The sequence below is a fragment of the Equus caballus genome, chromosome 2 (genome assembly GCF_041296265.1).
Source record: "Equus caballus isolate H_3958 breed thoroughbred chromosome 2, TB-T2T, whole genome shotgun sequence".
Classification (NCBI taxonomy): Eukaryota; Metazoa; Chordata; class Mammalia; order Perissodactyla; family Equidae; genus Equus; species Equus caballus.
The window spans coordinates 48176763-48712904 of NC_091685.1; the positions used below are offsets into that span (position 1 = coordinate 48176763).

A 536142-nucleotide genomic window follows, 5' to 3' on the forward strand; every position below is an offset into this window, starting at 1 on the left:
CACTCCTCCGGCCTCGGGGGTCTGGGGCGGGACCCAGCCTTCGCGGGCGAGCGCGGGGGCCGCCGCCTGCAAAGCCCGCCGAGGGCGCACCTGCTGCGTCCGCGGGAGGCGGGGCGAGCGCGGCTCCGACACGCAGGACCTCGTCCCACAGTGGAGTCGACCAGAGCGTCCGCGGGGTCCCCTGCGGCGTTTCCGGTCGCCGGCGAGCACAGGCCCCCGGAGCGACGCCCCGCGGCCACTGGGGGAATGGGGGGAGAGCGGCGCGGCGGGGCCGGGGAAGAAAGGCGCTTGCGCCAAGCGCGGCAGACACCCGGCGCCCCGGGCGCCCCGCTCGGAAGTCGCCCTATTCCGGCACCCGCGTTTTCGTCATCGGACTGCGTCCAGGCCGGAAGTGGCGCACAAGGCGCGCACCGGACACTATTTCTTCTCGGGTCCGGAACCGGCGGCAGGGCCCGCCCTCGAGCGTCATCGATCTGCGACGACGCAGGAAGTGACGACGCTCCTGCCGCGCGCCGGGAGCTGTTTTTCCTCAGGCTCGGGGACCGGCAGCGGCGGCGGCGGCGGCGGCGGCGGCGGCGGCGCAGGGGTGAGTGGCGGCGGGGCTGGCGGGGGGCGCGGCCGGCTCGCCCGACCTTTCGGATCTGGGCGGGCCTCGGAGCGAGGGCCGTGGCGGCCGACACTGCCCGCTCCCTCGTCCCGTCTCGACCCGCGGGGAACTTGGGGTCGAGGAGGCGGCGGGCCCAGGCGCTCCCCAAGCCCGCCCCTACCGGGCCCACCCCGGCTCAGCGCGCCTGAGCCCCCGGCCTCGGAGCCCCGCGCCCGGGCCTGGTCTGCGGGCGCGCCGTCTCGGAGCGGTCCCGGTGCCCGCTGTGAGGCGGCGCCGTCGGGCGGGCGGGGGCGGGCGGCCTCTGGGGTCAGTTCTCTGCGGGCGAGGCCGGTGCGAGGTGGCCGCCGTGCTGGGCCGGGGGCCGCGCGCGGTGGTCTCGTTCAGCCCGAACGGCGTGCCTACGCAGGTGGGGTTCCCCCGTCGACGGGCGGTAAACTGAGGCGCAGCGAGCCGCCCAGGACGGCGCGGGCCCGGCGGGGAGGAGGTCGGGGTCCCGACGCCCCTGGAGTCCCGTGTCTGTTTGCAGCGTTTTGACTCAAATGGGTGATGAAAAGGACTCTTGGAAAGTGAAGACTTTAGATGAAATTCTTCAGGAAAAGAAACGCCGGAAGGAACAGGAGGAGAAGGCAGAGATCAAACGCTTAAAAAACGTAAGCCGCGGTTTTGAGTGAGTGGTTTTCCTGGAGGGTTTTCGTTCCTTGGCCTCGCGTCTGCGTCGGTCCGGCGGGAAAGGAACAGAAACGTTGACGCTCGTCCGCGCCGAGGGCCGACCAGACGGCGCCCGGCCGCGTGTGGGTGCCGGGGCTGCGCGGGCGCGGAGCGGTTTGGACCGAGTCGTCGGTGCGCCGGGCTGAGCTTCCCCGCCCCGTCTGTGGTTTCGGGACGGCGTGTCCGGTGTTTTCAGGACAGGAGCCGCCCGAGAGCAGCGGGCACGCTGGGCGTCCGCTCCCGGCCTGTAATGACGCGCTCCAGGACTCCGGGACTCCCGGGCGCGGGCTCCCACCGCTCAGCTGTGGGCCCCCCAGCGCCTGAGTGCCGTGTGGGCGGCCCAGAGCGTGCGTGTGCCCCGGCGCTCGGGCTCAGTGTAGACGCCTGACACACCCGGCCTAGAGAGCGTGGGCTCAGTGTAGACGCCTGACACACCCGGCCTAGAGAGCGTGGGCTCAGTGTAGACGCTTGACACTCCTGGCATAGAGAGCGTGGGCTCAGTGTAGACGCCTGACACACCCGGCCTAGAGAGTGTGGGCTCAGTGTAGACGCTTGACAGTCCTGACATAGAGAGCGTGGGCTCAGTGTAGACGCCTGACACACCCGGCCTAGAGAGCGTGGGCTCAGTGTAGACGCCTGACACACCCGGCCTAGAGAGCGTGGGCTCAGTGTAGACGCCTGACACACCCGGCCTAGAGAGCGTGGGCTCAGTGTAGACGCCTGACACACCCGGCCTAGAGAGCGTGGGCTCAGTGTAGACGCCTGACACACCCGGCCTAGAGAGCGTGGGCTCAGTGTAGACGCCTGACACACCCGGCCTAGAGAGCGTGGGCTCAGTGTAGACGCCTGACACACCCGGCCTAGAGAGCGTGGGCTCAGTGTAGACACCTGACACACCTGGCGCAGAGCGGATGCCCCTTCTCTCACGTGCTGGTTTCACATTCTCATCTCCGGTTCTCAGCTGGTTTTCTGTTGTAGTTTTAACGTCCCGGGCTTGGAGCGAAGGCTTTTTTATTATAATGTTGTCCGTTCAAAGTGCGAATGAAAGTTTGTTTTTGGATGTCAGCAAGGTTTATCATTAAAAGTGCACTTGTCTATGAGAAAAATGACTTGTTTTCTCCTTACTTCTTAGTCTGATGACCGGGATTCCAAGCGAGATTCCCTTGAGGAGGGGGAGCTGAGGGACCACCGCATGGAGATAACGATCAGGAACTCCCCGTACAGAAGAGAGGACTCCATGGAGGACAGGTGCGTGCAGGCGCTTCTCTGAGGCACGGGGCCTTTCTGGTGCTGCTCTGAAAGCTATGGTCATGACGTCAGGTTCCCCTCCCACTGGAGGAGACGCTCACATGGGGTCAGCTGTCACCTCACTCCTTATGGAGAGACCGAACGAGCCGTTATTCCTTTCTCTGTGCTTACTCTCGGGTCGAGTCAGCAACGTTTCCACAGTACGTTTACGTAATCGTGCTGTGTACTTGTAATGCTTAGTAAGCGACTGTCCAAAGTTTTGGGCAAATAAACCAAAACAGGGCTGAGAGATGCCTGAGCCAGGCCTTTGAGCAGAAGTGGTCCAACTGAGGTCTGTCCTTTCTGACGTTTCTTCCTGCGCCAGGGTGTCTCCTCGCTTGTTGCATTCTTGTATCCAGCATCAAATAATTAAAGGCAGCATAGCCAGGAATTAAGGTAGAAGGTGTAGGGTGTGAGTTCTGCCAAAATTTTGGTCATATAGTCAGTTGAAGATAACAGTAAATGACCTTTACTAAATTTGATTAAAATTGTGGGACTTTTTTTTAAAACAGCCTTATTGCGATGTAAATGACAAACCGTACATATTTAAAGTGTGCATTTTGATACATTTTTACACACCTGTGAAACTGTCATTCTGATCAAGGTAATGAACATGTCCATCACCCCCTGAAGTTCCCTCAGAGGTGTTTTTGTTCCATATACTGCATTGATTTCTTACTTGTTCTTTTCATCTGAATCTGTGTTTAGTGTGCAGTTTTAGCTTAAGTTTTGTAATTAATAAAATTTTTTAAATCATGGTTCAGATTCAGTTATATTCATATTCTGAACTCTGCATTTTCCTGGGTTGGAAAACTCCGTAATATCTTGATGCTCTTTAACATTACTTTCTCAAGCATGATGTGATGCTCTTGTATCTTATTTCAGAGGAGAGGAAGATGATTCTTTGGCTATCAAACCACCCCAGCAAATGTCTCGGAAAGAAAAGGCTCATCACAGGAAAGATGAAAAGAGAAAAGAGAAACGTCGGCATCGGAGTCATTCAGCAGAAGGGGGTACAGAAGCGTTTGTTTCTGTGTGTGTCATATTCAGGTGTGGTCTCTTTCCTGTTTCATAGTACTGCCTTCTCCAGAGCACAGCTGAAAGAGAAGAGAAAGTAAAATTTTAGCTAAAAGCGTAAATTTATTGTAGATCATTCTGAATAGCTATTTCATTTTCCTTCTGGTGTTTTTCCCCCCCTTATTACATTGTTTGGGGGTAGTTTGTTTACATATAAAATTATCTTAATTTAGCAAGTGTAGGGGGAAAACACACCCTTCAATGGTAAATTGCCTTCACTGAAGAGTGGATGCTTGGTAAAGTTCAAATAATGGGTTTGATCTCATACCACTGTTAAGAGCTGCTTAGGGGTCCTGGGAAAACTAGACTTGGGGCCTGATTTAAATTTATCGTAAATGCAGTTGGTTAACAGTGGTTTTATAACGTGAGGTAGAAAGCCCCTGAAAAGAGCTAAAGTTTGCCTGTACTCTTTATGACTAGTGATTTTTTATTTGGCTCGGAAGGATTCGCCCTGAACAATGCTTGTTCCCAATCGTCTTCTCTTTTTTTTTCATTTTTCCTCCCCAAAGCCCCAGTGCATAGTGTATATTCTAGTTGTAGGTCCTTCTAGTTCTTCTGCGTGAGCTGCTGCCACATCATGGCTGCTGACAGACGAGTGGTGTGGTTCCGCAACTGGGAAATGAATCCAGGCCACTGAAGTGGAGTGTGCTCAACTTTAACCACTAGGCCATCATGGCTGGCTCAGTGATTTTTTTTTTTTTTTTTAAAGATTGGCACCTGAGCTAACAACTGTTGGCAATCTTTTTTTTTTTTTTTGTCTTGCTTTATCTCCCCAAACCCCCCAGTACATAGTTGTATATCTTAGTTGCAGGTCCTTCTAGTTGTGGCATGTGGGACGCTGCCTCAACGTGGCCTGACAAGCAGTGCCGTGTCCGCGCCCAGGATCTGAACCCTGGGCCGCTGCAGCAGAGTGCACGAACTTAACCACTTGGCCACGGAGCCGGCCCTAGTGATTTTTTTTTTTTTTAAATTATGAGACTGACATAGTCTAATCATAGTTCATTCAGTACAAGAAAGTAAAAATAGAAGATAGAAATCAATTTTATTATTATTTTTTTTAATTGAAGGCTTACTGCATAGAGTTTTATGACTTCATATTTCTTGTTAAAGTAAAATCATGATTGCTTCTCCAGGTCATTAAATATTTTTTCTTTTCTTCCCTGGGTATTTCCAAGTTACATTTTTGGAAGTTAAGTTTCCTTGCATGACACTTCTTATTTCTCATCAGGGAAGCATGCTAGAGTGAAAGAAAAAGAAAGAGAGCATGAACGTCGGAAGCGACACCGAGAAGAACAGGATAAAGCTCGCCGGGAATGGGAGAGACAAAAGAGGAGGGAGATGGCAAGAGAACATTCCAGGAGAGAGAGGTTAGTTAAGGAGCTTTAATTAAGCACTTGTGTTGGTCAGCATCCCATCAAGGCAATGAAAGAGATGATCATTTTGACACACAAATGAGAACTTGGCAATATGAAACAGATTTGGTGCAGAAGTGGTACATGCACATAGAGTCAGGGTGCAGTAAGCGTTGGGGGTGATAACCAAGAGAATTGTGGTGAAGGAAGTGAGTTTTTCCTATATCCTGAGGACAGAAATAAGTGTAAAATGATTGAGAGAAGATAATAAAGGGAATAGAAATCTGTGTGTTGGCTTCCTCCAGGTGGGGGCTTGTAGGGGGCTGCTCAGGAGCCAGATTGAGCAGGTCCTAACTCATGCCAGAGACCCCGCATCAGTGTGTGAGACAGGCCTGGAGGAAGTGATGCTGCCAGAAGGAGCTGGAGCTCTGGTACAGGGATTCAGACATGAGGAGTGAAGGCAGGGTCAGACGTGCAGCAGTAGGGAGGAAGGGAGGAAAAGGAAGACAGAGTGGGGAGAAAGGATCTTCCTAGACCTGTTAGCTGGCAACTGGTAAGGAGGAAGAGGAGCTGTAAATACCTCTGAGCTTAGTCCATCAGGGTATTGAGGGACATGCCCTGAGGGAGGAAGGGGACTGCTTCGCATGTTTCAGGTAGTGTGCTGTTTTCAAGTCAGCGAGGAGTGGGGCCATCTCAGAGACAGCTCATCCACGTATATAAGTCCTGACGGGGAATCGGTGCTCAGGAGAAGTCTGGAGTGCAGGGTGTTTCATCATGTGTTCAATCAACAATTATTTATCGAGCACCTGCTCTGTACCAAGCACTGTTCTCGGTAGGTCTAGGCCAGGAAGACAAGGGAAATACATTGCTTAGGATTCTCTGGATGACAGCAGAAATAGACTCTGGTTCTTTCAAACCAAAAAAATGGAAAAGTAAGAAAGGAAATCCTAAAGGCCTTGAAACAGTGTGGGAGCTGGGACTCCACAGTGTGGCACAGGAACGTGAGGAGGGTGTGTGAGAAGAGCCTTTGTTGTTGTGGCGCAGAGGGTGGGAGAAGCTGAGGCGGTGAGGTAAAAGCTTGAAACCAGTGCAAGGCAAGCCCTGTGCTGACTGTCCATTGTGGGCTGATCACCCAGCTGTGCAGACACAGTGGTGACCCCATGGAAGCCAAGCTTGAAAATAAAAAGCATATGGAGAAAAACAGCAGTGACCACCCTCTGCAAGGGAGACGATTCCCACATTTAGCCCAGAAGGTTACTAAAGCAATAGCAAGACTGAGGGAAAATTATTACAGTCTGGAGTTGCTGCAATACATTATCTAAAATGTCCAATTTTCAACACACAGGTTTTTTTTTGTTTCGTTTTGTTTTGAGGAAGATTAGGCCTGAGCTAACATCTGCTGCCAATCCTCCTCTTTTTGCTGAGGAAGACTAGCCCTGAGCTAACATCCATGCCCATCTTCCTCTACTTTATATGTGGGACACCTACCACAGCATGGCTTGCCAAGCAGTGCCATGTCCGCACTTGGGATCCAAACCAGCGAACCCCAGGCTGCTGAAGCAGAACGTGCGAACTTAACCGCTGCGCCACCAGGCCAGCCCCTCAACAAACAGTTTTGAGACATATAAAGAAAGAAGAAAGTATGACCCTGTTTTAAGAACAAAAGTATCAGTAGAAACTGAGTGTTGCCAATTTACCAAAGACTTGGAAGCAAGGACCTTGAAGATGGAGCGGTAGAAAGTACACATTCTGAAGAACAGACAGAAGAAAGATTGAAGAACAGCGAAGAGTCTCGAAGATCTGTGGGACAACATCCATTGTACCAACATCCAGGTAATGGCAGTCCCAGGAGGGAAGGGGGAAGGGGCACAAAGATGTTTGTTAAAATAATGGCTGAAAACTTCCCAAATTTGATGGAAAACATTTATCCACATATACAAGAAGCTCAGCAAAGCCCAAGTAGGATAAATACAAAGTTGTATCATAGTCAAACTGCTGAAAGCCAAAAAGAACGTCTTCTAAGGCTGAAAGAGAAAAACCGAAAAACAATCTACATCAAAAGGGGAGTTTCAGTACTATTGGTGGCTGACTTCTCATCAGAGACAGTGGAGGCCGGAAGGCATAGAACAGCACAGTCACCTGCTGAAAGAGGAACTGTCAGCAGGAACTCCCTATCCAGAAAAACGATTGTTCAAAGTGAGGGAAATAAAGACCTTCCCCGATGAACATAGATTGGTGGAGTTCACTGTTAGCACATGCCTTAATGAGAAATACTCAAGGAAGACCTTCAGGCTGAATGGAAATGACACCAGACAGAAGTCTGAAATCCACAGGAAGAAGAAGACGAGTACTAGAAGTGGTAAAAATGGAGGTTAACATAGAAGAATCAATAAATATGTTTCTTCTCATGTCTTTTCTTTAAAAGACACAATTGTATGAAACAGTAATTATTAAAACATTGTGTTGTTGTGTAATATATAACATGCACAGACTGCACAAAGGAGAAGGGAAGGAATGGAGCTGTGTTAGAATAGACTTTGTCTGTTTTACCAGGAGCAAGTTTGTATTAATCTGACAAGACACATACTGCAATCCCTAGAGCAACCACAAAGAAAATAACTTAAAAAAAAAAGTAAAAATAACAGAGGAGTTAAAATAGTATACTAAAAGCTTTTGAGGGGCTGCTCCTGCCCCGTGCTCCCTCCATCTGCCTTTCACTTCCCAGCTGCCAAGATCTTGGAAGCTTTGAAGCTCAGCAAAGAAAGGAAATCCATTGAGAGCAGTCTGTAAAGAAATGCTTACATACAAATGCTTCTTGCTCCTCCTGTCTAGACCACTGACTCCCAGTGTCTCCTAGCACTCTTGAAGCCCATGCAGTAGGGGCCCTGAAGATTAAGCTTCATCAGCATCATGTTAGTCTTTTTCTGCCTATTTGAACATGCTGCATCAGTGAGAATGTAACTGGTTAAATGATATCTAGAAAGCTGAAGAAGACCTCTAGTAGGAACAAGCCGTGAAATCAAGTTTCAAGTCAATCTCGAGGTAGATATTACAGATTCTTAAGTGAACTGAAGATAAATGTTTTATAAAACTTTAAAGGTAGTTCTCCAACAGTAGAATAATTTCAGGATATGTAGCCTCTGAGAATAAGTCATTGTGGAGGAGATGTCAGCATCACAGTGGAGTGAGCTGTTCCTTTAGTCTCTTCCCCACTAAGTTACAGCCAAGTGGACATTCATTAACCAACAGAGGATTCCCTACAAAGCACAATAGGACGTCTGAGAGGTCCACACAGCCATACGTCTGAAGGTGGGGTACTCGATCCCCAGGAAGCAGTGGAAGGAGGTGAGCGGATCCCCTCCTCTTTCCCAGCAGCAGTGATCTGGGTCACAGGTCCTCATGCAGCAACACGCACATGACTGTAAGAGGTGGTGGGGGAGCAGGCAGGCCTACACACAAATGCTTTTGCTTTCAGAGTTGCAGCCTGCCCACAAGAATACTCCATACCAAATGGCACAGCTCAGCCACCACATGGGCACCCCCACTAAGCACAGCAGCCCAGGTGAACCACCTGTGAGCACAGAGCAGACCACACACGTACCAAAGAAAGTGCCCCTCCACCCTACCTGGCACACTAGCTTGGCTGGTCTCTGGCCAAGGCAGCAGATCTGCACCAGAGCACCTGTGCATGCATGTGTGCCCCACCAAGCAGCTGCACCCAGCGGGCAAATGCAGACAAGCCCTATCAGCACAACTTCCAGCAGATGCAGCAGGTTCAGAAAACAGCTCCTGCCCTCCCCTCCAAAGTGGTGGGAGACAGAATCTGTGACCTGTACTTCCACAATGCAGTACCAAAGGGTCACTTCATCAGACACCACGAAGAACTGCATTAACACTCCAGAGCAGAAGGAAAATGACAAGTCTCCAGAAACCAATTCTGAAGTCACAGGAATTTACAATCTAAATGACAGACAAATCAAAATAGCTATCATAAAGAAACTCAATGAGTTACAAGAAAACTCAGAAAGACAGTTCAATGACTTCAGGAATAAAATTAATGAGAAGAAAGAATTCTTCACAAGAGATTGAAACTCTAAAAAGAAAAACCAAACACAAATTCTGGAGATGAAGAATACAACAAATGGGATAAAAAACAATATAGAAACTTTAAAAAACAGAGCTGATATTATGGAGGACAGAATTAGTAATTTAGAGGACAGAAATATAGAAATGCTTCACGTGGAGGAGGAGAGAGAACTAAGACTTAAAAATTCTTATTTAAACCCCAAACAGGGAGAAACAGGAACAAAAAAGAATACATAGAAAAAACAAAAGTAGATCTAGCCATATCCGTAATTAAACGTGAAATGGTCTCTGTAACCCAGACAAGGGAGAGATTGTTGGAAAAGCTGATCCAACTACATGCCATCTATAAGAGGAACGTGTCTGAGTCAGAGACAAAACTAGGTTGAGAATGAAAGGATGGAAGAAGATACAGCATGCAGGCACGACCACAGAGAGCTTAAATGGATACGAGAATGTCAGGCAAAATAGGCGGTAAGACCAGTATTAAAACAGAGGACTTTGTAACAACAGAAGGTGAACACAGCTGGAACGTAGGATGATGGTAAATGTTTGCGCACCTCACAAGAGAGTCCAAAAGTACATGAAGCAAAAACAGAGAATTGAAAGGAGAAATAGATAATTTATTGATTATAGTTGGAAACTTCACCATAGAGATGGAAATTTCTCTAGTCCATAGAACAACCAGAGAAAGTCAACAAGCGTCTAGAAAATTTGGAAAAGACTATCAACCGACTCAGTCTAACTGGTCTGTGCATGCAACACTCCATCCATAGCTGCAGGGTACACATTCATTTCAAGAACTCAGAGGACATTTTCCAACGTAGATTAACACCGTATAATCTCAGAAGAACTGAGGGCCTGGCCCTGTGGCCAAGTGGTTGAGTTCATGCGTTCCACTTTGGCGGCCCAGGGTTTCACCAGTTCAGATCCTGGGCACAGACATGGCACTGCTCGTCAAACCATGCTGAGGCAGCATCCCACACAGCACAACCAGAAGGACCCACAACTAGACAACTATGTAGCAGGGAGCTTTGGGCAGAAGAAGAAAAACACATACACACAAAAGAAGATTGGCAACAGATGTTAGCTCAGGTGCCAATCTTTAAAAACAAGTATTGACATCATGCAAAGTATGCCCTCCTACCACAAAAGAACTAAGAAGTCAGCAACAGAAAGAAATCGGGGAAAATCCTCAAATGTTTGGAAATCCAACAACCTATTTCTGAATAATCCACGACCCGAAAAACAAATTGTAAGGAAGAATAGAAAATATTTTGAGCTAAATGAAAACGAAAACAATGTGTTAAAATAGGGATGCAGGGGCCGGCTCCGTGGCCGGGTGGTTAAGTTTGCGCACTCTGGTGCGGTGGCCCAGGGTTCGGATCCTGGGCGCGGACATGGCACCGCTCATCAGGCCACATTGAGGCGGCGTCCCACATCCCACAACTAAAGGGACCTGCAACTCAGATGTACAACTGTGTACAGGGTGGGTTTAGGGAGATAAAGCAGAAAAAAAAAAAAAGATTGGCAACAGTTGTTAGCCCAGGTGCCAATCTTTAAAAAAAATAAATAAGATTGGCAACAGTTGTTAGCCCAGGTGCCAGTCTTAAAACAAAAACAAAACACACAGGGATGCAGCCAAAGCTGTGCTTAAGAGTAGAATGTTTTGGCTTTAAGCACCTGTATCAAAAAAGGAAGTTGCTAAATCAATAACATAGGCTTTTACCCAAGGAAACTAGAAAAAAAGAGAAGCAGACTGAACCCAACGCAAGCAGAAGAAATGTCCAGAAAATCCAAAGCAGAGAGAAAGCAGACTCATGGGGGTGGGAACTGACCACAGATAGACAAAAGGGGGCATGTTGGGATTATGAGACTGTTTTAAAACTGGCTCATGGTGATGGTTGCACAATTTCACAAATTTGTAAAAAATTGAACTGTGGTTAAATTGTATATGTAAGTTATACTTCAGCTTTCATTTTGAAATAGTGTGGACTGAGGTATTTACAGAATAGTACCTAGACTCCTGCAGCCCTTGTCCTGCTTCCAGCTGTGACACCTGATGTAGATCAGTGTGGGTGCGGTACTGGTGACGACACCACAGCTTGTTTCATGTTCATCATTTTTGTTTTTTGAGGAAGATTAGCCCTGAGCTAACATCTGCTGCCAATCCTCCTCTTGGCTGAGGAAGACTGGCCCTGAGCTAATATCCGTGCCCACCTTCCTCTACTTTATATGTGGGACACCTGCCACAGCATAGCTTTCTGAGCGGTGCCATGTCTGCACCTGGGACCAAGCTGCGCCACTGGGCCACCCGCCACCCCGCCCCCCCCGCCCTGTGTTCACCATTTTTGCTTGTGCTTGTTTCTGTGTGCTTTATGATACTTTTTTAAAAAAATGTGTTAACTTTTCAGATCATATTTGGACGTAACTCTCTAGGGACATGAAAGTTAACTATGTTCAGTTTTTAGTACTCGGCCATCTTATGGTGCAGCCAGCCACACATATTTCGGTCACTGATATTTCCTATGTTCCGAATGACACCGGGCCTCCTCCTTGAAGCAGCTTCCCCACTGCCCCACATGACCACATTCATGCCCACGTTATCTCTTCACCGGGCTGGGCTGGGGAATGGCCTGGGTGCACCTGCCACAGGATCCAGTGAGGTGGGTAGGATGGGGCCCCAGACCTAAATCTGTGGTTCCCCCACCCCACCTTCTGCAGATGGACTCTCCATGCCTTTGTAGCCCATGAAAACTTAGCTCATGAAGGTGGATTTAAAATGGGCCATCACACATATTTGGGGAAATTCTTGATGCGTCTTAGTAGAACTACGTAACAGAAGCATCCTAGAACCAGTGGGTTTCTTGTCCTAACAGGTGATTCTGTTATGGCTCTTTAGGAACAGTGCTCTCAGGGTGTGTCCATGTATATTCTGCTTTTACAAAGCCCTTTGTGTGTTGAACAACCTGAGAAGGCAATTTATAAATTGAAGCAAAAAGCCCTGGGGTGAAAAAGAAAACTTTGTGTTTGGGGAAAACAAAGTTGGTGTGTGCTGGTCCCAGGGACCGTCTGGAGCAGCTGGAAAGGAAGCGAGAGCGGGAGCGCAAGCTGCGGGAGCAGCAGAAGGAGCAGCGGGAGCAGAAGGAGCGGGAGCGGCGTGCCGAGGAACGGCGCAAGGAGCGCGAGGCCCGCAGGGAAGGTGTGGGCAAGCCTGGGGCTGGGGCGTGGGTGACCCCAAGCTGCTCCCTGGGGTGAGTGGGGGCTGCCCAGGGGCCAGGACAGTGCAGCTGAGAACAGCCAGCCATATGGGGTGCATATGCGTGTGGACACCAGCGCCCCTGAGGTGGAAGTCAGTGCAGGCTTGGGGACTCTGGAAGGTAGCGGAGCAAAGGGACAGGCCATGAGGCACAGGGTTCGAGCCCTGACCCCGTGCTGCCTTGCTGAAGAAGGCAGTGGGTCGTATGCAGCGGAGCAGCACCCAAGGATGTGTGGCCAGGGGCAGGCCCAGGCCTGGTGCTTGACAGCTGGACCCAGTGTCCTCTGTGTGTACTGCCCACCAGTTAGGCACAGGCTTGAAGAGGCAGGTTCTTGGCCCCTTCCTTTTTGGCCAGTAGAGATCAGTCCAGAAGGTTTACCTGGGTCCTCAGAGTTGGCTCACAGCCTCCAGGTTGGACTATGTCTCCTTGGCTTCTTGGCTTCTGTCCCGGTGCTGTTAGCAAGTGCCTGTGCTATGCACAAATGGGCTGTCACCATCAGCAGAGGTGTAGGTGGGAGATGACTGAGGGAGGGCCCTGTTGGAAGACAGTGCAGCCAGCACCTCTTCTGCTCTGTTCTCTTGTGTGCCAGTTTCTGCACATCACCGAACAATGAGAGAAGACTATGGCGATAAAGTGAAGGCAAGCCACTGGAGTCGCAGCCCACTACGGCCGCCCCGAGAGAGGTTTGAGCTGGGAGACGGCCGGAAGCCAGGTGAGCCAGGCAGCACCTGCTCAGGGAACAGCATGGTATGGTTCTTTGCCTGGGAATTTTTGAGCATAAAGACTTGGTTTTTTCCCCACAATAAAATGATTTGCTAAAGTGTTTCCATGCTACATGACAGGGACCATTACCATTTGTGTGAAGTAAGTTTATGTATTTGTCAGGTGGAACATTTGTTACTGGTCCTTCAAAGAGTTGTTCCAGCCAAGGAGCTGTAGATGAGCTGTTTTTCATACAATTAGAAGTTAGTCTTTATATGAAAGGTGCCGTCTGATCGTGTTTTTTTAAAAACATTTCTTCAAATTCACTTTTGATGGTTTGTTTCATAAGTAAAAGAAGAGAAAATGGAAGAGAGAGACCTGCTGTCTGACTTACAAGATATCAGTGATAGCGAGAGGAAAACCAGCTCAGCCGAGTCTTCATCAGGTAGCTGCGTCCACCTGGCTGAGGCTGACTGCTACTGTGACGGGAGGGCCCGCCAAACTCACTTCGGCTGTTTTCTTCCTAAAGCGGAATCAGGGTCAGGTTCTGAGGAGGAAGAGGAGGAGGAGGAGGAAGAGGAGGAGGAAGAGGGCAGCAGCAGTGAAGAATCAGAGGAAGAGGAGGAGGAGGAGGAAGAAGAGGAAGAGGAAGAGGAGGAGACAGGGAGCAACTCCGAGGATGCGTCTGGACAGTCAGCTGGTGAGGAGAGTGTGGCTGGGCGGTTTAATATGAGGCTTTAGAAATTACAGATGGGGGCTGGCCTGGTAGTGTAATGGTTAAGTTCACAAGCTCTGCTTGGGCAGTCTGGGGTTCGCAGGTTCAGATCCCAGGTGCAGACCTACACACCACTCATCAAGCCATGCTGTGGCAGTGTCCCACACACAAAAAATAGAGGAAGATTGGCACAGATGTTAGCTCAGTAACAATCTTCCTTGCCAAAAAAAAAGAAGAAATTACAGAAAAGTAAGTTGAAGTCTAATTTAAAAATATTTCCAAATTGAAAATGCCTTGCTCTCTGGGCTTCACGTAAGACCCCCAAATTGGTTCTTTAGAGTTCTTCTTGCTTTCTGTCAGCTAAAGTAGACCCTTGTTTCTGCTTGTGGAGTGTCGAGGAGCCCTGGAACGGGACAGATCCCAGACCAGCCCTCGGCTTGGTGCCGGCCCTGCAGATCTGAGCAGACGCCTGTTTTCTCTTGCAGAAGAAGTGAGTGAAGAAGAAATGAGTGAAGACGAAGAGCGAGAGAGTGAAAACCACATCTTAGTTGGTAAGAGGTCTCCTTACTAGAGTTTTTTTTCCTCATCTGTCCCTAAGTGTGGTGACACTTTTTTTATAGTTGTGGGCATGACTGCATGGCAGTCTATTTAAAGTAAACCACTCTCCAAGGTATGTCACACCGCAGAAGCCACAGGGCGTCCCTGTCCTGGCGGTGTCCAGTGACTGAGCTGACTCGCTGAGAGACTTGCTCCCTGAGAACCACAGGGTTGGCCTCTTGTGACCATGGAGGCCGGCATTCCTTAGAGCAGACAGTGCTAACGGAAGGCCGCCATGGGTGCTGCAGTGACCGGGACACTGAGCAGGGCTGGGAGACTCCAGCCGGGCCTGGCCTCAGCACAGGGGACGGTGAACAGCAACGCAGGTTCCACTGTAGGACAGTCATGGGCGAGGGACTGACGTGGCCTCCAGCGGGCAGCAAGGCTGTGCTCTCAGGGCTTGACAGACAGGTTCTCGGTGGGCAGGCCTCCAAACTCAGCATCTGATCAGTGGCTCACAGTGGTCACAGCTGAGCCGGTGGGCTCCAAGACCCAGTGCTGTCTGTCTAGGGCAGCGGGACACGCAGTTGGACATGCAGCGCCCTGGGATGACTCCTGTGTGGCGTCTTCTTGCACTCGGTGTCCCACCCCAAAGCAGGAGGGGGTTTGTGACGCTTGTTCCTTGTTCCATAATCGGGTTTAACTTTTGAAGTTCCAGAGTCACGATTTGACCGAGATTCCGGGGAGAGTGAAGAAGGGGAGGAAGAAGTGGGCGAGGGCACCCCGCAGAGCAGCGCCCTGACCGAAGGAGATTTCGTGCCCGACTCTCCAGCCTTGTCGCCCATTGAGCTCAAACAGGAGCTGCCAAAGTACCTGCCCGCCCTGCAGGTCAGATGCCCTCTCCACCCAAGGGCCAGCTCTGCTTTCTCATCATGGTCACAGCTGGTAGCTGAGAGCAGAACCCAGAGCCCCAGTGTGGGTGTCCAGCACCTGAGGGGGCCAGGCTGCCTGTACAGTGAATGTCGCTGGCCGGGCTCAGCCATCAGCCTCCCACACATCCACGGTCATGGTCTAGCCTATCACCTGGCAGCACTGGTGGGAAAATGGCTCCCAAGACCCCAGCCAGGACACCCACAGGGGCCCCCACATGGGGCAGGCAGGTAGCCTTGAGGGGTGGCCGGTTCTCTAGTCATTCCTCTTGCTGCCTGGGCTGACTGCCCTGTCACTTGCTGTGCAGGGGTTGTGGCGCCGTGGCAGGAGGCGGCGCACATTTTCTTTTAGGTGAAACGTCAGGAAGGAAGGATGCCACAGGGAAGGACTTGGGGAGGGACAGGTCCTAAGGGGCAGGTGCTCTGGGTATCCACGGGCAGGAGGGTTCTCTCTGGCAAACATGCTGTGCCTCAGTCTGGCACCCCTGGGCTACCTTAGCAGCTCTGCTGGGTAGAGCTTCTGTGAGTGTGAGCCTGGCCACCTGCCACTCGGAGCTGACGGCAGCCCAGCCCTGAGTGCCAGGACCAGCAAGGCGTGCATGGAGAGAAGGTGCTGAGGGCATGGCGCTGCAGTGGGCCACTCCTGTCCTTGGTGTTATCTTAATCAGAACCTGTAGGCCAGGCCAGGCCTGGCTGGAAGGATGGGGCCTGGCTGGAAGGATGTGCCCTTGGGCAGCCTTGTCCACGTTGGTTTTATTTCATAATAAAGGGGCGCATGCTCACTGAACAAAACAGAAGTGGGAGAAGAAAGTTACTCCTGGCCCCGCCACCCAAGCACACTTTGGGCCCTCCTGAGATTTCCAAGTAGGGGTTGCTGCGGGCTATGTGTGACTGTGGCTATCACACCCTCATGCTGGTGCTTCTTCCCAGGGCTGTCGGAGCGTGGAGGAGTTCCAGTGCCTGAACAGGATCGAAGAAGGCACTTATGGGGTGGTCTACAGAGCAAAAGACAAGAAAACAGGTGGGTAGGGTCCCAGGGGGGTCCCCCAAAGGGAAGAGAAGATGTGGGGCAGAGACTGGGTGGCCCAGAGAGCCTAGTCAGCAGAGGCCTGTCCATGGGCAGGAACGAATCCCTCCTGAGGAACATTGTCCTCCAGTGCACCTGCTGCACTGTCACAGGCCCATTCGGTACGTACAAGCCCTGCTCAGTCCCCACACTGGCTCTAGGAGGGAGTTTGGGTGTCCTGCCCCAGTCACAGCCGTGCACGGGAGGCTAAGGTGCAAGCCTGGGAGATCCTGGCCCCTGGCACCTTCAGCATTGAGATCACTGAACACCCAGTTCCATATGCTCCCAGGAGTCACCCCTCCCCTGGTGCTGAGCCACGGCCTCACCTTACCTGGCCACACCAGGTTGTGACTCATGGGTGACACACACCTGAGCAGTTGACCCTCTGGTGCCTCTGGAGGCCAGAGGTCAGCCTGATCAGGAGTCTGCTGCTTGCTTGTGACAGCAGGTGACTCAGCTCCACAGGGGAGTGCGGAGTTAGCCGGGCGAGTGCCTGGGAGCTGCCGGGGCATTGACCTTGAGCCACGGCACCTGAGCAGGTGTATGAGCTTCGGAGTTAGAAGTCCCCCAGTGCCCTGGCTGGGTCTTGAGAAGTCACAGTGGCCGTCTGAGACCCTGTGAGCCTAGGCAGTGTCTGTGTGCTGGGCTGACACAGTTTGCCCTGTCTCCTCATGATCACAGGAGGGGCACAGGCATAAATGGGAAGATTCTCCTTAGTGGTTCTGGACAAAAGCTGATCTGGAAACGTGCCTCATGTTTCTACCAGACCACAAGTTGGGGCTTTTCCTCCTGGTTAATATCCTATGGGAGCTCCCACTTAAGACGAGACCTCTTACTGCAAGATGCAGAAGGCTTTGTACGTCCTGACAGATCTTAGTGTTCACAGAACAATGTTGTCTCAGCATCTGTCTTTAAACTGTTTTCTTTTCAGATGAAATTGTGGCTCTGAAGCGGCTGAAAATGGAGAAGGAGAAGGAGGGCTTTCCGATTACCTCGCTGAGGGAGATCAACACCATCCTTAAGGCGCAGCACCCCAACATCGTCACCGTCAGAGTAAGGCGGTCCCAGCCCAATGCACCTCTGCCCCGAGAGGGTTGTGCGATTCACACTCCCCTGCGTCTAGCAAGCTCTTTCACAAACAGTGTGAAAGTGAACACTCGCCTCCAGAAATGCCAGGCCCTTCATAGTTGTCTCACTTATAGATCCCTGCTGTCACCCAGGGTCTGTGCCCTGGGATTTCAGGTTTCCTGGGAGAGCCAGTGGTCACAGGGGTGGGGCCTGGGGGTACCCAGTGCCAACAGACCTGCTGTTGTTTCCTAGGAAATAGTCGTGGGCAGCAACATGGACAAGATCTACATCGTAATGAACTACGTGGAGCACGACCTCAAGAGCCTGATGGAGACCATGAAGCAGCCTTTCCTGCCAGGTAGCACCTGCAGGAGTTAGTGCCAGAGATGTGGCCCTCTGACCCATGTCCCCCTCGAGATGTCTGACCCTCAGCCTGCCTGGGCCATGGGCAGCATCCCTAGAGGTGGAAGGAGTGCTGACCTTGTAACTCTGATCGTGTCACACTGTGTGCATGAGGGCCTGTGTGTGCAGGGGTGGGTGTGTGTGTGCATGAGGGCCACCCGGGGCAGGAATGTTCCCAGGATAAACACACCCTGAGAAGGGGGTTGCTGCTAAGGTGGGTAGATAACCCAGGGGGACCAGCCCTCTGCAGGGCCACATAGTGACCTCTCGCTGTTCAGGGGAGGTGAAGACCCTGATGATCCAGCTGCTGCGCGGCGTGAAGCACCTACACGACAACTGGATCCTGCACCGCGACCTCAAGACGTCCAACCTGCTGCTGAGCCATGCCGGCATCCTCAAGGTGAGCCCGAGGGGCCCAGCCTGAGAGTTGTCTGCTCCCGGCCACAGGAGCTCGCCCACAACCCGCCCTCTGCCCTTGCAGGTGGGGGACTTTGGGCTGGCGCGGGAGTATGGGTCCCCTCTGAAGGCCTATACCCCAGTCGTTGTGACCCTGTGGTACCGCGCCCCAGAGCTGCTGCTCGGTGCCAAGGTGAGTACCAGGGTGTGGGGGGGCCTGCCCTGTGTGTGTGGCCCCACCAGCCCCTGAGCGTGTCCTTGGTCTCCCAGGAGTACTCCACAGCTGTGGACATGTGGTCAGTGGGCTGCATCTTTGGAGAGCTGCTAACTCAGAAGCCGTTGTTTCCTGGGAAGTCAGAAATTGATCAGATCAACAAAGTGTTTAAGGTGGGTCTTGGTCAGCGATGTGGGGGTTGGTGGGATCCTTCTCTACAGGGTGGGGTCAACTTGAGACGTCCCTCTCCTTTAGGACCTGGGGACCCCCAGTGAGAAAATCTGGCCGGGCTACAATGACCTCCCTGCGGTCAAGAAGATGACCTTCACTGAGTACCCATACAACAACCTCCGCAAACGCTTCGGGGCCCTGCTCTCGGACCAGGGCTTCGACCTCATGAACAAGTGCGTGTGAGGACGGGTGGCCACTCCCTTCCCAAGCGTGCCCTCCCCCACCGCGCTGGGTTCCACATGCCCTTGTTCTCCCAGGTTCCTGACCTACTTTCCTGGGCGGAGAGTCAATGCAGAGGACGGTCTCAAGCATGAGTATTTCCGTGAGACCCCGCTCCCCATCGACCCCTCAATGTTCCCTACGTGGCCCGCCAAGAGTGAGCAGCAAAGGGTGAAGCGTGGTACCAGCCCGCGGCCCCCCGAGGGAGGCCTGGGCTACAGCCAGCTGGTGAGTGGCGGGCTGGTGGGCGAAGGGCAGCAGGGGTATCCTCGAGGTGGGGTGGCCTGGCAGGGGCCCCACGGTGCCACTTGTTTCCCAGGGTGATGATGACTTGAAGGAGACTGGCTTCCACCTCACCACCACCAACCAGGGGGCCTCAGCTGCAGGCCCAGGCTTCAGCCTCAAGTTCTGAGGTTCACAGTGGTCCCCAGACCAACCCCTGGGAGCACCAACCGATAAGGCTCAACTGGGACTGGGGCAGGTGCTGAGGACACTGGTCTTGGTCCAGACCTAGTTCCTGCCCTGACTGGATGCAGCTGTGCCAGCTGGGGCTGCATGGGTCGCAGCCTCAAGTTTTAGACTGCTGGTCCTGTTGGGTTTCCATGTTTTGTTTTTATCTTGGCTTGTAAATTTGTAGAATTAAATAACATTTTCCTTGTTGTGGAACGAAAGGCTGTGTTTTTTCAGATATATTAGGCTTTCTCCACAAAGAGAGGGTGGGTGTCTGCAGGTGGCCACGGTGAATGGCCCATCCCCTGAACACACACTTGGCTGTGGTGACCACAGGGGGTCGTGCCGGTCACATGCTGGCCAAGGTTTGAAATGGAGCTATGGCGGGATTTTCCTACTTTTTAATCTTGAGGCTCCTGCGTGGCCCCTTCCTGCCCCTCCCCTGGGGCGTCCACAGCCCCCAGCTCCCCAGGCCCCCCAGAGCTGGGTATGTGAGCTCTCGCCATAGTGGGTTTTCCACAAGGTGGTTACATGATTCGAGATGCAGTAAAGTATTCTCAGAGGAAAGCTCTGGTGTGTCCTTTCAGCAGTTGGCCTCGAGCTAGTGCTGCCTGGAGGGGAGCTCGCGCCACGCTCTGTGGCAGCAGGACTGGGTGGAGAGCAGCCTCTGACCTGACGTGGGCTGAGCTCTTCCTGGCTTGCTGGGCTTCCAGCTCCTGGTCTAGCCAGACAAGGTGTCACTCAGGCAGAAGGGTGCTTGCCACCGTCCAGGGCCTCCACGTCCACCAAGTTAGTCCCTTCTGGCACCACCAGCCCCATCCACCTGATGCCAAGGTGCTCACCCCGGCCTTTACCTGCCCCAACCCCGTCCTGCTGCCATCATGGATGCCTTGAGGGCACAGCAACCCCACCCTCCCCGCCTGCCCTTCCTGCCTCCCCATCCCTGAGCAAACGCAGGACGGATCCAGGGACCTCAGGCTCTCCCAGCTCAGCCTGCTTCCCTGGGTGGTGCTGCTGGCACTTGGGCCTCAGTTTACCCTGCTCTTCCAGGACTACCTGGAAAAGCCCTTCATGGCCTGTCTTTCTTGTCTGCATCCTCACCCCTAAGGGACTCTGTGGGGAAGTTGGGGTGCCCTGGCCCGAGGCTCCCCACATCCAGCTGGACACCAGCTGGGTGGCCTCACCCCACTGGGGCTGGAGAGACTCCCGCCCGCCCTCCCAAGAAAGGGCGCAGAGACTTGAAGAAGAAAGTGCTTTATCAGCGTCCTCGGCCCACGGGCAGGGCAGACGGTCAGCTCCGCACGCGGACTCGCCAGGAGTAGGTGCTGAGCACACGCTGCCGCCGGCGCACCACACATGTGTACGTGCCCTCGTTGATGGCGTTGGCGATGATGCTCAGGTGCGCCTCGCCCAGCGCCAGGTAGCCGGGGTAGGAGAACTCCAGGGGCTCCTGGTCCTTGTACCAGCTGCGGGGAGGGCAGGAGGGCTGGGCAGGGGCCCAAGACCCACTGCCCACCCTCAGGGTGTCGCGGGGCAGGGTCACTCACTACACTTTGCCTTTCTTGTGGAGGATCTTCTGGCCGCAGCGGAAGGTCACGTTCCTGCCCTCAGGCACCAGCCTCGTTTTGGTCCTGGGAGGCGGCGCGGTGGCGGCCACCGTGGGGAAAGGGAACTCTGCTCCGGGGTAGGGGAGGACCTGTCAGTGCCCCGCCCTGCCCCAGACCCCAGCCAGGACTCGGGGACCCAGGCTCACCGTAGCAGAAGTCACAGCTGCTGGGGCAGAGCCTCTTCATGAGCCTCCGGCGGGCGTCGCAGAAGCCCCGCCGCGCCCAGGACGCACACACGAACAGCCGGTCCAAGCAGCCTGCGGGAGGGCAGCCTGGCCTCAAGGCCCGCCCAGCACGCCCGCCGCCCACCTGCCCGCTGTGGGCACTCACCGTAGAGCCGGTGCAGCCCCCACAGCTCGTCCTGCGACAGCGCCTTCCAGCCGCGCAGCGTGGCATTGAGGTGCATGAGCGCACGGCCGTGCTGGGAGTGCATCAGGCCCAGTGCGTGGCCGATCTCGTGGGCCGCCACGTGCACCAGGTCCGTGAGCCATACGCCTGCAGGCCCCGCTGGTCAGCTCCTCTGATACGGCCGAGCCCTCCGCCCTCCGCCCTCCGCCCTCCGCCCTCCGCCCTGCGCCCTGGCTCCGGCGGCCCACACATCTGCTGCGTGCAGCAGCGGAGCCTCCCTCGGCCCGGCCATGGGAAGATAAGAATGTTCCAGGCTGGCTGAGGCGGTGAGCTCGGCCCCCAGGAATGCGGCTGCGGCTCTGCGCTAGCGGTGTGGGGGTGGGGGGGGCCTCAGGGCCCCTGGCACCCAGGCCCATGGGCTCCTCACAGCCTCCCCCTCCCCGCCTGCTTGACCCCAGATCGCAGCCACGGCCATCCCCAAAGCCCGCCCGCTGCGCCCACCGTGGCGCGGAGGCCCCACAGGAGGCCATGCCGGCCGTCACCTTTCTTCCAGCTGTAGCGTGTGGGGCCCAGGACCCAGTACTCGCTGTCGTCAAAGTGGATGCCGCCGTGTGGGGGGAAGAAGGCATGGGCCAGCTCGCCCGTGGGGCCGTCGAAGCAGTGGTGCATCGCCGAGACCAGGCAGTCGGTGTGGTTGATGGGGTAGAAACCTGGGGGAGCACAGGGCTGAGAGGGGGCCGTGGGGTCGGGCGGGGCGGGGGTGGGACGGGCGCCCACCTATGCGGAGGTCACTCGGCTGCTCGGGGGCCACTTCTCGGAAGCTGAAGGGGGACACGTCACTCCACATGCGGAAGGCGGCGGCCAGGCCGCGCCGGGTCTCGCTGGGGCTCAGCAGGTTCCGCGGGAAGGAGAGGATCCTGGGGTGGGGGTCAACGTCAGGGTTGGTGTCCGGGCTGCACCGCGCTCCCCCCAGGGCGGGGTCGCACCTGTAGGTGAGGTTGAAGTGGTCCCAACGCAGCCTGGCCGGGGTCAAAGTGTAGCGGCGTCTGCGGGGCGGCTGGGGGGGCAGCGCGCCGGGGCCCGGGGTGGCGAGGACCCCCGCGGGGTGGTGCGCGCCGACATCACCCTTCGAGGGAAGCAAGTCCTCGTAGGGAGGCAGCAGGGACTGTCCCCAAGTCTGAAACGCGAGGAAAAGTGACTAGAAGGAAGTGGGGTGCGGGGCGCAGGTCTGGGGAGCGCTGACTTTCCCTGTTTTTGTCTTTCAGCGTTTTCTGCTTTTCTACCCCGAGCGAGCGAGCGTTACTTCTACAGCCAGAAAGAAAAATGCGCCTCCTAAAAGCAGGCCAGGTCGGAGGGGGCGGAGCTGGAGGCCAGACGCCGTCCCCCCCGCCGGCGGACAGGCGCTCGCGGACCCTCGGGCCGGGCGCAGAGCCGGCCGGTCCCCTCGCCGCTCTCACCTGCGCTGCGCTCGCGGCGGGCCTGGCCGCCGGGGCCCCCAGCCGGGCCAGCAGCACGAGGGCGGGCAGGAGGCACAGGGCGCCCAGCACGGCCCCGAGCCGCCGGGCCTGGTCGCGGGCCCCCGACGCCGCCGAGGGGACGCAGGCCCCGCGGCCCATGGCGCCTGCGGACTGGCTGTCGGGGCTGCGGGCCGCGTGGGGCTGCGCGCGGGACCGGCGGAGCCGCGGAGGAGCCGGGCGGGGAGGCGCCGGGCGTCTCGGGTTACAGCCCCGTGGGGGGGCCGGCAGGCTGGGGGGCGCGGCCGCCCCTGAAGGGAACCAGCTGGCCGCCCGCTGTGGGAGCACCCCGCCGCCCGCAGCTGGCCGAGGGGACCCAGGGCCTGTGGGTCGGTGGCAGGGGCCTGGGCAGGGCCTGCTGGGCGGGGTCACTTGGGCGGGGGGGGGGGGGCAAGGAGGGCCCGGCCGACAGGACAGGGAAGGGACAGGCTGAGGCAAGGGTGGTCAGTCGGGGCCCCTAAACTGGCTGTGGGCTGAATGACCAGGCGGCTCTTTCCCCACATGGAATCCCCCCAAACTCCTGGACACCGAAGGAGACCCGGGAGTGGAGCCTCCATCCTGGCCGGCTCAGGACTTGTCACCCCGCCGGCGCTGGCCTGACAGGGTCCCCGCGAGCGGGGAGGGGACGCGGCGGGAGGGGACGTGGCAAGTGAGTACCGGCTGCGGGGAGGGAGGAGAGAGGCGGGGTAGGCAGCGTGGGGAGGGCGCGCCAGAGGGGCAAGGCTTCGGAGCCAGGAGGGAGGGGGCCCGCAAGGGGCCCGCAGGGGTCCCGCCGAGAGTGGGCGCGGCCAACGAGGGGCTCCGTGGGGGTCGTGGGGAAAGCGCAGGAGGTGCGGGGCGGGGGTGTGGGGAGCGGGGAGCGGAGCCCGAGGTCTGGAACGGGCGGGCTGGGGGAGGGGAACGGAAGGCTCGACGGGACGGCCCTCGGGCTGTGCTGGGCGTGGAGCCGGGCCAGGCGGGATGTTGGCGAGCGCGCCTCTGGGCGGGGGGACGGGGATGCGGGGGCAGGAGGGCGGAGCGGGCTGGGGGACAGGGAGACGGGGGAGGGAGCTGAGGGAGGATCGGGCCGCGGGGCGGAAGGCACTGGGCCAGACGAGGCCGGGGGTCGGGGCCCTCCCCGTTCCCCTCCAGGCCTGAGTGACAGTAGCGCGCCGGGCCGGCGGGGCCAGCGCCAAGTGGCTGGCAGGCAGCCGTGAGGCTCCGGGGGAGCATTTCGGGTGGTTCTTGGAAAGCGCCCGGCCGAGGGCAGCGCCCCCGTCTTCTCGGCTACGTATTTGCGCCAACAAACCGATGTCCCCGCCCGTGCCCTGCACCGCCCCACACTCAGCAGTCCCGAGACCCTGCCGGGGCCCTGGCCTGAAACTGACGCCTCACTCCACTCGCCGCTTAACCAGGACCCCACAACCCCAGGGAGAACCGAGTCTTGCTCTGGTCCCAGCCCGTCTCCACAGCCCGCCCCAGAAGAAAAGAAAAGGGGAGGAGGCGCGGCGGGGTTCGCGAGGAGGCCCCCAGCTGGCGGTGACCCTGGGATTCCGGCCCACCCAGTGCTTCTGGAGGATGTTTCTGCTTCAGAGCTCGGGGTCTGGGCAGGAGTCTGGACCCATGAGTCCAGGGAAGGGCTGGACACGCGGGTCGGGAAGGGGCCGGGCGGGGCATAGGGCCAAAGCGGGCCGGTACTGGAAGAGGGGCCGGTCCGGCCAGCCCGGGGCTGGGGGTAGCGAGGCGAGGGCGGGACCCGGGGTATGGACGGCGCCGAGGCTCGTCTGTCCGTCCTCCTCGGCGGGAGACAAGAGACCCGCCCGGCCCCGCCCCAGGCAGGCACCAGGCGGCAAAGTCCGAGAATCTTTTTATAAAACACGGGGGGGGGAGCAGCTTGCGAAGAAGAACGCGGGACGCGGCTCCGGAGCGAGACGGGGCGCGGCCAGGCTACACGAAGATCTGGATGCGGTCGCGGATGGGCTGGCGGCAGATGGGGCAGGCGCTGAGCGCGGCGCCGCAGGGCGCGCACGCGCCGTGGCCGCACTGGAACACGAGGCGGATGTGGCTGTCGATGCAGATGGGGCAGGTGATGCGCTCCTCCATTTGCCGATAGCGGCTCTGCAGCTCCTCCACCAGCTGCCGCGGCGGGCCGGGCGCGGAGGCCGCGCTGGCCACCTCCGTGCCGTCTGCGGGGGGCGATCCGGGTCAGGGGCGGGGATCCTCCGGGCGCGGACGGCGGGGGGCGGAGCGTGAGCGGCGAAAGGGCCCGTGGCCGTGGGGGAACGGCGGGTGGGGCGTGAGCAGCGGGGCGGGGGCGGGGGCGGCGCCGAGGCCCGCCCCGCCCCGCCCCACCCACCTGGGCGTAGCTTCTTGCCGATGACCGCCTGGCACCTGATGCACTTCTTCATTCTGCGCGCGCACTCTGGGGGGGAAGCGCGCGGTCGGACGGCGCCGCGCCGACGCGACCCCGACGCCTCCCGCCGCCCCCCGCACTCACCCTCGCACACGGTGCGGTGCTGGCACGGCGAGAACAGCACCAGCAGCGCCAGCTCCGAGCACACCAGGCACTCGGCGGCCTCGGGCCCCGACGGCGGGGCCACGTGCAGGTTCGTCACGGTGTTGGGCGTGCTGAGCGCCAGCCTCGGGCCCGGGGCCGCGCCCCCGGGGCCGCCTGCCTGCCGCTCCCTGAAGTCGGAGGCGGAAGCTTGAAAGGGCCCGGGGCCCGGGGCCCGCCCCCCGCGACCCCCCGTCGCGGGGCTCACCGGCAGCGCTGGGCGCAGCCCTGCAGGGCCTTGAGCACGCGACCCTCGACGGCCAGGTCCAGCGGGCTCCGGCCGCGGTGGTTGGAGTAGCTCACATCGGCGCCCTCCAGCGCCAAGAAGCAGGCCATCGCCGCGCCCACCGTCAGCTCCGCGCTGCCCGGCAGGCCTGAGGCCTGTAGCTGTGCGGCAGATGGACGCTGGTGAGGGCGGGCCACGCGGCCGGGTGCTGGCAACGCCCCGGCCTGAGCCCCGCGGCAGAGGCATGGGCACTCCCTCCCTGTCGCAGGCCGCCAGAACGGGAGGTGGGCGGGAACAGCGCCCCTGCCTGGGGCCTCCCAGGAAGGGGCTGAGTTCCCAGACTACCCCCGACCCGGTCGCATCCCCACTGGGCCCCACCCCATTTCCCAGACTGATCAGGAGAGCAGAATCACAGAGACGCTGGCCACGCTGTGGTGACTGAGATCGCAGAAGATGCCCCCTGCAAACCACAGTCACCCAAGCTGCCCCACCCCCAAGAGGGCCTGGCTCCCTGGGCCCTCACCAAAGGTGGAGGCCGACGTTTGCTCAGGCTCTGCCCTGAGCTGACAGCTAGACACCACAGCCCACCTCTCCAGCACCCAGAGCCACACGTCCTCACCCTGGACAGCAGCTGTAAGGGCCCCGGGTCCCCCCCGGCCCCATCAGCTGCTAAGGGCAGCAGTTGATGACGTTGCAGTGCCACGTGCAGGGCTGTGTCCCCCTCCTCGTCCTCGGCATTGACGCTGCAGCCAGCGTCCACCAGCAGCGGCACCAGCCCCACGTGGGCCTGCTGCACGGCCAGGTGCAGTGCAGACTGGAGCTTACGGTTTCGAACATTCACATCACAGCGGCCCTGGGAGTGGGGGTGGGCACAGGCTCAGCCCAGGGACGCCTGGTGGGCCCTGACTCCCCATCCCAGGGCTGGCCTGGGCCCTGCATGTGCACCTCTCGGATGAGAATCTGGGCCACCTCCCGGTGGTTGTTGAGGGCAGCCAGGTGCAATGCTGTAAAGCCATCCTCCTTTTTGGCATCTACCAGCTGCCGTGCCCGTGCCAGAATCCTCCTGACGGCTCTGTTGGGGCAGGGAGATGTGCCTGGGGTCATGGGCATCCCCGGAGTGGCCCAGCAGGGTGGCAGGAGCCTGGCCACTGGCCACGTGCCCACCCCAAACTCACAGCGTGTGGCCCTTGAGAGACGCATGGTGCAGCAAGGTGAAGCCCTGGCTGTTGGTGGCAGTGACGTCGATGGCTGGCACCTCGGTGAGGATCTCCACAATGCCGCTGGCACCGGCACCCACTGAGATGGCACAGTGCAAGGGCGTGTCAGCATGGGCATCCTGCCAGTGGTGGAGCAATGGTCACTTGATGGGAAGGTCACTACCACTGTCTCCTTGACCCCAGGGATAGGGCCAGGGGACCCAGCACTCACAGGCAGGTTGACGTCACAGCCGTGCTCACACAGGACCCTCACCACCTCCAGGAAGCCCCTCTGCACGGCCACATGCAGTGCTGCACTCCGGGTGCCATTAAGAGCGTTGGCCCCGCACCCTGAGCTCAGGAGCACCCGGGCAGCCTCAGGCTGGTTCCTGACAGAAGAGGAAGCAGGAGGGGTGCTGTGCCCACTGGCTGGACCTGCAGGCCCAGCTCCCGCCATGCCCTGCCCGGGCCTCACCCCAGGGCTGCATAGTGCAGCGCCGTGTTGCCCTCGTCATCAGGCAGGTCCACATCCGCCCGTGCCTTCAGCAGCAGCCGCAGCAGCTCCACCTGACCTAGGTAGGCCGCCACCAGCAGGGCAGTCCTGCCCTGGTTCTTGGTGTCCACCTGCCAGGAGAACCAGCAGGTCAGTCCCCGGCCCTCTGGCCTCTCCCTGGGGCTGGCCAGGCGTGGGGAGTTGGGATGGTGTCACAGGAGCTCGCCTGCTCTGGGTGCCTCCGAAGCAGGTCCAGAGACCGGGCCATGTTGCCCAGGGCCACCTCCACGACCAGCCTCCCTGGGTGCTCTGGGTCACTTTTCTGGGCTCGAAGCTTGTCCAGTGCAACACTCAGGGAGCCTGGGGGGCAGGGGTAAGGTGAAGTGGTGGTCGGGAGCAGCCCACCTCCCACTGGCTGCCTGAGCTGGGTGCCCGCACTTTTGTTCTCCCTGGCACGCTCAGCCACGTCCAGGTTGGCATCCTCCTCAGGCCGGTAGGCCAGCAGGCAGGAGGGGCTGAAGGTCCACAGCTGACCACCGACTGCCACACGCAGGTTCCCATCTCCGAAAACCTTCACCACTTTTCCAACGCGGCCCAGGGCCTGCGTGAGGAGAGGCTGGGGTCACAGACAGGTCTCCCAGGGATGTGAGGGAAGTGGGCATGGAGGTAGGGGTGGGGGACTCACAGGGGCCATGTCATCTGTCCACTCCCCGTGCCCAGCCTGCAGCCGCTTCACTGTGTCAAGGTCGTCGATGACCCGCACCACATCGCCCACCCAGAAGGAGTTGTGCTGAGTAACAGAGCGGCTTGTGAGAAGGGCCCCCAGGCAGGTGTGGCTGCCCAGGGTTGTGGAGCAGGAGGGCCCCTATCGAGCTCCACAGCACAGGCAGGCCTGAACTCAACCCCAGCCTCTGCCAGAAAGCACAACCAGAGGGTCTGCCTGTATGAGGGCCCAAGTGACCAGGGCAGCCCCAGGTGGCCCAGCCCCAGAGCCAGGTAGGTGACAGCTGGAGAGGCAGCCGGGCAGCGGCATCCAGACCAGACAAAAGCCAGCTCTGGGGTGGTGTGAAGACCAAGGCAGGCCTGTCCTGGCATACTGAGCAGGGAGCTGCCAGCACAGCCAAGGCCAGACAGGAACGGTAGGGGATGGGACCCCAGGACCAGGGGGTGGGGCCAGAACAGAAAGGGAGCAGGTATCAGGGGCCGCTCCTTCCCCACTCCCAAACCTTTCTGAAAGGCAACACCTGTGCCCTCACCTGCACAAGACTCACCCTACAAACCACCTGACTCGAGACTCACCACGCCCTCTCCTCGAAGGCCCCCAGGTGTCCTGGACTCCAGCTCCAGAGCTGAGCACGGGCACATCCTCCCCCCCACTACCCCCATCTGTGCACGCCCACCGCCGCCTCCATCCCCCTTCCAAGCATTCCTGCCTCCCAAACAGCTCTCAGCGCGCCCACCCCGTGCTCACTGCCCTGGGCCAAGTGCCCACCCTCAGTCCTCGCTGCCCTGGGCCAAGTGCCCACCCCATCCTGACAGGCCTTCCTGCCCCCTCTCACCACACCCACAGGGAGAACTTTAGAAAGCCCAACCCTGTCATCTCCTGCCTATAATGCTGCGGGGGCTTCCTTCAGCTCTCAGGATAAATGCTAGGGCCTGGCCTGCATGCCCTAGTCTCCTAGGCTCCTGGTGCCTCGCCCTCTATGTCCCTTCATGCCTGGATCCCCTCTCTGTGGAATTAATCCCCTCTGGACCCCACCAGGCCCTTCCCTCTTCTTTCAGGGCTGGTGGAGGGCACACTCGGGGCTGAGGAGGTACACGCAGCAGGGGTGCAGAAGCGAGCAGACGGGGCTCAGCCCAGCCCCCCATGCACCTTGGTGAGAGCCCCAGGATGGAAGGTCCAGCGGGTCTCATGGCTGAACTGGACACGCACGTCCCCACAGTCCGTGATGCGGTGCACGGTGCCCGTCTGTCCGATAAACTGTGGCAGGTCATGGAGGCTGTGGCTGGGTGGAGCAGGAGGGCTAGGGGTCCAGAGGATGTGGGAGGGGAGGCACAGGGGGCTCAGCAGGTGGGGCGGCTCACCTCCGCCATCCTGGGGTTCCACCCGCCGTGGCCTTCCTGCATCTCCCTCAGGATGTCTGGGTCCAGCAGACACTTAACCTTGTCCCCGTGCTGGAAGGGCTGGCCGTCCACACTCACCCTGCGCTGCAGCTCTGCTGGCTTGCCTGGGGGTAGGCAGCAGGTCCTGCTCAGGCAGGGTCCTTCCCTCCTCCCCCCGCCCCTCCCCTCCTCGGTGACTTCACAGGCCAGCCCAGGCCCAGCGCTGCCCAAGACTCAGCCAAGGCAGGCGGGCAGCTGTGGTGTCAAGGGCCAGTCCATACCGAGCCTTGGGAGGTGCTCCTTGTAGTAGAAGCCGCCGGCCGCCTCGCCCACACACTTGAGGTCCACTTTGCCCTTGTGGCCCACGCGGTACACATTGGTGGTGCCATCGGCCCACGTCACACTGGCCACACTCCGGCCCGTCTCCACATCCCAGCCACGGATGTCCACCACTCGGCCTGGCTTCCCTTCCCCTCCTGGGGAGACAGCAGCCCCCTGGCAGGCTAAGCCAGTGCCACCAGGCCACGCCATGGCAGAAGCCAGCTCCACTTTCCCAGCCGGGCCCCCACTCACCGTCCTGTGAGCCCCACTCCCAGTCGGGGCCCCGTACCACCTTTGCCCCCTGGAAGATGCCCCTCAACGGGATCCTTGGGAGGCCCTGGCGGGGACTCAGCATTACCCTGCAAAAGAGTGAGTGGGTCTCGCGCCATGTGGGACAGTGGTGCGATGGCACAGGCCCTGTGCTCTGCCCAGCCTTGCTCCTTCCCTTTCCCCACTCCCCCACTCCTGCTCCCACTCACACCTGGCTGTGGTCTGCCGGACAGGGTCCCAGCTCCCAACCTGGGACAGCTGGCCCAGCAGGTCAGTGTCCTCCACACTCTGGGCCTGAGTCTGCTGACTGCATCCCTCCAGGGGACCTTCTCTGATGCCAGGCTGGGCAGGTCCCCCGGGCCCCCCCCACACAGCACAGCCTGTGTGTGCGGTCACTCCACATCTGCTGCCTCCCAGTGAGCCAGGTGCCCACTGTGAGGGCTGTCCCCAGAGCTCGGAGCACAGCCAGGCCCAGGGGACGGCTCAGCATGTGGGAAAGAGAGGAATAAGGAAAACAGGCTCGGCCAGAGGTGCCCAGACAGCTGACCGCCCCACCACTCTGGCCAGTGGGCAGCTGGGAGGTAAAGCATGTGCCTCCCTCCACATATGTGGGGAGTGTCAAGGAGACATCGGCGACAGCACAGGAGACAGGGGAGGTCCTCTGGGTGCCCACCCCAGCCCAGCAGGCTCCTGATCTCCTCTGACTACAGCAAAGGAGCCTCTCAGCCAGGCCAACAGCACCTCCCCAGCTGTGCCTGGGGGATGGCATGCAGCGTGCGCGGGCTGCCCACTGCCAGGCCCGGTGCTTCCACAGGGGATGCTGGAAGCATGGCCACACAGGCCACCCTCAGTGACCAGGCCATGGCTGCACTGGGGATCCACACCTGGCTCTAGGGGTGGTCCCGAGAGAGGAGACCAACCTCTGCAGACCTGCTCAGTGGACATGACTGCCTTCTGCTGGGAGTAGGGGCTGGTGTCAATGCCCAGAGCCCTCAAATGACCATGACCCTGGTCTTGGGAAGGACTTGACCTGTACCCTGGGGAGTGGTTAGCCGGAGGCAGCTCCAGTTCTCTGGGGCCAAGTCCTGGTCGGGTGTCAGAGGTGCTTGTCATGAGGCCCTGGATGTTACCAGGTAGGACCCAGTGCTGCCAGGGCCCCACTGTCCACACCCACGCCTTGCCGCCAGCAGAGGGCTGCAGGGGTGGCGCCGAACTCACGGTCGCGAGTGGGCCGTCTCGTAGCGCTCGAAGGCATGGGCCAGGTCGTGCTTGCTGTGCATGTAGCACTGCGTGCAGAGGTCGTAATCGAAGCAGACACGGCACTTCCAGCGCATGCCCCGCAGCCCGTGCTTCTTGCAGCAGTCACAGATGATGTTGGGGTGGCGGACGCCTGGGGGTGGGGCAGGGTCAGGGAGGGTGGGGCGTACCCCCCGCCCCGCCCCCGGGACGGCCGCGCACCGATTTGGGCGTTGTCGTAGAGCAGCAGGTCGTGCGCGCCCTGGTAGCCAGCGCGGTAGTTGGTGCGGGTGCCATGGTCCCACTGCACGACTACCGTGCGGTCGGGGGTTGAGGGGCTGCCGTGGCGGCCGAGCTCCACCACCGTGCCCACGCCGCCCTCGCCGCCATCCTGCTGGCCCCACTTCCAGTCCATGCCGCGCACCACACGCATGCCCACCTGCACGCCCGCCTGGGGGTCTGGCTCCATGGTGGGCGGGACAGCTCCAGGACCTGCGGGCAGAGGGCGCCCTCAGGCCACGTCAAGGAGGCCACACAGGCTCTTGGCGATTCAAGAGGGCTGCCAGGGAGAGAGGGATGGTAACAAGTCCAGGGGAGCTACGCAGGGAGGGGAGGAGAAGTGCGAATGCCCTGGGGCCAGGAGGAGCTGGTGAGCATGCACCCTAGGGACGGAATGAGGCCCACTTGGCCACTGGCCAGCAGCAGGAGAGACCCACCAAGAAGATGGAGGCAGAACCGTCCTGGAGGGAGAGTGGGACCCCTCTTTGGAAAGGCCCCCCCAGCCACTATGAGATGCTAGCCTGGTGTGAGCTGGAGCAGAAGTCGGGGGTCAGTCCTGGTGAGAGGACAGTGGATTGCCAGGGAACCAGAGGGCAAGACCTGGCCAGGGGGTTTGCTCAGCAAATGCCCGTGGAGGATCTGCCCGTGCTGGAGATTGGTTCTGGGTGGTTGGCACAGTGGGCTACCAATAGATATTTGTTTAAAAACTAATGGATTTGGGTTGCAGGTGTCAATATAGCAGGCAAGACAATAAAGCTTTCCGAAGGAAACAGCCTTTGTGCAGCCAGTTGATAAGCCAAATGACACTAAGGAAGTGCCGGCCCGGTGGCACAGCGTTAAGTGCGCACGTCCGCTTCAGCGGCCCAGGGTTCGCTGGTTCAGATCCTGGGTGCGGACATGGCACAGCTTGGCACACCATAGGCATCCCACATATAAAGTAGAGGAAGATGGGCATGGATGTGAGCTCAGGGCTAGTCTTCCTCAGCAAAAAGAGGAGGATTGGCAGCAGATGTTAGCTCAAGGCTAATCTTCCTCAAAAAAAAGTGCTGTTCATCAAGACACTGCTCCAAGATGCAAAGGCAGCAGCCCCTGAGGGAACCAATACACTCACCTCGCAAAGGTGAGAGTGTAAAAATGCCTACAGATCCACACTGATGAGGCAGCCAGCCAACAGAAGAGAGACGAAACACTGGAATGGGCCCCAACGACTCACACACACACCAGGTCTGGTCGCCAAGCCGCTGCTCACGGGTGTGACTGCACTCACAGCCCCACAGCTCAGTGGACAGTGCTGTGAGGTCACTCTGGGCCCACTGCTGGGGCCTCCTTTGGAAACTGTGGCCCAGCACTCCAGGTACGTACCAGGTGGAAGTGGCACACGTGCTCACAGCAGCGCCCTCCCCCATGTCCTTAAGGGTGAACTGGGTCATGAAATGTGGTTCATGCCCAAGGCAGCAGGAACCTCCACACTGCAGGCGGCAGCGGTTGAGTGTGAAGTTCAGGGACGGATGTTGGACAAAGGAGCCACACGCCCGCTACCTTATTCAATTTATCGGCGGTTCACAGACAGGATAAGCAAATCCAGGGCGCTGGAGGCAGGGAGACAGCGGTGGAGGTGGCCACGGGGGCCTCTGGGGCCCAGGGACGTGCTGTTTCCTAATCTGGGTGCCCGTTACATACGTGCTCACTTTGTAAACCTGTCACTTATGACCTGTGCCTCTCTGGATTATGTGGTTCTTCAATAAGGTATTTTAACGACATGAATGGATTTGAAAAACAAGAGAGAAAGTCAGCAGGACTCGAAGAGGGAGAGGGCTCAGGGACTCCTGGATGTAAGAGAGTGATCACCACTCCATTTTTGGGAGCTGTGCCTGCAGGTGGATCAGGATCTCACACAGCTTGGAACCTGTGGCTGAGGAAGAAGCTGGCCCAGAGCGAGGCTGGAAGCAGGGCTGAGTGTGAACCCGGCAGCCCAGCTCCAGAGCTCCTGGAAGGCTGGGGGAGACCCTCAGGCTGGCTGGGGAGCAGCTGAGGCAGGAAGGGTTGCTGCCAGCTCCAGTTAGGGTCCCATGGCACTCTTCAGCTACAGGACACTGAGGCCAGCCCAGGGCTTGACCAGTGACAAGGAAGGAAAACCGCATGTCATGCTCCACCTTGGCCCTGCCCCACCTCCAGCCCGACACAGTATCCCAGGCCAGGCCAGCTCAGGAAATGCCTTGCCCCAGCTGAAGTCGCAAGTGGGCCAAGGGAAGGGGCGGCAGCAGGCTTTCCCCCAACTCCCACTCTGGCCAGCAGTAGGGGCCCCACCCCATGGGTCTACTGATGTCCACCCTCTGCCCAGCCCCACTCCAGGGCAGGGTGGGCATGGAAGGGCACAGCCCTCAGGGCTGGGCTCTTGGTCCATGCCCAGCCCAAGTGTCCACACAAACGACCCCCTCAGATTCTCAGGCCAGCCTGGCCTTCTGCAAATCTTCCTCCCTCCTGGGCAGGCCCCCTCCTCCCCGTCGAGGACCTCAGTGCTGCCACAGAAACAGGCGAAAGGATAAACCCTCCCGACCCAATGGCTGATTAGGAGCCTTTCCTCAGAGAAACTCCTCACTGCTCATTCATCCAGATGGCCTCACCTCTTGGGCCACACTGTCCTCCTCTACTGTTCCCTCTCAGCTGCCCTCCCCTCTCTGGTTTCTGGACCCTGCTAAGATGGGGCACCAAGGCCTGAGGCCACAGCAGGCTCCAGCACCAAGGGCTTCTTTGTCCCTTTATAAAGCACAGCCAAGCACAGCAAGAATGCCCACATCAAGACTGACCACTTGAGGATGCCATCCCAAAATGCCTGTGACTCTCTGGTCCCAGCAAGCCCCAGACAAGGGGAGGGGTGCTGTGGGCCGCAACCCTGGCAGTCAGGTATGGCAGGCCACCCACCTGTGGTGTCAGCCTCCTGCCTGGTGCCACAGGTGTCAGACTCAGGCAAAGCAGCACAGCCCAAGTCAGCGGCCTCAAGGCCCAGGCCCCACCCCAGCAGGCGGCCTCACCAGGTCCACGCAGCCTGCCTTCCTGCCGGGAGCTCACCAGAACTGGCTGCAGCAGGGGGGTCGTGCTGAGCCACCCCTCACTCCTCCCAGATGCTCCTGTTGAGCTACAGTTAGCTAGAGCAGGCCTCATTCCAAGCAACCACAGACCCAGACAAGTGTGGGCAGACAGGCCCAACGAGAGGTCCCTGCAGCCAAAAGCACACATCTGCAGAGCCCAGAACCCAGCCCCAAACCAGGAGAACGGCCTCAAGGCAGGAAAGGGCCTGAGCCCCAAAAGTCAGGGGTGTGCTTGTTCTATGGCCAGGATGGCAGGCCCTCTGTCCGTTAGCCTAGCCTCTCAGCCTGCCTGGCCAGCCGCCACACCTGCCAGCCTGCTGGCCTATGGCTCCACTGGCCACATGCTGCGGGACCGTCTCCAACTAGACACGAGGGGGGCACCCCAGCAGGAGCACAGCATGGCCTGTGCCCAGCCCGGCCCTCAGGGGAATGGGCAGAGATTGGAGAGAGCGGGGTGGGGGTGCCCAGCAGAGTCTGTGGGAAACCAGGACCAGGACTCAGCCAGTGACAGCTCCACATGGGTAGCAGGGTAGGGTCACCAGGGCATTCCAACCTGTGACAGGAGAAGCCCCAGACCAGCACCTGTTGTATTCACACCCGATATTTTTAGCACGGCCAGAGAGCTCTCCTCCAGCCCTGGCCAGCAAACTGCCACCCTCCCCAGGGCTGTCTCTCACAGGAGCCCACCAGCCCACGTGGACACAGCTGGCTAGGGCATGCTGAGCCCTAAGCCTCCTCCCACCCCTCACCTCTTGTGCCCAGACCAGCACCCACTGAGGAGGACGGTGGCAAACAGAGGAGCATCCCAATTTGACAGCACCTGTGGCCTGGGACCCCTCCTTGTCACCTCCACTCCAGCACTCCACCCCCGGGTCTTGAGGTCTGACCCTACTTCAGTACCTCTGTCCAGCATGGTGTCACCCTGGCTAGGGCCTGAGCAGGGCCCCCAGCAACGCCTCCCTGCAGCCCCCTCCCACGTCTCTGCCACAGGGACAGGGTGCCTGGCTCCCGGGCCCAGGAGTGCCTCGGCACAGCATCCCGGGGCCCTAGGGAGGTGGGCGGGTTGCTTCCCAGGCCTCTTTGTCACTTCCTTCTACCCACCTCCCTGCCTGGCCTTTGTCACTGCTGTCCCTGGGACCCAGGACACGGCCGAACGTGCTCCATGTAACACCAGGCATCAAAGCTCACTACCTCACCTCAGAAGTTCCCATCAGGGTGCATGGGGAGAAGCTGGCAAGTGGAGAGTGGCCCAGGGTCAGGAGCAGGGCGGCAGTGACGAAATCCAGAGGGGCAAGGGAGGACAGGGACCCCTGTTTCAGTGGGAGATTCACCCAGACAGTTATCTCTTTTTTTGCCTTTGCCCAAGATGCTGTACTCTGCCATCTTCCTCAGGGCTTACAGGCTGTGCCCCCGGCTGGCACCCAAACTCCCTTGGAGAATGTCACCAGGAATGTTTAAAGTGACTCTGAAGCAGTCGAGGCATGAGGACTTGGACGACAGGTGCACCTTAGCAAAATCGGAACTCACCTTAGAACACACACCAGCCTCCCGTCAGCATCCCAGACATTTAGCTGCTATTTCCTGGGTCACAAATTTGCTCAGCCACCAAGATTTCCTGTTGGAAACTAGCAGCCATTGCCGACACAGAACACAGCAAACCAAACAGGTAGACAGCCAGCAAGTCTGGGGAAAAACGGTTTTTAAAAGGCAGTTTTATGCTTTTAGCATTTACCGTCACAACCAAACAAGTGGACATCTGGCTCTGTTCTGTTGGGTAATAGTTTCTCTTTTCACAAGAAACTGCCAGCTCTTAGAGGGCAGAACTATTTGCAAAACAAACATTGGGATAGTGTAGAAATAAGGTGTTTCCCCCATTTGTGAATATTTTTTTGGAAAGACTTTAAAAAGCCATAAAGATTAAACCACATTTAGCTAGCAAGTTGGCAAACTGCCTTTATTCAGAAGAATGAAGTTGTGTGACTCTGAGGCTGCACCGACATGAGGCTGCCATTCCTCTCCTTGCACCTCCAGCTGTGCTGATGATGCTGTCAGAATCGACACCATGTGTGGCATAATCAATAGGCAAAACGTGGTGAGTCACAGGCTCCCGTTATGTGGCAGCTCTGGCTAAGACAGAAGTGGACATCCTGGGTGCCAGGGGGGTCTGGCCCATTAGGGACTGGGGTGAAGCCCTATGATCAGCAGCCCAGGAAGCCTGGCTTGGCCCAGCATAAAGATACCTGCTGGGGCAAGGCCCAAAGGAAGCACAGAGCTGTCACCACCTGAATCTTGGCAGCCCGAACGGACGCCCTCAGGCACTCTGCAGACCAGGCCCTTCAGATACTTGTTGCACCTGAGGCAACAGGCCACAGTGGAATCGTGAGAGGAGGGGACCGGCCAGGAAGGGCTGGGTTTGCAGGCTTCCACGCCCAGGCTGCCTTGTCCCCAGCCCCACTGGTGCCCACCAGGAGCCCGTCTGGCACCTTTGCTTATTTCTTCAATTGGTTCTGAACTCAGAAGTGGAGAAGCAGGATTATTTATCTCTCACACACACACACACGCTCAAAAACATGCACAACCCTCTGACGCGGTATCACAGAATCCACAGGGCAAAAGCACCAAATCCAAACCATCGCGCCACAAGCCCGTCCAGAGCTTACCTGTCTGGCCGTCCAGTCGCCCCCCTGCCCGCCTTGAGACTGCTGGGCTGCAGCCCAGACGCCCGCAGACTTGGGGACTGGCCTCCAGCCTTGCTAAGCTTCAGCGCCAGCCCTGAGCCATCCAACCCTGTGGCGGCGGGGAGATGCGGGACGCACAGTGAGCAGCTCCGACGGGAGGCGGCGGGCGGGGTCGCCTGCCTACTCCCGGGGCTGCCGCTGTCTACACGCCCGTTCCCGGGCCCGACACCCAGAGCCGCCAGGGCCGGCCTCCCGCCCCGCAGGCTCCCGGGCTCCGGCGGGCGGCCGCCGCAGTCACTGTCCGCAGCCGCCTGGAGCGCTGCAGACGTCAGGGCCCCGCGCTGCGCCCCAGGCACGAGCGGCCGGCGCGCGGGGCAGCGGGGCCGGGCAGGGCCGGGCGGGCCAGGGCACTCCGGCGCCGCCCTCGGGTCCGCCCCACCGCCGTCATCCCACCCCCTTCCGGAGGAGGCCGCCCCGGGACCCGCCGCCACCAGACCCCTGCCCCGACCTGGGTGCCCCCGCGACCCTCCACTTGCCCGGAAGTTTGCGTCCCGCCCGCTCGGCGCGGGGGCTCCGGGGCCTGCGGAGCGCCGAGTCTGTGAGCCGGCCGGCCCGCGGCTCCTCGGCTGCTCAGCGCGGCTCGCCAGCCAGGCAGCCAGGCAGCCCCGCGCGTCGCGCCCGCGCCCACGGGCCGAGCGGCCCGAAGCCCCCAGCAGCCGGGGCTCCTAGGGCGGCCGCGGCGCCTGCCGGGAGTTGTAGTCCGCAGCCCGACCGGGCGAAGAGCGGCGTCTGGGTCCGAACCACAACTCCCAGGAGGACCCGCGGCGGTGTGATGCAGGCGGCTGCAGGGGGCGCTGCGGGCGCGACGGGGAGAGGGAGGGAGGGAGCTCCGCGCCCTGACAGCGCCGGGGGCGCCTCCTGCTCTGCCTCCCGGGAGGGGCTCGGGCTCGGCTCTGCGCCGCAGCGGACGGGGGCGTGTTCGCATCGGACTGCGCGTGATGCACGTCGTCAGAGGCTGCGGCGGCCTGGGCGGGCCTCTCACCACGCCGGGGCCGGGGGGGCGCCGGGCCGAGCAGCGTGCGCCGGGACGAGAGGGCACCCAGCTCGCAGGGACCAGGCTGCCGGGGCGCGGGCGGCAGACTCTGACAGCGCACGGAGGCCCGGCCACGCCCCCGCTGGGGAGGGCGGGGCCCGCGCCGGAAGTGCGCGGGTGGGCGGGGCCGGAGCGCGTCGCCCCGCCCTCCCTACGTGGCGCCGCTGGGCTCAGAGCAGCGTTCCGTTGCCGTGGAGACGGGGGCCGGCGTCTGTCGGCGGCAGGATGGGCGCGCTGAGGGGAGGCGTCGTGCCGCCAACTCTTTGACTGGATTTGCTTTAAGAGATAAGTAACGCCAGCACGTGGTTTTAAGTCACGCAGAACGGAAGACGTCCAGTGAGAAGCACGGCCCCCTGCCGTTCTCCGCAGAGGCGGGGACTGCCGACCCTTCCAGCCTTTCCTCCGCCAGAGGCCTCCGTGTTTCTAAACCGCCTGCTGGGCTTTGGTGTGTTCGTTTTAGACATTGCTATAGACTTCCGATAAGGTCGATGAGAACCCGGCTCTCCACGCAACCCCCTGACTGTTGGGTCCAACCAGCTGTCGGTAGTTATTTCTGGGCCGGGACTGCGCGCTCCTGTGCGCAAAGCCGGGCCTCCGTTCCCGTGCCGTCTTTTTCCTGAGTTAATACTTACCTAGTATTTTTCTTATGTCTAGATTTTTACTAACCCAGCGCTATTTTTTTCCTCATATACTCTAATATCTTTGCCGCACGCCCATCAATAACGTTTTCCAAAGGCTCCAGCACATTACTTCTGTTGAATCCCTGGAGACGTCTCTCTCAGAGCTCTCTGCCCTGTTCCGGTCTAGACTGACTGCTTCCTAAGCTCTCATCTTGAGCTTTTCCCTGCTGTCATCCGTGGGACTCTCCTTGCCTTTCCCGTGTGTTAATTCTGTGTTTCCTGGAATCTGTGCCATCTCCGTTCTTGGTTTACTCTCTAATTTTGCTGAAGTCACTCCTTCGGTAGCTTCCTGGAAAGGTACACACGTCCAAAATGTGTTTATTCTACTCTCATCTTTGATTGATAGCTTGGCAGGGTGTAGAATTCTAGGTGGGAAATCTTTCTCCTTCAAACTTCTTGAAGTCATAGTTTTTTTGCTTTCAGCTTCCAGGACTGCTGTTGAAAAGTCCAAAGCCATTCTGATTCCTGATTATTTGCATGTGATCTGTTTGTTCCCTCTGAAAGCTTTTGGGATCTTCTCTTTATCCCTGGTGTTCTCGGCTGACACAATGATACACCTTGATGTGGGCCTCACTGCACTACGCACACAGTGGTTCTCTTCATCCTAGAGGCTCATGTCTTTCAGTTTGGGAACTTTTTAAAGAACATCCCACTTCCGTTTCCTGTGTTCTCTCTGATGGGATTCCTGTCAGTCAGATTCTCATTGAACTTGTGGGACTATTCCTGTAATTTTCTTTTCTCACCTAGTGTTTAACTCTTTTTTCTGGCAGATGTCCTTAAATTTGCCTTCCATCCCTTCTGTTGATTAGTTAAGTTCTGTGATACTGTGGTCTATAATAAGAAATATACATTTGCTCTCTGTCCCCAGTTTCTGCCACAGAGCTCCTGAAAGCCCACGAATTTCCTAAGTGAAAAGAGTCATCAAGCTCTATTTTGATATTCATAATAAGCCTCTTTGAACCACACCTAAGTTTATGTTAATAAAGTAGTTTTTGGAAAGCCGCTAAAGATGGGGGCAGGTTGTGAGGGGCACCAACTGTGTAATTAGAGGGTTGGAACTCTCAGCCTCACCCCTGACCTTTGGGGAGGGGAGAGGGGCTAGAGATTGAATTCAGTTACCAATGGCCAATGATTTAATCAAGCATACCTGAGTAATGAAACCTCCATAAAAAAAAACAAAAAGGATGGGGTTTGGAGAGCTTCTGGGTTGGCAAACACGTGGAGATGTGGGGAGAGTGGTGTGCTTGGAGAGGGCTTGGAAGCTCCATGCCCCCTCCCCATACCTTACCATATGCGTCTCTTCCCTGTGGCCATTCCTGAGTTATATCCTTTTCATAATAAACTGGTAATCGACTAGTAAACCGTTTTTCTGAGTTCTGTGAGCCACTCTAGCAGATCAATAAAACCTAAGGAGGGAACTAGGAACCTCCAATTTCTAGCTGGTAGATCAGAAACACAGATGACAACATGGACTTGCAATTGCCATCTAAAGTGTGTGGGGGCGTGTCAGTTTTTTATGACTGAGCCATTAACTTGTGGGATCTAATGCTATCTCTGGGTCAATAGTGTCACAATTTAATTAAATTTGGATCTTGTCTTGTTCATGAAGTAGGAGCATCGAAAGGGTGGGAGAAGGGTTCCAGGAAAGGTGGTGACAGCGGTTTCTGGAACCACAGTGGGACATAAGTAATCTTGCTGCTATGCTTCCCAGCTGTAGCCTGAATCAACCTAAATTTTAAACAGAGGGTGAACCTCTGAGATAGAAAATCAGATAAATCTTAGAAGTCAGCCTGTGGGATCAAGGAGGACAGCCTTGGTGGCAGTGACCCTTGAACCAGCAACAATGGATGCAGCCACTCCAGTACTAACAGGATCCAGGTTGACTGGGCTGCATTGGCTCGAGCTTGGATTGACCAAAGAGAAGCTTCAGGACAACAAAGCATGTAGAACCACAACTAGGAATGGTGCCAGATGGACAGGACACGTCTCCGAGGGGATCTGGTCCAAACAATCATGGGAAGTTTCAAGGGGATTCAAACTTTCACAGAATGTGGCCACCAGAGTGGGAAATGCTTCAGCAACCCCCACGCCCCTCCAGATCAGCCATGGATGCCACCAACACCAGGCCCAGTAGACCTTGTTCCTCCTTCTGAAGGCAGCAACAGCCAGGACGGGGGGGTGGGGGGATTCGCCCCCGACAACAGCATATATTTGACCAGAACCATCTCAGCTTGGGTGGACCACCTGGTAACTCTGCAGTCGGGTCAGTGGACCGGTTTGGCTATCAGCATGGTGCTGCTTTTGGTTCACCCACCACAAGCTGGATTTCATCCTCCTTGTTGCAACCCAGGACCCCAGGACCCCCGGCGCCTCCCCAGAATCAAAGAGAAAGGCCACCACCATTCAGGGATTGGCAGCGTTCAGCCATTGCACTTCCTGTGAGCAGGAGCCTCCACAAATCGATGCAGTAGAATGCACAACGCTTCCAGCTTGGATTTGAGAAGGTTTTAAAAAAATGGAACATGAAAAGTAGAAGTTGGGGAAAGAAAAAATGGAACAGCAACGTCCACAACTGTCCAAAAGGAAAAGAAGTCCACCTAAGATGCTGAAGGTGGCCCTCATTTACCTCAGAGAAGTGAATTTGATAGTGATGAGGAGGAAGACGACTCTGAAAACGTTGGGGCTGCAAGCAGTGGAAAAGCCATCAGAAGTCCACTTCAACTTCTCAAGAAGAGCAGAGTGAGCCAGAGGTGCTGAAGAGGAGAAAACAGCAAATGATGTTGCTCACAAATGCTTCCGACTAGAATTCTACGGGGTGTCACAGCTGAAGATAGTTATCACATAGCCGTAGATGCACACCAGAAAGCCACGGACCATCCTGCACCACAGCCAGCACAGTCCATCGCGCTGGCTTCCCTCCCTGGACTCAGTGGACTGGTGGTTATGGATCATGAAACAGCAAAGAGGGGAGGAGCCACAGGCTCCCCGAGTCATCTGACACTGACGAGGAGGAACTATGGCACCAAGCACAGCAAAAACAGGAAGCTTTTTGGAGAAAAGAAAAAGGAATAGCGGCTGTTACATGATAAACAGATGGGAGAAGAAAAATAAACAAAAAAGGTTACAAAAGAGATGATGAATTTGTCTCTAAAGTGCAAAATGGTTTATTACTACTAGAAGCACACGTGATGTGGGTACTGAAAAGAAGAGAACTCCAAGTGAAACTACGTCCGTTTTGGAACCAAAGAAAGAGGAGAAAGAGAAACAAGGAAGGGGTGGAGCAGGAAGTTCTGGGAGTGGGCCCCGTCCAAGAGCAGAACCAGGACCAGGAGCTCTGTCTCCACTCTCCATACGGCTCTGGCTCAGGAGGGGTCACACTTCCCCATCCTCATCTCCTAAAAGGAAAGACGCAGTAGAGGAGATCTCCAGCAATTAAAACTGGGCCCAGTAGGAGTAGAAGTTACTCTCACAGACTTAAAAATAGAGAGCAGTGGGGCTACAGGAAAGATGAGCGCCAGGAGGAGACCGAATAGAAACAGCGTTGAAAGAGAAATAGAAGAAATCGCAGTCCTTCTGAGAGAGACTAGAGCAGAAGTCACTCAAGAGATAGGCGGACCATTCATCCAGGCGCAGTAGGAGAGGGGAAGGATAAAGTTGACGGCCACTGTGGAAATCTCAGTGGGAGCCGTGGAGCACAGAGATCAACAGCCTCCCCCGGAACGCTGAGGAGTGACCTGGCAAGAGTGCCGTGATGTTTGAGAAATCCCACAGTTTCAAGGGCTGTCTCACTATAGAGGCTGTGTAGGTGAAAGCATAATCTTTTTTTTTTTTTTTTAACAACTTTGATTGTCATTTTATTGTATGTACAATAGGGCCAGTATGAATTGGTCTATGATGGTTACAAATCTCACCTTTTCTTTGTCCATTCCTCATTCTTTTTTTTTTTTTTTTTTAAAGATTTTTTATTTTTTTATTTTTTCCTTTTTCTCCCCAAAGCCCCCCGGTACATAGTTATGTATTCTTCGTTGTGGGTTCTTCTAGTTGTGGCATGTGGGACGCTGCCTCAGCGTGGTCTGATGAGCAGTGCCATGTCCGCGCCCAGGATTCGAACTAACGAAGCACTGGGCCGCCTGCAGCAGAGTGCGCGAACTTAAGCACTCGGCCATGGGGCCAGCCCCCATCTTTTTTTTTTTTAATCTGTAAATAGGAGTACTTTTTCCAAATGCTGCTCTACGTTACTTAATAGGATTTCTTTGTATTACTTTTTCTTCAAAAATGCTGCATAAAAAGACTATAAACATGTCATTGTCTTTCAGCTGTAATGTTCTTAAAATTATTCTGGGGCCAGCCCCCATGGCCTAGTGCTTAAGTTTGGTGTGCTCCACTTCAGCAGCCAGGGTCCAGATCCCCAGGTGTGGACCTACACCACATGTCTGTTAGTGGCCATGCTGTGGTGGCGGCTCACATACGAAAAAAAAAGAGGAAGATTGGTAGCAGTGGATGTTAGCTTAGGGTGAATCTTCCTCAGCAAAAACAAAACAAAATTATTCTAGAATGTACTATAATGTTATTAAAGCTCTATAGTTCATTTTTGTTTAAAAAAAATTTTGAGCTAAATTGTTGGACACCAGTCAGTGTCCACCGAGAGAGTTGGAGAATTGCTTGGTGGTGTTGGAAAACACACATCAGAAACGCTCACATATTTTGGGGCCGTTGTGGTGGCACAGCGATTAAGTGTGCACGTTCTGCTTCATCGGCCCCAGGTTTGCCAGTTCAGATCCTGGGTGCGGACATGGCATGGCTTGGCAGGCCATGCTGTGGCAGGCGTCCCACATATAAAGTAGACAAAGACAGGCACAGATGTTAGCTCAGAGCCAGTCTTCCTCAGCAAAAAGAGGAAGATTGGCGGCAGATGTTAGCTCAGGGCTAATCTTCCTCAAAAAAAAGAGAAACTCTCAAGTATTTTTTTTTCTCCCCAAAGCCCCCGTACACAGTTGTATATCTTAGTTTTAAGTCCTTCTATGTGGGATGCTGCCACAGCATGGCTTGATGAGCCATGTGTAGGTCCACACCCAGGATCTGAACTGGCAAACCCTGGGCTGCCGAAGCAGAGTGCACCAACTTAACCACTAAGCCACCAGGCCAGTCCCTGTTTTATCTTTCTGAGTTCATGTTTATTTTTTTCTGATTCCTTTTCATAGATAACGTTCTTTCATAAGTGCAGTTTTTTCTTATTTTCGTTCCATTATACAGTTTTTAAAGCCTTTTTTCCACTTCCTGCATTGACTCCCTCACGCAGGTTCCTTTTCTCTGCTTGCTTTGGTGTGTCCGCTCCCTGCTGAAAGCTTTCCCGAAATGTCTGCTGAGCCTTCTTTCTGTTCAAATTTAAGAGTCAGATGCTGCAGGAGACAGGATCAAGCTCAGCTGAGAGTGTCAGAAAACCTCCAAGTAAAAGTGGCTTAGAGGCTGGCCCGGTGGCATAGTGGTTAAGTTCATGAGCTCTGCTTTGGCAGCCTGGGGTTCGTGGGTTTGGGTCCGGGGCCTGGACCTACACACGGCTCATCAAGCTGCACTGTGGCTGCATCCCACATACAAAATAGAGGAAGATCGGCACAGATGTTAGCTCAGCAACAATCTTCCTCACGAAAAAACAAACAAAAAAACAAAGTGGCTTAGACAAGACAGAAGATGGTTCCTCTCTTTAGTAGAGGTGGTCCAGGGCTCGTGTTATGGGACCCTAGTCCTCAGGGATCCCGTCTTGTTCTCTGCTGCTCCACCTTCCTCAACAGGGGGCTCGCGTCTCATGGGCCAAGATGGCTGCCCAAGCTTGTGTGCCCACCAGCGGGAAGAAGAGCAAGGAGGGTGAACTCCACCAGCTGACATCCGGTTGGCCAGAACTTGGCACACCCAGCTACAAGGAACGCTGGCTCTGTAGCTTTTACGAGAGACGTACCCAGGTCTGCTAGTGGTGGTGTTACTAAGAAATAAGGGAAGAAGGTATATCGGGAACAACTGGCAGGGGCCGCCCTTAAGAGCTGGGTGGAAGCTGTGCATTCCTGACTGGGCGGGGCGCCCATGCCCTAGACCCCTCCAGAGTGGTCCTGGGCAAGCTGGTGAAGCCTCCACTGCCTGTAGCTGAGTATCTTTCCTGTTTCTTCTGGGACCGTTCCAGCTCTCCCACAGGGTGCAAGCCTGGCAGGCTTCCGTCTGAAAGCAGAACCGGAAAAGGAGCTTCGGTATTCCACCTCACGGGTGCAGATTTCCAGTTACACTCCTTCTTTTCGGTCTTTTCCCTCTGCGATTCTCTCAAGTTAAACCCTCAGCAGCAGCAGCAGCAGCATCTTTTCAGTGCTGTGCATTGGGCACTGTCCTAACTGCTTTACATGTGTCTCCACCTGTGACCCCTGCTCAGCCTAGTGAGCCAGTGGTGTTGCAGGTAAGGACACTGAGAAACGGGGAGGTTGAGTGACTTGCAAGGGTCATGCTACCAGGTAGCAGGGCTGGGAAGGAACCCAGCAGTCCAGGTCCAGAGCCCGGAGGCTTGACCATTTTACCCCAGGTGAGAGGTAGGTCAGACTTTCAGCCAGACCTCTCTCCAGGCCTGAGCCTCACCCGCATTTCCTGGAAGCTTGTGTCTGTGGGACCTGAGCTTTCCTGGCACCTGGGGTGCAGGTGGGCTCAGCTCTCCACTGCGTGCCCCTCAGGCAGGCTCACTTCTTATCCAGGCACCCCTCCAGCTGTGCCAACAAGTTCACTCCTTCCTCTGCCCAGCCAGCTGTCCACCATCCCTGCTGTCCATTTTCGAAGGTTCCCTGGGACGTCTCAACCTCTGTTCTCTTTCCTGTTCTCTTTGTCCCTTTGGGCAGTCCTTTCCCAATCCACTTTGGTTCCCGGGGGCTTGGGGAAAGAGAGGAAGCTCACACATTGCAACGTGGATTTCCCAGGCTGCGGGAGTCTGGTGCAGGGTCCCCCTGGGACGGCTCACCGGCCGCACCTGGACTGACAACTGAGGCTGGGCGGGGAAAGCCCTGTGCACCGGCGAAGTTCACGCACCCAGGGCGGGAGGCACCGGTCAGCCACACGCAGGCCATACTCCCAGACCTCACCTGGATGAGAGCACTGCCATCTGCTCTGTGAAAAACAATGATGGGAAATCTCGTTTATAATGGAGTCAGGAGGCCAGAGGGGAGCTCCCAGCAGTGCGGCTCCAGGCCAGTTACAGGAAAGACAGTGAATTACAGAACCAACAGAAGCGTCATCAGGAAAGAATGTCGGTTACAGGAAGAAATGTATGTTGCATCCCAAACAGAAATCAACAACCCCACCAACTCAGCCAATGAGAAACCATCACCGCCCTGAACTTTTCCTTTTTTCAATGGACTTTTGTTCAAAACAACCCTCCCAGTTTCCTCCTTTTTCCCTATAAAGTAACGATCTGCTCCCTTGTTGGCTGGATTTGCCTGTGGTTGGCCATAGCATGCACGTCCTGAATTGAAATTCTTTGGCTATTCCTGAATAAACTTGTTTTGCTGGTAAAATAACTAGCTGTTTTAGTTATTTATTCCTTTTGAGGAAGATTAGACCGGAGTGAACATCCGCCACCAACCCTCCTCTTTTTCTTAAGGAAGATTGGCTCGGAGCTAATATCTGTGCCCATCTTCCTCTATGTTATATGTGGGACGCCTGCCACAGCATAGCTTAAGAAGCGGTGCCATGTCCACACCCGGGATCCAAACCAGCAAACCCCAGGCCACCAAAGTGGCATGCAAACTTAACCACTACGCCACTGGGCTTGGCCTAGCTGTTTTATTTATTTATTTATTCATTTATTTACTTATTTTGAGGAAGATTAGCCTTGACCTAGCTACTGCCAATCCTCCTCTTTTTGCTGAGGAAGACTGGCCCTGAGCTAACATCCGTGCCCATCTTCCTCTACTTTATATGTGGGACGCCTGCCACAGCATGGCTTTTGCCAAGCAGTGCCACGTCCGCACCCGGGATCCAACCCAGCAAACCCCAGGGCCACTGAGAATCAGAACGTGCGAACTTAACTGCTGCACCACCAAGCCGGCCCCTAGCTGTTTTATTTTTAAGATTGACAGTTCCAAACCTTGTGGGGTTCTCTGGCCGACCCCCACTGCTCTTTCTCCTGGATTCTCTCAGGGGCCCCCACCCCTCTCTTTGCCGCAACATGGCCCCAGAGAAATCCGCTTCCCCCAGCCGCAGTACCTTTGAGGTTTGCTCCCAGCCTACAGTGATCAACCTTTAGAGAGCCAACCAGGGACACAGCCCTGCCGATTTTTAATACAATATACAATACATAAAATAGCATATGTAATAAGCACCACATATAATAAGCAATTACATGCTATAGCATAACATGTGTTGTTACTTTAACATAAAACTATGAAAAAGAGGAGATTTTTGAAATAACATATTCTTCCGTATTATCTACTTTTCCATTACATAAATGCTATTATTTAAACAAAATAACTATACGACTAGTTAACATGGCAATTAGTAATAATTAATAGAAGGACTAATTAAACAATACTGAGGCCAGCCCCATGGCTGAGTAGTCAAGTTCTTGTGCTCCACTTCTGTGGCCCAGTGTTTCGCTGGTTCGGATTCTGGGCGCAAACATGGCACCACTCATCAGGCCATGCTGAGGCAGTGTCCCACATGCCACAACTAGAAGGAGCCACAACTAAAAATCTACAACTATGTACTGGGGGGCTTTGGGGAGAAGAAGAAGGAAAAGAAGAAGAAGAAGGTTGGCACAGATGTTAGCTCAGGGCCAATCTTCCTCAAATAAATAAAAACAAAAACCCCACAGAACCACAGGTCGCTCGATGCTGAAATTAGTGATGAGGACATACGATGAGAGACAGGGTATCTGCATAGTCTCTAAGTATCTCCTGTAAGATTTATTAATTACTAAGAGAAAAGCTGACTTTACAGTGGCGAAACCCAGCAGACCCCGCCTTATCATCACCAGCAACAAGACATATGGATGCTGCATCATCCCTGTTATCAGGCGCTGAGGACAGGCGACTTCTTGCCAAAAACTTATGACCTGGGCCTACTCAGGAGAAAACATCAGACACTTCCAAGTGAAGGAGCGTCCAACAAAATAACTGACCGGTACCCTCAAAGTGTCAAGGTCATGGAAACAGACACACACTGAGGATCTAGCGCTGACTGGAGGAGAGGAAGGAGCCATAGTGATGAAACGCAGTGTGGGTCCCAGAGCGAAGGACATGGTGGGAAAGCTGGCAGAACTGAATACCTTCCATAGGGAACAGTATTGCATCAAAGTTAGGGCCCAGTTTTGAGAATCGTACTATGGTTATATTGTTACCAATCAGACAACCTGAGTGAAGGGTATATGGGAACTCTCTGTACTAATTGTCCAACTTTTCTGAAATTCTAAATTATTTGAAAATAAAAAGTTACACACACACAATGAGACATAACTACACATCCACTAGTATTAAAACAGACAGAAAATACGAGTGTTGGCCAGGATGTGGAGCAACTGGAAGTTCCATACATTGCCGGTAGAAATACAAAATGGTACAGCCACTTGGGAAAATAATCTGGCAGATTGTTACAATGTTAATCATACATTCACCCTAGGCCCATAAATTCCACTGCACCCAAGTATTTACCTAAGATAATTGAAAACATAGCCACGCAAAGACTTGCATGCTTGCAGCAGCTTATTCATAATTGATAATCCCTCCCAAATGTCCAGCAACAGGGGAACATAGAAACAAATTACGAAACGGAACACTACATGGCAATAAAAGGGAGTGAACTGCTGAAACGTGCAACCACAAGGAAGGATCTCAGAATCATCACGCTGAGCCCAGTGAAAGAAGCCACAGAGGAGAACAGGCCGCGTGATTCCATTTACACGAAGCTCCAGAGCAAGCAAGACCACAGTGCTGGAGGCAGAGCTGCTGCGGGAAGGATGGAGCAAGAATGGGCTCAAGAGGGCTCTGTGGGAGACGGCAGTGTTTGTGTCTGGGTCGAGGTGTGGCTGCACAGATGTCCACATTTGTCAAAAGTCATCAAACTGTACTCTGAAAACGGATGCATTTTACTTTAAAGAAATTACATCTCAGTAAACTTTAATTAAAAAAAAAAGATAAAGTTCATGCATACAAAAAGCAAGAATATTTCTGAAGAATGAAAGTAGTGAAGGGTTACCAGCCCTACCAGAGGGCAAAGCATATTCAGACCCGAATAATCAAGACGGTGTGGAACAGCGAGAGCATGGAACAGAGGAGAGCCCAGAAACGCCGACAGAATGCACGTGGGACGTGGGCAGCTCATAAATCGCTGGGGATGAGGGGACCATTTATTTATTTATTTTTTTCCTCCCCAAAGCCCGAGTACACAGTTGTATATTCTAGTTGTAAGTCCTTCTATTCTTCTCTGTGAGCCGCTGCCACAGCATGGCTACTGACAGACGAGTGCTGCAGTTCCACACCCGGGAGCCAAACCTGGGCCGCTTTAACCACTAGGCCATCAGGACTGACTTAGGGGGACCATCTAATAAATGGGGCAGAATCTGGACTTTGTGCCTTACAGAACCAATCCTGAGTTGGTCAAAATTAGACATAGAATAAATAAAACCATGAAAGCACCAGGGGAGAATCCATGTTTAACCTCAGGACTTGGAAGGCTTTTCTAAACATGACCCCAAATCCAGAAGTGATAAATAAAGGGTGCTACATTTTTCGACGTAAAAATAAAGCATTTTCGCCTGGTGGAACCATTACAAGCAAAGCCAAAAGACCAAACCCTGGGAGAACTATTGGCAACTAATTACTACATTACGTGTTATATCATAATCAGCACGTTATAGGCAAAAGGCTGAGGCAGCCCAAAGTGGTAAGGAGAGAAAATGGGCCAAGGACAGAAAAAGAAAAGTTTTTTAAAAAGTGAAAGTCCACGCATTTTTTTTAAAGGCACGAACACCCAGGAAATTTCTGAAAGCAGAGAAGAATGAAGGGGAACCGGCCCCAGCCCCCAGGGAGGCTCTGCCCCCAATCCCGTTCCCCCCCGCTCCAGGTGCTGCCCCCACTCCCGCCCCAGCCATGTTCGGGTCTCGGAAGACGGAAAGCAGAACCTGTTGTCTCAGGCGCTGCCACCAATGTCCGCGAGCATCTCCATGCATAGCATTAAGGGAAAAGGCCGGAGGGGGCAGCATTTAGTCTGCAATGACTGCACACGCGGGGAGATGGGCCACGCGTCCTGATCCGCTGATGCAGCTGGCTGTCGCGGCTGTCGGCCGGGAGGGAGAGCTCCTGAACACATTTTGTAATGTCCTATCTATTGATATTGAGCTTGAAGTGAGTTCACTCACCGGTTGTGCAGCATGCCAATCTCTGACACTACGGGTAGTGGAAGAAAGTAGGAATTTTATTATTGCACAGCACTGAGCAAGGAGAGAGGGCAGCTAACGCTGAAATCCCAAACTCCCCAAAAAGCTAAAAGGAAGGGTTTTTACTTGGGGTTTTAGGTAGCGGAGGGGGAGCATATGGTCTTGCTGGTTGGAGCTTTCCTACCAGCCTGTCTTTGGCCTTGAGACACTTGCAGAGAGGAGGGAGCCTGTGACCTTGCTGGTCAGCAGCTTTCCCACCAGCCTGGATCTCTTTGCAGGGAGCAGATAATCCAGGTGCTTGTCCTTGGCTGTGTCTGTCTCCATGGAGGATAGTGGATTCTGAAGCCAGGAAGCCAGGGAGTAAGCAGGGAAAGAGTGTTTTGGTTTTAACGCCATATATGTTGGGTTTAATGTAGGGAAACTGATATCAGGGTCGGTATCACTGTGACCCCGGTTTCACCCCTGCGAAGAAATCAGATGAAATAAGTCAACGATTAAGAAAGAGGAGTCCCTCTGCAGAAATACAACGGATTATAAGAGAATGCTATGAAAAACGATATGCCAACAGAATGGATAACCTAGAGGAAATGGATAAATTCTTGGACTCCTACAATCTCCCAAAGTTCACTCAAGAAGAGGCAGACAATTTGAACAGACCAATCACAAGGAAAGAGATTGAAACAGCAATCAAAAGCATCCCAAAGAATAAAACCCCAGGACCAGATGGCTTTCCTGGGGAATTCTACCAAACTTTCAGAGGGGATTTAATACCTATCCTTTTCAAGCTATTCCAAAAAATTAGGGAAGATGGAACACTTCCTAACACATTCTATGAGGCCAACATCACGCTGATACCAAAACCTGACAAGGACACCACGAAAAAAGAGAAGTACAGGCCAATATCACTGATGAACATAGATGCAAAAATTCTACACAAAATTTTGGCAACCAGAATTCAGCAATTCATCAAAAGGATCATACATCATGATCAGGTGGGATTCATACCAGGGACACAGGGATGGTTCAACATCCGCAAATCAATCAATGTGATACACCACATCAACAAACTGAGGAATAAAAACCACACGATCATCTCAATAGATACAGAGAAGGCATTTGACAAGATCCAACAGCCATTTATGATAAAAACTCTGAACAAAATGGGCATAGAAGGAAACTACCTCAACATAATAAAGGCCATATGTGACAAACCCATAGCTAACATCATACTCAATGGGCAAAAACTGAACCCCATCCCCCTGAAAACAGGAACGAGACAAGGATGCCCTCTATCACCACTCTTATTTAACATAGTACTGGAGGTCCTGGCCAGAGCAATCAGGCAAGTAAAAGGAATAAAAGGAATCCAAATAGGGAGGGAAGAAGTGAAACTCTCGCTGTTTGCACACGACATGATCTTATATATAGAAAACCCCAAAGAATCCATTGGAAAACTCTTAGAAGTAATCAATAACTACAGCAAAGTTGCAGGGTACAAAATCAATTTGCATAAATCAGTAGCATTTCTATACTCCAATAACGAACTAACAGAAAAAGAACTCAAGAACACAATACCATTCATAATCGCAACAAAAGGAATAAAATACCTTGGGGTAAATTTAACTAAGGAAGTGAAGGACCTATATAATGAAAATTACAAGGCCTTTCTGAGAGAATTGGATGACGACATAAGGAGATGGAAAGACATTCCATGTACATGGGTTGGAAGAATAAACGTAGTTAAAATGTCCGTTCTACCTAAAGCAATCTACAGGTTCAACGCCATCCCAATCAGAATCCCAATGACATTCTTTACAGAATTAGAACAAAGAATCCTGAAATTCATATGGGGCAACAAAAGACCCCGAATTGCTAAAGCAATCCTGAGAAAAAAGAACAAAACGGGAGACATCACAATCCCTGACTTCAAAACATACTACAAAGCTACAGTGATCAAAACAGCATGGTACTGGTACAAAAACAGGTGCACAGATCAATGGAACAGAATTGAAAGCCCAGAAATAAAACCACACATCTATGGACAGCTTATCTTTGACAAAGGAGCTGAGGGCATACAATGGAGAAAAGAAAGTCTTTTCAACAAATGGTGCTGGGAAAACTGGAAAGCCATATGTAAAAGAATGAAAATTGACCATTCTTTTTCAGCATTCACCAAAATAAACTCAAAATGGATCAAAGACCTAAAGGTGAGACCTGAAACCATAAGGCTTCTGGAAGAAAACATAGGCAGTACACTCTTTTGGACACCATGCCTTCTCAGAGAAGGGAAACAATAGAAAAAATAAACAAATGGGACTTCATCCGACTAAAGAGCTTCTTCAAGGCAAATGAAATCAGGATTGAAACAAAAAACAACCACTAACTGGGAAAAAATATTTGCAAGTCATATATCTGACAAAGGCTTAATAGCCATAATATATAAAGAACTCTCGCAACTCAACAACAAAACATCAAACAACCCAATCAAAAAATGGGCTGGAGACATGAACAGACATTTCTCCAAAGAAGATATACTGATGGCCAATAGGCACATGAAAAGATGCTCATCATCGCTGATCATCAGGGAAATGCAAATCAAAACTACACTAAGATATCACCTTACACCCGTTAGAATGACAAAAATATCTAAAACTAATAGTAACAAATGTTGGAGAGGTTGTGGAGAAAAAGGAACCCTCATACACTGCTGGTGGGAATGCAAACTGGTGCAGCCACTATGGAAAACAGTATGGAGATTCCTCAAAAAACTAAAAATAGAACTACCATACGATCCAGCCATCCCACTACTGGGTATTTATCCAAAGAGCTTGAAGTCAGCAATCCCAAAAGTCCTATGCACCCCAATGTGCATTGCAGCACTGTTTACAATAGCCAAGACGTGGAAGCAACCTAAGTGTCCAGCAACAGATGATTGGACAAAGAAGATGTGGTACATATATACAATGGAATACTACTCAGCTGCAAAACAGAACAAAATCATTCCATTTGCAATAACATGGATGGAACTTGAGGGAATTATGTTAAGTGAAATAAGCCAGCGAGAGAAGGATAATCTGTGCATGACTCCACTCGTATGAGGAATTTAAAATCATGGACTAAGAACAGTTTAGTGGATACCAGGGGAAAGGTGGGGTGGGGGGTGGGCACAAAGGGTGAAGTGGTGCACCTACAACACGAATGACAAACATTAATGTACAACTGAAATTTCACAAGATTGTAACCTATCAATAACTCAATAAAATAAATAAATAAATAAATAAATAAATAGGGGGAAAAAGAAAAAAAGAGGAGTCCCCGTCTAGCCCTGATGGCCTGGCAGTTACAGTTTGGGCGCCCGAGCGGCTTCCTGGCCCAGGTTGGTTCCCAGGTGCGGAAGGACACCACGTGTCTGTCAGCAGCCATGCTGTGGCGGCGGCTCACACAGAAGAACCAGAAGAACTTCCAACCATACACAACTAGGTACTGGGGTTTGGGGGCAAAAAAGGAAGAAAAAAGGAGGAAGACTGGCAACAGATGGTAGCTTAGGGTGAATCTTCCCCTGCAAAAAAAAAAGTCCCATTTTCAGCAACAAGGTGGATTTGATCCCTTGAAAGACTTTCTCAATGAGTCAGTGGAAAATCCATATAAAACATAGAAAGCGTCATTTTAAATGGGTGACTGAGCTAAGAGAAATGTAAAGAGGGCAACAGCCACCCCAAAATGCAGTAACACCTGGATGGTGAGAGGCAGGCTGCGCCCGGGAGCTGCTGACACGGAAGGGAGGGAGAGGAGGCCCAAGGGGAGGGCACGGTCAGTGAGGTCAGGGAGAGTGGGGCTGAGAATGGACCACTGGGCTTAGATGGTGGAGGCATTCCATATTCTTTCCCAGTTCTCTCTGCCTGGCAGGCCCGAACATTTAAAAGTAACTGAATGACAAGTGAGTAGATTCTGCTACTTTCTGCATCAACACGTTCTGCATCGACACGTATGTATTGCGTGCCCACACCGCAGCTGTGTGGACTGCAGCTCTGCAGAGGAGCTGGGACGCAAGGGTGAACAGGACAGCCAGCCATTGGCCACAGCAGAGCTGACTGACGAGTGTCTCTCAGGGGAGTAATGCTCTGATAACCCGTTCAAGAAAAAAACAGACTGTGTTGGGTGAAAGGACATAGAGACTTTCGACTCTAAGAAAACCAACAAAATTATGAGGTTTAGCATAACTTTTTGCACAAAGGGAGAAGAAGGAAATTCCAGAGCTTTCTTCTGGCTTCACAAGGAAATCGCACAGGTGCCCTTCAGAAAAGAGAGATGTCGGTTTGGATAGTACTGTCAGGGCAAGACGCCACAGACTCGTCAGAATGCTGGATTCAGGGGTGACGGATTCCACTCTTGGCAGGCCAGGTGTTGGCGACGTCAGCTTTGTGCAAACTGCACGTCCAAAAGCAGTTTACAGCATCAGAAGAACAGAGAGGTTTCTCCCAATTCTCCACACCGACGGGAGAGAAGAGTCATTTCTGAGGCTGCAGCGGAGCGGGGCCGGCCGAAGGCGCCCTCTCCCGGTCCCTCCAGGATCCCTCTCCTCCCTCAGCTGTGGACCAAGCAGGGTGAGGCTGCAACTCCCCGGTCAGCTTTGTGGAAAGACAGGCCTGCGGAACTCAAGCTCCCAAAGATCAAGGATGGCAGAGTAGAAGCTTTCTTAACAAGAATGGGTGTGGCACGTGTGATGTTTTTCTTCCACATTAGGCATGAAAAAGAGGACGCAAAGCGGGAATGAGAACACTGTGCACATTTTTATGCCAATACATTTGAAGACTTAACAAAATGGAAAATTTCCTAGGGAATCGGAGTAGATTTAGGTCAGTAAAGTGGCTGGAGATGAACTGGCCAGGGGCCGGGCTGATTTGGGCCAGCAGAGCCACTGATGCCCTGACCCCAGGCCAATCAGCTGACCCCGTGCTGACGAGCAAAGCCCAGCCCTTGTCTTGCCTTCCTGAAGTCCTTGGCCACTACTGGCTCCACAGGGGGTCTTTTGACAAGAGCAGAAACGAGCCAAGGAAACCTGGTGACCTTGTCCCAGGGCCTCCTCACTGATCCTTGGAAACAACATAGGTGGATTCTACTCTCTGGTCACCACACTCTTTTTGCTTAATTTAAGGCATTTTAAGCAAAAGCTGTCATTTTGCTGACACCTATCTTTATTTTATTTTATTTTTTTGCTAAGGAAGATTTGCCCTAAGCTAACATCTGTTGCCAATCTTCCTCTTATTTTGCTTGAGGAAGACTGTCCCTGAGCTAACATCTGTGCCACTCATCCTCTACTTTGTATGTGGGTTGCCACCGTAGCACTGCCGCCAACGGGTGGTGTAGGTCCGTGCCCGGGTTCCAGGCCTGCAAACCTGGGCTGCCAAAGCGGAGCGCACGATCTTAACCGCTAGGCCATGGGGCCAGCCCCTTGCCTACGCCTGACTTAATCCACGCTGGGAGAAGAGTGGGAGGCAGAGCCACAGGAGGGACCCACCAGGGAGCCCTGCAGGTCCCTCCACTTCCCAGTTTCCTCCACAGGGTCTTGGGGCAACAGAAGCCACCTGAATGGAACCTGGCTCTATGTCCTAGGCTCACGGGTCATCTGAGCCTGTTTCCCCCTCTGCACTGGATAGCCTCAGCCTGCTCACCCGGTGGGTGGCCAAGTGGCCCTTTCAGCCCAACTGCCAGCTCTCCGCTTGTCTACACTAGAGAGTGAAGGGGAGGAGGGCTCCCAGGCCAAGCTCATGATCCTGGGAGCCTCTGCTTGGCTCCTCCCCTAAAGATCCTAGAAGCGCTGGCTCCCACTCGTCCAGGTCTCATGGAGCCACTGGGAACCTGGAGAGCCACCCAAACCCCAGAGCTCAGAGCTGGGCAGGCCGGCTCCCTCATGGAGACCCTGGAAGCCGGGACCCCTCCATCCTTGCTCTGCTAGTGAGAAAACGGAGGCCCGGGCGGTGGGGAACGGAACATGCCTGCCCGCTACCCATACTGCTCTGAAGACACACTTCCAAACGCCCAGCACGTCTCCATCCCCAGGGAGCATGGGAGCAGGCACATCCAGCCTGGGTGGGTTGGGGTGCTGGCCTGTCCCCACCAAGCCACGACAGCAGCAAGAGCGGCTACCCTCTGTGCACCGGCTTCCTCACCTGCTAAAGAAAAGGAGACGGCTGCGGTGAGCAAAGGCTCCTGCTGCACAACCGAAGTGGCGTCACCCAGCACAGGGGGTGCCTGTCATCATTGTAACAGGTGGGTCCAGGGCCTGAGGTGGCACAGGCCCGCCCTGGGGTACGGCCAGCATCCTTGGCCGGTGTCCTCGCTGCTTTCCTTCCCAGCATCTTGGCCACCATGCCCTGGGCCAGGGGTCTGTGGGGCGTCTCCTCTCAGGTTTGCCCCTTACACTGGTGGTCCCTGCTATAGGTGCCTGGAGGCCACCTCCTCCCCTGTCCCAAGTCACACACACGCCCAGGCCACAGTGCATCTGGTCCAGTGGCAAGCTGAGGCCCCTGCAGAGGAGAGGAGGCACCTGTCAGGGAGGCAGAGGACGGCACTTTGAGAAAGGCCACTCCTCTCTGGCCAGCCCAGCAGAGAGGAGCTGGGGCTTGGTGTCCCCTTGAAGTGAGGACCTGCCGGCTTCTCAGAGCCCAGATCTGGTGAGAATGGAGCTCTGCTCCCACAATAGGCACCCCTCCCCCGACGCCAGGCCCCAGGGCCCCTCACCAGGGAAGGGCACAATGCAGGGCCCACCCCTCCCCCTGCCAAGAGCACTGTCTCTCCCCGAGGCTGGCTCACAGCGGCCATGCTCTTCCACAGGAGAGAGGGGTCACTACAGCTGGAGAAACAGGAAGTGCAAAGGGAGTGGAGTCGGGGTCCCTGAGGGCGTCGTGTGGGCCAAACACCAAAACTGCTGGCCAGCCAGGCCCTGAGGGCCTGTGGGGGCCGTGGCCGTGAGCAGCTGCTACCTGGAGGACTCTCCGGTGACCCTCATACCCCTGATCCTGTGTGCTCGGGGTTCCAGTAGCCGTCTTCAAGCCCCGGCCAGTGGGACCACCTTGTCTGGAAGCCCCTGTGTCACTCCAGGGTGGTCTGGCCTCCCCCTGCTGGGTGGAAGCGTTTCCAACAGGCCCTGGAGCTTGGGCCTCAGCCAGGGAGGCCTGGCGTCCCGCGCTGGGCTCAGAAGAGCCGCAGGGGTGTGACCTGGGTGCACTCACCTGTACGCCCCTCCCCAGGTCCGAGTGGGGACTAATGTCATCCTGTGGGCGCCCAGTGTCCCGCTGGGCTCCGGGGCAGGCCTGGGTGGCCTTCCAGTTACAGCAAAGGGACGGGCAGCATTCGGGGTGCAGGGGGGACGAAGGCCATGGAGGGTTCCAGGGACGCTCCTTAGAGTTAGTCTGATGCCTCCAAACAGGACAAGAAGCCAAGACCATCTGATGTTTATTTTACGGCACCTTCTATTTATGTTCCTGATATGAAGTCTCCTTTTGAAAAACATTCCTGAAGTGAAAAAGTGAATGGATTTAAAGAAAGCATTTCGTAAATAGCAAGACGGCCGGGGCTTGTGTATGAAGACCACGTAAAGTGGCACTTCAGACGCGGAGGGCCGGAAGTGCAGGCGCCACGCAGCGACCCCCTCCCTGCCTCCTTCTGTCCTCAGAGCCAGCCCCTCTGGGCTTCCCGTGTCGAGTCCCCCAGACCCAAGAGGAGACCCGGCAAAACATGTTGTCCTTTCATGGACGTGGTTCCTAAGCTTTTGCTCAGGGCCGTGGCCTGGGATCTCAGCCTTACAGGCCGCTCGTCCTTCACACTGGCCCCTCGCCAGACCTGGGGCTAGTCTGTGTCCACAGTCCACAGCTGGAGGTGAGGGACGGAGGGGCTCACTGCCCACCCTGCTGCCTCTGAGGCCCCTCTGGACCCAGCCAGGGGGGAGGCTCAGATCTGCAGGGAGGGGCCTTCAGGCAGAGGGACTGAGCCGGGGGCTCTGGGAAAGGTGGAGGGGTGGGAGATGAAGTTGGTGGGATTAGGATGGCTAGCCTCTGCAGGGTCTGCAGGCCATGGAGCTGATGAGACTCTGAGTTTCAATAGTCAGAAAGCCTGAGTTTCAGTGTTTACACAAAAGGGGCTTTCCTGGCTTCTGTGACTTTGAAGTCCAGGGGGTGGGCTCACTTCAGGCAAGGCTGGATCCAGACACTTGGAGCAAATACTCTGGCTGCATTTCTTGCCTCTCTCAGGGGTTGGCTTCATTCTAAGACAAGCTCTCCCCATGCGACGTCTTTAGGGCATCAGCAGCTGGAAGTCTGCCTCTGCCAGCGGAGCAATCACCCTTTCCCATAAACTTCAGCAAAAGTCTCGAGGCCAAGGGGATGGATCTGACTAGCCAGGGCTGGGTGCCCCGCCAACTCCTGGGCAGGGTGGGTGAGCCCCACCCAGACCCTACAGACCAAGTTCGGAGAAAGGGGGTTCCCAAAGGGAAATTGAGACACTAGTGCTAGAAGTCAGAATGGGTGGGAGGCAGGTGGGCGCCGGCCGAACATGCAGCTCACTGTGGTCCTTCTCTCTCTGGACAGCGGCCCCCTTCCGCCTGTCTGGCTGCACCCCCAGCAGCCGCCTACGCGTCTGCACAGCCTGGGCCCCTTCCTCTGGTTTCCAGTGGGACTGCCAGGAAGCTGGTTCCAGCCAGAAGTGGGGGGGCTGCCTGTTCCAGTCTGCCTCCGGGGCCCTGGAAGAGAGCAGTGAAGGGAAAGCCTCTGGGGTGTGAGTGTGAACTGTGAGCAGTGCTGGGCGTTCCTGTGCATGGGAGGGGATCTACGCTGATGGTGGGCAGTGGCTTAAAGGCGGGCCACCGGGGCCCTCGTCTTTGCGGTCCCGGCCCTATGCCCAGAGGCCACCAGTGCCACACTCAGCTACCTGCGGAAAGTGGATGCTGACCCTCGATCTCCTCATCCTCTCCCCTTAATGGGGCAAAAATGACAGCAGCCTCAGATGCTCACACAAGGTCACTAGCCCTCATACTTTCCAGGGGCTCTGGCTGGAGGCCCTCAGGGCTGGTGGACCCAGGATCAGAGACGGACTGTCTCTGTGGGGCCAGGGCAAGGGGCCGGAATCTTCCACTTTCCTCATAGGCTGTGGCTGGTGGCAGTGGGGTTCCACCCCTTGGCAGAGCCAAGCCCTGGGACTGGGCCTCTGTGGAAATAGAGAGGGCATCCCCACTGGCCGTTGGCAGGGGCAGCTGCAGAGGTGGGTGTGGGGGCCGACGTGGGGTGAAGGGTGGGGTCCCTCATGGTCTCTGGGGACAGTTCCTTGGCTCAGCCCAGACCCCTCAGGTGGGAAGCAGGGCTTTCTCACATCCGCCCTCCCCAACCGGCTGCAGCTCAGTGGATCTTGCACAGGGACGCCTGGGGCACAGCCCTCCCCCGCCCTCATCTGCTCTTGGCCCAAAGTAGGCAAGATGCCTGGACAGATGACATGCCCAGGTCGAGGGACAGCAGAGCCCTCAGCCCCATGGCCAGCCCTTCCACCCGGCCAGGAGCTGCCCTAACCAGGAAACACTCAGCGATGATGAGCCCCCAGCCTCAGAACAGGCTGAGGGCATCCACCGGCCTCCCCAGGGAAGCCTCAGGCCGGATCTAACTGGATTTCCACTCCGCTAGCGCACAAAGCCTGAAGATCCCTCTCCTCTCTGGAGTGGACTGGTGGGCTGGCCACTAAGCTGTCCTCAGGCCCAGAGATGCCATGGGGCCCCTTCCGCCGGCAATATCACCTGCACTGGTGCCCCTACCCCTTGGGGCAGAGTGGCTGTGGCTGCTTCAGGTTTCCACTGGAACTGGATGAGCAAGCTGGCCAATGCCCTGGGGAGCTCGGGGTAGGGATGTGGGCTAAGTCACCATCACTTTCTGCTTTCCCGGGGGACCTCCCAAGTCCCCCACATAGTTGGGACAGGAGTGTGGGCCCAGGGCCCTCCGTGCCTGATGGGAAGGGAGAAGCTGCCAGGGCCAGGGGGTGCCCCTCCCAAACCTCCACCCCTAACTCTTCCCCACTAGGAGCAGACGCCTTGGAGACCCTCCTCAGAGTCTCAGTTAGCTGGAGACCTGGCGTTGCGGTCAGAGTCCTGTAGGGCAGCTAATAAAGCTTGCTGGGCTTGGGTGGGGGGCTTCTGACCCTTGGCTGTAGGCTCTGGTGGAGGCCTCAAGATCCAGTGCTGACGTGGAATTTTGGGTGATGAGCAGCAACTAGTGAGGCTGGGGTGGGAGTGTTCTGCTCCACGGGCAGGTGTGTGGGGAGGAGGGACTCAGTGAGGACTGCAGCTCACCTGCTCCCTCCCCCCACCCAGGTGAGAACAGGACCTGGAAGCTGCCCCAGGAGCCCAGGGTCCACAGCACAGTTGCTAGGGACCCCTCCTCACCTCTCTGCCCAGGGCACGGAGCCGCCCCTCAACCAGAGGTATGCTCCCTGCACAGGAAATGCTCCTGCTTCACGTCCAGTCAGGTCAAACAGGCCTGGCCAGGTGTCCTGTGGCCCTGGAGGGGCGTCCTGAGCGCCTGGCAGTGTAGGCAGGGATGGGATTAAGGGGCTAGGGTCTTGGGGCCAGTCCTAAAGACAAGAGTGGGGGAAGATGTGTGTCCCTCCTTCCCCAGGCCGCGCTGCCCACCCACTGCACCAGGTGGGTTTGTGCGAGCGCTTTTCCCTTTGTCCAGCCCTGACCTCTTTCTCAGGCGATCGGGACGGCTACCCCGCGGCCATATGCGGGAGAGGGGAGTGAAGGATAAATCAGACCACAGCGTGATCTGTTCTGTAGCTGCCTTCTTTGTGCTCAGAGTGAATAAAGTTTTCTCCAAAAGAAGCCTCACCTCGTGGCGCCTCCCCCGACGCCCAGGTCGGCGCTGTCCAACGCTACAGCGGCAGAAGTCCTTAAGGAGGAGGACTGCTGTCCGCGCCCCATCCCCGTCAGGGCAGTCGGGACCCTTACTTTGGGTCCCTACAGCGGGTCTGGGATGGGGCAGGGTGACCGTGACCAGGGTCCTGCGCGCTCCAGCTCGCTGCCTCCTCTCCTCATCCGGAAGCACGGCGTCCCCGACTGGCGTGGCCAAAGACAGTGGCGGAGCTGCCCTTGGGAGCCACGACTCGGGACCACAGCCCACGAGAAAGCCTCCGAAAAACCCGGCGGAGGCGAGGGAGGGGCGGGGAGCCACTCACACGGCGAGAAACGGAGAGGTGGGTGGACCACGCGGTGCCTGCCCGCATTCATCCCGCCCCTCCCGCGCGGCCGGGGACGGGTGTCGCGAGGCCGCTGTGGCCGCCCCCTCTCCTCGGAGCTCGGTCATTCAGGGGGCCGCGGGCCAGCGAGGGTTAATGGGGGCGGGGCGTGGGGCGGCCCCGCCTCCACCGCCGCGCCGGGTCCGAGCGCGCACGGGGCGCGGGGGCGGGTCGGAGCGGGCGCGGCGGAGGGCGCGGCGCGCCGGGCGAGCGCGGGGAGCGGCGGCGGCGCGGCCCGCGTGACCCACCGCCGGCGCCCGTGCGCCCGCGAGCCCGCGCCCCGCCGCGCCCGGCCCAGCCGCAGGATGCGCGCCCCGCCGCTACTGCTGCTGCTGGCCGCCTGCGCGCCGCCGCCCTGCGCCGCGGCCGCCCCGACGCCGCCGGGGTGGGAGCCGGCGGCCGACGCGCCCTGGTGCCCCTACAAGGTGCTGCCCGAGGGCCCCGAGACGGGCGGCGGGCGCCTGTGCTTCCGCAGCCCCGCGCGCGGCTTCCGCTGCCAGGCGCCCGGCTGCGCGGCGCACGCCTCGGCCGGCCGCTCGCTGCGCGCCAGCGTCCTGCGCAACCGCAGCGTGCTGCTGCAGTGGCGCCTGGCGCCGGCCGAGGCGCGCCGCGTGCGCGCCTTCGCGCTCAACTGCTCGTGGCGCGGCGCCTACACGCGCTTCCCGTGCGAGCGCGTGCTGCTGGGCGCCTCCTGCCGCGACTACCTGCTGCCCGACGTGCACGACGGCGTGCGCTACCGCCTGTGCCTGCAGCCGCTGCCGCTGCGCGCCGAGCCTGCCGCCGCCTCCCCGGAGCCCGCCGGGCCGGCCGAGTGCGTGGAGTTCGCCGCCGAGCCAGCTGGCATGAGGGAGATCGTGGTGGCCATGACGGCGGTAGGCGGCTCCATCTGCGTCATGCTCGTGGTCATCTGCCTGCTCGTGGCTTACATCACCGAGAACCTCATGCACCCGGCCTTCGGGCGCCCCGGTCTGCGCAGGCAGCCCTGAAGCGCGAAGCGGCCCGCCCACCGGGGCTCTGCCTGCCCCACGAGTTCGTGGGAGGCCACAGACGCTCCAGCCCGCTATCCCTTCCGCGTTCCTGCTCCCTCCTAGGATCTCCACGCAGGGCCTGCTGGAGACGGATAGGGCACCGGCCAGCCGCACCAGGACCTTGAAGTCGTCGCACGACCTTCTCAGCTGGACATCCGCATCCCAGACTTCAGCTCGGGACTGGCCTTTGGGCCTGGGCAGAGATGACAGCTGCGTCCAGGGCTCTCCCTGCTCTCCAGAGGCCTTTCTAGAGGCCGCCAGGACATAGAGCCCTTTCTAGCAAGAGCCATTGGCACCCGTGGGTCGTCACTCTACTCCTCCATCGTGTACCACTTTGGAAAAACTAGGCTGTCGTCCTTGCTTGGTCACTGTGCGCTTTACCAGCTCGAGGGGCCCCATTGGAGCCTATGCTTTGCCCGCCCCACCCCAGTGGGCTTAGGTTAGCTTCGTGCCTTAGTATCTGGGGCCCACTGCTGGAACCAACTCCTGGTCCTGTGCTGTCTGAGAGGGTCTGTGGCCCTGAAACTGGCTGGCTCGTGTGTGGTTCTCGCCAGAGCCCCCTGGGCATCCCCACTTCAAGATTTGCAGGAGTGTCGGGTGCGGGTAAAGAGAGTCTGTGGTGTTTTCCTACGTGGGTGTCTGACAAGCTGGGAGTCAAGATGTAGCTCAGCAGGCCAGGCCAAGCGTCCAGCTGCTGTGCCCAGGGGTGAGTGTCCTCTGACCTTGGGGGAAGCTGGCAGTTCTCCAGGGCCGGGCTACCCCGCTTCCTTTTGCGTGTGCTGCTTCTGACTGAGGACTTTCTATGGCAAGTGGGGACAGGTGGCTGGGAAGAGGGGACCTGGTCTGAAAGGACAGCGTTGGATCCAGAGGGCAGAATAGATGCCAGCCTTGCCCAGCTGGACTTTGTACTGTGGTCTGGATCCCAAGCCTCAGCCACAGCATGACAGATAGCACCACCCCACCCCCTCCTCGAGCTGGTGGCTGGGAGCCCAGGATCTGGCCAGAGATGCTGCTGCCCGCCTAGAGTCCCAAGGTGGGCTGAAGGCTGACCTTGCCCCTCTCTGGGCAGACCTGAGCACCCTGACCAGGGTTGCTTCTTGTGCCGATCACTTGGTGATGCCGAGTGCTGGGAGGGGTGTGGCACGGGATGCCGAGTTCTCCATGAGCCCCTGACTGTGACCACCCTGGACCTGGCACTTCTGGAGTCACTGTGGCTTACCCATCCCCACCCTCACCCAGTGGCCACCAGCGACCCCAGGTCCTGGCTGGTGCCTCCGAAGCACCCACTCCCCACCTCTCTGTCTTTGCTCTGCCCGCCCCTGGCGTGGCACTAGTCAGGTGTGAGCCTGGCGCCATTATCTGTCAAAATGTCTATCATTCTTAGACCAAAACCGCCGTCTTGTGTGCTTATTCAAGAGGTGGGAGGAAAGGACACAGAATAAGGAGGAGGAGGTGGACCCCTTGCTCCCCAGCTCCTCTAAGCTCCTCGAGCATCAGCCCAGTGGCTGGCCCTGGACCCTTTGCCTGGTCAGGTGGGGTCAGTCCCAGGCTGGGTGCACAGGCACCCTGCCCTTGCAGCTTCTGGCAGAGGGACAAGCAGGGTGTCCCACTGCTGGTGTGCTCACAGACCTTGGGAAACCATCCTCCTGGGTCTGCTGTGCTGGGTGGGGGTGGGGGGCGGCACCTGGTGCAGTTAGAAATAGCCCAGTCTCACAGCTGACCCACTTGAGCTGTGACAAGCAGCAATTAGGCAGCTCTAGGAGGGCCCCGTCCCTGGTCCGTGCCTCCCCATGCAGTGCCAGGGCTGGGAGTAGGGGACAGGATAAACCTGGGGCCCCAGTGTGTGGCATTCACTGGATCGCCACCTGCCCTCCCGCGTGGGCCCTCCCCCACCTTGGCTGTCCTTGAGATCCAAGAGCTGTGACCCTGAGGAGCCAGCTGGGGGCGGGCCAGGCTCTGAAGAGTGACTCATCTCCTCCGAGAGGTGGGGGTGTGACAGTGTGTCTAGACAGCCTGGGGGAGGGGTGAGGTGGGCAGGAGTGGGAGGGGTTCCACCTCTATCCCGACTCCCTGGGAGCCCTTTGCCTGGGGAGACCCCAGGCCACCTGTGAAGTGCGCTCAGGTGTCTTCCGTGAGGGCAGAAGTGGGAGCTCCTGGCAGCCCAGTCTGATGTGCCCTGGTGTCCATCCTCTGGCTCCTGAGGGCAGTCAGGTTCCAGAGCTGGGGCCACATGGCTCTGCTGGAGCCATGGTGAAATTCCCTGAGGTCTTGCCCTCTGCCCTCTCCCTCCGGCCCTCCACCTGATTTGGGGCCCCGTTTGTGGGCTTGAGCTCAGGCCAGCTAGAGCCACAGGCCTGTCTTATCAGCCGATCCTCCATCTCCTGCAGCACTGACCCTCAGCCTTCTGCTCCAGAGATGCCTCTTTAGGGCTCCGTTGTGGGGGCTTCTTGGAGGTCCAGAGTCCAGCTTTGGGTCTGCAGAGGTGGAGCTGAGGAGGCCTGCCCCAGCACAGTCCAGCGATGAGCCCTGGCCTGGGAGACGACCTGCAGCTGGTGTCCAGGCAGAGGGCTTCTGCTTCTGAGCTCACGGTCATCCCCACAAGCTGCTCTCCCAAGGTGGCCCCACCATCCTCCCCAGGGTGCGGGGGACACCCAAGCTCCTGCCCCACGCTGTTGCCCCAGTCCACCTGGAGGACTGGCTGCACACCTCGTCCACAGGCTTCCCTCTTCCACCCCCCTCGAGGGCCGTGCCTCCTTCGCTCCCTCTCTCGTTGTGGCCTCTGCTCTTCTGGTCACCTCTGCAGCCTCCCTGTGCCTCATTCATCGGTCCAGACTGCTTTTCTCACTGGCGCCTGAAGATACTTAAGGTTCTAATTTTCTGTCATGGAATAGAGATAACTCTGCTCTGATTCCGAAGCACTGAAGGGCTGTCTGGGCTGTCGTCCTTGCTCTGCCTTTTTTAAGAGCCATGCGGCCTTTCAGTGCCTCAGTTTCCCCATCTGTAAAATGGAAACAGTAATAGGACCTAATTCACAGGCTTCTTGCAAGGCTTACGTCAGACTAGCCAGGTAGAGATAAATCGTAGCCATTGTTATTCGTGTCTTTGCCATGACTTAACGTGCCCTCTGGGCCAAGATCCCCAGGGCTATGTCCCCAGCCTGACCCTCCTCAAGCTCCAGACAGGTGGCCCTTGAAATTCTCACTATGTTGGCTGGTGTGTGCAAAATAGAACTCCTGATTCTCTGCTCAGCCCCACACTTGAATCCATGGCACGTTCATTTAGCCAATGGGAATGAGACACAATCGTCTGTGAACTCGGGCCGGCCGAATGCCCCCATGTGGCTGGCTCTGGGGACCCAGCAGTGACACCAGGATGCAGACCTGCCTGCCCAGGCTCCTCCCCCATGGCCCCCAGCAACTGCTTGCTCCTCTGGTCTCATCAGCGCTGGCCCTGGGAGGCCCTCACACTCTCAGGGCTGGCTAAGCTGGGGGGGGGGGCACGGAGACAGACGACACCAAGTGCAGCAGGCAGCATCAAGGGCAGATAGAGGAAAAGTTTCTCCAGGGGCACATGTTGGACTGGTGTTTCCCTGGTGATCTCAGGATGGGGGCAGGGCTGTTGGATTTGGTCCTGGGGAGGCACAGCCAAGGAGCTGCTGTAGACCTGGACCTGGGGGACGAGCAATTTGGCCACTGCAGCCTGAGTCTAGAGTCCTGGGCCCCTGATACCCAGAGCCTCCTCCAACCCTGTCTCTGGGGACTGGCCACATGCCCCCGGGGAGCAGTGGCTGAGAATGGGTGGCGTGGGCGTTCCAGGGAGGGGGACCGGCCTTCACCTCTGAAGGCAGGGGCATCAGAGCCACTTGCTACCTCTTTTTTTCTTTTTTCAAGAGCAATTCCATGTTAGTATTTTTTTTAATTAAGAGAATTTTTTTGCTACTTCTTTCTTTTAAGGTGTCATTCGGGTTTTCCTCCTGTTAATCTTCTTTAGAAATCTGTTCTTTTATTTCTAAGTTGTATCAGCAGTCTTTTCAAATCTTCATTTTTCCCCCAACGATCTCAGTAAATTTTTTTCCCCATTTCTGATGCAGGGTGTTCTTTCGTAACTTTTACCATCTTCTAACTCTATTAGCTTGTGATGAAACACGTGGTTAAAGGTTTTCTCTTTTCTGGCATGCCCTCATCTGTAGGGATGGTACGTGCTGCTGCTTCTGTTTCCTATGGTACATTTGTTTGGGGTTCAATGGCTTCCATTGGTCACACGTAACCAAGCTGAGTCTCCCTACTCATAGGAGGGGAGTGGGGGGCAGGGACAGCTCCCCAACCTCTGCCATCATCTAAATAGAGCAGACTGCCCTGCCTCCCCCCCCCCCCCCAATCTGGACTGTCTCCTTCCTTTGCCCCAGGCAGCTCCGTCCCACTCAATTTGGATTCTGGTCCGACAGGTTCTTCCCATGCGCACCCATCCCTCATCAGCTCGACTCAGAGTTGTCCTCAGTATGGCCATTTTCTTTTTTCTGTTTTTTGAGGAAGATTAGCCCTGAGCTAACATCTGCTGCCAATCCTCCTCCTTTTGCTGAGGAAGACTGGCCCTGAGCTAACATCCGTGCCCATCTTCCTCTACTTTATAAGTGGGACGCCTACCGTGGCGTGGCTTGCCAAGCAGTGCCATGTCTTCACCAGGGATCTGAACCGACGAACCCCGGGCCGCCGAAGCGGAACGCATGCACCCAACCGCTGCGCCACCGGGCCAGCCCTCAACGTTGTCCTGTTGACCTTGTTTTTATTTTTTTCTCAACACCATGTCTTTGAGTTTATCCACAGTGCAGCATGTACAAATACTTCGTTTCTGTCTGTCACTGTGCTGTGCAGCCACCGTCCTTACTTGCCCTCACCCCGGGGTAGAACTCGGGGAGCTGCAGTGCTAGCCACCGGAGTGCTTCCGCGAAAACCCTCCCACCATCCTCAGCGGCCTGTGCGAGAACCTCTCTCAGTGAGGGACAGATATCAGGGGCGTGCCGACTGAATTTCGCCAACATTGCCGATTTGTTCCTAATGGCTGAAGTGGTTAACACTCCTGCCAGCAGCACAAGTGGGTTCTTATTTCCCTGATCACTCACCAACACTGTGTATCACCCCGTTTTCTCGCTTCTGCCAATCTGATGGCGGTGTAACCCAGTTTTATCTGGATTTGCTTTCTCCCGATCACGGAGAGGTTGCGCATCACTATTCTTATTAGCCACCTTAACTTCCCCTGAACGCACTGCTTCTTCATGTTCTTTGTACATTTTCCCATTGCTCTTTTTCCTCTTAATTTTCAAGCGTTCCACAAATATTCTAGATCAGCACTGTTCAACAGGACTTTCTGAAATTATGGAGATGTTCTTTGTGCTTTATTCGTTTCCTAGAGCTGCTGTAACCTTACCACAAACTGAGGGGCATAAAGCAACAGAAACGTCCTCTCTCACAGTTCTGGAAGCTGGAAGTCTGGAATCAAGGTGTCAGCAGGGCTGGTTCCTTATGAGGACTCTGAGGGCAAATCTGTTTCATGCCTCTCTCCAGCTTCTGGTGTTGCCAGCAATCTTTGGGGTTCCTTGGCTTGTGGATGCTCCATCTCCAAAGATGCCTCTGTCATGTAGCTGCCTCCTTTCTGAGTGTCTCCTCTGTCTGTGTCCGAATTTTCTTCTCCTTTCTTTTATAAAGACATCACTCACTGGATTGCTGCCCACTCTCATCCATTATGACCTCATCTTAATTTGATTACATCAGCAAAGACCCTATTTCCAAATAAGGTCACATTCACAGGTACTGGGGGTTAGGACTTCAACGTATTCTTTCGGTGAACTGCAAAAGGTTTCCTGGACCCAATTCCAACGTGTGTGTGTGTGCAGCCTTCCCCACACCAACAAGCAGTTCTTGGACACCAGCGATGTGTCAGAGAATTCAGCTCAATTCTGACACTGTCTACCCAGAGATAGAGTCAGATCGCAGAGAGAAAGGGCCCAGTCCCACACGACTGCCCTCCACTTCAGATGCCAGTTGCAAGCCCAGGTTGTTGCCTGTGCTTCTGAACAACAGGCTACAAATCAAAGGTTCTCATGACCCTTTTCTAGGGTTCGATAAATTTGCTAGAATGGCTCAGAAAACTCAAGAAAACAGTTCACAAAACTCACTAGATACCAATTTATTACAAAGGACATTAAAGGATAAGAATCAACAGCTGATGAAGAGATACATAGGGTGAGGTCCTCAACACAAGAGCTTCTGTCATTGACCACTGGCAAGAGATTCAACTTCAAGCCCCTCCCCTTCCCAGAAGTCAGGGGGTGGGGCTGAAAGTTCCAATCCTTTGGTCACAAGGCTGGTTCCCCTGGCAACCAGCACCCCCCCCCCACCAACCTGGGGTTCAAAAGTCAGCTTCACTTACATAATGAGACACCTTTATCACTCCAGACGCTGAGGAATTTCCAAGGTTTTCAGAGCTGTGAGCCAGGAACTGCAGATGAATACCAAATATGTGAGAAGTATTTTGGTCATCCGAATGACCAAATATATATTTCTCATGAATCACAATAACACACGAACACAATCCAATCCACAGTAGACACTAGTGTACTAGTCAGGTGTGGATACCAAGGACTTGAAATGGCACTAATGTAACTGAGAAACTGCATTTTAAATTTTAATTAAACTTCAGTTTAAATAGCCAAATGTACAGTGGGTACTGTATTGAACAGCACAGTTCTAGCTACTTATCTTTGACCATTTTGGATGTTGCAGGTATTTCCTCCTATGCTGTTAACATCATCAGTAGTGTCCTTTGTTGAAAATAAATCCTTAATTTTGATATCAGACATCATTTTTTCTAGATGTTGTATGCATTTTTTTTTGATCTTAAGCAATCCTTACACACCCAAAGAATACAAAAATATTTCCCTACTGTGTTTTGATTGGCTGATTTGACATTTCATACTTATGTTTTTAATCTATCTAGAGGTTACCTTTGTATGTGGTGTGAGGTAGGGATCCAACTTTTTATATCCAACACTGGGCCAATTTTCCCAACCCAGCCTACAGAAACAGTCCGTCCTTCTCCAGCACATGGTGCTCCACATTGTATACCACATTCCCATACAGACATGGGTCTACTTAAGGCTCTTCTATTGCATAGGTGTGTTTGTCTTTTCCTACAATGGCACTCCATGATCTTATTATAACCTTGATGAATCTTAATATCTGTAGGGTGAGTTTCCACATTTTACTCTTTTTAAAGTTGACTGAGACTTCTGGTTCCAGCCAAGATGAAGTGACAGGAACCAGAATTACTCTTCCACTTGAAACAACTAAAAAACCATACAGAATATGTGAAAGAACCGTTCTAAATACATTGGCCATAATGCAGTGAAGGGCCGTGACTCCCGAGAGAAAGGAAACAAATGAGCTGAATTCTGTGACTGCTCCAGCTTACTGCCTGGAGTTTTCAGGATGTGGAGCAAGGAGGGGACTCAGGCAGGGCCCAGTGGTCTCCCTGAGTTGAGTGAATGGATCCGAAAGGCCAAGATGGCTAGAGTTTGCAGGGCAGAACACTGAAGAAAGAGGACATGGAGATGTGTAGCTTAGGACTGACTAGCGTATGTGTGTGAGGAAAATATGAGGCCAGGAAAAGAGCCAACCAAAAGGATTAGAGGGAAAACTACCCAGGGTTCAAGCAGGGCCAGGAGTAGTGCCTCCACCAACCAGCCAGTGAGCAAACTCACTCTCTGGGAACTCCAATTACACAGGTGCCAGCTGCTGGAAGTTGCACCTCAGTTCATTGATACTCTCTTCACTTTTTCATCCTTTTCTTCTCTCACTTTTCTGTTTCACTTATAATTTCTATTTGTATGTCTTCAATTTCATTAATCTTTTCTGCAACGTCTAATCTACCATTAATCCCATCCAGTGTATTCTTCCCATCAGATATTTTAGCACAATCCATAAAAGAACAAATTGATAAATTGTTCTTTATCAAACTTAAGAACTTTTGTCCTTCAAAAGACACTGATGAGGGGCCGGCCCCATGTCCGAGTGGTTAAGTTCACGCGCTCCGCTTTGGCGGCCCAGGGTTTCACTGGTTCAGATCCTGGGTGCAGACATGGCACCGCTCATCAAGCCATGCTGAGGTGGCATCCCACATGCCACAACTAGAAGGACCCACAACTGAAAAATACACAACTATGTACCACGGGGCTTTGGGAGAAAAAGGAAAAATAAAATCTTAAAAAAAAAAAAAAAGACACTGATGAGAGAAGAAGGGAAGCCACAGAGAAAATATTTACAAATTGCATATCTGGTAGACGTGTTTGTGTGTGTGTATATCTATCTAGATATTTATACATCTATCTATCAGTGAGCGCCTCCACAGGGACAACAGTTCTAAATACACTGGACATAAGGCAATGAAGGCTTCTCGGCTGGAAATGGAGGCCCTAGCCCCTTGGAGCTTAGAGTCTGTGAATGCGCTAAGGCAGGGGAGCACAGATGCTAAAATAAATGTTCAGAACCACAAGAGCAAGTTGAATGTGGTGCCAGGAGTATAAGTGACCAGATGGAGAAGAGGGGGAAGGGAGGCAGCTCTCTCTCTTTTTTTTTTAAAGATTTTCTTTTTTTCCTTTTTCTCCCCAAAGCCCCCCAGTACATAGTTGTATATTCTTCGTTGTGGGTCCTTCTAGTTGTGGCATGTGGGACGCTGCCTCAGCGTAGTTTGACGAGCAGTGCCATGTCCGCGCCCAGGATTCAAACCAACGAAACACTGGGCCGCCTGCAGCGGAGCCCGCGTACTTAACCACTGGGCCACCAGGCCAGGCCCAGGCAGCTCTCTTGAAGTTGGCATCTACCTGAATCTCAATGACTGGACTAAGACTTGAGGTATGAGGGCGGCACACGCAGAGGTAAAAAGGCATGGGACAGATAATTTTTAGTTGATGGACCATTAAGTTCTAAACAGGAGTAGGGAGAGGTGAGCTGCTGTCAGGCCAGTGTCTTTGAATTCAGGTTAATGGTTCTGAGCACACTGGGGAAGCCATGGAGGGGTTTTATTTTCAAAATGTAAATAGTTCTATTATTTGTTGAGAATGTGAAAGAAAATACATGTTCACCATAAAAAAACAAAGTAAAAAAATCCATGAAAGTATAAAGGGCATTCAAAGCACCTTTAATCCCACTACCCATAAATACCTGCTGTCTCACTTGAACATTGTGCTGTGTGTCCTTTTGGATTTACATTTTGCATATATGTAAATATACAGAAGGGAGGTGGGGAAGATGCCTTCATTCCCCCTCATTCATCCTTCAAACCCTCAAGTCCTTCCAAGTAAATGTTTCCTTCTTGCAGCCATGCACTGTGTCCTCCCCCCACCCTCACCATACCCAGAGGTCCTTAAGGATTCGGAGTGCCTGGTTCTCAGTCTTTTCCTCCAGGAAGCTATCACGAGCGATCATAGGACATCAGTATCAGTAATGGTGGTCCCTCACCACCCTGGCTTCTGAGTTTCTTACTCCTCTCCAAAAGGGAGACTGAGTTCCACGCGTGTCTATGGTCACACCGAGCCTACAGGTATTCAAAAAGTAGCCACTTCTACATCCTGTTTCAGGCATCCTACTCTACCACCGCCTCACTCCAGTGACATTTCTCCCATTCCACTGGGATCTCCAACTCAGGGCGCGCCGTGCCTTTCCACTAATGCCACCCATGCGCCTCCCCCTCTCACCTCTCCCACTTGTGGATCCACGTTGGGGAACCGCAACTCCCTTGCCCCCCGCCCTTTGTTGCGCTCCCATTCCAAGTCTGCGTCCAGACGGCTGGACGCGGCTGGAGAACGAAACCGTGTTGACTAGTTTCACTGTCATAGCTCGTCCCTAGATTCAAGCTCGCGGTGTCCTAACCAACCCCCGGATCCGGCCAGTTCGCCCTCCCGCCGCGGGAGGCCTCCACGGCCGTCTCCTCGAGCACCCCCGCTGCCTCTAGGCCCCTGTCCACACACGTTCCTAACCTCGCTTACACGCTGAACTTCGCGGTTAACAGCGGAGCGCGATGTGCCGCCGTCGGCGCGAGCCTGGCGGGCCGGGGGAGCCGCGGCGCTCGTCCTGGGGGCGGCGCGGGGCTCGGCTAGAGAAGGGGGCACGCAGGAGCGACACGGAGGTTCCCGGGGGACAGCGCAGAGCGGGTCTCGGGTGTCGGGGCCCGGGCGGCAGGCCAGACCCATAGGCCCCGGGGGCCGCGGGAGCGCGCAGAGCCGGCCCGCGAGACGCCGGGATGCGACCATCCGCCTCGGAGGCCCGTCCGGGCGGCCGCGGCGCCCAGCGCGTCATTCTCAGCGACGACGGCGGGACGTTCGTGACGTCACAGGCTCCGGCGAGGCGCTTTAACGCGTCACTCCCGGCGACGGCGGCGGGGCCGTATGGCGTCAGGACGCCGGCGCAGGGCGCCGGGTTGGCAGGCAGCCCCTGTGTGGAGCGCAGGCCTCGACCGCGCACGCCAGAGCAGCGGCGCGCTCACCGGCCGGCGCTCCGGAACGCGCCTCCCTCCCTGCGCGGCCCGAAGCTGTCGGCCAGGGCGGTGAGGCCACCGGGACACCGTGCACACGCCCGCGCCGCGCGTCCCGACGCGCTACGTGGCCGACGGCGCCGCTTCCGCGTCATGACTTCCGGGCGCCCCAGCCGCCATCTTGCTCGCGCGGAAGCGCCGCGGCTGGGTGGGAGTCCCGGAGCCGGAGAGTCGTGGACGGTGCGGCCGCCGTCATGCCGTCGTCGCCGCTGCGGGTGGCGGTGGTGTGCTCGAGCAACCAGAACCGGAGCATGGAGGCGCACAACATCCTCAGGTAGTGGGGGCCTCCGCCCTTGCCTAGCGCGCCCCGTCGGACGCCGGCCGACCGGCCGTCCCTCCGCCCGCTCCCGGCCCATGCTGGGCGGCGGCGGCCCCGGCTCCCGGCCCCGAAGCCTGCGGCCCCCGAAGGACGCCCGAGGGGCCGCGCTGCGGCCGGCCTCGTTGGCCGCGGGGCCGCGCGCAGTAAGGAGTTGACAAGGCTCGGTCGGCCGCGCGGTGCCCCCACGTGTGTTTAGCGTCGCGGGAAAATTGAGGTTCTGAGCCGAAATGTTCCCGCGTCGCGGAAACGTCAGAGTTCCCAGTAAACCTGAAAGCCTGATGCAGTTTGGTCCCCTTTACACGCCTGTCTTGCATCGGGCGTGCTGTAAAATGCTCCTCGGTGAGGCGGGACGTACCGAGGCCAAGGCCAGGGTCTGCGAGATGATAGTGTCCGACTCCTGCGTCTCCAGGGCGTGTCATTTACCAAAGCTGCTGGAAAACTTGCGCAACATAAGCTCAGGATAGAATGAGTCTTAGAAAAACGGAAATGGCCTTTTTTGTTAACTTCGTGGCTTTGTATTTTCTCCTATCTACATTTTCAAGTCTCATACAAAAAAGTCCTCCTTTTCCCTTAAAGGTCTCGATTCGGTAATTTCTGGAGTACACGTGAGTCCAGTTTCTTGCTTCCACTTTATATTTCGGTACTGACTCCTGTTTTGTGACCCTGGTGTTGTATGTGTTTAATAAAAGTTTATTCCCGTTTGATACAGTTTTTTCGTTAAAACTCACTTTACAAAACGTGAAATTGACCGCCTGCGTTAAGTTTGGTATACATGTCAACTTTGCTAGTAAAAGTTGAAAGTGCCTTTTCTCCCGCAGTTTCCATACGTGGACACTGAACGACACCAGTGCCTCGCCCTCTGGCTCCCACAGTCCGGCTTTAGTCTGCTGAGTAACTTGGGCAAGGTAGAATGCCCCATCGCTCTTGTTTCTTAAGAAGCTGGAAGTGTCAGATGTCCACCATCTGCCAATTAGGAGTTTACTTCTTCCTGCTTCTTTAATTCTACTTCCTACCGCACTGTCCACGGTATTCGCTTGATGTCATTTTTTGGTAGAGTGTGGTATGCTTTGAGCCTAACAAATTAATGCAAAGGTTGTATTTAAACTAGAATTACATTGTGCTAGGTCTGATCCCCAAACTGCATTTATCTGTTCAGAGTCATTAAAAGTTTGGTAAGTTTAAGCAAAAAAATGCAAGGTTCACACTGCCAGGAAATAAGATTTCACATCTTTGATTAGAATAACAAGAGAGCTGGAGACCACGTCCTGCATCTTCTGGCTGGCCCTCCCTTGTTTAAGCTCTCCTGCTGTATCTGCATAACAAAGTTGGGATGAAACCTTAACAAAGGGAGATATTTCTTGATTATGTGTAGCAACTTTGTAATGAAATCAGACAGTCTCTACAAAATGGCTTGTCCTGTTTAGTTCCCAGTGGCTAGAGCCAGCCCAGCATTGGGTCTCCAGGGAAAGGGGTGCAGAAGATCCTCTCGGAGTAATCACCAAGTAGTTGTTCCATGTGCTTCTACCCACTTGACTGTCTCTCACATTTACTCATAAAAAGAGAATGAGGGCAAAAGGAGGTAAGTTTAGGGTAACATACGTTATTGATAGCCTGAATGTGAAGTTTTTTGACGTGACTCTTAAATTTCTAAAATGCCTATATTTGAGGGCTGTTTCCTCTGTTAAAATGGTAATATTTGCTTGTTGCAAGGCATGCTAACTGTAGAAAATACACAGAAGATGAAGGAGATAAAGATCAGCCCAAGTGCCATTGGGTGTGGGTCCTTCTGGGCGTCTCCTGTGTGTCCACACTCTGCAGGGAGGCCAGCATGCCCTTCTGTAATCTCTGTTCATGGAACGTGGTAAACGCAAGTCTGATTTCAGTATCATTTCTGCTTTCATTTTGGTATACTGAATTTGAGTACATCTGTTCACATCCAGTAGTGGAAGTGGTTACAAAACCACAGAGCAATAATCCAGGGGAGTCCTGTGGCGATTAGTTTTGTAACCAATCCCCCAGTAATACAATTTGGACCTTGTGTTTTTCAGTCTTATGATGTTAACATTCTTGTGCCATATATCTTTGCACGCTTTTCTGGTTATTTCCTTGGCTTAAATTCCTAGAGGTGGACTCGCTGAGTCGAAAGGTAGGCGTATTTTACATTTTCATACATTTTGCCAGACTGCTTTCCAGAAAAGTAGCTATTTGTAGAATTCCTTTTTCCTTATAATCTGGGCGTTATTTTCATCTTTTCATGCTGCCAGAGCAAGAAGGATCTCACCTTTCCTTTAGTTTTTTATTTTCTATTTAGTTATTTATTTTTTGAGGAAGATTAGCCCTGAGCTAACATCTGCCACCAATCCTCCTCTTTTTGCTGAGGAAGACTGGCCTTGAGCTAACATCCATGTCCATCTACCTCTACTTTATATGTGGGACGCCTACCACAGCATGGTGTGCCAAGCGGTGCCATGTCTGCACCCGGGATCCGAACCAGTGAACCCGGGGCCGCCGAAGTGGAACGTGTGCGCTTAACCACTGCGCCACCGGGCTGGCTCCATCCTTTGGTTTTAAAATTGCTGTTGAGGTTGAGCAACTTTTCACGTCACTTTGACTTTTGAAAATTATTTATGGCTTTATCTCTATTGGGGTTAGTACAGGATTTTAAAACATTTTTAGGAGATTTATATGATGGTTTTCTGTTACAGCTATGAGAGCTTATAAAAGTCAGGTTTGGAGACTTAGACCTCAAAGATGATGTTTGTGAAAAGCATAGGAAAATGGTATGATAAGTGAAAGAACTGGAAAATTTTGTATGCAGTTTAGTTGCAACTACGTAAAACTATGCATGGGAAAGCTGAAATGAAATATCAGAAGCAATGAAGTTAATTGAATGTGCACGGTAGGTATCAGTGAGCCCTTCTCCCTTCCATCCCCGCCCCCCCACCCCCCCTTTTTTTGGCTCTATTGGAAATCAACTTGGACTGTATTTTTCTGACAAGTCGAATACAAGTGGTAATAAATGTTGGCATTTTCTAGAGCTAGTCATAATGTTCCCTGGAGTGATCATTTTTATCTTTTGAGACTAAATTGTTTCAAATACCAGTCCTGAGAGTCCTTTAGGTTTTTTAGGTGGTGTTGATAGACTGTTGTATGTTTCCACAGAGCCTCCTGTTCTTTGTACTGAGTGGATTTAGATTTCCCTTTGGAGCCAATTAATTTGTTTTTTTTTGTTCCAAACTATCTCCTAGATGTTAAGGAGTGTGTTGATTTTTGGAAGTTGTGTTGATTTTAATCATAGCAATTCAAAACAAATTTTAAAGAAAATCTTCTATAAATTGCTGGACTGAATTTTTAGTTGGTTTTCAATCTTAACTTCCTGAGCTATGTGATTTTGGGAAGATGAGCAGAGAGGCTGCAGATGTGGAAGAAACAGTTCACTCTGTTTCTTGAGCTCTTTTGTGCCAGGTGCTTTCCAAATGCTGTCTGGTTTCATCCTCACAGCTCTTAGGATGTCCACATTCATGCAGGTGAAGAGACAGTACCCAGAGCAGGAAGCCCTGGCTCGTGAGTGACAGCAGGGATTTGGACACAAGGGACTCTGGTGATGATGAGTAACAGAACTGAGACTCAAGATGGGTGAAAAGAGGAGCTGAAGAAGGATCCAGGGTGTAGCAAGTGCAGTCAGCTGAGGTCCTGTGATCCTCTGATTGGGTGGGCCTCTCAAGTCTTAATGTCGTGACCAGACACCAGGGTCCCAAGCTATACTGGTATAGGGGTACTCCAGCCTTCTCCAGACAGGACTAGGTCTCAGCTGCCTGAGGTGGTGGGGTGACACACAGGATTTGATCCCAGGTGGCCTACAGCACACTTGCAGTCATGGTGCTGAACCCCTCCCTGGTCTTGAACACCTTCCCACAAGCTTCTTGTCTTTTACCAGGGAGTGGTAGTCAGCTGTGCCCTGCAGCCCTTTTGGCTGCATTTTTGCTATTTTGGTTGTGCATGTGCTTGAAGAAGGAACTGGAAACCATTTGGTAAGGTGAAAGGATTTGGAATCATGTCCCTAAGAAGGCAGAAGATGTGGAAAAGGTGTCTACAGGGGAGCACATTTGCCTTCCTAGGATTTATGGGACTGTTTTTGTCTTCAGGAGCAGAACTAAGACCAGGAGGATGGTTGGAGGAAAGTAGATTTCTGTTTGAATGTGAACATTGAGACAGAACTCAGTAGACCAAGCATGGTAACAGCTTCCAAAGCTAAAACATTTTTCCCTGCATTAAGGATCATCTTCTCCAGCCTTTTATAGATGAGAACAGATGGAGCCCAGCACTGGGAAGGTAGTTCCACAGGTTCACACATGGCTAATAGCACGTTCCTGCTCAGGACTGCTTAGTGTTGGAGCTGGAAGCAGCACTCTGATGGTGGTCTTGTTGCTGGGCCATCTGAAGTACCAGATACGGAGGGCCTGCTCTCTGCTGGTACTGTGGAGGGGGAGACATTCGGGAGGCCGGCAGTGACCAGTGGAGCAAGATGGCCTGTGAGAAGCTGGGTTGTGGAAAAGCAGGCCTGAAGGAGGGACGTCTGAGCAGGGGCACTGACGAGCTAAACATAATGGCCATTTGTCACAAGCTGGACACCTGATGATGCTTCATGCTTAGAAGCCTCTCAGTTTTGTTCTTGACCTTTTGGGAGGATAAGAACGAAATAAATCCTAGAAAACATTTATCAAAATGTGTTTAGAGGGGCTGGCCTGGTGGCACAGCAGTTAAGTGCGTATGTTCCACTTCGACGGCCTGAGGTTTGCCGGTTTGGATCCTGGGTGTGGACAGGGCACTGCTTGGCAAGCCATGCTGTGGCAGGCGTCCCACATATAAAGTAGAGGAAGATGGGCACGGATGTTAGCTCAGGGCCAGTCTTCCTCAGCAAAAGAAAAAGAGGAGGATTGGCGGCAGATGTTAGCTCAGGGCTAATCTTCCTCAAAAAAAAAAATGTGTTTAGTGTCCACATTTGCCTAGTGATAACAAATTTTATTGGAACATTACCATTTCAGAAGAGTTTTATCTTCCCAGTCATTTGGCTGTACCACAGTGAAATTATAGGCAAGCGTTTAAGTGTAATGGCTTTTGAGCAGGTGCTTTGTGTTCTATACAGATGAGGTCATCATATAGCTGAAGTTGGCCTGGTCAGCAGTGCATGAGTGTACCTACAGTAAAGGTGACAGGATTGTAGGTGCATCTTGTCTTACTTATAGACAGGTCATGCTTTCAGAAGGCTCGCAGCAGTTTCAGTCTTAGCCAAAATAATTCTTTAAATCAGGCTAATAACCACACTTTTAGAAAACAGGAAAAATACTGTAACCCACATTGTTAATTTGCATATTTTCTTATGATCCTTTTTGGTGTTCGTTTTAGCATTTTTATTTTACTTTTAGTCATTGGGATAGCGATAGAAATAATTCTGTTTTCCAAAATTTAACATTTTCTATGATAGGTTCTTTTTTTCTTCCCCCCTGCTTTTTCTCCCCAAATCCCCCCAGTACATAGTTGTATATTTTAGTTGTGGGTCCTTCTAGTTGTGGCACGTGGGACGCCGCCTCAGCATGGCCTAATGAGCAGTGCCGTGTCCACGTCCAGGATTCGAACTGGCGAAACCCTGCGCTGCCAAAGCAGAGTGCGCTAACCATGATAGGTTCTTTATGATAGATTTTTGATACTTGTAAAAACACATGATAAATACTTGTCTGGAAGATTCGTTTAACATAAAAATGGTTGGCTCTTGAGACAAAGCCTTTTGGTTGTCAGGAATATTTTTATAGCAGTTCTTTTATATAAGAAACAAATTGTCACACTGTGCTGTTGTCACAGCACAAGATGGGCTGTTATGTCAGTTGCATCAGCTTAGAAGAAACAGCTCTTCTGTTGCTAATTAGCCTTTTTGCCACTTGGGAACATTTTGTTGGGGGAAGAGCAAACTGTGTTTCATTTTATTTTTAAATACGCTTTATGAACACTTCAGAAAGTTGGGGAGGCCGCTGAGGAGAGGGCAGCAGGCCCCCTACCCCACTGTCTGTTTCTAATAAGGGAGTCTTCCCCTGTCCGAGACCCAGCAGTCATCCTCCTAGGAGCCTTGTTTAGGATCAGTCAAGTGGAGGGCAGGGCCGCGTTCTTTGGGATGCAGCCAATCCCAACTTTTAGGGATATGGTCAGACTGAAATAGAGAATGTTCCATTTGGACACCTAATGCAAACCTCAAACCCCACCAGGACACAAGATGAGTGAAGAAGATGGTCCTTGCCAGGTGGCGCCATCCAGGCAATTTAGACTCCAGCAGGATGGGGGCTCGAGACCCTGCCCCAGGGCTCTCCATCTGGAGCCTCCCGGGAGCCCTGTGGCAGCTGGTAGGTGGCACACCTGCCCTACTCCAACCTGAAACATTCTGGGGTCCCGTCCAGGTCTCTGTCATGGGGTGCAACATGCACTGAGGTGCTCCCAGGGCTGAGACCCACCCCGAGGGGCATTGTCTCCCACTCTTCCTGCCACCTCCACTCCCACATCGTGGCTTTCTCCATTGCCGTGCTGCTCACTGTCCTGTGGACTGGACGTTTTACTTATCTTGTTACCCTATCCCCCCAGAGTATCTGAGGAGTGGGATTTGGGTCTGTTTTGATCACTGCTGTATTCCCAGCCTGTAGTAAACTCCAGGAAATACTGTTGAATCAAGATGGAATGGTAAGCCTGCCACCAGTAGAGAGCGTGGTCATTTTTAATTTTTAAAACTTCAGCTATTGCAGATTTAATAATTCTCTTTGCTATTTCTTGGCTAAATTAAAGATTATTCATTGGATATTTCATTAATAGCCAGCCCTGGTGGTCTAAAGGTTAAGATTCGGCGCTCTCAATGCCGAGACCCAGGTTTGTTTCCCTGTCAGGGAACCACACCACCCATCTGTCAGCTGTCACACTGTGGTGGCTGTGTGTTGCTGTGATGCTGAAAGCTGTGCCACTGGGATTTCAAGTATCAGCAGGGTTCCCTGTGGTGGACAGGTTTCAGTGGAGCTTCCAGACTGAAACAGACCAGGAGGAAGGACCTGGCCACTCACTTCCCAAAAAAATTGGCCATGATACCCCTATGAGTAGCAGCAATGCATTGTCTGATACAGTGCTGGAAGGTGAGAGGATGGTACAGAAAGACCTGGCAGGGCTTTGCTCTGCTGTCCATGGAGTTGCCAGGAGTGGGAATCAACTTGACCACATTAACGACTCGTCTCATTAATGTATTTCAAGAGCTTTTGTGCCTGGGCTCATTTTAATAAATTCTAGATGACAAGTACCTCAAAGGAATGGCCAAAAGGAGATGACTGAGTTTTATAAAAATACTTACTTTTTTTGAAAGAGTGATGAATGAACTCTATCTAAGTGAATCTTTTGTATATCTTTGTCGGAAGATTTTGCTTTTCCCGATCTTGCCCAAAACGATGTTTGGGACCCCTCTTGGAATAGGCTTCTTAGGTGGCTGATGGGTCACATAAGAAAAATGCTCTTCACCATTGTTTCTTACTCTGACCCCAGAAGGTACTGTCTCTCTTGCACATCCAGTTTACTCATTATTTGGTTTCGAGTGCCTTGTTCTGAAGCATCAGAGCCCCCACCAAAAGACACATCTTTCACTGCAGAGCCCATGAAAATAGCAGGCTTTGGAGCCAGACCCATAGAGTGGTTCCAGGTGCATGTTGAGCACTGCATGTACTCTTCAGGTGTCACTGCTGGCCACCATGTTACCTGCCCAGAAGTCTTACCTCCTGGTTAATTCACGCCTTCAGCTTACTCTGGGCCCACGTGCTTCTCAGTTCTCGCCACGGCTGCCTCATTCTGTCCTCTGGCAGTGTCCCCACACCTGGGTCTGGCTGCTCCCTCTGCAGGGACCTCCTTCTCTTCTGCTTGGGCATTGCCGGCCTCAGCTCCACGTCCTGTCCTTGGAGGATCTTGTTTCTATGGGTTCATGTTTTCTTATAGCACACCTCCCTCCCTGAAGGACTTGTTCTCTTTTATTGTCATCCCCTGCCAATTGGACAGAGAGAAGCTCCTGGTCTTTTTGGCCCTGACCCTGGCACCCAGCATGGTGCCTGGCCATGCAGGTAGCTAGGTGGTCATGGTTTGGACGTGTGAATGGTCCCAGTGCCCTTGGGGTCAGCCCACCCCTGGACACAGGTGAAGTGGTCACTGGAACCCAGTTACCAGTGTTAGGGATTCTTGGTGTGGCGCTTCTGGGTGCCTCACTTTTCCATGAGTCACAGAGCAGACTGGAAGGTTGATGGGTCTTTACTCTGACTAGGAGGATGCGCCTGCAGAGCCAGGGTTGGTGTCAGGAATAATTCCTTTTTTCCCCTCAATGATGTATATTTTAACAGCCTTTAAAAGCTGCTGGAGTAGTGGCCCCAGCCAGTGGGAGAGAGCCTTTAGGGCATTTTCAGGGGGAAGTGGCTTGGCTTGGAACCGAAAAGATAAGCTGCTTATTTCGGAGCAGTGACAAGTTGTGAAGCCCTCGAGACAAGCGTGGCCCACAACTGTGTGTTCCTCTGGCTCTCGTGGCTGTGACTTGTTCACCTGTTACTGTCATAGGAGGATGTGGCCTCTATGGAAGCAGGTGCCCCGGCCACCCTCCCTTGCATGACCACCTGTGTCAAGTTGGGCAGGGAGTGGGTGCCTGGACAAGAACTCATCTCCTTCAGCTGTTGTCGAGGTGACTGTCAGCAAGGCTTGTTGGTGCTTTGGCAGAAAGTAGTTTTTTTATTTATTTATATTCAGATATGTATGTTATGTGAATTGGTGAGGAAACAGGTTCAGATTTGGGGTGAAAATGGTCTGCATGCAGCTTCTCAGGAAGGCAGGTGAGTTGAGGTGTGCGGCTGGCCGTGCACAGCGGCTTGGCCCGTGTTGGCCTCTGGTCACAGCGCAGTGGACGGCCTTACTTCCTCGCCTCCCTTTTGTTGGCATCTGTAGTTGCGATTAAACGTCAGGAATGTTGGTTGTCTCTAGGTCTGTTTTTAAAGCTCAGGTGTATGTGGGCCTTGGTGTGTAGATCATTAGTCTCTGCTGTTACTGCGCTGTTCACAGTCACAGGGGATAATAGCCTGGGGTCTGGCTGCATGGCTTGGGATTTCTAGGGATGAAGGGACATAACCAGGCTTTTACCGACCTCACAGGACTCAAGTAAGGTAAGGTGTTTAACCCAAACTAGATGAGAACCACTTTTTAAAATTATTTTTTCTTTTTCTTTTTTAAGATTGGCAGCCTGAGCTAACAACTGTTGCCAATCTTTTTTCTTTTTTTGCTTTTCCTCCCCAAATCCCCCCGGTACATAGTTGTGTATTTTCGTTGTGGGTCCTTCTACTTGTGGCATGTGGGATTCCGCCTCAGCATGGCCTGACGAGCAGTGCCATGTCCCCGCCCAGCATCCAAACCAGCGAAACCCTGGGCCGCTGAAGCCAAGCATGCAAACTCAACCACTTGGCCATGGAGCCGACCTCAAAATTGTTTTTTAATTTGTGCGCACTTGATACTTTGTGTAGGTGCCAGGTGTGGTATCCCTGCTGCTCCGTGGAGACAGCACCTCCCAGGCCCCTGCACTGCCATGGTTTGGGCGTGTCCACTTTGCTTTTCTCACTGAACAATTGTAGGGGATTTCAGTGTGTATAGTGCTCCCTCACCCTTTTTGCAGTAGCAGAGAGTCTCCTGTGTGGTTGGACATGGGGTTCTTTCTTCTCTTTTGTGGTTACGGTCAAGGCTGTAGGGAATGTCCTGCAGATGCAGGTGTGCACCCTGTCGGATAGGCTTCTGGAAGTGTCTGGGTCATTGGCGCAGTTTCGGTGCGTTCTCCTGCAGAACCTTCCCTGTCCCTTCCAGCAGCGCTGTCTGAGTGCGGGTTTTCTCTCTCATCGGAAAACTTATTCACCAGTCGACACGTGTTTATTATGTGCTTGCTGTGTGCCCTGCGCTGCTCTAGGTACCGGGGACACAGCAGTGAACGAAAGGGACCACGTCCTTCCACGTGGTGCTGACATCGCTGTGGGAGAGAGCTCACCCATACCCAGATGTTTAGAGCCTTCCTCCTGTGATGCGTTTGTCACACCACGAGTGAGATTCAGCCATTTCCTTCCCTGTAACTTTTGTGTTCACGTCTTTGTCCCTTATTCTGTGGGGTTTATTCATTTAATTTTGTAGGAGCTCTTCTGTATGTCAGGCACTGCTGACATTTTGGGTTGGATGATTCTGTGTTGGGGACTGTCCTGTGCCATGAAGGATGTTTGGCAGCCTCCCTAGCCTCTAAATGCCATACCTCCCAGTTGTGAAAACTAAAAATGTCACGAGACATGGCCAAATATCCCCTGAGTTGCAATAAAAAAAATATGGAAAAACTTGAGACAATTCGTCAGCAATTTCAGAGCCATTTGGGCCTGTAAGAAGAGTGTAGATGCTGATGGAAACATGTTCTTCCTGAGTCCTACGGTCACGGAGGTTCCTTCAGAGGCAGAAATTGTGTGGTTTATAAACAGAAAGCTAAAATGAGAAGTCTGTTCTATTTAGACACTTTTTAACACTTCAGATTTTTACTTTTATTGACTGTGAGTTTGAAAGAACATAAGTTCTGTACCAGACTAACTTTTGCACATAACCTTCGCAGCAGACCCAAGAGTATGGTTATCAGTGACGACAGACACGTCTTGGGATCTCATCACTTTATTGTTTTTTTGAGATGACATTTCTTTCTTAAGGTGTAAATTGTTTCCCACAGGGGGACTGCATTTCACACAAATTCCCAATTTATTAGGAAGGACTTTTTTGTGTGTGGGCGTTGGCTCTGAGCTAACATCCTTATCAGTCTTCCTCTAGTTTGTTTGTGGGATGCCTCCACAGCGTGGCTGATGAGTGGAGTAGGTGCACACCCGGGATCCGCACCCGTGAACCCGGGCTGCCGAAGCAGAGCGTGTGGGACTTCAACCACTTGGCTGTGAGGCCAGCGCCAGGAAGCACATTTTGTCGCTTTCCTTATCTTTGACTTTTTAGCTTACAAGAGAGTATCTGCAGCTGTGGGTCTGTTTGTTCTTGGCCCTTAAAGCCAACATGGTAATACAGCAGGCTACAGAGGTGCCCCCATGTGCCAGCCGCTCTTGGTGCTCCATTCTGGTTTCCTGGGGAGCCCACATTGTAGGGCATTAGGAAACTGGACCAACAGAGTTTCCTGTGATGGAGCCTGCAGTCAAATCTTGAGAAGTTTCTTAGGAATCAGAAAATAAGGGGTCCTGTGAATCTGAATCCTGCACAGAGGCCAGGATAATGGTCAGATGACAAAAATGTTCTAGATGAAATCTTCCCTAATTCTACATGTCAGTCAGTCCTTTGAAGTTCTCAGAAATTTCAGAGTACTGCTTTAAACACCGCAAGGTTCACACTTAGCTGTGTACCCACAGGTTATAGGATCCTTTGTCTTCTGTTGTGATTGGTTTCATCTAGCTTTTGTGAAACATACTACAAAAGTTTTTTAAAATTTGTGAATAAAATATTCAAAGTTAGCGATTTAGAAACGTGTTCTCCAATATCAACAAAGTTGCTCACTTTGTCCACTTCCCATTTCATATCCCTTATTTTTAGAATTTTGTGTCTTACTTATCCAACTGTGATTCTCTCTCTCTCCTTTGTGTCTTTCAGCAAACGAGGATTCAGTGTCCGGTCCTTTGGAACAGGAACTCATGTGAAGCTTCCAGGACCCGCACCCGACAAGCCAAATGTTTATGATTTCAAAACCACATATGATCAGATGTACAATGATCTCCTTAGGAAAGACAAAGAACTGTATCCCAGTGGGCTGCCCTTTTAAAAACCTCAGCGTGGTTGTCTCTGGCAGGTGTTGTGACACAGGCATCATTCTGACCTCCACTTCAGGGTGGCTGTGCGAGTCAGGCGGATAGTGCTGCCTCTGCACAGTGTGCTGAGTCACTGCACGCGATGCAAAACATGCCCTCCTTTTATTTAAGAGACCAGGTTTCTGCTCCTGGTGCTCAGTGGACAGTCGAAGGGTTGGAGCCGTTCGGGGCAGTGGACGTGTAGGGCATGCAGACGTAAACGTGACGTCCACACTGACAGAGTCAAGGAAAAGGTTCTGACATGATACTAATCAGAGCAGCTTAGATGAGGAAAGCGGAAACCACAGGTTCCGTGGCTTTCCACCCTGCAGGGCTGCCACTGCTTTCCTCTGCAGGTAGGTGTGTGTGTGTGTGTGCGGGTGTGCACTGATAACGTGTCGGTGGGCTGCTTCACACACCGCTGGTGATGTTTCCAGGGGGTCAGGCCAGTGAGGGCCACATTTGCTACCAAAGGAAGCATGTTGGCAGCAGATAATTTGGGAGAACTTTACTTCATTTCAGGAAGAGACAGAACTAACTGGATCTGCTACTGAGACTTGAGTGAAAGAAAAGGTGTTTTTTCCACGGGTTTTTGTGAGTGTGATGCCAAGCTGTATACGGCTGGGTGATCCTTGACTGGGGTACTTCATGATCTCCCCTGCTACTTTAAAACTGCTGGCCTCTCTTGTCCCAGTGAGTGAGTGGTAGTTCTTAAGATGGAGCTCAAATGTACTCCAAGTAAAAGGATTATAAACACCAAATGGAAAACTTTGTCTTCACGTTGGCACACTTGAAATTTTTAATAAACTACAATGTTTTCTCTACATCTTCAGATTAATTAGTTAGCTGGGAGTGGCCCCGCAGGTCATTCTAGCAAAATGTAGAACAACCCTGGCGGTTACTACCTCTGCCCTCTGTGCTCTCCTCTCCCCCAGCTACAATTAAAAAGTTGCCAGTCGGAGCATGGTGCAGAAACACGGGTATTTCCTGTTAGGCGGGCGTGTGGGAGTGTGTGTGGGTTGCTGTGGATGGTGGGGCATCTGTGATCCAGTGATCCTGGGAGTCCAGGACTGGGGGCGTGCCAGAGTCATCCCTCCAGGCAGCGGACCCGAGGCTCTCCCTGGGCGCATGGAAGCCGCTCAGAGACCTTGAAGCGCACGTTCTGCGTGCTTCCCCTTTCTCAGAAGCCCCAGAACCTGCATTGGGAAGAACTCCCTGAGTATTTCCGGTGAGCCGTCAGCTGTGTCCTGGTGTCCATGTTGCAGTGACATGCTCTGCTCACATCCTTGGGCCAAGAAGGCAGGCTGATCTCTGCAGGCATCTCAGAAGCGCTCCTCTCTGAAATTGTCCTCTGGTGAGAGTCGCCCTTAACCTTTCAGAGAAGCACGAGCCATGAGAGCCTTTCCCCTGGAAAAAACTGATCTTAACTCAGGTTTTTGTTATTTGCATTATAAACTATCCATATGCTATTAAGCTTATCTTGAGACCCCATCTATTTTTCAAAATTATTCTTCAGTTACTACCATCCTTTTTTTAAACTCTTGTGCTCAATGAGAGGAAGGAACACAGATGATAATGCACTTGTTCGTACTCCCTTAATTGTGATAAATTAGGCCATTTCACACTGGAGCCGACTATGATCTTCCTTTGCTCGGGATGGGTGGCACTTACCACATTTTAAACAGACCAAATCCTGGGGCCTTGGTGTAGGAGGGATGATGTGCACTCCTTGGTAGTTGTCAACGAAGGAGCAGAGACCAACTTCTCAGAATTGAGAATCTCTTCATGTGCTGACTTTGTGCAAGTCCATGGTCTCCCCAGGAAGCATCAGTACAGAAGACAGCTCTGTCTGCCTGTGCATGCGTGTGCCCTTGCTGCCTCATGCGGAAGAGGGGGCAGATGGTTATACTCAACTGTCACTGACAGTAGTTGCCTGCTGGGGACCCTGGCAAAGTCACCTCCCCTTTTGATTGCCCCTCAGGAGGCTCTGGGAGGGGCATCTTTATCCCTTTATTGACATGACTTGGGTAGGATTTCTGTCTTCTAGGTGGGGGTAGGAAGGGGGCAAGGCAGCCTTGTGCTTGGTGCCTGGCTTCAAGCTACCCAAGTACAGCCCTTGGCCATTGGGAAGGACACGTGCTCCAGAGGTCACCGCGGACACTGGCAGTATGCTGTGGGGTGGGGGCTCAGGTCTTGTGCATGTGAAGGGTACAGCAGTGAGGGAGGCCAGTGGGGGCTGGGTCCCCAGCTTAGGAGGTGCCCTGCTGCCATGGGAGGGGACACTTGATTACTAATGGGCAGAAGCCCAGGTCTGTAACATGGAATTCCTTGGCCTTTTGCGGAAGTGACAGTCATTAGAACCTGCAGTGAAAGCTAAAAAATATTTTAAGATGTAACCCAAGGATAAAACACTCAGTGAATGTTTGGATTTTCAAGGGAGAGAATGACATGAGGGTAGGAATGCGCTGCTGGATTGGCCAGTGGCCGAGTGGCCCGGTGGTAAGGGACAGGGCTCAGACCAGCTCTGCCATCTGCTTGCTGTGTGTCCACACCTCACAGTAATCCTGAGAGCTGAGTCAAACGCGCGAGATGCTGACTGGGACCCCGTGATGATTAAGCCCTCAGTAAGTTCTGGCCAGTAGTCCTGTTAGTATGGAAGCACTTGATTAAATATTTGTCTACAAATAGGTGGTTTCAGTTTTCTGTCCTCGAGCTGAAGCAGGCCTTGAGGGACTGAGAGACACCTCCCTTGGGCTCATGGTGACATTTGTATGGCTGCAGAACACTGGCCTTCGGTCCCCAAAGAACCTGCCCCTGGGAATTCTAGAGGATGTTGGGGCTGGGGATACAAAACCTTGGCAGGACAGAAGCCTTGTTAATCTAAAACTAAACTAGTTGTTTTAGTTAGTGAAGCTAGACTGGCTTGGTTGACAGTGGATGTTGCCATTTCTCTTCTGGGAATGTCTCTCCTAATAGTACAGGAGGTCTCAAGTTCACATGACCTTCTACAGACAAAGAAGAAATATCTTTTCTTCAGGTTTCTCTTAGTAAGGGAAACTGTCCATTTTATCAAGAGTAGTTTCATTGTGATGGAACCCACACAGCATATGGTTCATCATTTAAAGTGTACGGTTCCGTGGCTTTAGTGTATTTCTCAGGGTCGTGCATCCATCACCACAGTAGGTTTTAGAACATCTTCATCACCCCATAAAAACCTGGTAGCAGTGACTGCCCTTCAACAACCCAACTGCTCCTGTCCCGCCCCCTCCCCCCTCCCCGGCAGCCACTGGTCCACTTTGTGTTTCTGTGGATTTGCCTCTTCTGCACATTTCGTGTAAATGGAGTTGTTCAACATACGGTCTTCTGTAACTGGCTGCTTCTCCCCAGCGTGTTTTCCAGGGGCATCCGTGTTGTAGTGTGTGCTGAGCTGCCCGTCTTTAAGTGTAAATTTTTTTCCCTTTGCCTTAACTTTTTTCTTTGCTTTGGAGTCTTGAACACAGAGCAGCTTTGATCTTGGTGTTTTATGCGTGGCTCTAGGTAGCTCCCTGGGTCAAGTGGTGGAGGCTTCCGGATTTTTCCCATTTTCCTCCAGAGCTGGTTTGTGCCATTAAGCTTCTTTCCAGGGCTTTCCACCTTCGACTGAGCGGAATCCGCGGCTGAACCCTCAGCTTCCCTGGAGTACCTTTGGTGAAAAGATAAGTTATTTTCTTCTAAATATAAGAATGGCAGTCTGTGACCTAATGAAGCGTATCCCTGGACCCTGTGGAGGAGGGAGGGACCACGTGAGATGACGGGGTGGCCGTGTCCTCCCGGGCCTCTAGTGGAGTTGTCCTTATAGGTGAAGGTAGATGTCCACTTGGGACCTGTCCGTACGTAATTGCTTTGTGAGTTATACAACCACTTGTCTTAAAAGGCAAGTAAACGTGGAGCTCTAAATATAGTTCATGTGATTTTTAATGCATGCGGCCAGTTGATTGATTGGAAATGCAAATACAACACTCTCCTGGGTCTTGGCTTCGTTTGCGTAATTGGAGGCTGAGCATGGGAGCCTGTATCCAGCACACTTCTCTGATTTCTCTTGTGGATCTTTTGTAATTATCTTTGGGGTTTAGATTATTTTTTACCTGTTCATTGATTCATTCTGTCCTCAGTCTTGTCTTGCATTGCTTTATATGTACACCCACCTCACTGTGTACTTTTTCTTATCTTGGGTTAAAAGGTAAAAAGAAAACTGATTTCTAAGATTGTAAATCCCCACCCTCATGACCTCCATCCATCGAGACTGATGGAGAGATATGGTCTGAGGCCCCCAAATCTTCACTGATTTCCTAATGAGAGCCACTGGGCTTTTCTGGAAGCTTGTACTTTGGTCTCATCATACCCTTGTTTCAAGCCCAGCTCACTTTCTCATGCTTTGCTCGGTGGGGTCTCTTGGTCCTGTCCTGGGAATGCTTCCTGCAGTCAAGTCCAGCCCTTTTTCCATTCTAAGTCCATCGGGCCTGGGTCTGCATCTTTAAGGGTGTTCTGCTGTTAGGCGTGTCCTGCATGCCCGCCTCACTTACGGTCCCTGGCCCGTGTCTGCCTGGCACACTGCACCCAAGGTACTCAGGGGCTCTCGCTCGCCTCTGCTGTGTGTGATCTAGTCTCATTTCACCCTGCTCAGCAGCTATGTTTTTAAATAGTTTTTGAAAATGGTGTTTAACAAATGAATGTGTTCCTGAGACAGACACTGATTCTGGGAGAAACTCTGATCTAATTTTGCTTATATTTAAGCTTTCTGGTATTAGAAAGCTCTCATGCTTAAAATATAAATTATGGCCTTGAGATGTTTCAGGTAAGGCCAGAATAGTAGCTGTCTTGTCTGAGAGGCGTTTACCTGCTCATCTCATCTGATCAGGTGCCACAAGTTCAACAGAGCCTATTGGGTGTGGTAGGGCTCCTAGGACTCACTCGGGTTTGGACATAATAGAACCGTACTGACCACCCCCACGGCTTGCAGTCATTGTCCCGGGCCGAGAGACAGCCTGGTTCCCCAGGCTGTTCCCAACACGCGACAGTCATGTTGAAAGTGGATCACATAAAGTGAATCGTGCTGCTGTTTTCACTTTGCTTGAAGACAAAGGTGGTGTGAGACCATCGTAGACCTGGCCAGAGCTCTTGGCCACTGAGCCTTGTGTTGGGGCGATAGTTAGGTTGGCTGCCCAGTGGCTCTTAGAGCCGACTTGATATTCCTTCAGGGGTTCCCGAGTTCTTGTTTGTGCAGCCTACGTGCTTTGCAAAAAGTACTGCTTTGATTGCCAAAATGAACTTTTTTCTGAATCTGAAGTTCTAGCTCGAAAGCTTTTGGCTTAGTGGCTCTTGGTGTGGCCCGAGGATCCCAGCTGCCCGCCCAGCCCTTCCAGAGGACCCCAAGCTTAAAGCTGTTGCCTCTTTGCCTTTCTCATTCCCACTGTGCCAGGGGCTCGTCCAGAGGCTCCCACCTGCCGGGGCCAGTTGTCCCTCTTAGGGCTGGTGGTCTGTGTTTGTGTTCTCGTGGTGATGACAGCTCCAGGACGGCCCTCCCAAACCGCTTGCCTGCTGGCTGCAGCACTGGCCTTGCCTTGCCCGGCTATTGGTTCTTCCTCTCAGGACGAGGAAGGAAGGGGTAGAGCGGCCGGACCCAGGAGTCACTGAGAGGCCTCCAGAGACAGACTGGTGGGGGCTGTAGTGAGGCTCCCAGGTGCCACCCCAGCCTTAGAGCTCACTGGCGTCCTCCCCTGCCGACTGCAGAAGCAGTTGTAGGAACATCTTGTGTGCGTGCTGCTTCAGTGCTTTGCCGTGAAAATGGGCTGGGCCGGGCACCCCGGTAGGGATGGGGGTGGCGGGGGAGGGGGGGGTGCTGTCTCCTATATCTGTAACGGGTGAGGGATTGTCAGGGTTCCTGTTCCTCGTTCACTCAGTCTTGGGAGAATCTGGTGAGGAAGAGAACGCCGGGCCTTCCCTCGTGGTCAGGGCAGGTGGATGGCTTCGGGGTCCTCACCTGAGTAGCACTTGAGTGCTTTATGACGACGCACACGTGTGGTTCCCTGTGGCCTGTTCCCTCTGAATCTAAACTCCAAGATGGCTGTGACCAGTGTTGGAGGCTGGATGGTGGAGACCCAGGTGAGCTGATGGGGCTGGAGCTGGGTGGGCCTTTGGGGATGCAGCCCTGTCAGGGCAGGGGAAGCCTCTCTGGCCTTGACGAGGAGGAAGTGGGGTGGACCCTGGGGCTGAGAGAGGGAGGACTCAAGAGTGACACCGGGCTGAGCGATGCTGTGGGTCTGGGGTCCTAGTAGCCTCTGGACACGACAGACATGGCTTTTCCACTGGCCTCGGGGGAGGCAGAGTGCCCCTGAGGGAGCCCTGAGCAGGGACACTGGTCCAGCTGCGTTCACCGTGGCACTGACTGCTCTTCGTGCAAGTGTGGGCTGTAGAAGTGAGTCCACACTCCAGGCCTGGGACACCACGGGCCTCATGCCACATCGGGGCTTCCTCCTGCCTGAGCTGTGTCGTCAGCAGACGCCCTGGGCTTGCCGTCCACAAGGGGCTCCCGGTGGGTTCATGACCTCTAAAATCTTCAAGACCTGTCCTCTAAAACGAGGGACTTCACCATGGCATCTTGGAGGATACATCCTGAAAGCTAGAACAGCACCGTAGTCCATGCCTTCTTCAGGGACACCCAGTTCCCGCCTGTCTCTGCTGTGGTGGAGGAAGGGCCTCTCCCTCCACAGTGACAAGGACTCGGGGTCCTGAAACGCTGGCTCTGCAGACACTTAAGGAGAGAGTCTCCCTGGGTCGTTGGCGTCTTCTGTGAGCTTTTGAATTCTGCTGGCGGCCTTCCCCTCATGCGTGTGCAGGAATGCAACCGTCCCCTGTCCCAGCCCCACGCAGGACACGCTGGTGTTACTGTCACCATACCCCCCAGAATAAAGACCAAAGGCCTTTACCAGGAAAAGCTCCGCCAAGCCGTGTTTTTGGCCGTCCCTGGGGACGTTCGGCAGTTGGTTGCGGGTTTTCAGGGATGCTTTTCCCCTTCCTCTGGTTGCCTCTCCTGAGCTTGGCCGTCGAGCCTCATGATCAGCTTTGCTTCTCTGCCTTGGCCGGGCTTCTCCATCACAGCCTCGGGCCCTTGGCAGCTCACACTGGTCCCCACAAGGAGCCCTGCAGGGCAGCTGGGTTGCTTTGTAGTGACCACTGGCCTCTTGGATGAGCTCCTCATCCTTCCTCTTCTTAGGCAGACAGTTTGGCTTCTTGTACAAACTGCATTGTCACAAGAATGTCAGAACTCCCCATTGGTGATGACTCGAGGTGGGCATGGGTGGGGTCAGCCAGGGACAGGTCCAGTTCAGTGACCGCCCTGGGTTTGGTCCAGTCACTTTGTCTTGTTGCTGCTTTTGGCTTACCTTTTCTTTTGTCAGATAGTCTTAAATTTTGTGGTAAAACAATTTGTGTTTTTCTTTAAGTCTCTAAATAAGTGGAATTTCAGTGAGGGAGGGGGTTGTTTACCAGTCCTGGGTTTTGTTTTTTTCTCCTTCACTGAGGAAGATTCACCCTGAGCTAATATCCACTGCCAATCCTCCTTTTTTCCTTGAGAAAGATTAGCGCTGAGCTAATCTGTGTCACTCATTCTCTTTCTTTTTGTATGTAGGACACCTCCACAGCCTGGCTGGTGAGTGGAATAGGTCTGTGCCTGGGATCCAAACCTGCGAACCCAGGCCACTGAAGCAAAGAGTGCGTGAAACTGTAACCACTCAGCCATGGGACCGGGCCCAGTTCTCTTTGGTTTTTTTTTGAGGAATATTAGCCCTGAGCTAACATCCACTGCCAATCCTCTTTTTGCTGAGGAAGGTTGGCCCTGAGCTAACATCTGTGCCCATCTTCCTTTGTTTTGTATGTGGGATTCTGCCACAGCACAGCTTGATGAAGGATGCCTAGCCTGTGCCCAGGGTCCAAACCAGCAAACCCTGGGATGCCGAAGTGGAGTGTGCAAGCTTAACTGCTACGCCACCAGGATGGCCCCATGTTGTTTTTTTAAACACCAGTTTGAGGGAGTGTTTTCCTTTGAAGAAAGGAGATAAAATAATTCTCACTCACTGGTCTCCGCAGATCCTTTTGTGCAAATCAGTTTGAGGTGAGCAGAGGCCCTTTCAGACACTGCTGTGCCACGTCCACTGTGGCCTGGGTGCAGGGTGGCCTATCTACAATGGACAGCTTTCCAGAAGCATCTGTTAGGAACACAACTTGCAAAGCGCTAGGTTACGTGGATTGGGCATCTTCCTTCTGTGCCCTGAGTTATAAATGGGAGGTGCTAATCAATCAGACCGAGGTGTGGCAGCCCTCTGCCCGGGGTCCTTTGGACTGGGAGCTTCCTCAGTGAGTTTAGGGACTGACAGGAGCCCTCTCCTGTGGTTTTGTGGGAATTCTGTGTCATCTGCCTGCCCACATCTGACAGTTGTTCAGGAAAGGCCATCGGTGTCCATCACAGATAACTGTTCCTGCTTCTGGTGGCCCATGTGTGCTGGACAAGCACAGCTGGCGGGTGGTAGCCACAGGATGGCACGTGTCTTGTTCCTGGGAAGTGGGGGCAGCAGGCGGAATTAGGACAGCTGCCCAGCTGCAGTTCTTGGGCAGGTGCTGGTGCAGAGCTGCCTCCCCACCTGGGGGGATCTGCTCCTGACTTGGGTGTGCTCTGGCAGACCAAGTGTAGGAGAAGGGTCAGTGCAGCCGGTACACACAGAATGTGATGCCAAACGGGATTTGTTTTCTACTTCCCAATATAGTTTTTGCTAATTTTAGCCCAACAAAAGCAGCTTTGCTGCTACCTCGCGGTTTGGGGAGTTCTTGGCACCTCTGTGCCTGCCTCTCCCAGGCTGTCCCTGCTCCACTGTGGGGCTGAGCTATGGGACCAGGAGTCGCAGGTCCGTCCTCTTGGGAGGCCTCTGGTCCCCACGTGCTTCCAGGCTGTTTGGAACACCCCGTGAATGTGCTACCTGAGAGGTTTGTTTTTCTGATTTTCATTCCTTTTATACAGAAGTAACACTTGTCCCTAAAAACAGTGCTGTTCACACTTCCGGGCAGGCTCACAGGTTCTGTGTTCTCTAGCAAGTGATGTGTGTGCAACACTGCTTCCCTTTTGTCGTGTGTGTCTCTGCAGGATCCAGCGTGTTCTTAAGTTCTGTTTGGGGACATAGCCATTTAACTAACATGAAACTGCTGTGAAGGGTCCGCATGGAGGCAGGAGTGAGCCCATCCTGCCTCCTCTGGTGGCTGGTACATGTGGTTCTTGGGTTTGTGTTTTTAATGAGGCCTTATAAGGCTGATGGCATTGACACTAAATGCTGGAGGTTTTGTTACAACAGATTATCAATGACACGAGGAAGCCGTGTACCACCTCACAGTGGCTGAAGAGTGGACGTCATGGCCGCCCTGTGTGGTCTGGGTGTTGGGTGGCAGCAACTTACATGCTCCTTGAATCCCAGACCTTGCCAGGCCACAAGCCTTGGTTGGGGATCTGAAGTGAAGGTAGAAACATTGCCACTATGTGATAATCCTAAAGTTTGAACTAAAAACTTGAATTGTCCCCGAGATGCGGTGGGGAGGCCCGTTCCTATGTTGAGGAGCCACCCATCCACAGGGTGCAGTTTGGGGGAGCAGGTGCCCAAGAGGCTCCAGCTGCACAGGGGGGAGCTTCCTCGACACCTCCCCTGCTTCTCGAAAGATGCACATAGCTGAGGGAACCCCAGGGTGGGCAAGGGTCTGAGTGGATTCTTGAAGCCAGCAGAGAAGAGAGGAGGGCTGCTGACCACGGCTCTGACCTCCTGGGCAGGGCTGTCCTGTATGGATCTGGGATCGAGAGGCTGCCCAGGGCACGTGGCCCTGCTAACCTTGACGCTTTGCTCTGCCCTCAGAATGAGAGCCAGGGGACTTGGAGAAGCCCCATTCCTTGCCTGGGATGTGGATGGTGTGGACGGCTGTGGTGGCCAGCTGTGCCCATCCAGGGGAGCGCGTGCCTGAGCACCATGGGCTGAGGGCCTGTTCCTCAGTATCACCCCACACAGCTGCGACTGGACCTGCCCTGACCTGAGGTGGCCCTAGCACCTGGGCGGGCACATCTCTGGAGTGCGTGGGGGGAGGATGCTTGGACATTTCTGAGCCTGGATGCCTTTGAGAATCTTCCCCCCCCAGAGGGACTTGAGTCCCCACTGAAGAAGTCTTACTTTGTGTCTTACGTTTCAGTTTGGAAGTAAAATCGGATTACAGGATTCAGAGAGCTCAGGTTCCCTGCGGCGAGGCCCACCCTTGGGGAGCCTGGACAGCGCAGGACTGGAGTTCACGTCTGAGGCTAAGCCAGAAAGTGGGAAACCTGGCTTAGGCATGGCCACGTTTGAGGACAGAGGAGATGCTGATACCGACCATGATGACCTTGGGTCCGTTCAGGCAGCGGCAGAAGCAGCTCGGGCACGGGCGTCCTGTTAGTGAAGCGTGAGCGGCATCTGGTCAGAGCAGGGCCTGAGCGAGCTGCCTGGAGCCCTGACCCCCATGGTGGGTGTGAGGGGGCCCTGTGTCCCCCAGCCTCTGGGTGTCCACCTTGGAGCTGAGCTGCACCCCTAGAGCCCTCAGCTGGGCAGACCCACTGGTCCTTGGGTCACATGAGGGTCGGCAGTGTCCCCATGACAGTGAAGGTTCTGACCTCCTGTGGTTGCTAGGAGAGAACACAGGGCCCCCAGGTGGTGGGGCTGCTCTCCTGCCCCCACCCACTGGTGTTGTGAGGCCGCCGGCCCTGAAGCCCCTTTTTGACCAGGTGCCACCTGACCAGGGCCGGGAGCTGGCACCACCCCTGGCCTCCTTGACCCTCGCCCTCAGGAGTTCTGTCTCCCCCGGGAGACCCTGCTTCTGTTCTTAGTGCTCCGTGTCTGTCTTTTCTTACCTGGTTTGTCTTTCCTTGAGTTTGTGACGTTTGCAGGGAAACAAGGCTTGAGCTATGCTTACCTCCAACCCTTGGGAAGCTCTCCTGTCCAGCCAGGATTGAAGAGGGGTGAGGGGCTGGGGCAGGGTGTCCACAGCAGGGGCCTAGAGGAGGCCCTGGTTAAAGAGGCAGATGGAAGACTGCTGGCCGGGTGCAGAGCCTCAGGGTGGCTCAGTGAGGATATGGGGTGTGGGGGCCCCACTGTTAAATCCAGGGCCTTTGCGAGGGAGCATCTGAGCCCTTTTTCAGATCTCTGCCACCACATTCCCCCTGCTCTGGAAACAGCTCATCCATCTCCTCGCTTGTGTGCTTGCCTTTGGCTTAAACCTCTGTGTTCCCTCCATCTCTTTCACGGAAACATCTCTGCCTTGAGCCGAGGCTCCCACAGGTGGGCTCCATGAGCACGGGCCTTGCTTTGTGCCAGTCCCCAACCCCCTGCCCACCTTCCCTGGCCCTCCTCGTCCACAGGAACCAGAGCAGCGTTTGTCACCTTGCCAGCTCAGGGTCCATCTGCCAGAGCGATTCCCTCCACACAGCTGGCCCCGATTTGCCTGTCCCATGGAGGGGCAGGAAGGACACCCTGCGTGGGTGGCCGTGGGATGGCAAGTTGTGCCCCCAGTCGATGGGAACGGGGTACCACATGGTACCGAGGACTCTGAGGGCCCTTCAGTGGATCTGGAAGTAGATGCTCATGAGGTGGACTGTTGACGTTCAGGTTCTCTCTGGGAAGTCACTTTAGAGATGAAAGAACGTCAGCTAAACCTTTGTTTCATGCGCTGAGGATACACGCAGAGGACGAAGTTGTGGTTGAGGTCAAACCTGATGTCCGAACTGCTACCTTGAATTAGAACTAGTGCCTCAACTCTCAGGGAAAGGGCAGATATTCAGAGTGACAGATGCTGCAGAGTATGTGGGCCCTCGGTGCCGCTGTCCTGCAGCCTGGGCGTGGGCGTAGACACAGTGGCCTGTGGATGGGGCTGCTCCCAGGTCTCCGGGCTCATGGCAGGCCTTGGGGCACATGGACTTATGAACTCTCAATATTTGCCTTTGTTTTTCAACTTGAAGACAAGTCTGTGACTGCTCTGTTTCTTTTCTTTCTCTTTTCTTTAAGGACAGTCCCTGAAGAATCCTATCCTGAATCTGAGCACTTCCCCTTGGGTTTCCATTTCGCTGTCTCACTGGTGTTTATGTAGCAGTTTTTAAAGAGCATGTGCTCTTCACTGACAGGGTCTCAATTGTTTGAAAGTTTGAAACCCTGAGCGTTTCAAGATAATCCTCTGTCCCTCCTGTGGCATGACACAACATCCTGGTCTTTCCCAGACCCTCCTACCCTCAAGGTGCCCTCCAGTCTGCACTGGCCTCGCAGCTGGGGGGAGGGTCCACACTGTCACTCGCCTGTTCCAGGTGAGAGCAGTGGAGATGCGCCCTCTCTGAAGACCGAAGGGAGGGGCCAGGAGGGCCGTCACACCAGGTGCGAGCTGGGCCGTGCATGGCTGCCACCCAGGTCAGGGCCACATTTGCTCTGCAAACTAATGGGGGCTGGCGGCACTCGGCATCAGACACCCCTCCCCCCGTCGCTCTCAGCGGGTAGGAATCTCACTTGGGATCTGGATCCAGCCACTAGAACCAAACAGCATCCCTGTCTTGGCTTTCCGGAAGCATCGGGTTCGCTGGGTGGCAAAGCTTCCTTGGGAGTCTCCCCTCACCGAGGGCAGGGCCCTTCTGGTCACCCAGCTGCTGAGCAGGGAGCCAGGTGACGTGGAAGCCAGGCTGGGAGCCCTCATGCTGCACTGTCCACCTACACCCGCTGGCCTCGGGGCCTCTGTCCCACTTGGGCTCCTGTACCACTTTTCCCAGCCTGGTTGAGGGAGTTCGTTTCTTGCAAGTGTGTGAACAGCAGGTGAGGCTCTAGCCTGCTCTCCTGACCTTTGGGGTGGCTTCCTGCCTTTGTCTGTCAGCTGGCCCTTTACTGAACATGGTTAACCAGGCCAGTTGCTGCATCCAGGCCTGTGGTTGCCATCAGCCACAAGAGCACCTGTGTGTGGTGGGGGCAGTTGGTTCTAGAAATGTAACAAGTCCTTCTCTCCTGCCAGGGGCCCCCTGGGAGGGCCCTTGTCCGCAGCCAGCTCCCTGTGCAGCTGTGGCCTCGCAGGCACCTGCTGGTCCACCAGGCTCTGTCTTTGCTGTTTTGCCGTGCATGGGTCCAGAGCTGAGTGCCTTCGGCACCGGAGGGCGTCGTTAAGAGCCATACTCAGCCAGGAAACATCGTGAAATACTTCATTCTCTTCTGACAGAATGCTTCTGAGCTCTGCAGCTGCTAACACTGCTTTCTCCTTCCCTGACTCCTTCCCTCCCATGCTCCTGGGTCTTCTGGGTCTTCCTTCAGAAGCCGGCCCTCACCTTGTGTGTGTCTCCTCCACAAAGGAAGTGATGCCCTCCCTTTGGCCCAGCTTTGAATCTAATAAAGATTTGTCTTGGTGGCAGACAACTCTTCGCATCTCAAGCCTTATTCTGATCCTTCACATCCTGATGCCCACTTTCCTGTCCCTGTGTGGTTTGAGAAGGGATTCAGGGGGAACTTTGGGTCCTTGTGAATTGAATTGGCTGGTGGGTTTGTGGTTTCCCTGTCAAGAGCTCCTGGCACACACACCTCCTGTACGTGATCCTGCCTGGCACAGCCTGCACCTTGTGTCTCTGGTATTTGCCAGAAGATAGTCCAGAAAGACCACTGAACTACCTCCCTGCTACATGTGAGGATTTGGGTTTGATCTCTAGACTAGGCTTTTCTCTTTAAATTACATAATCTTAGTTTCATTTCTTACCTCATCTACATAAATAATTGAGGGGTGAGTAGGAGGAAGGGGCTTTATGAGGACTGGGCAGGACTGTTGCAGACCCTGATCTGAAGTATGCCCTGAGCACCTGGTGCCCATCTCTCCTTGAGCCACAGCTTCACCCGAAGCTGAACTCGTCAGGGTGGCAGGTCACAGAGGACGCTGCAGCCTCTGTCATCTCTGTTCTGCCCATGGACTGTGGGGACCAGACCACAGGCTGCCCCTGAGCGCTTGAGCCTCATTTCTTTCCACTGGACTTTGATCTTGAGCATTTGAAGGACCAAATTCTAGAAGGACAGACCTAGATGTACCAAGCAGCTCTCGAGGCAGCAGAGGGCGACAGGCCCACCCAGAATGTGGACGGTGGATGGAGGTAGTTTTCACCACACTTAGCTAAAAACACCCCACAGCTAACAGTCAGGTGTCTTCTTTTTTTTTTCCTTTGGTGAGGAAGATTGTCCCTGAGCTAACATCTGTTGCTAGCCTTCCTTTATTTTGTACATGGGTCGCTGCTACAGCATGCATGGCTTGATGAGCAATGTGTAGGTCCGTGCCTGGGATCCAAACCTGCGAACCCCGGGTCAAATAAACCTAACTGCTATGCCACTGGGCCGGCCCCTCAGGTGTCTTCTTAGGTTAAAATTCTTAGGTGGACAACTTAAATATATATTCTGAAAGCCGTTTCCACCATCCAGGGAGGTAGGAAATGTGTTTTGAGTAATACAAGCTTATTTAAATAAATTGTCATAACTCAAAGTCTAGGAAAGACATTAAATTCCTAAATCAGCTAATCTATGTCTCTAAAGTAGAATTAACAAGATTCTTGGCCCCAGCTGTCCAGAATGACCTTCAGAGACCATGGGCCTTGTCTCCAGCACCTCCGTCTCTGTCTCTTGCGGGGTGGGGGGGGCGGTGAACTCTCTCCCTTGGGGCCCCATTGGGCTAGGTGGAGGTGTGGCCCTATCTGGAGGGTCCCAGAGCAGGCGCTTCCAGCCTGGAGGGGTCACCTACTCTGTACAGACCTTGACTGAGGGGCTGGTGAGTCCCCTGAGCTCTGAGGGACACTGAACCCTTTCAGGCTCCGGGCCTGGGCCCCCTTCCCTGTCCCTTTTCAGCTAACCCGGCTTCTTCCTCCTGGACCCCCTTCTTGCTGCTGGAGTTCCCTTCCTTTGGTGGGTTTCTGGGTTTTCCTCCTGCTGTGAGTGAGCTGGACTTCGGATTGGGTTTCCAGGTGAGCCTTGTCTGCTGAAGGGCTCAGCTCAGCATGAGTAGTTGCAAAGATGCTGCAGGACGAATGAAAAGGGCAGGCAGGGGGTTGAAGAAACAGAACGTGAGGGGGTGGCAGACACTAGGTCTCTGCCTTCCGGAAAGGGTTGGATCTGAGGGCTGCAGGCCGAGGTGGGCACGTCCAGATGCTGGGCTTGGGGCAAGTCCCCCGCACCTGATGTGTCTTCTGTGGGACCCGGGGACTGTAGCACAGCCTGCCCCCCAGAACTGCCCCTTCTTGCCAGGGTGCTCCTGCCGGGGAGGGGGCAGGGTGGCTCTGCCTGTGCAGGCACCCGGCTGGCACTGAGCTGGCTGAGGTGCAGGCACTTCTGGGTTTAATAACCAACGGCTGTCTGAAGTTCCTTAACTCTGGTGCTTAGCTACACGCAGAACGGCATTTTGCACATGTTGGACAGAAATAAGAGAATCAAGCCCCGGCCAGAAAGGTTCCAGAACTGCAGAGATCTGTTTGATCTTATCCTCACCTGTGAAGAGAGGGTGTATGACCAGGTGGTGGAAGGTAAGAGCGCAGACGTGGGATCTGCCGCACACCTGTGCTGGGCGAGATGCGGGGCCCTCTGGTCGCCATGGCCTTGCGGCCTCTCTCATCTCAGCTGGACGCACAGCCGCTGTCCTCGGTTCTCCCTTTGCATTGCCCAGCCCACAGCTAGCAAAGGATTTTTTTTTTTTTTTTTTGAGGAAGGTTAGCCCTGAGCTAACATCTGCCGCCAATCCTCCTCTTTTTGCTGAGGAAGACTGGCCCTGAGCTAACTTCCATACCCATCTTCCTCTGCTTTACATGTAGGATGCCTACCACAGCATGGCCTGACAAGCAGTGCCGTGTATGCACCCAGGATCCAAACCTGCGAACTCTGGGTCGCCGAAGCAGAATGTGCGAACTTAACCGCTGCACCACCGGCTGGCCCCAGATTTTTTTAAAGATTGGCACCTGAGCTAACATCTGTTGCCAATCTTCTTTTTTTTTTTTATTCTTCTCCCCAAGCCCCCGAGTACCTAGTTGTATATTCTAGTTGTGAGTGCCTGTGCTTGTGCTGTGTGGGACACTGCCTCAGCATGGCCTGATGAGTGGTGCCATGTCGACACCCAGGGTCCAAACCAGCAAAACCCTGGGCCTCCAAAGCTGGGTGCACAAACTTAACCACTCGGCCACAGGGTGGCCCCTAGCAAAAGATTTTTGAAGCATCTGTGGGCTCCTCTGGGCAGGGGAAAGTGGGCAGGGCTGTAGCGAGGTGGACGGAGGGCCTGGCCCCTAGGCTGCGGCCCAGCTGTGGAGATTGTGGCCTTCTGGCTGATCATGTTCATCAGAGCAAAGCCACTTGTGTGCTGGCCAACAGCACCCTACAGGTTTCATGGAGGAGCTGGGCCCTGCCTTTCAGGTGTGAAAGTGCTGTGGGATGCTTTACCGCAGGATGGGCTGGATGTTTGAGGGTGAGGCAGGCAGCCTGGTGTTGAGGTTGGTGATCACATTTCCTCGAGTCACAGATATACTGGGGGCGAGGCTCCTCCAGCGGGGCGGGTACTCGGGCCCGGTCTGATGCTTCCTCCTCAATTGAATTCCCCAAAGGCCAGGGGCAAGAAGAGCGGGTGAGGCACTCACCCTCCTGTGCCCTGGCTCTGAGGCCTCTGGCCCCCGTGTCCTTTTGTCCTGGTTAGATCTGAATTCCAGAGAGCAGGAGACCTGCCAGCCGGTGCACGTGATCAACGTGGACATCCAGGACAACCATGAAGAGGCCACCCTGGGGGCGTTCCTCATCTGTGAGCTCTGCCAGTGTGTGAGTAGCCAGTGCTCCTGCTCCTGTCCCCTGCTCTGGGCTGGGCCAGGGGTGCGTGAGAAACCCTGGGAGCCTTTATGTGCTCTGGGTCAAGAGTCCAGGTCTGCCTGGCCTGGGGCCCCAAGCAGCAGTCCCTGCCAGAGGGAGATGACTATGACCATCCCCTCCACACAAGGGTTTCACCATGAAAGTGACTGTCACACAATTTGATTCTCGTTCAGTTCATTTTCAAATGTTAAAACTCAAGTAAATGCAGAGGTGTCCACAAGTCTGAGAACCGACTAAAGCACCTTGTGCTTTTTGTTAAGTTGATGGAAGGGGTGCAGGAATCTGTTCAACATCTGGCTTTCATCAAGATGGCCATGTCTGTCCACCAAGAGCTTACAGGACACAGGCCCCTGCCAAAACCCCAGAAATGTCTAACGGAGCCTGGGGCCTCAGAGACAGATTCAAAGGGCTCGTGGGCACTCTGCCTTCTCCTCTTCACCCTCAGGACTGGTTGTTGCAGATATCTGGCCCTCCCCACATGGCCCTGGGCATCCTCCCTTGTGAGAAAACCCCATGGGCTCGTGCAGCCACTGTGCAGCTGTGCTTGGAGCAAAACATGTCCTCTCAGGTGTGACAAAAGGACCTACCCAAGGGGAAACCCACATGCCTTGTCCTGTTTTCTACCCATGGGATCTGTGTTTAGGTCAATTGACTGTGAGTGACAGAACAATGAGGAAAAGAAGTGGCTTAACCAGGAAGTCTGTAGATAGGCAGACGTGGTTTGGTTGTTGTGTGAGGGACCCAGGCCCCTGCTCTCTTGTTGCTCCACCCAGCACAGCTTATGTTTCCAACATGAGTCATGGTCCATTGTGGCTGCTGAAGCTCCAGCAATTGTGCCCATGATCCAGCCATCATGCAAGAAAAAGGGCTGAAGGGGAAGACATGCCCTAGAAGTTGCACATGTGACTTCCACTTGGGTCACATTGATGAGAGCCAAGTTATGGAGGGGCCACTCTCCACTTCAGAGAGGCACTGCTTGTAGAACGAGATAGGGGCAGCCAGCAGCCTTGGCGTGGTGTAGCCCATGCCAGGGCAGGTGTGCTCAGGAGCCAGCCCTGGGCCAACCCGGGGCTGTAGCCCCACCTTTTAGGGCAGGGGTTCTCCACCAGGGCGTATCTGCCACATCTGCACACATTTGTGGGTCTCACACCTGCAAAGGACACTAGTGGCAGCTGGTGGGTGGAGGCCACAGATGCTGCTCAACACCCTACAGTGCCCAGGGTCGCCCCCCGCAGAGCACTGGCTGGCTTCACCAGGTGACTTGGGGCAAGTGAATCCCTTCTGTGTCCCGGCTGCTCATTTGCAAAGTGGGGACGGGCCGGGCAGTGAGGGTTCATCCAAGAACAGGCCCTGCTGCAGCCGCTCTGTGCCCAGCCCCCATCCCTGTCGGGTTCCTCCAGGGGAGGGCCACCGCCGCCCTGGGAACCCTGTCCTCAGGTTCCCTCCCTCCCCTAGGCGGGTGGGAATGAGTCCCCACATCACTGGTCAGCACTGGGACAGGCCAGAGGCGGCTTGTGTGCAGCCCTCCCTTCTGGGCACTGGGGCTGGTCGGGGCCTGGGGTCCCCCTGGGTCCCCCGAGTGGTCCAGGCGTCCGTAAGAAGGCACGCAGCTGGGGCAGGAGGCTTGTGTGCTCACGTGTGCCCGCCCAGCTCTGCTCCCGCTCAGGCAGCCTCTCTGTTCTTTCCAGATTCAGCACACGGAGGACATGGAGAACGAGATCGACGAGCTGCTGCAGGAGTTCGAAGAGAAGAGCGGCAGGGCCTTCCTGCACACCGTCTGCTTCTACTGACCTCCCAAAGCCACCTTTCGGAGCCTCCTTCCTTTTGTTAATACTTGTTCCTTCCTCACATTGTTTTTACTTGTAGCTGTTCTGCTGGGACGGTGGTAGTGCCCCATGAACTGTACATATGAAATGAGAAGAGACACGTGAATGCCAGATCAAAAACAATCAAGTTTTCTATCCCACTTGTACTTGTGAGTGGGATATTGATTATAAAGTTTTTTTCTTTAACCAAAAAAGAAAGAGACGGTTTACAGTGCGTTTCCCCGCTACGTCTGTCTTTCCTTGTGCGTTCCTTCCCCTCGCGCCTGACTGGCTGGAATGTACAAATACCTGAATAAAGCAACGGGCTGCATTTTCTTAGGAAAGAACCTGCAATTGTCCAATAAATAGATGCTGCTGCTGGACGTCCTTGCTTTCTCCTGAGCCCCCACCTGGCCCACCCCTGCCGGCCAGTGCAGGTCCTCTGGAGGGGGCGGAGGTGGGTGCCAGACACACTCCCTCAGGAGCAGGGGGCCTGGCCCTGCCCCGAGCCCCCTTTGGAAAGGGGGGGCTTGGTGACCACAGTCCAGGGCTATGGGTCCAGCCTAGCTGCCAAGCACAACCCCGAGGTCCTCAAACGGCCTTCTCCCTGTGGCACCTGCTCCTGGGGCTGGGATCCGTTGCCCCTGGTGTCATCTGTCCCCCAAGGGGCCTTACTTCCTGGTGACCCCTCCTGGTTTCTGCAGCCGTGGGAAATCTCAGGTCCCTGGTGGGAAAGTAACGGGGGCTCCTGTGCAGGCAGTGTGGTCCATGTCGGTGTTGGCCATTCTGTCCCTGGGATGTGGACGCGGGCTTGGCTCAGGGGCTGCTCCCCAGGGCCCCAGCATCATGGGGCAGCCAGAGCAGGGCCATGGATGCTGGCCTCTGGGCTTCCAGGTTGACCAATCCAGATGCCTGGGGCTGGCCCCTAGGGAAGCTGGGGCTCAGCTGGTCCTGCCCCCACTGTGGGACATCTTTTGGCCTTTGCTGGGCTCCGTCCTCAGGCCACATGCCCATGGCTTTGGAGTGACCTCCCTGACAGCTCCTCAGCAGCCCTACAGGCCCCTCCACTAAAAGCAGTAACTTGCTGGAGCGAGGCACTGCCCAGCCTGCCTGCAGCCCCTCACTCCTCGGCCGCAGGGGTCCGGGAGAGGGGCCTTATGCTGGGAAATGGGAGAGGAAGAACCAGGAGCCCCAGGGGCCTCTCCAGGACTGCCCCGTGGGGTCCGGACGTAACCCTCGGTCCAGGGGCGCTGGGCAGGCGACCAGGACCGGAGTGGCCAGACGGGCGAGACCTGGCCCTGCGATCCCCGGGTTGGGGTACGGCGGCGTCGCCGGGGCGGGGCGGCCGCGGGTGGCGAGGTCCCTCCCAGGAGGCGGGCGCGGAGGGAGGAGGCTGGAGCCGGAGCCGCGCGCAGGGAGGAGGGAGGGGGGAGAGGGGAGGAGGGCCGAGGGCGGAGCGGTGCGCGGCGAGCGCGGCGGCCGGGCGGCCGAGCGACCCCAGGAGCGGCCGCGTTCCCTGACCGCGCCCCGCCCCGTGCCCCCTCCCCGGCCGGCGGCGGTGGGTGCGCAGCAGGCTGACCTCTGCGGAGGCGGCGGGGGCTCAGCATCGGGCCGGGGCCGGGGGGGCGCCGGGGCCGGGGGGCGGCGCTCCGGCCCGACCCGGCCCCGCCCGATGTCCATGAGCGCGAACACCATGATCTTCATGATTCTGGGGGCGTCGATCGTGATGGTGAGCGGAGGGGCTTCCCGCGCGCCCGCTCCCCTATCCGCTCCCGCCTCCCGCGCCCGCGCACGCCTCCCCCTCCCGGGCCTTGTTTACGGGCCGCGCGGCCTGCGTTCCCCCATGCCCGGCCTGCGCTTCCCCAATCTCCGGCCTGCGCACCCCAAAATCCCGGGTCTGCGCACCCCCTGCCCAGCCTGGGCTCCCCTAAACCTCTGGCCCGCGCTCCCCAGGCCCTGGCTTCCCTTCGCTCGCCCCTCCCCCGGCCTGTGCTCCCCCGTCCCCAGTACGCTATTCTCCCGCCTGGGGACCCCAGCCCGGCCTGCTCCTCGGAGCTGAGCGGTCATGGGCTCTTCCAGGCCATCGCGTGCTTGATGGACATGAACGCGCTGCTGGACCGATTCCACAACTACATCCTCCCGCACCTGCGGGGCGAGGACCGCGTCTGCCACTGCAACTGTGGCCGGTGAGTCCGTGCCCGGCGGGGTACACGCGTGATCACATATGTGCAGCCATGTCAGGGCCCACTGGGGCTCAGGTGAGCCCCATGCAGGCCAGGCATAGGGCCGCACCAGGCCGGTGGGGGCTCCTGAGGCTGGCACCAGGCTCAGTGGGGGAAGGACTGTCCAGCTTCCACTTGGGTTCTGGGAGCGAGAAACATGCCTGAGTCAGTTAGGACCCCCTTCCCAAAATGCCTTTAGAGAAAGAGCCCATCAGGGTGATGGGCAGAATGGGCCCCGGGCCTCCTGGAGACCAGGAGAGCAGCAGCCCAGCCCAGCAGCCCAGGAGGGATCCTGTGCGTGGCTGTGCTCAGAGTACACCATCCTCTCCCTGGGTCCGGACAGTGTCCATGAACTTTCCTGGGATCCAGGTACCGGGATGTGCAGAAGGTCAAAGTGAGCCTCGCCCAACCCCCTCATGGTACAGAGGAAGAACTGAGGCAAGGGGGGGTGGAGCTTGCTCAAGGTCACTCAGAGAATAAGAGGAGAACCCAGGCCCCCTACGCCCACTGTGTGATCCCCCCATTCTGTGCACATGCAGTGATGGAGTCTTTCTGGCCATGCATGTTTGTACGTCCATGTACGAAATAAACATCTTCTCATGAGACGCGCATGTGTGTACCGTCTGTGCATATACATGTGCGTACACATAGCGCACGCGCAGGTTCGCATGCACACCCTCATCCCCACAGGACGCCCTCATGCTGGGACCAGTGAGAAGATAGACAGTGGCTTGAGCAGCAGAGACTCACCCAAGGTCACACAGCTAGCAAGGGACTGGGGGCACGAATCTGTGTTCTTTATCTCTGCCCGTACTCCTGCTGCAGGGACGTGTGTGCACACGTAGTGGGCGTGGGGAGTGTGTGTGAGACAGGACAGTTTCATGCCTCATTAAGCATGCTCCATGCCTATGGGTGCAGACTCATGTGTCGAAGCCGAACATGAACATGGGCATTAGCGCAGGTAGCGATGAGTGTAAAGGACCCTCAGGTGTGCTGGCCGACAGGCATCAAGAAGGCTTGCCAGGTGGCCACACTTTCCCAGAGATCCCTGCACTCCTGCCTGGTGCATGCCGCCGGAGCTGAAGGAGGGGCCTGAGGTCAGCTCCACAGCCTCCTAGGCAGCAATGACCCAGAGGCTGTAAAGTGGGGTGATCCTGAGACCCTCCTGGAGACTGGTGGTGTGCATGACACTGGGCCCAGACTCTGAGCTCCGTAAACATTAGTAATGCACATTGTACATGTGTGTGGGCTGTTGTATTGTGACCAGCATGTGTGTGCCCGCGACCTCACACCACGTGCCCATCTGAGCAGACAGGGTGTGTTTTCAGAGTGTATTTGCACAGAGTGTGTGTATGGGTCACATTGTGTGTCCAGAGTACATGTGGACTCATGTGAAACAAGCATCTAGAGAATGCAGGCTGGAGCTGGGCCTGCGTGCACAGGTTAGTGGTTACTGTGTCTGTGGATGCAGAAAACATGGAGAGCCACGCTTACCATAGACAGAGTGTTTCTGCGTGTGTGTATGTGTCCACACGTGTGTGCTTTGTACACGTCACTACATACAGGATATGTAAATTCGGTGTACAAAGTCTTCTTGTATATTGAAATGTGTACGCACAGCACACGTATATAGTGAATATGCATTAAAGAGTGTGCTCCACTTGGGTGTAGTGAATGTGTCTGCAGAGTAGTTTTGCACATGAGGTATCCATGTGTAGACCATGTACGTGCATTGCACAATGGATTCTACCCATGTGTGTACACACCGTGTGCAGAATACTCATGCATACATGCATACATGTATGCCTTCTACATGCCTACATGGAGAATTTCATACATACACCATGTATGTAAATTAATGCTCTAAAGCATGTGTGCCAGCAGGTGGTGTCTGTGCGCACACAAACCCATGCATATGCCGTGGCACCCACAGAGAGGATGGTGTGTGCAAAGCATCTACATGTGATACACACCATGTTGGTGCTGGGCAAGCATGCACATGCACACGTGCAGCTTGTGGGACCAAGTCCGTGGTATACACGCCATGTCCTGTGCATGTGGCCGGCGTGTATACACGACATGCGTCGGATCTCAGGTAGACACATGCAGCATGTGCGGCCCAGGCAGGACACATGTATGTACACATCATAGAAATACGTGTGCACACGGGAGATCTGAGCCCCCACCCCCCAGGGGCCTGATTTGGAGGAAGGAAGAGGGCAAGGGTCAAGGGAAGTGCTGCAGGTGCCAGGCCAGTGATGGGGGCACAGGTCATGCCCTCTGACCGCCCAGAGGTCCTGAGCCACTGGGGTGGTTGGGTCTCTGGCCTCATCCTACTTGCAATGCGCCAGGGGAATTTCTGGCTTCCTTGGTGACTCGATCTTCAAGTTTCCTGCCTTGACCAGCTGTGTGTCCTGGGGCGGGAAGCTGGTCCTGAGGAAGACCCTGTCAGGGCTCCTGGGCCCAGAAGGCTGGGGAGGGCAGGAGATGGTGGTGATGCTATGTTATCAACCCCCAAGAGGCCTGTCCTGGCATGGTGTGCCCGGGTGACAGGGATTGCCAACAGGTCACGAAGGGCATCCTCCCCTGGGGGGCCGGAAGCTGCCACACATTCTGGGTGGTGATCAATAGTTTTCCATCACTTATTGATGACCGATAGTGGCTATTGATGGATTGTGATCAGAAGAGCAACGGCTGCCAGATGTCAGGCACTTCTTGCTGACTGTTCCAGGGCTGATGACCCCTGCTCCATGGGCCTGTGACTGAGGCCCCACTCACCATCCATGGGGACTGGTCACACTCTGGACGTGCTGAGCAGGATGGCCTCCAGGGTCCCCAGGAGGAGCAGGACAGGGTGTGAGGAGAGCCCAGCCTGCTGCTGTCCCTGCTGGGCTGGGTTGGGGCTCCAGGACCCCCTGACCCCGCTGGGAGGAAGGCACTGTGTGGTCCCTCCTGGCACAGGGACATCAGTGAGGGAGGGACAGCAGGTGCCCGGGGTCAGGGAGGACTCGTGGGGTTTCCCGTTTTGAGAAGATTCCTCTGGGGCAGAAGTGCAGCATGACCGGTGGCAAGGGGGAGTGAGGGGGTCAGGCCCTATCTCGGCTGAAGACCAGGCGGAGGTGTCACCATCTAACTGAGGGGAAGTTGAGGAGGAGCAGGTTTGGGGAGGGAGGAGCTATTTTTAGGTGCGAGTTTGAGGTGTCTATAGATCCCACGTGGAGACGCCACGCAGGCAGCTGGAGCTCAGAGCAGACGTGATGGGCGGCAGGGACTTGGGGGTGGAGTGGGGAATGCAGAGTTGGAGAAGTCGGTGAAGGGGCTTGGAGAGGAGAGGAAACCAGGAGAGGTGGCCCCCTGGGCAAGAGGACCCCAGGGTGGTCTGGGCAAGAGGAGGTGCTGCAGCCTGGAGGCTGAGAGTGCATGGACCTCGTGGTGCCTTGGGCGCCAGGGCCGGCAGCTCCCTCTCCAGGGCTCTCCTGTGGGCAGGGGGTGGGGGGCCCACAGTCTGTTGTCCTGGGTGCTGGGCTCCTGGGCAGGGCCACCCCAGCTGGGATCACCAGGCCCAGAGGGCTCCCCGGAGGAAGAAGGGATCCAGGTAGGCCTGAGGCTGGAGGAAGCCTTGTGGGGAGGGTTCATTGTGGCCCTCAGAGGCAAATGAGGGCCTGGAGGGTTCAGTGGCCTGAGCCTGGACAGTTGAGGGCATGGCTCAGGCACTGGGGGGTGCTAGGACCCAGGGGAGGGGCCACGGTCCTCGTGGTCCTGGACAGCTGGACATCGTCCATCCCAGGAGCAGCAGAGCAGGTGGCAGACATGTGGATCTGTGAAGGGCATGGGCAAGGGAGCACACCCAGGAGAGGGAGTGAGAGGATGGGGCACAGGGCAGAGCCTCCAGGTCTCCAGCACAGAGAATCAGGGCAGGGGGCACCTGTGAGGGCCACAGGAGCAGAAGGAAACCAGAGGCCCGGGGCAGAGCTGATCCCACGTGAATTTCCGTGGAGGGGATGCTGGGGAAAAGGTGCAGGGAATGTCGGGTGGGAGGGAGAAGCCAGAGGGCGTCCCCGAGGAACCAGCAGGTGCACTGCGACCCTGCCACCGGACCAGGACACCCTGCCCTGGGCCCTCACCCTGGAAGGATTCGTCCACCTGCACTGTGTTCCTGTGACCCGTCAGGGTCGCCTCTGAGCCCCAGGCGGGGCAGAGGAGGGAGGAGGGTGATGCCTGGGCTGAGACACAGCCAAGGCCGGCCCCGAACTTCTCTCTGACCGCTGACCTCGCAAACGCCCACCAACTGGGCAGCCTCACGCCCGATAACCCGGGTCCAGGCCAAGTCCGCTGGCCCTGCCCGACCTCAGCCCCAGAAGGGCTGATGCAAGGATCCCGGCGGGCGAGCGGGTGCCCTTACCGCGGGGGACCCGCCCGCCCTGCCGCCCCCAGGCACCACATCCACTACGTGATCCCATACGACGGGGACCAGTCGGTGGTGGACGCTTCCGAGAACTACTTCGTGACGGACAACGTCACCAAGCAGGAGATCGACCTCATGCTGGGGCTGCTGCTTGGCTTCTGCATCAGCTGGTTCCTGGTGTGGATGGACGGCGTCCTGCACTGCGCCGTGCGCGCCTGGAGGGCGGGCAGGCGCTACGGTGAGCGGGGGACAAGCGCGGCCAGCAGCCGGGCGGGAGAGCCTGACCTCCAGCGCCCGGACCACACCCCTGGCCATGCCCCGCCCCCGGCCCTATTCCTACCGGAAGACCACACCCATCCTGGCCCCCGCCCCCCTCCCCGCTCCTCCCCTGACCGCCCCATCATGGCCCCGCCCCGCCCCCGGCCGTATTAATACAAGACCCCGCCCTGACCCCGCCCACACAGCCCTCGCCGGACAGCGCCTTTACTGGGCCCACTCCCCACCCCTCCAGCCGTGGCCCCGGCCCCGCCCCTGGCTGCCCCACCCCTCCAGTCCTGGCCCCGCCCCCGGTCCCTGACCACGCCCCCACCCCCGCAGACGGCTCGTGGACCTGGCTGCCCAAGCTGTGCAGCCTGCGGGAGCTGGGCCGGCGGCCACACAGGCCCTTCGAAGAGGCGGCGGGGAACATGGTGCACGTGAAGCAGAAACTCTACCACAACGGCCACCCGAGCCCGCGGCACCTCTGAGCCGCGCAGGACTCGTGGGGCCGCCGGCCACCGCGCCCACCTACACGGGACTGGACGGCCGCCCCGGGCCAGGGCGCCCGCGGCCGCCGGGCGTGTCCAGCGGAAGGTGCTGTCTCCTCTTCTTTTTATAAAGGGGTCGGGGTGGGGCCGGGGGGGCCGCCGGTCTCAGGGGCCGGGGCGGCGTGCCCGGAGGGGGCGGTTGGGCCACCGGCTCCCTGCGGTCCTGCCTGCGCCCAGCCTGGGACCACGACTGCTACTTCAAACCGGCTGTGCGCCCGTCCGCGCGTCCGGCTCCGGAGCCGGTTCTGCCGGCGGGGAGCGAGGCCGGGAAAGGGTCTTGGCCGGGAAGGGGCCGGAGCCCGGCCGCACCCCACGCCTGCACCCGGGCGTCCGCGGGCCGCAGTGGGGAGCAGGGCAGGGCAGGGGTCTGGGGGAGGCCCCGGCCCAGCAGCAATAAGGTCCCTGAGCCCCGCTGTGGCGAGTGCGGCCATCCTGCCCAGGGCATCCCCGGTCGGGCGCCTCACTGTGACCCCTACCCTTGCTGGTCAGTAAACTCTCCAGAAAGCTCCAGCCTCTGACTCTTCCTTCACGTCTGACCCCGTGACCCTTCGCATCAGCAGACATACAGACTCTGTGAGGTAGCATGTCAAGAGTTTTTATTAGAGTCTGGATTAAAAAACTCGACTCCAGTTGAGGGAGAGCTGTGGCTCCTCTGGGCCAGGGCAGTTCTCCAGCACTGGACGTCCCTGCCAACAGTGCCAGGAGTGGCTCCCTGGGCTTGTCACAGTCACAGACGTATGCAGGGCACCCCTTCTCCCGAGTACAGTAGTGAGCAGCACAGGGGCCTGCTCTGCTCACCCCTTGCTCAGTTCTGGTCCTGGGTGGGACTGGGCAAAGTGAGGCCCCCACCCATGCTGGCCCTCCTTCTGCCAGGGCCCCTACTGCTGGTCACGGCTGCAGCAGCCCGCCATGGGGGTGGGGGGCAGTGCCTTCTCCGCAGCTTTGGGCCAGGCTCAGGTGTGGGGGGCAGGTGGCCCCAGCCTGACCCTTCCCAGACAGCACCACAGCCTGGAGGGGGCAGAAGGGGGTGCCGCCCACAAAGACAGCACAGCTGCAGCTGGTCCTGAGCAGAGGCCTTTAACATGCTGTTCTGGCTCTCACCACAGGAACGTTAAAAACGCCGGGGAGGTGGGTGGCCGCCCAGCAACCCCTGGCTTCCGGGAGACGTGGGTGCCTTGGTGCTGGTGCTTCCTTTTGGCGACACCACATGGCCAGTGTGCCCCAGGTGTCCAGGCCCAGCTCACTCGGCCCGTGCACTCAGGAGCAGGGTCTGGCTGCCCTCAAGCCCAGCTCTCTCAGCCTTCAGCCACTGCATCTTCTGCTGGTGCTGCTGGATGGCATCCTGGACCCGGGCATCCATCATGGCCTCGGTGAGGACCCCGTCCTCAGAGGCGTATGCCATGGCCTAGTAGGGAAAGAGTGCTGAAGGAGAGCACCAGAGGGGCTGCCTGTACAGAAAAGGGTCCCCCAGCCTCAGGCTTTTGGGGCCCACCCTGTAGGGAAGACCCCCATCACTGCCACCTGCTCCCCCCAGGCCCCATGAGCCCGTTTCCTGGAGATGCCCTCCAGAACCAGAAGCCCCTGCGGGGGGGGAAGGTGGCATGAAGCCTGGGACTCCGAGTCCACCAGAGGGATGGCCGACCAGCACACACGTGTGGTCATAGGCAAATCCACAGCCCAGAGTGGCTGCCATCCCTGCAATGTTCATGGCCCTGCCTGTGTCCTGGCCAGCACCAGGCTGCCTTCTTGCCCTGTAAGGTTTCAAGGACTTTCTAAAAGCAGAAAGCCTGAGGCCAGCAGTCAAGAAGCAGCCCAGCACCGCCCATCCCACCCCCTTGGACCAGGAGGGCCCTGCCTTTATGGGCCAGGGCAGAGAAAGCAGACAGACCAGAGGCCATTCGGGGGTAGGTCCATTCTGACACGGAGGGCAGGGACCCAGGCTGAGAGCTCCCCAGGAGTGCCAGCAATACTGACTGGGTCAGACAGTGGACCTGCCACGCCAGACTGCCCCTGAACACGTACCACCTGCCCTCCACCAGGAACTGCCTCTCACAGGGCCCCCACCGTCTGCAAAGTCCTCCCAGAACCGTGGGGGGCTGAAAGCCAGGCCCTGCCTAGGAATCCCAGCCCCGAACTTGGGCGGGCATATGGGTGGAGGTGCCTAAGTTTTACTAATCAGGCCCCGTACTGTCCACATCTCCTTGGCTGCCAGGCACGTCACCTGTGGCCAGGCCACCACTCCTCCCAGATGACCCAGTGCCCCACGTAATTCCTGTCACTCAGCCTATCACTCTGACAGAGGCTGGACAGCACCCAGGGTCCACCAAGCGGGGGGCCTAAGCCAGGCCTAAGTGACCTAAGCGGCCTCGGCCCATGGTGGGCACTGTGAAGGGGTTCCCACCATCTAAGATAAGTCAGCTGCTTTGCTCACACAGACTGGCCCCGTCCTCAGGACATGGCCGTCCTCAGTGCTGGCCAAGGCCGTGGAGAGAGGGCTGCCCTGCCGCCTCCTGCGAGGAGCACGTGGCTCTGAAAAACAGCGGGGAGGGGCCCCCACAGGTAGCACCCAGCAGAGGGGCCCGTGTGGGTCAGGGTCTGGGCTTTCCTGGCAGAGAGGGGTGGGTAGATGGAATGCAGCTGCTCCTTCTGGAATCCCAGAGTATTCACAGAGACGTCTACCCGTGGAGGGTAGGGGGTGGACTCAGTCACGCACTTCCAAATACGTTAGGAAAAGGGGGAAAGTAGTGGCTTTGCCAAGGAGAAACCTGGCAGCCACCACCTTAACCAGGTGATCCAGGCCAACATCCCTGCGACATTGTGTGGACAGCAGGTTCCCCCGATATGATATGACTGGAGGAGCACCCGACCTCTGGGGTTTCCCTGAAACCCACAGTCTAATCATGAGGATAACATGAAACAAACCCAGAGGGACATTCTACATGACACCTGACCAGCAGTCCTCAAAACTGCCAGGATCATAAAAACAAGGGACATGTGAGGAACTGTCATAGCCTGGAGCAGCCTGCAGAGAGGCCGTGACTCAGTGTCATGGGGTGTCCTGGGTGGGCTCCTGGGGCCAGATCAAGCCCAAGGGAGAGTCAGTGGTGATGTGGCAAATGTGCCTTGGGGTGAGATGTTCACAGCATGGCAAGGGAGGAAGAGCGGTGCGTGAGAGCTCCCTGTGCCAGCACTGCACGTTTCCTGGGAACTGAAACGATTTAAAAATATTTTAAAATTTTATTAAAAAAAAAAGCAAGCCCTGGACCTGATGGCTTCACTGGTGAATTCTACCAAATGCTTTAATAAGAATTAAAACCAGACCTTCTCAAACTCTTCCAAAAAACTGAACAGGAACACTTCCTAACTCATCTATAAGCAAAACCCTGATACCAAAACCAGACAAAACACCACAAGGAAACTACAAGTCAATACCCCTATGGACACTGACCCAACAAAATACTTTAGCCATGCAAATTCAGCAGCATATGAAGAGGACTACACACCACGACCAGGTGGGATTTATTCTTGGAATGCAAGGATGGTTCCACACAGGAAAATCAGTCAGTGGAATACATCACACTAACAGAACGAAGGACAAAATCACACAATCATCTCAACTGATGCAGAAAAAGCATTTGGCAAAATTCATGATGAAAACATTCAATAAACTAGGAATAGAAGGAAATTTCCTCAACATGATAAAGACCATATATATGAAAACCCCATAGCAAATATCATCCCTATGGTGAGAGACTGAAAGCTTTTCCTCCAAGATCAGGAACAAGACAAGGTTGCCCACTCTCACTCCTATTCAACAGAGGACCTGAAGTTCTAGCCAGAGCAGTTAGGCAAGAAAAAGAAATAAAGGCATCCACAGTGGAAAGGAAGAAGTAAAGTTATCTGTTTGGAGATGATATGATTCGATATGTAGTAAATCCTAAAGACTTCCTCCAAAAATGTTAGAAGTAATACATTAAGCAAAGTCGTGAATAGAAAATTAACACACAAAAATCACTTATGTTTCTATATAGTAACAATGAACAATCCAGAAAGGAAATTAAGAAAACAATTTCATTTCCAATAGCATCAAAAAGAATAAAATACTTAGAAATTAACTAAGGAGGTGAAAGACTTGTATGCTGAAAACTACAAAATATTGCTGAAAGAAATTAAAGATACTAAAATACAGAAAGATGTCTGTGTGCATACACTGGAGACTTAATATTGTTATGATGTCAATACTACCCAAAGCAATCTACAGACTCAATGCAATCCCTAGCAAAATTTCAATGATTTTTTGGGGGCAGAAATAGAAAACTCCATCCCAAAATTCACAAGGAACCTCAAGGGACCCTAAATAGCCAAAATAATCTAGAAAAAGACCAGAGTTGGAGATCTCACACTTCCTGATTTCAAAACTTACCACAAAGCTACAGTAATCAAATCAGTGTGGCACTGGCATAAAGACAGACATACAGACCACTGGAACAGAATACAGAGCCCACAAATAAACCCTCACACACATGGTTTCCAGCAAGGGTGCCAAGACCCATCAGTGGGGAAAGGACAGTATTTTCAACAAACGGTGCTGGGAAAACTGGATGTCCATGTGCAAATGAATGAAACTAGACTCCTACCTCACACCACGTACAAAAATGAACTCAAAATGGATCACATACCTAAGTGTAACACTTCAAACTATAAAACCCCTAGAAGAAAACACGGGAAAAGCTTCCAGACACTGGATTTGGCAAGGATTTCTTGGCTACGACACCAAAAGCACGGAGGAAAAAAATAGATAAATTGCAATTCATCAAAATTAAAAACTTTTGTGCATCAAAGGAAACTAAAAAAGGCAACTCACAGAATGGGAGAAAATATTTGCAAATCATGTCTGATAAAGGATCAATGTCCAGAATATATAAAGAATGCGTAAAACTCAACAACAAAAAACAACCCAACTCAAAAATGGGCAAAGGACTTGAATAGACATTTCTCCAAGAAGACATACCATGGCCAGTAAGCCCGTGAAAAGATGCTCAGCATCACTGACCATCAGGGGAACACAATCAAAACTGCAATGAGACACAATCTCACACCCACCAGAATGGCCACTGTTCAGCAAGTATAAAACAACACACGTTAGGGAGGATGTGAGAAAGTGGACCCTTGTGCGTTGCTGGTGGGAATGTAAAATGGCGCAGCCACTGTGGAAAGCACTATGGCAGTTCCTCAAAAAACTAAACATAGAATTACCAAATGACCCAGCAGTCCTACTTCTGGTTACATATTCAAAGGAACTGAAAGCAGGGTCTTGAAGAGATACTCGTATACCCACGTCATAGCAGGGTTATTCACAATCACCAAAAGGTGGAAGCAACACAGGTATCCATCAACGGATGAAGGGATTAACAAAATGTGATATATCCACACAACAGATTATTGTTCAGCCTTAAAAAAGGAAGGAATTCTGACACATGCTACATGGATAGACCTTGAGAACATTATGCTAAATGAAATTAAGCCAGTTACAAAAGGACAAATATTGTCTGATTCCACTCATATGAAGTCCCTCGAGTTGTCAAATTCATACAGAAAGTAGAATGGAGGTTGCCGGGGCGGGGGGCTGGGGAATGAGGAGTTGGTCTTTAATGGGGACAGAGTTTTAGTCTGGGAGGATAAAAAAGACCTGGAGATGGATAGTGGTGATGTTTGCACAACAATGTGAGTGTGCTTAATACCAGTGAGCTGTACACTTAAAAGTGGTTAAGAGGGAGCCAGCCCCAGTGACCCAGTGGTTAAGTTCAGCGCACCTGGCTTAGGTGGGCCAGGTTCCGTTCCCAGGTGTGGACCTACACCACGTCAGTGGCCATGCTGTGGCAACTCACATACAAAACAGAAGACGACTGACACAGATGTTAGCTCAGGGTGAATCTTCCTCACCAAAAAAAGAAAAAGGTTACGATGGTAAATTCTATGTTAAAGAAAAGCAAAAGGCAGCAAATCCCCACGACAGGTAGCCCGGGTGGTAAGAGGCACGGACTCGCGTTGACAAAACCACTGCCCCGGAACGAAAGCTGCAGCAGGTCCATGCAGTGCACCACAGAGGGCTTCAGGGCACACGTGCAGAGAGGCAGCCTGCTCTGCAGCCTGGAGGGAGGGGCAGCCACAGCACCCAGCTCTGCGCCCTGCAGCTGGACACAAAGGGAGAGGGGCCGACGGAGACAACCGCACTCCTCCTGTGATGGCGGCTCCTCCTCCCTGCATCTCGCTCTCCTCTCCCAGGAGAGGGGAGGACTAACAGACAGGCCTTGGGCCGAGCTGACCAATCAGTGACTGGATACATCCTGGCGTGAGGACCAGACCCCAAGGGAGAGCACCCTTGTGCTCTGGGAGTCCACTCACTACCTCCCATGCACGGGGGCCTGAGAATCCCCAGCTCTCGATCCGCCAGGCACACCGTGGGCCTGTCACTTGGTTTGGGCAGCGAGATGTGAAGAGAAGGGAGGCGTGCTGGGTCTTGGTGGACATACGGAGAGACAGGGAGTGACCCGCTGTCAGGGACTGAATGTTCGTGTCCCCCAAATTCATACGTGGAAGCCCTAACCCCCAGCATGGCTGTATTTGGAGTTGGGGTCTCTAGGGAGGTAACGAGCGTTAGACGAGGTCATGAGTGTGGGCCCTGATCCTGCAGGACTAGTGCACCTATAAGAAGTTGCACCAGGCACTGTCTCTGCCACATGAGCACACCGAGAAGGCAGCTGTCTGAAAGCCAGGAGGAGGGCCCTCACAGACCCCACCAGGACCTGTGACCTCCAGCTCCAGAACCATGGGCACAAAATGTCTGTGTGCAAGCCCCCAGGCTCTGGCACTTTGTTACAGCAGCCGAGCTGACGAAAACACCCTGTTCTCCACTTTGCTGGCTGTGGAAGCAGAGCCACCCTCAGGAGGATCCTTAGTGAGGACAGCCTGGAGCAGAGCCCCTGGCTGACCCACGTGGGTTGCAGTTTGTGATGTTACGGCAGCATAACCTGGCTCGTCCTGACCAGCACTGTCCCCTGTGCATCTGGGCCACGACGTTCAAATCAAAGGAGGTGTCTGTTTAGTTAGTGAAATGCATATTGCCTTAAAAGCACTGCTGACTTCCCAGTGGCCGGGTTGTCACAGGGCCTCAGACAGATTCGAGCACAGGCCCTATGGAGGCGGAGATGCTGGCACAAAGCCGGGGCTGACTGCAGACATGGCTGCTCAGCACCCTCACCCAGCGGGGCTTCTCTCCTCAGTACCAGCAAGGAGCAAACGCTCTCCAGATGGCAGCACCTGAGGCTCCTGGGGGTCAACTGGCTCCCCTGCCCAGGCACCAGTGGAACTGCTGCTGGGATGTTCCAGAGAGAAAACTCGGTGTCGGGGAATGACACTCTGGCACGCGTGCCTGGAGCCCCAACACAGGAATGAAGCCAACAGTGAGCCTATCCTAAAAGCCAGGACATCCGATCTAGAGCGTTCGAAGACAGAGCAGACAAACCCAAGCGCCAGCAGCCCCCGCCCGGCAAGGAGCCGGGAGGAGACCCGAGGCCACTTATCGGGTCAGGGCTCTTCCTGGTTGTCATCTCCTCTGCCCTCCGATGAGCCCACAGACGTATCTCGGGGTGCTCCACGTCTGACCCAGGCTGTGTCCCCCTGGCCCTCCCACCCATCTGCAGAGTCACCTGAGTCAACCGCCCTGGGCCCCAGCTTGGAACAAAGTCTAGAGGTTCCCTAGACCTCGAGCGTGGGCCTGTGGGACTGTGACGCCCGCATGACATGTGGCTCATTTCCAGAGAACGCCTCGAGTTCAGAGAACCCATCTGATCTGGAGTAAAACACGATGAGGTGGGCCACAATATGCAAAGCCACTGACAGCCCGGCCCCATCCTCCCCACTGTGGGGGTGGAGTCAGGGGGTGGCTGGAAAGCAGGACAGCACATCACACCTGGTGCCAAAAACCCTTCGGCAGAGACACCCCAGGGAGGGAGGTGCCAGCACGCACTGCCTTCAAATGTCTCTGAGGGTCTCGGGATGAGACCTGCAGGACGCCTGTCCCCAACTCACCTGCCACGCCACAGCAAGCTGGGAGATCTCACGGCCCGACATGCCCTCCGTCAGTCGTGCAATCTCTGAGCACTTCTTCCCATAGTCAAACTGGGCCAGCTTCAGGCGCCTGGCAGGGAGGAATGCCTCAGTGATGCCCGGGATGCCCACAGGACCCAGGGGGAGGCCAGAGGCCTGCGAGGGCCCCCAGGCTCCCATAAAGAGGGTGGGCTGGGACGTCTGCCAGGACGTGTTGGAACCCCAGGCGGTGCATGTGCCACCCTCAGGGTGGGACGCATCCAAATGTCCCTCCTTTTAATGAGGCCAATTCTGCGCCACGTCCACTCTCAGAGCCAGGTTGCCCGTTTGGCCCTTCCTACCCCTCTGGGCATTCCCTTTCCTCCTGGAGCCCAAGGTGGGGTCTAGGCAGCGGCTGTGCAGCAAGGACAGCATGCTGAGGGACTCTGGGGGCATCTGCAGGGCCAGTCAGGATGTGTGAGAATGGTGGGGCTCCCTGAGCATGCACAGCCCCAGTGCCTGCCCATGGGGGCAGGGACCACGTGCCCTTCACTCCAGCCCTCGCCCAGCGCCCAAACACGGGAGCTGAAATCCCACTAGGGATGAGCTGAAATATGCAACCAGGAAATCAAAGGGTGGAAGACCAGCGCTCCCGAATCAGCATGGCGTCACATCAGCATACACGTGCACCTGGGTCCCTCCCCAATCAGGTCTGGCCAAAGGCCTGTGAGAAACCACTGACACACATGAAAAGGGCCTCAGGAACTGAGACTGTATGGTGTGTGGGCTGCCTGCAGGCTAGGGTGGGCCATGGGGAGGCTGGGGGCCAGAGGAGGCGGCGGCCCAGGTAAGGGAGTTCAAGGGCAGGGGGCAGAGGAGGCGGTGGCCCAGGTAAGGGAGCTAAGGGCAGGGGGCAGAGGGGCAAGGGGCCCAGGTAAGGGAGTTCAAGGGCAGGGGGCTCAGGTAAGGGAGCTCAAGGGCAGTGGCAGAGGGGCAAGGGGCCCAGGTAAGGGAGTTCAAGGGCAGGGGCAGAGGGGCAGGCGGCCCAGGTAAGGAAGCTCAAGGGCAGGGGCAGAGGGGCAGGGGGCCCAGGTAAGGGAGCTCAAGGGCAGTGGCAGAGGGGCAGGGGGCCCAGGTAAGGGAGCTCAAGGGCAGGGGGCTCAGGTAAGGGAGCTCAAAGGCAGTGGCAGAGGGGCAGGGGGCCCAGGTAAGGGAGCTCAAGGGCAGGGGCCTCAGGTAAGGGAGCTCAAGGGCAGTGGCAGAGGGGCAGGGGGCCCAGGTAAGGGAGCTAAGGGCAGGGGGCAGAGGGGCAAGGGGCCCAGGTAAGGGAGCTCAAGGGCAGGGGGCTCAGGTAAGGGAGCTCAAGGGCAGTGGCAGAGGGGCAAGGGGCCCAGGTAAGGGAGTTCAAGGGCAGGGGCAGAGGGGCAGGCGGCCCAGGTAAGGAAGCTCAAGGGCAGGGGCAGAGGGGCAGGGGGCCCAGGTAAGGGAGCTCAAGGGCAGTGGCAGAGGGGCAGGGGGCCCAGGTAAGGGAGCTCAAGGGCAGGGGGCTCAGGTAAGGGAGCTCAAAGGCAGTGGCAGAGGGGCAGGGGGCCCAGGTAAGGGAGCTCAAGGGCAGGGGCCTCAGGTAAGGGAGCTCAAGGGCAGTGGCAGAGGGGCAGGGGGCCCAGGTAAGGGAGCTAAGGGCAGGGGGCAGAGGGGCAAGGGGCCCAGGTAAGGGAGCTCAAGGGCAGGGGGCTCAGGTAAGGGAGCTCAAGGGCAGTGGCAGAGGGGCAGGGGGCTCAGGTAAGGGAGCTCAAGGGCAGTGGCAGAGGGGCAGGGGGCTCAGGTAAGGGAGCTCAAGGGCAGTGGCAGAGGGGCAGGGGGCCCAGGTAAGGGAGCTCAAGGGCAGGGGGCAGAGGAGGCGGTGGCCCAGGTAAGGGAGCTCAAGGGCAGGGGGCAGAGGAGGCGGTGGCCCAGGTAAGGGAGCTCAAGGGCAGTGGCAGAGGGGCAGGGGGCCCAGGTAAGGGAGTTCAAGGGCAGGGGCAGAGGGGCAGGCGGCCCAGGTAAGGAAGCTCAAGGGCAGGGCCAAAGGGGCAGGCGGAGCCGAGTGAGAGGAGCAGCCGGCTGTGTTGCCAGCGACAGGAGGGATTCAGGTCAGCGCTGCGGAGATCTGGGCCCCTGGAGGGGGTTAGAAATAGCCCGGCCCTTGCTGATCTGGAGCAGGATGCACAAAGCGGTGAGTGAGAGGGTGGCCCAGACCGAGTGTGAAGGGCTCCCCATCCCCTGGCGGGCTTTGCAGAGTGGCGGTCCCAGGCTCCTGGAGTCAGGGTTGGCCGTGGACAATGGTCAGTCTACCTCCAAGACCAACATCGTGGTCCAAGTGAAGCTCAGCGAAATGTCCGCGATTGGCCACCACAGCCCTCGCCCTCGGGGCCCGAGTGTTTCCTTAAAGGCCTCACGTAGTGAAGGCACTTGTGTAACAAGCGCAAAAGCACAGACACCAGCTAGTCCGTGATGACAGGCTACTGAGTCAACCACCCGGGGGTGGGGAGGACGGAGGCACAGGGGCCGAATAAGTGGACAGGACAGGGGCCAGCAGAGCCTCCCAAGACAGAGCCCCACGTGAAAGCACTGGGTCAGGACTAGGTACACCGGTGGGAGGAGGTGCTGGCAGGACCCCAATGGGACGGGGTGGGAGCAGCCGAGGGCCATCCAGGACACTTACTGCTTTCCTTCTGTGGCTGGTTTAAGAACATACTTGTCAAAATACATTCTCACCAGGCGCTCCCGCTCCTCCAGCTGCGGCAGGTCAAAGTTGACCATCTCGTCGATGCGGTCGTTGATGGCCCAGTCAAACTGCTCGGGCTGGTTGCTGGCCAGGACCAGCATGAACCTGTGGCCAACAGAGACGGTGCGAGCTGACCGCCTGCTCACCAAGGACAGGGGCCTCTCAAATCACACAGGGCAATCTTCTAACAGAGTCTATCTGGCAACTTTTTAACCCAGAAAACCTCAGGCAGACCCAGCATTGCTCTCTGCTGTCCATCCCTCCCTCTGACAGTTGTTCCTGCCCCAATTCATGCTTCTCTTCTGACCGATGGCCCAGCCTGATGGGATGGCCACGTACGCCTCGCTGTGCACAGGGATAGGGACCCTGGGTTCCAAGGCAAATGTCTGCCCCTCCTCCACTGGAGCCCAGAGATCAGCTGAGTGGAGCTGCCAACTCAGCAGGGACATGGATACGCCTCCCAGGGGTCTGAGGGGGTTGGGAGGTCTCTGCTGGCAGAGCCATAGCGGGCGAGGGCAATGCATCTGAGATGGTGGTAAAAAGATGACCTGCAGGGCTGGGTGCCCCGCAGTGAACAGCAGGCAAGTGACAGAAGAGTAAGACTAAGGATCTGGAAGGGGCCAGTCCATCCCTGGGGCCACCTGCACCCAGGGCACCCGGTGTGGGGCGACCACTCAGACATCCCATTTCTGGGGGACAGCCGGAGGTGCCAAGGGCTGGCCGGAAGCCAAGGGCAGTGACCTGTGGACAAGGACTGGCCCTGGCTCTGCTTGAGAGACGCTAGCATATCTTCTCAGTGGTTCCCACAAACACCCCACTGTGCCCCGACTGGCCATTCCTGTTGCATGGGTGCAGGACACAGGATGCCCCAGAGTGGGGACGCTGCCCAGGCACTGTGAGCGATGGGTCAGGTGTGTGCCTGCCCTGTTCCCAGCCCTGTCCTGCAGCAGCCATGTGAGTTCAGGCAGTGCCTCAGTTTCCCTCTGTGAAAGGCTGCTGTGAGGGCCATATGGGATGACGTAGGGAGGCGCTCTGCACATGGGTCTCACGCTGGCGGGTGGCCCTCACTTGCTGCTGTGCTGGCCTGTCCGGTGCAGGAACGCATTCAGGGTGGCCCTGAGGTCCTCGCTTATCTTTTCCTGCGGAGAGAAGGCAGCTGGCCTGAGCAGCAGGGCTCTGTAAGCAGCCGAGAGGAAGTCAGATGGAGGCCCCGGAAAGACACAGCCCCTGCTCCTCCAGGAGCAGGAGTACGCCAGCATCTTAACGAACGAATCTAAACTTGAAAACGACTCTGAAAAACACCACACGTACAACTCCTGCTCCTCACACACACAGCTCTTTATGAAGAGAGCGCAGCTGAGGAGCAGGTATGGGTCAGGCCTCAGTCACGAGCTGCAGTGACCTTCCCAGGAAACACGGATGCAGCCCGAGATGACGGGCCTGGCCATGCCTCGCTCTGCTCAAATCACTGGACACGCTGTCTGTGGCCAGCCCAGCCCACCAGGCCAGACAGAGGTTTCCAGAATACTCACGGTCGCTCGCTTCCTGAGGAAGGCGTCTGCTTCATCCACAAAGAGCAGGAGGCTGTGAAGGGGAGGGGTCCGCATGAGGTGTGGGCAGGGCCTGGGGGCAGAGCCTGGCAGAGGCTGCTCAGCACAGGCACCGTCCTGTTGGAACGCCAACGCACCGATCACACTGAGACCCACACCACAAGCTGCCCACAGCAGTCTTGGGGAGCGCGGACCTCAGCCCCAGGCATGCCAAGTGCTGGCGTGCAGAGACGATCACTAAACGTACACAACAGCCACACCGGGCGCTAAACTAAGTACCCGGCTGGCAGCCCTTGTCTCAAATGTTTTACATTCAGAAGCAATGAGAGGTTCCAGTGACGAGCACAGACCACCAGGAACCCGCGCTCGGGTGAATTTTTCCCTCAGACCCCCGGCCCCAAATGCTGCCAGACAGCAGAGGCTGCTCTGGCCTCAGGTATGACTGCGGGGACAGGTTGCAGTGGAGTCACTGACGCCCTGCCCAGCAGGAGCCCACTCACCCTCGCCGGCTGGTGCTGGCCCAGTCGAAGACCTTGTGCACAGCAGTCACGCCGTCCCGCCCCATGGGGGCCACGTCCCCGCCTGTCATGATGGCGTAGTCCATGCCAGAGTGCAGCGCTAGTTTCTGGAAGAAAGGGCGGACAGGGAAAAGGCAGCATGCTCTTCGCTTCCTCCCTTTTAAAGCCTGTGGGTTCGCCCTCTGCCCTCACCCGCTGCTTGAAGCACTGGGGGCTGGCTGTGTGTGCAGACGCCCCTTGCCTGAACAGCTGGGGAGGGGCTGCCCTCCCACGTGGCCCTGATGCCCAGCCCCAAGAGCCTCAGCTGTAGCCTCTGCCCACCCACCCCACTACTGGCGGGTGAGACTCCTGCGGGACCCCAGCCCCACCTGCGCAGCCACATGCCCTCACCTTGGCAAAAAGCGTCTTGCCAGTCCCTGGAGGCCCGTACATCAGAATGTTCCTGTACAGGCTCCTGTTCTTCTTGGTGTTCCTTGTCGCGATGGCGATGTCCCGCACACGCGCCTCCAGGCTGGGCTGCCAGGGGACACGGCAGTTTGCGAGATGCCCTGCTGCTGAGTCTGACCCTCCTGGGCCAGCACAAGAGGCAGCCCACCCCAGGCTGTGGCTCAGATGGGTAATTCCACCCCAGCCCCGAAACAGCAGCGCCACTCACACTGAGGACGACGCCCTCCAACGCATCCTGAGGCTTACTGAGGAGCCGCCTGCTGACCTGCGGGGGGACGGGCAGGGTCATCGGCAGAGCCCATGGCACAGCCACCAAGTGCTGGGAACAGCTGGCTTGCCACGTGGAAACACCACCGCCACAGACCTCGCACTCAAGGATACAGAGGACCGGGCCCTGCTTCAGAATGCTGGCAGATGAGGCCGTCTGTGTTACTGGGCTGGGTGACCCACAGGTTCTTTATTGACCCTTTCTTCAATCACCCGCAGCAATTAATAGAGAGGTCCAGCCGCAGACAGTGGGGGATGTGGCAGGAGGGGCACAACAAGGAAAGGGAGGCAGCTGACCCCGAGCTACTTCCAGTGACTTTTACAGGAGTCCAGGAGTGCAAAGAACCCAAAAGCTATGCAGTCCCTCACATCAACAGATGCAAGGGGCACCTGAGCAGATGGGGCGAGGGTCCCCTGAGTCCTGACGAGGACAGCAAAGAGGAAAAAGCCAAAAGCAAATCCCATGTGCAGGAGGCAGCAGAAAGGACTTGTGTCAGTGGGGAAGGACATGTGTCCAGTCTGGCTGTGACACCAGAAGGGACTGGGGGACACAGCCCCAGTGAGAATGGGCCCCACACCCACAGCCAGGCCCGTTACCTGCAGCGGGTGCCTCAGTGCCTCCAGCACTGTGATGCGAGAGGTCTCCCTCACCAGGGACGGCTTCCCCAGCCGGGCTTCGATGTACCGCCCGGCGACAGACGTGGCATTCTTGGCGGAGTAGACGCCGACGGCCAGCAGTGTCAGTCCGGCTACCTAGAGCAGGGCAGAAAGGCGGCGAGTGACACCCACTGCCCTGCACCACTCAGCAGTTGACACAGCCACCTGAACCCACCCCGTGCCAAGTGACAGCAGAGCCTCCAACCCCAAATCCCACACCAGCCGACGCTCAACTACACATGATGGCGGAAGATGGTTCCAGACAGCCAAGGTATCAAAAAGCTTATTAAAAACGCCCTTTCTCAGAGAGCTACTGGAAAGTGTGTTCCAGCAGGACTAGGGAAGCGACAGGAGCTACAACCGTGAAGAGGCGAAGGGACTCCTGAGCTGATGGGGCACAAAGCACACACCACAGTGGGAGCACAGGCAGAGGACACTCAAGCCGGAGCTGCAGTGAAAAGCTCCCAGAACCCACACCAACATCTGAAAACGGAACTAAAACTCTTCCCTACAAAATGAACAGCTCAGCCACCATAGGGGAGCAATGACTGAGACCACACAAACGAGGTTCTTAGGACACCAGACGGCAAAACGAGGGCCAGAGAGGGGCACATGCCAGGAGGTGGTGGGGCCAGGGCTGGCTGTCGGCACCACTGTGAGCTGGCTCCTGGGTCTGACTCCAGCAACCCCCTCCGCGTGTCTATCCAGCTTACTTAGAAGGTAGACACTTGACTCAGGTGGACTCTCAGCAGAGTCTGTCAGCAGGCAGGCAGGACTGACCAGCCCACAGGCCGCCCACATGGGCGGGGATTCCGAAGTGAAGACACACGCAAGAGTTTCACCACCACATGCAACATGCAGGCATTGTCTGGACCCTAAGGTGAACAGACTGCCAGCAGCGCTTCTGGGACAGCTGGAGGGACCCAAGCGCACGGGGCACTCAGCCCTTGACACGCTTTCACACACTCCACGAGAGACAAGACGATCAGTGAAACAGACGCCTTGGAATGCTGGTCCCTCCGGGAGGCAGGGGATGGGCACGTGGCCAGTAGATTCTGCTCTGCTTTCTGAGCACTGGACAGTTGTCACAAAAAGGATAAAGAAAACTCCCATTCAGAGAAGTATTGCAAAACCAAAGGCAAGAAGAGGGAGCATGCAGGCCCCTGGCCCAGGCAGACACCAACCTCCCCAGAGGCTCCCAAGGTCTGAGTCTGCAGGGGAGCAGAGCCTGTGGGCAGCACGTGTACCCTCACCGTCAACTGCCTCAGCTGGCCTGTTCTCTCAGCTCCTGTGTCCCTCTCTGTGACCCTGTTGACCCAGGATCCTGCTCTAATGTGCGCAGGGGCCAGAGTCCTAGCTGAGGGCACCTGGGAGGAGGATGCTGACCTTGCGGAACCCAGACACAGGGAGAGGCCTGCATTCACGTCCCAGGTGGGGCCGACCCATGTCCCAGTCAGAAGAGCAAGGAGACTGGGCAGTGTGGGGTGCAGAGGGAGCAGAATCTCAACCATAGAGAAGGGGACCCACACTAGCTCCTCGTTCAGAGGTCCCACCACCTGGCGGTCTCTGCTCAGACCACCTCAGGGCCCTCCAACCACCCACAGACAAGGTCACGTCCCAAGAGTGGGACACAGGGTTATAAGGAAAACGTGGGCCATCAAGTAGACAGTGAAAAACTGCCTCCTCCACAGGCATGGTAAGCAAAGCTCTAGCACCAGGAACTTGGTTTTTCTTGTGGTTTATCAGCCTCTTTATTTTTTTTGCTGAGGAAGATTCACCCGGAGCTAACATCTATCGCCAATCTTCCTCTTTTTGCATGTGAGCCACCTGGCACAGCACGGCCACTGACAAGTAGTGTAGGTCTGCACCCAGGCACCGAAGCCAGCTGCCAAAACAGAAGGTGCCAAACTTAACCCCTAGGCCACCAGGGCTGGCTCTACCAGCCTCTTTAAATCCCTTCCTTTGTTTGCCACAACGCGCAGGACCCAAGGGCGTCCTGAGGTTCTAACCAGAGGCACAACCTGACTGCCTGAGCGCTTTTCTCTGCAACTTTCCACTCGAAGTGTAAACACTCTGAAGCTGAGGCCACTCACTGCAGGGCTGCCACAGCGGCTTGGAGATGACCAGGCTGTGGGTCGCGTGAGGCTTGGCCCCACTAAAAAAAGTGAAACTTTATTCCAGGAAAACAAGGTTAACACCAAACCACTAATTCCTGTAAAAAAACAAGTAAGCAAACAGCGCCAGCCTCATCAGATGACTGCTCTCCTCATCACGGCCGAGGCAGCCACGTTTGCAGACTCCTCTCCAGGACGCGTGTCCCCTGGCACTGCCCAGCGCACAGCACACACCGAGCACCTCCCGTGTGCTGGGCCAGGGCAGCAACGACGTGGAGGGAGCAGTGTGGAGTCCCAAGGTGGGGATGGTCAAAGAGGAGGGTCAGGCAGAGGTGAGCATGCGGGAGGGCCTGGAAGGCTCAAGGCAGGGCTCGGACCCCGCACAGCACAGCCACGCCCACATCAGCTCTGTCCTCTCACACCTGGACATGTGCCCCTACCTGGACCTGCTCAGGGAGGACACAGGAGCCAAAGCCCCAGCTGTGCCCAACAAGCAGCCTTGACCCAAGCCCAGGTCTGCCTCCTGCACGAGTCCCGGTCCGAGCAGGGGTGCCTGGGGGAGGCAGGACAGGGTCAGTTGGGAGGAAGCTGCAGGCCTGCAGTTCACTGCATGAAGCAGGGCGCAAAGGAGGGAGTGGAAGGATGTGGCCAGGGCTTAGAGCCAGCACCCAACTCCAGGCGGCCCAGCTCAGACGCCAGAGAGAAACTGCTGAGTTGCCCACCCCGCTGGCCATAGGCCGGATTCCCTGGACCCACTTTCAGCAGGGCCTCCACTATGACCCACTGCTCCAAGGGCAGGGGGCCCCTGAGCATTGTTCGAAACTTGTTTCAGAAGAATGTGACAGGAATCCTTGCTCAGCCCCGTCACTGGCCCAAGCTGGGTGGCTCCAAGGGGCCATGTTATGAACCAGCAGTCTGACCAGCTCCAAGTTCCCTGGACTGGAGCCCTGGCCCTGCCAGGACCATCGAGTGCCTGCTTCTCTGGAGGCTCAGTCTGATCCACCCCTCACTGTCCCCGAGCAGGACATTTGTGGAAAAGGCCCCAGGAACAGGGGGCCCCGGACATCTGGCCGTGTTTCCTTGGGGCATGGTCGCTGCGCTAAGGATCAGCACTTCACTGTCAGGCCCTCGCTAAGGTGTCAGTCCCACACGAGTGAGTGCTGAGCCACGCTCCTCAGCCTGGAACAGCGCAGGCACAGAGCCAAGCGCAGGCCCTACCTGTGGAGGCTTCAGGAACTAGTTCTAGCCAACACTCCCCGCCCTGTATGCTAAGTAGCCCCACGGCACAGGGCACAGACCACTGGGCTTCCAGAATGTGAGACTGCCCGATGGCCTTGGTGGGCTGACCTCTTCTTCCCCCTGAAGGGGGGGACCCTCCCAGAAGCTCAGTTGGAAAGGCGCACCCCACATGTCTCCCAGACCCCATGGGGTCTCAGCTGGTCCCACTGCCAAAGCCCCGGACAGGTCCCCATTCACACTTTCTAAAAGACGGGGTCGCTAAGGAAAGTGGGGAATGAAGCTCTAGCATCCCCTTCCCACGTCTTCCTTCCAGCCAGAAAGTTAGAAACTTTTTAAAAAAAGGGTTTTGACACTTTTTACTGAATGCTGCCACGGCCAACACCAAATGATTCCACGTGCCCCAAACCAGAGGCCCCACCTGTCCAGCTTCCTAGGAGAGGGGAGCAGGAGGGAGCAGCAGTGCAATTCCTAAACCACAGGCTTTCTTGGCGCGCCCCATCTGCAGACTCACACCACCCAAGACAGGGACGAGGCCCAGAGGGGGCCCTGGCACAGACTGTGGGGAAGATGTGGCAGTGGTGTTTACCGTGGCTGTCACTTTGTCCCAGTCTGTCACAAAGGCACGGAATCCTTCACCGAACAGGGTGCCAGCTGTCCTGTAGAGGAAGCAGGGACATGACCTGGAGGGCAACGGACCTGGGCACGGGGCTAGGGAAAGGGCAAGGGGTCCGAGAAGCAGTCTTCCCTGCCTGGGACAGGGGATGGAGGCCATCAAGCCACTGAGGGCTCCAGTGGATGCCCACCAGGGACACGGCCTTACCTGATGGACTCCAAGATGGTCTGGCGGTGCTCAGCAGCCTTCAAGCGGATCTGCTCACGGATGATGTCTGCGTTCTCACGCTCGGCCTTGGCCCGGGCACGTGCCTCAGCCTCCACCCTCAGCATCTCGTTCTTGTGTCTCAGCTCCATCTCCCGCTCCACAGTGGCTGCCAGGATGAGGCAGGAGAGTGGCACTCGGCTCCCAGCCCTGTGGCCTGGCTGCCTCTCTGCCCACTGTGGACCACCCCCCAAGCCGGGCCCCTCCAGTAGATGGCTCTCCATGAGGAGTCCTGAGTTCAGACCCCGAGGCCCAGGCAACCCTTCTCATAGGACAGGAACTCACGTGGGACCCTGGGGTTGCCTGGCTGCAGATGAAGAGTGGGCCCCAGAATGCCAGCCCGCCCTGGTTTCTGTTGTGAAGCCCCGGCTGCAGCATGCAGAGCCCCCAGCATGGGTCTCACAAAGCACACAGATTAAGTGCCTGAAGCTGCGCCTTCCCATGCCTACAGCCCGTGCACCCCGCTGGCCCTTCTCAAGCTGCCGCCTCCTAGGCAGGCTCCAAGGACACAGCCCCAGGCGGAGCTCACAGCCCTACCTCGTCGTATGGCCTCCTGCTTCTGCACGGACTCCTCCTGCTTCCGCAAGTTCTCCTCATTGAGAAGTTGCTGACAAGAAACCACAAAAAAAGGCAAAAGCTTTCAGAAGTAAGAAACAGCCAACATGGCTCTGACAGGGCAGCTGCTCGGCCTGAGGGGACACTTCCGCCACCCCAGAGGCTCTGACCTTCCCAGGGACAGGCACCCCAGGGCGCAAATGCTCCACAGCCCGATGCAGGCGGGGCTGAACTGCCCAGGACACGCATGTGCCTCAGGGCTGGGTTCAAAAGTCCCTGCCCCCAGGAGAGCTTGGCCGCAGGGCAGACCTCTGGGTGCTCCCCCGGCCCCCCAATGACTGTCCTCACAGAGCTCTGTTTTCCACTGTAAGACCCACAACTCTTGAACATCCACCACGAACTCATCACATCCAGGGTCCTAGTCAGGCCTCAACTGGGAGAGACCTCAGAGTGGCCGGAGCATGGAGGCACGTGCATCCTGTGTGCGTGTGCAGGCGTGGGAGCAGAGCTTCCCAGGACCCAGAGCCTGCCGCACCGGACTTGGGCCACCCACCTGCCCAGCAGAGGCCATGCTCTTGGGGAGCACGCAGGTGCCAAGCTCACCTGCTGCCTCAGCTGGTCCTCATAGCGCTGCCGTGCCAGCTTGTCCTGGTACTGGGCCCTCTGGGGAGGGAGAGAACAGCATGAACACAGCTCAGCTGGAGAGGCTGGTGGACGGGCCTGGAACCAATGTCTGGACCCCGACGCCACTGGGCACTAGGACCTCAGATGAGCCCCCCAGCTCCACCTGCTGAGTTAGTGAGCACAGTCACACATACACGGGATCCATGTCACGCTGAGTGCTGAGGAATCCACAGGCCTCAGATGTTTGCACAAGGTCATCCCAAGGCCTTGATGGGTCAATAACAGACCCAGACTGCATCTGGGGCCACGGTGCGCCCCATCCTTGTCACCCAGGCCTCCCTGTGCCCACGTGGCCCTTACCGCCTGGTGCTGCCGCGTCTCCTCGTTCAGAGTCTTCCTCCGTTCCTCAGCCTGCACACGGATCTGCTCGCTCTTCAGCTGCTCCACAGCGGCCTCATACTCCTATAGCACAGACCAGCTGCTGCAACCCCAGAGCCTGGCAAGGCCTCACACTCAGGACTTCGAGCTCAGGGTTCAGGCCACCTCTACAACCCTCTCCCGTATCCCATGTGGGCCCTGAAGGGGCTGGAAAGGTCTGGGCAGGGTGGGACGTGCTTCCAGAAGACACAGCCTGGACCAGCACCTCCACAGGCCCATTGCATCTCAGCTACACCCGCACCAAGGTCCAGGAGGACCCAGACCCGCAAGCAGCAAGAAGCGCCAGGAAAATGGACAGGGTTGGACTCCAGAGGATGAGACAATCTCCTAGGGGGCCTGTCACTCCCCTCTCTGACACTGTTTCCAAAGTGGCTTATGTCAGGTGCTCACTTTTTGACTAGGTTTTATGACAGCCAAGGATTGAGTGCAGAGCACAGGCCTTTTCTAGGCTCGCTATGAGAGTATAAGAAACCAGGGGAGAACCCGCCCAGGGAGACCAGCCCATCCTCACCCACGCCCGCCCTTCCAGGTGGTTCTGCTGGGGAAACTGGGGCCACACGCCAGCGCCTGTCTCTGACCGCTCCCTGCTTCCCTGCAAACCAGGAGCTAGAAAGCAAACGCGGGATGGAGGCGTCCGCGCAGCCGCGGCTCTCAGGCACTTCTCATCCCAGGACCCTTCTGTGGCCAAGGGGACGCAGACCACCCCGGCGAGCATCCCACCCTCCACTCACTTTGAGCTTGGACTGCTGCTCCAGCTGTAATGTCTGCTCCTGCATCTGTGCGAGACTCAGTGCCTCCTTGGCATGTCCTGCAGAAGACGGGAGGGCGGTGTCAGGGCAGCAGGCACAGGGCCTCGTTCATGCGCTCAAGCCAAGGGGCTGTCAGGGAGACCACGGCTCCCCTCAACCTCAAAGTGCATGTGCCCACCCTCATTCCAGGTCAGACCCTGCTCGGTGACCCCTCTCTCCAAAGGCTCCCTTCTCCTCACCTTTGTCTGCTCTATCCCCAACAGAAGGGTGGCCCATGCCCCTCGAGAGGAGGGCCAACATGGCAGCTGTTTCCCAACTAAACAAGAAGCAAGCCCGTGGCCAGAATGTCCTTTATTTTCCATGCACGTACGTTCTCTTAAGTCTTAATTAATTCTTAAGTCATCATTGATCTACTACCAAGCTTAAGAAGTAAATGGGGGGGCCAGCCCAGGGACGCAGCAGTTAAGCTTGCACGTTCCGCTTTGGTGGCCCAGGGTTCACTGGTTCGGATCCTGGGTGTAGACATGGCACCGCTTGGCAAGCCATGCTGTGGCAGGCGTCCCACATATAAAATAGAGGAAGATGGGCACAGATGTTAGCTCAGGGCCAGTCTTCCTCAGCAAAAAGAGGAGGATTGGCGGCAAACGTTAGCTCAGGGCTAATCTTCCTCAAAAAGAAAAAAAAAGTAAATGGGAATTAAATCAGAAGGAAGCCAAAGCGTGCAGGGTGACGGCTCTTCACAGAGCGTGTGCCATAAACATCTTCTACGTGTATTCTGCTCATAAGGCAGGATCCATATCTGTCTGTGTTTGGGACTTCTGGTACTCTCCTGAAGCCTACGCATCAGGTCTCTCAAATGTCTGTCTGATGACATGGTTCTCCCGTGCACACTATTCACCAGAGAAGTCTTCTAACAGGTGAGCGTGCGGGAGGAAGGCAGGCCGTGAGCCACTGTCCTGACTCTGCAATGGCCCTAGCTGGCTCCCTTTGCTTCCCACACGTCCATCCTTCTATCCTCCATGACCCATCTTACTTTTTGAAGCCTTCAAAGTCAGCTGCAGACCCTAGTACCCGTCACCCCCAAAATGGAGCAAACATCGTTACCTAGAGCATCACATCTGATTATAGTTCTGGGTTTTTCTTTTCGGAGTTAAACTGCTGCTCTAAGCACAACCCACACCTTCAGACAAGAGTGGCAGGAGCTCTGTGTTTGGATGGTCTGCTGGGGTATGCGGTCTGGCATGAACACAGCATCAAAGCTTGGGAAGGGCCCTCAGAGCTGGTCAGGATGGGGCTGCTGCGGTCTCCTAGAGCCCTACTGCAAAGCTCTCCCCTGGGTCTCTGGTGATCGGAGGCACAGATGGCATAAGGAAGGCACCAGAGTCCCACCCCCTTCATTGGTGAGCTTGGAAAGCCATGAGGTCAAGGGCTGAGCAGACCCGGGGAGCCCCTGTAACAGCTCACTCAGACTGAGTGGAAGCGGAGATCACAACAGATAGGAACACAGGTGTCACAGGCCAACAACACTGGGACTGAATCCCAGCTGTGCTGTTTATTCACAACGTGACCTTTGGCAAGGCAGGTTAAACTCTCTGAGTGCCTCACCTGAAATGGAGCGGGGTTCTCTCTCTCCCTGACTCTTGGAGGAGTGAAATGAGAGCAAGCAGGTAAACTGCTCAGCATGAGGCCTGGCACCACATGCCCACTAATCACAAGCTAGGATTTCAACACCAGCAACAGTAACTCTTCACCTTGAAATCATCCTGTACCAGGAAACATGCTTCCAAAGCATTAATTAGCACCTGTTACAGGCAAGGTGCTCTTTTAGGCACCTGCCTTCCTGGAGTGTACAGGCAAGTGGACTGGGGCACACAGACTGCTCAAGGCCAAATGTCCTGCTCTGGCCTCCCAGGAGGGCCCAGGAGACAAGGCAGCATCAGGCTGGGCCTTGAAGGATAGAAGGTGGTCACACTGTGGGAAGCAGCTGAGGCCATCTCTGGACGGCCTGGAGAGAGCAGGGAGGTCGAACAAGAGCAGGCTCAGACCAGCCTTGGCAGGCACTGCTGCCTGTGAGCTGCAGCATCCGGAGAAGACAGACTTACAGAGGGGCTATCGGGCAGAGGGGCACGAGGTACCCTGGGAAGAAGGGTGTGAGGCTAGGAAGGGGTGGCACACGAGGGCAACGCCTCTCCCACTGGCCAGCAGCAAGGCCAGGAAGGACGGCAGGGACAAAAATGAAGTAGAGTCCACACCTGGGACAGAGTCATCGGATGTGGAGACTAATGGGAGGACTGATGAGGGGACTATAACTCCAGGCAGTGGCCTCTGGGGACTCTGCAAGAGATGCTACTTGGTGGGGAAATGAGGGCTTGGTCATAGGAGAGCAGAGGCCAGAGCCCTGGGGACCCAGGTGGAGAATGTTCCAGAGCAGGAGCTCTGGGCGGCCCATACAAGAGACCTGGGAGCAATTCAGAGGCACAAGTAGCCAGGAAGGAGGAGCTGCTCCTCTCAGACATACCCAAGGCTATTCACCCAGGCTGTACAACTGCATGGGGCTGGGGGGCCAACAGTGAGGGTTCAGCTTCCAAAAGCAGGAAAACATTGAAATTCTGAGCATGGCGAGAGGCTGAAGTCCCACAGGTGCTGGGGTAGAGAGGTGTCTGCTGATGAAACCTTTAACAAGAAGTCACACCATGTGTCAAAAACCTACCATCATGTGAGGTGCCTTGAAGCCCATCCACTGTTTCTCAGCCCAACCTGACGATTAAGATTATCTAGGGGCCGGCCCACTGGGGAGGTGGTTAAGCGCCCATGTTCCGCTTGGGTGGCCCGGGGTTCTCCTGTTCGGATCCCAGATGCAGACATGGCACCGCTTGGCACACCATGCTGTGGTAGGCACCCCACGTATACAGTAGAGGAATATGGGCATGGATGTTAGCTCACGGTCAGTCTTCCTCAGCAAAAAAGAGGATTGGCAGCAGTTAACTCAGAAAAAAATTTTTTTTAAATTAAGATTATCTACAAAACTTAATACAGAGTCAGGGGGGGTGGTTCCAGCCAGGCCTAAGGAAGCAGGCTGTTCTGGGCCCAGACCCAAATATCTAAACGTTTTGAATGTCCCCTGGGCATCTGAGAGCCACGCAGGCCCAGAGGCCTTCACCCAGGATGCTCCTTAGCCCCCAAGGGAAGGGCAGGGATTGAGCCACCAAGTGCCCAGCCTCTCCTTCCTTAATGAGAAAGACTCTGCTTATACCTGTTTACAACGTTTCTCTGTAGGATCTCCTTTGAGAAAACGGCACTTCTGTTTAAATAAAAGCTTAAGAGCTGTTGTATTCTTTCAATCAGTCTTTACTCACCACCTTCTACATTCCAGCCTCTTAAATACAAACTACGTTTTCAGACAAATTGTTAAGGCCATAGAAGACAAGACAGGACGAAAAACACGGGCTTCGTAAAAGTCCAGCCACTGCTGATGCCTTGAGGGCCCTGGGTCAGGAAAGTCATCAGGCTAGGCCAGGGCTGTCTGACCTCCTGGTTTACAGACTCGCCTACCTGAACGCCAGCGTTTTCCAATAACACATGCAAAGCTGCTATATTTTGCTTAAAACCAATAACCCTCAAACGTGCTTCCCTCCTTAAGTGAAAAACTGCTAGCAACCACCTACAAACGGACCCGCTTCCCTACCTCGCCGCACCTAGCCACGCTGTGGCCGTTCCACGTGGAGGTAGCAAGAAACGGAAGGAGCTCCGGCACTCTGAGACACCGAAGACAAGGGCCGGCACCTGCTACGTGTAACCTCTGAAAGTCCCCTCTGCACCGGTTTCCCCACCTGAGGAACGCGGGGCAGCTGGGAAGGTCGGATAAGGTAACGGAAGCCCGAACCTCCCCAGACGCAAGGTCGCTTTGGCAGGTTCACTCCTGGAGGCCTGTCTCCTCACTGACCAGCGGGACTGCCGACAGCCATGTGCCGCCTGACCGCTCGGACGACAGAGGGGCTACAGACCCGATGCGCGCGCAAGCCCAGGCACCCGCGGACCGGCTCTGCGCAGAGAAGCCCCTGCCCCGCCCCGCCGGCGCCGCCACACTCACGCGAGTGCTCCAGCTCGCGCGCCGCCTTGGCCGCGCGCTCCAGGCCCGTCGGGTCGAAGTTGCTCCATTTGTCCTTGGGCGCCGGCCGGTCCCCCGCGCCGCGGTCCCCGCCACCCTCGGCCCCAGGCTGCGCGGGAGGCAGGGACAGCGGCGGCCCCGCGCCTTCGCCCTTGGGGCCTTTGATGCCGAAGAGCCACGACATGGCCCCTGAGCGCCGCGCGCCGCCACAGCAGCCGGGACCTGCGGCCGAGCAGACGCCCGCGGCTCGGAGAAGCCTCCACGCGCCGCCAGCCGGCGGTCAGAACCACTGCGCAGGCGCGACCCACGCCCCTTCCTCCCGGGCGACGGAAGAGCGCGAGGGCCACGCGTCGCTGCCCTCGTACTGGCCCGGAGGACAGCTACGTCATCAGCATCGGCGCGGCGATTGCCCGAGCCGGGTCTGAGGGCGGGGCGGGGCGAGGAGCCTGATTCCGGGGGCTGATCAGGGACAAAATTGATGGGCTGGCGCGTGCGCGCCCCGGGATACGTCAGTTCCGCGTAGCAACGGCACCGTGTGTCCCGTTGCTATGGGCGCCCACAGAGTTCCGGACTGGGCAGTCGCTCAGAGGCAGGTGCTGGAGGAGCCGAGAGGTCCTGATAGTCGAAGTCCCAGCGACGCCGCGGTGAGTCCTGGACGGAGGGAGCGGCCGCGGGAGGAACAGCCCGGGGATGCGCCAGATCGCAGGGAGGAGCTCTGTCCCAGGCGGGCGCGCTCCTCCGAGACCCCGCCCCCGATCCGGTCCCCCGCGCACGTGGCCCTGCGCGCCTTCCCCGGCCCTGGCGGAGCGCCGGCCCGGGGCCGCGGGAACCAAGCCTCGCGGGGGGGTCAGTGTCCAGCGTGGGGCCGCCCCACCGGCTGGGCGGGCGCGGGGCAAGGTGGGGCCCCCGGAGCGTGAAGCTGCGCGCAGTGGTTCTCGGTGCTAGCGCACACATCGGCGCTTAACAAGATGACAGAAGGACGGAAACGCGGTTCCTGGCCCGTCTCCCACAACCGTCTTTAGGATGAAGGGCCGGACTGGAGAATAGGCTTTCCCGATCCTCCGAAAGTGCCTCACACGGGAGTGGGGACATAGATCTCCGACCCAGGAGTCTGGAAGGGCTGAGCAGCCACCCGAAGCCCACAGAGGGCGCCCTTGCTCGAGGAGAGCTCCTAGGGCTCTGGTCAAAGGCGAGCGCTTCTCTTTGGGAACCTTCAAAGGCCACGTGCCTGCTTCAGGGGCAGAGAGGAGGCTGGACCCACATGGGGCGGAACGAGACAAAGTTGGATGGAGGCCAGCGTCCCTCTAGAACTCACAATGTCCAAAGTTAGCAAAGTTCGTTTCTTGGGCTGTCATCCCAAAATGAACGGAATTGGTTGAGTTCCCAGAATTATATGGAGTTTCCTCACTAGATTGGGAACAATTTTAAGCCTGAATAAAAATAGGAAGAAAATTTAATTCTAAGATAATTTTGTCTGTGATTTTTTTTCTCACATGAGAAAAACCACATGCGTTTCCCAGCCAGATGCCCCCCAGTGGCCATCATCAAGATTTTATGGATTAGATGCAAACCACACCTCCCACAGCACCCTGGCAGGGCTTGGCTGGGTAAAGAAGAGGAAATGGGTGAGAGGCGTGAAGTCCTTGTCCACAAGCAGCTCAGCCACATGCCCCTCTCTAGCGTCATCCGAAGGCTGGCATTTGGCAAACTTGTGTACTTTTATATAAAAAGGAATAAATTTGAAAATAAAGCTCTGCATTTAAAAAGTTACTTTTTTGGGGGGGAGTCAGTTTTACTTAACTTGGCTTAATTTAAAAAACAGAAAGTGTTTAAGATTTGGGTAATTGCTTGCCCTCCCCCTGGAAGGGTTCCCTCCAGTCTCCCTAATCCAAGCAACATGGTCCGCACTTTCCAATTTCCGATGGACCATGCCAAATGCCCGGTCTGCTTGTGCTTGTCACTTAAAATCTTAGACTGGAAGCCATTGGGGAGGACAGACACGCCTTTCCTAAAGACACTGACTTAGTAAAAGGGAATTACGATGATGCTTCCTACCTGATGCATTCACGTTTAATTGACAAATGTGGGGTTCTCTGCTGCTCCTGCTGAGCCATTTTGCTGAAGGGATTCCTCCAACATCCCCCCTCCCCACAGCACGATTTTCTTCTCTGAGGGAGTCATCCCGCATTGAAGACCTGGAGGAGAGACTGCAGAGGTTAAAGATGCAGGTGGACAGCTTGGCCTCCAGCCTGACCTTGGGCCCAGAGAGGGGAGACATTGCTGTCCCTGGGAGCCCAGGCCAGCAGGAGCAAAGTGGGCCCCACCCAGGCCAAGTGCAGCGCGCTCTGCCCTCAGAGCCTGGGCAGCAGATATGGTTTCTGAGTGCCCCCATCTGGCCAGACCTCTAGGAGCTGCGCAGCACACCAGAGCTGTATCCTTCCATCTGGCCCCCGAGGCCCAGCCCCAGGGCTTCCTGGCACCAGGGCTGCAGCAGCTGTCTAGGCCACCTGCCTGGTGTCTCCCATGGATGATGCCTGTGCAGAAGCCTGTCCACTTAAAACTCGGAGTCTCTCACGTGATGGGCCTGAGGCCGCTGCTGCCCCCTGTATCACTCTTTGGTCTCACTCTCCTAAGACAGCAAGGGCTTCAGGAATGAGGGGCTGGTCCCTCTCCCTCAGCCGGCTGGGCCCCTCCCGTTCCTGTTCTTTCTCTCCAGCTTCCAAAAGGACCTGCTGGGTTCCATCTCCCTTGCAGTCGCCCCAGCCCTCATGCACCCCACGCCTACCCCCACTGGGCAGGTCCTGGCCCGGCCCTCCCAGGCCTGGGGCCCCAGGATGCTGGTCCCCACCCTGCCCACCAAAGCAGGGCTCCCAGTTCTCCATAGGGCCCTGCAGCTCCTCCCCATGGCCCTGGAGGTTAAGGAGAGGTCTGAGGGGTAGCAACGCTGAGCCCTAGGACACATGCTGCCTTGGGCCCAGGACTGGAGAGTGACAGGACCCAGCCCAAAGCTTGCTGCCCCTCCAGCTTTGTCTTCCCACGTGGTCTTTGCGTTTAGGTAAGCAGTTGTGTACTCGGATGCCCCACTCCACTGTCCTCTGACCCACAGAGCCCCCCCACCCCCGCCCCCAGTTGGACCTGCAGATCTACCCAGCAGAAAGTCAGCACAGCCAGGCTGTCCCCAGAGACCAAGAAGTGAACCCCAAAGAGCTGTGCACTCCTAGGGGCACGCAGGGTGGGGGGCTCTTAGCACAGGCACTCAGCCGCCTGCCCACCCCCACTGATGACAGGAGATGCAGTCCTGCCCTTGGCAGAGCTGAGCCAGGGCCTCCGCCTTCCCGAGAGAAAAGCAGCATCAGCTGCAGTCTGGACAGACCTCAGAAGCAACGGTCGCTCAAACCCCATGGCCACTGAGGGAGCCCTGGCATTCTCTGCGAGGGGCTGTAAGTGGGTGCCTGTGGGAGCGGCCCTGCAAGGAGGTGCAACCCAGTCCTGCCTGGCGCGCCTTGGTGTCCAGCAGGGGCTGGCCCTGCAGTAGAAGAGGCAGTGGGAGCAGGAGCTGGCCAGGGCTCCAGCTGTGTGGTGAGTTGAGAAGCTCATGGCTCTCACCTCTTCCCCTGGACAGTGCTGTGCACCCACGTGTGACACCAGAGCCGGGTGGGTCCTGGCCTCCACTCCTGCGGATGCTGTGGTCAGGACCTCAGGCAGGCCGCTGGCCACCCACTGCTCTCCCTCCCTGTGCCTCTCCCCACACCTGCTGGGGACAGGGTTCTTCTTCCCGCAAAGTTTTCAACATCTATGGATAAGATGATGTAATTTGTCATGGATGTGTTCACCCACATTTCTGAAACGTGGGCAGTTAGTTGCAGGTGTTTTAATTCCTAGTGAGAAATGTGTCAGTGAATAAGGGATGCCCCAAACCCCACCCAGGAGACCTCAGCCCTCCACCTTCCTGAGAATGGCAGCCGGCTCAAGAGCCCCCTGCCCAGGGCTGGCAGCCAGGAGCACCCTCCACCGCCTCCTCTCTGTTGCTGGGGCTGGGTCCACCTCCCACCCAAGGGGCAGGGTCTCCCTTGTGCCCCCATCTTACCACCGTCACCTCTAAGGGGAGACAGCACTTCCACTGGCATTTCTTATTGTTGTTTTAATGGATGTTGGAAGAAAATTTTTCATCCCAGAAAAAAGGGGCAAACATACAGCTGTCACACTTGAGCTTCGATTTTCCTAAACCGTCCCCTCTCCCCAGCAGGAGGCCATGAGGACTCACGTGTCCCCACGTGGGGCTGTGCTTCTGGACTTGACGTTTATTACCGTCACCATGGAAACAGCTCGTGCTCGAGTCACCAACTGGCTGCACTACCCACTGGTGGATGCCCCACTTCCTGGAGACCTTGACGCCATACCCTGCCAGCCTCCCGCCTTCTCACAGACAGCTTTCATCCGAGAGCTGGCAGAGCTGGAAAGCCGGAACCTGGCCCTCGCGGCTCCCCCTCCGTCAGGTGAGCCCCATGCAGGACCAAGTGAGGCGCAGCCTTGGCGAAAGCCTCAGAGTTCTCCCCGTCAAATGAGGGATGGCAGCAGCAGCCCTTCCCTCGCGGGGTGTGAGAGCCAGCGGATGTGAGAGCTGCCAAGTGGGCGGCCACCCTCACCCCCGTGCTGCACAGGAGCCTCCCCTTGGAGTCCCCTCCTCCTGGGGTCCCCCCATGGTGTCCAGGCTCTTCCCGGTCCCACCCTGTCCTGCCATGTGGACGTCTGCCTGCCTGCCCCGCAGATCACAACCTCTTGCTTTTCTTGCCTCGACCACGAGCAACCACAGCACAGCCCTTTCTGATTTCCAGGTATGTGTCGGGAAGTTCTTGGTTGCCTTGTGAAGTGGCATGTCAGTCCTGGCAGGCCTCAGCCTCGGCCCCAGACCCAGAGTACACCGAGGAGTCAGGGCCTGCAGGTCAGGGGAGGTGGAGTGTGCAGGGGGGACCAGGACAAAATTGTTTCCTGGAGAATGTTCCCAGATGGGGCGCAGACTCAAGGACCTTTAAAAATTGCCTGGGACGATGCCAGGGGCAGGGCTTCGGCGATAAGGGCTTCCAGGAGAGGGTTTCCTTGGCTGGAGATGGGTGTGGGGGCTCCTCTCAGTGGGCCTCAGCATCCAGCAGAGATGAAGTAAAGCCAGAGCCTTCTCCAGGGGCTGGGGGCGTGTGCCTTCCAGCTGCTCTGCCCTCTCCAGGGATTGAGGGCGTGTTTCGGGGGAAGGAGCTCACCACTAAGCTTGTCTAGAGTGTGTGGCTGCGCTGTCAGGAAAGGACCCACCAGCACTCTCGTGCTTTTTCTCCCACTACCTGCATGGTGCTCCACAAGCCTGGCCCGGGGCTCAGTGTCGGCGGGGGACCCATCCGAGTGGCTAATGGGCTTGGACCACTGAGCACCCAGGGAACTGGGGTGGGGGACACAGCCCTGCTTAGGGGCATTCTGCCCCTTGGGGGCAGATCAGGCCCAAGTCCCAGGCTGAAGTCAGCTGCCTGCTGACCACTTGTCAGGTGTAAAGAGAAACATGCAGTGGCCACACAGGCCACAGTCCCACTCAGGCTTTCCTGGGCTTGACTTGAGGGGGTCGGGGGTGGGGGGAAGGAGAAGAAACCCAACACTCACTCAGCTGTGGCCCCCCCACCGAATTTGGCCTGGCCACACCCTGCCATCTGCCCCTGAGGCCCTGGCCCCCATTCCCACTCTGCTCACACAGGCAGGGTGAGTTTGTCTCTTTGCCATTGTCACATAGGCAAACCCTGGGCTTAGGCACAGCTGACCCCCAAAACGCCCAGCACGCTGAGCTAGTGGGGGTGCTGGCCTTGGGCCCCTGGGCAGGGCCCTGACGATGCTCAGAGTCAGCCTCTTGGGAAACGGCAGCAGGCCAGCTGGCTCGAAGGCTGCCCCTGCACACACGTGGCACACACGCCTGCCAAGCCCGAGCAGACTGAGAATGTGTCAGGGGCCCCAAGAGCACCTCTCTCCCTGCAGTTGCCTGGAGCAGGGGCTCTGTTTCCCACTAGCCGGGCCAGTGGAGAGTCAAGCTGCAGTTGAGGGGGTCTTGCCAGCAGAGGGCACCCTGGGCGCAAGGCTGTGCTGGGGGCAGCCCTGCAGAGCCAGGCGAGCTGTCCAAGCGTTCCAGTAACTGCGGTCCAAACCAGAGTCCTGGTCCACAGAAACCGGCCTGGGTCCTTGAGGAGGTGCACAGGGGGCCACAGGAGGCATGGTGGTGTGCATCCTGGCGGCGGGAGGACGGCTCCCCCTCTGCTTCCCCGGCACCAGCCAGGGCACCATCGGTCCTCCACCAGAGACCTTTCACAGGCTAGTGTGTTTCAACAAGGAGTAAAGCACTCTAAGGAGACTGCAGGGCTCAGCTTACATCTGATTTACTGTATTGTAAAGTCTGGGATGTTAGTGGGGAGGGGGCAAAGTGAGCACTGAGCTGGTGCAGGCAGAGGTGGACGTGCCTGGTGGGGCTGAGGGGCAGCAGTGCTGCATGCCCTTGGGACTTGTCTGGTGGCCCCAGGATAGTCCGTAGTGACAGAAGGTGGGATCAGAAGATGCTGCAGAGAATCGCTGGGGTGAACTCACCCAGGAGAACCTTGTTTGTTGCCCTCCCCCCACCCCAGAAGCAGGCAAGTCTCTCTGCCAGTGCTGGCCTTAGGGCCCAGCAGGGGCAAGGAGCTCTCCTGTCTCCAGGGTCCTGAATGCCAGGCTCTGGTCCCGTTCCTCCCAAAGGTGTCATCTGCATCCCAGGTGGCTGTAGCTGGCTCCATCAGAGTCCTGGGCAGGAAGACTGCCTTTCCACCCACTCAGCCACTGACCACACCATCAACCTCCCAGCACTCCTCCCTGCCCTTTCCCAAATCCTCTCCCCTCCAGGAAGCCTTAGGGACCTGGCCAGAGCCAGCTCCTCCCCTTCCTCATCCACCTTCTATCGGCATCCAAGACTTAAGTGACCATGGGGACTCAGCGTCCAGCCGGACCACGCTCCCTCGAACCAATGCCAGCCGTTGCCACCAGAGCGACTGGCCTTTCACATAAGGGCCTTTCTCCGCTCCTGGGCCCAGGGCCAGTCCTGGGGCTTATGTTCTCAACCCGCCCCCCAGACTTCCTGTCCATCTCCCACTGAATCCTGCCCAAAAGATACCACCGAGTGCCCAGCTCTGGGCCAGGCAGGGGAGGGGTCGAGACGGCACGCGCTGCTGCCAGGGCTGCAGCGGAGGGTCCGGCCGGGAGTTAGGCGAGGCCCGCCTGGATGGCAGACGCCCGAGCAGGGAGCCCTCCGGCCGCGGAGGAGGACTAGGGCGTCAGGCTCGGCCAGCACCCCCACCCCCCGGGCAAGACCTGGGTTTCGGCGGCGGGCTCGGGAGAAGGGGGCCCTCGGGTGGGCGGGGGCGGCCGGCTCACGGCTCGCGGCCCCCGGATCCCGGCGGCGGGGGTCGCGGGGCGCGGCTGCGCTCGCCGTCGGGCGTGCAGGCCTTGGCCGACAGCGCCCTCTCGCGGCCGGAGCGGAAGGCCGCCGTCACGGTCACCAGGTAGGCGGTGCCGGGCGCCAGGCCCTGCAGCGTGGTGCTGTTGCGTCCCGCGGGCACCTCCACGCGCTGCGCCGCGCCGCCCCGCAGCGGCCCAAACTGCACGTGGTAGCCGAGCGCGGCGGCCGGGCCCAGCGCCGGGGCCCAGCTCACCCGCAGGCTGCGCGGCCGGGCGTGCGAGATGACGATGCGCTCCGGCCCGGCCTCCTCTGCGGGGGAAGCGCCCGTGAGCTGGGGGCCCAGCCCCGCGCCTCCGCCCCGCACGCCCGACCCAGCCCCGCGCCCCTGCCCCGCGCCCCACATGCGCCCCGACCCCGCCTCACCCGGCAGTGTGCGCACCCGCAGGTGCTGCGGCCTCACGAGGCGCACGTTGGACTCGGGCACCAGCGCCACGTCGTAGTCCGTGTCGGGGTCGAGGCCAGTCCAGGCCCAGCCGGTGGTGTTCCCAGGCAGCTGCTGGCGGCGCGCAGTCACCGGCTTGGCGCTGGGCGCCAGCTCCAACACATAGTAGCCCGAGTCAGCGGTCAGCAGGGGCGGCCAGGCCAGGCGGAAGCCGCTGGACGTGACCTCAGAGGCGTGGAGGCGCTGCGGCTGCATGGCATCTGCGGGGGGTGCAGGTGGTCAGGGAACGGAGGTCGCCTCCTTGTGCCCAGGCCTGGGGCCCTGACCATTGACTCAGGGAAGACCCTGGGGTCGGAGGCAGGGGTAAGGGCCACCTGGCCAGGGAGATGCAGGGTCTAGGAGCTGGGCAGGCAGGCCAGCCTCTACACGCCCCGAACAGATGCTAATGATATGCAAACTGGTGATTGGGGGGGAGGGGAGGACGAGACTCAAGTGCAGGCCCCAACACAGGCCCCATCAGGAGCTTCCCTGTCTGCCCACACCCCAAACCCAAACCAGTGAGGAACTATAGTAGCCACCACCTAGCCAGTCCAGTGGCCTGGACAATGACCCCTCAAAGGTGGCAGGGCCGAAGATGGTGTCTAAGAACAGAGAACTAGCCCCCTGCCCAGCCTGAATGGCCAGCACAGGATCTGGGTTCAGGTCAGCTCTGGACAGTCAAGGCAAAGGGAGGCCAATGGTGCAGCCAGGAAATGGGAGGCCACTCAGGACGCCCTGAAGGGTGGTGGAGTTGTGACAACTCCAGGAGCAGCTAGACTTGGGGTTCAGCAGGATGCTGCGTGCCTCAGGTCCCCAGGAGAGTGTGGTGGGGGGCACTCCAGAGGGAGCCCCAAACATGTGTTACTCCTGAGCCTGTGACACCAAGTACCACACGGCTGATAAATGTCAGGCTGATAAATGTCTGGGATCCTGGTGCTTCCTCCGTTAGTGCCTAGTGCCCCAGCTGCAGCCTGGCACTCACTCTCCTGCCCATGCCCCACACTTACACCCCACCCTCAACCCCAGGAGTCCCCATCCTACTGCCTCACTGCCCAGCAGCCTGGGTCATTCTCTTCCAGCTGCTTGCCTTTTCTCCTGCTATCCCCTCCAAGCTCAGCCACAGTGATTGACCCAGGGACCACCAGGGACCAGGTCCCTGGGGGAAATCTTCAGAAGGATCCTCTACCCCCTCCCACCCACCATCCAACCCCTCCCAGTTTCGGGTGAATGATTAACCCACGGCGGAGACTGGGGAAGAACCCTGGGGTTAGTGGCATTTTTCAGTGGCCACAGCAGGCTGAGCCAGTGACCAGGCCCATCATCTCCAGTCCCTCCCCCTGCGGGGTTTGGTTTAGGGGGATGAGGAGGTCCAGAAGAAAGCCAGTGGCAAGCTACTAGTCCCTCCCTTGTCCGGCCGCCTCTCCAGCAATCCCTACAACCGCCCGCAGCACAAACCCACTCAAACTCTTCTGTGGCTATCCTCACCCCCGAGCAGTGGGGCCCGAGTTCTCTGTCAGGAAATCTCAGCCCTTCCTACCCCCTGGCTCTCCCCTCTCCAGGTGTGGTGGCCCAGCACAGGTCCAGGAGCGAGTGCTGCCCATCTGCAGAGTCCTCAGGCTTGGAACCTCCTTGCTCTTCCTCTACACTTAGCAACATCCCACCAGGGCAGCCCTTGAGTCCCTCAGCCCAGACCAGGCTCCCCGCTCCGTGAGCCTCCAGCTCTGGTCTGGGCCCATCAGCAGAGAACTCCACCTGGGATGTTTACTCAGGCCAGCCCCTCTGTCCACCACAGCCCAGGTAGTGGGGCGCACGGTTGGAATGTGTCCCTGGAGAATGCAAGGAGAAGCTGTGTGCGCATAACCTCCCCACTGACCCCTGGGGAGCACCGCAGTCCCGCAGCCCTGACCCCTGTTCCAGGCAATGAGTCCCTCCTGAAGTCACCCCAGCTCTCCTCCTAGGTTCCCCCCAGGCCCTGCTTCCTCCCACCTACCAAGAATGGAGCCCCTCAGCTCCTGGGCAATGATGTGCAGGTCGTCCACATCAACAAAGTGCAGGTGCTTCTCAGCGGGGGCCGAGGCAGCGGCTGACAGCTCCAGGAGGTTGCCACGGCCAGTGCTGACAATGAAGATGGTAACACCCAGGTCCTTCAGCTCCTGCATGGGGGGCCCCATGGGGTCGCTGGAGCCGCCGTCTGTTACCCACACCAGCACCTTGGGCACCCCGGGCCGGGCACCGGCCTCTTCGGCAAATAGCTGCTCCTTGGCGTATGCCAGTGCCAGGCCAGTGTTGGTGTCGCCCATGCGCTGGGTTGCAGCACGGATGGCATCCTGGACAGCCGCGCCTGAGCTGTGCTGGTTGAAGGGGAACTCGGTGTGCGGCCAGCTGCCCACATGCACCAGGCTGGCACGCAGGGCCTCAGGGCCCAGGGGCAGTGGGGCTGCCAGCTGCCCCAAAAACTCCCGAACTCGGGAAAACTCATAGTGAGACACACTGGCCGAGCTGTCCAACAGAAACAGCAGGTCCCCCTGGGGGGCAGATGCTGGGGGGCCTGGGGGAAAGGGGAAGGGTTCAGCCTCAGGTGGTGGCCTCCAGACAGCCCACACCCAGGGCAGAACCCCCAGGGCCCAAGCTTTCCCTGAGCTGGCGCTTGCCCTCATCCACGTAGGCCCTGAAAGCCCGCTGGGTCCCAACCCAAAGGCCCTGGGAGGGGCACCCCAGGGTGGGGGAGAGGGTTCCAGCTCTGCACCCTCGCCATGTACCTGGGGCGCTCTCTGGGCTCATGTCTCATTTATAAAGGAGAGCTGACCCCTCCAAACCCCCACACCCTCCCTTTCCTCAGCAGACACCAATGGTCTTGGCCCAGCCCCCAAGAGTGGTGGTTTGACAGACCTGGGCCACCGGGGCTGCTCGCTCAGGCTCGACATCCAGAGAAGCAGCCCCCAGGGGGGACTTCAGCCACACAGCTCAGCCTCAGGTGAGGCAACTGGGGGAGGGGGGGCGGGGTGCAAAGCAGCTGGGAAGACTGGGGGCAGAGGTGGAGGGACAGGGAAGACACAGCAGTGATCACAGCCCCTCCCACAGCCCAGATGGCCTGGCTGGAGTCGTGACCCCACTTACAGATGACGTCACCCCTCCCCTGGCCCCCATCCTCTGCTCCATCTGGACCCCGGAGGCAGGTGATCTGCTGCAGCAGCCCCTACTGGGCCTCCCCTTCCTCCTGGCACCCTGGGGGGCATATGGGCCCCTCCACCACTGGGCTACGGGCAGACGCGGGCTGGGGTGTCTCGGTTCTGGTTGGGCCTTACGGCCTCAGTTTCCTCTAATCCGGTGGGGGGACTCCAACCTTGTTACCATCCTTCTACTAAGGGTCATTCCCAGGAGAGGGAACCTGAGGCAGGGACAGACCCCCGACGGACACTTCCCCGTCCTGGGCCAGGGCCCACGATCGCCCACAGATGCCGGGGTGGGGGCAAACGGCGGCCTCCACGCCCCGGCGCTCGGTGGAGCCGCCTGGGGCACCTGGGTCCGCCCTCCGCAGGTGGGTGGGGTGCACCGCCGGCCGCCCCGCCCCGCTCCGTGGCCGCGGGAGGGGAGCGACGGCCCGCGCAGGCGGCGGGGGTGGAGGGGGCGCGGGAGCCGGAGCCCCGCCTGGCCCCGCCGCACTCACCACGCTCCGCGCCGCTCCGCGCCAGCGCCAGCCGCAGGCTCAGGGCCAGGCTGAGCGCCGTCCAGGGCAGCATCGCGCGCGACAGGACGGGCGCCCTCGGCCTGCGCTCGCCGCTCGCTCGCTCCGGAGCTGCAGGGCGCGCCGCCGCGCGGCCGGCCCGGGCCCCGCCCCCGGAGGCTCCGCCCCCAAAGGGCCCGCCCCCGCGAGGCCCCGCCCCGGCGCGCTCGCCCCGCGTGCCGAGACGCACAGCCTCCGGGGAGGCGCGCACACGGAGGGACCAAGACGCGCAGCGACGCGCTGGCGTGCACGCACACACGCGCTGCATGCTCCCTGGCTAGCTGTGGGGCTGTGGGGTCGTAGGGTCCGCCCTGCCCCCTGCCCCCAGCCAGCGGGGAGCCGGGAGCCACCAAGCTGGGTCATCCCCAGGCCCACTGCCCGTGGCTCCGCAGTGCTGGGAGTCCCTGAAGCCAGGCTCCAGAGGACCTTGGTGGGGGTGACACCAAGAACAGCCTCCTCCGCAAGGCTCCGGCCCTGGGCTTGGCTCAGCCACAGGGCTGAGGGAGGGGTAGGTGTCGAGGGTCTGGGACATGTGCCCCCAAGGACGGACCAACAGAGATTGGAAGGGCCGAACTTAGGACGAAGGGCATTGGGAGGGAACAGAAGCCTGAGACACTTGAGGGGGAGCTTCTTGGGGGACACAAAGCCCCCTCCCACTTGGCTTCTTGGAGGAAGAGCCATAAGAGGAGGGGATGGCTGGTTCAGGCCCTGTCCAGTGTGACCATGCTGGGCCTATTGCTGCTCATATACACCCCGCCCAGTGAGGGGCCCAGGACCAGGGCTGAGGTCCAACACGGGACCAAGGATAGACCCCCAGCAGCCCACTGGGGACACCCTCTGGAGGGAACACCCTCTGGAGGGGCCCCTGGTGAGCCAGGAGCCTTGCATCCTGGGATCTTGATGAGGCCAGACCAGAGATGGCTGGCTACAGGGGGCATCCCAAAGGGCACTCAGTCCCCCAGGGCAGATTCCCTGCCCTTAGGTGAGGTGGGGTAGTGTCCCCTGGACAGGAGCTGAGGTCCAGGAGAGCCCTCACTCTCCTGGGGGCTCTCCTGGACCTCACTCCTAAGACTCCTTCCTTTGGGGTGACCACTGTCCTCTCCCAGCCACTCTTCTCTGCATAGCTGAGGGGCACAGGTCCCCAGGGCGAGGCAGCAAGGCATCTCTGCCAGGATGTCCTCTCCCTCCCCCCTCCTCAAGAGGATGCTCAGAGACGGATGGGACTCAATGGCTTTCCTTCCTCCCTTTCTGGAAGGTGAGAGCCGCAGGCTGGAGCTCCGACTTTGCCTAAAAAAGGAAGCGGCTCAGCGGAGCCTGAGGAGCTGGGGCAGGAACAAGCAGGAACTGTGTCCCGCCGCCCCCACCCCCTCGCAGGGAATCTTGGCAGTGGCGATGCTGGCTCAGCTCCACAGACCTCGGGCCTCGGCTGGGACCAGAAAATGCCTGGTGCTTCCGCCTGGGCCCCGTGGGGGGAGCAATGGGTTGGGCCCGCAAAGTCCAGGGTGTGCCGCCAGAGGGGTCTCACCTGGCCCCCAGCCCCCCCAGCACACAAGGCTGACCAGGGCTGCTGTGGGGATGGGGACTGTGAGAAGAGGCCATGGGGGAGGCGGCAGCAGCTGCAGGAGGCCCCGGGGTCCAGCGGGAGGTGACCCAGGGAGCCCTAGGAGAGGCACGCCCAGGTAGACACGTGCAAACATTTCTTGGTTCATCCTCCATCTCCCTGGGCACCCACCTGCCCTGGGCAGGGAGCTGGGCATGGTGGATCCGCCCTGTGGCAAGACAGCAGCTCCCCTGCTTGTCCCCCAGTTCTGCCCGGCAGGCAGGCCCACAGTCACACCTCAGCCTACACTGCTGGGCTGACAGGGAAGTTTCCGTCCCTTCTGGAAAAACTGAGCAGGTCTTCTTGGCTGTGACTCAGGCCCTCGAGGAAGCAGCCACTCTCCTCTCTCTAGCCTCTCCATCAGTGGGAGAAATCACGGGAGGCCCAGCCTCAGGAGTGGTCAGCCAGGGCCTCTACCCAGCCTTGGGTGAGCTAGGCCACCTGCCCTGGCCCAGAGTTCCTGATCAGCTCTGCCCAGAGTCACTCCTGCTGCTCATGCTCAGCTCTTGCCTGACCCCTGGGGGACTCCCATGCCCCCCGCCCCCAGCTCTGCTCTCCTGGCCCCCTGCTCTGCCCTGTGGCCTAGCCAGCCACACTGCCCCCACTGTCAACATCATGGGAAGTCTTATTGCTGTGTCCTGGACCCCCTGAGGGGAGACTGGGCAGATGAAGGGTCTGGGAGGAACATGGGGTCAGCCAGAGGTGCAGTGGTCACGCCAGGGCTGGACTTGAGGCAGACACTAAGGAAGCACAAATATAACGCTCCGGAAACCTCTCTGAAGGAAGACAGGCCAGGGGGCCAAGTGGCCAGGGAAGGACCGAGCAGCCAGGACACAGTGGGCCCTGGCCCCAGGCTGTCCCTCCCCCAGCCCAGCCCTGCCTGGTCCTGGCGTCCTGGAGACCAAGAGGAAGGAGCTGCCTGCGTGCTGAGGTGGTTCTGTCTCCGCAGCCTTGGCCCAGTCCAGTAGTCCCTAAGCATCACTTCCTGGAGCTGGCCCACCCTGCCCGTCAGTCCACAGGCAGGTGGAGGGGGTTCCCAGAACCCCAGGCACACTGCTCCATGGGCGCCGCCCCTGCCCCACCCGGTCTGCAGGGCGCTCCCTCCTCCGCACAGTCCAGGCCTCTGCAGAGATGAAGGGCCTTTTGTCCCCAGCTCGCTGTGGTCATGCTGACCCCAGGGAAAAGGGCAACTCCCCGAGCCTCTGACCCCACCCGTGACCCCAGCAAGGGCACTCTTGGCCTGAGGGGCAGAGCAGCCTGGGCCCCACCCCCACCCTTCAGGGTGCTGTGTGCTGCTGTTTTTCACACATACACCCGTGCACACGCGGGGGGCACACAGAAACAGGAAGAGTGGTGGCTCCCATGGGCCTGGGGCTAGGTTGTTGGGTGAGCTGAGGCCCTCTGACCACACCCCAACAACAAGAAGTGGGGCAGAGGGAGGGGGCAGCCAAGAGCAGCAGGGCCCAGAGGCCCCTTCCACCATCCACCCAGCTGCCCCACCCACACATTCTTCTAGACTCGACCTGCCTGTTTGTGGTCAGGGACACACTAGGGCCTGAGGACTGGTCCTGGGGATCTAGAGGTCCCGTCATCTCACGCCCCAGGAGCCCAGGCCTGCCCGCCGTGGCCCCAGAGCTGATCCTACGCAGTCCCCCTGCTGGCAACAGCCAGGGTGGCAGGGAAGGCAGCTGGTGGGGTGGGCAGCCTGGGCATGGGGTGCCATCCTGTCTGCGTTTGTCCATCATCTCTGTGCTGGGCCCAGCCACAGGCCAGATTCTGCACTGGGGACACCCAGGCACCAGGCAGAGCCCTGTCCTCCCAGCACAGCCAGGCTGGAAGGGGGATGGGCAGTGGCTTGCAAAGTTGCTTATCTACTTATTTTCCCCATGGAGGGTGGGGCCATGTCAGACCAGGTGGTCAGGAGCTGCAGGAAGTGCCAAGACGGCGGGGTGGGGGCAGGCCGGTGTGTGTGAGGACAGTAAGGAGGTCTGGGGGGCAGAAAGGATGAGGGCAGGCTGTAGGGACTTCTCAGGGGAGGTAAGGACTGGTGGCATGTGCAGGGGCAGGGTGGGGGCTGAGGCCAGGCCTCGCCGTCAGAGGTACAACCTAATGGGAGGCAGGGGGTGGGAGGCAGAGAGGAATGCAGGTGTCCAGATCACTCCTGGGTTTTCAGCCTGTGCAGGACTCTGAACAGGTGCCCCTCCCTAGGTGGGAACCTTAGCTTCGGTTCCCTCTGCCAGAACCTCTGTATCTGGGACATGACCCATGCACCTGCCCCTGCCCCACGCAGGGTCCAGGTGGGCTTGGATGGGGAAGGAGAGAGCAGGGAGAGACAGACCTGTGTCAACACCTTGGTGGGTGGGCTCCCCAGCAGGAGGGGTGGGACACAGGGGGCAGTGGAAAGAGACTTAGCTCTCAGAGCCAGCGCTGGGCTCTGCCTGTTGCTACCCAGCGCACCCACGGCAGCTCAGTCCCTGTGCAGCACCCCTTGCCCAGCCCACATACCCGGGTGGGGACAGGGCTCACACCTAGGGGACAGGCTGGGGGGAAGGAACTGGCTAAATTCCCTGGACACCTCCTAGCTGCTCACTGCTGTCTGAAGGTGTGCCTGCGGTCACCTGAGCTCTCAGAAAACACTTGTGAATGAATAAATGGCCTTGGGCAGGCCAGGAACCCTTGCAGAGCCCAGTGTCCACAGCTGTGGGGTCAGGACTCACCCTCACCCAGGGCGTGAGGGGAAGGAGACGGGATGCACACATGCACGCACACGCACCCTGGAGGCCCCATGGCCGGGTATGCTCCCATGGGGCAGGGGCACCTGGGGAGAGAGCCTTCCTGCCCAAGGTGGGGGGTCTCTGTCTGGCCCCTCAGTTGCTCAGCACCTCGCCCTGATGTTCCTGACTTCTCTGACAGCTGGCCCCCTAAGGGCAGACCACTAGGCCCCTTCTGTGAACCTCCCACAGCCCCTGCCCCCTGGCAGGTGTTCCTCCTGTGAGCTGGTGGGGCAGAGCTGGGGCGGAGGCAGGTCGCCCCTAGGGTCAGCTGGAGGCCATGCAGGGCGTCAGCGCCAGCCTGGGAAGCTGGGACATACCTTAGGAACCACTGGCTGGGGCAGCTGAGCTCCCACCACGGCCTCCCCACCCCCACCAGGCCCAGCTGTTGTTTTGATGACTCCGGGGCCAGGCGAATCCTCACGAGAGTCCTCATACTTAACGCCTGGCCAGAGCCTGCCCAGCCCCGGGCAGAAGGGGAAGGAAGGCGGCCTTGAACAGGGGGAAGCTCTTCTTGGGCACGAGGCAGCCAGCCAGACTCCTGTCTGACAGGGCAGACGACTGGAAACCACCGAGAACTCCTGCTGGGCCCGAGCCAGCCACACACCGGGCTCTGTTCAAGGCCATGGAGTGAGCCCTGAGTCTGGTCATGTCCTGAACCCTGAGCCATAACCTTTGGGCATGTCTGAGCCCTGACCCTGCCAGTCACAGGCAGAGCCATGCTGGGAATATGGTGTGCAGGATGCTTTGAAAAGCCTTTCAGCTATCACTAGATTCTGCACGAATTACAGCAAACACACACTTGTTTTTTGTTTTTTTTTGGTGAGGAAAATTAGCCCTGAGTTAACGTCTGTTGTCAATCATCCTCTTTTTGCTTGAGAAAGATCAGCCCTGAGCTAATATACATGCCAATCTTCCTCCACTTTATATGCAGGTTGTTGCCATAACATGGCTAATGAATGGTGTAAGTCTGTGCCTGGGAGCTAAACCCATGGACGTAGGCTGCCAAAGCGGAGCGCAGGGAACTTAACCACTGTGCCACAGGGCTGGCCCCAACATATGGACATTTTTAATACACTGCTGGGATTACAAGGAAGTAAATATCTCCAAGGTCCCCCCAAAATTAAGCATTAAAAATAAATAAATAAGTAAAAAATTGAAGAATAGTGAGCAGACACCCAGGATGATGAGGGAAACATGGGAAAGCAGAGAATTCCTGAATTCCCTGGACACGGGGATAGAGAGCCATACTGGCCACACTGCAGTCCAGGAAACAAGCATGGGCCCTTTGCGCAGGCACTTACGACACCAGGACCCCTTCCTCACACAGGAGGGCCCCTGCAGGGATGCACCCTCAGAACGTTCACAGGTAACAGGTGACAATTAAAAAGGAGCAAACGTTCAAAGAAACCATATGTGATTAGTGAGAATCACCAGAAACAACACAAAACAGACTTAGACCCCCAAAGACTAAGGAACTGGAATTGTTAGGTATAGAATATAAAATAACTATATTTTCAAATATATTGAAATGTTCAAGAAATTGAAGCTGGAATCCAAAAAATGAGCATGCACCAAGAGAGCATCAAAAATGATCAGACTTAAATAAGAAGCAAGTATAACTTTTAGATATGATAATAATTACGTTAAATGGAAGAGTTAATCAGCAGATTAGACACAGCCAATGATTTGGTGAACTGGAAAAGGGAGATGAAGAAATGGCCCAGAACCCAGCACAGAGACACAGGAGATGGGAAGCACAAGAGAGAGACGAACTGATGCGGGAGGTAGAGAAAACAGCTAAAGCTTTCATTTCATAGGAGTCCCCAAGAGAGAACAAGTAGAATGAATGAGACGGAATTGAAGAGATAATGGCTGAGAACTCTCCAGATGTGATGAGAGACATGAGTCCGAGGAAACAGAGAACACAGGGTATACCAAGCGGGTAAATAAGAACACACACACAGCTACAAACATGCTTAAAACCACAGAACTCGAGAGACAGAGACGATCTTGAAATTACCCGGAGAGAACAGACGGCGCCCTTACTCCGGCGCCTATCTGAATGCTAACCCCGTCACAAGCTGAGCCCTGACCGGTCGCAGGATGAACTCTAACCTGCTCTCAGGCTGAGCCCTGACCGGTCGCAGGATGAACTCTAACCTGCTCTCAGGCTGAGCCCTGACCGGTCGCAGGATGAACTCTAACCTGCTCTCAGGCTGGGAGCAGAAGCCAGGAAGGCCGGCTTTCTCTGAGCCCGGCCACGCGCCCTGCTCTGACAGCCATCTCCCCGTCCCCCGGGCTCCGCAGCCTCCCCGCAGCGCGGGTACTGGGGGTGGGGAAGGGCCGACGCCGCGCGGGGGAGTCCGGTGCCATCTCGCGGCTGCTCGGAGCACTGCGCATCGAGCCGCGCCGCAGGCACGCGATTTCTGGGCCGGGATCCCGACACAGACCCCGAGCTCGCCAGCCTGGGGTCATCTTATGGGGGTCACAGGGGAGCTAGGGCCTCCCAGGATCCAGAGGTCTCGGGGTCCTTTGGAGAGGCCTCTAGGGGTCACATCCAGGCGCAGAGCTGCTCCTCCCCGTCGGTGGGGCGTCCTGCCCGCCCCCCGTTGCCGGACCCTGGGTGGTGGCTGGGTCCGGGGCTCCAAGGAGGGGGCGGCAGCAGCAGGCGGAGGCGCCGGGCCAGGCGGGCGCGGACGGCCGAGGCGAGCACGAGCAGCGGAGGCAGCGAGAGGAAGCCCAGCACGATGAGCGCCGCCGAGCCGCGGTCCGAGAGCAGCGCGCGGCACGCGGGGCGGGGTGCCGGGTGGACCTGGGGACCGGGCGCGGTCAGGCGGGGCGGGGCCGGGCCGAGGTGTGTGTGAGCGTGGGGTGGGGGGGCGGGGGCGGGGCAGGTGGACCTGGGGGCGGAGCCTCAATTCCGGGGCGGAGCCTGTTAGCTGGTGGACCGGGGCGGGGCCTGGGAGAAGGTGGACCCGGGTCTCAACTATGGGGCGGGGTGTATAATAGGAAGCAGGTGGGCAGGGAGAGGCCTCGGGGCGGGGCCAAGGATGGGGCCTATGAGCAAGTGGAGTGGGGGTGGGGCCTCAATTGCGGGGCGGGGCCTGGTGGACCCGGGCCAGGCCGGTGGTCAGGCAGGGCTTGGCCCGGCCTGAGGGCTGAGAGTGTGAGGTGTCTGAGGCTGGCTGTGGGCCAGTTTCTGAGTAGAGAACAGGAGATGGGGGACGCAGGTAGTAAATGACACTAGTAGGGAGTCCCTTGAAGGGAAGCTCAGAGAATTGCCTCCTGCCCCCCCCCACACCCCCGTTTCCCGACCCCTGCTTTCGTCCCTACTCTGCTCTCCCATGCCCTTCCCTATGCTGGCATCTGACCTCGAGCCCCTGCCCATGGCTGTCACTAGCTGGTGCCACCTTCTCTTCTGCCGCCCTGTGTTCAGTCCCTCTCCCCTGCCTTATGCCTACAGAAAGGGACAAGGGGTCCTGTCTGCCTACATCCTCCCTGCCCCAGACCAAGCCGTAGCCCATTCCACAGGGGGAAACCCAGCCCAAGGCAGCAGGAGTCTGCAAGGGGCTGTCTGGGGCGGGGGGGGGGGGGGTGAGGGGTGGGAAAGGGCTGTGGACTGGTGAGGTTTGACAATATCTTCATCTTCTCTTCCTAGTACACCCCTCCTCTCCCTACCCAACCCAGCCGTCCAGGCCCTGGTGGTCCCTGGTACAAGGCTGGGAGGCCTCAGGGGAGGGAGGAGCTGTCCCCTCGGGTGACAAACAAAAGCCCTTCTTTTGCTGCGGCCATGTGGGGGGGCTTGGCAGAAGGGCTCTCCAGGGAGGGCACACGTGTCTCTGGGGACAAAGGGGCCATGCTGGAAGGGGGAAGCTTCACTTTCAGCCCCAGGACCCTGAACTTCTACAGGACCCCCACTCCCCAGAAACCCCAGCTAGTCCCCCACCTCCACCCACGGAGGGCTCAGCTCACCCTTGAGTGGCACAGGAATCCCAGGTAGACGACAGCCACTGCCGGGAGCAGCACCAGCAAGAACACGGTCGTGGGCAGCAGCAGGTGGAACAGCAGCCCGGCCAGCACCCGGCCACACAGCAGCAGGGGCCTGAGGCTGCAGATGGCCAGGCCTGCCCACCTTGGGCACATCAGGGCTGAGGCCTGGTGGTCAGGAAGCCTTTGGGGCAGCATGGGTGTCGTGTCTGAAGCACCCCCTCCCTCATCCTCCTCTGCCTCCCTCTCCTGCTTACTCATGTTCTCCTGGCCAGAGGGCCTGGTAGGCTCACAGTGGTGGTTAGATGGCAGGCCTGAAGCCCCCAAGGGTCAACCCTAGGTCCCCAGGTCAGACCCCCTACGCAGACCCCAGCAACCGGATAGTAGACCTAGTTGGAGGGCAGGACCCTGGCCCAGGTAGGTCCAGTCCCGACCATCAGTCTCCAGAGCCACACTCCTGCTTCAGTTTCCCCCACTGCCAGGCTGGACCTCTGTGCCAGGCGACTACAGCTCCCACCCTGGCCAGCCTCTCCAGCCAGTTCCTGAGTGCCCTGGTCAGGGCCTGCACAGCTGTCCATATGGCCCGGCATTAGAGCCCTCCTCTCTCCTGGTCCCGCCCTCTTCCCGCTTCTAGATCCCACACGCGACAACTTCATTTCATAGGTCTGGACTCTGACAACTGCCCCATCACTAGCTGCCACGTAGAGGTCACCACCCACTCCACTTCCCAGCCCCGGCCCCTGCTGGTCCCCTCGTTTCCAGCCCTGCCCCCTCTCAGCCTCAGGAAAAAAGGCAAGATACTGGCTGCCTACACTGTAGGGGTGAAAGGGCACATGGGCATGCATGTGAAACACTTGATGCAGGACCCAGCACACAGTAGGCACTCAATAACAGCAGGTACGATTCCTGGCATCCTTTGTTTCAGAATCCAATCCAGCCTGAAAACAGTGGGAAGATGTATTGTGTTATTTCAAGTCAGGGGAAGCATTCCCAGCCCCTCTAAAAACCCCAACTAATTTCCCCAAATATTTCTAAAATCCTCCTAACAACTAGGGTTTTCCTGCATGACATACGGCATTTCAAACACCACTTACGTAACCAGCTGACGCTTACACTGAGTTGGTTATCTGCAAGCTGAACGAAGGAGGCCGTGCGGCAGGCAGCCAATGGGAACCAGTTCCCACCCTTCGCTTCGCCCTCCCAACCTTCTCCTGATATCCTCCTAGCCTCTCAAGCTCGCTACCTCCCTTCACACACGTTGGAAGGGGAAGATGACAGCAATCATGCACAGGCCCTGTCAGGACAATGGCTGAGGCTCCCCTGCGGTGCGTGCCAAGCCCTGCTGCCCTGCGCACACACAATTTAACTGTCTTCACTGGCACACGCAGGCCAACATCTTACAGTAGCTGTTTACTTATTCAGATAGTGAATTTGGAGTAGAAAATGTTGCAAATGATAATGTTTGGATAGACACAGTTCAGATGGAGAGGATCCCTACTGTATCTCCTTTCTAAGCCCACCCTGTCCTCAGATCCCTCATTCATTCATTTGCTCATTCGACAAACACTCACTGAGCTCCCACTGTGTGCCAGGCACATCTCTAGACCCCTTGGGTTCAGTGGTGAGTCAGGCCAGCAGAGGCCACTGCCCTGTAGGGGATGGCTCTCGCGGGCGCGCTGCCAGCCTGGCACGAATCCACAGAGGCCACATGAGCAAGCTGCCATGCCTTAGGCTATGGAAGAACATGGGAAGACAGGCCACACAGCTGGCTCTCACTGCCTCCTGCCTTCCAGGAGGCTGTCATGAGGCTCCCATGGCTCTGACGAGGTGTGGGACGTTCCACCACGCCCCCAGGGTGCAGCCGTAGCACAGAAGTGGCTCCTCAGCAACAGGTTGCCCACGCCCCGCGGGGCCACCTGTCATCTGGTTCTGTTCATCTCAGTGCCATCCTGTGGAACAAGAGATGCAGGGAGCTGACATCTCTGCTCATCTTGCTTTTGCTGGCTACTTAAGCAGTAAACAGAATCCACCCAGAGCACATTGCTTCTTTAGCCATTGAATCTGCCAGCCTGTGTGATGTGCCTTGTGGAGCTTTCATTCTAGAAGAGGGAGGCAGACATTTAAAATAAAATAGACAGGTACTTTCGCGGAGTGGTAAGTGCTAAGAAGAAATAAAATGGTCTCGGACAAGGTTGCTTCAGCTTGGGAGTCAGGCTCGAGCATCTCTCTGGGGAGGTGACATCTGAACAGAGTGACTGAGGCTCATGGGGGAGGGTCCATGTGGTGTGAGGGTGGGATGGAGACCCTCAGCCCCTTGCCTGGAGACCCACCCTTGGGGCCTGGCACCTGGAAGGGCTGCTCTCTTAGGGAGGTGGAGGAGGGGCCAAGGCTCTGCTGCCTCTCTCTGGGGGGAGCGGGCAGGGCAAGGCCCTCAGGATACCTCATCCCCGGGAACCTGCGGGGCTGGAGGAGGGCTGGGGTGGGAGTGACCACCCCAAAACTGTGCTGCCTCCTGGTGGACAGTCACAAGAGGCAACTGCAGTGGGGAGACTGCAGGAGCTGGCCGCACCTCCTTCTTCATCTTGTCTCTGGACAGGTGGCCTTACCCAGGGATTGGGGGATGGGAAGGCGTCCTCAAGGCCAGTCCCCCACAGGCTCACCCTGCCCCGGGGTCCCAGAATCAAGGAGGCCCATACTGGAGACTTTGCTCAGGCCCCTCTGGCGGCATCACTTTTCCACCTCCAGATGCAGTTTCTCTCGTAAAAACCCTCCCTTTGCAGTTGAACATTTCTGCTGCCCCGGGGTCCGCCCCTTCACAGCCTCTGCCGACTTGCCTCAACCTACTCTCGAGGGATTTCCTATGCCCCCTCCGATGCAGGTCACCTGCCTGGTGTCCGTGGTGAATACTCTGTCCTCCTGCACCATCTGCGTGGAAGGGAAGGGACCCACCTCACCATGCCCACCTCCCCAGCCTGGAATCAGGAGAGAGGCCAGGCTCCAGCTCCTGGGTGGTCTTAGCCATCAGGGACAGGAGTAGGGGTGAGGGGCAGGACTGAGGGAGGGACACCTCAGGAGTCACGTGGGTGTCTGCCCAGGGGCAAGTTGTGGCACATCAAAGACTGTGCTCCTTGGAGGAGCTGCCGTTCATGGGCATGTTCCTGCCTTCCTGGCCTTTGTCTCTGGGCGGGAGGCCAAGCCAGGTCCCCGGCAGTTGGCATGGGAGGAGGAGTGCTGGGGCAGGGGCTGCTGGCAGGCAGTGCCTCCCCTTAAGTTAAACAGGGTGGGGAAGTGGCCCGCAGCCTGGCCCAGGTGGCAGCTCTGCCTCCCCACCCCCCACACTGCTGCAGCTCCAGCCTTCAGAAGGAGTGTCATGAGAGGGCCACTGGGCTGTGGCTGAGCCAAGACCGGTATGGAGAGGACCCCCAGCCAGAGGACAGAGCCTCTGGGCAGACTCCTTCTGGGGGTAACTGGAGTCAAGCCCCTCAGAAGGCTAAGTGGTGGCCTGGTCCCCTGGGAGATGAGGAGTCCATATTGGCCTGGGGACACATGGGCCAGGGCTGGCCAGAGGCCTCCAGCATCCATGCAGGATTCCTATTCTTCCAAGATGGACCCTGGGAGCTCTGAGCTGGGGGAGCAGGACCTGACAGAGGAACTGCGGTGGATGGAGCTGGGCTTGGAGGAGGCCCTGGGAGCTGAGACAGAGGGGCCCAGTGTCCTACAGGCCGGGGGGCGCCTGCTGCAGGCCGTGTGGAGGGGTCCTGTGGGCCTGGCCACGCAGCTGCTGCAGCAAGGGGCCAGTGTGGAGGAGAGGTGAGCCCCAGGGCAGGACATGGTCTCTTCACCAGGGAGGGAGGAGGTGGGGCGGCGGGGGGGGGGGGGGGGGGGGGGGGGGGGGGGGGAGTCTCCTCATGGGGAAAGGTAGCAGCTCCCTTCCCTAGGCCAGGGTCCTTTCACTGGGCGAGTGGGCAGAACTGTGGTCCGTGGGGAGGGGTGGAGACGGTTCCTTCATGGGCAAAGGTAGCAGATCCCTTTCCCAGGCCCGGGCCTCCTTACTGGAGGGAGGGGAGCTTCACTGGGCGGGGCAGGCCTCGGCCGTCCCCACTCTGCCCTCGCTCACCTCGCAGGGACCAAGCCGGCAGGACCCCACTCCACCTGGCCGTGCTGCGTGGCCACGTGCCCCTGGTGCGTCTCCTGCTGCAGCGCGGGGCCCCGGTGGGAGCCGCGGACCGCGAGGGGCGCACGCCGCTGCACGAGGCTGCCTGGCACGGTCACTCGCTGGTGGCCGAGCTGCTGCTGCGGCGCGGGGCCCCGGCGGCCGCGCGCTCCAGGGCAGGCCTCACGCCGCTGCACTGGGCCGCCGCGCTGGGCCGCACGCTGCTGGCCCGGCGCCTGCTGAGCGCGCCGGGCCCGGACCCCGCGGCGGTAGACGCGCGCGGCTGGACGGCGGCGCAGTGGGCGGCTGCGGGCGGCCGGCTGCCGGTGCTCGAGCTGCTGGCGGCGAGCGGCGACACGGGCCTGGACGGCGCCCTGAACGTGGCGGCCGCGGCCGGGCGCGCGGCGGCGCTGCGCCTCCTCCTGGCGCGTGGGGCGCTGGTGGACGCCCGGGACGGCGCGGGGGCCACGGCGCTCGGCATCGCGGCTGGCCTGGGCCACCGGCAGGTAAGTCCTAACCCAGTCCCCGTCCCAACCCAGCCCCCGAAGCGACGGGGCTGCACCACCCTACCCCACCCAGTTGCGGGGAGGTCGCAAACGGGGTGGACCCCTCGGGTAGGTGGGGCTGGAGGCGCCTGCACTCTCCGCCCAAGGCCACAGGGTGGGAGGGTGGCCAGGAGGGGCCGGCGGCTACTTTGCTCTCGCTAACCCGCTCATGGAAGGGGGACGCGGGGAGGCCCTGGGGACGAGGGGGATGGGATGGGACATGACACATGACATGCTTGGCCTGTTATTTGGACTTTATTCTAGTGGCCGTAGCAACAAATATTTATTGAGCACCAGGCCTGTGCTTGAGTCCAGCCAGCACCCAGGCAGCACGGAGGGGCACAGGGGCTGCAAAGTCTTGGATTTCATCTGAAGATGGTTAGGGGGACAAGTGGAAGTCTCCAAATAGAGCCCCTCTAGGGTGCCTTACGCACAGGCTCATGTCAAGGCCAGATGAGGCCTGGGGCAGACAGACCCCACTGGCCTGGGCCAGGGCTGGCCCTTGCCCTCTTCTTCCCTCCTCTTCCAGGACATGGAGGTGCTGCTTGACCACGGAGCAGACCCAAGCCTCAAGGACAGGCATGGTTGCTCTGCGCTCCACAGGGCTGCCACCAGTGGACACCTGCCTGCCGTCCAGCTGCTAGCAGCCTGGGGAGCAGAGGTGGATGCTCGGGACTCATTAGGCCTCACACCCCTGCACCACGCTGCTCGTGGAGGCCATGTGGAGGTCGCCAGCCACCTCCTGGACTGGGGTGCGAAGGTCAATGCTGCTGGTTGGCTCCACAAGACCCCTCTGCACCTTGCCATGGAGCGTGGCCATGGCCCTACTACAGAGCTTTTGCTGAGCCGAGGAGCCAACCCCACCCTGAGGACACAGTGGGGTGAGGTGGCCCAGGACCTGGTGTCTGAGGGGGGCCTGCCCCAGGCGCTGCCTACCCTTTGCAGAGAGCAGGTGGAGTGCTAGGGGCACAGAGGGGCCCCAGGGGCCCTGAGGGTCTCAGTGTGGGGTTGAGCCCACATGGCCAGAGCAGGAAAGATAGCTCCTGGCTCCCACAGCCTTCTGAGTATGTCAGGCTCCTCTCTTCTGAGCTGAGGCTGCCTGCCTGGGCAGAGAGGAGAATGGCTGAGAGGTTCCTGGAGGAGAAGGAGGCAGTGGCTCGAGCCCTAACGGGCCTGTGGCCCTGGTACTACCCCACTGACTCCTGCGGGCCCATCACCCCCACAGCTCCAGGCTTCTCCACACTCTTTGGTGGAGAGACTGAGTTGTAGTGATAGATTTGACCAAAACCTGATGGTCTCCCCTTTGTCCACCATGGGGGTGTCACTCTCAGCTGCTTGCTCTGTACGTGGGAGCGTTCTGTGTTTCCTTAGATCCAGTATTTGTCTATTGGCATCCATTAATTACAGGGTCAAACTAACGGCCACCGTTGTTTACATCTCCGCTGTGATCCAGAGCCCACACTCTGAACTGCCACCTTCTCTCTCACACCTCCAGCTGACGTCCCCCCCGCCCCGGCCCCAAATCACACAGGGCCAGGTACCAGACCCCTGGGGACAGCCTCTATGCACCAAGGCCCACTGGGATTATCCAACAAGCCAATCCTAAGCTGTTTCCTGCCCTGCCTTGCCTTTCCTGTGGGAACCCTGGGAAAGGCTCTGGCCTGAGCTTCCTCGATCCTGCTTCCGCCTCCTGACACTGCTGCTTCCCCTGTGGCCCTGCAGGGCATGGCATGAAATGTGAGTAATAAGAATCTTCTTTCAATGGCATCACTCAGCCATCTCCATAAATTAAAAATTGAAACAGAGGGACCGTTGTCTCTGACTGCCCACCTCCGTATCCTCGGAGAAAATCATTGCCATTATTTGATTTTTCTGAAAGAACAGCTTTACAGGACAGATTTCATCTTTCAAAAGTGAGAGTTCTAAGAACATACAATGGAGAAAGGAAAGTCTCTTCAATAAATGATGTTGGGAAAACTGGACAGGCACATGCAAAAGAATGAGAGTAGACCATCATCTTTCACCACACACAAAAATTAACTCAAAATGGATAAAAGACTTGAAGGTAAGACGTGAAACCATAAAACTCCTAGAAGAAAATATAGGCAGTACACTTTTTTTTTTAAATTGGCACCTGAGCTAACATCTGTTGCCAATCTTTTTTTTTTCTTTTTCTCCCCAAAGCCCCCTAGTACATAATTGTATATTTTAGTTGCAGGTCCTTCTAGTTGTGCTATGTGGGATGCTGCCTTAGCATGGCCTGATAAGCAGTGCTAGGTCCACGCCCAGGATCCGAACTGGCAAAATCCTGGGCCGCTGAAGCGGAGCGTGCAAACTTAACCACTGGCAATACACTCTTTGACATTGGTCTTAGAAGGATCTTTTTGAATACCCTGTCTACTCGGACAACGGAAACAAAAGAAAAAATAAACACGTGGGACTTCATCAGACTAAAGAGCTTTTGCAAGGCAAAGGAAACCAGGATCAAAATAAAAAGCTAGGGGCTGGCCCCGTGGCCGAGTGGTTAAGTCCGCATGCTCTGCTTCGGCAGCCCAGGGTTTCACTGGTTCGGATCCTGGGCGCGGATATGGCACTGCTCGTTGGGTCACCTTGAGGCGGCATCTCACATGCCACAACTAGAAGGACGCACAACTAAAATATACAACTATGTACTGGGGAGATTTGGGGAGAAAAAGCAGGAAGAAAAAAAAGATTGGCAACAGTTGTTAGCTCAGGTGCCAATTTAAAAAAAAAAAATTAAAAGACAACCCACCAACTGGGAGAAAATATTTACAAATCATGTATCTGACAAGGAGTTAATCTCCAAAATATATAAAGAACTCACACAACTGAACAACAATAAAACAACCAACCTGATCAAAAAATTAGCAAAGGATATGAACATTTTTCCAAAGAAGATTTACAGGTGGCAATAGGCACATGAAAACATGTTCAACATCACTAATCATCAGGGAAATGCAAATCAAAACTACACTAAGATACCACCTTACACCTGTTAAAATGGCTATAATCACTAAGACTAAAAGTAACAAATGTTGGCGAGGGTGTGGAGAGAGGGGACCCTCATACACTGCTGGTGGGAATGCAAACTGGTGCAGCCACTATGGAAAACAGTATGGAGATTCCTCAAAAAATTAAAAATAGAACTACCATACGATCCAGCCATCCCACTACTGGGTATTTATCCAAAGAACTTGAAGTCAGCAATTCAAAGAGACCTATGCAACCCCATGTTCATTGCAGCATTATTCACTATAACCAGGAAGTGGAAGCAACCCAAGTGCCCATCCACACATGAGTAGATAAAGAAGATGGGGTATATATATACAATGGAATACTACTCAGCCATAAAAAAGACAAAATTGTCCCATTCGCAACAACATGGGTGGACCTTGAGGGTATTATGTCAAGCGAAATAAGCCAGACGGAGAAAGACAAACACCGTACGATTTCACTCATATGTGGAAAATAAACACACACACGGAAAAAAGAGAATAATTCAGTGGTTATCAGGGGAAGGGGTCTGGGGGGTGGGCACAAAGGGGGAAGGGGAGCACTTATATGGTGACAGACAATAATGTACAACCGAAATTTCATAATGTTGTAAACTATTATAAACTCAATAAAAAAAGTTTTGAAGAACATAAGAAGTAAATTACAATAGGGCCTTTTTTAGTATTCTGCTTATAATTCAGTATATGTATATATATATATTCAGTACATATACAATTCAGACCGAGGGGTCCTCCGGGTTAGGCGCCGCGGGGAGGGGCTCGGCACCGCCCACCGCGCACGCGCAGGGGCATGCGCACAACCGCGGGCGGCTGCCGGGGAGGAGGTGCCCGGGCGCACGCGCGGCGCCCTGGAAGTCCCAGGCGGCCACTGACCCGGAAGCGCCGGACGCCCCTCCGCTTCCGCCGGCTGCGACGAGGCGGCGGCGCGTGCGTGGTCTAGGGGCCGTGGCCGCGGGCGCTATGGTTTTCCTCACGGTGCCGCTCTGGCTGCGGAGCCGCCTCACCGACCGCTACTGGCGGGTCCAGGAGGTGCTGAGGCACGCGCGGCACTTCCGGGGGAGGAAGAATCGGTGCTACCGGCTGGCCGTGCGGGCTGTGACGAGAGCGTTTGTGAAATGCACGCGAGCCCGCAGGCTGAAGAGGAGGAGCATGAGGACGGTGAGCGGGCCGGGGGACGAGCGGAAGACGGGGGTACGATGGGGGACCCGGGGGGCCGGGGGGCGACGGGCGGGGACACGGCGCGCCCCCCAGCCCCTGCCGCTCGCGCCCGTCCTCTCGGCGCCCCGCGCGGCTCGCCGTCACGCGGAGGACGGGCCCGCCCCGGACCGGCTTGTCGCGCCGGCCTGTCCCCGAGCTGTCCCGGGCCCGGCGGGTGGCCGCTCTCCCCGCCCCGCGCCACCGGGAGGTCGGGCTCCGGAGCAGCCGCCGCCCTCGAGCGCGGCGCCGCGTCCGTCCTGCCTGCGTGGGCAGGCAGGGCTTCCCGAGCCTTGCGGTCGGCAGGGCCGCCGGCCTGGGCGCGTGTCGCGGTCCGCGCCTCGTTCTCGGGAGGGAAGAGGCCGCGCCGCCTGCCGTGGGGGCTGGCGAGAGCGCAGGTTCCGGGCCCCTCACCTCCGGAGCGGGAACCCTGCGTCTTGGCAAAGCTCCTCTGCTGAGGAGGCTCGTCCGTGAGCTGACCTCCGTGCCCGCCGTCCTCTGTCCGTGCGCGGGTCGCCGCCGCCGCGGGGCCTGGCCAGCGGTGCTGGGTCTGCGCCCGTGACCCGCACCCGCGGAAGCGGAGCGCGGACTCCGCTGCCCCGGGCGGTTCTGATGCGCGTCCCCGCCGGAGACCCGCAGGAGCGAGGAAGCCGCCCGCGGCTCCGCGTGTTGCTCCCGCCGCCGCTCTCGCCCTTCCCGATCGGCCGCAGCGCCAGCAGCCTCGGCCTCCCGGCGCTTCCGGACCTCGGGCTGCCCGCCGCCGGCCAGGTCCCGCTCCCGGCCTGCCCTTTCCTCCGGGCCGTCTGGCCCCCGCGCTCCGCCCCGCGCGTGCCTGCCCTCGGGCAGCTGCCTCTCCCGCGCGGGTGCCGCGTCTACACTGCGAGCCTGCGGGCCGGGAGCCGGTGGCTTTTCTAGTCTCGTTTACAAAATTCCCTCTGTTCGCTCAGCGCTTTGTTGGCGGGAGCTGACGTAACCCGGAGAGCTAGTTCTCCAGCACCTCGATGTCTTCTCATTTCAGCTCTGGATCCGTCGGATCACAGCTGCCTCCCAGGAGCACGGTCTCAAGTACCCGGTCTTCGTCGGCAACTTAATTAAGGTGCGGCTGAGCACCCACAGAGCCCGGCCCAGCACCAGACAGGGTCACCACCCTGACACTGCTGCTGTTGGGGGGGGGGGAGTCTGGCAGATTCCGGGACCCACTACACTTGCTCGGCCCTTGTCCTGCTGCTGGGACCGAGGCCTGAGCTCTGGAGAGCTTCCCCATCAAGGGAAGAAGGTGGAAAGACTTGGCTTTAACTGCAAAGTTTAATTTGAAAGCTTTTACGTTGAATGATTCCTGGTGAGGGAGCAGATAAAGTTGAAACTTATACAGTGAGAAGGGAGGGAGAAATGTCTTTGGATGGATGAAGCACGAGTCACAAAAGCTTGGGGATTGCTGAACATGCTGATTATGCTATTCCCTCTGCTTTTGTGTGCATGTAACTTTTTCCTTAAAAAGTGAAGGAGAGTGTGTGTTGTGCTTCTCCTTGTATCAGGCCCTGTCTTTACTGCTGTACAAAGATCTTCAGGGTGAGTGTAGAGGGCGTGCAGCCCCATTTTACTGATGGGGAACTGAGGCCCAGAAAGGAGACGGACTTTGCCCAAGGACACAGGTCCCAGGTGGTAGAACAGGATCCACGCCGGCTGCGTGGCTGCATTTAATGCACGGAGACCACCCCACACCTCTTCTGCTCCTCAGGCTCACTGGCACTGTTCCTCAGCCTTTGGAAGTGATCTGCTATTTGGCCTGATGGAAGGTGTGGTCTGGCTCTTGTGGGAACGGGGAGGGCCCATTCTTCTCCTTGTGTTTCATACCTTTTCAGTGTTCCATTTCATCGTTTGTAAAGTGGAACTTTTTTTTTTTGGAGAAAGATGAGCCCTGAGCTAACATATGTTGCCAATGCTCCTCTTTTTTTACTGAGGAAGACTGACCCTGAGCTCACATCCATGCCCATCTTCCTCTACTTTATATGTGGGATGCCTAGCACAGCATGGCGTGCCAAGCAGTGCCATGTCCGCACTCAGGATGCCAATTGGCAAACCCTGGGCCACCAAAGCGGAATGTGCGAACTTAACGGCTGCGCCACCAGGCCGGCCCCTGTAAAATGGAACTTTGATCTCCTCTTGCAGGCTGACTTAAAGGGTTACCCCAAGGCAACAGTCATAGTACCGTCTGGGTGATGACTGTTGACCCTAAACAAGGCCCTTGTCCTCTGGCCAGCACCAGGACTGGATGCCAGCCTCCTTTCCCAGTCACCTCTTGCAGGGATGCCCTTGCTTTGTCCTTGTCCACATTTATTCTCCAGCACCCTGCTTGGACAGAATTCACCACTCCCGCTCCCCTTCCCGGGACAGATGGTGTGTCGAGAGTAGAGGCTGCCCGGGAGCCATGTGGAGTGGCTCTGCACACAGGAGGGGCTCCCATGGTATGGGCTCAGGGCAGCGGTCTTCCCATGTCCCCCTGATGCTGACACAGGCTGTGATTTTCTTCCCAGTGCCAAGTGGAGCTCAACAGGAAAGTGCTTGCAGATCTAGCCATCTACGAACCAAAGACTTTTAAATCTTTGGCTGCTTTGGCCAAAAGGAGGCGACAGGAAGGATTTGCTGCTGCCTTGGGGGACGGGAAGGAGCCTGAAGGCATATTTTCCAGAGTGGTGCAGTACCACTGAGGGGGACACTGACGCCGCATGCCCTCTCCAGCTGAGTGTCTTAGAAAAAGGCTTTTTCCCGATGATTATAACAACATAAGGGTGAAAAGTTATTTGTCGACAGTGTGTAAGTTTGATTTGCAGTTGTGTTAATTTATATTTCAGTAGCCGGTGTGAGAGAAAAGACCCTGTCCTCTTTCAGTGGGACAGATTGGGGAACACCTCCCTAGATTGTGCAAATAAAGCTTGTGTGCTTCTCACCGTTTCCAGCTGTGCTCTCTGGCATCAAGCAAACACACCTGGGTACAGTGCACCTGGGGTGCTTGTTTTCAGCCATTTGTCAGCAACCTTGTGGTCTTGTGGTAGTGGGAGAGGCTGCTGGAGTGAGGGGTCAACTGAGCAAGCACTTCCTCTTGGAACCTTAGATCCTTTCCTGCGAGTTGGGGGGTTTCCACCAGGCCTCTGAACTCTGACCCTGGCTCCCCTCAGGGCTCTGTGGGTAGCCTGTCCAACACCCAGGCCCCCTCCCCTCGTCTCCTCCTCTTGTTTCTAGCAGAGACTTTGTGGCTTAGCTCTTCAGCCACTCTGAGCACCAGCCTGTTTCCCTGTCTCCCCCACTCTTAGCCCAGCGGGGGCAGAAGGCAGGGAAGCCATGGGATCATCTGGGGAGGTCTTAACATGAAGGTTGGGGCCCCTTGCCACATACCCTACTCCAGTCAGTCCAGAGTCAAGCCCAGGAAGAAGGTCTCAGAAAGCTCACTGCACTGACAGGGCTACCAACCCTGTGCCTCCCTTTCACCCCCATCCACCCGCTGCTTGGGCAGAAATGGAAGTCGTGTCCACCCTCCCACTCAAGGCCAGGTCTTGCTCTTTGTCTTCTCAGGGAGCTGGCTCCACCTTCAGCCTCTTCCATCTGTATTTCCAGCCTCCTCCAACTCTCGAGTCTGCTCTCCTTCGTCTCACGGCCACCTCACACCTCGTGTCACTGGGTCCCTACCAGGCTGCAAGAGCTCTCACCAAAGCCATCTCCTGAAACCAAAGTCCAACAGATCCTGTTGGCCCTTGACCCCAAGGACCATGCACTCCCTTCCCTCCTCACTGGCACTGCACCGTCTCCGTCCCTGCCCTCCTGACCAGCTCACCCTTCTGCACACTCACTCCAGGAAAGCTCTTCAGACGCACAGCAGCAGTTGCTGCCTGCTTGCTGATGACTCCTGCATTTACCTGCCAGTGCACAGCTGCCCCGCTCTCCATGCTCTGGTGCTGGGTCCTGTGGCAACACCGCCCTCCATCCTTTGCCAGTGGTCCCCTGGAAGTCATTCCAGGTTCCTTTCTTCTGACTCAATATCTACCTCCAACTGCATATGGAGCCAATCAAATCCTGGCCATCTCACAAATCTGTCACTTTGCTCCATCCTCACTGTAAGCTGGCTCTTCCAGCTCTAGTTACTGTGCTGGCCTCCCATGAGGCTCCTTCCCCTGGCCCTTGTCACTGTGTCCAGTGATGGCCACTGGACCATAAGCATTTGGAGGTGCGTGGCCGAATCTTACTGTCCTTTTTGCTGCACTCAGTGCAGTGCCTGACTGTGCGCACAAAGTGTGCAATGCATGTCACTCGTCAGTAAATAGCTACTGAATAGACAAGGCGGAGAATGCAGAGTCCTCTGGTGTGTGAGACCAAGTTCTCTGTGTGATGCATTGCTGTGGAAGAGCTGCCTCCTCTTCATTCTTACGAAAGGAAGATGGGGGCGTGGCAAACAACTGTGGCTGCTCCCAGCACCCACTTCCCCTCTGACACAGGACCCCAGTTTCCTTCCTGTGGGCCTGGGTGCCATGGCCCTGACTGGCTAGAGCCATCAGCTTTTCCCTCTCCTCTGGTCAGGGGATGGACAAGCAGCCCAGGCAGAGCCAGTGAGAGACAAGCTGTTTCTGGGGTTTCTAGGGAAGAGGAATTCCTCCTTTCCTGGACAGGGTGCTGCTGTAAGCCAGCAGAGAGCTGCAGCTGGGGGCAGGGGAGATGGGGCACTGTTACCATGCCCAGGAGGCCAAGAAGAGAAAAGGGGAGGTTGGGTCTTAGTTGGCACTGCTTGAGCTGCAGCATCAAATCTCACACGGAGTGAAAGACAGTAGAGCCCTCTGAGTCTCGGCAATTTGAGTCGGGGACGATCTCCTGTGCCACCTGCCCCTCTCTCAGGCTCTCACACCACCCTCACGGCGTTCTCACACTGGTCCTGGTAAAAGTCTGGGGTAACTGTGCAGCAGCGGACAATGCCGCACTGCCCCTCGTACAGATGTTCAACTCTGCTATCAGGTGACACAAAGGCCACCGGAGGAGCAGACGGAGGGGCAGTGGTCAGGAGGGCGCACAAATGCGTACCCCCCGCAATAGCTGTCTATGGGATGAGGCCAAGCCCCTTGCCCGGCCCGGGCATCCCGGCTGGCTGCTCTCCCCTCGGTCCCCGGAGGAACGCATGTCTGTCCCCGTGCTGCCAGGGGCTTCGTAGACACAGCGAATTCAGCGTTTGAGGCAACCCCTCACTGGCCTGTGGACTCAGTTCCAAAGGCAAGAGCTTCGTGCACCGGGTGCTACAATCGGCACCCCAAAGCTGGCCTCGGTAAGGACTGGAGAATGAGCACCGCGCCGGCTCCACGGGCTAGGGCGAACACTATCTCGTCCTGCCGCGCTGGGGACAGCCCACCAGCGCGTGAGCCAATCCTCTCACCCTCCATCCACCTGCGCGGGCCCCGAGACCTGCGCCCCGCAAGCCTGGGCCACCGCGCGCAGGACGCCCTCCCCGCGCAAGGAGAGCCGCCACCCGCGCCCTCGGGGGAAGGTCGTCCCGCCCAGCCCCTCGCCCACCGCCCACCGCCCGCGGGCCCACCAAGAAGCCTTGGGGCTGCAGTGGAAACCTCGCGAGCTCCCGGGACTTCGTGCTGAAGGTGCGGCCGCGCCGGGAAGCCAGGTCCCTACCAGGCGCCCAGAGCCCGCACCCGCAGCACTGCTTCCGGGTCAGGGCCGAGACTGCGGCCTCGACGGGGTGCCGCAGGGCCTCCTGGGTAACGAGCCCGCCTCCGCTCGCGCCGGGTTCCGGCGTCGGCCGCGCCGCTGACGGACAGGACGTCTAGCCAATCGCGGCAAGGTGGAGCCGGGACGCCCGCCGGCCGAACCAATGGCGCGCGGCGGGGCGGGGCGGGCGCGGCCGTAGCGCGTCGCCGGGAGCCGCCCTGCCGGGAAGGAGCCCGAAGGGGAGTCGGCGGCACAAAATGGCGGCGGTGGCGGCGACGACGGCCGCTGCTGGGGCTCCAGTGCCGGCAGCCCCCGCGGCAGCAGCCGGTACCCCAGGCTCGGGGAGCGCAGCCCCTGGGTCCCAGGGCGTGCTGATCGGGGACCGGCTGTACTCCGGGGTGCTCATCACCCTGGAGAACTGCCTGCTGCCCGACGACAAGCTCCGCTTCACGCCGTCCATGTCGAGCGGCCTGGACACCGACACGGAGACCGACCTCCGCGTGGTGGGCTGCGAGCTCATCCAGGCGGCCGGCATCCTGCTCCGCTTGCCGCAGGTGGGGCGCGGCCGCGAGCCTCGGCCCGGGACCCGCCGCGCCGCGCCGGGGGCGCCGACTCCCGACCCCGACCCGGCCTCGTCCCCGCCCGGGCCCGCGCTCCCTGCCCCCCGTCCCGGAGGTGGGAGGGCGGGGAGGCGGCGGGCAGCGGGAGGCTTTGTGCGCGCGGTAACGTGTCGGGGTCCGCTTCTGGGTCGGGGCCCGGAAACCCGGCGCCTTGGCGAAGCCTTGCGTGTGCGTCTAACAGGGACGGAAACTTCTCTCTTCCAGGTGGCCATGGCTACCGGGCAGGTATTGTTCCAGCGGTTCTTCTACACCAAGTCCTTCGTGAAGCACTCCATGGAGGTGAGGGCGTCCTCCTCGTTTCTCCCCGTGGGGCTTGGTGGTTTGCGGGCCGCTCCGAGGAGGGAGTGCCTGCCCTGGTCGGCGCTGTTCTTGACGGGCTGGGTAGCCCCCCGACGGTAGAGTGGCCTTCTTCGCACCCACCTCTCTTTGCTCTTAGTGGCCCTTCTTAAGCCGTCGGAGACCCTCAGACGTGGAATAAACGTCGTTGTGTTGCAATCTTTACATTTCAGCATGTGTCAATGGCCTGTGTTCATCTGGCCTCCAAAATAGAAGAAGCTCCAAGACGGATACGGGACGTCATCAACGTCTTTCATCGCCTTCGACATTTGAGAGAGAAAAAGTGGGTTTTTGTCAGACGTCTTCTAAATGTTTGTGCCCGTTTCTCTGGTTATTAATTTACACTAACGTTTCTGAAACGAAGTTCAGGATGTGAGGTTTTAACTTGGTTCCCCGAAGAGGGCCTGTGGGTCTCTGACAGACACTGCGAGATGGGTGAAGGGGCCCCAGTGAGGAGGACAGGCACTGGTTTCCTGATCCGCCCTTGTCAGCCTCCGGACGCTCTGGAGCTGGGCTCTCAACTGGGGCACGGTCGTCATCTGGGGCCGGATGATTCTTTGTCGTGGGGACTGTGCTGTGCGTTGTAGGATGTGTAGCAGCGTCCTGGCCTCTCTACACTAGGTGCCCATAGCGCCTTCCTCAGTCGTGACAGCCAGGGGCCTGTGTATCTGTAAGGAAGAGGCGGGAGGGTTACCAAGAAGGGCTGGGTAGGTTAGCCTTGGGGTTTGAGGAGGACTTTGTGGTTTTGTTAGAGGAAGCGAAGTGAATTGCTGGCTAGATCTGTGTCGTCCTGTTCATGGTGGATGTTCACCGTCAGGGAGGTAATCGTGGGATTTGAAAGACTTTGTTGTATTTGCCCCTGTGCAGACCGTGTGGTTTGTTTTTGTAGGAAACCTGTGCCTCTGCTATTGGATCAAGATTACGTTAATTTAAAGAACCAGATTATAAAGGCAGAAAGAAGAGTTCTGAAAGAGCTGGGTTTCTGCGTCCATGTGAAGCACCCTCACAAGGTGGGTATGTGGCCCAGCTGCCACTTGAGCGCCCCAGGTCACTTCCACTCTCACGGAGATGAAAACTGAAGAGGAGTAAATGTGTCCCTGACTTGGTTTTCCAGTTTATATCTATAACGTGAAAATAAATCTATCCGTTAGCTTTCTCGTATTATCTGTTAATAGGGGATTTTTTAAGAGTTTTGGAAACAGTGTCTTGAAGTTTGAGCTTTCAGAAATAGTGATGAACTATTCCGTTCATCGGGAAAACTATTCTGTTTTTGTAAAAACGGAACGTACCAGTTTACATTTTCTTTTCTCAACAGCTAATTTTCTAAAGTTGCTTTAGCACTAGCCTTCTTTCCTTTCATGGGGCAAGTGGGAGAACTCTTAACCCTTTTGTTTGTAAATGAGCTAAAGCAGCTTTGCAGCATGTATTAGTTGAGGAGCGTGGCTGCCATACGATGTCACAGCACTTTCTGTGTTACCTTTAAACACAAAACTTGTTTTTAAAAAAGAGTGCTATTTGCATCTTTGCTTTCACCTCCTTGTTAGTCGGTTTTCTCATTTCTTGTTTGTTTGACTTTCTGGCATTAATTCAAATTCTCAGTAAATTGCTCACCATAAATTTAAGAGCTGAAAATATTTTCACACCGTGTTTGATGTAAGTTGGTGACTGGGGTACAGAGATGTTCAGGGCAGGCCATTTTCACTGGTGGAAAATGTAGCGACTTCAAGAATGAAAATTGGCCATGTAGCCGCCGAGGACAGTGAGGCCCTGTGCGCTGTGGCGTGCTGCCTGGCCGCAAAGCAGCAGCAGGCGCATCAGCAGAACTCCCTGCAGCAGAGCAGTATGCTGGGCGTGTGACCGGGGCCACTCCTGGGATCTAGCATGAGGCTCTTATTTGCTGCATGGATGCCCTCAAGATCTGAATGCTGGGTTCTCACGGTTCTCGGTAATAACTGCCTGACCCATATCTTCCAGATAATCGTTATGTACCTTCAGGTGTTAGAGTGTGAGCGTAACCAACACCTGGTCCAGACCTCATGGTAAGTTGATCTTCTTTGTTTATGAGGCCAGCAAGGGCAGTGCAGGAGTATGTTGTTTGAGGCACTTGGGCAGTGGGTAGTCAGTCCCATGACCTGGTTGTGGGCTGGAGTTGTCTGAGTGCCCAGTGTTCCTGCCGTGTAAATTCGAACCAGCCTACCAAAATATCAGGCACTGGTGTAACGGTAAGGTGGCCCGTACCCTCCCCAGACCCTTGAGGAGAGCAGTCACTGGGCTGCCCTTTGGGGGCTGTTGACATGGGCACATCGGGATCTTTCCCGTAGGTGCCAATGTGGACTTAGTGATCTTACATCTCCTGTGAAATTGCTTCTAACTGTTAAAGAGAATCCTGTGGGAGAAAGAGGGGGTATAAAGTTTTTCTACAATTGTGGGGACTGAACAATGTATGTGTTAGAAACAAAGCCTGAAGTAACAGTTCAGTGCTGGGTGCTTTGTGAATTTTTTCCATGGAGTTAAGTCTGTAAGGGTCATTTTTGCTGCCTGAATTGTCTGGTGCTATGCTGTGTCTAATAGAGAACCCATTTTGACTTTTCTTTTCTGTACTCTTTCAATCAAAGGGTAGCCTCTGAGGGTAAGTGACTAAGACTTCTCCTCTACTGTCCAAGCGCTTTGGTGCAGGGACAGCGGCCGTCCTCAGCCAATCCAGTGCAGGCTCTCCACCGAAGGCTGGCTCTAGATGGTGGTATGCGCACGATAGTATAGTGCTGGCCGACTGCTGCTGTGGTTCTCTGACGATTGTGCTTCTTGTTAATCCTCTGTCGTGCTTTGGTAATTGTATTGATTAGAGTTGATAACTGTCTTGACTTGAATTTTGTTTCTTTGAAACTGCTGTACTTGTGCAATAAAGATGCAGTACCTTTCTGTTTAAAAAAAATTCTATGGAAAGCTGTAAGAATTGGCTGATGGGAATTCAGACTTCAGTGTGGGATTATGTCATTATTTCTGGAAGTCCTAAAGTTGCTCTGAAAAGCAGCTAAATGTTGACACATTCTTCCAAAAGGTGTGCATCTTTAAATTTTTCCATGGACACTTTTTATATTGTAATTTATTTCGAATATACTAGTAAGCTTAAATATATGTTTTGAAGACGTCATTTGTTTTGTTTTTAGGCCTCAAAAGTTAATGGATTAATGTTACCATTATTTGAGTAGTAAAAATTTTTTAGTAGAAGCAAAAAAGTTAATAATGGTTATGTTTATAAAACGTTTGAACTCCTCACTTGCAATGCTCCGTGACGTGTGGCCCTGGCGCCATTACACATGCTTTTCCTTGATTACTTCCTGATGCCTGGAGCACGAGCTTCCAGAGCCGGGTGCCCCAGTCAGCCCGTGTACAATCTCTTAATGAGAAATCTCTGAGCGAGTTGGTCCGTCACCTTCTCCAGGGTGTTTAGGGCAAAGATACCAGGGTGGGAAGTGGGGAGTAACCGTCAAATCACAGCATGACTTGACTCCCTCTGGATGCAGCCTGACTCTGAGGCTTGCCATAATTGGGGTATGTTAGGAGCACTAACTACATGACTTATTCAACTGTTTTCTCATGGGATTAATCTTTTATTTCTGCAACATTGATAAAGTTAATATGAGGTCTGATTTTGGTCTATTAAATCTTAGAGAAATAGATCTAAAAAAAAATGTTGAAAATAATAGCCAATTTTAAAACCCTTTTAACTTTTTAAAAAATGCAAATGTTTGTATTTTTATATCTTCTAAAGTATGATAAAGCTTTTTAAACGTACTGATTGCGATGAAACGTGTACTATTTTGTTGCTTTTGTCTGATTTTATGAATGTTCATTTTAAGACTCCTTGTTGAAATGGGACAATTTGGAAACGATTCTTTGATAAGCCTGAGAAGAGGACTTCCCTTTGGGCATTGAGCCTTCCTCTGCATGATGTTCCCATGCACCCAAGGGCGTTTTCCCCCTTTCCAAGTGGCCTCCTTCGTGGATGAAGAAGGGCCCAGGCTGTGAGCGCCTCTTCAAGGAAGATGCACGCAAGAGGACGACTTGTCTCAGAAAAGCTCTCACAGGCTCTGTGCTCAGCCAGTGCATTTGAGTTTGCATGTTTCTCTGCACTACGGATTTTCAGCATTTAGATTCTTTTAATCAAATACATTTTAACACTACAGTAGAGATTTTCTTCCTGAGGCGTTGTGCTTTGCATGAGAGCAGGCCAAAAGTTGAGAGGGAAAAGTAAAGTTAAAGTCGGTTCTCTTTCATAGCAACATGCATTGTATGACATTCAGCCAGCTTTTAAAATTTTTTTTCAATACTTTCCCTGTCTTCCTGTCCTGTATTCAGAAGCAGCAGCTAGAATGTTTCTCCATGAACTCTTGAGCTTCAAGGACTGTCTAGCCCTAAGTTTTCGCAGTAGACTACTTACAGGAGTAGTGACGATCTAGATGGCGTGACGGGGCTCCTGGATTGCCCAGGGCCTTGTAATTCTTGCTGCTTTTGGTTTTCAGGAATTACATGAATGACAGCCTTCGCACAGATGTTTTCGTGAGGTTCCAGCCTGAGAGCATCGCCTGTGCCTGCATTTATCTCGCTGCCCGGACGCTGGAGGTCAGTGCTTCGCCAACACAGGGGAGTCTGGTCTCTGTATCCAGCCTCCAGTAGATTCAGATTATGCTCATCCATGCCAATAAAATGCATACTTGCTGCCCAGTAGGCTTGGTTTTCATTGCCCTAAGAGTCTCATTATCCGTGAAGAGAAGTCTAACAGTGATGGTGTTTGTTTACAGATCCCTTTGCCCAACCGTCCCCATTGGTTCCTTTTATTTGGAGCAACTGAAGAAGAAATTCAAGAAATCTGCTTAAAAATCCTGCAGCTTTATACTCGGAAAAAGGTTCTTCTATGTCTTTTCACGTAATATCTGCATTTGTGTTTGACTGAATCATCTGGTTCTGAATGGATGGACTTTGGCTTTTGTAGGTTGATCTGACACACTTGGAAAGTGAAGTAGAAAAGAGAAAGCACGCCATTGAAGAGGCAAAGGCACAGGCTAAGGGCCTGCTGCCTGGTGGCACTCAGGTTCTGGACAGCACCTCAGGGTTCTCACCTGCCCCCAAGCTGGGTGAGTGTCGGCGTGCACGAGTCTGCTCCCTGTAGGGTGACCCTCCTTTCCTCCAGATTTCTCTTGGAATTGCATCTGCAGCTGCTCTGAGCACTTCGCAAGCAGCAGTCCTCAGTGAACACTTGGTGATCTTCGAGATGAGACAGGGCTCCTAAAGGAGTTCCTTTTCATCATTGTTGTATTTTTATTAGCAAGGGACATGGATAGGCTTTCTGAAATGCTTTTGTTTACCCAGCCTACCCAATTAGCTTGTCTTTTGATGAAAATTTTGTAAATTTGGGGCAGTAGATTGTCGTCAGATCCTAGAGTTAAGCATGATGCCTGTCTCCAGGCCCTGAGGGAAGGCAAGCGAGATAGGTGGCCTTCTCTGTCTCTGGGGTCCCTGCCTAGGTTGTGAGGCTCAGGCTGGGATCAGGGAGTTAGGATTGGCATGTTCTTTACCAGTCCCAGAGAAGGGACGTTATCTTGCTTTACTAACTTGTTTCTTAACAGAAATTGTTTCTTTTGTGTGTGTGAGGAAGATTGTCCCTGAGTTAACATCTGTTGTCAATCTTTCTCTTTTTGCTCGAGGAAGATTGTTGCTGAGCTAACTAACATCTGTGCCAGTCTTCCTCTTTCTGCTTGAGAAAGATTGTCGCTGAGTTAACATCTGTGCCAATCCTCCTCTACTTTATGTGGGACTCTGCCAAAGCATGGCTTGATGAGCGGTGCTAGGTCTGTGCCTAGGATCTGAACCCGTGAACCCTGGGCCACTGAAGTGGAGTACATGAACTTAACTGCTGCACCACTGGGCCGGCCCCTCACAACAGTTTTCTGATGGCTGGGTTTTAACTTCTTGTGCTTGATTCTAGCAGAATCCCCCAAAGACAGTAAAGGAAACAAGCCTTCCCCGCTCTCTGTGAAGAACGCCAAGAGGAAAACGGAGGGTGTGAAGAAAGCCAAGGCTGACAGCCCAGTGAATGGGTGAGTACCCAGGTGGCCCAGCGGGCCGTTGGGGTTGGCTGGAGAGACTGCGGGTCTGTAACTGCCCTCACCCTGTTCTCAGCTTGCCAAAGGGGCGAGGGAGTCGAAGTCGGAGCCGAAGTCGTGAGCAGAGCTATTCAAGGTCCCCATCGCGATCTGCTTCTCCTAAGAGGAGGTATGTGCTGCTCGGGGCTCACTGGGGTGGGGGCTGGGGGGCTTGCATCTGGCAGGGTGGGTGTTTTCACATGGTGGCTAGAGGTGATGAGGCTGCCCCACAGGGGACAGTCACTCCTGACCCTGAGGTGGTTGGGGTGGGTGGTCACCCGCTTGGTGGTACTGTCCTTCCTCACAGGAAAAGTGACAGCGGCTCAACATCTGGTGGGTCCAAGTCGCAGAGCCGCTCGCGGAGCCGGAGTGACTCCCCACCGAGACAGGTGCACCGAGGCGCTCCCTACAAGGGCTCCAAGGTGAGGAGCTACCGAAAGTCCAAGGACTGCAAGTACCCCCCACAGAAGCCACACAAGTCTCGCAGCCGGAGCTCCTCCCGCTCTCGAAGCCGCTCACGGGAGAGGGCGGATAGTTCTGGAAAATATAAGAAAAAAAGTCATTACTATAGAGATCAGCGACGAGAACGTTCGCGGTCTTACGAGCGAACAAGCCATCGCTACGAGCGAGACCACCCTGGGCACAGCAGGCACCGGAGGTGAGGCTTGGGGGCCCCAGAGGGCTGCCCTTCAGCCTTTGGCATGCACACCTCGGCATCACTGGCTCTGTGGCGAGACTTTTTTGGGAAATGGTTTGTGGACTCTGGACCTTGTGAGGAATTTGGAGATGGAATCGAGAGGCCAGCGAGGTGCCCTTTAGGCCGGCCTGGGCACAGCGCACACTCATCCAGTGCAGGGCCCACCTCAGCAGCAGCCCTGTGGCAGTTGGATGCAGAAGCCGACGTGCACGTCCAGGTGGTGTGGCTTGGTGCTAAGGATAGGCTGTCTCTCCTCTCCTGGACTGATACTCAATTACGTCAAACCAAGAAAGTGACTTTTAAAACCTTTGCCTATATTAGGTTGTACGTATGTACATATTTTGCAGTGTTTCACAATGAGAAAATGGCCTTAATAGTCCCTTATTCTCTATTCATATTGTAAATAAATGTGTTTCATACAAGTTAAAGCTATATATGAAAACTCAGAACTTGAATTCTGTCAGCTTAGAACTTGTGTAGAGAATTCCGATTTTTAAAATGTGAAGGTATTTAGATCTGTGTTGAAAGTCGTATATTTTTATCCGTGCGATGCTGAGTGCAGGCCACCAGCTCCTAAATAGAGAAGTTTCCTATATCTGCATTTTATGTGGTTAAATAAACAAATCTCTCTACTCAGGACATTTGGAACATTAAGGAATTTGCAGTTTATCATTCTGCTCGCTTGTTACCGCGCAGCCCGCGGTGCCCCTTCTAGTGCTGCCATCTCTGGTCTCATTAAAGTGTCATTTTGTATGGAGCTCCTGTGCACTGGCTCTTCTGTCGAAGGCTTGTGATGGGCCTGAGTTGTCTGTGTGTTCTGACAAAGGCTGCTTTCTTGGTGGCAGAGAAGGGAGAGTTTGAAAAGGAAAAAATGGTCCTGAAGTCCCCTTGTGCCCAAGGCACGTTAGCTTGTAGCCCCTGGCATGAGTGTGTTGGGCAGAACAAGGCACCTGGGGCTGTGCCCGCGCGGAGTGCTGAACAGGTACGCGGGGCGGGCCTTGGGCTGTTTCTTGGTCCTGCGTGGGCTCTGAGAACGGAGGGCTTTCGCGGCCTGTCACAGTCCCAGTGTCCGCTCTCCCCAGACCAGCACCTGTGTGTGGGTGTGAGGCAACTGGACGTGACCTTCCTGGTTTCGGTGGACCTGGAAGTAGACCAAGGAAACGTGGAGACGTGGGTCCCCAGCAGCCGCTCGGCAGGTACCGAACAGCGTCATCTCGTGACCTCGGCTGTGGGGCTGGGCCCGGAGCGGGCGGTGTCTGCCCTCCCACCGGCCTGTCCTCCACTGCCGCTTAGCCAGGCTGCGGCCTGGGATGACCAGGCCTGGCCACTGCCTGCCGGCACTGGAGGGAGACCCTCCTGCAGGGCTGGCCCCTGAGGAGAGCCCCTGCGTCCCTCTCCTACCAGGCGCGCTGAGGTCCGTGCTGGTCCCGTCCGTCCAGCCGGCCTCAGCGGACAGGGGCCTTTCCGGCTGGAGAGGAGACGTGCTCCCAGATCCCGCCCTGGGAGCGACCCTGCAGCTCGGCCGGGCCAGCCCTCCACGGAGGCTGCTTTGGGTTCTCGGAAGAGCTAGTTTCTGATTTTTCTTCCCACAAGCACAGGATGGGCGCTTGTTTGCTTTAAAACGGGAAAAGTCCACCCACGCAAAAAGCGTCGTGTTCTCTGCGTTAGATGCAGAGTGGCGGGAGGCGACGGCCACAGGGACGGGGCGGCGGGTGCTACCCCGCAGCCTCCAGACGGCGCCCGGCTCTCATTCCCGGCCCGGGAGCGGTGGTGGAGGGAGGCCGGGCCCCGCCCCTTCCGTCGCTCGGAGAAGGCCACTTCCGTCGCTGGGATAATGTCACTTCCGTAGCCCGGAAACTCCACTTCCGCCCAGGGCCAGGCCGCTCAGGGCCGGGCCGCGCAGGCGCAGAGGGCAGCTCTCAGGATTGAGGGAACCGCAGTTCTCGTGTTTCCGTCAGAGGCGGGCGGGGCCGGCAGCTGCTTGGCCGGAAACCGTCGCTTTCTCGGTCCGGCGGGGCCTGCGCCGACGCGGAGCCGGTGAGGGACGGACCGGAAGTGCCTGAGCGCGGCGGGAGAATGGTGGGTTTGAGTCTCCCGGTCGGGTCGCGTCTGGGGAGGTTCGGGGAGCGTCGACCCCGCCCCGTGTGGTGGGCACCTCAGGGGAGGCTGAGGCCCGGGGAGGGTGGTGACCTGGCCGGAGGTGCGGGGTGGGGCCGAGGCTGGTCATCTAGAGAAGGAGCCGTGTGTGCGGTGCGGTGGGAGCGGGGGAGGGACGGGGACAGAGGTGAGGGGGACAGGGGTGGGGAGGGGGACGGGGAAGGGGGATAGGGACAGGTGTGAGAGGGGGAGAGGGGAAGGGGCGGGGACAGGTGAGGAGGGGGACGGGGGAAGGGGAGAGGGAAGGGGGAGAGGAGGAGGACGGGAGGAGGCAGCGGGGAAAGGGAGGGGTGAGGAGGGGGAGGGGAGAGGGGGCGGGGTGGGGTGGGCAAGACCGGAGTCCCGGCCGCTGCCCTGCGTGACTTCAACCCCTGTGTTCCAGCTGTCCTGAGCACCTGCGGCCTCCGTGCTGTGCCCACCCGCAACTGACCATGCTCTTGGGGCGCCTGACTGCTCAGCTGCTCAGGGTTGTTCCCCGGGCAGGTGAGGCCGTGTGGCGGGTTGGGGGGATGCCCACGTGGATGAGGAATGCTGGGCCAAGCAGCCCACCTGCCCTTAGCACCCCCCACCACCACCTCGAGGACAGGGGCGTGGCTCACAGACCTCGTAAGCATGTCACGGGGAACCTGGACCTGGAATGCAGTGGCATTCAGGCCAGGAGCAAGGTGTGGGCTGTCCTAGCCCCATCAGGCCCGGTGGGGTGGTGGCAGTGCTCACGTGCGGTGTGACCCTGAGAGCAGTAACTGTGTGGTCTTGTTTCCTGCAGGCTGCAGTCGGCCCGGCTCTGTCTCAGGGGTGCTGGGCCACCATGCCTGTGGGGCCCGCTATAGCACCCAGCCAGCAGGCCCAAGTGGGGTTGCCTCCCTCCCTGGCAGTGGGGTCCAGCTAGAGCTTGAGGAAATGCTGGTCCCCAGGAAGATGTCCATCAGCCCCCTGGAGAGCTGGCTGACCACTCGCTACCTCCTGCCTAGACTGGATGCTGGGGTTCCAGGGTCTGTGGCTCCAGCCCAACTTTATGAGCATCCACCTAGCCAAATGGGGGAAGGGGCCGAGCAAGGGGGTGAGGGGGTCTGGGATGCACCCCAGATGCAGTGCAAAAATGTACTGAAGATCCGGCGGCGGAAGATGAATCATCACAAGTACCGCAAGCTGGTCAAGAGGACGCGGTTCCTGCGGCGGAAGGTCCGGGAAGGACGCTTGAAACGGAAGCAGGTGAGTGTGGGGTGGCGGCCCAGGTGGCTGAGAACACATGGCTGTGGCACCAACCAGCTGGTGGTCCCTCCCGTGCCCTCACAGGTCAAGTTCGAGAGAGACCTGAGGCGAATCTGGCTGAAGGCAGGCCTGAAGGAAGCCCCTCCTGGCTGGCAGACCCCCAAGATCTACCTGAAGGGCAAATGAGTCTAGGTCTGTTTCCCTTGCCTGTTACTGCTGACGGCCTCTTGTAATAAATGCCCTGAGAACTCAGCTGTCCCCCTTGGCCTGGACCTTCTTGTGCCTGCTGTGGGCTGTCTCGGGAAGGAGCCTGCTGCCAGCCTCTGGTGTGACAGGAGGCAGAGGGCCCCAGGGTGGCAGGGTGGCAGTCTTTCCAGAGCTGGCCCTTGCCCTGGTGGGGCCGCCTGTGGGGATGACAGGCCTCGCTGTGCGTGAGCTGTGGGAGTAGAGCCCTGCCCTGACCTGAGGGCCTGTGCGTTCCACTGCGGGAGGCGGCCTCTTAGTGAACACACAGTGGCCAAAGTGCCGAAGGACAACACCAGGGAGCTGGGGAGTGTCCAGCCTGAGGTGGGGTGCGATTAGGTTATGTTTTACGAATAGGGTCAGGGAGGGCCTCACTGGGGAGACGGGGGGAGGACGAGAGGGGAGGCGGGAAAGGCCCTGTGTCCCCGGAGATGATAGATGGTGTCCTGCAGGCCCCTTGGACTTCTGAGCTGTCCTGCTCACCCGGGGCTGGGGACCCCTGGCCTGCCGTGGGTTCCTTGGCCTCTGCCACTTCCTGGGGCCCTGCGTGGGGGTGGCCTGGGGACAACCAGAAAGGGGTGACCTGGAGGACGTGCTCTGGCAGGTGTGAGTTGGGGCTGGCTGAGGAAGGGGCGCTGTTTCCGGAGCTGGAGAAGCGCTGGAGCCTTGACGTGAGCCAGAGACCCCGAGTGGTTCCAGGTTTCTCCTGGATGGAGAAGAACACATCATCGGGGATGGCAGGGCCTGGAGGGGCTCGTGGGCCTCTGCACGCAGGCCACAGGAAGGGGAGCGTGGTTGGAGCGCCTGAGTGCCTGAGGCTGGTTCTCATGCTGAGCTCTGTGCTGCGCGTGGTGACTGAGAGGAGGGAGAGGAAGATGCTTTCCCGAGCCGCCGCCACCGCCGCCGTAGTCCTTCCTCCCCCACGGCACTTCTCACCAGGGCTGTGGGGGCTTCCGTCTGTTGTCGCGGAAATGCATCTGGGTCTGGGCTTGAGTTCCCCACAAATTAGGCAGACCCTGGGGGCGGCTTGAGCCTGGTGTCCCAGCAGTTTCCCTGGCATGGGACACCCCAAGTTGTGTTGATCTCCCTTCCCCACCCCCCGTTGCTTCAGTGTGCAGGCGGGGCGCCTTCCCTGCATGCCAGCCAGGTAAGCAGGCTTCTAACAACTGGGCCCGTCTGGCTCCCTGTCCATCAGGGGGATGGGCTCACGGAGGGGCCTTGTGGTGGACTGTGAGGAGGGTGAAGCTGGCCACGACTTGGAGGGGAACTGAGGCCCTTGAGGGCACAGGCCTGCTCTTGCTGGCAGCCGCCAGGGGGCAGTGGTCAGACCAGCAGACTTGAGCCCCGTGCCAGTGTCGCCTGAGAAGGCTCCTAGCTGGGGTCACCAGAATCCTCGGGTCTCAGTTTCTCGAGCTATAGGTGGGGCAGGGGTCCCAGGGCCAAGGCCTCAGCCGTGGAGCCTCCCTGGGGTGGAGTGGACCATGACATTTTGGTGCCAGGTCTGGCCCCAGCTCCGCTGGGCTTCCCAGCGGGCTTCTGCCTGCCAGGCAAGCCCTTGGCTGGCACCCATGGCTGCTGAGCAGCTGCTCCCGGTATTTCCTCCAGCCCCACTGCAGTAGCTGCCTGTGGCTCACCCCGCCCTTCCTTGGCTGTGGGGAGAGAAATGGATGCTAAGTTGTTACCATCTGGAGACAAACTTTGTCAGGAGCTTGGCTGGGCTGTGAGTTCTGGGGGTGTAATGCCGGCCTGTGCAGGGAGCTGCAGACCCAGATGCATAGAGGCTGCAGCTGGCGGAGTGCCACAGCGCTGGGGCACCTGCTTCAGCCTCCTCTACCCTTGGGTGGGTGCTAGCTGAGGGAGCCCCAGGAGGCAGGCTGCCTGTGGGGTCCAGGATGCTCGGCCTCGCGGTTCCTCCAGAGCAGTGGTTCTGGACTGGGCACTCGGCCACATCTGGGACATTTTTGGTTGTCACAGTGGTTGGGGCAGTACTTGGAGCAGTGAGTGGAGGTCAGGGATGCTGCCAAGTGCCCTATGGTGCACAGGGCAGCCCCTTCCTAAGAACAGTTACCCCAGACTGGGGTCAAGACCCCTGCTGCAGATGTGATTGGTCATGGTGGGTCAGCTCCTGAGCCAGCCCAGCCCCTACCTAGTCAGCCTCCTCAACCCCTGTTCCCTCTCCTGCTCTGCAGCCCAGACCCAGCAGCCCTCCTCTCCCTGCCCCTGCCCAGGCTGCATGTGTGCAGAGCTCACTTTGCGTGTGGCTTGGATGCCTTTGGGGCCCAACCACAACCTCAGGAGGCAATTTTTGGGTTTTATTTTTATCTTTGCAGCCCCTCCCAGGCCACAAGAGGCTGCCCCCCTTCCCTATGGGGGATCCACCCTGTCCTCTCTCATTGTTCTAGCCTGGGCACCCCTTGAGTAACAGGGCAGAGGTGGGGGGACAGAGTGGGGGCTCGTGAGCTGCCCTGTGATGTGGTTTTGGCCTGTGATGGGCCCTCCCCTAGCAGGCAGATTCTGTCCAAGGCTGACTTCAGCCTCTCAGGGCACTACTAGGCTGTTTTCAGATGAGGAAGTTGAGTCCTGCAGCATTGGGTCCCTCACCCGGGGTCACATGGCAGCCGAGTGGCAGGGCTGGGGCTGGAGTCCAGGGTGGCTGAGACTTCACCACTTCGAGGTAGGCAGTGGTCTGAATGGCGTCTGGAGGTTTGGGGTCTTCGGTGTAGGGTGGTCTGTGTATTTGGGCACATCTGCGGGGTGTGTGTTTTGAGGACTGCTCCTGAATGATGAGGGAAGAAGGAGTGCTGCAGACCCCCAGGTGACCAGCAGGGCAGGGGATGGCCTGGGAGTGTGGGGCCGCCCCAGGCCCTCAGACCCACTGTGGCAGCAGCACAGCTGGCAGGCTCCATGAGGCCAAGGGGAGGGGAGGCCTCAGCCCTCAGGCTGGGCACGTGCCTTGTGGAGTGAAATTGGGAGCCAAGGGGTCAGGTACAATGGGGTGGGGGCTCCTGCCCTGTGATCCAGCACCCTGTGCCCTGTACCCTCACCTGCCTGGGCTGGCCTCATCCCCTTGTGGATAGTCTGTGCTGTGGAGAGGAGACCAATCCAGCTTGGAGTCCTGTTGAGTGGAGACAGCTGACCTCCAGGCTCCATGTGGCTGGAGGGGCCCCAGAGGCCACCAAGACCTTTACATGAACAGGTGTCTCCTCCTGCTACTGCATGTCCTAGCTGAGGCATGTCCATCACCCACCGTGTCCTCCAGGTCAGACACGGGTCTCCCCTCCAAGAGGGGCCCATTGACTTCAGTTGGTCTTGTTAATTTCATTACTTTGTGTTTACAGTTTTTGTTTTTTAATTTTCCAGCCAAATGGGATTGTGTCTGGCTCAACATGAAGTTGTTCTATAAGGCTAGTAACAAACAGCTGCTCCTGCCCACCCACCCACGTGCATTTCGGGGCGGCAGCCTTGGCTCCTCCATGGGGTCCTGTGCTTGCCGGCCTCCTGGTGTAGCCACGTCACAGTGTCAACAGCATTCACACAGCCTCACAGCACGGTTACACGGCTTCTCTCGTACAACTGTTTTCCTATTTCATTTTTTCTTTTGCACGTTTTTCTGTGACCGCTAACTCGGCCCCAAACTTGATGATGGAATTTTAAAACTCCCAGTCCAACTCTTGCAAGTAATGCTTAATGTGGAGCCACCCTCCTGGCTCCCCCATCTTGGCTGCCCTGGGGCTTCTCTAGCACCAGCGGGGTCTTCCTTGGGATGCTCTTTGCCCTATCAGCTGGATCCCGTTTCTGGAATGCCATATTCTTCCCTTCTCTTGTGATTTATTCTCTTCTTTCCATGGAGTACACTCTATAGCAGCTTTCTGAGAAACAGTGTATGGGAGATGGAGCATAGAGTAAGAATTAGGCTTTAAAAAAATTAATAATAATAACTGACACGTGTGAGTGGACCCCTCCCCCACAGGCATTATGCTGGGTTCTTCACAGGAGTTAGTTCATTTCACAACAAGTCTGTGAATAGCCCTGTTTTGTGAGTTGGGACCCTCAAGGACGGAGATTGACTTGCGCACAGTCACGTAACTCAGAAGCCATGATTCACTCTAAGTCTGTTTGACTCTCAAATTTAATTTTTTAAAAACTTTATTTTTATAAAAGTTATGCCTATACATGGCTAAATAGTTTAATAGTTCAATAATGCTTAAGGCAAACAGAAGTCTCTCCCTGTTCCCACACCACCTTTCCCGGAAGCAGTCTGTCTTTTGGTATTTATTTTCATAGCTCTAAATTAGTGATTTTCAGATTTTTTTGACCCAAAACTCAAAATAAGAAATAGATTTTAGGGGGCCAGCCCCGTGGCCAAGCAGTTAAGTTTGTGCACTCTGCTTTGGTGGCCCAGGGTTTTTCTGGTTTGGATCCTGGGCATGGACATGGCACCGCTCATAAAGCCATGCTGAGGTGGCATCCCACATGCCACAACTAGAAGGACCCACAACTAAAATATACAACTATGTACTGGGGGGATTTAGGGAGAAGAAGAAGAAGAAGAAAAAAAGACATCATTACCTGGTACACACACACACACAACTGGAAATTTATACAATACTTCTCTCGTAACTGCAGCTGTCTCAGGTGTTTTCTGTTCTCGTCTATTTCATTAAAAATGCTATTTACGGCCCACTAACTCCAGCTCACACTCACTGACAGGCATAACCTGCAGTTTGAAAAACACTGCGCTAAATGTAAGCCCCATCCTGCTGCACTTTGTTCCTGCTTAGCCGCCCTGTCGGTGTCTCGAGCCGCCCCGCATGGCCCCCCTGGCAGCCTTGGAAGGCACACTGTTGCACTGTCTGTGTTTACATGACTGTAACTGTGATAGGGTTGACACTACGACTGCTCTTCTTCCCTGTGTGAGCCGTTGTTTTCCCTGGAGTCAGTAACTGTCTTTGTTGTCTTTTTTTCAGTTGCTTTAGTTTTCTATGCCCTTGTCACAATTTCAGCATGAAGTTCTCGCCCAGCTCCCAGATGCGTCTGAGGTTCTATCCTTTTGTCTCACTGAGGAGGTCTCTCGTGGGACTTCTGCTTTGCTCCAGTGCGGCTGCCTCCCCACTGTGTCGGGCACAACTGTCACCCTGGGATCTCCCCTCATACTTCCAGGGACTTCTCTCGGACTTGCTCCTGCCTCCCTGATCCCTTGTCTTCTGTTTTCTTCTCTTACTTTGAAAGAGCACATCTTTCCTTGTCTCCTGCAGAAAGAAAGCAGAGAGACCATTTTGAAACCTTGTGCACCTGCAAGTCTCCTTTCATGTCCTGTTCCTTGGTTGATGGTTTGGCTGGATATAGAATTCTCCGTTGGAAATTATTTCTACAAGACTTTGCAGGCATTGCTCCATTGTCTTCTGGCTCCCAGTGTTGATGTTGAGAAAATTAAACCCATTTTGAGTCCAGAGCCTTTGCAAGTGATCAGTTCTTTCTCTTGAAGCTTCTCTGTGTCTTTGCCGTTGCCAGTGTTCACAGTGGCGCACTTTACTGTGGGTCTGTGCTCACCCCACAGGAGCCCCATTCAATCTGGACACTCACAACCTTCCCTTTGGGAAATTCCCTTCAACTATTGGGTTGTAATTTCCTATTTCTTCTCTCTTTCTAAAACTCCTGTTATTTGGATTTTTTTTCCTTCTGTTTTCCATTGTCAACATTTTCTTCTAATCCATTTCATGATTTTTTTTCAGTTCTGTTCCTTCATTTTTAATTTCTAAGAGACTTTTGTTTTTTGAATTTTTTTAATAGCACCCTGATTATGTTTCATGAATGTGATGCCATCTCTTCTGTGAATGTGATGCCATCTCTTCTGTGAGGATATTATCGATAACGTATTTTTCTTTAACACCCCTTCCCCTGGTCTAGTTTCTGCTGCTTCTAAGTTGATTTTTTCTGTTAGTTGACTTTGGTCTCTGTTTTCCATGTTAGTGGGCTTCCTCTGGCAGGACTTGGTTGTCTGCTTATATTTATGAGTGTGGTCTACAAACCAACAGCAAGAAGTGTCCACAGGGCCAGCCCTGTGGCCGGTAGTTAAGTTTGCACACTCCACTTCAGCAGCCTGGAGTTCACCGGTTGGGATCCGGGGCATGGACCTACGTACCACTCATCAAGCCATGCTGAGGCAGCATCCCACATAGAAGAACTAGAATGACCTACAACTAGGATGTACAACTATGTAGTGGGGCTTTGGGGAGAAGGGGGAAAAAAAAGTAAGATTGGTAACAGATGTTAGCTCAGAGCTGATCTTCCCCACCAAAACAAAAAAAAGGTGTCCAAGACACCCAGAAGTGGTCTCTACCTTTCCTGCTTTTAGCAGGATTCAGGACTTTGGAGACATGGCTGTTTCCAGGTAAGGTTGCAAACTTTACCAAATAAAAATACAGGACCCCTAATTAGATTTGAATTTCAAATAAACAACAAATAATTTTTCAGTATAAGTATATTCTGTGCAGTATTTAATCTGGTAACTTCATGCCAGATCTGACAGGAAGTGTACAGAAGCCTGGTGTGTCTTTTCATGCCAGATGATGAGAGAGGTCAGAGGCTACTGGAGGCGTGTCAGAAGAACTCAGGAGCCAACTTGAAGGGCTTTCACTGGCTAAAGATGGGACGATCTGAGCATTGAAAAGAAGAACCACATTGGGTTGAAACAGCATATTGAAATCTGTTGGGCAGCTTTGAAGGATGATAGAGACCCAAGTCCCCAGGTCTCTAGCTTGCCTGAGAATTTGATTAGATTCTTTGGTTATGTAACTGGGAACATTTTCTGAGCCTATTAGTATAACTTTCCCTATCTTACTGGAAACGAAAATAATGTGCATGATTATAAAATCTCTTAAGTGTGATGGAGCTCCCATTCTGATTGGCTTAAATAGCCTAACACATGCTCGTGTAGATTTAGGATAGAGAATGTGAGAATTCCAGAGAGGAAAAGGAAATTGGACTTCTAATGCCTTAGGAGTGTTTGCCCTGTAAGAAAAGTCATTTTCTTGCAGAATCCACAGCTGAAAAGAAAAAAAAAGCTGGGACAATGGTTGATCATTGGATGAGGATCAGAGATGTAAATTCACGCAGAGAGCAAATATCGCCAAGGAAACTACTTCATGTAAACATCACTTCAGTAGTGTTTAAATGTGGGGCTGGAAAATGGGGAGTTTAACAGTTTGTATGAGAAAACGTTCAGGTGATATTTTTAAGCAAGATGAATCCTTGGACAAATTAGACTGGTTTCGTAATTTTTGTTTAAAAAACGATGTCCCTTGACTTTATGACAGTGTAGAAGATGATGTAATAGTATGCCTCCTGGAAGAATTCGGTTTGTTTGCTTATGCCAAGCTTAATGAAACTCTCCTAAATTTCCTAGTCTGGTTTTATGGGTCAGGTAAATTGTTTTCCAAAAGCTATTTACGGTCATGTAAATGTAAACATATATGTTTAACTATATTAAAATAACTGATCTCTCTCTCTTTTTTTTTTTGTTAAAAAACTGAGCTAACATCTGTTGCCAGTCTTCCTCTTTTTTGCTTGAGGAAGATTGTCGCTGGGCTAACATCTGTGCCAGTCCTCCTCTATTTCATATGTGGGACACTGCCACAGCATGGCTTGATGAGTGGTCTGTAGGTCCATGCTCAGGATCCAAACCCATGAACCCTGGGCCGCCAAAGTGGAGCACGCAATGTTAACCACTACGCCACCAGGCCTGGCCCAACTGATCTCTTTTATAAAAGACTTATTCTTGTAAACCTTAGATAATGCTCTGAATTATTGCATTTCATTATGCCACTCATCTCTCACCTCCTGTGGTGCATCATCTGTAAAGATGTCACAACAACCCCCTCCCTGTACACGTGCCCCTTTGGCAATGTGATTTTGCTTGCATTGAAAGCTGGGGTCTGTCTCCTTCCTCTTGAATCTGGGCTGTGACCTGCTCTGACCAATAGTGTGGGGGAGGATGCTGCCGAACTTAGGCCTTGAGGGGTCTGGCAGCTTCTACCAGTGGAAGGAAGCCTGGCTTAGACTGAGTGACAGGTCATGTGGAGAGAAGGGGCCACGTGGACAGAGAGGGCCACAGGGAGAGAGGAGCCGGCTGATGGCCACACTGAGGCCCCAGTTCCGGGAGGGAAGCTGTCTGGATTCTCCAGCCCCAGCTGAGCCATCCCAGCCAGTAGCCGTGGAGCGCCAACCAGCTGCCCTGCCAAGTCCTGCCAGGATTCCTGACCCACAGAATCATGAGCAGTAAAAGATCATGGAAACAGCTCTGAGCCCTCCTGTGCTCTGCCGCGTGGCAAGGGTCTGAGATGCTGTAAGCCACATTCCTGCTCTCTCTACATAAATTATTTGGAATTCTGCATGGAAGAATTCCGTTTATTTATTCAGTCATTTATTTGTATCAATATAGACTTGTGGATATTTACTTTATATTTTGGGTTATAATCCACTCCTTTATTTTGTTGCTCCATTTGCTCCAGCTGTGGCCCCTGGGAGCTCAGTCACTTGGCTCCTATGCCCCTTTGACACACCCCATCATTCTTTTTTTTTTTTTTAGCACTTCCTTAGTTTTTGGCATTACAGGTTTTCCAGACTTATCTTGTAATTTTCTTCTCCAGTCCTAGAATCAGCCATTTCTCCAAGGAGCCCTGGTTCCTTTTCTTGGAAAACGGTCTTAGAAACCAAGACCGGGTGCTGGCTGTGCTTGTTGCTTCTGAGACGTTGTCGCTTCTGGGCCTTCTCAGATGACAGAGCTAGAAAATATGTGTGCATGGTGACCATGTGTATACACACACCTGTAACTGTTTCTGCAGGTCTCCATCTGTGTTTGCGTTCCACTAAGTGCGAGTCCATGCTGGTGTCTCCAGTGTAGGCCACAACCACAGGGCCACTCTCGCCCCCTTTCCTTGCCTGTCTGTAACCTCCCACCCCAAATAGTGAGAACCAGGCTCCCACTACACCCCGCTGTTTGCTTAATTGTTCAATTCTGGCATTTGGGTATGGCTGTGTCAGAATAACCATCGTCCTAGGGGAACAACTTTACCAACCAGAGTCCAGTGTGCATGAGCAGTTCCTTTGGCCTTTAGTCCTATAGACTCTGCTCACTCCCACAGAAATGTAAGTCGGTACCCCCACGCCTTCAGTGAGGTGGTCTCACTTGCAATACAGTTAGACTTCTTGGCACGTTCTAATTTCCCCACCCACCTCAGTGAGTTTTTAAAACGTGCATGCATTAGGCTCACTCTTTGTGCTGTGCAATTCATTGGATTTTGGTAAATACATTGCGTCATGTATCCACCATTGCAGTATCATACAGAATAGTCTCGTTGCTCTAAAAAGTCCTCTGTGTTCAACTGTTCATCTCTCCCCCATGTTGTGATTTTAAGCCACTAAGTTTTAAGGGGTTTTTTTTTCCTTCTCCCCAAAGCTCCCCAGTACATAGCTGTATATTCTAGTTGTGAGTGCCTCTGGTTGTGCTGTGTGGGATGCTGCCTCAGCGCGGCCTGATCAGCAGTGCCATGTCTGTGCCTGGGATCCAAACCGGCGAAACCCTGGGCTGCCAAAGTGGAGTGCAGGAACTTAATCACTCAGCCATGGGGCTGGCCCCTAAGGTGGTTTGTTAATACAGCAAAAGCTACAGGAAATATCTGAATCATTTCTAAAGATATTGAAATTCACAAAGATAGATTACAGAAATAAGGGATCACTATATAAAAACATATCTTTGTCCAAATTACGTCTAATTTGGATGGTAAAGTTAATGCGATCTATATGTTGTGTTATATACACAGTTGGATATAGATCAAATAAAACTGACAGTTTAAATTTGTCATCTAACAATATGAATATTTGTGTGCGTATAAATACATTCACAGAAACGTATATTAATGTCAAACTAAGAAAGTGTATATATAACAGAGAAGAAAACCAGTTGTTTCCTCTGTGGGGCTAGGACGCGCACTTCTCTCGCCCAGACTCCGCCTCTTCGAGGCCTTGCTTTGGGCCGTGGGCTGATCCCCACCACGACTCAGTCTGCTTTACCAGATGGTCCTCATTTCTAAGAGGGCAAATGCTTCCAGTAATCATTTATTGCTGTGCTTGTTTTAAATATTGTCACCCTGATAAAACTATAGCTGAGATGGTCATCATTTCTTGTATGTGGCCAATAGTGACTTACCCAGTCCCTCTGACTCCTCATGTTGCCTTCCCAAAATTCAGGCCTCAATCCAGAATCTGAAAAACAGGCAGTGTGTCTTAACCCTCACCTGCCTTTGGGGTTCCCCCAGACAGCAGCTGGCAACACAGAGGCCTCCTCCCTTGTCGCATAAAGTGAGGAGAGTGCAGACGACGGAAGAGACTTCTTGCGACCACACTTTCACCACCTCACTCCCCACAAGCCTGAAAGCTCCGTTTACGAAGCCCAGACTGTGGGAAAGTCAGATAGAGAAACGCCCACCTTCCCAGCCTACTGCTGTTTACAGAAGCAGCACTGTTATCTGGCTATGCTTGAGCCACTTTCATTTTTATATTAGGGAAAGACTCCATGTTCGTGTGTGAGGCTGGCACAGTGACAGTCAGCACTCGTTGTGGTTCTGGGTTTGAGTGCACTTGCCAGGCATTGGCCGTCAGCACAGACAGCCTGAGAAGGACGGGGAGCCCCCGTGGCTTTCAGCATCCCCCTCAGAGTGGCTGTTGACCAAATCCTTAGAAAGTGCACTGCACATAACAGAGAGTTCACGCTCTGCCTTCGGAAGTTCCACCCAGCCGGGCCAGCCATGGCAGTTTCTACTTTCCTTGCCTTGACCTGCTACAGACTGCAGACCAGAAATGGACTCTTCTGGAAGAAAGATCAGAAGGGCCTCTGTACAAGAGGCTGTTTCAGGTATTCTTGACTTGGATACAACAGGAAACAGCCTCACTGGACATGTGGCCACACCCTGACACCTGCCACGCTGTCCCCAGGGACCAAGTCAGGGCCCTGGGGCCCTTTTGCGCCAGAAGCAGATGACCTGGGAACACATTCAGCTGATCCATAAAATGAAGCAGAGTAGATGGACTGCTCCAGCTGAGACTGAGCAGGCACGTGAAAAATCTTGTTCTCCTCCAACTCTGTTGAGAAAGATTCCTTGGACAGGCTGTAATGAAGCGTCTATAAATGGTATCTCATTTCAACTGGCCCACGGAAGTCAGAAGAAAATATCATACGAGACTCAGTATAGATGGAAAGCCAGTGAGCCTTCTGGGAAACTTAAAATTCTGTAGGAAGTTGTGAGAGATATTCTCTGGACTTATACCAAAAACCACGCAGGACGGTGGTAGCAGAGGTGAACTGTTGTGCCTGGGGCTTTCACCAAGTTCGCTCACATTCGTTTCATGTGTGGCCAGCTGGATCCAATCAGAAGACGGAAACCACGGGGCGTTTGATGGTGTGGTTCATCATCCCCACCTCCCCATAGCAGAGAAGTCCCTGGTTCGCCCAGGCGGGGGCTGGCCTGCAGTTGCCAGGGTACAGGGTTGGGGCGCTGGGTATGCAGAAGAGGTGGGAACCCTCCAGGTGCAGGTGAGCCGAGGGGCACTGCAGAGGGAATCAGGTGCTGGTCCATGTAGAGAGGCTGCAGGAGTTGACTGCAGCCGGGCCAGGGCTTCCAGATGGCTGAGGCACTGTGTGTCGTGGGCATGACACCCCGGACCCACCCAGCCACAGCCAAGACACCCAGGAGAGCCCCTTCCTCCTGCAGCATCCCTGGTGCCCTCTGCTGGGAGAGGGCAACCTCACACTCACTGTAAAGCGGAGATGTGTAAGGGAAGCCCAAGCAGTACCATGGAGCCTGACCTGCAAGGTGGTGGGAGCTGAGAGGCAGTGACTCGACGAGTGGTGCAACAGGATCCATACAAATCTGTCTCTTTCCCATGAGGGTATAATTGGATAAACCAAATGTGCACCATAACCATGCTGGAAATGCCACATTTAAATGTTCCCCACCTTGGCGAGGGGTGGGAAGCTGCCGCTAAGGCCCCGGGACGTGTGTCACATGTGGGAGCAACCCCCTCAGTCCTGCCAAGAAGCTGGGGCGGCGGTTGCTGCACAGTCATCAGCCCCGGCCTTCTGGAAGGAAAGGCCTTCCCCTCCTGGCTCACCAGGAACGAGGTGGACTTGGGGATCCTGTGGGCAGAGGTCACTCCTATGGTCAGAGGCATTGCAGGTGAAATCTGTTAGAAGTCAATTGATGACTCTTGGTTCCCAACTTTAAAATGAACATTTTTGACGTGATTGGAGAGACAAATACAGAGGCTGACACTGGAGCCTGCGGTCAGGGTTCTAGTCTGTGAACATACAATGAGCAGGTTTCTGTGTGTGAGTCGGCTGGCCTCTCTGTGCCTCCACAAACAGAACAAGCCAAACAGAGGAGAGACCCCATTAGTGACGTTATGGTGGGAGCCCACTGCCTGGGGTCTGACCAGGACCAGGCCAGATCTTTGGTCTTGGTTCCTTGACATTTCTCAGGATAAAGTGGTTGGCTGGTCCATGTTTCCAAGTTTTCTTGTCTGTATTTTCGAATCACGGTGTCTCAATGCATTGATGATCTCGCAGCCCATCTGGCCAGGTCATCCGACTTGTGGTTCTCCACCAGGAGACAAGAGCCCTCATGGTCAACAGCCCTCCTGTAGGACACACCCATGTCTTCAGACACAGGATCTGCAGAGTTCCCTGCCTCATGGTCTGAGACATGGCAATGTGGCAAACCATGAGCACTCCAGAAGAAGGAGCAACACACATGCAAGTGATCGCTCCAGGAAACCTGGTCAGAACCAGAGAAAGACAATCCGAGGTAAAGTTGAGAGTGCTTGTGGTCTGTGACACATCTCTAGGCTCTGGCCTCAACCTCACGTTGAGATGGATCAACGCAGTTCCTAAGGAAACCCCATCGGACCTTGTGGCCTGGCAGTCCACCCACACCACGCTCTGCTGTGGCCGCCAATCCCCAGTGGAGAAACCAACCACTTCTCCTGGTGACACTTGTGGCCTCTGCCTTTTTGGGTCCATCCCTTGCTTTGTTCTGGGAGGCAGCCATATTTGTCTTCTATTGCTGTGTCACCAAATCACCACAAACTTAGCAGCTTAATGCAACACATTCATTATCACACAGCTTCCATGGGTCAGGTGTCCGGACACGAGTTTGCTCGGTGTCCCTCCAGGCGAAATCGGTGTCAGCCAGGGCTGTGTCCTCACCTGAGGCATGGGGCCTCCTCTACGCTCATCCAAGTGCTGGCAGAACCCAGCTCCTTGCAGTTGTAGGACTGAGGGCTATTTTCTTCTCGGCCGTTGGCAGTTGGCTGCCCTCAGCTTCTTGCCACATAACCCCCTCCATAGGTCCTTTCACAGCATGGCCAGCATGAGAAGCTGGCTCCAGCCAGTGATGATGGGGACTTCATCAGGGAGTGACATCCCAGCGCCTTTGCTTTGTGGGTGTGAAGGACTATCCCAACATAGACACCGCCCCCGGCCACACTCCAGGGGAGGATGCAGGGTGTGGACACAGCAGCCAGAAGTCCTGGGGAGCATCTTAGAATTGTGCCCACTGCCTGGCCCTTAGAGGGCTCCTTTCCTTGTGTGTTCCTGTAAACCCCAACAGTTCTACCTGAACCATCCCATGTTTCCTGCATCACCAGATCACATCCCTCCTGCACTGAAACCCGCCAGGACTCCATCTCGCTCACGTGAAAGCCAGACCATGGCCCCGCAGACCTCCCCCGTGTGCCCAGTGCTGCTCCCCCGCACCTAGGAGGTGGCTTCCCCGGGCCTGGCCTGGCCGTTGACTTATGGGTGTCACCCCTTCGGAAGCTGTCCTGGTCAGTCTGGAGGAGGGAACCCCTGTCCTGTTTTATCCTCTTGACAGTACCTCTCAGTGTTGTACCTGATCTCATTGATCAGCGAGCAGGTCTGTGTCTGTCTCCTCTCTAACAGCGCCAGGGCCAGGTGTTGTGTTCTATGCTGAGTCCCAGTGCCTGGCATAGTCGGTGCTCAGCAGATGCTCACTGAGTGACAGAATGGCCTGTGTGAGCACGTGTCTGCAAGTCTGTGTGTCTGTGTGTCTGCATGTCTGTGTTCTGTGTATCTGGTTGTGTCTCTGTGTCTCTGTGTCTGCTTGTGTCTGTGTATCTGCGCTTCTGTGTTCTGTGTATCTGGTTGTGTCTGGTTGTGTCTGTGTGTCTGCTTGTGTTTCTGAGTGCCTGCGGTTTTTCCTCCCAATGAGCCAGGCTGCCTGGAATGTCCAAATCCCCAGGAATGGGAGCCAGAGTCTGATTCTCAGTGGGCTGGCTGGCTGACCCCTCTTGTTCAGCCTCCTAGGAGAGGGGAGGTAGGTCTGGGCTCTGGTCTGGCCGGAGTTTGGCCAGAGCTCAGGGTGGGACCACAGTGATGTCAGTGGCTTTGTTTTGTCCTGGTCTGGTCTCTTCCCGAGGAACAGAGGTGCCAGGAGAGGCTAGGAAATGAGCAGCCACAGGCACTTGGGAAGGAGCAGGGGGCTCAGGCCCTGGCCATGCGTGGGAGGGGCAGGTGGCCTGGTCAGCAGCCCAGGCCTCCAGCTGGGCCTCTGCTCTCATTTGTGGCTATTTCCTGCCAAGGACTGGGTGGGGGCAGCCGCAGCCCATTGGTGCTCATCTCGAGCTTCTGTCCTCAAGCAGAGAGAACAGGATGGAGCAGGGAATAGGAAGTCATGGCTGCCCTCCACTGCCTCTGTCCATCCTTGCCCAGTGGTGCAAGGGGGATCTGCTTCCCCCTAGTTGCACCCTGTCAGACTTCTGCGTTTATGCTGAGCTAAGGTCTGGGTCTGCAGCTCAAGGGCCCCACTGGACCTCAGCACGCAGAGCCTGAGCCAGGCAACTGCTGGGAGAGGGAGGGCTTTACAAGGAGTTTAGGGTATGGACTGGGCACCCCCTGGCTCCTAGCTTAGGACTGGGCGCTGACCCTGGCCCCCTTCCAGACTGAGGGGCCGGCCCTGGGCCATCTCTGCCTCCCTCCAGCACTGCCTGGACATCCTCCTATCCTGGAGGAGAGACAGCCCAGCAGACAGAGGCAGGAAGAGAGGACTGGGATGGAGAGACAGCAGTAGAGGCCGATGGAGAGAGAGACACGGGCTGGGCACGCAGAAGAGGGAGGAGGGCCTGGAGGGAGGCCGCCAGTGCTAATATAAACCAGTTAGAAAAACAGGAGGAGAGGCCAGGCCTCAAGGCCAGCCAGGCGGGGCTTGTTTTTCCAGAATGAAAGGCCCAGGGAAGAGCAGGGGGTGGGGGAGAGGCTACAAGTTCTGATTTAGGAAAGGGCCTTCTCCACCCAGGGCCTGATTCTGCTGAGGAAGGGGGTCAGGAGTGGGGGCCTCTCTGTGTCCTCGCAGCTGGTCCTCCCTGTGTCTCCCCTCAGTCCCTCTCGCTGCAGCAGCCTCCTCCTGCTGCCTGGAGCCCAGCAGCCCCAGCTTCTCACTTGTCTGACGACTTGGGGGCCAGGGCAGGGTTCCAGGATGAGACCCTGGCCCACCTGGGACTGGGGCCTGTGACGATAGTTCAATCCAAGTGGGCTGTCTAAAAACTGCACTGTGGGTTTTGTGGTTGTTTGGATGTTTTTTTGAGGTTTGCTCAACTAGAAAGAGTGGGCTTGGTGCAGTGTGTGCTCTGTTATTTCACATTTGTTTATGTGACTTTGTAAGTTTTCCCAGAGCTTCAAATTTGTGCCTTCCGCTAGGGAGGCTCCCGTACCCCCCTTCCTCCCTTCCCCTGTGGGTGGGGTGAGGGTGTTCCTGGGAGCACTGGAACCCGGGCCTTGGCCGGGGGGAGGGGGGGGCGGGGGGCGGTGGTCCCAGGAGCACCGGAACCCGGGCCTTGGCTGGGGGGGGGGGGCGGGGGGCGGTGGTCCCAGGAGCACCGGAACCCGGGCCTTGGCTGGGGGTGGGGCGCGGGTGGTCCCAGGAGCACTGGAACCTGGGCCTTTTCGGGGGGGGGGCGGGGGGTGGTCCCAGGAGCACTGGAACCCGGGCCTTGGTGGGGGGTGGGGGTGGGGGGTGGTCCCAGGAGCACTGGAACCTGGGCCTTGGCTGGGGGGAGCGGGGGGGCGGGGGGCGGTGGTCCCAGAGCAGTGGAACCCGGGCCTTGGCAGGGAGGTGGTCCCAGGAACACTGGAACTCGGGTCTTGGGAGGGGTCCCAGGAGCACTGGAACCCGGGCCTGGATGGGGTGGGGGTGCTCCCGGGGGGGACTGGAACCCCAGGTTTGGTTTCAAGGACACCAGGCTCAGCCTTTGACGGTGGGCAGTTGGGGAGGGATATCAGGCCAGAGGGGAGGGGGCTGCTCACCCAGCTGGCCCCCTCAGCACACAGGGTCTCCATACCTCACTTCCCTGGCTGGCTCCTCTGGATGGTAAAAATGACTGATAAACAGACCCTCTGGGTCCCCAGGGTGGGTGCTACCCTCATGTCCATTTCACAGAGAAGAAATGCAGCCCCCAGAGAGAAGGGTGTGCCAGGGCCATCGCCCCGAGAAGGGGAGCAGAGATGGGTCTGGCAGCCTGGGCTCCTTGTGGGTACTGGACCCAGGACACCTTTCTGCTGGCCCGCAGTGGACGGATGCTTCAAGCTCCTCAGCAGCAGAGAGAGGAGGACCCTGCCCAGCAGTCGTGGCCAGGCTGCCCACGTGGGGGAGTGCCCTGGGCCTGTGTCCCCCCTGCAGAGGTGGGGCGAGGAGATGCTCACCCCAGAATCCCAGCCCTGCAGCAGTCTCAGAAGGGCCCTGTGTGTCCCAGATGCCTATGGGATCTGGGGCCATGCCCTCAGCTCCTCCTGTCCCTCCAGGGGCTGGGCTACTGCCCCCTCTCCAGGACCCCAGCCAGAGAGGGGGCCATGCTGCTGCCTGCACTCCCCTCACCGACTGGGACAAGTGGCCATGGCCCTACCCCTCCCTAGGCCAGCGGAGGGGGGCGGGGGGGGGGGGGCAGGGGGCCGGGCAGGAGCCAGAGGGGGCGGTCTACAGACTGTGGACCCAGCCCAGGGCTCCGTGATGTCATGGCGGGTGCTAAGGAGGGGGAGGGGGCCGGGCTGTTTTTCTGGAGAGTTAGAGCTGGAGTGAGACAAAGCGAGGCCGGCGGGCCAGGCGGGCGCCATGGAGCTGCGGTCCCGAGTCCTGTTCTGGAAACTTGTGCTTCTTCAGAGTGAGTGCAGGGGGGTGGGGGTCAGGAGGCGGAAGCGCTGAGTGGGTCTGAGTGGGTCGCATTCTGGGCAGAGCTGCCTGTCTGAGCTCAAGCCGGGAGGGGTGGGACACCCTCGGGAAGGGGACAGCTCTGGGGGGCCTCAGAGGGCCCCCCAGGACCCAGGAGTGTATGAGGTCTCACTTAGATCTCCATCCCGCCAGAACTTCCCCTTGCACAGACCTGGAGCCAGAGGGCCAAGGACAGGGAGGCAGAAGCGGCAGATGCCTCCCACTGGGGTCCCTTGCACACCCCCCTTCTTGGGGAAGCTCCTCAGGCCTGCACTTCTCCCAGTTGTCAGGAGGGGAGTGGGTTGGGGGATTGAGAGAGGCCTGGGAACTATGGGGCTCGCAGGGTCTGTTCCAGCCCCCCTCAGCTCCCAGCCCCCTGAGCCCGCCCCCGGGGCTGGCCTGCTGACCCGGCACATTCCTCTCATCCCGGGCGCTCAGCCACATCTCTAGAGCAGAAACTTGGCCTCTTGGGTGGTGGATGGTGGGGTCACTCCCCACGTCCAGCCTCCTCATGCTTCAGACCTCTGCTCTTCAGGAAGGCCGAGGGGGCCCCGGCCCTGAGCACTGGGTGTGAGACAGGGCTCCCAGTGATCAGAGGACCTCGAGGGCTAGTGTGGCAGGGCCCTTGGCAGGTGCACATGCCATCCTGGATACGCATGTGTGGAGCCCCCAGAACCAGCCTTGGGTGTCAGGCTTTGGTGGTCTAGCTGTGGAGATGATGAGGATGGCCCTTGGTGACAAGCACACACTCCAGAGCCAGCCTGCACAGGGTCTAACCCTGGCCCCACCACTTGCCCCAAAAGGGTAGGCGCTATCCGTGCAGCCCAGGCAGGTGGCTGTGAGGATTAAGTGGGGGCCGTGGGCACGGTGCCCACCCACGTGGGGCTAAAGGAGATCCCCATCTGTGTCCTCCTGGCTTCTCTGTCTTTACCCCCACCTGTTAAAATGGGTGTCATGAGCACCCACCTCAGCGAGGGCTATAGAAGGGACCCAGGCAGCCAAGTGGGGGCCTGGGCTGGGTGGGGTCCTGGAGACAAAGGCTCAGGTCGCCCCTCTCCAGTGTGACTCACTTTTCCTCTCCTTCCAGGCTCTGCTGTCCTTCTGTCCTCAGGTTAGTGACCACCCTCCCCTGGAAACCGCAACAGTCCTCTCTGGCCTCTCCAGTCCCACCTTGTGCCTGTTCCCTTGGGTCCCACCCCTCCCTCATGGACTCCTCCTCCCCACCAGGGCCGTCTGGGCCCGGGATGGCCGGCAGCTCGGTGGTGTCAGAATCTGTGGTGAGCTGGGCGGCCGGCGCCCAGGCCACGCTGCGCTGCCAAAGCCCTCGTATGGTGTGGACCCAGGACCGGCTGCACGACCGCCAGCGCGTGGTCCACTGGGACCTCAGCGGCGGCCCTGCCGGCGGCCCCACGCGCCGACTGGTGGACATGTACTCGGCGGGCGAGCAGCGCGTGTACGAGACGCGCGACCGCGGCCGCCTGCTACTGCCGCCCTCCGCCTTCCACGACGGCAACTTCTCGCTGCTCATCCGGGGTACGGCGCCTTGGATCCGGGCGGGGGCTCAGGGGCTCCGAGGCGCGCGGCACTCGGGACGCTGCGGAGCTCACGCTAGCTTTTCTCCCGGGTGCGTAGCGGTGGAGGAGACAGACGAGGGCCTGTACACCTGTAACCTGCACCACCACTACTGCCACCTCTACGAGAGCCTGGCCGTCCGTCTCGAGGTCACTGACAACCGTGAGTGTGCCAGCCCCCGGGGACCAGCCCCTGTCCTCACGCCTCCCTGCCCCCCTAGACTCCTTTCCTGGTCCCTCCCTGTCCTCTCTCCTCCTCTGTGGGGGATCCCTGACCGCCCTGCACCTCCAGCCCGGGCCGCCGGCGCACATTGGGACGGCGAGAAGGAGGTGCTGGTGGCGGAGCGCGGGGCTCCCGCGCTGCTGACGTGCGTGAACCGCGCACACGTGTGGACCGACCGGCACCTGGAGGAGGCGCAGCAGGTGGTGCACTGGGACCGGCAGCCGCCGGGGGTGCCGCACGACCGCGCCGACCGCCTGCTCGACCTGTACGCGTCGGGCGAGCGCCGCGCCTACGGGCCGCCCTTCCTGCGCGACCGCGTGGCGGTGGCAGTGGACGCCTTTGCGCGCGGCGACTTCTCTCTGCGCATCGACCCGCTGGAGCCTGCCGACGAGGGCACCTACTCCTGCCACCTGCACCACCACTACTGCGGCCTGCACGAGCGCCGCGTCTTCCACCTGAGGGTCACCGAGCCCGCCGCACAGCCTCCCCCGCGGGACTCGCCGGGCAACGGCTCCAGCCACAGCAGCGCCCCCCGGCCAGGTACAGGAGGCCGCCCTGGGCGCCCAGGGAACGTTTCCGGGGCTGGGAACGGCAGGAGACACCTGGGCCCCTCCCTGTCCCACTCCCGTCCCGAATGAGGGACCTGGGTGCTAGCCGAGGGAAGGACACACGGGCAGCAGCCGCCTGTCCCTTCCGGAGACCCACGCAGCGCAGCAGGGGCGGCCTGGGTCCGGGCGGGCGCACCGCGTGGTCGGTCTGCAGCACCCCCCTGACTTCGCCCCCGCACGGCCCCTGCAGACCCCACGCTGGCGCGCGGCCGCAGCGTCATCAACGTCATCGTCCCCGAGGGCAGGGCCCACTTCTTCCAGCAGCTGGGCTACGTGCTGGCTACTCTGCTGCTCTTCATCCTGCTGCTCATCACCGTCATCCTGGCCACCCGCCAGCGTCGCCGCGGAGGTGAGCCAGGACAGGAAGCCTTTCCCGACGCAGGCGGGACTTGGGGTGCGGCAGTCTGAGCAGAGGGCGAGCAGGGGGCCCGATGAACGTCAGTGCCGCGGCTGCGAGCGTTCCTCGGGGCCGGGGAGCTGGGGAGGGCACGAGACTGCCCCCAACACGAGTCTCCCTCCCCAGGCTACGAGTACTCGGGCAAGAAATCGGGGCGGTCAAAGGGGTGAGTGCCCCCTCCCGGCTTTCCTGGGGACCAGGCTCCGCCCCACCAGCCGCCCTGACCTCCTACCACCCTCCCGGCTCTCCTGGAGACCAGGCCCCGCCCCGCCCACCGCCCTGAGCTCCCCCTCCTCCCCGCTCCAGGAAGGACATGAACATGGAGGAGTTTGCTGTCGCCACAGGGGACCAGCCTCTTTACAGGACTGAGGACATCCAACTAGGTGAGGGGGCCCTGGACACCAAGGCACAGACTGTGGCTCCCAGGCCTGAACTGGGGAGGCACATCTCTGGGAGGGCCCTCACACTGCTCTCTCCCCACCCCAGATTACAAAAACAACATCCTGAAGGAGAGAGCTGGGCTTGCCCATAGCCCCCTGCCTGCCAAGTATGTGGACTTGGACAACGGTGAGTGGTTGGGAGGGCCTCCTCCACCCATCTCACAGCAGGGCCCATACCCCACACCACCCACTCTCAGAACCACAAAGGAACCAGCCAGCCCCACAGGCAGCAGTCCCCTGGGACCTCAGGGCTCCAGAAGCCCCTGGGCAGGTCTGCCTTGCATTTCCTCCTGTGATGGAGGGGCGTGAGCAGACGCTGACCTGTTCCCTTGGTTTCCAGAGTTCAGGAAGGAGTACTGCAAATAAGGTGATCTTGGGCTCCTGGCTGGGCCAGCAGCTCTGCCAACTCCTGTCTGTCCGTCTTGGAGGACGTCCTCCTGACCCTCATGCCGCTCCCCCAGCCTCCACTCCAGCGGCTGGTCCCGCTGTCCTAGAACTTGGCCTGGACTGGTGCAGAGTGAGGAGGCTGCCTCCAGATCCCTCTCCTGGGAGCCATCCTAATCCTCACAAGCAGCAGTGGGCTCCCTGGGACTCTGCAGGCTGTGGCTGCACCCCTTCAGCAGCCCTGGGCTGGTTCCCACGCTCACTGGTGCCCTGGTGTACCCTCCCCCCCCCCACTGCACAGTCAAGACCCCACTGATGTTCACCAAGCCCTGAGGCTCTCCTAGTCTCTGCCTGCTAGGGGCTAGGGGCTGGGGGCAGGGGGAAGGAAGACACTCTTGTAGGGGGCTCAGCAGGAGCTGTGGTCAGCCTCAGGGCTGGCACTCCCACGTCTTTCTCATGGGAGCTGCCTGCTGGCTCCCCATGCACTACCCAGCCAGGCTGCCATCGATCGGCTCTGCACAGAGACCAGAGGACTGTGCACTCCAGGCCCAGGGCTGATGCCCCTCGGCGCTGCGTCGGGCCACCTGGGGCTGCCCTGGGCCCCTTCTCTGCTTCCCCTCTGCTCCAGCCGTGTTGCCAACCAGCTGCCTTGACAGTCACTGGGCTCCATGTGACTTTTGACCCTGCCTCTCCCCCTCCCACAGCCCCTCCCTGGGCTGGAGTCTGGGGCTGGGGCCTCATTTGGCTTCTGTTTTTGCTGAGGACAGGGGAGGGGGTGAAGATGGTTGTAGAGTGGCCTGAGCTGCCACTCCCGACTCCCCACATTTGCTCCTCCTGGAAAATTGCTGCCATCGCAATAAAGACCACGTCTGATTTTTAGACCTGGCCCAGCTATGCCTCTGCAGCACTCCCTGCATCTCCCAGGGGCAGAGTCTAGGCCTCAGGAGCCCCCAAACGCTTTTCTTCATCTAAAGTCCCCCTGTCATTGTCCATTCCTTTTGAGTGGAAGGTTTGGGTTCAGGTGTGGTGGGCCAGTTCTATAGTACTTACTCCTGGTTGTGAAGGAGTTTCAGATCCTTCTCTGAGGGTCTACTTGGATGTAGGGGAGGGGAGCATATTGGTGGGCAGGAGGGCAGAGGGAGGCACTGTGTTAGTTCAGTCCTCTGAGAAGCAGACGCCAAGATGGCTTGGCTGGCGGGGGGAGGCAGGAAGCCTTCAGATGGAGTGGCATGGCCCCGGTGAAGGGGAAGGACACTGCAGTAGAAAGAAGCCTGTGTGTCTCCCCCACACTGACCCCATCCTTCAGAGCCCTCCCAGGACAGCAGAAGGCGGGGAAGAATATGCAGGTTATGACGGCTGCATGAGGAGGCTCGAGCCACCCACATGTCCTCAGCATCCAAGCTCCCACTCTGGGGAAGTGAAAACCCTGGGGTCATTTTGACTGAAGGTGCAGCTCCAGTATACCTACACAAAGGAAGTCCAGCACAAGACTTATTACTTACAGATCCCAGAAACAGGACGCAACCAGCCGGGGAAGCCTCTGTCCCAGGTCACAAGCCAGCAGGAGACAGAGAACAGGATAGCACCTGTTACTTACAAGGTGTTTGGGGCAGAGGTCACTAATTTTTGTGGGCTCAACTCTGAGTGGAAAAGCAGAGGGGAACTTGTGGTGGGACTCCTAAGTTTGGGTCCTTATCTCAGTGTCCTAACTCCATGTGAGCAGGCTGTCATCCTGTAAAATGCTGAGGTAGAGACTCAGAATGGTTGTTTTCTCATCACACACTCACAAGGACCCCACAGTGACAAAGGCAGGGAGGGAGGCTGGGCCGGGGAGCTGTGGCTTGCTTGAGAATGTGCCTCCTTCCCAGCCCAGTGACCCCCTGGCCCCGCAGTGGCTGCACTGCCACGGGACGAGGCCCCTCCTGTAAGGGCTCAGGTGCTGGCCACAAACAGCCCTCCTTGCAGGGTCCCAGCCTGGCCACATCAGCATCAGCACTGGGATTGTTCTCATTGGGCTTCTGGCTACTGGTCTCTCCCACGACTTGGGCTGAGTGTCAGGTGGGAGAGGGAGGCTAGCGGGTGGGCTGGAGTGTAACTGGGACATCGGACCCCCTGCATATGTATGGCCGGCAGCCATTTGTGTCTGGTGTAGGGGATGCTGGTCCCCGGGCGAGCTCTCAGGGCAGAGACTGTCTTCCTCCTTCCCTGGACACCCAGCAGAGAGTCATAGACACTTCTTTTAAGGCTATCCTGCCTGGCTTCCTCACATTACCTCTGGTGAAACCGAGACCCAAGGGGAGAAAGTCCAGGCTTTGCTGAATGGGTGCCAACCTCACCGAGCCCTGCCTGCTCTCCCCATCATAGCCTTGGGGTATGGAGGTCAGAACCCCTGGCCTAGGCTGACCTCGGGTAGTCCCCAGCCTGGCCTCTGGGACTTAGGTGCAAACTCTGGCTCCTTCAGTCAGTAGTGGACTGATGGGGTCCTTTCCTGTGCTGGCCTACTGTCCACGGATGGTCATGACCAAGTAGATGGCAGAGTCCTAGGCTCTAGCCAGCTTCAAGGGGGGTCCTGGGGTCGAATCACAGGGGCATCAGGTACTGCCCACTTCCATCACTCTCACGCCCATCCTAGAGCCTCTCCTCTCCTTACTCTCGCCAACGTGGGACTCCCTCTAGTGGCCTCAAGTCTTCCCTCTGGGGTGGAGGGAGGGAGAGCCGCTTCCCACAGTGGGAGCAGCGCGTGGCTGGACCCCTCATAGCTCGAGGGTCGCTGCTCCGAGTCTCCCTTGCCCAGCGGAGGACTCTAGGCTGCTTCATTCGACAGCGGCCGCCAAGAAATCCCTTCACTGGCTGCCAGAAGCACCGCGCCTGGGTACCTCCGTGCACACGTGCGTGCGCACAGCTGCCCGCGCTGACTCTTGCTGTCGCCTGGAGCATCACATACACGTGCTTACACTTGCGCTCCCCCGTCCACGCGAGCACCCGCATTCATTCGGTCCGTGTTTCTCGGAGCCTCCGTGGGACCCGACAGAGGGCGCGCGAGCTTGGAGCTAGCGCGGGGGCGCATAGGGACCGAGGATCCTCAGCTTCCCGCGGTGCCCCCTGAAGCCCGCCGAGGTGACCAGGGCGCCTCCGGACTGTGAGCACCCACGGCCCGGGGAGCCCTCGCGAAGGGGAGGAGGACCGGAAGCCGGCCGAGCGACTCCCCGCAGGGCTGCAGCCCACCCCCCGTGCTCCCGGCGGGCGCGTGGCGTAGCCTGGGGCGGGGTCTCCCTTATGACAGCTGGGGGGCGCGACGTGCAGGTGGAGGGCGGAGCTCCCTGAGGGTCCCCACCCACCTCCTGCCCCGGGGTCGCGCCCCCGTCTGCCCACCGGCCCCGCCGAGAGCCGAGGCCGTGCTTCTTGTGGGCGCCTCCGCGCGCCCGGCCGAGGGCTCCGGGCCCGGGGCGTGGAGCGCGGGACCTGGAGAGCGGGCTGGGGGGCGTCCCTGGGCGCGCACACCGCGCCCCATCGCCCCCGCGCGCGCCCCGCCCCCGCCGGCCTGCGCGTGCGCAGCGCCGCCCGCCCTGCCGCGGGGTCCCGGTGACGTCAGGCCCCGCCGCGCTCTCGGGCGCCCCCCGGCGGGCCGCGCGCTCAGCCCCGGGCCGGGCGGTCCCTTTAACTGCGCGGCCCAAGGGGGCGGCGGCGGCGGCGGGGCGCTCGGACGCGGTCGGGCCTCGCGCGCCCTCCCTGCTTGCGTCCCCGGCCGGAGCGGATGGGCGGCCGCGGGCCGCGGGGCGGCAGCCGGGGCGCGAGCGAAGTCGGGGCGGCGGGGCGGGCAGGGCCGGGGCGGCCGGGCGGGGGCGCCGGGGGCCTGGTCGCGACCGGGCCGGGAGCGGCGGGCGGGCGGGGCGCAGGCCGGCGGCGGGGAGGCACCCGCGTCCGAGCCCCGGGCCGGGCCTGAGCGCCGCGCCATGGCGGAGACCAAGATCATCTATCACATGGACGAGGAGGAGACGCCGTACCTGGTCAAGCTGCCCGTGGCGCCCGAGCGCGTCACGCTGGCCGACTTCAAGAACGTGCTCAGCAACCGGCCCGTGCACGCCTACAAATTCTTCTTCAAGTCCATGGACCAGGACTTCGGGTCAGTGGGCCGCGGGGCCTGGGCGCGGGCATGGGGGCACCTGCCTGCGCCCGGGCAGGGCCTTGGGATCCTGAGTGCCTCGGCGCCCCGGTGTGGTGTATGTCCTGCCAGGCTGTGCCCTGAGCTGCCTGCCCAGCAGCCTGAGAGCTCTGGACGGTGGGCAGAGGAGGGTCTTGGCTTCTCTGCCCACCCTGGGCCGAGTCCTGTGTGCCTGAGTGTATGTGACCTGCGGGTCAAGGTCCGTGGCCCAGGGCAGGGAGACTCCAAAGTCCCACCATGGCACCAGTCAGACTCAGGGTCCTGCTGCCCGCCTTCTGTGCTCAAGGCCTGCCTGGAGGGCTTGTGATTCAGGGGGCCTGAGGTCAAAGGAGTGTCAGAGTGTCCCGGGAAGGGGGCGTGGGGGCAGGGTCCCCTAGGAAGCCTGGAGGAAACCAGGTGATCTGGAGCAGCGGCACAGATCTGTCTGCTGGGGTCTGCAGAAGTTTCCAGAGGCTCAAGACGACCTCCCCTTAGCTCCCTCCTCCTCCTCCAGAGTCCTGAGGACAGGGCAGAGGTCAAGGGTCACTGGGGACCATGGGGCATCTTTCCGCCCACCCTTGCCCTGGGGTTGCTGACCGCTGGGCCTCTGTCCCTGCTGAACCACACAGCACTGGGCTTCCTGAGAGCAGCCCAGTCCCTCTGTTGACTCAAGGCAGCCTCTGGCTTAGTGTCCCCCCTTCCGGCCTTAGTGGTGGCCGTCTCAGCTGAGGGGACTCCCCACTTGCACGAGGCTGGGCCTGTGGGACGGTGAGCAGGAGGCTGGCTGTCTGCGCGAGGCCTGACCCAGCAGAGCCTCAGGTAACCTGAGTCCCTGGCTCGGCAATGCTGGGGGGGCCCAGAGGCCTCGTGGGCCTAGCAGGTGTGCCCGGCCACCCTCGGGCAGCCATGTCCTTGTGTGTGGCTGCGTCTCAGGACTTTGACATTGAGGCGTTTCCTGGATTCTGTGGTTTGCACAGGCCCTGGGCAGCGCCAGGTCAGGTCAAGCTGGGGCCACTCTGTGGTTTTCAGGGGGGCCTGAGAGACGTTTGGACAACTGGACTCTCCTGGGCCTGCCACCAGGGAGAGGCAGAGAGAGGAGGGTGTGTCCTTGGCCGCCTCAGAAGGCCGGGCGCCCCCGGCCCTGCCTGGCTGGCCTTCCTGCCAGCTCAGCTCAGGAGCTGCCACCAGGCGGGCTTCTCGGCATGGGTGTTGTAGGGAGTCTGGTCTGGTCGCCTCCCTTGCCCTCCCTGGGCCGTCTCAGTCTCGACTCCTCTGAGTTCGGGTTGCTTTGGCTGTGAGCATCGGCTGTGTGAAAGGGTGTTTTTGTTTTCAACTTAGTTTATTATTTTAACAAAAATTACCAACATTGCAAGTGCTCCCTGCCACAAACTCAAGCCAGCAGTGTGTGGCCAGGTGTGCGCCCAGCCCCACAGGTTGCTGCTCTCGCGCCATGCTGTGGCATGCATCTTGAGGGGCCTGCCACCTGCTCCTGTATCTGATAGCCTCTGCGGGCTGCCCGTAAGCTGCAGAAACCCACACCCCACATGCACTCCCAGCAGAGGCTGGGTCTGTTGGATTTGTAGGACCCGTGGGTGCCTTGGCCTAGGAGGTGGGTAGGTAGGCAGATCTGGGTCTTTTTCTTTTTTTTTTTGAGGAAGATTAGCTCTGAGCTAACTGCTGCCAATCCTCCTCTTTTTGCTGAGGAAGACTGGCCCTGAGCTAACACCCATGCCCATCTTCCTCTACTTTATACGTGGGACGCCTACCACAGCATGGTGTAACAAGCGGTGCCATGTCCGAACCCGGGATCTGAACCGGCGAACCCCAGGCCACCGAAGTGGAATGTGCGCACTTAACTGCTGCGCTACTAGGCTGTCCCAGATCTGGGTCTTGAAGCAGGACTAGGAGTTCTTTTGGTGGTCTAGGCAGGCCTGGGAATGGCTGGGATGGGGGAAGGAACTGGACTGGGTAGGGGGCAGCCACTGAGGCTGGGCTGGCACAGGGGGATGGATTGGGGTGACACTGGAAGCACAGTGGGCAGACAGAATGGGGAGGCTCAGCTTACCTCCTCCCCAGACCTCTGGCTAGTGGCCTCAGGGACCTGGGAGAGGACCACTATCAACTGCCTCCTTTCTCCCCTCCCCTGAGATTTCCCTGCAGAGCTCTAAGCTCTGTTTATTCTGTAGAATCATTTGTTCAGTAGAATAAATTCCCTCTGGGATGAGCTGATCAGTCACTCACACTTTAGTGTAAACATGAACTGAAGGGTCACCCTGGGTACTAGGGATGTAGCTGGAGATTGGGGGAAGGGAGAGGAGGTCCTGACTTGGCTGGGGCAGTGGCCTCCCCCATGAGAGGGGTGGCCTCAGATTGGGGGCCTCCTACCCCAGCCGCCCATCCCTCTGTGGGATGGGCTCTGAGTTCCTCAAGCCTCTGTTCCTGGCCATAGCTGGCCACCTAGTAAGAGAAGGGGGAGTCTGAGGTGTGGCCATGGCCCACAGGCATCTTTGGCCAAGTGTGGGGGTTCCTGCGTTCACATCCTGCTTTTCTCATGCAGGTCATGGCTATTCTGACCCAGCAGAGCTGGGGAGGTCTCTGGGCCTGTGGCATTTGGGGGGCAGCAGTGCAGGAGGGCCTGGCCTGGCCTCCCGGCTGTGAGGCAGAAGTTGGGGTGTTGTGCCCACAGTCTCCCCGCTGCCAGGGCCACCTTGCTGCTTCCAGGCCTGGCCAGATGGGACACTTAGCTCTTCTGCCTGGCAGAGGCCCCAGCTCCTCCATGTCTGGGCCAGGAGCTCCAGTCTCTGAGGCCACCTGCCCGTGGCCCTCAGTGGCATGGTGTGAGGGCTGCGGGGCGGGGGTGGGCACTTGGCCTGGTCCGGACTGGCTGGGTGAGCTCCCACTTTCCCCTCCACAGGTGCCGTCTGGGGTCAGTGCCCCCCGCGGTGTTGGGAGAGTCCAGACAGGTCATCCCCTGGAGCTTGTGGGGGCCTGGAGGACTGGGACCCCCCTCGCCCTGGAGCCTGCAGAGCCTGGGGGGCTCAGGACCACCTGTGGACAGGCTGGACGAGGAGTGGCCAGCTCTGGGGTCAGGAGGCCGTGAGGGGACAGGTGAAGGCTCAGTAGGAGCTGAGGACCCCGACTCTTAGGGGCACGCAGGGGACTCTGAGGGCCCAGGGACAGCCCTTCCTCCCCCGTCACACCCAGTGCACTCTGCCAACTTCCTGCTTCGAGGTGGAGGACGGGGCGATCTGGTGCCTCTGGGGATGCAATTGGGGCCGTCCCACTGGGAAGGGCTGGCCTGTGGCGTGCTGTGGCCTCTGGGAGCCCTGTGGGTCCTCCTGGCCCGTGGCTGCACTTGCTTCAAGGGCCCTGCTCTGAGCAGATTCCTCGCCTGGGCGAGTCTGCGGGGGTGGCGGGCGGGGCTGGGCAGCCACAGTTCTAGGTTAACTGGGATCTTGCTAGGAATTCTGAGGTTAGGAGCGAGATGCCAACGGGGGTGCCCCTAGGAGGCTGCCCCTAAGGCTGGTGGAGACTGCTCATGAGGTCTGCTCTCCCACTCAGCAAGACCCGGCCCAGGAGGTGGCCCCGGGGCTGTTTGGAAGCGTTTCTGTGCTTGGTGGAGGCCTCTCCCACTCCCACCCCCATCCCCACCCCCAACCTTGTCCCTACCCTGGGGCTCCTGGGAGATGGTGCTGACCACCAGTGGGCAGCATCGTACACCCCAAGGAGAGCACCCATGCCATTTGTCCTAGGAGCCCTGGCATCTACCCCCTCCCTCCCTAGTGTCCTGGCCTAGCTGAGCTGGGGCCTATGGTGCCCCCAGTGCCCTGACCCCCAGGCGGAAGCCAGAATGCTCTGCCGCGCAGGTTGGAGGACTTGGGCTCCTCAGGCTGAGAAGGCCCAGGGAGGCAGGGCCTGTGAGCCCTGGGAAGGGTGTCCACGCAGGGGTGGGGGTGCAGAGGCCTCGGGCAGCCCTGGGTGATGGGTCATCGAGGCTCTGGCACCGTGGGCAGTGGGGCTTGGGGAGCTCCTGGGCCCCCAAGCCTGGGTGTCTGCCTCTGGTGGAACCTGGCGGGCCCTGCAGTGGGGGCCAGGGGTGCTCATCTGCCTCCCTGTGAGTGAGTCAAAAAGGGCTGGGCCTTGGGTGTGGCTGGGAGGCTGTTGGCCAGGCCAGTTGGGCTGTGAGGCGGGAACCAGGTCCTTCCCTGGTTTCTGTTGCTGCAGCCACTCGGAGACGGTGCTCTCCGTCCCCTCGGCCCCTGGGAGGGCCTCTGTCTGTCAGCTGCAGCCAGCAGCCCTGGGTCTTCCTGTGGTGACAGCCCCCCACGTGGCCTCCTTAGCCGAGACCTGGGCCAGGTCACAGCCTCGCCTGGAAGCTCAGCTCTGCAGGGCTGTGGCGCATGAATGAGGGCAGCAGACATGGGGTTGGCTCCTCAGTGGGGAGAGGAGGGTCCTGAGAAATGACCCTTTCTGTCCTTTGGGGGCATTCACCTCATCTGTGTGTATATGGCTGGCCCTGGGAAGTGTCTGGGGGGGCTGCCGCAGGACCCTGGCTGGGTGCCTCCTCCCTCCCAAGCCGGCCCTGTCTCCTCTGTCCACTCTTCCCTGAGATCTGGGGTCCCCTCCTGGTGCATGGGGTGGACCAGGGCCTTGCTCCCTTGGTGGGAGTGTGGGGTCCAGCTCCCTGGGGGCCTCCTGCCACCAGCTGCTGCCCAGGACTGGCCAAGTTGAGGCGTCCAGGCCCAGCAGGCCATGAGGCTGCTTCCTGCTGAGTCTCCTGGCTCCCATTTCTCCACTGGGCTCAAGTCCTGGGCATGGAAATCCCACTGTGCTGGGCAGGGCTGGACTCTGGGGGCCGGGCCGTGGGGGCTGCCTCCTGCTGCAGAGCCTGCCCTGCTCCCTGGGCCTCCAGGAGGCCACAGTGTGGGGCGTGTCTGGGCCACAGCCACTGCCTGCCCTGCCCCACAGCTTCTCTCCACCAAGCTATGGTGGCTGCTGCCCTCCTCACCCCTTTGAACCTGACACCTAGACTCCCCCGACCTGTTTCCGACCCCAGGCTCATCATTGCCCCGGCTCTCTGTGTTCTGCCTTCTGTAAAGCCCAAGCCCACCTGACTCTGGGCAGCACTAAGACGCAGGCCAGTGGGCTGGTTGCTGGGTAGTGGGAGCAGCTACTGGGACTCGCTGACTTTGGGGGGCTGAGACTTCTCAGTGGGCCCAGCCGGCTCTGTGCCTTCCCAGGTCTTGAGTTGGGCTGCTGCAGCCAGCGGGGAGCTGCTTGTCTCCCTGGCCAAGCAGATGGGCCTGGAGGGTGGTGGCCTGCCTTTGAAGTGGGGGTGTATATGTGTGGGGGGGGTCTGTGTGCCCTGCCATCTTGACCTGCCTGTGTATCTGGAGTCTGATCTCCCTCACTTCTGTGCTGTGAGCCAGGCCCTGTTCTGGGCAGAGGGGGTTGCAGGGAAGGAGCCAGACAGACCTCACCCTCACAGACCCACACTCCATGGGGCCACAGACAAGGTAGATGTTATAGGGTGCTATAGATGGTGCCCCTCCCAGTGCCAGAGGGTTGGGGTCTGGACCCCCTTGGACCTGGGCCCTGAGAAGTGTCCTCAGGAGGATGATAAGTGTCCCCAGGAAGAGAATGTGCTAGGCAGGGGCATCCACATAGACTGATATCTGGGCATGTGGCACGTGCCCTGGGCAGGGGTGGAGTGGGGGGGTCTTACCCCTGGAGCCCACTGGTGGGAGCCAGCTCCAGTTTGGGTGGTCTCACGGCCGCGTCTGCCGGCAGGGTGGTGAAGGAGGAGATCTCCGATGATAATGCCAAGCTGCCTTGTTTCAACGGCCGTGTGGTCTCCTGGGTGAGTGTGTGGGACGTTGGCAGAGGCTGCTCAGCCGGGGTAGGGGTGGTCCCTGTGTTGCAGAGGGGAGAGCTGGGCTTGGACGAGCGGGTGTGGGCGGTGGGTGGGAGGAGGCTGGTCACCTGTGCCCTAGGCGCCCTGCTGGGGGTGGCCTGGAGGCCATGGGAATCCCTGAGCTCTTACTCCCCTCCACAGCTCGTGCTGGCCGAGGGCGCACACTCAGACGCAGGGTCTCAGGGCACTGACGGTCACGCAGACCTGCCCCCGCCTCTTGAGCGGACAGGCGGCATCGGGGACTCCCGGCCCCCCTCCTTCCAGTAAGGACTCTGGGGGGTGCTGAGCCCAGTGGTCCTGAGGGGCCTGCTGCCTGCCAGGCCCCTGGTGGGGAGGGGGGGCAGCTGAGCAGGGACCCACGGTCAGTAGGAGCTGGTCAGCAGAGGAGGGGCAGAGAGGTGAGGGTCGGGGTTCCACTGGGTGAAGGGAGGTGAGGAGCTGATGGTGTCTGAGGTGCTGTTGGCCCGCCTGCCCCAGCCCACCCTCCTCTTGTTGGCACAGCCCAAATGTGGCCAGCAGCCGTGATGGGATGGACAACGAGACCAGCACAGAGTCCATGGTCAGCCACCGGCGGGAGCGAGTCCGACGCCGGAACCGTGAAGAGGGTAACAAGGCCATACCCCAGACCTCCCTGGGGCCCTGTGGTACACCCCAGGTCCCTGCTGACACTGGGGTACTGCCCTCCACCAGTGGGGTCCCTGGGCAGAGGCCCCAGGCCCCACTGCCTGGGACCCCAGTGTCCCCTCAGCACCACCGTAGAGACCCTACCAGCTCCTTGGTCAATAGTACTCGAGGCCACACAGATTGCCTGAGACCTCCAGTGGACCCCATGGCCAGCTTCCCTCCCTGCTGTCCCTACAGCCACCCGGACCAACGGGCACCTTAGGGGGGACCGGCGGCGGGACCTAGGGCTGCCCCCTGACAGCACGTCCACTGTGCTGAGCAGTGAACTCGAGTCCAGCAGCTTCATCGACTCAGACGAGGATGACAACACAAGTCGGTGCGCAGGCGTGCGCGCGCGCATGTGTGTGTGGGTGTGTCATGCACATGAGCATGTATGTGTGTGCACGTGTGCATGCACACGTGGACTTGTGTGTGCCTGTGGGTGTGTTGTGCACATGTGTGTGTGCGTGGACTGTGTGCGTGCACGGGTGTTACAGGTGTTTGTGCATGTTTGTGTGGACGTGGGTTGTGTGTATGGGTATGTATGCATGGGTGTGTGTACATAGATGTGTGTGTACATAGCTGTGTGTAAATGTGTGTGCATGCCTGTGTGTCTGGCCAAGTGCACTTTGTGCACACATGAGTGTGTGCATGTGCAGGTGGCCATGCTAGCCAACGTGGTGTTTGTATCTCCATGTGTGCCAGAGAGTAGCAATCCATATAGGTGTGGGGTTTGTGTGTGTCATGTGTGCACCGTGGGGGTGTGTCTAACCAGGAGCTGAGCCTTCTGAGCAAACCCCATCCAGGCCCTGTGTCTCCTGGGGTCGGCCCCGCCCGACCCTCCTGCCTCCCATCCTGCCCTGACTGCTCAGGCTTCAGTGTCCTCGACAGTGTGAAGGGGGCGGGGGCACCCCGTTCTCTGCCCTCCCTCAGCCCTGCAGCCTCCAGCCTGGCCCCTCACCTACCTGCCCCCTAGGCTGAGCAGCTCCACGGAGCAGAGCACCTCCTCCCGGCTCATCCGGAAGCACAAGCGCCGGCGGCGGAAGCAGCGCATGCGGCAGACGGACCGTGTAGGTGGTGGCTGGTGCGGGGGGTCTGGGCTTCGTGCAGCCCCTGCTCACAGTCCCTCTCCTGGCGCCCCTCCCCAGGCCTCCTCCTTCAGCAGCATCACAGACTCCACTATGTCCCTGAATATCATCACCGTCACGCTCAACATGGGTGAGACCTCAGTGGGGTGGGGGCCACTCAGCAGGGCAGGGGTCCCTGGGCGTGGGGGTCCCTGTGTGCTGGGGTCTCTGGGCGCGGGGGGGTCCCTGTGTGCTGGGGTCCCTGGGAGGGGGTCCCTGGATGGGGTGCCTGCTCATCTCCTGCCCCCTGTAGAGAGGCACCACTTCTTGGGCATCAGCATTGTGGGCCAGAGCAACGACCGGGGCGACGGCGGCATCTACATCGGCTCCATCATGAAGGGCGGGGCTGTGGCCGCCGATGGCCGCATCGAGCCTGGTGACATGCTGCTGCAGGTGCGAGGTTGCAGGGAGCTGCTGGGGGGCCCAGAGGTCAGCACCCCCACCCCACCGTGCTGAACCCCTCATCCCCCAGGTGAATGACGTCAACTTTGAGAACATGAGCAATGACGACGCCGTGCGGATGCTGCGGGAGATCGTGTCCCAGACAGGGTGAGGCACGGGGGATGCGGGTTGGTGGGGGAGCACGTGAGGCCTCACCTGTGTGACCTGCCGCGCCCCACCCCGCAGGCCCATCAGCCTCACGGTGGCTAAGTGCTGGGACCCGACCCCCCGGAGCTACTTCACCATCCCAAGGGGTGAGTGAGCCCACGGGGCTGGTGGGGCTGGGGTCGGGGCGCCAGCCCAGCCTGAAGGGTCTCTCTCCTCTGTGCCCCTGTGCTCTGCTTCTCCCTCACCGTCCATGCGTCTGTCCATTCGTCTGTCTGTCTGCTGCCACGCGGTGGCCACCCAGCTGACCCAGTTCGGCCCATCGACCCAGCCGCCTGGCTGTCCCACACAGCGGCGCTGACTGGAGCCCTGCCCCGCTACGGTACGAGCCCCTGCTCCAGCGCCGTCTCGCGCACCAGCTCCTCCTCACTAACCAGCTCTGTGCCCGGCGCTGCACGTAAGTGGCAGCTCATGAGATCAGGGAATTGAGGCACTGGGGCCACAGGCCTGGCCGAGGTGCCCGCCAGTGCGGTCCCACCCGCTGGCCGCCCCAGCCTCCAGTGCTGTGCCAGGTCCACCTGCACGGATGCGGTGCTGACACGCGTGTCTGACCCGGCACCGCCACACGTGTGCACCCTCACGCACACCCTCCCAGTTTGCTGTCTATGTGGCGGGAGTTAAAAGTGCCTGGAGGGGCCAGGCCAGCCCCCAGGGCCCTGCCTGGCCATCCACTGTCTGCTGTGGCAGGGCTGGGGAGAGGCGGGTGCACACGTGGCCCCACCCTGCTTTCCTGCCGCTAACACGACTAACAGCCCTGAGCTGGCAGAGGAGGGCAGTGCAAGAGGCCCGGTCCCCTGTGGGGTCTGGTCTGCATGGGGGTTGTCTCGCCTTGGTTTGGGCCCAAGATCCTGATGAAGCATCTGCAGGAGTAGCAGACGAAGGTCCAGTCCCCGCCACGCCCACCCCCAGACCCTGTGGGGTCCATCGAGTGGTGGGGTTGGACCCCACAGTCACTGGGCTTCAGGGCCTGGGCTCCCCGGCCGCATGCTGCCCAGAGCCGGGGGTGCAGCAGGCGGGGCCTAGGGTCCCTCCCGAGCCCGCCCCCTGCCCGTCAGCACTTGGGGCTGAGGAGGGGGCCGTGCCTTGCAGAGCTGGAAGAGGCGCCACTGACCGTGAAGAGTGACATGGGCGCCATCGTTCGGGTCATGCAGCTGCCAGACTCAGGCCTGGAGATCCGCGACCGTATGTGGCTCAAGATCACCATCGCCAACGCCGTCATCGGTGAGTGGTCTGCTCCCTGGCAGTGGGGGCAGGGCAGGGTGGGGCACCCCTGCCATGTGCTGATTCTTCGTGCGGGCAGGGGCGGATGTGGTGGACTGGCTGTACACACACGTGGAGGGCTTCAAGGAGCGGCGGGAGGCGCGGAAGTACGCCAGCAGCATGCTGAAGCGTGGTTTCCTGCGGCACACCGTGAACAAGATCACCTTCTCCGAGCAGTGCTACTACGTCTTCGGGGACCTGTGCAGCAGTGAGTTGGGGGCTGCGGGGCAGGGATGCCCGGAGGGCCTGCCCAGCCCACTCTCACCCACCCTCCCCTCCTGCCAGATCTCGCGGCCCTGAACCTCAACAGTGGCTCCAGTGGGGCCTCAGAGCAGGACACGCTGGCCCCGCTGCCCCACCCGGCCGCTCCCTGGCCCCTGGGTCAGGGTTACCCCTACCAGTACCCAGGGCCCCCGCCCTGCTTCCCGCCCGCATACCAGGACCCCAGCTTCAGCTACGGCAGCGGCAGTGCTGGGAGTCAGCAGAGTGAAGGTGAGAGCCTGCCCGGCGCCCAGCTCCCTGCGTCCCCACCACCTGGCCCTGCCCAGCGTGCCCGCCCCCCGCCCTGTGTGCTCCTGCCTGCTCTGTGCTTGGCCCGGGTGGGCTTCTTCTGGAAGGGGTGAGTGTTGAGGGGGATGTGGAGAAGGAACCCAGAGGCTTCAGTGGTTGGGGGGGTGGGCCGATGTTCCATCTGTGGCTGAGGCAAGAGGCCAGGAGATGGTGAGGGAGAGGACACAGTAGAGGACAGACGCCTCCCTCCAGTGACGGCAGCCCCGCAGGGAGCCAGAGGTGGACACTTTCACAGACAACTATGTCTCCATGCTGGGATGTGTGGGGAGCTGAGAGGGAAGGTCGAGGGGCGTCCCTGAGGAGGGGACTTGTTGGGACAGTAGCCTCAGTCTGCCTGGGGGTCTGTGAGGCCAGTGGGTGCATGCCCATAGGGTCTGGGGAGAGGTCAGGCGGCCGGCCCAGCAACCCAGAAGGGATGGAAGAGACAGGAGAGTGGGTTGGAGGGCAGCAGTTCCCGAGGGGAGGCTGTGTTGGCCGCCTGTGACCCTGGGCAGGCCCCACTGGTGGCGGCGTGCCCTGGTAGGTAGGTGTGGTGCCCAGGTCGGACCTGGTGTGTAACTCGTGCTATCCCTTGCTTTGTGCTGAGCAAGCCTTAGACTGAAGGACTAGCAGAATGGACCCTTGGGGCCGGTAAGCCAGGGTCTTGCCCAGTGTCCCTCATGGCATGTCCCCAGCCAGCTAGCCTTCACAGCACTTCCTGGGAACCCAGGACAGGGGCTGAGCTGAGTAGCTGGCCAGGGCCCCGGGGTCGGATGGAAGGTGGGTCTTTGGGTGGGGAGCCCAGGATGGCTGACCGGAGTGCCAAGCACACAGGCCCTTCTTTGTGCCTTGGTTTCTCAGCTGCAAGACCAGGCCCTCAGTTCAGGCATTGGGGTGAGGCGTGGGGGCATCGAGTTGGCCCTGGAGCATCCCCACCTGCCTGCCACTGTCCCTGCCTTGCCTGCTGCAGCTACTCTTAGTTCTCTGGGTGGGGCAGGCTCTACCCTTGTGTCTGCATGGCTGTCCCCCTCCCACCCCCACCCCAGCTCAGGGCCACCAGGTTCTGGCCCTGGTTGCTCTGGCGATGGCCAGTTGTCCTGGAAGAGGCAGGGCCTGACTGACTGTCCTCTCCCCACTTCTCAACCCCAGGAAGCAAAAGCAGTGGGTCCACCCGGAGCGCCGGCGGGAGCAGCCGGCGGGCACTGGGCCGAGAAAAGGAGCACCGGGCGGCTGGAGCTGGGGGCAGCGGCAGCGAGTCGGATCACACAGCACCAAGTGGGGTGGGTGGCAGTGGCTGGCGGGAGCGTCCGGCTAGCCAGCTCAGCTGTGGCAGCAGCCCACGCAGCCAGGCCTCGGCCGCTGCCCCGGGGCTCCCCCCACTGCACCCCCTGACGAAGGCCTACTCGGTAGTGGGTGGGCCGCCTGGGGGGCCGCCTGTTCGGGAGCTGGCTGCTGTCCCCCCAGAGCTGACAGGCAGCCGCCAGTCTTTCCAGAAGGCCATGGGGAACCCCTGTGAGTTCTTCGTTGACATCATGTGACCGAGGAGAGAGTGCCTTCAGCCCGGCCCTGCAGGAGGGCGCTGCACCTGGAGCTTGTGTGGGCTTGCCTTAGTGGGGGCCGTCCTGCGTCACGCCAGCCTGTGCTTCCACGCGCACAAGGGGCTGTGCTGTGGGGTTTGGGCCTGGACAGAGGGTGGGAGCAGGCTGGAGGGGAAGGGTTGATGGCAGCCCGAACCACCATGATCTGGCCCCGGCAGCCTGTCCACTTCCGGAAAGAGCAGCTTGTGTCCATGCAGACCCTGGTGGGGACCCATTGCCTTGTGCTCAGGCGGGTCTGACCTGCTCCCCTTGATGTGCGGCTTAGGGACCCCTATTTGCCCACAGAGCTGCGCACAGGGCCCCAGACCGAGCTAAGAGGTGGCTGCTGGGCCTGGACCCCCTCCTTACCCAGTTTGTGGGCCCTGCCCATCTTGCCCAGGCTCGGGGACACTCTTGGGGGCAGAATCAACCCCCAGGCCCCTGTGTGGCTGCCCAGAGTAGGATCTAATTTATTTATTTATTGCCTGCCTGTGTGCTCTGGAGGAGGTGGCAGCCAAGTCAGCCGTCTCCCTGAACCTGGCTGGAGCAGAGTTTGCATGTCCCCCCACGCCAGGTCTCAGAGCAAATGCTGGGACACAGGTCATGTCTGAAAGTGTATGGGAGGGTCGGCAAAGGGGAGAGATGGGAGAGGGGTGTGTTTCAGCCGGTGGGAGGGGGACGTGACCCTGAGGGGTGAGGGGCAGGGATGGACACAGCTGCTGCAGGGGCAGGGTCTGGGGGTGAGGGGGCAGCCAGCCCGCCCTTCCTCGCTGTCCTCAGGTGACTGCCCACCCACGCACACTGCTTCCTTCCCGGCATCTCTGGCCTGCACACATCTGCGCTGTAGATCCTGTATCGAGTCAGAAGGTCTGTTCAGATAGTTAATAGAGCTGCTTCTGTGTAAATGCTATTTTAAACACTAAAAAGCATTTAATTTTATGGGACCGACGTGTGGCCTGTGTCCTCTCTCTCCCACCAGGCTGCCTCAGGAGACTGGGCACACGGGTGGTGCAGCCTCCCCAGGGCCTGGCTAAGCGCTGATTCAGCACTGGGCCCAGTGCTGTCCTCGCTGTCCCAGCTTAGCCACAAGGCCCTGTCCCCGGTGCTGGCTCCCCCAAAGTCCTGGCGGGCTGTCTTCTGTCCGTGGTGCTGGCTCCTGGCTCCTTGGCTCCAGGGGTCCTGGTGGCTGGTGCTGGCCTTGGTGCTGACCCCCACCACTACCCTTCCTGGGCTCTGTCCACGGTGCTGGTGGCGGGCTGAGCCCATTCTACCTACTCAGCCAGGCCAGGAAGAAAAGGAAACTGGGAGCTCCCCTCCCCGCTGAGCAGACCTCTGTCCTGCAGTGGAGTGCACGGTCAGGCATGCACCCCTGCAGAGGGGTCCGGGCAGCCCCAGCCCACCCACCAAGCTCCCATTTCTGTGATGCTTGGAGTGGGTGCTGGGTGGGGGCCCCAGGCTGGCCCCAGGCTGGCCCCAGCCAGACAAGTCATGCCCAGCTTGGCCTTCAAGTGGTCTGGTGGGGCTTTCTGAGCTTTCAGCATGGGCTGCAGGGGCTTGAGGAGTCCTCCATGGGCCTGTTTCTGAAATAGTGGGGCTGGGTCACTTGGCTAGGGCTTGGCCTGGATGGGGACAGAGCCTGACTCTGAGGTCCCAGGAGATGGGATCCCACGGGGCTGAGGCCCTGGTGCAGTGTCAGCAGCCAGCCTGAGGTCAGAATCTAGAGCTGGGAGTCTCAGCAGAGGCGGGCCACAGTTTGCAGATTGCTGTATGGGGACTTGGTTTGGGGGCATCTTAGCTAGGTCTGGGTTCACTGGGATGAGGTCACCAGGTTAGGAGTCACTTATTTTTGCCCTGAGTCTCCTCCCCACCCGCACTGCCACCCCATCCTGTGGCATCACCCGGACCCTCTCCCAGGAAGAACTCGGGGGTGTTGAGCTCCGGCCGCCATAGCAGCAGGTAGCACTTGGGCAGGTGGAATGTGGCCAGGATGCCCAGGGCACAGAGGAGGATGGTGCCCATCTGCACGGCGGGCTGGTAGGCCACGTGCATGTTGGCAAAGAGGGGCACAAAGGAGATCCACGTGAGGAAGTAGGCCAGCATAGCGAAGGTGAGGCCACGGGCACTGTTGTAGCGGCCGGGCTGGCTCTGCACCAGGAAGGTGCCCAGGAAGCAGAGGAAGGCCAGCACAGCGTTGGTGATATGCACCAGGCCAAAGCTGACCCAGGAGTGCACGCGGCAGTGCACCAGTGCCTCCGTGGGCAGCACCTGCCAGTCTGTCACCACCTCTGGTGGGAAGACCACCAGGTACCAGGTACATAGTGCTGCCTCAGCCAGCATGGGGAGGAGCACCACCAGCCAGGCCCAGGGCCCCCGAAGGCGGCCATGCAGCCAATCCGCCCAGCTCATCGGCAGCTCTGACTTCACAAAGATCTCGGCCGCCTGCAGGAAGAGTGTGCTCAGGCAGCCAGTGAGCGGGAGGTGGAGCAACAGCAGCTGGGCCAGGCAGCTGGTGGGGCTGGGCCGGCCGGGGAACAGGAGGACGCCGAGGCAGACGAGGCTCAGGCAGGCCAGGCCAAAGCAGGCCCGTGGCCCACCCGAGGCTCGAACTAGCGGGCTGTCCCTGTGCTGGACGAAGAGCCCCAGGGCCGTCAGGGCCAGGCTGAGAGCCAGGCCCAGCAGCACGAGCAGCGCCAGCACGGCTGGCTCCCCCCACGCCAGGAACTTGGGCCTGCGGGGGAAGCAGCGTGTGCTCCGATCAGGGGACCACTGGTCCTGGTCACATGGGGTGCAGAGGAGGTCATCTGTGGTGTGGGAGGAGAGAACAGACACTGAGAGGCATGGGCTCCCCTCTGGCCTCAGAGTTGGCTTAAGAAGTGGAACCGCCTCTGAGCCGTGTGCTCCTGACCCTGTGGGTCCCCTCTCCCACTCCTGCCCCAGCTTGTGCAGGCCCGCTGGGAGGGTGGCTCACCTGGGAGGGCTCACCTGGGAGGGCTCACCTGGCTTGTGCCGGTAGCTGCCCGCTTTGCAGTCCACACAGTCGTAGCAGCAGGAGTGGAAGCCCTTCACACGGCGCACCTGGCCCTCCTCGCACTCCCGCGAGCACTGGGATACGGGCTCCTGGCATGGGGGCCTCACGGCTTAGGCTCGGCTCTGCTGAGGGCACCTGCCTGAGACCTGGGGACAGCCTTCTGCTGCCCCCTAGGTGAGGCCAGAGCTCGCTCCTGGCTTTGGGGGAGCTGCTGTGCGGCTGGGGACACAGCCTGGTGCTCACCTTGTTTCCTGGCGTGTGCCAGCACATCCGGGAGTGCTGGAGCTGCAGGCGGCCACTGAAGGTGCCCACGGTGCGCAACTCGGGCACCGGGCCCCGCCACACCCACAGCTTCAGGTCATAGTCCATGTCTACGTTCCCCGTGGTGTCAAACCGCAGCACCTTGCCACGTGCTCGGAAGGTCATGTTGTACATGCTGTCCAGGAGCTGGCAGGCAGGTGGGAGCAGATGGGACAGGCTGGACCAGGAACTGCCTCCAGCCCAGAACCCCCCACTGCCATCCCTTCTCCTCAGGGGTGCCCAGTGGCCCAGGGCAGGTGCAGGGACCTGCACAGCTCCCATGCCCTCACCTGCCAGGGCTGCACAGGCTCCTTGGGCGTGGAGCAGCCCGAGGCATTGCAGAGCAGCGTTTTGTGGAGGGCCTGGGCCACGCCATATACAGCTGCATAGGCGGCAAAGGTCCGGTGGTGCAGCAGTGTGGTGGACACATTCTCCAGTGTGATGTGGTCACACTGGGGGCAGCGCGGCCCCACCACGTGCCCCTCCAGGGGTGGGTGCTTGGTGTTCAGTGAGGCGCAGAAGGCAGGGTCAGCGGCTAGGGCCAGGCGGGTCTGCACGTATGACGAGAAGTCAGGCATCAGGGCACCCTGGTGCAGGAAGCCGAGCACGGTGCCCACCTGGGCCATGCCGGGCAGCGTCATGACCAGTTCTGAGGTTAGCCAGGCCTCACTGGCCACCCACACCTTGGGCAAGAGCCCCCAGCGGATGCTGAGGCTGAAGAGGGTGCGGGCGGCAAGGGTGGAGGAGAACAGCACCACCACCTGCACACTGCTCTGGTTCACCTGGTGCAGCAGGCTGTGCACAGAGCCCAGCTTCCGGCTGTCAGTGCCGAGCAGGGGCACCAGGCCCTCATGTGCGATGCAGATGCCCCGCATGTTGGCCAAGCCAGAGAAGAGGCTTAGGCCCTGCCGGCCATACTCGTCGTCACTGCCCACAGCAGCCACCCAGTTCCAGTGGAACTCCTGCAGCAGCTCCACCATGGCCGCCGCCTGCACGCGGTCGCTGGGCACTGTGCGGAAGAAGGACGGGAACTCCTCCCGGTTGCTCAGCCGTTCTGCGCTGGCGCCATAGCTGATCTGCAGTGGCCAGGAGGCACCTCCTGACGAAGGGGCTCCCGTGGGAAGGGCGGTGGGGGTGGGGGACAGGAGAGGTGGGGGCGCACCTGAGGCATGAGGAAGAAGCTGAAGAACTTGCTGGTGACAAGGGCGAGCTCAGACGAGTGGGGCCCGATGACGGCCAGCACACGGGGCTGGTACTGTGTGTAGTCGCAGTAGGCGGCGATGTTGCTGCTGCCCGCCTTGGCCATGAACAGGAGGCTGGGCTTCATGGCAATTATGGGCTCTGAGCACGTGTCGAAGAAGTCGTAGCCCAGGCGCAGCCCAGGCAGCAGGCTGGACCCATTGTTGATCTCCTCCACGGCCATCTGCACCGCCAGCGCCCAGAGCAGGCCGAGGGACGAGAACCTGGGGCCACGCAGAGCTGCAGGTGGCCGACAACCTTGACCCCACTCGGGGACACCAGACCTGAGCCACCCCAAGCCTGGCCACCCCTGCCCCCAACCCCTGTCCTCCCTACCTGGTGCACACGGTGGCACTGGGCTGTGTCCTGTTGCTGAGACCAGCACCCTCAGCCAAGCCAACGGGGAAGAGCCCACCCAGCACGTAGTCCCCTGACATCCTGAACTGCTGGGTCAGGCACAATGGGGCACCTGCCCTGAGGCCCAGGAGAGCCAAGAGGCCCAGGAGAGCCCGGCCTGGCATGGCAGGTGGCAGCTTCTGGCAGGGATGGCAAGTGGGCAAATCGGGCAGGCCCCAGATATGGTGAGTTGGGGTGGGGTGGGGCAGGATTTGTTTAGCAAAAACCTCGCCTGTCTTCACCTGCCAGCCCGGGGCCCCTGGGGCCATCCTTGCTCTCCTGGGCCCCACAGGTTTGCACATGTCGGATGCTGTTATCCTGATTGACACCACCAGGCTCTGCGGCTGACAGTGACCTGAGAAGGCAGGCTCTGACCTGGCACTGACCATGACCTTGTTACCTGCCTGTACCCAAGCCCTCAGCACCCACCCCACACCTGGAGGGGAGGAGGAACACCCACAACGTCTCTGCCAGAGGGTCCTGGGGTCTCCAGCTGCCTGTGGGCGGGGCTTGGAGGTGACAGTGCCCCGGGGAGTAGGCACAGAAACACCTTCTCTCTCCAGCCCTGGGAAGGCACTGTCAGCAGCTGGGAACATTGCACAGGTGGCTCTATCTGCAAGCCCAGGGGGCAGTCTGAGGACAGCCCTGCAGACCAACCAGGAGGCCCGCAGACCGTTGGCCAGCCTGGCCTCCAGCCTGCGGCTGGGGTACGGGATGTGGCCTCTCGGCCTGCGTGGGAACAGTGCACCTTGAGGGACTGGACCATTCCTCCACTGGGGTCCGAGGCCTGGAAGCTTTGGAAGCCCTTGGGTTGGCTGCATACCAGGCCTGGGCACTCCATGGTGGCAGGTGCTCCCCCCGACCCAGGGGACAGGGCTCACAGCTGGGCCTGCAGGAGGGTGCATGCAAAAGAGAGGAAAGGCCGTAAACAAATAGGCTGCCACAGCTGGGTCAGCACCAAGTGTGCAGGGGCCCTGGTGGGTGGGATGGTAGATCCTACTTAGCCTCTGGGTGCCCAGGGACCAGCCTTCCCTGGCCTGGCCTGGGGGCCTTTGACACTAGGCTTGGAGGTAGAGGAGCTATACCCAGAGGAGCCGGGGAGACCAGCAATGTTTCAGGGGTGGGGCAGAGCAGGGGCTCTGGGCTTACAGAAAAGGTGGTCTAGGGACCTGATCTTTGCCTGACCCTGCTGCCCTGTGGGGAGGGCCCACGTTGCACAGCACTCAGGACATGCACACGCATGTGCACAACACATGTGCACTGCACCTGCACGTCTTCAGGCACACACACACACATAAGTGCAGCCCTTGCTCTCTGGCCCGGGTGGACTCCAGGGTATCTTCCCAGGCCAGTCGCTGATTGTCACGGCCTCTGCTAGTGCTGCACGGGGCTGTGGCACCTGCTGGGTGTGGGGCAGGCTGGGCGGCGTGCAGCAGCAGCCTGTGGTGGCCCAGCATCGGATGCTGCTATTTGGGTCCGACATTAGGTGGAGTGCCTGAGAGGACACTGCCTGGCATGTGTCCTCTTCCTATCTGGGCCCATCATGGCACAGAGCAGTCCCTGCTCCACTGGCTGCAGCCCAGGCAGGTCTGTCTTCTCCCTATAGTGTGTGGCTGGCCTCAGACCTGCGCTTTCAACCCAGCCCCGTGGGTGGAGCCATGCCTGTTTTCTCACTGTAAAGAGGAGTCATAGTGTGGACCTCGGCAGGGGTTGGGAGGACCAAGCTAAAGCCTGCACAGGGCAGGCAGGCAGCACCCCCTACCCACACTGGCTGGGTCATGCCTCACATCCCCATGGTTGGCACTGCCCTGCGAGTCTCAGTAGGCAGGTGCCTAAGACACCCAGTCCCTGTCCTGGAGCACAGACCCTGGCTCTGTAAAGTGTGATTTATTTATGCTGGAAAAGCTACCACCAGTGGTACACGTCCTGAGGTCCCCACGAGCTCACAATCATGCACAACTTCTGTACAGTGGGCACCGTCCCCATGGCACCCAAGGTCCTGGGCTCACAGTGAAGAGTGAGTGGGAGAGGCCAGGCCCTCGAGCACTGGGTGATGGCCGGGCTGGGTGTGGCTGTCTGCCAGCCTGTCAGCTAGGCAGAGGGGTCCAGGCCCTCTCCCGGTGCCATGCCATCCTGGGTCTCCTGAGCTCTGTGGGGAGGGGCAGCAAAGGGCAAGAAGAGGGAACACAGCACTTAGCTGGACACTGGGACGGGGAGAGTTCGGCATTGGCCCAGAGGAGACATGGGCTCCTGGTGGCTTCAGGTCTGTGCTGTGCAGACTCACAAGCAGCTGCCTGGGGAGCTCTGGCCATGGCGTGGCTGCAGGAGGCAGCTGATGTGTGTGGCGCTATAGAGGCAGAGAGGCCTTCGCTTGGGGCTTCAGCTCCCGGGTCTCACTGCTAAGGACATGTGGGCCCCTGGCTACGGCCAGGCAAGGGGCAGGGAGGGAGCCCACAATGCCATCTGATGCCCAGGGATTCTCTCCCTGCCCTAGGGACAGCCAGCCCAGTGTGGAGGGGCCTGGAGCAGCCTGCCTAGGCCCAGACACTGCATCCGGGCCTGGGAGGGACACGTACCAGCATTGTTGGCTGGCAACCAGGACAGAGTCTATGTATTCCAGTGACCTCATCCCACTTCACAGACTTGACTCACAGGTAGGGGCAGTTTCTCGGGCCTCTGCACGCACGCTGATCCTGCCTCCGCCCTCCCTGCCCTTCGCACTTCACCACTGGGTGAGGCCTGTCTGGACACACATGTCACCTGGCTGAGGGTAAAGCTGAGATGCTCTTGGGCAGAGTGAGAGGACAGGCATGGGACAGACGGCCAGCGCCTGCCTCCTCTGACCCAAGGGGCCACGCTGGGCCTGTGCCTCCCCACAAGCTCAGTTCACAAGGAAAGAGTGGTTTTCCCATTCCTGGGGAACCCAGAGAGCTCCATGGTGGGACTGAGGGGCCCTGGCTGCCCCAGCCCAGCTCTGGAGAAGGGGAAGCCCGCCCTGCCCGGGCCCGCTAGCCCCTAGGGCAGGTCCAGCAGAGCGTGCTCGGCGTAGAGCTTCTGGGAGATGTTGTAGACGTGCTCAATGAAGGGCAGGGCCTCCCCCAGCATCTCCACAGCCTGCTCGGGGGACCCCACGTTCATGGCTTCCAGGAAGACCTTGCGTGTGGGCAGCGTGCAGAAGGCCACAGTGACAGCCCGGCGGATGATCCAGGGGTGGTAAGCAGCCAGCGAGGCATTGTAGGAGTCGGTGCAGAGCGTGGCAGTGCGCGCGTCCTCAGGGCTGGTGCGCAGACTTTCCAGGAAAAGCTGTAGCCAGCGCAGAGCGCGGTGCAGCCGGAGCATTGTCCGGCAGCCTGAGTCGGGGTGGCGCGAGCGCCGGTCCAGGTCCACCAGCTGGTTGCCCATCTCGTAGGCTACCATAGACTGCAGGCTTCTGTAGTGCTCCCGCTGTGGGCTGCTGCACAGGCGCTCCATGATCTGTAGCTTCATCACAACATCCTTGGAGACAAACGAGAAGATGCTGCCCAGACTGTTCAGGAACCTACGAGAAGGGAAGCAGGAACTCAACCTGGGGTGTAAGGAAGACCGCCCCTCCCTCCTGGGGCACATGTCCACTTGGGGGCAGAGGCAGGAAGGCTTGGTGCTGCCTGCCAGTCGGCAACTGAGAACAGCTGACTGACAGTGGGCAGACACATGCCTCGTGCATGCACGTGCAGGTCCTACACATGGGAAGTATGGCCGGGAAAGCCCCACCTTTGGGCTAGCCCCAAAGGGCAGTGGCCCTTTGCACGCACCTGACCAGCCCCCTCCAGCCTTCGAGGTAGCAGTCCAGCAGCACCTCTTCCTTCTCGTTGAGACATTGCTTGAAACCGACTAGGACGACTTTCAGATTGAAGTCTGACTCTGAGTCATCCATTTTTCTATACGAACTGAAACACAAAGGAAGCCAAGCTGGTGGGCTTTCTCACTGTGAGTCTGCTCACTCCTTAGATTGTTATTTCGAGGGCATGGGCAGGAGCCATTGCAAGGAAACAGCTCACAGTGAGTTGCATCCCCAGGTGGGCTCCCTCCTCCCCAGGAGCTCCCCTTGCTCTGCTTGGGTTACACAGTCTGACACATCAACCTGACCCCGCATACCCTTTGCCCAGAACACCCACAGATCTTAGCAAGGCCTATCCTTGTCATTCATGCTTTGCGAAACCACTCTGCTGTATCTTGCTTGCAACATCTCCACTTATGCTGTTGTCTGTCTCTCTTACTAGAGTGTGTCTGTTTTCACTGCTTGGAAAATATTTGCTGGGTCCCTGCCCAGAGCCAGGCACTCAGGTGCACCGTGAGTGAAACAAACAGCCCTGCCTTGTCAGGGTGACATTCTACCATGGGGTGGGGGGTGGGGTGTCAGACAATAACAAAGACAGGAAATTCCGGCACGGTAGGTAAAAGAAGGTAAATACTATGGACAAAAAAGACCGTGACTGAGAAGAGAGGGAGGGTAGTGGGGTCATCTGCACCCTTCCCCAGTCACTGCCGCATCCCAAAAGCCAGAGCAGAGGCTGCAGGGTCAGCATTTGCTGGACAGATGGATAGACACCAATCTTTTCACTCCTACTGAAACCGTACACGTCCCACACAGAAGGGTGGTCAGGCCAAAGGTCTTTCCACACTCTGAAGTCATCCACTGGTCCTCCCTCAGCTGCAGAGAACCTTCTGGAAGTGCTCCAGGCCAGAGTCCTACTCTGGATTCTACTCGCATTCATACAGTCACTCTACAAACATCCAAGCACCTACATGTTGAGTGGGTGCTGCGGGGCACTCCAGCCCCTGCCTCCCTGAGCACCCGGGACCGGCATCACAGTGCAGCTCTGATGGGCCCAGGGGACTCAGCATCCAGGATGAGCTCTTACCCTGCTGGGCCTGGGGGTGACTGTGCCTTCCATGCTTGGAGCCCTGTGGGGCACCTGGCAAGTGGGGGAGGCTGCCCAAGCTGTGGCAGGAGCCCCAGCCAGGAGCAGGACACCTGGTCCTATGCAGCTTCTGCCATCCACTCCATGGGCAAGTCACTCACCGTCCTAAGGCTCGGTCCTTCATCTCTGGGGAAAATGGACCAGCACACCCTGCCCTGCCCACTGCCCAGCCTGCCAGGAGTGTCTGATGAGGCCTGGCGGCTGCTGAGGCCCTGTGGATCCCACAGATTGGGCTGCATCCTGGCATCAGGCAGAGCCCCCAGAGGGAGCTCATCCTGTCTTCAGGTGAGTGGGACAGCTGCACCCGGCCTCAGGAGGATGGCGCTCTGGAGACTTCTGGCACATGCCTCAGTTCTCTGCCCACTGAGAAGATAGTCTCTGAAGCCCTCAGGGCTACCTTCCTGGCCACTAAGCAACCTGTAGGCCTGGACTTCCTGCCCAGAACCTGAGCCAGCAGCCAACAGGAGGTGCCAGGAGCCTTTCAGAGCTTGGAAACAACAGGAAGGGCAGTGGCTGTGTGGCTGGGGGCGGGCAACTGGCCAGTTCTGGGAAGGTGATGCAGGGCACCGCCAAGGCTCTCCCAGGGGCAGCCCACGGTCCCAAGGTCAGGGCTCGGCGGGAGAGTGGCCTGAGCATCCCAACCCTGTGGGTGACAGCGGCCTGGAGGCCTCGAAAAGAAAGGGGTTCCCAGCCCGGCACCCCAGGATCAGAGGGTGGGAGCGGGGCCCTGTCCGGGAAGTCTTTCAACTCTTCTAGGAAGGGGGTTCCGGGTGGCACCGGGCTGGGGTCCAGGACTCAGGGAGGGTGGGGCCCTGGTCCTGGGCGGGTCCTGCTCCAGGTGCAGGCCCCGGGACGGGGCAGAGGCCCGCGGGCCGGGCCAGCGTGGGAGCCAGGTCTTCGGCCGCTCCACCCTCCCGCCCTGGGGTCCCACGCCCGGCCCCTCGGATATGCCCAAGCCCCCCCCCGGCAGATTCGGTTGCGCTCGGTTCCCCCGCCGCCAGCCCGAGTTTACCTGCCCTGCCGCCGCCGCCGCAGCCGCCGTTGTTGGACCCGCCGCCCTGCCCCCAGCCACCGCCCCGCCGCCCGGGATTGGTTGTCGGCCGTCCAATCAGAAGGCCCGGAGCGTGGGCGCGCGTTTCCGGCGGGCGCACCGGAAGCCGGCGCGCCGGGCTGCGCCTGCGCAGTGCGCGCCGCGGGCCTGGTTCCAGCGGAGCTTCGGTCCTGGGCCGTCGTGGGGCAGGCGTGGTCCGTCGGCTCTGGGAGCGCAGCGGCGACGGGCTGGGGCGCGGCCTGCAGGATGCCTGAAATCAGGGTCACCCCGCTGGGTGAGTGGGGCGCGGGGAGGGGCCGGGGGAGCGCGCCGGCTGGGTCAGTGTCGGGGCCGTGGAGGGAGGGCGAGGTCGCCCGAGCAGCCCTGCCCGGCCGTCCCTGGACGGCGGGCGTCTTGTGGAGGCGCGGGGTCTCCGTCCTCGCCGCGCCCGCGCCCGCCTCGCTTCGCGCGGGCTGATGCTTCAGGCCCCTGGCGCCTCTGCCCCTCGCCGCTCATTCTGCTGCCACCTCCTGCGTCCGTCTCCGCCCGGTCACCTGCAGCCTCCGTGTGCCCGTCTGGAGATCCGCCCTCAGTTCAGCCCTTGTTTTACTTGACGTCTGCAACGTTAAAAAAAAAATAGCTCTGCTTTTTGTAAAAGGTGTAAACGCACGCTTTTAAAAGGCCGAGCAGCAGAAAACAGCGCAGAGGAGGAAAGATCACTCCGAATCCAGGCGTTAGTTACCATTTCGGTGGCCAGCCGTCCCGACGTCTCTGGGCGTTCTTGGTGCACGCATAGCATGTGCTGGTCTGGAACCTGCGTCCTTCACTGGGGCGTGTGTTGGGAGCAGCTTTCCCTACAGTTGTCCCACGCAGCTCCAACGTGCTTTCTAAGGGTGCGAGCTCTACCTCAGAATAGCCCACCCAGCCCCCCGGTGTGGACATCGAGCTGTTGACAACCACAGTGAACGCCCCTACCCCCGGCCTGCTGGGTCAGAGCACACATTCCACACTGCCATACGCATCATCCCCCCCTGTGGCCTCTCGTAGGGCTGTTGGCACTGGGTCACCTTGGCCCTGCACCCTCCTCTGCCCCTGGCTCCTCTCCAGAGCCCTCTGCGGGACCCTCCTCCCAGCCCCTTTCCCACATGGCCCCTCTTCTCACCCCTCACTGTCCTCGAACAGTCCTATCATTTTACTGCTCCTCTTACCCCAAATCTGCACCTGGGTGTGCCCCCAAGGTCCCTCCGCCACAGCACCATCAAAGCAGAACCACTTCTGCTCCACTCTCTCCCTTCGCCAGTTTCTGCCTTGAGGGCTCTGTGGTCACCTGGGCCAGATTTGGAATCTTTCTGGGTCACTCAGGGCCTTTGCACAGCTGCCCCATCATCCTGGCTGTCCTCCTCCCCCATGCTTGGAAGTTGTCTTCCCAGGGAGAACTTGCCCGTCGTGGTTCTGGAAGTTTCTGGGTGCCCTTCCCTGCATTATTTTCCTCCATGGTGCTGACCTTCACCTGATGCCCTCAGTGTGTGTCCTACCTACGTGGTCATCGTCTGTCTCCTTGTCCTGGAACATCAGTTCCCCACGGACTTGGTGTCTCCATTGTCTTCTGAGTCCTGCCACCTCCTGTGTGCCCTAGACTCTGTCCCCCATGTCTGCCCAGTTCAGGCCTCTCTCTCTGCTCCTGGGATCATTGTGGGTGCTCTTGGTCTGGCGGCCTAAGAGGTGGGCTCTGGAATCCAGAAAACTGTCCTTGGCTCCATGCTGAGGTCCATGTGCCCATGGGTTAATCCTCTGTCTTCTGTGGCTTCACGTCTTCATCTGTAAAGAGGGGTGGTTCTTCTTCTGCAAATGTTTGGAGCCAGGCACTCTCCTGGGCTGGAGGTGCGGCAGGTGGCAGACAGCTGAGATCCTGCCTTCAGAGAGGCACGTCCTGGTGGGAGCAGCAGCAGGCCTGTCAGAGACCTTGAGGCCACCAGTTGTGGCTGGGCTACTTGAGGCAGGCAGGCGAAGCTCTTGGCTGGCATCACCTGCTGTTGTCACGGGTGACTGAAGCTTCTCGAGGACCAGCCTGTGTCCCACTCTGGGCCATGGCCCAGTCACCTGGTGTGTGTGGTGCTGACTGAAGGTTCAGGTGGCCGGTTGTAGAGTTCAAGAGGGAGAGCAGGTCATTTGCTGTCATTAGGGCTTGCAAGGCCATGTCCCTTTCCTTCTGGACCCCACCTCCAGTGGAGGTGACAGATGGCCATATGAGGTGGCTGAGGTGTGCCCTGCCAGGGGAAGGTTTAAGGGCCTGGAGCATTTGGGCAGGGCCTGGAGGTCAGGAATGTGGATGGGACTCACGTTACCGTCTGGGCTGGGGGGGTGCCCTGAGGGGCACGGTGGCGAGTCCATGTCGCCCATGTGCCCTCGAGTTGAGGTGTCTGCACTGGGGCCACCATAGTTGGCTGTTGCTGCACAGTGGGGGCCATGTTCCCCTGCCTGAGGGCTAAAGCCACACAGGTCTCCCTCTGGAGTGGCACCACCAGGAGGTGCCTGATGCCTCTTGGTGGCAGGTCCTCGGGGAGGGGGCCCCACAGCCCAGATGTGATCCCAGCTGAGGTTTCGGGAGAGGTGGTGAGTTCCCGCAGAACACTGGCCACAGTCCAGCACCCGTTACTCAGTCCCAAGGCTGCAACCTTGAGAGGGGAGGGCCTTCTTCCATCTGACCCTGGGCAGCAGTGGCAGGGCCTGAGGTTGGAGGTGTACATGGGCTAGAGCTAGCTTGGTGGCCTTGACGCTTTGTCCCTTGCCTGCCCAGGTGTGGAGGTGGTGATCCTTCTTGCCTCACATGTTGTCCCCCCAGCAGCCATGGGGGTTGTTTCCCTAGCCCACTAAGGGCTCTGCAGGGTCAGAGACCCAGGGTGCCCAGTGGGGGTCTGGGGCAGGTGGCTGGGCCTTGGCCTTGGGGCTGGGGCCACAGCTTGCAGCAGCAGGGGAGGGGCCCTGGGGGAGGCAGTGGGGGGAAGGGAAAGAGGGGTGGCACCTCTCACCCTGCCCTCTCGTGCAGGGGCCGGCCAGGATGTGGGCCGAAGCTGCATCCTGGTCTCCATTGGGGGCAAGAACGTCATGCTGGACTGCGGGATGCACATGGGCTTTAACGATGACGTGAGTCCTACAGGCGGGCAGCTCGAGGCACCCATGGGCTGGGGAGGGCCCATCACCCATCCTGCTCCTTGTCGTTGTCTGCAGGACCTCGGGCCTTGGAATCTCTGACTCTGACCCATGGAGTGGGGACAGTGGGCAAGGGGGCAGTGGTAGAAGGCAGGTGGGTCTAAGGTCACAGCATTCCTGGGCAGCCCCTCACCATCACTTGACAGTGGGGTGGGGCACCCTGCATGAGAGGTCAGTCTGAAACAGAGCGGAGGCTCATAGGCTCCTGCAGGGTCGTGTGGAGTGGGTCTGGGGCATCCCAGACTGGGCTTCTGGCTCTGTCCCTGGTCCTGCAGTTTGACCCCTTCCCTGCCTTCTTGGAGGCCATGAGCAGTCAGTGATCCTGGTGCAGCCCTTTGGGGTAGGAGTGCGGTGTCCGGGCTCAGCCTATGCCCTGATTCCCTCCTTCAGGGCTGCTCCTGGAGCCCTGGCTGCCTCCGTGGTCACCTGGAGACCTCGGCAGCCTGCTGCATTCTGACCTTTTCTCTTGGCTTTTCAGAGGCGCTTCCCTGACTTTTCCTACATCACCCGCAACGGCCGACTGACTGACTTCCTGGACTGCGTGATCATCAGGTGGGCACCCATTGGCTGCTGGTGATAGTGCTGCACTGTGCTGGCTCGCACCTTCCCCACCTTGAGGACCCTCAGGAGCCCAGGAGAGCTGCTTGGGGCCTGTGGTGGCCACCAGCCTGGGTTCTGTTCCAGGTTGTCTGCATGGCTGACCCCCAGGGCTGGCCCTCTCTGCCTCTGGACGCTGGTCCCAGAGGTGGCATCTTTGCTTATGGTCACAGGTGTTCACAGTCAGCCCAGTGGAGCTGAGCTTGTCTGTTGGCTGTGCCCCTGAATGTCATGGACGAGAGCCCCAGGTGCCCCAGGAAGATGAGGCGTGTCAGGTCTCCCTGGTCACGGTCGACCTCCCGGGCTGGCTGAATGGAGCTCCTAGCTTCCCTCCTCTTGCCTCATGCGGTGCCAAGACAGTGCACAAACATTTCTGGGGTGTAGTCTCTCTCACGACCCTGCCCTTCACCACGTGGCTTAGATGACCACTCTGGCCTCGCCTTCACCCTAGCCCTAGCCCTAACCTCCTGTTGCAGAGGGCCCACTGACCCAAGGCAGCCCCCCTCCGCTGCCCTGAGGCTCCTCTGGCCTCGGTTCCTTCTTGGCATGCGCTCATGCCCACGGGTCTGCCGCTTCGACGGCAGGGCACAGCACTGCTGTTCCCTCTGCCCTGACGCCTTTCCAGGCCTCATCCTGGCACTGTCCCAACTCTTTCCTGCCTCAGTTCATGGGCTGCAGGGTTCTTCCTGACCACCCCCGCAAAGATGGCAATTCTCCTCCTGGTATGCTCTCCTTAGCTGCTTTCTCTTTCACAGAATCTCACCGTCTGGTACACGTTTCAGCTGTTGCTTATTGCTTGACTAGCTATTTAGACTGTGAGTTCCAGGAAGGCAGCAGTTTTTGTGTCTTTTGCTTATTCCTCACTCTTGTAGTTAGGACAGTGATGCGTGGTAGGCACTCAGTGAATGAGAGAATGGGTGGAATGACCACGAGCCCAAGGCTGGTGTGGAGGGCCTGTGGGGGTGGGGGCTCAGTGGGGGAGTAGTGGCCCTGGGCTGACCAGTGCTGCCCCCCACCCAGCCACTTCCACCTGGACCACTGCGGGGCGCTCCCCTACTTCAGCGAGATGGTGGGCTACGACGGGCCCATCTACATGACCCACCCCACGCAAGCCATCTGCCCCATCCTGCTGGAGGACTACCGCAAGATTGCCGTGGACAAGAAGGGCGAGGCCAACTTCTTCACCTCCCAGATGATCAAAGACTGCATGAAGAAGGTGGTGGCTGTCCACCTCCACCAGACAGTCCAGGTCGGGATCCTGTACAGACCCCGCCTCACTCACTCTTCCGTCCGGCACTGTGGGGCCACCAGGAGGCAGCAGTGGGCAAGCACCCCGGGTCCCAGCCTAGATTGGGCCTGTGGGCCACTGTGAGCCGTGTGCCGGTCGAGCATGTGGGGCCTCTGCCCCTCACCCACCTCTGTGCTTGAGCCCATGAAGGAGGCCGGAGAGGGACACCTGTGCCCTCTGAGTGCCGTGTGGTCTGAGAGTACCGGCTGGGCGGGGAGATGGGCGAGCCCCACGAGGCCCCAGGTGCAGGCTGCTGGTTTGGGCTGCATCTTAGTAACTGTTGGGCACGGGTCACGGAGGAAGCAGAGGGTTTTAAGCAGGCAAGTGACGTCGAATTTGGTAAAACTTATCACAAAGCTTGTGGATCTCTCCTCAGAGTCTGTAGGTTTTGCTCCTTGTTAGGTGCCTCCACGTTTTGGGTCACTTTATCCTGGTTGAACCCTTTTGTGACCATGAAGTGTATGTCTGTCTTTAATCACGCTTTTCCTTGAAGTCTATTTTTCTGGTGACATAGTTACACCATCCCTACTCCCACCTTCAGTTAGTGTTTTCGTAGAGTATCTTTTTCATCTTTTACTCTCACCCTTCTACATCATATTTTTAAAGCTTTTTCTTTTTTTTCTGCTTTATCTCCCCAGACCCCCCTGTACATAGTTGTATATCTTAGTTGCAGGTCCTTCTAGTTGTGTACATCGTATTTTAAATGTGGCTTTTCTAAGCAGCATGTAGTTTGGGTTTTTTAAGTCCAGCCTGATAACCTGTACTTTATTTTTTTTTGCTTCGCCCTGAGCTAACATCCTTTGCCACTCTTCCTCCTTTTTTTTTTGGTAAGGAAGTTGGCCCTGAGCTAACATCTGTGCCAGCCGTCTTCTACTTTGTATGTGGATGCCTCCACAGCATGGTTGACAAGTGGAGTAGGTCCGCGCTGGGATCCAAACCCACAAACCCAGGCTGCCGAAGCAGAGCGCGCGCAACGTTAACCCCTGGGCCACGGGGCCGGGCTCCTTGATGACCTGTACTCTGGATGGAGCATCTGGAGTCCACACTCAATAAGATGAGTCGGGCTGAGCTGCACACTCTTCCTGTTTGCCTCCTATTTGTTTTGCCTGTTTTTTTCTTTCCTTTATTGCATTTTTTGGGCTGATTTTTTAAACTCCATTTCTTCTTTTATTTGATTGGTAATTACATGCTTTCTGACTTTCTCAGTGGTGGTCACAGAACATGTCCATGACAACAAAAGCCTAAAGGCGTACCTGGGACTTTGTTGCTTCCCTGGACAGCGCAAGGGTCTCGCAACGTCTCTTTTTTTAAAGAGGTTTTCTTTTTTTTTTTTGGAGGAAGATTAGCCCTGAGCTGACATCTGCTGCCATTCCTCCTCTTTTTTTGCTGAGGAAGACTGGCCCTAAGCTAACATCTGTGTCCATCTTCCTCCACTTTATATGTGGGACACCTGCCACAGAATGGCTTGCTAAGCAGTGCCATGTCTGCACCCGGGATCCAAACCAGCAAACCCAGCGCTGCCGACGCAGAACATGCGCACTTAACCGCTGCGCCACCGTGCCCGCCCTCGGAACGTCTTAAAGCCACGTACTTCTCCCGACTTATAGGCTGTCGTCCTGTGTACTTTAATTCCCTCCATGTGTGGGGACGCAGGAGGACGTCATCACTGATGCTGGTGAAGTCATCGCTGCCTCTACCCTTCCTCTCGTCCCTCTCTACTTCCTGTGTTCTCTACTTTTTATTTAAATAGAATTCTAGGTTCTCTCAGTACTTTGAGGATGTCTTCCCATCTGCTGTTTGGAAGAGAATCTGTTCTCTTGCACTGCATGTAGGATTACATCCTTTTGTCTGGGTTGTGGCGGGTGTGTCACAGTGACCTACGTGGTGCACTCTCCCTGTGTGGCTCAGGGTGTGAGGCCTCTTGCATCTGCAGCTTCATGACTTCCCTCGGGCTCCTCCAGTGCGGCTCTCATCCGTCCTTCCTCCCCCCGCTGGCTCCAGGGAGCTGAATGCTCCACCTTCTCGCTCTAGACCCTCTCTCAGCCTTGTCTTTCTGTGCTTCGTCCTGGATATTGCCTCATTAATTGTCTTTTTGGTTTTGTATAATACACTTAACTTCATACGTTGAATTCTTAATTTGGGTTAGTATAGTTTCTGGTTTAGAATTTCCACTTTTTTAGTAGTTTCACTTTTTAAAATAGTCTACTAGCTTGCCAACATTCTTAGTCCTACTTCTTACCTCTTTGAATATGTTAATCCCAGTCCTCTGAAGGCCCGTCTGAGCTCCAGGAACCTGGCGTCTGCTTCTCTGGATTGTTGTTCCCCTTGTTTCCTGTCTGAATTGTGTCATCTCTTGTCTGGTTGCTTTTTATTGACAACTAGATGTTGTGTGTGAAAAGCAGGAAGTAATGGAAGCTTAGGCCAGCGTCCTCTACTGCCACTGCCTCTCCAGTCTCCACCTCCCTGCCCCTCTGCTGTCCACCACTGACCACCTGCCCAGCACAACCTGCAGGCCTGAGTCAGCCCTCTCCTCTGTAGGTGGATGATGAGCTGGAGATCAAGGCCTACTATGCAGGCCACGTGCTGGGGGCAGCCATGTTCCAGATTAAAGTGGGCTCAGAGTCTGTGGTCTACACGGTCAGTGGAGGGACTTGGGGCAAGGGGGGGTGGCTTCCTGGCTGGGTAGAGGGAACACCTTCTTTACTGCCACCTTCTTTACCAGGGTGATTATAACATGACCCCAGACCGGCATTTGGGGTAAGTAGGCCGATGCATCTGTTTCATCCTTAGGGTCCTGCAGGAGTGCAGGGACCCTCAAGCGTGTGCTGGGGACCTGAGCAAGTGGTCAGCATGTCAGTGTCCCCCATGTGTCCTCCCCAGTGAGGCAGTCTCTTGTCTCTCAAGTGCTGCCCATGACATTTGGCGGCCGGGCCTGTGCAGGAGGCCATGGCTATGTATGGGGCTGGGGTCCAGTTTGCTGCTCCCAACCTTGCAGCCCCACCCACCTCTATTCTAGAGCCGCCTGGATTGACAAATGCCGCCCCAACCTGCTCATCACAGAGTCCACGTACGCCACGACCATCCGGGACTCCAAGCGCTGCCGGGAGCGAGACTTCCTGAAGAAGGTCCATGAGACCGTGGAGCGTGGTGGGAAGGTAGCGGCTGTGGGTGGGCCCCGGCCATGTGCCCATCCTGACCATGTGGCACAGGTCCTTCTCGCAGTGTCGGCTGCCCCGGCGTGTCATGGGGATGCGGGTGCTGTGTTCTGGGCGCGGTGGGAAGAAGGTTTGCTTGGCATTCGGAGGAAAAACTCCCTCTGAAGACCCTCCAGTGGGGTGTGTGTTTGCCCCCCATAGCTCAGATCCCAGTATAGGGCTGGCCAGAGTGTCCCCCATGGTCACTTCCAGACAGAGTGTGGCTGGGAGCAAGACTCGGGGGCAGAGTTGGGGGGCCCCGCCTGTAGTCCACACTGGGCCTCTGGCTCTCAGGGATGCCTGACCGTAGCCTCTGAGTGGATGCAACCTCCAGCCACTCGAGGTGCCAACACAGCCAGTTTCCACAGCAGCTGCTCCCTGCAAAGGTGGCCCCAGGGAGAAACTGCTGCCCACTGTGCTCAGATGTGGGCCCAACTGGCGTGAGCAGCATGGTCAGGGGCTCCTGCCCAGCCAGCCTTGGCTTCCCCCGCAGGTGCTGATCCCCGTGTTTGCACTGGGCCGCGCTCAGGAGCTCTGCATCCTGCTGGAGACTTTCTGGTAGGTGTGGCCGGGACAGCTCCTGGAGCCCTGGCCTGAATGGGCAGTAGAGAGCGGGATGGCTGCGCCTGTCCGACTAGGCTGTCCACACAACCTGCGTCCCCAGGGGGCCTCAGCCTGGCTCCAGGCAGAGCACAGGCTGCAGGAAAGTCAAGGCAGTACTGGCCGCTGTTGGGTGCAGTGCAGCATCCGAGGTCAGGATGCCCTGTGTCTGGGGGAGCCTGCTTGTGCGCCACATGACCCGTGGGCCTGAGGCCTCTGATGTGCGGGCACTGTCGTCCTGCACTGAGCTCTCCATACACGTGCTCTGTAACCCCCTCCGTCAGCCCTGACATTTTACAGGAAGCAGCGGGCTGAGGGCACCACCTGCCCAGCCCATGGGGGTGGGAGACAGCAGGGAGCCCAGTTCCTTCCGCTGGACTCAACCCAGGTAGAGGGCGTGGGGGCGACCCAGCAGTCCTGTGCTGGCCACCTCCACCACGGCCCTGGCACGGCCCACAGGGAGCGCGTGAACCTGAAGGCCCCCATATACTTCTCCACGGGCCTCACGGAGAAGGCAAACCACTACTACAAGCTCTTCATCACCTGGACCAACCAGAAGATCCGGAAGACCTTTGTCCAGAGGAACATGTTCGAATTCAAGCACATCAAGGCCTTTGACCGTGCGTTTGCCGACAACCCGGGGCCCATGGTGAGCCCCGCCTCGAGGGACAGGGTGGCTGTCCTGTGCTAGGGTGCCCAGGACCAGTGCTGGGTGTGCATGTGTCCGCTTGTCCCATGTCTAGGGCATGTGAGGGGTCCCTGCCTGCAGGTCTCCTGGGGGAGTGGGGCACACCGTGCTTGGGGGAAGACGGGAGGATAGAGGGTGCAACCTGTGGCAGGGGCAGGGTCAGCAGGCTCTGAGGACGGGAAGGGTGGGGCTCTCCTGCCCTGACTGCCCCCATGCCCGCCCTGTAGGTTGTGTTTGCCACACCAGGGATGCTGCATGCTGGCCAGTCCCTGCAGATTTTCCGGAAGTGGGCAGGAAATGAAAAGAACATGGTGAGGGGTCTGGGCCCCAGGGCCGGCTCCTAGGAGGGCCTGTGAGGTTGGGCAGAGGTTGGGGAGTGGGGACTCCCCTGGGCTTGGGGACACTGCCGTGTCGGAGGGGGCTCAGTACCCTGGGACCCAGTATCTGACCCAGGCAGTTCAGACTTTCACTGCCTCGGCCTGTCTGTGCCAGGCAGGAAGGCCCCCTGGCCTCCTGACCAGCTGACTTGGTGGTCAGGCCTGGGCGGGCTTCTGTGAGGACCCCAGAGCTTGCCCAGGTCTGCAGCAGGGCTTGGAAGGGGCAGCCGCTGGCCAGGGGAAGGGGCCTCCACCAACGGTTCAGGTTCAGATGAGCAAAAAGGTGGGGTGAGGGGATATGCAGGGTGCAGGCAGCCACTAGCTCCATTCACCCTCCCCTACAGGTCATCATGCCCGGCTACTGCGTGCAGGGCACCGTGGGCCACAAGATCCTCAGTGGGCAGCGCAAGTTGGAGATGGAGGGACGGCAGGTGGTGAGTCCTCACCTCTCCCCACCAGCTCTGGACTCCCTCTTGGGTGTGGTGGGGAGCCTCAGTGCCCATTGCTTTTGATGATGGCCCTTGTGTGCTGTGATGCTGCAGCTGGAGGTCAAGATGCAGGTGGAGTACATGTCCTTCAGTGCTCACGCCGATGCCAAGGGCATCATGCAGCTGGTGGGCCAGGCGGAACCTGAGAGCGTGCTGCTGGTGCACGGCGAGGCCAAGAAGATGGAGTTCCTGAAGCAGAAGATTGAGCAGGAATTCCGTAGGCAGCCCGGGGTGGGGTGGGCTCAGCCAGTGCAGAGGGGATGTGGGCAGGGCCAGCTGGAGGACTGAGGCTCTCTCTGCCCGCCCTGGCTTAGGGGTCAACTGCTACATGCCAGCCAACGGTGAGACGGTGACGCTGCCCACGAGCCCCAGCATCCCTGTGGGCATCTCACTGGGGCTGCTCAAGCGGGAGATGGCGCAGGGTATGCGGGGCAGGGTACACAGGGCGGGGTGGGGGGGCCGCAGCTGAGTAAGGAACCCCTTGACAGCTCCAATCCCTGCCCCCTTCCCCTCAGGGCTGCTCCCCAGTGCCAAAAAGCCCCGGCTGCTGCACGGCACCCTGATCATGAAGGACAGCGTGAGTGTGCGCGGATGGGCACTAGATGGGAGGAGGGGGGTTTCTCCCATGCTCTCTGACCTGCCCCTGCCCCGCAGAGCTTCCAGCTCGTGTCCTCAGAGCAGGCCCTCAAGGAGCTGGGCCTGGCCGAGCACCAGCTGCGCTTCACCTGCCGCGTGCACTTGCATGACTCACGCAAGGAGCAGGAGACAGCTGCGCGAGTCTACAGCCACCTGAAGAGGTGGGCACCCTGTCCCAGCCCTGGGGGTGGGGCGCAGAGGGAGCGGGTGAGTGACAGGGTCTCACCGTGCCTCCCTGTAGCGTCCTCAAGGACCACTGTGTGCAGCACCTTCCTGATGGCTCTGTGACCGTGGAGTCCATCCTCATCCAGGCCGCTGCCCACTCAGAGGACCCAGGCACCAAGGTGCTGTTGGTCTCCTGGACATACCAGGTAAGAGGTGGGGCCCAGGGGTCCTGCACCTGGCAGTGGGTCAGGACAGTCAGGATCACCCCATCACCCTGGGCTGCCCAGGTGCGGGGGATGGGGAGGATGGGACAACAGCCCCCTCTTGCCTCTGGCTATAGGATGAAGAGTTGGGGAGCTACCTCACGTCACTACTCAAGAAGGGCCTGCCACAGGCCCCCAGCTGAGGCCAGCCGACTGCCAGCCAGCCATCTCTGCCCTTTGCCCAGCTGGAGGAACCTGGGCTTCTGCTCAAAGACTGCGTCTGTGCCCCAGGTCTTGCCTCCGTGTCCTGGATGTGAGTGGTAGCCCTTCTCCTCAGGGACAAGACCCTAGTGTCATGTGCCTGCCTGAGTGGCCGTTTTTGGCTGAAGAAATAAAAGGGCCTGAGGACCTCTTCACCTTTTATTTCTACTCCCTGACTCCCAGGAGATGGGTGGGGGCTCCCGAGGTATTAATTTCCAATAAAGACAGAACCGAGGCTACTTGGCTGTCCCCTTCTTGGTGCTTGCAGCCTGCCACTGTGGCAGCCCAGCCAGGGCACCCAGGCGTTGGGGACTTCAGGCAGGCACGAGCTAACCAGAGGCAGCAGGCCACTGCAGCTTCAGGCGGTGGAGTGCTTGACAGTTCAGGCTGGTCCCTGCTGGGCACAGTGGCAGGCAGAGCTGGGCAGGGTCCAGCGGCTGGGCCTAGTGTGCCATGGCTGCCCTGACCATGGCTGGGCACCCGAGGGTCATCTGTGGCTTCTGTGCTGTGGATCCTGCAGGACATAGGCCAGGAGCTTTGGGGCCACAGGAGGCAGGACCTGTGGACAGACCCTACGTCAGTTTGGAGGCAGGGGGTTGTCTGTAGCAGCTGGGCTGCAGAGCCCCCCCCTTTGCCCCAGGGTTCAAGCCCCTCCCCACTGCCTCCTGGAGCCCCCTCTCTGCCACCCTCCCTGACTGGAAGCTCACTCAGAGGGGCCAGGTCAGGAGTGGGGCTTGGGCTGAGGGGTTGTGGCCGCAGAGAAAGTGGGCACCTCACTCCAGGCCGCCTGCCTTTGGGCCTCTGGTCTCTGGGCTGAAGTCATCTGGCTGACGGTCCCACTGGGCCCAGGCTGGATTTCCAGTTGCTAAGATGACAGATGAGAGCTATGATGGCGCTGTCACCAAGAGCCCCCTCCCCCAGTGAGGACCCAGCCCTGAGAGGGGATCAATCAGTGGGTACAGACAGGGCCCTTCCCAGGCCACCTCCTCTTACCAAGGTCCCCATGGCCTCCGTAAAGCACTGACTTCAGGAACAAGCCATGGGCTGGGGCCACACGCGTCTGGTGCCTGCCCAAGGGGTCCCGGCTCTCCAAAATCATCTTCACCTGAGCAGGCGTCAGAGCCCCCAGCCCCACAGCCACCAGTACAGCCGTCATCCTCCGTACCTGCAACCCAAGGCCGAGACTGCCACAGTGGCCTGAGCCCCGCCCCTGCCCCTGGGAGGCCCCAGGACAGAGCCCACCTGTCTGTACAGGAATGACTGGCTCTCGAACTCCAGGCTCCAGAACCGCAACCTCCTGGAGAGACAGGCACCTGTGACATCTGGGACACAGGCCAGGCCCAGCCCACAGTGTGGCCCTGACAGGGAGGGGAACGGGACAGGGGTCACGGGGAGATTAGTTCCCACCCTCTCTTCCACCCCAGGGACCTCCACTGACCACCCTACCTCTAAATGAAACCAGTGGGAGGGAGATTAAAACCAGACAACTAATGCTTTCGAGGGGGAGGGACAACAGGGTCTTCTGGGGGCCTTGGCTGTAGGGACCAGGCCCTCAGGTGGAGGTGCTGCTGAGGCTGAGGTCCTCGTCTGGGCTTTGGGGCAGCTGAGGGAAGGGAGCATGGCCAGCTCATCTGCCAGAGACCCAAGCCTCAGGCCAGAGGTTCTTCAGTGTGAGTCTAAGGCTGGCCATGCAGAGGTCTCTTCTCCCTCCAATGCTGGCCCAAACTGTCCAGGTTCTTGAAGTCAGTAGCTGCCATGTGGCTGGAGGCCCCTGGGACAGTGCTAGAGGCAGTGGAACCATCCCCGCTGCTGGGCTGGGCCAAAACCACTAGCCTGGTGCTTCTCCCACGTGGGGCTTTTTAGCAGCTGCCCAGATCCACCTGCTGGGCAGCAAGCTCTGAGCAGGGCAGGGTGCCCTCGGAGAAAGACAGCCTTCTGTTCTCTCTTCCCAGCCTGGCAGGGACCCCAGCCCAGGGGAAAGGCACAGTTGCAGGTTCATGGGTGCCACTCAACTGCCTGGCATGCCCACAACAAGGCCTCACAGGTGCCCAGGGATCCCCAAGTCCAGCCACATCCTGCCTCTGCACCGCCCTCGCCAGGGAAGGTGCTGGAGCTCAATCCAGCCCCCATAGCCTCCAGACAAGCATGCAGGCCACCCTTCCTCACCTGCTCTCCTGCGGGAGGACAAAGGGGCTGGGCAGGTCAGGGGACACTGAGGCTCGGCGCAGTGTGCGCACTGAGCTTGTGGTTGGGCTGCCAGCCGATTGGAAGGCGCTGAAGTCATGTGTCCCCAGGAGGTGCTGGGCAGCCTCCTCCATGGCAGCCACATCCAAGCTGCTGCGAGGAGTCAGGTGAATGGTCAGGAGAGAATAGCCGGCAGGTGGGCCTGGCACCCCTCCCACTCACCCTGACACCCACACTCACTCTGCTCGCAGCGCCCAGCACCGGTTTTGTTCAAAGACAGACAGCTGGTCAGGCTGGGGGCAGCCAGTGGCCAGGCGGTACAGATAGGTCCTGGAAGTGGCTGAGTAGCGGGCATGGAAGTCGCTGGGCACACGGAAGGCCTGGAGTACCCTGCGGGAGCAAGGCCAGGCACACCAGAGTGACCCCGCCAGCCCAAGTGACACCTTGGTATCCTGTCTCATCACTCCTGAGCAAGTTCTGTCCAGACACTAAGTCCTTCCCAACCTGCGGTCTCCATCCATAGTGGACGAGTAGGGGGCAGGGGAGAGCAGAGTGATGCTCACCGGATGGCCGGGTGCCTCAAGTGGGTGTTGAGGGCCTTAGCCAGGACCTCAGGGGAGAAGGGCGGTTGGCCTGAGCGGCGCTGGACGTCCAGGTGCGCCGCGTTGCTCAGGGCGTGGACCCCGGCATCCGTGCGGCTGGAGATGGTGAGCTTGACCGGCACGACTGAGTTCAGCCGCTCTGCGGCCTCCTGCGGGGACAGAGCCGCCGGGGGCGGGGCGAGAAGCTCGGGGCGAAGACTGGAGCCGCGGGGGACGGCTCTCCGAACCCCTATGGGCGCGGGGGTTCCCATCTGCCCCTCCCCGGGGTCGCCCTCCTCCATCCCTGCAGCCGCCGGCGGAGCTCACCTCCAGGTAGTTCTGGACCCCGATGGCGCGCTGGGCGCCCCTCACGGCCGCGACCCCGCTGCGGGGAGAGGCAGGGAAGTGAGCGCTCGGAGGCTGCAGCCCCGGGCCCGCCCCGCTCTCTGAGCCCTACGCGGTCGTCCCTTCCCGGTGTCCGCCCGAGGCCGCTGAACTTAGCGCCCGCTCTCCCCTAGGGCCCCGGGTCGCCGCTCTCCGGGTCAAGCTCCGGGCTTCCCGCGGCGCCGGTCTACCCGTTGGGGCGCGGGGACGGCGGGAGTTCCGGGGACGTACTTGAAGTCCGTGCCCAAGTACTGGAAGTACACGAGGTAGCGCGTCCGCACCGAGCCCGCCGCCGCGCCCGAGCCCATGGCGAAGCGAGACCGGGCGGGGCCGTACCGGACAGGGCACAGCCGGACCCGCCGCAGCGGGACCGGTCTCGGGCCCACGTGGACTCCCGCGGGCGCGCACGTACCCTGACCACGCCCCCAGTCATCCGCACGCCTGCGCCCTGCGTTCGCCCCGCCCCGGCAGGCCGCCCAGGGCAGGCGCGGAGGCGGGGCTAGGCTTAGGGACCACGTGCAAAGTGCCGGCCCGCTGCGGAGCGCGAGGGCCGGATCCGGCAGCCGCGCTGGGGGAGACACTCTCTCAACCTCGCGCCGACCCGCGGGCTCCTGCGTGCACTCACCCACTAGCCCACCGCTCATCCCCGTCCTCCCGGAGGGTGTCCGTCTGCTGCGTTCAGGGCAAGCGGTTTTTGCAAACTCCCCAAGTTGTGCTACGGCCGGATCACCTGAGCGGTGGGGTAGCGGGGGCGTCGCGTCCTCCTGGCGCCCCGCGGCCCGCCCGACGGCTCCCGAAGCTCGACTGTTGCGGACCCGCCAGTTTCCCGACCCGGGGCGGCGGGGCGGCGGGACGTCGGGGCGGCCGGGCCGGAGCTGGGCGTGCCCGCGGCCGCAGGGAGTGGCGTTTGGCGACAGTCCCCGGCGGTGACAGCGGGCGGCGCGCGAGGGCGGCAGACTTTGGCGACGGTCCCCGGCGGTGACAGCGGGCGGCGCGCGCAGGCGGCGGACTTTGGCGACGCTCCCCGGCGGTGACAGGCGGGGCGGGGCGGCCGCGCGGCGGCCTCATTCCGGGGCGGGCGGGCGCCGAGCGCGGGCGGGCGGGCGCCGAGCGGGCCGGGCCGCCGGGGATGCCGCTCGGGGCGCCGCGGTCCTCGTGCCACTGAGCGCCGCGCGCCGCCGCAGCCATGACGGTGGAGTTCGAGGAGTGCATCAAGGACTCGCCGCGCTTCAGGTGCGCCCGCAGCGCCGCGGCCCTTTGTGGTCGGCGGGGTGGCCGCCCCCTCGGGCCGCCGGGGACGAGCGCGGGACGGGGGCGTCGGGGCCGCCTTTGCAAGGGCGCGGGAGCCGGTGACGGGAGCCGGAGCACTCTCCTGGACAAAGCGCGCAGCGCCGCGGCGCCGGGGCCGGAACAAAAGACGCCCCAGTGCCGGGCACCGCGCGGAGGGCGCGCGTGGGGGCGGGGCGGCGCAGCCCCCTCTCGGTAGAGCGTCCTCCCCTGCTTTGTGTCTGCACCTTCGTGCTGGCCACTGCGCGGGGCTGACACCCCCCAGGCCCTGAGTCCGGCTCCGGCCGGGGTTGTCCGGGTGCGTGGGGCGTCTGTCCTGAAGTCTGTCTTAATCCATGTGCCCAGAGCAGTAATGGGGGGACAGACGTCTGGAGCCGCGTCTAGGGCCTGGGTCTGGCTGCCTGGCAGGGGTGACCTGGGGAGTTGGGCTGAACAGACTTGTGTGAGGTTCTGGGCTGTGCAGTCCCTGGGTTTGTGTTTTTAGTCCTTCTTGGAAGGGCAGGCATGGTCATTCATGTGCAGCACATGTTTCAATGCGTGTACATCTGCCTTCACGTAGCACCCCTGTGTGCCAGGTGCACACATGTGAGCTCTGCTCCTCTGCACCCTGCCTTGAGGTGCCAGACCCTGCATGAATGTGTGGGTGTGTTCCACCCGGTGCTGGGGTGCTTGATGCATACGTGTAGACTAGCGATGGTTGCGTGTGCATGCGTCCCCTCGATGTGGATGCATACACGTACTGTGTGTTCATCGTGCACGTATGAGTTTTGCCACTAAACACACATGTTAGTTTGCGTGTATCCCAGCCCTTGATATACATATCTGTGTACATGTGTGCCCCATATCCACAAGTGCACAAGTCTGTGTGTGCACTGTGCCCCTACATGCATGTACACTTGATTGCACATGAACATGTTTACAGTGCCTCCGTGCACATGTGCATTTGGTCACGCATGTGTGTGCGTGCTAGGTCTCTGGGGGTGTGCCAGCGACAGGGCCTGTGCGTGGGTGTCTCAGTGGGCCTGGGCATCGCTGCTGCCACCCCTGAGTCCCTAGGGCTAGCTCCTTACACAACCACCTCAAAAGGGAGTCAGCAACAAAGGCCTGAGGAGGCTGGGGGTTCAGGGTCAGGGGTCAGCCCAGAGAGTGGCCCCATGCCTTGAGCAGAGGGGCCGTGGGTGGTCCTCTCTGTTCTCCCATCTTCCGTTGCTGACTGATTGAGGGAGGGGGTGTGAACAGCTTGGACACCCACGATCCTGGGCCCCCAGCACTGCCCACTGTGCTCCAGGGCCCAGGGGCAGGGAGGCATAGCTGGGCCCCAGCTGGGGCTCAGTTCTGGCTGAAGCCCCCTAGCCTCGCCCTGGACCCTCACTCAGAAGCCTCATGCTCCTCCTTGCCCTGTCATGTCGTGGGCGCTGGCAGCCTGCTCTCCTCCCGGCCTTTCCTCCTTCACCAGCCTGCTTTGCCTGTGGCGCCCGCAGTGGGAGTGGCGGCTGCCTGGGCTTTGCGTGCCTCCTCCGGCAGGGAGGGGCTGCCCAGGAAAGTGCCAGCCCGGCCTGGGGTGGAAGCTGAGGAGATTCACTCAGACCCTGGATCACAGAGGCCACCCTGGGTGGGTTTGGGGGTTGGGCTGAGATTTGATAGGGGTTTGAGGCTGTCCTGGGGTCCCCCTGTCTGCTCAGCCTCAGGTGCTGGTGAGGATGTAACCTGGACTTCCTGGCAGCCAACCTGGGGCTGCCCGGGTGGGGCCATGCTGGAGGATGTGGTCAGTGATAGGGAGCCAAGTGGCCCCAGCCTTGGGAAGGGACACTCTGCCTGCATGCTCTTGGCTTGGGGAGAGCCCCAGAGCCCCGGGATGCACTTGGCTGGGGGGGGTGGGTCCAGACTCTCCCACACAGGCCTGGGGAGCTGCCCACCCCTCGTGCTTGTGCCCCCTCCCCTGGGTGGGGCTTTAGGCGCTGAGTCATAGCTTCGGTGGGGAGCCAGCCACTCCCTCCTCCCCACCCTCCAAGCTGTGAGGAAATCCTGGAGTAAGGGCAGGAGAGGAGGCTTTGGGTCTTTGGGGCCTCCAGGGGGAGAGCTGAGGGGCATGGGGCCCCCAGGACAGGACTCTGGCTCTTGGCTCTGCTGAGCACCCACCTTGCCCCCATGAGTACATTCGTCAGCATCTGGCACAGCCCGACCCTTGCTGGTTCTTCAGGGACCAGGCCACCCGACCCCCAAGGACAGCAGCTCTCCTGCAGGGCAGTTGGGGTGGCTGGGGCTCCAGGGACCATGTCTCCCTCTGCAGCATTCTCTCCTGGGTGGGTGGTCCTTCCCTGCCCTGGCACCCCAGGGACCATGTCTCCCTCTGCAGCATTCTCTCCTGGGTGGGTGGTCCTTCCCTGCCCTGGCACCCTTGGAGGTAGGGGAGAGGCTACGGCAGCGGTCAGGGTCCCCAGGGTCCGAGCCTCCCACAGTTGGCCATGCTTCAGGCCACACCTCCATGCGGTTCGGGCTGGGCAGCTGAAGGACAGTCCTGGGTGGGCTGCGGGCTATCCTACTGGGGCGTGGACAAATGTCCCCTCTCACCCCTCCCTGCTCAAGAACTCAGAGTTCCCTTGGGGGCTGCTCAAAGAGGAGCTGATGTCCTGCCAGAGAGGACAGTGGGGACCTTCTACCTGGGGCTCTCTTCACAGTTCCTAATTGAGGGCACACTGAGTTATGCCAAATGTGAGGGACTAGGTCCCTCCCCCTAGGCCTGGGAAACCCTGGATCACGCCCCTCCCCCACCGGCCAAGGGGGCAGCAAGGGGCCACTAGAACTGGGCGGCCTCCCCTCTGCCGGCCCTGCCCAAGTCTTGTCCCTGGAGGCCTGGCCTGAGCCCCATCCCCATCGTCCCTCGTCCCCCGGAGGCCAGATGGGCCCAGCTCCCAGCCAGCTGAGTGGGTTGGGGGGTGCGCTGGGATCCTGGCCCTGTTTCCCTATTTCCTGTTCCCGGAGCCTTGGAGGGGGGGGGTGGTCACGTGCCCAATCCATCTGCCTCTGCCTTCCGGGGATTCTCCGGCCAGTGGCTTCTCTGGTGATGTCATATGTTAACTCTTCCATCCCCGAGGCCGCCCCGTTGTCCGTTGTGGTGTTGCCCCAGTGGGAGTGGGCTCCTCTGAGGCCTGACCCACCCCTCCCTCCAGGCAGACTGTGCCGTTTGGTGTTTTGAGGTGGGGAGAGTTGGAGGGCACAGCTCCGCAGCTGTGGGGGTCTCATGGGCTCTGGCTGAGACAAGTCTGCTCTCGGGTCCCATGGGCCCAGGCCCGGATGGGCTGAAGCAGGAGCAGAAGGGTCAGGGGGTGGGGTCCAGGTAGGGTCTGGGGTCAACTCTGAGTCCTAGGGAGGGGTGAGGGCGGGGCCGAGGGCATGGCCAGTGAGGCTTGGCCTGGCCCTGCTGTGCACCTCCCCTGGGGCTCCGGCCCCTCCCTCTGTCCTCAGGGGCTTGTCTGATCTTCTCTCCCTGGGGCCGCGGCAACCAGACCCCAAATGGGGCATCAGAGCCAACTGGGCCTCTTCTTGCCTGGGGTGGTAGTGGGCCTGGGTCTCTGGAATCAGCTGGAGCTGGGTCCCAGTCCTGCCTCTCCTCCCAGGGCAACATCTGCCTCTCCCAGCCTCCATCTCCTGGCTTGTCTGAGGGGCGTGGATGGCAGGTGGGCCCACAGGAGCAAGTAGACATCGGCTGAGCAGCCCCCTCCCACTGAGGACCCCTTTGGGGAGGTGCCTGGGGAGATGAAGGCCCAGCCTAACCTGGTTGGTCTCTAACCACCTCCATTCTAATTGCAGGGCGACTCTCGACGAGGTGGAAACAGATGTGGTTGAGATCGAGGCCAAGTTGGACAAGGTAAGAGGCAGGGCCAGGTATGCCCGGAGGGTCCTGCTCTGCCCCTGCTTCACTCACATTTCATGCAGTCATCCATGTGTGCACGTGAGCCTGCGTGCGTCACACATGGGCGTGCTGCCTGCACATACCAGGCACAGGACGCGGGTCTGTCCCTCGTTTGTCCCAGCTGTGGCCTGCCCTACCTGTTCTGGGTGCACATGCTGCATGCACACGTGTGTCTGCCCTGGGTCTCCTCACATGCATGGGGGTGGGCCGTGGAGAGTCCCCTCTGCTGTCTTTAGGGTGGGGACAGCTGCTGTGCTTCTGAGTATCTGGGTTGGGGTCCAAGGGCAGGAGCAGGTCAGGGGAGGAGGGGACAAGCTTCAAAGCCAGAGGGAGGAAGGAGGGGCAGGGTCCCTGAGCCCCCTCACTGGCTGTTTCTGCTGACCGTTGGCCAGGACCATGCACCGATCCCACCCCTGGGTTCCCTGCTGGGGCTTCCCCGTCGTGCTCCAACCTCCTGCTCTGGAGGGAGCCAAGGTCCAGGTGGTGCCACGCTGTCCTCCCAGCGCCAGGCAGTTTTGGGAGGGTGGGCGGGCAGGGGCAGCCCCTCCCCAGCCCAGGGCTGCTCAGGTACAGCTGTGGCCTGGACTCTTGGCAGTGGTAAAGGCTGGTGCTTGCAGGTGACGTGGTGAGTGTTGCTCCCTCTGTCCTGTCCACAGCTGGTCAAGCTGTGCAGCGGCATGATCGAGGCCGGCAAGGCCTATGTCACAACCAACAGGCTCTTCGTGAGCGGCGTCCGTGACCTGTCCCAGCAGTGCCAGGGTGACACCGTCATCTCGGTGAGGGGGGCAGATGACCTCTGACCTCTGATCTCTAGTCAGGGGCAGGCACGGGCTGGCAGCCCCTCAAGGGTGCCCAGGCCCTGGGAGCAGGTGGGCGTCTGCACTGGGTTACAGGGGCAGCTCTGTGGCCTGTGGGCAGGGAGGTACTGGGCACTTAGGGGGCATGGCTGTCCCATCTGAGTGAGGGGCCTCCCCCCAACCTGCTTCCCCCCAGGAATGTCTGCAGAGGTTTGGAGACAGCCTGCAGGAGATGGTCAACTACCACATGGTAAGCCCAGACCGGGGTGGAGGCCTGTCCAAGGGCACGTCCATCCAGCTTCCTCATCGCTGTCATCCCATCCCAGGCAGCGCCCCCACTGGCTCCCCGCAGGCCCCGCCCAGCCTGGAATGCTCTCGCTGGGCTGGCTCAGAGGGAGCTGAGCTGGCTGGCGGCTACGGGAGGAGGCCACGTTTCTGCTCCTTGGTCTGTGGGGGTGGGGCCATCACTGAGGTGTTCTGCTGTGTCCAGGTGAGGGCCAGACAATGAGAAGGTCCTTGGATCCTGGGGATGGGAGGAGGTAACACAACCCAGGGCTGCAGGCAGTGGGGTCTCGAGGTGGGGGAGGCCTTAGAGGTTCATCCAGGGCCCCCTAACTGGGCAGGGCTTTCCAGCCAGGTGCCAGGTGGCGGGAGCATCTCCCAGGCTGACCCCACAGCCCTTGGATGACTCCTGACCTCACTGCTGCCTGGGCTGGGCTGGGTCACCTCGAGCCCCTCGGGGGCCCCCAGCACAGACACACAGAACAGGGACCAAGGCACACGTAGGGGGGTCAGACCGTGGCCTGGGAAACAGAGCCTCAGACTAAACAAGGGGCCCCACCCCGCAGGGGAAGTTCAGAAATAAACCCGCTCAGGACAGGTCGTCCTGCCCTTCTGCCTGTCTATCTGCTCCTGGCTAGGGCCCAGCCCTACCCCCGGGTGAGAGGATCTGATTCTGGGTCCAGTCAGTGCTGTGGGGAGGCCCCTCCAGCTCCTGACAACCACTGCACCCCCTCCCCAGGCCAGGTCCCTCAGGAGCTCTGGGCTCTGACCTATCTTTCCACTGCAGGGCTGGTCATCTTCAAGGTGACCTCTCAGGGCCAGGAGGCAGTGGGTGTCGCTTGGTGCCCTATGGGCCAGCATGAGGTGTGGCTGTAGGAGGGGCCATCTGGGACACCTGGGCCTTTTGTCTGGCCGAGAGCCAGGTGGGGGAGACAGGCAGGTGATCACAGCTGTCGCCTCTGGGTGCCAGCCCAGGCCTGGGGGCCGTACCCACTCCCCTGGCTCTACTGGAGTGACCAGCTGGGTCCCAAGCAAGCTGAGCGGGGCTTTCCCTGGTTCTCACCTGGGGGATAGGGGCCGGACCCCAACACCCCCACCCTCCCTCGGCCCCCAGATCCTGTTTGACCAGGCCCAGAGGTCCGTTCGGCAGCAGCTCCACAATTTCATCAAAGAGTGAGTGACCCCATGACCCTCAGACCCCCGGGGGAGGCCTGGCCTCTCCTGTCTCTGGGAGGGGTCAGCAGTGACACCTGTGCAGGAGTAGGGAGCAGACGCAACTATGCTTGAACTGGGGAGGATTCTAGAGCTGAGGCCTCCAGGCTCAGGGAGGGGGCGCTCAGCAAGGGCAAGGCTGAGAGGTGGGACGTGGCTGGGGCTGAGGAAACAGCGTGCCTGAAGGGCAGGGCAGGGATCAGGGAGCACTGAGGGCAGCCAGCAGGGCCTCAGGCCAGGGGTGCGGGCCAGACCATGAAGGGACTTAGGGTCATGGTGGGAGGAGGTGGGGCTGGACCGGGGTCTGAGCTTGGCGCCTGCATGTGCAGTTGAGGTGTGTCGGGATCCCCGAGTGGAGATGTCGAGTTGAGTTGGGTATGTGAGTCTGGAGTCTGGGGCAAGGCTAGGGGTCGCTCCAGGCTGCAGCGAACCTGGGAGTAAGGTAGTGGAGGGTGAGGGGGAGGCCTTGAGCCAGGGGAAGGGGCCTGGCTGGAGGGGGAGGGAGATGAAGCGAAGTGGGGACAAGAGGGATGGTTGCAGGGGCAGCAGGGCTGGGACAGGGAGGCCCTGCCTGGGAGCACAGAGAGTGGCTGGGAACAGAGGGAGGGTGTCTCGTGCAGGTGGGAGACCCCATGCGCACCCCTTCTCAGACTCTGACCTAACGCCCACCGGCCGCAGGGATGTGCGGAAGTTCAAGGAGACTAAGAAGCAGTTTGACAAAGTGCGAGAGGACATGGAGCTGTCCCTGGTGAGGAATGCCCAGGCCCCGCGGCACCGGCCCCATGAGGTGGAGGAGGCCACGGGCGCCCTGACCCTCACCCGGAAGTGCTTCCGCCACCTGGCACTGGACTACGTGCTCCAGGTCAGCCACTGGGCATGGAGTGGTCGTGTCCCGGAGGCGGGCGGGAGCTGTTCCTGTGTTCCTGCAGACAGATGGAGCTGGCATCTCTAGGGGCCCCTCTGGCTCGAGAAAACCCGAGATGCCAGATCTTGGGAAGGGACGTGGGGGAGGTGCCCAGGCAAAGGCCCAGAGGTGGAGGTGGGCTGCGCACAAGGCCAAGGCTGGGGCTGTAGGCTGCAGGGGGTGGAGGCCTCAAAGACCTTGCTGAGGAAGGGCTTGGAGGGACCTGGAGCAGGGGTGAGAATTCCTGGCTTTGCCTATGGGAGGGACCCTGTCTTGACATGGGAAAGGACTCTGGGACCATGGGAGGGTGGGGCTGGCACAAGTGCAGGGAGCTGAAGACAAGCTGGGAGTCTCAGGGTACCACAAGCAGCCTGAGGGGATGCTGTGGCAAGGTACAAGCGTGGGTGCCTCAGCCCCGACACGCTCACCTGTTCACCCCCCCGGCAGATCAACGTCCTCCAGGCCAAGAAGAAGTTTGAGATCTTGGATTCTGTGAGTGCGTGGTGAGGGGCGGGCCAGGGGCTTGCCCTTGCATCCAGGTGTGTGCGGTGGGCATGCTGGGTGTGGGTGCACATGTGGGGCCCTGCCACTGCTGCTGAGCGCCGGGCCTCCCATGCCCCCCACTGCAGATGCTGACCTTCATGCATGCCCAGCACAGCTTTTTCCAGCAGGGCTACAGCCTGCTGCACCAGCTGGACCCCTACATGAAGAAGCTGGCTACCGAGGTGCGTCTGCAGGGAGGGTGGGGCTGGGCTGGGGGTTGGGCTGGGGGGTGGGAGGGTCACCTCCTTCCGTGACGCCCCTTCCCCACAGCTGGACCAGTTGGTGATTGACTCAGCAGTGGAAAAGCGTGAGATGGAACGCAAGCATGCCGCCATACAGCAGCGGGTGAGGCCCTACAGCCCCTGGCCTCCCTGCACGGAGGGGACCCCAAGAGGCCACCACCCCTCGGCCCCTCTCCATGCCGCTGACCTGGGAGCCCATCTGCGCGTACATTCCCTCTCTTCTTCTGGGCCCACCCCCACGTAGGGGCTGACAGGGCTTCTCTTTGGGATGTGCAGTCAGAGGTGGAATGGGAGGGGTGGCCCTACTCTCAGGGCTGGGTGGGCAGAGGGGCCAGCCCCCTCAGCGCACAGATGCCAGGGCTACAGCCAGGATCCGGGGTCTCCTTCCTTCGAGGCCAGTGGTGGCCTGTGGGGCTTCAGTCACTGGCTCCTACTGGAGCTTCCTTGCTCAACCGCCAGACAGCTGCCTCCGCACTGCCCAGAGCAGAGGTTGGCTGCAGGCGGGAGTTGCTATTTCAGGACCACAGGGAGCCTGGCGGGGTGGGGGGCAGGGCCTTCACTCACTGGCTCTCTCTCCCTCCTTCCACCTATCCCTGCTTGGCTCCTCAAGACGCTGCTGCAGGTGAGGAGGTGTCCACCCTGGGGAAGGGGGGTAGGGGGGAGGACCAGGAGCCCGGACCTCTGCCCTCCCCCACCCCGAGGCACTTCAGCACCAAGGACACCTCCCGCCAGCCTCAGAGCTCCCCAGGCACCTGTGCCTTATTCCTTGTAAGCCGCGGCTGGCACCAGCAGGACCTGGGCTGAGCCGGGACTGCGTCCCCCATGGGAGTGGCAGCAGCTGTCCCTTCCTGCCCCCACTCATCCAGGGGAGCAGGTGGCTGGGCCTCCTCTCCTACCGCCCGACACACAGGACAACACTCAGTGTCTCCCCGGCCCGCGTGAATGGAGCTCTGTCAGGCCGCGGAGCAGGCCCAGCTGGCGACATGAATGGGGGACTCAGGATGGGCGGAGGCAGTTTCCTTCCTGATCCCAAAGCCTGCTGTCCCTCCAAGCCTGGGGGTGGGGGCTGGAGCTCTCAGGGCCCCAGCTGTGATGTGAGGTGTCTGCCCCCAAGGGGGTTCGGAGCAGGTGCCTTGCTCGGGTCAGGAAGTAGCTGTGAAGAGCAGCGCCCCCCCTCGACCTTGGCTCTGGGGGAACCTGGGAGGGTGGCTGTGTCCTCACAGCCGGGGGTGGGTGCTCACTGCACCCGGGCTCCCACCGCCCCCAGGACTTCTCCTATGATGAGCCCAAAGCAGAGTTTGATGTGGACGCGCCCAGTGGTGTGGTGATGGAAGGCTACCTCTTCAAGAGGGCCAGCAACGCCTTCAAGACGTGGAACCGGTGAGGGAGGGGCCTTCCTCTGGGGCTTGTGGGGCAGCCATGGGGGCTGGCCCTGCCTGACCCCCTCCTGGCCTGTCCACCTGCCCAGGCGCTGGTTCTCCATCCAGAACAGCCAGCTGGTCTACCAGAAGAAGCTCAAGGTGTGCTGCTGGGGCCAGGACCCTGGGGTGGCTGCTCAGTGGGTGTCGCACAGGCTGAGGACACTGACGGGCACCAAAGCCTGAGTGGTCATCAGACAGACCCCTTGGGTCTCAGACAGTCTGTGTCTCTAAAGCGGCACGATAAATGGGTGGTCAGGGCTGGGCGCTGACCGTGAGGGCCACGGTGTGCCGCCCACAGGATGTGTTGACCGTGGTGGTGGATGACCTCCGCCTGTGCTCCGTGAAGCCATGTGAGGACATTGAGCGGAGGTTCTGCTTTGAGGTCGTGTCACCCACCAAGTGAGGAGGCCCAGCCCGGGGTGGGTGGGGGAGGGTGCCCCGCCACCCAGCCTGATGGCCCCTCCCCCCAGGAGCTGCATGCTGCAGGCTGACTCCGAGAAGCTGCGGCAGGCCTGGGTCCACGCCGTGCAGGCCAGCATCGCCTCAGCCTACCGGGAGAGCCCAGACAGCTGCTACAGTGAGGTGTGGCCCTCCTAGCACCCTCCACATGCATGCACGTGCCTGGGTGCCACAGGGAGATGGCCTCTGCAGTCTGCATGCAAGCGTGCGCGTGCAGTGTCAGCATGTGTGTGTGAACTCTGTGTGTGTGCACACACGTGTGTAAAGGCTTGTGCTTCGGGGCCCTAGCCTGTGCTGGCATCTCTGGCTGGGGAGGAAGAGGGGCTCCTGGGGAAACTGAGCCTGGAGCTCCTGTAGGGCTGAGTGCCCCTCACACCATCCCCAGAGGCTGGACCGCACGGCATCCCCATCCACGAGCAGCATTGACTCAGCCACGGACTCCCGGGAGCGCAGCGTCAAGGGCGAGAGCGTGCTGCAGCGTGTGCAGAATGTGGCTGGCAACAGCCAGTGCAGCGACTGCGGCCAGCCAGACCCCCGCTGGGCCAGCATCAATCTGGGGGTGCTGCTCTGCATCGAGTGCTCAGGCATCCACAGGTGGCCCACTGGGTGGGCCGGAGCGGGTGCTGGGGCGGGGCTGCGCCTTGACACCTACCCTGACTCATGCCTGCCCCCTCTGCCGTCCAGGAGCTTAGGTGTCCACTGCTCCAAGGTGCGGTCCCTGACTTTGGACTCATGGGAGCCAGAGCTGCTGAAGGTGCGTGTGGGATGGTTGCAGGCCATCAGGCCGCTGGTGGGCGAGTTGGGGGCAGGAACCCGTCTGCAAGCTTGGGGGTTGTGAGCTGAGTTGATGCCTGCACTCCCTGTTCCCTGCTAGCTGATGTGCGAACTTGGAAACAGCACCATGAACCACATCTATGAGGCCCAGTGCGAGGGGCTGGGCAGCAGGAAGCCCACGGCCAGCAGCCCCAGGTGAGGTGGGGGGCAGCCTGGACAGGGCCCGGGGAGCCCCAGCCCGCGCGTGCAGCCTCATGTGTGCCCCTGGTCCAGACAGGACAAGGAGGCCTGGATCAAGGACAAATATGTCGAAAAGAAGTTTCTGCGGAAGCCACCCTCAGCACCAGCCCGGGAGGCCCCCCGGCGCTGGCGGGCGCAGAAGTGCCAGCGCCACCACAGCTCTCCCCGCGCCCCCACTGCCCGCCGCAAGATCCGGCTGGAGCCTATCTTGCCCTCCGTGGCTGCTCTGTCCTCAGGTGGGAGAGCTGTCTGCACGCTGCACCCTCGGCCACATAGCTGGGCAGGGGTAGGGAGAGGGCTGTAGCGGGGGATGAGCCACAAACCCTGGGCCCCTGGGAGGTCAAGAGAGGTGGGACAAGAGGAAAGGAGCAGGGGCTCACAGAGGCTCAACTCCCAGCATGACCTGGGGTCCCCCCTCCCGTAGCCTTAGTCCCCCGTCCCTGCAGCAGGCACTGTGGAGCGGCCCCCTCCCCTGACCTTAGTCCCCCACCCCCTGCAGCAGGCTCTGTGGAGGAGTCCCCTCCCCTGACCTTAGTCCCCCACCCCCTGCAGCAGGCGCTGTGGAGCGGCCCCCTCCCCTGACCTTAGTCCCCCACCCCCTGCAGCAGGCACTGTGGAGCAGTCCCCTCCCCTAACCTTAGTCCCCCACCCCCTGCAGCAGGCACTGTGGAGCAGTCCCCTCCCCTGACCTTAGTCCCCCACCCCCTGCAGCAGGCGCTGTGGAGCGGCCCCCTCCCCTGACCTTAGTCCCCCACCCCCTGCAGCAGGCACTGTGGAGCGCAGGTTCCGCAGGGATTCCCTCTTCTGCCCGGATGAGCTGGACTCCCTCTTCTCCTACTTTGATGCAGGGGCTGCGGCGGCCGGTCCACGCAGTAAGTGCTCCAAGGGCCCCAACCCCCTCTGTCCATCCCCTAGCCCAGCCAGGGCAGCAGAGCGTGGGCCAGGCACGGCTCACCCGGAGGGTGGACGAGTGTGGACAGCCTTGGCCACTTGCTCAGGGACTGGGGGGACAGGCATCCCTTGCAGGAGGGACTGGGCTGGGGGTGAGGAGAACTTGGGGGTCCAGCAGGGCTAAGGCTGGGACAGTTTCTCGAGGGGCTGGGGTAACTTGCCCACTCACTGGGAGACCAAGGCCATGACCGTCAACAGTGATGTGGGTGAATGTGCGTGTGCTTTGTGCACATAGGAGTATGTGTGTGAGTGTGATCGTGCACATGGGTGTAAATGTGTGAGGGAACGTGCATACAGCTGTACATGTATGGGGGGTGTGTGCTGAGGGCCCCGTGTGTGTATGCGTGTGTGTGCTGGGGGCCTGGACAGCTGTGTGCTGGAGCCAGCTCCTGAGAGATAATTGTAGGCATCTTGCCCAACCCCTCTTGGAGTTGAGGGGCAGATGCTACCAGTCAGGACTCTCCTCTGAAGGCTGCCTGTTAACGGTTCACACCACCCATCAGCCTGGGGCACACGCTGAGCCTTCCTGGGCAGTGTGGGCAGAAGCCATGGACCAGGGCCAAGAACTGGCAGGGCTAATGGGGGTGACAGGGGGGTGACCACGGGCAGCAGAGGGCGCTGTCTCACTGTCCCTAAGCCTGGGGCTCTTCTACTCGCTCTGCTGGGTGAGCTGGGCCAGAGTTCACTCCTGCTGCCTGGGGCCAGTGTCTTCAGGGCTTGGCAAGGACCCCATGGCTGCGCAGTGACCTCCCAGCATGGCCTGGCCACAGTCAGGGCTGAATGCTGCCAACTGCCCATCCTACTAGGGCTGACCGGCCAGAGGGTGGGCCTCCATGTGGGACAGTGCTTCTGGGGGACTACTGTGGCCCTTTGAGCTCTTACTAGGTTTCCCCCCGCCACTTGCATCCTGGGCAGGGCCCCCCAGACCTCCTGGTAAGGGCTGCTTCTGCCCGGGGCATCCCTGGAGAATGAGTTGGGGTCCGACCTTTCCCCAGGGCTCTGGGAGGAGTCAGGGACACTCAGGACCCCCTCTTCCCACCAACTCCGCAGGTCTGAGCAGCGACAGCGGCTTAGGGGGCAGCTCGGACGGCAGCTCAGACGTCCTGGCCTTCGGCGCGGGCTCTGTGGTGGACAGTGTCACTGAGGAGGGTGGGTGCATGCCCCCCCATCGCTGCAGCTGCGCCCCCGCTCCGCTGCCCCCGGCCCAGGTCGCAGCCCCTGACCACCCCTCTCCCCGCAGAGGGTGCAGAGTCAGAAGAGTCCAGCGGTGAGGCAGACGGGGAGTCCGAGGCCTGGGGCCTGGCAGATGTGCGCGAGCTGCACCCTGGGCTCCTAGCACACCGCGCAGCGCGCACACGTGACCTGCCCGCGCTGGCCGCGGCACTGGCCCACGGGGCCGAGGTCAACTGGGCCGACTCGGAGGACGAGGGCAAGACGCCGTTGGTGCAAGCCGTACTAGGGGTGAGCGGGCACGGGGCTGCGCGGGACGCAGGCACACTTGACGCTGCATCTGCAGAGCCCGCTCTTTGGGGTGCGCACACCAGGGCCCCTTGTCCTCTACTGGAGACTAGGCCCTGTCCCGTCTCGGGGTGCCCACGGGCCCTGCAAGGGGCCATTTTCCGGGCTCAGTCTGAACCACCCTGGATCTCCAGGGCTCCCTGATCGTCTGTGAATTCCTCCTGCAAAATGGAGCGGACGTGAACCAAAGAGACAGCCGGGGCCGGGCGCCCCTGCACCATGCCACGCTCCTGGGCCGCACCGGGTGAGTCGCGGTACCCCTCCACTGCAGGCCGGGGTCCTCCCTCTCACCCACCTCCCCGCTCGCCCCGATGCATCCCCTTCGCCCTTAGCCAGGTCTGCCTGTTCCTGAAGCGTGGGGCCGACCAGCATGCCTTGGACCATGAACAGCAGGACCCACTGAGTATCGCGGTCCAGGAGGCGAATGCGGACATCGTCACACTGTGAGTGTGGGTGGGGGTGTCATGGGTGGTGGAGGGATGCTGGGAGGGCACGGGGATGCAGGGGGTTGGTTCGGGGGCAGCAGGGGTGTCATGGGGTGGCAGGGATGTCACAGGGGGCAGGGGTGTCACAGGGGGGCGGGAGCACCTCACACTGCGCCTCCCCCAGGCTGCGTCTGGCGCGCATGGCTGAGGAGATGCGTGAGGCCGAGGCGCCCCCGGGCCAGCCAGGCCCCCTGGCGGGCAGCAGCCCCACAGAACTCCAGTATCGCAGGTGCATCCAGGAGTTCATCAGCCTCCATCTGGAGGAGAGCTAGGCGGGGGGGCCGGGCACCCGCGGATGCGGCTGGGGATCCCCGCCCAGCCCCTCTGCCCTGCCTGGCCACCACAGCCCTGCTTGGACTACCATGGGCCCGTTTCCCGAGAGCCGCCTGTCAGGTGCTCCTGGAGCCCCTGCTGCCTGTCCACCCTCCTCGGAGCTGCCAGACCCAGGGCCAAGAGAGGGCCTCCAGCACTATCTTCTCAACCCCACATTTCCCCTGGGGATGGCACCTCCCACCCCATATCTTCAGGCTACCCCTTCCTTGGGGGGCCTAGGTTGCTCGTGTCACAAACTTCTCTCAAGGTCCCATGTCACCTCATGCCCCTCTGTCCCCGGGGCCTGTGTCACTTTGTGCCCCTCTCTGGCCTCAGGGCCTGTGTCACCTCGTGCTCCCACCTTTACTGCCCCAGAACACAGACCTGCTAGTTGGGTCCTTCCTACATCCCCAGAGCCCCCACTAGGCCCTGGGGCTGGTGGCTGGCCATCCAGGGAATCAACCCGTGTACCTCACTTAGTGACCCCAGCATCCGGGCTGGGCTTCTTGGGTGCTGGTGGGGGGCTCTGGCCTGGGGCCTCAGCCCTGGCTGGACGCAGGCGTCCGAGGCCATGTGGCTGGCCACACAGGCCCCTGTCTGGGCAGCCCCAGACCTGTCCCTGCCTCCTCCAGAAGTACGTGGCCCAGAGTCGGTGCATAAAGGACTTTGGCACTTTCTACCCCTGCATCCGATGTTCTTTGTCACCGAGTGAGTGGATTTTCTACGACGACCTCATTCTCACTTTGTCTCATGTCCTTTCTCTGTGGACTCCCGAGGACCACCTTGACCCTGGCTCTGCCTGCTGCAGGGGGAGGCCCCTATAGCCCTGCCCTGCCCCTATAGCCCTGCCCTGCCCCCTCGCCAGCCTCACACCTTGGCGGGGCTGTCAGATGGGTCCAGGGGTCCCTCAGCTCCCTCCCCAGGGCCCGTTGATGCCTTCTGCGTTCCTCTTTCCTGGAGCCCAGGGGCAGGGCTGGACCTGTCCCCAACTTGGGCCCCTGGTCAGGCTAAGGCCAGTTGGCTGGTCACTATGCAAAGGCTGCCCAGGGAGGCTCCAGGCGCAGCAGGGTGGGCACTGGCCGGCCCCGCTCCCTTGCCTGCTGGCTGTAACCCCTAAAGAGCAGAGTAACTCCTCGTCTCTCCCTGCTTGAGCTCTGTCCCCAGCTCCCATTCCCCTGCCTGCGTCAGGGCCTCATGCCTGGGCCTCGGGCTGGCAGGACCGCCCCTGCTCCAGTTCATGGTAATAAACTGCTTGCACCTGCAGCCTGTCATTGGCTCTCCCGCCTCACTCTGCTCTGTCTCGGCTGGGGAGGGGTGGCTCTGCATTCCCTGTCTTCCCCGAGGGGTGGCCCTGAGTGGGGTAGCACCGCTGCCCGAAAAGATGCCACCAGCAAGGATGCAGCTGCAGCCTGCTGGGGGCCTGAGGGGAGGCTGGGACTTCTCTGATGAAAACTGGCTCATGGCACCCCAGCCCCCACTCCCTGGCCCCTCTGGTGAAGATGGGCTGGGCTAGGCTTGTCCCGTGGGCAAGTGTCCTCCTGTCCCCCAGCCCCACAGTGTGTCTGTGGCTCCAAGGAGTGGGGGTGCAGCCTGAGGCTTTTGGCTTCCCCGGGGAAGGGTGACGGCAACACGTGCCAGTCTCCAGGTGGAATTGCTGATTTTATTGCAGAGCAGCCCCAGGTCACTGAGTGCCTTGGCCTGGGCCTCCCACCTGACCTGAGCCGAGGGAGCCGCTGCCTGGTTCCCCCCCACACACAGGTGTAGATGGGCATCGTCCGTACACTTAGAAACACGCATGCAGACACACAACACTGACACCAAACACAGACATGCTCCCTTGCAGAGATGTGTGCAAAGACACTCACAGCCGAGACTCCTCAGCTGAGGCTCCTGCTGGAGTCCCTGAACATTTGAGGTCAGGCCCGCAGTCACTGGGCAATGGGGTGGCCTCTGGCCTGGGGCCAGACGCCCTTGTGGCCGCCCCTGGCTGGGACCTCCAAGCCCTGCGGAGCCGGCGGCAGCACAGCAGCAGGGCGAGGGCCGTGGCGTCGAGCAGCAGCTCCAGCAGCTCCAGGACAGAGAGGACGGATGAGCCGAACCACAGGCTCCAGAGGCTGCCCATGGCCGAAAGCAGCTGCGGCACCTGCGGCATCAGTGGGCAGTGAGTGGGCGCCCAGGGCCCTGCCGAGGCAGCGCCCAGTAGGCCTGGCCAGCCGCTGGCCCTGCCCCACCCCAGGCCCTTGGTCCCTGGCCAGCTCACCGAGTACACGGGCGTCTCGTCCACTGTGCGGTAGTTGAGCTCCTGGTAGAAGATGTTCATCTTGGCAATGTTGCTCCTGGGGTGGGGCAGAGGCATGAGGGGCTGGGCCCTGGACCCGCGTGGTGGGGTCACTGAAGGGCCAGGTTGGCCTGGGGCGGCCAGGATGGGACCTCTGGAGGAGGAGGGCTGCACTCACCTGGGGCTCTGGCTGGGCTTCTGGTGGCCCCGCTTGCCCAGCACAGCCAGGATCCAGTCCTGCACACAGAAAGCTTGCTGTGGCCGTGCTCGTCCCAGCCCTTGGGGCACTGCCGGTGAGTGTAAGGCAGGGACCTCAGGGGCAGAGGCTGGTCTAGCTGGGCTCTGCTTATCCGCCCCTCACCCACCCCTTCAGGGCACTCACTGCCGACTTGGAGGAAGGCCACCTGGAGGTCCCAGCAGAGAGCTTGTATGAAGACTCCCTGGGAGAGACAGACCCTGTCACACCCTGCTGTGGTGCCCAGGGACAGAGCCCCGACCCCAACCCCAACACTACCCACTCACCTGCAGGGCCTGGGGCAGCGGGAGGCGCAGGGGAGCCGGTGGGTCTCCAGGTCCCGGTAGAGGCGGTAGAAGCAGTGTCCTGGAGAGGTGGTCACGTGAACCCGTTAGGAGCAACCCAGGGGTGGCGGGAGGTTTGTGGGTTGACAGGGCCCATGGGTGGCAGTGGGCGGGTCGGGGGCTCACCCCAGGCTGGGTGCCGTGTGTAGCTGCAGTACTCGGCCCCCACTGGCAGGGGGTAGAGGTAGTAGCCGCAGGAGCAGGTCTCCACCATCAGCTGCTGGAAGCAGGAGACCAGGCAGGCCTGGGGGGACAGCAGGGGACCGGAGCTGGACATGCCGGGGCTGCCGTCCTTCCCCAGGGTCTGCCTGCTGCCAATCCACCTCTCTCAAGGCCCGCCCACCCTCCTCAGGCCCTCCCCCTCCCCTGACCCCACCCCCAACAGCCCTAGACTCACCTGCATGGTGTACGTGGCATTGTAGAGCAGTGGCACGTCCACAGCCTCCATGCCGTCCGAGCAGTGGCCGTAGGGGCTCCCAAGCCTGTGCACCTCGTCCTGTGGGGTGGGGGGCTGCTTCAGCTCTGCTGGCCCTGCCCTCGAGGACCCTCAGTTGGGCAGGGAGGTTGGGGCCCCTCCTCTGCCCTGCCTCTGGGCCAGCTCACCTCTCGGATGCCAATGGTGGTCTCTGTCCCTGGCCGGATGCTGAAGCCGCGGTGCTCCAGGAAGGGTGTTTGGTTCCTCCTGTGAATCATGACCTTGATGCCATTCTCCGTGGATAGTAGAGGGAGGTGGTCCTGCTGCTCCGTCCTGAGGACCAGACTGATCCCTGGGGGAGGCCAAGGGTGAGGCCAGGCTGGCCTGGACGCCCCTGCCCACACCCAGCCTGGGGCGGGCACTCACCATGGGTGATGCCCGGGTGCTGTGCGGCCCAGGCTCCATTGAAGGTGTAGCAACTGCCGTAGGTGGGATGGTGGAACGTCTGGAAGTGCCTGGAACCAGGGGCCATGCTCAGACCACCACATGCCTTCCGCCATCACCCCCTGCCCATGGCCCGCCTCATCTCTGGAGGGAGCTGTTTTGGGCCAGCCAGACAACAGGGGTGGCACCCACCGGCCCCACCCCCACTCACCGGGCCTGGCAGTCCCGGCCGTTGTAGCGACAGGAGAAGACAAAGTGGCCGCCGTGGCTCCGGTGGCTGTCCTCTCGGGTGGGGGGCAGCAGGGCCAGGATGTTCATGTAGTGGAAGCGGTACCACTCTCGGGCGGCCGTCACGCCTGACGAGTAGACCCGGTAGAAGCAGTCGCCGCCGGTGCTGTTACACTGAGGGGCGTGAGGTCAGGTCCACACAGTCCCTCCACCACCCACGCCCAACACAGCACCCTGCAGGGGACCCTTAGGGCTAGGGACACTCACCAGTCTGAAACCCACTTTGCTCTGGCGGCCTGGGTGGTTCAGCCGCTGAAGGCGGATCCCACGGTCCAGCTGGAAGGAGGGCTCGGGGCCCAGGTCCTCAGCGAAGGGGCCCTCCCAGCTCTCGCTGAAGTTGAACTTGTAGAGGGAGTAGATATTCTCCTGGGCAAACTCATCCAGCGCCTGCAGATGGCGGCGAGCGGGGCTGGGCCTGGGGGCCGGAGAGGGAGGGCGAGTTGAGTCCCCAAAGGCCCTCTGCGCCAGTCACAGGGCACTGCTGGGGAGCCGTGCCGGACATCAGGGGACAGCAGCCCCACCCCCTCCTTGCACGCCTGCAGTCGGGAGCAGGGCTGCAGGGGGAAGCAAGGCCCTCCAGCCTGGCCTGGCTGCCTTGTGGAACCCACCATCCTCCCACAGCCTCCCCACCTGGGCTGTTGTCCTACCCCCTTCTCCTGGGCCCCTACGTGAAGCCCAGCTCCAGGCTGCACTTCTGGAAAGCCCCCTACTTCCCCTCACCCTCCCCGGCTGCCCAGCGCCCAGTGTCCCTCTAGGGCAGCACTGATCACACCAAACCCCAACTGGCTCTTCCTTGTCATCTAACACCCACCCCCCCAGGGTCAGAGGTCTCAGAGGTCCCAGTGGGCACAGGGGCAGGGTGAGGTGGGGACAGGCTGCCTGAGCCAGTGGGGCTTCCACTGTGACCACATCTGGGGAGATGCCTGCAGGCTGCAGAGGTGAGGAGTCAGGAGCCCTCAAGCTGCCCTCCACCTCTGATCCTCACCCTTGCCCCCACCCCTCATCCTCACCCCCCACCCCGCATCATGTTGCCAGCCCTCACCCCTGCTGCCTGCCCCCACCCCACATCCCCACACCCCACCCCTCATCCCAGTCCCCAGCACTCACCGGTGGGGGTTCATGTCACACAGAGTGACCGACGGGAAGAGCTTCCGCTCAGAGTGCACAGACACCGTCATGATGACCGGGTAGCGCCAGTACTGCTCGAAGAGGAGCCCAAATTGCCAGTAGAGCGCACCCAGGGCGCCCACGAGCAGCAGCCCCCAGGACGCCGTCTTGAGGCGGTTCTGGCGGGAGCAGACCAGGCGGATGGTGCCGTGGATGGTGGCATTGGTGCAGAAGAAAGTGAACAGCTCCCTGAAAGAAGTGTGCAGCTCCACCAGCCTCTCCCCTGGCCTGTCCTCGGGTGGCAGCGGTCTGTCCTCGGGCCGTGGTGGCGTGTCCTCAGGCAGCGGCGGCAGTGGTGGCTGGCCCTGGGGGTACTTCCAGATCCCGAGTCCCTCACTGGTTGTTTGGACCACAGTTCCAGCCTGCGGCCGAGAAGCCAGCCTCAGCAGGGCACAGCCCGCCACCCAGCTGACCCCCAGCCAGGACTCCCCACCTCAGACCAGTTGGACTTCCCTTCTCCATCCCTGGGAACTCCCGGACAGTCATGTTCCTCAGCCACCGACGGCTCAGCACAGCCTGCTGACACTCGAAAGAGGCCCCATCAGAGGCGTGTCCACACTTGGGACTGACCCCACGCCATCCCCGAGACACCTGGCCTGGCACCAGGCAGCCTCCTCTGGCATGTCCTATCATGGCCAGAGCCAAGCCTGGGCAGTGGGGGCGGGGACAGCAGGGGACATGGGGTCTGGGCTCCACCTGGCCCTGTTTGCAGGCGGACTTGAGACGGGGTGGGTCTCTGCTGCTGTCCCCAGAGTGGGGCAGGGGCCTCTGAGGAGGTACAGGCCAGGTGACCTGCTCGGGGTGGGAACATTGTTGTGTCTGTGTCCCCAGAGCCCAATGTTGGGGGTCTGGGGGCCCTGGGAAGACTTGACTGTGGGCCTAGATGGCCTCTACCAACCGTCAGCGGCCAGCATGGCCATGTCTGATTGGGACTGACAGAGCCGGGCTGGTCCAGCCACGTCTTGGCCAGGGGTCCGGCTTGAGTGTTGTTCAGTGCTGCGGGCCCCAGGTGGGGCATTCTCCACCCAGCTGAGTCCCTTGGGAAGCCCCATTCGTGGACCCTGGGCTTCAGGAAAAGAAGGTAGGGGGGCTGGCAGGCCAGCCAGTGGTGGGGACCTGAGAGCCTCCCAGAAGTGGAGCCACAGCTGGCCAGCCCCCACTGCAGCTCTGGAGGCTTCAGCATCCCAGGACCCTGGGCCCTCAGACCCTCAGCTCCCCCGGTGCACAGGGATGTGGGCCCTGACCAGGCCAGGCCTGCTGACACTGGACATGCACTGAGTCACCACACAGGCTTCCCACGGGCTTTCCACACTGTCCCCATCTTGGTCTGAATCATTAGGCCTCTTTGCCTGGGCGCAGCCTCTTGGGCTCTGGGGACTGGGCCTGGGCTGGCACCTGGGGGGTTGACGCAGGGGAAGTACCTGTTGCACCTCAGCCACAGTGTAGGCCAGGTGTGCCCAAGCAGGCTGCTCCCATGTGCTCTGGGAACATGCATGTTAGAGCAAGCCAGCCAGCTTGTGGGGCCCAAGGCACGAGGTGGGGGTGGTTCGGTCTCCCCCACCCCAGCCTCGGGTTTGTGGGCCCCCTCGTGCCTGTCGGCAGCCTGGCCAGAACCATATGGCAGCACAGGGTGCTGATGGTGGGTCCCACATAGCGCAGACCTCTGCCCACACGTGTGTCCCCATGACCACACCGAGCCCTCACAGGTAAGGCAGGACTCTCAGCTGTGTGTTACAGATGAGACAAAGGGGACTCTGGAAGGTTCTTTCTGACTCCAGTGACCACGTTTCCCCTCCCCAGACATGTGTCCCAGACCAGCCCCCTCCCGCCCCAGTTGGGGCTGCCAGGGCCCAAGGGGCAGCTTAGAGCCTCCAGGGATTCCTGAGGGAGGGTGGGTTCCACACACCCAGACAGAGGGCCCAAGATGCACGGGGACGAAGGTGGGCACTTGGACACAGCAGGAGCGGGGTTACACAGCCCCTTCAGACACACACACACGTGCATGCACACACACTGCTTTCACACTCACTAAGCCCTCAGTCGGTGGGGGCCAGGTGACCAAGGAGGGCTGCATGACCCTCCTGCCCTCGCCCTGTGTGTGTCCGCTCCAGGCAACGAGTGGGACACAGCCCCTCCATAGGAGAGGGGGACCCCAGGAGATGACCCGCCCGGCTGCCCCCGTGTGGGAGGAGGAGCGCAGCCTGCCCCCTCGGTACCTTGAAGCAGGAGCCTCTGTGTGCAGATGCCTCCATCCCCCGTGGCGGGCGGGCAGCTGCAATAGCGTGGCTCCAGCAGGCGACAAGATGGGATGTGGCCCGACACCAGCGGGCAGCCTCCTATTTATGACAGGCCGGCTGGGGCTGGGCGAGGCTTTGGGGAGGGGCCTGCCAGCCAGGCAGCCACACCTGCTCTGGACCCAGGAGGGGAAAACTTTGGGGCCAGGGACTGGGGGCTCTTCCCCTACCCATGGGCAAGCCCTTCTTGCCAGAGGGTCAGGAGCGAGGCCTGGGACCCTGACCCTGGCTGGGGGTGAGGGGCTCGCAGTTTCTGGAGGGAGAGGAGAGGCCCATGTGGGCTGAGACCCCCTTGGACGCCGGATCTGCCCTTCCCTGAGCAGCCCTTCCTGACTCCTGATGCCCGGATCTCCCTCGGGTCAGACACCTACTCTTCCCTCTCCCAGTAGGCCCTGGCCCTAAGCCTCCCTGCCCGCCGTCCTGCCAGGCCTAGGAGGGGTGCCTGCTTGCCACTGCCTGCCTGGCTTTCACTGCCAGTTCTGACCACAGGTGTTTGTGGCCAAGGGACACTGGGCAGGGGCCTCTGTGCCAAGAACCCAGGTGTCCCCAGGGCCAGCCGCCCAGCCACTGGGATGGGCGCTAATTGTGGGAGCCACTTGGGGCGTGGGTGTGGAGATGGCACCAGGAGCCTGTGGCACATGGCTCAGCCTCCCTGTGGACACGAAGGCCACTGCTGACCACACTACACACCGAGACGACATACCACCCACAAAGATGATACCGTGTGTCTGGGCCACACATGCTAAGAACACACACCACACTCAGGTGTGAGGCCAATGGTGTGTTGAAGGCAGGACACCTGTCTCCGTTCTAGGAAGACCCCCACCTTGGCCCACTGGGGGACCCAACATGTCTCCAGGACTGCCCAGGGGCTTTACCATCCCAGATGGACAGACTCTCAGCCTGGTCCCAGGTTTGAAGGGTCAGCTCAGGCCCTGCTGCCCCCTCCTCAGGGCCGGCTCTTGGTTCCTGACATCCAACCCCAAATCAGTGCTGAGGACCTGAGCTGAGGTGAGGCAGGGAGCCCCCACCTCCACTAGGCCCTGCTGGTGGGGCCTTGGCTCTGAGGAGGAGTGAGGTCACCAGCCTTGCGCCTTCGAAAGGAGGCAGAGGGTCACCAGTGACGTCTGGGAGAGGGAAGTCCGGCTCAGGGAAGAGCTGGTCCTGGACTCTCCCGGGTGTGGGTGCGAATCACGACTCTGTCACTCACAGACTGTGTGACCTTGCTCGACTTACTCAACCTTTCTGAGTCTGTTTCCCCAAGTGCAAAATGGAGCTGAGTTTCCTCTTCATGCTCGAGGCTCAGACATGGGACCGGCTGATGCCACTGGTGTGGAGACCCTCCTCTCGGGGCCAGTGTCAGAGTCCCTGGACTCAGCACGAGCCTGGGGTGTCTCAGGCTCTCCACCCCCAAGTGGTTTTCCTTCAGAGGGGGCGGGCTGTGTCATCAAGGGGATGGGGTGCACCACCCCGGCGAAGCCCCCGAGAAGAGGAAGGCCCCAGGTGCTCTGGGTGATCAGAACGGGAGAGACCTGTATTGCCCAGGGTCCTGGAGTTTGCAAAAGGGAGCCATCTGGAAAGAGGGGCCGTGGGAGGCCAGGTCTGGCCAGGGGGTCCTGGCTGACTGAGGGCAGCTTGCGGGGAGCAGGAGCCCCGCCTTCTTGTGGGCGATAGAGTCCAGGCCAGGGTGAGGGCTGGCCTGCGAGCACCCCTGTCCTCAGGACTCGAGTCATGGCTCATCCGGGCAGGAGCACAAACCCTCCTTCCCTCTTTCTGGAGAAACATGTGAGGCCGCCCAGGTGCCATGAGAAGGCTCGGGGACTGTGGGTCAGTGACAGGCTCCATACCCACATCCAGACCCACGGGCAGGGGAGGAGGCCACTCGAGAGCCCGCTTGTAGGAGGCAGAGGGGGACTCCAGCTGCCTGGCCGGGACACAGAGACTGCATCCAGTGGCAGTGAGGCCGGCAGCCTCTTCTCCCTTCGCGGCCCCTCCCCTCACCCACTCCAGGCCCCGCTGTCCTGAGAGGAGCAGGCGGTGGAGGCTGGGACAGGATAGGGCGTCCCCTGCTCCTGGCACAACGTGGGCCCGCGTGGTCACTCCTCAATAGCTGTATGTTATAAGAATGTGAGAATGCTGGAGAGAAGGCACAGGCAGGTGGCCCCACATCCTCCGCCCTCTGCCCGGAAGGATGGCTGGCCCACCCTGCTGAGCACGGCCCCTGTTGGGCCTTTGAGTGATGGCCTTCACCGAGGCTGGGCCTAGGGGTACCAAGGTGTCTCCTTCCAGGCCAGGGCTGCCCTGGAGATTGGGGTGCCTGGTGTCTTGTGGGACCCTCAGGTTCAGCTTCCCTGGGCGTCCCCACCTTCAGGGGCAGCTCAGAGTTGGCCCTGGGGGGATTCTGCTGCAACAGTTGTAAAGTCTGATTCCTGGTGAGCGTGGACAGGCAGAGGTCATCCTCTCTGGGTGACACTGCCTGTGCGTGCCTCAGGGTCTGACCAGGTGCCTCTCATTGGAAGGGGTGGAGTGTGTGCACCCTTCTTCCCGGGTCACCTCCAGGCTGGCTCTTTGGTGCCCTCCTTTTGGCCCTCGCCAGATGGTGCATTCTGGTCAGATGTGGCCGAGGCCTCAGGTCCTACTGGGGAGAGGGTAGCAGTAACCGGTGGGGGTGGTTCTTGGTTCTAACCTTTCTCAGTTTCCCGGGAGTCCCTATGACATGGAGGGTGGCCCCCATCCAAGATGCTCAAGAGTGAATGCCACTGTCCCCTTCCTGCAGCTTGGCCATTGGCAGAGCTTGCTGGTAGGAAGTACCTCCTGAGGGCCAGTGCCAGCCTCTCCTGCTCCAGAAGGGCAGCCCTGAGGTTTGAGAAGGTCCCAGTCACCACCTGCTGCCAGCATAGCTGCCTACTCCCATCCTGACTGCTGAGGCCACCAGCTCTACAGCCAGAGGGCTGGGCATCCTGGGTCTTGCTGACTGGAAGGCAGCATACTTGGGGCTGGTGGGGTGCGGGCCGTGGGGTCTTAGCAGGACCTGCTGGCCATACCCATCTGGGGCACCTTTCCCTCAGGGTGTGACTCAGGGGTGCTTGATGAGCAGGAGGCTGGAGGCTGATGCCTGAGTGCTGTGAGCTGAGCCTCCCTCTGCAGGCTTCTCTTTGGGAAGCTCCCACATAAGCTGGCACCCCCATTTTATACAGGGAAAGACTGAGGCAAAAGAGGGTCTCTGTCTGCTGAGACCCCAGGCCCACACTGTCACTGCCCATGCTCTGCAGGTGTGCGTGGGTGTGCTCCAGACACACCTGTGCTGAACCCCCAGGTGCTCCGGGGTGACCTCCCTTGAATAGCTTTCCACACGGTAAGAAGAGCTGGGCCCGCCCTGCGTGGGATGGCAGAGGCCTCTGAGGCAGTGGAGTGAAGGTGCGAGGCCAAGATATTTTCTGAGTGCAGCAGCAGGAGGCGGAGCCTGGGGCCCCCAAAAGGAAGGAGGCCTCTCCAGAAGGAAGGAGGCCTCCCCAGAAGGAAGGAGGCCTCCCTAGAAGGAAGGAGGGCCAGGGCTGGGTGACTGGCGGGAACGGAAGCAGGCTGGATTCCCACGGGCTGACTCGCCTGGCTGTGGACTGATGGGACAATGGGCACTCCTTCTGGGTTCTGCCCAGGGCCTAAGGCCAGCCCTGCAGTGGCTGCTCAGATCCTGACTGTGGTGCCCTGGGTAGGCCAGAAGCAGGGATAAGCATGGCCACCCGCCTGCCCTCTGCCAGTGGCCATGGCTGGACCAGCCAGTGCCCGAGGTCCACTGTTAATTGTGTGGTCAGTCACCTTGTTTTGACCAGTGGTTTATCCTGAGAGGCAGTCAGAGTCATGGAGAAGGATGTGGACTCAGGGTTCAGCCCCCTACTGGTGGTGCACAGAGCCTGCTGCACAGCGATGGCCCCTCTGGACCTGTCCAGGCTTATGACCACCACCTGCCTCAGACGCCCAGCACAACCTGTGGGGGGACACCCCTGACCCCCACTAGGCCCTATCCTGGGCTGCCTCTCCAGGCAGGGTGGTGGTCAGTGTGCTGGCCCGCCCAGCCACCCAGCCCTCTCCTCACCCAGACACCAACTGTCCCACCCCCACCTGTCTGCCATCCTCAAGTCCTTCCAAATCCTCCCCCAGGACAGATGTGAGGAGGTGATGACCAGCTCCAGGCTCCTGGTCATGGCACTCCCCATGCTGTCCTGAGGCAGCTCCACCTGCCTGCTTCAGTTCCACTCACATGGCCGGGTGGCCAAGCTCTGCCTCCCCCTCCCCCAGGGCCAGGAGGGGACCGTGGGAGCGGAAAGCGAGCCTCAGTGCAGCATCCACTGGTGCATAATGACCCTATTCATCGGCTAGGCGGAAAATGCAGCCAGGAAACAGTGGAACTATTTTTATGAGGACGGCGTTCCCCATGGGCAGGGGCTGGGAGAGCTGGCCCACGATGGACCCCACCTGGCACAGGTTCCGCCAGGGCTCCCCGTCCCCACGCCTCAATGGTGGCCAGACAAGGCCGGCCGGGACTGGAGTCTCGGGGCCCGGGGCCTCGAGTGCCTCCTGCCCTCTGTTCAGTGGCCACGAGAATTGGGCCCCCAGGACGGACTGGGCCGGTCCTTTGGAAGGTAGCCGGCGGGAGAGTCGGGGTCCTGGGGTCCCGGGGAGTTCAGGGCAGGGCGCAGGTGGCGGCGCCGCCCGACTCACTCCAGAACTGGGCCTGTCTCCCGGGGACGGCGCCCCGCTCTCGGCCGGAGCCCTCTCGGTCCGGGGTCGTGGGGAGGGGACTGTGGGGGTGGGGGATTCCAGGACCCCTGCGGCCGCTGACTGACCCTGGGGCCGCCCGTTGGACAGCACCCTGGCCGAGGAAAGCCCAGGGGGAAAGCGGCGGCGTGATCACCGGCGGAGGTGTCCAAGGTCCAAACCCAGGGGGCTGGCCACCAGTGCGCACGCGCAGACCGTCCTCCCCTGGGGCCCCGCCCCGCGGAGCTACTTGCGAGTGCGCACGCGCCAACCTTCCCCACCTCGGGCCCGGCCCCGCGGAGCTGCCCGCCGGTGCGCACGCGCCGACGGTTCCCGCCTCGCGGGTCGGGAGGCGGCAACGAGATGCAGGGGACGTCCGCCCGGCCGCCTAGAGCGGCCGCCCCCCGCGCGCAGCGCACCGGAATCGGAAGCGAGGACGGCCCCGCCCCGCGAGCGGCCATCTTGGAAGCTGAGGCAGCGGCGGCGGCGGTGGTCGGTGGGACAGGTCCCGGCGCGGCGTGGCTCTCCGGCGTGGGCCCACTACCCCGCTCCCTGCTCCGGCCTCGACCACGGCGAGCCCGAGCGCGGAGGCGGCCCACGCGCGGCGACGGGGAGAGGTGAGCGCGCGCCGGGCCTCGCCGTGCGTTCCCCCGCCGGAGCCGGCCCTAGCGGGGCGCGGGGCACCGGGCCTCCACGGCGCGGCCCGCCCCACAGCCTCCGTGCGCGGAGCCGGGGTCGGTTACGGCAGGGCGCCCGGGCTCTGGGCCGGGTGGGCCTCGCCAGCGCGGGGCTGGTTGGGCGCGCGGCTGAGTCGTGCGGTAGGGCCTCGTGGGAGCGGCCCCACGGGCGCCTCCGGGACGAGCCGGCCGGCCCGGGTCTGTGATGCGCCGGGAGTCCGCGGTGGGCGGAGCGGGGCCGTCTGCCCGCCGCCGCTTCCCCGCGAGCGGTCGGCACCCCACCTGCGTCCTGAGCCCCAGCAGGAGTGAGTGTGCCCGGGACTGCGCCCTGGGGGCTGGAGAGAAATCCGGGGGCCGAAAGTCGGCCCGGGCCGCCTCGCCGTCTGTGCCGCCCTAGTCCGCGTCTGCTGAATGCGCGCGCCGTCCCCGCCTCCGGCCGGGGTCAACCTTCTAGCCTGTCACTCGGTTAGCACCGTTTAGCGGGTCTGTGTTTAATTCAAATCCGGTTCCCACCCACTTGCCGGGCCCAGGCAGAAGCGGCTAAAGAGAGGTAAGGCCGCAGCCCGGCGGGAATAGATGTAGTGAGTGTGTGGGAATACCCACGCGGCGGTATAGGGCTCTGCTCGCTCCAGGTGAGTGAGACCTGGTGTCGTCTGGCTTCAGTAGAAAGGACCCAGAGGGTGTCACTTAGTGGGAAAGGCCAGTGTGCACACTTCAGGCACGGTGGGATCCTGGTGCCTGGAACATGCAGTCCCTAATCTGCACTTCCCGCAGTGCTGACCTCTGTGCAGCTCCATCCTCAGGCAGGTGCGTAAGTGGTGGTGGGGCTGCCTCCGGCGGCCCTGGGCATCCATCCAGCCTATGAAGCAATTCTCATGGGGAAGGGAGAGACTTCCGTTAAAGTACTGGGCATGGGTGTGTCACGTGCCCATCCGGTCGGTCAGGCCAAGGTCTCCTGCCACACCATCACCTGAGTTCTCCTAGGCATGGTGGGACCACATCTGGAGAAAAGGGAGCAAGGGAAGCGGATGCCGGGCACACGGCAGGTCTGTCTCAGTGTGAGACTGAAGGACTCCTGCCCTGTGATGTTGCGTCGGCTGTTTTCTCTCCGCTCCTGTGTATTAAAATTTTTTGTCCATACCATTTTTGTCGTCTTTGTCTACGTTCTCTTCCCTTCAGTGTAATGTATCTTGTTTGCTCTGTCAGTGGGGACTTGGTGCGAGGGAACCGAGACCTGTTTAGTGGTCTGTGCAGGTGCTGTAGATATGCTTAGAGGGGACGATGGGGAGACACTGTCCCAGCTGAAATCTGGGGGCTGTGAGAGCACCGCCCTGAGGGAGGCCAGGGAGGGGCGGATGGGAGCCCTTTCTTTTTGTGAACTGAGCAGTTGAATCATAAACACGATTTTAGAGATTATGCTTTTGAAAGCAAGAACGAGAGAAGTTTGTAGTGATGGGCAGGGCAGGGTCTGTTTTATTTATCTTGTGTGGCTGTCCACTGCCTTCCATTCAGCGTCCAGCCTGGCTGCTTCACCGAGTCCAAACACTTGTGCTTGAGTTATCCAGCAAGGTGTTTTGTGTATGAGCGTTAACTTCAGGGTGAGCATTTAAAAGAAACAGAACAGTCCTCCGTGGTGGTTCTGCTTTTGGGTGTTTGCTGTGGGTGTTAGTAGGTGTTGGCCCAAGGTGAGGCACCTGGTCCATTTGGCTTCTTGGGTCAGGATCTTCAGGGTGGTGCTGGGTGGGAAGCATGCCCTTCCCAGGCTGTCAGTGGCTTGCGTCTGCTGCCGGCACACCAGTGATTTCTGCTAGGGCCTGCCAGGCACCTGTGTGATGTGGAGCTGGGTTGCAGGGAGGCCGTTGAAGGACAGAGGGTGGAGGCTTTTGACCAGGAAGGCGTTTGAGGGACTTGGCTCTCAAGCTAGGCCAGGAAGGGCCTAAGTGAATTTTCTGCCAGTAGAGACGGCAGAAGTAGGGAAGCAGCCATATGATCAGGATGAGAAGGGAGTTTGGCACTCCAGCAAATCACGGGCCTTGGGAGTCAGGAACTAGGAGGGCTGGCTGGGGCTGTTTTGTAGAGGGCTTGGCAGGCAGGGGGAGGTGTTCACGTTTTTTTGCTCAGCTGTGGAGGAATCTTGAAGGGCTGTGATCAGAACTGTGCATTGAGAAAGTTACTCTGACTCAAGTGTGCAAGATGGACTGAAGTGGGGAGAGACTAGAGGTCGGGAGGCCAGTGGGGAGGCGTTGTGTTAGGTGGGAAAAGTAATGAGATGCTGCGTTAGGGTGAGTGTAGTGGGAATTGGAAGGAGGAAGGGCACGAGGATCCTGAGGTTCAGGGACCCCAGAACGAGAAGCAGGGTTGGGCGATGGTGCGCACAGGAGGACCCCTGTGGGTGCCCTGGCTGAGCCTTCCTTTGCAGGCCCTGGGGGTGTGGAGCGAGCACTCAAAGCCCAGTTGTAGTCTGGTGGGGATAGTGCTCTGAGGAGCATGCAGCCGGGCAAATGGGCCAGGAGTCCACAGACCCCTCTGACGAGGTAATGTGTAGGCAGAGACTGAAGAGAGGGAAGGAGTGAGCGTGTGGCTGTCGCCAGGGAACAGAAAGTGCAAGGGCCCGGAGGCTGCGGAAGGAGGGCAGGTACAGTGGGGGGTGGAGTGACTTCAGGTTTGTGCTGGCCGGGATGTCAGGGTGGAGATCCTGGCCTCTGGGGTCCATTGCTGTGGCAGGACAGGTTAGGGACACTGAGTGTCGGTGCCGTGGAGGTCCCTTAGGTGTTGTAAATGTAAATGTGTATTTTTGACAGATGAGCAACAACAGCAGTAAGAGAGCTCCGACAACAGCTACCCAGCGACTGAAGCAGGACTACCTGCGAATTAAGAAAGACCCGGTGCCTTACATCTGTGCTGAGCCCCTCCCTTCCAACATTCTTGAATGGTAAGGCCTGCGTCACCCACTGTCGCCTGGGTTCTCTGCTGGCCGGGTTGGGTGGGCTTGGCGCTGGGAAAGTGCACCTGCACCCTTCCAGGTGTGAGCAGACTGAGGCCCACAGACACGCTCTGGTCATCTTCATAACGGCCAGCAGCTGGGGACACGACAGGTCCTCCTTGACTCCTGTACACTGGGGCTGAAGGGAGTCCTTCCTGGGGCCAGACTGGTCTGCGGGGAGGCTGTCGGGGAGGCTTCGGGCTGGGCAGGGCTCACAGCTCTTAGAGGAGAGACTGCATTTCTAGACTCTTCTCTGCTCTTTGCCTCTTGTTGCTGTGAAGTGGCCCATCCTGCCTTCGAGAGTTGGTGATGGGGGGACAGGGTTCCTGACCTCCAGCTCCTGGCAGTGGCCGGGCACATGCCTGAGAGGATCTGTACCTTGTGAACATTTGTTTCATAGTGGGTCTTTCATTGTGTTAAAGTTTCGTTACGAGGCTGCATGCCTCTACAGAAGTGCTGTCCTTCCCAGGTTTGCTGGTGATTTTGTGAAAAATAAAGTGTAGGGCTGAGGTATTAAGAAGCATTTTCTCTTTGTTGAAGGATGTTTTTATGTTTTGATCTTAAAAAGTACTATTCAACTTTTTTTTTAATCCAGAGAAAAGAGATTTAACTGAGTTAACAAGAAGTATTTTCTAGGTTGGACAGGTGTTCAAGGATTCTGAGTCCACCTTCCTTGGCTTACAGAGAAGGGCCACTTCCACCAGGGAATGGAGGAGTCTCAGGGTGAGGTGGACCTCACGTGTGAGTGAGGGTCAGTGTCGCAGCAGAGCTCTCCCTGCCCCCAAAGGGCATAAACTCAGTGGGGCCCCCAGGATGTAGCTGGCAGGTGGAGGGATGGGTTCCATGGCACTTGCAGGAATATCCTCATTTTGTGGGAAATTCCTCCCTACATGTGAGTCGGGGTCCCCAGGTTCCATCACTGGCTAGGAGGACACACCACTAAGGTTTATTATGGTGAAAAGACAACAAAATCAGCAAAGGGAGAAGGCACAGGGGCAGAGTCCACCAGAGATCAGGCCTGAGCTTCCCGTCCCTGTGGACTCACAGGATGCACTGAATTCCCCTGCAGCGAGCTGTGACAGCCATGTGGGGTGCTGTCCATGGAGGAAGCCAGTGGGGGCAGATGGCGTAAGCACCTCTGCTGGCACCTGCCGTATCCCAGACTCCAGCAGGAAAGCAGGTTTTCTTTAAACATAAAATCTAAATTGTTTGCACAAACAGTTAGGTGCTGTTGACGTGGGGAGGTGCCGCCCCCCAATCCAGTTTGCAGATGGTGGCTGAGGGCAGCAATGTGGGCCCTTATGTGAGGTCTCCTGCCCAGCTGTGGGGGTCTCTCCCCCGGCTGGGAGAAGAGAAGAGCCTTCTAGAAAAAGTCTGTCTTCACTCCACCCCAGGGCTGCTGGGCACCCTTGGGCACTTGCTCACCATCCCTTCCCAGTGTTCTCAGCCTGGGTGCAGGAATTGGGAGTGACAGGCGAAGGCCACATTCCTGCGAATGTCATGTGCTTAGCTCTGAGGGTTGTCCCTGCTCCCTGACAGTGGGTGAGAAGACTTTCTGAGTCAAACATAGCAGCAGATGGCAGGTGTCGTGTCGTCCCCAGCGTTAAGGCGACGTACATGTGCTGGTAGGAAGAGTGGAGGGATGGTTATCAAAATGTGACCCATTGTGTCTGGTCTGGCATTTCTGGTGCGTTCTGCTTTCTCCTTTGTGCTTTTCTGTTGTGTTTGAAAATCCATGAGCCCAAACACCTCTCGACATAGAGCTGAAGCCGCCTCTCTTTGCGTGGGACAGCGGAGCCCGTGTGTGCCACCGCTCTTGGTCTGAGGCACATGCGCCCACCTAGGGTTGGGCTCCGTGTGAGACTTTGGTGACAATTACAGGCTGTCCCTGTTCCTCCTATTCGAGGACAGCTGCTCTGAGGTCGTGTGTGGTTCTTCCAGGACATCAATGCCAGGGGGACACAGAGCCACCTCGTGTCACCAGCTGTTCCCTGTTTAGCCTACTACATGATACCTGGACACACTGAAAAATACAAATTTTCAAGTATGTCTCTAGAATGTATTGTGAAATTAAAATTTAAAAAACTTTCAGTTGATGTTAGTGGTTAGAGAGGATTAACTTCTTGCATATTGTATTGTGGGCACAAAAGTACTTTGTGGAAAACTTTGGTGGTTCAGCCTCTAAGATCCTATTACAAAGTGACTGAAGCATCTGCAGCACAAGAGGCTCAGGGCTGTGAAGCTGCCTCGGTCGGAGTTTAGCCTTCTCCTCTTCACCTGCTGAGTGTCTGTGAATGTCCAGTTTGGGCTGCCCTACAAACCCCAATCTGGAGTGACTTGGAGTTTGGAGAATTGGCCATTCCCAAAGCCACCTGATTTTCTTCTCTCCCTCAGGCACTATGTGGTCCGAGGCCCTGAGATGACTCCTTACGAAGGTAAGTCTGCTCTGAGTTAGAAGAACAAGAGGCAGTTTTTCTATGGTGAATAGACCTTGCCCGTTAAACACCTTTCATTTCTAAATAGCATTCCTTCCATTTTGGATGTGTATTAGTTGGATTGGACTTAGGTGGAGCTCATCCTGTCAATTCTCCAAGTTCTAGAGGTGTTTGCTGAAAGTTTGGTTTTAACGACGTGTCTCAGTCTTCAGGGGGTCGTCTGTAGGTATCTGACGTCAGGGAGCTCAGAGCTGGGACCCAGGCTTGGGTAAACGGTAAACAAGGCCAGGTTCTCCTCACTTCTCAAGACTGGGATGAACGTCATTGAAGCAGAGAAAAGTGTGTTTATGGAGTACTCACTCATTGCCCAGTCCTCTGTGCTAAGTGGTGGCCCCTTGTGTGGACAGGGCACTGAGGCCTAGGGAGGCTACAGGACCCACTCTGGGGCTGCTGAGCACCTCTGCTCTCCTTACTGCTGCCAGACTGATCCGGTGAGGCCACCTAGGGTTGTCTGGTGTCGTTTACAAGGTAGACCTGGGAGCTGTCAGTCAGCAAGCTTCTGAGGGCCTATGGGGAGCCACGTGCCATTCTCGGGCTAGATTGAGAGATGAGCTGTGCCAGGCAAGCCCAGGGCAGAGCCAGGCCAGGTGGGCAGGGCCGGGCCAGGTTGACAGGGCCTTCAGTTCTTTAGTCACTGGGTCCTGACTTCAGGTGGCCAAAGCAACACCGTTTGGTTTGCTTATGTGTGGGAGTTTTGCATAAGATTTCACTGGAAAAGAGTTCTGCAGCTAGAGGAGAAAGTTTGAAAACCACTGCCCTGGACTGTCAGAGGCGAATGGTAGAATGGAAAAGGCCTGGCTGTCTGGAACGTGGTTTGGCAGATGTGTCACTACCCTACAGGGACTTTGGAATGATCTGTCCTAGGGAAACAAGTATGCAGAAGCATATCTGCTGTAGGGTGGGTGTTTTCTTAGAAAGTTGCTTTGGGGACCCCCCAAATGCCCAGCAACAGGGTGTGGGCTTGATGACGCCTTGTGGTGGGTTCCTAGAAAGACGGGCTTCAGAACGGTCTGTCCCGAGTCTGGCCCCGTGGCTGAGTGGTTAAGTTCACGTGCTCCGTTTTGGTGGCCCAGGGTTTCACAGGTTTGGATCCTGGGCACGGACATGGCTGCTCATCAGGCCACGATGAGGCAGCGTCCCACATGCCACAACTAGAGGCATCCACAACTAAAAAATATACGGCTATGTACTGGGGTGTTTTGGAGAGAAAAAGGAAAAATAAAATCTTCAAAAAAAAAAGAATGGTCTGTCCAGATCATATTGAAATGCTTTTTAAATATGTGTATGTTTTTAACAAACTTGAGGCAGATACACCAAGAATGAGTAGTGTTCTCTTTTAAGTTTTTTAATTCTTTGTTGTTTTAGTACTTTCCTAATAAATAGTGAACATTTATTAATTTTTTAACCAGACCCCCCCACCCTTCCATCCCCCAAGACCAGCCAGGACTGTTGCTGGCTGAAATGAGCCTGGCCCCTGGACAGGGGTGGAGGTGGCAGAGAGGAGAGTGCAGGCCCTGAGTGGAAGTCTGCAGGGGCTGGGACTGCAGGAGACCCCTGTCCCCACAGCCCCTGCGGCCCTGGTGTCGCCTGACTCTGCAGAGAGAGGTGCTCCCTTTCTAGTCACAGCCCCATCACTCCTGCTTTTGCCTGTCCTGTTCTCTCTCCTGTGTACTTTTCCGCTGGTCCTGGCCCACAGGCTGCAAATGCGCCCACCTTCCTGTGAAGATCCCTTCAGAGACAGAAGCCTTTTCCTACTGCCCTGTTACCCCCGCTCCCTCCACTGCCCTCCTCCTCTTCAGCTCAGCACTACCCTCTGCTGTCTGCAGCCCAACCCTCTGCTGACTGCCCTCATCAAGATCTCCAAGGGATTCCTCTGAATTGCCGCACGTGAAGGACAGCTCTCAGGCCTCAGTGTCTGGGCCTGTGCAGACTGTGACTGTGGTGGCTCTGGCTCCCTCCTCACTTGCTCCTCCTTTGGCTCTGGATGTTCTGACCCTTCCTTTCCAGTCTCCTAGCTCCTCTCCCAGGTCCGCATCTGCCTGCCCAGTGTTGGTTGGCACTGGTGCTGTCCTTGCTGTGGGCTCTGTGCCTGTGCTTCTCCTGGCATTCTCCAGGCAGAGCAGTCCAGGCATTTCAGAATCTGCTTCCTGTCTCTAATTGATCCCTAGATTTTATATAATCCCATCAAAACCTTAACAGAATTTTTGTAGACATACACAAGCTTATACTAAAATTTTTATTCTGAAATGTACATGGAAAGGCAAGGACCTAGAATAGCTAGAACAATTCTTAAAGAGGGTAGGATGGGAGGAGTCACTCTGCCTGATTTTGAGACTTGCAGTGTAGGCTCCGGTGATTGGGTGGTGTGGTGTCCATGGAGGGAGATGCAGATCCGTGGAATGAGTAGAGAACCCAGAACAGTCCTGCACAGTTGTGGCCAACCGATTTTTGACCAAGTTGCAAAAGCAGTTCAGTGGAGGAAGCGCAGCATGGTGCCAGGGCCACGACACTTTCTGTGGTTTCTGTCCCCTGGTCTTAGCCAAGGCCGTGCTCTTGGCTCCGTGCCCTGGGGACACTTGGAAGGGAGTGGGAGCTGCTGGCACAGGGGTTCACGCATCCCCTTCTCCACGCCCCTGGGGGTGGGCTCAGCACTTTGACTTCTGGGTGATGCTCCGTCTTCCCGTGGCCCCTCCATTGCCTCTCAGGATGCGCCTCCTGGCTGCCCTCAGGACGCGCTTCTCCCACAGCTCCTTCTCTGCAGTTCAGAGTGTGCGTCTTTGGACATGGAGGATGGTGCACTTCTGTGGCTTAAGGGAACCGGCTTACTGTGTGTGTCTTGCAACTTGCGGTTTCTCCTTCACTTTGTGCTGTTGGTTGTTTGCCCCCTGTAGGATTCTCGCTCCGCGGCTGCTGCACCAACTCCACAGTGTGGATGAGCGGTGCACGGAGCTCTTCCCTCCAAGGACAAGCAGGGGGTTGCTGGTTTTCATTGGCAGTGAACCACTGTGTGTGGTTTTCCATGTAATGGTCAGCATCTCTTGGGTAGATAACAAAAGAGAGAACCACTGGGTCTGTGCGTGTGTTAGCATTCTGTTTCCTGGCCTGTTCCCTCAGTGGTCCAGGCAGGTATATACTTGTACAGCAAGGCAGGGCCCACCTTCCCACCACCCTCCATGAAGCTAAAAATGGCGTTTCCTGCTGCCTAAGCCGCTTCCTACTTAGTACTGAGCCAGACATGTGTAGTGGCTATTCCTGCTTCCTCTTGGGAAATGGGCTGTTTATATCTCTTGTTTATTTTCCAGTTTGACTTTTCTTTGTGATTTTGAGTGTGTGTGCTCTGAAATGTCGTGTCTGACATTAGTCTGTCTGTCACTGGTGCACCTGTCTGTTCATCTGGCAGACCTTGCGGGTGGCACTTGCTCAGGTCATCCCTCCAGCATTGACAGAGCGTGGAAGGAGTGGAAGTGACAGCCCTCATGTGAGGCGGCCGAGTGCTGCAGCCCACACGAGGTGGAGGGAGGCCTTACCTGAGAGAAGTGTTGGACCAGAGACCTGGGGCACCTTGGGATTAGTGTGTCCCAGTCCTCAAGATGGGACCACGCCCAGGGTGCTGGGGGACAGCAGGGAGCCCAGGTGGGAGGACAGGGCAGTGTTCTCACCATACGTGCACACTTGCATGGCCAGGAATCCTGTCAAATGCACCTTCCGCTCAGCTGGTCTGGGGTGGCCTGAGGTCTGTATTTCCCACAGGCTCCTAGGTGCCCCCTGAGAGCAAAGGTGACTGTCCTGGTGGGACCTTGAGCTGAGTGACCCAGGGGAGATGGTGAGGCCAGCAAGGTCATCCAAGTGTCAGGCTCTGGATCACTAGGAAGGTGAGGCCCACAGGATTTGCCAATGGAGTAGATGTGATGGGGAGTTAGGGCACCTCCCAGATTTTAGTCTGAACAACAATTTAGAGGATGGAGTTGCTGTTTGGGGAAAATAGCACGAATTCTGTCTTGGAGCCATCTAGGGCACTGTTGCCTGGTCATTACATGGGTCTGGAATTGGGCAGGAGTGTAGAGGTCCAGGTGGAGGTGCTGGTTGGAGTCATCACGGTACTACCTATGTCACATGAGACTGGTGTGACCCCAGAAGTGCGAGTGATGCGGGGAGAGCACCAGATGGAGCTGGGCAGCCTGCACTTGGGGGGATGAGGACAGGAAGGGGAGGCCAAGCCAGGGTGGAGCTTCAAGAAGGTGGGTCAGGAGTGGTTGTGAGGCCTGAAATGTGGTCAGACTCCCCAGTGGAGATGTCTGATGACCTTGAGATGAGATTTGGGGGACCATGGTGGGAACAAAAGCCTTGTCAGGGTGGACTTGAGCATGGCAGCCGTGGATGTGGCTCTCCAGGGATTTTACCTAAAGGAGAAGGGAGCAGCTGGCAGGAATTGGAGGGCAGTGGGGGGAGTGGTCAGAGTTGTGTGTTTTGTTTGTTATTTTTAAGATGGGGGAAATGATGGCAGGTTTGCTTGTTGCTGGGTGTAATTTGGTGAAGAAGGAGAAATGGGTAGTGCAGGAGAGAGGGGTCCTGGAATGGGATGACCTCATCTGATACACTTAGGAGTGGACGGGGTCGGGGGAGCCCTGAAGGTTCTCTTCTGATGCTCTCCTCTTGGTGATTGGGGCACAGGAGGGCCAAGGAGGGGCTTGCAGTGGCCATGGGGGCAAGGTCCCACTCTGATGGTGATCAGGAGCCCCCAGTGAGACTGCTTGGAAGATGTGTGTGTTCCAGGGATGGTCGAAGGATGGGCATGGAGGTGGGGAGACCTCACTGGGGTTTGAGCAGGATAAGAAATGGGTGACAATGGTGACAGTCAGCCTGCCAGCTGGTGTGGGAGTGGGTGCTGGGGCTTGAGACCATGAGGAGTCACACCGTCGACAATGACAAGGCTCTTTCTCTGTTTTGATATAGGTGGCTATTATCATGGAAAACTAATTTTTCCCAGAGAATTTCCTTTTAAACCTCCTAGTATTTATATGATAACTCCCAATGGAAGATTTAAGTGCAATACGAGGTAAGACATTTCTGCAGTGCTTCTGACGTGTGCTTGTGGTTACGAGTGTGTGCCCTGTTGAGTGGGTCCCTTTTTTGCAGGCTGTGTCTTTCCATCACGGATTTCCACCCAGACACATGGAACCCGGCCTGGTCCGTCTCCACCATCCTGACTGGGCTTCTGAGCTTCATGGTGGAGAAGGGCCCCACCCTGGGCAGCATAGAGACGTCAGACTTCACGGTGAGGGGGCATGGCTTAGCCTGTGTCCTCCCCCCCCCCCCCCCCCCCCCCCCCGGCACCACTGGAAAGACCCACTCTGGGGCTCCTTGTTCTCAGCAGCGGAGGAACAGGTGGTGCTTCCTCGGGGCCCTGGGAGGGGCGGGCAGCATGCAGCCCCTCTCTAGACAGTGAAGGTGTCACGTGTGGGCATGATGGTTCCTCCTTGTGAGCTGGCTTTACTTTTCTCTTGTTTAAGTTGGAATCAAGTGGAATATCGCTGATGGTAATGGGAAGGTAAATAAGCCTCTGTAAAGCTATAAATTAGTTTGTTGTGAAGAACCAGCTTATGGAGTCTTTTGAACAACATGAGGACAGCAGCTCTTGACCATGAAATAATCTGTGTTTAGAATCTGAAAGAATTGAAATTAGTCTTTGGGCTGATATCTCCCTTCTCTTTCTTCCTAGAAGAGACAACTGGCTGCACAGAGTTTAGCGTTTAATTTAAAAGACAAAGTCTTCTGTGAGTTGTTTCCTGAAGTCGTGGAGGTAAGAAAGTGAAAGTGCTTTTCCCCATGTCAGAGTTGCTTTCAGATTCGATTCTCTCTAAGGAGGAGATGTGTGCTCCTGTGTGTCCTTCTGCTGTGTAGACAGTACAGAGGGCACCTAGCCCCACACACGCTCTTAGGTGCAAACAGGCCAGCCTCTCTCCTCAAGGCGCCCAGCGACCCAGGGGCTTGGACAGCAGGGTTGGAGCTGGGGAGAGATTGAGGATAGCAGAGACTGGGCTTGTCCCCGCCACGGAGCGAGGGGTGGAGAGGTTCTGGGCAGGATGCTGGGGTTCCAGGTGGGCCAGGAGTGGCGGGGACGGGAGTGCCCTGCTGTGAGGGACTGGAATGCTCTCTGGTCTTGGCACTAGAGCAGAAGATGTGGCCGTGTGCAGGGGAGGCTGGACTGCACAGAGATCGAGGATGCGGCGATTCAGTGTTCCTGGGTCCTGGCTCTGTCCAGGGCCTGTGAGGCACAGGCTCCGTGATTCTGGCAGGTCACTCGGCCCCTCGTCTGAGAAGCAGGGCAGCAGCAGCGCTTGCCTCCAAGGGCAGGCGTTGGGCTTGGACACTTGCAGCTGGCCTGACCTCGGGCCCTCCCCGGTCCTCAAGGAACCAGTTTGTTTGGACCAGCCCTTGTTTCTTGCTGTTTTTGTCTTAGGAAATTAAACAGAAACAGAAGGCACAAGACGAACTCAGTAGCCGACCCCAGGCTCTCCCCCTACCGGACGTGGTTCCAGATGGGGAGACACACCACGGCCAGCATGGGCTTCAGCTGCTCAACGGGCACGTACCGGGGGCCGGGCCCCACCTTGCGGGGCTCCAGCAGGCCAACCGGCACCATGGACTCCTGGGCGGCGCCCTGGCGAACTTGTTTGTTATAGTGGGGTTTGCAGCCTTCGCCTACACGGTCAAGTACGTGCTGAGGAGCATAGCACAGGAGTGAGCCACACGCTGGGACCAGCACAAGTGGTCGAAAATGAGGGACGCTGGGCCCGAGCCTGACATGGGCTGGCTGGACGTGCCTCCGAGCGCAGGGTGGACCCGCCTGACTCCTGGGGTTAGCTTTTTAAAAACCTTTAAGAGGAAAACAAAAACCAAAGTGTGTAGTTTGGATTTGGAGGAGACGCGAGATCCCCAGCGCCCTGTTCTTGCCCTGGGGTCTGTTGGGGCTGTGGGGCTTGGGTGTCGAGGAGGAGGGGCCTCATGCTTTGGTTTTATAGCTCATCTCCTGTATTGTCTTTGGACATGTTTTAGCAAACCTGTTTTTCATTTTATTAGATTTGGTCACTTAAAATATAAGCCTCGATGCCTATCAGATACTCTTGTGTTTTCTTAGTCCAGCGCAGCTCTGACTCACCAGACGGGAGCTGGTCCCACGGCTGTGCTCAGCTGGCCTGGGCAAGGAGCCTGCCGGTGGGCCCCCAGGGGCCAGCTGGCCAGGGGCAGCAGTGGACGGGGACCCAGAGATCTGGGATTTGGCCTCAGCATTTTAAAATGTGCTTGTGTTCATTCTGAAGGAAGCACTTTCTCCTAGGAAAGTGGTGATGTTGAAGTTAAGCATCTGCTCACTCTTGACCACTAGGGGTCGTCCTTCACTTAAAGCCATGGCTGAGGATGGAGGTGGCTGAGTTGCCCCCATGGCCTCCTCCAGGCTGCGGCTGTGGCAGCTGGTCCTCGGTACCCCCAGAGCCTTTCCTCTGAATTCCTCATGTCCTGTGGCCCAGAAGCCACGCCTGTGCTGGTGGAGGGTGGAGCCCCAGAAGCTCCACAGGAGTCCCCACCTGACAGGCAGGCTCTGTGCTCTGGGGCTTCCTGCACACTGGCTGTGTGTGGTTTACCCTAAAGATAGGCTCACAGGCTCTTCTCCACAGCTGGTCCATGTCGGGTGTTGGCTCTTCCCAGGAGATGACACAGTGAGGTTGGGCATCATAAAAGGGGACAGGCTGCCCTTGAAGAACACATCAGCGGCAGAGCGGGCAGGATCGTGGTTTTGGGACCGAGGATTCCCTGGATTGCCGACATGTTCCCGTTCTGCGTCTCTTTCACCATCTCCCCTGCATGTGGTGCAGAAAGAGCTGCACCAGCCCCGGATGAGATGCTGTGCCCGCACTCCAGAGGACACCGGGGAGCTGAAGTGTAGCCATGTGCTTGTGCATATTTGACTTGTTTTGTTTTCTCATCAATTTATTTAAATCGTCTATAATTTACCACTTGTGTGTATTTAACCCACTCTTGTGAAAAAAAATCTTTCATTATATCTTTGTTCCTACATTTTGTGCTGTTTGAGTCTGTGTTGGCGGAAATTTGAGTCCATCTCAGCCCAGTGCTGGGGTAGCCGTTGGGCAGGCCGCTGGCTTGGCCTGTGGAGGAGTTGGAGCTGTTGTCTGTCATGCTTCTGGGCCCAGATGCCTGCGTGTGCAGCGGTGGGCAGGGGCGAGCTCTGCCAGGCCTCCTGCTCTGCTGTGCTGGACACCAGGCCTCACCCTCCATCCACAGCCAGCTTAAGGTCACGTCTGGAGGTCGGCGTTGTTCCAAACACTCATTTTCTGAGGCTCTGGGAGGCAGAATGTTTAGCAAATAGTCTACTTAACATGTATTACTTCTTTTCTGTATGTGAAATCTCAACCTTTAAAAACCCTTAGTCAGCAGTGGGAATTGACCCGTGCTGTCCAGAGCCTTCACTGGTGCCCAAGGTGGCGTGCTGTTTGAAGTGAGCCGAAATAAAAGATGATGTCCTGTTGGGCCATGCATCTGACCCCTCGTCTGTGTTGCTCTCCCTCGGGGGGAATCTCAGGCCCTCATTCTTGTGTGGAGTCCCTAGCGGAGGGCCGTCAGGCATTCTTAGACCACCCTTGGACGTGTGTGTCCCCAGCTGGCACACCCGCGCCCTTTGTGACTTGGACCGCATAGTGAAGTCCGTCTTGATCAAAGGAGAAAGGCCCCTGACAGTTGATACTCCACAGACGTGTAAAGCGGTCTTGGCAGTGTGGACCGTGGTCTTGGGAAAAGTACTTCCAGCGCTTCTCCCTTAGGAAGGGTCTCCCAGGCACAAGTCTGAGGCTTCAGTACCAGCAGGCGCCACCCAGAGGTCTGGGTCTGAGAGGCTGGAGCAGCTCTCCCTGCAAGGGCAGTGGGGTGACGGCCTGCCCTGGCTAGTCAGGGTGTCCAGTGTCCAACTGTGGGTGGGGGGTGAGAACTGGCAGCTGAGCCTCCCTCGGGGGAGCTGTGGCAGGAAGATGTGGATGTGCTTTCCAGGTGGCTCCAGTGCTCACAGGGAAGCTGGCCCAGGACTCCCGGGATGTGGGGGAGTGGCTCTGGAGAGCAGAGTGCTGGCTCCCTAGCTTTCGTGTGGACACTGCACCCTGGGAGCCCACCCCTGGCACTGACCTTGTAGGACGATACTGGAGCCTGGCACAGCTGGCAATGCCCGTGCAGCAGCCAGTCACAGAGGGCGTGTTGCCAGCAGCACTCTGCTGCATGCTTTCAGGATCAGGCCAGCAGGATGCAGGTGACAAAAGCAGGTGCCCAGCCTGTGAGGAGGGGTCTGGCAGCTTGGCTGCCTTTCCTGACTCATTGCTGGGCGCAGGTCACTTCTAGGGTTTCAGCTGGGCCGGGCACAAAGGAGTCTTCTTCAGCGTGGCCCTCCTTGGGATGCAGGCATCGGGAGCTGGCTCACCATCACACACCAGGGAGCTGAGGTGGCTTCACCAGATCCACCAGGATTCAGCAGAAACAGCCGCTGTTGTCCCTGGAGGTGACCTCTGCCTGAACTAGGAGGAAGACGGGTGTCCTGTGTGGACACTCATATCTTCCCTGTCCAGCTTGTCTTGGGCGGCTCTGCCTGTAGCTGCTGCCTCTGGGCAAGGCCTAGGGCTGAGGTCTCCTGCGTGGCTGGCTCCATCATTCCTGGTGGACATCTGGGAATTGGGGAGGGTCTGGAGGGCTCTTCCTTGCTTCCCCCGGCACCAGTGTACCCCGCTTTCCTTGAGGCTGGACAGCAAGCAGTGGTTCTGACTGTCCTCAGCCTTGGTCCACGCCAGCCAGGGGCCGGCTGGCAATGGGGTTCCCCAGCATGCCTGTAGGGCCTGTTAACTTGACCTGGCCCCAGCCGTCCTGCTGCCTGCAGCCTGGAGGTAGTTAAGAAAGGACCCCAAGTCTCCTTGGGGACCTGCCCACTGTCGCTCAGGTCCAGCTGGAAGGAAACCTCGTGCTCACTCTCCTGGGGCCGATGGCTGTAGAGTGAACCTGCTCATCTGGCAATGCACAGCCACCTGGGGGCTCACCCTTGTGCTGACCTCTGAGGGGATGGACCTGGGACTCCCTTTCCCCTTCTGGCTCAGGACTGTGGGAACCCAGGGGCCCAACTTGGGGAGGGCAGCTCCTCAGGCAGTGAGGGTTGGCCCTATGCCCCAATAAGAGGAGGGGGCAGGACTCCGGAGCAGCCTTGGCCACCTGCCACGCCTTTGCTCAGAGGCCAGCCAGCCCCTCCCCTGCTGGCCACACTTACCCCAGTGAAGAAGCAGCACCTGTGGTCACCCAGGCTGGGGGCCCCAGGGGGTCAGTTGTCCTGTTTCCTGGGTCCTGCCAGACGTGTGGGCACCAGCAGGACCCTGGGGCAGGGCCAGAAGAACCTGGGAGAGCTGAGTGGGGTGGTCCTAGGAAGGGGCTGAGGCAGCTGTGAGCCCCTGATGGACAGTGTCCCCCCTCACCCTGGGAGCTCCCTGGCACCACCCTGGAGGGGCTGAGTGCTGGAGAAGGATTGAGGGATCCTCGTAGCGGTTCCCAGGTTCCGGGAAGGGAAGGGGGTGGGGCTGTTTCCAAGGACCTGGGGGCCTGGGGAGGCGCAGCCCCTCGGGCAGCACAGCGCAGGCTCCTCAGTAGAAGCCGGGTGAACCGTGGTCAGTGGGGTCCCGCCCCGTGCGCGTCCCCGACGGCCTGCGCGCCCGGCCGACGGCCCCCGCCTGCAAGCCCTCCCCCGTGGAGCCCGCGGCTCTGGGGAGGGGGAGGGTTTATCTGGCGGCGGCGCGGGCGGCCAGAGCACTGCGCGCCGAGGCCGGCGAACCAGCGGGGACAGAGCGTGTCCCGTCCGCCCGTCGTGCCGCCGCCCCCCTCGCCTGCGCAGACATGCACCGGCCAGGCGCCCCCCGAGGCCACGTCCCCGCGCAAGGGCCCTGAGTGCCGGCTGTGCCACCGCCCCCATGAGCGCGCCTGGGTGCCCCTGCTTGCAGCGCTGAGCCGCCTAGGTCCGGAGCCGCCGGACGCCATGCGCTGGGCCTGGGCCGCGGCCCTGGCCCTCCTCTGGCCGCAGCTCGCGCTCCTCGGGGGCGTCGGGGCTCGACGGGAGTCCAAGAGGCCGCGGCAGCCGGGCCAGCGCACCGAGTCCCCGAACGCCACCGTGTCCAACAGCGAGGGGCTGCCGGCCTCCCCCAAGGTACGTTTGGGTCAGGCGCACGTGGGCTTCCCGGGTCGCCATCCTTCTCCCTGCCTGCTCTGCCCTGCCGTGCTCTCCATGTCCCCTGCCGTGTCTAGGTGGGGTGAGGCTTGGGGCACATCAGCAGCAGCTGGGTAGGAAGCAGCCTTGGCACTCCCCATCCCCTCCACCCCCCACCCTCGACCTGGGATGGGGTTGGGGGAGGGAAGGGGCTCCCCAGCCAGGCTAGTTTAAAGCCCACTGTGTCTGGAAAACCTGCAGCCATTCGATGTAATTGCTAATTCCGGAGGGGTCGAGGAAGCTTGGGCAGCTTGCTTCACACTGCCCTGCAGACCCCCTGCTGGTGCCCTGGCTGCCCCACAACTCCATGAGTAGACTGGACCCTGTGCTTCCTGGAGCACCTTGCCCTGACCCCTCAGTGGGCAGCCAGCACCTCCTGTGGTCTCTGGCATGGGATGTGCTCCCGTGCTTGGAGTCCCTTCAGCCCCAGCCTGCCCCCAGGGTTCCCTCTGAGACAGGAGACCCCTGCACCCACCTCAGCCCTGAGCCTCCACCCTCTTGGGCTGAGGATCTGCTGAGGGGTCTTGGAGCTGACCCTAGAAGTGCACGCCTGGTGGCTTCTTGCAGCTGCTGACCTAGGGGCCTCAGGACTAGGAGGGGAGCAGCAGTTGCTGGGGCAGGCCCCCTGCCAGCCCTCACGCCTTTGATCCTGGCCTCCTGCCTCCCAAGGGCGTCTCCGTGGCGGCCAGCCCGGCTGCTCTCGGCCCACGCGGCCCCATTGGAGCCTGAGGCCCCGTTTTCCAGAGGGGAAGGCTGAGGAGAGGGAGTCCTTGGTCCCAGCCAGCCATAGAAGAGTGAGCTGCCTGCGGGTTCCGGGGCCAGCCAAGAGGGTCTTGACCAATCCCAGCCATTTACCCGGGGAGGGGTCCTTGGTGGTTGTTCCCTGCCCTGCCTGGCCCCCCTGCCCAGGGCTGCCCTCTGGAGCAAGGGCAGGGTGCAGTCTGAGGACAGGCAGGCGGACCTCCATCCAAGGAGGGGCTGTGTGACACATGCCCCAGGACGGCCCTCCCCGGATGTTGGGACCCCTGCCCTTCCTGCCAGGGGTGGGCTCATCCTCCACCTGTCTGCTCCCACAGCCCTTGTCCCCAGATGCCAGTGATGCACTTGGGCCTCCAGGACCCCTGAGTTCCTCAAGTGTGATTAGGGTCATTGGCAGCCAGGGGAACAGGTAGATGGCAGATGTGTGAGGCATCAGGAGACTGACTCCTCCCACCCCCCCAGGATAGAGGACTGTCTGGTCCACTGGGAAGGAGCCCTGGCCTTCCCTGGTCAGGAGGCTGTGCCTGCCCCGGGAGCTCAGATCTCGCTGTGTTTGGGGCTCAGGGCCAACCACTGGAGTGGACCCTGGGCCAGGACCCTTTGGCCTGCCCTGCCTGGGACGGCTCTCTGGGAGCGGCCAGGGCTCTGCTGGCCTCATGACAGTGGTTCTCTCCCAGCCAGGCCACATCTGCTATGCTCTGCCCATTTTATGGGCTTCCTGTTTGAGCCCAGCACAGACTTCGTCAGAGACGGCCAGCTCCCTCCCAGCCCACACCTCTTACTTAGCACCATGTCTCCTCTGACTGGAACTGGGGGTGTTCCAGCCTCTCCTGCCTGCCTGGTACAGAACCTGGGCTTAGGAGGGAGTGGCTAGAGGGCTGAGGGGCACAGTTGAGGCAGCTCTGCCCTGCCCCTCCCGGTCCTTGCTCCAACAGCAAGGTGGGCCGGCTGCTGTGGCCTGGGTCCGAACCTGAGGAGCGGGGCCGGCCAGAGTGCCGAGGCCGCCAGCGCACACACCTGGTTCCCAGCACAGAGCAGGGCCTGTGCCCGCCCCAACCTCGCCTGGTGTCACTCTGGAAACGCTCCTGCCCCGCACCGCCAGTCTCAGCCAGGGCCAAGCCCTGTCTGGACATGTGGGGCTGGCTCGTGCATGCAGGTGTGCCCATCCGTGTGGGAACAGGGTGCCACAGAAGGGGACATGGTTGCGATGACACAGAACCAGAGCCCACGAGGGCCCAAGCCCTGGCCCACCTGTCATCTTGGTGTGAGTCCTCCAGGGGTGGCCCATGGTGCCCTGTTGGCATCTTCCTTTTATCTGCCCAGTGTTGCCCAAGGCTCCCTGCTCTCCACAGGGGCAGCTGGGCAGGACCCACTGGGCCTGGAGGTCAGCCCACTAGCCCTGTCCCTTGTTCCTTCAGCTCCCTGAGGCCTTGGGGCCTGAGTTCTCAGATGCCCACATGACGTGGCTGAACTTCGTCCGGCGGCCGGATGATGGGGTCTCAAAGAAACGATGCCGAGGCCAGAACAAAAAGTTGGTGAGCCCCCAGGTCTGAGCCCAGGGCAGGGGCGGTTGTGGCTCCCCCCGGGATCTTTACTTTCTCCTGCCTCCTTCCAGCGAGGCCTCTCCGGCCCCCCAGGGCCTCCTGGGCCCCCTGGCCCCCCAGGCCCCCCCGGTGCGGAAATCACTCAGGAGGCCCTGCTGAGGGAGTTTCAGGAGATGCTGAAAGGTGAGGCACCTTCACGGCCCCCCGCTCCTCTGGGAGGCTCAAGAGGGTCCCACCTGGGCCCAGGAGGTGACCCCACACTGACCCCAAGCTGCTGCTTCTGCCTGTGTCCCCACAGAAGCCACCGAGCGTCGGTTCTCGGGGCTGCTGGGCCCGTTGCTACCCGAGGGGACAGGCGAGCGGCTGGTGGCCGAGGGCTTCCACTGCCAGCTGAAGGGCCCCATGCGGGTGGACAAGAAGACTCTGGTAGAGCTGCATGACTTCCAGGCTGTGAGTGGATGTGGGGGGTGGGCCTGGCAGGTTGCTGAGGGGCCTGGCAAGCCCTGGTCATCTTGGGAGCATCTGCTGCAGGTCCTCACATACTTAATGGGGTCCAGCTGCGGGGCAAGGTGCTGGGTTGGCCCCCTACAAGTGAGCAGGCCCACAGCCGCCATGGGATGGCCACGCGGCACACGCAGAGCACGGCCCACAGCCACTGTGGGACGACCACGCAGCACATGCAAAGCAGGGCCCACAGCCACCACGGGATGGCCACGTGGCACACGTGCAGTGGGACCCAGGGCAGCCTGGGTCAGGGTGGGAGGTCTTGTGTGCGCCAAGGCTTCGGGTGGTGTCCAGAGTGGCCAGGAAGCAGGGATACCCTCCCCTGTGGGGGCTCTCGGGGCCTTACCCACCCCTTGGGGCCTAAAGCCTGTGCCCGGAGGTCCAGGGATGCAGACACATGGGTCATCCCATTGTCCTGCCCACCAGGGCCTACTTGGGGTTGGGGGCTGTTGGTTGCAGCCTCCTCCCCCAGACTGGGTGTGCAAGATGAGGGTCGAGGCCCTGGAGCCTGGGGTTCACCTGCTGTCCCTCCAGCCTACAGCCCAGGGCGCCTTCCTGCGGGGGTCCGGCCTGAGCCTCGCCTCGGGCCGGTTTACAGCCCCAGTGAGCGCCATTTTCCAGTTCTCTGCCAGCCTGCATGTAGGTGAGTGGGGCTGGGCCAGGGTGTGTGTGGTGGGGTGGGAGCTCGCTCTCCTAGGTAGGCACCCAACCTTGCAGGCCCTGGGCCTGGGTCCTGCTGTAGAGGTGCCCCCTGCTCCAACCCTGGCTCCCACTGGGGACCTGGACAGGGCCTCACGCCACCCTCCTCAGCCCACAGCCACTCCTGGGCCTGAAGCCCCCAGCCCCTGCCTCTGCCCCTCTCTGCCCCGTCCTCCCCAAGGGCTGCTGCAGACCTGGTGTGTCTCTGCAGACCACAGGGAGCTGCAGGGCAGGGGTCAGCTGCGGGCCCGGGACACAGTGCGGGCACTCATCTGCATCGAGTCCCTGTGCCATCGCCACACGTGAGTGGGCTCTCCTGGGCCACCCTGGCACCGGAGGGTCACAGGAGGCATCTTGAGGGGGCAAGGGTGGGTGCCTGAGCATGGACCGTCCTGCCCATGGAGAGGGGAGGGGCTGCCCCATGCACAGAGGCCTGCAGTGGGCACTGGGGTGGGTCATGGGGTCTCTGGGCACCGGGGTCCTGCCCACAGGCCAGCTGTGCCCTCACCCTTGCCCTGCGGTGCCGTGTCCAGGTCCCTGGAGGCCATCTCAGGCCTAGAGAGCAATGGCAGGGTCTTCACGGTGCACGTGCAGGGGCTGCTGGAGCTGCAGGTGAGGCAGGAGGGGTGGCAGGGCAGGAGGGGTCCTGGGCCTCCAAGCCTCCACCTGGATGCTGCCCAGCCCGTCAAGTGGACGGACGTCAGCTATGTGGCCACTCAGGACCCCTGGGCCCTGCATGGCCTGGGGCAGGTGCCACCTGATGGGGCTGGGGCACCATTGCTCCATGAGCTCCCCTTGGGCAGGCCTGTGGGGGGTGACATTCACTGTGAGTGTCTGCAGGCTGGACAGTACACCTCCGTCTTCGTGGACAATGGCTCCGGGGCGGCCCTCACCGTCCAGAGCAGCTCCAGCTTCTCTGGCCTGCTCCTGGGCATGTGAGGGCACCAGCCAGAGCTGAGAGGAGCTGCTGTGAAGAGGACTCTGTGAGGCTGTGGAGGGGCTGCCCGGCCCCCACTCCGCCCCGACCTTTGTTATCTGTGGTCACAGCAATAAAGAGCCCCCAGCCCTCCCTGTTGCCTGGTCATTGCATCATCTTCGTGGAGGTGGAGTTGAGGGCAGGGGCTGGAAGTGCAGCTGTGGAGGGACATGTGGCCTTAGGACTCGCTTTTCAGGCTGCTGGGGTTGGGGGGGTCAGGTGAGTGGGCTTTGCTTTGGACATGGATGTCCTGGCCAAGCGTCCTGGCAGCATGGGTGCAGCCCCTTCAGCCCCTGTGCCGGCTGAATACAAGGACAGATGTCCATCCAGGTCCCTGCTCAGCCCTGCCCACAGCCTGGGGCTGCCCCTCTGCTCACCTGGGGCCTGTCCAGGCTTGGAGGGCAGCAGCCTGGACACCCACGGGGCCAGGGGCCCAGATCTGTGCAGCCTGGGGAACTAGAAGCCCCAGAGGTTGGTGAGCGGACTGTGGCCAGATGCCATGTGCTGTGCACGTCTAGGGTGCAGAGGACATGGTGGTGGGCCCTCGGAAGGGCCTTGCCTGTGGGGCAGGCATGTGGAGCAGACGTGGGCAAGCCACGCACAGGACTGCACACACGTGCAGGCTGCCGGCAGTGTGTGGGAACCGGAGGGCATCCCGGCCTCCCAGGGGTGCCGAGGCACACGTGCCTGTGGGGCTGGGGGAAGGTTGTCCAGGCCCAGGCTGGCAGGCACCTTGCTCTCGCCTCCTTCCCCTTGGCAGCTGCCCCATCAGGCGGGTAAACTCCTCACCCCGAAGACGGGGTCAGAACTGCCCCAGAAGGGCGGCCAAGGCCGTGCCTGCAGGTCCTGCGGATTTGGGGCCCCCTTCCCTGCCCCCATTTTGGCTCCAGGAAACCAGACCAAAGAATGTAAATTGTTCTTAGGCTGTCTGGGCCTCTGCAGAGCTGCTGAGATACCATCGCTGGTTGGCACCCGGGTCCTCGGCAGGCGGCCCCAGCCAGAGCCCTGGCCCCTGACCCCTCCGCAGACGCGGGGGGTGGGGTGGGACCTGGCTCTGCAGCAGCAGGGCCCCGAGATCCTGTTTCCAAGGCTGATCAAGGAAGGGTCCCCTTCATCCTGCAGGTGGGGTCTGCCTGCAGGCTCAGGGGCAGGGGTAGGAGGTGGGGCAAGTGGAGGCTGGCGCCTGAGGGCCATTACCCGGCCCCTCTCCCGGCCCCTGACCCGCCTGAGGGGCCATAGGTGGACCCTCCCTGCAGCTGCTGGGTAATGAGGCAGGAGAGCGCTGGTGCCGGGTGGGCGCCGGTCCATGTGGTGGTGGGCGTGGCCGCCGCTGACCTGTCCCCACCTCTCTCGCTGGTCCCCCCAGAGTGGCGTCAGGGGCTGGGGGAGGTCTGTGCTTCCCAGTGGCTAAAGGCGCCGGCCAGGTCCGGGGGCTGTTCAGGCAGCCTGTGAGGGTGGGGCGTGGGTGCTGCACTGGGGTCCCCGAGAAGGCTGGGAAAGGAGGGGCAAGCAGAAGAGGTGGAGGCTTGGGAAGGCGTCACTGGCCCCGCTTCCATTGCAGAGGTCCAGTGTGGGGCCCCCTGGGGCCCCGGTCCAGAGTTCCAGCTTAGTTTGGCTGTAGGCTGCCCAAGGCACAGTCGGTAAGGATGCTGAGGGATGATGGTCAGCACCCAGCCAGACCCTCTCTGCAGTGCCTGGGGCCCCACTGCACCCAGGGGCCTTCCTGACAGTCCTGACACCAGTCAGTCCCCCCAACCCCGCCTGGCCCAGGAGGGGCGGGTCCCACCTGCTCATCCAGAGCTGGTGAAGGGGCTGTGATGACAGAGGTGGAGACCCAGACCCAGAGGTCAGGGCCCAGGGCCCCTCAGGGAGCGACAGATGGGAGACGAGGAGATGAGGAGATGAGAGATGAGGAGAGGAAGGAGCTGGGCCAGCCCGTGGGGCTCACGGTGGGCAGGTGGGCAAGTGGCCAGGGCCGGGGAGGGCCCGCATCCCGGCGCCCGACTCCACCTGCCTCCTGGTCTGTCTTGTATTCCTTCATTTCTGCCCCCTAATCGTAGGTCATTAGCCACTTAGCTGGAATTACCCTGGAATGTGCTGTCTCCAGCTGAGCCCCCAGGGCTGGGGGTGCAGGAGAAAGGAGTGGGGGGGAGCCTGTCGGCGGCGGAGGCTGCTGTAGGAGGGTCCAAGGGCATGAGCTTGGGTGGCCCAGGGTTTAGGCCCCAGGCCCAGACTGGCTCTCAAGGACACAGGCTGGCCCCTCAGTGTTGCCAAGGGGCTAGTGCAAGTGAGGCCCCAAAGGCCCCACCCTGGACCCAGCTGCATCTCCCTCAGTCCCACCATGCTCTGGAGCCTGACCCAAACCGTGGTGTTTATAAAGAACCCCAGGGCCTTGGGAGGCATCTGGAGCCCCCAAGCGGCCCTGGCCCTGTGGTCACACCCACTCAGCCTGAGTAGGGTGTCCTGCGGTGGGCTGCACACCAGGCGGGACTGCTGTTCAGAGCAGGGGCTTCCTGGGGTCCCTGGGGTGGCAGAGCCTGGGAGGTGGGGCTCTTTTCCTTGCCTGGCCTCTCTGGTTCTGGAACTGGGCTTTGGGGTGGTCCAAGCGTCTGGCTAGGGCCAGAGCCAGAATGGCCAGCACGGGCCTGGACAGCCTTGGGTTGACCCCTGACCTTGAGCCCTGCCCTGTAGCAGCAGGAGGTGCCGGGCTGACCTTGGTGACCCCGGCTAGGGCTCACTTCCCAGAACCTCCATCTGACTCTGCCTCCTGCTAGCTGGGGCTGGGGGACCTGCTGTTCTGGGGGCTCCTGGGACAGGATATATTCCTCCTGCACCCCCTGCCCCCTGCTTCCCAAGCCCTGGCCTTGGGGCCGCAGCCTGGCTGCAACTGACCGGCCCCTCCAGGCCCCAAGGCCTGCTCTGGGGCGCTGAGGGTGGCGTGTCTCTGCGTTGGGTCAGAGGCTGCTCCCCCAGCGGCCTTGGCGTGTGTCCAGTTAGAGTGCAGACAGGGTGTGGGCGTCCAGCTGGGGAGTCCTCCCCAGGTGGGAGAAGCCACCAGCTCAGCAGCTGGGGGCCACCTGGCTCTGCTCACCGTGGTCCCCTCTGGGGGCTGTGAGATGGGACAGGGTAGGGGCGAGGCTTGCAGAGGAGGGCCGCCCGCCTGGCCTGGGCCTGGGGTATGTGGTGGTGTGTGCACCTTGGGGTGTGGCTGAGACAGACTGGCCCTTGGTGGCAGGGCCTTTGGGTCTGAGTTCGCCCCCCTCAGGTTGGGCCTGGACTGGGAGGGGGTCTACCCTAAGGGCCCCATGGTCTGCCTGTCCCCAGCTGGGCCCCTCCCTGCCCACCTGGGAGATTCTCACACCCGGACCAGATGTCCTGACTCCTGTGACCTCGGCCAAGGACCAGAGTGGCCTGGGGGCCTGGGAAGCCTCGGGGGGAAGTGTCTGTGCTCCTCTCTCAGTCTGCATGTACCTGGGCTCCCTGTGCTGACCCCGTGCTGACTCTGCATGTCCTCGGGTGGCTGATGGTGTGTCTGACTCTGGTGTGGCCAGCTGCATGCGTGCTCCTGGCATGTGTGTGACGTGTGTCCCCTCTGTCTCTGCTCTGAGACCAGGGGTTTCTTTGCTGAGCTGGAATCACTGGGGCCCTCGGGAGCAAAACACAGGGCAGGTGGCTGGAGTCACCGGCTGGCCAGTTGCCGAGCTTAAGAGCAGCCGTGGTCAGGGTCCTTGGCGTGAGGGAGACCCGCTGGTGTTGGTCCAACCAGGGAGCCTGTTATGCTGGACGGTTGGGCTGGTGGCCACAAAACTGCTGGACCTCGGGGTGGGGAAGTGCTGCTGCCTGCGGCCTTGAGCTGGACTCTGACAGCCATTGATTCTGCATGATGGGGCAAAGGAGAGGGGTCCCAGCCCCTGTCCTGAGGCCGAAGCTGCCTGGGGGACAGAAGGGAGCCTTGTCTTGTCTGAGGCCTCTAACCTGTGCACAGAGCGCTCACCTAGGCCCAGGCTGTGGCCAGGAGGCCCTCACAAGACTGGAGCTGGGGGCACGGGGGTGCTGCGTCCTGGGGCCTTTGCTCACTGACCGGGCTTGGCCAGTGTGCCCTCTGGGCTGAGTTCAGGCTGCTCCGAGCTCTGCATGACCTCAGGGCCCTGCCGCAGGGTCAATGAGGTGCTGGATCTCCAGCTCCGGGCACCTGAGCTGACCCAGGAGATGAGGCCTCCAGCAGCCTGGGGTCTCCCGAAGCTGGCCCCTGGAGCCGGGTCGAGGCGGGCTGGGAGTCAGGAACACACCCCTGACCTGTGCCTGTGCCTGTGCTGCCATCGGCATGTCTGCCCGCCTGCATGTCTGATGCCAGAGTGGGGCTCGGGGACAAAGGGCCTTTGTTCAGGAGGGTTTGGGGTGCAGCTCCCCGCCCTGGGGCAGTGACTCATGGGTTCCTCTGCTGTGATAACATCAGTTTTGCAACAGCCGGTGTGTCACACACACCCAGGGCGGTGGCGAGGGCAGGAGGCACCCCCACCTGTGCCCGCGGTCCCTCCAGGCTACTCTGTTGGAACCTGGGTGTGTGCGGGAGTGGCCGCGAGAACAGGAGTAAACAGGAAGGGGCGTCGCAGAGCCAAGTCAGACTCCACCGCTGAAGTGAACTCTTGAGAAGCAGCCCCTCAGCCCCCCTGCAGTCCCCGGCCCACCTCCTGGCTGGACCCCAGCCCCCTGCTGCAGCCCCGCAGCCACCCCGCTGCAGCAGTGCCCATACCAGGCTCTGTGGGAGGCCCTCATGGCAGGCTGCACCCAGGCCAGACTGGAGGAGGCACTTCCCGGCAACCGCTGTGGAGGCTGCCTGGTGGCTCTTCGGGGGCCAGAGAGCAGGGTGGGGGCCTGTCTGGGGACTTGGTCGGAGGGCTGGACATTTGAGCCTGGCTCTGGCCACCCACCGGTCACTCCCTGTGCGGGGTGAGGTGGGCGTCTGTGGCAGGGGGCAGGGGCCCCTCGGGGCTGCCGAGACCCTCAGACGCCACCAGATGGAGGGGCGGGCTGGTTTCCTTCTCCTCGGGTCACCAGGCTGGGTCAGGCCCTGGGTCAGCAGAAGGCGGGAGCTGGACGAGGGCCTCCCTGGGCTCCTGTCCCGCTGGCCCGGCCATGGAGGCTCAGTGTTTACTCTGGAGGATGGAGCCGACCACTGTCTGGGCTCCCACAGCCACCCTCTGCAGCCCTGGCTTCTCCCCAGCCTCCAGCACCACCCAGTGCCACAACTAGCCGAGCCCTGCCTGCGGGGCCCGGCTGGCCGGCAGCCAGGGCCCTGGGGCCACGTGCAGACAAAGTGCAGGGACCTGGGGCCAGGGTGATGGGGGCACCTGGGCGGAGGCCTCTCTGGACACCACCTGTGCAAGTGGGCTCAGGTGTGTGTGGGGAGGGCCCCTGACCATCCTGCCGAGTGGCCAGCCCAGCGGCTGCCCCTTGCTGACCTCCCTACCCCCAGTGCCCAGGCCTCCAGGTCCGGTTGCCCACCCAGCTACCAGAGCCCCCCTTCCCAGGTCGGGGGTGTGTGCTCTGGGGTAGCATTCATCTCCAGGCTCAAGCGGAGACCCCTCTATGGAGACCCTTGACTCTCATCACTTCCTGGGCTCTCATTGCAAGATGGCCCAGGGCAGCCCTCAAGTCAGTGTCAAGGGGGAGGCACTCACCCCCACCCTTAGCTTCTGCCAAGGCTGGGTCTCCTGGGAGCAGCTTGGGCAGACTTACCCCTCCTGAGGCTCAATTCTCCTTCCAGGACCTCACCAGTCTTTGGGCAAGGACCCCAGGCACCTGCTTGTGCCCAGACTCAGGGTCACACCTCTGCCCACTCTTCTGACCTGGGCGACTGAGGTGGGCATCCAGAGTAGGACCACACAACTCTGGGACCTCCCAGAGCGGGTCCCCCTGGCCCAGGGCTGAGGGTTCCTGGGGTGCTGCCCCAGCCTCACAGGAACTGCTAATCTTCCCTGATTTCCCTCATTTCCCATGTCCCGTTCCGGGGGCCCTTGTGGGTCCAGGAGACAGCCAGGCGCGAAGAGGGTCCCTGCTGCATCGATGGAGAACCCCCTGGCTTTGCCCACCTCGGTCATCGGCCTTCTCTGTGACTCCCGCAGACCAAGGCGCTGGTCAGAGTGAGGTGCTTGAGCTGCAGTCCATGGGTCACCCACTGAGGCTGTGTTGTAGGTCTTGCTGGGTGCTGAGGCCAGAGTGGAGGCCTGAGGCTGGCCAGGAGGCAGACAGCAGAGGCCCACTCGGGTGGGCCTGGGTGTCTCCCCCACCAACCCGGGCCCTCTCCTCTCTCAGCTCCCACTCTCTTCCCCCTGCCAGCCCTCCTTGGGCCACTTAACCACATGCCACCTCCAAACAGACCTCAGGTGGGGGAGGCTCAGGGTCCTTGGGAGGAAGGGGCGGGATGGGCTTTCAAAGACACCAGCAGAAGAGGGTCCTGGGGCATGCTGGGGGCAGGGGCACGTGCAGCCCCAGGATGCAGGGTGTGATGGGTTGTTCAGTTTGCTTTGGGTGACCTCTGAAGTGGTCAACGCAGTAAGGTGGTGGTGGTGGTGGGGGGGCGGTCACCTGGCTGCAGTGTGGCCTGGGGTGGCGGTAGTGCTGGGACTTCTGCATGAGGCTTGAGGGTCTGAGAGTGGGGGATGGGGGGTGGGGAGCCAGCAGCACCATCCACAAACGGGTGGGGTCGGGAAGAGCTGGGATGGGGGCTGAGTGCCCAAGAAAGACAGTTGTGGGGGGTGGAGGGAGAAGAGGGAGGAGCTGGGGGGAAGCTGGGGGGCAGTGGAGAGAAGATGCGCATTTCTACAGGAGCAGACGGAAGGGGAGGCCTGAGGGGTCCCCAAGCTGGCAGTGAGCCCACCCTGGCCCTGAAGAAAGGGGGGTGGGTGCCCACAGAGGCCAGACGACAGGTGAAGGTGACAAGGCTTTGGGGAGGGTCCTCTGGGTGGGGCTGGGAGGGGACCTCCAGGGAGACCACGGGGTCTCAGAACAAGCAGCCCCACAGAGGTTGGACTGCGACCCCATGGGAGCCCCATGTTTGCTCCGAGGCCAGGACTGGGGGGATGGACAGATGGGCAGCGGTGGTGTCAGGACAGACACGGGGACCCTTTCACCCGCTCCCTGGACTCAACGTGAGAGAGATGTCAGCTCAACCCAGAGCATGCTTATTAGGAAGAAAATCAACACAAGCCCCTGGAACAGGGTGCAGGCATCAAGGAGCAAATTTGAGGTCACTCTCTTCACTGGGCTGCCCGCGCCCCAGGCAGGCTCTCCATGGTTCTTCTGGAGGCCCTGGGCACCTGGCCTGCCTTAGGTCTGTTTGTGGCCAGCTGTCATGTGCTCCCTGGGGCCCCAGACGGCGAAAGTCAGTGGCCTTACCGTGTGGACAGAGTGCCTGGGGCAGGTGGGGCCCCAGGGAGGAGTGCTGGCCGCCCTGGTCAGACCCTGTGGATTCTAGACTGAGACGGAGCCAGGGAGAGATGGTGACCCAGACAGCGGGGATGTGAGCCAGGCCTGATGATAGAAGGAGGGTGGGGGCTGGGCAGCACCGTGGGCTGTGGAAACGCCTGGATGCGTGGCCTGCCTGGGACAGCAGGGTCTGTGCTCAGCCTTGGGAGGCAGAGAAGAAGGTTGGGTGCAGCCAGTGGCTGAGGGGCCTGTGATGCACAGCGAGTACCCCCAGAGCTGGGAGGAGCCGAGTGAAGGTGGGCACTGGGAGCTGTGCAAGACTCCTCAGGCTGCGGGAGCAAAGAGCAATAAACGGGGGTTCAACGCAACAAGTTTACCCTCACAGTTCCGGAGGCCAGGAGCTGAGATGGAGGGCTGGGCAGGGTTGTGCTGCTGAGACCTGGGTGAGCCCTCCTGTCCCTTCCCAGCCTCCGGGGGCAGCCATACGTCTCTTGCCTGGCGGCCATGTCACTCCAACCTCTGCTTCCGTTGCCACGTGGCCTTCTCCTCTGTGGGTCCCTGTCCCCTCTTCTTAGAAGGACAGCAGTAACGTTGGAGTATGGCCCATTCAAACGACTCATCTTGCCTCAAGGACGTCTGTGGGGATCCTGTTTCCTACTAAGGCCACATGCACGTGTCCTGGGGATGAGGACTTCAGCACATCTTTTTGGGGGCACAGTTCAACTCACAGCAGGGCCCTCAGATTGTGACCACAGCACGGCCCCCACCAGGTGGGTGGGCGGAGGGAGACCTTGACAAAGTTCTGGGGGATGGTGGACAGGTCCCAGGAGGACCCAGACACAAGCAGCACTTTGCATCCAGTGGCTGCAACCGGGGAGACCAGGGCAGCCACCCAGGCCCGTCTGGAGGGACCCAGGGTTGGCCCTGAGCCGGAGCCACGGCTTCAGGGCCTGGCAGCTCTGCCTACTGGCTCATGTCTCCCCAGCGGATGGGCCCAGCAGGCGGACAGGTGAGGGGCTCCTGGCTCCTGGGCTGATCTGACTCCTGGGCCGTGTGCTGGGCAGGGAGGGCAAGGGTGTGGCACAGGCCTGGGGACAGCCAGGTACACAGGTGAAAGGCAGGGACAGTGAGAGACCACAAGGCAGCAGTCAGCAGGTGATGTGGATGGGCTGCCCCAAGAAGGTGACTTCAAGTGAATAAAGGGACAGTGGAGGCCCGAGGCAGGGAACATGTGCCAGATGGCCAGCAAGTGAGCCTGATGTGGAGGGCAAAGGAGGCTGCAGCCAGGAGCAGGGGAGAGGGGCCTGAGGGTGGGGAAGTGATTGGGGGACAGGCAGCAGGCCTGAGAAGGGCTGTGAGCACAGGTGTGATGGCTCAGGCCGCTGGGTGCCCTGCTCACCCCTCCTGCTCTCAGCGCCAGGCTGGGCTGGTCCTGGGTCCCCTGCAGCTCATTGCTCCATGGCTTGGCTGGGGGTGGTGAAGTGGGGGCAGAGGCAGATCCACTGCCCCACCCTGACGATGTCACCAACTTGGGGGCCTCTTGATGGCCTTCTCTCTCACTCCATGGATGCAGCAGGGTGCTATGGCCACAGCTCAGTGCTCAGAGAAACAGAGCCCCCCAGCCATTGAAACTGGAGGGGTCTTTGAATCTGAACGTTTCTATTTTTATCATGTGCACACGGAAGCCCAGAGGCCAGAGGACCTTCCCAAGGTCAGAACTTACTGGCTAAACCTAGTATACACAGCAACATTGGGGGGCAGAGGAGCGAAAACCCTACCCCCTGTTTGGGGGGGATCAGGGGCTGGCCCCTTGTGTACAGGGACAAGAGGGGCAGCCAGTGGGCTGGCTCCTCCCCAGTTCTGAGCTGCACACCAGCCTGTGCTACAGGGCCTGGAAAGGCCTGGAAGCCCCCAGCGTGTGAGGGTGGGGCACGCCTCCTCCAGGCTCACTTGAGGCAGTGAGGCCTCACTCCCTTCTGTCCCATGGTCTCCAGCAGGTGCATGTCCTGGCAAACCCCCAAACTGTGGCCCCCAGGTTCTCCCCAGCCCCTAGCTTGTCCCTGGTCCTTCTTGGGTCTTGCCAACTCTGCCACACCAAGCGGACCCCAGCTTTGGGGGTGGAGGGGGCCAGGAGGGTGGTGGGGAGGTCTTGGCTCAGACCTGGGGTGGGGGTGGGGGACGACAGGACAATGGCAGGTGCAGCACTGGCCCCCCGCAGGAGCCATGCACCCTGCCCTCGGCACACGTGTGTGGTGAACATTCCCCTTCCTGGTGCTGGGCCATCCTGGGCCCCAGGTTCCTATTTTATTAGAATTAGTGACGTGATATATACTTTTAAATTGAACTTTCTGAGATAACTGTAAATTCACATGCGGTTGTGAGAAACAGTACAGGGAAATCGTGTACCCCTCTCCCAGGCTCCCCCAATGGTAGAGTCTCGAAAAACTGTAGGATGACATCACCACCGGGAAACCAACATTCAGGCTTCAGGCAAGATCCCGAGTTCCCACCCACTTGAGTACCCACCCCACTTCCCTTCCCGCTCCTCCTGGACCAGCAGCACTCATCTGTCCTCTGTCTCTACAACTCTGTCGTCCAAGGACGTCACAGAAACGGAAGCAGCATGTAATATTTTGGGACTGGCTTTTCTTGCTCAGCATCATTCTCTGGAGATTCATCCTGGCTGCTGAGGGTGTTTTTGAAGTTCCTCGTTTTCTAGCTCTGCGACCTTGGCCAGGGCACCGTCTCTTGTGCCTCAGTCTCCTCCAGTTGTTGGAAAACGAAGGGGCTGTTTCCAGGGCTGAGGCAGGCGGCTGGCACATCATCCTGGTTCTCTGACAGCCTGCCTTCTCTCTCCACGAGGCCGTGGTGGGGGAGGGGCAGGACCAGGGCCCCTGGAGAGGGCCCTGCACAGGGGAGCTGTGTACCTCTCAGATGAGGCCTGCTGCCCACGCCCAGGCCTGCCCGGGCGCCCCGCTCAGGGGTCTGATAGCCGTGTATGGAGACACCACTTCGGTTGGAGAAGAGTTGGTTGTTCTGTCTCCTAAATTCCCTCATAAAAGCCGGTTTGGTGGCCTGACTTCCCCATCTCTCAGGGCCTGCAGTCTCCTGATCCTAGGCTCCCCCCACAGTCTACAGGGTGCATGTGTGCCCACGTGGTGCTGGGCAGGGATCTGGGGGTCCAGCCCTCGGCTCCAATCCCGGCTCTGCCACTGGCCACTCAGCAGGTCGCCCGGTCTCTCTGAGCACCTTCTCGTCTGAAACAGAGATGTGCACACAACTCATCTGATGATCCCGAGGCTCAGAAGAGACGTCCCAGGTCAAAAATGGTTGGCAAGAGGAATCAGCATTCCTGGGGAACCTGTCCCCCCACTGGTGGGCACGGCCCTGCTGGGTCCACCCTGGTGTTCCCAAACTGGGGTCGTCTCATGAATCCAGGTCCTGTGAACAAGACATTCGCAGGGGCAGTCAGGCCTGGCAGGGCGGTCAGAAAGCTCACACTCACCTTGGAACCAGAGCTGTGTCAGACCTCCAGACCTCCCTGGACCAGCTCCCGCCTTCCAAAGGTGGTACAGTTGCATTTAGGCTACCAACCACAAGACCAGCCCCTTCTTTCCAGGTTGAGACCCCAAGTTCCAGTCTTCAAACAAGAATAACCCAAACCTGGTGCTGCGGACCGACTGTGTCCCCCAAATTCAGACTGAAGCCCTGACCCCCAGTGTGACAGTATTTGGAGGCGAGGCCTTCAGGAGGAATTAGGGTTAGAGGAGGTGGTGAGGGTGGGGCCCGGCGATGGGATCAGTGTGCTTGTAAGAAGACACCACAGAGCTTGCTCTGAACTTAGGCCAGCTCTGGGCCACGAGGACACAGAGGGAAATGCGGCCGTCTACACACCAGGAGGCCTCACAGAACCTACCCCTGCTGCCACCCCGAGCTCACTTCCAGCCTCCAGAACCGTGGGAAACAGGTCGGCTGCAGAAGCTGCCAGCCTGTAGGATTTCGTTGTGGTGTCTGAGCTGACACCTGCTCTAACGCCCACAGCCTGAGACGCAAAAGAATGGCAATGAGAACACAAGCCAGAGCTTTGTCCCTGCTCACACCGCCCTGAAGTGGGCTAGGGAGACCGCGGGGGCAGCCCGTTGCGCAGAAAGAAGAGCCGGGTCAGACCCCAGATAAAGACGTGCGGTCTCCACACGGACTGCTGGCTGCGAGGCTCGCGGTTGTCCTGGAGCCACTTCTGCTACCTCTGCAGTCACCGTGGCCCTCACCCCACGTCTAACAGGGAAGAAAGGAAACCCTGACCTTCTGAGGAATGTTAGAGGCGATTGGTCAGGGGTGCACACGCATGCTTTCTGTCTCCAAAACGACACGCCAAGCCAGCAAAGCGTGTTTTCTTAAGACAGAATTTGGGAAGCCTCATCAACACTTCCAAGGGTTCCGAGTCCTGGAACTCGAGCCCAGAGTCAAAAGTAACAGGCGCACGTGTGACAAACACTTGCCCCGCGTCGCCTCGAGGAAGCCTTAAAAGGGAAGTTTTTTCAGAGAGAAACAGTGCAACCGACTTAGGCGTGAACTGAAAGAAGTGGAAGTTTTGAAGCCCTCCCACGTTCCAGCACACATGCAGTAGCGGGTCTACCACTCTGGCTGTAAAAACAGATTAAGCCACAAATTCCAAGTTCTGATAGAAAAGTCTTCTGATAAATAATTGAAAAAATACTGAGACTCACACAGTCCCACAAATTTACAACAATTATAAATAAATCACAGGCAACTGCTGAATTACATTTACCACAAATTCACTCTAGGGCCACACACAGACCAAAATGCCTACAAGTAGTTAACATAAAACACAGCTAAGTCTTAGACTTGACACATGACAAATGACGCCCACCTGAGACGTGAAAAAATGGAACCTAACTAAACAAAGGAACAGTAATTTTGAGAAAAGCCGTTGGATTGCAAGACAGATGGCCTGCGGCACGCCAGGGCCTGCAGGTCAGTTTACAGCAGCCACAGCTCTCGGCGCAGGGAGACTTCCCAAGTGGACGGTCAGCACGGCAGACGTGGGATGTGACACAGTCCTCACCCCAGATCAAGTCAGGATTCTTTTGGGTCCGATTCTACAAGTGTCTGTGAGCTCCAGCCTCTTGCTCCTTGCCCCCACCTTGGAACAGGACAGCAAGTGGACAGGCCGGGGTGGCTGCAAGCCCCTGCAGACTTGGGAGGCTCTGCCTGCCATCACCCCAAAGCTGGGCATGTTGCCAGTCCAGGCAAACGAAGGCTGAAATCCAGACAGGACATTTCTACCTAGCCATGATGCACTGCCATGGCAAGCCCCAGGGGTCTCCCAGGCTCAGAAGAAGATGCTCTTGAGTGAGCCCACATGTATGGCCACTGAGGTGCACAGCCCTGGACCCAGACTGGAGCTGGGACCCAGGATTTGGCCACTGCCACTTGGCATCTGCCCAAAAGCTCCACCAGTCACTGGACAAACCAGATCCCTTCCAGGGCTGGATTCATCCCAGATAACTACCTGGAACCTGTCGGCTTCGCCAGTGGAACGCCAGTAGGAGGCTACCTCAGCTGGCGCCCCACAGGCCCCCAAGTGACTCTCACTGCAGCGGCCACCTCCCGAGGCGTCTGTCCTGGCCTCTCCTCCAGCGCCGGCGTGCGGTGCGCAGAGCAGCTGCGGTGCCCTCGGAGCCCCGGGTGAGGGGGCTGCGCTCAAGGGATGCCCTCCTTCCTCTGGCAGCACTGAGAGGGCGGCGCGGACCAGTCGTAGACGTAGGAGAGACGCAGCTGCACCTCCTGCTTGCACAGGCGGCCCTCGCGCGTCAGCGTCTGGTGCTTCTCCAGCATGTCCTGCAGGCTCTGCTTGTGCGTCACCAGGTACTGGTTGCTGCAGCCGCGGGACTTGTACTCGGTGTCGAAGCGCGGGTCGTGCTCGCGCTGCACGTCCACTGGTGCGAGCCAGGCGCCCAGCGACACGTCCTCGCTGTGCCACGCGCGCAGATACTCGCGGCTGATGCGCAGGTAGTGCACCAGGTCGGCCGAGAGCACGTAGCCGCCCCCCAGCGCGTAGGGCAAGTAGTAGTCGCACAGCTGCCAGGCGGCCTCGCGCCAGCGGCCCCCGGGCTTGACGCGCCCGCGGCCCGAGAAAAAGCCCCAGTAGAGGCGGCGGCGGCGCGCGGGGTCGCGGGCACGCAGCTCGGCCACCAGCGCGTCCAGCCGTGCGAACGAGTCGTCGTCCGCCTTGAGCACGAACTCGAAGGCCACGTGCTCGTCCAGCCAGGCCAGCATGGCCAGCACCTTGGCCGTAAGGTTCTCGTAGGCGTCGCGCAGCGCGGGCAGCAGCAGCAGGTCGCCGTGCCGTGCCTGCTCGCGCTCCAGGGCGCGCCGCTCCTCGGCGCCCAGGCCGTCCGTGCCCACGGCGAAGCGCGCCCACACGTCGCCCGGGCCGCCGCGCCGCGCCGCCGCCAGCCACGTGCCGCGGACCACGCTGCGCCGCTCGGCAGCCCGCGGCGCGCTGGCCACCAGCACGGCCAGGAAGGCGGCGGCGCGCGCGGGCCCGGCGGGCAGGACGCCGCGGCCGGGCGGCGGGCGGGGGCCCTCGGCCGCGCAGCGCGCCAGGTAGAGCAGCGCGGCGCCGCAGAGCGCCAGGCCGCTCAGGCCCAGCGCCGTCCGGTGCCGCCACGCGCGCCGCAGCAGCTTCATGACCCGGCCGGCGGCGTCGCACGCCCGGGGCTGGGGGACTGGACGGCAGCGGCGGGGGCGGCGGCGCGGCAGCGGGCCGGCCTGGGGTCACGTGGCCCTGCGCACGCTTCTCATTGGGCGCCCTGGGGCCACGTGCACTCGCACGCGTTTATCATTCCGCGTCCCGGACCGGGCTGGGGCCTTCCCGCCTACGCGGCCCCTTCCGCCCGGAGGAAAGATGGCGGCGCCGGCGTCCTCGCTGGGAGGTCGCGCCCCCGGCACCGCCCCGCGGCCCGCCCCTTCCCGGAAGAAAGATGGCTGCGGCCTAGCCACCGCGTCGGAGGCGTCACAGGTGCTCAGGCACTCGGCCGCTCGGCGGGTTCTGGGCGAAGGGAGGGCGGCCGGTGAGTGAGGGCCCGGGGCCCGCGCGGCCAGCCCGCCCGCCGTCGGGGAGTGACCGGCCCGGGCACTAGGAGGGGGCTCGGGGCTGCTTGCAGGCCTGCCGCCCAGCACCGCGTCCTCTGCCCGGCCCCACGAACGCCGCCGCCGGACAGGCCGAGGGACCGGCTGTCCAGAGTCGGGCGGGCCCGGGGGTTACGGCGCGGTGACCTGGTGCTCCCCGCCCGTGAAGGGGGACTGTGACCCCGGTTAGTAGGGTTGCTGGGAGTTTGGGGTCGTGTGTGTAAATCCTTGATAATCCAGACAGCCGGTGGTGGTTGTCATCGCGCCGTCGGGGTGATTCCTAGACCCGCGACGGAGCTTCCGAGGGAGCGTCTGTGGCGACGAGAACCCGGTTTACCCGGAACAGACGCCGGGACGCCGGGAGCCGTGCGTGTGTCCTCCTGCGTCCGCTCCAGGGCGTCGTTGGCTCCCCCCGGGGGTGCGCCTCCGGCACGGTCCGTCTACAAGGGGAGCCCTCGGCGGGCGCGAAGCGTGAGGGCGGGCTGGGGACCAACGTGTGCCCCCCGGCCGGTCTGTGCCCACGGGATAAACGAGCACTGTGCGGGGGGCAGGACGTCTGGGCCGCCCCATCTCTGTACGGCTATTTTTGAGTTACCTTTTGTGCAAAACATTGTGTAAATAACATTCCGTGTACTTCTTATCGACATAAGTGAATCAGAATCGACTTTGTTCTTTCGAGAGCGAAGTACAGTCTGTTTGGACGTGACACGTGTTTTTATGGCCACGGTCAGTGGGATGATGTCAACACCAGGAGGAAGTGGCCTCCTTTGCACAGCACTTTGCTGGCCGGGAGAGCTGGGACGGCAGGAACAGCATTACAGTCCAGCAGGAAGGGAAGATGTCCTCAGCCACATAAGAAAGCCACATGTGAGCACCTGTGTCTGGGGCTCCTGCCTTGGTGACTGCAGGTGGTAACCCTGGACTGCCCGCCTCCCAACAGCCCCACTGGCATTGCCTTGGCGCCTGGGCACAGCTTTTCCACTCAGCGTGACACCCTGAGCTGCCTGCCGGGCCTTTCGGGTCCTCGCCGTCCCAGGCACCACTTTCTGGTTTCCACGACCTCTGGTTGTAGAGTCGTGTGGGTTTTGAGTCCTCTGCCTTTATTGTCCCCTAGGCCCCGTGGTGTTTAGTGTGTGTGTCTGCAGGACCCTGATGTTTCCTGGAGCACATGCATTCCTGTGGCAGGAATGCCCGTGTTTGTTCACTTGGCTCTGTGGAGTGCCCACTGTGTGCAGTGTGACAGGTGCTAGGGTGGTGTGCCCTTGAAGGGCGACAAGCGGGGGCTCCAGGAAACGTGGTTCAGGGCACAGTTAGACCACAGCACACGGGGCAGCTGGTGGGCTCTAGTGGGTGTGGGGGATGCAGGCCCCCACAGACCTGGGAAGAGGAACTTAGAGCTGCCCAGGGAGAGTTACTCCTTCAGGGGAATGAGGCAGATGATTTCAGAGAGGAAGGTCTCGTGGAAGGCCCAGATAGTGCGTGTGTCCAGGAGAACCCCTCAGAGGAATGATGTCAGGACCAGGTCGGGTAGAAAGGATGCATCAAAGAAACAAGTGGTGGGGCCGGCCTGGTGGCACAGCCGTTAAGTTCACACGTTCCCCTTTGGTGGCCCGGGGTTCCCTGGTTTGGATCCTGGGTGCGGACCAACACACCACTTGTCAGGCCATGCTGTGGCAGACGTCCCACATAAAATAGAGAAAGATGGGCACGGATGTTAGCTTGGGGCCAGTCTTCCTCAGCAAAAAGAGGAGGATTGGCAGCGGATGTTAACTCAGGGCTAATCTTCCTCAAAAAAAAAAAAAAAAAGAAAGAAACAAGTGGTGGCATCTGTCAGAGCAGCCGGGGAGAGCCCTGTCCCCTGGCTTTGGCCCCATGCGCCCTCAAGCTGTGGTGTGGTGGCCGTGCTACCAGCCAGCATGGGAGTCTGCTCTGCCTGATGGAGGGCACTGTGGTTTCAGAACCTCATGTCCCAGCTTGGCTGCAAATGGTGCCCTGGCCCGGGGTGAGCATGCTTCCCTTCTGTGGCTCATCCCTAGAAAGACTGCAAGAGGAGATTGCAGGGGACAGGGCCTCAGATGTGCCTGGAAGGACCAGCAGGTGCTTGCCAAGTGTACAGACTATGGGAGGAACAGGTTAGGGGCAGGAAGAAGCTAGAGTTCCCTTTGGGATCGTGAAGCACGCAGGCCCTTGAACAGTCAAGTGGGGAGCTGGGGAGGCAGCTGGCCCCTGTGCCGGCTCGGAGGAGATCTGGGGAAGGAGCCTGGGGTGCGAGGGGCTGCGGGCAGGGGTGGCTGGGGTGGCTGAGTGCCAGGCATGAGCGCCTGTGGCCCTGGGATCCCTGATGTGGCAACGTGGATAGAAGGGTGGCTTTGTTTCTTCGCTGCCAGGCCCAGGCACACGCAGGATGACAGACTTTCTGGGCACTCCAGCTTTTCACTGTTTCTGCATAAACATGAGCAAGAACGTGTGTGCGCACATGTGTAGGTGTATGTATGTGTGCTTGTGTATGTGTGCTTGTGTATGTGTGCGCATGTGTTTGTGTGCACCTATTTGTGGGCATGTGCACAGTCATGCGTCACTTAATGAGGGGGATACATTCTGAAACGTGTCATTAGGTGACGTCGTCATTGTGTGAATGTCACAGAGTGTCCTTACCAAACCTATATGGTACAGCCTGGTACATTCCTAGGTTGTATGGTACTGATCTTGTGGGACTAGAATCGTGTATGCTGTTCATTGTTGACCAAAATGTTGTTATGTGGCACATGCACGTGTGTACATGTGCATGTGTATATGTGTGCACTTGCTGTGCTTGTGCGTGTGTGCCTATTTGTGCCCACAGGGATCATCGACGTGGGAAGATGGGAGGGGGCTGGTGCTCTGCTGGTGGGTTTGGGCATTTGCTGGCACAAGGCCCAGTCCTTGCAAAGCCTTGGGGTCGGGGAGAGGCTTCTGTTTCATAGGGGGAAACTGAGGCTGGGGAGGTCAGGTGACTTAGTCAAGGTCACAGCTCACCATTGCTGAGTTGGGATCCAGAGAGTGAATTATCATGACTCGAGGGTCAGCCAGGAGGGGCTGAGACAGACCGTGCTGTGGCATTGAGAAGGGGCAGGTTTCCTGGTGCCAGGCAGCCCTTGAGATGGGGCTGCTTTACCTGAGCAGGAGAGACAGGAGCTGGAAACCTGTGTCTTTGAAGAAGGAAAGAAACCCATGCCTAGTATGGATCCTGTAAACCCAGGACTTCTGTTTCATGGTACAAAGTGGACTTCTCTTGAGTGAAGCATGTGCTGGGCTCCAGCAAATGATCTCTGTATCCTCCTTGTAGACCATAACTGCCCCCTGGGGTCTGGCAGCCGTGGGCTGTTGGCCTGCAGCTGCTCTGGGAACGGAGCCTTGTGCAGGGCCTGGGGTGGTAGGGGGTTGTGATTGGATCCTGGGCCTCACTTCCTCACCTGCCCTTCCTCTCTCTCTCCAGCTCCTGGCTACACTTGCAGATCACCGCAGTCTGGACCCAGGTGGCCATGGTGTCCAGGCAGCCTCTGCTCTGCAGCTGGACTCCTCGCTGCCTCTGGCTCCTAGGGGTCATCCTTCTGATGGACGCGTCTGCCCGGCCTGCCAACCACTCATCTGTTCGGGAGAGAATGGGCACCAGGGAGGAGAATGAGATTCTGCCTCCGGACCACCTGAACGGGGTGAAGCTGGAGATGGACGGGCATCTCAATAAGGACTTCCACCAGGAGGTCTTCCTGGGGAAGGACACGGACGGGTTTGAGGAGGATGCGGAGCCACGGAGGAGCAGGAGGAAGCTCATGGTCATTTTCTCCAAGTAGGTGCCCAGGCCGGGGAGCTGTGAGGTGTGTGCGGGATGGCTGGCATCTGCTGCCTTGTTGGTCCAGTCCTGGCTTCACACAGGGTGGGAGATGTCGAGGGACCCGTTCGATGATGTGCTGTAGGGGAGGGGGCTGTGCTGCCTGCTCTTGGCCGACCACGGTGGTGAAGTTTGCGATGTTTGAGCTGAGGAACGTGCAGTCCTGAGCCAGTGCACCGGGCCGGCAGGGCCTCAGAGGACCAGAGCATGGGGCTGCCAGGCAACCCCAGGACCGTACAGCCGGGAGGGCTGCAGGTGGCCCGGAAGAGGCCCGCTGCCCCGCGTGGGGCCATAGTGCACAGTGGCCTCCAGCTCCATCCGCTGTGGTTATGGGAGTGGTCACAGTGGGTCACAAGACCAGTTAGACGAGGCCTGGCAGGAGGCAGTGACCTGTGAGGTGTAGGGAGGGCTCAGGTTGCAGTGGGTGCACAGAGCCGATGGGCTGTGTGGGTTCCAGGGCCGGTGAGAGGCACGTGTGGCAATTTGCTGTATTCCATGTGTCTGGAAATTCCTGTGATACGACGTGAAGGAGCGTGAGAGTGAGTGGACGGGGCGCATGCCCTTATGGTTTTGCTGGCCCGGAGCCCTGACCTCACTGTTGTCTGCCTGGAGCAGGGCTGTGGTTGCTCCCTGCCTCTGCCCTCCCTTCTCGTGTCCCTGAGTTCCTCGGGCCACCTCTGTCCTCAGTGACGAGCTTTTGCTCCATGGTTCTTGGAACCCTGTTTGAGGGTCACATACACTGGGTCATGGGTCATCCTGACCGTCACAGCCCCCAGGGAGGCGGGTCCTGAGATGGCCAGCTTGTTGCTCAGGGAGAGCTGGGATGACCAGTACTGTGGTACGCCAGCCTGCACACAGTCAGCGCCTGCATCTGGATTTGTGGGGTCTGTGCCGACGACCCTGGGAACGCCTAGTTGTGCAGTCATATCAGGAAGCGTTGGCAGTTCCTCCAGCCTGGCTCCCAGGGCCGAGTGAGACCTGCTGGGACCCTGAGTCACAGTAACCTTGCTGCAGGGGCTCTTCCTTTCCCAGGTACCTGCTGAGAGCCCAGAAAAGGCTGGGGCTCGAGGGCTGATGCTTAGAGGGGGCAGATGCTAGTCACAGAGAATAGGGTGGGACAGGTCAGGGTGGTGGTGGAGCAGGGCCCAGAGGGGGCAGGACCTGGGGCGGGTAGAGCCTATGAGGAGCAGGGCCCACGGGGAGCTGGGCCCACGGTTGGGCAGGGCCCACGGGGAGCAGGGATGGGGTCCTCGAGGGACTTGGGGAAGGCTGGCTGCCCTGTGCACGGTGGTGGTGGGGAAGGTGTGAGGATGGGCCTGGGGCACCAGGCAGAGGACAGAGAGCTCAAAGGCTCTCGGGGCTGTGTGGTGTTTCAAGGATGTAGTGGCGTGAGAATGCCAGATCTGGGGGCTGTTAGGATCTCGTGAGTTTGCTCGCCTGGAATGTACTGTGGTTGAAGTATATGTAGCCTGTGTGCTGGGGCTGGGCAGGTCCGCAGGTCTCAGGGTCTTGCGGCTCGGTGGGGCTCCCTGCCCAGCACAGGCCTGGTGGATTCCAGATTCTCCTGGTGTGGGTGGCATGGTGGCTGCAGGGTCACATGCTGGGACCCGGGACTCGTGGTTCTCTGTTCCGTGAAGGAGACTGAAGGGAACTGCACCATGGGGCTGACTTTCTCGTGGGAGCTGCTGCGAGCACACTCACAGGTCATATGTGCCGGCTGCAAGCACGCGCACGGGTCACAAGGGCCACGAGCACACACTAGTCATGTGGTCTGGGACTTTGGAGCCACCCGAAGGAGGTGAGGGGCCTCAAGGCTAGGGTGTGAGCTCAGCACGGGTCCCTTGACAGCTGGACTTGGGCTCTGTTGCCTGAACCTGTCGGCCTCAGCGTCCTCAGCTGGGAAACAGGGTGCAGAGAGCCCCGCCTCCTGGGCGTGATAAGAAGGCCATCCCGGGACAGCCTGTTCTGGCTGCTTGCATGGTGGGCCTGTGGCAGGCCAGGCTGAGTATTGTGGAGGGGGGCTGGCAGGGCCTGAGCAGCTGCAGGAGGAGGGGTAAGGCAGGGTGGGTAGACTGCCTGTGAGGCACCTGCAGGGAGAGCTAGGACACCAAGACCCCCAGTCATCAAGTGGAGTTCAGGAGGAGCGCTGGGCAGGTGTGCAGACGTCCTTGGGGTAGAGGGTCAGGCCTGGGCACTGGCTGAGACATCTGAGAAAGGACCACCACAGACTTGGGGCCAGGCCAGTTTCAGAGTTCAGGAGAAAGGAGGAGCCACCAGGAGGCTGGGGGCAGGTTATGGTGCCCAGAGACGGGGCCAGCAGGCTGCCTTCCTGGACAGCTGCCTCTCCCCGTTGGGGGAACTGATGGCTGTTGGTAGAGGAATATGCTAAAGCCTCGTCTGGCTTGCAGGTTCCACCATCGTTTGAAGTAAAGGTTGCTGTTTCAAGTGGGCAGAGAAAAGAAGTTGTGAACTGAGCCACCAGGTGGCAGGCGGCTTCTCTGTGCTCAGATGGAGGCAGGCCCATGGCAGGTGACGAGGTTGGGGTGCCTGTCCCTTCGTCTCCTCTGCCCCATGGGACTTCCCCTAGACGGGTCTTGGCGGGAGAGGTGGACACAGGAGGCCTGCGTGAAGGGCTGTGTGCACCCGGCCCTGATGTCTCTGGGGGCGCCGCCTGCTGCAGGCAGGAGTTGGAGACAGGAGAGTCTGGGGTCAGTGGGCTGACTGAGACTAAAACGGCAGGAGAAGTGGGTGCGAGAAGGAGGCTGTGTGCGTGGACCCTCAGCTCCCAAAGTGAGTTACAGGAGGGCCCGCCCCGTGGCCGAGTGGTTAAGTTCACGTGCTCCGCTTTGGCAGCCCAGGGTTTTGCCGGTTGGGATCCTGAGCACAGACATGGTCCTGATCAGTGTCCCCCATAGCACAACTAGAAGGACGTACAACAAGAATATACAACTATGTACTGGGGGGCTTTGGGGAGAAGAGGGAAGAGAAAACGAAAAAAGAAGATTGGCAACAGATGTTAGCTCAGGTGCCAATCTTTAAAAAAAAAAAATGAGGCTCAGGTTGCTTCTGGGACCCTTAATTTGGTAATGACTCAGCCAGCTGACCAAGAGCCGCTGGGTTCCCGCTGGGGCTCTCGGGGTCATCTGTCCCTGCGCTCAAGAGCCACCTTCTGTGGAGGGTGGGCTGCGCCACTTGGTGGGTCAGGGCATGGCGCAAAGAACACAGGCAGCCTGGGGATTGAAGGCCCCTGCGAAGGAGCACTGCGGGCTGCCTGAGCATCCTCCTGAGGGCGGTGGCTGCTCACCCGGGGAACGCCTCCCCTGCTGTAAGGTGCATGAGAAGGAATCTTCCCTCAAACAGGTTCAGAGTCAACCATGGAACCTGCAGCAGATGCTTCCCGCCTGCTATGGGCGTGGAGCCCAGGGCATGTGGGTCGATGGGGGTGGGGCTTGGAGGGAGGGAATCAGAGGGGCCAGTGAGCAGAGGGTGGGGGCCAGGCAGGGCCTGCTGGACAGGTGGCGGGCTGGGCAGAATCCAGGGAGGGTGAGGAGACTCAGCACCAGGAGCAGGTTTGTGCCGCTGGAGCAAAGGGCCGAGGGGGGAGGCAGGAGCTGCCTCGGGGTCTCCAGGCCCTTCTCTGCCGAGGCACGAAGGTGTGAGTGGAGTCCTTCCTCCCTGACGGAGTCGCAGGTGCTTTCCTGCTCTCCCACTCTGCTCTTGTGTGTAAAGTTGAGGGTCAGCTCTTTGCCTGCACCTGGCTGGTGTCTCACAGGTGGGTGTCGCAATGGAACTTGGCGCCACAGTGAGGCTGGGACGGTGAGGGTGCGGCTCAGACCCCACTCTGGGTGTGGCCTCACCTGAATATCACACCTGGCAGGGCCCCAAGGGCCTGGTGTGCAGGTGTCTCCAGGCCGCACCCACCTGTTGCTGCACTCACTGGCCCCGTGGGACCTACAGGCCTCCCAGGTGCCTGCTGGCCGGTGCACACGCAGGTGGGGGCTTCTGCAGAGCCATTGGGCCTTGGAGTGCAGAGAGCGGGGTGCTTGCTCAGAGAGAGCTGGTGACAGGGCTGCCCTTGCGGCCAGCTCTGTCGGGGTGGGATTGAGGTTCAGATGCCCAGATAGGATCACCTGGAAATGCAGAAAGCTGGACCAGCGAGGCTTTGACGCCAAGGGGAAAGGTGTCCGCTGGCTCACACGCTGCCTCCCTTTAGTCTCTCTGTCCACATCGTGCCTCTGGTTACATGTCCGCCCTTCATGGGTTACGGTCAGGGAGTATCTGACTCATGTTTGTCTTTTCACTCGGCATTGTTTCTACACAACCTTCCACCCACAGCTGTTCCTGCTTCCTGGTGCTGCTGCCATGGGCCACATGGTATCCCAGCGCTTTGCAATGTGCCAGCGGCTGATGGCCCTACTTCTCCCCACCCCCAGGGCATATGTGGCTCAGGACCTAGTTTTGAACAAATGGAACTAGTGTTGCCACAACATTTCTTAAATAAGCTTTTTATTTTGGAGTAGTTTCAGATTTTCAGAAAAGTTGCAAGGATAGCCCAGTTAGCCTAATGTGAACGTCTGACATGACCACAGCACATTTGTCAAAACTAAGAGACAGCACTGCTACTCGACTGTTACCTGCCCTGCAGACTTCAGATTCGTGCGTTTTCCCAGCGTCGTCTTTCTGCCCCAGATCATGTCCAGGATCCACACTGCGTCGAGGGTCACGTCTCTCTTGTGCCCCTGGGGCTGTGACGGTGTGTCGGGCGCTCCTTTTTTTCACGATCTTGACAGTCTCGAGGAGGACTGCCGGGGCTTTTGTGAATGTCTGTCATCTTGGGTTTGTCTGATGTGCTTTCTCGGGGTTAGACTGGGGTTGTGGGTTTGGGGAAAGACAGCCCCAGAGGTGAGCTGGCCTCTGGTCACATCGTATCAGGTGTCGACCTGGGGCGCCTGGTTCAGGTGGTGTGGCCAGGTGTCTCCTGTGTAGAGGCCCCCTGTCCCGTCCCCCCTGTCCTCTTGGCAGCCGCTCCCTGAGCAGCCCAGCCTTGGGCGGGGGCTCTGGGGGCGGTCTGCCTCCCGCAGGGAAGAGCCGAGTGCTGTTTGGAATTCTGTGGAGAGGGTTCCTCTCCTCCCCTGTGTGTTGACCGACGGGTCACTTACTTGGATCAGGATGGACTCGCCATGTGTGTCGCCTGCTTGGGTTGTGGTGCAGCGCTGTGCTGTCTCCTCTGCTGCTCACGTTGTCCCAGCTTGGCTGTCGGGAGCTCTTTCATGTGCCCCTTGTGCCTGTGACATGTCCCCATCCTGCTGTCTGTCCAGCACTGCCAGACGCTCCAGGTTCATCGCATTGTGTCCCTGTCTCAGCCCTGGAATCAGCCGTTTCTCTGGGGAGCCCTGGTTTCTTTGACTGGAGAATGGCATTTAGAAACCAGGCTCTGGCCCTGGGTGGGCACGCCACTGAGGGGCCGTCACTGCCCGTGGTCCTCTCGGGGCAGAGCTGCATGATATATGCACGCGAACTAACCTGTGTATACATAAGTGCGTGTGCCAACCTGTGCACACATGTGTGCACCAGCCAGTGTATTCACACGAGCACTGCTGACCCATGTATGTGTGTGACCATGTGCTAGCCCCTGCATACTGTATGTGCACACACTTGTTTCTCGGCCTAGCTGTCTGTGTGCACAGTACACGTGACTTCACGCTGGTGTCTCAGCTCTGGCCGTGTGCGGCAAGCCGTTGGCCCTGCATGCCGAGGGCTCTGTGGAACTGGGTGACGCTCTGCCATCCTGCAGCCAGGGAAGAGTCCGTTCACCTTCCCAGTTGTCCTGACCGATGGGGTAGAGGCTGAGCGGCAGCTACAGAGCAAACTTGACATCTCTTGATGCCACTGTGTCCCCCAGCATCTCCCCAACATCCCTCGATGTTTCTGGTGTCACCATTGGGTGGAGTCTATCGCTGTTCGTGGTGGTTTCATGGCTGCCTATGGAGCCCTGGCCATCCTTCTGTCCGTCTGTCCATCAGGGTCCCAGAGCCTTGTCTGACATGGCTTGTCCCCCCTCAGGGTGGATGTGAACACCGACAGGAGGATCAGTGCCAAGGAGATGCAGCACTGGATCATGGAGAAGACGGCCGAGCACTTCCAGGAAGCCATCGCGGAGAGCAAGGTGCACTTCCAGGCTGTGGACCCCGACGGCGACGGTACGGCCCGCCCCACCCACCCTGACCCCGACTGCCGAGGCTGCCACAAGAAGGGCGGAGCATGGAGGGCAGAGGGGGCCCCATGCTGAGGGACTGGGGATGGAGGACGTGAGAACCAGGAGGGGCCTGCACTGGCAGTGCCCACGAGATAGACTTTCCCCCCCGCTTTGCAGGCGAGGCCCCAGGGCTGGACCCTGGCCACCCCGCCTGAGACCTGTGGCCCTGGCAGGATGTGTGGAGCTGCTGCCCCTACAGCTGCCCGTAGCACGAGGATTTCTGACAAATGTCTTAAAATAATTAAATATCTTTTTTTTTTAGATTTTTATTTTTTATTTTTCTCCCCAAAGCGCCCCTGATACATAGTTGTATATTTTAGTTGTGGGTCCTTCTAGTTGTAGCACGTGGGACACTGCCTCAGGGTAGCCCGATGAGTGGTGCCCTGTTCACACCCAGGATCCAAACTGGTGAAACTCTGGGCCGCCAAAGTGGAGTGCACGAACTTAACCACTCGGCCAGGGGCCGGCCCTCAAATGTCTTTAAAAACCATTATACATCCTAACAGTCGATCTGCTCTTTCAGGCCATGTCTCGTGGGACGAGTATAAGGTGAAGTTTTTGGCAAGCAAAGGCCACAACGAGAGAGAAGTTGCTGAGAAGATAAAGAACAACGAGGAGCTGAAAATCGACGAGGAGAGTGAGTGCCCAGGTTCCTGCGGCCAGCACGGCTGTGTGTGAGTGTGTGTGGCCGTGCTTGACGATGCTGATTCCTAGTGCTCCTGAGGGTCTGGCAGTTAGAGCCCTAGACCCCTCCAGACTCAGGGGCTGGGTGGGGGCAGCAGGCGGCCTCGAGGGGGCTCAGGCTCTGGGGAGGAGGTGGCTGATGGTGCTGGAAGCAGCAGGAGGCAGGTCTCGCCCAGGTGGAGCGTCCTCAGCCCTGGACGCCGTCAGAACGCTGCGGTTGGTGAGGTTGGTGGGGCATCTACGTGAGGAGCTGGAGCGGGCAGGTGCGGGGCTTAGCCAGGACGGGAGCTCCTGCCGCCCAGCTTTCAGAGACAGGCCTTTGAACCTTCTCTCGCTGATGGGAAATGTGGTGCACGAGTCAGTGGAGTTCCCCTGCGTCTCTGAGGGCCCATGACCGTGGTGGTTCTGCCTCAGCTCCACAGCCTGCCCTCCCTGGGCTCGGTCCCAGCCCCTGGCAGGTTTGGCTTGTTGGGCCCTACCAGAACACGTGTGGTGCTGCCGTCTCCTGCTCTTTCCGCGTGCAGTCGGTCACCTTCCTGCCACTGTGGTGTGGCATCCTGCATGGCATCTGCTCTTGATGGGCATGTGCAGGAGTGTGTCTGGGATGTCTGCGTCCACTGGTGCTCACGTTGGGTGTGTTGTGGTCTCTGGTTGACATCCCCGCTGGCCTTCCCTCCTCTGCCACGCTGTGTTCTTTGGTCCACACATGCTCACTGCTGTTGTGTCCTTAGAGGAGCTGTGGCTGTCCCTCCTTGTGGGCGACATCCTAGGACTGGGCTCCCTTGTTTCCCAGCAGGACTGCAGTCCCTGCCTTCCTTCTGGCTGCATCTGCTCTTTAGTTTTAATCCCAGTTCACAGGTTCCTTGCTGGTAGTGGAAGGCCACGCCTTCTGTGGGTTAACTCTGTCCTGCAACCCTGGCTATGCGCTTTGTAGGTCCAGGGTTTTTTGTGGATTGTTCTGGGCTTTCTACCTAGATGGTCATGACATCTGTGAACAAACACCGTTGGTTCCCTCCTTCCCGCTCAGCGCACCTCGTCCTCTCCCTGATCCTGCATTACCCAGCGCCTCCAGGCGATGGAGCGCGGGTCCTTCCCTTGTCCCTGGTCTTGAGGGAGCCTCGAGTCTCTCACCGTCAGGCCCGATGGTCATGGTAGGTGTTTGTGGATGCTCTTTGTCAGTGAGGAAGTTCCCTCCCTCCCAAGTTTACTGAGACTTTGGGTCATGGATGGATGTTGGATTTTGTCGATGCTTTTTCTGTTGACGTGATCATGTGGTTTTCTTCTGTAGCCTGTCGAGGTGTTGGGCTGGACTGACCAATTCTCCAGTGTCGGACCAGCCTGGCACACCTGGACAGTCGCACGCGGTCGTGGTGTGGAATTCTTGTACGTCCTTGGATTTGATGGCTGGTATTTTGTTGAGAACTTTTGCATCTGTGTTCATAGGAGGTGCTGGTCTGCAGCTTCTTGCTCGACATGCCTGTGTCTGGCTGTGGTGGGGCTGATGCTCTGCCATCCTCTGATGGAGGTTGTAGGGAGTTGGCGCAGCCTCTTTCCTATACGCTTAGGGGACTCACCAGTGAATTGCCCTTTGGTCCTGGTCTTTCTAAAGCTTTTTTTTTTTTTCAGGAAGATTATGCCTGAGCTAACATCTGTTGCCAATCTTCCTCTTTTTCTCTTTTTTTCTCCCCAAAGCTCCAGTACATAGTTGTATATCCTAGTTGTAGGTCATTCTAGTTCTTCTATGTGGGATGCTGCCTCAGCATGGCTGATGAGTGGTACGTAGGTCTGCACCTGGGATCTGAACCCGTGAACCCTGGGCCACCAAAGCAGACCGTGTGAACTTAACCACTCAGCCTTGAGGCTGGCCCCAGAGTTAAGTTTTATTTTGTGAGCCAGTCTGAATTTTTATGGTAAGAAGTGAGTTAAACTCATCTACATTTTTTATTAATTAATTAATTAATTAATTAATTTTTTGAGGAAGATTAGCCCTGAGCTAATATCTGCTGCCAAATCCTCCTCTTTTTCCTGAGGAAGACTGGCCCTGAGCTAACACCCATGCCCGTCTTCCTCTACTTCATATGTGGGACGTCTGCCACAGCATGGCTTGCCAAGTGGTGCCATGTCCACACCCGGGATCCGAACCAGTGAACCCCGGGCCTCTGAGAGGTGGAACGTCCGCACTTAACCGCTGCGCCACCGGGCCGGCCCTCATCTACATTTTTCATTTCTTTTTTCCCCTCTGCTGATGTGGGTTCGAGACTCAGCATACCTCCTGGGAGGCTGCATACCCTGTGACCCATGTGGGGACCTGACGGCTGTGTTTGGTGGGGGCTGTTTACGTCTGACTCCTTCACCTGCTTCCTGCCCCATCTGCATGGAGCCCTTCCCGGCAGGATGTATCCAGCACTGGATTCTGTCCTCTTTAGACCCCATACATTGGGCACAATGGCTTTCTTTCTAAAGGGCTGCTTGCCTTTCTCACGCGTGGTTTTTGTCCCTTGGTTCAGGCTGTCCCCTGAAGGTGTTCTTTAGAGGCACCTGGGGGATCTTGGGAGGCCTCTGTCCTCCTCTTGCCAGTGTTGGTGATGTGGCACACTGGCTTCTGGGGTGACTCTGGGGACATGAGCTGCCAGCTGCCTGTCCCTGCCCCCACCTGCTTTGAGAAGCTTGTCCATCTTGGCATCTGTCTCCTCTGGGTGCGTCTGAGGTGGGAACATATCCTTCCTGGATCCAGAGCTTCGTGGCGGTCAGTCCTCCCTTTGGATCTGGAGGGAGCAGTCCCCTTGGCATCCCCTCAGCCGTGTGGAGTCTGCTCCTCAGCCTTCTGTCCGGCTCTTGTCCTAGCACTCCTGAGCTCCTCACAAGTCCCTTCCCCGCTCCAGGCTGGGGTGAGCCCGTCCTGCTGGAGGTGAAGAGCAGCTGGTGTGGGGCTGGGAGGCGAGCTCGTGGGTCACAGCGTGGTGGCCCTGTCTCCTCAGGGGACACTCAGCACACGTCTCTGGGTCCTGGGGCTGCCGTCACTACACACCACAGACGGGGCCTGGTTCCCTCTGGGGGCTCAGAGGGCATCCATCCCAGGCCTCTCTCTAGCTTCTGGTGCTGCCGGGGTCCCTGTATGTGGCTGCCTCACTCGTCTCTGTGTCTCCGTGTGTCCTCTTATGCACGGACACCTGCCATTGGTTCAGGGCACACCTTAAATCCGGGAGAGCTTAGAGACCTTTTCTCCAAACAAGGTCCCTTTGCAGGCCCTAGGTAGATGTAGCAAGTCTGTGCTCGTCCCGTCGCTCCTGTCTCTGCAGTGGGGAAGGTGGAACAACGGTTGCTCCCATCTTCCTTCAGGTGGACTTGCCACTAAAAAGTCGGTCACGTGGGGTGTTCTGTTCATCAGAAGGGTGCAAGGCGAGGCCACAGGCTCTGTGTGGGGCGCAGCCATCCCCACATTGTGACAGGCCCAGGCCTGCGTGCTCCCTGCTGAAGCTGGAGTCAGGACACGGGATGAGGGTGCACAGACACCGCTGTGCCCAGCGGGACCTGCTGCTCTGCCAATGGGAGTGCCCGCTCTGTTGGGGACCTGGATGGTCACTGACCCCAGGGGACCCACGGTGGTTGGCTCTGCTCCTCACCCCCCATACGGGCCTCCCCCTGGAGGGAGAGTGGGGGCTGTGCGAGAGTCACTGGGGTGCTTGAGTCCTGTCTGGACTCGTGTAGGACGCGCATGAAGGGAATGGAGAGGGACAGGGTCTCTTTGGGGCGCCTCCACTTCTCCCCAGAAGCAAAGAGCACGGCGAGCTGGCGGGGGTCTGCGTCTGTGTCTAGGCGGTTGGCATCTGTGTGGGGGAGGTCTGTATCTTTGTGTGAGATGTCTGTATCTGTGTGTATGGGATGTCTGCGTCTGGGGGGACGTGTGTCTAAATCTGTGTCTGGGGCGTCTGTGTCTGGGGCGTCTGTGTCTCTGTGTCGGGTGGGGGTCTGCGTCTGGGGGTCTGCATCTGTGTCTAGGGGGTCTGCGTCTGTGTGCAGGGGGTCTGCATGTGTGTTTGGTGGGGTCTACGTCTGTGTCTGGAGTGTCTCCATGTGTGTCTGGGGCATCTGTGTCTGGGGCATCTGTGTCTAGGGCATCTGCATCTGTGTCTGGGGCATCTGCGTCTAGGGTGTCTACATGCATGTCTGGGGCGTCTGCGTCTGTGTCTGGGGGTTCTGCACTGTCTGCATCCCCAGGGCTGAGCTCTCCTCCGAGGGCAGGCTCCTGGCCTTGGACGCTGCCCTGCCTTGAGGAGCTTCTGCATCAGGCAGAGTCTTGAAACTTCCTGGATGTGTGTGGGTGTCCAAGGCCGAGGTCCTCATGGATGCACCTCTCTCAGCACAGGAAGTCCTGGAGAACCTCAAGGACCGCTGGTACCAGGCGGACAAGCCCCCGTCGGACCTGCTGCTGACTGAGGAGGAGTTCCTGTCGTTCCTCCACCCTGAGCACAGCCGCGGCATGCTCCAGTTCATGGTCAGGGAGATTGTCCGTGACCTCGGTGAGGCCTGGGGCCTGGCCAGGGGCGTGGGGGGTGTCCCTCCCCTCTGGTTGCCAGGCCTGGATGGTGGTGCCTGCTGTTCACGTCCAGCCAATCCTCCTGGCGGGAGGTCAATGTTGGCTGGTCCTGGGCTGGGGGCCTCCAAAGGCTGTGCGGCTGCCTGATGAGGGAAAGTCAGGTCTTGCTGGCACCATCCTGCCTCAGCTGGGCTTCCAGGCAGGTCCTGTGAGATGCACCTGCTTAGGTTTAGGCTAAAACCTAACAAACTGAAAATTGGGCAGCAAAACCCATTTCAGTGACTTTTCTCGAGTGGCTCTTGGTGGTCCCCTGCCCACTCGAGGTCTGAGCGTCTGCTCCCCCTCGTCCTGCAGACCAGGATGGTGACAAGCAGCTCTCGCTGCCCGAGTTCATCTCTCTGCCCGTGGGCACTGTGGAGAACCAGCAGGGCCAGGACATGGACGACAGCTGGGTGAGAGACAGGAAGAAGGAGTTTGAGGAGCTGATCGACGCTGACCACAACGGCATTGTGACGATGGCAGAGCTGGAGGTGAGCAGTTGGGTGTAGGGGTGCCCTGGGGGTGTGGGGGGGGGCCCTGAGGCAGGGCATGGAGTGCCCCTGTGGACGGGCCCAGGCCCCGAGGCCCCCAGTTGTGCCCATGGCAGGGGAGCTGCCTACAAGGTTGTCCTGAGCAGGAAGGCAGAGTTGGTCTGGCTGCGGCTGGTTACTTGGTTGCTTAGTCAGCGGTCCTGGAGCTGGCCAAGCTGTATAAATGCCTGTTTCTGAGGGCCGTGGGCTCCCCAGGAGGCCCAGCCCGTGAGGAGTCGGCTTTTGCGTTTAGATTCATGGCAAGGAAGCCAGGAGTTAGAGAGGCGCCTGTGTGTATCCCCCAAGGTGATCGGGGTACCTGGGGGGCATGGCCACCCCTGGCTCTGAGAAGCCACTTCCCGGTGGGTGGTCTGGGTCAGACGCTCAGGCACAGAGGGAGCAGGCGCAGGTTGGAACCCACCGCCTTCCTCTGAAGTGTCTTCACTGGGATCCAGTAGGTGCCGCGTGGGGCTTGTTTTTTCCTTTGCTCGATGAGTCATTTCATTTTACGCCAGAATTCTCTGATCCCTGCTGATAACTGGCAGGCACCTCTAGTTCAGGGATTTTGTCAGCACCATGGTCCTAGCGGCTGATTCAGTCCGTGTCTCTGTGACCCACTGGCAGGGCCTGGGTGGCTGCTCCAGGGCCCCACCCCCTGGGCCAGCGTCCCTGCTCCCCTAGGCATTTCACACTTGGGCTGGGCCTCCTGCTCCCCACCCTGGCCCTTCCCTTCCATGGCTGGGGCGCCCTGATGCAGACTGGCAGGTGGCGCATCTCCCATGCCCACCATGGCAACGCCCACACGGTGAAGGCTGTCTGGCCCCGAGCCTCTTCCAGCCTGCAGTCCTCCTTCCAGAACATTCCAGAACATGCCCACATTCCCGTCCTGCAACTTCTGTACTATCAGCCGATGCAGTTTTTTAAACAAGGAGTCACTTTCTATCGCTGGTTATACAAAGTCCTGCTGCTCCTTCACAGAGGCAGAAGGTGCTGCCCTCACTGACGGGGGTCCACACTGGGCAGGGCACCCTCCAGGTGGGCGTCCCGAACGTGGACTTGACGGGAGGTTGTGAGGAGGACGCCTGTGGTCACCAGGCGCCAGCATTGCAGGGAGCGGGCGGGCGGGAGGAGCTACCGAGGCCAGGGTGGCCGGGCACGCGGGGTGTGCTGACCAGGGCCTGCATCCCTGCAGGACTACATGGACCCCATGAACGAGTACAATGCTCTCAACGAGGCCAAGCAGATGATTGCCATCGCGGACGAGAACCAGAACCACCACCTGGAGCCCGAGGAGGTGCTCAAGTACAGTGAGTTCTTCACGGGCAGCAAGCTGATGGACTATGCCCGCAACGTGCACGAGGAGTTCTGACCCGCCACACCACCAAGAGCACCCCCCGCCCCCGCCCCGCCCGTGCCACCGCGGGCCCACGTGCATTAAGATCTGCTTGGACAGGCCCTGCGCCCCTCTGCCACCTATGTCACAGGCTGGCTCGTGCTTGGACAAGGCCTGCTGTCCCCCCAGTGCGAGAGTCCCGCGTAATTGCTGTATCTTGCTTCTGAGAACTGGGAGCCATTCTGCGGAAGGTGAGACCACATCTCCCCCGCGGCTCACCACACCGTGGGAAACAGTGCAACTCCTGCTACTTCCTTGAAAACTGAAAGACAAGACAACGCTAGAATTGCTTTGCTGGAAACCCGTAGCCAGCAGCTGGGGCGGGTGGCTGCGCCTCCCGGGTGTTGGGGAGGGGCTGTCAGCACCGCCGGTCACACGTGCTCAGTCTCTCAGTCTCTGAGAAAACACCATTCCTTGCGACAAGAATCACATTAATTTACTTTAAAATATAGTTGCCTTTTCCTCCTAGCTGATTTTTTTGGTGAAAAAAACAATAATTTGGAACATGTGTGGCCACGGGCTCTTGAGGTGGGCCATCTGGTCAGAACACGGGCTTCCTGGTGCCCATGAGAACCGTGAGAGTCAAGGTGCTCCCATCGGGTCTGCCCACCCGCCGGGGCAGCGTGTGAGGGCAGCAGGTGAAGGCAGGACTGGGGCCCCCAGGCCAGAGGAGTTGGGGCGGGGGGGCGTCCCAGCAGGACCGTGGCCTCCCAGGCCAGAAGGGTCGGGGTGGGGGTGGGGGGCATTCAGGCGGGACCAGGGTCTTGGGGCGAGGGACATGTGTGAGGGATGTGTTTATAGAAGGGGGGGCATGGGGCACATGGGAGGGGCTTCTGCAGGGCCGAGCAGGAGCCAGGGGTGTGGGCTGCAGATCTGAAGTCAAGAGCCCAAAGCCCAGGCCTAGGAGAGACCTCAGAGGGGCCTGGAGAAATGGGAGTTTTTGTTTTGCCTTTTTTTGGTGAGGAAGATCAGCCCAGAGCTAACATCTGAATCTTCCTCTACTTTATGTGGGATGCCACCACAGCATGGCTGAACGAGCAGCGGTGCTAGGTCTGTGCCCAGGATCTGAACCTGCGGACCCTGGGCTACCGAAGTGGAGCGCAAACTTAACCACTACGCCACTGGGCCAGGCCCAGAAATGGGAGTTTTGCACAGAGAAGGGAAGATCTGAGGAGAGCCCTGGGCCACTGCCTGAGGGGATGGGAGGAGCTGCCACCTGGAGTGAGTCCAGGCTGAGTATGTGGGACAGAGGAGGGGCTGGGATCCTGGGGACAGGAGGGGCCGTGCTGGCTGCCGTCGGGGAGACTGACCTCCGCTGTCTGAGGTCCCATCACCTGCGTCGCTGCTGCTCACTGCCCCAGGCCCTTCCTGGGGGTCAGCTGTGCCCGGTGCTTGGTGGGCATGTGGGGATGAAGGAGATAGAGCTGTGAGGGTTGAAAGATTTTATTTTTCCTTTTTCTCCCCAAAGTGCCCTGGTACATAGTTGTGTATTTTTAGTTGTGGCAGGTGGGATGCTGCCTCAGCGTGGCCTGATGAGCGGTGCCATGTCCGCGCCCAGGATCCGAACTGGTGAAACCCTGGGCCACCAGAGCGAAGTGCGCGAACCCGACCACTCAGCCACAGGGCCGGCCCCTGTGAGGGTTTAAATAAATGAAAGTCCTGACCCCATATGCCCACCAGGCTGGCTGCTTCCTAGCCCCCCCAGTATTTACCCCCCCTCAGAGCCCTGAGCCATGGCCCGAGGTACCTCAGTGGACAGCTCACCTGCCCAGCGATTCCACTTGGGCCTTCCAAGGCCCTACTGGGATGGGGACTCTGGCCAGGTGGGTGGGGGCCACTCTGAGCTGCCCGTGTGACCAGCCCTGTCGTAGGGCCGCTTCCGAGCAGCGTGGGGCCGGGCCGCTGCGGAGCAGGGCTTGTGGTCACACCTGGTTTGGTTTCCAAACAGGAGGAAAAGCTGTTTACAGAACAGCCTTGAGCATGTGGTGGGAGTGAGGTCTCTGCAGTGGGCTGGGCCCGTGTGGGTGGGTCGGTAGTGAGCAGGTGTGTGACGCTCGGGCAGACAGAGGTGCAGGCTGAGCCCGGGGCCCTGCTGGACGCTTAGGATGGAGACTGGGCATATGGGTGACGGACATTTGTGCCCTAGGGTCACCGTGAGCCTCCCTGAGTCCTGGGCCAGGGGTTAGGAGCCTTGGCAGCAGAGACCAGCACCAGAGGGTGGGCGGCCCCCACATGGCCCCTGGTATGGGGAAGGTCACCCTAGAGTGGAGCACTGCCTGCCAGACCCCGAGCTTCCTCAACCTCAGGGCCCACTATTGTTTGTCTACTTGGCAGGAGAAAAAGATATTTCTCCCGGTTGGTGGGAGATGGGCACACACGCCACGCATGCCAGACCACTCGGACCCTCTCTCACCCTGAGGCTCAGGGAGGGCTGACCCCGCTGTGGGCCTGCCCCGGCCTCCGTGGCCGCGCGGAATTTCCCGCAGGTGGGCTGGGTGCTCTCACCTGTGCCCGCGATCCTGCCGGTGGGGACTTCCCAGCTCAGCCCTGCGGGAGGCCCCCCGCCCGAGACTTTCTGTTTTTCACTTGACTCACTGTGAGCGGCTCGGTGGAAAGGATGCCACGCAGGAGCAGCCGGATGGCCGGGCTGGGGGAGGGGCTCGGGGCTTCCAGCCGCGCCCTGCCCCTGCCCCCCACCCCCCCCCCCCCCCCCCCGGCCCCGGTGGCCACCAGCTTGGAGGCTCTCCAAGCCCCAGCTAGTGTAGGGTTTTGGTGGCGATTCCATACGCAGCTGTGATCGATTGGACCCTCAACTCCGTCCCGGCCCCCTCCCCTCCAGAGGTTGGGGTGGGTGGGCAGTTCCCACCCTCCAGTCCTGCCCTGGTGTTTCTGGGGACCAGCCCATCCTCAGCAGCCATCCAGGGCCCTGGCCCCCCATCACCCCAGCAGCATCCCAGAGACTCTTCTCACCCAGGATCCTGGGGGTTTTACGAGCTGTGTGCCAGGAAGTGGGGATGAAGACTAAATATTTTTTATACCACGAAGTGTCCCAGCTCCACCTGACTCTTCCATTTGCACCTGACACCTTGTGATCACAAGATTCAGGAGATAGGGGACTGAGTATGGTTGGGGGGCCTCGTTTGGGGAGCTCCCCTCCTAGAGCGTGGGCCTAGGTGTCCGAGTCTTTCAGAGGCTGCAGAGGTGGCTCAGGGCACAGCCAGGAGCAGCACCACATCCCTCCCCGTGTCCCCATCTTACAGACAGGGAAGAGATCCTAGAAATGCGGGAGAGTCGTTCCCCGAGGGCTTGACAATGAGAAAATGGGGAAGAACTGAGGATTGAGAGGACCGGAGGCTCTGCTGACTAGGAGAGCTTGTCGTCCCCCGAGGGAGTGGTCCAGAACGGCTGCTTCCAGGCCGGGGTGGTGGGATAGACTAGCTGGCTTCAAAGCCCAGCTCCCCACTGACGCGGGAAGTGGGAAGCAAGAGTTCCTACCATCCTGTGTCTTGATTTCCTCCTGTGAAAGGGGCAAGCACAGGCTTTTTCGCCCCACGCCAGAGCCTGAAAGGGAGCCGTGGAGTTTCCAGAGTCCCCGTTGTCACTGCTGCCCACCCGCCATGCAGACCCCTGCACAATGTGCTCCACTTCTCCAACAGGAATTCACAGATGACCAATCAATTGGTGGATTGCTGGGGCCACCGTGGCCCCTGGCCCCGGCCCTGCTCACCTGCCTGAGCCTTTTTAAGTGAATGGTTGGACAGGTGATCCTGTGCCGCGGTTAAGACTTAAAGGTACAAAAACAACGCAGTGTAGCCTCCCCAGCCTCAGGGGCTCCCAGCTACGTCAGAGAGAACTGCGTGTGAAAGAAAACTCACGCATGTGTGCACGTGTGTGTGTGTGTATGTGCTCCTTCCCTTTACACACCATAGTGACTCAGCACACGGGCCCTCCCAACCTGTCCTGGGACTGCCCAGTCCGATGCCGAGGATGCCCAGTGCTCCATGGGATGGTCGCCTGGGTCCTTCCAGCCTCTCCCTCTCCTGCGGTGCTGCGGGAAGTCCCCAACCCAGGATGGGTGTGGGGTGGGGCAGGGAGACCCTGATGCAGCCCTCAGAGTTTTCAGGGAGGCAGGGTTGGCCCGGCCACTAGAGGGGACATGGCCCTCCTCCAGGCCCTGTCTGGCCAAAGGGGTCAGAGTGGGCGCCGACAGTTTGTCCTCATGGGACCCCCAGATGCATACCCAGGTGCCCACAGGAGCAGACACGTCCTGGCACACGGGGCCAGTGACACACGTGTGCCGCACACCTATGGCCACAGGCTTGCACCTGTTCCCAGGCCCACGCGTCACATCCAGGATTCAGGGCAGGCTGCTCAGCAGCGTGTGGAGTCTGCCCGGGTGTCTGCTAACAATGCCGCGGATGGGGTGGCTTCAGGACAGATGTGTCTTGGCTCCCCGTCCTGGGGGCTGGACATCTGAGGTCGTGGGCAGGGCTGGTTTCTCCTGACGCCTCTGTCTCTCTGTGTACTCTCCTGGGGTCTCACCCTCTGCTTATAAAGACATGAGTCCTCTGGGGTCAGGGCCACCCTCGTGACCTCGTCCAACCTAATCACCTCCTTAGAGGCCCCACCTCTGAGTACGTGTAAATTTGGGGACACATTCAGCTGCTCACACACTAGCACACACTTGCATGCACTCACACATGCCCTCATGCCTTCACACATGCACACTCACCCTGTGGGCACTGGTCATGAGGACACCTGGGCTGGTGACCAGACTCTGGAGCCTGGGGCACTGCTGTCCCTCCCCTGGCAGCTGATGTTGGGGAGAAGGTCCAGACTGTGAAGGGACATGTCTCCCGACTCCTTGTGCTGCCTCAGTTTACCGATGGGCGCTGTGCATCCTTTTGCCCAGGGGGTGAGGATTGGCATGAACGTGGTCTTCTGCAGGGGGTTGCAGGAGCAGCCCCTCACTCATCCTCATGAGTGTGCCCTGTTCAGGGAAAGTGGGTGCCCAGAAGGGGGGAGCTAGGTGGAGGGGCCTGAGACCACCCTGGTTCAGGCAGCTCGGCTGGGCTGGGCAGGGTAGGGGGCAGCCAGGGCATCTGGCCAAAAGGGCTCCACCTTCCCTGTGAGAGGGGAGTGGGAGGAGTCTAGTGTGTGGGGTGGGTGCAGACCAGATGGGCTGGAGGATCCGGCCTGGCGCCTTGGCGGGGTCCGTACTTTGGCCCCAGGTCTGCACGCTGCAGGAGGGGTCTGGGTTGGTGCCCAGTTGCTGGCTGGGCTGAGCCCGAGATCACTGGGTATAGTTGAGGGGCTGGGGGCCCGAGGGGCTGGGGACCCCAGGGCCCAGGGCAGAGGAGAAAGCCACAGTCTGTTGGGGGGCTGCCCAGACAAGCTGCTTTTCCGCCACCGGCCTGGGTCTGGGGGCACCAGCCCTTCCTGGGGCCTCGTTCCTCCTGGCCCCCTCCTCCTCCTGCCCGCCCCACCCCTCCCCCGCAGCCCTTATAGCCACATCCTGCAAGGAAAAACCCCAGACTCCTGCGCCGCCAGCGGAGATGAGGATGTGTGTGGAGGCTCAGCGGCCCAGGGCACCCTGTGCAGCCCTCCTGCTCCTCGGACTTGTGCTGGGCGCTGCAGCCGGGCAAAACTGTGTTGGGAACACCTACCCCAGTGGCGGCAGGTGCTGTCAAGAGTGTGATCCAGGTGAGTGGCCTGGCCATGGAATCGGGGAGGGGCACCTGCAGGGACACGGGGACATGGCTATGAAGGACATGGGGATGAGAGGACAGGGGACATGGGGACAGGACACTTAGATGGGGTCACAGGGCACAGGTGTTGTGGGGCAAGTGGACTCAGGGTGACAGGGTGCTGGGTGACCTGGAGCCAGACCTGGGACATTGGGCCAGCCAGAGGCTGGGCAGGGCTGCCAGGATGGGAGGGCCCGGCTGCGCCGAGTCCCGACCCTGGCCTCCCGCTACAGGGTACGGGATGGAGAGCCGCTGCACCCAACGCAAGGACACGGTGTGCCTCCCGTGCAAGCCCGGCTACTACAACGAGGCCACAAACTACGAGGCCTGCAAGCCCTGCACCCAGTGCAACCAGAGTGAGTGCCCAGCCCGCCGCACCCTGGCCCGCCCAGCACCCACCTTCACAGAAGCCACAGAAACAAACCCTAGACCACAGGGCGTCTGCTCCGCCCTGGGGGTCCCGTGAGCAGCCGAGGCATCCCCCAGGGGCATCTCCCTCCTCCCATGGGGGCTGAGGCCACGTGGAGCATGTGTGGGCCACACGGCCTGTCGGGGATTAGACCTGGGAGCCAAGGGCCACAGAGGGTCCCACTGCAGGCTGGAGGGAGTGTGGGGAGGGAGGCTGGAGCTGCCACAGGGCCGTCCCCGGGGCAATGTGGCCAGGAGGGACACGGTGTCCAGGGATTGGAGAGAACCAGGGGCCAGCAGGCTGTGAGGGGGCAGCTGGTCTGGGGAGGCTGCTGCGGACCCCGGGCCTCAGGTCTCCAGCCTGCTTGGCATCCCGGTCACCCTGCCAACTGTGCCCCGCCGCCTCAGGAAGTGGGAGCGAACCCAAGCAGAGATGCACATCCACACAGGACACCGTCTGCCGCTGCCGGCCTGGCACTCAGCCCAAGCATGGCTACAAGCTGGGAGTTGGTGAGCCAGGGGTGGGGGGCAGCATGTGCCTGAGGGGGCCCTGGGAAACGTCTAAGAGAGGCACATCCTTACGTTACATGCTGTCACTTCCCCATTTAACACAACTGTCACCCCAGGCCAGGCCAAATGCCACTTCTCCAACAGGTCTGCCAAGATGGGGGTAGGGGGATCTGGATCAGGGCCAGTGGGAGGAATGTGGGCAGGGAGAGGCTTCTGGGGCCCATGGGGGGTGAGTGCCCACAGGCCCAGCCCCCAGTAGCTGCAGCATCCAGGCCCCCAGAGCAGCTGCAGATGGGCAGAGCCTGTCCTGCTGTCTTTGTTGCAGACTGTGCCCCGTGCCCCCCAGGACACTTCTCTCCGGGCAACAACCAGGCCTGCAAGCCCTGGACCAAGTGAGTCTCCTAGGGCTGGAGGGCTCAGGTGGCCTAGGTGCCTTGGAACGGGGGGCCAGGCCAAGGAGCAGGAAGCCACTGGCTGGGGGAGCTCCTGGCCCCTGCCCCCTACAATGGCCCCGGCTCCCATGACCCCTGGCCTTCCACGGCCCCTGCCCCCATGCTCCTGCCACTGGCTTTCCTGCTGGGCTGGAGTGGGGAGCCTGTGTGATCCCAGCCCAGGCCCCGGGAGCATGTGAGACCCTCCCCCCCACAGCTGGGAGGCTCCTGTCTTTGCAGGGCATACGTGGTGGGGGCAGGAAGAGAAGAGCCAGCCTGGGTCGGGAGTGTAAGGTGCAGGTGGCAGAAGATCAGGAGCAGCCAGTGTGGGGAGCAGAGGGAACAAGAAGGAATGGGGGGATGAGGGTGTGGGAGGCAGAGCAGGGGGCTTTGGAGACCCTGCAGGGTGGGATGAGGTTTCCTGGGGGGTGGGGGCCTGGGCAGGGTCCTTGGCCTCTCTCCTGGCCACATTTGGTCTGGAATCTGATGCTGCCTGAATGACCCAGGGTGGACCCCCCATGGTTCCTCACATCTCCTTAGTCCTGTCCCAGTCCTGGGCCCATCTGATCGATTGGGTAGGAGTCAAGGGGCCTCTGGCCTGATGAACACCCCTGCCCCCCTCAGCTGTACCTCGGTGGGAAAGCGCACTCTGCAGCTGGCCAGCAATAGCTCGGATGCTGTCTGTGAGGACAGAAGCCCTCCAGCCACACCACCCTGGGAGACCCAGGGTCCCCCAGCCTGGGCCCCCACCACCCAGCCCACCACTTCCTGGCCTAGGGTCTCACAGGGGCCCTCCACGCCCCCCACAGAGCCTCCCAGGGGTAAGTGGGCCTGGCCTCACCCCAGTAGGGCCTTCCTTCAACCCAAAATGGGGGATGGGGGGAGCTGCCCTCTTGCCTCACTAGGGCCCTCCTGTGGTGGACCCTGTCCTGTGGTGGACCCCACCCCAGCAGGCCCTGCCTCCCCGCAGGCCCTGAGCTGGCCGCCATCCTGGGCCTGGCCCTGGGCCTGGGCCTACTTGCCCCCGTGGCTGCTGTGCTGGCCCTGTTCCTGCACCACAGGGCCTGGAGGCTGCCACCCAACGTCCCCAAGCCCCCCGGTGAGTGCCCACCATGGGCCCCAGCCCAGCTGCCTCCTGGAGGGGTGAGACCCCTGCCCACCTCCCACCTATCATGCCTTCCTCCTCCCCAGGAGGAAACAGCTTCCGGACCCCCATCCAAGAGGAGCATGCTGATGCAAACTCCACCCTGGCCAAGATCTGAGCAGCGTCTGCTGGGGTGGAGCCAGTGCCTCCTCTCCAGGCTGGGGCCCCAGAGGGTCCACCGGATCTCATGGGCAGTGGGAGCACTCCCAGGTGCAGGCCGCTGCACCCCATCACCCCATTGCCCCATCACCCCATTGCCCTATCATCCCAACACCATCACTCCATCACCCCAACAACCCACTGCCCATTACCCCAACACCTCATCACCCCATCACCCCTTTGCCCCATCACCTCATTGTCCCATCGCCCTGTCACCTCATCAACCTATGACCCATAACCCCATCACCCCATTGTCCCATCACCCCATTATCCCATCACCCGTCACCCCCTTGCCCTGTCACCCCATCACTTAATCACTTCATCAGCCCATCAGCCCATTGTCCCATACCCCATTGCCCATGGCCCCATAACACTATGATCCCATTGCCCCATGACCCTGTGACCTTGTCACCCCATGGCCCCAGTGCCTGTCACCCTGCCCTGCTCCGTTTTAGGTGCTCCTGGGCTGGCCCCCTAGGGCTCTGCTATGTATGCTGTGCATACTCCCTGCTCAGGGTGGTGCCCCAATAAATGACGTTGGCAGATGTGGGTCTCTGATGGCACCAGGGGGCTGGGGTGGGGTCTCCAACCGACGAAGGGGTGTGGGGCAGGGGGCTCGAGTAGACCACTCCGAGACCCCAGGGCCGCTGTCCTTCCCCATTCTCTGGGCCCATCCCAGTCCCTGTGTGTAGGGGAGGCCAAAATAAATGTGCTGGGAGAGGGACAACGCTATCGGCTTGTTGGGCAAATGCAGAAGCCGCTAATGCGACTAGATCCTGACCCTGGGGGAGTGGACCCACGGCCCTGCACTGGGGCCAGTCGAGAGGGCATGGGCAGGGATCCTGGGCAGGTGCTAGTGGTGGGAGCCTGAGGCCCTGGTCCCAAACGGGGCATTTGAGGACCACCCTCGTGTCTCCGTGTGCCCCTCTGAGGAGAGAGAGCGAGTGTCCGTTTCTTCTTTCTCCTGGCCCCTCAGGACCTGCGCCCTGCTAAACCTGAGTGCGTGGTGACCCCCAAGACTCCCCACCAGTGCCCGCAGGGCCCCACGTCCCCCAGGGTCCACTTGGTGTGCTCTGGGTCCAGGGCCGAGTGCCACTGGGGAGTCCCTGGTAGTGGGTGGCGCTCACACTCCCAGGCCATGGGTGGGCCTGAAGGTAGCAGCCACTTTGGGGAACTGGTTGTGCTACCAGACACAAACACAGGTTCCTTACCAGCCACACCAGAGGGGCCAGACAAGAAACTGGAGCGCCAGGCTGATGGCAAGGCAGGGGGTCTATTTCGGGTGACCTCAGCTGGGAGACGAGAGTAAGCCCTCAAATTCATTTCCCAGAAAGATGAGAGGTAGGGGTTTTAAAGGTTGCGAGGAGTGCAGCTGCTTGTGGGGAGGGAGCCTGTGGCGGTGCTGGCGGGCGCCTTCCCACCAGCCTGCGTTTGGCCTTGTGAGGCTCCTTGCAGGGAGACATGCCAGAGAGGGGCGTCCGCAGGTGGGTGTCCTCGGCTGTCTGCCTCCCTGGTGGGTGGTGGATACTGGCGCCAGGAAGCCGAGGAGTTGGGGTCTGGGGAGCTTCAGCTGCTTGCTCTTCGCTGGATATCAGTTTCCCTGTAACAAACTTCAAGGATACAAAGGTCAAAGAAACTGATATTTACAGGAGAACATAACTCAAAGAAGCAGTGAGGGGGTTGAGCGCCTTTGACTCTGACACCACACGTGCTGGGTTAATGCCGGGCAACTGGTACGAGGGCCGCATCACTTCTGTCCACTGGGGCGTGAACAAACACGTGCATAGCAGCTTTATGCAAAAAGCTCCCAAAGTGGAAAAGCTGGAGCGTCCACTGAGAGCAGAGTGGACAAGGACAGTGCAGCACGCTCAGAGGGGGCCGGCCGGCCAGCACTGAGGGTGGGTGCTCCTGCTCCACGCAGCACCTCCCGGTGTGGAGGCAAGGCCAAGGGGCAGCGAGCCACCCGCCGTCTGGGGCCAGAGCCCGCCCTGGGCTGCAGGCGGGCCTTGGGCCAGCGTCCTAGAACATGGGTGCCCACTGGTGAAAGGCCCTTCGCCACGCACGTTGCACCTGGTTTAAAAAGCTCCCCTGAAGCCGAGGCTGAAGAGTGCACAGGAAGCCCGATCAGCCGCAGGAGCTCAATGGGTGTGTGACCAACCCGCGTGAGGGAAACCACAAGCCACGACTCACGTCCTCGCGGCACGGGAGGCGAAGGCCCCACCCTCGGTGTTTGTACTGTACCACGAGCCAGAAAGAAAACGCCACCCAGGCGTGAGAGGCTGGCTCTACTGGTGAGTGAGAGCCCTGGAGGCCCTGGCACCTTTGCACGGGTTCACTGTGACCGTGTGCGGCCTCCTGGCAGGCGGCCTGGCAGGCTCCCCTCTGGCTCCCTCACTCTCCCGCTGCCCCCTCCCGCTCCTGCTGGCCGAGGCCCTCCAGTCCCACTGACTAGGACTTGCCTTCTGTGTGGCAGAGCAGAGAAAGGTTCTCGACCCCCCGCCGCCTCCTGCTGGGGTATCCTGATGGTGCCAGGTGGTGAATGCCCTTCACGGCTGGCGGCATCTCTCAGCCAAAGGCCTCCTGACGGACACTTGGTCCGTGAGGACTCAGGGCTCTGCTTTAGGCGGAACCCCAGCGCCCCCAGCCTCTCCTTGTTTCTTGGGTCAGCTTTCTCCCCAAAGTCGCCGCAGAGGCCCATCCAACCCCTCTCTCCTTGAACCCTTCCCTTGAACCTCCCGCTGCTGTGAAGGGAAGACCGAGCCATCCTGCATCTGGCCAGCAGCGTCTGCCCGTCCCTGGCCTCTGGAGCAGGATTCAGCAGGGGGCAAAACTACGTCATCCCTGCCCTTGAGACAGGCAGCAGTTGGCACCACTGACTCCAGGGCAGCACAGAGGCTAGGGGTCCCCAGGAGGGGCTGTGGGGCTGGGGGCTGGGGGGCTGGGTCCTTGGGGCCTGGAAGGTTGAAGGTCATGGGAAAGAACCTCCCCGCCAGACCTCCCATCTCTCCCCCAGCCAGGCTCCTTGTCCAGCCCGCTGTTTCGTCTGCCTCACAGATGTTGGTCACCTGCTCTCAGCTTCCACACTGCCCCTGAGCACACTCCCCACCCGGCCCCTCCGCCAGGGCCCGCCTGGTGCCCCCTCCTGCCCTGCTGGGTGTGCCCCTGGGCTCTCTCCACACCCACCATGGCCTCTCTGGTTAACGCCAGGGCTCCCTGTGAACCCTCAGCTGCCATGAACGTGTGTTACTCGTGGGAGCTGAAACGCTCATAAAGCATTGGAAAATACAGACAAGCAGATAAAAATCTCCTCTCGCCCCACTGCCCGGTCACAGACACTCGCTCACTCACGCAGCCTGCGGCTGGGCCGGGAGGGGCCTTCCGGAGTTGCTGGGACAGGAAGGCCGACGCCAGCACTGACATTTTGCTGGCGTCACTCTTGCCTCTGGAGGGCCCCACTCACAGCCACCATCTCTGTGGGCACAGGATTCAGGCGCTCTGATGTCCGTGGCGTGTGATGGTTGTCACGAAGGGCCGGGCCCCACCCGCGGACAACCTCCCCTCCTGGTGCCTGCTGGGCCGGGCCGGCCTCTCCCCACAGGACCCCACAGTGGATGTCCTCCTGCCCAGCCCAGCTTCCTCCTCTGCACCTTCGCACCCCCCACACCACTTCCAGAAGGTTCTAACTCTGTCCCTGCTTCCAGAAGGACCGGCCAATGCACGACATGGTCTGGCAAGCATCATTTGTAGGGGATTTATCATAATTTCTTGGGCCACAGTATACTGGGCATTTACCTTGGGTGACCCTGTGCTGGCACAGACCTGACTTCTCAGGCCTTTAAAATGGGCAGCGGAAGAAGGTCCAGAATTGCCCATTTCTCCGCCTCTACCCAGCGTCCAGGTCAGGCCAGATGGCCTCCCTTCCCGTCCTGTCCCAGCGCTCAGACCCACCTTCCCACCGAGGAGCTGAACAGAGACCCTGGGGCTCCTCAGAGAGGGCCTCTGGACCCCCGGCCCTCTGGCAGCCTGGAGCTGCCACCACCCTGGAGTCCCCCCCCCCTTTCTCTGAGGAGAGGCTGGAGAGCAAAGCGGAGTCACCAACTGCTCGTTCTTGTCGGTTCCTTCGGAAGAAGGACGCTTGTTGCCCCAGGTGAGGTGGCGGCTGCAGGTCTCGAAGGGGCTTGAATAAGTTCTCTTGGGTTTGCCCACATTGTGGCTGTCACCACACCTCCAGCCATGGGCGCAGCCATGGTCACACCCTGAGGCTCCTGCCCCGCTCCCCGAGCATTTCAGCTCCCCCTGCACCTCTGCTGGAGGGAAATAAGCTGGGCAATCCAGAGAGGCTTACTGGAGGAGGCAGCGCCACAGAACCCCTCCATGCCACATGGGGAAACTGAGGCTCAGAGAGACAAGGGACAGCCTCACGGTGAGCTCTCTGTGGCTCGAGAGCTCCGTCAGGGGCCCTCCACAGCCTCCAAGGAGACTGGATTTGTCTGAGGAGATCTGGGTTGGAGCTGGTCCAGTGGTCAGAGCTGGACCTGGACAAGCTGCCTCCTCCCCGAGCTTCAGGTCCTTGAGGTTCAATCCTTGCCCTGGCGTCTCCTCGCCAGCCCTTTCCAGCACCCCAAGTCCCGAGGAGGTGCCTGGGCTGAGGGTGTGACGGGGCTCCCAGGGGCTCTAAGCCCTGATGGGCTCCGTCCTGTGGTGCGGATCCGCCAGGGCGGGCGTGGGCTCAGGTCTGGGGCTTCACAGAGGATGAGGGACTTCATTCCATCTCCTTTTGGGGTCCCTGAAGATCTTTGAAAGCCTGTGGGGCCTCCCGAGAAAGCTGGAGGTGGGAAGGGGCCTCAGCCAGGAGGGAGGGGGCACAGCAAATTGCCCCGCTGGGGGATCCCCTGAGAGCCCGACCCTGGGCGCTGCCCACCTGCGATGACTCAGGACATCGTCTGCCACCCGCCTCCTGCACCGACCCCACGGCCCTCGCCCACACCCCATCCCTCCAGACCTGGTGGCCACAGGATTTGCATAGAAAACATTCTGACCCCCCCACCCTCGCGCCCCCTGTGACACGGCTGGGGATGTAGTTGTGTCCCCCCCACAACACACACACACGCACACACATTTGGGACATATTTAGTTTCTACGTGGGAATTCCTGGGCAAAAGGCATAAACACTTAGGGCCCCCCAGATCACCCTGCAGTGTGTCTCCTGAACACCCCCTCCTCACCTGAAGCCTGTCCTGAGACCCCGCCCCCTTGAGGGTCCCACCCGGGTCCGTACATTTTTAAAAAAATACACTTTATTTTTTAGAACAGTTTTAGGTTCACAGCAAGACTGAGGGGAAGGTACAGAGATTCCCATATCCCCCCACATGCAGCGCCTCCCCCACTGTCCACACCCCACAGAGGGACGTTGGTTACAGCTAAGGCCCTGCACCCACAGGGCATCGTCTCCCAGAGCCCACAGCTTGCAGTGGGGTCGCGGGGCGCCGTGCATTCTGAGGTTTCGACAAATGTGAAATGACACGTACCCACCATTACAATCACACATAGTAGCTCCTCCGGAGTCGCGGGTGTTGGAGGTCCCGCTGGGAACACCTTCTCGCCCCTTGGGGCGCGGCAGAGGCGCGGCTGCGGACAGGTTTGGGCGTGTCCCGCTGGGGGGCGGAGCCGGGCCTCCTAAATTCCGCGGCTCAGAGGGGGCGGCGGGGGCCATGCGGGCGAGGGGCTCGCGGGTGGCCCTGTGCGGCCTGACGCTGCTGTGCGCGCTCGGCCTGGGCCACCGCGCCGCCGGGGGTCCCAGCTGCGGGCCCGGCCGCCATCTGCGTGGGACGGGGACCGACGCGCGCTGCTGCCGCTCCTGCGCCCCGGGTAAGGCGCCCAGCCCGAGGGCCACCTGCAGCGCCCCCTGCCCGTGCTCAGACCCGGCCCGCGGCGGCGGCCGGCAAGCTTTCCGGGTCCAGAGCCCTGGGTCCCAGAGCAGTCTCGCGGGGGGAGGCGGCGCTCGATCGTCTCAGGCCAGTGGCCCCAGGAGGAGACAGGGGCCAGGGCTGCGGGACCCTTTCCCAAGACCCTGCTGGGGTCCCGAGGTGGAGGAGGGCTGTCCTGGTTCCTACTGAGTGGGAAGTGAGCCCTTGGCCATCACCCAGACCACTGCCTGCCCAGTTTGGGGTCACAGCCCACCGCCTTCTGCCTCACCGCCCCCTGCCTCCCACCTGGGTGAGGGGCAGGTGGAATGTGCCAGTCTGGGGACAAATATTGCAGGAAAACAACCCAGAGCGTCACCTGCTGGGGCCTGGGCGGGTGAGAAGGGGAGGCTGTGTGGTGGGAGTGGTGGACAGTGATGCAGGGAAGGACAGGCAGGCCACCTCCAGGGGCATGGCTGCTGGGGGCAGTGCAGGAGGGGCACAGGCCCCAGGTGACTCTCGTGTCCACAGGGTCAGCTCCTGTCACATGCCGAGTCACAGTCACCCTGGGTGGGAGTATCTTCAGGACAGTGGGGGGATGCAGCCAGGCCCTGTGGGCTGAGGAGCTGGGCATCCAGGACGGGCGGACACTGCTGGTCCAGTGCAGAGTCCTGGCTCCCAGACAGGTGCCTCTGCCCCCTGGGGCTGCCTGAGGCGGGGGGCTCCAGGCTGCCCTGCCTGACACCTCGTTCCTGTGGAAGGCTGGCGGGAGCCCCAGGGAGGGAGGGCTCGGCCCAGCTGCTGAGAGGGCTGGCGTGCCTCCCTCCAGGCGAGGTCTGTCCTGAGCAGAACTGCACGTGTGTCCAGCCTGAGTTCCACTGTGCCGACCCGCGGTGCACAAGCTGCCAGCACCACCCATGCCCGCCAGGCCAGGAGGCACAGCCCCACGGTAAGGTGCTGGCGGCTGCTCCCCAAGCAGGCCAAGGGGGCGGACCAGGGGTGCAACCAGAGCTCGTGGGGCAGGTGTCTGGTGAGTGGTGTGTAAGTGTGGAAGGACTGGCATGTCCTCGGGCAGCAGACGCCAGCATCGCAGGTGCCACAAAACCCAAGTGTCGGGGCTGCTCTGTCGCTTAGCACCACGGCCCGAGTTTGAGTCATGGCACCTGCTGCCCGTGCAGCTTTGGGGAGTCCTTCCCGCTCAGCCTGGGTTTCTCTGTCCAGAGTGAGGGTCCTGATGCCCCCGGGAGCCTCCATGCAGCCCAGGCTCGCAGCCGCAGGTCCTCCGAGGCTGCTGCCCCATGACGCCTGCCCTGGAATGGGGCGCACGTGGCGCTGGTGTACCCCGGGTCCCAGCACTGCGAGCGTCAGAGGCCTCTGTCAAATGGACGAGGGTGTGGGGTTGTTCTGCTGGACCCCAGACAGACCCCGCTTGAGCCACCCCAAAGCCTGAGTGTCGGTCTGTCTGTTTCCAGGGAGTTTTCGTTTTGGCTTCACATGTGTGGACTGTGCTGCAGGGACCTTCTCTGGGGGTCGCGAGGGCCGCTGCAAACCGTGGGCAGAGTGAGTCCTGGGCGCCCCAGCCGGCCGGGCAGTCGAGCCCACACTGAGGGAGGGGTCTCTCCTGTCCCTCCTGGGCTGACCAAGGACTCTGTGTCCTTGTGTCCCAGCTGCTCCCAGTTTGGGTTTCCCACCACATTCCCCGGGAACAAGACGCACAATGCCGTGTGCAGCCCATGGCCGCTGCCCACTGAACCACACGACCTGCTGACTGTCGTCCTCCTTGTGGTGGCCACTTGCATCCTGATCCTGACTGTGGCCCAGGTTGGCCTGCACGTCTGGCAGCTGAAGAGGCAGCGAGGATGCCCCACAGGTCAGTGGTGCCCTGGGGCAGGGGAGGTGGACCTCCGGCCGCCCTGCTGACCACAGCCCCTCTGCAGAGACCCAGCTGCTCCTGGAGGCACCACCACCAGCTGAGGATGCCTGCAGCTGCCAGTTCCCTGAGGAGGAGCGGGGGGAGCAGCTGTCAGAGGACAAGGGCCAACTGGGGGACCTGTGGGTGTGAGGCCTGGCCATCCTCCGTCAGTGGACCCCGAGCCAGACCCTCCCAGGAGCCCTCCCAGGGCTGGCCCTCAGGAGCAAGGACTCTGTGCCCTGCTTCGGGCCCGGCCCTGCTCCCCACGATGGTGGAAGTGGGTGGGGTGGTGACTAGGACTAGTCCCCCGGACCATGCAGAAGAGGCAGCAGCAGTGACCGGACACCATGGGCGACACAGACATATCGGTGGCTGCCTCTGTCCCTTGGCAGCCCTGCTGGGGTGGGGTCTGTGGGCCCCTGTTCTCAGGATGGGAGGCCGTGCCCAGCACAGGAGCTGGCTGCAGGCGGCACTCAATAAACACTGTTCAGTGATCTGAGTGGACGTGTGCTGGCGGAAGTAGGGCGACAGAGAGATGAGGTGAGGGCCCCAGGGCCTCCCCCAATGGTGCCCCAGTCCCCTCCCAGCCTAGGCAGGACTGCGGTGGGGCGGAAGTCGGGGTCATTCCAGCCCAGGGTGCAGCGCTCAGCAGGGACCATGGGGCTTGGAAAGCTTCCTGGAGGAGGGGTGCCATGCTGGACACCTGCCCTCTGTGCTCCACGCTAGCCTATCCAAACCCTCCCCCCGGCTGGTCTGCCTGTCACACGCTGGGACAGCTGGGTCCTGGGCCTGTGTCTGGTCTCTGGGCCACTGCTGCTCTGGACTCTGGGTTCTGGGCTGGCTGCCCAGCCTGCTGGCCCCTATGAGGTGCCTGCCCTATGTCATTCAGGCCTGAGTCCAGGGCAAGGTCAGTCTCTACACCCACACTTCCTGGTGGGCAGGGCAGCTCCCTTTCTCCCTGCCCTGCTCCCTCGGGCCATGGTTCCGGGTCCCGCCCAGTGGAGGTGAGCAGCACCCTCCTCGCCTCCTGGACAGGCTGACACCCCACAGAGAACTGATAAGGACTCCTTGGCACAGCCGTCCAGGGCGTGGCTGGCGGGCCGGTGGAGACTGGTGTCAGTAGCAGTGCCCTCAGGTGCAGCACACCACACCTGGCCACCTGCCTGCAGCCCCAACGCTCCAGCACCCCTCTCCTGTGTCTTCCCCGGGACACACAGACACAGAGCCTGTGTCCTCCCCTCCACCTGCACGCGGCCCGGGAGAGCCTCCCCAGCTCATCGGTCCTCACCCCATTCCAGTCCCCGTGGCAGGGGGCCGGGTGGGCCAAGCAGCTGGTAGCAGGTGGGGGAAGAGGGGATCTGCATGGGTCCCTCCTGGCGCATCACCCCACTGGCCTAGCACAGCACAGCCCAATTCTGCCCCTTGAAGGACGACTCCTTCGTGACTTTACCCACAAGAGAAATACTCATCCCTGAGCACCTCCTCAGTGCCTCCTGGGTCCTGGGCTCTGGGACCCCGTGGAGCCTGAGTTCTGGGTGAGGATCCAGGCAAATTAGCTAACAAACAAAAACATGCCTGGTGAGCTGGTTGGCCATTACGGGGACAGCGGGGGATGCAGTGCTGGCCACACCAGGTGGGGGGTGTGCTTCTGTCTCCAGGCCAGGTCTCCTGTCCTGCCCACCCCTCGCCCACCCTCCCTGGGGCAGCTGGCTGTCTTGGGGCTTGCTCCTTGCCTGGGTCACTTGACTGCCCCACCCCCACAGGGTGCTCACAGCTGGCCTGGACCCTCCCCAGGTGCCGCTCAGGCTGCCCCGGGGGTTGGGGGTCCCCAGGCCTGGCTCAGCTGCCCTGGCAGGGGCCCAGAGTCAGATTGTCCGCAGGCCTTCCTGAGAAACCGCTGGTGGCCTGCCCGCGATGGTCCCGAGGGGCCTCTCGGGTGATGCGTGGTAGGCTGACTCAGCCCGGAAACTCCTCGTGGGCGGCCTTCGTGGAGCCACGGTGCCCGGAATGTCAGCGAGGGGGCGTCAGGTCTGACGCAGAGTGGGGTGGGGGATTCCGAGGCCCAGGTCAGGCGAGGGTGGGGACGGAGTTGGATTCAGGCTCGGAGGAGGGTGGGAGGGTCTGGCTGGGCTTGGGGGGGCAGGAGGATTCTGGCTCAGGGAGCTCAGGGCTTTGGGGAGTCTCGGGAGCTTTTGCAGCATCCACCCCCTTCCCACCACAGACCCCCAGCAGGGATGCCCTCTACCCGACCTGGCTACACCTGCCCCATCTCATGGTCATCCCGGCTCCCTCGGCCCACTCCCACTTTCCCTCTCTCCTGGGCACACGTCCCTCCCCAGGCAGCCTCCTCAGAGTCCCCAGGGCCCCTCGATTTGCGAGCTCGGCTGGGCCCTCTTGTGCCCCAGCTCAGAGCCCCCAGAGCAGAGAGGGGATGAAGGGGCCCAGTCACGGTGATTCATAGGACAACTCTGCCTGTAAAGGGCCTGTGCAGGGCCCTGGGGGCACAAGGGCTGAGGCTGGAGGGTCAGTGGAGACCCCAGGGCATGGGTGTGCAGAGGCTATGCCAGGGGTCCTAGGAAGGGGTGGCCTCATCCAAGTTTGGAAGAGGGAATCGGTGTGCAATGGGGGGCAGCGCCTAGGGCAATGGGGGGGCTGCACGTGGGGAAGGGGTGAGGGCTGGTCTGAGATGAGGTGGTGCTGAGAGGCTCCCATCCCCCCTCAGCCTAGCCTCCTGCAGTGTGGCAGGTATGTGCCACCTGCAGCTCCTGGCAGCCCAGCCTGGAGAAAGTCCCCACTGTGAGACTGCCCAGGCCTCTCCAGGCCCCTAGCCGCTTCCCCTGGAAACTCCCACCCCACTGGAGCAGCTCTCCAGCTGTCCCGGAAAACCACAGCCCCTCCCCCTGGGGTCAGGGTCCACAGTGTCTGTTCAGCCTCAGATAAGGGCCCAGAGGCCACCCTGTGTTCCCAGAAGTGCTTCCGGCCACAGCAGCTCTCCACCCAGCTTTCAGCCCTCACCTTGCTGGAAGAAGTCCCTGCCCCGCTGGTACTGAGAGCTTGACTCAGTCAGTGTGGGACCCCCCAAGTGGAGAGAGATCATGGGGTGGCAGGGAGGGGACCCATCCTAGACAGAACTAGACATCAGCCCCCTCCCAGCCCCAGTCCTAGGACAGCTGCAGGGGGCTGTCCAGGGACAGGTGGTCCCAGGCTGCCCCCAGGTGCTGGGATGTGCACCCACTGGTCAGACAGGCCCATGACGTTAGGCCTGGCCACTCAGGGACCCGGACCAGGACCTGGGGCCATCACTCCTGTCCCCCTGACCCGTGGTGTCCTGAACATGCAGAGCACAGCCACTCCTCCCCCAGCTGAGTCAGCAGAGGACTTGCTCCTGGAGGGGCTGCCTCTTCAACCGTCCCCTGTGGTGGTTTTCAGGGTTCTGGACCCCCTCCCCTCAAGAAGTGGCTGTGTCTGGGATGGAGAGGCAGACACCCCCACCCCCACATGTCTCACCTTTCCAGGAAGCTTCAGAAGGTGAGGTGATTTCCAGAGACGGTGATTCAGCCCAGGGCTGCTCCAAACCCCTTTCTCCGAGACACATTCCAGGGGAGAGGGCTGGGAGTGTCCTTTGAGTCTTCGGGGCTCCACGGGCTCTTTGTCTGGCTGAAACACACCCGTGGCCGCTAGAAGGTGCCCAGCAGACCCAGGCCCTGTCTGCCAGGGGCTGAGGGAGGCCCCAGCAGCGCCAGCGTGAGGGTCTGTGCTGCGCAGACCTCAAGATGGAGGCTGCAGGGATGGTGGAGGCCCCTGGGTGATGCCTGGGTCAGAACCAAGGGCAGCTTGACCCGTCAGACATTCTGCAGGTGGAAGAGGCTTCTTGAGTTCCCCACCTACTCAGGACTCATCCGGGGAGGAGGGGGAGAGGGAGCGTTGGGGAGATGGGGTTGGGGGGTGGGGGCGGGGAGAGATGGACACGGCTTCCAGGAGCTGCATGCATGCAGCCTTGTCCTGGGCCCTGGGGAAGCTGCCCTCCCCTGCTGCCCAGTCCCCTGCTGGATCCCGCCCGCCTCCACTGTGTCTGCCGCCCATCCTGTCGTCTGAGTCCTGGGGTGCACCCGCACCTCCAGATGCCCACAGCACCCCAAACTCCGTCTCCTGCCCATCTCTCCCTGGTGCTCGGGCCTTACGGTTCTGGGGTCCTGGTGAGGGCACTCTGGAGGCTGAATGTGGGCTGGCTGGGGCTGGGGAGGATCCAGAGGGGGCGAGGGTGGCATCACCTCTGGGGGACGAGTGCGCAGCAGAGGTTCTCAGGAAACCTCATTTATGGACATTCGGGCTCTCAGGGGGCGCCAGGGACCCAAGAGCAGCAGACAGTCCAGGCCTTTGGGGGAGCCCAGGATGGGGGCTCAGTCAGGACAGGGCAGGTCACCCTGCCAACGGGCACTTCTCGTCACAGGTCCCGTGGGTCGTTGCACCCACTCAGGGCCCAGGGACGGTGGAGGCTGCGAGGAGGGTGTCTTCCTGAGGACTCTGCAATTCGTAGGCTGGCTGAAGCTGGGGCAGCCCCATTGTGGCCAGTGAGGACAGTGGGAATGTTCTGGGACAGCACTGGTGCTGCCTCGGGCCATGAGATACGAGACAATGTGTGGCCAGAGGACCCTTGGGCAGGGACTTGTGGAGTGGGTGGGGTGTGAGGAAGGAGGGGATGGCCCGTGAGCCTTGACACGGGGTACAGAGGCCCCTGGGGGCGTCAGGAGGTGACCCAAGTGAGTGGCTGTGCAGTGGCCTGGATGCCAGCAGGGCACGTGGCCCTGACCCCGAAGACCTGGTTCACTCAGCCCACTCAGGAGGCCGCCTCCCCTACGGAGGCTGGTCTTGTTCCCTCCCGGCCTCGGGAGCGGAGAGCCAGCCACCTGGCAGCAGGGCAGGCAGTGGCTGAGCTTGGCCCTCGTGGAGGGAACATCAGACACACTGGGCAGGGACTCGGGCTCCTGGGCCCCGTCACACAGTGACAAGTGTGATTCTTGCCTCTTGCCTGGGGACCCCACACTCCAGGCCTCAGCAGAACAAGGAGGAGGTGCAGCAGGGTGCACTGGGGTGGGGTGGGTGGGTTGAGCGAGTGGACAGGTCAGCCCTAGACCCAGGCCTGGGCCTCTCACTGGCTCTTTGACCTGGAGGCACTGACTCTACCTCTCTGAGCCCCAGTTCCCTTCTCCATCCTCCTCTGTCCCAGTGGCACCCCTCCAGCGGCTGGCAGGAGACACAGTGGTGCCTGGCGCCCTCTAGCGGTGCCGTGTCCGTTGCGTCCCTGGGAGTGGAGCTGCCCTCCCCCTTGAGCGGTGGGGTGGACAGCTGCGTGGACAGGCCTGCTGCCCCCCAGGTCCCACCAGCACTCCAACGCAGAGCAGAGAAGGGGTCCCTGGTGGCCCCGCCCCCTGCGGTGAGGCCCGCTGATGTCGGGGGCCGATTTGAGGTCAGGAGCGTGGGTGGGCCAGGAGGAGGGTGTTTGTGACCTGGTGGTGACCATTTGGAGACGAGGGTGGGGCTGAGAGATGGGGTGCAGGAGGGAGGGTGTGCAGCTGGGTGGCCTGGGGACGGGACTGCCCAGACCCTGGAGTCTGGACTGGGGTTGGGTGGGTGGCTGGGGGGCAGGGGTGGAGAGAGATGTGGCTGGCCCTGGACACTTGGTGGCTGGGGGCTGGGACACATCAGAGGCCCTGAATCTCCCCTAACCTGGGGGCTGGGCCCACAGGAAGCGGGGACGCCCAGGCCACACAGGCCCTGGTGAGGGTGGGCCAGTGCTGGCTCCACATGCCCTTCATGATATATGACCCTCACCCATGGCCTCTGCAGCGCCCTGCCTGTGGAAACATCAGGGGCCATCGGAAGCAGTGGAGAGCAGGGGGCCCTTGTGCTCTCAGGAATGCTCTTGGGCTCAAGGGAGCCCTCCTTTGGAGATCCATAGGGGTCCATGGGGATCTGGATCCTTTCTGAGAGACACTGGACACCTTTCAGAGAGCCAGGACGTAGGCGTCGCGTGGGTTGTAGGGCTGCAGGAGGGTCCTTGGTGATGAGGGACACAGGGTGACGTGTGGGCGCCCAGGATCTGGGGGGCTTCCCAGGTGGAGGCAGCCCCTGGCCAACAGAGTAGGGGACTCTGGGAGCTCATCTCCCCTTCCTGCAGGGCAGAACCACCCCCCATCCCTCGACCCCTGTCTTCTCCCCAAGGTCAGGTCTCAGCAGTGGAGTAGGGGCTGGCGGCACAGAGGGACAGGTGTCCGGGTCCAGGGAAGCCCCCAGGGGGCGTCTTGGGGTGCCTGGTGCGTCCCCGGGAGGCGAGCCACCTGAACCTCCACAAAGGTCGCCCTTGTAACAAAGTAGCATTTATAGGTCCAGAGAGGGCGCTGGTGGCCGCCCGCTACGAGCCCCGGTGGCTCGCGTTCTTGCGCCGCTCCTCGGCCGGCCGCGGGGAGGGCTCCCGGGCCTGGGCGCCGTCGGGGCCCCGCGGGGGCGCGGGCCTGCGCGCGCCCGGTCTGTCTGCGCGCAGCGGGGGCGCGGGGGGCGCGGGGGGCGCGGGCTCCGAGGCCGACCGGGTTGCGGCAGGCGGGCGGGGGCCAATGCGGGAGCCCCCCGGGCGCGGCCCCGGGTCCACCTCGCCGTTGTGTAGGAGTACGAAGCGGCGCTGCGACAGCAGGGGCAGCATCTTCTGGCTGCACAAACTCTTCTGGAAGGTCTCAAGCGCCAGGTCTGGGCGGAGGGGGGGAGGGGCAGTGGGGGACATGGGCTGGGGGGACAGGAGGGACAGGGACCCAGCCTCCCCCGCATCACCTTTGGGGACTGGGGTGAGGTTCTGGGGGCAGAGGAGGAGGTGAGGGAGTGGTGAGGGGTGGGACCCAGGTGGGGTGAGGTGTGGACAGCCCCACCTGAGGGGGGAGGTCCGGCAGGGTCGCCTCTTTTCTGTGGGGCATCAGCAGAGGGTGGGGTTGCCACACAGGCCCTCGGGGTGGTGGAGAGCTAGGTTTGTGGGCATCTGAACTTGGGGAGAGGGTGGGATGGAGCATCCAAGACTAGGCAGGCGGTGGGAGGGCAGATTGCGAGTTCTGGGGCCACCCAAGGGCCTCACCCAGGGTCTCCATGACCACGCCTGGAATCACCTCCTTCAGGACTTCACAGTTGGTGTGCAGGGCAGGGTTGGAGTTCATCTCCAGCAGCCACACCTGGGCTCAACACTGGTCAGCATCCCTCCCCACCCACCACTTGGCCAGCAGGACGTTGAGGCCCTGGTCCCCATTAAGCCAGGTGACCCTGGGCAGGGGGCTCCTTTTCTCTGGCCTCACTCCCCCTATTTACCCAAGGGGCTGAGTCTAAGGGTCCGAGGATCTGGCTTGGGGCTGCCCCAGCTGAAGGAGTGCAGACTTATGGACACACCACCCTCAGGGCCTGAGGCAGGGGGAGCACTCTGGCTGCAGCGTCCACCCCAGAGGGCTGCCTGGTGGTCAGAGGGTGCACAGACAGCCCTGCCTTCTTGAACCTGCATACCAGGCCCCACCTGCCCTGGGACGCCTCAGTAGTACCTTGAAGTTCTCATCGATCAAGAAGTCACAGCCGATGAGGTCAAAGTAGCCCAGCTTGCACTGGAGCTTGGATTTGACGGCCAGGAAGCAGTGGGCCATGATCTGCTGCATCCGCTTCTGTGGGTGGGGCAGGGAGGGGTGACTGGAAGTCACCTGTGGACCCTGATTGTACCTCCCTGGCCTGAACAGCAACAGCCACACCCCTCGCCTGCTCCCCCCTACCTACCTCCATGCCCTCAACTGCACTCCCACCTGGGCCCTCACCTGCGCTGCCCCCTGGGCCCTTACTTGCACAGCCACCCCTGCCCACACTTTTGCACTCTCAGAGTCACAGGGTCACAGCCAGAAACTCATTCACTCTCGTACTCATTCAACAAACGTGGAGCTCCTACTACATGGTAGGTACTGGGTTACAAGAGTGAAGAGAACTTAGGAGGAATGGCTACGTCACTCATGGCAGGAGAGAGACAGCAAATGTGATAGTACCTCACGATACACTCTGCACAGCATACTAAGCAATAACTGCTGACGGAGAAGGTGAAGCAGTGCTGGGGGTGGGTTCTGGGGTGGCTGCTGTGAAAAGGAGCCTGGTCTGGACGGGCCTCACTGAGGAGATCATGAGTGAAGACTGAACACTGAAAGGAGGAGCTGTGGATGGGCGTGAGCAGCAGCTGTGGTGGGAGCAGCCCGAGGTGCTGGAGGAACAGAGGCCACAGTGGCTGGAGCAAGCCATGGGGGCAGAGGGTCTTGAGACCAGAGTGGCACCAGTCCCATCGCAGGGGCATGGGAGGGACCTTGCCTTTGACCCCAAGAGCAAAGCTGTTGGAGGGTGGAGCATAGGAGGAGTGTATCTGACCAGAGCCCTGGTAGGGTCCTCTGGGGGCTATGCTGAGAGAGTCTGAGGGGTCAGGAGGAAGTCATTGCAGTAATCCAGGAGAGAAATGGTGGTGGCTCGGGTGGGTAGAGGTGGTGGGATGGATTCTGGATACATTGTGAGGTAGGGCTGACCCGGTTGGTTGATGAAAGGACTGTGAATTGTGAAAAGAGGAATGACGGGTTATCCTTAGGTGTTTGGTTTGAGACTGTGGACGGAGCCCCCATCAGCTAAGAAGGGGAGGAGCACCATGGAGTCGGAGATGTCTGTGAGCTTGCAGATGGGGTGCTGGTAGGCCATGGGACATAAGGCTCAAGTTCGGGAGAGAGGTCAAGGCTGGGTGTTTAATGTGGAGTCTTAAGGACATAGATGGAATTTAAAGCCACGAGACTTTCGTCACCAATGGGTACAGATAAAGAGCAGTACATTGGGCTGAGCCCTGGGCCCCCGAGAGCAGACAAGGGGCCAGCATAGAGGGCTGAGGTGGAGCGGGAGAGTCCTGGAGGCCATGGAGAAAGAGCACCACGGGGCGAGCAGCTGTGTCCAAAGTGACCGACAGATCAGGGAAGAAGAAGGCGGGGACTGACCACAGGTTTGGCAACACGGAGGTCAGTGATGACCTCAATGAGCATTTCAGTGACACATCAGGGAGAAGAAGGCTCATGGAGTGAGTTTGAAGAGACAAGGAGAACATCAGCAAAATGGCAGAGGAAGGACATCCACAGAGAAGCTGCTTTGTAAAAGCAACCATGTGAATGGCAAAAGTTGTCAGAATCAACTTTTTCAGAACTCTGGAAACTAGCCAAAGGCTTGGAGCAACCTGAGGAGTGCTTATGCAAGACAAGCCTTGAATCTGGGTAAGAACAGCGAGCTTTGCAGCATTTTAACTTGCCTGGTCAGTTTTGCCCCAGCTGAGTGCTGGCGTGGGACGGAGCTCGTGTTCTCAGTGCTGAGAGCAGAAGGGACCTGACATGCAGGGAAAGCTGGTTATGTGCTGTGGTCTGTCTGGGTGCTCCCTGGAAGACCTCCCATGAAAAGAACTAAAGGAAAATGTGGGAACGATGTTTTACCAAATAGAGAATGTCAGTGAAGAGATAGAAATTATAAAAGGGAACCAAATAGAAATTCTGGAGTTGAAGAGTATAATAACTGAAATAAAACATTTACTGGAGGGGCTTAATTTACTGAGCTGTCTGAAAATACATCGACTGAGATGATCCAGTCTGAGGAACAGAAAGAAAAAACAATGAAAAAAGATAAACAAAGCTACAGAGACCTGTGGGATGCCATCAAGCAGACCAGCATGCACAGCGGGAGTCCCAGAAGGAAAGGAGAGAAAGAGACAGGAAGAATATTTTAAGAGATAATAACAGGAAACTTCATGTTTTTCAAGTTTGATGAAAAACAACCTACCCATCCCAGAAGGTCAGTGAGCTCCAAGTAGGATAAACTCAGAGATCCCCACATCACAAGCAAACTTTCAAAAGATAAAGACAAAGAGAATGTTGAAATCAGCAGAGAAGTGACTCATCATAAGGGATCCTCAATCAGATTAACAGCGTATTTCTCATCAGAAACCATGGTGTCCAGAAGGTAGTGGGATGACATGTTCAAAATGCTGAAAGAAAAAACCGTCAACCAAGAATTCTATATCCAGCAAAACCATCCTTCAAAAATGAAGGAGAAATTAAGACATTCTCGTTAAAAAAACAAAAACAAAAACCAGAGGTTATCAATAGTAGCATTGCCTTTTTTTCAGGCTGAAGTGAAAGGACCCTAGACGATAACTTGAATTCATGTGAAGAAATAGCACCTGTAAAGGTAATCATGTAGTTAAATATAAAAGACAGTATACATGTAGTTTTTGCTAATTGCTTTTTTATTCTGATTTAAAAGACAGCTTCATAAAACAATAACTATAAATCTATGCTGATGGACCCACAATGTATATTTGTGACAATAACAGCGTAAAGGGAGAGATGGAGCCATAGAGAAAGGACGTTTTTTAAATACTATTGAAATTAACTTGATATTAATACAAACTAAATTGTTATAAGTTAAGATACTAATGGTAATTCCTAGGGCAACAACAAAAATAACTCAAAAATATGTAGTAAAAGAAATGAAACTAGAAATAGTACACACGAAAATATCCATTTAACACAAAAGGAAGCAGTAATGGAGGAACTGAGAAACAAAAAAAGACATCAGACATATAGAAAGAAAACAGCAAAATAGAAGGTGTAAATCCTACCTTATCAGTAATTATATCAAATGTAAATAGATTAAATTTTCCAATTAAAAGACAGAGCTTGGCAGAATGCATTAAAAAACCCTTGATATGCTGTCTGTAGACTCACTTTAGATTCAAAGACACAGAGAGGTTGAAAGTAAAAGGATGGGAAAAGATCTATCATGCAAACAGAAACCAAAAGAGAGCTGGGGGGCCAGCCTGGTGGCACAGCGGTTAATCGTGCACGTTCCGCTTTGGTGGCCCGGGGTTCGCCAGTTGGGATCCCAGGTGTGGACATGGCACCGATTGTCAAGCCATGCTGTGGTAGGCATCCCACATATAAAGTAGAGGAGGATGGGCACAGATGTTAGCTCAGGGCCAGGCTTCCTCAGCAAAAAGAGGAGGATTGGCAGTAGTTAGCTCAGGGCTAATCTTCCTCAAAAAAAAAAAAAAAAAAGAGAGAGAGAGAGCTGGAATGGCTATATTAATATCAGAGAAAATAGATTTTTGAGACAAAAATTGAGGACATTATGGGAAAAAAGGGACATTTTATAATGATAAATCAAGAAGATGTAATAATTATAAACATACATGCACCTAGTAACAGAACCTCAAAATACATGAAGGAAAAACTGACAGAATTTATGGGAGAAATAGACAATTCAGTAATAATAGTAGGAGGGGCTGGCCCAGTGGCGCAGCGGTTAAGTGCACACGTTCCGCTTCTTGGCGGCCTGGGGTTCGCCAGTTGGGATCCCAGGTGTGGACATGGCACCGATTGTCAAGCCATGCTGCGGTAGGCATCCCACATATAAAGTAGAGGACGATGGGCACAGATGTTAGCTCAGGGCCAGTCTTCCTCAGCAAAAAGAGGAGGATTGGCAGTAGTTAGCTCAGGGCTAATCTTCCTCAAAAAAAAAAAAAAAAATGGTGGGAGACTTCAATACTCCAGTTTCAGCGATGGATAGAACATATAGACAGAAGATCAACAAGTAAACAGAAGACTCGAACAACCCTGAAAACCAACTAGACCTGACATCTACAGAGCACGCCACCCAGCAGAAGTTGCCCACGGAACATTCTCTAGGATAGACGTGTGTTAGGACATAAAACAAGTTCCAGTAATTTTTAAAGGGTTGCCATCATACAAAGTATGTTCTCTGATCACAATGGAATGAAGTTAGAAATCAATGAGATAGAAAATCAAAAAATTCACAAATATGTGGAAATTAACACTCTTAAGCAAAAAATGAAACAAAAACAGAACACACAGATCTTATGGGATCCAGTGAAAGCAGTGCTCAGAGGGAAATTTATGGCTGTAAACACCTACATTAAACAAGAAGATCTCAAATCAATAACCTAAACTTCAACCTTGAGAAACTAGAAAAGGAAGAGAAAACTAAACCCTAAGCAAGCAGAAGTAAGGAAATCATAAGATGAGAGTGGAGATAAATGGATTAGAAATAGAAAGCAATAGAGAAAATCAATGAAACCAAACTAGTTCATTGAAAAGATCAACAAAACTGACAGACCCTTAGCTGGATTGACCAAGAAAAAAGGAGAGAAGACCCAAATTACTAAAATCAAGAAAGAAAGACTTACACAGAGATGAAAATGACTCTAAAAAGGATTATAATTGTTCATAGAATACTATGAACAATTGTATTCCAAACAAATTAGACAACTTAGAAGAAATGGACAAATTCCTAGAAAGGCAAACTGTTAAGTCCGACCCAAGAAGAAACAGAAAATCTGAATAACCTGTGACAAGCAAAGGTAGAGTTAGTAATAATTAATAATAATAATAAACCTTCCCATAAAGAAAACTCCAGGCAAGACGGCCTCACTGGTAAATTCTTCCAGACATTTAAAGAATTAACATGAATCCTTTACAAACTCTCAAAAATAGAAGAGGAGGGAATATGTCCCAAAGTAGACAAACACACAAGAAAAGAATGCAGTAGACCAATAGTGCTTATGAGCGTACACGCAAACGTACTCAATGGAGTACTAGCAAACCAAATCCAGCAGTGTATTCAAGGATAATATAACACATCTGAGTGGGATTTACCCCAGAAATGCAAGAGTGGTTCAACACATGAAAATAAGTCAACGTAATACAGCACATTAATAGAACGAAGCTATGGCAATCAAAACAGTGTGGTGCTGTCTTAAGGACAGACATAAGCACCAGTGGAATAGAACTGAGAATCCAGAAGTAAACCTGTATACATTTGGTCAATCGATTTTCAACAATGTGTCAAGAACAGTCTTTGTGACAAATGGCACTGGGACAAATGGACATCCACATGCAAAAAAGTGAAGTTGGACTCTTCCCACATGCCATATCCAAAAATTAACTCAAAATGGGTCAGTGAACTAAATGTAAGAGCTAAAACTATAAAACTTTTAGAAGAAAACATAGGTATAAATCTCTACAATCTTGGATTTGGCAATGGATTCTTAGATATGCCATCAAAAGCATGAATAACCAAAGAAAAAAGAGATAAATTGGTCTTCATCAAACTCTAAAACTTTTTTGCAAAAAAGGACACTATCAAGAAGGTGAAAAGACAGCTCTCAGAACAGGAGAAAATATTTGCAAATCACATATCTGCTAAGCATCTAGCATCCAGAATATATAAACAACTCTTACAGCCACCAAGGAAGAATGGACAAAGCATCTGAACAGACATTTTTCTAAAGAAGATACACAGATGCCAATAAACACATGAAAAGATGCTCAATGTCATTACCATTAGGGAAATGTAAATTAAACTCACAATGAGACATCACACAAAAAAGAAAAATAACAAATGTTGGCAAGGATTTGGAGAAGTGGGAATGTGAAATGCAGCTACTGTGGAAATAGCTTGGCAGTTCCTCCAAAAGTTGAACATAAGAGTTACCGTGTGACCCTGCAACTCCATTCCTAGGTATGTATCCAAGAGAACTGAAAATATATGTTCATGAAAAATCTTGTACTTGAATATTCATACAGCATTATTCATAATAGACAAAAGGTGGAAATAACCCAAACGTCTATCAACTGACAGATGTTCATCCAAACAGGTTGTGGTGGATCCACACACCAGAATATTACTCAGCCGTAAAAAGGAATGAAGTACCAACACACGCCACAATGTGGATGGGTCTTAGGAAGCCAGGAAAGGCCACATGGTGGTAGCTTCCATTTATATCCAGAATAGGAACAGAAAGTAGATCAGTAGTGGCCAGAAGCTGGGGGAGTGGAAATGGGGAGAGATGACTAATGGGCACAGAGTTTCTTTTTGTGGAGATGAAAATGTTCTGAATTATTGCACAACTCTCTGAATCAACTAAAATCCACTGTACTGTACACTTTAAAATGGTGAAGTTTATGTTTGTGAATTATTGCAGCTGACAGAGTGAGAGGGAGAGAAATGAGACATCTCACAGCAGCCAGCAGCCACAGCCTGCGGTTACACACGCAGACAGACACGCTCTCCCATACAGATGCACCCCCCAAGGACGCCTGACATGCCACGTGCCCAGCCCAGTACAGGCGGAAACACTACCCTGGCCCCTCACATACCCTAAGGGGTCCTGACCCTTGCCCCCCCAGCTGCGATGGGTGAGGAGCACACGGACCGTGAAGGTGGTAAAGACCCAGTCTCTGGGGAGGCCCTTGGTCTTCCTGAACTTGTCGTTGATGTACCGGTTGAGGTGGTCCATGCTCCACACCGTGTCTTCCTTGAGCATCACATAGAGGGGGCTCTTCTTCTGCATGAACTGGGGGACAGTGTGGTGCCTGGAGGTCACTGCCCCAGGACACTCAGAGGTCCTGCCCCACTGAGGGGCCCTAAAGGGAGCCTCACCTACTCAGCTACCCAGACATCCCACAGAGGCCCACTCCCCCAGCACACCCTGCAGTGGGCCCGCCTGCCAAGACCCTCCCACAACACCTTCTTCCACTGAGACCCCCACAGATCCTCATGGGGGGCCCTGCCTAGACTTCTCCCATTAGGGACCTTCCACAGAGACATCCGCCCACAGGATCTCTCCACTGAGGTCCTCACAGAGGCCCCTTGCCCTCTGGCTCCTACTCCTACCCAAGCCTCACCACCTCCAGAGGGAGCCAGCCTGGAGGTCAGCGTGCAGCACTCTGTCATCTCACCAGGAAGCCCTCTGTGGCCAAAGGCGAGAGACCATGCTGACTGCAGGCAGCAGCATCCCAGGCCACCTCTGGACCTGGACCACCTCCAAGACTGGGCCACCTTTGACCTGGGTCACTTCTAGGCCTGGGCCACCGTGGTGCCTGGACCACCTCCAAGACTGGGCCACCTCTGGCCTGGGTCACTTCCGAGGCTGGGCCACGCCCCTGTCTGAGCCACAGCAGGCATCTCCTCTGCATTGCTGGGCAAAGATCTTGTCCAAGGCTGCAGGGAGGGCCCTTTCCTCTGGGGTGCCCTTACCTGGTTGGTCAAGTGGCCACCGAGGTCACTGGCGTGGGGGTCATAAAGGCTGAGGGTGAGGCGAGCGTAGCCATGGCCGAAGAAGACCATGTATGGTGTGGTGCAGGCTATGAGCAGGTAGGAGCGCACGTCAAACTTCTTCCCGTCCAGCAGCAGCGGGTTCTGGATGTACCTGGGGGCACATGGGTGCTGAGCACATGGCCTGCCTGGCCTGTGTCCCCTCGCCCTCAGTGGGGCCTGGGCCGGTTCCCCAGTGCTCCGCCACTTGTCCTGGGCGTGACCTGTGGGCTCCCTCCTCTGGGTACATCCATTGGTAAGGGGACATTTCTGAACCTAAACAGGTCAGGGAATTGAGAAGAAGGGCCTGGCCCCTAGATCTCAGCCTACTGCATGCATCTGGGGCACCCCAGGGTGCAGCTCTCACCAGGAGCCTGGAGGGTTGGGCCCCTGCAGGCAAGAGGGACTGCCTGGAGGAGGAGGGAGGGCTGACATTGGGCCTTAAACAGCGGGTAGCTTTGGAGAGGCAGGTAGGGGACATCCCAGGTGGAGGAAGCTGCAGGTCTGAAGACCCAGAGGCTGGGAGTAGCAGCTTGGGAGGAAGACAGGGAGGGCAGGGAGGGGCAGCAGACAGCAGCTGTGGCAGGAGTGGCGTCCACACTGGGCGCGGAGAGGGGAGAGGCTGGCTATAGGGAGATTGGCCCTGGCTGGGCTTCCTGCAGGACAGAGGGGAGCAAGGCCCAGGTTGGGGACAAACTGGCCAAGCCCTCCCTGCCCTACTCCGTGTCCAGAAACCTCTGTGAGGGGATCTCCTCTGCGACACTGACCGGATATAACACCCCACCTCTGCTGGCCACACAGGAGCCCTGCGGGGGGCACCACAGGCTTCCATGGCAAAGGACTCCTCTGAGGGCCCTGCGATCGCCACAGGCACCAGCGGGGGCCAGGGTCGGCACCACCTGGACCGACGCCCCTCATGGTGCCCACACCCACACCTCTGCACGATGCGCGCCTGGGGAACCCTGAACGACATCTTGTCATAGATGGGGTCGTCCTCCATGCTCTGGGTCTTGGCCTGGAGGGCGGCGACTTCCTCCTGGTTCCTCAGCAGAAAGATGCCTTTGCCCTGGTTGGAGGCGGTGGGCTTGCAGATCCACATCTGGGTGTCTGAGAAAAGAGCCCCCTGAGGCCCGGGCCGCCCCGCCCCGCCTCGCTGTGGCCCTGACCGCGCCCCCAGGCGAGACCACGCCCACTCGCTGGCCCGCCCACGCCCCTCCAGGCCCCGCCCACGCCCGCATAGCCCCGCCCACCGCAGGCACTGTCCGGACCACGCCCAGCCGTGGCCCCGCCCCTACCAGGCTCCGGCCTCCGCTCAGGCCCGGCGGTGACCCTCCCGCCTCCGCCCCAGCCCTGACCTCGCCCACCCTGGCTCCACCCTTCCTCTCGCTGACCACCTCGACCTCTCCCGGCCCTGACCTGGCCTAATCACACCCCCACCTTAGTTCAGCCCTGAACCCATCTTCCCGGAGCGAGCCTGGCGTCCAGCGGCCTCTCACCATCAAAGAGAGTGAAGAAAGCCTTTCTCTCGTCCCTGATGTCCAGACGGTAGGTCTCTGGGAAAAATTCTTCCATTTTCAGGACCCTGGGGGAGCAGGGAGGTGGGGAGGACAGGGAGGTCTCTTCCCCCACCCCAGACTTGGCCTGCCATTCCAGGGGTCTGACCTGGGCGGCTGGAGGGGGAATGTGGTGGGCTCCAGCCACCGGCAGCCTTTGGCCCCTGCTGTTCCCACCTTCTTCTGTTCTCTGGCCAGGAGCACTCTCTTCTGGCTCCTTGCACACCTGGCTCCTCTGCAGGCTGCAGGCGCCTCGCCCACTTCCTGGCCCCTCCCCCCTCCTCCCTGTACCGTCTCAGGCATTTGTGAGCAGTTAGTCAGAGCTGTGTCCCCAGGCCAGGACAGTGCCAGGCATGCAACAAGTGGTCAGCATGGTCAGCGTCCTGGGCTAGTCCAAACCTCTTCCCCGGGCTTGGGATGCCTTTAACCCCTGTCATCTACCACCAGGCCATCCTTCAGTTGAGGGCAGAGCAGCCCCTCCCAGCTGGGCTGAGTGCATCTACCTCTGTGGCCCAAGGCATCCTGGGCTGGTCCACATGGGCTCCTCAAGGGCAGGTGCTGCATCCTTTCCAGATCTGTACCCCGGGGACACAGGGCCTGGCCTGAGTGACCACTCAGTAGTGTGTGGAGAAGGGATGGGTGGGGGTCTGGAGAGGTGGGGGAACAGGGGCTTTGAGGCAGATAGGTGAGTGTGTGGTGGGTGGTTAGATAAATGGATTTTGGATGGAAGTAGGTGGAGGGATGGGCAGGCGGTCTGGTGGATAGATAGATGGATATGCCTGGGGGAAACAGATCAGAGTTGCTGACAGAAATGGGTAGGGTGCAGGTGGGCAGCTGGACATGTAGATGCAAAGATGGTGTCGTGGATGACCAGGTAGTGAGTAGGCTGCCTGCCTGGTGAGGGTGAGTGGGGGAGGCAGATGGTGGGTGGTTGGTTGGATGGGTGGGGAGATGTGGAAATGGTTGGGCAAATGAATGGATGAGTAAGTGGGCGGGCAGATAAGCAGAGAGATGAGGTCACTGAGGGCCTCGGCATGGCCATGTGGTGGTGGGTGAAGGGTAGTAGATGGACAGTGAGTGGAGAAGGAGCTGTGGGAACAGGTATGGGTGGATGGACGGCAGTGGGTGTGGGGGCAATGAATGACTAAATGAGGGACACCAGTTGGTGGTCTGTGGCTGAGTGGTCCATGGGGCAGGTGGATGGAATAGGGGCAGGTGTTTGGGGGTGGAAACAGGTTGGTGAGTGCCTGGATGGGTCAGTGGGAAGATGGGTGGGTGGATGGATGTAAGTGAGTGGACAGAATGGTGAGTGGATGGATTCCATGGAGGGTGGTCAAGACCAGCAACTGACTGACATGTCAGATGAGTGGGTCTGTGGGACCGGGTGCGTGGATGGGGTCTACTGCTTTAAAGAACAGATGGGTGTGTGGCGGGTTGATGGCAGGTGCCAGGGTGGGCTTACCTGGCCTGGGTGCACAGCACTGCATTGGTCTTGCTCAGGACCCGCGAGTACTCCCTCAGGGCGCTGAGCAGCCCGATCTTGGTGGTGAGGAGTCTGTTGTTGGGCAGCTGGTACAGCAGCTGCTCGCCTGGCACGACAGAGCCCCGGGCAGCATGTGGGTGACTGCCATAGGAGCCCTCACAGGCCACAGGACGAGGTCCCAGCCCTGCCTCCTGGCTACCTTCCCGGAAGGAGCAGTAAGTGTCCCGGCTCTTGACCTCACACCACTTCAGCTTGTAGTCCTCCCGCCTGCTGTCCTGGGTGCGCTGCCAGCCCTTGCTCTTGCAGTAGGAGCTGATTCTGCAGGGTAGGGCAGCCCGTCACCCCAGGGGAGGGGGCGACCTAAGGGAGGGGACGTGGGGCCAGGGCAGCAGAACCAAGGCTGGGCTGGGCCCTGGGGGCAGCGCCACTGGGTCCGCCTCGAGGCCCCCACTCACATTGAGGCCCCATTAGTGCCCCCGATGTAGAAGAAGGGGCCCTGACCAGGGCTGGGTGGCCGTTTCTCTCCCTCTAGCAGGTGCTTCTCCAGGAGTACAGCCCGGGGCCTGGTAGTGTCAGTGGCATCTAGGTCTGGGGGCAGGTGCTTGGTCAGAGGCTCTGGCCTGCCTGGAGCCTCTCCTGCCCCCTCTCGATACCTGCCTCAGAGCCCACCTGCATCTTGGTTCAGTCGGCTTAGCTGACACAGGAGCCCCTCCTCCTGGCTGCTCCCCATCGATCTTTCATGGGTCCAGCCTGGGAACGGGGTGGAGTCAGGGGGTGGCTAGGGGAGGCGCCCACTCAGAATCTGGCCTGAACCCAGCCCAGTCATTTCCGGCAGCCCCCCAGCCTGTCTCAGCCCATCTCAGCCCAGGCTCAGCCCTGACCAGTGGATCTGGGCCTCTTACACCTCCTAGGAGAGAGGGGACAGTCCCCACCACCCAGGGCCGGCCTTGGAGCCGGGAGGGCCCCTCCCTACCAACAGGGCAGGGGCTCCGTGCAAGGCAGGGGCTAGGATGTGTAGCTGGACCTGGGGGCAGACGTGGTGCAGGGACGTGCCCAGGAGGGTGGGGGTCACAATGTCCATCATGACGTCATGGGTGACCCATGTCAGGCAGGGATGATAGGGCCGGGCCTGCCCTGGGCAGGGGCTGGGTTCCGGGGCAGGCAGGAACATGCCTGCTGTGGCTGCCCATGCGGGTGACCCCGCCAGACCGTGGAGAGCAGTGGTGTCCCCTCTCTGTGCCTGTTCAGACCCCGACTCTGCTGTCCCCTGCTCTGCTCAGCTCGCCCAGACCCCATGCCCAGCGCATGGCCTCATGCTGGCCCCTCTCCCAGGGCAGGGCCATGTGTGGTGTCCCCATGAGAACGCCTTGCCTGAGATGGGGCGCCTGGCCTGGGAAGGCCCTGGCCTAGGGGGTCGAGCTGGTCCCAGGGTTGCATTCACCTGGCGCCCGCGGACAGCTCCACCGGAGCCCTGTAATCCTTGACCGCTTGCCTCTCTTCGCACTGATCTGGGTCCGGGTGGGCCGTCTCCGGCGGTGGATGAAGTGAGTGTGGCTTCGGCCCATAGGCATGGGGGCACCAAGGCGGGGGCCCCTCTGGGAAGACGCCGCCCCCACCCCCCTGCGAGACCTTCGGGCAGCCCGTGGTCCTAGCCCTTGGACTGGGCACACGGTCAGGCCCACACTGCCTGGGGAGGGGTGCCTCCGGTGGTCCTGGACTTGGGTTTCTGCTTGTGGCTGGCTGCTGTCTCTGTGGTGACCGTGGGGCCTGGCGCCCCGCAGGGGCAGGGCCATCTCTGCATTGTATCTGTCCCGGGTGCGGCCTTCCCTGCAGAGACCGTCTTCCTGGTGCTGCTGTGTTCGGCCTCGGTGCTGGCTGTAAGGAGGGCCACCGTCAGGCCTGGGGGTTGGGAGGGGCACCCTGGCCCCGCAGGTGCCTCCTTGGAGCCGAGGGTGGCCCTGTGTCTGAGGCGCGGCTGGGCAGCGAGGTGTCCAGCAGCGTCCTCACTGCTGCCAGGCCCTGCCCACATGAGGCCGCCTCCTTTTGAGCACCTTTTCCCATGTAGCCAAGTTGGGAACATTTCTGGGAATTTTAGCAATTCCTTGATGGGTCTTTCCCAGTTTTGAGGCTGCTTGGGAGATGACTTTCTGAAGGATTCAAAAAGCTTCAGTGTAAAAGCAAGCACACGGAGGAGTTGGCAGGACAGAGAAGGGGTTCCTGCAAACAAACCAGCTGGTCACGCAGAAATGCTGGCCGATCCTCAGGACAGAAGAGGAAGAAAGTGTGAATAGCCATCAGCATGGCTGTGGGAGCTGAGCGGGCGGCCAGGGTATGGGGAGAGCCTGCTGAGAACAGGGAGGGTGTGTGAGCGTGTGTGCGTACGTGTGTGAGTGAGGATGTGTGTGCATGTGGGCAACTCTCCATGTTGCCTAGGAGGCCCCAGCTCCTTCCCCCTTGGTGCCCAGCACCTGTGGCAGGTCCAGGGAGTCTTGCTGGGGATGTGGGATCCCCCAACATGCTGACATTCAGTACCTTCCCACAGCACCCTTAGGTGAGTGGCCCCCAGGCAGGTCGACAGGAATCTGAGGGAGGCCCCCCAGGTGTGAGTGAGAGCTTGGCGCACACACAGATGCACACAGACCCACACATACTTACACAGACACATACTTGGTCATGCACACACAAAGATACACACTCAGTCATACACACACGCTGACACACCCTCAGTCACACACATGCACAGACATGCACAGACACATTCAGTCATGCGCACACACAGACACACTCAGACACATGCACAGACATGCAGAGGGAGACAAGGGGGAGAGAGGGGTGACATGGAAGCCAGAGGAAACCACCCCAGAAGGTGCTGGGAGCGTAGGAGAGTCCTCACCCCAGAAAAGGGCTGGACGCTGTTAGAACAAAGGAACAGAGAATACGCAAGAGCTCATGGAAGTTAAAAATGCAACACAAGGGTCGAAGTTCAAGGCCAGGAAATTGCCCAGAAAGGAGAGCACAAAAATGGAAGCATGAAGAAAAAGGGGTTGAAGTCACATCCTGGGGAGGCGCCCAGTGGGCAGGAGACAAGGTCTTCAGATGTCCCTTGGGAATTCCTGGGCAGGGAGCTGGGCTGGTCACAGCGGATCCACTGTGAGCCCCACAGTCTGCCTAATCTCTCTGTGCCTCAGTTTGTCTGCCTGCAAAGCTGGCTGGGAGTAACAGCAGCCTGAGGGAGTTCACCCACAGGATGCATGCTCATTGTGGCTGCAAGCCCCACCCTCCACGGTCCAGAGTGGAGTTACCTCCACAGGGGGTAACTTCGCAAAGGGGACTGGAGACACGAAGGCAAGTGCAGCAGCAGCTGGAGGAGCTGGTGAGGTGGCCTTGTGGGGGAGGCTGGTCCCCATGACCAGCCTTGCACCTTGATTTGCTTTTTCTGACTCTCCGTACTCACTACTTTCACAAAGAATTAAACAAGCCACGAGTTATCATTTCCCCTCATTCAAATTAGCGAAGATTTTTTAAAAAGGGACCCAGGCGCACTGGGCTGGCCGGAGCCACTGGGCGGGCGTGGCTGCGGGTCGGAGCTCCCGGCTCCACCCTCCTCCGTCTCTCAAGGACGAGATTCTAGACACAGGAACAGACCCCCCCTTACAGGTGTTCTGGGGGCGTCATTGTCATTTACGGGGTGAGCCACAGGGTGAGCGCAGCTGAACGCCCTATCAGGACTGCAGGACACAGTGGCACCAGGGCGGTCGAGGGAGGACTCGACTTCACAGGACATTTTGAAATCCGCTTTTACCTGGTCAGGTAAAGAGACTGGCAGGAAACAGTAGCCCGGTGTGTGGAGCTGGAGACTCTCGTGAACCTGAGGAAAACGTCCGAGAAAGCGAGACAGTGAGTGGCCGACCAGGCGTCTGCTGCAGATTCACATCTGTTGACGCGAGCGCCAGGGAGGTGCTGACATGTTTGGACGGGCTGGCGCCTCCTGGCAGGGGCGGGCTGCCTCGGGGGTCGTGGGTCCCACGGATTTCAGGGGGCCGCCCTTCCGGAGTTTGATTCTGGGAGACAGACGTGGTCCTGGGCACAGGAGCCCGTCCTGAGGAGCCACCACCCCAGGAGGCATGCCCTTCCCTGCCCGGCAGTCCGTGCCCCTCACGCGGTGGCCCTGGGGCCGTGCGTCCTCTGCGGAGGGGGCTCGGCCCAGCCAGTCCGCCCCGCCTCTGCCCTCCCCTCCCTGGTCTCCCTCCTTGTCTGCTCCTGGGCAGAGTCCCAAGAGGACCCACAGGGTCCCTGGTGGCCGGGGGGAGGGCACAGGACTGCGGGCCCAGCCCTCACGCCCGGCCAGGACCCCTGCTGGTGGCCCCCCGTCCCGCCTACCTGCCTGACAAGGTGGTTCAAGTCCTGGGCCGGGGAAACCACAGTGGTGACTCGGCAACCATCTCCCAGCAACCAGACCCAGTGGCCCGGAGGTAGGCAGGTGAATGGGGGCCAGGGGGCAGGGTGGGGACAAACGGGGCTGGAGCACAGCTCTGCCCAGGCCCTCCGTCCTCCCCAGCAGCATCGCTGAGCCTTCTCAAGACCCCCACATCCATGCCCGGACCCGGCATCTGCCCCCACTGTGCTTTACATGTTACATTTCGTCTCAGCACAGCCCTAGCACAGGGTATCCCTGCTTTACACCTCAGCAAGGTCAGTGCCTCCCCTAAGGGGCAGCGGGGGGCTCACACCAGGTCTGGAAGACCAGGAAAGCTCCTGGCTGCTGTGCCTCTGACTGCCCCAGACAGCCCCCACCCCTCCCACCCACGCGGCCCCCCGACCTCCAGAGCCTGGTGTGGGTCACGAGGGTGTCTTCCACTTGCTTCCTGTAGGCCTGGATGGTGGCCCCAAAATGTGTGTCCACGTTCTCAGCCCAGGGCCTGTGGATGCAACCTCACTTGGAAAAAGGGTCTTTGCGCATGTGATTAAGTTAAGGGTCTCGTGATGAGATCCTCCTGGACTATGTGTCCTGAATTCAGTGACCAGCGTCCTCATGACAGGGAGGTGGAGAGAGGAAGAGACACATGAGGATGGGTGGCTGGAGGGGTGTGGCCACAGCCCAGGGACGCCTGGAACCCCCAGAGGCCGGAAGAGGCAGGATCCAGAGGGAGCATCCCGCAATCCTGGTTCCTGACTTCCGGCCTCCTCAACTGTGAACAGACTTCTGGGTGGTCTCAAGCCCCCTGCCTGTGGCCACCTGTCTCTGCAGCCCTGGGAGACTAACAAGGCACCTTAGGAAACTCAAGATACTGCAGACACTGCTGTGTGAGAGAAACGAGAGACGAGTGTCTCGGAACCGGGCTGACCCAGCCTTGAACAAGGAACTTCTCAAGCCCCCCATCTGTGGCCACCTGTCTCCGCAGCCCTTAAACCTCCCTGCACTACAGGGAGGCCTCTCTGACCCCACACAGAGGCTGAGGCAACCCCCAGGCTCCATGCCTCCCTGTGCCAGGTGCTGGGGGCCTTCGGGGGTCAGTGCGGCTGGACATTGGTCTGAGACCCATCTGCCCTCTGGTAGCTGTAGGTCGGCCTGGAGGGGCAGACAGCTCCTCCGGCCAAGCCCTTGACTGACTGATGGGGGCACCCTGACCTTAGGAGCTGGTGGACCCCCAGCCTGGGCCTGCCAGGGGCAACAGTGGGAAGGGGGGCAGTGGGTCCCCTGGACCTCCTGGTCACCTGAGCACAGACCCTCGAAACCCGCGTGGCTATCCTCCCTCGGGAGCCTGTGCCTCCCTCCCCCATCACTTCTAGGGCCCACACCCCTTGGAGGCTCCAGCTCTTGGACCAGCCCACCACCCTGGTCCCCCATGGCTCCCTGTGCGTTCTGGGAGGTGGTCCCTGCCCACACTGTGACATCAGGAGCTCAGGCTTGAACACTCTGCCTCATAACTTGCCTGGGACTGGTGTGTCACTGCATCTGAGCCTGGAGTGAGGCGGGAGAATCATTAACCCGCCATCGCTGTGGGGTGGACGCCTCTCTCAGGGTAGGTGGGTGTTCTCAGACCATTTGTGCTGGAGGCCGGCCCAGCTCCCCCTCTGGGGCCATGAGGAGCAGTGGGGAAAGGCCCAGTGCCCCTCTTGCAGCCGTGCTGGGGGGGTCTTCGGGGCAGGTCAGGCCTCGGCCTCCCATTGACAGTCAGTGCCTTGCTGGGGCCGGGCTAAGCCGCCTCACGCCGGACCAGGAAGCTCTCCTCGCTGGCCCCGTGTGGCCTCTGGCCTCTGAGTCCCTCTGCTTGGCTCCTGCAGGTGTCTGCATGGTCCCCAGTCAGTCACCTACTCAGGAGGCCTTCCCAGGCTGAACTCACCCCAAATGCCTTCTCGACTGCTCCAGTGGTGGCCTGGCGTGTCCTGCTCTGGGCCCCCGTCACCATCTGTCCTTCCGTCTCAGGACCTTCCTCTTCCCCCAGTGTGTCTAGAACTGTGACTGCTCTCAGGGGGCGCTCAGGAAGGAAGGAGGAGGGAGGGAGGAGGAGGCCTCTGGGACTCTGGCCATGGGGCACTTGGGGGCGGGGGGTGTAGGGTCTGGGGCTCTGTCCTCAGCAGGTCCTTTGCAAAGCCACGGGTCAGGATCCAAGGACCTGCTTGGAATTCTCAGGGGCAGGAAGGGGCTTTAGGGGGCAGCCAGGAGGCTGGGGGTGGGATCAGCATCCCAAAGTTTGGTTTGGGAACTGCTTTAGACAGAGGACACCTTGATGAGCCTCATTGGGTCGAGCAGAGGGGGGCAGGGCAGTGGCTACAGGGTGGGGCCCTGAGGGCAGGCCCTGTGACAGTGTAGGGGCTGCGCATCCTTCCACCCCCCCCATGAGTGGTCACCTGCCCTGCACCCAGAGAGATGGGCCTGTGGGGACCTGGTGGGGGCCCTGGGCTGAGGCCTGTAGAAGGAGAGGTGGCTTGCGTTCCACCCCTGCCCATCTCACCCCCTCCCCCAAGCTTCTTGCTCTAGGCTGAGGGCCGGGTGTCATCTGTGGGGTCACCACTGTCTGCACCCTCCAGGGTCCTCGCACCACCTGGGGTGTGGGAGAGGGTGCCCCAGGAGTGCTCTTCCTCTCCCTAGGTTGGGAGTTTGGGGGGCTGGGGCTGCTTCTCTCTTGTCCTCCTTGGGCCCCCAGCCTGGTACCCCAGGCTGAGGTCACCTCTCTCCAGGGTGGGGCTCTGGGGGGTGCTGACTGCAGACCCCCAGGTCACTCCTGGGTGGTGGCAGTGCTGACAGTGTGGTGGCTGCACAGTCTACTTACAGACCCTCAGTGTTGAGCCTGCTGGGCCGCTGTGGAGTGGGTTGTACCCTGCCCGCCCGGCCAACTGTGCCCCTGAGGTGAGAAGTGCCAGCCGCCGTGGTCCTCACAGCCTTTATTTCACCAATGATTCATTGTGTCCACAACAGAAACCCCACCTCAGGGTCCAAGGGCTCCCCCGCTCAGGGTCACGGGAGCTGGGAGGTCTTGGCATGGCCTGTGCCCTGGGGGGACGCAAGGGCCCCAGGCCTGGGCAGGTGTGCACCACTTGGCTCAGGGCCACTGCTGGTCCTGACGGACCACGGGCCTTGCCCTCCACCCGGCACCGGGCAAGGCCCCTCCTCCGGCGGCGGTCAGGCCGTGGATGGACGGCATTACCAGACAGTATTAGACAGAAGGACGCAGATCTAACCGTGTCTGGTAAGACGCCCATCTCAGGCTGCGGTGCAGGCGCCTTGAGTCCGGCGGCCCCTCCAGGAGGGCCCAGGAGCAGCTTCTCCCACCTCTTGTCCTGCGGCACCCAAGCAGTGGGCAAGTTCAGCTGGGTGGCAAGACCCCCGGACCCTCCTGAGTGTGTAGAGTGGCTCCCAGAGGCCCAGTGGCCTGGTTTCTGGCCCGACCTCCCGGGACCCACCTTGCCCTCAACTGTTCCAAGGAGGGCTTTCCACAGACCCTGACCCCGGCACGCAGCCCCCCAGGCACGTTTGTGGGTGCAGCTGGGGAGCCATCTGGTCGCCCTGCTCCTGATCCTGAGTGACACTCCCTGTGCCCCTCGTGGTGTCCTGAATGGCTCTCGGTCGGTTAATGAGTAACTGCAAGGCCAGGGCAGACCCCTCTTCCCCCGGGAGAGACTGGCTCGGGCCTAGTGCAGGGTGGGGTTCCTGGGGCCCAGAAGGCCCGCCCCTGTGCGTGGGGCCAGGCAGGTCTGGGGGCCGGTGTCCTGGCTTCAGATCAGAAAGATAAAGCAAAGGGCCATCCTGGCCTTGCTGAGTGCAGACACTGTTCCCATTCTCGCCTGCGACACTGGGGGCTGGTGTGGGGAGAGGGAGACTCTGTCCTTGTCAGGAAACAGCACAGAACGTCCACTGCAGTCGTCCTGTAGGTTGAGGCCGAGGCACCTGGACACACCCTTGACCTTCCTATGTCCCCTTTATGGTATAAGAGAGGCCACCACCCATGGCCAACCCCACCTGACTGGGGGCTCTAGGAGGAGGGCCAGCTCCCGATGGCGAGTGTGGCTGGGGTACCTGAGGACAGCCACAGTGGACATCTGACCCTGTGTGGTGCGTGGGAGGGGCTGGGCAGAGAAGGTGGGCTGCCTGCTGCCAGCTCTGTACCAGCCAGAATATGCATTTCCCTGTGTGGCAGCTGATCTGGGCCCAACAGGCCACTTCTGCTAAAAGCTCTCAGAGACCACCTCAACCCATTGGAACGAAGTGGGCTGGTCTGGAGGGTGTGCTGGGCGCACAGGCTCCCAGGATGAGGTCAGTGTTCAGGACAGGGCTAGTGGCCCTGCTCCAGTCCTGGTGTCCTGGCCCTAATAGTCTGTCCCAGGGATCAGGTCACCCTGAGAGCCCAGCCCAGGAGGGAGCCGGGGAAGGCTCGAGAGGTCCCTTCCTGGGTCCCTTGAGGAGGTGCCAAGGGCCCCGATGTGGCTGAACTGACCCCATGCCAGGCTTGGTCCATCTCTGGAGTCCGGGAGCTCAGGACCGCGCATCCTCGGTCGCTCCCCAGCGGGCGGCAGTGGGTCACCTTTGAACATCGTTACCAGACAGTGTTAGAGTCGAGCCGAGAAATCCAGCACTGTCCGGTAAGATGCCCACAGGGGCCCAGGCGCCTCAGCCTGAGGACGTGGACGGCATGTGGCACCCGCCCCAGGTAGGCAGGCCCATGTGGAAACAGGACCGGGACAGGAGGGCCATGGGTGGCCCCTGCTCTCTCCAGAGTGAGGAGACCTGGGCCGCGGACCCTGTACCACGGCTGGCGGTGCTGCTGGTGTATGAGGTGGCCACCCACCCCGCGCTGGACCTCCGCCCCCTGGAGCCTCGGTTAGGGTTCTGCCCTGCCCACACCTGCCGCGTGTGGTGGCAGCACCTGCTCGGGCACCATGGGCAGGGCCGACACCTGAGCCTCCTAATCCGGGATCACTGGGGGTACTCAGCACAGCGGCAGGAGGCCTCACATTCTGGGGGCTGAGGAGGGGCTGTCAGACACATCCAGGCTTGGGGGGCTGCCTTAGGTCAAGTTTCTACCCCATAGCCCCACCCAGAAGCCACAGGCAGGACAGGCCAGGGTGCTGTGGGCAGGCAAGCCGACTCTGGATGTTGAGAGCTGGGGCCTGCGTGGGGAGAGGGAGGGCGGGGGGGGCCGGGCTGGGGCGGGCGGCCCCCTGGCTGCGTGCAGGGCCCCGCCGTCATCATTACCAGGCAGTATTAGAGACCAGACACATCCAATGCTGCCCAGTAAGATGGCGACGGCCGCCCCGAGGTGGGTCTGGGGCCGCCCGCTGGGTCAGGAGGGACTCGATGTCGGGGACACTCAGCAGCCTGAGGCAGAACAATGTCCTCTTAGGGCATCAAGGTGGCGACGGTCCCGCGAGGGGCAGGGGATGGAGCAAGGGACCCGTGTGCCCCGAGGCCACAGCACTGGGCAGGCCCTCTCTGGGGGCTCAGCCCGGGAGCGCTGGGCTGCAGCACCTGGAAGCCCTGGAGGCTGGGACCACAAGGTGACCTCCCTGCCCGTTCAGCCCCACTAGCCCAGCATGGCCACCAGCTCCGGGCATGGTGTGGCACCTGAGGGGGGCCAGGTGTCCTGCCCACAAGAGGCTGGCAGCCCCACGGAGCAGAGGCAGAGTGGGACCCTCCCTCTGGGCAGCCCCAGGGAAAGGCCTGGACGTCAGGCCCAGACCCCTCGGGGTCCCGGGTGAGCGTGAATATGTCTGAGGCCGTGGTGCTGCTGTGGCCAGACAATGGGCTTCTGTCTCCCAGACGCCGCCCCAACGGCTGTCTCCAGTCCAGCCCCTTCCTGCCCTTGTCAAGGGCGTGGAAGGGTGTCTGGATGGGGATAGAGTGGCCGTGGCTCCGAGGCAAGGGCACCCGGGGGGCCCTCCCCAGCCCTCATCCCACCGAGCAGCGCATGTGTTCCCCGGCCCAGATCCCCTTCTTGCTGGCTGCCTTGCTCACCAGCCGGGTCATAGCTGGGGCTGTCTGTCCCCAACTTCTCCGTGGCCCTGGGTGCTGGCCGCCGCTGGCTGTGAGGTCGGAGAGCGAGATGGCGCTGGGCCTGCAGGAGGGGTGCAAGAGGGGCAGCCCTGGGCAGCCTGTGCCTAGTGGTCACTGCGGCCTGTGCACCCACTGGTCTGGGGCCCAACCGCCCCCCAGCCCCCAAAGGCAGAATGCAGGATGACGACCCCCCAGCTGCCTGTGGGAGCCAGGCCAGTCCTTAAAGGCACCCCCAGGACAGGAGTGTTCAGAGTGAGGGGGTCAAAGAAGTGGGCAGCTTGGGGCCCCTCCCCTGCCCAGGGCCCATACCTGGAGCCCCTGCGTGTTGCTGAGAGACCCCGGCTCCCTGCCCTGGGGAGACTGAGGGGTCTCATCCTCCGTCATCCCTTCTTTGTCCCTGCATAGGTGGCACCAGGGCCTGGAGAGCTGGCCAGAGCAGCTCCTTAAGTTTTCTGGCACCTTCCACCCACAGAGGCTACAGGGAGGGGCTCTGGCCCATGCCGATTGCCCCAGGCCGCCCAGCTGACCACAACAAAGACTCTGTCCACCCCCCTCCTGGCCTCAGCCGGGTCTACCCGGTTCTCCAGCTTGGCCCTCGAAATGGCCAACATTTCTCAGAGGATCTGACACTCTCACAGGCCTGGCGTTGGGGCACTAGTGGCACGGCAGTCCTCCGCACGGGGAGGGGGCTTCGCAGGTGCCTGGACCCTGTGGGTGACCACGTCCAGTCTCAGAGGTGGAGCCCATGGCCAGGCTCCTGCCCTGTGCCCCATCCCCTCCTTGGCCGCTCCTGGCTCGACACCTCGACTTTCACTGTCCATCCCGTGGACCCCGTAAAATCAGTCTGCTTGAGGAATGCAAGTTCACTTTTTTCTGAGCTGAAGGAGACCATCTAGACTTTGCTTTCAGAGCTGAGTTAAATTTCAGCTCCACTCCCAGAGGCCAGCTGCATGGGGAGGTCTGGGGGGCTGGGTGAGGGGAGGTGGGCAGGTGCCCAGCGCCCCCCACGCCTAGCCAGCCCACTGTGCACAGGCTGGCCTCCTACTGTGTGGCCTCCGGAGCCCTGCCTGGAGCACCGAGGGCCCAGAGATCCCACAGGCCCAGAGCCGGCCTGACCGCAAGCCAGATGGACCGATCACCCTTGCTATCTGTTGCCCACCAGCTCATCAGCCATCATGTTCTCACCTAAGAGGTGGAGAGCTGCACGGACAGATGGTCAGACACAGACAGACCTGTGGCAGGTAGGTGGGTGGGCAGCAGAATGATGTCTCCCAGGTTCCAGGACAGAATCCCCTCTGTTCCTGAACTCAGAACCTGTAAATCCACAAGGAAAGACCGATGCCTGGCCTGGGCCTCTGAGCACAGTTTGGAGTGGTGTCAGGGCCTGGTCGCGCGCAGCACAGGTTGGACGACCGGCAAGTCTCACGGCTGAAATGAAAAGTGAAGGCGAGTGTCTGCTTCCGAGCGCCCACAGGGCCTCCCTGGCCCGGTGTTGGTGGGAGTGGAGCCAGAGTGTGGTCCCTGATCTGGGGTCTGGTTACTCATCGCCACCACGACTAGGCGCAGCCTGGGGAAATCGAGGAAGGAGTTGAGGCCCGAGCATCACCCTCTGGGCTCTTCTTTCAGAGCAAACACCTCACCTGCAGGCACCCGGCTGCCTGGCCCTGGGCGGTCCCACCTGCACAGGCACAGGGTGGGGTGGGACGCCACCCCAGCGGGAAAACCTAACTCACCGGTTAACCTGCCCGACGGGCCTTAATCAATGGTGAGGGCCCCAGAGAACAAAGCGCGGAAACCCAACCCGAGTGCGCGCGCTGGATCCTGGATCCGCCAGCCTGGACGAGTGCTGCGGGGCGGGGGCGGCGGCGAGCTGGCCTGTCTGCACGCAGGGCATGTCTTCAGCGTCGGTCGAGCCGCGAGGCGAAGCCGCCATTTCCCCCACTCGGCCTCGCCCCATGCTCAGCTGCCCCGGAGAACAAGCCAGGCTCCTTGGGGGACGGGGGGCTTCCATGGGCCATTTTACTTTCTCCTAAATTCACCAGACACATTCTTACAAACTGATTTTGCAAATAAAGTATTTGCAAATTACCAAAATGTCTGAAAATTAACAGCAGACTGTGCCCATATTTTATGGTGGTTTTGCATCATGCAAAACTTATTTTGCCTCATTTGAGGTGCTGCCAGTTGCTCTAACTTTTAGGTGTTTCACCGGGTTACTAGGGAGAAGTGAACAGAACAAAGCCGAGCTCTTTTTTCTGACGCTCAGCCTGAAAAGGTCTAAAATGCTGCCGGTGGATGAAGTGAAACATTGTATCGTGATGCCCTCAAAGTTCTGTCTGTCAAGAACTGAACTGTATATTAAGCCGCAAAGACAGTTACCTCTCGGCCCGTCGGTGTTATCGCCTCCCACAATTTAGAACTGTCTAAGAAAGCCAGCGATTTGGCCACGAAAGCTGCTCTTGTCCGCCATGCGGTGAGTTCAAAGCCGGCCATGCCTGCGGCAGCTTCGCCGGACGAGGTGTGTGGCTTGGTCCCGGCTGTTGGGCTAGTTTGCATTTAAGTAAAGAATCTGTGGGATAGACTTTGGACCTGACCCGAGTAATGGTGTCGGCCCCGGGCCAGCCTACGCCTCTCCAGGGCGGTTCCGGCTCTGTTGGCGCCTGAGACACGGCGGGTGAGAAAGAGCCGGAATCTGGGCCAGACCAGATCTGCCCCCACTCCAACCGTCAGCCGTGTGGCTGCCGGCAAAACCAAGCCCTTCCTGAGAGCAAACCCAGAAACACACCTGCACAGCCATGCGGCCTTCCCCATGCCCGCTCCGGGGGACGAAGTATCTGAGGGGCCTTGCCTTGGGGACGATTCAGGAAAGAGCTTTCCAGAAGGTCCCAGTCAGGCGGAAGGCGGGAACCCTCACAGTCGGCAACCCCCAGTTGCCCTCGGGTTGGCGGGAAGATGCCGCGCCCAGGCCCGCCCGGTCCCGGCAGACACGGCCCATGGACCGCGGTGGCCCAAGATGGCTCCACACCCGACACCCAGCGCCCGGCCCCAGCGCCACCTTCTCCTCTGAGAGGACGGACCACCCTCTCCCAAGGCCTCACCCTGAGCTGGACTCGGCCGCTGAACGGGCGTCTGCCATCACTACCCTGTCTTCTCCAGTCGGCTGAGGGGACGTCAGCGTCCACTGGGAGGCTCTCCTGCGAGCGGCCTGCCTGGCGCCTCCGCCTCCGCCTCCCGCACGACCTGCCCCGACAGGTTCCGCGCCCAAGGAGGAGGGGAGGCGGCTCCCCGCCCCCAGCCCACCGGCTGGACCGGTGTGTTCAGCACCGTCCCTGTGCCTGGGACCCACCAGGCCTCAGGACAGACATCAGAGAAGAGCTTTGGCACCAGTCACCCCAGATACCTGTCAGCCCGTGGTCGACAGCCCAGGCGCCCAGGTTTGGCTTCAGCCCAACCTGCCCCAACCAGGATCCGGCCTCGGGCAGCAGGGAGTGGGTGAGGACTGCCCGCCACCAGGGGCCCAGCTTTCTGCCCGTCAGCTGGGGCTCCACACAAAGGAAAACCTGAGGTTCCCCAGGTGGACAGCTCGCCGGGCCTTGTGGGAAAGTTTTGAGAGCGACTGGGAACAATGGAGGTGGCGGCGAAGGGCAGGGCAGGGAAGAGACGGCGTGGCCCCGGGCTCGCCTTACATGTAGGGCCTCACCCCGCCCCACGCAGGTGCCTGCTCCCGGCCGACCAATCTCTGCTCCTGGCCGCCGACAGGTGTGTCCCCTGGGCTCCCATAGGCCGGGAGGGAGGCAGCTCGTGACGCAGCAGCAGGGCGGGCAGCAGGCCCCGCACACATTCCTGCCCCCGCCTCGCCCGCCCGGGGCCCAGGTTGAACAAAAACCAGGGCAGAGAGCTTCTGCAGGAGCCGCAGTGGAGCGTGTGAGCCAGCGGCTGGGAGGCCAGGGCGGCGGCTCCTGTCCAGGCCCCTGGGCACTGCCTCGCCGGATGAGGAAGAGGGCAGCCCTCGTGTCACGCCCTCCACCCTCTGCCTTCCCCAAGGGCGGCCAGCAGCGGCCCCCTGCCACTGGGGGCTGCGGCCTCCCTATGACAAGGGGCAGAGGCTGGACCTGCCTCTTCGGCTCCAGGCCCCCAGCCCCTGATTGTGGCAGCAGTGAGGGGGTCTGCTCTGCATGGACCTCTGAATCCCTTTCATGTGTGGCCCCAGCCGCCACCCCACTTTGGGCAGGTGGCCCTAGAGCCAGGCCGTGTGTCACACAGACCACATGAGGGGGAGAGGCTGCTGGGCAGGGGGCCCTCCTGCAGGATTGGGGGCTGGCCTAGTGGCAGAGGCTGCAGCAGCCCCTGGAATGCCCCATTTTGGAACCCTGGACTAGGGGTGCAAGGTTCTGTGTTGGGGTTTGGAAGAGCCTGGGGCCTGTGGCTGCAGGGTCTGGGGGACAGGGCCCCACTCCAGTTTGTGGAAGTGCCCAGGACTTCATGTTCAGGCCCCGCTCCCGGCGGAAGGGCCTGTAATGACACAACAACGATCCCAGTAATTAGCCCGACCGGCAGAGCTGCAGCTCCCGAAGGGCCGGACTGTTTTCCGTAACAAGCTCCTGAGGCTCCTGGTGACAGAGGCCGTCCCCTGGGCTGCTGGCGCTCCACCCGCTCCGCCAGGGACTAGGGCTTTGTGGAGCCTCATCTTTTGGTCTGAGCTCTGGTCCTTAGACCCAAAGGCTGTCGTCCAGGAGTGGACGTGGTCAGGGGGATGAGTCGCCACCACGGAAGGCTCCCTGGGGGCTGCACAACTCCAGGGGGTGCTGTCCCTCAGCTGCTGCCCCGTTGGCCTTTGTACCCCTGTGCGGGGGGACCCTGAGCAGGGCACAGCCTCGTGGGAGCCTGCATGGGCCTGGATCACTGGGGTCATCTGAACACCCCACTGCCCCCTCGGAGTGGGGTTCTGAGTCCACTTCCCCCTGGATGCCCCACCCGGTCCACTCCCCACCAAGCTCAGCCTGTCCTCACGCCCCAAAGCACTGTGCTGGGGGTCGGGGCGCCTTAGCCAGGCAGGCTCCTTCCCCAGGGCAGCAGCCAGGAGCTGGTCTGGTCCCCTCGGCCCCAGGACAGGGTGTCTGGAGCCAGTCCCAGGAGCATCAGTGACCTCTGACTCCCAGCCCCTAGGGCTGTGGAGGGCATGCCCCTCCTCAGGACTGTCAGGACCCCACCTGCCTGACGCCCACTCAGGGTGTCTGTGTGTGGGGGTGGGGTCAGGACACACCTGGTCCATGGTCACTCTTGTTTTGGGGAGACTGAGGCATTGCTCACTGACCCCAAACCCAGAGGCATTTGCTGTTGGATGGGAGTGGGAGGAGGGGCTTTCCCCGCTGACCCCTTCCCAGGCACTTGCCCTGCCCTCCACGCGGCCTCATTCACCCGCCATGGAGCCACCTGGCGCTGCCGCAAGTCTGAGCCACTGGGCTCAGACCAGAGATGCTGGGTCGGGGCTGATGGGCGCAGCATTGCCAGACTCCAGAAGCTCCAGGGGGATGTGGGGCGGCCGGAGGGAGCCACAGCCAGTGTCCGCTGAGCCCTAGGTGCCAGGACGTGGTGGGGACGGGAGGGGGACAGTCACATGGAGCACAATGGAGGAGGGCAATCGGCCGTGGTCCATCAGACCCGGCGTGAGATGTGTGGAAGGTGAACCCTGAGTTATGGGACAGGCGGCTTCTCTCCCATTACCACAGCAGTGCCTGGCCAGCCTTTTCTGCTCTGGTCCTACTGTCGGCTAGTCAGACACTGTGCCGTTTCCACCAATTCTAACGCTCCACGCGCAGATCCGGACAGTCTGTGTCTGTGACTCAGTTAAGACCACATGGTGTTCTTGGGGGTTAACAAGGTGGCTCTCCCAGGTTGTGGCCAAAGCAGCAAGGCAGTGCTGTGATGGGCCTGGGACGTGGATGACTCCTCGCCAGTTGCTTCTCTCCCCCACGGGGCACTTATTTCAGCAAACTCCCCGTCCCCTGGGAGGCCGCCCTGCTGGCCAAAGCTGTGTCGTTGAGGCACATTCTCAGCCCAGGAGCTGAAAGGCCAAGGAACAGCTGAGCATTGCCACGTGGAGGCCAGCTCCTCAGCCAGTTCCGTGGCAGGAGTCGAGGCTCTGCGCTGCCCACTGGGGAGGCCCGGGGTGCACATGCTTGGGGTAGTGAAACCCTCCTTGACCATCTCCCCTGGCTCGTCACTGCAAAGAGGAAGATTCTGGTCTGGCTGACCACCTGCTACCTGACCTTGCAGTGACCGCTGCCCGTTCTCCTTGCACTGCTCTGCCCAAGTCCCAACTAGAGTGAAAATGACCCAAAGTCAGACTGTGAGACCCGAGCTGCATCCACCATCCTGGGCCGGTCAGATGGCCAAGGTGGGGGGCTGGCAGCACAAGCAGGGTTCGCGTGCCTGTCATCTCTTGGTTTCAAATGAACGGTCAGTCGAGATGCCCCCTTTGCCCCTACAGTCATCACAGGTAGCCCCTGCCAGCCCCGGCTGGGCCCCACGGACCCTTGGGTGCCTCTGAGCTCTGGCCGACTTCAAGGCCCTGAGCCCGGGGTGGTCACTCCTAACCGAGCAACTGCGGGCTGCCCCCGGTTCCCGGCTGCAGAGCATCTCACCTTCTGCCTGTGCAGAGGAGCTGGGAGGGCGGGCCTGGCACCCTTGGGGGCACAGGACTCTCTGGGGGCAGCACTCCCCCACTCTTCAAAGATGTGTGTAGACAAGAGGGTCAGTGGGGCAGGGCCTGGAGCCTCTGGCTTCCTCCAAGGGGAGAGCCATAGTGGCACTGCCAGCTAGTGTGAGTCGGGCACCTGAGCCCTGAACGGCCAGCGTCGGGCTGCCCCACAGAGCACACCAGGCCTGTGTCATCCTGGCCTGGCGGGTGGCAGCTGCACTGGGTGCCTGGATGCTGGAGAAACTGGTGGCCGCCAGACAAACGTTCTGGCTGGCCCACCTGCTGGGTGTGGACTTTGCCGTGGCAGCAGGAGGGGGCGGGGCAAGCAAGGCCATCAGGACAGGAGGCCTGCCTTGGGAGGAGTGACAAAAGCCACCCCACACTTAGGGACACAGTTGGTTTTGTGGCAGAGCTGGCGTGGGGGGACCCAGCCCCCGGCCCCCCAGCCCTGACTGGGGCTGAGGCCTCCCTGGGTGGGGCAGGTGGGACAAAGAGCCCTTGTGCCGTGACTCCCGGTTACTTCCTGCATGGCGGCCAGCCACAGACAGCCGCAGGGTCTCCCACCCCCATGGCCCAGCCTTGGCCCGGAGGCCAGGTGATGAGAGGCAGACGGAGGGCCCGGAGCCCCTAGAGCCTTGGACTCAGGGCTGGGACCCCTCCCAGAACCAGGCCAGCTCTGTGCTCCAAGTGGCAGCCAGCTCAGAGACACCTACACTGGTCCTTCCACTTCTGGTTGGGTTGGGCTGTTTCTCCTCTGCACAGTCAGTGTCTTCCTGCAGGTCCTGGCTCCTCTGACTCAGCTCCTGGCCACAGCAGAGCTAACACCTGGGGCAGGTGTGGGTGGATGCTGGAGGCCATGCGCCAGCCCCACGGGGTTCCTCTTGGGCAGCCGTCCCTGAGGTCAGCACCCCCCATGGGGGGCAAATGTTGTTACTACCCCTCGCTGGCCCTCCACCAAGTCAGGCGTGTTGGCCTGGGTCAGGGAGGGGCCTGTGACTCCCCCTCTTCTGCTGATTTTGCCTTTGGCCACCCTAGTCGGCACTGCCCTGGGACACAGACATGCTTCGTGTCCAAAAATCTGGGAGGAAGATCTAGTCACAGGCCCAGCAGAGCTGGATCCTCGTGTTTGGGGTTCAGACTTGGAGGTTCTGCCCAGGAAGAGGGCTCCCCCGACGGGCACTGTCTTTGCCTTCTCGGGCCTCCCACCTGTGTCTGTCCCAGCCCCCTCGCCACCCCCTTCCCACTGTGAGCTGCCCGATGCCACGGATACCCCTTCCCGCCTGCCAGGAAGGCCCTGGAGAGGCCTCTGTGCTCCGGCGTGGGGGTGGGGCTGCAGTGCCCGCGCCCGGACCCGCCCGCCAGCCTTGCCAGCCTCGCTTCCTGCCCTTGATCCGCGGGGCCAGGTGCTTCCCTGCCCAGGCCGCTCCCTCCCACAATGCTGACAGGTGAGCACACCCTGCTGGTGCAGGAGGGTGGGCCCTGCCATAATTAAAACTGCACAGAGGGGGGATCCCCCTTCACCCACCTTTTGAGCGATCTTTCCACCCCTTCAGGCCCCTGCTCCTCTCACCTGACCCCAGGGCCCATGGACCCATTGGCTGACCCCAAGCTCAGGGCACGAGGGTTTAAGCCAGAAAGCTGGGCCAGTTCTCACCTGAGGTCCCTCCTTAGCCCCACAAAGCTGTCCTGGAGGCCTGGTCATCATATGAGGCCTCAGACGTGCCCACAGATGGGGTTAGGGTTAGCCCAGCACTGGGGGCCCTCTTGGCCCTCCCAGACAAGTCCTGGCCATGCCCTCTCACCTCCCTGCCTTGGACCACACTCTCAGGCCCCAGTGTCCAGGCAGGGCTTAGCAGCGACACCCACAGGCCATCCCAACACCACCACATGCTCCTGCAGCCTGACTCAGCCTTGACCTTGACCCCTCTTCCTGAGCCCCCAAAGCACCTGTGTCATCCCAGACGCATGTCCCTGAGGGCCACATCTGGTCACGGCATCCAGCAAACACTGGCTCAGAAATCTGAACACCTGTGTCCACTGTTCTCACACATGGCCTCTTGCCAGCCAGCACTTGCCTGACCCTCAGCCTGTCCATTTGCTTCCTGAGTGCTCACCGAGAGCCACCCCAATCCTCTACAGCCACTACCACTGTGGTCCCCAGTGGCCTCTAGGGTGCCACCTCCAGTGGTCAGCCCTCAGGCCTCCTCAGCCTGGCCTATCTGTGGCTGGTCACTGTGTTCTCAGAGCCTCTGCTCTGAGCACGAAAGCCACTGTCCTGGGGGGTCAGGTGTGAGCTTTTGTTCTGATGGCCTTGAGGACCTGGGGGGCAGAGATGAAAGCTCAGGGCCCCCAGTAAGTGAGGGTGTGTGTCTAACAGGATGCCCTCCCACAGAAAGCTGGGAGCCCCAAAGGTCCCACCCGACAGTGAGGATGAATTGACACGGAACCATCATCTCAAGGTCTTGCAGCCCTGTCCAAGCCCCTGGGGTCCTCATGGACCTTAGCTCTAAGTGGTCCCGCTGAGTGGGGCCCAAGTGCCTGGCAGAAGAAAACCACATTCGGGAGGTACCTTCACCCCAGGCACCAAGTTTTTCCTACATAATAAGTTTTCAAGTGCAACGACTGGCACAAAGTCAAAGATAACCAGGCACACAAGGACATGGGGCACCACGAATGAGGGCCAGCAGGAACGACAGAAGGACAGAAGGACCTCAGAGGTTCGGATTATCAGACACAGACCGGGAAGCAGTGGACATTACTCTGTTGAAAGTAGAAAAAGAAAGATTAATATCTGCAGGGAGGTGGAGTTCATAAAAATGAGGTCATAGATTTGAAACAAAACCAGGTGAGCTTTTAGAAATGAAAACATACAATAACCACAACTTAAAACTCAATGGATATGTTAACGTGAAATTGATAGCAGCTGAAAAGAAAATTGAGGCGGGAGCCGGAAGAGAGGTAGGAAGAAATTATCCAGAATGGAGGCCAGAGATAAAAAAAAAGACATTACGGAAAGCACAGAGGGAGTGTGAGACTGACATAAAGCAGAGAACTGGAAGAGGGGAGAGTGAAGAAGTTAGTATTTGAAAGGATACTGTCTGAGACTGGACGACTAGAGTCACATAGGACCCGGGGGAAGAAAGAGGATATCAGTGAAAAAATAAGGAAATCTGAATAAAGTATGACCCTGGCTCATAGTAAGCACCGATGTGGTTCATTGTGACAGATCTCGCACTGGTCTGAGATGTTAGCAACGGGGGGCAAGTGTGGGTCTGCAGGAGTGCTGTGCTATCTTTGCAACCCCATCTCTGTAGATGTGAAACGATCGGAAGTCAAAAGCTATGTAAATATATTTTTAAAGAGTCCCCACGTGACGCTGGCAGGGGACAGAAGTGGGACGCCGTGGGCAGAGGTTCAGGGAAGCGGAGGAGCTGGAGGCAGGGACGTGAATGGCTGCTGAAGATGAGCCACCTCCAAGACTCAGCTGAGGCACCAGGGAGGCTGCGGCCGCGGTGCCCCCTCCTGCTTGTGGTTGGTGCTTGGAGCTCAGGGTCTCCGGGGCCTCTGAACATTCCTGGGGCCCTGACCTGGCACTCAGCACTGCCACAGTCACCTCCACATGTTGTCTGCTGGGGCCACTGTTGGGCGGCCTTGCCACCTGGAGCCTACTCGGGGCCAGGTGGGTTGGCCCCTGAGAGATTGCGGGGGCCCAGGAGAGATGGACCTTGCCCTGAACAGCAAAGTCGGCTGTGCAGAAGGGCGAGCCCCAGGAGCTGGCCCTGGAGGGGACAGACTTGGGGAGCCAGGAGGGCATTCATTGTCCACCCAAGGTCCTAGGTGTAGGCTGGGCACAGAAATTGCCTGTGGACAGAGTCAGAATGGAGCAGCCGGGCAGGGACCCCATGCAGGGGCTGCTGCTTGGTCCTGGAACGCACCCTGAGCTGTGAGGTCTGGACCAGGGAGCCTCCAGACTAAACCCATGGGACCAAACCAAGGACCCTCTCAAGGATGGGCTGGGGATCTCAGAGCCATGGGCACTTAGATCCCAGCCAGTGCTCACAGGGGCTCAGTGACCAGCACCTGCTGAAACCACAGCTACGGGCAGGCCGCCCGGCAGGTAAATCGCAGAGTGGCCAAAGCAGTGACGGAAATGACACAGGAAGATCCAGCATCACAGGGAGGTGCAACCCCGGCAGTGCTCGGGCCTCACACGGCCTCCCTCCCCGTCCTAGCCTCGCTCCTCCCGGCCTCCTTGCCTCCTCTGTCCTTTTCTGATCTCCATGAGGTCCAGAGGGAACACTGGAGACTCAGGGCCCAGTGGGGGCAGCTGCCCCGCGGGGCCTCCCCAAGGAGTCCAAGGCTGCCCTGCACGCCCTATGGTGTAAGGAGCTGCCCAGAGGTTCCAAGCAAAGACTGGCCCAGGGTCTGAGTGGCCGGTGGGTGGCCCCTTTTGTCCTGGGGAAGGGCAGCAAAGAGCTGACTTGGACCGCCTGGAGGGGTGGCAAGGAGTATCCATACCCCAGTTCCCTCGTGGCCCCTCAGCTCAGGACCCTGAAGCCCCCCGCCCAAGAAGGCTGGGGAGGGGCCCCACTGGGGGTGGGGCTCTGGTCTCTCAAATGGGAAGGTCAGCTGAGCCCTGCCCACACCCTGACCTCAGCCGACCTGCCCTGGTGACCCCTGGCCTCTTGACCTCCAGTCTTTCCCAGCCTCCCTCTCTGCTTGGCTCTGGTTTCTAACTGCCCACTGGCTCGGCCAGCCAGGCCAAGGCACGGTCAGGGACAGTAGCACCGCAGGCTCACACCCCTGGCTCGGGACATCGAGAGCGGTATTTCCTGTCGTAACTGACAGGTGACCTGGGTGGGTTCCTGGCCTCTCTGGTCCATTTTCCTCATCTGCGAGGCCCAGGACAGAGTGGGGTGCCCTGCAAGGGTGCAGAGCAAATGCTGAGGAGTAAGCAGTGGAAGGACCTGAGTTCAGCCCTCCTGGGCCGGCCCGGTGGGGACTCCCCGTCCACAGGCCGGGATGGGCCAGCTGCTTACTCTTGGCCGTGCCCCCCACCAACTACAAGGCGCCCCCAGCCCAGCGGGGGAATCTGCCTCCACCTGGGGTCTCACGGTGGTGAGGCTGGTGCTGCAGGACCCCCAGGCTGTATCTGCAGGCCCCGGGCACGGAGGGCCCCAAGTGGAGCCAGCTGGAGGGGCTGGCTGACCCTCTGTGATGCTTCTGCTAGCTCCTCTGGCCCCGACAGTGCAGGTGAGGCCAGGGCCTGTGGGCAGGGGGTGCCGCTTGGTTGGGCTCACAGGGGCCCTGGGAATGGGTCAGGCCCGAAGCCCTGGCTCCTCTTTGTTGATGGGCAGCCACTGCTGGCCACACAGGGCCCTGGGGGGAATGCATCTTCCTCTCACGGTGCTCCCGCCTGCCTTGCAGGACTGAGCAGCTCCAGACGGACAGCCCTTCCTGCCCCTGGGGGGCATCAGCAGTGCCAAGGGAAGCCCCTGCCCTCTCCTGCCCTGCAGGGCCCATGCCTGGCCCAGTGTGGCCTGAGGTCCGGCCCTCTTAGGTGGGGCTATGCCCAGTGACTCAGTGGCCCCCCAGGAAGAAACAGAGAAGCTGGGGGCATGGGGGAGGGGCTTGCATAGGTGCTGGAACAATCACCTGGGCATCCGTGGACACCGCACAAACAGGGTGTGGCCGGGGCCTGAGGTCATGCACTTGCCCAGGAAAACAGGAAGTTTGGCCCCACCTGTGCCCACAGCCACGGCCAAGGTTTGCTAATGTCACTGTTGCCCCCGAGAACCACTTCCAAGGGCATCAGCCTCAAACCTAGCAATTGAGAAAGGAGGAGTGACCCCCCTGCCCCCCGGGACCTGGCCTCAGGGGCCCCATCTTCCAGGTGCAACGGGAGCTCAGATTCGGAGCCAGTCTGGCTGGGGGCCCCAGGCCTCCACTGACATCTCTAGTCCTGCAAGAACCTTCTGCAAAAAGGGCCTGCTGCCATTGCACTCAGGGCAGGCCCACCGAGGCCGCACAGCTGAGCCTGGAGTGGCCGGGCATGGGCTCCCTCAGCCTCAACTCCATCGCCAGCTGTCCAGCATGCACTTGACCGCCTGTGGGGTCTTAGACCAGGCCCCCGGGCCTCCACCTCGTTCAGGGGGAGCACCAGACGCCCTCTGACCTTCGCAGCCTCGCAGCTACTGTACCCCCAAAACCAACCTCTTTAGCCCAGAACCCCAGCCTCCCAGGCCAGCCCCAGCCTGACCCCCATGCAGCAGCCTAATCCCTGCCCGCGAGGCCCTCTCCTGCCTGGGCTAGCCGCCCTCCCTCCGGCCTCAGGCCCCCACCTGTCATCACCTCCTTGCCCCGTCCCTCATCCCTAGATGCCTCGAGCCGGCCTCGCCGTCAGGTGCCTCAAGGCCGAGGTCCTATTTCTTGGATGGTGTCGGCGGTAACTGCAACCCCACGACCTCAGTTCCCAGTCTCTCCGCTCCATGCTTCCAGAACCTCCCGCAGCGGGGTCCTCTGCCTTCTGCACGACTCGGCCCCAGAGTTCCCGCAGGGCCTGCTCAGTGGGAGCTCGTTTTGCTTTAAGTCTTTTCCTTGACGGCATTTTTTCCCTTTATTTTGAAATAATTTCAAGCTTACAGAGAAGTTGCAAGTGCAATACTGTCTGTCAGACGGGGCAGCTGAGACAACCGAGGTTTGTCCTCACAGCCTGGGGGGCTGGGGTCCCAGATCAAGGTGCCGGGAGACTCCGTGTCTGTGAGGGCCCCTTCCCGGCTTGCAGACGGCCACCTCGCTGTGGCTCCCGTTCCTGGAGGCATGTGAGCAGAGAGGGGAGAGCTCTCTCTCCCTCTTCTTACGAGGGCACTAATCCCAGCATGGGGTTCCACTTCGTGACCTCGTCCAACCCTGATCACCTCCCAAAGGCCCCCCGTCCAAATACATCACTCTGGGGTCAGGGCTTCCACATACAGATTTGGGGACACAATTCACTCCATAGCAAGTACTAAGTTTCTTCCAGGATGTTTGGGTGAGTCATAGCTGGATGCCCCTCACCACTGACACTTGTGTGTTTGTCCTACGAGCAAGGACCCCCAGAAGCACCACACCGTCCCCCACAATCACCCTCCCCATGTCCTCCAGTCTGGGCTCCAACCCTGTTACAGTTGTCCCAATAGTGTCTGTTGCCACGAAGGATCCACCTGGGACCACGTCTTGCACTGAGCATCGTGTCTCTTTAGTCTCCCTCGGTCCGGAACATTCCTCAGCCTCCCGTGACTGCCGAGACCCTGACCAGCTGAAGGTTCCGGCCGTCCTTCTGCACACAGTCCCGCCACAGGATTTGGCCTTTCTGGGCGCGTCCAGGGCGCACAGAGGTGCAGAGTTGGTGTGGTTCTGCTCCCTGGTCACGGTTCTGTCCATGCCCGCCTCTGGGGCCCTCCGAGGGAAGATCCTTCCTGTGCCCACTTGCTCATTTTGTATCTTTCTGCTTCATTCACTGGCTACAACCGGCTACCGTCTGTGCCGGTTTGAGCTGTGGGGCCTCCAGGCGGCCCCCACGTCCCTCACCCTGAGCGTCTGCTCACTTTCTGGCACAGAAGATGCTCAGTGTACCCTGCCCCCCGACTCGCTTCTCCAGGTGCTGTGCTTCCTGGTGGGGAGCGGGATCAGAGGGGGGCCAAGGTTCCCCAGTGCTCCCGGCTCCTGGTGCTGCTGGTGGGGGAGCTCCACGTCCACGTTCCTGCCTCTCCCTCTGGGGGTGAGGGAGTCACCAGCACACACCGATGGACTCCAGCCTGCCCCACGGGCGCCCTCATTTCTCCCCGTGCTGGGCATTCGGTCTCCCACGGTGTGGGGCTGGCTCCCAGGAACTCAGCATCCTCATGGATCCCAGCTCCGGTCACCGCTGCCTCCCCGGCAGGGACTCGTCAGCCCCTCGAACATGCTTTTAATTAATGAAGAAGAGGGTCTGTCGGGGTTCCCATGGTGTTTGTGAGCTTTTAACAGTTGGCTGTTTGTTTTGATTTCTTTTCAGATTCTAAATAAAAATCACACTTCATCCCAGTTTTGCACTTATTTTGTATTATTTTTCTTAAAGAGGGTCCCAACCCACAGGAACCTCACCAGCCGAGGTCGGGCCTGTTCTCTCTGCTCACCGAGTGATTCGGGTCCTGGGCTAGGATGCCCTCTTGCCCACACTCTTTCTTCTGTTTGTCAGTCCCCTCGGGACTACAGAGAGGCTGACAGGGCCTCGGGCTGCCTGTCCCCTCTGCCAGCACGGACCCTCCCGGTGCAGGGTCATCGCCAGTCCTCCCTGCCCCCTGACCCTCACGTGGCCTCCCCCTCCCCCAGCTGCTTGTGTCAAGGTTCACCAGAACTTAGGGCTTGGCTCTCAGCCATTTCCTGGGACCTTCTGCAGGCTTGATGCCACGGGTCACTCGTTCCACCTCAAAGTATTTTCCTCATTTGGCTCTGAGCAGCCCCCTCCAGCCTCCTCCCTGCACCCCCTCCCACCCCCAGCCTCCTGGTGGCTCTTTCACGGGCTCCTCCTTTCTCCTGACCCCTGAACCTGGCAGGCCCCCGGGTCTGTCTGTGGTCTCTGCCCCTCACACTCTTTCCGGTCCCCAGACTGGAACACCCTCTGCGTGCCAAGGCTCCCCAAGAACTTCTCACAGCCTCCCCACCCCTATACTGCGTCCAATAGACACTGCAAACCCCTCACGTCTGAAATCGAACGCCGCCGTTCCTGGACCTGTTCCTCGGCCCCTACCCTGTGTCCACTGGAGCCCTCCGTCCCTCCAGTACCCGCCATCCCCCGGACTTTCTTCCTCCCCGGCCCCCACCCCCAGGTCAGCTGGCTGTGCTGTCAAAGTGCACCAGACTCAGGGGTCCTCCCGGCCCGTGGTACTGCACGTTCTGCCCACTGCTGTCTCTCCTGGGTCAGTGCCGTGACCCCAACTGGCCCTGGCATCTGCCCTCACAGGCTACTCCACCAGCAGCTCACAGATGCCTGCGGTCTAGGCACATCATCTGGCTCCAGGCACTCTGCCAGCGGCCCCACTCAGAGCTGGCCATGGTCTGGCCCACGTCCCTGTGCCTGTTCCCTTGCACCGCCTCCCGGCCTCTGCACAGGGGTCCCTGGCCCCTTAGCCCCTGGCATCTGGCTCACCTGTGACCTCTCAGTGAGGCCAGACACCCTGCTGACTCAGCCTGGCCCACGATCCACCTGCACGCCGGGTCCTCCGGTACCCGTGACTCATTTGTCAGTCATGTGCACAGTCTGATGTGGGTCCTGCCACCAGGCTGGGGTCTGTGTGTTGTTTGGGGCTAATCAGGAGCCGAGGCGTGGCACACACAGAGGGCACTGTGGGCGTTTGCTGAATGAACAAGTGAGGGAATGATGCTGGAGCCTGAGCTCCAGCATGCAGCTCTCTCCTCCAGCTCTCGAGGTGCATCTCAGGGGTGCAGAGGACTGATGGGACAGGCAGATGACCCGCAGGCAGCCCCTGGCCCATGGCTGCAGGAGGACAAGGCGGGATCAGCAGGTTGGGTTGGTGCCATCCCTGTTGGCCCCAGCACCAGAGAAGCTGTGAGGGTGGCGTTTGCTCAGCAGAGGTAAAGTGGCAGCAAACCTGCCCAGGTCGACTTTAACCAGCGCCGGTCAGAGCTGACCCTGCACCCCCCGCCTTGCCCCAGCTGCGGCTGCCCTGGAGCAGGAGCAGGGGGCCCCGGACCAAGTGGGTGAGTCAGTCCGGGCACAGGAAGGGCCCTTGGTACGCGCCAATGCTTGACACCTCCTGGCGCCAACGCTCTAGTCGAAGCACCAACAGGGGTGACTCTGCCTCCTGGGGAAGCCTGGGCAGAACCCCCCACCCCGACTCTGGCCCGTGCGACCTGCCTCTGACCCCGGAAGGGATGGGCCAAGCAGCAGCGTGGGGTTTTGCAGGTGGTTCAGATTTGCATTCCAAATTGGCAGCTGTGGCCGCATTAGCATCTAATTTGAATGAAAATTCTCAGATTAGGGAGAGGGTGGGGGCTCCAGAGCCCACACTAGAGCCAGAACCAGGCTGGACTGATGACTGACTGACGGACTGACTGACGAAGAGGGGCCTTCCCAGGACAAGGGACTTGCCCACCAGCCCCCAGACAGTGCTGGGCCAGTGGGGGGCTCCGAGGAGTGTCCTCCTCCCTCCCAACCTCGCTGCCCAATGGGGTAGGTGCTAGGCCGGGGGTGCTTAGGGCAGGTGGGTCTCCCCAGCTGTGCCCCCAAGGTTGTCTGCGGCCTCCTCGTCCCTGGACCCTGCACCCTGATCCTTATCTGGCTCAGTGGCCGTGCTGCCTAGCGGACTCTCCCCTCTGACCCTTGACACGCCCTCTCCAGCCTCAGTGGCAGTCATAGGTGAAGAGGGCCTGCCTGCAGCCATGACCCTCCTTGGTCCCCCTGAGCCTCAGGGTGACGCGGGGATGGTGGCAGCCCGGGCACAGCACAGGGGCAGTGAGCGTGGCCAGCTGCCTGCTGGTGGGTCTCCGGGTCCAGACAGGACTCGAAGCGGCCCTGCATCCCGCCCAACGCCCTCGATAGCTCCCGGGGCCTGCAGAAGAGGGCGCAGGCCACATGGATTCATCTGCCCTGGCTGACCCTCACCCCCAGCCTGCCAAGGGCTTCCCTGGCCACTGGACACGCTGCCCCTCTTCTGGAAGTTCCCCTGCCTCTCTCCCTGGTTAACCACTGAGACTCAGGGCCCCACCCCCAGCAGGCTACAGGCCCCAGAAGCCCGCAGTGTCCCCAGTACCGGCAGGAAGTGAGAGCTTGGGAAATCCTGGTCAGAGGAAGGAGGGGAGGAGGTCACTCTGGGTGGTGCAGGCTCTCCTCCATCCCTTCCGTGGGGGTCCCACCGGGGACGCCCCCTCCTGCTCCTGGGTGGCCCCTTGGAAGGGCACGGAGCCTGGAGGTGCTATGGACAAGACCACTCCTAATGTTCTAGGCACCCTTTGGGGAGCAGCTGCCCCGAACTGGAGGAGGGTCCTGGAGCCACAGCACCTCTGCCCACGGATGCCCATCTGCAGCCAAGTGGGAGCAAGGGCATCATGGCCCTGGGTTTTCTGCCTCAAGGGGGACAGAGAGGCAGCTCCTTGGATCCTGGAAGGTGCCAGCTCAGGGCCTTGGGGAGCGAGGGGGCAGAGGCCGTGGGCCCCTCCTGCTTCCGTGGAGGGTGGGCAGGGGCTCTGGATAGCTGTGGACCCTGGCTCTGGCCACAGCAACATTGAGAGGCATCTGGGGGATCAGTGGCCTATTTGGGAAATTGTTCTAAACCAGCCTCTGGTTGGGCCTTGCCCCCAACCCAGTCTTCCTTACAGGGGTGGAGGTAGAACCATCCGGAAACGCCACATCTACCAGGTCTGGAGCAGCAGGGGAGGAGGGGCGGCTGGGGCGATGCTGAGGGGCGGAGCCCAGCCCACAAGGCAGTGGAAACCCCCCCAGGCAGCTCTGGCCTGGTGCTGGGGCCCGAGGGGCTGGGGGTGGGGCACGCCCTGGGCCTCAGGTGCTGCAGGAGCCCTCACGGGCCGCCTGTCTGATGCAATCCGGGCACCGGGATGCAGGCATCAGCTGGGCTGTTGCCACGGCAGAGGGGCCCTGCAGCCAGTGCCCCAGGCCCTGGGGAGGGCAGGAGTTCCTGGGGGCCGGGCCAGCCAGGCTCCTGCACCTGCAGGCCTGCGGGCCAGCCGAGCGCCCTGGACCAGCCTCTTTGCTGGGCCCTCCCTTGGCAGCAGGTTAACGAGACCGCTGGGCCAGCTTGTCTCCTCCACCTGGTAATTGGTCTCCAGGGCAGGAAACTCACCTCGACGCCTGGGCCTCCGGGGGACGCGGCTCGAGGATTAGCCCCCTTTCCACTCGCTGAGTCTAATTGTGCCCTGGGCTGCCCACCGGCACTGAGCGGTTTTGTTTTTCAGATGCACACAAGGGAAGACTGGCTTCCCGGCTTCCAGGGGCAAAGGCAGTCTTCCGGAGCTGGGGCTCACCCAGACAGCCCAAGACGGAGATGGCGGGGGCAGCCGCTGGGGGTGAGGGCCAGAGGGGACTCGGGGAGGCACAGAGGGGCCCAGCGGCCCACGCGGAACCTGGATCCTGGCCTGACGGGACTGGGGGCTTTGAGGTAGTTTTTTTTAACTGAGGTGAAATTCACATAACATAAACTTAACCATTTTAAAGTGAATAATTCAGTGCATTCACAATATTGTGCTACCATCACCTGTATCTAGTTCCAGAACATTATCATCACCCTGAAGGAAAACTCACTAGGCAGCCCCCAGCCTCAGGAACCCTGGATGTGCCTCTGTCTCTGCAGACTCACCAGCCTGACACTCCCTATCAATGGACGCCACGCTCCCCACGGAGTCTGGTCTGCCCCCACCCCATGCTGCTGATGATCCCTTCGGGTCAGACACAGTCTAGGCCCTGACGCCCATCCTGAGCAGTGGAGGGCCAAGCCAGGAGGGAACGAGAAGCCAGCGAGGGCTGAGGTCGGGGGCCAAGGGCGCCCTGAGAGGGAGGGGTTTGCATTAGACCGGCCACTTCTCCCCGTGGACTGGGCCAGGAGTTGGGGGGATGACGCGGTGCAGGCCGGCGGAGGGCAGGGTCAAGGTGTGTAGGAAGGCTGAGGCTGGCAGGGCTGTGTGTGGTGTGTGTGTGTGGTATGTGTAGCTTTGGGAAAGTGAATGTGATGTGCTGGCCAGATGCTTCCGCTGGGGCTCGGGGAGGAAGTTGGATCCGAGAGTCTGGAATCCAGGGGCATCTGCAGGCCCACCCAACTTGACCCCAAGGCTGTCAGTGACCAGGGGACTGACTCCCACGGGATCCACAGGCGTCAGGGCTAATTGGGGAAGACAGTCCACGGCCCTCGACCCAGCGTGCCCATAACCCTCGCTGGGCACGTGTGGAGGGCGACAGCAGAGCTGGGTCCCCCAAACACAAGAACAGAGTTGGGAAAGAACCTGTGAGGTGATATTTTAAAAGAGGCTGAGATGTCTGATGAGGAGGATCAAGACACTGTCGCACCTCCCTCCCTGGTAGATGCGACTCTGCTTAGAACTGTGGCCAGGGCGGGGGGGCTATGGACTTGGGGGGCTGGGGGTCAAGGGGCCAGAGGGCCATTGCTGTCACAACTCCCGTGGCTGGGCTAGGTCTGGATCTGGCCTGACCAGGTACCACTACCTGTTCCAAGACGTGCAGGAACTCCATCCCAGGATTTTAGCATCACTGGGGGGCCTGGTGTCTGGGGATGTAGCAGCTGAGGAAGGAAGAGCCCTGGGAGCCGCCTGGGCCTGCAACGTTAGCGGGAGGAGGAGGAGGAGGTGGAGATGGCTCAGATGCAGAGGTGGGGGGAGCCAGAGGGGTCCTGGCAGCATCTGAGGGCAGCACTGAGGGCGAGCCGGATGCCCAGGCCAGGCCAGCAGGAGGGCTGGAGCATAGAGGTCACTGTGACCTTGACTAGAGCGTAGGGTAAGCAGCAGGAGGGAGGAGCCAGACTGGATTCTGGAGGCTGGAGGGGTCACTGAGGTCAAGGAGGGCTTTGTTTAAAGATGGGGGCAGTGTGCTTGGGTACCGAGGGGGCTGGTACAGTGGAGATGAAGATGGACACTGTGGGAGAGTGGGGCTCCCCTCGGCCACGAGCACAGTGTCCACCCCCAGGGATGGCTCAGGTCTGACCACGGTTTGAGTGGAGGCCACCGGCTGGATGTTTCCTGCAGCCACGGGCAGCCGTGGGAGCTGCAGTGGTGGAGAGGGAGAGTGGGCACCTTCCGGGCTCTGGGGACCAGAAGCAAGCCCGACATGAAGGGAGGGGAGGGGTCCACAAACTGTACAGTGTCCCACCGCATCCCACCTGAGGGGCTGCTGGGGGCCTGTGCTCCCAAGGCCGAGGCTGTGCAGGGAGGAACAGAACAGACGGGAGCGGGGGACGCAGCCCAGGAGGCCAGGCCTTGCAGACGTTCGTGGGCTGGGATGCGAGGGCCCAGTGGAGGGGCACCTGTGGGTGTGGCGAGAGGAGGTGGGAAGGCCTGTCAGGACGGGGTGGGCACTTGGCCCAGGGCAGCGAGCAAGGGGTGGGCGCGCTGAGAGCTGTTTGGGAGGCAGGAATGCTTGGAAGGGGCATGGAGGCGGTGGCGGGCGTGCACAGATGCGGGTGCTGGGGAGGAGGATGTGCTTGTGCTCGTGCTCAGCTCTGGAGCTGGAGTCCGGGACACTTGGGGGCCTTCGAGGAGAGGGCGTGGGGACAGTCAGAGGGAGAGGCCCGGGCTGCTTTGATGATGAGGATGGGCGATGTGCCACCCACCAGATGGAGCAGGTGGGCTGGGCAGCTCTCCAGTCCTCACTGGAAGCAGACCCTGCCCCCACCCTGGGTCTGGGCAAGTCTCGGGGCAGCACAGGCCCTCCCTGGAGCCTACACTGTGTCATGGGTGGGGCCTCCTCTCCTGCTCTGTACTGCAGGCTTCTGGTCTGACTGTGGGTTGGGACATGACCCAGGCAGCGCCCCGGGGACCACTGCATCACATGGGGGTGTGCAGGCCTTCACACCCAAACCAGCAGCTTCTTGGGTCCTGTGGCCCTGCCCCATTTCTGCCAGCACTGTGGTGCCCCCAGAGTTGGGTGGGGGCTGGGCCGGGGTCCCCGGGATGTGGGAGCCTCTTGAAGACCCCCCTGCCCATTTGATCATTTACTGGCATCTATGGATGGGGTCCTGGCCCAAGGAGTGCTGCCTCCCCTGGAGCTGGGTGCTATGGCGACTAGGCATTCCGCCTGGGCTCCTGTCTGGGCGGGGTGCGGGCTGGATGCTAAACTAACCATCGTCAGGGGTGACAGGGCTGCAGGGAGCAAAGCCAGCGGGGCAGGGCTTCCACAGTGTGGCAGCGCTGGCTCCAGGAACTGTCCTAGCAAAGTGAAATGCTGCACAAGTAGGGACAGCCATGAAAGCTGGTGACTGGATGAACGAAAATCGATTCAAACAGCTTCTGAGTGGTCCACAGGGGAGGCTGCCAGGCAGGGTGGACACTGTGGTGAGTGCATGGCTGACTTCAGATTGTCATACCACGTGGGGCAACGAGTGCTGACAAAATAATAAATAACAACAGAAGGCAGGCAGGCGGCTGCTCCCAGAGTCCAGAGCGCCCACTGTGGCCGGCTGAGCACAGCAGGATGCGGCCCGGCTCCAGGATAGTGTTCCAGTTTCAGCCAATGAGTTCCATCTGGGCTTTTGGTCTTTCAAGGAAAAAGTCGACCTGGGGTTTTCCACACCTCGTCCCAAGGGCGCCCACAGCAACCGCATCAAGCAGACCCGGGGCCTCAGGGTGAGGCGGAGGCTGCTGCGTAGATGGGGGCGCATTGGAGGGTACCCCACTTTTCTGCCCTCAGGGGCTGGGGCGGCTGAGGACCAGACCTGCCCGTGAAGGGGGTTCTGGACACGATACAGGGACAGCTACCCATTTCACTGCTTCACACGTCCACACCCATGACTGGTTTGCGTCCTGGGAAGCTCCCCGGGCGCAGACCACTCTCAGGGTGAGCCCCTGAGGCGTCCTGGGAGCGGCACATCCATCTTGTTAAGAGGGGTCGTCCCCCAGTGAACCTGCAGGCCTGGGCCCAACCCCTGCCTGGGAGGGTCCCTGTGTCCTGGTCAAGAGGGGGACCCTGGGTTCACCGGCCCAGGCCTCACTCAGGACATCACCACCATCCCAGCTCTGCCCCACACGGCCGCGCTGCCAGGGCCTCTCCCCTCAATCTCACCCTAGGGTCACACGGGGGTCCTCCCTCCTCACAGTCACATGGGGGTGTTCCTTCCTCGTGGTCATATGGGGGTCTGACCTCCTCACGCCATGGGGCTCCTCCCTCCTCAAGGCCACATGGGGGTCCTCCCTCTCAGGAGGTCTGGCACCCATGAGGTTTGAGTTCCGGCAGGAGGGAGGAGGCTGCAGTGTGTCCCCCCACCAAACACAGTGCCCCTGCAGCGTGGCCTGCACCCCTGTCATCACCCCTCCATGGAAGGGGTCCCCTCCATCCCATTGGGGTCCCCGTCATCTGTCCTGCCCTCTGAGGGGACAGGCTCTCACCCCAGCTGCTGCCCCAGACCCCTCTGGGGAAGTGGCCTCTTTCCCATGTCCGGGTCCGGCCTGCTCTGCTCAGGCCCCTGGGGGTCTTTGTGTGGCAGGCGCGAGTACAGTGAATGCTCGCACGCCCCCCACCCTGTGCACGGACCATGGAGCACCTGCGAGGGCTCACTGGGGTCTCAGATCCTGGTAGGCTCTGTGTGGATGGAGGTCAGGGCTGGTGGGGCACTGCGGGGGGCTGAGGCTCCCACATGGCATGCAGCACGAGTGTGTAAACCCAGGCAGGTGCATGCGGGCAGGTAGACACATGCGGGTAATGCAGGTGTGCACACACGTGCACACTCCCTGTCCCTGGGACTCCCTCTCCTCCTCCGGTGTGGGGGGTGACAACACGGGTAACAGCGAAGGGGAAATGGGCAGTGTGGTGTTTGGGGACGTGGCCTTCCCCCAGCCCATCAGAGATGCAGGGCAGAGGGGGTCCGCCTGTACCAGCCTCCGAGTTCTTTTCCTCAAGGGCCCCCAAGGGAGACCAGCTCGGACCCTGGGCCTTGGGCATGAGGTCTGCTGGGGCCAGCAGGGGCAGTGGCCACAGCAGAGTCAGGAGTGCCCTCAGTGGGAGCTGACAGTAGGGCTGGGGGCATGCTGCCTGGGGCTCTGAGATGGGGTGGTCAGGAGACGCCACGAGAGACCCTCTAGAGGAGGGTCAGATGGGCCAGAGCAGCCAGGAGGCTGCCGGGGGAGAGCCGACAGTCAGTGTCCAGCTCAGACCCCAAGGTCAGCTCATGCCGGGGTGGCGGGGGTGGGCCCACATTGTCAAGACATCTGTTCACCCCAAGTCTTTCAGCGCAATCCCCATCCCAGCTCCACCAGCATGTTAGGAACCAGGCAGGCCTAGTCCAACAGCCACCAGGAAAGGAACACCGGCGAAACCAGCTGAGACAGACCTGGAAGGGCAGAGTGGATCGGGGACATCTGCCCTCACAGTGTCCCTTAGGTCGAGAGCGATGCACTGACGCCAGGGCAGGACAGACAGACAAGTGGGCCCGCAGAGACCAGGAACAGCCTCACCAATGCGGGAGTTCACAGGAGAGAAAAGAGAGCTGGTCAGCAATGCGGGTGAGAAAGAGAACCAAGTGGAGCTGCGTCCACACCTCCCGCCTCCACAAACCAGGATGCAAAGACCTCGGCGTGACAGAGAAGAAGAGGGACAACGTTCTAGAAAAGTAAAGCGTGTTTTGCACCCTCGAGATGAGAAGGCCTTCTCCAAGCACAAAGGTGAACAAAAACTCACAAAGAGGAAAAGCACCAAGTGAACGGGACGTTTCAGGAATGACGCCGAGAGCAAAATTAAAATTCAGGTGACGATGCTGGAAGAGCGCGGACACCTCTCACAGCTCAGGATTCATAGCGAGAACACATGTCACTTCCTCTTGCCCATCCTGTCCCCCAGGGGCCTGGAGCGACCAGGGCACCACCCGAAAGGCAGACATTCTCTGGAGCCGCCCTTTGAACCGGGAGGGCAGAGGAGTTGGTAGGCAGGACCCAGAGCCCTGAAGCCAGAGGAACTCCAGGCCAGAGGAGTGGAGCCCCCACGTCCTGCCCAGACCCTCCTCACCGAGCCTCAGTTTCCCCATCCGTACCACCTCCTCGAGGGACCGATGGTGAGGGACACCCTTCCCCCTTCCTCTGCCTTTCTGTCTTTTCCAAAACAAATCCAAGTTAAGGGTGGGAAGCCGGAAGCAGACAGCAGCCGCAAGGGCTGGCAGCAGCGGGAAAGGCCATGAGCTGTGGCTGCCGTGAATCCTGCCTCCACTTTGGCCAGAGGCCTGTGCCTGTCACACGAGTTGGTGAATAGGAACGAAGCACATCTGTACCTAAACACAAAACTTCTAAGCCCTAGTTTTCGATTCCTGCCATCTTAGACCCCTGGTTCTCCCCTGTGTGCTGCCCGCAGGCTGCCCTGGACCTTGCGTCAGCAGCCACCACACATGGCACCCTGCCAATCTCCAGGACCCAGAGAGGAGGAAGCCAGAGCCAGCCCTCAGGCATCTGGCAACCTCCCCCTGACCACCCTCCCCGAGGATGGCCCACACTGGGAACAGTGCTGACCCAAAGCCCCAGACGCCTCAGACCAGCGGCGCAGTCGGCAGTCGGCAGGCTACCTGACCCCAGGCCCCAGCCGGGCTGCCCCTCCCCCTCTAGGTGGCACAGGAACAGGGCTTTCAGCCACTGTTCTGCTCCTCCCCTCAAAAATGCAGACCTGGCCACACTGTCCTGGACTGTGAGGACTAGCATGCATTTATTTGACAAAAAAGTCATTCAAAAATGCTGCCATCTACTAGCCATCATTTTACAAAGCAAACGTTTTAACTCCAACAAGTGGGGAGGATACAGCCTTGGGACAGAGGATGCTCCCTTTAAATCGCACAGGTTTAAGCTCAGCTTTCTGGAGAATTCACTGCATTCCAGTGACCATGGGTGGGGAGGGAACTGGCTCGGCTCTGAGGGCCCTCCATGGCCTGGCTGGTGCAGCTTCCTGCTCTGCAAACCCGCAGGGCTGTCTGGCAGCCCCCTCTCCTCTCTCCCTTCTCTCTCTGACTCCTCTACTCAGCCACTTCTCTCCACCTGTGGGAGCGAACACGGTGCTGAATATCCAGTGTGATGGGAGCTCAGGGAGTAGTCAGAGAGGGCTTCCTGAAGGAATCGCCTGGGAATGGGGGAGAGGAAGCGTCGTGCCCTGTTCCTGGAGTAGGTGGAAGGCAGGAGGAGCTGGTGGCTTCCAGCCTGGTGGAGCCTGAGTGGGCGAGAACAGCCTGGTCCAGGTGCAGCCCAGAGCAAGATTGGCACAGGCCCTGAGGAGACCCAAGAAAGCAGAGTCAAGGATCTGGAGCCTTTTCTCTTCGAGGCTGAGGTGGGGCTGCCTTGCCCCCTCCCAGGGCCCCACGCATGGGAGGACTGACTGAGATGTGGGAGTGGAGCACCCAGGATGGGGGCAGAGAGCCCTTGGCAGTGCTGTCCCCTCACTGCACTGCAGGTGCATACCTGTGTGTTTGCACGTGACTGAGCACACATGTGACTGAGTGTGTGCATGCACACACAAGCGTGTGAAGCCCAGAAGAGGAAGGCAGGCAGAGCCACAAGGGAGGGGACTGGGGGAGGGACCCCAGAAGAAGGCCAGTGCAGGTGGTCCAGGCCCCAGACCCTCTGGGGTGCCTGAGAGGCAATGAGGCCTTCGCCATCCCAGGGGACATCCCCTGGAGCCTCAGGAGACCCCCGCTGCCCTTGCCTCTATTGGCTCCTGTGACCGGGGAGGCCCTGAGCCCTTCCCCAAAGGCACAGAGATTTGAACCCAGGCCCAGAGGCTGTACCGCCCCTGAGGTGGGCCAGGTAGGAGTTGGAGTCCTCTCTCCAAGAAGCCCCTTCCTCTGTGTGTCCCCAGACCCCCCAGGGGATGCTCCAGCACTGAGGCTCAGGGGGTCCCAGTGCACCTGCGACACTGCAGGTGGCTAAGGCCCCTGAAGGACCCACAGCACTGGACACTGGAGATAGCAGGGTGCCCAGGACCCAAGATGGGCCTGGGGAAGGGGGTCAGGATGCCACCCCAGCAAGCGGCTGCACTCTCCAGGAAGCCCTCTCCGAGGACTGATTTGGTGAGAGGGACGAGAAGATGGACCCCAAGGAGCCGCCTCTGCGTGCCTTGCTCCAGGCTCTGCTTCAGTCCACAGGGGCATGGCCTGTGGGGCATGGAGGTCGGCAGGGGGACAGGCAGAACTTCGGCCCCCTGACGGACACTGCTTATCACCGGCCTGACCCGCATCGGAAGGCCGCCTCCCGGTCTCCCCTTCTCCCCTTCCTCCCTTGTCCTGCGTGCTGCATGCAGACCCAGAGTGGAGCCTCCGCCCCCCAGCTGCCCTCTGCCTTTGTCTCCTCTGCACCTGGTGGGGCTCGGGTTTCCCCCATCGGCTCTTGCCCCGGGCCATCCCAACACTCCCCGCCCTCCGGGCCAGCATGGTCCTGAGGCCCCCCAAATCGCCCCCTGCCCTGTTGGGTGGAAAACCAAGGGTGGGGCGTGGACAGGTGTGCAGACTCAGGCCCAGGTGCGCACAGTCCTAGTCTCGATGCCACCCCGCCGGCCAGCAGGGTGCGGTCCAGCGTCCCCACAAAGGTGCCAAGTGAGGCTGAGTGCCCAGGGCCCACTGACAGCCTGGCCAGGGAAGGCCTCCGGGCCTCCTGCCCCCACCAGCCTGCGCCCCAGGCTCCCGAGCAGCCCGGAAGGGTTAAGCCGGCCTGGGGACCGCGCCTTTGTTTGCGGATCTGCACCTGCGCTTGAATTAACCTGGACAATGAAGGCGAGACTGCACGAGTCCCACCCGAAAAAGGATCCACCCTCCTGTGGGCCCCAGGGGACCAGAGCCCCCCACACCTGCCTCCAACCAGCAGCAGAAGGCACATCTGCTCGCTCACGTCAGAGAAGTTTTCAGTTCTGCGCTGGGATTCTACCTGGTGGGCAGGTTTTGGGGTGTCTGCCCAGCAAGCCTGCAGCCTCCACCCTGTGCCCCTGGGGCTGCTGCTCTGGTGGGAACACCCGCTGTACCCAGAGAGCTGAGGCCCCCACCCCCTGCTCTGGGCTCCTTTTGCAGGGGGTGGGTGGTGGGGGTGGGGGTGATCAGAGCTTCTGGGGTAAAGCCCCTCCCAGCACCCACAGGACCTTCTGCGCCCACAGTGAGGCCTTCGCTGCCCTCAGGACACACACCAGAGCTGCCCGCACTCAGTCTTTATCCTGAGGCTTGAGGGCTGACCATCCCAGCTGGCCCCAGCCCGCCCACCGGGTGTGGCCCCACAGGCCCCTCCCCAGGGCAAGGGTCCTCCACTCACTGTGCCCCAATCACTCCCATCCTCCCTCCAGGGCCACCTCCTAGCAGCCCTCCCCGGACCGCCCCAGGGCACACGGACAGCTGGGGAACAAATGGCTCCTTTTGGCCTCAGAGGGCGCGTGTGGACATGAGGCTGCCGATGAGGATGCCCTCCCTCAGTTGCCTCTGCACGCTCCCACGTGCCCCGTCAATTCTGTCAATTCTGCCCGAGCTCAGCAGGGGCTGTGGTGGGCCCCTCAGCCCAGGCCTAGGCAGCACCAGCCCCGCTGGGGCCGCGGACCACGGTGCCAGGGCCCCAAGACCTCTGCTTTCTGAGTGGGGCACCTGTGCTGCTACAGTTCATGTTCCACTCAGGCCCACATGGGAGGAACCGTGAGCTCCGGGCCCCTCGCCCAGCGGTGCTGGATGATTCACATCTCTTCCCAGCTCAGGGCTCACGGCCGCACCTGGCAGCTTGACCGCCACAGTGGGTGTTAACACCATGGAAATGGGCAAATGATGGTCAGGCCCCACCCGAGGGCCAGCTGTTAAGCATTTACCAGCCCACCATGGCCTGGAACCGTCCCATGCCAGACCCTCTGAGACACATTCCTGGGGAGGAGGTGGCAAGACCCTCCAGTCCCCATCCAGGAAAGGGTCAGGGGTATGGGGGCACTGGTCTCCTGCAGGCCCAACGGACATGGCCACCAAATGATCCTGGGAAGCCTCGGGCCTGGTCAGCAGGGCAGTTGGAGCCATGGACAGTGGCCTTGGGACCTGGTTTTCTAAGAGCCCTGGGGGATAGTCAGAGGCTGCAGGCGGGACACCTGCCCTGGGAGGTGGGATCACAAGGTGGGGGTCTCCTAGACACAGAGGCCTCAGTGCCATCCAGTACCATGGAGGTTAAAACTTGTTGAAGCCACAAGTGTGGATGGTCTGGGCCCAGGTTGGAGCAGCCCCCGAGGATCCCATACATGGCTGGGGAGGGGTGAGGCCATGGCTCAGGAAGGGTCAGGCAGCCCTCTACACCCTCCTCACCACCCCAGCCTCAGGAAGAAGCCGTGCTGCCTCACGAATGGGACATCCAGTGAGATGAGTGTGGGGGCCACAGACCTGGCTCCTGGCCTCTGAATGCCGTTTCTGCAGGGGCGGGCTCTGTGGAAACATGGGCCCTGATGATGCCTTCTGAGGGTGCTCTGGGAACCTGTTCAGCAGGATGCTGGAAAGAACTGGTGCCCATCCCAGGGGACCCAAGGGGGTCCTACAGGTGCAGCTGCAGGTCAGGGGGAAGTCCTGAGATGCCCCGTGAATAATGAGAGCTCTTGAGGTGCAGGCTGTGCCCAGGGTCTGCTGCCTGGGTGGGGCACATGGGAGACCTTCCCTCCCTTGAGGCCACCTTGCCTGCCAGGGGACCACACAGTGGTATCCTATGAGGCAGGAGCAGCCCCTGTGGGATGTTATTGGTGAGAAGCAATGAGATCTGGTTTTGCAAGGTGGTGGGGGGAGGCGGGGAGAAGGGCTGAGAGTGGCCATGTGGGGAGCCAGTGAGCATGCTGGTGGAGGGAGGGGATGGGCACCGGGACCCTGCAAGGGGCCGTGGCGTGGTGGTGATGTTTCATTGTGCTGTTTACATGGGCCTCCGTGTCTTCGGAGGGAGAGCAAACCTTGGCGTCTTCCTGACCACTGACCACACGCATGAACTCACAGCAAATTAATCAAATCATTCTTTTCCAGGAAAACAAACACAGAATCCATGTTCAGGACATTTCCCCTCCCCAGACAATGACCCACTGGGTGAAACTCCAGAAAACTGCCTCGTCCACACAGACCTGGGAAGCCCAGACCCAGCCTGTGGGCAGTCAGATGGTGGTCCCCAGAGTTCCTGCTGCTGGTCCAGCACAGCTGGCAGGTTATAGGGGAGGGTCATGTCCCCCTGGGAGGCTCAGGAGGCAGATTTCTGCAGAAAGAGTTAAAAAGCCATCCAGGGTTAGTCACACAGAGGAGGAGGTGACACATTCACATTCGAGGGCTGAGGAGCGTTGTCCTGGTGCCTGTGTACGACCTGCTCCTCCTCCAGGAGCGGAGCTGCAGAGGCCCGGGGCTGATGGGGAAGGCACCACGCCCTGCCAAGCTCCCAGCCTCTCGCAGGGCCTCCCCTGCAGCGGCTCAGACGACGCTGTCCACCTGGGAGCATCACCCTCACAGTGACCCCACTTGGGAACCAAAGACACGGGGCCCAGGAGGCCAAAGACAGGAGGCCCAGGCCCCCACTGGGGCACCCTGGACAGACCAGGTCCCACCGGGGCACCATGGACAGACCAGGCCCCCACCACGGCAGCACCCTGCACTCCTGAATCTCCAGGTCACCCACCAAGTCATTTCCTCTGTGTCTTTTCCTTGTTCCAAGCTCTCCACCTCCCTGAACCCGAGCACACATGGCCTGGAGGATATACTGTGTGACTGTGCATTTTACGGCAGTTTTACAAGAGTGACGTGTCATATGAACTTTCCACCTGTGTCTGGGATGCCCCTGAGTCACCTGGACACGTCTCTTCCATGGAAGGCTGCACAGGCAGATGCTGTTATGACTGAACTGTGTCGCCCCTAAATTCTCACGCTGAAGCTTTGACCCCCAGAATCTCAGAATATGACTTGAAGGCCCTTGAAGATTGGGCCTTTAAAGAGTGACTCAGTGAAACCAGGCTGATAGGTTGGGCTCAAACCCAGTCTGACTGGTGTCCTTGTAAGAAGAGGAGATGTGGACGCAGACACGCTGAGGGGAGGAGGCTGCAGGGAGGGACAGCCGTCTGCAGGCGAAGGAGAGAGGCCTTGGGGGCAACCGGTGCTGCTGACACCATGATCTCGGAGCTCGGCCTCCAGGATGGTGAGACATGCATTCCCGCCCCAGCCTGTGGCGTTGTCGTGGCAGTGGAGCCCACCGCACACCCAGCATGCCAGCGCCGTGGGTGCCCAGCATGCCAGCGCCGTGGGTGCCCAGCATGCCAGCGCCATGGGTGCCCAGCATGCCAAGGGGCTGGATTCGCAGATGCTCCTGGCTGTAGCTGATGTGGCCGGACCACAGTGCTCCGCATTCCTCTCGGCACACAAGGCTCGCCTGCCCCACATCAGCCCCTGTGGCCATCAGCACTTTTGCTTTTTCATTTTTGCCAGTGTGACATGTCCCAAGTGACACCTCACCCCTCATGAAGCCAGTGCCCACCCAGGTCCCTTCCAGCAACGCACAGCCCCTGCTGCCCAGGGCAGGCCACCCTCGTGGTGACGACCAACTCCCGGGCAGGGTTGCCCCCAAGCCAACAGCTCCGTCCTCTCCCAGTCCTCCGCACTCCTGAGGTATCTCCCCAGAGGCCCCCACCTCCAGATGCCCCTGTCCCAGAGAGCAGCCCCCGTGTCTGTGGTGCTCGCTTCCCTGACAGCCAGTGCACCCGAAACCTTCTCAGGTCTGATGGCTCGTGGACTTGCTCGTTGGTTCGCCCAGTCAAAGCCCTCTCCCATCTTCCCATAGAGTTTGTCTCTTTCTTGACAACTTATAAGAGTTCTTAGTACAGGGGCTGGCCCCGTGGTTGAGTGGTTAAGTATGTGCACTCTGCTTCGGCGGCCCAGGGTTTTGCTGGTTCGGATCCTGGTTGCGGACAGGGCACTGCTCGTCTGGCCATGCTGAGGTATCATCCCACATGCCACAACTAGAAAGACCCACAATGAAAAATACACAACTATGTACCAGGGGGTGGGGGGCTTTGGGAGAAAAAGGAAAAATAAAATCTTAAAAAAAAAAAAGTTCTTAGTACAATATGGACTTTAGCTATCTGTCACCTTAATTAAACTAGTTTCTCAAATCAATGATTTGTCTGCTGACTTGGCTTGTGGAATATTTTGCTACATTCAAGTTTCAAGTTTGATATAGTTAAGTGTGACTGTAGGGAAATATGGAAGTATATATATAAGAGATTACTGTGTTTCTCCAGACAGAGTCTGTATAAGGAGAAGAAAACCAAAAAAATTAATATCCTCAAAGAGATGAGAGAAAGTATCGTGACCACAGAAAAAGATCAGAATGCTACAGAAGTAATTATTCAGAGAACAAAAACAAGCTCTTGGAAATAAACGTGACGGCAGAAATGAAAAGCTCAGTGAAGGAGCTGGAAGTCAGAGTTCAAGCGTCTCCTTGAAAGTAAAGCCAAAGACCAAAAAAAAAAAGGAAATAGGAAAGGTTTTTGGAGTCCAGTCTGAGAGGCCCGAGATCCTGACAGTGTTTACCACAGAAAGAGGGAGAGAGAAGACACAGGGAGGAGATAATTTAAAATTAGTAATTCAGGGGCCGGCCTGGTGGTGCGGTGGTTAAGTGTGCACGTTCTGCTTTGGTGGCCCAGGGTTCGCCGGTTCAGATCCCTGGTGCTCGGCAAGCCATGCTGTGGTAGGCGTCCCACATACAAAGTAGAGGAAGATGGGCATGGATGTTAGCTCAGGGCCAGTCTTCCTCAGCAAAAAGAGGAGGATTGGCAGCAGATGTTAGCTCAGGGCTAATCTTCCTCAAAAAAAAAAAAAAAATTAGTAATTCAAGAAAATTTCTGGAACTGAAAGACAGGAATTTCCAGATTGAAAGAGCTGCTGGGCACCTAGCAATGGGATGAAAATGAAGCCACAGAAAGGCCATTTTCATGAACTGTGAGAACACTGAGGACAAAAAGAAGCCCTAAAACTTCAAGCCAGGAAAACCAACTGGGAGCAGCTCCAGTGGCCTGGTGGTTATAGTTTGGATGCTCGGCTTCGGCGGCCTGGGTTTGGTGTCCCCTGTCAGTATTGTCTGTCAGTAGCCATGCTGTGGTGGTGGCTCACATAGGAGAACCAGAAGGACCTACAACTATGTACTGGGACTTTGGGGAGAAAAGAAAGAGGAAGGTTGGCAACAGATGGTAACTCAGGGCAAACCTTTCCCAACAACAACAAAAAAAGAAAAAATGAAAAACCGAGTGGGTTTCACACCATGGATCAGCAGTGACAATAACATCGCATTTACCCACAGCAGCATTGGAAGCCGGGAGATGCGAGGACAATGTTCTCACAGCTCGGAGGGAAAATGGTGACTGTGCTGGAGTTTTATACCCAACCAAACTGTCATCTGGTGAGCATGGACTAAAGGCATTTTAAAGCCACGTGTCTGCCTGCCATGTGCCCTTTCTCAGGAAACTACTGAAGGACTACTCCACCAAACAAGGAGTAAACTGAGAAAGGGGAAGGCATGGGATCCCGGAAAATCCAACCCAGGGAAGAAGCAAAGGGAATCTTTAGGATGAAGACCAAGGGAGCTCTCAAGGTGCCAGCCCTGCCACAGACCCAGGCAGGATGGTCCAGGACTGCGCAGGTGGGGGCTCCTGCAGGGACCTCCTTGGAAATACCCTTGTGTTAGAACGTAAGCCACTGGTGGGAGCCTGAGGGTGAACTGGTGATGAGTTCAGAGAAAACTCAGCTGGCACGAAAAAAGAAAGGCAATTATTAACTCCAGGGAAAACAGCGCATCTGTGGGTAGGAACAGTAACCATGGCATGCCACAGGCCTGGCGTGAATGCAAATCTAATTGCTGAATACAGAGCTAACTAGAGATATAAGGTAACTCTGTTGGGAATATAGGAGGACCCAAGTGTGTGTGGGAGTGGGGAGAAGTGAAGAAATAATTGGCATCTTCCTTAGAGTGAATTTAACAGATAGCACCTGAGACGGAAACACTGAGAAGCTGATATTCAGTCACGTTCTCACGCAGACGCTGGCACAGGAGTCGCATGGGAAGATGGAAGTGGTTGCCCGTGGGGCTGGTGTCGAGGGTCTGGCAGAGGCTGGATTTGTTCAAGCCTCACAGAAATGTCTGACTCTTAAACTACATACAAGTATAACTTTGATAAAAAATGAAACTAAACATTCAGTTGGTGCACTCCCCATCCTCTGAGGCCTGGCAGTCATTTCAGCAAAACGGAAATGACCTGTAATGAAAGGTCAGCTGGAACTTGGCTGTGAATGTATCTGTTCTCATTCCATTTTCAAGGAAATGTCTCTGAGCACCTTTCCTGACTCTTCTACGTAACAGGCCACCTCACATTTCCACCCCCCTTTTGATAGTTGATATTCTGCTGGACAGCATCCATTTCTCTGGGTTTTCCCAGTATGGGGCCACATGCAGTCCAGCACCCCCAGCCCACTGTCCACCCTCCGGGTCAGGCACGGTCTCCATGGCGGCCACTCATTTTGCTGCGTGGCCGTGAGGCTGTGTCGCTATGGCGCTACCCTGTGCCTCGGGCCTCATCTCAGTTCACTGTGCCTGTGTTACCATGGCACCCTGGGCACTGAATCTCGGCAGGATTGAATTCCACACATAGACGTGTGTCTTGTCAAACAGGATAAATATGGTTTCCTTGCAAGAGTGTCTGGCCGTTGTCGTGTCCAGGAAACGTAAACCAAGCCATCTGGGTCTTGCTCCCTGCCTCCAGGGCCCCCAGGTTTCAGGCTGTCATCTTCAGGGATGGCTGGGTCATAAATAGGCCCGTGAACAGTTTAGGCCCTTCCCACAGGAAGTTCAGAAACACACACAAACGTCACAGAGGTCCAAGACCCCGACTTCTCCTGGGGAGCCCTGGCATCACCTCGCAGCCTTTCCATGGAGAAGACTGGGGCTGAATTTCCAACAGGCCACGGTGCTGTGGGGTCTCGGCAGCCCGGCCGACCAGCACTGGCCCATTTTCAAGCCCCAGCTTTCCCATCTGTTTTCAAACACTCCCACGTGTGTGTGGGCACAATCCCCACCCATCCCCCCAACAAATAGCATAAATGGCCGCTTTCTGTAAGACTGTCCAGCAAGGGCATCCACTTCCAGAGGCCCCCACCTTCTCCCGTGGGCTCCTTGCCGCCCAGGGCACAGCCCCATGCTCACAGCTGGGACCTTTCCAGAGTCCCTGATGCCCCAGTGCCACCAGCAGCATCAGGACACCTCAGAGACAGCAGGCTGGACCGCGGCTCAGAAGGGAAAGCTTCGGAATGGGCGCTGGTGGGGGTGGGGCACGGGTTCTGGAGCCAGCTCCGTCCAGAAGCGATCAGGTAACCTCGGACCCCAGGAGACAAACCTCTCCGGACGCTCCCCATGAGCCTCAGTCCTACCTGGTTCCCGAGGATGGCGGCATCCCGGCACGGCTCCTCAGGGCACCCGCTCTGCCTTATCATGGCCTGGCTGGTCGGAATGCGGTGGAAACCTTTGCCTGGTACAAGCGGCCTCTGCAACACAGCCCAGGAATTTTGCATTGAATAATTTTTAACTTCTGCTCTGAGAGAAAACCAGGGTTGTGTAAAGTGTCTGTCTACACAGGAATGCCAAGGGGCTTTCATTTGCAAGTAAATACCTCAATAATAACGAGGAAAACTGCCTTGGGGGAAAAAAGAAGAAAAAACAGAGAAAGAAAGTGCTCACAGGGCCTCAGGGCCCTGCCGGTCAGGCGGTCTTACCTCTCCCCCAGGGAAGTGAGGGCAGCGTCTCAGCCGGGGACCCGCATGGTGGACGGGCTTCTCTGGGGGCCGGCCCGCCTGGCGACTGCTCCCACTCCGCATCCCCCCACCTCCCCTGGCCTCTGACCCCATGCCCCGTCCTGCCATTTCTTTCAACAGCTTCAAATTTCAGAAACTGCCGGAGCCAGGCACCACCCCGGCGACCTGCCACCGCCTCCAGCACTCCCTGGGCTGCTCTGCACTCTTCCGTGGCTCGGACCGAGACCCTGTGACTGGACGTGACAGAGGCCGCACGCAGCTCCTGTAGGCCCTGTCGCCACATGGGGGCTGGCCCTGCTCCGATGACCATCACCCAGCGAGCTGGAACATGCACAGCCCCAAACCAGAGTTTTCCTTTAAAAAGACCTCCAGTTCCTCCAGCTCTGGGTCAGGCGTGACAGTCGCTCATAGTACCCAGGTAAGGCCTGTACACCCCATGTGGGAGGGCACCCAGGCGCCATGCGGCATCACCACCCACGGCAGAGGATGGTCCGACAGCCCAGCTCTGTCCCCCACAGGGGCCACAGGCTCGGCACCCTGCCTGCCGCCATAGAGAGCCCTGGGTGTTGGAGGGCTGAGCTTGGGAGGGGCTCTTGTCCAGCAGCCGGAGGTGCAGCCGAGAGAGAGGCCAGACACGAGGGGCCTGGGCAGGTGGGGTCAGGAGGGGCTGGTTCTCCAAACACACCCAGGCTCTGCTCCAGGACAGTGGGAAGCTCGCCTCGCAGTGACCCGGCTGGGCCAGGCGGGTGGACGGGACAGCAGTAGGCCCTCTGTCCAAGGAGGCGGACACTCTTCCAGCAAGGCCCACGCTGGGAACCATCCTCGGGGACAAGCATGGGGCAGGCCCTCAGGACCCGCGCTCTTGAGGGTGGTTGTGGAGGGCCGAGTGAGGAAGAGGACACGGAGCAGACCCAGGCAAGGCCGCGGGGCCAGGGCCCCCCACAGCCGAGGGCGGCCTGGAGGGGTGTAGGTGGCTTGGGGTTCTGGAACAAGAGGGCCCTGTCCCGCTCACCTGGGTGGGGGCACAGGTCCTGCCCCCGCCCCCGCCCGCCCCCACTCCCTGCAGGTTGTTTTGGGTGTGACGCCTGGCTGGCTTTCTTCCATTTCTTCCCTTGTTCACTCAGCATCGGATTTCAGGATGTGTCAGCGTAGCCCTGGAGCCGCTGATAGGCTGCTAGCGTTGCGTGGAGCCCACCACGGCCGCAGCCCCACGCCCAGCTCTGCAGGGACGGCCCCAGCCCGGCTGCCCTGCTGGCCCCTGGAACCCTGTACACACTGGGCCCATGGCCTGCACATGCACCAGTGCGCCACACTGGGCAGGTGGAGGCTGAGAGAGCCCTTCTCGTGACTCACTTGCATTTCTCTAACTGCTGATGAGCTTGGCCGTGCCCCTGTGCCAGGCCTTCCAGTTCAGGGTCTCTTCTTCTGGACGTGCTCACCCATGGCCTTTGCTCGCTTCCTTCTGTGTTTGTGAGATGTCTATCCTCTTCCTGTAAAAATGCAAAATCCCTTGTATGTCCCAGACCAGAGTACCTATGGATTTGCACATGTCAATTATCTCTCGGTTCTGTCGTGTCCGTTGGGCAGGAAACCCTGATTCTGATGTGATCAAATGTGTCCACTTCTCGCCGACAGTTTGTGTGTCTGAGGTTTGGTTTAGGCCCTCCCTCCCCGTCCCTCCAGGCCACCAGGCATCACCAGTGGTTCTTCGAAGGTGGCTGACCCGCACGTGCGATCCGGGACTCGTTCTGTTTTGCCCACAGCACGAGCCTGTCCCCAGACCCCATCCCGGCACTGTCATCCTGTATTAAACACACACGACCTCAGGTCTGTCCCCAGACTCTCGCTCCTGGGCCCGCGTGTCCTTCTTGCCCAGCTCCCCTGGTTTCGTAACCACCGCTTTGCCATGTGCCCGGACACCTGGAAGAGTGAGCTCCTCTCTTCCCTTTTTTTTTTTTTTTAAGGTTTACTTAGTTATTTGTGCCTTTTTCTTCCATAACTTTTAGAGTAAGTTTATCTAGTCCGACGGTAATTTTCAGTAGGGTTGCGTGGACCTACCAGGTTAATCAGGAAAGACTGAGGTCAATCCAAGAACATGGACTCTCCGTGGCCTCAGATCAGCATCCGTGGCCTGTATTTGAGCTTACAGCTCTCTCCATAGAGGCTGTGTATATTCCAGCTTATGTTAATTCCTAGGTACTTTATCATATTCCTTGCTATTTTGAATTCTTTTTTTTCTAATTGGTTATTGCTGGTATAGAGCAATATTGTTGGTTTTTTCTTTTTTTAAAAATTGAGGTGAAATTTACATAATATAAAATTAACATTTTAAAGTGTATGTTCTGGTGGCTGTTAGTGGCAAGGTTGTGTAGCCACCACTGCCTCTCTCTATTTCCAGAACATCTTCATCACTCCAAAGCAAGCCAGTACCCACGAGCGTCCCTCCCTGTTCCCCACGCCCCAGCCCCTGGCAACCACCAATCTACTGTCTGTTTCTATGGATTTGCCTATTCTGGATATTTCATATAAATGGAATCATACAATATGTGGCCTTCTCTGTCTGGCTTCTTTATAATACTATTGATTTTTTTATTGTGATAAAATACACATAAAATTTACCATTTTAACCATTTTTAAGTACATAGTTCAGTGACAGTAAGCACTTTCACATTATTGTGCAACCCTCACCCCCCCATCTCCAGAACTCCTTCATCCTCCCAAACAGAAACTCCGTCCCCATTAAACACTAACTCCCATCCCCCTCCTCCAACACCCCACCCTCCATTCCACTTCCTGTCTCTGAATCTGATGACTCGAGGGACCTCATATGAGTGGAATCAGCCGTATTTGTCTTTTTGTGACTGGCTTATTTTACTCAACACAATGTCTTCAAGATAATACTGTCGATTTTTGTAGGTTGGTCTTTTATTCAGCAATTTTATTGGACTGTTATTCTAATATTTGCCCATCAATTCTATTGGTTTTTCTAGATAAAAACCAATAGAATTTTTATCTCTTCTCTTATAACTGGCATGCCTCTCATTTATTTTTCTTTATCACGTTGGCTATGATCTCCAGCACTGTATGAGGCAGTACCATGATATGAGATCACTCTCGACCTGACCCAGATCTTAAAGAGAATGCACCGGAAGTCTCTCCACTTAGTGTCACGTTTGCTATGAGGTTTTGGCGTGTGAGCTTTATCACATTAGTGAACTTCCCTTTTATCACTAGTTTGCTAGAGGTATTTTTCAAATTATAAATAGATAGTGAAATTTATTAAAAGCTTTTTCTGCATCAACTGAGGTGACTACATCTTCTCCTTTAATCTATCAAACCATCCTTGCATTCTTACGACAAAGCCATTGGACCATGATATATCTTTTTAGTACACTGTTGCACAGAGGATCTTGATGCTACGAGCCAGACCCTACATCCTCTTCACCACAGGGCCGCACAGCAGGACCCACCTCCTCACTGCACTGCTTGACCGTCCTCCGCCCTGACCGCTCCTTGGCCTTCCCTGACCTGTGTGAAGGTGGGCAATGCACAGGAGTCAGGGTAGGCTCAAGACACCAGAAACAATGCCAGGCCTCCAGTGCATTGAAGCCCTCCCTGTTTCTCCACACCCTGTGTTGGGCACTGGGGGTTCAACAGCGAGCAGGTCCCTTCCCTGACATCCCAGGGCATCAGGAGGCCCCCTTGGAACTTGAGTGGAGTCCTCATAGTGATGGTAGATGTTAGCGTGTTGTAAGATGTGAATTCTAATGGCATTTAAAATGCTTACACCGTTCTCAGGAGAGAGAATCCAGGCAAAGAGAACAGAGATGGCATTTCAGAAAATGAATCGTTATATACAGGGCACAGAGCTCATCTTTTCCAGTGGAAAACATGGCAGGAAAAGACCCTACTGTCCAACATATAAGACATTTAAAGAACGGACGCATTGGAATCCTCAAGCTCTCACAGTAACTCCTTTTCACAAGGGAAGCACCTCCAGGACGCTCTGCTTGGGAAAACACCCAGCACCAAGAGTCAGAAAGCAGAAGCATAAAGCACCCTGAGGACTGATTCAGACAGACGGCCTCGCGGTGGGGCCAGTGCTGCACCCCCAGGAGCCGGCGAAAGCATAACCCTGACGGTGCACCTGCGGGCCCTAGGTGTGCGCTCTTGCTGCTGCCCAATCTGCAAGCATTGTGCCCCTTCTCAGGGGCGGCCGCTAACGCCACAGCGGCAGACCAGACCACCCAGGGGACGGGAGTAGAGAGGGACCCCAGGCCCCCAAATGGTATCCGTGAGCACCACCCAGGAGCAAGTCGGTACCAGGCACCGAGGCTGCAACAGCAAAGGGCGCAGACCAGGTCTTGGGAGATGGGGGGCTTTAGTGGGGACAGTGCAGGCTGAACAGAGGAAAGGAGGCAGGAGTGGGATCTCGGGGCATGTTCCGGGCAAGGCCCCTGCCTGAGAGGGAAGGTGCACAGAGTGGACAGGCGGTGAGGGCTGGGGGCAGATGGGGGGATGGGTAGGTGCAGCAGAGGGGGAGGTATGACTTGGGGGGGAAGGGTTATGGCTGGGGGCAGGTATGGCTGGGGGTGGGGAAGGGCCAGAGCATGTGTGATCTTGCCTGCCAGCCGGGGCAAAGGATGGGATCTGTGGGGAAACCACAAATGTACAGGAGTTGGCAAAAGATGAGATGCCCTTGCCCGGCAGGAGTGACGAAAGTGGGCAGCCAACAAAGGCTGGGGAAGCCATGCTGCCAGGGCAGGTTTGAGGACCAGGTGACCAGCAGGGCCAGCCAGAGAGGGTCAGAGGGAGGCCATGGTGCTGGAACCACAACCACATCCCAGACAGCCGAAGGGTCAGAGGTCTTGTGTGTGCCCTGGAACAAGCACCAGGTCAGGGGCCTGCAGGCCGTCCGCTCTGGTCTTAGAATCCCATTCTTTCCGCTGAACCCACAGCACCCCTCTCCCCATAGCAGGGCCCCTGGTCGGCTCTGGGCTGGACGTGAGGGCTGATGCATGGGTCCACACGATCACATTTGTCCTCTGACTGACACCTGGGGGCCAACACGCTGGTCTCTGGAGAGAAGGCCCAAGCCAGGTTGGTGTGTGACCACACATTTGTGTGAATTAAGTTAAAACAAAATGTGTATCTTTTCAAAAATGCTCCTGCTTTATACTCTTAACCAACAACCGCCAGTCCATCAAAACAAACCCATAGATGGGATGACGGCTTCCAGGAAAACACAAAACAAGCCAAAACCGAGTGAGCAATGATCCCGACCAGGGGCTGCTCTACATCCAGGTGCCCGTGGCGGGCAGCCCCTGAGATGCCATGGGGATCCCTCCTCTTGGTGTCCACCGCCCTGTGCCTCCCCTCCCCGACTCCCTGCTAAATGGACACGACTGGACACAAATGATGTCTATAAAAAGACTGTGGTTTGTCTGGGGCTCTCTCCAGGACTGCTCACCCTGGGGGCAGCCTGCCCTTGTGGCAGCCCAGTGGGGCGCTCCGGGCTGAGCTCTGAGATGGCGTGGCCCCTCTCACCCTGCGATGGCGGCCTCTGCTATGCCCGCTGCTCTGGGTTCCTGAGCCACTTTTAGCTGTTATATTTGGGGTCCTTTGTTACCAGGCAGCAGGTCACTGATATGAGAAGCCACGTGAACCCCACATGGAGGCCCCTTTTCCTGCGCTCTGTTTGCTGCTCAGGACCAGCCACATTCTGGCTGACCTCTGGTGTGGGCGAAAGCTCCCCATGCACCTCACATGCCCCGGATCTCCTGCTGCCCCCGTCCTCCTCGCTCCCTGGGCTGGCCTTCGCCCTGCGCCAGGTCAGCCAAGTGTCAGCGCTACCTTCCGGTATGGAAAAGGAGGCCTGGAGCTCAGGGTGACCCCAGGTCCAGCATCCGGCACACTCCCACTGCTGCCCGGGGCTCCATATGGCTGCCAAAGGACCCTCCAACTTCAGGCCCATTTAATACTTAACCCTCAGCACCAAGCCACACCCTAGACAAATATTTATTTGGCAGTTAAGGGCTTACCAGGACGAAGGCCACGAGAGGCTTCTCGCAGCTGTGGCGGCGTGTGAGCAAACCAGGTGCTGACTGGTCTGGGAAGGGCTATCAGTGTCGGGTGGAGGGAGGGTGGGGACCAGAGGCCCCCTGAGCTGTGGGAGGAGAGCTGGGATGAGCCTTGAGGACTTCAGGCTTCTCGGAGATGCAAAGCAAAGATGTCCCACCTGGCAGGAGGACCTGGGTGAGGGTGCTTTGGACACCCGTCCCCTGTGCAGAGGGCGTGTGGGGCCCTGGCTCCGGGAGCCGGGCTGGTGGCCTGTGCCAGCTCAGGATATGTCCTGACGCCCAGGTCTCAGAGCACTGATGCTGTGATAACGAGGCAAAGCCGATTACGGGGCTACAGCCCTGGGAACGCCTTCATCCTACAAGGGTTGTGGTCTGGAAAGACGCCCGGGGGCAGCTCTCAGTGAGGCCCCAGATGATGGGTGGCCTCTGGGCCACACTGGGCAGATCTCCCAGCCCGCCAATGGCCACCCTCGCCCAGAGCTCAAGAACAGTGGTGGGAAGGGGGTAGGGTGTGTCCACCTCGAGCCCCTGGGGACCTGGCAGAACTCTCCTTGTGGCCCCACCCCCAGGCCTGGCTCACCTTGGAAGGGGCTGTGGTGGCTGAGCAGTGTCCTGCAGGGACCCCAGGCTTGTGGACTCAGAGGCCAGGAAAGGGCTTGTCCCTGAGCCACAGCTGAACCCTCCCTCCTCTGACCTCAGTGGTAGGTGGCTGCCAGCTGAGCTGGGTTGAGGCTGTTCAGGGAGGACCCCCGAGCCAGCCCTGGGCCCGTCAGTGCTGATCCTTGACTTATGCCTGGATTCCAGATAGGATGGTTTCCGCCCGGCCGGCAGGGGTTGTGTCCTTGGTCCAGCCTCCGTCCTCTTGCTGACCCCTGGGAGGCACAGGTTCCAAGTGTCCAGGGCCGTCCACCGCTCAGTCAAGACCTTGTTCCCCTCTGCTCTTTGTGCGCTGGGCCTTCGGTCAGGGTGCTCGGAGGGGTCACAGCCCCTCCAACGCAACCTACACTCTTCCGGAGAGCTGAGCCGTCCAGGGAGTGATGAGTCTGATCCCAGGGAGAGCTCCCCCAGGCTTGTTGACAAGATGAGGGAGCAGAGGTGCTGCGTGGTAGAGGGGTGCGATGGCCCGGGATTGCCGGGCCTCCTCTGAGGTGCTGGTCAGGGTTCTGGGGACCCCAGGAAGCCATGATTTGGGACTTTTGGGCACCTGGGCCAGGGAGGCACTGGGTGTCACAGGTTGAAGGAGGGGCCCCTTCCTTCCCCCCAGGAAGAGGGTGCCTCAGTGCCAACCCCAGGAGCACCCCATGTTCCTCAATGGGGCGGGGTGGCAAACTTTCTGATCCTGAGAACCCCTACTTCGGCGTCTCTCCGAGACAGGGCCCAGGCCTACCCTTCTCCCTTTGAGCCTCAGAGTGGCTGGGCAGCGAAGACGAAGCAGCACCCCATGGTCCAGGCCAGCCTCCCGCTGGACAAGGGCGCCACCTGCAGGTCAGCACGAGAATGTGCCATCCCTGAGGGACAGGCTGTGTCCCACTGTCCACCCCAGCAGCCTGGTGGCCCAAATGGGAACCTGCCTTGGCCCAAAGGGAAGGTGGGGTCCCACTTCAGCGCCACAGCAGGCAGCTGGGCAAGGCCCCGCAGACAGAGGATCGGGGTCACCGGGGCAACCTGCAATACGCCCAGACCCCAGCCAGGGGCTGGCTGAACCCCAAAGGCAGGTGTGACCGTGGTCACCTCAGCCCAGTGCAGAGGTGGGGCCGTCCTGTAGGCCTCAGAGGTTTGCTGAGGACAAACGGGAGACAGGCTGCCCCGCGAGGCGCAGCTCCTGGAGCTCTGAGGAGGGTCCAGCAAAGGCCAATGGGCTCTTGCGCTTTCGGCAGTGAGCTTTCAGCACACGGCCAGGGGCACAGCCCAGCAAGCACTGTGTCCCATGAGGCCGGCGCCCTGGGCCCCGTCGCCACCAAACCCTGCGGCTGACCCGAGGCCTCTTCCCAAGCTTCACCAGGCGACCAATGCTCCTGCCAGGTCCCTGCAGCCCACGGGATGCCTCCAGCCCCACCCCACAGTGCCAGGCACATCTGTTGTGTGCTGGGGTCCTGCTGCAGGTGCCAGGCCTGCCAGCAGCTACAGTGACTACACACGGGTGCCCATGTCGTGAGCACTCAGCAAGCTGCCCCTACACTCCGAAAGGCAAGGCCGGAGGGTGGGGCAGAGGGGGGCACCCAGCCCGGCTTCTCCCCGGTCTGAGTTTCTCCCTGACAAAGACCGGGCACCATGCAGCCCAGGTAAACGGGCACAGTTGGGGAGGATGGGAGTGGGAGGTTGTAAACACAGCAATTACAGCCTCCTTCTAATTGCCAGTGACTAATTAACAAATAATTGAGCCTCCCCCAGCACCGAGGCCTGTTTGGGAAGAGCTAACGACCTTCACCTGCTCCTCCCTGACTGCACAGATGCTCCTGCAGGGGACGGGGGTGAGGGGCTCCCAGGGGTTGGGTTACGAAGCCTGCCTTGCTCCCCACATCCTGGGGTTCCCCAGCCCGGGGCACGTATCCTAAGGTCTGCAGACATCTGCGCCCCGGAATGGCTGCATGCGACTCGAGCACCCTTGTGGTCAGGGCAGAGAACCCGTGCTCCTAACAGGGCTGAGGAGCCAGCAGGGCAGCCTCGGGGACAAGGTACAGGTTCCACCGCCCACATCCCTGCCCCCAGGAGCAGGCAGGCGAGACTGGGCACAGCTCCTCCCTGGCCACCGAGCCGCCTTCCTGAGCCACCGCGACAGAAAAGCCCAGGGACGCCCCTGCAGCGAGGTGGGCTCAGGCTGCTCTGGGGCCGTCCTGGCCGGATGGCTGGTCTGGCTCAGTTGGCAGCTCTGCGTGGGTCTCCTATTTCTGCAGCTGCGGGTTATCAAGGGTTGTAATCCCTTTGTCCAAACAGCCATATTACAGGAAAAAGCTGAGCCTGAGAAAGGTCACAGGGTTTCAGGAGACAGGACAGAAACCAAGACCCAGGGACAGTCAGGTCCAGACCTACGCAGACCGGCTGCAGGGGCGGGAAGCTCAGACCTCACAGGGTCCCTGGTACAGATGACCCAGCAGTAACATCTTCCTAAAACCATGGTGTGTACCGCCAAGTGGCAGAGGCAGCATGTCTACTTCTGTCCTCTCACCCGTGTGGTCTCTGTGGCCACCTTGCAATCAGGATGCAGGGGGTTCCACCCACAAGGACCCCTGCTGCACTTGTCTGGCCCCACCACCAACCCGGACCACTGCTGTCTGCTCTCCATCGCCACAATTTCGTCCTGTCAGGAATGTGAGATAACTGGAACCGTACGCACGTGACTTTTCGAGACTGGACTTTTTCACCCAGCAAACGCCCTTGAGGCCCATCCAGGTTGCTGGGTCCTGTGGTGTGGCTGTCCCACAGCTGGTCCAACCGTTCACCTATTGCTGTTTTGGTGGTTTCCAGTTTTTGCCTACTACCAGTAAAGCTGCTATGAACACAGGTTTGTTTTTTTTTTTTAAGTATGCTTTTTGGTGAGGATGATTTGCCCTGAGCTAACATTTGTTGCCAATCTTCCTCTTTTATTTTGTTTTTTTTTCCCTCCCCAAAGCCCCAGAACATAGCCGTATACCCTTAGTTGTAGGTCATTCTAGCTCTTCTCTGCGGGTCAGGGCCACAGTGTAGCCTCATGAGCGGTCCACAGGTCCGCACCCAGGATCCCAACCTGTGAACCCCAGGGTGGTGGAAGCGGAGTGTGAACTCAACCGCTCGGCCGGGGCTGGCCCTGCGCACAGGGGTTCGTGTGGCGCGGTCGCACTCCTCCAGCAGCGCCCGGAGCATGGCAGCTGGGCTGCCCGTGAGTGCAGGCTCGGTTTTCCAGGGAACTGTTGGTGGCCCTCCAGACCAGCCGCACCATCTTACACTTCCCCCAGCAATGCAGCCGATCCAGCTTCTCAGCCGCCCCGCCAGCACTCGGTGTCCTCACTGTCTTTAATTTCAGCCGTTCTGACAGGTGTGTGGTTTTGATCTAGGTTCCCCTCGCGGCTCATGATGCTGAGCATCTTTCCATCTGCATCTCTGCCATCTGCACATCTTCTTCCGTGAAACGGCTCTTCATGTCTTTTGCCACCTTCACATGTTTTAAACTGTGTTTACAAATGTGACACATTCTACTTCTTTTTAAACTTTATCTGAATTAACGAAATCTTCACAAATAGCCGATAAACACCTAGATTAAACTTATACATATCTTATTCCAAAAATTCTCTTAAATTTTCCAATACTTACACAACTTAAGTAAGATTTCACTGAAAATATCAAGTCTCAATAGTTTCCTTGTTTGAACAATGATTCAGTGGCAAAGCTGACCCTCTCAGGGGACACGTGCTCTTACGCATGGCAACATGAAACGTGTACGGATTCCACTTCAACACAGAAAGCATGAGTGTGGCTTTCAAGTCCTCCTAGCCCTTTCCCACACAGAATCGAAACCTCACTGGGGTGGAAGCACCCACTCAGGGACACCATCAGCTCAGTGGCCAAGTGGTACCCTCGACCCGAGGGATTTGTGCAGGATGCCCTCGGATCCGCTCACTGACCTCTCTCGGCCATGTCGGCCACATGGGGCCACCGCCCCTCAGCACATTGACCTGACATGCTTGTCCTCGTGTTCACTGCGTGCCCTCACCCAACGGCAGCTCACAGGTCTTGGGGGCCCCTGTCTGCCTTACGGAAGAGGGGGCGGCACCCAGGGAGCTGATGTGAGGTTTGCACAGGCCAGGCAGGTGCTCTGCTCCCAGGAGACCAGCCTGAGGCAGCCAGCAAGGGGCCTGGCCCAGGAGGGGGGTGCCCTGGTGGGCCCTGCTCAACTTGCAGCCCAGCCCCTGCACCGGGGAGGAGCAGACCACCCTGAGAGCCTGGACAAGGCAGGGAGAGGGGACGCTTGTGCAGCAGACACATGGAGGACGAGAAAACAGTCACCCAGGACCACAGCCAGAGGACTGTCTGTGTGTGAAGGGGAGCACAGATATGAGGCGCTTGCTCCTGGGGGCTCAGGCTCCAGAGGACCAGGCAGGCCAGGGAGGGGGTACTGCTTGGGCAGGAGCTGGGAGGCAGAGTCTGGCAGGGGCTGAACTTAGGAGGGGCCTAGGCAGAGAAATGGTCAAAGCCCTGTGCTCCGTCCTCTGCCCCGGCAGCATCTGAGCAAAGGGGGCAGCTTGGGGGACCAGCTATGATGGGGCGGGGGATTGGGTGACAGGAGTTCCTGGGGGGTCAGGAAACAGCTGGCTGCCTGGGAGGTGGCCAGGCTCATAGCCCAGTCCCCAAAGGGTCTCTTGGGCCAGTTCCCTCCGCTCAGCCTTAGGTCGGGGTCCTGGGTACCGAGCCACAAAGACAGACATTCAGTGTGGCCCCTGCATGGGCCCAGGATCAGGAAGTGAGGTCCCTTTCCCACCCCTCCACCTGGGGCTCTGCACCTGGGAAGGTCCAGGTTTCCTCTGTGTTTCCCAGGCCCCAAAGGGAGGGGTCTCTGGTCCTCCCTGGGCCTGACACTCCCCCCCCCACCCCTTCCCTCCCCACCCTGGCTCAAGACCAACGTGGACCAGAATGGATGGAAAGGCTGCAGCTGGCCCACGGGCCTAACCGGGAACCGCCTACAGTCACCTCCTCCATGGCCAGCGACTACGGCCAGTGCCGTCTGCCCTGGGGCTCTCGCAGCAAGTCCATGCCCTACAGGCTCCCCGGAGGGCTGGCCACCCCCCACCACCAACCCCACAGCTAGGCTCACGATGCACCTGGTGTCTAGCCCTGGGCACCTGGATACAAGTACATGGCTAGAAGGAGGGGGTGGGGTTTGCATGCCTCTCGTTGCAGCCAAGCACCTGGTCACCAGGTGGCACTGCTCCTGCCAGGCTGCCTGACCACGTGCTAACCCTAACCCTGACCCTAACCTGCCCCGGGATTAACCCTGACCCTCCACTGCGTGGGGAGGACACGATGAGGGCGTGTGGCACCAGCATCCTGCCATGGCCTGGGCAGGGCACCACCCTCTGGGAAACGATAGCCGTTGGCGCCCAGGCACAACCTCTGACCCAGCACTTCTGCCAGACCTGGAGGGAAGGTCTGGGCAGCAGGTGTTCACTTAGCGTTATGTGTAGGAGCACAGACCGAAGCAATGAGAGGTTTGCAAATCACGCAGCTCAACAACAGCGTTTAAAGCCGTCTACATTTCCTGTATTGTTAACGCCCTGCCTTGTTCAGAAAGGGTAGACTGGCTGACAAAATACACAAAACGCAGGAAGACAAAATATAAGTGGAAAAAAAGCGAGGGCCAGTGCTCAGGGAATTCTGCGGGATCCTCTCGCCCATGCCCAGCCCTGCGAGCCAGGGCCTGTGTGTTCCTGGACAGGCCGGGCAGCCCCCTGGTCAGTCTCTCAGCTGCATGGCAGTGCTGTTTGAGGCCTTGCTGAGAAACTGCGTAAGAGTGGCTACGATGATAGCTGCAAACAGTGAACGTGCCTTTAGAGAACAAGATGAGTTCTTAGAATCTAAGTCATGGCAGCAGGAACACTGAAAACTAGGTGTAATGACTGGAAAATAGAAGAAAAAAGGAAATAAAATGTGGGAAAGTTACAGGTCATTCCAAGAGGTCCAAAATCCAACTGCAAAAAGGGAGCGAGGGGAAGAAGCTGTCACCGCCACAGCACCAGCATACGCCCAGCGCAGGCGGCCTCATGTCAGAGTGAAGGGGCCCAGGTCCAGCAGGACAAACAGAGGAAAGGCCCACACTGGGGACCGGAGTCACAGGACACCTCCTTCCAGTGGGGATGAAGAGAGGCTGAAGCTTCGAGGGAGAAAACAAGCCATCCACTGCGTGTGGAGACGGGTGACGTCCACACTAGGCCAGAAACTCCGAGGGGGTGTCTCCACGTCACATTCTACAATCTGCCGCCTGCCCACCCCACTCCAGATGTGCAGCGGCCCCGGCTTTCCCAGTGCACCCCGTCCTGGGGACTCCTGGGGGACATACTCCACCCAAACCGGGGAGGGAGACGGATGAAGGCTCCAGGCCACAGGGCAGCGCAGGAGGCGTGACAGCACCCCTGGGGTGACGGTCAAACGACCCCAGAATCAGACCAAGGGAAGCACCTGTCCAGAAGGGAGCACAGAACGGAGCAGCCCAGGAGGGGCTCCTGGGAGAAAAGGAGGCCAGGGCATCTGTGTCCCGAGGGGTGGACGCTGCTGTTATGTTGGGGCCTGGACACTGAGCCTACGCGGACCTTTACTCCCTGCAGGAGTCAAAGCATGTGGCCAGCAGACCCCTGAGGAGAGGAGACGGAGCTGACGGTCAGGGAGACCAACGCGGCTGGAGCTCACAGGACGGAGCAGCAGAGGGGAGAGCGCCTGCGTATGCCCTCTGAACTCACAGGGCACTGGCAGGGACTCAGAGGGGCCTCGGTCGGGAGCGAACGATCACTGCCCCAGGACCACCTCACACAGCTCACGAGAAAGACCCAAAGGACCAGGCTGCTCCCAGGTCCTCTGATGATCCCAGAGGAAAGCCCAGGAGTGCTCACACAGCACAGAATCTCCTGCACCAACGAGGTACAATGCACATTCGGCGACCGGTCACAGAACACCGAAGCCAACTGAGAGTAAGCAGACCGCTTCATCAAAGAATTGAGTGTGTAGTTAAAAACCTCTCACAAAGGAAACTCCAGGTCCAGATGGCTTCGCAGGTAAATTCGACCAACATCTAAGGAAGAGACATGGATTCTATGCCAACTGGCCCAGGAGCCTGAGGAGGAGGGGGCACCTTCAGCCCATCCCACGAGCCAGCACGACCCTGCTAACAAACCACACTCCAGCACCACAGACCCACATCCCTTACAACACAGGTGCAAAATTCCTAGCAAATTAGGTCTTAACTCGGAAGGTTTTAGCAAGGTGTATACAGCAATATGTAAAAAAGACAAAATATCGTGACCGGACAGGTTTCCACAGGAATGTAAGGTTGGTCTAACGTTAGAAAACCAATGGAATCCACCATATGAATAAACTAAAAAAGAAAAACCATTTTTAAAAGTGTTTGACAAAACCCAATATCCATTTCTGATTAAAAACAAAAACAAATAAAAAACCTCTTGGCCCAGTGGGAGTAGCAGGAACGTCGTCTGCTCAGTAAGATCAGGACTTCTGTGGGGCCGTGGAGCGTGAGGGGAGGAAACCTCCCGCAGAGGTATCTAGGGGCCAGATGGTTACTCGAGACCTCAAGAAACCTGTGTAGAAAGACCCAAGTTGCAGACAACTTTATTGTTCATTTCAGAAACTTTAAGGAAAAAAATGGAAACACCAGGTTTTCAATACATCCTGCAAAAAGGATGTTTACTCCCCATTCCTCAGAATCCTGGCCCTGTGGTGTCCACCATGCTAAACTGCCATCCCCGGACCCTCCCCTCGATGGACGACCCAGCTCCACCCAGACACCAGCCTCCCGGGCTGGGGCTCTGCAGAGACTCACTCAGCATCATCTTAGCAGCAGGTTTCTTTGGTGGCGTTTTTGGGGAGGCCGCATTCCACAGCCTGAGAAGCGCTGGAGTGAAAATGTCACCCTCTGATATTACATGAGACGTGATTAACGGGTGATCTGACACTAGGGAGACTCGGAGCTGAGGCAGGCAATAAATAACACAATCCTGGAAGACCTGCATCCACTGGTCTTCAGGAGATAACCAAGAAAGGGGAAACGCCTCAGCTCCTGGACATGCAAAGCACATCTGTGACACGCTTGGCGGGTGCAGGGCCCCAGGGGAGCTGTCAGCAGATGGCAAAGCTGGTGCTTTAATGCAGAGAATGGAAGCATCCGGGTTCAGGCAAGGGCCAGTTTCCTCTCCATCACAGTGGCTACATAAGCTGTCACGTTCCCAGGCACAATTTAGTTCTCACGAGTTTTTATCATCGCTGTCAGTCACACCATTCTGAACACTTGCTGTCATCAGTGACCTTCTCAGTCCTGGGCGCTTAGGCCCAAGTTTCTGACAGAAGGAAACACAGTGCTGTTTGGAAGTCACACTTGGAGACGACATCCCGAGGGGCACCCTGGGAGGTACCTCCTGCTTCTGATCACAGAGAGTCAGTGAACACGACTCTCCCTCCTGTCCCCGGTGCTCTTGCTGGGCGAATACCCTCAAGCCCGAAGACAGACACTCTATTTCCATTGAAAACTCTGGACATTCACAGTTGGGACCAATGTCCTGAGGTGGTGTCCAAAAGGGGAAGGGAACCCCCAGGACTTGGGGCTGGATGGCCAGTTGGGACAGAGGCCAGCAAGGAAGGAGGCTGAGCAGCTGTCCCAGAGTCAGGGAGCGCAGGGGCTGGGTGTGGATGGACTCCAGCTGTTCTGTGGCACCCATGTGCCCGTACACCTGAAAGTCCTAACTCTAACCCGCGTCCGACTCTCACCCAGGGACACTGACAGGGTCCAGACCCTTTCATTATCACATGCGTGATTCAATTTACTGACAAGCTGTGAGGGCTGCAGGACACACACACGGTTCTGTCCACGCGGCGCAGAGGCAGAGCTCGAGATCACACATGCGGAAATTCCCCCGCCACGGTGTCATCTTGTTGGGATAAAGCCAGCCCAGCATGCCAGTCAGTCCTGTCACCTAGACCTCGTGGTCTTTGGGACTGACTGTGAGGTGCATTCACAGCCCCTCCCCATCCATGAGTCCTCAGGGCCACAGGGTGGAGCTTTAGTGGGAAGAGTAACCAGTCCGACCGGCTTCTCCAGCTCAGACCAGAGGTCGCACTCTCTCGTCTCTGTCGACTGTATCCATACAGAAGCGCAGCAGAGACCTGGAAAGCCTGTTAAGAGTGCCTGCTGACAGCAGTCCACCCAGCGCCCCGCACCCATGCCCAGCTGTAGGTGCCCTTCCAGGTCCAGGCCAAAGTCACATCTCTCTTTTCAGACTCATGGCCCAGACACTACTCTCAAAGTAGGGGCCCTTGAGGAAAAGCAGCCCCTCTTTGTTCACGATGACACCCTCTTGGAACACCCAGTGTCCTTTCCTGCCTCCTCTCTGTGGGGTCCCCCCACCTCCAGGGAAGGTACACCCAGGCCGGACACGACAACGGCAGGGGTCAGTCTGACTCTCTTCTCCCAGAAGCTCCTTTGCACGCGCCTTCCCCAGGGCCGGCGCTCACGCCCACGGGGGAACGCGGGAGGGCAGCCCCGGTGTGGGCCGGGCACGCGACGTCCCCGGAGCCCCGGCCGGCGAGGAAGGCCCTCCGCACGGGCAGAGTCCTCCGCGGCCAGGAGCCCTACCTGGTCTCCTCCTGCCGGCCGGCCGGGAGCCCGGGGCTGCAGCCTCGAGCGGACACGGCCTGAGGAGGAAGACGGACAGAGGGCTCACCGGAGCCTTACTGAACTGAGCGGGGAGCGCCGCCCGCTGCGGGCCAGATCGGGAAACGGCCCCGTCCCCGCAGGCGCTCCACCGCCAGCCGCCCGAGGGGGCCGCTCACGCCGTTTCCACTTCGCCCAGTGAGGCCGAGGGCGGCCGCGTCCCGGGGCTCCCTCCGCGGAGGCCGCGCCGACACCCCTACTCGCCCGGGCGGACGCCGCGAGCCTCCACCCGCCGCCCAGCTCCGGGCTTCCCATCTCCTAACGACGCCGAAGCCGGCCGGCGCGCGGGGAATCCTGGGGAGTGTAGTCTTTCTCCTTCTTTCGTGCGGCGCAGGGTCAGAAGTGCCTTAGACCACACTTCCCAGGTCGCTCCGCGCGCCTCCCTCGGCCTCGCGAGAACCCTGTGCCGGAACCCATCCCGTGAGGGTGGACTCCCGCGGGACCTGCCGGGAGTTGTAGTATGGGGCTGGGAATCGCGCCCGCGAGCACCCGGGCTGGGGCGACGGAGAGACTACAAGTCCCAGAGGGTGAGGCGCGACCGCCTGGAGGGCGGGGGGTACGAAAGAGGAACCCGGAGGGCGCCCGGGTGAGTGAGGGGCCGGAGGCGGGGGCGGGCGTGGGCGCGGGCGCGGGCGGCGGGGCTAGGCGGGGCGGGGCGGGGGCGCGGACACCCGAGCTGGGCGGGCTGGGCGGCAGGGGGCGCAGCGGCCAGACAGCGGTTGGCGGGGACCCTGGTCCTCCCCGGCGTCGGCCCTCGCCCCTACCCCTCGACCCCTGGCGTCGGGAGCTCGGAGCCCCAGAAACCGGAGGCGGGACCCCTAGCCCGACGCCCGCGGAGGCCGCTTCCCGCGAGGCCGCCGGGTCCTGGGCTGCGCTGACCGCGTCCCCGTGGACCGGTGATCCGGGTTTGTTCCCGTCGTCGTCGCCCGAGCAGTCGGGGCGCAGTCGCGGCGCCAGCTTCCCCACGACGACCGTGCCGCCGTCACGACAGCGTGACCGACGCGCTCCCGCGGTCCGACGGGGCCGGCCGGTGTGGACGCCGTCCTACCCGACCCCAAGAAGCGCGCCCCGGCAATGCAGTTTCTGCCCCAAAGCCACGTGACCGAGGTCTCGGCCGCCGCGTCCTGCCGAATTCCAGGGGTCAGCCCGCCCGGCCCTTTGTTTCGCGTTTTCCCAGTGTTATTGTCGCGCGCGGAGGGAGGTCGGGGCCTGGGTCTTCTCGGGGTTTTAACCTGGGGAAGCTGGAGGCCCACCGGGTGGTCGGGCGCCCGGATCCTCTCGGGCCCCCCGCGCTGAGGGCCCCCGCAGGGGAGTCTATGTGCAGCCAGGATCTTAATGGCCACGTTTTCAGAAGCTCCTGGAAGGAAATAAAGTCTGGACTATCCAGAAAGGCTCTTCTCCTGGCGCGTGCACACCCCCGCCCCGCGTATTCCTCCCCAAGGCGGAGCACGCAGATGTGTTGGTGCGTCCGCTGAGCCGGGTGGTCCCCCCGCAGCATCGGCCCCAAAGGCACCTCCCAGCCCCTCTTGCATCGCCCGTGCTCTCCAAGGTAAGCTGGTAATTCCTTTGAAGAACGACCTCCAGTCACTATAGCCCTGAGAATTCCCGTCCCCAAGGGAAGGATGCCTTCGAGTGTTTTCCTAGCACGCAGAACCCCACAGATAGGCTCCCGGGGTCCACATCGCTCTCCGGGGTGCTGAGTCCGCAGAGCCGTGCGCAGCGAGTGTGGGACATATCAACAGACTGGAATGTTTCCTTTACTTCCAATCAGGTCGCTCACAGCATTTACTCTATCCCAGCCGAAATGGGATAGAGACCCATTTTAGACCTAGAAGCAGTTTATGGGTCCGCATTGGCCTTGGCTCCGTTTGCTTGCTAAGAAGGTGACCAGCAGTACCTGCGGCAGGGGTGGCAGTCCAGCGGGCCCTCCTGTGTTGCCCACAGTGGGAGAACTGGAGGATAAGCACGTGTGAAACACATGCTGAGTGAGGAAGACGAGTTGCAGTGAGTGTTTATGTGGTCGCCTGGCCCTGCTCACCCAGCGAGGCTTCCTGATGGAGAGCCTGTTTGTCCTGCCAGCACCTAAGCCCTGTTGACTGACCAAAATAATTCCACCCAGTCACCTTGATGTGTTACTTGTTTAAAATCACAGTGACCTGGAGGCATTATTTCTTCACTGAAACCAATTCTAAGGAAAAATAAGAGTTATGAAAGAACATATAGTACAATTTAAATTCTCACCACAGATTCCATTACCTTGTAGAAACTTTTTTACCCAATTATTTAGCTTTTGGCTTCAATAAGATTTTCCAAGTAGAAAATGAATTGCATTTATTTAGTTAGTTATTGAGGTGTAATTCACATATAGTGAAATGGGTAGGTCCAGTTTGACTAGTTTTGGCAAATGCATGCAGCTGTGTGACCTACACACTTGTCATGATAGGAAACGCTTCTGTCACCCCAAAGGCTCCCTGGCGTTGTGGACTGAATGTCTCTTCTCCCCAGAATCCACATGTAGAAGCTCTGAGCCCCCAGGGTGACATGATATTTGGAGGCCTGGACTTTGAAAGGTGATTAGGGTTAGATGAGGTCATGAGGCGGGACCCTATGAAGGGATTAGTGCCTTTATAAGAAGAGGGGGAGGAGGCTGCCTGATGGCGCACTTGGCCTTGGTGGCCTGGGGTTTGCAGGTTTGGATCCCAGGCATGGACTGGTACACTACTCATCAGCCATGCTGTGGAGGCGTCCCACATACAAAATACAGGAAGATAGGCATGGATGACAGCTCAGCAACAGTCTTCCTCACCAAAAAAAAAGAAAAAGAAAAGGAGAGAGAGAGAGCTCTCCCCTCTCCACTCACATGCATCCAAGAAAGGGTGCCACAGCGAGAAGGCCGTCTGCAAGCTGGGAAGGGGCCCTCACCAGACACAGAGTCTCCTCGCACCTTGATCTGGGACTCCAGCTCCCCAGACCGTGAGAAACAAATGTCTGCTGTCTAAGGCGCCTGGTCTGTGGCGATTGGTCAGGACAGCCTCATGAGCCTGTCCAGACCTGTCCCCAGAAGCAGGCGTGGTTCCTGCTCTGCTGCCATTCCTTGGTCCTCCTGGCGCTAGACCTCATTTTGATGGTGCCGGCTGGTGGGTGTTTGTTGGGCTGCCGCTCTGAGGCCCTTGATATTGTGGTCAGCACTCCTGGGGTTGTCCTGCAGTGCACTCACCGCCCGCGGTGGCACCTGGTGGGGTCCTCAGGTCTGGTTTGCAGGACTAAAGGGATGCGCATTCCTGTGCACATTTTCTGAGCGGGCTTTCCTGCTCTGGGAGAACACATAGGAGTGAGGCTGCCCTGGTGGCCTAGTGGGCAGCGCAGTGTTTCATCACGGGTTTGATTTGCATTTCCTCCAGCTTAGTTGTGGAGCGCTTTTCCATCTGCTTGTCACCCATTTGTACCTCTTCTGAAGTGTCTGATCAAGTCCTTTGCCCTTTTTTTCATTACCGAGTTGTAGAAGTTCTTCATATCTTCTGGATACAAGTCTTGTCAGATAGATATATTGTGAATATTCTTTGACTTGCCTATTCATTTTATTAATGGTGTATTTTTTAAAGTTTTTTCCCCCAGAGATTGGCCCTGAGCTAACATCTGTTGCCAATCTTTTTTTCCCTTCTTCTTCCCAAAGACCCCCCAGTACGTAGTTGTATATTCTAGTTGCAGGTCCTTCTAGTTGTGCTATGTGGCATGTTGCCTCAGCATGGCCTGATGAGCAGTGCTAGGTCTGTGCCCAGGATCTGAACCGGCAAAACCCTGGGCCGCTGGAGCAGAGTGCGAGAACTTAACCACTAGGCCATGGGGCCAGCCCCAATGGTGTATTTTTTAAATTAACTTTAAAAATTTTGGAGTAGTTTGAGATTTTCAGAAAAGCTGCAAGGATAGCCCAGTTTTCCCTAATGTGAACGTCTGACATGACCACAGCACATTTGTCAAAACTAAGAGACAGCACTGCTACTCGACTGTTACCCGCCCTGCAGACTTCAGATTTGCGCGTTTCCCCAGCGTCGTCTTTCTGCCCCAGATCATGTCCAGAATCCACACTGTGTCGAGGGTCACGTCTCCCTTGTCCGCCCGGGGATGTGACAGTGTGTCGGGCGCTCCTTTTTTTCACGATCTTGACAGTCTCGAGGAGGACTGCCGGGGCTTTTGTGAATGTCTGTCATCTTGGGTTTGTCTGATGTGCTTTCTCGGGGTTAGACTGGGGTTGTGGGTTTGGGGAAAGACAGCCCCAGAGGTGAGCTGGCCTCTGGTCACATCGTATCAGGTGTCGACCTGGGGCGCCTGGTTCAGGTGGTGTGGCCAGGTGTCTCTTGTGTAGAGGCCCCCTGTCCCGTCCCCCCTGTCCTCTTGGCAGCCGCTCCCTGAGCAGCCCAGCCTTGGGCGGGGGCTCTGGGGGCGGTCTGCCTCCCGCAGGGAAGAGCCGAGTGCTGTTTGGAATTCTGTGGAGAGGGTTCCTCTCCTCCCCTGTGTGTTGACCGACGGGTCACTTACTTGGATCAGGATGGACTCGCCATGTGTGTCGCCTGCTTGGGTTGTGGTGCAGCGCTGTGCTGTCTTCTCTGCTGCTCACGTTGTCCCAGCTTGGCTGTCGGGAGCTCTTTCATGTGCCTCTTGCGCCTGTGACGTGTCCCCACCCTGCTGTCTGTCCAGCACTGCCAGACGCTCCAGGTTCATCGCGTTGTATCCCTGTCTCAGCCCTGGAATCAGCCGTTTCTCCAGGGAGCCCTGGTTTATTTGACTGGAGAATGGCATTTAGAAACCAGGCTCTGGCCCTGGGTGGGCACACCACTGAGGGGCCGTCACTGCCCATGGTCCTCTCGGGGCGGGGCTACCTAACACATGTATGTATTCATCTTTGTGTCTGTAACCTGCCCACCACCTGCCATCCATTTTCTGCTTTGTCCAACCGCAGTGTACATATAAAGCAGTTTCAGAATTGTTTGCCTGTAACCCCCCACGATAAACAAATTTACAAACGAGAGTATGGTTTTTATGTGTGGTTTCTTTTTATCTTTAGGCTTACAGTTTCTAGTCAAAACACCGTTTTCCAAAGATGCTGAGATCGGCTCCCTTTCCCATCTCCTTCAGTGTCAATGCATCCGTTGGTAACGCAGCTGGATTCAGGAGTCACCGTCTGCGTTCCATCCTAAGATTGCTGGCATTCTGGTTGACATTGGTGTTTTTTGCATACATTAAAGTTTATTCTCTATGAGATATAGTTCTATGGGTGTTGACAAATGCAGAGTCTTGTGTCCACCATAATGATGTATTTTGATCAGAAGTTTTTATTATCGATGAAGTTCAATTTATCAATTGTTTTTCCTTTTTGGTTTATGCTTTCTGTGTCCTATCTAAAAGTCTTTGCCTAACCGGAAGCCATGCAGATGTTCTCCTGTGTTTTCTTCTTGAAGCTTTATAGATTCCGTTGTTGTGTGTAGCTTCATGATTCATCTCTAATTAATTTTTCATATGATGTGAGTTTAGGTTCAGTTTTCATTCCATGTGAGTAGCCAGTTGTCCAGCACCATTTGTTGAAAAACTTTCTTTCCCCCATTGAATTGCTTTGGCATCTTGTCAAAAATCATTTGACTGGGGGCCTGCCTGGGGCATAGTGGTTAAGTTTGGCACGCTCAGCTTCGGCAGCCCAGGTTTGCAGGTTCAGATCCTGGGTGTGGGCCTACACCACTTGTCAGCCATGCCGTGGCGGTGACCCATATACAAAATAGAGGAAGATTAGCACAGATGTTAGTTCAGGGCAAATCTTCCTCAGCAAAAAACCAAAAAAACAAAAAAAACAAATCATTTGACTGTGTTTGTCAGGGTTTATTTCTGTATTCTCTATTCTGTTACGTCGATCTGTTTGTCTGTTCATCAATCCACACTGTCTTGTGACTTTACAAGGAGTCTTCAAGTAAGGTAGCGTAAATCCTCCATCTTCATTCTTCTTTTAAAAATTTCTTTGACTATTCTGGGTTCTTTGCATTTTTATATGAATTTTAGAATCAGCTTGTCAATTCCTCAAAAAAAAAAAAAGCCTGCTGTAATTTTGACTGGAACTGTATTAAATATTAGATTGATTTGGGGAGAATTTACATCTTAATAATATTGTGTCCTCTAACCCATTGACATGGATTAACAGATATATCCATTATATATATAATGGTGTATATATAGATATATAGATATGTATATAGATATATATATGTATCACTATGGTCTATCTTTCCATTATTTGGATCTTGAATTTCTGTCAGCAATGTTTCATGGTTTTCAGTATACAGGTCTGACACATTTTTTATTAAAATTTATCCCCACAAACAAATTATGTTTTTGAATGCCATTGGAAATGATATTTATTTAAGTTTCATTATCCAGTCATCTGTTGCTAGTATATAGAAATAACAATTAATTTTGTACATTGACTTTATATTCTCGGAACATTGCTCAATTCACTTATAAATTGAGGTGGCTTTTTTTGTAGAATTGTTAGAATTTTCCATGTCAACAAGCATGCTGTCTACAGAGGCAGTTCGCTTCCTCCTTGTACCCTTTCTGGTTTTTGTTTGTTTTCTCTCCTTACTGCACTTGCTGAACCTACAGGACAATGTTGAATGGAAGTGATAAAATTTGACTTTTTCAGTCTTCAGGGGGAAATGTTTAATATTTCACTATTAATTTGATGTTAGCTGTAGGTTATTTTGTAGATGTCTTTTGTCAGGTTGAGAGTGTTTACTTCTATTTTTCGTTTGCTGAGAGTTTTTATCATGAAGGAGCCTGAAATTTTGCCATATGCTTGTTTGCAGCTGTTGAAATGGTCATGTGCCTTTTTCCTCCTTTGGTCTCTTGAGGTGTGGGTAGCAGCAATGGGTTTTTGCATGTGAAGCCCATCTGTGTTCCTGGAAGGAATGCGTTGGTCATATTCTGTCACCTTTTTAATATTTTACTGCATGCAGTTTGTGAATATTTTGTTAGGAGTGTTTGGGTCTCTGTTCATGAGGGATATTAGTCTGTATTTTTTTCCTTGTAACATCCTTGTTTGGATTTCTATCAGGGTTAGACTGGCCTATCTTTGAGTCTTGCTTGCTGGCCTTGTAAACGAGTTGGGACGTGTTCCCTCCTCCTTTATTTTCTGAAAGACTTTGTGTGATGTTGATATTGCTTCTTCCTCAGGTGTTGGATAGACTTCACCAGTGAAGCTGTCTGGGTTCGTCCTTTCTTTGTGGGAAGTTTTTAAATTATGAATTCAATTTCTTCCACAAATATAAAGCTATTTAGATTTCCTGCTTCATCTTGTGCCTTTTTTTTTCTTCTCCCCAAAGCCCCCCAGTACATAGTTGTATATCCCAGTTGTGAGTGCCTCTGGTTGTGCTGTGTGGGATGCCGCCTCAGCATGGCCTGATGAGCGGTGCCATGTCCGTGCCCAGGATCCGAACCCGCGAAACCCTGGGCCACGGAAGCAGAGTGCGTGAACTTAACCACTCGCCACGGGGCCAGCCCCCATCTTGTGTCATTTTTGTAATTTGTATCTTTAAATAAACTTGACCATTTCACTTAAGTTGTTGAATTTGTTGGCATAAGGTTGTTTATAATATTGCCTGATTATCCTGCCATGTTGTAGGATTTGTGGTGATATCTCCTCTTTCATTTCTGATACAGATAATTTGCGTTGACATTTTTTTCTTGATTATTCTTGTTAGAGGTTTATCAATTTTATTAATCTTTTCAAAGATTCAACTTTTGACTTTGCTTATTTTCTGTAATTTTTATCCATTTTTAATTTCATTCATTTCCACTCTCATTTTTATTATTTACTTTCATCTACCTAATCTGAGTTTAATTTACTCTTCTTTTTCTATCTTTTTTTTTTTTTTTTTGAGGAAGATTAGCCCTGAGCTAACTACTGCCAATCCTCCTCTTTTTGCTGAGGAACACTGGCCCTGAGCTAACATCCATGTCCATCTTCCTCTACTTTATACATGGGACGCCTACCACAGCATGGCTTTTGCCAAGCGTTGCCATATCTGCACCCGGGATCTGAACCGGCAAACCTTGGGCCGCCAAGGAGCAGAACGTGCGAACTTAACCGCTGCACCACCAGGCTGGCCCCTTTTTCTATCTTTTTAAGATGAAAGTATAGATGAATGATTTTACACTTGTCTTCTTTCCTTCTTTTTTTTTTTGGTGAGGAAGATTGTCCCTGAGCTAACATTTGTGCCAAGCTTCCTCTATTTTGTATGTGGGATGCCGCCATAGCGTCGCTTGATGAGCATGTCTAGGTCTGTACCCGGGTTCTGAACCAGCAAACCCTGGGCCGCCAAAGTGGAGTGTGTGCGCTTAACCACTGGGCCAGCCCTTGTCTTCTTTTCTTGTATAGGCATTTAAAACTATAAATTTCCTTCTACGCATGGCTTTAGCTTCTTACACAAAATGTGATATATTGTACTTCGTTATCTTTCTGTTAAAAATATTTCAAAATTTCCTTTGTTCGATCCATGAGTTATTTAGAAGTCTGTTGTTTAATTTCAAAAGATTTGGAGGTTTTCTAAATAGCCTTTCTTATTGATTTCTAGTATAATTCCTTTGTAGCCAGAGAACATACTCTTGATTTGATCCTTTGAAATTCATTGATGTTTGTTTTATGGTCTATCTTAGTGAATGCTCTGTTTGCAGTTAAGAATGTGTATTCCATTGTTGTTGAGTGTCATGTTCTGTAATTGTCAGTTGAGTTGAGTTGGTCAATAATATTGCCCCAATATTTTATATTCTTATCAATTTTTTGGTCTACTTGTTCAATCACTTATTGAAAGAGGGATATTAAAGTCTCCAACCATGACTGTGGATTTGTCTTTTTCCTTTTAGTTCTGTCAACTTATTCTTCCTGTATTTGAAAGCCTTTTATTAAGTGCATACATATTTAAGAATGATTTATCTTCTTGATGAATTTACTCTGTTATCGTTGCAAAAAGTCCCTCTATTACGTAAAGCAGTACTCTTCTTGAAGTCTGCTTTTTCTGAGGTCAGCATGTCTGCACAAGTGTTCTCATACTCAGTGTTTTTACGGACTGTCTTTTCCATCCTGTGCTTTTAGTCTATCTGTGTCTTTCTACTTAAAGCTTTTTTCTTATACGGAGTATTATCATTGGGTCTTGCTTTTTATCCAGTCTGACAATCTCTACTTTTTAAAAAAGGCACTCTATAGGCATTATATAATTTTGTTTTTCCCAGATTTTTTTTATTGTGGTAAAATATACGTAACATAAAATTTACCATTTTAAGTGTATAGTCTGTGGCATTAAGTATATTTACATCGTTGTGCGACACTCACCACTATCCATCTCCAGATCTTTTTGATCCTCCCAAACTGAAACTCTGTCCCCATTAAACACTAACTTCCCACCCCCTCCCCCACCCCCTGGCACCCAGCATCCTACTTTCTTTCTCTATGAATTTGACTCCTCTAGGGACCTCATATAAGTGAAATCATATGATATTTGTCCTTTTGTGACTGACCTCTTTCACTCAGCATAATGTCCTCAGTGTTCATCCATCTTGTAGCATGTGTCAGAATTCCCTTCCTTTTTAAGGCTCAATAATATTCTCTTGTAGGTGTAGACCGCATTTTGTTTATCCATTCATTGGTTGATGAACACTTGGGTAGCTTCCACCTTTTTGGGTTTTGTGAATAATGCTGCTATGAACATAGGTGAACAAATATCTTTGAGACCCTGTTTTCAGTTCTTTTTGGAAATATGTGCACAAATGGAATTGCTGGGTCATATGTGTTAAGTATTTTGAGAAAGCACCATTCCGTTTTCTCCAGTGGCTGCACCATTTGACATCCCCACCAGCAGTAGACAAGGGCTCCAACTTCTCACATCCTCCCAACACCTGCTCTTTCTGTTTTTCATAATAGCCATCCTCAGGGGCGTGAAGTGGTATATGTCTCTTTCCCTAATGATTAGTGATGCTCATCTCTACTTTTTAATTGGGATATTTAGTCCAGTTACATTTAGCGCAGTTATTGGAGTATTCGGGTTTAGATCTACCATCTTGATGTTTGATTTCTATTTTTTCCATCTGTTTCTTTGTTCATCCTTTCTCCTCCTTTTTTAGGTGAATCAAAGATTTTTTAAATTTCATTGTATCTCCTCTACTGACTTTTCAGTTCTGCCTTTTTGTGTTTTTTTTAGTGCTTCCTCTAGAGATTAAATGTACGTGTTTACCTTTTCATGGTCTACCTTAGAAAACATCCTTGTACTTCACAAACAGCGTGAGAACCTTGCACAGCAGGTCCCAGTGACCGTTTCCCACTCTTGGCGCTCTTGTCAGTGTATATGTTACTTCTGCAGATGCTAGAAAATTCTTCCACACACTGTTGTCATTTTTACTTTAGTTAGGAGACTTTTAAAATAGTTAAAGGTGTATTATATTTATTTATTAAGTCTTGGATGCCTTTGTGTTAAATTGAGGATTTCTGTAGAACTGTACTGTACTTGGCCGCCTGTGTTAAACATATTAGTTGAATGTTGTAAAACGAGCAGTGTGCATCGGCTCCAATTGAAGAACCCTCACATGCCAGTTTAGTGCGGTGGGAAGTCGAGGCTGTGGACCCAGGGGCCTGAACCAGTCCTCACCTGCCGCGTACTCACTGTGGGGTCTGTGCAACGCTGTTTCCTCTTTAAAACGGGTTGCTAATAGGCGTTGCCAGGAGGGTGAAATGAATTACTGTGTGTACGTGTCTCAGACTGGTGCTTGGCGCACAGTCAGGGCTATGTAAGTGCTATTCGGGCTGCCGCTTGGCAGTGAGCAAGTCCACATCCTCTGGAGAGCCAGGAGCTCAGCAGATGGAGACTTCTTGAGCCCCTCAGACCAACGTGGGCATGAAAGGCCAGCTCTACCTCAGATACAGTCTGTACGACGAAGCTCTAAGGCCATGAAATTACATTTCTAGGAGAATAAATCTCAGAAGATTACGAATTTGATCATTCTTTGGGGAGCGCTTTAAAGATGAAAGGGCCTACTAAAATAATGCTAAGGGTAACTTAGTGGCTTAAATCTATCTTTTTGCAATTAGATTCACCTTCTTCACCATGAAGTGTGTTTAATGCATCCTTGGTTTGCTTTTCTGAGGCCCACACAGAGACTGTCTCATCTGTCAGTTAAACGTCTGACCCCTTCCCCGTGAGTGAGACTCTGGGACTTGTTCCCTCAAGTGCTCATTGCCGGCAAGAATGCTGCTCTCAGGAAGCTTCTGTGCCCGCCGAAGTTGCTTTGGTTTCTGAAAACAAAAAGCCATGCAGGGGCTGCCCAGTGGCCTAGTGGTTAAGTTCGCGTGCTCCGCTTCAGTGGCCCAGGGTTCGTCAGTTCAGATCCCAGGCACAGACCCACATACCACTTGGCAAGCCATGCTGTGGCAGGCGTCCCACGTATAAAGTAGAGGAAGATGGGCACGGATGTTAGCTCACGGCCAGTCTTCCTCAGCAAAAATAGGAGCATTGGCAGTAGTTAGCTCAGGGCTAATCTTCCTCAAAAAAATAAAAATTAAAAAAAAAAAAAGAAACAATGACCAAAACTTTTCCAAGTTTGGTGAAAGACATAAATTTATAGAATTAAGAAGCTCAGTGAATCCCAAACAGGATAAATATAAAACCACACCTAGACACATCATTTTCAAATTACTGAAAACTAAGGATTAATTTTAAAAATCTTGAAAGCAGCCCGAGAAAAACAACAGATTACATATAGCACATAATTGCAAAGACTGTGAATTTATCATCAGAAATGATGGAGGCCAGAGGCAAGTGGAACTGCATCCTTAGGATGCTGAAAGAAAAAATTGTTACTGAATTCTGCACCCTCCAAGAGTGAGCAGTAAATAAAATATTTTCAGAAAAAGGAAAACTGATAGCATTTGTTGCCATCAAATGTGTGCTACCAGAAATGCTGAAAGAGAGTGATGACAGAGTGAAACTCAGCTCTTGTGAATGAGTGAACATCAAAAGTGGCAAATATCTGAGAGAAATGTTTCCCTTAACATACATATTTAAAGAAAAATGAAAACGTTTCCTGGGTTTGTAATGTATGCAGATGTAATACATATGACAGCCGTAGCCTAAAGAATAGTAAAGGGGAACGTGAACCTACCTGGTTGCAAGCTTCCTAATTTGACATGAAGTGGTACAGTATTGATTCTGTGTAGCCTGTGAAAAAGTAAGGATGTATAATCCTATCCCTAGAGCAACTTTAAAAATAATGCAAAGAAGTGTAACTAAAGAACCAAAAGATAAAGTGGAAGAGAATTTTTAAATTATCCAAATAATATAAAAGAGAGAAAAGAGAGGACAGGGGAACAAAACACCAGAGATAAGCCGAGAACAAATAATGAAACGGTAGCCCTAAATTGAGCCACATGTCGTTATATGCAAAGCCCACAGAATGTGCAACATCGAGTGACCTAATGTAAATATGCACTGAGGGCAACAGTGATGTGTCAGTGTAGGTTCATCGATTGTAGCAAATGTACCCTGTGCTGCAGGATGTTGATAGTAGGGGAAGCTCTGCCTTTTGAGGAGAGGGGGACGTATGGGAACTCTCTTGCTTCCCGCTCAGTTTTGCTGTGAACCTAAAACTGCTCTAAAAAATAAAGTCTTGGGGCTAGCCCGGTGGCAGAGTGGTTGAGTTTGCACACTCTGCTTCAGTGGCCCAGGGTTTGTGGGTTCAGATCCTGGGTATGGACCTACACACTGCTTCTCAAGCCATGCTGTGGCAGCATCCCACGTACAAAATAGAGGAAGATTGTCACAGATGTTAGCTCAGGGCCAATCTTCCTCAAGCAAACAGAGGAAGATTGTTACAGATGTTAGCTCAGGGCCAATCTTCCTCACCAAAAAAGAATAATAATCATAAAGTCTTTTATTATTTTCTTTATTGAGGTAACACTGCTTTATAACATTAATGTCTTTTATATATTAAAACAAAACAGAGGGACAAGTAGAAAACAATAAAATAGTAGAACTAAGCCTAACCATAGTGATAATTCCATTAAATGTTGATGGACTAAACCCTCCAGTCAAAAGGTAGAGATTGTCAAAATGGATAAATAAGCCAGACTCTACTACATGCTGGCTGTAGGAAATTCACTGTAAATATAAAAACACAGGTGAAAATAAGTAGATGCAAAAAATATATGTATCTTGCAAACAGCATGAGAAGGGTGGAGTGGCTAAATTTATATCAGATAAGGTAGAGTCCAAGATATGGAGTATTAGCAATGTAAAGGGAAATTTCTATTCATAAAAGGTCATGTCTTCAAGAAGACATATCAGTTATTAATATGCCTGATAACAGAACCTCAAAATACATGAAGCAAAATTGACAGAATTCAAGGGAGAAATGGGCAATTCCACAATCATTGAAGGAGACTTTAACATCTCTCTCTCACCAATAGTTAGAACAAAAGACCAAAGAAATCAGTAAAGACATGAAGAATCTGAACAATAGTCCCAGGCATCTTTTCCCAATTGATATTTGTAGAAAACTACTCCTATCAAGAGCAGAATACAAATTCCCACCAAGTGCACGTTGTGCATCCTCTAGACCTGCTGAGCCCTAAAACAAGTTTCAAAAGAGAGTAAAGAACTAAAGCTGTACTTGTTCACAGATGGCACGATTATTTATATGGAAGATCCTAAGACATCTGCAAAAAAACTGCGAGAACCATTAAGTGAATTTAGCAAGATCTCAGGAATCAGAGTTAATGTGCAAATTCTAGTCATTTTTTTTTTTTTAAAGATTTTATTTTTTTCCTTTTTCTCCCCAAAGCCCCCCGGTACATAGTTGTGTATTCTTCGTTGTGGGTTCTTCTAGTTGTGGCATGTGGGACGCTGCCTCAGCGTGGTCGGATGAGCAGTGCCATGTCCGCGCCCAGGACTCGAACCAACGAAACACTGGGCCGCCTGCAGCGGAGCGCGCGAACTTAACCACTTGGCCACGGGGCCAGCCCCTCTAGTCATATTTTTATATACTAGCAGCAAACCATTGGAAAAGGAAATTTGAAATTCAATTCTATTTACAATAATACCAAAAAAATATTTAGTAATAAGTTTTTCAAAAGATGTGCATGACCACTTCTTCACTGAAACCCAGAGAACATTGCCGAGAGAAATGAAGGAGCACGTGGAGAAATGGAGAGAGAGCGTGTTCATAGACTGGAAGACTCAAGACAGTGTCACTTACCCCAGTCCAAATCCCAGCAGGCTTTCTTGTAGGAAGTGACAAGATGATTCTAAAGTACAGAAATGCTTATGACCTAGAGTTGCCAAAACAATTAAACAGAGCAAGGCTTATGTTACCTGATTTCAGACTTTCCGCAGAGCTTCAGTAATCGAGACGGTGTGGCATTGGAGAAGGATAGACACATGGATGAATGAGCAGAATAGAAAGCCTAGAAACAGAGCCACACGTAGATACTCGATTGCTTTTCAACACGGATGTCTCTCAGAAAAGAAAAGTCAACAAATGAAAGTACATATTTAAAAAATGAACCTTGATCTTTACTTCACACCATACACAAAAGTAACTCAAAATGTTAAAACTAAAACTATAAAACTTCTAGAACAAAACACAGGAAATATTTATGACCCTGAGGTCAAGGCAGAGATTTCTTAGGACACAAAAAGCAAGAACCATAAAAGAAAAAAACAGATCATTCGATTTTATCAAAATGAAAACATTTGCTCTTCTTGATACCCATAAGAAAATGAAAGGAAAGCCACGGAGTGGGAGAAAATCTCTGCAATACATAAATCTGACAAAGAATATATAAAGAATGGTTACAACTCAGTAATAGAAAGACAACCCAATTAAACAAAATGGCCACAAGTTGTGAACAGACACTTCCCAGAAGATATATAAATGGCCAGTAAACACGTGAGAAGGTGCTGATGGTCACTGGTTATCAGGGAAACAGAGGTTAGCGCAGCAGTGAGATGCTGGGTGCTGGTGAGGATGCTGCCAGAGGAACCATTACACACTGCTGGTGGGGATGCACATGGTGCAGCCACTGTTGAAGACAGTTTCTTAGAAAGTTATAAATACACTCACCTTGTAGTTGTTTCAGTCCTAGGTATTTATCCGAGAGAAATGAAAACAACTGTCCACACAAAGATGCATACAAGAATGTCCAGGGGCTGGCCTGGTGGCGCAGTGGTTAAGTTCACCTGCTCTGCTTCGGCACCCTGGGGTTTGCCAATTTGGATCCTGGATGCGGACCTACACACTTCTCATCAAGCCATGCTGTGGCTGCATCCCACATACAAAGTGGAGGAAGATGGGCACAGATGTTGGCTCAGGGCCAGTCTTCCTCAGCAAAAAGAAGAGGATTGGTGGCGGATGTTAGCTCAGGGCTAATCTTCCTCAAAAAAAAAAAGAATGTCCACAGCAGCTTCATTCACAGTCACAGATCTGGACAAGGCCCAAGTGTCCAAGAGAGGCGGATAGGTAAGGCAGATAGGAAATGTCACGTATCTTCATAATGGACTATCGTTCAGCCATAAAAAGGAATGAGGTACGGATGAACCTGAAGATTGTTATGCTGACTGGAAGGAGCCAGACACAAAAGTATGCATACTGTATGGTCCATCCACATAAAATTCTAGAAAACAGGTTAGTGTGCAGCGATGCAGGTCGGCCTGCCTGGGGCCAGGGGTGGGGGCTGCAGAGGGCTCAGTGTCTCCTGCAGGCGGTGGAGACACCGGTGCAGGTTGTCTGGACTCACAAGTGTGTGTTCTAGACAGATGCATTTCACTGTGGGCACGTTAAACCGCAGTACCATTGACTGACTAGCAGGTGAGAGTGTGGACTGAGATCTTGGACTGAGATTCCTGAGTTGAGATGGTGTTTTGTGATTTAGTGTGACCCTGGGGATGCCTCTTACAGAGAGTGGGCAGAAGGTCTGTGACTCCCCGACTTTTCCTTGAGGCAAGGAGAGGTAGCCTTTGCTGAGCAAAAGGTGCATAGACAAAAAAAAGGGCGGAACTTGAGCACATCCTACGGGGGGGTGGCAGTGCTCTGGGACGCCAGTAGTTGCCATGGAAGGAGCAGGTGCATCAGGGAGACGCATGCGTTTTAATGGGATGGCCTGGATTAGGGGTGGGGAGGCACTTACCACATCCTGCCTCTGCCCTGGACGCAACCTAGTGTAAAGTGAATGACAGGACACACCCCAGCCCATGTCCTGACATCACTTGTTTGCAAGTGTCACCCAACCTTCGCCCTCCCCCTGCTAGGCAGCCTGGGGCAACAGCACGTGGGGAGGCAGGTCCGGCATCCTGGGCCTGCTGGTGCGGGGCCCTGGGCCAGTCAAGGGAGTGGTTCCTCGACACCCAGCCCCACACGCATTCCCTGCAGACCTTCTTCGGAAGAAGTAAGGGGTCCAGCGGATGTGGTCTAGGTTCCACTTCAGTAGCCTGGAACAGTCTGTGCAGGTGCACAGCCTCGGCCCTGCAGCTGTCTTCGTCAAGTGCAGAGTCTTTTCAGAGGTGACTTGTATATGTCAAAATATTTATCCAGCTGTGTTTGAGACAGACTACACCATGGTTGCCACCTTGCAAGCTGACAGAGGTTGTTGGAACTTGACTGACAGTTCAGGTCAGGGGCTGTGGGTTTCCTCTGCTTACATTACAAGTGTGACATGTGAGCAGTGAGTTGCACGCTGTCGGGTCTCAGGGCCTTAGTGTAGAGAGTGGACTCCCGCCGTTGCTCCTGTGTCGTCTGTACAGGTTGTCTGCTCTGGCATCATCCTGCACTGGGGTCTTAGGTTGTCCCCTTCATCCCCCAACATGGTGTCTTTCAGGTACTCTTCTGTGATGAAAGTAGGGTGAGCCACAGAAACTGTACCGAATGTCCCTGACTGGCCTGTGTTCACCCCAGGAGCCCCCTGCCCTGAACAGTTCCGTCTCTGGGTAAAATTGCTCAAAATGCAAGTCAGGGTTTTACTAGGACAGAGTGAGATGACAGATGGACCAGTCCCATCTGAGCTCATGGAAAGGACTGGCTCATCCAGAACCCCTTCTGCTCAGCCCTTCTTCTAGGAGCAGTGAGCGGCTGAAAGCTGTTGGAGGAAGGAGTGAGTGTCCAAAGTCCAGATCCAGATGGGCTGAGCAGGCCTCTCTGGCCCCTGCTCTGGGCTCCTTATGGGAAGTCCAGTTGGACCCCAAGCACCAGAGGCGGAGTCCCCCAAGTGATGTGGCCATACAGCGACCAGCAGCGGGGCCTCACTGTCGGCTTTGATTTGCAGGCCTCAGAGCAGAGGTCTGCGGGGCTCGGGGGCTGACTCCTGGTTCTTGGCAGGCCTGCCCCGACAGCGATCACCGGCCAGAGAGGATCTGGATGTCTGCAGCTCACGTCCTGGAGGGCCAGGTAAGGCTCCTCCTCCTCGGCCCCACCTGGTGCCCTGGAAGGCGGTACCCGTGTCTGCACAGCACCCCTCTCTGTTGCAGACCCTGTGCTCCAGAACATGGCACTCCAGCGCGCCGTTCTCCTGGCCGGCCTCCTGGTGGAAGTTGCCAGCAAGTCCTCAGACAGTGCGGTAGGTCCCTATCGTGCAGCAGCGTGGGGGACAGGAAGTAAAGTCAGGGCCCTCTCAGCCCTGCCCCTCATGGAGGCGGTGGGCCCTCGCCCGGGGGTCTCACCCTTCAACCTTCAGGGGTCATCCTTGCCTGGGCCCTGAAGACACTGACTGCGCCCACGCTCGAGGCCAGAGGGGCTTGTGCCTTGTGGAGGGCAGCAGACACACGACCCCGCCTGCACCTGCTGTGTTCTGTCTGCTGTAACCTTCTTTCTCTCTTTGCCAAACTGACCCTGTTGCTATAATTGAAATAAGGTCTCTACAGAGCCGCCCCTACTGGCACCGACCCGAGTCCCAAGCTGCCTGCCAAGCTCCTGGGGTGGACGGAGACTGCTTACTCCAGGCGAGCAGCCGCATCAGGCAGGGTCCGCCGCACGCCTTCACGGCCAAGCGTCCTGGCTCTCCTAAGCCAGTGACACGGGTCTGCTGAGCTGTGGTTTCTCTAGGAGCCCCAGCCTTGCCCGCACATGCCTGCCACATGTCCCGGCCAGTGGGCCATGCAGCCACTCTGCCAGGGCTGGATGGGATGGGACAGCTGGGGCGTCCTTCAAGGCTTGGCTCAGCTGTGAGCTGGCCTCAGCCCCTCCCGTGGTGGTGTGGAGGTTCCTGCCATTCTTTAGACGCCCCTCACTGTTCACTGTGTTCCAGTCTTGAGAAACAAAAGCACAGCTGTGATACACACACGAGCTGAGGTCCCCTTGCAAGCCCCCTTGAGGCCTGTCAGCTGCTCAACCCGTAAATGCCAACCCTTGGCACACCTGTGCCCCATGCTGCCCGCTCCTGCGTATGGACGTGGCAGGTATGAGTTCATCCACCGGGCACTTCCTCTGTGGGGCCAGGTGGGAAACCCCGATGGTGGGGTGTCCGTAGAATTGCAGAGAACATCAGTGAAGCAGCCGGAGCCTGTGGGATGACTATTTCTTTGGGAACACAGGGCAAACATGCTTGTGTCAGCCCCCCTGTCCCTCACCAGGGAGGCCAGGGGGCCTGGGTCAATCTTCGTGTTTTATCATACTCTAGGAAGACATGTGTTTCCTTTCTCATGAAGGCACTGTGCACACTTAGCAGCTTTAGTTTCCACAGCCACCATCTGGCAAGTGGTGACTAATAGGAATAACTTCATGGGCTAGAATGACCCCCTTGGTGCCCACCTGTGGCCATGAGGTGAGAGGCAATAGCTCTGCCCTGGACCCAAGAGACCCACATGGAGAAAGGGCTGCAGTCCCCACCACCTACCAGGTGAGGCTCTGAGTGGTCGGCCAGGCAGGCTGCAAAAGGAGATGACCACAAAGCGCAGGGTGCCCGCAGACCGGGAAGGGTCCCAGGACCACTCCCTGCCCCACCAGGCTGCTCCCAGCCTGGGCCCCAGTCAGAACTTCTGAATGGGCCCCCAAGGGATTCTCCTTCTTGGCCTGTGGGAGTTCGGGTGCTGGGGAACACACCCTGGCAGGTCCCAGCCCAACACTCCAGTTGTTTATTCAGTCATCAAACTCTCATTCTCAAATACCAAGTTCTGTCCCAGAGAGCATCTATGTGGTGTGGCCGTGAGTCCTCACCTCACCCCGGCTGATCAGGGGACAGTCACCTGATGCTGACTCAAGAAGAGGCCAGAGCCATGGGCATTGGGATGAGCTTGTGAGGCGCCCCCTCTGCAGACACCATCTTTGGCCTGGCTTGCGTGAGCCGCCTGGCTCTGGCATTGGAAACTCACCGCCATCTCCCCTCTAGGGCCAGCAGCCTGAGTGTTGTGTGGACGTGGTGGACGTCAATGCCACCTGCCCAGGCACAAGCCTGTGTGGCCCAGGTAAGCCACTTTGGCCTGGGCCGACCTAGACCGGCCTTGGTGATGAGGATGGCGCTCGTGTGCGCTGCGGAGCTGTTGCGCTCACCATGCCCCGTGTGAGCAGGAGGGCACATGGACCTCTCAGGAAGGAGGCTGGCATGGGACTGGGAGCTGGGCGAGGGGCTCAGGGAGTGGCCAAGGCAGCAGGAAGGTGATGGCTTGTCCCAGCCTCCCTGCTCCTGGCAGCCTGGCTGCCTCTCCCGGGCGTGGGGCAGGCCCTGTGGAGAGACTGTGGTTTGGAGCAGTGGGAGGTGTGGGGAGGCCAGACCGCCCCGTCCCCCAGGGGAGTTTCAGCTGGGCCTGAGAACTGCTGACTAAGACAGGCGAATGGGAAGCACAGGAACGTGTGCGGATCACTTGACGCGAGCCCTTGTGAGGAAGCAGAGACCCCAGGAAGCGGCAAGGCCTGAGCGTTTGCCTGTGCGGTTGAGCAATGACAGCTGTGGAAAAGTGGCTGAACTGTGTGGGGAGGCTGCCGAAGATGGGTGGGGAGGAGGTTTAACAAGGTTTGTGCACAGAATTCTCGCAGCCTGGCTCCTGTCCTTGAGGATGTGACTGTTTCTTTCCTCCTGTACCGGGAGGGTGTCTTCCTCTCCTGCTTCCTGGAAGAAAAAGGGAGGCCAGAGCATCCTTCTTGCATCGCCTGTTTTCTAAGTGTCTTTAGCTCAAAATAATCCTTATGCCAAAGAGGCATGTTGGGGGCAACATGTTCTGTTTTCCTTCCCTCCCCCATGTGAAACTTCATCTTCAGAAAGTTTCACATATTAAAAGCCAAGTTGGTAGCTGTGGGGGGATTAGGGTTTGCACTTGTGAGATAAGAGAGTGGCAGAGGGGGAGAAGAAACATAGATGGGACAAGCAGAAGAGCTCGTCCAAGTGCACCATCCCGTGTCCACATGCACCGTCCCATGTCCTACTGAGTCAGCTTCTGAGGCTTGGGGAGAGCCCGCTCCAGTTAGACAGCTGCGTTTCATGTTAGGAGGCTGTACTGCAGGTTGCCTCTATGTGGTGTGAGCAATCAGGTATGTAGTAAGAGGCATTTCTATAGAAACAGAAGAAAAACAAAGGTTAATGATTGGAGCAAAGGAAAATCCTGGTTGTTGAGTCCAGAAGGCAGTCAGTCAGCTGAGAAAATGTCTAGATGTTGGCTCAGAGCATCTTCACATGAACTGGGGCAGCAGTGGCCGTCTCTGATGAATTTCCTGGTTTGCGGTTTGAATGTCTCTGGTGATGGGCTGGGGGTTCTTGTGAACTTTCCGTGTGGTTCACACAGCAGCAGGCACAACGCTGTCCCACGCGGTCTGTCGACGTGGTTTCTCTGAAGTTCACGTTAAGTTGTCCGTCCTTAGTTTGTGGGGCTTCGGGGAAAGGACAGTTTTAGTTCTTAGTGATTCCAAGTCCGAAGGGTGGGAGAAATTGGAAACGTTAGTTTGGAGAGTTGTAGCCAGATATTGGAGGAGACTAGAAGAATGCACGATCCAATCCAGTTTGCAGGTAGACAAACTGCAAAGACAATGAGCCAGACTAGAATCTGATATCCATGTAGGTGATTTTAATTTTTACTGAAATGTCCTTTTTCTCTCTACAGTCACCCCATTTCTACCTAAGATAATCACAGTAAGGGTAATTTGCTTGTAAAAGAAGTCTGGCCTCACTAAATTTGTCCTGGTTATTTACATAAGTGGAGCAAAAACAGTGATGACCATGGGGCCACCTGATGGCTGAGTGGTTAAGTTTGTATGCTGTGCTCTGGCAGCCTGGGGCTCACCAGGTTTGAATCCTGGGCATGGACCTACACACTGCTCTTCAAGCCACACTGTGGTGGCATCCCACATACAAAATAGAGGATAGTTGGTACAGATGTTAGTTCAGGGCCAATCTTCCTCACCAAAAAAACCCCAAACACACCAGCAGTAACCATATGGGCAGGCTGTTTAAGTCTGTCTTGCTGAGCCTATCACTGCAGTCTCAGAGTGGACTGTTCAAAGTCTCTCGAGGCCAGGAAGCCAAGCTGAGGACTCACCATCAGACTTGGCCTGCAGTACTTACGGATTTGGGTGAACACCTCTCTTTTCAAGGTCCCCAAAATAGCCTGAGTTTCCTGGGCCTGCCAGGAAGTGGCCCTCCTTATTCACCTGGTAAGGCTGCTGGGAACCCTGTAAGCAAGGTGTCAGGGGGCTTTTTAAAGGGGCTGTATTGGCTGTGTAACGTCAACCTCAGCTCCTTAAAACGTCTGGTCACTGGTCCTGGCGCTCCAGCTGCACTTTGTCCCTGTCCACACAGCCCAGCCGAGGGTCTCCTCGTGGCCAGCAGCCCTGGGTCGCTCCGCCAAGGAGCCCAGCCGCTGCCGAGCTGGTCAGAGGGTGCTTCTCAGGAGACTCGCTGTGTTGGCGCCAGGTCTGGGTCCAGGACCCCGTGTTCCCAGGCCTCCTGGAGCAGACTTTGGAGCAGACACCTTGTGCCTTCCCCATGGTCTGCTCCCCCCCCGCCCCCCCATAGGGCCAGGTCAAGGCAAAGAGGCCCCGTGCTGAGAAGAGAAACTCTGTTTTTACAAGAAATGGAGGCCTGTTTCTGGTGCTGTTTATGACTCCATGTCAGATCTGACATGGCCTCCTGGTGCTGCTTGGCCTGTCTGCCCACGCTGTGCTCATGTCACGCTTCAGGACCTGCCATCTGCTCGGTGTCACTGCGAAAAGGCCTTCCTCTCACGGTGACCCATTTGTGTATAGACTAAACGTCGGTAAATTCATTATGAAGGGCCTGCAGCCTGTGGCTTTTCCCCAGATGCTGCCCCAGTGGCCAGCGCTAGCCTCCAGCACCCACAGTCCATACCAGTTACCATGTGTTAGCTCAGCCTCTGTGCTGCACGTTGGGGATGTTAAGAAAAAACAGAGGTGTAAGACGATTCCTGCCCTAAAGTGGGCAGTTGGGAAGATGGGCTGTCCATCAACTGCTGGACGGCCAGAGCTGGACCACTCTGAGCGCTGGATGGGTAGCTCCCTGGGCCCCTGGCTGGGGGAGGGCAGGGCTGCTGGCAGCAGTGCAGTCTGGGATGGCAATGGAATTTGAGAGTGTGGGGACCCTCCAGGGAGGGATGCAGGGGCAACAGAGGGAGCAAGGGCCTCGCCTGGGCCGGGAGCAGTGCCACTGGTGGGGTGGGCCTTGTCCCTCGTACCGACTGAGTGAGGAGTGCACTGCAGCAAGGTGGGGTGAGGGCCCGGGGTTGAGGCTGTGGGGGTGGGAGGTGGAGCTCACCCTGGTCCTCTCCTGAGTGTGAGGCCAAACACGGCACCTATTTTGGATTCCCGTCCCCAGCCTCTCTGAAGTGTTTTCCAAGACATCCAGGGAAGGACCCCCCAGGGATGCCCCTGCACCAGAGGGCTCACCGTGGTTCCTGTTGAGCTTCTTTTTCTGAAACTGGACCATGTCATTCCATCCAAATGACCAGAATGGGTTAATTAGCTGTTGTTTTACAAACTCAAAATATAGAGAAACTTCCAGCAGACAGCAAGCTGAGTACCTGTCTCTTGCACAGGCTGCTACAGGCACTGGAACGAGGACGGGAGCATCAGCTGTGTCCAGTGCAGGAACGGAACCTACAACAGTTCCGAGTGCAGAGGCCGTACGTCATTGCCCCATTTTCCCCCACCCCCTCATGCCCACCTGGCCTGCTTTTCCTTGAGGGGCCACATCTCCAAGTTCTGGAGGAACGGGCGGGAGTCTCTATTCTTGTCCCCCACTAGTGGGTGACCCACCTCACCCTGAAGCACTGTCCATCGAGGGAACACCCCCAGGACCACCCCACCCCTGTCCTCTTGTCTATTCAGGACAGCTGTGAGGTGAGGGCCACTCCGCTGCCATGGTCCCCTCCCTTTGTCGTTTCTGCCTCATGGTTCCCCTTTGGGCTGTGTCTCTCTCCCTGGGGGTCCTTGGTGGGGTTTCCATGCATGGCCCAGGACATTTCCATGGGTCTGGGCTGTCCACAAAGCTGGCAGCACTGACAGCTCTGCTCCCCCATAGTTGCTGGCCGGGGTGTACAGTTCCCGGTGAACAGGAGCACAGGGACGCCTGGGCGGCCAAATTTCAGTAAGTCTCTCAGCTCACCAGAACAGAGCAGGGCCTCTGCCCAGGTCCTGTCAGGGGAGAGGGGGCATCATCCAAGCCTTTCCCAGTGCAGACCCCAACCACAGATGCTCACCACAGCAGGGCCATGTCCACAGTCAAGGTCAAACTCCACCCCAGCCAAGAGCTCTGTGTACAGGGACTCAACCCTGGTCACGGAGACGGCCTAGTAGAGAGTCCAGCAGCCCCTTGGGCTGGGTCAGTTGCACGGCCACAGCCCTCGCTGTGCCTCTGAACAGTTCCTGTTAGTGGAAGCCCTTCCAGCCGCACATCTCACCCTTGGCCTCACTCTTAGTCCACTCAGCCCCGAGGGCCATGGGAACTTGGGACATGCAGGTCTTCTGGAGATTGGAGGACACCCTGAGGTCCCCTAGCCCCCATCCCCAGTGGTTCCTCTAGGATGTAGGGCTTGGAAGAGACTGCAAACATTGCATGCCAGACAGAAGTACCCGTCACACCACCTGGTGCTCAGGGGCAGACACAGGACCCACCTCTTGGACGCTCTGTCCCCAGCCTGCTCCTGTCTGCCAGGCATCTCATCCTACCCAGATGCCCACCAGCCTCAGGGCGTGGCCGTACCTTGGGGCACTGCAGTCAGGGAGAGTGTCACCTCCTCTTCTGAGGTGGCTGGGTGGTGTCACCCCTAGACCCTGCTCCTTCAGCAGAGGACATGTTGACCTGGGCTGAGGGCTCAGGACCAGAAGCAAGTGGCCTTGTGCTGAGCTGGCCCACTGAGGCCGGCCACATGGAGCAGCAGCACTGGAGGGTGGGGTCGCTTCAGAGAGCTGACATGGCCAGGCCGGCAGTGGCAGGGCAAGTGAGGGAGGCCCGAGGGGCTGGCTGTTAGCCCCTCCACTGCAGCACATCTGGGCAGGACACACTCACTTGGCTGGAATTTGTCACTCCTCTGGGTTCCAGCGCCTGGGTCTCAGGGTTAGAAAGCCACCTCCCGACAGGCATCTACATGCACGTTCCCCCAGCTGACAGTCACTGACTGTCCAGAGCCCTCGGCCTGGGTGAAGATGGCCGGGGCTCAGAGCACTGGGAAGGCCGCTCCAGGCAACAGTGAACAAGCTCCCAAGATGTGAGGATGTGGGAGCCCCTGGCGTGGGCTGAAGGCTCCGGCCCAGTGTGCCAAGGGGCATGGGGCCCCACAGTCTGTGCTGAGTCTTGAGGAACAAGCCTGAGGAGCTGGGGCGGGAATCCTTAACCCTCTCCACGTCCCTCCTCCCTGTGGAACTTCCCCAGAGCCCACACCGGGCCTCACTGGGCCTGCAGGGCGTCCTAAGCCCCTGTCTTCGGCCAGCCCCTGTGAGGGCCCCGGGGTGTCCAGGGAACAGGGATCTGGGGAGGAGCCTGGGACCGTCCCCACTCTGAGCCTGCCCAGGCCTGCCACTGGCAGCTGCTCCCCTTGCTTGCAGGGGGCCCTCAAGTGGCAGCCTCCCTGTTCCTGGGGACATTCTTCGTCAGCTCGGGCCTCATCCTCTCCGTGGCCGGGTTCTTCTACCTCAAGCGTGCCAGTAGGCTCCCCAGGGTCTTCTACAGGAGAAACAAAGGTACCCCTCGTGCCGCCGTGGCGAGACCCTGCCCAGCCAAGGGCCCGACCAGCACATACCCCCACGCCAGGCTCCTCGGAGAAGCACTCGGGGCGACTGATGAGGGCGTCCAGGCGTGTAGCCCTGTGAACACAGCCAGAAGGGCCGGGTCATCAGGTGGTTCTTGTGCCCAGGAATAAGAGGGGCAGTTACTTCCTAGAAGCGCTCCTGCGAGGACTCCTTGGGGCCTGAGCGTAGAGGGCACTGGCCTGACTCAGCACCTGGAGCATCATGGCCGGGTTGCTGGGGTGGGGCAGGGCGGGGAGGTGGCGTCCCTGGTCTTGGGGTCACCTGTGCACAGCTCCTGAGGCAAGCTGTGTCCTCTCCCCATCCCGCCCCACTGGGGTTGGAGTGGCCAGGCCGCCCCCACTTACCCTGGGCCTGGGTGCCGGCCCTGCCTCCCTCCTGAAGAGGTGGGAGTCACTCCTGCTGTGCCAGGCAGGTGGTCCAGCCAAGGCATCTGACCCCTGGTGGGCAGCACCAGTGGATGGTTACCCAGAGCCCAGCCCATCAGGGGCTCCATGAGACCCCTGTCCGCCCCCTCTCAGCCAGTGCTGGACACCTCAGCAGGGCTGTTGTAGCTCCCGGGTCCTGAGCGTCAAGGGCTGGGCCCCTCACTGCCATCAGGACAGATGCTCTGGGTCAGCTCGAGGAGGGTGCTTGCACAGTGGTGGGCACGGGGGTCTCGGTGTGTCTGTGCAGTAGCTGGGGCAGGCCCACTCTGTGTCTCCTCCTGCTGCCTCCAGAGCTGGGCTTGGTCACCCTAGGTGGCCACGGGGCCAGGGAGAAGCTGGGGTGGTGGAGGCCTATGGCAGCCTCCCCAGTGGCAAGGGAGGGGGGCAAAGATGGTCTCCCCAAGGCGCACCTATGACCTGGGCATCAGCTGGGGCAGAAGGCAACCTCGCCAAGCACCTGCTGGGACCCGGGGAGGGAGAGCCACACTCTGCCCCTTGGCTGTGCTGGAGGCCTAAAGAAATGCACTTTCTGAGGAATGGCTTGTCCACTCCACCGAGCGGGCAGAAAGAGGGTTCTGGGGAGGAGACGGCTCACCTGGGAACCTTGGGGGCCCACCACCCCCAAGTGCAGGTGGGAAACGGGGCAGACAGCCAGGCCGAGGGCACTGCTGGGCGAAGGTGTGGAGGTGGGATTGGGCTGAGCCTGGAGCTGGGGAAGCAGCTCTGCAGGCCCTATGGCCCCCACCCCAGGCTAAGGGATCCCACCCAGGCTGAGGGACCCCACTTAGACTGAGGGACCCCACCCCAGGCTGAGGGACCCCACTTAGGCTGAGGGACCCCACCCAGGCTGAAGGGCGCCACCCAGGCTGAGGGACCCCACCCCAGGCTGAGGGACCCAACCCTAGGCTGAAGGGCCCCCGCCCCAGGATGAGGGACCCCACCCCAAGCTGAGATGGCTGCGTGACCCAGGTGACACCTGTGCTCTTTCCCTGCAGTCCCTGCCCTGCAGCCTGGAGAAGCTGTAAGTAACCCGGACGGGGGGCTGGGCACCCCTGTGTTGCGTGCTGCGCGGGGCCGTCCATTGTTCTCATCGTGCTCTCTCCTTTTTCAGGCTGCGATGATCCCCCTGCCGCAGTCCTCAGGTAGGTCAGCTGTCACTGCCCCTCGGCCCCTCGACAATTTCACAGGCAGCCCACGGTGTGTGGGCGCGGCCCACTCCAGGACCAGCCCCGCCTCCCCCCCGCCCCCCCCACTTCCCTGGCGCCTGCAGGGATGGGCCCAGCGGGTGGGTGCCTGGACCTGCCGCTCCACCACCCCCACCCTCCGCCACCCCACCCCCCACTGCTGGGGACGCCGGCCACGTTCCTTCCCCCTTCAGCAACCGGAGCTTTAGTGCCTTTTCTCTTTATTCCTGAGACATTGAGTCTCCCCAGCGCGAAGTCAGAAGTCGCCTCTGCTGCCCTTGCTTGTTGACCTGAGCAGTGGGGTGTGGCCGGCCAGGCACTGGGCCCTTGGGCAGTCCCCGCTCCGAGCGGCTGGCTTTCGTTCTGCTGGGCCAGGCGCATGGCGCCTCAGATGGCTCCAGGAGTAGGTGCAGTCTCACCACGTTACAGGTGATGCTGTGAGCACAGGCCGCACAGCTACAGGCCCAGAGCAGGTGTCTCCCCCAGTTGTGTTCTTGCTGCTCTGCAGGGGTCTGGAGTGGGGACAGGGGAGGACGTCCCTCTTCTGTGGGGACAGAGAAGTTCCTTTCTCAAGGCTGGGTCAGCCCGGTTCCAAGACACTCGTCTCTTGTTTCTCTCACGCAGCAGTGTCTGCGGTATCTTGAGTTTCCTAAGGTGCCTTGGTAGTTTCCCAGGGCTGTAGAGACAGGTGGCCACAGATGGGGGGCTTGAGACCACCGAGACGTCTGCTCACAGTTGAGGAGGCTGGAAGTCAGGAACCAGGATTGGGGGGGTGCTCCCTCTGGATCTTTCTTGCCTCTTCCGGCCTCTGGGGGCTCCAGGCGTCCCTGGGCTGTGGCCAGACCCCTCCAGCCTCTACCCCAATCCTCATGTGTCTCCTCCTCTCTCGACCTCCCTGTCATGAGGACGCTGGTCACTGAATTCAGGACACATAGTCCAGGAGGAGCTCATCACGAGACCCTTAACTTAATCACACGCGCAAAGACCCTTTTTCCAAGAGAGGTCGCATCCACAGGCCCCAGGCTTAGGACGTGGACGTGTCTTTTTGGGGCCACCATCCAGGCCCCTGCAGTGCATCATGTGACCTGTGCCTCAGTGATTTGCGAGAGCCAGGCCCTCGCCCAGGCCAGGGTGCTCGGGCCTCTGGGGAGAGTGGGGTATTCATCCCAGAGCCTCTCCTCAGCTGCCACATCTGTACAAGCTGGGGCTCGGCGGGGTGCTTCGGGGCTGCTCCATGTCCCACTCCCAGGAGCTCTGTGGGGGCTGCAACCCGGGGCGTCCCTGCTGTCCCAGGCCCTGCTCTGACCCCACCTGTCTGACCCTGTTTCAGTGCGGAAGCCGCGCTACGTCAGGCGTGAGCGGCCCTCGGGCAAGGACACAGGCCCCACTGCTGTCTCCTTGGTGGAGGCCCGGGTCAGCAACGTGTGAGCTGGAGGCCCACCTGAACTCCACACGCCACCTTGGAGGAAGCCCAGCACATAGAAGGCAGCACTGCCCAGTGAGGCCTCTGGACGGGCCTGGACACAGCCCCTGGCTCAGCTCATCCGCCTCCCAGTGACCAATGCTCAGTGGAAATATGCCCGGTGTTCTACAGGTGACTCCTCCCTGCCCACGGCCTCTCGGGGTGACTGACAGGAACAGGTGACCCTGTGACAGGCTCAGCCCTCAGGAGACTGTGAGCTCCCAGCGCCCACAGTCTGCAGGCCTGCCAGGCTGCCTGGTGCCTGGCAGAGCTGCAGCCGGCCACCTCACCCCTGGGAGCCCACAGTGGGCAGATGCCCCTGCACCACTAGGCCACATGGCCCCCTGGACCCTTCTGAGAGGAGAGAGGCCGAGGCCTTCAGGTGTTCCAGCTGGTGCCGGACAGGGTGGGGTGGGGTCTGGGGACTGAGGTGCCCACAGGGCTGTCCTATGGCTGAGACCCCTGAGCCTGCGACCACCTGTTTCCAGGAGCTGGAGAAGCGAGTTTCCTGGTTTCATACTGACTTGTGTCTGTTTTTAGGCAGAAATGCATTTTGTAGAGAAGTCTGAGTGGCACTGCCATCCTCGGCCCCCTGCCCCTGCCCCCATGCCTGGGCCCCAGGCACTGCTATCCTTGTCCACCAAGGGACTACACTAGCCTGAAGCTGTGGGAGGTCAAGGCCAGCCCTCACTGGGGTGTGTCCACCCAGGGTCACATTTCCCTGTGACTGCCGCCTGCACCATCAGGTTTTGCTGGACCCATGGAGGCCATGCTGGCTGCTGGTCCTGCTGCCCCAGGCCTCAAGGTGCCACCCTGCACGTCTTCAACCTTGACTGGTTGCTGATGGCCGTGGTTCCTGTGGGGAGAGGAGCGTTCGCCGCCACCTCCTGTGCCCGGGGCCTCGCTGGCTACTTCCCAGGTTCTCAGCCACCACCAGCGTGTTCTCTTGCAGCGTCTGGTCCACATCTGAGGGGCCCGAGGCGGACCTGCGTGGTCAGCCTCCCCTGCTCTGCATCATGATGCCTGTCTCAAGCATTTAGTATCTGCATACGCGCTTGTTCTCGAAGACTGAGCCAGTGACCTGGCCCAGCAGCTGAGGGCACCAGCTTGGTCAGTGCCAGGCGAGCCCTTCAGGGCGCTCTCTTCCAGGCCTTCTAGCCCGCCCAGGGCCATCTGTTCCTGAGTGAGGGTGAAGCCCCACCCAGGCCCACTGCCCAGGGCAAGGATCAGCACCCCTGCCCTGTCACTCCTCCTGGGCCTGAGAGCCTGCGCCTCTGCCAGGTAGAGCCACACCAGCCCCGCCTTTCAGGACGGTGTCCCGGGGGAGGGGCCTCCCCAGGCCGCCTCCCATGAGCAGGACAGCCCAGGGGCCCCCCACCCCCATTAGGACCTGAGAAGGGAAAGACTGTGGGTGCCTCTTAGGGGGCTTTTCTGTAAAATGACCAGGCCTAGTGGGGGGGCGTGCAGGTCCCGGGTGATCACAGGCCCCCTGTGCAGAGAGGACACCCATGGGCCGGCTCACAGCCTCCCGGGAGGAAGTTACAGAGGGGCACAGAGTGCAGGCTGGAGCCCCCTTGGGGCACAGGGGTCCCCCATGCTCACAGGTGGATGGCTCCTTGGAGGGGCTGGAGAGCGGGCAGGCCTTTGCTGACTGGCAGTGGGACTGCCCAGGAGGCCCAGAGCTTCATCCCTGGATGTCCACCTGGGGGAGCATCTGCATTGCGGTGGGCCTGGCCGTCCACCTGGGGGAGCATCTGCATTGCCGTGGGCCTGGCCCCCACCAGGCGGGGGGGAGGAGCCGTGTCCACACAGCCAGGGGCTGCAGGAAGCCTCCCTGGGGCTCCATCCTGGGTTCTGGGGACAGCCACCCGGGGAACTGCCTGTCTCCGTGGCCACAACATTGAGAAGCTTTGGGGTTGCCACAGGCTTCCTGTGTGCACAGGGGACCCAGCTGTGGCAGGGAGGGTGCTGGCCCCCCAGAGCCACCTCTTCTCTGATGCTCAGCAACTCCCCAGGGGGCTCGGCTGCCCCGGGTCCATCTGTCTCTGAGCCTGTGTCTGCGGCCAGGGAAGGATGCCTGGCCAGGCCGAATCTGACCTCCTGGGGGGCAGTGCAGGGCAGGCCCTCAGCGTGAGTTCTGATGGGAGGTGGGCAGGAAGGGCGTCGGCCGCAGCACTGGGGGGCAGTCTGAGGGTGCTCAGGAGAGCCAGCGGCCCACCCCTTCTTGCCCCCCGTGCACCCCACTGGCCAGGCTGGTATGGACTTTTCCACTACAGCAGGGACAGGGACTGCCAAGGGCCTGGACTGTGCCCCTGTGGACACCTCCATCCTCTCCATCCCCTTGCGTGAAGAGAAGGGGACCCGGGTGGAGGTGGAGAGACCGGTTCAGGGTCCCCATTGGCTTCAGGAACCACGAGGAAGGGAGAGGACGCTGTGCTGTCTGTGTGGGAGGCTGGGGCTGGAAGGGGCGAGGTGTGGGGCCCTCCAGTCTCTCATGGGTCACCGTGGGTCCCTGGGGGACAGAGCAGACGGGAGGAGGTGCCCTGTCCCTTACTCCTGTGCTCACACCAGGCCAGGCTTCTCATTTGGGGACGAAACAGAAAATGCAGGGCCCTGTCCAACCAGGACAGCAGGTCTGGGCAGCCAGGCCCTAGATGCCCCGCCCAGGCACAGACAGGGCCTCTCCAGCTTGTCCCCGCCTCTGAGGGACCACCCCCCAGGCCCTTGCATCACCCCCCACCCTGAGGTGCAAACCAGAAACCAGGGTCATTCCAGCCACCTTCACATCCCTCCAGCCCCCCGTCCCCCCTCCTCCCAGTCCCCAGCCCACAGCCTCAGCCCTGCCACATCCCTGGCAGCAAAACTCCACTCTGAATTAGACCCTGTACCCCGACCTACAGCCCCCGGCCCCCACAGTTGGCATGCCTCATGCCCTTCCCCTGACCTTCAAGGCCCGTGCAGCCTGGCTCCTTGAGCCCTCAGCTTCGCTGGGCATACCTCTACGGCCGGGCACCCCTAGGCCTAGGTACAGCTCTCAGGCCCCCAAATAGTGGGGGTGGGACAGCTGGACTGGCTAGCCGGTGGCCTTATCCAGGCCACAAAGCAGGGGCATGGGGTGGGGGAACCCAAGGTACGCGTGCGGCAGGGGCAGGTGTCTGCAGTGGGGGCCCTGCACAGCCTCTCTGCAGCTTGTCTATTTGAGCCCCTCACCCAGCCCTTACTGGATCCAGGTCCTCACATAAAAGGTCCAAACAAGGCCGATTTTGGGGTCATAGGCTCAGGCCAACCAGGCAGGTGGGGCATGTCCCCTCCTCACCCCGGTATGTCAACTGCTGTGGGGCCTCCCACACCCCAGGAGGCAAGCGTGGAGGGGGGTCAGGCAGCACAGCCCTGGGGTCATGGCTGGCAGCTCATTCCTTCCCTCATCAATTCATTCACTCAGCACTAGGAGCACCCAGAGCTGATGAGGTCAGAGGTCAGCAAGAGGAAGATCCACCGCAGCCTCAGAAGGTGGACACACAGCAGGACCAAGGGGGCCTGAGGAGTGATGTGGGCAGAGGTCCTGCGAGGCTTGGGCAGGGGATCCCGGTAGGAGCCGCCACAGCGAGATGGGACGGGGCGGCCAGGCTGCCCTGCGGGGCCCGGCTCTCACTGCTGGGCACAGGAGGGATACGCCTGGCTGAGTCCACTGGACGTCCCGGCAGGGCCACCTCACGCCCAGAGGGCAACACCAAGCCCATCGGAAGCCCAGGCTCAGAAGGAGAGGCAGAGACTGAAACCCAAGCCCACACCCCTCCCCAGAGCTCCTGCCACAGCCAAGGCCTCCCGCCCCAGCCTGGGGGAAACCAGTTTCTGCCCTGTGGGGAGGCCTCACCCTCGCACGCACGCCTGGTCCAACAGGAAAGAATTGCAGCCCCAGACGTGTCCCCAGCCTCGCTGTGTCAGTGTCCCTGGCTGGCAGGGGGTGGGGCAGCAGAGTGGTCAGCAGGTCACCCACACGGGGCCGGCAGGAATGGAGACTCGGCTCCAAATGAGCCCCCGAGGCCATCCCCCACTGGCTGTTTCTGTGTGCCCTGGCAGTGCTCGCGGATCTGAAGCCAGTTCTGTCCTCAGTCCTGGGGTGGGGGACGTGGGCCTGGGGTGCAGTCCTCTCCTCTGCTCATCCAGCTGAGCACAACTTTGTGTCCAGCCCAGGACTCCCAGCCCCACATCTAAGAGCCACGACTGGACAGGGGGTGGTCACTGAGGGCCTTGTCCTCTCCCCAGTCCAGTGAGTCCAGGGGTGTGGGTCACATGCTGGCAGCCGTGTCCCCATCACATGCAGGGATACACACACCCCCTCATGTGCAGACACTTGTGCTCACACACTCCACCAGGTTAACGTGGTGGTGCACACATACCCACCCACTCAAACAAAGGACACGAACAGCCCACGTGCTCCCAGAGCACTGCTGCCTGTCGGTGGGATGGAGGGTGAGCAGGTGCCTGGGGACCAGGTGGACCAGCCAGGTCCTGAGCACACTGAGATCCCAGCCCTGGGTTCCGGGCCTGCGTCCCATGCAGTGAGGCCTGGCACTCCCCAGACTGCTCACTCCCCAGGCCTCCCTGTCCCCTTGGGTCTGGGCAATGCTCTCAGAGGAGCTTGGAGTGACCTCAGAGCTCAGATATTCCCAGGAGTCCTTGGGAGGTGTTCTCAGAGCAAAGGAACCAAGGACACTTCCTGGAGACAGCATGTGACCCCGAGTCACAATCCCCATGGGAACTAGTCCCATCATGCACAGGCTGGGCCAGGCCTCACAGCAGCTCCCCACACTGAACCCCTACTCTCTGTCTCAATGCTCACCCCCTCTCTGGGCCCCCACCCTCTCGGCAAGCCCCTCATGAGACTTCTCCCCCTCATGGAACAGCTGGGAACCCTTGCCCCTTCTGGAGCCCAGGTCCCCCTTTCTTCTGCAGCCACCCCACATCCCACCTTCCACGTGGGTCTCGGCCACCTCTTGTCTCCTTCCTTGGCCTGGCCACCCCTCCCCTTCTCACTGTGGCCGGCTCCCCCTGGGGTCCCAAGTCCAGGCAGCCTGCTCGGTGCGCCTCCCTCCTAATGCTGCTGTAGTGCCCTCCTCTTACTGACCTCTGACCTCTGTTGGCTCTTGGTGCTTCTCCGAGTGCTGTTGGGGCTGGGCAGCCTCTGAAGTTCCCAGCCACTCGCTGAGGTGGTCAATGGGTGCCTGCCTGCCTGCCAGGTGGGTGGGTGTGGCCTGAGGCCAGCCTGGGGTGGGGGCCAATCCCCCACTAGAGTGGGCCCCTGCTCCCAGCCTCACCAGGCCTGACATGCCCTCCCCACATCTCAGGTTTGGGTGCCATCTCAGGTCCAGGGCCCCAGCTGAGCAGCAGGGGAACCACACCCCTACTCCAACTCAGATGTGCACTGAGGTGTGCTGTGCACTGCCAGGGAGCAGAGAACCCTTGGGGAGTTGGGGAGAGCCTGCGTGGCCGCAGGGACCAGGAGGGGGTGTCAGGTCGGGGAGCCTCAGGAACACCTTGGGCACAGGTGGTAAGGGGGCTGCAGTCCCTGCCTTGACTAGGTTCAGCCCCTCCACCCTGGCCCCCAGGCCCTCCATCCCTGCCCTCCCCTCCAGCCTCAGCCCCCAGCCAGGCCTTTGCACAGGTCACTCTGGGGTCTGCTAGGCCCCAATGCTGAGTAACTGAACTGCTCCCCCTTCCCCCCAGGAAGATTTCCAGAGCCCCTGGCTGGGGGGGGGTGGGGGCTTCCTCAGGCTCCAGGGTCCTTGCCCTACGTGTGTAACCGAGGGTGGCCCCAGTAGACACCTGAAACAAGTTCCTGTGGCCAGCCTGGCCCCTGACTCATCTTCATCCCTGACCTCTAACCCCACTCCCTGGACCCAGAGCAGGGGGAGGGGCAGGGGCAGCAGAAGTGCAAGCTTGGAGGGCCGTGCGTGTGGACAGTGGGATGGCACATGTGTGTGGGCACGGAGGTAGGGGGCAGGAACAGGGCTGTTGGGGTGGGATCAGTGAGAGCAGAGGTTGGGGGGGTGACAGGCTGAGCTGAGACTGGGGGGGCTCCTCGGAGGGGCCCCTCTGGAGGCCCCCCCAGGAGCTCCTGTGCCACCAGGACCTTCCCTGAACTGGGTTGGTAAGTGGGTCTGTTTCCAGAGGGGCTGCTCTAGCATCCCAGGGCTGCGGGGGCAGGTGTTATCCAGACATCCAACTCCCCCAGATCTGCCCAGGCTGTGGAGGCCTACACTGACCCCAGCCCACCCCAGGCTCTGACCTCTCACCTCTGGGTCTCCATTCCCCGGGTATCCACTGCCCAGCCTGCTGGGGAAAGGACAGGAGGCCAACCAATCCCAGAGGCCCCAGGCCACGCCCCTGGCCAGCACGCCCCCGTGAGCATATAAATACACCTGCCGGTAGCCCAGCCCAGAGAACTCAGACCTGCCTGGGACAGCGCTTCGCACCTGGAAGAGCACACACATCCCCTGTGCCCCACCTGCCTGGACAGAGCAGAGGGTGCACCTGCCAGACCAGTGCCATCAGGACAGCTGCTGGCAGCCAGCTCCGCAGAGGGACACCTTCCAGGTGGAGCACAGGCCGGCCGGCCCAGAGAAGGAGGGGGCACTGCTGGAGCAGGAGAGCTCAGGGCTTTGGATCCTGGCTGTGGCCAGCCGAGAGGATCATGCCCAGGCCCCGCTGACCCCTGGCTACCAGGTAAGGCCAGCCCAGCTGGCACTCCCCTCCCACCTGGACAGGCTCAAGGTTGGCACCTCCCCAGAGGGGCAGGTCCTCAGAGCTAGGGAACGAGCTATGTGGGGTGAACCAGCCTGGGGAGGACAGCCTGCAGTCCCCCAGACCCTGCTGGGGCTACCGCCTGGCCTGCAGCCAATGCTGTCACCCAGACATGGTGACATCTCAGCCATGATGCTGGGGGCACTCATGACATCATAGGGATGTCCCCGTGACTCACAGCAGTCACAGTCATGATGTAGCAACACCCAAGCCTTCAGGGTGCGTCACCAAGAAGTCATCCCCCAGTCTACCTGGACTGATTGGCAAGTCAGGTTTGGGGTCACCTCTGGGGGATGTCCTGGGCTCCATGGGGTCACACCACCAGGGTCTTCCCAAAGGCCCTGGCCTCCTCTGTCCACTGTGAGGGTGATGGGTAACACCTCCCCTCACCTGCTCTCCCCTAGGCAGGACTCATGGGGCTGCCTGGGGTGTAGACCTGGGCCCCGTGGCAGGGCAGGGGTGCCTGGGTGGGCCCTGGTCAGCAGGCAGTCACCTGAGCCCACCCAGCGAGACTTCTGAGGAAATGCAAGTGGGCTGGGAGGGCATCCCGCTGTCTCCCGGACGGCAGCGTGTGCTCGTGCGACCCTCCAGGGCAGCGGGCCAGCCCAGAGAGGAAGACTGGGCTTGTCCACCTCCTATTCTCGCTGCAGGCGGAAGTGCATTTCCAGGCCCTGAGGGCCATCACCAGGCCCTCGTCATCAGCCAGACAGGCTGGCCTTGCAGGCTCAGGGTTACTGCTGGGAGACAAACCCTCCTCAGGCCACTGGCTGCCACTGCTGCTCATGCCCTCCCCGTCTTCCCACAGCCCAGCTGGCTCAGACCAGCCCCCAGACCCAGAGTCCCTACCTGTACCCCACCCAGCCGGGCACCCCGCCTGCACACAGCTGCCCGCAAGTTGGGCATGCGCCCACTGAGCTCCGTGCCCAAACCCGCTGCACCTGACCCAGAGCCACATCCTCCTATGAGATCCTAGATTGTGCTGGCTCTTGGCCCGGTGACCCTGGTTGAGTCACCCCACCCTCTGTGACTGCTGCGTTACATAACCTGAGCCCAGCCTGGCAGAGCCCACACCTAAATAGGAACTACTGTGGGCCACTGTCAGTGTCACCTTTATTTCTGCCCAGGTGGCACAGCCAAGTAGGGCAGGGCCAGCAGGAGGTGCCCACCGGCCAGTCAGCATGATGCCCCCAGGACGCTCACCCCATCTCAGCCTGGGAGGAGGTGGGGAGGGCAGGGCACAGGTGGGGTTTTCTGGAGGTGCCCACAGGTGGGCAGTGTCCTCCTGGGATCTTCGAGGCTAGTGCCAAGTAAAAGAGAGAGACAGGGAGAGGACAACAGATGGACCTTCCGGGAAAAGGACAGCCTGTGGTCATTCACATTGGTCTCGTTTGTCCCATAGCTCAGAGCCATGTCATCAGGCCAGCAGGTGTGGCACACAGCCACGCCACGCCACAGCCGGAGCAGTCCCACAGCCACAGTGCCCAGGACCCCCAGCTCAGCCAGCAGTCCCAGGTCACCCAGCTCAGCCAGCGGCCCCAGGTCCCCCAGCACCCCTGGCTCAGAGAAGGTGGCCTCCCCACTAGAGTGCTCCATCTGCTTCTCTGGCTATGACAACATCTTCAAGACACCCAAGGAGCTGTCCTGCACCCACGTCTTCTGCCTGGAGTGCCTGGCACGGCTGGCAGCCGCCCAGCCAATGGGCCAGCCTGGTGGTGAGGCTGTGCCCTGCCCATTCTGCCGGCAGCCCACGGCTGTGCCCGCTGCCGGGGCCCCCGCGCTGCGCACCAGCCGCCAGCTGCAGGCCAGGATGCCGGCGCACCTGCAGCATGAGGAGCCTGTGTGGCTGGAAGGCACCAGGCTGTGCTGCTGCCCCCCGCCCGCTGCGCCTGGCCTCACAGCACCCGGGTTCATGTGCGTGGACGTGGGCCTGAGGAAGCCCGCTGAGCCCGCTGCGCCCCCACCCACCCTGGGCCCCACCCGCCCCCAGGGCCGCCTGGCCCACTGCTGGGCGCGCTGCCGGGCCTGGAGGCGTGTGGCACTTGTCACGGCCCTGCTGCTCCTGCTCTTCTGCGTGGTGCTCTGGCCCGTGCAGTGTGCGCTCAAGACCGGGAACCTGCGCTGCCTCCCCCGGGCCCCCACCACTGCTGCCACCGCCGCTGCCTTCTCCCTCGGGCCTCTGGCCGACAACTAGGGCCAGCCACCCTGCCCAGCCTCATGGGTGGAGCCCACGCTGGCGTTACAGGGTGCAGCAGCTGTTGGCAGTTGGTCACCAGGAGCCAGAGGAACCCCAGCATCTCTGAGGACCCCAGATTCCATTCATCCCCCTGCCCCCCCTCTCTGGGGCTGGGTCCTGATGGGGTGGACAGAAGGGCCCCCAAAGCCTCCAAAAATCACAGGCTCCCATGGGCCCCAGAGACCCCCGACCCCCTTCATACAGATGGGGAAACTGAGATCCAGGAGAGAGTCTGCCGAGGCCCCTCCTTGTACAATCGCCTGCAGGTGCAGCTCCTTACTGAGAAGGGAGGGGTTCACCATCCACCCATGGCTCCTTCCCATACCCCTTCCCTGGACAGGGCTGGCCCCTGCCCCTGGGTGGGTGCAGACCCTGCCCTCTGGCCACGGAGTCCACCCCTCAGTGCCCATCCCACTCTCCTGAACTGTACATTTTTAAATAAATTATTTTGTATCCATGTTTGGTAAGGAGCCCTCCCCTGTGCACCCTCCTCCCTGTACCACCAAACTCCTCCTCCAGGAGCCCCAGCCTGGCCTGCTCCTGGGAGCCTCAATCCAGCACACACTGGCTGGGACTCCCAGCAGCCCCTAGGGCAGGTGGGTCCCAAGTCCTATGGGTCCAACTCCTGCCCCTCCAGGCTGTGGATGGGTTGCAGCAATTCTGGACCTGACTGCCCCCCAGGACTGTGAAGCACCCCCAGGGAGACAGGGAGAGACCAGAGCACTGGGACAGGCAGGGGTGGAGCCCTGATTGGTCTGGAGCCTTCCTCCCTGCCCCCACTCGTGTCATGTGGCCCCACAGTCCTGCTGGGTGGGAACCCTGACTGGAGAGCGGTGGAGCCCATGCACCCTGGGAACCAAGGCCCACAGCCACTGCACAGAAGCAGAGGGCTCTGGCTGGCCCCCTAGGCTGGGCCTGGGTGGTGAAGAGGCAAAGTGCAGCATCACGAGGGATGGGCAGGAGTCCTGACCCCTCCCCCTGGCCCCCGGCCCTGGACTGGTTCTGCTTCCAGCCCCAGGAATCTTGCACTGCCGGGTTGGCGTGGCCAAGAAAGGCCCAACCAGTTTGGGCTCACACAGGGCTCAGCCTCGGCATCCCTTGCCCCAGAGCCCACGACTTCCTGCTCCAACCAGCCGGGACTCTGGCTGGGGCTGCAGGGCTAGGGGAGACCCTGGAGAAGCTGGGCCCAGTTGAGGGGACCACACACACTCTTGCCCCAAGCCCCAACAAAGACACAAAACTGAGAACAGGGTATTTTACTTAGAACACCACAAAGCCACAGGGCCACCGTGATGGTGGGGTGTGACCATGGAGCACGTGCCAGTGACATCACACCCATCACACACCAGTCATGCACACATGGAGCCTCACCCTTGTTACCGGCAAGACCAACGTGAGGCTGTACACACAGTCACATGAGCATCTCACAAATTCCCTCATTCCACAAGCATTTAACCTCATGTGACAGCAATGAGAAGACATGGGCCTGGCCTGGACATGGCAATGACTGAGCCACTGCCTGGACCACATCGCAGACCTGTGGGCAGCGCTGAGGAGCAGCTCTGAAGGGGGTGTGCACAGGATGCAGGGGAGCCAAGCACAAGCACTGGCGGCTGCAGTGAGGTCAAGCGCAGACTGGCCACCTGCTTGCTGGTCATTCAGCCTCGTAGCACACATAAGGTCACACGTGGTCACTGCATTGTGCAGGTAGTCATTGGTGGCCTCCCACAAAGAGACAGCGACAGCCCTGCCTGCCCTCCTGTACCCTCACCTGGGAGCCCCAGGAGCAGCAGGGACACCCGGGTCTCGAGACTGCACCCCGCCCTCATCTCTAGGCGTCCAGGCCTGGTCGAGAGTGTCTGAGCGGCGACTCCGGGACGAGCTCCGGTCAGAACTGTCTTAAGACAGTCCTTGCGAGGAACGCGAGGGCCGGCCTTGCTGGACGCTCCCTCCTCGCGCGGCTCCAGCCCTGCCGGGGCGCGGGGCCCTCACCGCCCGAGGCCGGGCAGGTTCTCGTACACGCCGCCGGAGGGCTCGGGGGTCCTGAGGGTGGACACGGGGTTCGGGGACGCGCACGCGCGGTGTCGCGGCCGCACCCCCGACTTCTAGGCCGCGCCCCCGCGCCCCAGGCCACGCGCTCCCCACCCCGGGCGCGCCCTCCATTGGCGGGCCGCGCCCCGCTGCTCCAGGCCCTGGGCCCGTCCCGCCCTCCGACGCCCCACTCACGTGGCGGGCGCCCGGATCGGCGCGGGTGCCGGGCTGCTGTGGGGGTCGGCGGGCGCGGAGCCCACGTTCAGGTAGTCGGGCTCCTCCGGCCGGGCGCGCTGCGGGGAGGGGCCGCCGGTCACCTCGGAGCCGCCCCTGCAGGCCCCGCCCCGGCCCGGCCCCGCCCCCACCTGCTCGCGCAGGCGCAGCTGCTCGCCCTGGATGTACCGCTGCAGCGCCAGGTACACGAACTTGTACTGCGCCTCGGTCTGCACCATCCCCGAGCGCTGCCGCCGCACCAGCTGAATCGTTGTGGGGACGTCGATGTCGCAGTCCAGCCCTGAGGACCAGCGCGCTTAGGGAGGGGCGGGGCCGGCAGGGAGGGAGAAACGGGGCTAGGCGGGAGGGGCGGGGTGGCTCACCTTGCCTGCGGATGACGTCCACCAGGATGTCAATCACGATGATGGTGCCTGTGCGTCCGATGCCGGCGCTGTGGGGACGGACCAGGAGGCCTGTGGCGAGTGCACTGGACGAGGCCCAGGCCTGCCCGGAGGCCCACCCTCTCGAGGCACGGCCTCGCGTGGCCCCGCCCCGGCCGCACCTGCAGTGCACCACCATGGGTCCGGCCCCGGGCATGCTGCTCTGGGCCCGGTTCACCTCGTCCAGGAAGCCAAGGACGCCGGCGGGCTCGGCCGGGACCCCGTGGTCCGGCCAGCTGAAGTACTGGTAGTGCTTCACCGCGCGCGGCGGCTCTTCCTGGCAGGGAGGGCTGGTGAGCAGGGCAAGGCCGTCTGGGCAGCGCCCAGGTGGGACCCGCGAGGGGTCAGAGTGGCCGGCACTGCGGTGACCCCGCGGTGGGAGGGGCGCAGGGAATGAACTGGGAAGAGGCAGGCCGGGGCTGCACAGTTTGCCAGAAGTGACCAGCAAGGCCAAGGCCGAGGAGGGGGTGGGAGGAAGAGATGGGATTCAGGGCTTGGGGGCCCCCAGATGACCCCAGGTGGCTCAGGAGCCTGGGGAAGGGAAGGGAGAGCATGGGGAGACGACGCAGGCTTCAGGGTCAGTGAGTTCCATTTGGGTGGGGCCAAATGTGAGGGGCCTGCAGGACCCCCAGGTGGTTAGGCTTAGGGGACCTGGGGGAGGGATCTGTGCCTGGGACAGAAACAGGCATCACTGGCATACACAGGAGATGGCCCACGGGGACACTGCACAGGCAGAGACGATGGGGGCCTGAGGCCACCCTGGAGCCAGGCACCTGGGACCTAGAGCCTGGGGTTGAGAATGCGGCCCACCTGTATACACTGCCCAGCAGAGCCCAGGCCAGGACTGTGCCCACTGAGCTGAGGGACATGGAAGCCACCAAGGCCAGTCGGTTTGGGTGGAGCCAAGTAGGGTTCTCCCAGGATGGGGCCGCCTCACCCCCAGTGTGGACTGGGAACTTCCCGACCACTCTGACCCAGGCCCCTCATGTCTTGCTGCCCTCCAGGCTTACCTGGTCTGGCCGCCACACCTGCAACTCCCGCACACAGTAGCCCTGGGCCTGGTACTCAGCCATACTGCACACACACACACGGCCATACTCTTGGCTGTCATGTAGCTGGGGCCAGTATCGGAAACACTTGTTCTGGGGGGTGGGTGCACTGCATCAGCCGTGCTGGGAGACCACCAATACCCTCGCCCCTGTGCCCTGCAGGGGCACAAGCATGCACAGGCACACACAGGGCTCTCCAGGGCCCTCCCCACTCCCCTAGGTCCCAAAGACTGAAGAAGCAAGGCTCGGCCAGCCACTGACACAAGTCCAGGTGAGCACACAAGGGGACGAGCCCACACTCCTACCCGGCCTCGTTCCACCTCCCTGGTGGTCATGACGATGACCCGTGTGTTCTCCTGGTGCACCATGGCCCAGAAGGCAGCCACTGTGGTCTGCAGACACCCCTGGGTAGCGATGTACACCTTGCCCAGTCCATGGCCTGGCTTCTCCTCTGGGTCACTCTGGAAGTGGGTGAGGATTAACTGCTTGCTGTTTCCAGGAATTAAAATGCCAGAGAACAGAAGCAAATGGAGGCCAATGATACGCAAAGTAGTCCCAGGGCAGGGGTGGGTGGGGGGAGGGGCTGGCACATAGCCCCTCCCACCCCAGGCTGAGGGTGCTTAGGACCAATACTTAGTCCAGTCCACTCTGAGGACCCCCTGGGGGACTGCTGCACCCCCCTCCCCCCATGAGTATCTACTGTCCTGCCAGGGTCCATGGATCACTGGGGGTCCTGGCTCTTCCTAGGCTTGCCAGCAGGAGCTCCAGACTCATGACAGGGGGACAGGGTGACTGGTGTGTGGCCAGACATGGCTCAAGATGTCCTGTTTGATCCATGCCAGCCCACGTGTGTACCTGCCCCATGCACACGCACCCTGATGTAGTTGGCGTTGATGTAGTCAGCTCCAGGGACGCTGCGGTCCACGTCATGCAGGGCAACACGGGTGGTGTCAACTGGGAAAGGTAAGATGCCACTCAGCTCTCCAGGGAAGCGGGAAGCTCATGGCTTCCCTGCCTCCTTACCCACCGACCCGGTGGGGAGCAGAGACGAGGAGGAAGGGGCCCTGCATGTGCAAGAGGGAACATCACACCATGGTGGGATACAGCCCCCTGCTTCCACCCTCAAGCCCGCCCTGGCAGATGGGCCTGCATGTGGGGGGTGGGGCCCCACACGGCCCCACCCCAGCCCTCACAGGGGAGGATGTTCTTGTAGCGATTCTTGGGCTTGTTCTCTGGCCGCTGTCCCTCCTTCCGGGGAAACAGGAGCCGGCATTCCTGCTGCTGCAGCATCTGAGGAAGCGGAGGGTCAGCCGGAGGCCCAGCCCTCCCCAGAGCCCTCCGCACCGACCCCTCCCGGCTTGCAGCCCTCCGCTGGCCCTCGCCCTAGCCCCAGAGGACAGGAGTCTGGGGGGATGGGCAGCAGGCAGGCACCTCAAACTCCTCCCAGAAGCCCTGCTTGGCCTTCTCGGTGGCTTCTGTAGTCTTACTGAGCTCCTGCACGCGGTTCTCGATGCTTGCGGCATTGATCCTCGTGGCCTTGAGGGGCTGCAGGGAGAGGCCCGGTCCAAGCTCAGCAGGACCCCACAGACCACACAGTGCCCTCCCCTAGGGGCAGCAGCCCTGTCCCACACTCTTCCCGTCGGCCGCCCCAGGGCCACTGCCCCGGCACCGCCTGGTGCCCTTTCTCCTGGGTAGGGCTGTGCCTGTGTCCTGGGGGCCCCCCCAGGGGGAGAAGCCCACTCTGGATCCCAAGGGCCACGCGAGGCATACCTGCTTGAGATGCACCACGGCCCCCGACTTCTCCACCATGGGGTTCTTCCTGTAGCGCTCGACCAGGTCTCCAAGAGTGTGGAACTGCTCCCCACCCCCCACGTCGAACTTCCCGTCTGGCTGTGGGGTGGAGGTGGCAGTGAGGGGCCTGGCCACCACCTCTCGAGTCACACCCCCACCCCGCCACAGCCTCCCACCTGGAAGTGAATCATGACGTGAGTGACCCGAGGCCGGCGGTCAGCCTTGTCCGGCTGCTGTGTGAGCACCGACAGCACAAAGTCCCCAGGCTTGCTCTGACTCTCCCGCACCAGGAAGCTGCCTGGACGTCCCTTCTCCATCAGCAGCTTCTCAGCCTCCTTGCCAGACAGGTGCCCATGGTACCACCTGGCCAGGGCAGTGGGGCAGGGAGCACAGGTGAGACTGGGGGCAGCAGCCTGGCCAGGTGAGGGGCACAGACCTACATGCAGCCAGAGGCTCCGAGACAGACATTAAGACACAGACACAGAGACAGAAAAACAGACCCACCCAGACTCGGGGGCCCAGGCAGCACCCTCACCCGGCTGGCCTGGTCTGCCCTGCCCACCTCTCTGACCTTCAACGACCCAGGAGCCCGCAGGAGGCGGGACAGGCGGGCTCTGTGTGGCTGGGGCGGCCACCAGGTGGCAGCATGGTCCTCGCAAGGAGGGCAGAACCGCCTCCCCAGACCAGCCCACCCGCTTCTCTCAGGTGCTGAGGGGGAAACCGAGGCTGGAGGGGCCTGTTCACCCCAGGTCACCAGCCCGGGAGGGCAGGGGTGAGACTGCCCGCAGGGTTCCTGCCCCACTCCCACCCCTGCGGTGCCAGGACCTGGAAAAAACGAGGCCCAGAACCCAGGGGAGGGGTGCAAGTCCCCTCAGCTGTGCCGCAGCTCTGCCCAGTCCCGACCCTGAGCCGGGGGGCCGCGACACGTCGCAGGCCCCGCCCCCGCGGACATATGCACATACGCCGACAAATAGACGCTGGCCAGACGTGGACGCCAGCCGCTCACCGTTCGGTCGTGGGGTCCTGGCAGCCCAGCGGGTGTCGCAGCTCGACGGGGGCCCCGCTGCGCTCGCGGAGCAGTCCCCCGCGCTGGTCCATGTAGTGCTGCACCAGCTCTGCCAGCGTCGCGAACTTCTCTCCTCCATACAGGTCATAGTAGTCACCCGTGTTCTGGATCTTAATGTGGGTCACCTCGTCGTGGCGCCTGGGAGGGCGGTGCGCCAGCTGGCGTTGGGGCCTTGCTCCCACCAGCCGCCTCTTCCCATCACCATCCTCAGCTTCCGGAACAGTCCCTGGGCTTTCCCTGCCCTGAGGTCTCCACCTCTGCAGATCCCATGCCAGGAACAGCGCCAAGGCCAGGCCCTCCCACAGCAGCTCCAGGTCCAGCCAAGGGGCAGGCCCCACCTGGGTGGTGGGTACCCACCCACACTGCCCCTTGGGCAGCCAGCACTGGCCTTGCAGGCCATACGCCTGACTCTCCCTTGGCCTGGAGGCGGAGGCTAGGGCCGCCCTCCATGACGGGCTCTGCCTCACCCCAGACCACCTGTCCAGGGGCTCCGGACTACTGGAACAGGGCCCCCAAGAGAGCTTCCCCCAGGCCCACAGTGTGGCCTGAAAGCCCCAAGGTGAGGGAAGTCCATCCTGAGGCTAACCTCAGCCCCACCTGCTGCCTTGGGTTTAGCAGAGAACCTGGGAAAATCTAGAGCCCTCTGGAAGCCCCTTGCCCAGACCACCACTGCTCCTCACAGACTGACACCTCCCCATCCAGGGCAGACATAGGTCCAGCTGTCCACTATGCTGGCTGCAGCCCCTCCCTGCCCCTCCTCCCCACACAATGGCCCTTCTGTGGGCTCTGGCCAGATCCCCAGTGGGCAGCAGTGTGCAGCATCCCCAGGAGACAGGAGCACAATCACAGCCGTTGAGGTCCCCTGCCCGCCCCACCAGACCCCTCAGAGGTCCTGCCTACGCCCCACCTCACAGAGCCCTCCTGAAGCCCAGGGCCACCTGGCCTGGAATGCTGGGCTCCCACCCCCACAAAAACCAGACTCTGGGCATCCAGCTGCCAGCAGGGTCCTCGCTGCCCAGGATGCTGCCCACCACCCCTCTGGGAGGACTGGGGAGCCTGATCCCCACCTGCGCCTGCAGCTGAGGGTGCTCAGACCCTTTGAGGCCTCCTGGGACCGCAGACTGTCCACGCCTGGCCATGGCACCACCCACCTGACAGACAGTGTGAAGCCCCCGGGACAGCTCCTGCTGGGTCTGGCCAGGAAGCTCCCGTGCTGGCCCTGGGACAGGAGCAGCTGCTCCGCCTCGACCCCGCCAATGTTGGGGTGAAACCACCTGGAATGGGGACAGCAAGTCGGTGACCGCAGAGAGCCGGGGGGATGCTGAGCACTCTGCGCCCCACCCTGACCCACACCCAACCTCTGTCAACGTTTCAGTGGCAAACACCCACGACACCTGTTGTGGGCGGCCCCCAACTCACAACCTTCCACCGGCAGTGACCATAGGGTCTGAAGTCATGGGGAGGGAGGTGGGGCTGGGGTCCGGGGACACAGGCGGGTTGGAGGTGGGGGCAGACCCCTCCAGTGTCACACAGACACTCCACTCTCTGTGCCTGTTCTTCCTCTCCCCTCAAGGGCCTCCCAGCTTGGCCAAAGGCCCTAGGGGTCCCCCAGAGTCACGTGGGGCTCCCTTGCTCCCCTCACAGCCCATCAGCAAATCACAGCCTCCACACGAGATGGAGGATAGTCCACGGGGCCCCCCATCAGGCTACACAGGAGCCCCTGTCTGAGATAACTGTGCTCTCTGTGCCCTGGTGGCTGCTGTCCCAGTGTGTCCCCTGCCCTCAGGGCGGGAATTTCTGGGCCCAGGATTAACTTGCACGTGGAGCCCCAGAGTGTCTCAGGGTGTCAGCAAGAAGGGACGAGGGAGGAACAAGGAAGGAGAGGCTCCCCCAGCCTCTGCCGCTTCACCATCCTCCAGTGGTAACACCGTCACTCTGCAACTCATCTACCTCAGGCACTGAAGAGTCACCGCGGGAGGGGCGGGGACATCTCCTGGTCACCACATACAGGACACACAGTGGGGGCCAGAGATCCTGTGTTAGCAAGAAGCCAGGGCCCCGACTCCACCTCTGCTGCCTTGCAGCACCCCCCGGCCCCACCGGTTGTCTGCAGTCATAACCTGGGCACCGATGGGGTGGGGGCGGCTGTGCTCTGGGTGGGCCGTGGGCCCACCCTCCCACCACACTGACTAGCGGGATGGGAACAAGGACGATCCTGTCCCCACAGACATCTTTCTAGAACAGCGATCAGATCACATCTCCTGTTGAAAGCAGCCCTGGACCCTTCTCCCTCCAGGTCCCCCCGCTCCCTCTCAGGCCTCCCCTGCCTTCAGCTCCCATCCTGACCCCTCCAAGGAGACTTCTGTGCTTGGTCTATACCAGCATGGTCCAACGCAGCATGGGTCCAACCCGTGGTGTGCGTGGGATGTAACTGTAAATGCATTAAAATTCAACAAAATAAAAATTCCCGTTTCTCGGCCACACTGGCCACATTCCATTGTGAAAAGCCACACGTGGCTGTTGACAGTGCAGGTAGGAATCTTTTCCATCATCACAGAAGGTTCTCCTGGTCTGTGCCGGTCAACACTGCCTGACTACCTGCCTCGCCGGGGTCCTCACAGACCTGTTCCCCTCTGCCCTCCAGCCCCACTGAGACCTCAGCTCTCAGGGTCTTCATCTGCCTCCCGGGGCAGTGGTCAGCCCTTGGTCCCCAGCAGCGGGTGACACAGGTAGCCACACCTCCTAGAAATGTTCATCACTAGCTTGTCCTCGGCAGCACACCATGTTCCCTGGTTTTCTGCCTCCCTGGCCAGGCCTTCCTTCTCCTCCTCCTTCTAAGCCCTCAGTGCCGGAGCCCCCCACCTGTGCCCAAAACGTCTACACATCCACACGCTATCTATGCCTCCAGCCCCACTTGGGCTCTGAGCTTCAGACTCAGACACGACTCTTCTCAGCATCTGTTTGGAAAGGCAGCAGCATCTCCATCTTAATGTTTGCAAAATTCAAAACTCCTGAAAATGCCCCAAGCCTGTTCCGCATCATCCTCGCTCAGTGAAGGGAGCCGCGCTCACCAGTGCTCGGGTCCCTCCCTGCAACCTCTCTGCTTCCCGGCACCAGCACCCAGTCCATTGGCACCTCATGTCCTACCTTCCAAACGCACCCAGAACCACTTCCCCGCCGGCCAGCGCCCGCCAGCTCTCGCCTGGACTGTCAGTTCCAGGGCCTCACCCTTGACCCTAGAGCCAAGCCATGGCAGACAGAGGGAGTCTCAGGAAATGCACATCACAGTTGCTTAAAGCTCGCCAGTGGCCCTCTGTGCCTCTCAGCACACACATGCCTCGTGGACTCATCACTGGAAATCCTCCTGTTCTCTCTGTTCACTGACCTCACCCTTGTCTGGCCACCTCCAGCTGGCCTTCTGGGGCACAGCTCATGCCCCCTCACCCTCAGCTCATATTTCCCAAGATGCCCTCCTGGCTGACACTGTGGCCCCCTTGCCGTGCCGAGTGTCCACGTGTGGCACTTGCTAACAGCAGATAGGTGTGTCACACTTCTGTGTTTGTCTGTCATCCTGTGACTTCATCACCAAGCCTAAGACCCCATGAGGACAGGCTCTGTTCTGACCTCAATGTACCCCCGGGATCCACGAACTAGTTCGCATAGGCCCAGAAGCTCAGATGACCTGTCTAGGGCCACCTAGTGTGAGCAACACTCCTGTCCACGCTCTCCCTGGGGGGAGGGGGGTGCTGCCAGCCAGGCACCTCCTGAGCATGGTTTGGGCCTGGTGTCTCGAGCTCCCTCTCACTCTGGCTCACAGGGGAGCCGGACCTGGGGGCAATTTTGGTTGAGTGTCCAGTAGATGAGGCTGCCAGAGAGGGCTTCCTGGTGGAGGAGCTGCCACATGGTGACCTCCAGAGCCAGTCACAGGAGAGCAGGCAGGGCCACCAGGAAGAGGGTGATGGCTTTGTGCCATCCCTGGACCCGTGCTGGGACGCTGCAGGTCGGGGGGTGCTGGAACTCAGAAGAAGGCTTCTGACACCTGCTGAACCACATCCTGTGCCCAGATGCCCCCTCCCCCCAGCCCCAGCAGCCTCAGACTCCAGTCCAAGATGGGCAATGCCCAGAGTGCAGGGGCAGGGCAGAGGATGGAGGCCCTGATCAAAGCCGCAGAGAGGGGTGAAGGGCACCTTGTTTGTCCTTTCGGGGACTCTCAATCATACTTTCCATCCCCTCTCCTCCCCACAAACTGCCACTGGGTCTATCAGGTGGAAATCTCCGGGGGTGGGGCGTCCTGAAAGGCTGCAGCAGCTCGCGCCACCGCCCTCCCACAGTCCCAGGCCGAGGTGGGGCCTCATAGCCCCCTACCAGGCCTGGAGGTGGAGCCTGGTGCCCTGCAGGGCAGTGTGGCTTGCTGCCCCTGGCTGAGGGGTGGGGAGAAGGTAGAGACTCTGGGTCCCTGTCTCCAATGCCCACACCTGCTCTGTGCCAGGGCCCAGGGTCACCTGTGCGGAAAGGCTCCCTGCTCCGTGGTAGGTCAGTGACTCAGCTCTGCCCTGGTGACCTCTGCTGTGGCCTATGGCCAGGATGGCCCGGAAGAGGGGTCAGGTGGGGTGGACAGGGCATACAGGGCCCCCAGTAGATCTAATGGCCTGGGCATCTCAAGGACCGCTGAGCCCAGTCAGTGCTCAGGAGCCCAGGATAGCCCAGGTCACCTATGAGATCATCCTGAACCCAGAGTGGCCTCTGGGTCCAGTCCCTCCATGGCCTTGGTGTCCCATCTGTAGATGGCAGAGCTCCAACCCTGAGAGACACATAAACAGCCTGTCAACACACTCACACACACATGCTATGAGGCTGGACACGCCTGAGGGGAGACGCTTCCATGACAGCGGGAGCCACACAGGCCAGTAGAGAAGGGTCCCGGGTTGGAATTCCAGGGCTGAGGGCCCCAAAGCGCAGGTGGTGTCCTTCCCTATCACCCTGCCCCTCGGCTCAAGGCCTGGCCCTCCCGGTCCCAGAGGAGGCTCAACCAGGGTTGGTTCTGACTGGATAGGACCAGATTAATCAGACACCTTTTCTTCTCCAAACCTGGGAGAGAGAGGAGCCTGAGGGGCTCAGCAGGCCCCCACAGGACCAGCCCCTCCAGGTACCCACCATGGAGCTAGGCAGGACCTGCGCCCAGCCCTGTGCCACAACACCAGAGCCCTGGGGCGAGAGGTGCTCACAGAGGCGCCCGTTGACCCACAAACCACAGGGCCACAGGAAGGGGCCCTGGGTGGGGGCGGGCATGGGGGGATGAGCTTTATTTGGTTGGGCCTGCCCAGGCCTGATAGGGGTGTGGGCAGGGGCCCAGGGGCCGGAGGAGTGACAGTCCAGATGGTCATCCCAGGGTGGGGCCGGGAGGGGTTGGCGAGGGCCGGCAGAGCCCCACCCGGGGCTTTCCCAGGTTGGCCCAGGGTCACATGCACGTGACATGGACACGGCCTTCTCTGAATGCCAGAACCTGCCCAGGAGACAAAGAAGAGTGAGGCCAAGGGAAGCCTGAGGGGTCACTCCAACCAGACCCCAAAATCCCCTCCTCCCTCAGTTCTGGCTGGATGTTAAACTTTGGGCCTGGCAGGTTCCTAGAGACCCAACTCACCTCCTGACTATTCCTGAGTCTGAGGGCCCAGGACCCTGCCGAGGCCACTGTGTCTGCTTGCCTGCTCAGCACACCTCGTAGGACCTGGCACCCTCACCGCGGAGGCGCTGCTGGCAGAAGGTAGAGGCAGAGGTCTCTGGGCTGAGGACCCGGCTCAGGCAGGGAGAAGCCCTGTGGGCCCTGCAAATCAGACCTAGTCCTTGCCCTCCCTGATCTAGGGGGTCACTCGGGGTCATAGGATGACCCCTCCTGTGACCTCTGGCTCACCGAGCCTCAGTGGGGGTGTTCTGAATGTGCCATGTGTCTCACAGCTGTGTGGTTCCCCACTGACATCCACATGCACGCTGAAGTCTGAGCTCCCACGCGTGTGCACACACCCAGAGAGTCGGGCCGGCAGAAAGGGCAGGACGTGCCCAGTTCCTGTCACACTTCCACTTTCCTCCCCACGGAGGCAGGAAGCTCTCACACACATCCCTGCCAGGGAGGTTGCCTCCTAAACCTGGCCCTCAGGAGGGTCTGGAGGTGGACTGGTCCTCGCAGGCAGGCAGGGGCAAGGAGCCAAGTCTAGAGCGGGGACTAGACTGCCTCCTGCCGCCCCGGGTTTCAGGCCTAGGGAAGGGAGGGGTGCCCCTGCCACATGCCACTCATCTCTGGTGCCCAAAGGGAGCCTGGAGCAGAGCAAGGAGTCCAGGGGAAGGAGAGAGGGAGGGTCTACCACTGTCCTGACACTTACTGCCCACTCTAGGCTCCAGCCACCACCACCCACCCACCTGCAGGGCACAATCTGCTCCCTAGGGTCAGAGTACTTCTGACCTTCACCCAGCCCCGGCCCTCGATCTGAAAAAGTCCTTTCCACCCGCCTGAGTGAGGCCGGGTCTCGCGGGCCCGGGACCCAGGCGTCCAGCCCTAGCCTGGAGGGGGCCGGTGTCAGGACGGTAGGCTTAGGGGGCGCCCGGCGGAGCGAGGAGACGTCCCGGGCCGCATCTCTTCCACGCCCCGCGCCGGCGGCCGGTGGCCGGCGGCCCGAAGCATATCCCCCGGGGTCGCGACGTCGGGCTCACCTGCGCGAGGTCATGTCTGCTCCGCGCCGCTCTTTAGCCGGTCCAGGCGGCCGCGCCCTCGAGGCGCTCCGAGGAGGCCCCGCCCACCGCGGGCCCCGCCCACCGCGGGCCCCGCCCCCAGGCCCCCGCCCACCGCGGGCCCCGCCACCGGCCTCCTTAAAGGCGCCGCGCCCACGCCTGCCTGACGCGCTTGGAAGTTGGGATAAAAGCGAAATTTTCGAGGGAGCCCAGTTATAGCCCCAAGGGCTGCGCACGCGCGGCTCGGTCGGAGTGGCCACCAGCCCGGCTATCCGCCGCCTCCGCAGTGGAGCGTCAAAGCGATTAACACGGGTCGGTGGTCCTGCTCCGTCAGGGCGCCTTCCTTCCAAGAATCTCTAGGCGCCGCCTCTGTAATGGAGGGGAGCGGGCTGCGCTCCCTGCAGCTGGGGTGGGGAGGGGTCGGAACAGGCCCACCCCGCGCTCCCGGAGGCCCCAGAGCGGCGAAGGTGGGAGGGTGGACCCCGGGTTTTCCCTCTGACCCCTTCCACCTGGGCTGCCTCCCTCTCTCCCTGCCTCCACCACCCTCGCTGGAGTCTCCCCACTTCCTGAGACCTGACACCTCGTTTGGCCTTAGGGCCTTTGCTCTTGAGACAACTGCTCCTCAAAGTTGGCCTCCCCACCAGGCTTGCTTGTCTCCTGGGCCCACAGCCACAATCACTTTCTCCTCTCTGCCCCACTGGCCAAACCACCTTTCCTGAGCCTGTCCCTGGGGGGCACCACCCTTCCTCACTTGGGCTCTCCTGCCCAGCCTCTCCCGCTGCGTTTTCAGTATGGTGCACCTGGCATGCAACCTGCTGCTGCTTCCAACCCCTGACCCCAAATCCCACCCACCACTGCTGTGCCCACAGCTCCTCCTCTCCCACTCACCCAGGTCACCTCTCTCCCGGCCACCTGAGGGTCCTGATCTTCAGAAGCAGTTGCCCCAAGAGTCCCTCCTCCTTCTGGAAGCATGGGCACCCTGTCCTGGTCCTCCCAGCCTCGCCGTTCCACCTTCACCTTCCTCCCAGCGTGGGGGCCTCTTCTCCCCTCACTCAGCACTCAGCTGAGCCCAGCTGCTCCCTTACTGCAGGGCCTCAGCCCTCCCTCCACCAGTGCCCTGGGGTCTCTGGAGACCACTCAGGTGGCTCTCAGCTCCTGGACCCCAGCCCCTCCAGATGCATCACACCCAGGTGCTCCAGCCACACCTCATCTCCATTAGGGCCTCTCCCAGCAAGTCTAACGCAGCACAGGCCAATCATCCGTTCTACCCCAAACCCCTCCCTTCTCTCCTTTGCTCTGTCCCACCAACTCCTGCTTAAACTCCTCCAGGAGCTTCCTGCAGCTCTTCAAGCAGGCCCCCAGGCCCTCTTCCTGGCCCACGAGGCCCCAAGGGATCTGCCTTCCCCATCTCCGTCCAGTTCCTACCACCCTCACCAACAAGCTCTCGGGCATGTGCCCTGGCCCCCAGCTGCTGAGGCTGGCCCTGCACTTCCTTTTTCTGCCCAGAGCACCCTCTGTCCAGCTCAGGGCCCTTGCACTGATGGACAGTCGCCTCCTGCCGTCCTCAGGCCTTCACACCCTCGCTCCAGCAACATCCTTCAGGTCTGGGTTTGAGTTTTTCCTAGACCTTTCCTGGAGCCCCAGGCTAGTCCTGCCCCCGTCCCCTGCACTCACTGTCACCTGCTTATCCCCGCCCCCCACCCCCCACCCCGGGTCCCAGCACCTCACAGCTGCCTGACACACAGCAACCACTGCACACGCAACCCCTGAACAAGCAGGCTAACAAATAAGGGATGAGAAAGCAAATGCCTCGGGCCTGACGGGTCACCTGGGGGCTGAGCTTGTGGCTGTTTTCTGTTTTCTTATTTTCATTTTGTGATTTTTCCTATTAACACAAAATCAAAAAAGAACACTTAGTCATCTTTAATAAAAGTCAGGAGTTCCAAAGAGGAGGCCACACAACCCTCCCTTCTTTCTTGCTCCTTGTTAGGGGCTCCCAGTTCCACAGGCCTGACCACTCTCAGCCTCCTGCTTAGGGTCTCCCAGCAGGGCCAATGGCCACCCTCACAGCTGGGCCAGTGAAAATGTCTGCCTGCCACCCCCACACTCCCCCTGGCTCCCCCCAGGCCCTCCCGTCCCCAGCCCACCCATGCCCCCCTCCCAGGCCCTCCCTGCCCTTAGTGCAGCCAGCCCCCTCTCCTCACAGCCCCCTTCCCACCCTGTGCTCACAGATACACAGACAGGCAGGCACACATAGGCCACACGTGGGGCCTGCCAACCCCAAGGAGGCCACCTGAACTGCATTCACTGCATGCGGCGGTCTCCTTGCCCAATGCAGCCCCCACCCCAGTGCAGGCCCCCTTCTCCATGCAGAGCTGCCTAAGGGAGCTCGAAGCCAGCACCACGCACACAACAAATCTCAGCAAGAAGCCACCGGAGAGAGGAGCCAGCCAGGGGGCTGGTGGGAGTGGTGCCGGGTGTGGATGGACAAAAGCTCCTCTTTTAAAGTGTTCAGACTTTATTTCACGGTGATTAACACAGACACAGACTGGAGTTAGTAATGTGACATATGGGGCTGCCTCCAGCCTCTGGGTCCCATCAGCCCCAGCTGTGGGAGGGCACTGCAGAGGGTCGGGCTGCCACCCCACCAGGACCAGGGCGGGAGGCGATGAGACGCATGGTTGCAGTTTAAGGCATTGCTGGCTTTGCCATGTCTCTGCCACCCCTGCCCCCCTCCCCTGGCCTCGGTCAGACACCTGGCCAGCCCCTGGTCTTTCGTGGACGTGGACAACCACCCCTCACACCAGAATGGGAGAGTTTGCTGTGTGGTGTCCTTAGCTGCTCTTGTGCCAGGACAGGGAAGATGACAGCCCCGCCGCCCAGGTGTCAGATGAAAACAGTGCATAACGAACTCCGATTGGTGGTCAGGTCGGGATGTCTGTCCTTGAGACGGGGACACTGGCTGCCCAGGCAGCAAGCCATGGATGCAACCAGGTTTCACAGTGGCCCTGCTCCCTCTTGGGGCTCCTCACGGGAACTGGGGTGTCAGGAGGGGACACAGCCATGTCCAAGGGGGCTGGGTGGACGGGCACGGCCAGCTGAGAGTCAGGGTGCCCCAATCAGGCCTGGGCCTGGGCTCTGCTTTCCAGCACCCTGGGACTTGTGGACACAGCTGGAGGGAGGGGCGCGGTGTGGCCCAACAGAAACATTGTTTCTAAGTCACAGTATTGGCACAGGAGGCCCGGGAGGGGCCAGCCCAGCTCGAGGCTAACCCATCCACAGTACATGTGGTGGGGAGGAGCAGCTCTAGTGGGAACCTAGAAAGGCCCCCTCAAACCCCAGCAGCGCCTTCTGCTCTGAGGACATGGGCCTCGCCAGATGGAAAGTGGATGATGTATGTGTGTAGAGTCTGCCGACAGGCCGGACGACACAAGGGCTCAGCACAGGTGGACACACAAGGGAAACACAGCACGAGGGGCTGGGCCACGGGGGCGCGAGGCCAAGGGGCGCTTCCTGGGGCTGCTGTCCAAGCCGAGCCCTCCATGCTGCTGCGTCCCCTTGAATCTCTTGGCACAGAGTCTGTCTCCACAGCCCGCCAGCCTGGACAGGACAGAGCTGGGCCAGCAGTCCCTCCGGCCAACACGCAGGCAAAAAAATCATATCAAAACAGCAACGAGTTTACAAAAATAGAAAATAATTACAGCAGGGTGGTGGTGGGCTGCAGCACGGCTCACGGGGTGGGACAGGGCCGGAGCTCCGGCCTGGAGACGGCGTCCTCCAGCAGGTGCAGCGGGCGCCGACCCACCACCACGTCCCGCAGGCAGCCCACGAAGCCCGTACCGTAGGCCTTGGGCAGGGCCTGGCCCACTGGCAGCTTCTCCAAGCCACCTGAGGGAAGTCAGAGGGGAGGTCACCCGGCTGGGACTCAGTGATGGGCAGGCCTGGATGCTGGCACCAGAATGACGAGGTGAGTCACCTGGGGCCTGTCAGTGCCCAGGGGGACCCAGTGACCAGCCGACTGGCCCTACCCCACCCTGGGAACTGCAGGGGCTGAGACACAGCCCTACCCGGGCCGGCCCATCTGCTGTCCTGGATGGGGTCAACTCAGATGCCACTCTTGGTTGCCAGCCCCAGGGGATGGGGTCTGTCTGAGACCCTTGGCTGCCCCCACCATGGCCTCCCCCTAAAACACTCACCCAGCCACAGGGCTCCATCTGTGTCCAGCTGTGTGGCACCCAGTGGGGAGGAGCCGGTCACGGGGGCCTCATTGCCCACCTGAAGGGAACCTTCCCTCTGTTCCCTGGGGGTGTGGGTGGGAGGAGGCCATCAGGTGGCTCCAGAGGGCCCCTCCTACCACCTCCAGATCCTGACCCCCACATCCCTTTCACTCGACTCCTAGCAGGTGCCACGCCCTGGGGACCACCACCAAATGTCACCCCTGGAGGCCAGGATGGGGCAGTACTGACCCCCAGGAGAGTACCTGGTGGCCAGGGCAGGGGGGCCTCAAGTGGGTCAAACTTTGCTGGAGAGGATGGCCAGGCTCAGCCCAGAGGAACATGTCCCCAGCCAGCATCTGAGCAGAGTAGGGACTCCCTTGTCAGATCAGGAGTCTCCTGGTCATAGCTGCTGCTCCCACATCCTCTTGTCTCTCCCCCCTTGCTGGCAGTGACCTCACCCCCCAAAAACCCCCACCCTAGCCATGAGTGACCAGGCATGCCCTGGCCGGGCAAGTCCAGGCACCGCCCGCCGCTATTCTCAGTGTGTCCTGGGCTCCCTGCTGACCTGTGTGCCCTGACCCGCAACCAGCGGTTGGTGTTGACCGGCACGGTGGAGCGCAGAACCATGGGCTGGGAGCCCAGGTCGTAGGCCAGCTGCAGGCGCCCATCCACAATGGCCAGGGCAACGTAGTCGGCCCGCTCTGTGGCCTTGCCGCTCCACAGCACCAGCCCCTGTGTGGCCTCGGTGCGCAAGCTCAGCTCAAAGTGGTTGCTCTGCAGCGCCTTCTCGCTGGTGGGCAGAGAGCTGGTCAGGGCCTCCCGAGGGTGGCAGGGGATGGGGTCGGGGAGGTGGGAGGGCAGGGGCCACGACTGCAGAGCCACAAAAGGATGATGATGTGACCCAGGGCAGGTAGACGGGCAGACACATGAGCAGAGGCATGGGGGGAGCAGACAGAGAGATAGCTCGGCAGAGAAATAGTCAGAGAGTTGAGAAGACAATGGGCAGACAGCATGGCCAAGGTGTCAATGCTCACCTGGGAGGGGCCCCGGAATCCGGAGCTTCGGGGCTTAGCAGCAGCAAGAGAGGGAGGAAGATGAGCAAGGGACAGACGTGCTGTGGGCAGGGTGGGGAGGGACCCAGCAGGAACCTCCCCACGTCCCCTTTCGGCCGTGGAAGGTGGGAGGAGCAAGCAACCAGGAAGACACACGGGACCCAGGGTGTCGGCTCCACCCACCTCAGAGCCCTGGCAGCAACACACGTGCAACACACATGTGCAGACAGAGCTGCTGGGCATGGCCCAGGCTGGATGCAGAGCTTAAGAGGTGAAATGTGAGGTAGCGTGGAATGGAGACCAAGGGCTCAGCTGTGTGGGAGAGGCCCCTGGGTGTCCCAGCACACATGGGCATGTGCACACACACACACAGGGACACATATGCGCACATTCGACACATGTGCACATGTACACAGAGACACATGCAAGTGCACACATACACACACGCGTGCACACTGTGCTGGTGCCTTGTGTGAGGTGTGTGGCTGCGGGGGTGGATGGGGTGACCGGCCTTCAGCACATGTCCTGGGAAGGGGTGACCTCCCCCTGCAAGCTAGGAAACGGAACTTCGTGCAGCACAAAGAGTCCCCCAACCCCTCTCCTCCTCCACTGGGGATGGAAACTTCCGCCCTTGCCCTCGGTGGGGCTCAGAATGTGCTGCCGAGTGGGAGGAGCAGAGGAGGATGCGATGAGTGTGAAGGTGGAGATGGGCTGTGGTGCTACTTACGCTGGGATCTCATTGGTCAGTTCGCTTGGAAACAAAGAGACAGAGACGGTGAGAAGGAAGGAGGGTGGAAGAGAGGGGAAGCGGGCCTGCCCTTCCTGGCCACAGAGCCAGAGCCAAGGGCGGCTGCCCTACAGGTGCATAGACAGGACCAGACAGACGGCAGAGGGTAGAGGGGGCGCTGGCTCCCCAGCGGTGCATTACCTCTCTGTCACGGCATTGAGGTACTCGATGTAGGTCCGTCCATCAAAGGCCAGTGTGTCCAGGTCCCCTGCTGACTTCTCAATCAGCCCTGAGAAACGGTCGGAATGAGGGCCGGCCTCGGCAGTGGGGCCTCCTCCCACTAGGCTCAGCTCCGTGCTGGGTGGCACTCACCCTTCTCGCAGTGCAGCCCCGAGAAGCCCCCAGGACACAGGCACACGTAAGAGGCCTCCCGGGGGAGACAGGAGGCCCCGTTGAGGCAAGGGTAGCCTGAGGCCCGGGTACAAGGGTGGTCTGCAAAGGACGAGACATCCACCGCCCGTACCACATGCTCCTGGGTCAGCAGCTGTTGGCCTTTCAAGGAGACCTGGGGGGTGGGGGTGAGAGCCTCTGTCCTTACGGCGACAGCCCCACCCAGGGGCCTACTCAAGGCAGCCCCCACCCCAGCAGGGCAAAGATCCCTGGAATGGGCCCGTCCTCACGACTCTACCCCCAGGCTGCAGAGAGCCCCACCCCGCCCCACGTACCAGCTGGATGGCGCCATCGAAGCCAGAGGACACGGCGGCTGCCCGGGCCAGCTTGCTGAAGTCAGGGGCCCCCCCCACATAGAGCGGTTCCTTCAGGTTGAGGACCGTGTGCGGCACCTGGGGGCAGGTACTGGGTGAGGGGGCTGTGGAGCCCGCCCCTGGGCAGGACCAGGACACTGAGCCCCAGACCAGGGGCCCCCACCCCAGATGGCCCACCCTCGCCCCAGCCCATCCAGGAGGCAGTTAATCACAGGACAGCCGATGGGGCTTAGTCGAGAGGAACTACTCTAGGTGGAGGCGGAGAAGATGGATGAGCAGGATGAGAGGGAGGCCATACCTTGCGGGATTTCTGACATCCGAAGAGCGGGGTGGGGGTTGCCGAGCAAGGGCCAGAGAGCAGTGGGAGCAGAGAGGAGACAGACAGAGGCCCAGGACAGACGGAGAGAAAACAGTTCAGTGAGAGCTGGCGGGGGTGGGGCTGCCACGCCTCGGGAGGAGGAGGGGGGAGGCCCCCGGCTGCACACTCACCGGGGACTCCCCCAGTACACGGGGCCCGTCATCAACTCGCATGGCGCCCTTGCGGCCACTTCGCTCCAGCGAGACTCTGGTCCAGGTGCCCAGGGCCACGGGCTCCTTGCTCCTGGCGAGGAGGGGGCACCATGAGCAGGCTGAGGCCAGCCCACCTACCAGGGGCCCAAGTGACACTGCCACCTGTCCCAGCCTCGTCCCCCACCCCAGGGCCAGGCTAGACCCCACAACCCCCATGCAGGCACACCTGATGACCGCTGCCCCCTTGCCCAGGTCATAGCGGAACTCCAGACGGTGGTCATGCAGTGCCAGTGACACGAAGTCCCCCTTGCCGTCTGTCTTCTGCCCGTTGTACAGGAGCAAGCCGCTGGGGCTGCGGGCCAAGAACACCACCTCCAGCGCCATCTTCTCCCTGGGGTCACACGGGGTCAGGTGGGGGCATCTCAATGGCCCCTCGCCCCGCAGGCTGGATGGGAGTTGAGGGGCTGCATCTGCCCCGTCTCTCCTACTGACCCAAGGTCCCGATCAAAGGTGTGAAGCCCTTTCAGCTCCAGGTAGGAGAAACCGTGGAAGTCGGCCAGGAAGGGCCGGGAGTTCTCCCGCTCCGAGACTGTGGAGGACAAGAGAGGAGGGGTCACATAGGGTGCTGAGCCCTAACGCCTGGGGTCTCCTGCCGCCCCCCCCACTGCTCTCTGAGCCCTGGGCCTAACTCAAGCCCTAACACTAGTTTGAACACCAACCCTACCCCCACCAGAACCCACACCTGAACACTTGACCCTAACCCCCCATCCCTGCCCTGTGAGCCTGGTGCCCTACCTGTCTGGCAGAGGGGACCCCCTCGTCCCAGGGGGCACTCGCATTTGGCCTGGCCTTCGGGCAGCACACGGCAGGGGGCTGCCCCATGGCAGGGGTTCGGCTGACAGGGATTCTTCTCCTCAGCACAGGTGGGGCCTGGAGGGAGAGGGGATGGGGTTCCAGGAGGCCTGAGCCCCTGCCCACAGACATATGGCATCCCCCAGACCCCGGCCTAGGCCCCACCCTTACCGAAGTGGCCGGGAGGGCACTGACAGTGGAAGGCGCCGGCTTCCAGAGCCTGGCACGGGGCCCCGCCGAGGCAGGGGCTGGGCAGGCAGGGATGGTCCCCGCACTCGCCCACACCGGAGCTTCGAGTCGCAGCCCCCTGCCAGCCGCTGAGCTCCAGCCGCTGGTTGTTGATGTCCAGCAGGCGAATGCAGCCCCTGAGGCCAAGGCCGACGGAGGTCCGCTCGAGCACCCTGCCACCAGGATGAGGGTCAGGGGTCAGACCAGAGGCATTGTCTCTCACAGCCAGCTGTACTGCTGGCATCCCCCCGTCAGCCAGAGTCAGGGGTCAGGGCTGCTGCTCCCTGTCCCCATCCCCGCTCTTGGTGCTCCCAAGATGGCCAGTCCCACAAACAGGGCTGAATCAGGAGGAGGCTGAGGGTCAGGGCCAGCCCAGCCCCTCCTCCTTGGCGGTCACATGGCAGCCTTAGATACGACAGGACCAAGACGAGGGTCAAGGGTTGAGGTTGAAGTCAGGGTCCCTACCATTACCCACACCCATCCTTCCACCCCTTTGCTACACACAGGGAGCCCCCTGGATGCTGCCCACAAGAGTCAGGGGTCAGGACCAAGGTCAGGGATCCAGGTCACAGCCACCCCACCCGCCTTGATACTCACACAGAAGCCTGGTCCTCTGGGACGCCGCCCACAAAGAGGTCCGTGTCCAGATTGAGGCCGTCAGTACCACTGGGGCTCTGGCCCAAGACAGGGGTCTCACCGTCCACTGAGAGCGTGCCCCGGCGCCAGTGCCGGGACAGCTCCAGGCGATGCCACCGGCCAGGCTCCACAGGCACCGAGCTGGTCAGCACTGCAGGGCCCGAGCCCGTGTCGAACCTTGGGGGGGGCGGGAGCAGGCAGTCGGGACGGCCAAGAGAGCCAGGACAGCACCAACTTGGTGACCTGCCCCAGCCCTGACCTGCCCTGCCCCCCACCTGAGCTGCACGCAGTCCCCCACCTGAGCTGCACACGGCCCCCCAGCAGTGCCAGTGCCAGGAAGTCCTTGCCCCGGTCATTGCCGTTGTAGAGCAGCAGCCCCTGGGGCTCCAACGCCCTGAACTCCAGGGCCAGGCGCAGTGTGTGGTAGGCGCGCAGGGTAGGGAAGGCCAGGAAGGAGTGGCCCCCGAAGGCTGGTGCGGAGCGGGAGGGGCCCAGCACTACGGAGACAGGAAGGGACCACTGGGGGTGAGGGAGCGGGTCTGTCCCCCTGCTAAACCCCAGCCCTACTCCCACCCCCCCGACTCCCACGTGGCCCCAGGCCCGGCCCCGACCCCCATCCACCTGCCCCCACCCGCGCAGCACCGAAGGCCCCTACCTTTCTCGCAGATGGTGCCCCCCCTGCCCACTGGGCAGCTGCAGGTGAAGTCTCCCCCTGAACCCAGGTCCTGGCAGGTGCCCCCGTGGAAGCAGGGCTGGGAGTCGCAGGGCCTGGGGGGCTGCTGGGAGCCTGGGGACAAGGGCAGGTGTCCAGGCCCACGACGGGGAGCAGAGGTGGGGGGCCGGCGTGTGGGGGTGTGGGCTGTGGTCCTGCTGCTAGGCCTGCTGGTGTGACTGGGGTGGAAGGCCCGGGGGGTCACAGCAGAAGGCAGGCGCGCCACAGTGGTGGCTCTGGCTGTGGCCGCAGCAGGAGTGGCTCCCGTGGTGGCTCCGGTGAAGAACGCAGGAAACCAGTCTGCGGATGGGGGAGCTGTCAGCACCGCAGTGGGTGGGCAGGGGAGGGCTGTGGGGGACAGGCAAGTGTGGCGCAGCAGCCCTGTCGCTCACCCAAGTCCAGGAAGCGCACGTGCTCCTGTAGTGGCCGCCTCACCCCCAGGGAGCGGCGTCTGGACACCTGGATCTGCCGCAGCAGGGCCCGGCCCACATCTGGTGCCCTGAAGGCTGTGGCTGGGGAGGAGGAAACACTGAGCATGGCGGAGGCTGTGCAGTCCACCACTACCTCCCGGGACTGGGGTGGGGGCTCACTGGGGTCAAAGTGCACATCCACAATGGCTCGGACTGAGTTCCCCGGCCCCAGGTCCCGCAGACGGACGCTCCGGAAGTCCTTCTTCACATCCGAGTTCCGAAAGAGGTCGTCCAACTGTGGGTGGGGAGAGGGCAAGGGATCTGGGGGGCTGCCAGGCCAGGCTGTCCAGTCTTGCCAGCCCAGCACTTGTCTGGGGCTGCCCTGGGAGGAAGGCCAGTGGCTGGGCAGGGGCTTCCCCGACCCCGTGGGCCCCACACCTACTGCACTCTCGATGCTCCTCGCGGTCTCCCCAAACAGCTCTGACTTGGGGTCAGCCATCTCTGGCGTGTAGAACAGCTCCTGCCCCTCAACGGACTCAAGCTCCAGCACACCCTGGAACGCCTTTGTGGCTGTGGGGGAGGTGGCAGTGAGGCCCCGCCTGGCACCCACCCGGCCTCTGGGCCGGCCTTGGGCATGGGCCCCAGCAGCAAGCCACATGGAGCGCAGGGCAGGTGGCAGTTAGTCAGATGGCCATGAGGTTAGTGGGGACCCGGGGCAGGGCTGGCACCAGTTACCAGGCAGACTCCTCGGAGCGGTGCCCCAGGCCGGCTGCCGATGGGAGAGACAGGTTAGCCACAGGGTTCTGGGCACCCACGTGTGTGCGGAGGCCAAGACCACACATGTGCGTGTGTGTGCTGAATCCCCGAACCACGCACGTGCAAGTGCTCAGACCAGAAGATCACAGACCCAGTGCCCACCTGCTGGACAGGCTGCTGACTGGGAGGAGAGACAGCATCCCTGGCCGTGTCCCGGCCACTCCTCACGCTCCACCAGCCCCCGCCCCACTCACCGGGACAGTTGGAGCCCTCTGCGTCCAGCGAGGGCGTCTTGCCATCTGAGCAGCAGCCCAAAGGCGAGTTGTAGCAGGAGGCCCTCTCGACAGGCAGCCCGGGGCTCACAGCACTGCCACCCTCAGGGGGCTCGAGTCCTGGGGAGGTGCAGTCTGAGCCTGGCTCCTGGTGCAGCCCTCCTGGACCCTGCCCCCACCTCCCTGAGCCAAGGCTCACCGCCTGAGCTGGCCCCGCTGGCCTCCAGGTCCCCACTCAGCTCCTCATCGCCGCTCCCATCAGCGCTGCCAGATTCGCCAAAGGCAGACGAGGCGAGGCTGGCTGCTGGGAGGGAAGCTGTGGGGGGCATGGTCAGTACAGGCCTCTCAGTGGTCCTGGGGATGCTGGCAGTGGTCCAAGGTCGTGGTGAGGGTCGAGGGGTGGGCCGGCTGTGGGGAGTGCTGCTGGGAGCCAGGGGGAGGGCGCTGGGGGGCAGCGGCAGCGCCCTGCTGGGGTCAAGCCCCACAGTGGCCACAGACGTGGATGTAGGGCGGGTACCGGGCGTGACGACCTCTGCAGGGAGAGAAGAGTCTGAGCAGGTGGCCAGGGTCAGCTGGTCAGGGCAGGGCCAGGCTTTCCTGGTGAGTTTTGGATCAGCAGGTAGGGCCTCACCCTGGCATGGGCCGAGGCTCTGGATAGAGATGTCCAGGCCCTGGCGGCAGGCAATGGTCCTCAGCTGACACTCGTTGCCATAGGTGACTCCATCTGACCCACAGACCTGGGGTGCAGGGCATAGATGCTGGGGGGAGGCCCCTCCCCACCCCTGCCGCCCTGCACACTCCCCACTCACCACTCCTCACCTTAGTAGCATTGGCCCCCAGACAGGTGGGTGTTGGGCACACACAGTGGGCAGAGCCAGCCTCCTCCACACAGGATGCCCCAAACTCACAGCGTATCTCAGCACAGGTCTCGGGCACTGAGGAGACTAGGGCACAGACGTGGGGGACCCCGCTGGCTCAGGAGGCCCAGCCCCTACCACAGCTCCACCCCCAGCACAGGGAGCCCAGGCTGGCGCCAGGCCTGGCCCTCACCTGTCTCACAGCCAGCAGGGCCCAGGGCGCGGCCGTCTGGACACTGCCCGCACTTGGGTCCAGCTACCCCAGGCTTACAGGAGCACAGCCCGGTCATCTGCTCACAGTCGTCCCGCACGGCCCCCCGGGGGTCACAGCTGCAGGCTGGGGGCGGGGAGGCGGGGCAGGGACCTGAGGTCTGCACCTGGCCTCCCCACTGGCTCTGGAGCCCGGCCCAGCCCCTGCCAGGTGTGGGTCAGGCCAAGGCCTGAGCAGACAAGGGGCACAGTGACAGGGTGACAGGCGGGAGTGCTCGGCTGGGGATCGACTGTGGGTCCTGTCACTCACGGGTACAGCCGCTCCGGCCATCGGTGACAATGCCACGGAAGTTCCAGAAGCCAGGCTCACAGCGGTCACACCTGAGGCCCCCCACGCCCGGGCGGCAGGAGCACTGGCCTAGGGCTGGGTCACAGGTGCTACCGTAGGCACCGTGGGGGTTGCACTGGCAAGAGCCTGCAAGGCCAGGACAGGACCAGTCACTGCAGCCGCATGGCTATGCCTGGCTGTGGGTGCGGGCCAGGCTAGGGTACTCACTGGGGCAGCCAGCCAGGCCCACGCCTCGGGCAGCAGTGATGTTGTCCTGGCAGCAGCCGTAGGGAGTCTGGGCGCAGTGTGGGGGCACTGCAGGGGGTAGGGGAGCCAAGGTGGGGCCTGTGGGGAGGCGGGGCAGGGGTTCAGACACCACACATTGCTGGATGCCCCTCTGGGCCCAGCCACTCTGCCCAGCCTCCCTGGCCACCACTGTTCAGCCCTCCTGAAGCCAACTCCCACAGGGGTCTGGGAACCTGGAGCTCGGGTCACATGAGTATCCCATACCACACACAAGGACACATCTGTACACACAGGACCAGGACACACAGAACACCCAAAGATCATGGACACACAGCTTCCTACACACATGTACAACCAGAACCACACATGCTCAGATTAAGTGTCTGCAAACTGGCAGACACATGTTAAGACACATGTATACACACATCCAATCACGTTCCTCCATTCACACCCTGTGAGACACACACGTGCATGCATATACAAGCGTACACACACGAGCACCTATGCACATATAAAATTTCTTAAAACTTGAAGTGTGACATTTACTGGGTCACCATCAATCTCTCCACATGAGAGAGAAAGTGCCCGGGGTGTGGGCCTCACCAACTCTGCTGCCTCCCTGCACCAAACACAGACTAGTGTGGCACACAGTAGGTATGCACTTGTTGACTGACAGGCACATGTGTCCACACTGCAGCTGCACAAATACGGATATGCGCCAACACAGCACACTTAAGACACAACACACGTGTCCATACATGCCTGCGACAACACACATGCAAAACCCATGAAGAGGATAGGCATGCTTACACACCTCACACCTGTGCACACACACCTGTGGACATGCACGTACAGGGAACACAGAGGCTGTTGTGCACATGCACAAGCATGCACGCACTGCACCTGTACCAGGCGCACCCGCACGCCTGCTCACCTTGGCAGGCCCCCTGGACTGCGACGTACAGTTCTCGCCCCGACTCACACCTGGTCTTCTTCAGCTCACACTCGCTACCATAGGTGACCCCATCTGAGCCGCAGACCTGGAGGAGGGGTGTCAGTGTGGACGGCCGCAGCCCCTTCCTCACTGCCCACCTGGAGCTGGGGGGGTTGGGGGGGCGGCCTCACTGGGCTCCTCAGGACGCTCTGACAGCTGAAGTCGCAGACGCATAGCCCGTCTTCCGAGTCCTCGTCCCAGATGCCACCGCGCCCCCGGCACAGTTCTTGCTCACACTCCCCGTCCTCTCCGGAGCCAGAGCCTCCTGAGCCGCACTCGGCTGCAGGGAGGAAGCTGGGTCACCCGTGGGGGTCCTGTCGAGGCTGCGACCAGCAGACCACACCAGCTGGCCCCCAGCCTACCCTGCTCACAGGGCCCTGCCCGGGCCTCCTTGATCTGTGTCTGCTGCCGGCAGGCAGCCTCGCGAAGCTCGCAGGTGCTGCCATAGGTGACACCGTCACTGCCGCACACAGGTCCGGGCATGGGGCGCTCACACCGGGGACACACACACTGCCCCGCCAGGCACACTGCCCCGAAGGTGCACAGTGTGTCTCCGCAGGTCTCTGCAGAGGACAGAGCCGGGGGGGGGTGGGTAGGGAGGGGTCAGTGGACCCCAGTGGGGGAGGCACGGGACCACAGCCCTCCCCAGCCCTGCAGCCCTGCTCACGGCAGTGTCCAGCCGAGGCCACGTGCAAGCTGATCTGGTGTGTGCAGGCGTGGACGTGCAGCTCACACTCGCTGGCATATGTGTGCCCGTCAGAGCCGCACACGGGCTGAGCAGAGGCCACACACTCAGAGGGGCACACGCAGCGCCCAGTCTCAGCCTCACACAGGGCTCCAAAGCGACACTGCCCACAGCGGTCTGGGGAGGAGGCTCCGTCACCATGGCGACCGGGACCACCCCCCAGCAAGACCCACTGCCCACCACTGACCACAGGGTCCTCTGCGAGCCACTCGGATCTCCTGCCCAAGGGTGCAGGCTGTGGCCTCCAGCTCGCACGTGCTGCCATAGGTGATGCCGTCGCTGCCACATACGGGATCATAGATGCCCGGACACGCCTGTGGGCACACGCACTCGGCTTCCCCGTTCTTCACAGCACACGTTGCCCCAAACGAGCACTGCACCCCGAGGCATGGGGACGGACGCTGGTCTGGGGGGACATGGGCGTCAATGGCCCTGCCTGCTCCTCTGGGCTTATGCACAAAGCCCCCAGTCCATGCAGCAGACCCTCTCCCAGGGTGGGCATGGCGAGGAAGAGCGGACGGGGAGAAGGGCCGATGCACAGAACACAGCAGAGAAAGGGACAGACACGACAGACGTGCACAGGGACAGACCCAAACGGCCCAGCGCCCCACACCAGTGTGGGCAGACTGCCCCCAAGACATGGGAGCTTCCTGTCGGCCCCCTGAGCACCAGCAGCCCGGGACACCCATGCATGCGTGGGGGGCTCTCTCTCCATGTGGGAAGGAGCCTACAACCCAGAGTCACACCCAGGGCCACACGGGGGAGGAGGTGTCTGTCCACTTGCTCTGAGGACCACAAGGCCAGGCAGCAGCGAGCCACCCCCCCCTGCCGCGCCAGGGGCAGACCTCGGGCTGCGGGCTCCTGGCGGCAGGCGCGGTACCTCATCCTGCCAGCAGGTCAGGCTGGAAGACACAAGAGGCGGAGCCGAGAGGGAAGGAAGGACAGAGAAGAGGAGACAGACAGACGCAGAGACCAGAAAGATGGACAGACCAACTGAGGGAGACAGAGCTGGAGGCGGGCAGAGCCTCAGCAGCCACAGCCCAGGCAGGACACCCTGCCTCTGCCCTCCGCTGGCCCCTCAGAGCGCAGTGAGACTCTGCCTCTAAGGGCTGCATGTGTCCCAAGAGTGAGGGACCCAGAGGACCGGAGGGCTGCAGGGGCAGCTCGGCCACACACAGGGACCAGGGGGCCTGCACGAGGACCCCAGCCTGCACCCACCTGCCCCAGGAGCTCCAGATGCCCTCTGATGTTTCCCCTGTCCCAGAGCCTGGTGGCAGACAATAGCCCTGCCAGGCCTCCCAGAGGAACCAGCCCTGCCCACGGGCCCAGGAGGAGCATGACTCGGGATGGAGATGGCGTGTGATGGCGGGGGCAGAGACCGACACAGGGCAAGCCCCTCCCAGCATGGACTGTCCATGGCGCTCACCACACGGTCCTGGGTGCTTGGTGGGGATGGTGCGCTGCTGCCGACACTCGGCCTGCTGGCGCCAGCAGTCATTGTCATATGTGTGCCCATCGTGCGCGCACACAGGTCTGTAGGCTCCGTCACAGACAACGCGGTCACAGGAGCAGCGGGGACGGCCTCGGCGGGATAGGCACACAGCGTTGAACCTGCAGGCGTCTGGGCACTGGTCTGCGGGTGCCAAGGAGATCAGAGAGACCAGGGTGCCCACCAGCTCCCACCGTGGGACATGCAGGGGAGCCATGGGCACAAGAGGTGGAGAGGGGACATGCAGGCCTGCAGGAGAGGTGGACACGGGCAGGATGGAGTCAGGGGGTGGCAGGGCGGGGCTTTCCCCAGGAGCCGCCCACCTTGAGGCTGGCACTGGCCAGAGCGCACTTTCTGCAGGAGGAGGCCCCGGGCAGCCCCAGTGCGGCCCATGACACAGTCACTGTCGTAGGTGACCCCATCATCCCCACACACAGGGGCCTGCCGGGGAGGGCAACTCTCCGGACGCAGGAGCATCTCAGGGCGCCGTGTGCGTGGGTTCACGCGGCAAATGCGGCTCAGGTCGTCGAGGGCACCCTGGCAGGGGTCTGGGGGCGGGAGGGCAGAGGTCAGGGTGCTGTCGCCCGTGCACGGGCACGCACAGGTCATACGTGCGCAGAGGCAGCGCTCACCACAAGGGCCGTCGAACTTCTTGAAGATGTTCTTCTGGCGGGCACAGGCGCTGCGCAGGAGCTGGCACTCGCTGGGGTAGTCGATGCCATCACTGCCGCACACAGGACCCTGGGGGGCCCCTTGGCACGTAGTGGGGCACAGGCACGTGGCCATTTGTCCGTCGGCCGAGCGTGCACAGGTGCTGCCGAAGCTGCAGGTCACGTTGGAGCAGGGGTCCTGGGACCCTGTGGGGGACGGGGGTAGGGTCATGCTGGCCAGCAGCCCCAGCCAGCCGCCCCGCCCCCTGCAACACACCCTGCCCCCCGCCGGTGCCCCGCTCACTCGCCCGCCCGCCCGCCGCACCCACCACAGGGGCCCCGGCTGAGCAGGCGGATGCGGCGCTGCTGGCTGCACTGTGCCCGTTGCAGCTCGCACTCGTTGCTGTAGGTGGAGGCATCTGAGCCGCACACGGGCGCCACCACTGAGGGGCAGGCGCTCTTCTTGCACACGCAGGAGGCTCGGCCTGGACCCTCTGCACTGGGCTCGCACACGGCGCCGAAGCCACACAGCATTCCTCGGCAGGCTGGGGATGCAATGGGAGGAGGGAGGTCAGATCCCCACCCTGCCGCTGCCTGCCCCGGTCATCTGTCCTCACGGCCTGGCGTCCACACACCCACCGAGGCCGTGCAATGCACACAGTTCATTCATGGACCCCCATGGACACATTCACCCACACACATGTGCGTCGCACATGGTCATGCTCGCGCTCACAGAACATGTATGTGCCCATCACGGCCATGGGCACACGCGCCTGTGCACGTTCACAGGGCCTGGCCCTGCCCCCAAGCCCCACCCACTACAGAGCTCCCCCATCACCTTGGCTCCTCTCAAGGGAGAACCCTCTCTGCCCTCCCCACGCCCGACAACCTGGAGGGGCATCTCCCGGACCCCCATCAGCACCAGGCCGGTCAAGCCCCTGCTCCTGGCCCATCTCACGGGGAACCCCCTACATAGTGGCGGAAACAAGTAGCCCTGGAGCCAGTGCTCTCAGAGGCCACCTGCCCTCTCCCCACCTGGTAACAAAGCCCTCATCTGACTGGGGACCCACCTCTCAGAGCCCTGGTCCCATCCTGGGAGCTGCTCCAGAGGCCACCACCACCCCTGACCCAGCTACCTCCCCATGGACCAGCTCCCCTGTCTTTCCTGGACAACCTGAGGTCACACAGCTACAGGAGGAGTGTCAGGCCACATGCTCCACCCAGGGGGCGCCTCAAATCGCCCTGCCCCAGGCTCCCTCCAGGGCCTTCTTCCCAGAGCTTCCGGCCCCTGCTTCTCTGGAGGCCACCCCTCCCCTCGGCCTATCCCCCTGTAGGATCTGCCTCTGCAGTCCCTTCTCTGCCCACCCCCACCTTCCACGCCCCACAGCCCACCTCCCCAGGTCCACACTCTGCTGTGGGTCTCAGCATAGCCCTCCCACCATCCCTAGCCGCAAGCTGACTGGGCATCTCTTCCTGGGGCCCCTCGGACAACCCCACGGCTCGTCCTCCCCCACTAGTCCTCCCCCCACCCCACGCCTCCTCCTCGTCCTGCTGCCCCACCTCACACTGAACAGTGGCCTCCTCAGGGGGGCCAGGCACGAGGGCTCTGCAGACCTGTTGCTTTTTTCTTCCAACATTTTAGTTCCTAATGTTGTAGCTGAGAGGTGCTCTGTGCTGAGCATGTATCCAATTACTGAACCTCTACGGCAGCCCAGGGAGTGGCCACTCCTGACCCTCTCTGGTGTGGCACCACGTCCCCAAGTGCAGGAATGAAGGAGGCCTGGACATTTAAACCCAGAGCCCGTAGGGGGCAGGCTGCCTCCTCAGGACTCCCACCCAGGATTGCACACCCACAGGTGGGGCGGGTCCATTAGGGCTGCAGCTGTCTGATCTAATAAATGTTTAATTGGGTCCAATTATCATGAATAAGTTATGAAGGGAGGGGCAGCTCCACCCCATCACCTCCCAGCAAGCTCAGGAAGTAGGGCTGGAGGAAGCACCTTCAACTCCCAGCGCTAAGGAGGGCTGGCTGCCATTGCCACGACAACAGACCACCCCAGGCCCCTGCTGTCTGTCTGGGAGTCCCTGCCCCACCCCACACAGGCTGACGGAACAGGGGCCTGAGCAAGGGTGGGGCCAGTATGGATACCCCAGCCTCATGTCCCTAACCCACCAATGCTCCTGCCAACACCCCCAGATCCTGGAGCTAGGCTGCCCCCAATGCTGCATCTATCTCCTGTGAATGGGGACAACAGAACCCACAAACAGGGTGGTTGTGAGGCTAAATGGGCCAAAATCTGCAAAGGCTTGGATGGTGTGCAGCATGGGCTCTACGTGGAGGGTCAGCTCCCACGGTAACTACGGTAATACACCGTCACTACAGTGGCTCAACCAGCCTCAAGCCGGTCCTGCTTCACACTTTCCATCTCCCTCTCTCTCCCCCTCAGTGCTTCCTCACCACCCAAGGCCCTCGAGACCCCCAGGCCAAATCCATGGGCACTTGCTGAGGGCACTTGCTGATGTCTGGCTGGCTGCTCTATTTGGCTTCAACTGGACCTGCTGACCAAGGTCTCTCCCAGGATCCTGACCCTGTGGCCAAGGACCTGGTCACACTGCACTTCAGGCTTCTCAGCCAGCTGCTGTGTCTGTGCCCTTGGGCTCAGGCCTCTCTCTCCCTCTGGTCACCTCGGCCCAGCCAGACCCCTCCCAAGGCCCCAACCCTTTAGCCAAGGATACCTACTCCTGGATGGCCAGCATGTTCCTCACCCACCAAGACCTGCACCCTCCCTCCACAGCCCAGGGTTCCGCTTGTCCCTCTGAGACAGGAACCTGGAGAGGAAAGTGATGGTGATGATGACAATAACTTGTGCTGAGCGAGGCTGGGGCACTGGATTGCGTGCATGAGAATGAACTGGAAGGCGAGGGGCAGGGGACCAGGGATACCTCAGGGACAGGGTCCCTGGAACCAGCTACTAGGCTGGAGGTGGCCAAGGGCAGACAGGGGCCAGGGCGCCCTTGGGGGGCCATCAAGCTGAGGCCTCAGCACTGACCCCCAAGTCAGCTGGGCAGGTCCAGGTCCCAGCCCTCCCACTTCCCACCATTCTGTGGAGCCTGCTCCCTGCTTGCTTTGGGTGGTAGTTCCTGAGGAGCAGTCTCCCGGCTCCCAGGGCAGCTGTGGCATTTGGTGACACAATGTGGGCAAAGCCGAGGTTTGGAGCATACAGTGCTCGTCCGCCGTCCTGGCTGAAACGGTTCCTCCTCCCTAGGCCCACGATCTGGCTGTCAGGTCAGGTGCAGGCTGCTCCCACACACCCCGCTTGATTCCCGCTTCACAAGCGCCCGTTTACAAGTCTGCTCCCCCACAGGACCAGGGGACCGTTGAGGCTCAAGAGGAGTTTCTTGACTGGACATAAAACGTACACAAGCACGGAGACCACGTGCACAGACAGGTACGCTTCCACACGTACACGCGCACATGCGTGCAGGCACAGCTCATCATAATACCACATCCTGTGCACTAGGCGCCACTCGGCCTCACCTGTTAGCCATGCAAACTGATCACCATGCAAGCGTTCCCTCGCGAACACAGGTGGAGCACCTAGCACCCATGAGCCGCCCACCCTCACAGGCCACTTCTGGGCCCTGCCAAGCCTGCCCCAGCGCCGACTCCTGCAGGAGCCTCTCTGGCCACACAGTTTCCCTCGAGCAGTCTTGCGCCCTGCAGCCCAAGGCCCCTCACAATGTGCGATGTTGGAGGCGGCAGGCTTTTTATAGCCTCCGGTTGGAGTGGGTATATTTAACTCCTCTCCTGGTCTCGGTGGGCTGGGGAACAGAGCAGATGCCCTGAGCTCTGCCTGTAGCCACAAATAGGCAGTGTGTGCGCCTGGGAGGAATGACGACGGCCGTGGCGTGTAGCTGTCCCCAAGTGTGCAATGGGATCAGAGTGTGGGTATGGGGCCCACGTGTGCCGCTGTGGGGAGGGCCAGCGTGTGTGTAAAGGAAGGGAGACTCACAGGCTTCTGAGCTCCAGGAGAGGAGAACATTGGGAGGAGGTGTCCTCCCACCGAGCCTGATCTTTAAATCCAGATGACGATGGGAAACTCAGTCCCAGGCCCGAGATCCCAGCCCAGTGCAGACCTCCCTCCTCCCACGGCCTGTCCCATGTAGGGACATGCTCTGTATGTGACTTTCGAGAACCTGAGCAGGCACCGCCCAGTAGGGGGCCCAGGTGCTTGAGAAAACCTGCCCCCCAGAGGACCCCAGGCTGCCCCTCGCCCTGGGCCTCCTGCGGCAGCACTCACAGCTTCCTCTCCTCCCCTCTCACATCAGCTTAATCACAGTGGCCCACATGCCAGCAGGCCACACAGGAAGGCCAGGCCCCAGCCCACAAAGCAGGTCAAGAAGGCCAGCCGCAGCCTGCTAAGCCTCAGAGACAGGCCCTCCAATCCTCCCAGACAGCTGTCATTGGTCCTGCTGACATCCTCCCCCTGTGCTCCTAGTCCCCTAGCCTCTGCACAAATTGTCTGACCCATCTCACAACCTGTGGGCTCCAGGACTTATTCCCAATTTCTCGGCCAAGGAAGCCGAGGCCCAGACAAGTTAGAGCCAAACTTGCGTGCGATAGCCGGCGGCCAAGACATGGCCAGGCGCAGGGACTCCAGACCCCAGCTCCCTCTGCTGTCCATCACTGTGGACTCCCCAGGAAGAACCTAGGCTCCCTCGTCCAGCCTCCTCCCCGCTCCAGCCACACCTGCCACGTCTGGTGTGCACACACCAAGAATAGCCCCCAACCCCCGAGAGTGCCACTGCCCCTCCAGGCACAGACTCCCAAGCTCAGACTGTCACCAGCTGAGGCCCCCACTCACCATCCGGAGGCGTTGGGGGCGCTGGTGTAAAGTGGGTCCCAGGTTTGTCTAGAACAAAACAAATCTCCATGTTAGGCCCCCTGAGAAGATCCTTCCATACCTTGTCCCTCTGCCCAGCCCGGAGGGGTCACCCCTGCCCATTCCTTCCCTGGCCCCACTCTGAGCCCTGACTGGCCCAGGCCTCGGGGGGACAAAGGGAGAGGCCCTTACTTTCTTCTGCCCCTCCAGCTGCACTGTCACTGCCTGACACCTGTCCAGGGGCTCCAGCAGCAGGGTGAGGGCAGCCACCTATTCCCTAAGTGAGCTCCAAGCCCCCCCAAAGCCCTCACTTCCCAGCGTAGCCAGCTGCCCCCTTCCTCCCCAACACCCAAAGAAAGTTGTTTCTGCGGATCAGGATGAGGGCCCCCAAGGATGAGCCCAAGGACAGGCCTCAAGGGGCCCAGGGATCCAAAGAATGCTCCATCCTGTCCCTGGAAAATGCTAGTGGCCTCTGTATCCCTGCATGTCCCCTAGTCCTTGGGGGCCAAGGCAGGAAGAGCTCGGCCAGTGATGCAAGGTCACTCAGGTTGGCCTGGGTGGCCACGCCCGCAGCCACGTACAGTTGTTGAGGAAGAGCAGCACGGCGAAGCCCAGCGTGGATGTGGCCAGCAGGATCAGGCAGACGTTGCAGGGTATCATGAAATATCGCACCAGCAGGGAGACCCCGCGCTGCTGCCGGGGGTCCCGCTCCAGCGGCAGGGGAGGCATGGCCTCGGGCTCCTCAGCCCCAACTCTCAGGTGCGGGGGTCCTCACCGGGTACCCTTCGCCCTCATCTGAGCTACTCCCCCCATTTTGGGACCCCTGAGGCAGCTGACAGCAGCTGTGTTCTCAAAGTTCAGTCCAGTCACAGCCCAGGAGATGCCAGGCCCCCCCACAGCCCTCGGGGCTCATAATTGGAGGTGTGCAGAATTCTCCCGCAGTAGAAATCCCAAATTTGTGCTCAGAGGGAGGCGGGGGAGGAAGAGAGCTCCAGTGGCCACCCCTGCTGTCCACTACCCGTCCTGCCGCGCCAGAGGCGCCAGCAGCTCTCCGCAGGGCTCGGGCGGTGCTCAAGCTTCCTGGAGCCCTGGGAGCCTGGGAGCCCCGCAGCCCCGGTCCTGCCCGCCCGGCCACCCTGGAGAGGGGGTCCGAGGGGGAGTGGCGGCCCTTCGCTGGGGACTCGGCGGAGAGGAGCGGCGGGCCGCAAGGCGTGCAGGGTCCCGGCTGCTCCTGTCCCCGGTAGAGGCGGGAGCGGCGATGGCAGCGAACAGGAGGAGCAAGCGCGCGTCAGGAGCCAGAGAATAAAGAGCCGGCTGCGCAGGGCCGCGCCTCGGCTCCCGCCTCCGGCGAGCAGCGCCAGCTCCCCTCGCCCTCGCCGGGGCTGCGGCGGTGAGTGAGGGGCGAGGGGCGCCGCGGAGGGAGGGCGGGGAGCAGAGACAAAGGAAGACGCCTCTGGGGACCCCGGCGTCCGCGGGGAGTCGCGGCTCGCGGCGCAAGGAGGGATCGTGCGGGCGGATGAGGACTGGAGGGCGGCGGCACAAAAGGGAGACGGGCGCCGGGGTAAGGCTGGGGAGACGGGGGCAGGGGAGATGGGGGGCAGGGGAGGGGGCAGGAGACAGGGGCTGGGGAGACAGGGGCTCGGGCAGGGAAGGGGGAAATAGTTGCTGGGGCGGGGTGGGTGGAGGAGTAGGGGCGGGGACAGGGACGGAGGCGGGGGTGGGTAGGAGCCGGGGGCTGCGCTGGGCCCTTCTGCCCCGCTCCCCCAGGAGGGCTGGGCCGGGCTGGGCTGTGCGCGGCCCCGGGGAGGCCCGTCTGCGTCCCGCACCGGGGGCCCGGTTCTCGGCTGCGGGCAGCGTGTCGTGCGCGTGTGTACCTGCGAGCGTCTGCTCCTGCCGGCCCCACCCAGGCACTGTGTGTAGGGAGGGCCCCCAGGTACTGGTCCCATACGGAGGGTGGGGGCGGCACGATGGACTCACCCCTTCCGGGGAACTGGCAGCAATACCTCAGACCACCCGCACACCCCAACTCCCTTCCACGCAAATGAAGTCTATGTAGCAAGCGGTATGCAAATCGTCGTGGGAAGCCCGAGGCGGTCCCACGAGCCTGGAGCGCCCCCCAGAGGCCGCCCCGGGAACGTCGGGGCCGTGGCGTCACAGCGGGGCCTGGGGCGCAGCCCACCAGACGCGGGTCGTAGCCTAGCCTCTGCACCTTCGCCCCCTGACGACGCCCTTTCCCCAGCTCCTGCCCGGGCCCGTCAGGTCTTCAGCTCCCTGCCTGCTGGCGGCTGGGGGTCGTACGCCATCCACACCATCCACACCAGTCACGGCCCAGCCTCCGCGGCCGAGATCCCATAGGTGACCATGCCTATGACCAACACCTCCACTCCCCTGCACCCCCATCCCTCCACCACCTGCAGTCCCACCCACCACGGTTGACCCCCTCCAGCCTGGACTGGGTCGCAGGCCCCTCCTCGAGTCTGGCAGCCCTTCTGAGGGTGGGGCGGGGCGGGGAGCATGGCCTCCAAGGCGGGAGGATCCCTCTTCTCCTTTAGGTCAGGCCGCACCTGCCCCATCCAAGGACTCCTTCAGGTCAGTCCCCTGAATGGCCACTGACCCCACACCAGCTGAAAAGATGTTAACTGCCCCCCCATCCAATCCCTCCACAGTCACACACACACTCACTCATGCTTATACATACCTCTCAGGAGGTACCCCTTTCAACCAAACTGCTGTTGCCACGGCCACCAGTGCTACCCCTGGTCACTCTTAGGCCTCATTTCAGTCCATCTTGGGAAAGAAGCACTGACCACACTAGCCTCCCTGGAGTCCCTACCAAGGTCTGTGGAGCTCCTCTGTCCGGGCCCTGGAACAAGCTCTTCCTGGTGCCACCCCCACTCTCTGCTCATCTGCGTGGCACCACCCCAGGGCCGAACTGCCATCTCTGTGCCTCAGCTCCCACCTTGCCTCCAGCTGGACCCTCCCCAGGATCGCTCCACCTCACCATTACCTGCCTCACAGATGTCCCTGGAGCCTCCACCCTGCTCACTCCTCCTGGTCAGGCAGGCTCCTCCATGCCCTCCAGCCTTCCTCAGCCAGGCAGCCACCTGCCAGCCAGCGCCCAGTTCTGCCAGGTCCATCTCCTTTGACTCCTTTCTGTCTCACTGCCAGGCGCACTAATGCCACATCCCCTAGGGGGCCAGCCCGCCATGTCAGGGTGCCCCTCACCCATGGCAGAGGTCTTCACACCTCTTGGAGTCCTGGAACTTCAGGTTCTAATGAAACTTTGCAGGAAAAGCAAATAAACAAAGCGGTTCCCCTACAGCATGGTCTCGGAGCAGCAATCCATCAAACCACCAGGAGGCCCTGGCCCCTGGCTGGCCTCATCCTCTCCTCTGGGAGCCTCCCACCCCCTCACCTCACCAGACCTCAGCATTGCCCACACCACACTGAGAGTGCTGGCAGCTCCCCGGATGCCACCCTGGACCCAGCACACCCAGAGCAGGATCTGACTGTTTATCTCCTCAGGGTGGGCTTGGCCCAGAGCCCAGGGACTTGGGGTGGGGAGCCCAGGTGAGCCACACATTCTCCCACTTGCTTCTCACTGCAGCCCCCTGGGACTGCCATCTGCATCCCTTGTCTGAGAGAGGACCCCAGGGACAGTGCTGAGGGTCAATGGCCAGGCAATGCCCATTGGGCACCTGCTTGCACATGGGCTCTGTCTGCTGCAGCCACTGAAGCTGGGGGACATTCTGGGTGGCTCCACAGGAGGGAGAGCAAAGGAACCAGGGTGTGGAGGGGTTCACCTGGGGATCTGTGGAAGCCCTGGTGGGGGCTGGCAGGGAGGGGAGGCCTCCCCAACACAGAGACCTGAGATCTGCCAGCAAAAGGGCTGGCCTTCAGATGTTCAGTGGTGGAAGAGCCTGGCCCACCCGGCCAACACTGGGCTGGGGCCTAGGGCCTACCAGGCCTGGCCTGGGGGAGGGGAATCAGCAGGCAGCCTGGTCCCTCCCACCCTCAGAGTCTGAGCCCCCGACAGGGGCTGGAGCCTTCAGAGAGACAAAAGGCCATTGAGGCCCCAGACTCAGCCTGGGAGGGCTGCTCAGGCTACCAGAGCTATTTTGGGATCTTCAGACTCAAAATCATTCAGGCCTGACCAGCTCCCGGCAGGCTGAAGCCCCAGGAAGAACAGAGGATACTCTGAGCCAGGAATTAACCTCACTAGACTCTGGGTTCACACACAGCAATATGTGGCCGCACACATTTATACACACACACTCAGTGTTCCAGGGCTCACACAGGTAGACACACACATACACCCACTCACTCAAGTCTGCACAGGCACTGGGTGTCACACACTCCCTCCACACTCACAGGCCCGCATATACACTGGGTGTCACACGCACACTCACCTGTTTGAGCGCGCGTGTGTGTGTGCGCACATGCGTGCACACACACGGCATCATCCACACTCACCTGCGTGCATACACTGGGGAGTCACACACTCGCCTGTGTGCATACACATTAGGCATCACACACTGACCTTCATACAACACAAAGCTTGTCCCTCACCCACACAACACCCATTGGGTGCACCCCCAAGTACGTGCATGTGCACACACGCAGACTCTGAGCAGGAAGGTGGGGGATGGGGTCCTGAGAGGAGCAGTGCAGCCCACGGGCAACCTGCCCACCCCTTTCTCATGCAGATGACCCCTCCCACTCTGCGGAGGGACCGTCCGCCCCGTGGGTACGCACACCCGCACACGCACACACGCCTCTAGTGCTGGGGCCTCCCCGACGTGTTTTCTCCGACCTCGGGGCTGGCCGCGCGCGAGGTGTATCTGCGCCCCGACCCTGGGTCTCAAGGCGTGCACTGCTCGCGTGCATGGACCGAGCAGCCTGGCGCTGGCTGCCCGGCGGCAGGGGCCACAGGTGTCCTGCCGCCCCGCTGGGGGCGGGGACGAGGACCGGGCAGAGCAGCCCCTCCCCCAGCCCCGGCCTCCGGGCGTCCGGTCTCAGGCTCCGTCCCCTCCCCCTCGGCCTCTGCAGACAATGGGCGTCTCACGGCGGGACGCCGCTGCTGGGCCCGGGCCAGCCGCCGGGGAGGAGGTGGCGTCGCCCGGGCCCAAATAGCCGCCCCAGGTGAGGCCAGGAGGTGCCCACCCACCTAGCCACCAGGCAAGGCCCACACTTCTGCCATTTCGCCCGCAGTGCCGGTGGTGGGATTAAATGAGAGTTTTGAGACGGGACTCACTACTTGGAAGGGACTCGCTACTTGGAAGGCTGCTGCGGGACCACCGGTCTCTGCACCCCTCCGGCACCTGTCACTCAGGAGTGCTCACGTCTCATCATGGCATCCTCCCCCACCCCTTCGTCTGTCTGAGCTCCTCCGTGGGCAGCTCCGTGCAAGAGGTGTGTCCTGAATCAGATAAGCTCCCCACCCTCAGGGAGGTCACACTGAGGCAGAGGGTGCACTAGATTGGAGGGCCGGAGGGGCGATAACTGCAGAGACCTGAATGACGGGGCGAAGAGTTTGCACGGACCTGGAGGAGCCCCCCGCCCTATACAGTCACTACAAAGGCCCAGGTGAATGCGGGCTCAGAAGGCGGCAGGAGACCAGGAGGAGCCAGCGTGGGGGAGCCTGCGGTGACAGGGGCCCGGCGTGGTGGATAGAAGCCAGCGGGCAGATCCTCACGCCTGAGGAGCGCTGGGGGGAGCCCAGACCCCGCGCCTGGACACCTGCCAGGACACAGGCCGCAGCCACCAGGGGGCGCCAGCTGAACAGAGGCGAGGAGAGTGGGCACAGGGAGGGGAAGTAGGGATGGGTGGGGCTGGCCCTGCCCTCTGTCCCTCCCTTCTAGGACAGCCCCAAACCCACCTCTTTCCACCAGGCCCTGCCCATCTCCAGGAGGAAACAGAAAGCTGGAGGAGCCAGGGAGGTGCCCAGGTGTGGCCAGTGCCTGGTGAGTCAGGAGACCCTGTGTTCCTGCTGAGGGCCTGGCCATGTTGAGCTGGGCACCACGGGGAGGCAGTGGGAGGTGCGCTGCCTCACACAAGGTTTGAGCCGGGGGGTGCTGCATGGAGGTGGGGACAGACTGATTCGCTGGGCCCAGGAGAGGCAGAGGCACACGGAGCCAGGGCAGAGACAGGACCCAGAGAGGAGAGGGCCGCAGGGATGGAGTGGCAGACACAGGCCAGACAGGAGACAGGGAGACAGGCAGGCAGGCCCAGGTGGAGCTCCTCCCCTGATGGAGGGCAGATGCGCTGGCAGGTGGGAGGGCTCCCGACCAGGGAGCTGGAGGAGTTCTGACTGTTGATCCTGGTTTCCTGCCCGTCTCCTGTGCCACACCCACAGACGCTTTCTCCCACACAGCACCCGGGCTACAGGGGCTGCCTGCCGCTCCCCCTAGCCACCGAACCATTGAATACCATCACACTGTCTCTTCTGCCCACAATGCCCTTCCCCCTTCGCCTTCACTCCTCAACACACAGCTCACACCTGGCGTTCTCAGAAGCACTGCCACACCCCAGCAGGCCTGGGAGGACACTGCTGCAGGGCAGAGAATGCAGGAAGATGAGGAGGGAACCATGACCGAATTGACAAGCTGCGCTGCCTCCCCTCCAGGAAGGGAAGAGGGCACACACCATCCCCTGGCTGGCGGGCACCACAGTTGGCCCAGATGTCTGTGCTCCTGTCTCTCAGGATGTGCCCTGGGCCTCACACCTATGGGCAGAGGGGCAGGTGCCTCCAGCACCTTCTCCAGGGCCAGCGTGGGGTGACAAAGGGGCTGCTAAGGGGAGGGGCAGGGAAGGCTCAGGCCTACCCCCGGCCAGCAGCCCGACTCCCCGGCTGCCCTGCCACCCTGAGCCCTGTGTCGGACTCAGGGTCTGGCAGGCACATGAGGGGACTCTTTCCTGTCCTCACAGCTCTCTCATCTCCCGCATTGAGAAACCACTGCGGTCACTCTCAGAGGCAGAGGCTGCAGGAGTTCATGCCCTGCCCTCTGCCAGGCACAGGGGCACAGCTGGGACACTGGGGCAGCAGGCCGGAGATGGAACCACCAACAGCAAGCAGAGAGCAGGACCCACACAAGTGCAGAGGGCCGGAGCCTGCTGCAGGGCCCCTGGGACAACACAAGCAAAGGTTGCCCGCACCTGTGGGCAAACCACCTGCAGGGCTCCCCACCCAGGCCGAGCCCAGGGAACAAGGTGGCAGGAACCACAGGCCACCAGCTGGGGCTCTGGCCAGAATTCTGTGTGCACAGATTAGTACAACTGAGGCTGCAAGCACACGTGCACACACATGTGTGCAGGCCACACAGCTGGAAACAGCCGGCTGCCTGTGAGGACAGAGAGCTCCCCGTCTCCCACGCCTCACTCCATGGGGGGAGCAGGGGAGGGGCCATCTTCCCTTCCCAGGTCCAGCTGTATGTAGCCCCTGGCAGGGGGCCTTCCTCAGAGGAAGTTCTCAGGATCTGCTCTGGGGGAGGCCCCTGTGAAGGGAGCTTCCCTCCCCACTGGGGCCTCCCTCAGAGGCCCAGGTCACCCCTTCCGATCCCAGCCACAGCCTGGGGCTCAAACATTGCCCATCTGGTGCCCCAGTGTAGACCCACAGGGGTACAGCGCCCCCCTCTGCTCAGCCATGTCACTGTTATGGGGTAATTGTCACTGGGGTGCATCTCATTTCTCTGAGCCTTTTTCCCTGGGTGAGAGGTGGGCACTTCCTGGAACTCTGGGTGTCAAGTGCCAGGGGAGCTGGGACTGTGTGGTGACTGTCCTGCAGGTCCCCGCCCACCAGTCCACCCAGCTGGGCTTGTGGCCTTCAGGGGAGCTGTGGCTCCCAGGCCCAATGGCGAGGGGGGTGCTAGGCCAAAAGGGCGGGTCTGGAAGGGGAGTCCATCCCCTGCCCCCTAAGGCTCTGTCAGCTTGTGGGGAGCTTGTGGGGGCAGCTGGCCTGGGTTCCACAGGTGAAGGCAAAGCACTGGGGGGTGGGATGAGGCCTGTGTCTGCAGCTGTTCCCACCCTCCTGCGGTGATGGGGGCAGGCTTCGATTCTCAGGAGTTTTGAAGATGAACCCCCTTCAGGAGGGAAGCAAGGCAGCCAGACTGGAGGACGCTGTCTGGCCTGACTGCAGCAGGAGGATGACGGGAATGGCCCCTGGCTGGACCCCGAGCGCTGAAGTCTGGGCCTATTCCTCTGCTTACCTTCCCTGGGGCAGCCCCTCCCACCCTCTGCAGTCCCTGCACCCCCCACCCCAGCCCGTGAGGATTGGCAGGGGCAGGGGGTGTGGCCCCCGGACCTCGGCCACCAGCCCTGCCCAGGTGACCTCCCGTTCCTCATCCATGAAGCGCAGGTCCCAGCACCAGCGGATGTGCTGAGGGCACAGGCCCCACCAGGATGTGCTGTGTCCAGAGCCCCTGGGGGAGGCGGTGGAGACAGACAGGGAGAGGGGAGGACAGTTTCAAAACAACTTTTGTTTCCATTTCCAGTCTGCTGGGGAGAATGGAGGCTGGGGCTCTTCTCTGTTGGGGAGTGAGGGGGCAGGGTGGGGTCTGGAAAAAGCCGAGCTATTTCCAGCAGCTCAGCCCTGCCCAAAGGGAAGTGCCAGGGTCAAAGCCCTTCGGTTTCACCCAGCAAAGCCCACCCCCAGGGCTGCTGCAGCGAATGCACGCCAAGGCACGGGGGACCCAGGTGAGGTCAAAGCCGGCACAAGTCCATTCATGTGCTGGCTTCCTGCCAGGGACCCCAGTGGGGCGAGGACAGCACAGCAGGGGTCATGCCCCACCTGGCAGAACCCCTGTCCAGCTGCAGGAGGGAAGGAGAATAGGGCAGCCTCCAGCCAACCTGCCTGGGGGAGGGGCTGGGGAGGGCACCGGTGGGGTCTGGAGCGGGGGCAACTCCGGTCTAGACGGGAAATGTGAACGGGAAACGTGAACGGGGAGAGGCTACCCGCTGCCGGCAGGGAGGAATGTGGGAGAGCTGAGGAACCAGGGGTGCAGAAGCTAAGTGCCAGATGGCAGAGGGAGCCAGTCCCAGACCTGAGGAGGCAGCCCAGAAACCTCCCCCTGGACGTCTACTTGCCCCCGCATGGTGGAGAGCCAGTTTTGGTCTGGAGGGGTCCACAGCCTGCAGGACCTGCGCCAAGACCGAGGGCCTGGGACCCAGTGCCCCTCCAGCCTGAACTGTAGGACTGCCCTCCTGAAGGCCCTAGACAGCTGGCCTGGCAGGGAGGAATCAGGCTGGCCAGGCTGGGCTGGGCTGGGCAGAATGGCTGCCAGGACCCCCGGCTTCAGGGCTGGGCGGGGCTGGGCTGGGCCTGAGCCAGACTCACTCCAACCCTGTTCCTGTGCCAGGCTCCTGTGCCTGTGCCAGGCCCCGGCGAGGGCAGACAACACTTCCTTTCTCTGCTCCTGGCTCCTAGTTGGGAGGGAAGGGCCCCAAGCCGCCCTGCTAGCCTTTAGCCAGGCCTGCGTTCCTCCTGGGGGCTTCAGGGTAGGCCCCAGAAGCAGTCTCGCAGGGGGCGGGGGGGAGTGTGTGGGCAGTGCCCAGACCAGGACAAAGTGGCCGCGGGTTGGAGGAGATGCCCACTCAGCTGCTAGCCTGGGCAGGCTCACAGCGCGTGGGCGGCAGGCACTGGAGGAGAGGAGGCCACTTCTCTGACAAAGCAGGGGGCGGGGGTCTCCTTCTGGAAGAGGCCGCAGGAGCAACAGGCCTTCCTCACCCAAAGGTGGCGCAGAGGGAGGGACACATACCTGCCTCAGCTATGCCAGGAATGTGGCTCCCCAGGCAGAGGAGGGAGGAGGAGCCTTCCTGGGGGCTGGAGGCTGGGGAAGGGGCCTGACCAGGTGGAGCTGCCAGAAGACCTGCAGGAAAGACCCTGGGGGGGAAACTGAGGAAGGCCAGGTGTGCTGCCCAGCAGAAGGTGCCCAGGCAGGGATGTGGAGGGGCCAGGCCAAGGTGACACCCCGGGAGGTGGGCCTGGGAGGACATGCCCCCACCTGGGCTGCTGTGGGCCTTGGTGGGGGCAGAAGGGTGCTAGGGGCAGGGATTCCCTGCACAGGGTGGGACCTGGGGGTCTCAGGGTGATCTGCACAGATTAGTGGCTGCCCAGACTTCACCCTGGGCCCTGTGGGGCTGGGGCAGCTGTGGGGCCCCTGGGAGCAGAAAGGGGTCAGCGTCAGACCGGGAGGGGTCAGCTTAGCTCAAGCCCTGTCCATCTGTCTCCCTCACTAGGGTGAGGCCTTGGCTCCCAGGAAGCCTGGGGTGGGGCCCTAGGGCGGGGTCCTGGGGTGAGGTTGGAGGTCCTCATCTCCTACAGAACAGGAGGCTGATCCTCCTCCCACCCTCACCCAGTTTGGGGGAGGAGGGCATAGAATTGTTCCTTCCCCAAGCCTGGCCCCAGCTCCAGGGGACCGTGCCCCTCAGGCCTCGGGGAGCCTCAGGAGGGAAGCACCCCCATCTCACCCTGGGCCCCTAGGGTGCATCAACCCTGTCGAGCGCCCAGCCCTCCCAGCCCATCCCAACGGTGGCCTGGTCTGCTTCCAAAGCAGAGACCCATGTCCCTAGGCTCAAAACTTCCAGTGGAGCCCAAGCCCCTCATTCTGGGCCCCTCCCCTCCTTGGGCTTCCCTTCCCCCAGGCGCCACCTGCGAGGCCTCAAGTCAGTCCCGCAACTTCCTTTCCCTTCATCTCTGTGAACCCCTTTCCCCGAGACCTTCCTTCCTGGTGGGCCTACCCTAGAAGGGCCCAGTGGCCTCGGGCCCCCCTTCCTGGGTGCTCACCCCATTGCTGCATGTTGGCCCGTGGGTCCCAGTGCCCCTCCTCAGCTGGAGCTCAGGTCCTAGACTGGTCCCTGAGTGCCTGCTGCCAGGGCAGGTGGCACACAGTAGGTCATGTTCACCCAGTCCTGGCTGAGGGGCTCTCCCTGTGGACCCTCCTTTCCCTCTGTCCCTCTGCCCAGCCTGACAGACCCCGAACCAGGGCCTAGCAGGTAGAGCGGGCTTTGGCAAGATGCCAAACCTTGTTCTACCAAGGGTGGCCCTCCTGCCACATGCCCTCTGACCCCTCTGAAGGCCTCAGTTACTGAGTCACGGACCCTCGGCTGGACCCGCCCAGCTGTGGAGTTAATGATTTGCCCTCTTGGTCTGGGGACTTTCTGCACCCTAACCCCTGTTCTCCAGCCTCTCCTGAGCCCTCCACTCATTCCACAACTTACTCCATCTCCATGCCACCCTTCCATCTTTGCCCTAGACCACAAGATTCCACAGCAGGGCCCAGGTCTGAGTCCTTGCCTGGCAGGAGGGCCTGGCTGGGTCCCCTCAGCTGAGCCAGTGCTGGAAAGGGACCAGGGACATAGCCCTGCTGGGTTCCCCATGGGATGCTGTGACAGAGTCCCCGGAGGGCAGACTGATGGTGGGCTGGGCAGATGCCATGGGGCTCCACATTCAAGTCCTGCCGCCCTACAAAGTCCTCCCCAGGCCAGATGAGTCTAGCAGCCGGGACCCCATAAGAGCCAGCCGGCATAAAAGCAGCGCGTTAGACAGAAGGCGGGACTTCCCTGCTGGCCAGCAGAGCAAATCAGAGGGACAGGGTCGCTTCCCAGGACAGGAAGTCACGACCCTCCCACTGCCCTGGGAGGAAGCATTCTCCTGCACCCCCCACATCCCTTCCCAGGCAGCCAGGAGGGGACAGACAGGATGTGGGGGCACGGGGGCAGTTCCCACATTCTCCCTTCCACATTCCCCAGCAAGGATCTCAGCCCCCAACTGGGACTGTCCTGGGCAAGGCGGCGAGCCCCGGTCATGTGATCCTGCTCACCTCCCAGAGGCTAGGGTGGGGGAGGGGTGCTCGGGCCATTCAGAATGGACACGTGGGACAGGAGGCAAGAAACAGTTCTTCACCTCCATTAGGGAATCCCACACCCACTCAACAGCCCAGAACTGCCTCATCCCAGGAATGACAAGCCCCTTGGAACACACACGGCGGCAGCCCCCCCACCCCTATGCCCCACCCCAGGGGTTTGCTCAACATCTGGGCCCCGTCTAGACAGATGTTAGGGCTTCTGTAGGCACATAAACAGCTGGTGTTCATTCACCTCGTCCCAGCCTCTTCCCTAGAAAAGGACCCTCCAGGAGGTGGTGTGCAGAGCCCGGGAGGGCAAGGCGAAGAGGAGCAGCAGAAGCCTGTGTCCCTTTGCAGGGCTGGGACTTGCTTGGCTCCAAGACGAAAGATGGTGGCATTGCGGGGGGTGAGGGGGAACACTGCTAATGTCAGAGATTGGAGCTGACCTTGAGATGGCCAGAGAGCAGCTGGGAAGCAGAGAAGGTTGGACCACGAGACACCGTGTGCTCTGGCCTATGACAAACTCTCCTCTACCCCACAAGGACGCCTCAGTCACCTCCCAGAGTCTGCCCACCTCGGCCGCCCTCTGCTCCTGCACCAAGCCCCACGCACCTTCCACACAGTGCTCCACCTCCTCCAGGTTCCGCAGGGTGATGCGCATGAGGCTGGAGTTGAGCATCAACTCATTCTTGTGGGCTGGCCACAGGTATGGGGGTGCAGGGTTCACAAAGAAGATCCTGGTGTCCCCAGTGGACACCTGGTTGTCACAGATGAGGGGGTCTCCGAAGCCACCAATCACCACCTTGTTGCCGCCATCCAACAGGCTCTCCTGGGTCACCACATCTCTCCCCTTCAAGTACCGCCAGACCCGAACCTGGGGTGGATGGTGGGGGGCAGGTATCAGTGGTTCTCTTCCCAGTGGGGAGAGGGGGCCACAGAGCACAGAGGCAAACATGAGACCGGGTGCCTTCCCACCTCAGTGGCTCAAGCCAGATGTCCAGAGTAGACTCAAACCCTGGCAGAGCTGTGCAGAGGCCTCTGGGGCAGCCCCTCAGGAGGCGGCTGCAGGGAGGCACACACAAGAGATGCCACTGCTCATGCACGTCACACATGAGGACATGCGGCTCTGCACACACCCCGTCTCCCACTGCCCAGGTCTAACTGAGCCCAGCCATCCTGACTGCAATGACGTCCATCTAGCTCAGGCTGGATACGACAAGGGAGCCCACTTGGCCTGCGATGCCCAGCTTCCACACCCCCACTCTCCCCATCTGCCTGCCACGACTCTAGACCCCCCGGGGCAGAGCCGAGGGCAGCCAGCATGGACGGTGGAGTTCCAGGAGGATGGGCTCTGAGCTCAGGGCTCTGGGCCAGCTTGGCTCCTCCTAGCCCTGTGGGTGGGCTAAGACACCCTCCCCACCAGGAGGTGAAAGACCCTCCTCCTGCCAGGCTCCTGCTGTGAGTGCAGGCAGGCAGCCTTCGAACCACAAAATCAAGTTTGGGCAGCACAGGGCGGCCCCTCCCTCCACTCTTGCTCTTGGGGCCCTGAGGGCACCTGCTCTGACAAACTGTGCCCTGGGACGCCCAAAGCCTTCCGGGGGGGACCCGGGGTTGGGGGTAGGGTGTGCCCAGGAGGGTCGAAGGAGCTGCAGGCCGTGTGGGCTCCTCAAAGGAACAGGTCCACAGGGTCATGCACCCGGAGGACATGAGCCCCGCAGTCCCTGAGAAGAAGCCCATTCTTCAGGAGCTCTGAGGGGCTGGGACTTCTGGAATCAGGGATGAGAGACGATGGTGGCCTGTCCACCTGCTTGGCCTCTGCTGGGAGCCTCGGGTGCAGCATCTGCAGGAAGCCCTACACCCTTCAGTGGTCCAGGTGGAGCCTTGTCCAACCCCTTCCCCCCACCTCCAGACACACAGTAGGCTCTAGAAGGCATAACCAGCAGGGGGAGGGCTGGGCGCTTTTCATCTCCTCCCCCCCCCCGCCCCCACCCCCACCCCCAGCCACACCCAGGAGCAGCGGGGAGGAAGTCGGGAAAATCCTGCAGGGACTTGGCAAAGCGCCCTGGCAGAAGTGGAGGGGAGGGGCCGGCGGGGACCCCAGCTGTAGCCTGCACAGGCCAATCTGAAAGAAGCTGCCACCCCGCCCCCCCATCTCCACGGAGGAGGAATGGTCCGATTTCTGGTCAGGGAGGTGGTTTTAGCGGCCAGAGGAGGGACGGGCCTCGGCTCCCCCGAGCCCTCCCTAGGAACAGATTGTGGGGAAAACCCCACCATACCTACCCGAGGGGGCTCCCAGATCCAAAACAGAGGGTCGGGCAAGTCCTCCCTCCCTGTACCCCCGGGAGATCCAGTTCTCCCAGGAGCGGGATGGGGCACCTGCCCCCACCCCACTTAAGGCTCGGCTACCGCCCCGCCCACTTCTCTGTTCCTTCCCCCACACCCAGTCCCTGCAGCACCCCCACCAGGATCCCCGGGGTTGCGAGATTAGATGTGCATTCCCCCTCTCTCCTGACCACCCCCTCTCGCCTGGTATAGGCCTCTGGGGAGGGGGCGACAGCACTGACCAGAGGCCGAACCCCCACCTCCACCCGAAGCAGAAAGCGTCCCCTCCCGAGGTCCCTATTCCTTTTTTTGGCTAGTGGGGAGACGGAGCGGTAGTCATACATTCTCCCTGGGGGGCGGGCGCACTTGTTTCCAATAAGGGAGTGAGCCTCGGGTGGAGGGGCAGCCACAATCGGTTCTCCGGGCTGCAACCCGCGAGGGGGTACTGCAGGGCACCGCAGAACTTTCCCTCTGCGCTCGCGAGTTTTCTGGGACCCGGTGCCCCACCCGGGGGCTCGGCGTCGCCAAGGGAGCGGGAGCGGGAGTGACTGAGCTGTCTGGGGCTCATTCCCACGGCCTGGGGCGGGGGTCTCAGCGGGGCGGCCGGCATCGCGAGGAGAGGGCCCCCGGGCTAGAGGCGGGATCGCGGGGCAAGAGGCCGCCAGCCCAGGCTTCCAGGAGGGTTCGGTGGGGGAGCTCAGGGTCCCGGGGGTCCCGGCGGGGGCCCACCTTGCACGAGTACGTGTGCTGCACCGGGTCCACGTTGAGGATCTCCTCCACCGTGCCCGTGAGCACCACGTTCGCCTCCTCCTCCCGCCGCTCCAGCGCGCGCTCTGGGCACGTCCCGTCGGCGCCGGGCAGGGCGCGCGCGGCCACCACCAGGAGCAGCAGTAGCGGCTGCAGCTGGGCCAGGCCGGACCGCCGCAGGCTGGCCATGGCGCGGGCCGAGGACGGCGGAGGTGGCCAGAGCAAGCGCGCGGGCCGGGCCGCGCCGGGGACGGGACTGGACAGGACGGGACGCAGCTCCCGGGAGGCGGCGGGCGCGCGGGCGGCGCGGGGGCGGGGCGGGGGCGGGGTGGGGGCGGGACACGGAGCAGCTCCGCCCCCGCTCCGCACACCCCCCCCCCCCCCCCGCCCGTGCCCGCCCTCGGCCCGCCCGGCGCCCTGCGACCCGCGCGGCCGCGAACAAAGCGCTGGGAGTGCGGCGCCAGCCGGAGGCCGGGCTGGGAAGGGTGGGAGCCGGGCGGGGTCGGGCCAAGGTGGGTGGTGAGACTGGCCAGGGCGGACCGGGCGGGGGGCGGGGCGGGCCCTAGGCGCGCTCTCTGCTGCGGCGCTCCCCCACGGACGCCCCTCCCCCGCCCGCGCGGACTCTTCCCCCCCCCAGGAAATGCGGCTGAAATCGGGTTAATGCATAATCTGGACGACGTGACGGGACTTCCAAGGGGCTTCAGACTGCGCCGGGGCCGCAGCGGCGGGGATTCCTAGCGGCGGGGAGGGGCTGTCAGATCCTGGGACCCCGCCGCCCCTCGGGCCCTGCAGGGCTGCGCCCCTCCCCCGCCGCTAGTAACCCGATGGGGTACCCCAGGCCCTCGCTGGCACTGGGGACGGAACCTCGGCGGAGCCGGGACCCTCAGCGGGTCCAGGCGAGGCCGCGCCCCTGGCTGACTGGGACCAATGCTGGCCGGGAGCCGCGGTCATTGGTCAGGACGGAGCGCGGACCCGCCCACCTCCTGGTCCAGGGTCGGCTCCGGCCCCGCTGCAGGGCGGAGGGCTCCCCCTGCCGTCCTGCGGCCGCAAGCTCGAGTCAGCGGCGGACGGCCAGCCACGCCCCTCCCCAGCTCCCAGACAGGCGCTCCTCCCTATGGCCGGGCTAAGAACACGCGGTAAACCGAGCTCCAGAGGGTCCAAGTTAGTGCCCGGCCTAGCTGAAGATCGAGGAGGAGGGAGAGGAGGCCCGGAGACCCCTCTGTCCCTCCAGGGCTAGATCTTCCGTGCCCCCGCCCCAGGCCAGCTAGAGATCTCTGAGCCGGAAGTAGTGAAGGATGAGCCGCCTCCGGAGGAGGACCCCACCTCCCCCAGACCCTGGTAGGGGTTCAGGAAAGGAGCGTGGCACCGACCTGTGTGCTCACACTTGCTAAGTTACAGTGCGACTAAGAGGTGAGGGTGGGAGCCCAGAGAATGAGGCTGGAGCCAGGAGAGCACCCCCTATGCATACACACAGCTGCATGTCTACACGGATGGGTTACAGGCAAGCCAGACCTGGGGTCCCCCAGCACAGATACAGACCCCCACAGACTAGAAAGGGGGCTTCTGGGTCTCCAGCCAAATCCCCCTGAAGAGTCTAAAAGCTGAGGTCTGAGCATGCCCAGAGTCATGGACTTTGGTCGAGAGAGGTGTACGTTCTGTGTCCCGTCCCCCCCATCTTGCCTGTGTCCAAGGATGACTCAGCCTGGCTCTCATGGGCCTCTTTTGGGAAACTGGTATAGAAGGAAGCATCTGGTATGGAAGCAGGTGTAGACAGCACCAAACTAGGTGTCCTCCATATGGGACAAGACCTTCTGTGTGGAGTGGAGGAACCCCCATTCCAGGTGCCCCCTCACCTGCTGACCATGGCCTCTCCATTAAGTGAAACCCTGAAGGGAACTGTATTTGTTGACGAACAGTCTCCATTCGGCAGCTCACCCCCATTGTGATATGTGTGTTCAAGGCCCTGTCCCCACCACTTTGCAGACCAGTACAGGCTGGACAGAGCAGGCTGGTGTGTCCTGGAGGGCCAAGGCTCCCAGAGCCCCCAGCTGGTGTGGAGGAGCCTCCCTCACAACCCACCCAGGCAGGCCCTAGAGACTCATACCCCCACCACTTTCAGGGCGCTGGGCCCAGTGGCGACCTCACTTTGTGGTCTTTGGAATCAGGCCTCCCCTCCCTGTGCTGTCTGCTGACCAATATGTGGGGGGTGGGGACCAGTTGTGCAGTGGCTCAACCTGGAGCCAGGGATGGGCTCCAGCAAATGTGCCTCTTCTTTCTCTAGAAGTAAATTTCCCAAAGGTGTGGGGACACGTCTTCAATTTCTTGGGGGGGGTCACTATTTTGATCCCACTAGGGCTTGTTCCTTAACTTGGCAACCCAGCCTCCATCCCTTATTCTGCTCCCTCCTCTGCCCCTCCCCCAACCTCACCAGCAGGGGTGAGGACAGAGGCCTGGCCGCTGCAGGTGTGGGGAAAGGGGGAGGGCAGACAGAGGCAGCATTTTAGCATTGCATAGGCATTTATTACCCACACTTGGCCAGGGACTTGGGTGGGGGGCCTTTAGCGCGGCCCCCATGGCCCTGCCCCGCCCCCCCGCAGGCGCAAGTTCATGTACACTGTGCACCCGGCTGTAAGCTCGTATTCCCCCAGGTGGAGCTGGTCGTCCATGGGCTTCCCCTCGAAAGTCAGCCAGAACTGGTCGGCCTGCACGCTCTCCCGCAGGCACACCTGCTGCTTGAGCTCTGCCACCGTCTGCGTCAGCCGGACCTCATAGGCACTGCTGCGGCCCTTCCCGTTCCTCACCAGGATGCTCAGGGGGGTGTCACAGTTCTGCACGACAAGCACGACCGTGCTGCCGGGTCCCAGGCCCTGGCTGACGAGGGGGACCCTGTCCTGCAGCACCATGCCGGCTGGGTGGGTGGCCAGGCGCTGCTGGAAGGGGGGCACTCCTGTCTTCTGGGCGATCTGCTGCTTCAGCTCCGACACCAGCATGGAGTCCTTCAGGGGCACCAGGAATTCACCCCCCAGCATCTTCACCTTCAGCTCCCCACCCTGTGGGCATCACACAAACTCAGATCCTGCACCAGTCCTGGGGCCACTACGTTAGTCGCGGGGCACCCTCCTAGGGCCCTGGACGCTGCTCTCTCCCCCCCATACTCCCCCCCTCCAGGAGAGGGACACCAGGCGCTGGAAATGCTCAGGAGAGCCTTTCTAGAAGAATGGCCAGCCTCCCAGGACTATCACATCGCCACCCTTCACCCACTAAGATGCCCCCCTGTGCCGACCCCAAGGGACTTCGGGGTTGGCTACTGGGCAGAACCTGCCTTCCAAGCCCCAGACCCTGAAGTCAGAAGGAGGCCTGTCCTTCCCCTCCAGCTTAGGAACCTGGGGCACTGTGAGCAGCTCTGCTTGCCTGGCACACAGTAGGTGCTCCAAGCCCGTGAGACCCCACCAGGAGTAGGAAAGTCAGCTGGTGAGGAGCCCACCTGTCCCCACCTGTCAACCCCAGCTCACCATGGCTGTGGACTCTAGCGTCAAGTTCTCCGCAGGCACTGACGAGTCCTCTGGGCTCAGCTTCCAGCTCCCTCTGCAACTCTCGGAGGCTCAACCGCTTTATAAGTCTGAGCGAACACGTCAGGGGGCGGTGTCGGGGCGAGCATGCCGGCAGCCTAATTGGGTTCCAGTTTCAGTTTCCTTTTCCCAAGGCCAGCGAGTGGAGGAAAACAAAACAGAACGATGACGATAAGAAGATTGGGAGGGGGTGGCCGGTTTGGGCAGCATCCCTGCCCCAGGGGTGCATATTCAGAAATCCCCTGAATGTCCAGCGCTTTACAAGATGCACCAGAGTCACAATAACATGAACTGAAGACTGGAAACTTTCACTTTCCATTTACCAGTTTGCAAAATTAGCAAACTCGGAAAGCAATGTTGTGGTCAATTCCGAAATAACATAAAATAGTGATAGTCCAGACTACCCGGGGGTAATCACCGTTGCTTTCGGACAGTGTTCGCTCAGGGTGCTTTCCTGTGAAAGAGATGCGTCTTTTATTTTCTACAAAAATGAACTCGTGGACACTATCCCTTAACCCAGTGAGGCCACTATAGCCTCGAGTATGATTTAGTAACCAGTACTCTATTGTTGAAGATTTAGATGGTTCCCAAATTTTTACCATTACACACAGCATTGTAACAGGCATAAGTTAACTAAAATTAAGAAGAAAGTAAATACATTTTTAAACAAAAAAGTGAAAGAGTAGAAAAAACAAAAATGTTTTAGATATGAATCTTACCTCCCTCCCCCACAAAAAATCTCATGGGCACCAAAATTGTTAACACGCAAAAAAGAAACGGGGGGTTTTATTTTACTTTTTTAATTTATCTTTTTATTGAAGTCACATTGGTCTATTACATTATATAAATTTCAGGTGTACATCACTATATTTCCACTTCCGTGTAGACTACATCATGCTCACCACCCAAAGTCTAGTTGCCGTCTGTCAGCATACACACACGTGCCCCTTCACCCCTTTTGCCCTCCCCCCGCACCCTAAACAAGGAGTTTTAAATTTCTTTCTTTTTATTATTTTAAGTTTATATCTTGACTCATTCCTTGCATAAATAAAATTGGTATTATAAAAAGAAAACCACATTTGTTGAAACAAAGAGTACGGAATGTGAAAATCCCCGTCCCCTCCAGAGGCCTGTATTAAATGGTATATGCGTCTCCTGACTTCTTGACATTAGCAGACAGTACTAGAATCCTCACTTTCTTTTAGTGGATTCACGCCATGTTACCAGCTGTCTTCCTGCTTCTGACAGGAGGAACTAAATTCGAAGTCATTAAGGAGGCCAGCCACGGACCCGGAGAACAGGAGCGCCTGCCTTGGTTTCCTGCTGTGACAAATCGCCACAAATTGAGAGCCTTAAAAGAACAGAAACTTATTCTCTCACAATCCTGTGGCCAGAGGTTCGAAGTCCAGGGGCTAAATGACCAGGACTGCCAGGCTGGTTAAAAGCAACCTGATTTTATGTGGCTTACAGAAGACAAGAATCGCCTGAAATATAAAAGATACAGGAAATTTGAAAATAAGAGGATGGCAAGAAACATACCACACAAATATTGACTAAAAGGAAACAGATGTGGCCAGGTTAACAATTTTATTAACATATTAACAAAGAAATCTTATAGGCAAACTGTTTCCAGAGATAATAGTAGGTTCACTATTATTCACTGTAAAAGAAAATAATTTTAAACTTGTAGGCACCTAATAACATGGCTGCAAAACATATATGTTCTAGTCACAAACCTTAATATTCGATTTATGAAATTATAACAGTCACTTATAAAGGGCCTTTGGTTAATATTTGGTCCCATTTACAAACTAATTTAAACTTCCTTAAGTTTTTAAAACGACATCTATAATGTTTGACATACTTGGTTTTATTTTTAAGCCCTTCAACTGTCGAAGGGCAGCAGCAACAACAAAAAACCTTCCCAAGAATGTCCACAGTCCTCACTGCTATGCCTGTACACCCTGGTCCAGGGCCACACCCCCTCTCACCAGGGCCACTGAAGACACATCCTGGGGGTCCTGCTTCCATCCTGCCCCATTCCCATAATCTGTTATTGACCAGGAGCCAGAGTGATCACACAAAACCTTCCATCCCATGGCTTCCCATCGCTCTCAGAGTGATAGAAGGAGTGTAAGCTGGCCACAGCACAGTGGGCTCTGGCCATGCCACGGGCCCTCTCATCTCCTTTCTTGTCCCTCCCTCCTTCCCTAAGCGCTTGGCTCCAACACACTGGCCTCCTTGATGTGCTTGGGGCGCACCAGGCACACCCCTGCCCCAGGGCCCTTGCACTGCTGTCCCCCTTCCTGGAGCACTCCCACAGGCCCACATCTACATGGCTCACTTCCTTCACCTCCTTCAAGTCTTTGTTTCAGTGTCACCCCCAGGCACAGCATCTCCTGACCACCGGCTCCCTTGCTGTTTCTCCCCACAGCACTTTTCATCTTCTAAGAACCATGTGATTTACTTATTCACTATTGTTGTGGTCCTTCTCCCGCACTAAAACGTTCACTGTGGAACCTGCCCATGGAAGGTGCGGAGGACACTTGTGTGTGAACGAGTGAATCTTTACACATATAATGAAATCAGATCTAAAAATGTGCTGAATCTAGAGCTTTCAGAATTCTGAGTTCTTAACAAGTTCATCTTCCTACTTTTCTGCTTTAAGTCATAAACTTAAATATTTTATTAAGCGTGCATTTGAATTTAGAATCTCAAGGCTAATCTGATATAACATTCCAAAGTGCAAAACTGTCTGATTTTTTTTTCTTTCTTTCTTTTTTCATTTTGAGGAATATTGGCCCTGAGCTAATATCCACAGCAATCCTCCTCTTTTTTGCTGAGGAAGACTGGCCCTGAGCTAACATCCATGGCTATCTTCCTCTACTTTATATGTGGGACTCCTGCCACAGCATGGCTTGACAAGTGGTGCGTAGGTCTGCACCTGGGACCAGAACCGGTGAACCCCCAGGCCGCCAAAGCAGAACACACGAACTTTCTGCTATACCACTGGGCTGGCCCCAAGTCTGATTTTTTTTTGCAACTTTAATGAGGTATAATTGACATACAACAAAACCTGAGCTGTTTTATGTGCAATTTAAAGAGTTCCCACACAGGTACCACAGTGAACCCCTTATCACAACCAAAGATGGTCTTGATTTTGCATTCTCTTCTCTCTATGTAATTCTGACTTTTGGAGGATCACATAAAGTTTCTCGCCTGTTCTAGAAACAGTGCTGCCTCCCCCCGGCTGGGGTGATTCTCAGCTGGCTGAGCCCTGGTCGGGCCTGAGGGCTGGGCCGCACGTGGGACTTGCTATCCCCCCGTCTCCTTCTTCACAGTGGCTGTTGTAGGAACCCTACTCACAGCCCAGATTCTTCCATCTGAGGTAAGTTGACCAGCCTCCACCTTCTAAAACTTGGCTCATCTCCCTGTTCTCCTCTTTCCATCTGGCCAGTCACCGCTCCTGACACATCTGATTGGCTAGAGGCCCGGAGTCACAGCTCAAAGTCCCCCTGATGACAGGGCTGCGGCCCTGTGGAGTGATGGCCTTGGCCGCCCTGCAGGCCTCTGGACAGAGATGTCAGGGCCGCAGCCGCACCACGGCTTCTGAGAAAGCAGCACAGGGCTTGTTATTCACTGTGGCCACCAGGAGATGTGTCATCAGAGACCCTGAGTGGGCCACATTTCTTAAGGAACGTGTACTGTTGAAGTCTAATTAGCCTGAGCTCATTAAATAAGCAGCCCCCTCCGTTCCATATTCTCACAAGAAATGTCACCCTGCACCTCCATCGGAGACCAGGAAGGCTGAGCAGATGGCACCCCCTGACCCGGGCCACAGCCTCACTGTCTTGGACCCCATTCCTTCCCATGCCAGAGCTTTACCACCTGCTTGTCGGGCACGCCCGTTCCCAGCCACAGCCCCCTGTAACGGGTGTCTGGGAGGGGCAGGACCCGGTGTAGCAGAGGGCACGAAGGAGGCTTCTGCTCCCACACTGACCTGCAGGCCCAAGGGGGCACTCGACCAGCCAAAACAGACCTTGGGCTGGGAGGCTTGGCCCTCAAGGAGGAAGGGAAGGCCTGCAGATGGGAAGGATTCCTTTAGCTGCACCATGAATGGCCTGAAGAGGCAGGCAGAGCTGAGATGAGGCAGGACTGTTCTCATCTGGGGGAGGCAGAGAGCTGGAGCTGGGCTGTGGGAGGAGCGGAGTGTGGGGGACTTAGCTTGAACCCACAGGACCTGGTGAGGGTCAGGGAGGAGCCCATGCCCCTGGTGGGAGCAAGGAGGGACCCACAGGCCCCATGGCCAGCTGGACACAGCTGGACTCTGGCCCATGGTCCCTGTGCTAGGGTTGCAGTGGTGTGAGGGTCAGGTGTACCCTACCTGAGTATTAGGGGCAGGTCAACTCATAGCCCATATTCTCTGAGTTCAGACCCACACGAGAACAGGGCCAGAATCTGGAGCAAGGAGACCCAGGGCCACCATCCTGGAGGCACCAACGTTGGCAGAAGGGGAGTGGGCTATGCCCAGATCAGGCTCCCTAATGTCGCCTGGCTCTGAGACACTTCCAGCCCCGACCCCAGACCCAGCTGGGCAGGAGCACCCGAGCCTGGTTAGGAGGACACAAAATGGAGAAAGCCCAGTGGGCGGCATCCTCAGCCCCTGTCCCCTAGGAAGTAAGAGGAAGAGGTGGAAGGGGAAGGACAAGGAGTGAGCAGCAACTCTGCCCACCCTTTGACAGAACTCAAAGCTGGCAGATTCCTGCCTGATGCCCTGTGAGCCACACCCCACAATTCGTACTTCACTTGGTGGAGATCCGGGCCTTGGGGCTGAAGCGGGGGAGGCTCAGCTGGGGAGGTTGGAGGAGAGGCCTCCACGGCCGGATGGAGGGAGAGAGCATCAGTCCCAATGTTAATAAAATTATCCCAAACTTGGAAATCAGGCACAAGGAGCCGTCCTGTCCTTGAAGGTCCCCTGGAGGCATCTTTGCTGATATTCTTGGAGTTACGGGTCAATGTGCGTTGATGTCTGGCGCACCAGACACAGAGGGCTTCTGTCCTGGGGAAGTGTGGTCTTGCTGCCCCGTGTGGTATCCATCAGTTTTGCGTCTGACCTGCACCCCCTCGCTACCCACAAGACTCAGCCCCTCAAAGTCGCCTGGAACCGGCTGGTGTCCTCACTGGGAAGCTAAGCAAACCCTTGACATATGCTCATTCTGTTTGTAAGAAAGTCATGTCTTTTTGCCTTGAAAATCATATTTCCACATCAGATACTGGAAGACATGTCCCCTTCCCAGACGCTGGGATGCTGTCACCACTCAGATTTTGGGACAAATGGCGTCATTGCCTGGATGGTGGGAGATGCCATCTCTGTCATTCCCTCATTCAGTCAACATGTCTCCACAGAGTACACGCTATGTGCCAGGTGCTACTCCTGGACAAAATGGAGCTCACATTTTGTGAACCTAGCATGCACCTAGTGTGGTGCACAGACAGTGTGTATGGTAAGCAGGCGCGGGAGGCACGTGCTCCAGGGACAACTGTGGAGGAGAAAAGCAGAGTGGGAGAGGAGCATGTGAGTCCTGAGGTGCGGCAGGCGGGAGAGGAAACACCAAAGCGGCCTTTGAGTGAAGACTTCAGGGAAGGAAAAGCTTCCCAGGCAGAGGCGCAGGCCATGCAAAGTCCCCGAGGCAGGAGTGCGCCTGCACATGTGAGGCCGTGAGGCTGGAGAGTGGATGTTGGAGAAGAGCTGTGGTGCAGATGGCCACCAAACACTACGCTTTCTCCAGGAAGGGCCTTGACCTGATCCAGCTCAGGCTTAACAGGCTTGTCATGACTGTGGCATGAGGGAAAGACCACAGGTCAGGAAGGAAGCTGGAGACCATGAGGAGCTTCTGGGAAAACCCAGACCAAAGGTGGTGGCTGCAGGAGAGCAACTGGCGAGAAGTGGGTGTTTGGATAACCAAGGGGGTCCTGATGGGCGGTGTCAGGGTGGACTCTGAGTGTCCAGGACAACGGCAGAATGTTGCTCTGGGACCTCCGAGCAGGGTCAGGTGCAGTGGAGGCAAAGAGCCTCAGTCAGGCCCGGTCACCAGGCAGAGACGCCCCAGTGGTCTGAATGGGAGGGTCAGGGTGGAGACTTGCTCGCCAGGTGTCAGAGGATTGGCAGGCACAGGGGGAACATGGTGGCACTTCTGGGTCAGTGCAGGGGGCACCAGAGGCAAGGCCAAGAAGTGGGGCTCTGCAGGCAGGAGGCAGGACCCCAGTTCATGCCCAGAGAGAGCTTGACCTTCTGCCTCAGCTCCAGGGGCACCTCCCACCCCGCCCCTGTCAGCAGAGCTCTGGGTGGGCGGGCTCCAGGTTGGGTGTGAAAAAGAGAGCAATGGTCAAAACTCAGCATGGAGGGAGACTGTCAGGACCCCTTACACCTGGAAGGCCAATTAGAAGTAAAATCGGGTAAGAGATATGGCCCAGGGTCCATGGAGAAGTACAGACTGGGGATACCAATTAGAAGTCATCAACAGGAACCTGGGAAAGGTGTGCGAGGGAGTGAGTGTGGACAGGGGACCCAGGTCAGAGCTGGAGGGCGGGGAGTCTTGGAGAAATCAGAAAGGCAGAAGGAGTGGCCGTGAGCAGGAGAGTAGGAGGGCTGTGAGGGCTGACACCGCTGAGAGCCAGTGGAGAGAACGTGAGCCTCAAGGTTAGACTGTGGGGGGACTGGGTCAGGAGAAAGGACCTCCACCAGGGGAGCGACTGGCCCAGTGGGGCGGGGGGGTGGCAGGGACGGTAATGGGGCCACCAAAGGAGAGGAAGTCCAGAAGGCTGGAGATTCATCCCTGTGGATTTTGAGATCACCAAGAACTATGACAGGCATGGTTGGGAAGTGACAGGGAACTAGGGGTGACACCTTCAGGAGACCAGGGAGGCTCCCAAGGTGCCACCGACTTCCACAGGGTGAGGTCTGACGAGACAGGGTTCAAAGTGGAGAAGAGAGTGGTCCGGAAGTGCCAAGGAGGAAGGAGGATGCGCCCCTCTCCCCAAGTGCGGTGGTCCCAGGTGTGGCACCCCAGGAGCCAGCGGGGGAGGTGGCATCCCAGGCAGACAGGGCTTGGTAGGAGAGTCTGTACTCACCCAGAAATTAGGGGAACATGACTTCCCAAACGTGGAGAGGTGTCAACACTCAGATTTTGGAGAACAATGTTGACAATGCCCAGCCACAGGGAGATGCTGCCGCTCATCAGGCGCTAGGATGCTCTCGCTGCCCAGTATCAGGTGGCTAAGGGAATGGGTGTCGGTCCCATGGCCTGTAAGAGTGAAAGACATGGGGGTGGGGACTGACTGAAACCCCAAGCCTTAGCATCAGCAGCCTGGTGCTCCCGGCCTCTGCCTGGGTCCTGGGTGTCTGCTTCCCCCGTCTCCATCCTGCCTCCTGGATTCCTTCAGCCTTGGCCTCTGTCACAAACACTGACGGACAACTCAGCACCCGATTCCCACTCTCAGGCAGAGAGAATCTGTGATGGTCCTAGCCTGGTCATTTGACAGCTCTGGTCCCAGCTGCCTGAGTCCACAGACTGCTCCCCCTTGGCAGAAGAGAGACAGACTCGAAAGAGGGTGTGGGGGCCAGGGGCAGGCCGAGGTCTACAGTATCTCTGATGTTCCGGAGTCCGTGTGCCAGTGGGATGCTGAGGGGCAGAGTGAATGCGGTTGCCACTCTCAAGTCAGAGGTGGGGAAGGGCACGCGTAGATGGCATTTGGCAGGCCCTCAAGGGATGTCAGTTGAACTCTGTCGTGTGGAATGCTGTCACAGTGGCCAGATGAGAGGAGAGGCCCCCTTAAGCCTGGAGCCCCATGTCTGGCCTGGAAGGTACCTCCGTCTTTCCCCAGAGACTCCTCCACTGACTTTCCTGCCTCGCCCCCTGCCCCCCACCCCGCATGGCCAACAGTGGGCCCTGGAGGTGCCCCTGGGACCACTAGCTATCTGGGGCTTGGCCCGCTTGGGCCTGGGTCCAGGAGAACAGACAGCTGGCCTTTGATGGCTCCCAAGAAGCACCTCATCAGATGAAAAGCCAGGGCCCAAAGCCACTGAGCTTCTGTAAATGCTGCAGAAAGGAAGGGATAAGGACAGGGAAGGAGAGGGTGGAGGAAATGGACACTATCCCTGGGTCCAGGGCTTGGTCCATCCCAGCTATTCCAGTTAGTACTGCTGTGTAACAAATGACCCCAAAATCTCAGGGTAAACACTGTCCTCTTCTGAACCAGGATCTGGAATGGAAGACGCAGGGGCAGCTAGGAAGATGCAAAGGGTGGCTCGGCAGCCGTAGGCTGGGATCACCCGGCGGTGTCTCACTGATATGTCTGGCAACTCAGACCGCCACTGGGCTGCTGGTTGCAACACTTGCACAAGGCCTCTCCGTATGGCTTCTCCATATGGCCTCTCCATGTGGCCTCTCCAGGTGGCCTCTCCATGGGGCCTCTCCATGTGGCCTTTCCATGGGCTTCTCCATGAGGCCTCTATTTGGGGCCTCTCTATGGGGCCTGTTTGGGTTTTCTCACAGCATGGCATCTGGGTTCTGAGAGTGGATGTCCCAAGACAGCAAGGCAGACGTGTGTGGCATTTTTAGGATCCAGCCTCAGAAGTCACATCTCACCACTTTCCCTATCCTTGTTTGTTGATGTCACAAAGTCTCATCAAGGGCACACCATGAGGGTATGTAGGTGGGAGCTAGTGTTGTAGCCATCTTTAGAAAATATGATCTGCCACCCCAGGGTCTAGCCCCATTTCCCCACTGGAGCCCAGAACCCCCTCCCTGCTCAGAGCAAGGGAGCCAGGTGGGTCCTACCAGAGAGCAAGTCCAGATGTGACAGGCAGGGAGGGGGCAATCAGAGTGACAAGGGCCCAGAGACACAGCCACACAGACTGTGGGAGTGCAGCCCAGTGTGAAGGACACGGTGAGTGATGACCCCAGGGAGGCGCACCTTGCTCTGGCCTAGAGGGGGCTCCTTGTTGGGCCAGAGCTGGGAAGGCCAAGACAGGCCCCTGGAGACCCTGGTGGGGGACATCCCTCCCTCTCTGGCAGGCATCTGATGATGAGCCTAGAAGGCTCCAGAGGGCGCAGAGGGTTGTGGGGCACCAGGCAGAGTTGAGGACAGCAGCCCCTCCCGGCCTCAGCCTACCCTCTGTTCACTCCCTGCACGAGGAGGCCTCCCGGGGGCAGGAACACCAGTAGCTGACACGTATCCAGTTCTCACCGTGTGCTGAGTGCTTTCAAAGTCGGATCCCATTTCCTTTCCAGTAACCCTGGGATAAATAAAAAGGTAACCCATTTTACAGGGGAGGGCACAGGCACAGCAGGGCAAGTCCATCTAACAACTACGAGAGAAAGAACGGTGAAGAACCGGCTCCTCGGCCTCTCCTTCCGGCCTGAAGCCCTGCGGGTCTGGTCCCCGCGGGTGGCTGGGGGCGGCCGGGGCCCACGCAGACGGGCCCCAGCTCAGGCGGGCAGCTCCCCGACGACTCCAGCAGCAGGAGGCGCCGGTGGCCGCCGGGGGCGCTCGCGGGCTGTCTGTCCCCCGCGCAGCCCGCTCGCGTGGGTGGAGGCTCTGTGACCCCGGTGGCCTCCTGGTCGGCAGGACTGGTCCTAGCCGCCCCGGCACCGGGCCAACCAGCGTTCCCAGGGCTTTCCGTGCTGGCAGGGTCCGCTCCGAGGATTCCCGCCAGACCCCTGAGGCTTTCCAACGCCCTCCTCCTCCACTCGGTTTCTTCCTCCCGGCCCGAGTGGAGAGTGGGCGGCCCCACCTCCGTGAATGGCCGCCTGCCTGGAGGCGCGCACCAGGCGTAGACGCACGTGTGTAGCCCGAGGACCTGAGCCGCCCGCCGCCCCAGATCCGCGGAGGGATCGGTTTGGCGCCAAGATTCCGGAGGGCATTCCGGAGGGCTTCCCGGAGGGGGAGGCGCGGGACTTTGCGTGGCACTGGACCAGGGCCAGACTAGGGTTGGCCAGGGAAGGGACAGAAGGAGTCTGGACAGCGGCCGTGAGCTGGGACCCGGGAACAGGTGTTGGGGCGGGGCTAGCCGTCGACACCACCTACTGGGTGGACCCACAGCCGCCGTGGCGACCCCTCCCGGGCGGAAGCCCTGGGTCCCCGCGCCCCTGCCCGCCCTTGCCCTCCTCCCTCGGCCCTGCGGCCCCTTCCGGTCCTGGGACGCCGCTCCCTCCCGGGGCCTTGCAGAGCCACCCGCTTCCCTGAGGACCCCACTGCGAAGACTTCGGGACCACCCAGTCCGAGGAAGGCTTCCCGGATCCCCGCCACTGACCCGCCTCTTTGTCTCGTCTCTTAACGACCGAGTCACTATTTTGTCTGTTTGCCGTCGCCTCCCGCCCGGGATTCGAAGCCCCAGAGAGACGTCACAGCCGCAAGGGCGGGTGGGCCGCGGGCTCCCGAGACAGCTCTGGGTGGATGCAGGGAAGGACACGGGGCTGTCGCCGGGCGCAATGGGCTGGGGACCCCGAGGACTCCAAAGACCACAGTGCCCCCCACTGCAATTAAAAATGAAACATCAAACACGAACATGTGTTTTTCCCACTATGCCGCTTTGAATTAATAAACAAAATTTTAACAATTGTTCCTCATTTTTCGTGAGCCCCACTTTGCTGGTGCTTAGCCTGCTGTCCAGTAATCTAGAAGAGTGTGACATCACCAGCCCCGTGACATCACCCCATCTGGCTAGTGTCATCACCTACCTTCGCCCTGAGACATCAGCTCTGATTATCTGGTGAAATCGCCAGCCTGACTAGTGACATCCTTACATTCTGTTCCATGACGTCAACCTGCCTGACTGGTGACATCACTCGTCCCGCTCATTCGTCCTATGCCATCATTTAATTGTCCTGTGATGACACCCTGCCTGTCCCACGACCTTGGCCAGCCAACCTCTCTCCTGCACAGTGACTGGTGTTTCACGTCTGCCGTGTCACAGGCCTTGCGTGGGTGCCGCAGGCGGCGGCGGTCGCGGAGGCTGAGCGCGGGGTAGGTCAGATTGGGAAGCTGTGCGGAGGCCCTAGGCTCGCACGGGGACCGGGGACGGCAGAGGAGGAAGGAGAAGTGTGACCGAGGATGCCTACTCCTCGGGGGCGCCTGACCCGGTTCCCCTCTTGGATTTCCCTTTCAGGTTTCCCGCGTCGCCCGCCGTGACCTCTGCCCCACACACCCCCGCCCCGGGTCCTGGCCGGAGCCAGCCCGGAGAGGCCCCTCCTGGCGCTGCTCGGAGCGCGGCAGCGGCGCAGGGAGCGGGGCGATTTTCCCGCCTGGACCCGGCGATGCCAGAGGCGGGCCGGGCGGGGTGCCCAGCTCGCCTTTGTCGCCCGCGGGGTGGTGGGCTGGGAGCCGACGCGTGACTGACAGTCGGCGGGGGCGGCGGCCCTGAGCGGGTGGGGGGGGGGGGTGAGAGAGGAGAGCAGCCGCTCATTGGCTGGCTCGAGTGTGGGAAAGAATGCGGAGCCGGGTTCACACACCCCGCGGCTGCTCTGCCTTAAATAGCCGGGCGGCTGGCGACGCGCGCGCGGGCCTGCGGCCTGGGACCCGCCTGGGAGGGATACGGCGGGCGGCGCGCTCCGCCTGGCACCGGGAGGCGCGGGAGCGCATCATGCCTGCAGACACCCCGGGGAAGCCGCGAGCCTCGCCGCTGGCAGGAGCCCCGGCTAGCGCGAGCCGAACCCCAAACAAGCCCCGGAGTGCGGCCGAGCACCGGAAGGTGGAACCTAGTCGGGCGTGGGTTGGGAGGCGTGGGGTGGGTACCGAAGGACGCGAGGCTTAGCCACTGCCCGACCCGCAGTCCTCCAAGCCGGTCATGGAGAAGCGGCGCCGAGCGCGCATCAACGAGAGCCTCGCTCAGCTCAAGACCCTCATCCTGGATGCCCTCAGGAAAGATGTGAGTCGGGGCTGGGGGCGGGGGGGGGGGGGGGGGGAGGCGGGAGGGCGGTGCGGGCGGGGAGATCCAGGGGCCGGGGCGCGGAGTCCGGAGTCTGGGGCACTACTGGGCTGCAAGCCGCCCACACCGGCCCCGCCCCCAGAGCTCGCGCCACTCGAAGCTGGAGAAGGCGGACATCCTGGAGATGACCGTGAGGCACCTGCAGAGCCTGCGGCGCGTGCAGGTGACAGGTGAGGCGCGGGCGGCAGAGAGGGGAGGAGGGAGGCGCGGGACCACTGCCGCGGGCACCGACCCCCTGTCCCCTGCCTCCCCCTCAGCCGCGCTTAGCGCAGACCCCACCGTCCTGGGCAAGTACCGCGCCGGCTTCAACGAGTGTCTGGCCGAGGTGAACCGCTTCCTGGCCGGCTGCGACGGCGTCCCGGCCGACGTGCGTTCTCGCCTGCTCTGCCACCTGGCGGCCTGCCTGGGCCAGCTGGGGCCCTCGCGCTGCCCAGCCCCACCGCCGGCCGCTGCGGAGGCCCCGGCGCCCGAGGTCTACGCTGGCCGCCCGCCGCTGCCTGCGTTCGACGGCTCCTTCCCCCTGCTGCGCCCCGGGGCAGCCTTCGCGCTGCCCCTCCTCCCGGGCCTGACTGGGGCGCCCCCCGCCGCCCCCGGAGCGGCCCTACAGGGCCGGGGCGCGCCCTGGAGGCCCTGGCTGCGGTGAGGCCGCGGCCTTTGCTGAGACTGTAGCCGAGAATATTTATTTCTTGAGTTTTGTTTCCTTGTCTTTGCGAAGAGTCTAGTCTAGTAGCGTCTGCAGCCGAGGCAGCCCTGTGCTTCCTGTGGCCCCCAGCGGTGGTGGTGGTGGTGGGGGGGGTGTCAGCTGATCACTTGGCGCTGGACCCTGGGGGGGGCTGCAGGAGACCCTTCCCCAGGCTTCCACCCCTGCTCCCAGCCCCTCCTGTCCGACCTGCCTGGGGGTTGGGCCTCCGCGTGGGGTCCGCCTGCATCTGCACTGGAGCCGGCAACCCACCTTAAAGTGGGAGGTCTGAGAGGTCCCTCCGGAGGCTCAGGCAGGGAAGTGACAGTCACCACATTTTCCAGAATGTATCCCAGTGTTGGGAAGCAATCAGCAGCACTACGCAAGTGTTTTTTTTAAGGTTCCTTTCCCCGCTTATACTTCTGGGGAACCTGGAATGTTGTCCCAGGGCCCTGAGCTGTGGCGAGGGGCAACCGTGCCCTGTAGCTTCACTTTTGGCGTGGTCCACCTCCTGCTTCATTCTCCTGGTTCAGCACAAAGCTGGCTGTGCCCACCATGAGCTGAGCCTGCCCCAGGCCAGTGTCTGCGCAGGAGAGAGTGGGGAACTGGGGCAAGGCTGGCAGAGGGCACTTAGTGCCTGTCTGCTATGTGCCCTATCCTGCCTGAAAGGGGGTCTTCCTCCGGGGAAGGGACTGGAGGTTTGTCCTGCCCATGGATCAGTCCTGAGCACCGGCTGTGTGCTGGCCCTACAACACTGGGCAGCAATACTAGCCAGGTTGGACATGGGCCCTGGAGTCACTGTCCTGTGGTCTCAGGTCTTCCCGAGCTGCTGCTGGGGGCTGTGCTCCAGGTGTGATGAGGGGGTGGTCGGGGTCACATGAGCTGAGACTGGAGTGTCTCATCCTGAGCCGCCTGAGGCTGAGCCAAGATCCATTTCCCACCTGTGGCCAAGTTCATCGGATGGTGCCTGCCGCCTGCCTGGCCAAGGCCCCTCACCGAGGAGGAGGGTGAGTCACAGCCAGGGGCTGGTCTGCCCCTCCTCCAACGGCTCCCAGGTCTGTGCTGTAGCAAGGGTTCACCTGGCCCTCCTGGACGTGGCCATGCTCACCTGGCAAATGTGAGCCAAGTCCACCAGCCAGTCACCCCCTTCTCTCTGGCTGCCTTGCCCATCTCCCTGAGCATCCAGAGCCTGGGTCAGTGGTCTTGGACGGGGTGGCGTGTGGGCCAGGTGCTGCTCCCTTGGACATAAACTCAGAGAGCCTGATCCTGGGGGAGCCTCAAAGTAATGCCTCTTCCTTCCGAGCTGGGGCAGTGGTGGGACAGAGAGGGAGGGGGTGTTGATCAGACCTGGGGGCCTTCTTGAGCAGGAGTGCTGCAGAGAATCTACTGTGGGAGCTGGAAGCCCAGTGTGATTGGGGGAGGGGAGCTGCTCAGGGAGGGCCTCAGTGCAGAAGCGGAGGGGAGGGCCTAGGGCTTCGGGATGTGAAGCCGGGTCAAGGGGTAGGGGGTGGTCAGGGCCTGCTCACACCTGGGCCCCACACATCCTGCAGGAAGAGCAGGGAGAAGGGTGGCCTGGGGACATCACCTGGAACTTGGGTCATCACCCTCTCCCATGGGCAGTGACAGCTATAGACCAGACCCCTGGCCTGTGTCCCCTCCCTGCCTTTCTTCCTGTCCCCTCTCCCCCACATGGCCTCCTGACCCCCATCTTCCTTCTTTCCTTCACTGTTGCCATGGCGATCTCTGCCTGGGGACCCTGTTAGCCCTGCAGGGACCTCTCAGGTCTGGGAGGAACCACACGCCAGTCCCTCAGACAGCCAAACTCCTTCCTTTGCACTCAGCCTCCCCCTGGAATTCTCTCCCCACTTTCCCACCTGATGCAGCCACCCCAGGCTTGGTGGGCTCCAGAGACCATGTCTGTGTCACTCAACTCTGTCCCCAGCACCCGCATGGAACAGCAAAGGAGCTCAATCTATATTGACCTAATTAATGAACTTGAATGAGAGATGAGCCAGGAAGTTTGGGGCTGGTGTCATCCTTGGTTAGATTAGGGAGCTCCCAGGGAGCACAGCCCAGGCTGGGCCCACAAGGAGAGGAGCCTGGGCACAGGGCAGCACAGGGGGCTGTCTTGGGCCCCCTCCCAGGCTGCCCCATGTCAGCAGCTGAAGGGAGCTGGGTCTCAGGAACAGCATCCTTGCCTCCCATTGCAGAAGGAACCACACCTCTCCCCACGCCCAGCCTGGACACCTGCCTGGTCCAGGGCAGAGCTGGGCAGACTCCCAAGTGCTTTTTCTGGTGGGAGGTGGTGGGAGTTGTGGCCCCAAACATGGGGTACTCTCCTCACCCTCTTCCTTCCTCCCACCCCCTGTTCCACCCATTTCCCACCCCTCCCCCTACCTGGGACAGGTCCCTTGGAGGATGGGCTGTCCATCATTCCCCTGTCTATCCCCCACTCCCAGCTATTTTTATCTTAGCTTTCTTCTTGCAGACCCTTCTTGCTGAATAATAGATGAAGCGCCTTCTGGGGCGACGCCTGGGAGGGGGTGGGGGAGGAATCAAGACTTCTTCCTCCTGGGGGGAGGGTGTGGCTAGAAGACCTGCTGGTCACTTCCCCTCCACGCAGGTGGAGTCTCATTTGTTGGCCTCCTTCCAGCCCAGTTTCTGGCAAAGACCAAGGGTCAATAAACATTTGCTGAATTCACATGCACAGTCAGCTGATCTGCCTGCCTCTGTGGGAGCCCTGTGCATCTGGCGCCTGTTTGCTTGTGGGACCAGGGCTTGGGGACCAAACAATGACAGCAAATCATAGGTGTTTGAAATCTGGAGAAAGACTGAGTCCCTATGGTGACAAGTTGGCCTGGCCTGTCACCGAGTCGGTGACAAGGTCCATGAAACTCCAGTCCCTTGGAAATTCGGGGTGGGGGAAGGGCCAGGGCTGCTGGGAGCCCTGGCTTGTGAGAGGTGAGGCCTTAGCCTACCCACCGAAGCTCCTGTGATGGTCTCCAGGCCCCAGCAGCCTCCCCGCCTCACCCGGCGCATCCTGGCTGCAGGATCTGCTCCTTTCCTGAGCAGGAAGCTGAGCCCAGGGGGCTCCACTGCTGTCCCTGGCTCCTCTGTCTCTGCTCCAGGGTATACCTGGAGGATGTACCCATCCTGGGATGCACCCAGGAGCAAGGAAACAGGCCCTGGGGTTTACAGCCTCCCAGAAGGCCCCAGTGATGCCGCTCCTGGAATTCAGCCTTGTGAATGAGTTGAGGTCGGCCTGCGTGACCAATAGGGTCCTGAGACTCGATGGGATGTCTCTTTGAGATTAGGTTCAGGTGACTCCTGGTGTCTCTGTCTCTGTCTGTCTCTGTCTCTGTCTCACCTGGTTCACTGGGGGAGGCCAGCTGTCCTCTGCTATGGAGAGGCCAGCAGAGTGGACCTGCAGCCTCCTGCCTTCCGCAATGAGAGTGAATTTGGAAGCAGATCCTCCAGCCCCTTGAGCCTTCGGGTGAGACCCCGGCTGCTGCCGACATCGTCATGGCAGCCTTGTGGGAGACCCGCAGCCACAGCCACCAGTCAAGCAGCTCCTGGGAAGCTGGGATAATGAGTGCTTGTGGATTTGAGCTGTTTTAGGTTGCTTTGTTATGCAGCAATAAATAACAATAGTAAGTTTTATGTAAAATTTAAAACAAATATAAATAATAGCAGCAAACAACTAATTTTCCCAGGGTCACCCAGGGGTCACTACCGCTTGCCCTCATGATGAAGGGGCTGTGGAAGAGGTTGAGTGGGGGTACAGACAGCAGCGGGGGGAGTAAACCAAGAAACAGCCGCTGCGGCTGTGGCGATGAGCAGAGTGAGTCGGCCTAACTTTGATCTGGAAGCAGTTTCCCAGTGACCCCTGCCCAGTGGGTGCAGGGCCAGGCCAGGCCCAGCCCAGCCCTGCCGTGCTGGTGCTGAGCAGTCACAGCCCAAGCCCACCCCTGCGGTGTCAGACGGGACAGGCCTGGGGGTCATTTCTGTGGCGGTAACTGACGGGGCAGCCTGGATCTGACCGCAGGGTTGAGGGTTCACAGTCCCCAAGATTCAAACAAGGACAGGTGTGGGAGACCCTCTGTGCTGAGACCCACCGCCTTTGGTGGGCCTGGCCACAGCTGGCCTGCCACCCGCAGTGCACTGTGACATGCCAGGGCCACCCTGACCTGCCCCAGGTGGAGCACACCCACCCTTTCTGCAGCCTGGTATCCATGGTTACCAAAAAGCACCTGGCAGCTGCTGCCTCAAAGCTGTCCCCTCCTGGTGCCCTCCCAACCCCACCCCCACCTGGAGCCTTCGGGCTCACCTCCTAGGCCCTTGCTGCGAGTGAGGGTCTCAATGTCTGTGGGGGGAGTAGAAGATCAGGGGTGGAAGCCTGAAGCCTTGTGCTTGGCCCTCATCAACACTTGACACACTCACAGAGGGGATGTGCACACCCCTAAGCCAGCAGGAGCCCACACCTCCCACTCTCCCATCCATACCCACGTGGTGGGCTTGGAAGGGGAACCTCCCTCAGCTGCTTGTCCCAGCCAGAGGCTGGTGGAGGGAAGCCTGCCCCAGCTCCGCCCCTCCCTCATCCAGGCCCCTCGCCCCAGCCTTGCCCTGTCTAGCACAGTGAAGGGGAGGGTCCAGCAGCCCCAGGTGATGGGAGGCTCCACCGTCCTCCTCCGGCTCCCACGTCCATCCCCCGATTTATGAGCTGATGTGGCCTGTGGCAAGCACACCCCTCCAGAGGGCTCCAGCCTGAGCACCCCCAACTCCTGACCCTTCTCATTGTCTCTCGTGGTCCCAAGCCCTGCAGGGTCCTGGACCTTGGCTCTCCCTGACAGCCCAGGGTCAAGAAAGTCTTATGCAGGCCCTGGCCAAGCATCTTTCTCTCCATGGACCAGGAGGAGACTGGCTCTGCGTGCCATGCCAGGGTGGGACAGGGCATCATGTGGCTACCTTCTCTCCCATTCAGCTGCAGGAAAAGAGGAAGCTCCGTGAACGTATCCCTAGGAATTTGGTTTGCTGAATTCAGAGGTGAAGGTAACATCCCAGGAGTGAGCTGACTGACCTGTCCACATGGAGCTGGCAATCTTTGTTGGACTCTCCCAGAGCAGAGGCCAGGCACCGTGAACTGTGTGTGTCCCCCCTCAAATTCATATGATGAAAGCTACCTGATGGGGTTGGGGAGGGGGCATTTGGAGATGATTAGGTCGTGAGGGTAGAGCTCCCAGGAATGGAATTAGGGCCCCTACAAAGGGGACATGACACGTGAGCTTGTGCCATGTGATGACACAGTGGGAAGGTGGCATCTGCACCCCAAAGAGGGCCCTCACCAAACCCAACCCTGCTGGCACCCTGACCTTGGACTTCCAGCCTCCAGAACTGTGAGAAATGCATTTCTGTTGTTGATAAGCTGCCTGTCTGTGGTGTTTTGTTGTAGCAGCCTGAACAGACTAAAACGTCAGGGTTTAATGTGACCAAGGAGATTGAAAGCAGGTGGTTGTCACTGACTTTCGAGAACCGTTAGGACAGATGCCTCCCCCTCCCGGGGACAGAAACTAAAGCTTTGGGTGTCTGGCTGATGCTCTTCTGTGCATCGGGCCCCTCCCCAGCACCAGGGCACACAGTGGGGAGTGGGGCCTAAGGATCTGTGGGCCCCCTCAAACCACCCCCGGTGAGCCTTATCCTCAGCCTCAAATTTGGCCTCCTGCCCAAATCCAGCCAGGCAGCTTCTTCCTTCCTGCAGCACCTACTGTGAGGCCCAGAACACTGGGCAAGTCGGGACCACCCCAGCCTGGAGCCTGGGAGTGCTGTGTGGAGTCAGTGAAACAGTGCCTGTGATGTCCAGTCCCCAGAGGGGCTTGGAACTCGGGACCTGTGATTACAGGGCCCATCACTGTGACGTGTGCATGTGTGACCAGGCTGTGGGTTTCTTGGCTGCCATCCCCTGCATTCAGGGTGCATGGTTCCCTCAGGTCCAGGATGTGCTGTTGGAGGAAGCTGGGAGAAGGGAGGGGGGAAGGGAAGCAGTTACCACCTATTCCTGGATCTATACCTGCTTCTGGGCATCCAGGAATCATCCCGCCCAGAATCAGGCTCCATCTGGGCAGTAACAGGAGGACAAACACACAGAGCCAGAGACACACAATCTCATAGTCAGAGATACATGGTTGTGGAATTGAGAGACGTACCCTGAGTTGGGCACAGAGAGACAGCCCCCAAGAGATGGCCAGGGCCCTCCCCACAGAGACACACAGCCTCAGACCTGCTCTCCAAGTGCCTCTGAGCCTCCTTCAGTCGGCTCCACGTTTGGGAAGCCCGCAGACACGCCTCCTAGCCATGGTTTCCTCTTGGAGCGCCCTTACTGGGGCAGCCTCTGGCTCCTGGTAGCACACGAGTGGCTCGGAGAAGGCTTCTAGCACAGCCTGCGTTGAATCCTGCTTCTGCTGTCACGCAGTTGTGTGCCCTTGGGCAAGTCACAAGATCTCAAATATCAAGTGGGATCAGTAATAGAACCTATCTAGTAGTGCTGTGTGGCTAAAAGGATTAAATAAGATAAATAAGCTATGTTATGACAATTGCTTCCAGCCAAGATGGAGTAGCAGGGACTAGATTTACTCTCCTGCCTTAAACAACTAAAAAACTGGACAAAATATATGGAATAGCAGGCGATGAAAGAGTGGTCCCTGAGAAGTGGGGAAACAAATGGAGTGAGCCTCGTATTGCCCCAGATGACCCCTTGGAGAGAGTCTCCAGGCCACAGTGCAGGAGAGGGGAGCCGGGCAGAGCTTTGCAGGCTCCCTGAGTTGAGGAGCTATTGCTGACAGTCTGGGGGCATGAAAGTGGAATTCATAGGATAGAGCATCAGAGATAAGAGAGGTGCCAGAGAGAGTTCTCCGGAGCACTGTGGGGTCCCCCCAAGTCTGATCAGAACATGCTTGTGAGAGTCCTCGAGGCCAGGGCAAGAGCCACCCAGAAGGATTAGAGGGAGAATCCTGAGTCCACACAGGTCAGACAGTTCCAGTCTCCACCAGCCAGAATGGAAAACCTCATAATTCGTGGGGCATGGCAGAGCGCTCAGAAGGGTCTTGTCCCAATGGTGAGGAATCACGAGCCTTAGACCAAACACTGTTCTGGTCTCGCCTAACAAAGTTCATAAACAACACCCGAAAGGATCAAACTGCTTCCAAGTGACTCAACTGCATCCAGGACAAAGCTCAAAAAATGTTTATAGGAGCACAGAAATATCCAGCACCCAACACTTTAAAGTTCACAATGCCCAACATCCAGTAAAAAATTACCAGGCATACAAAGAAGCAGGAAAAAGTGACCATAATGAGGAGGAAAATCAATCAATTGAAAGCAACCCAGAAATGTCACAGATGATCGAATTGGTAGACAAGGACTTAAAAGAGTTGTACAGTTGCGCTTCATATGTTCAAGAAGCTGGAGGAAGCAGTCGATATGGGAGAGATGTTGAAGGTACAAAAAAACCCAACTGAACTTCCAGAGATGAGAATTACGACGTCTGACAGGAGAAGCGCATCAAGTGGGAGTAATGGCAGGGGAGACATCGAAGAGGAAAATATTAGTGAACTGCAATGTAGCAGTGAAATAAAACAGGTTGAAAAACTGGGGGAATAAAAGAAAAGAGCATGAGTGAGCTGTGGGGCAACTTTAAATGGCCTAATACGCATGCAATTGGAGTCCCAGAGGGAGGGGAAGAAATAAAAATATTTGAGGAAATAATGACTGAAAATTTTCCAATCTTGATGTAAACTATAAACTCACAGAGCCAAGAAGCTCAATGAAACTCAAGCACAAAAAGTTTGAAGAAAACTTCATCAAGGACAGCGCACTCAAGCTGCTAAGATACAGTGGTGAACGACGGTCTGCTCCTGCCACTGCCACTCAGCAGTGTTGGAGGTTCTGGCCGTGCCAATCAGGCAAGAGAATGAAACAAAAGGCATCCATGTTGGGAAGGAAGAAGTGAAACTACATCAAATGACATGATCTTATACCTAGAAAATCCTAAGAAATCCCCTAAAAAACTGTTAGAACTAATATATGAGTTAAGCAAGGTTTCAGGGTACAGGATCAATATTTCAAAAATCAATTGCATTTTTACACACTGGCAACAAACAATCTGAAAATGAAATTAAGAAGTCCTTTCCATTTATAATATCAAAAAGAATAAAATACTTGGGAATAAATTTAACAAAAGAAATGCAAATGTTAAGGTGAATGCTACACAACGTTATTGAAAGAAATTAAAGAAGATCTAAATAAATAGAAAGATATTCCACGTTCATGGGTGAGAAGATTTCACATTGTGAAGATGACAGTACTTCTCAAATTGATCTACAGGTTCAACACAATCTCTATCAAAGGTCCAGTTAACATTTTTGCAGAAATTGACAGACTGCTCCTAAAATTCATGTGGAAATTCAAGGGACCAGGAATATCCAAAATGATCTTGAAAAAGAAGAACAAATCTGGAGGGTTCAAACTTCCTGATTTCCAAACTTACTACAAAGCCACAATAAGCAAGACTGTGTGGTGCTAGCATGAGGTTAGATACATTGATAGATGGAATATAATTGAGAGTTCAGAAATAAGCCTTACATTTACAGTCAATTGATTTTCGACAAGGACGCCAAGACAATTCAACGGAGGGAAGAACAATCTTTTCAACAAATGTGCTGGGACACCTGAACACCCACACGCAGAAGAGTCAGCTGGACCCCTTTCTCACACCACACACAAAAATTAACTCAAAATGGATGATACACATGAATAGGAGAGCTAAAACTATAAAAGCCCTAGAGGAAAATATGGGAGTAAATCTTCATGATCTTGGGTTGAAGTTGGGTACCTGAGGGGTACTGTAGATACTTGATAGGAACATAGTTACACTTCGACCTTGTTCCCAACACAGACACAGATGAAGAGAAGTTAACCCAGGCATCATTGTTAATTTGCTGTTTTCTTGTTTAACCTGAGGGGAGACTCAAGGATCACAAGGATTTATGACCTAGTTTTGCAGAAGAAAAGGAATGCCTTCAAGGAAGTTACGACCACCAGATCACCAGCCCCTAGCTGCAGCTGACGCCCAGAAGTCTGGCTGCCCAAGGGCTTATCTGGAGTGAAAGAAACACAGATTTCCCCTTTGTTTCTCCAAAACTCCTCCCAAGCCCCTTCGCTCTATAAAGAGCAAACACTTTCTTCTTTGTTAAGGTGGATTTGAGAGAACCTATCCTCCCATCTTCTCATTTTGAGCCAATCTGGATAAACTTTTCTCCATCTCCAAGCACTGGTGTCTCAGTGACTGGCTTACTGCGCGTCAGGCACACGGACTTGAGATTCAGAGGTTCAGTATCAGGGTCATGAAGGACCTTTAGGCAAAACCTTCTTAGATATGATACCAAAAGCATAAATGACAAAAGAAAAAAAGATAAATTTGACTTCATAAAAATTAAAACTTTTCTATTTCAGAGAACATTATTAAAAAAGTGAAAAGACACACAGAATGAGAGAAAATATTTGCAAAACATGTATTGACAAGGGACT

At 59.0% G+C, this 536142-nt stretch overlaps 35 protein-coding genes, 9 long non-coding RNA genes, 5 other non-coding genes and 1 pseudogene across 198 annotated transcripts; 25 read left to right on the forward strand and 25 right to left on the reverse strand.

The window, feature by feature from the left end:
* The first annotated feature begins 208 nt into the window (after window positions 1–208).
* On the forward strand, window positions 209–19519 carry CDK11 (cyclin dependent kinase 11). 3 transcript variants are annotated; one of them, XM_023635991.2, is made up of 20 exons: window positions 209–586; window positions 1134–1257; window positions 2448–2563; window positions 3488–3615; window positions 4908–5046; window positions 12180–12316; window positions 12964–13086; window positions 13426–13521; window positions 13606–13776; window positions 14277–14342; window positions 15041–15216; window positions 16188–16278; window positions 17255–17376; window positions 17644–17749; window positions 18072–18193; window positions 18275–18382; window positions 18460–18576; window positions 18659–18807; window positions 18892–19081; window positions 19173–19519. In XM_023635991.2, the coding sequence occupies exons 2-20, from the start codon at window positions 1147–1149 to the stop codon at window positions 19263–19265; spliced, it is 2361 nt and encodes a 786-aa protein (XP_023491759.1). In that variant the 5' UTR covers window positions 209–586; window positions 1134–1146; the 3' UTR covers window positions 19266–19519. The 3 variants fall into 3 exon arrangements, with proteins under 3 accessions (XP_023491759.1, XP_023491760.1, XP_005607646.2); XM_023635992.2 differs by having other exon boundaries at window positions 15047–15216; XM_005607589.4 differs by lacking the exon at window positions 209–586 and having other exon boundaries at window positions 1030–1257.
* A 1022-nt stretch (window positions 19520–20541) lies between these two features.
* Window positions 20542–23116, reverse strand: MMP23 (matrix metallopeptidase 23). Of its 3 annotated transcripts, none has more exons than XM_023635993.2 (8): window positions 22716–23116; window positions 22245–22435; window positions 22036–22175; window positions 21801–21968; window positions 21241–21405; window positions 21057–21167; window positions 20851–20977; window positions 20542–20769 (listed from the first exon to the last, which is right to left on the reverse strand). In XM_023635993.2, exons 1-8 carry the CDS (start codon window positions 22872–22874, stop codon window positions 20595–20597), a joined length of 1236 nt encoding a protein of 411 aa, XP_023491761.1. In that variant the 5' UTR covers window positions 22875–23116; the 3' UTR covers window positions 20542–20594. The 3 variants fall into 3 exon arrangements, with proteins under 3 accessions (XP_023491761.1, XP_070117245.1, XP_070117246.1); XM_070261144.1 differs by having other exon boundaries at window positions 22245–22384; window positions 22716–22994; XM_070261145.1 differs by lacking the exon at window positions 21241–21405 and having other exon boundaries at window positions 22716–22997.
* A 1489-nt stretch (window positions 23117–24605) lies between these two features.
* On the reverse strand, window positions 24606–36185 carry MIB2 (MIB E3 ubiquitin protein ligase 2). 14 transcript variants are annotated; one of them, XM_023635983.2, is made up of 19 exons: window positions 36046–36185; window positions 31373–31642; window positions 31133–31304; window positions 29897–30003; window positions 29605–29799; window positions 29306–29448; window positions 29094–29189; window positions 27906–28010; window positions 27659–27821; window positions 27447–27580; window positions 27203–27351; window positions 26960–27116; window positions 26707–26867; window positions 26477–26603; window positions 26151–26384; window positions 25514–25692; window positions 25249–25436; window positions 25108–25173; window positions 24606–24937 (listed from the first exon to the last, which is right to left on the reverse strand). In XM_023635983.2, the coding sequence occupies exons 2-19, from the start codon at window positions 31617–31619 to the stop codon at window positions 24699–24701; spliced, it is 2862 nt and encodes a 953-aa protein (XP_023491751.1). In that variant the 5' UTR covers window positions 31620–31642; window positions 36046–36185; the 3' UTR covers window positions 24606–24698. The 14 variants fall into 14 exon arrangements, with proteins under 14 accessions (XP_023491751.1, XP_023491750.1, XP_070117233.1 ...); XM_023635982.2 differs by having other exon boundaries at window positions 29094–29201; XM_070261132.1 differs by adding an exon at window positions 35715–35828 and having other exon boundaries at window positions 27447–27821; window positions 29094–29201; window positions 36046–36182.
* A 260-nt stretch (window positions 36186–36445) lies between these two features.
* On the reverse strand, window positions 36446–37891 carry LOC138923231 (uncharacterized). Its single transcript, XR_011436579.1, has 3 exons — window positions 37733–37891; window positions 37179–37305; window positions 36446–36563 (listed from the first exon to the last, which is right to left on the reverse strand). It is a non-coding gene; the product is annotated as an uncharacterized lncRNA (long non-coding RNA).
* Window positions 37892–38194: 303 nt separating this feature from the next.
* Window positions 38195–41551, forward strand: LOC100065322 (arginine/serine-rich protein PNISR pseudogene; annotated as a pseudogene).
* Window positions 41552–54518: 12967 nt separating this feature from the next.
* On the reverse strand, window positions 54519–61715 carry LOC111772472 (uncharacterized). Its single transcript, XR_011436580.1, has 3 exons — window positions 61230–61715; window positions 57597–57879; window positions 54519–56534 (listed from the first exon to the last, which is right to left on the reverse strand). It is a non-coding gene; the product is annotated as an uncharacterized lncRNA (long non-coding RNA).
* Window positions 61716–61791: 76 nt separating this feature from the next.
* FNDC10 (fibronectin type III domain containing 10) lies at window positions 61792–64054 on the forward strand. Its single transcript, XM_023635996.2, has one exon. It carries the CDS (start codon window positions 61941–61943, stop codon window positions 62619–62621), a length of 681 nt encoding a protein of 226 aa, XP_023491764.1. The 5' UTR covers window positions 61792–61940; the 3' UTR covers window positions 62622–64054.
* Window positions 64055–68831: 4777 nt separating this feature from the next.
* LOC138923232 (uncharacterized) lies at window positions 68832–72998 on the reverse strand. Its single transcript, XR_011436581.1, has 2 exons — window positions 72694–72998; window positions 68832–69158 (listed from the first exon to the last, which is right to left on the reverse strand). It is a non-coding gene; the product is annotated as an uncharacterized lncRNA (long non-coding RNA).
* On the forward strand, window positions 72933–104573 carry SSU72 (SSU72 homolog, RNA polymerase II CTD phosphatase). Its single transcript, XM_023635997.2, has 5 exons — window positions 72933–73521; window positions 85267–85410; window positions 100925–101064; window positions 102219–102337; window positions 104074–104573. Exons 1-5 carry the CDS (start codon window positions 73442–73444, stop codon window positions 104173–104175), a joined length of 585 nt encoding a protein of 194 aa, XP_023491765.1. The 5' UTR covers window positions 72933–73441; the 3' UTR covers window positions 104176–104573.
* Window positions 104574–105629: 1056 nt separating this feature from the next.
* Window positions 105630–111709, forward strand: TMEM240 (transmembrane protein 240). The gene is made up of 4 exons (XM_023636014.2): window positions 105630–105919; window positions 106270–106376; window positions 110847–111055; window positions 111415–111709. The coding sequence occupies exons 1-4, from the start codon at window positions 105863–105865 to the stop codon at window positions 111561–111563; spliced, it is 522 nt and encodes a 173-aa protein (XP_023491782.1). The 5' UTR covers window positions 105630–105862; the 3' UTR covers window positions 111564–111709.
* Window positions 111710–112202: 493 nt separating this feature from the next.
* On the reverse strand, window positions 112203–136987 carry LOC111772475 (ATPase family AAA domain-containing protein 3). Of its 3 annotated transcripts, none has more exons than XR_002806363.2 (16): window positions 136604–136954; window positions 132496–132572; window positions 131687–131788; window positions 131306–131365; window positions 130685–130754; window positions 130091–130256; window positions 129857–129926; window positions 125858–126013; window positions 125202–125258; window positions 124937–125062; window positions 124529–124653; window positions 124011–124062; window positions 123547–123617; window positions 122469–122583; window positions 119715–119823; window positions 112203–113028 (listed from the first exon to the last, which is right to left on the reverse strand). XR_002806363.2 is itself a non-coding variant. In XM_023635998.2 (16 exons), exons 1-16 carry the CDS (start codon window positions 136803–136805, stop codon window positions 112864–112866), a joined length of 1776 nt encoding a protein of 591 aa, XP_023491766.1. In that variant the 5' UTR covers window positions 136806–136987; the 3' UTR covers window positions 112203–112863. The 3 variants fall into 3 exon arrangements, 2 of the variants coding, with proteins under 2 accessions (XP_023491766.1, XP_023491767.1); XM_023635998.2 differs by having other exon boundaries at window positions 122416–122583; window positions 136604–136987; XM_023635999.2 differs by lacking the exon at window positions 136604–136954 and adding an exon at window positions 135032–136578 and having other exon boundaries at window positions 122416–122583.
* Window positions 136988–137069: 82 nt separating this feature from the next.
* On the forward strand, window positions 137070–141452 carry LOC138915059 (uncharacterized). The gene is made up of 2 exons (XR_002806365.2): window positions 137070–137265; window positions 140868–141452. It is a non-coding gene; the product is annotated as an uncharacterized lncRNA (long non-coding RNA).
* A 1557-nt stretch (window positions 141453–143009) lies between these two features.
* On the reverse strand, window positions 143010–148403 carry VWA1 (von Willebrand factor A domain containing 1). The gene is made up of 4 exons (XM_023636000.2): window positions 148223–148403; window positions 146546–147103; window positions 144498–144776; window positions 143010–144383 (listed from the first exon to the last, which is right to left on the reverse strand). The coding sequence occupies exons 1-4, from the start codon at window positions 148293–148295 to the stop codon at window positions 144046–144048; spliced, it is 1248 nt and encodes a 415-aa protein (XP_023491768.1). The 5' UTR covers window positions 148296–148403; the 3' UTR covers window positions 143010–144045.
* LOC111772477 (uncharacterized) lies at window positions 147182–153451 on the forward strand. The gene is made up of 3 exons (XR_011436586.1): window positions 147182–147529; window positions 147637–147731; window positions 149535–153451. It is a non-coding gene; the product is annotated as an uncharacterized protein (transcript).
* Window positions 153452–153697: 246 nt separating this feature from the next.
* TMEM88B (transmembrane protein 88B) lies at window positions 153698–160895 on the reverse strand. Of its 2 annotated transcripts, XM_070261146.1 has the most exons (4): window positions 160758–160895; window positions 158212–158589; window positions 156626–157578; window positions 153698–155465 (listed from the first exon to the last, which is right to left on the reverse strand). In XM_070261146.1, exons 3-4 carry the CDS (start codon window positions 156899–156901, stop codon window positions 155205–155207), a joined length of 537 nt encoding a protein of 178 aa, XP_070117247.1. In that variant the 5' UTR covers window positions 156902–157578; window positions 158212–158589; window positions 160758–160895; the 3' UTR covers window positions 153698–155204. The 2 variants fall into 2 exon arrangements, with proteins under 2 accessions (XP_070117247.1, XP_023491781.1); XM_023636013.2 differs by lacking the exon at window positions 160758–160895 and having other exon boundaries at window positions 158212–158739.
* On the forward strand, window positions 159914–162590 carry ANKRD65 (ankyrin repeat domain 65). Of its 2 annotated transcripts, XM_023636005.2 has the most exons (4): window positions 159923–160047; window positions 160245–160450; window positions 160765–161299; window positions 161868–162590. In XM_023636005.2, the coding sequence occupies exons 2-4, from the start codon at window positions 160245–160247 to the stop codon at window positions 162300–162302; spliced, it is 1176 nt and encodes a 391-aa protein (XP_023491773.1). In that variant the 5' UTR covers window positions 159923–160047; the 3' UTR covers window positions 162303–162590. The 2 variants fall into 2 exon arrangements, with proteins under 2 accessions (XP_023491770.1, XP_023491773.1); XM_023636002.2 differs by having other exon boundaries at window positions 159914–160450.
* A 2583-nt stretch (window positions 162591–165173) lies between these two features.
* On the forward strand, window positions 165174–168519 carry MRPL20 (mitochondrial ribosomal protein L20). 2 transcript variants are annotated; one of them, XM_023636021.2, is made up of 3 exons: window positions 165174–165531; window positions 166586–166663; window positions 168102–168519. In XM_023636021.2, exons 1-3 carry the CDS (start codon window positions 165334–165336, stop codon window positions 168273–168275), a joined length of 450 nt encoding a protein of 149 aa, XP_023491789.1. In that variant the 5' UTR covers window positions 165174–165333; the 3' UTR covers window positions 168276–168519. The 2 variants fall into 2 exon arrangements, with proteins under 2 accessions (XP_023491789.1, XP_023491788.1); XM_023636020.2 differs by having other exon boundaries at window positions 165246–165564.
* A 720-nt stretch (window positions 168520–169239) lies between these two features.
* Window positions 169240–171284, reverse strand: LOC111772481 (uncharacterized). 2 transcript variants are annotated; one of them, XR_002806368.2, is made up of 2 exons: window positions 171137–171284; window positions 169240–169283 (listed from the first exon to the last, which is right to left on the reverse strand). It is a non-coding gene; the product is annotated as an uncharacterized lncRNA (long non-coding RNA). The 2 variants fall into 2 exon arrangements; XR_002806369.2 differs by lacking the exon at window positions 171137–171284 and adding an exon at window positions 169479–169604.
* On the forward strand, window positions 171126–179814 carry CCNL2 (cyclin L2). 7 transcript variants are annotated; one of them, XR_011436583.1, is made up of 12 exons: window positions 171438–171815; window positions 172086–172160; window positions 172391–172500; window positions 173107–173227; window positions 174192–174256; window positions 174833–175043; window positions 176078–176840; window positions 177020–177124; window positions 177211–177352; window positions 178204–178315; window positions 178398–178490; window positions 178668–179814. XR_011436583.1 is itself a non-coding variant. In XM_023636016.2 (11 exons), the coding sequence occupies exons 1-11, from the start codon at window positions 171519–171521 to the stop codon at window positions 179020–179022; spliced, it is 1572 nt and encodes a 523-aa protein (XP_023491784.1). In that variant the 5' UTR covers window positions 171126–171518; the 3' UTR covers window positions 179023–179814. The 7 variants fall into 7 exon arrangements, 3 of the variants coding, with proteins under 3 accessions (XP_023491784.1, XP_023491787.1, XP_023491783.1); XR_011436582.1 differs by having other exon boundaries at window positions 178207–178315; XR_011436585.1 differs by having other exon boundaries at window positions 176741–176840.
* Window positions 179815–180896: 1082 nt separating this feature from the next.
* Window positions 180897–182678, forward strand: AURKAIP1 (aurora kinase A interacting protein 1). 2 transcript variants are annotated; one of them, XM_023636022.2, is made up of 4 exons: window positions 180897–181136; window positions 181597–181697; window positions 181981–182426; window positions 182511–182678. In XM_023636022.2, exons 2-4 carry the CDS (start codon window positions 181646–181648, stop codon window positions 182610–182612), a joined length of 600 nt encoding a protein of 199 aa, XP_023491790.1. In that variant the 5' UTR covers window positions 180897–181136; window positions 181597–181645; the 3' UTR covers window positions 182613–182678. The 2 variants fall into 2 exon arrangements, with proteins under 2 accessions (XP_023491790.1, XP_023491792.2); XM_023636024.2 differs by having other exon boundaries at window positions 181133–181204.
* A 17047-nt stretch (window positions 182679–199725) lies between these two features.
* Window positions 199726–204444, forward strand: MXRA8 (matrix remodeling associated 8). Its single transcript, XM_023636045.2, has 10 exons — window positions 199726–199895; window positions 201030–201053; window positions 201170–201475; window positions 201575–201676; window positions 201806–202276; window positions 202535–202693; window positions 202868–202907; window positions 203048–203124; window positions 203228–203308; window positions 203522–204444. Exons 1-10 carry the CDS (start codon window positions 199847–199849, stop codon window positions 203545–203547), a joined length of 1335 nt encoding a protein of 444 aa, XP_023491813.1. The 5' UTR covers window positions 199726–199846; the 3' UTR covers window positions 203548–204444.
* Window positions 204445–207420: 2976 nt separating this feature from the next.
* On the forward strand, window positions 207421–220346 carry DVL1 (dishevelled segment polarity protein 1). 6 transcript variants are annotated; one of them, XM_070261157.1, is made up of 16 exons: window positions 207421–207688; window positions 213497–213566; window positions 213762–213883; window positions 214122–214225; window positions 214482–214620; window positions 215260–215353; window positions 215432–215501; window positions 215664–215803; window positions 215883–215959; window positions 216038–216105; window positions 216261–216413; window positions 217106–217237; window positions 217317–217484; window positions 217562–217768; window positions 218437–218476; window positions 218975–220346. In XM_070261157.1, exons 1-15 carry the CDS (start codon window positions 207519–207521, stop codon window positions 218445–218447), a joined length of 1725 nt encoding a protein of 574 aa, XP_070117258.1. In that variant the 5' UTR covers window positions 207421–207518; the 3' UTR covers window positions 218448–218476; window positions 218975–220346. The 6 variants fall into 6 exon arrangements, with proteins under 6 accessions (XP_070117258.1, XP_023491807.1, XP_070117257.1 ...); XM_070261158.1 differs by having other exon boundaries at window positions 207422–207688; window positions 216261–216338; XM_070261159.1 differs by lacking the exon at window positions 218437–218476 and adding an exon at window positions 210621–210814 and having other exon boundaries at window positions 207533–207688.
* On the reverse strand, window positions 220308–226101 carry TAS1R3 (taste 1 receptor member 3). The gene is made up of 6 exons (XM_001915778.5): window positions 224306–226101; window positions 223893–224193; window positions 223021–223806; window positions 222674–222877; window positions 222399–222519; window positions 220308–222203 (listed from the first exon to the last, which is right to left on the reverse strand). The coding sequence occupies exons 1-6, from the start codon at window positions 225268–225270 to the stop codon at window positions 221239–221241; spliced, it is 3342 nt and encodes a 1113-aa protein (XP_001915813.2). The 5' UTR covers window positions 225271–226101; the 3' UTR covers window positions 220308–221238.
* A 136-nt stretch (window positions 226102–226237) lies between these two features.
* CPTP (ceramide-1-phosphate transfer protein) lies at window positions 226238–230473 on the reverse strand. Of its 2 annotated transcripts, none has more exons than XM_014737644.3 (3): window positions 230339–230473; window positions 228157–228291; window positions 226238–227860 (listed from the first exon to the last, which is right to left on the reverse strand). In XM_014737644.3, exons 2-3 carry the CDS (start codon window positions 228220–228222, stop codon window positions 227381–227383), a joined length of 546 nt encoding a protein of 181 aa, XP_014593130.1. In that variant the 5' UTR covers window positions 228223–228291; window positions 230339–230473; the 3' UTR covers window positions 226238–227380. The 2 variants fall into 2 exon arrangements, with proteins under 2 accessions (XP_014593130.1, XP_001503584.1); XM_001503534.5 differs by having other exon boundaries at window positions 226238–227903; window positions 230339–230467.
* INTS11 (integrator complex subunit 11) lies at window positions 230467–242302 on the forward strand. Of its 2 annotated transcripts, XM_023636037.2 has the most exons (18): window positions 230519–230651; window positions 233403–233500; window positions 233585–233660; window positions 234045–234118; window positions 235184–235412; window positions 237990–238088; window positions 238174–238208; window positions 238468–238606; window positions 239139–239203; window positions 239705–239894; window positions 240161–240244; window positions 240655–240744; window positions 240853–241015; window positions 241113–241220; window positions 241314–241375; window positions 241453–241595; window positions 241676–241805; window positions 241940–242302. In XM_023636037.2, exons 2-18 carry the CDS (start codon window positions 233415–233417, stop codon window positions 242003–242005), a joined length of 1839 nt encoding a protein of 612 aa, XP_023491805.2. In that variant the 5' UTR covers window positions 230519–230651; window positions 233403–233414; the 3' UTR covers window positions 242006–242302. The 2 variants fall into 2 exon arrangements, with proteins under 2 accessions (XP_023491804.1, XP_023491805.2); XM_023636036.2 differs by lacking the exon at window positions 233585–233660 and having other exon boundaries at window positions 230467–230651.
* PUSL1 (pseudouridine synthase like 1) lies at window positions 242209–245701 on the reverse strand. 8 transcript variants are annotated; one of them, XR_002806371.2, is made up of 9 exons: window positions 245444–245651; window positions 245156–245213; window positions 244811–244998; window positions 244488–244637; window positions 244230–244400; window positions 243306–243360; window positions 243057–243228; window positions 242771–242928; window positions 242209–242622 (listed from the first exon to the last, which is right to left on the reverse strand). XR_002806371.2 is itself a non-coding variant. In XM_023636046.2 (9 exons), exons 1-8 carry the CDS (start codon window positions 245518–245520, stop codon window positions 242883–242885), a joined length of 978 nt encoding a protein of 325 aa, XP_023491814.1. In that variant the 5' UTR covers window positions 245521–245701; the 3' UTR covers window positions 242209–242622; window positions 242836–242882. The 8 variants fall into 8 exon arrangements, 4 of the variants coding, with proteins under 4 accessions (XP_023491814.1, XP_023491815.1, XP_023491817.1 ...); XR_002806370.2 differs by having other exon boundaries at window positions 243306–243421; XR_011436592.1 differs by having other exon boundaries at window positions 244230–244397; window positions 245444–245644.
* Window positions 245702–246270: 569 nt separating this feature from the next.
* On the forward strand, window positions 246271–261815 carry ACAP3 (ArfGAP with coiled-coil, ankyrin repeat and PH domains 3). 12 transcript variants are annotated; one of them, XM_070261149.1, is made up of 24 exons: window positions 247888–248111; window positions 250310–250367; window positions 251069–251188; window positions 251406–251699; window positions 252606–252664; window positions 253382–253565; window positions 254055–254099; window positions 254237–254332; window positions 254421–254495; window positions 255660–255772; window positions 255861–255912; window positions 256112–256212; window positions 256284–256395; window positions 256658–256866; window positions 256957–257026; window positions 257147–257241; window positions 257320–257522; window positions 258051–258158; window positions 259288–259386; window positions 259478–259698; window positions 259890–259999; window positions 260088–260198; window positions 260365–260469; window positions 261185–261815. In XM_070261149.1, the coding sequence occupies exons 1-24, from the start codon at window positions 247903–247905 to the stop codon at window positions 261210–261212; spliced, it is 2877 nt and encodes a 958-aa protein (XP_070117250.1). In that variant the 5' UTR covers window positions 247888–247902; the 3' UTR covers window positions 261213–261815. The 12 variants fall into 12 exon arrangements, 10 of the variants coding, with proteins under 10 accessions (XP_023491802.1, XP_070117253.1, XP_070117250.1 ...); XM_023636034.2 differs by lacking the exon at window positions 247888–248111 and adding an exon at window positions 246271–246445 and having other exon boundaries at window positions 251406–251459; window positions 260365–261815; XM_070261152.1 differs by lacking the exon at window positions 247888–248111 and adding an exon at window positions 246278–246445 and having other exon boundaries at window positions 260365–261815.
* A 383-nt stretch (window positions 261816–262198) lies between these two features.
* On the reverse strand, window positions 262199–272955 carry SCNN1D (sodium channel epithelial 1 subunit delta). Its single transcript, XM_070261160.1, has 14 exons — window positions 272862–272955; window positions 267940–268059; window positions 265664–266085; window positions 264764–264971; window positions 264480–264670; window positions 264251–264339; window positions 264013–264176; window positions 263807–263905; window positions 263536–263653; window positions 263353–263431; window positions 263213–263270; window positions 263009–263067; window positions 262813–262888; window positions 262199–262695 (listed from the first exon to the last, which is right to left on the reverse strand). The coding sequence occupies exons 2-14, from the start codon at window positions 267973–267975 to the stop codon at window positions 262414–262416; spliced, it is 1881 nt and encodes a 626-aa protein (XP_070117261.1). The 5' UTR covers window positions 267976–268059; window positions 272862–272955; the 3' UTR covers window positions 262199–262413.
* A 52-nt stretch (window positions 272956–273007) lies between these two features.
* On the forward strand, window positions 273008–287484 carry UBE2J2 (ubiquitin conjugating enzyme E2 J2). 3 transcript variants are annotated; one of them, XM_023636050.2, is made up of 7 exons: window positions 273008–273389; window positions 276251–276381; window positions 278827–278867; window positions 283881–283983; window positions 284064–284202; window positions 284647–284727; window positions 285388–287484. In XM_023636050.2, the coding sequence occupies exons 2-7, from the start codon at window positions 276251–276253 to the stop codon at window positions 285670–285672; spliced, it is 780 nt and encodes a 259-aa protein (XP_023491818.1). In that variant the 5' UTR covers window positions 273008–273389; the 3' UTR covers window positions 285673–287484. The 3 variants fall into 3 exon arrangements, with proteins under 3 accessions (XP_023491818.1, XP_023491820.1, XP_023491819.1); XM_023636052.2 differs by lacking the exon at window positions 273008–273389 and adding an exon at window positions 273443–273999; XM_023636051.2 differs by lacking the exon at window positions 273008–273389 and adding an exon at window positions 273448–273754.
* Window positions 287485–289575: 2091 nt separating this feature from the next.
* C1QTNF12 (C1q and TNF related 12) lies at window positions 289576–294795 on the forward strand. Of its 11 annotated transcripts, none has more exons than XM_070245867.1 (8): window positions 289601–290160; window positions 292398–292514; window positions 292595–292706; window positions 292822–292973; window positions 293454–293670; window positions 293938–294028; window positions 294260–294338; window positions 294567–294795. In XM_070245867.1, the coding sequence occupies exons 1-8, from the start codon at window positions 289993–289995 to the stop codon at window positions 294663–294665; spliced, it is 1035 nt and encodes a 344-aa protein (XP_070101968.1). In that variant the 5' UTR covers window positions 289601–289992; the 3' UTR covers window positions 294666–294795. The 11 variants fall into 11 exon arrangements, with proteins under 11 accessions (XP_070101964.1, XP_070101968.1, XP_070101969.1 ...); XM_070245868.1 differs by having other exon boundaries at window positions 289662–290160; window positions 293487–293670; NM_001433548.1 differs by having other exon boundaries at window positions 289951–290160; window positions 293562–293670; window positions 294567–294791.
* Window positions 294796–304395: 9600 nt separating this feature from the next.
* Window positions 304396–308922, reverse strand: B3GALT6 (beta-1,3-galactosyltransferase 6). The gene is made up of 2 exons (XM_023636056.2): window positions 307664–308922; window positions 304396–305571 (listed from the first exon to the last, which is right to left on the reverse strand). Exon 1 carries the CDS (start codon window positions 308842–308844, stop codon window positions 307855–307857), a length of 990 nt encoding a protein of 329 aa, XP_023491824.1. The 5' UTR covers window positions 308845–308922; the 3' UTR covers window positions 304396–305571; window positions 307664–307854.
* Window positions 308923–309025: 103 nt separating this feature from the next.
* On the forward strand, window positions 309026–327060 carry SDF4 (stromal cell derived factor 4). Of its 3 annotated transcripts, none has more exons than XM_023636055.2 (7): window positions 309026–309227; window positions 312761–313111; window positions 319217–319353; window positions 319933–320046; window positions 324455–324613; window positions 324985–325160; window positions 326392–327060. In XM_023636055.2, the coding sequence occupies exons 2-7, from the start codon at window positions 312807–312809 to the stop codon at window positions 326566–326568; spliced, it is 1068 nt and encodes a 355-aa protein (XP_023491823.1). In that variant the 5' UTR covers window positions 309026–309227; window positions 312761–312806; the 3' UTR covers window positions 326569–327060. The 3 variants fall into 3 exon arrangements, with proteins under 3 accessions (XP_023491823.1, XP_023491822.1, XP_001496575.1); XM_023636054.2 differs by having other exon boundaries at window positions 309060–309175; XM_001496525.6 differs by having other exon boundaries at window positions 309104–309470.
* Window positions 327061–329900: 2840 nt separating this feature from the next.
* TNFRSF4 (TNF receptor superfamily member 4) lies at window positions 329901–335536 on the forward strand. 2 transcript variants are annotated; one of them, XM_001503562.6, is made up of 7 exons: window positions 329901–332295; window positions 332573–332695; window positions 333156–333257; window positions 333583–333649; window positions 334313–334509; window positions 334659–334787; window positions 334880–335536. In XM_001503562.6, the coding sequence occupies exons 1-7, from the start codon at window positions 332148–332150 to the stop codon at window positions 334948–334950; spliced, it is 837 nt and encodes a 278-aa protein (XP_001503612.3). In that variant the 5' UTR covers window positions 329901–332147; the 3' UTR covers window positions 334951–335536. The 2 variants fall into 2 exon arrangements, with proteins under 2 accessions (XP_001503612.3, XP_005607657.1); XM_005607600.4 differs by lacking the exon at window positions 334659–334787.
* Window positions 335537–336245: 709 nt separating this feature from the next.
* Window positions 336246–340812, reverse strand: LOC111772484 (uncharacterized). Its single transcript, XR_002806372.2, has 2 exons — window positions 340520–340812; window positions 336246–336601 (listed from the first exon to the last, which is right to left on the reverse strand). It is a non-coding gene; the product is annotated as an uncharacterized lncRNA (long non-coding RNA).
* Window positions 340539–343305, forward strand: TNFRSF18 (TNF receptor superfamily member 18). The gene is made up of 5 exons (XM_023636061.2): window positions 340539–340859; window positions 341724–341843; window positions 342367–342454; window positions 342562–342764; window positions 342832–343305. Exons 1-5 carry the CDS (start codon window positions 340703–340705, stop codon window positions 342954–342956), a joined length of 693 nt encoding a protein of 230 aa, XP_023491829.1. The 5' UTR covers window positions 340539–340702; the 3' UTR covers window positions 342957–343305.
* A 5778-nt stretch (window positions 343306–349083) lies between these two features.
* Window positions 349084–365157, reverse strand: TTLL10 (tubulin tyrosine ligase like 10). Of its 3 annotated transcripts, XM_023636057.2 has the most exons (15): window positions 364997–365157; window positions 364834–364899; window positions 362473–362906; window positions 361701–361781; window positions 361487–361619; window positions 361231–361349; window positions 361011–361137; window positions 360052–360123; window positions 359492–359577; window positions 358931–359102; window positions 357939–358110; window positions 357115–357255; window positions 350375–350491; window positions 349924–350017; window positions 349084–349547 (listed from the first exon to the last, which is right to left on the reverse strand). In XM_023636057.2, the coding sequence occupies exons 1-15, from the start codon at window positions 365155–365157 to the stop codon at window positions 349219–349221; spliced, it is 2304 nt and encodes a 767-aa protein (XP_023491825.1). In that variant the 3' UTR covers window positions 349084–349218. The 3 variants fall into 3 exon arrangements, with proteins under 3 accessions (XP_023491825.1, XP_023491826.1, XP_023491827.1); XM_023636058.2 differs by lacking the exon at window positions 360052–360123; XM_023636059.2 differs by lacking the exons at window positions 362473–362906; window positions 364834–364899; window positions 364997–365157 and adding an exon at window positions 362005–362075.
* On the forward strand, window positions 359283–366970 carry LOC138921407 (uncharacterized). Its single transcript, XR_011433967.1, has 4 exons — window positions 359283–359540; window positions 364842–365503; window positions 365590–365723; window positions 365903–366970. It is a non-coding gene; the product is annotated as an uncharacterized lncRNA (long non-coding RNA).
* Window positions 366971–368400: 1430 nt separating this feature from the next.
* LOC138921414 (uncharacterized) lies at window positions 368401–370054 on the reverse strand. The gene is made up of 2 exons (XR_011433976.1): window positions 369968–370054; window positions 368401–368813 (listed from the first exon to the last, which is right to left on the reverse strand). It is a non-coding gene; the product is annotated as an uncharacterized lncRNA (long non-coding RNA).
* Window positions 368667–368733, reverse strand: MIR429 (microRNA mir-429). The gene has a single exon (NR_032805.1). It is a non-coding gene; the product is annotated as a microRNA mir-429 (primary transcript).
* On the forward strand, window positions 370029–370157 carry MIR3548 (microRNA mir-3548). Its single transcript, NR_128081.1, has one exon. It is a non-coding gene; the product is annotated as a microRNA mir-3548 (primary transcript).
* MIR200A (microRNA mir-200a) lies at window positions 370046–370135 on the reverse strand. The gene has a single exon (NR_032795.1). It is a non-coding gene; the product is annotated as a microRNA mir-200a (primary transcript).
* Window positions 370158–370711: 554 nt separating the features above from the next.
* MIR200B (microRNA mir-200b) lies at window positions 370712–370780 on the reverse strand. Its single transcript, NR_032796.1, has one exon. It is a non-coding gene; the product is annotated as a microRNA mir-200b (primary transcript).
* Window positions 370781–400880: 30100 nt separating this feature from the next.
* Window positions 400881–423445, reverse strand: LOC106782829 (uncharacterized). Of its 2 annotated transcripts, none has more exons than XR_011434067.1 (4): window positions 412761–413255; window positions 408073–408209; window positions 406339–406452; window positions 400881–402878 (listed from the first exon to the last, which is right to left on the reverse strand). It is a non-coding gene; the product is annotated as an uncharacterized lncRNA (long non-coding RNA). The 2 variants fall into 2 exon arrangements; XR_011434068.1 differs by lacking the exon at window positions 412761–413255 and adding an exon at window positions 423124–423445 and having other exon boundaries at window positions 400884–402878.
* Window positions 423446–423646: 201 nt separating this feature from the next.
* C2H1orf159 (chromosome 2 C1orf159 homolog) lies at window positions 423647–452049 on the forward strand. 50 transcript variants are annotated; one of them, XM_070255413.1, is made up of 12 exons: window positions 423704–423787; window positions 424136–424341; window positions 424553–424750; window positions 440596–440664; window positions 440745–440833; window positions 442601–442676; window positions 446250–446336; window positions 446735–446800; window positions 448258–448392; window positions 449882–449907; window positions 449998–450028; window positions 451401–452049. In XM_070255413.1, the coding sequence occupies exons 5-12, from the start codon at window positions 440762–440764 to the stop codon at window positions 451496–451498; spliced, it is 591 nt and encodes a 196-aa protein (XP_070111514.1). In that variant the 5' UTR covers window positions 423704–423787; window positions 424136–424341; window positions 424553–424750; window positions 440596–440664; window positions 440745–440761; the 3' UTR covers window positions 451499–452049. The 50 variants fall into 50 exon arrangements, 47 of the variants coding, with proteins under 47 accessions (XP_070111359.1, XP_070111400.1, XP_070111383.1 ...); XM_070255421.1 differs by having other exon boundaries at window positions 424556–424750; XM_070255350.1 differs by having other exon boundaries at window positions 423705–423787; window positions 440543–440664.
* Window positions 452050–453593: 1544 nt separating this feature from the next.
* RNF223 (ring finger protein 223) lies at window positions 453594–461026 on the forward strand. Its single transcript, XM_023636080.2, has 2 exons — window positions 453594–458258; window positions 459736–461026. The coding sequence occupies exon 2, from the start codon at window positions 459745–459747 to the stop codon at window positions 460525–460527; it is 783 nt and encodes a 260-aa protein (XP_023491848.1). The 5' UTR covers window positions 453594–458258; window positions 459736–459744; the 3' UTR covers window positions 460528–461026.
* Window positions 461027–461810: 784 nt separating this feature from the next.
* LOC100146191 (tyrosine-protein phosphatase non-receptor type 11) lies at window positions 461811–473966 on the reverse strand. 9 transcript variants are annotated; one of them, XM_070255246.1, is made up of 16 exons: window positions 473862–473887; window positions 472801–472907; window positions 468311–468433; window positions 467100–467297; window positions 466270–466456; window positions 466073–466192; window positions 465734–465847; window positions 465496–465592; window positions 465177–465256; window positions 464608–464763; window positions 464264–464395; window positions 463376–463530; window positions 463197–463264; window positions 462966–463114; window positions 462796–462893; window positions 461811–462612 (listed from the first exon to the last, which is right to left on the reverse strand). In XM_070255246.1, exons 4-16 carry the CDS (start codon window positions 467189–467191, stop codon window positions 462558–462560), a joined length of 1503 nt encoding a protein of 500 aa, XP_070111347.1. In that variant the 5' UTR covers window positions 467192–467297; window positions 468311–468433; window positions 472801–472907; window positions 473862–473887; the 3' UTR covers window positions 461811–462557. The 9 variants fall into 9 exon arrangements, 8 of the variants coding, with proteins under 8 accessions (XP_070111347.1, XP_070111343.1, XP_023491833.1 ...); XM_070255242.1 differs by having other exon boundaries at window positions 464608–464791; window positions 466073–466188; window positions 473862–473885; XR_011433987.1 differs by lacking the exon at window positions 472801–472907 and having other exon boundaries at window positions 463003–463114; window positions 473862–473951.
* A 2413-nt stretch (window positions 473967–476379) lies between these two features.
* Window positions 476380–510650, reverse strand: AGRN (agrin). 20 transcript variants are annotated; one of them, XM_023636083.2, is made up of 39 exons: window positions 510309–510627; window positions 507870–508131; window positions 495400–495447; window positions 490864–491079; window positions 490517–490741; window positions 490208–490432; window positions 489822–490028; window positions 488583–488801; window positions 488318–488512; window positions 488013–488213; window positions 487782–487930; window positions 487591–487696; window positions 486639–486755; window positions 486393–486557; window positions 486066–486209; window positions 485835–485959; window positions 485647–485752; window positions 485215–485547; window positions 484998–485135; window positions 484430–484557; window positions 484168–484282; window positions 483970–484089; window positions 483521–483877; window positions 483164–483362; window positions 482827–483042; window positions 482173–482402; window positions 481945–482079; window positions 481642–481738; window positions 481376–481540; window positions 481129–481240; window positions 480938–480949; window positions 480601–480717; window positions 480248–480440; window positions 480077–480164; window positions 479876–479899; window positions 479131–479163; window positions 478662–478886; window positions 478076–478179; window positions 476380–477767 (listed from the first exon to the last, which is right to left on the reverse strand). In XM_023636083.2, exons 1-39 carry the CDS (start codon window positions 510513–510515, stop codon window positions 477610–477612), a joined length of 6216 nt encoding a protein of 2071 aa, XP_023491851.2. In that variant the 5' UTR covers window positions 510516–510627; the 3' UTR covers window positions 476380–477609. The 20 variants fall into 20 exon arrangements, with proteins under 20 accessions (XP_023491851.2, XP_023491849.2, XP_070111706.1 ...); XM_023636081.2 differs by having other exon boundaries at window positions 485215–485565; XM_070255605.1 differs by lacking the exon at window positions 488318–488512.
* A 2174-nt stretch (window positions 510651–512824) lies between these two features.
* ISG15 (ISG15 ubiquitin like modifier) lies at window positions 512825–514018 on the reverse strand. Its single transcript, XM_005607605.4, has 2 exons — window positions 513839–514018; window positions 512825–513376 (listed from the first exon to the last, which is right to left on the reverse strand). The coding sequence occupies exons 1-2, from the start codon at window positions 513839–513841 to the stop codon at window positions 512885–512887; spliced, it is 495 nt and encodes a 164-aa protein (XP_005607662.1). The 5' UTR covers window positions 513842–514018; the 3' UTR covers window positions 512825–512884.
* A 2531-nt stretch (window positions 514019–516549) lies between these two features.
* On the reverse strand, window positions 516550–524715 carry LOC138923115 (collagen alpha-1(I) chain-like). Its single transcript, XM_070259830.1, has 4 exons — window positions 524704–524715; window positions 523145–524393; window positions 521027–521199; window positions 516550–519435 (listed from the first exon to the last, which is right to left on the reverse strand). The coding sequence occupies exons 1-2, from the start codon at window positions 524713–524715 to the stop codon at window positions 523266–523268; spliced, it is 1140 nt and encodes a 379-aa protein (XP_070115931.1). The 3' UTR covers window positions 516550–519435; window positions 521027–521199; window positions 523145–523265.
* A 71-nt stretch (window positions 524716–524786) lies between these two features.
* Window positions 524787–529270, forward strand: HES4 (hes family bHLH transcription factor 4). The gene is made up of 5 exons (XM_023636089.2): window positions 524787–524923; window positions 525066–525647; window positions 525729–525824; window positions 525967–526054; window positions 526142–529270. The coding sequence occupies exons 2-5, from the start codon at window positions 525387–525389 to the stop codon at window positions 526525–526527; spliced, it is 831 nt and encodes a 276-aa protein (XP_023491857.1). The 5' UTR covers window positions 524787–524923; window positions 525066–525386; the 3' UTR covers window positions 526528–529270.
* Window positions 529271–536142: the final 6872 nt, after the last annotated feature.

Excerpts from the sequence above, each read along its gene's own strand:
- CDK11 (XM_023635991.2), top strand. The coding sequence starts at position 1,147 with ATGGGTGATGAAAAGGACTCTTGGAAAGTGAAGACTTTAGATGAAATT. Across the intron at positions 14,343-15,040 it reads TGAAAACCACATCTTAGTTG|TTCCAGAGTCACGATTTGAC; the intron begins GTAAGAGGTCTC and ends TAACTTTTGAAG. Across the intron at positions 17,750-18,071 it reads GAAGCAGCCTTTCCTGCCAG|GGGAGGTGAAGACCCTGATG; the intron begins GTAGCACCTGCA and ends CTCGCTGTTCAG.
- MMP23 (XM_023635993.2), bottom strand. The coding sequence starts at position 22,874 with ATGGGCCGCGGGGCCTGCGTCCCCTCGGCGGCGTCGGGGGCCCGCGAC. Across the intron at positions 21,406-21,800 it reads ACGCTACAGCTGGAAGAAAG|GCGTATGGCTCACGGACCTG; the intron begins GTGACGGCCGGC and ends CGGGGCCTGCAG. Across the intron at positions 20,770-20,850 it reads CACAAGAAAGGCAAAGTGTA|CTGGTACAAGGACCAGGAGC; the intron begins GTGAGTGACCCT and ends CCCTCCCCGCAG.
- MIB2 (XM_023635978.2), bottom strand. The coding sequence starts at position 31,619 with ATGGAGCCAGACCCCCAGGCGGGCGTGCAGGTGGGCATGCGTGTGGTG. Across the intron at positions 26,385-26,476 it reads CCCAGATTCTCATCCGAGAG|GGCCGCTGTGATGTGAATGT; the intron begins GTGCACATGCAG and ends CCCCACTCCCAG. Across the intron at positions 25,437-25,513 it reads GGCTGCGCCCAGCGCTGCCG|GGAGCGGCAGGCAGGCGGCC; the intron begins GTGAGCCCCGCG and ends CTCCGACTTCAG.
- FNDC10 (XM_023635996.2), top strand. The coding sequence starts at position 61,941 with ATGCGCGCCCCGCCGCTACTGCTGCTGCTGGCCGCCTGCGCGCCGCCG.
- SSU72 (XM_023635997.2), top strand. The coding sequence starts at position 73,442 with ATGCCGTCGTCGCCGCTGCGGGTGGCGGTGGTGTGCTCGAGCAACCAG. Across the intron at positions 73,522-85,266 it reads GAGGCGCACAACATCCTCAG|CAAACGAGGATTCAGTGTCC; the intron begins GTAGTGGGGGCC and ends TGTGTCTTTCAG. Across the intron at positions 101,065-102,218 it reads GTATGACCAGGTGGTGGAAG|ATCTGAATTCCAGAGAGCAG; the intron begins GTAAGAGCGCAG and ends TGTCCTGGTTAG.
- TMEM240 (XM_023636014.2), top strand. The coding sequence starts at position 105,863 with ATGTCCATGAGCGCGAACACCATGATCTTCATGATTCTGGGGGCGTCG. Across the intron at positions 105,920-106,269 it reads TGGGGGCGTCGATCGTGATG|GCCATCGCGTGCTTGATGGA; the intron begins GTGAGCGGAGGG and ends GGGCTCTTCCAG. Across the intron at positions 111,056-111,414 it reads GAGGGCGGGCAGGCGCTACG|ACGGCTCGTGGACCTGGCTG; the intron begins GTGAGCGGGGGA and ends CCACCCCCGCAG.
- LOC111772475 (XM_023635998.2), bottom strand. The coding sequence starts at position 136,805 with ATGTCGTGGCTCTTCGGCATCAAAGGCCCCAAGGGCGAAGGCGCGGGG. Across the intron at positions 126,014-129,856 it reads GGGACAAAGTGACAGCCACG|GTAGCCGGACTGACACTGCT; the intron begins GTAAACACCACT and ends GCCCTGCTCTAG. Across the intron at positions 125,259-125,857 it reads CACTGAGGCACCCGCTGCAG|GTCAGCAGGCGGCTCCTCAG; the intron begins GTAACGGGCCTG and ends GTCCCCCCGCAG.
- VWA1 (XM_023636000.2), bottom strand. The coding sequence starts at position 148,295 with ATGCTGCCCTGGACGGCGCTCAGCCTGGCCCTGAGCCTGCGGCTGGCG. Across the intron at positions 147,104-148,222 it reads GCGGAGCGGCGCGGAGCGTG|GCCCCCCAGCATCTGCCCCC; the intron begins GTGAGTGCGGCG and ends CCTTTCCCCCAG. Across the intron at positions 144,384-144,497 it reads GCGGGTGCGCACACTGCCGG|AGGAGGCCGGGCCGGAGCGC; the intron begins GTGAGGCGGGGT and ends CTTCCCCCGCAG.
- TMEM88B (XM_070261146.1), bottom strand. The coding sequence starts at position 156,901 with ATGAGTAAGCAGGAGAGGGAGGCAGAGGAGGATGAGGGAGGGGGTGCT. Across the intron at positions 155,466-156,625 it reads GATTCCTGTGCCACTCAAGG|GTCCACCCGGCACCCCGCCC; the intron begins GTGAGCTGAGCC and ends CCCGGTCCCCAG.
- ANKRD65 (XM_023636002.2), top strand. The coding sequence starts at position 160,050 with ATGGAGAGGACCCCCAGCCAGAGGACAGAGCCTCTGGGCAGACTCCTT. Across the intron at positions 160,451-160,764 it reads GGGGCCAGTGTGGAGGAGAG|GGACCAAGCCGGCAGGACCC; the intron begins GTGAGCCCCAGG and ends CTCACCTCGCAG. Across the intron at positions 161,300-161,867 it reads CTGGCCTGGGCCACCGGCAG|GACATGGAGGTGCTGCTTGA; the intron begins GTAAGTCCTAAC and ends CTCCTCTTCCAG.
- MRPL20 (XM_023636020.2), top strand. The coding sequence starts at position 165,334 with ATGGTTTTCCTCACGGTGCCGCTCTGGCTGCGGAGCCGCCTCACCGAC. Across the intron at positions 165,565-166,585 it reads GGGACGAGCGGAAGACGGGG|CTCTGGATCCGTCGGATCAC; the intron begins GTACGATGGGGG and ends TTCTCATTTCAG. Across the intron at positions 166,664-168,101 it reads TCGTCGGCAACTTAATTAAG|TGCCAAGTGGAGCTCAACAG; the intron begins GTGCGGCTGAGC and ends TTTTCTTCCCAG.
- CCNL2 (XM_023636015.2), top strand. The coding sequence starts at position 171,519 with ATGGCGGCGGTGGCGGCGACGACGGCCGCTGCTGGGGCTCCAGTGCCG. Across the intron at positions 172,501-173,106 it reads CGACATTTGAGAGAGAAAAA|GAAACCTGTGCCTCTGCTAT; the intron begins GTGGGTTTTTGT and ends TTGTTTTTGTAG. Across the intron at positions 178,316-178,397 it reads GCTGACAGCCCAGTGAATGG|CTTGCCAAAGGGGCGAGGGA; the intron begins GTGAGTACCCAG and ends CCCTGTTCTCAG.
- AURKAIP1 (XM_023636024.2), top strand. The coding sequence starts at position 181,134 with ATGGTGGGTTTGAGTCTCCCGGTCGGGTCGCGTCTGGGGAGGTTCGGG. Across the intron at positions 181,698-181,980 it reads CAGGGTTGTTCCCCGGGCAG|GCTGCAGTCGGCCCGGCTCT; the intron begins GTGAGGCCGTGT and ends TGTTTCCTGCAG. Across the intron at positions 182,427-182,510 it reads GACGCTTGAAACGGAAGCAG|GTCAAGTTCGAGAGAGACCT; the intron begins GTGAGTGTGGGG and ends GTGCCCTCACAG.
- MXRA8 (XM_023636045.2), top strand. The coding sequence starts at position 199,847 with ATGGAGCTGCGGTCCCGAGTCCTGTTCTGGAAACTTGTGCTTCTTCAG. Across the intron at positions 199,896-201,029 it reads GAAACTTGTGCTTCTTCAGA|GCTCTGCTGTCCTTCTGTCC; the intron begins GTGAGTGCAGGG and ends CTCTCCTTCCAG. Across the intron at positions 201,476-201,574 it reads CTTCTCGCTGCTCATCCGGG|CGGTGGAGGAGACAGACGAG; the intron begins GTACGGCGCCTT and ends CCGGGTGCGTAG.
- DVL1 (XM_023636039.2), top strand. The coding sequence starts at position 207,519 with ATGGCGGAGACCAAGATCATCTATCACATGGACGAGGAGGAGACGCCG. Across the intron at positions 213,567-213,761 it reads ACGGCCGTGTGGTCTCCTGG|CTCGTGCTGGCCGAGGGCGC; the intron begins GTGAGTGTGTGG and ends TCCCCTCCACAG. Across the intron at positions 213,884-214,121 it reads TCCCGGCCCCCCTCCTTCCA|CCCAAATGTGGCCAGCAGCC; the intron begins GTAAGGACTCTG and ends TTGTTGGCACAG.
- TAS1R3 (XM_001915778.5), bottom strand. The coding sequence starts at position 225,270 with ATGCACCCTCCTGCAGGCCCAGCTGTGAGCCCTGTCCCCTGGGTCGGG. Across the intron at positions 222,878-223,020 it reads AGCCTGTGCAGCCCTGGCAG|CTCCTGGACAGCATGTACAA; the intron begins GTGAGGGCATGG and ends CCTGCCTGCCAG. Across the intron at positions 222,204-222,398 it reads CAGCTACCGGCACAAGCCAG|ATGACCTCCTCTGCACCCCA; the intron begins GTGAGCCCTCCC and ends CCCACACCACAG.
- CPTP (XM_001503534.5), bottom strand. The coding sequence starts at position 228,278 with ATGGATGACTCAGAGTCAGACTTCAATCTGAAAGTCGTCCTAGTCGGT. Across the intron at positions 227,904-228,156 it reads GGCTGGAGGGGGCTGGTCAG|GTTCCTGAACAGTCTGGGCA; the intron begins GTGCGTGCAAAG and ends CCCTTCTCGTAG.
- INTS11 (XM_023636037.2), top strand. The coding sequence starts at position 233,415 with ATGTGGGCCGAAGCTGCATCCTGGTCTCCATTGGGGGCAAGAACGTCA. Across the intron at positions 240,745-240,852 it reads AGATGGAGGGACGGCAGGTG|CTGGAGGTCAAGATGCAGGT; the intron begins GTGAGTCCTCAC and ends GTGATGCTGCAG. Across the intron at positions 241,806-241,939 it reads TGGTCTCCTGGACATACCAG|GATGAAGAGTTGGGGAGCTA; the intron begins GTAAGAGGTGGG and ends CTCTGGCTATAG.
- PUSL1 (XM_023636046.2), bottom strand. The coding sequence starts at position 245,520 with ATGGGCTCGGGCGCGGCGGCGGGCTCGGTGCGGACGCGCTACCTCGTG. Across the intron at positions 243,229-243,305 it reads AGTCATTCCTGTACAGACAG|GTACGGAGGATGACGGCTGT; the intron begins GTGGGCTCTGTC and ends CTTGGGTTGCAG. Across the intron at positions 242,929-243,056 it reads CGGAGGCCATGGGGACCTTG|CAACTGGAAATCCAGCCTGG; the intron begins GTAAGAGGAGGT and ends CTGTCATCTTAG.
- ACAP3 (XM_070261148.1), top strand. The coding sequence starts at position 247,903 with ATGTCGTGGGCGCTGGCAGCCTGCTCTCCTCCCGGCCTTTCCTCCTTC. Across the intron at positions 255,913-256,111 it reads TCTACCAGAAGAAGCTCAAG|GATGTGTTGACCGTGGTGGT; the intron begins GTGTGCTGCTGG and ends TGCCGCCCACAG. Across the intron at positions 260,199-260,364 it reads AATGCGGACATCGTCACACT|GCTGCGTCTGGCGCGCATGG; the intron begins GTGAGTGTGGGT and ends CGCCTCCCCCAG.
- SCNN1D (XM_070261160.1), bottom strand. The coding sequence starts at position 267,975 with ATGGAGGCATCTGCACACAGAGGCTCCTGCTTCAAG. Across the intron at positions 263,906-264,012 it reads CCACCATTGGCATCCGAGAG|GACGAGGTGCACAGGCTTGG; the intron begins GTGAGCTGGCCC and ends CCCACCCCACAG. Across the intron at positions 263,654-263,806 it reads ATGCCACGTACACCATGCAG|GCCTGCCTGGTCTCCTGCTT; the intron begins GTGAGTCTAGGG and ends CTGTCCCCCCAG.
- UBE2J2 (XM_023636050.2), top strand. The coding sequence starts at position 276,251 with ATGAGCAACAACAGCAGTAAGAGAGCTCCGACAACAGCTACCCAGCGA. Across the intron at positions 276,382-278,826 it reads CCTTCCAACATTCTTGAATG|GCACTATGTGGTCCGAGGCC; the intron begins GTAAGGCCTGCG and ends TCTCTCCCTCAG. Across the intron at positions 283,984-284,063 it reads AGATTTAAGTGCAATACGAG|GCTGTGTCTTTCCATCACGG; the intron begins GTAAGACATTTC and ends CCTTTTTTGCAG.
- C1QTNF12 (XM_070245854.1), top strand. The coding sequence starts at position 289,993 with ATGCGCTGGGCCTGGGCCGCGGCCCTGGCCCTCCTCTGGCCGCAGCTC. Across the intron at positions 292,974-293,453 it reads AGCTGCATGACTTCCAGGCT|GGCCTACTTGGGGTTGGGGG; the intron begins GTGAGTGGATGT and ends CCTGCCCACCAG. Across the intron at positions 294,029-294,259 it reads TCCCTGTGCCATCGCCACAC|GTCCCTGGAGGCCATCTCAG; the intron begins GTGAGTGGGCTC and ends TGCCGTGTCCAG.
- B3GALT6 (XM_023636056.2), bottom strand. The coding sequence starts at position 308,844 with ATGAAGCTGCTGCGGCGCGCGTGGCGGCACCGGACGGCGCTGGGCCTG.
- SDF4 (XM_023636055.2), top strand. The coding sequence starts at position 312,807 with ATGGTGTCCAGGCAGCCTCTGCTCTGCAGCTGGACTCCTCGCTGCCTC. Across the intron at positions 319,354-319,932 it reads TGTGGACCCCGACGGCGACG|GCCATGTCTCGTGGGACGAG; the intron begins GTACGGCCCGCC and ends CTGCTCTTTCAG. Across the intron at positions 320,047-324,454 it reads GCTGAAAATCGACGAGGAGA|CACAGGAAGTCCTGGAGAAC; the intron begins GTGAGTGCCCAG and ends CACCTCTCTCAG.
- TNFRSF4 (XM_001503562.6), top strand. The coding sequence starts at position 332,148 with ATGAGGATGTGTGTGGAGGCTCAGCGGCCCAGGGCACCCTGTGCAGCC. Across the intron at positions 332,696-333,155 it reads CTGCACCCAGTGCAACCAGA|GAAGTGGGAGCGAACCCAAG; the intron begins GTGAGTGCCCAG and ends CCGCCGCCTCAG. Across the intron at positions 333,258-333,582 it reads TGGCTACAAGCTGGGAGTTG|ACTGTGCCCCGTGCCCCCCA; the intron begins GTGAGCCAGGGG and ends TCTTTGTTGCAG.
- TNFRSF18 (XM_023636061.2), top strand. The coding sequence starts at position 340,703 with ATGCGGGCGAGGGGCTCGCGGGTGGCCCTGTGCGGCCTGACGCTGCTG. Across the intron at positions 341,844-342,366 it reads CCAGGAGGCACAGCCCCACG|GGAGTTTTCGTTTTGGCTTC; the intron begins GTAAGGTGCTGG and ends GTCTGTTTCCAG. Across the intron at positions 342,455-342,561 it reads CGCTGCAAACCGTGGGCAGA|CTGCTCCCAGTTTGGGTTTC; the intron begins GTGAGTCCTGGG and ends CTTGTGTCCCAG.
- TTLL10 (XM_023636057.2), bottom strand. The coding sequence starts at position 365,157 with ATGCCTCCTGGGGTGGTGGCTCCTCAGGACGGGCTCCTGTGCCCAGGA. Across the intron at positions 361,620-361,700 it reads CCGACTGAACCAAGATGCAG|ACCTAGATGCCACTGACACT; the intron begins GTGGGCTCTGAG and ends ACCTGCCCCCAG. Across the intron at positions 360,124-361,010 it reads GTGCTGTGCACCCAGGCCAG|ATCTGGAAAGGATGCAGCAC; the intron begins GTAAGCCCACCC and ends CCCGGGGTACAG.
- C2H1orf159 (XM_070255251.1), top strand. The coding sequence starts at position 438,761 with ATGTCACGTATCTTCATAATGGACTATCGTTCAGCCATAAAAAGGAAT. Across the intron at positions 442,677-446,249 it reads CACAAGCCTGTGTGGCCCAG|GCTGCTACAGGCACTGGAAC; the intron begins GTAAGCCACTTT and ends TCTCTTGCACAG. Across the intron at positions 446,337-446,734 it reads CAGTTCCGAGTGCAGAGGCC|TTGCTGGCCGGGGTGTACAG; the intron begins GTACGTCATTGC and ends GCTCCCCCATAG.
- RNF223 (XM_023636080.2), top strand. The coding sequence starts at position 459,745 with ATGTCATCAGGCCAGCAGGTGTGGCACACAGCCACGCCACGCCACAGC.
- LOC100146191 (XM_023636062.1), bottom strand. Across the intron at positions 465,257-465,495 it reads CTACAAGAACATCCTCCCCT|TTGACACCACCCGTGTTGCC; the intron begins GTGAGGGCTGGG and ends TACCTTTCCCAG. Across the intron at positions 462,894-462,965 it reads AGCTGCGCCTGCGCGAGCAG|CGCGCCCGGCCGGAGGAGCC; the intron begins GTGGGGGCGGGG and ends CCCTCCCCGCAG.
- AGRN (XM_023636081.2), bottom strand. The coding sequence starts at position 510,515 with ATGGCCAGCCTGCGGCGGTCCGGCCTGGCCCAGCTGCAGCCGCTACTG. Across the intron at positions 488,513-488,582 it reads GGCTCGCAGAGGACCCTGTG|ACCGCTGTGGGCAGTGTCGC; the intron begins GTCAGTGGTGGG and ends CCTCCTCCCCAG. Across the intron at positions 480,441-480,600 it reads TCGATGGCGCCATCCAGCTG|GTCTCCTTGAAAGGCCAACA; the intron begins GTACGTGGGGCG and ends CCCACCCCCCAG.
- HES4 (XM_023636089.2), top strand. The coding sequence starts at position 525,387 with ATGCGGAGCCGGGTTCACACACCCCGCGGCTGCTCTGCCTTAAATAGC. Across the intron at positions 525,648-525,728 it reads GTGCGGCCGAGCACCGGAAG|TCCTCCAAGCCGGTCATGGA; the intron begins GTGGAACCTAGT and ends CCCGACCCGCAG. Across the intron at positions 526,055-526,141 it reads GCGGCGCGTGCAGGTGACAG|CCGCGCTTAGCGCAGACCCC; the intron begins GTGAGGCGCGGG and ends CCTCCCCCTCAG.